The 494913-nt window shown below is 39.8% G+C and overlaps 2 protein-coding genes and 1 long non-coding RNA gene across 6 annotated transcripts; 1 reads left to right on the forward strand and 2 right to left on the reverse strand.

Annotated features, from left to right (window-relative positions):
• Positions 1–32202: 32202 nt before the first annotated feature.
• On the reverse strand, positions 32203–55722 carry LOC129493961 (uncharacterized). The gene is made up of 3 exons (XR_008661251.1): positions 55618–55722; positions 55037–55123; positions 32203–32354 (listed from the first exon to the last, which is right to left on the reverse strand). It is a non-coding gene; the product is annotated as an uncharacterized LOC129493961 (long non-coding RNA).
• A 1016-nt stretch (positions 55723–56738) lies between these two features.
• LOC129523199 (thymosin beta-4-like) lies at positions 56739–56873 on the reverse strand. Its single transcript, XM_055345810.1, has one exon. The coding sequence runs from the start codon at positions 56871–56873 to the stop codon at positions 56739–56741; it is 135 nt and encodes a 44-aa protein (XP_055201785.1).
• Positions 56874–63379: 6506 nt separating this feature from the next.
• On the forward strand, positions 63380–487061 carry MSRA (methionine sulfoxide reductase A). 4 transcript variants are annotated; one of them, XM_055299897.1, is made up of 6 exons: positions 63380–63398; positions 229269–229337; positions 270348–270467; positions 337453–337557; positions 376068–376174; positions 486269–487059. In XM_055299897.1, exons 2-6 carry the CDS (start codon positions 229325–229327, stop codon positions 486431–486433), a joined length of 510 nt encoding a protein of 169 aa, XP_055155872.1. In that variant the 5' UTR covers positions 63380–63398; positions 229269–229324; the 3' UTR covers positions 486434–487059. The 4 variants fall into 4 exon arrangements, with proteins under 4 accessions (XP_055155872.1, XP_055155869.1, XP_055155868.1 ...); XM_055299893.1 differs by lacking the exon at positions 63380–63398 and adding an exon at positions 63483–63807 and having other exon boundaries at positions 486269–487060; XM_055299895.1 differs by lacking the exon at positions 63380–63398 and adding an exon at positions 227510–227569 and having other exon boundaries at positions 486269–487060.
• Positions 487062–494913: the final 7852 nt, after the last annotated feature.

Below are 494913 nucleotides of genomic sequence, written 5' to 3' on the forward strand. Positions count from 1 at the left end.
ATTAATAGTTTCTATGTGATTATAAACTCCTCGAGGTCTCCGTGCTCTCTAAATCCTCACCATCTAGCCCTGAGTCTGCCAAGTATACCTAAATGCCTGAAACATGAAGCACAGAAAGTCTTCATGGTGAACACACTTTGTTTCTTTTTTACTTTTTTACGTGGAGAGACTGAGAGTAATCTTTCCAGCCTCCCCCTGCTCTGCTCCCACACTCATGTGTCCCCAAGAGAGGAGGAAGGATGCCTCTGATTAGCTTGGGCTCCTGGGTTAGCCTTTATGCAGTTGGCCTTGACTGAGGGGTGAGTCTAATTCCAGGCAGGAGTATGAGGGCGTTCACTATGGCCCTGCACCTGAACCTGCTGTAGCAGTAATAAGTCTGACAAGCAGATCTTGGTCTGGCTGACTCCCTGTGTCTCTCTCTCAATTGGTTCCTGACTCAGGAATGGAAGAAAGGCATTATCTATTGCTCCCCTGCTAAACCCCCAACGTCTGACATTTGTACAGTGCTTTCAGTTTACAAAGCACTTCCACATCCATTATTTCAAGGGTTGTAAATAAGGTAACAAAGTGCTATGGGAGTTTGGGGGAGCAAGTGATTAATTTCAGCTCAGGAAGCTACGGCTCACGCATGTTTGTAGGCCTTGTTTAGCACAGGTGTTGGTCTGGAAGGTCTCTGAATTCTGCCCCTGCCAACCCCTTATTATGTCCAGCAGAGGACATTAACCCATTTCCAGAATTTGCCTTATCTACTGCCTAAATGACCTTTTGATCTACCACACATCTCATGTGTCTTCCCCGATTTCTGACATCTATTCGTTATGCACTGGTATTTCTAAGTCTTACCTCAGAAGGCCCTGGCTTTGTCGGTCCCTTTGGACATGCTACTGTGACATGAGATGGCATCCTATGGGTCAGGACTTGATAATCACTCTCTAGGAGCATGCTCCATGACTACTGATCCTTTCCCCAATCTTGCTGCCAGAAAGTCAGCTGGCACCGACAGCTTTGAGCCTAATATTCTATCACTGGCCTAGTAGCTTTAGAAGCAACTGGATCTCTTTGCTCAGTCACAGCAAAGACCTCGTGACATCAGAGATATTGTCACACTGGAGGCACACACCGGGTGACTTTGTAGATGCCAGCAGTTTTCCTAGGATGTGGGTCCACCAATAGACACTGCCTTGATGTGGATGTGCTAAAAGGCATTTTGGAACAAACAGCTTCCACAAAAGTGCCAAATTCTAATTGACATTGTTTTTCAAAGTGTTAGAATATAAATTGAATTTCAAGGCAAAGGAAAAAAATTAGAATTGGAAGTAAAGAAAGTGAATCTGCAAGCAGAAATGAAATGAGTCAATCTAATTTCAAAGCCTGTCCTGAACCAAGGGTAAAATAACAAACAGTGTTTGTGAAAAAAGAGAATCTAATATTTATAAGGGGTTCAACATCTAAGGGATGATAAATTGCACTTGAGAGGAAACGCTGCATTAGATAAATTTTATCTTGACACTGAACCCTTTAACATGCCTGTAGAGCTTGTCTTGTACATCTGCTGTAGCCCACATACCAGTCTGTCCCCAGTAGTCACCGAAGGGTTATTTTACTGAGAAAAATCTGTTTGACTTAGAGGCTGGAAGAAGGGAGAGGGAAGCTGAGAGATTGGAATCTAAATGAGTAATAGAAAAATTTCAAATGCCACCATGGCAGGGAAAAGATGAACAAGCCTACGATAACTGACACCTCTTCTTACATCTAATTCCATTCTATACGATCTCCAAACACATTCTTAGCCTGGTTTAACATCATTTATGTCTCTTTGGAATCACAATAAAGAATGGGACAAAGGAAATTGAATCGGTGAAGTGCATTGTTGGGTGAAATTACCTGTGGAGATATAGACCCATGGGGACCGGACATGAGGTGGTCCTGTTTCACTGTGGGCCCTTGGGACCTGTAGTCCTTCTTTGATAACAACTGTGGATGGGGCAGGAAGGATGAGGAGGGAAGGACAGAGTCCTAGCTTGGGAATGTGTAGGTTTGGGTGAGTAGGGAGTAAGGGCCTAGCTAGAATCACATGTGTTTGCACATGTCTATAGCGAATATAGAATGAAGATTGAGATCTAACAGGTAGGATGCCCAGTTGCAGTCAAGTGAGGTTATAGCAGTAGTATCTGCTACAGGGTCTCCTTTCTTTGCTTCATGATTCGGCTTCCTTAGCTGGTGGCTGACCTCCAGAAGGGACATGTAAGACAATGCACTTAACACAAATAATCCAAACTGTGTGTTTAGGATAATCCAAGTAAAAGGTGGACATTAACCAGTGTTTATTCATTATCAAATATAATACTTTAATTTGCATGCATTTTAGTTAAATATTCAATATAAATAATGAGATGATTGTGATGTTTTCATACCTTATAACTATTTACTGATGAACATTTGATTTGACTCTATAGATATTAAATAGACCTGGATTCTAATCCAGTTCCCACCTTACCTTGGGAACTTTGAGTTTGTTGAGCCCTGTTTTATCACTTGAAAAATGGAGGTAAAATCCACCTTGAAGACTTGTTATGAGGACTACATGAAAAAATGTGTAAAGGGCATAGAACACATTAGGTGCTTTTCTCTTTCTACATTCTGGATAAGTTAAATTTGGTCTTTATTTTAATTTATTTATTTTTAAAGATTGTATTTATTCATGAGAGACCCAGAGAGAGGCAGAGAACAGCCTCTGTGGGGAGGTCTTCACCATCCCATTTTGCAGATGAGGAATGTTTGGTGCAACGTCATAGAGCTAGAGAATGGCAGGGCCAGATTTTGAACCTGGGGTTGGTCCCACACTTCCTTTTATATTGGATTGTCACCTCTGCTGAAATTGATGTTAAAAAATAAGTGATTTTTGACTCACAAGCAACAAGTCCACATTGAGTTTTACAGAAACTCACATGGTAGCAGAGATGGGCGTATCTAAACTCTTGTTCAACATAAACACCTTTGTTCCCATGATTCTAGGTAGCCTGTCGTTGACTCAGTGTGACTCAAAATGACAGTTTTATGTGCTTCTGAGGGAGAACTGGTGGACTAATAGGTAGTTGAGAAACCTTTTACACACAAAGAGCTCAATAATTTCCCACTTTAAAAGTGTCACTCGCAGTTACCGGTTAACAACCGGCAATGGCTGCTCAACAAATAGGCATTTATGATAAGTGCTTCAATGTGAGAAGCTGGACAAAACGACCTCTTGGGGCCCTCCCCATGGATGTAATCAACCTCATCAAACCTCAAACTCAGTCAGAGCCTGGAGTGGAGGGCTTCTCTCCTCTTTTGTGCTCCTATACCAGTGTTTCAGAGGACCACACCTTATCTCTCCAACTGGCAAACTCTGTGGGAGGAGAGACTTGACTTTGGTTTTCCAAAGCACTGGGTGCAGAGTTGAGTGCATAGTAGGCACTCAGTAAACACTAAGAGAATGATTACTCCAAGATCTTGTAACTCCAGGGGCTTGTAATACGGGGACACTCAAAGCCAGGTCAGAGCAGGAGGGCTCTAAAGAAGGATCCTTCAGAGCCATTATAAAATAGATTGGGGGAGACTCCTCAGAAAAGCTCCACAGATGACATTTCCTACTTGAGAGATCTAGCAGCCACTTTGTTATTGTTGTTATTAAACATGGACTCTAGTAAACGAATATGTCTCTTTTCTCAACTCTGATTCTATTTTGGTCTCAACCCTGACAACGTGTGATATAGAAATGAGCCTGTCTTTGCCCCTAATAAAGGAAGTTTCTTGAGTTAGAACCACTAATCAGTTTTAGCAAGTTTTAGAGATGTGTGACCCAGCATCAAAATTTGTGTCACCCACCAGGGCTACAAGACACATCTTTGTAAAGAAGGCACAGTAAAACCAGATCACAGGATCTTCTTTCAACAGTACCTGATGGAATGAACAACCACATTAAAAAGTCAAGACATAATAAAACACACAAAAAAAGTTTTTAAAAAAATGACGAGCAGCATTTAAACAAGAAAAAATGTATTATTTAATTTATTTATATTTGATCCTAGTTTTATAAAAGTCTTTCTTCTATCTAGTTTAAATATGCACAGAGGACTGCCGGGATGATGTGTACTTTAGTAAAAGGTGAAAGATTTATGCAATCTGAAGAGAAACCAGAGTACCGTGCGCTTTAATATTAATAATGATTTATTTCATGCTGGGGTGTTTGGGCTAAAACTTTACTTTTGCATATTCTGTGTTACTTGAATCCTTTGCTATGTATATGCATTATTAAAAAGTCAATATATATTTTGAATGCAGCATTAGCAACTTTGCAGGGTACTGCAAATTGGGACAAAGTCCTCCTCCTCAGGTACTCCTGCTCTCATGGCCTTAACTATAGCTTCATTTCTCTTACTCCAGAGACTAGTCAATATGTGTACAGCTGATTCTAGCTGTAGAGTTTCTCATCCTCAGAGTTCTGCCCTGCAGCATTGCTATAGACTGTTCATGACCCTTCCACCCCCTCAAATCATACACTGAAATCCTGACTCCCAAAGTGTTGATATTTGGAGGTAAGGCTTTTAGGTGTGATTAGGTCAAGAAGGTAGAGTCCTCAAGAATAGAATTAGTGGGATCCCTGGGTGGCGCAGCGGTTTGGCGCCTGCCTTTGGCCCAGGGCGCAATCCTGGAGACCCGGGATCGAATCCCACATCGGGCTCCCGGTGCATGGAGCCTGCTTCTCCCTCTGCCTGTGTCTCTGCCTCTCTCTCTCTCTCTCTGTGACTATCATAAATAAATAAAAAAAAATTAAAAAAAATTTAAAAAAAAAAAGAATAGAATTAGTGCCCTTACAGAAAAGACCCAGAGAGATCCCCTTACCATGTGAAGACACAGTGGGAAAGTGACCAGCTATGAATCAGGAAGCAGGCTTTCATCAGACCTGAAATCTCCTAGCCCCTTGATCTTGGACTTCCCGGACTCTAGAACTGTGAGAAATAAATTTCTGTTGTTTACAAGCCACCCAGTCTATGGTATTTTGTTACAGCAGCCTAACGGGATTGAGACAGGTGTCCAGTCTGCCCTTGGGTGGCCTTTTGGCCACCATTTTCTTTTTTCCTTTTTTTTTAAAGATGAGAGAGAGAGAGAGCGAGCATGAGCACATGTGTGCAAATATGTGCCAGTGGGGGAAGAGCAGAGGGAGAGAGAATCTCAAGCAGATGCCCTACTGCACACAGAGCTCTGATTGGGGCTCAGTCTCATGACCCTGAGGCCACGACTTCAGCAAAATCAAGAGTCCAATGCTGGGGATCCCTGGGTGGCTCAGCGGTTGAGCGTCTGCCTTTGGCCCAGGGCATGATCCCAGAGTCCTGGGATCAAGTCCCTCATCAGGCTCTCTGCATGGAGCCTGCTTCTCCCTCTGCCTGTGTCTCTGCCTCTCTCTTGCTCTGTTATGAATAAATAAACAAAATCTTTAAAAAAATGTCCAATGCTTAACCTACTGAGCTACCCAGGCACTCGTCTGGCCATCATTTTTTTTTTTTTTTTTTAAATTTTTTTTTGTTTTATTTATTTATGATAGGCACACAGTGAGAGAGAGAGAGGCAGAGACACAGGCAGAGGGAGAAGCAGGCTCCATACACCGGGAGCCCGACGTGGGATTCGATTCCGGGTCTCCAGGATCGTGCCCTGGGCCAAAGGCAGGCGCCAAACCGCTGCGCCACCCAGGGATCCCTGGCCATCATTTTTTTAATGTTGGAGTTTTACATTGCTTCTCCTAAGGATGGCAAATTTAACCTCTCTTCACTGTTTTTCTACATAATTCTTTGTTTATAACTTTGATTACTTTTTTAGGATAAAATCTTAGAGGTAGGGTCAAGGGTTATGACTTTTTATTTTTAGTGTTCACGATCTTATATAGCCAAATTGATTTTCAAAAAGACTATACTAATTGATGCTTTCACTAGAGGTATTTTAAAAGTGCCTCTTCCATAACTCTCTCACCAGCACTAATCATTTTTTGTTTGACATTTGTGCCCATTTGATAAGCAAAAATGATACTTAATTGCTGCTTTAATTAGCATTTTTATTATTAGTGAGGTTGACTGTTTTTTATATGAGGATCACATTTTTAAAATTTCAGTGGAATTCTGTAAGTAGGCAGACAACATGATCGTATTTATTTTTTAGCACTGTAATTTGGGTGAGGGTGTTGAAAGTGGGTGGCAGGAGGAGCCCCGAAGTCAGGGATACCAGAGACTCAGATACTAGGTGGGTGTCCTCCTGGTAGGTGATGAGGGCCTGAAGCAGGCAGGGGAGGCAGGAGGTCTGACAGCAGTCCACCTCCACCTCTGACTTCCCTGATTCCCTGTTAGGTTTTTTTTCACTTTGAAAAATTAGCATAGCAATCACACTTTGACCCAATCAATTTCATGATGTTTTTAATCTCCTTAAATTTGGGGGAAGTTTTGTAATTCTCCTGAGAGATCCATTTCCACACTTCACATCTAGAGAATCAATAATTCAGAAACAAATTTGACCGCCAGATGATGTATTTGTTCCCTATGACACCTATGTGGGAAAAGGTGGAAATGGATTCTATGGCTCTAAATATGATGAAGAAATACACTGATCTGCTATTGGCTTTTGCTAGTACTGGTTAGTCTCTTGGCTTTTGCCTTAGACTCCTTGTATGTTACATATTTAGACTAGAGAAACGATACGTAGGTTTTAGCCAAAGCAAATCCTGATGAAAAAAACCACCAGCCCTCTGTCATTCTGAGCTGAATTGTAATTCTTTGTTCTCTGTAGACTTCAGATAAAAGGATTCATGTGGGATGGTAGATAGGGCGGTTTTAATTTGGATCAACTGGACTTACTGCTGGATTTTACACCAGCCATGCTGTGAGGCAGGTTCTTTGTTTTCAGCAATTATCAAACTAAGCCTAATTAAACTTGCTTTGCTTTGATGTACTGTAATGTTTTCCATAATTTTATATTCTGAACCATTTTCATAAGTCCTTGTTTGAAATCAAGGATAGACTAGGGATTCATTTTATATCTGTCATGTCATGATTTAGTATGTATATAATCAGGTTTTTAAGATGCTTACTTTTGGTCGATGTAATTCAACATTCTTCTTGGTGTTGTGTTTTGCAATTGGGACCCATGGAATTGCTTTTAAATACAATATGCTAATATAATAAATACAATAGATGTATGTAGAAGGAAAGTGCCAACTTTCAATCCTACCAATTAAGTATACATCTTAAACTAAACTCTTCCATCTCATAAATTCAATTGATTTCCCTTTTTGTTGTGTTTTGTTCCTCAAGGGGACTTAAAAAAAAAAAACAACACAGCTCATTTGGCCCAGTTGACTCTGTGTATATTTCTTTTGTGTAGATGTGTTAAACAATGTACTTTGCTGTCTTTATTTATATCCACAAGTTGTTCATTTCCCACTTAGTGGAGTGTCCATTAGATCTCTTATGCTTTATGGGTGCTAGCATAGGAGATGTGAGTGTTTTTCAAAGAGGATTTTTCTTCACCATCACATAGAAATAATTTAAAAAACACATTTTCTTCATTTATCTACTATCATACTTGGGGCTCTTGTTGTCACAATGCCCCTTGCTGCCTTTCAAAATGGACTTAACTGTTTTTGTAATTTTAGCCTAATTTCCTGTGGCTTTTAGCTTATCAGTTGAAATTGGCAAAAGATACAAAACTTGATCAATCAAAAAAAAACAAAAAACAAAAACGATCAATCATGTTGCACAGGTCCTTCTTTCAGTCCAGGTTGTGGAGGGGATTTTGCTCTGAAGATCCTTTTAAACATTTTTGAATGAAGTAATGCCTCTCCTTTCAAGATTTGTCCTGAAGAAGTCTTATTCTTATCTGTTTCTATGAAAATCAAGAAAACTTAGAGCTAAATTGTTATCAATATTAGAAAAACTTTGTGTTGCTGGGCACAATTCGATATTTTTAAAAACTCTGTGTTGCAGTACAGTACATAGAGAAAAGTGAATGCACAGTTCAATGAACTTTCACAATAATACCTGCTTAACTAGCACTCTGGTGGAGAGAGAACACAGACAGGATCCCAGAACATCCCTGTCATGCTCCAAACCAGTTACTGCTTCCCACAAGTCACCCCCAGAATAACCACTTTCCTGACTTCTAACAACATAGCTTAGTGCTTGCTACCTGCTTTTGGGCATTATACACATGAATTACACAGTATGTACCCTTCGATGTCTGGCTTCTTTCATTTAGCATTATATATGCGAGATTCAGTTGTATTGTTCAATATAGTTGTAGATGTTCATCTGCATCACTTTGTAGTTATCCATTGTATGACTATACCACAATTTCTGTGTCCATTTTTTCTGTTGAAGAGTAGCTTTATGTGGTGCTAGGAGGTGGTGAGAAGGCCCTGGAAGAGGGGTCAAATGACTTTACATTTATTTCCTGCTCCAGTATTAGCAAGAATTGTACACAAGTTAAACAGATCTGGTTCTAATCTCTAAGTGTTTGCTCATTCTAGATAGTAAATACCTGGAAGACAGATACTAGCTTAGTTTATCTTCTTCCACAAACTGAGTGCCTCCTACCAAGGTAGTCAAATGAAGGTTGATAGGATTCAAGATTCTTCTTGCCCCAGCAGAGAAGCAATAAAATGCAATTTTGAGGATGTAAAACATAGACATGAAAAAAATAGTACAGGAGCTTCCAAAAGAAGAGATGGCTAAAGGATAGAGAAAGGAGAAAAAAGATATAACATAATGGCATAAGACAATGGCATAAGACAGTATTTATTTTGCGGTCATGTAAATGAGCATAATTAAGTAGATTCAGCATTACTGAATCATCTGATAAAACGTATAAATAGAACTGTTTTGGTTGGCTATTTTTTTGTTTATTATACAGTAACCTTTCTTGGTCTCCCATCTTTGATTATTTTAAATGTATTTTGTTCAGGAGTGCCTGAGTGGTAGCAGTGGGTTACACATCCTACTCTCTTGGTTTCGGCTCAGGTCAGGATCTAAGGGTCCTGGGATTGGCTCCTCTCTGGCTCTCTACTGAATCTGCTTGAGATTCTCTCTCTCCCTTTCCCTCTGCCCCTCCCACTCATGTTTCTTCCTCTCTCTCTCTGTAAATTAAATAAATAAAATCTTAAAAAAAATATTTTGTTCAATTCACATGATTTTTTTTTCAAGCCCCCAAACAGCAACTGAACTGAATAAACCAGTAATTGTATAAAGTTGACATTCATCACAGCCATATAAATGTTTGGTATTTCAGCCAATTTTGCTTTTCCAGTTTGTTTTTGTTCATGCTTCACTGTGGATTCTACAAATTCTAGTTTTTTTTGTTTTGTTTTGTTTTGTTTTTTAGAACACATCATAACTTCTATTATTTTTTCTTTTATCAACTTGATTGAAGTCACTCCACAATCTCAATAATCAGAACACTAATGTATGAATAATTGTTGTTATGTCCCAGTAAGAAGAGGAAGAAAAGTGTAGAGCCAATACCAGTGCAGTAAATAAATAATTTGTTAAAACATACAATGCCTATCTGGATCTATTGTTGCAGTCTACCAGCAAATATCTATTACTTTATTGGAGATTCTCATTTTGATTAAAAAAAAATTTAAGACAGCCCATTCATTCTGATAGATTCTGACCATTAATAATTTGGCTGCTCTAGGAAATGACCTCAAGGGAATGTAAACAAGTGACAGACATGAAAGGAAGGCAGGGTAGAATTTGATTTGGTTGACTTCTGATTTATCTTTGTGTATTAGTTTGCTGGAGAATAGAAATTTGTTTCCTTGCAGTTCTGGAGGCTGGAAGAACAAAATCAAGGTGTTGGCAGAGGAGGTTTCTTCTGAGGCTTCTCTCTTTGGCTTGTAGATAGCCATCTTCTCCTTCTATTTTCATATGGCTTTCTCCCTGTGTGTGTCTGGATCCTTATGTTCTTTTCTTATAAGAACACCAGTCAGATTGGATCACAGTCTCCCTAATGACCTCATTTAGCCTTAATTAACTCTTTAAAGACTCTATCTCCAAATACAGTCATATTCTGAGGAGGTTCTGGGGGCTAGGACTTCAACATCTGAGTTTTGGTGGGGAGACACTTCACCCTATAACACTCTGTTGAGGGATCCCTGGGTGGCACAGCGGTTTAGCGCCTGCCTTTGGCCCAGGGCGCGATCCTGGAGACCCGGGATCGAATCCCACGTCGGGCTCCCGGTGCATGGAGCCTGCTTCTCCCTCTGCCTGTGTCTCTGCCTCTCTCTCTCTCTCTGTGACTATCATAAATAAATAAAAATAAAAAAAAACACTCTGTTGAAGACAAAACTTGAAACCCATATGAAATACTCAGATCAGGCCCATCTCGTACTAAGATGTCTCTCAGTGTCATTACTTCCCGGGTCTTCAGTTGCTTGTTCTGTCTCAGCTGCTGCTCTGGTTTCCTTCCTATGGGGCTGCATGGCTCCATCCCCTGGAAGTGACCAGTCCCTGGGACCTGCTACACAGCCACACTGACCAGTCACAATCCTGAGTCTTTGCCCTCCTACCCTCCTGCATCTCACATGGATGAGATGCTGTGGGATGGGGCATGGGATCTCATTTATGGAGCATCAGCCAAAGGGGCTAGAAGATGCAATCCAGAAACTCAGAGGAGTTAAGTCCCCATTGGGGCAAACTTTGACTAATTGAAGGAAATAAGAGATGGGAAGGAGCTGGGTGGATGGATTACTGCTTCTTGCTGCTTCCCATGGCTGATCCCAAGCCATAGTATCTCTGTATTAGCCTGTCTAGAGATTCAGGCCTGGTGGGCACATCTACTGAGTAGTCAGTTTTCTACCTTCACAGTTAGCAAAATGGTGGCCGGTGCTGTAATACACAAGGTCTTGGAGTGCTACTCATCCCTCCCAGCCTCACATCCCTTTTCTCTCACTTTCATTGCTCTGAGACTGTACCTGTTAAGTGAAGCATTAAGACTCAATCCTTGCCTCAAGCTCTGTGTTCTAGGGAATCTGCTCCAGAATATTATTTTACCCATTATAGAAATTTCACCCTAATTAGAGGGGCAGGAATAAATTTGATAGAGACTATGTTTCTTCAATATTTGCTGTAGAGCATTTGATCATTTTTCTTGAGATCTTACTAGCAAGGGGGAGCACAACAAAGTTATGACAAATTGCAGTGAACAGTGATAAATATTGAATCAGTTCCACACCTAGACTTATGTAGCTTCATCAAGTGGACTCATCTGCTTTGCTAGGTAATTTTTTATTTTAGTTTTTATGAGAAAATATGTTTATAGGATGAACAAGATTATTTCTTAAACTGCACCTTTATCTGTGACAAAGAATGTGTTTCTCTTTCTAGCAGAGTCCATGCTGCTATCCATGAGATCATGTCATAATGGAGGAACTCCATAAATAATATTTCTTGAACTATTAAAAAAACTTATCAGAGGAGCACTTGGGTGGCTCAGTTGGTTAAGTGTCTGACTCTTGATCTCAACTCAGATCTTGATCTCAGGGTCATGAGTTCAAGCCTCACATTGGGCTCCATGCTGGGCATGGAGCCTACTTAAAAAATAATAAATAAAAATAAAATCTTAAAAAATTCATCAGAAAATTTTACCTTCTTTGAAAGTCTCAAACATTGATATATAGTATTTGACTAATTATTTTGTGAAATTACTAAGTAGCACTAGTATTTGGCCACTTGAAAGAATTTCCTGTAAGTTCTAGTTTTCAGAAAGTAATTTTTCAATCCCAGTGAATTCCTCAGACATCTAATATATAGTAAGACCAAGGTGTGTCTGCTTATATGCCCATATGCAAATAAAGTTCATTTGAACTAATGGGTTAGATTGCTGTGCAAACTTTCTGATGCATTGAGTAGCATTAATAAATAGGCAGGAAAAACTGTATATCTGATAAGGGGTTTATTTATTTATTTATTTATTTATTTATTTATTTATTTATTTGAGAGAGACAGAGACATAGGCAGAGGGAGAAGCAGGCTCCATGCAGGAAGCCTGATGTGGGACTCCAGAATCAGGCCCTAGGCTGAATGTGGGCTAAACCACTGAGCCACCCGGGTTGTCCGGTTTACTTATTTTTTAAATAAGGGCTTTAATATCCAAAATATATAAGGGAAGTACACAACTCAATAACAAAAAACAACCGAATTATAAAATGGGCAAAGGAACTGAATAGATATTTTTTCACAGAAGGCATACAAATGGCCAACAAGTACATGAAAATATGTTCAATGTCACTAATCATCAGGGAAATTTAAGTGTAAACCACAATGAGATATCACCTTGCACCTGTTAGAATAGCTGTCATCACAAAGAGAAGAGCTACGAAGTGTTGGTAAGAATGTGGATAAAAGGGAACCCTTGTGCACGGTTGGTGAGAATGTGAATTGGTACAGCAATTCTGGAAAACAGCATGGAGGTTCCTCAAAAACTAAAAAAAAAAAAACTACCATACAGTTCAGCAATCTCATTCCTGGGTATATACTCAAGGGAAATGAAGTCATCACCTTAAAGAGAGCCCTGTGCTCTCATGTTCATTGCAGCATTATTTGCAATAGCCAAGATATGGAAATAGCCTAAGCATATGTTGATTGATAAATGGATAAAGAGACTATGGTATGTATGCAGAATATTTTTCAGTCTCTAAAGAAAAAGGAGAGTCATACCCTTTGTGACAACATGAATGAAACTGGAGGATGTTATGCTAAGTGAAATAAACCAGACACAGAAAGGAAAAGACTATATGATTTCACTCATATGTGGAATCTAAAAAAGTCAAATGAATATAAAGTGGAGATTAGAATGGTGCTTACTAGGGTCACTGAGATGGGGAAAATGGGGAGATGTTGGTTAAAGGATATAAAGTTGTAGTTATATAGGATGAGAGAGTCTAGAGATCTAATGTAGAGCACAGTGACTATAGTTAATATTACTGTATTGAATATTGGAAATTTGCAAGATGAATAGATTTCAGGTGCTCTCCCCCCACCCCAAAATATGGCAATTATATGTAAAGAGATATGTTCATTAGCTTGACTGTACTAATCATTTCATCATATAAATATATATCGTATCATCATGTTTTACACCTTAAATGTATACGATTTTTATTTAAAAAATGGATGAAAAATGAATTGCTAAATTCATGACATATGTGAACATTCAGAATGAGAGAATTCAGAATGAGAGTTAGAATCTCTGGGAACTTCCAGGACTTCCCAAATTCATACCTTCTGTTGTAATTTTTAGTACTTTACTCATGAATTTTAAAAAAATGAGTGGCCATAACAACAAATAGTGAATTTCTGGGATGGTGTTATACACGAGTTTTCTTTTCTTTCTTTTTAAAGATTTTATTTATTTATTTGAGAGAGAGAGAAACAGACAGACAGAGACACAGGCAGAGGGAGAAGCAGGCTCCATGCAGGGAGCCCAATGTGGGACTTGATTCCGGTCTCCATAATCATGCCCTGGGCTGAAGGCAGCACTAAACCGCTGAGCCACCCGGGCTGCCCATACACAGATTTTCTATACAGAAAAATCTACCCCATGTAATATGCACATGATATATTCATATCTGGTTTATATGAACTGATATATTATGAAAAGATTATACATTTCAATAAGATGCATAACAATGTTTTATTGATACAAACATCTGATAATACAAAACACCAAAAGAAGGGATCATTTGCACCAAATAAAGGCTGAATGAAAATCCTTTAAAATTTGAAAGATAACAAAAATATTTCATATTTTAAAGTTGTCATTCTTTTTTTTTTTTTTTTTTTTTTTTTTTTTTTTTTTATAAATTAATTTTTATTGGTGTTCAATTTACCAACATACAGAATAACACCCAGTGCTCATCCCGTCAAGTGTACCCCTCAGTGCCCGTCACCCATTCACCCCCACCCCCCACCCTCCTCCCCCTCCACCACCCCTAGTTCATTTCCCAGAGTTAGGAGTCTTTATGTTCTGTCTCCCTTTCTGATATTTCTCACACACTTCTTCTCCCTTCCCTTATATTCCCTTTCGCTATTATTCATATTCCCCAAATGAATGAGAACATACACTGTTTGTCCTTCTCCGGTTACTGTGGCCAAGTTAAAAAAGGGTGTTGCCTGAGTTCTTCTCTGGGATTTTGATGGAATCTTGTCTCACATTTAGATCTTTCATCTATTTTGAGTTTATCTTTGTGTATGGTGCAAGAGAGTGGTCCAGTTTCATTCTTCTGCATGTGGATGTCCAATTTTCCCAGCACCATTTATTGAAGAGACTGTCTTTCTTCTAGTGGATCGTCTTTCCTCCTTTATCGTATATTAGTTGAGCATAAAGTTCAGGGTCCACTTCTGGGTTCTCTGTTCTGTTCCATTGATCTATGTGTCTGTTTTTGTGCCAGTACCACACTGTCTTGATGAACACAGCTTTGTAGTACAACCTGAAATCTGGCATTGTGATGCCCCCAGATATGGTTTTCTTTTTTTAAAATTCCCCTGGCTGTTTGGGGTCTTTTCTGATTCCACACAAATCTTAAAATAATTTGTTCTAAGTCTCTGAAGAAAGTCCATGGTATTTTGATAGGGATTGCATTATACGTGTAAATTGCCCTGGGTAACATTGACATTTTCACAATATTAATTCTGCCAATCCATGAGCATGGAATATTTTTCCATCTCTTTGTGTCTTCCTCAATTTCTTTCAGAAGTGTTCTGTAGTTTTTAGGGTATATTTTGAGAACCATTTGAATGGTAAATGGTTCTCCAACCTTTTATTTTCAGGTTGTAGGTGTCCTTCTGTCTAAAATGAGTCTCTTGTAGACAGCAAATAGATGGGTCCTGTTTTTTTATCCAGTCTGAAACTCTGCGCCTTTTGATGGGGTCATTAAGCCCATTCACGTTCAGAGTTACTTGAACTTCTTCTTAAAGGGGAGTTTTAAGAGTCCCCCTTAAAATTTCTTGCAGAGCTGGTTTGGAGGTCACATATTCTTTCAGTTCCTGCCTGTCTTGGAAGCTCTTTATCTCTCCTTCCATTTTGAATGAGAGCCTTGCTGGATAAAGTATTCTTGGTTGCATGTTCTTCTCATTTAGGACCCTGAATATATCCTGCCAGCCCTTTCTGGCCTGCCAGGTCTCTGTGGAGAGGTCTGCTGTTACCCTAATATTCCTCCCCATGAAAGTCAGGGACTTCTTGTCTCTTGCTGCTTTAAGGATCTTCTCTTTATCTTTGGAATTTGCAAGCTTCACTATTAGATGTCGAGGTGTTGAACGGTTTTTATTGATTTTAGGGGGGGATCTCTCTATTTCCTGGATCTGAATGCCTGTTTCCCTTCCCAGATTGGGAAAGTTTTCAGCTAGGATTTGTTCAAATACATATTCTGGCCCTCTGTCCCTTTCGGCGCCCTCGGGAACCCCAATTAAACGTAGGTTTTTCTTCCTTAGAGTGTCATTTATTTGCCTTAATCTGTCTTCATGGTTCTTTAATTGTTTATCTCTTTTTTCCTCAGTTTCCCTCTTTGCCATTAACTTGTCTTCTATGTCACTCACTCGTTCTTCCACCTCGTTAACCCTCGTCGTTAGGACTTCTAGTTTGGATTGCATCTCATTCAATTGATTTTTAATTTCTGCCTGATTGGATCTAAATTCTGCAGTCATGAAGTCTCGTGAGTCCTTAATGCTTTTTTCTAGAGCCACCAGTAGCTGTAGAATAGTGCTTCTGAATTGGCTTTCTGACATTGAAGTGTAATCCAGATTTTGTAACTCTGTGGGAGAGAGGGCTGTTTCTGATTCTTTCTTTTGAGGTGAGGTTTTCCTTCTAGTCATTTTGCTCAGTGCAGAGTGGCCAAAAACAAGTTGTATTGGAACACGGGGGAGTATCACTGGTCCCTCTAGCTGGTCTTCTGGGGGAGGGGCCTGTTGCGCTGATTCTCAGGTGTTAGCACTTGGGGGAGCTGCTCTGCCCCTGCCTGCTGCAGGGCTCAGCGGGGGTTGTTTACCCCGTGGGGCCCCAGGAGGAACAGTCGCAGTTGCTATGGCAACTCTGGAAGCCTGGATTCAGCCTCCGCAGGAACTACGGGGCTCGGGGCTCTCGGCTCTCCGTCCGCAGGGCCTGGAGGCTCCGGGGCGGGGCCACTGATCTGCTCAGTTCTAGGCAGGAGCGTCCTCGCTGTCTCGGGCCCTCCCGGCCTCTGCCTGTCCCGGGGGAGGCCGGATCCTGGGCTGTGTCCCGGCGCCCTGTGCTCCGGGGCCTGCGCTGTGGGATTCGCGCTCCCGCCCCGCAGCTCCCTCCCTGGAGCCGCTCCCGAGCCCCTCCGAGCTGCTCCGGTCCCTCCGCTAAAGTTGTCATTCTAAAAGTAAAATTTTGAGGCACAGTAAACGTTAATTTTCCTTTCCAATATTTGGGTCTCTGTTTTGGTACCAATGTTTCAGATGTAAAGAAATTTCTTTCATTTTACATATTTATTGGTAGAATTGTTAAGGGTGAATCTAAATGCATCTTCAAGTTGGATATCAGGATTTGTGATGCTTCATTTAAGTTCATTTCTTTTTTTTAATGTTTAAAATAATTTTTTGTTCCCTATTTTAGTCTTGCTATTGAAATCAATATTGCTTGGGGCGCCTAGGTGGCTCAGTCAGTTAAGTGATCGGCTATTTCAGGGCAGGTCACTATCTCAGGGTTATGAGATCCAGTCTCACATCGGGCTCTGGGTTTAGCACAGTCTGCTTGAGATTCTTTCTCTCTCCCCCTACCCTCGGTCCCTTAACCCGCCTGTGCTCACTCTCTCTCTAAATAAATAGATAAATAAAATCTTTAAAATAGAAATCACTATTGCTTTTCTCATTCAGATTTGAGGTCAATTTCTAATTTCATACTGAAGCATTCTATGACAAGTTTCACATCTTATTCTGTTTGCATTTTTTTCTGGTAAACTATTTATAAAAATCTATATAGTCTGTGGATAAAATTGAAGCACTAGAGAACACTAGTAAATACTATTGGGTGTGTTTCAGTAGCATAATATTTGAGTATCCTAGTAAATTTAATAGCACTATACAGAATCACATGTTGGCATTGCCAATTTAAGGACTTATTTGGCTTCCAAAACTTGTTATTTCTTAGAACGTCACTCATAAGATTTTTACATGTGTTCAAACTTAGTAATTTTATTTGCAAGAATGATTAACCTGCCTTTAAGAGCAGACTGGCCCCATGAACATACATTTACAACAAGACAGCTGTAAACGAGACCACTTGGTGTTGTGATCGCTTTCCTGTTCCATGTCCTCTTCCTGGTTCTCAGAAAGAGAGTCTCCTCATGGACTCCACTTGTCAGTATGTCCTTCTCTTGCTTTTAACTGGGTGTCAATGGATTCCTTTGAACCCTGTCTGCCTGATGATGTTGAGCATCTCTTCTCACAGGAGAATTCTCATTCTTCTTGACTTTGACAGATTTCTTGGAATTCAGGAAAATGTAAATTCCTAAGAAATTCCAGGAAGGAATTTCCTGGAAATGTATGGAAACACCAACAAGAGATGATAGGCCTTCAGTAAAATATTTCTTTATTGCTAGTGGTGGCTAGTCCCACTGTGTATCTAGGAGCTGTTGGAGGTCCACTTTGAGTCCATCCTGGGAAGCAGACTCATCTAGGTATATCCAGAGGCCTGGTGGGGTGGGCCTACCAGAGGCCAATATTCTTTTTTTTTTTTTTGCTAATCTTGTTGTACATATTTTATTTTTATTTTGCTGAAATATACAACAACATAAGGCTTACCTTTAAACCATTGTTTTAAAAATATTTTATTTATTTATTTGACAGACAGGTAGAGAGGGCCAGAGAGCACAAGGTGGGGGGAATGGCAGTGGGAGAGGGAGAAGCAGGATTCCCGCTGAGCAGGTTGTCTGATGCGGGGCTCCATCTCAGGACCCTGGGATCATAACCTGAGCTAAAGGCAGATGCCCAATTGACTGACCACCCAGGAGCACCCCCCCCCATTTAAACAGTTTTTAAGTGTATAACTCAGTGGCATTAAGTACATTCACATTATTGCATAATCATCCACCTCCAGAACATTTTCATCACTCCAAACTGAGACTCTGTACCCATTTTTTTTTATTTTAAAGATTTCATTTATTTATTAGAGACAGAGAGAGAGAGAGAGAGAGAGGCAGAGACACAGGTAGAGGGAGAAGCAGGCTCCATGCAGGGAGCCAGACGTGGGACTCGATCCAGGATCACGCCCTGGGCTGAAGGCGGCGCTAAACTGCTAAGCCACTGGGGCTGCTGTCTATACCCATTAAATACTAACTTCTCCTTGTCCTCCATCCCTAGACCCTGGCTACCCCCATTCTACCTTCTGTGTCTATGAATTGATACCTCACGTAAGTGGACTCAATACAATATTTGTCCTTTTGTATCTGGCTTATCTCACTTAACATGATGTTTTCAAGGACCATCTATGTTACAGGATGTATAAACAGAGGCCAATTTCTTTTCTTTTTTTTGTTTTTAAAGGTTCCATTTATTCATAAGAGACACAGAAAGAGAGGCAGAGACACAGGCAGAGGGAGAAACAGTTCCCTGTGGGGAGCCCAATGTAGGACTCTATCACAGGACCCCAGGATCACAACCTGAGCAGAAGGCAGATGCTCAACCACTGAGCCACCCAGGCGCCCCAACAGAGGCCAATTTTTAAAGCGCCCTAAAATATTCTCAGGAAGAAACTCTTCTCAAAGGAAGGTAAGCACACTGGCTGGGTCTTAGAACAATACGTTAGTATTCAGACTGCTGAGATGCTTCTGAGTACAGTTGGAAACTGCTCTTGAAAGTGGTCCTCTAATGTAGTTTCTTTGGATGTGGAGTCCCATGGAGAGAAGGGGCTGAGTAAGAATACAGAGGAATGCCTTCGTCATTAACTCTGTGGCATAGGAAATTCTATAATATTGTAGGACCAGTGGCAGGAGGTAGGGCATCAAGAGACAGTACATGTGGTATTGACATTCATACTCTCTTAGTGGGCCCCAGGGGTAGAGGCAGTAGAGAGATAGTAGCTTCATGTGGGCTCATAAATAGTGAGGGCTGGATAGCAGATATCCTTATTGGATCAGAAAAATATGAAAATGGTAGATATTTCACTGGTATTGGGATAATTTACCCATTAGTATATATGAGATATCTTCTGGAAAATCCTAGAAATAACTGAGGAGGTTTTGAGAAGCATTGGTGGGTGAGAGAAAGGCAAATATACTCTTACTGTGAATGTGATTACTGATCACCCTAAGCCTTATTTAGCTTAAGAAAATAGGTGTCACCATAGCAATGTGTGACTCAAGAAACTGAAAAGAACAAAACCATGCATAATGAATAACTGACCCTTGGCATATGGGGCTCTCCTTTCCTTTACAAATGAAAGACTTTAATTAGCAAGTGGCTGACCATCTTCCTGCTATCCCAAGTGCTGGGTATAGAAATGCTAGAAGAGTCCATTCATACTTCTTTCCATGACTGGAAAAGATCTACTTCCTTCAAGGTTTTGAGATGGACTAGTAGGACTTTGGGTCATTACAGGAAGTCTTTAGTAATCTTGAAAGACTTCTCAGATGAGACTGTAAAATATCTGGGGATATTTGGCCAAGACTTTAGAGTAACTTCTCTGAAAGAATTGATGCCTTTGATGGCTATCAACAGTCTATCATGTTTTACCCTTAAGTATAGTCTTTTGGTTCAAAGAGTCTGTTTCAGAGCACATGGTGTAGTCTCTACCCTCTGACTTTGTTACAACTATTACCAGCACTAATATCGCTTAGTGTAAACAAGGTAATAGGGAACTGTTTTAAGAATGATAGTGTGGGGATCCCTGGGTGGCGCAGCGGTTTGGCGCCTGCCTTTGGCCCAGGGCGCGATCCTGGAGACCCGGGATCGAATCCCATATCGGGCTCCCGGTGCATGGAGCCTGCTTCTCCCTCTGCCTATGTCTCTTCCTCTCTCTCTCTCTGTGACTATCATAAATAAATAAATTAAAAAAAATTTTTTTAAAAAAAGAATGATAGTGTGATTGCCTCATGCAAGGTGATGTAAAAGTGATCTTGTTTAAGTCTTGTGTATGGTTTTATCTCCTTAAACAGTTTCTCATAAGGTATTCATCAATATAGCATTCCTCTCCATTAATCCTTCAGGCCTGATCAACATGGAAAACAAAATGACCTATGGCGGTGACACATTATAAGCCAGGGTGTTCAATAGTAGATGACTCAAGCCATTCATATTCATAATACTGTAGACAGGCATATAGACTAAGTACTAAGCAAATATTCCATCGCTGCATGTATAACCCACATATGTAAGAAGGCATGAAAGAAGAAAATAGTTATACCCCATGGGGCAGCAGGTGGCTGCTTTTAACTCTAGTGGCAGTGAGGGCCGGGGGTGGGGTAGTGAGTGAGGGAAGTTTCATGGTGGGAGACAGGGCATAATCATAGAAAAACTGACTGCTGTGTGATGGGACAGTCTTTCAGGCTGCGTTTGGAATTAAAGGCCATTACACCATCTGAGGACGTGCGGAGGCTGGGCAGAGTGAAGGCCAGTAATAGAGTCCTTTGGCGTTGGAGGGGAATTACCTGCACTGCATTTCCTGCATTTCTTGGTTTTTTGAAAGACAAACAGAGAAATCACTAGGGCAATAAAAATGTTCTTAATGTTTTTGAGGCACAAGCAAGTAAAGTGATTTTTGAGCAGTTGCAGACAGCCACTGGGTGCACTTCAAAACCAAAAAACAAATGGACTCTTGTGGGACCTGTAGGGAAAGCTGGTAGCTGGGCAACTCTGTCCACCCAGCTGTCCCAGCCAAGCAGGGACGAGTCATTCTCAACCCCTCAATTTTCTCCTCTCTCCTCCAAGTGGATTGTTTCTAGTTTTTTCTCTTAAGAACTGTGTTGCTTTGGACATTTTATACATATTTCCTGGTGCATTTGTGTAAGAATGTCTGTAAGAGAATGCTAAATTGTTTTTGAAAGTGATTGAACCAACATAAAAATGAGACACAGTGCATGAATCTTGAATTGGAGGAAAATGTAAATGATATATTTGGGACAATTGGGGAAATTTGAAAACAGAATGAATATTGGGTGATACTGTGGAATTATTGTTAATTTTTAAAATGTGAATGATATCGGAGTTATGTAAGAAAATGTCCTTTCTTTTTTTTACTATTTATTTATTTATTTATTTATTTATTTATTTATTTATTTATTTATTTTAACTAGGCGCTACGTGGGGCTGAAAACTACAACTATGAGGTGAAACAACCTTGCTGAGATCAAGAGTCAGATGTTTAACAACTGAGCCACCCAGGCACCCCCCCCCCTTAGTCTTTCTTAGAATATTTAAAAGTAAAATGCAAAGATTTTTATGGTTTATTTTCAAACAGCTCAGCAAAACAGTATACATGGAGAGACAGAGAGAGAGAGGAGAGAGAGTAGAAGGCAGAGAGAAGGGAAGAAAATGTGCCAAAAATTTTTGATGGGTCATGTATGCATGTTTGAAATTTTTCAAAATAAAAAGTTGTGAGAGGAAAAGATGATTGAAGCTGAGTCTAGTTAGGAAAACAGAAATCACTCTAGGTATTTCAAAGGCAGAGATTTGAATAAAAGGAATTGGTTTCAATGGCATTGAAGGGGTGGAAGAGCAAAAGCAAGGACTGTGAGGATGGAGGAACAAAAAGGAAGACTCTGTGATACCCAGAAATGGTAGTGCCGGTGCCCTGGGTCTCAGCCCACAAGTCTGGGTTGGCTGTGGTGAGACCCTATTCCAGTTGGTTCTGGATCAACTGAAGAGATATCACCTCAGTCAGGGCTGGAACTGCTGAAGGATGGGTTGCCTCTTCCCAGACTGCTGGCATCCAGACCACCGCACTACCACTGCCACTCAGCTTCATGTGTAACTGCCACCAGGTGAGAGCAGAAATAGAAAGCTTCCCTCTTCTTCCCACCTTCTCATCTCCACCAGTGGCTTGTACTGGCAGGCCTCATGGTAAGCCAGCAGGCAAGGGATCCTGGGAAATAACATTTTGCAGAGTCTGAACCCTAGCAATGTTCTAGAGCAGAGCCTACAAGGAGGATGTGGCATTCAGAGGCATTAGCTAGAAATAGACACTCCCACCAATTGTAAGCAAGAGTTCCCTCTGTACCACATCTTTACTACTAGTTGGTTCTATCTGACTTTGAAACTTTTTAATCGGTAGGAGGTTTTTTTTTTTTTTTTTTTTTTAATTTTTATTTATTTATGATAGTCACAGAGAGAGAGAGAGGCAGAGACACAGGCAGAGGGAGAAGCAGGCTCCATGCACCGGGAGCTCCGGGAGCTCCGGGAGCCCGATGTGGGATTCGATCCCGGGTCTCCAGGATCGCGCCCTGGGCCAAAGGCAGGCGCCAAACCGCTGCGCCACCCAGGGATCCCCGGTAGGAGTTTTAATATGCATTTATAGTCATCCTTCATGGCAAGCTTACATGTTTCTTCCTTGGAGAAGCTATCTCTGACCCTAATCAGCTTCTCCTCCTATCCTCTCTGCATCCTGGACTTCTCCTGCATTATACTCCTCATAATTAATAGTTACATATTTGTTTGTGAGATTATTTGATTAATATCAGTCTACTCCACCATTGTGTAAATTCCACCAGGTGGGATGCAACTCTTATTTTTCTGCTGTATTTCTAGTACCCAGCACATTGTCAGACACATAGTAGGCACTCAGTTTACATACTGAATGGATGAATGAAGAAGGATCAGATATGACACCAGTCCTGTGTAATACAAGAAGAGGACCTGGATTGGACCAAGAAGAGGAACATCCACCTGTCACACCTGGGTGAGGGCAACATCAATCACTGGGGGGCTGGTGGTTAATCCCAGAACCCCAAGAAGTTGTGCCATTTTTTATAATTTGTTCTGTGTATTTTTATAATTTGTTTTAAATATTAACTGCTAATGAATTGCATGTGTTCCTTCTGAGGTTGTGATTCATTCATAATCAATGGGTTATGAAATTCAGGATAAAAAGGTCTCTAGATAGAGATTGGTAGAAAGAGTAGCTAAACTAATTGGAGCCACATGAATGGTGACCAACAATCTTGAAGAGTTTCTGAGGACTTGGGAATTGTGGTGCTAAAACCACAAAACTCCTGGGCCACCCTAGGGTTGGATTGGTCAGCCTAGCCAAATACCACTAGGTTACCACCCTGGGCCCCTACTGGGAACCCTGAAAGCATCAGCCTTTAAAGGACAGGATCTAACCTTATAGGAATGCATTAATTCTTAGACCAGGTTGGTGACAGTGTTAGAGATGTTGGTTAATTTTGAGGGGCCTGTGTTCACAGGCCTATGTTTGTGCATGTGTGTATTTTGGAGGGATTTTTATTTATTGTTTGTACCTATTATTTTGTATTTATGCATGATGTGATTGGACCAATCAATAATTGCCAATGGATGATGTTGAATATGTTAAGGGGGAAAAAAACTCCCCTAAAGAAAGAAAGAAGGTCAATGATAATGGTACAACCCCAGGAGCGGTGAAGCTTTTGGTCAATTCGTCCACGGGTGACTCTGTAGTTGTGTAGCCAGCTATGGGAAGTGTACAGGTCTGTAATTTAGAGGCCATGTCCATCTGTCAGATCAGAAAAGGGAGTTATTGCTTATGAGACACAACACCTGTGTTCATCAACATAAGCTGTCATTATTTTTTAAAATTTCATTTATTTATCCATGAGAGACACACAGAGAGAGGCAGAGACATAGACAGAGGGAGAAGCAGACTCCTTGCAGGGAGCCTGATGTGGGACTCGATCCTGACCTGGGACCACACCTTGAGTCCAAGGCAGACTTTCAACCGCTGAGCCACCCAGGCGTCCCAACACAGGAACCGAGAAGTCAGTAACTGAGTTTCCAGAAAGCATCTTCAGGCTATAGAGTCAACCTCATGAATGCCAATTCCATGGGATGATGAAGTGGCTCAGTAATGGCAGCATTTTGTTGTGGGGTAAATTCGAGGGCTTTGTGAAACAATTTTGTAAAGTTGCATTCATGGATTGTATAGAACATCCATTTGATTCCATGGATAACCATTTATTGGTGTGTAGTATAAACACTGTAGTATTGGGAGAAGCATTTCCCTTCTTCCTGAGATTCTCTCCTTCACTGACTTCTGTTGTTGCTCCTTCCTCCTGGCTTTAATTCTGCTTCTCTGGTTGTCTTCCTTCCCTTTCTCCTCTCTCCCTCTGTCCCTTCCTTCCTCCCTTCCTCCATTCTTCCCTTCCTTATTAAATAAATAAATAAATAAATAAATAAATAAATAAATAAATAAAATTGTGGTAAAAACCACAAAACATGAGACCTACCCTCTTAACAAAATAATGTACAGCAGATCTCTAGAACTTTTCTGTCTTGCATGGCTGAAATTCTATACCATTGGACATCAGTTCCTCATTGCCCTCCCCTCAAGCTCTTGGAAACCACTATTCTACTTTCTGTTTTCTGACTGCTCTTTCTTGTCCTTTGGGCTCTCTTTCATCCCAAGAGCCCATCCTTGTTTTCAGGGCCATCGTGTCCCTGCTTGTTCTCTTCTCACGGAACACACTCTTCCCAGGGTGACCTTATCATAGTATCATTTCTAAGAGCAAAAACATGATTTTGAAACAACTCAGTGCTTCAACAGTACAGGATTGGATAAATATTGTTTATTATTTAGGTGGAATACTATGCACTATTTGATGAAAATTGCATTGTACAAGTACATATATTAACATAGAGAGATGTTCATGGTATTGCTTAGTTAATAAACCATGTTATAACATTGCATGTATAATGTGATCCCATTTGTGTAAAAAATAGGTAAATATACAGTGACACTTGAATGAATGTTCACCAAAAATATTAACCGTATTTATCTCTGGGTGGCAGGATTATGTGTGATTTAAGCATTATTTCTGTTTGTCAGCAGTTTCTAGTTTTTCTACAAGGAACATATATTTCTAGTGTAATGAAAAAGAAATATATGTTGTATGAAAACATTCTCTTAGGATCTGAATCCCGGTCAGCCAGTTGACTGCATAAAACTCTGCAATAAATATTTAATCAATCATTTCAGGTGCAGAGTCAGCTCCATTCAGGGAAAGAGGCCATCCTCAGTTGCTTACCAGTCCTTCTTTTTAAAGACAAATTTTTCTTGTTTTAATAAAAGCCCATTTCTTTTTTTTCCTGGAAACTCATTGTGCTATGGAGCAGTAATCAACAGATAAGGAATGATCAGATCTTGAACATGGTGTTATTTTATTATTGCATCTATTATAAGAGCCATCCTCACTGCCAAGTGTGGGAATGCAAGAGACACTAAAATACTTTGAACTGTTTGTCTTGCCCCTGGACACACGTAACAGCACCAGAGCTTAAACATCTGGGTGGATTTTTTTTTAAAGGATGTATTTATTTATTTGAGAGAGCACAGGAAGGGCAGAGGGAGAGAGAGAGAATCTCAAGCAGACTTCCTGCTGAGGGCAGAGCCTGATGCAGGGCTCAATCCCAGAACCCTGAGATCATAACCTGAGCTGAAACCAAGAGTTGGGCACCTCTCTGGAGACCCTAGATGAATGTTCTTGAAGCTGCATCTTCAATTACATTGTTATTCAAAACCTTTTTGGAGGGACGCCTGGGTGGCTCAGCAGTTGAGCGCCTGCCTTTGGCTCAGGGCATGATCCCGGGATCTGGGATGGAGTCCCGCATCAGGCTCCCTACAGGGAGCCTGTTTCTCCCTCTGCCTGTGTCTCTGCTTTTCTCTATGTGTCTCTCATGAATAAATAAATAATTTAAAAAAAAATTAAATTAAATCATTTATTAAAAAAAACCTTTTTGGAAGTCTTTTTTGATCATTAATAATGGCTATCATTTGGTAAGCACTGGCTATATGCGACTGCTCCACATGCATTATCTCATTTAAATCACCTTATGAGATAGGTGGTGATCTGATTTTATAGGGAAGGAGACAGGCATGGAGAGTTTCAGCCACTTGCTGAGGTCAGCTAGAAAGTGTCAAAGCAGATTTCAGACCCTTTCTGCCTGGCTCCAAATCTAGTGTGGAAACTTGTCTATGCTGCCTCCAGGTCCACACTGAAAATCCATCCTGTATCTTTTTTTCTTTTTTAGATTTTATTTACTTATTCATGAGAGACACAGAGAGAGGCAGAGACATAGGGAGAGGGAGAAGAAGGCTCCTCCCAGGGAGCCCGATGCAGGACTCGATTCCCGGACCCAAGATCACACCCTAAGCCGGAGGCAGACGCTCAGCCATTCTCATCCTGTATCTTTTTAGCCAGCCATGTTTCTGACTAAAAACATTGATGCCTAGTTTAATCGTCTGCCTTATTCTCCTTGTTTTACTTAGAAAGATTTCAGAGTTGCAGATTAGGCACCAGAAGTAATACTTAAAAGAATGTCCCTCGGGTTCTGAATCTCCCAAAGATTTCAAAGAATTGTTTCCCAAATGAGGAAAAGCACATCATCACAAATTCTATTTAACCATCCAAGGGATGGCTGTGAAGAACATCACTCATTTGAACAAGTGAGTCCAAATCCTCTTGTGAAAAACAGTTGGTTCTTTTCTTTAAAATTCTGTCATTTTGAGAGTCTGAATGGAGTTCTATAGAAATCCATGGCTTTCAGCCAGAGACATGGAGCTCCATCTCTTAGCAGCTGGGTGATCTTAGGCTTGTCACTTAATATATTTGAGTCTCAATTTTACCGTCTTTGAGGTGAATCTTGTACTAACTTCATTAAGTTGTTTTGAGGATTAATGATCAGGGACCCAGTCTCTCTCACCTGGTCTATACAGTCATTCTTCAGAGGATATGAGCTTGGAGAGTCCCTTGTACTGTGAAGTAGTTTTGATCTTTATATGGCTGATTAACTCTCAGAGGTAGTATCTTTTAATGCAAGTTTTATACATGAAATGAGGTGCCAAGTTAACAACCCAGGAAAACAGAAGGCTTATGTTTTTCCGCATAATAAACCGTGAAGAAATGAGCTGGGCCATCTTTCTAGCCTCTCTATGAGCACAGTGTGCCTATAAAACACACAATATACACACCAAATCTTTGTTGAGACACTGGGTTGCTCTGACTGAGGAATGGAAAGCTAGGATTATCCAGAAATTTTCTAGAACTTGTAGCTAAGCTCTAGAATAGCCAGGTTTGTTCAGTACAACAATGCACAGAAATCCTGTTATGTACCAGACACTGGGTATTGAGGGCTTCAGAAATAAGTAAGGCCACCCCCTACCAGGGTTCTCAGTTTCAGGGGAGAGTAGAAGCACAAACCAATCACTTTCATAGCCCGCAGCAGAGTCAGGAGTGAAGTTTTCCCAGGGTGCTCTGGGAGCCCAGAGGAGAGATGTTCACCTTATCCCCTTACAGAAGACCGGCACCGACACATTTCGATATTATCAAGAGCAATACAAGACCCAGTGAGGCTCCCAAGTAGGCTTCAAGAATATAACAGACATAGTACAGGGAGCTAAAGACTCCTAATTTCTCCAGGAGTTAGCCCCAGTTCCCACCTTCCACTTGTACGTCAAAGGAATTGCTTAGTCAACACAAGGCTGGCACACAGCTTTGGGGAACTTAAGAGTAGAAAAAGTACTTCACTTGCTCTGGCTCAGCACCTGCTATAAACAGACTTTAAATGGAGAAGTGAGCAAGGTGTTGCCTGGTTGCCAGGAACTTATAGTCTAGTAGAGTGGATTAGTTCTCTAGGGTCGTCATGACAAATTACCACATGCTGGATGATTTAGAATAGCAGAAATTTGTTCCCTTACAGTTCTGGAGGCTAGAAGTCCCAAATCAAGGTGTCAGTAGGGCCATTCTCCCCCTGAAATCCTGGGTAGAATTCTTCTTGCCCTTTCTTAGCTTCTTTTTTTTAAAAAAAATTTAAAATAATTTGTTTGTTTGCTTATTTATTTGAGAGAGAGAGAGAGAGAGAGAGAGAGAGAGAACGAGAGCACAAGCAGGGGGAACAGGAAAGGAGACTCCCCTCTGAGCAGGGAGCCCAACTCAGGGCTTGATCCCAGGATCCCAGGATCATGACCTGAGCGGAAGGTAGATGCTTAACCCACTGAGCCACCCAGGCGCCCCATCCTTCTTAGCTTCTAATGGTGGCCAGTAACCCTTCACATTTCTTGGATGACAGCCACATAACTCCAGTCTGCCTCCACCATCATGTGGCATTCTCCCCCTGTGTCTTCACATCATCTTCCCATGAGGACATTAGTCACATTGGATCAAGAGCATGACCTACTACAATCTGCCCTCGTCTTAACTAGTTATACCTGCAATACTCTATTTCCAAAGGAGGTCACATTCTGAATTACTGGGGATTAGGACCTCAGTACATCTTTTTGGGGAACACAATTCAACCCATAACAGGGAGACAAGGCAAATGCACTGGTGTGAGGACCTGTCAGCACTCCTCCAGAGCCTGCCCTCCTCCTTCCCTCTCTGTATCCCTTCTCAGCTTCCAAGTGCCTGCAGGTGCTCTGCCTACATTTGCAGAGATCCCTGCCTAGGAGTTCACATCCTCCAGAGCAGCCCTTAGTTTCTTGCCCAAGAAGAGCAAATGTAGGTATAATTTAGACTCCAAAGCTCTCTTTGGGATGAGGCTGAGCCTGAGTCTTTACCTGAAGTTACCAATTATGTGGCTTCTTCTCCTTTCCTCTCCTATTCCCCCCTCCTTCCTCCCAGTCCCTTCCTCAATAAATCAATTGTACCTGAGTCCTCATCTAGGGGTCTGCCTCTGGGGAAGCAAACCTATGATAGCAAATAACTGTAATACAATGCAGAATACAGCAAGGCCAGACAAAATACACAGGGACACAGTTATGCAAATAACTGTAATACAATGCAGAATACAGCAAGGCCAGACAAAATACACAGGGACTTCAGAGGAGAAAGGGAAGGAGTGTATTTGGATGAAAGAATCGGGAGATTGGCTGGCAAGTGATAGCCTTAATAAAAAAGGTGGGAGAAGAAGGAGGAATGGAGGGGATTGGGGGTTTTTCAGAAGAGAAGCAGCCTGCTATGAGGCTAGGATGACATCCACCATCCCCTAGCATCTGGAAAAGCCTCTGAACAGTTTCCGATGATCTCTTCCAAAGGCACATCTGCATTTCAATGCTGGAAGCAAGAAATAAGAATATAAGGAGCTGGAGATTTTCTTGTCTTTTTGTGGGGGGCAGTTTCTTAAGCCTGTGCCCTTGGGACCTATCATACCCATCACATGTGGTAAAAGGAGCGTGGATATAGAGGTGGAAAGGCCTGGGATCCTGCCTCACTCCCTTATGCTACTTACCTCTTGGGCCTGTGTCTTGCATCAGGGAAATGAGATGGTGGGAACACCTGCCTTTTTTTTTTAAGATTTTATTTATTTATTCATAGACACACAGAGAGAGACACACACACACAGGGAGAGGGAGAAGCAGGCTCCATGCAGGGAGCCCGATGTGGGACTCGATTCCGGGACTCCAGGATCACACCCCAGGCTGCAGGCGGCGCCAAACTGCTGTGCCACCGGGGCTGCCCGGAACACCTGCCATTTATCATGTCCTGAGGTCTTAGGTGAACTCCATTCCCGTCACCGAGCTGGGTGGGCCTCAGCACATGCAGCAGAAATACTAGTGCATAGTCTTTGTGTCTAGTGGAGAGCACTGTGCCTCTGTTAGTAAAATTATTACATTTCATCAAGTTTGTCTTCTCTTACTTCCCTCACCCCCAGCTTTTGACACCTCCTCTCTAATCTCTTCCAATTGACCAAGTAGAATAATGTAGCATTGTCAATCAACTGTTAGTTACTCTTTAGGATGAAGGAATTCAGATTCATTTATGACCTATCCTAAACATTTGAAAGTAAAACCTTCTGAGTCAGTTGAAAGCACCCACAAGCAGGCAGGAATGTTCTTTGTTTCAATTCACAAGACTTGGTGTTGTTTCTGAAAAATCACAGTTTGATGATCATCAGAGGATCCTGAAATTACACCTGACTTAAGCCTCCTGGGACAACTGGAGTTAGATGGGGCGGGATGGCCTCCATGCACCCCCTTTCCTCTGTACAGAGCTCAATTGCTGTATCTTTGGGGCTCTGAGGCCCAGACACCTGCAGGGAGCAGGAGCAAGTGCTGTGTCCCCAGGACCTGGTGCCCATCTTGCCTGTGCTTGGGATGGCCAGGCAGCCCTCTCTCTCTGAAGCCTCCCTCGCCAAGTGCCTGCACTTTACCTGAGTTGAGGGACAGACCCTGTCCTTTTTCACCATCTTTAGACTCTCTGGTTCTGGAAATGCAGACAGAGGCTTTCTGGAAGTGCACGCTCTCTCTCTCTCTATGCTACTAAAGTTGGGTAAGAATGCTCTTGATTTCTGGGGAGGCTGCTCACACAGCCTCATGGTTCCAAGTTTCTGCTGTACCAAGTCCCCTGCTACTCAGGAGACTGCAGACAGAAAGCAGAGAGCGGCTGACTGCGGCTTATAGACTGCTTAGGCAAAAGGGAGGCCATGCGAGGTACAGAAAGAACCTTAGTTCTAACCAGCCAAAAACCATGTTTGTGGGAATCAAATCCTGTACCTCATGTGAGAAAGGGTTCTCTCTCTCTTTTAGTATATGTGCTGCCAAAGCGAGCATTCGCTCTCTCTTTTAAAGATTTAATTTTTTATTCATGAGAGACACAGAGAAAGAGGCAGAGACATAGGCAGAGGGAGAAGCAGGCTGTCCCCAGGGAGCCAGATGTGGGACTCAATCCCTGGACCCTGGGATCATCCTTGAGTCAAAGGCAGATGCTCAACCGCTGAGCCACCCAGGCATCCTGAGAAAGGGTTCTCAATATTGATGCTGACAGTAGTTGCAATAAAGAAAGGAGATGACAATCATGAACATGTGTGCTAGCTGGAAAAGTAAGCCTACTCATGGCCATTTACATTGGTATCATTCCAGTTATACCAAAATGCCTTAATACTTATAATACTACTTATATGTATTTTCAAGTATTTCAGATTAATGTGATTTATGCTTAACTCTCTCTCCTCAGCTTCATGTTCCTGTTTAATTCCTCCCCTTGCTTCACTGAAGTATAATTTACATACAATATCATTCCCCAACATGTTAGTCACCTAAAAATGTTTCCTCCTGCCCTTTTGTGGTCTAGCCACCTCTCCAATCCCTGGCCTAAGGCAACCATGATCTGTTTTCTGTCCCAATAATTCATCTTTTCTAGAATTTAGTATAATTAGGATTGTATGGTACTTAGTCCTTGTGTCTCACTTTTTATTTAGTGGAAAGGTTTGGAGACTCACTCATGTTGTATGATTTAATATTTTGTTCCTCCTAATTGCTAAGTAACAGTCCATTTCATAGATGTATCATAAGGTTTTTAAAAATTTAAATCCAATTTAACTAACATAGAGTGTATTATTAGTTTCAGAGGTAATTTAGAGATTCATCAGTTGCATATAACACCCAATGCTCATTCCATCAAGTGCCCTCCTTAATGCCCATCACCCTGTTACTCCATCTCCCACCCACCTCTCCTCCAGTGACCCTCAGTTTGTTTTCTGTAGTTCAGAATCTCTTATGGTTTGTCTCTTCTGTTTTCATCTTTTTTTTCCTCCTTCCCTTCCCCTATGTTCATCTGTTTTGTTTCTTAAATTCCACATATGAGTGAAATTGTGTGATATTTGTCTTTGCCTGACTGGCTTATCTCAGCCTAATACCCTCTAGTTTCATCCACATTGTTGCAAATGGCAAGATTTCATTCTTTTTGATGGCTAAGCACTATTCCATTGTATATACATACCACATCTTCATTATCCATTCATCTGTTGATGGGCATCTGGGTTCTTTACATATTTTGACTACTGTATCACAATGTATTTAAGCTGTATAAACTTATGGATATTTGGGTTGCTCCCAGTTTGAGGGTTACTATGAGTAATGCAGATAAACATGTTCACATACAAATCTTTGTGCAAGCACATGCTTTCATTTCTGTTGGGTGAATATAGAACTGTGTTCATGGGTGTACAACACAGAAAATAGAAATATACCATAATAGAAAGGTCTTGTGCTTTTGGTTTGATGTTCTTCTTTGTCATCTTGAGCAGTTGCACCATTTTGCATCCCCACCAGCAATGTATGAGAGTTCCAGTTGCTCTGCATATTCATCAGTTTCCGTTGCTTTCTACCATAGTTATCTCTTCAAACCCTGAAAACTAGAGAAGGGACTGAGATGTTGTGAAAGTTGCAATCTTTACCCATGAATATGTTCCCTACCCTGCCACCCCTCAAATCATCTTTCCTTTGGACTTTGGCTTCCCTGAGCTAATAAGAGGCTAAATAAACTGGTGTGGAAATGAACAGCAGAATTCATGGAATCATGAGGTTATACAATTGTGATCCTCTCTTTGTTCTCAAGCTGACACTGTCATGTTGTCTAATATCTACAGTTTAGGAAACTTGGGCATAAGAATGTTTTCCAGGCAAATAGACCAAGGGCATTAAACTGCTTTTTATCTGTGATCAACAGCAACTCTGAAAAATCTAGTTGACTTTTCCTTTAAGAATAATGTGTGTTTGCCAGAAAACTAGTTGTTTTTAAATTTAATAAATAAGCATAGAGTTAAAAAGATAGCTTCCTTTCAAGTACAACTTCTCCAACAATGTAGCCAGCACCAGACTGTTTACTAGATTCTTTGTGACAGACATATTCATTAGAATAAAGACTTCCTGAAATCCAGATACTTTACATATAATTCTTTGCTGTTATCTAAAAGTCAGTTATGCTCTAGAAGAAATCAGATTGATCTGACAGGATGTGCTCTTCAAAAAACCACTTTTGCTGCAGTCACATTGTGATTGTGTAGGCATTTCCATAAAGCAACCAAAATATAACTTATAAGATGAGCCATTTCTTCATATCAAAAGATGACTATGATATTTTCCTCTATTTCCTGTGATTTCTTAAAGTATCATAATAGAAATATTTCAGATTCTTAAATGTCTTGGTACATATGACACTGTGGCTTGCACTTTTGGGTACATTTTAAGTACAGCAAGTTGTTATAAAACAATAATGAATGAATTTAAGAAGTAGGTAGACCTATATAAAGAATGCTAAAATTCATTGAGGCAAAAAGAAAAAAAAAGAAATAGAAAAAAATCATTTTAATGGATAGGAAAACTAAAGACATCTGTTCTCTTCAGCTTATGATAGGGACATAAAAGACTTCAATCAAAACCCCAAAGGATTTGGGGGGCAATTGACCAACTTATTCAAAATCTACCAACAAGAATGAATAGGAAGAAGAACCATAATATTTTTTAAAGAATATTAATAAAGAAATACTAACCTCATTAGATGTCAAAACGTTTTATAGAAAGTGCTTGGTCTCACTGAGAAATCTCTATTTTTTGTTTATCTGTCCATGCTGGGTTTGCTAAAGACAATAATAAATATTTCAGCAGAAATGTGGTGAAATAGGTTTATATTTTTTACTTTTGAACATTTCAATAAGGGAATACTGAACAGTAGCTTGTTCTGGTTGGGCTGGGTTTTTTTCCCCACAAGGGTCAAGTTTATTCCAGTACTATCCTTGTGTGGGCATCATGCCTTCCTTTAGGATGGTCCCCACTGATTGTCTGAAAGTGACATGGAGCTTTTAGTATTAATAAAGGGGCTCGGTATCTTTCCATTAGTGCCTTCCTTATAATGCTCGGATGTTCCAGTTGATTCCAAGAGCAGATGGATACTGAGAGCATTTAAATGATAGAAAAATAAGTGTATTATTGATACCTAGATTAACAGACAGACTTAGTGAATCACTAGAACTGCATCCATAAGCATCCTTCATAATTTCTGGCTTCTCATTTTCATATTAACTGGAATGAATTTATTCTAAAACACAGTGGGTTGGAAGATGAGAGGGGAAAAATGGATTTATTAATGGAAGAGGAAATAATTCCCTCCCCCCCCAAATTAGGTAGCTTTTTAATTTAAAGTTCCAGTAGATGAATAATGTTGATATTTCCCTAGGGTGACCTTGATTGGAATTTCCACCAAGTCTGAGAGAGCCAGGAAAAGACAGGTAGATTTTGCAGAGCTCCATACTGGCAGCTCTCCTATTCCTCCCCACTTTCCGTCCATAGTGCTGATCAGGTGTGGGGCTCAATGTTCCAATTAAGGCTAACCATATCAATGACAGCTTGCCCTGAACAAGAATGACTCAGCACTGTGACTTCAGGTATAGGATGTTAATGTAGCTAGATACACACTTGGTAAAAACAATTATTTTTAAAACTATCCATATCTTCACAAAACCAGACATTCACCTTGTTCCGAGTCTCCTACCCACTCAACCCCAACCTCTTTTCCAGGCACTGGTCTGTAGAATATGCGTTCCTTCCTTCCTTCCTTCCTTCCTTCCTTCCTTCCTTCCTTCCTTCCTTCCTTCATTTATTTATTTATTTATGATAGTCACAGAGAGAGAGAGAGAGAGGCAGAGACACAGGCAGAGGGAGAAGCAGGCTCCATGCACTGGGAGCCTGACGTGGGATTCGATCCCGGGTCTCCAGGATCGCGCCCTGGGCCAAAGGCAGGCGCCAAACCGCTGCGCCACCCAGGGATCCCTAGAATATGTCTTCCTATTCAGCCTGCCAGGTTATCTGTATATAGTCAGATGGATATAAGAATGTATATTTAGGGAACACCTGGGTGGCTCAGCGGTGGAGCATCTGCCTTTGGCGCAGGGCGTGATCCGTCCTGGGATTGAGTCCCACATTGGGCTTCCTGCATAGAGCCTGCTTCTCCCTCTGCCTATGTCTCTGCCTCTCTCTCTCTGTTGTCTCTCATGAATAAACAAATAAAATCTTTTTTAAAAAAAGAATATACGTTTAGTCATTTGACACTTATTTAACACCTCTCTTCCAAATGTGATTATAATATTTTGGTCAAGGATGATCTCTTTCTTTCCCATAGTACTGATGCTGAGCAGGTCCCAATTTATATCTCCAGCCCTGATGTCTCATTGTATTTCAGACATGTGTATTCTGCTGCCTAGGAATATTAATTTATAAGCCAGATATCTGGGAATCATCCTCAACTCTTCTATGTATCTAATCTATTATATCCAAGTCACAAAGACCTGTTTATTTTAACTGCTAAATATTTCTCAAATCCATCCCCACTTCTCCATCTTTATTGCCACTAGCTTCATCCAGAAAACCTCCTAATGTCTTGCCTGGAATACATGATAGCAGCCACCTAACTGGCCTTCTAGTTCTGGTGTGTACCTTTTCAATATCCATCATGCTTCCAGGATAGTCTCCCTAAAATGCAAATGATTACATCATTACCCTATTAAAGTCCTTCAGTGGCCACACTAGCAGAGGGGCTAAAGGCCCATCTCCTGAGCATGGTATGTATCAACCTCAGGAGTGCGCACATGCTTACTTCCCTAGCTGCAGTGTTCACCACTCCTTGTTCATGATGGCCTTTCTGGCCATACAGAATCACCTGCAGAATACCGAATGACCTTATGTTTTTAATACTTTGCATTGCTGCACATGTCTCCATTAAATGGAATGGCTTTATCCCTGTATCTATCTGGTGAATTCCTATCCACTCTTCCACATTCAGCTGAAACTTAACAGCCTCTCAGGAACCTTCTCTGACCTTGCAAGGCAGAATGTGCTCCGATAACACTTTGTTGCTCAGGGGTAATGAGCTAGAGCTAGAAGGGCACACTTACAGCCTGGTAAGCAGGCTCAGACTCCTCTTTGCTGTCTTACCTTCTCTAAAAGCTGGGGCTAGAGGTGGTGTTTGGCTAAGTTAGGTGCACACCTGGAGCTTATCTACTGACCCTGGGGTCCCTGGGTCTGCCACTGTGATCTAATTTGGGGTAATGTAGGCTTGAGGGCTATGCATTGTACAGAGATACGAATATTCTTGACTTTTGCAGAAGATAGGATACAAACTTATGCAATGCACTTGTAACTCCATTATTTTCTTAATCTTTATTTTGAGCTGATTCCAGAAAACAATTTTGATTTTTTTTCTGGCATTTTGCTTGCTCTGTGAGAGAATAGAGTCCATTCCCCGGTGTTCTGTGTGGGATAAAAGATCCCCTGTCAGGGTTCTTCCCATCTGCACCCCGGCAAGTTTATTATAATACTTAAGCAGTTGTATTTGTTCATATATTTCTTTGCCTGCATTCCCTGAGAACATAGGCCTCTTATGTTGGTTTTTATGGCCCAGGAATATTGCCTGGCACATGTAGGGGCACAATGAAGCATTGTCTTAGCATTTAATTATGATAAAATAACATAGTTTTTCTTATTCCATCACTCATAGCCTTTACTATGTTGCTCTTGATATTAAAGTAGCCCTGGCATTAGAACCATTAATATTTCTCTTGGATTTTTAACACTTACATATTACTTAGGTAGTACTTCATTGTAACACATCTTGTAAGACACACAGGAAGAAAATGACAGTCCTTAGGTTTGTTGGGGGCGAGCAGGATAATTCCATGTTTGGCCACTAGTTGATGTAGTTACAGGTGAAAGCCACCAGATGGCTTAAGGAAATGAATTTATTCCCAATCGAGGTTTTTAGTTTAGAAATCTGAGACCAAGAAAAGCATGAGTGGAGGGAGATCAAAAGGCTCTGTGTAGTAAACCCCAACTAACAACAACCCATTGACTAGTATCATCTGACACAGAAATGCGTTTGTAGAGGTTTTGCAAACTTCAAAGTGAAAAACACTAACCTGTGTTATCCGTCCAATGTTCACATGCTTTAAGAATCACAGAATAATTACTGAAATTCAGGTCAATTCCACAAATATTTATTGACTGCCTAAGTTCCAATTAAATCTTATGAAAGGCTTATTGAAGCATATGCCACACAGAGCATAGCTTACTAAACATGGAAAAATGTACGGCTGACTAGAAGTAGAGATGGATGTCTTTTTCTCATTGTGTGCACTGGTGCTAGTTATTGTTTCAGGGAGAAATGCTGGTGGAAAACTAATTATGACCTAGAAAATTTTTGCATATTATCTACAGGCAGAATGGGTAAAAGACAAAACAAAACAAAGCAAAAATCTAAATGACTATAGTATTTATTAAACAAAAGGCATTGCATATGATATTTGTATATGGAAACCAGAGTTGAAATTAGGTTAGATTAAAACACTTTAATGAGGTAATTAAAAATAAACCCATAAATAAATAGACCCATATATAAAAATATCTGAGAGGATATACGCCATTGTTAGAAATATGTGCAAGTGGTTTACTGTATACTCCAGATGCTCTGTACTGTGTGAAGTTTTTGGAAAAAGCACATGTTTATTTATAATTTTGAAATGTAAAGAATGAAATATCAACCTGGCTAAGGATAATTCTATCCATTTATTTGACAAATATACCATGGGGTAGGCACTGTGAAGGAAGCATACCTTAAAGACAGAGTTGTGAATTAGAGATCCTAATTTCTATTTACACTGACTGTGAGATAGTAAGATTTGTTAGCCTTTGTAGATAATTAAAAAATTATGTCAATCTGCAAGCCTGCTTTTTAACATATATATTAAGTATCTATTTAAATATGTTAAATCTGGGACACCTGGGTGACTCAACAGTTTGGCGCCTGCCTTCAGCCCAGGGAGTGACCCTGGAGACCCAGGATCAAGTCCCACATTGGGCTCCCTGCATGGAGCCTGCTTTTCTCTCTGCCTGTGTCTCTGCCTCTCTCTGTGTGTCTCTCATGAATAAATAAATAAAATCTTAAAAAGGAAATTAAATATAAAATGAAATAAAATAAAATAAATGTTAAATCTGTGGGGCACCTGGCTGGCATAGTTGGTGGAGCATGTGACTCTTGATCTCAGGGTTGTGGGTTTGAACCCTACATTGGATGCACAGATTACTGAAAAATAAGATCTTAAATGTTAGCTATATTTTTAAGTGTATGTTTTTGAAAGTATATATTAAAAAAGCCCTTCAGAAATATTCACAATCAGCTCATTTTTAAACTTCTGAACAAAGGTTGAAGTAGGTACAAAGGAGTTCAGCAAAGATTTCTGAGGGCAAAACACATTTTATAATACTTGGTTAGCAATTTAAGAATATTCATCTGCTAATGAGAATTTAATAAAATAAACCCAATAAATAGCCCATTTTCAAATATGATCTAACATTGGACAGTTAACTTTTAAAAGCACTAGTTTCTTCTGAAGGTGCAGGGGACAAAAGCTTATTTTCTTTGATAAAGCAGACATTTTATCTTTCTATTCAGGCTATGAATAAACTAAAGGAGAAAAGAATCTATATTAATGAGGTAGCCCAGTATTTGAGATGAAAACAATAAAGTTGAATTGGTCAAGATAGTTTACTTACTCTTTCATTTTACCAATCTACAAGTCATATTTGCATTAATAATTCTTTGTTAAATGAACTGCTTTCTTTCTCATTACCAAAGTGATGCGTGTTCATTCTAGAAAATTTTAAAATAGAAAAGCATGGAGACAAATAAAAAATACCCACAGTTTTATGACGGAGTGGAAGCCATTGTTGGCATTTTGGGTTATTTTCTTTCATTCTTTTTCCTATAAAACTAAAATGAGATATATACAACCAGATGTTGAGGGAAATCTCACCTATTTACCTGGAGTTAGCAAAGAGTACTCACAGCTCAGGACAGAGAGCACTAAATACTGCATGATTGAAAAAGATCTTCAGGGGATCCCTGGGTGGCGCTGCAGTTTGGCGCCTGCCTTTGGCCCAGGGCGCGATCCTGGAGACCCGGGATCGAGTCCCACGTCGGGCTCCCGGTGCATGGAGCCTGCTTCTCCCTCTGCCTATGTCTCTGCCTCTCTCTCTCTCTGTGTAACTATCATAAATAAAAAAAATTAAAAAAAAATGAAAATGAAAAAGATCTTCAAGCAGTCAGAGTCTAACTGCTCTCCCAGAGTTTATTATGAGGTGGTCAAACTTCTTCAGTGACTATAAGCCAAAGGCTGATGGGGGTGTGAAGGGAGATGCATCAGAACCTAGAATGGTCTGCCCCATACGGAGGACTCTACCACTCTGCCCTCCAAAGCTAAAGGGACTATTGGCACTTCTCCCTTGGGGAAATGCTGCTAACACCCTATCCTTGTACAACTGTTCTATACACTTCTGAGTAGGGAAAAGGAGAATAAAGAGGTAAGACAGGATTGTGAGATAAGGTGGTCCCATCGTTTGGCAAGAAGAGCATGGATAAGATCCTCTGGGACAAAAGGACAGTTTAGAAGGCAGTTTAGCTTGATTCAACTTGCCTCTACAACACCCAAAAGGGTTTCCTAAGGGTGGGAGATGAGGCTGGTTCCTAGGAGCCAGATGCCATGGACTGTACATCCAAACCAGAAGCTAGAGAGTGTTTTCCCTCTGTGGAGCTCCCATACTAAGGTGCCATGCTGTGAGGGGGTCACTTGAACATCAGAGCATCTGCAAGTGACCCCACCACATGGGAGCTCTATGCCAGTGGGTGTGAACCTGAGAAGTCAGTATAGAAACCTCCAGAGAATCACACTGGTGGTCCACTTGAGGAAAGGTGTGCTCCACTTCTTCCATTCTTCTCCTTAGTTCCCAATCCTAAAAAGCTTGATCTTAGGAAAAGGGGAAAGTTACAACAAAAAATGATCCCTTCTCTCTTCATAGCCTTTGGGAGGGAAGCAAGATTTTTGCTGGGAAGCCAGGTTTGAGACTGGGAAAGGGAACGAGTGGGAATTAAAATGGATGTGAGTGAAATCTTCAAGTATGGACTGAACTAGACTGAATTTTTAATAACTGGAAATGGGTAGGAAGCTTGGGGAACCCTCTAGATATCCATAAGGGTTGGGAAGGGAGATTTGGTTTAGTACATTTAAGATAGTTTGTTTTCTCCTTTATGCTTGAACTTTATTTCTTAAACTATATTAACTTTTATAATTAGAAAGTGAAGACAGTTAACCACGTTTATATCTCCTAGGTTCAGACTATTCAATAAATGAATTACAAAATAGCATTTTTTTCTGAATTAAAAAATGTGCATATAAAAATCTTCAACAGAATATTAACAAACTGAATTTAACAGCACATTTAAAGGATCATACATCATGATCAAGTGGGATTTAGTCTAAGGATGCAAAGATGGTTTGATATTTGCAAATCAATCAGTATGACACAACACAATGAAATATGACAAAGAAAAATGAAGGGAGGGGCGCTTGGGTGGCTTAGTCAATTGACCATCTGCCTTTAGCTCAGGTCATGATCTCAGAGTCCTGGGATCCAGCCCCATGTTGGGCTCCTTGCTCAGCAGGGAGCTTGCTTCTTCCTCTCCCTCTGCTTGCTGCTCCCCCTGCTCATGCTTGTGCTTGTACTCTCATTCTGTCAAATAAATAAAATCTTTTTTAAAAATGAAGAGATGGGCAACCCGGGTGGCTCAGCGGTTTAGCGCTGCTGTCAGCCCAGGGCCTGATCCTGGGGACCCAGGATCAAGTCCTATGTCGGGCTCCCTGCATGGAGCCTGCTTCTCCCTTTGCCTCTCTCTTTCTCTGTGTCTCTCATGAATAAATAAAAATAAATCTTTAAAAAAAGGAAGAGAAGAAATTCTACAATCATTTCAATAGATGGTAAGAAAAATTTTGACAAAATTCAACATCCATTCATGATAAAAACTCTCAACAATATGGGTATGGAAAAAATACCTCAACATAATAAAGGTCATATACAATAAACCCACAACTAACATTGTGACATAATGGTGAAAGGTTGAAAGCTTTCCTCTAACAACAAGAACAAGACAAGGATGTCTACTCTCCCCTCCTTTATTCAGCGTCATATTGGAAGTCCTACTCAGAGCAATTAGGCAAGAAAAAATAAAAAAGTCATCTAAATTGGAAAGAAGGAAGTAAAACTGTCACTATTTGCAGATGATATGATACTATATAAAACTAATATAGTAAATTAAAACTGCAATAAGATTGTAATTTAGTAAATAACAGGATACAAAATCAATGTGCGGGAATCTGTTGTATTTCTGTACATTAATAATGAACTATCAGAGAAGTTAATAATCTCATTTACAATTGCATCAAAAAGGGTAAAATACCTAGAAATAAATTTAAACAAGGAGGTAAAAGACCCATACCACTAAAAACTATAAGACACTGATGAAAGAAATTGAAGAAGATACGGATAAATAAAAAGATAATCCGCGCTCATGGATTGGAAGAATTAATACTGTCAAGATGTCCACATGACCTAAAGCAATCTACAGATTTGGTGCAATCCCTATCAAAATACCCAATGCCATTTTTCACAGACCAGAACAAATAATTCCAAAATTTGTATGGAACCACAAAAGACCTCAAACAGACAAAATGAGAAAAAAGAACAAAGTTGTAGGTATCATGCTCTCTAATTTCAAACTACTTCAAAGCCATAGGAGTCAAAACAATATGGTATTGGCATAAACACAGATACAGAGATCAAAAGAACAGAATAAAGGACCCAGAAATAAATCCACACATATAAGGTCAATTAATATACAATAAAGGAACCAAGAATATATAGTGAGGGAAGGACAGTCTCTTCAGTAAATAGTGTTGGGAAAACTGGACAGCCACATGCAAAATAATAAACTTAGACCATACACAAACATTAGCTCAAAATGGATACATGAAAGATCCACAAGATCTGAGCATGAAATTCCTAGCAGTAAGCTTCTTGACATTGGTTTTGGATCTGACTCCAAAAGCAAAGGCAACAAAAACAAACATAAATAAGTGTGGCTACATAAAGTTAAAAATCTTGTGCACAGCAGAAGAAATCATCAACAAAATGAAAAGGCAACCTACTGAAAGTGAGAAGATACCTGCAAATCATATATTTGATAAGGGATTAATATCCAAAATATATAAAGACCTCAAACAAATTAAGAGCAAAAACCCAAACAATCTGATTAACAAATGGGCAGAAGATCTAAGAAGATATTTTTCTAAAGATGACATACAGATGGCCAGAAGGCACATGAAAAGATGTTTAAAATCACTAATTATCAGGTAAGTGAAAATCAAAACCACAATGAGATACCACCCACCTCTCACCTGTTGGAATGACTATTATCAAGAACAAGAGTTGGCAAGGATGTGGAGAAAAGGAAACTCTTGTACACTATTGGTGGGAATGTAAATTGGTACAGCCACTATGGAAAACAGTATGGAGCCTCAAAAAATTTCAAATAGAACTACCATATGATTCTGCTATTTCACTTGTGGGTATTTATAAAAGAAAATGAAAACACTAATTCAAAAAAATATATGTACACCTATGTTCATTGCAGTATTATCAGTATTATTTAGAATAGCAAGATATGGAAACAACCTCAGAAAGTTAAAAATAGAACTACCCTTTGATTCTGTAATTGCACTACTGGGTATTTGCCCCCCCAAATAAAAAAAAAACTACTTCAAAGGGATATATTTATAGCAGCATTATTTACAAATAGCCAAATTATGGAAGTAGTCTAAGTGTCCATCAATAGATGAATAGATTAAGATGTAGTATACATATATATAGTGAAATAGTATTCAGCCATAAAAAAGAATGAAATCTTGCCTTTTGCAACAACTTGGATGGAGCTAAAGAGTACAATGCTGAGCAAAATAAGTCAATCAGAGAAAGACAAATAACTGTATTATCTCACTCATATGTGGAATTTAAGAAACAAAACATATGAGAAAAGGGGGGAAAAAAGAGAGACAAACCAAGAAACAGATTTTTAACTAGAGAGAACAAACTGATGGTTACCAGACAGAAGGTGAGTGGGGGGATGGGTGAAATAGGCAATAGGGGTTAAGGGGGGCACTTGTGATGAGCACTGGCTAATGTATGGAAGTGTTGAATAACCATATCGTACACCTGAAGTTAATATAAGACCAGTATGTTAACTATACTGGAATTAAAAAAAAAAGATATGGAAATAACCTAAGTGTCCATCAAAGAATGAATCATAAGGAAAATGTGGTAAACGTGTACAATGAAATATTACTTAGCCATAAAAAATAATGAAATCTTGCCATTTGTGACATGGACAGATCTTGAGGGTATTATGCTAGGTGAAATAAGTCAGAGAGAGAAACAAATACTTTATGATTCCACATAAATGTGGATTCTAAAAAACAAAACAAACAAAAGTCACAGAACAGATTGGTGGTTATCAGAGAGTAAGGGGTTTGGAAGGTGGTGAAATGTGGGGATTGGGTTAAGGGTATAGTGACAAATGGTACCTAGACTTACTGTGGTGTTGTTTTGCAGTGTATATAAAAACTGAATTATTATATTGTATACTTGAAACTAATACTACATACAAATTTTACCTAAAACATACACATAAAACAAGGAATATAAAAGAAGGAACAGAAAGAAAGGAAAATTGCCTATATTTTTGCCATCCAGAGATAACTACTGTTAACATCCTGATGTATATTCATGTAGGTTTTAAAAATTACTCTTATGGCACCTGGGTGGCACAGTCAGTTAAGCATCAGATTCTTGGTTTCTGCTCGGGTCATGATCTCAGGGTCATGAGATCGAGCCCCAAATCGGGCTCTATGCTTAGGGCAGAGTCTACTTGAGATTCTCTCTCTTCCTCCCTCTGCACCTCCCCTTCATGCTTTCTCTTTCCCTAAAATAAATAAATAAATCTTTAAAAAAATTTTTTTTCTCTCTCTCACATATGCACACAAACACACCTACATTTAAAAATAATAAAACTCTAACTGTATTGTGCTAAAATAACATGTTGGAAAAAAAACATACTTTATCCTGGGGGAAAAAGTGTCCCCAAGAAATATATTGTTATTATTTTTTAAAGATTTTATTTATTTATTCATGAGAGACACAGAGACAGAGAGAGGCAGAGACACAGGCAGAGGGAGAAGCAGTTCCCATACAGGGAGCCTGACGCGGGACTTGATCCTGGGTCTCCAGGATCAGGCCCTGGGCTGAAGGTGGCACTAAACCGCTGAGTCATCCGGGCTGCCCCCAAGAAATATATTATTAACTAACTGAATTATCTTTTTACAAGTAGCTCTGAATTATTATTAATAATTAATAGTCAAATAAGTTATCTGATATTCAGGCTTTTAAGAACCTATGTAAATCAGCTTTAAATTATGTAACACTATATCATTCACTATTTCACTCATTTGACACACACTTGCTGACATTCTACTGTGTGTCTAGAGATGTTTTCTGGACAGAGAACCAGACAGTCCAGTTTATTAAATGGGGAAAACTTGACAATACCACCTTTGGCCTCTGGGTGAACTTAATGAACTGCTTACCAACTGACAGGTCTGCCAAATGCCCTCTCAACTTAAAAAGTTGGTGATTCAGTGAATTTAGAGTTATGCCTTCTCTCTCCTCCCTCTTCAACTTCACTGATTAGAAAAACAGAGACATTACAACACTAGTCAAAGGTCATAGAACTGGTTTATACAAAACTCGTAGTATAATCCAGGCCTCCTCTTTTTTATTCATTCACTTTGCCATTTATTCATTTAATCGTCAAATGTTTATTAGGTCTCTTCAATGGTAGACCAGGGCTCGGCTTGTCATGTCTTAATATAAAAACAGTAATAAGAAAGTAAAAGCTGTTAGACATTGGGCACTATATGAAGTATTTTCACTTGGATTATCTTGTTTACTGATCACATAATCTTAGCATGCATTTAGAGAAGAAAAGATGATGTTGACGAATTGTAGTAGTCTCAAAAAACATTTTGGGGTCAAGGGGAGAGATGAATGGGCAGAGCACAGAGTTAATTTTTAGGCCAATGAAAATACTCTGATATTATCATGTTAGATATATGTCATTATACATTTGTCCAAATTCATAGGAATGTACAACATCAAGAGTGAACCCTAAGGTAAACTATGTACTTTGTGTGATTATAATGTATTAATGTAGATTCATCCTTGGTGAAAAATGTAGGATTCTGAAGATAATGGGGAAGGCTGTTCATGTGTGGGAACAGATATATGGGATCTGGGAACAGATGTATGGGAGATCTTGGTACTTCCATCTTAAGTTTGTTGTATACTGAAAACTGCCCTAAAAATATAAAGTCTTTATAAAAAACATTCTGAGGAGATATCTGTATTTCCCTATTCATTGAAGCACACTATTCACAATATCCAGTACAAACAACCTGAGGGTCCACTGATGGATGAATGGATAAAGAAAATGCGACCCATACAACACCTGAAATTAATATCACACTGTATGTTTAACTAACTAAAAGTTAAATAAAAACTTGGGGGAAAAAAAGAAAAATGAAGAAAATGTAGCATATACATACAATGAGATGTTATCCAGTCTTTAAAAAGAGGGAAATTCTTTAATTTGCTACAACATGGACGAAACTGGAGGTCATTATGCTAAGTGAAATAAGTCACAAAAGGACAAATACTGCATGATTCCACTTATGTGAGGCATCTAAAATAGTCAAACCATAAAAGCAGAGGGTAGAACGGTGCTTTTTAGGGGTTGAGATGAGGGGAAAATGAGGAGCTGTGGTTCAGTGGATATAAAGTTTCAGTTATACCAGATGAGTAAGTTCTAGAGATCTGCTATACAGCATAATGCCTGTAGTTAACAGTATTCCATTGTGCGCTTAAAATATTATTAAGAGGGTAGATTTCCTATAAAGTGTTCTTACCATACAAAGCCAAAACCAAAATAAAGGGACATGAGAAATTTTTGAGCTTTTTATTTTATTTTTAAAATTTTAATTTCAATATACTTAAAATATAGTGTAATATTAGTTTCAGGTATACTGTATAGTAACTCATTAATTCTATAGACTATTCAGTGCTCATCATGATAAGTGTAGCCTTTAATTCCCATCTCCTATTTCACCCATCCCCCCATTCCCTCCCCTCTGGTAACCATCAGTTTGTTCTCTAAGAATATGTTCTTGGTTTCTCTCTCTCTCTTTTCTCCTTTGCTCATTTGTTTTGTTTCTGAAATTCCACATGAGTAAGATCGTATGGTATTTAGATTTCTCGGACTTATTTTGCTTAGTATTATACTTTCTAGTTCCATCCATGTTGTTGCAAATGGGAAGATTTCATTCCTTTTTATGGCTGAATACTTATTCCATTGTGTATGTATACCACATTTTCTTTATCCAATCATCTATTAAGGGACATTTATGCTGCTTCCATAGTTTGGCTATTGTAAATAATGCTACAAATAAACACACAGATGCATGTGTCCCTTTGAATCAGTGTTTTCATATTTTTTTTCTGGTTAAATACCTAGCAGTGTGATAACTGGATCATAGAGTAGTTCTATTTTAAAATTTTTGAGGAACTCCGTATTGTTTTCCACAGTAGCTATAGCTGCATTCCGACCAGCAGTGCACGAATACTCCTTTTTGTCTTCATCCTCTCCAATACTTGTTGTTTTTTGTGTGTTTGATTTTAGCCATTCTGACAGGTGTGAGGTGGTATCTCATTGTGGTTTTGATTTCCATTTCCCTGATGATGAGTGATGTTGAGCATCTTTTCATGTGTCTGTTGGCCATCTTATGTCTTCTTTGGAGAAATATCTGTTCTGTTCATGTTTTCTGCCCATTTTTAATTTTTTAAATTGAGTTGTATTAGTTTTTTATATACTTTAAATCTAACCCTTTCAGATGCTTGGGTGGCTCAGCGGATGGTACCTGCCTTCGGCTCAGGTCATGATGTTGGGATCCGGGATCAAGTCCCACATCAGGCTCCCTGTGAGGAGTCTGCTTCTCACTCTGCCTGTGTCTCTGCCTAGTCTGTGTCTCTCATGAATAAACAAATAAATCTTAAAAAAAATAAATCTAATCCTTTATCAGATAGGTCATTTGCAAATACCTTCTTCCATTCAGTAGGTTGCCTTTTAGTTTTGTTGATTGCTTCCTTCACTGTGCAAAAACTTTCTATTTTGATGTAGTTCCTGAAGATAATTTCTTTACCAAAAAATGAGTTGACTAGATATACTTAAATTCCTCTGCTCTTAGTCTATTTCCTAGAGAGAAATTTATATCTAAATAAAAAACAGAATGGAATAATTTGGGCAGAAGGTAAAAGTTTCCTTTAGAGTCTAAAAGATTACCAGTAATCTCCCAATATCCATTACCTACTTCTTAGTCAATAACTCCACCTCCACCCCAGGTTGTAATTGGGCCCAGGATATAAGGTAAAGATGACCATGTGTGGCCATGTGACTAGGTGAATGTCAAAAAGATTAGAATAGAAGTAATGTGTACAGTTTCTAGGTCATGACCCTAGAAGGAAGAGGCATAATCTCTTTCTTTTCTTTTCTTTTTTTTTTTTAAGATTTTATTTATTTATTCATGAGACACAGGGAGAGAGGGATGCAGAGACACAGGCAGAGGGAGAAGCAAGCTTCATGCAGGGAGCCTGACGTGGGACTCAATCCCGGGTCTCCAGGATCACACCGGGGGCTGAAGGCAGGCGCTAAACCACCGAGCCATCTGGGCTGCCCCATAATCTCCTTCTTATCCTTCTTTCCTGCTGGCTGAAACTCAGGTGTAAGAGCCAGACTGGAGTAACCACTGCAGACCAGGAGGTGGGAGCCGCATATTGAGAGGAGCAGAGTGACCAGATAGAGTGACCCTAGGTCCCCAACCTCATGGAACTGCCATTTCACTTCTAGACTACTTATTCATAGACTAACACATTAGTGAGAGATGAACTTCTATTTTATTTAAGCCACTGTGGTTTGAGTAGCTTAGTGGTTCTCAAGGTTAGCATACATGAGAATCAGCTAGAGGGCTTGTTGAAACACAAATTGATAAGCCCCACCCGAGAGGCTTATTTTGGGAGCATTCTGCTGGTAGCATTTCTAAGAAATTCCCAGATGATGCTGACACTGCTGGTCTAAGCACTAAACTTCTAGAACCACTATTCAAGTAGGTACCACACTTCCGACTACTCACTACTCTAGTCCTCCATAAACATGCCTCTGGTGCCCCTGGAATGTAATGATATTCTCAACTATCTTCACTCATTTCAGGTCACACACTGAATCCAAAATTAAGGCATAGATCAATATTAGTTTCTCTACAACTATCATTGCTGAATCTAAAGAGATTTGGAACATACCGGAAATTACACAAAGAGCTGAAAAAAAAACCAGTATATCCAATGGCATCTAATAGAATCTGTTGGACATCAAAATCCAGATTTCAGGCTAGATAATTTAAATCTTCTCTTTGTACTAATCCATTATTTTCAGGATTATAACTGGAACTTTAAGAACACATTTAAAAAATTCTACATATTTTGTTGTCTGTCAAATTAAATAAGGCTCTGTTTTTCAGTCGTTCATCTTCCTACACCAAGCACATCTTGAATACGATCAGAAGCTGCTGAGAGGGTAAAGCATATGAAGCAACAGCCAAATGAAAATGATTTGAAGTCAATGATTGAAATTGAAAAACAAAACCCCCCACGGGAGGATCTCAAAGTTGTGAGTGGCAGCAGTACTCAACAGACAATACAGGCAGTGATAAGCTGAATGCTTGGGAACCAGAAAGTATCAAAAAGCTCTAAGAGAATATGCAGGGAAACATTTAGGGATATAGCTCACATGTAACTCAAACTTCCCGAAGCCACACTAGCCTTCAGCAGCATCTGATAAGAGATATCTCTGAGTTTTTACTCTGGCAGCATCCCAGGTGACTTGTGAGCTTGTCTCAGCTGTCACTGGTGTCCTCCCACTGCCACCACAGATGCCACTCTCGTGCTGCCACCATCAGAGCATCTGACACTGCCAACCCCATGCTGTTGCTACTCCCTAGGGTTCAGGGGTCACCTCGTTTTAATTAGGTACCCCTTTGGGTAGCCTGATGTACTTCATCTCTGAACCCCTCCTCTTTAAGGAACTCAGGATCAGAGCCTTCAAGTCATGTCAGAATATGATTCAGGAATAGGTTTCAGCACTGCACAGACTCTGGCATATAGGAAGAAGTATGTAATTAATAAATGTCATTTTCCACTCTCTTGTCTACCACTAAGAATTCACCAGGGTCCCAGACCAATATACTCTCAGCACTCCCCTCCCTTACTGCTTGTGAAATACCCTGCCCACCTTGGAAGGTAAGGCAGCCTGGATAGTCTTTTCTCAGCCTTCCTCGATTGCCAGGCTAGGTTAGTCCCCCCAGAGAATGACCTCGTGTCACCCACAAACCTTTCCTCCACAGGTTTTATTGGATATACAGATGGGGGTAATAATAGCAGCATGTAGCTTACAGGTCTTTTGGTTTTGTTCCAGTTTTTCTTGGCAATGATTAAATAAGTTAATGTAGGAAAAGTGCCTGAAATCATGTCTGACACAGAGGAAGCCCTCAATAAATATTAGTTATGATTATTATAAACATCTGTTTGTGTGATCATTTGAAATTTGTCTTCTCCACTAGACAGTAAGTTTTAGGAAGGCAGGGATTGTGTTCACTTTTTATTGGATCTCAACTGACTATTCAATGTCAAGGGCATAACAAACATTCAACCAATATGTGATGAAGAAATACATGAATCACTCATAGCATCTCTTGAGCCAATTGCATAAGTCCCTCCAAAAGTCCTTTCTTACCCTTTCCCTTGTGTGTGTCCTGGGTGAATGGGTCTCCATGCAAATAGGACTTAACTCTTATTTTCTTAGCTAAGTGTTCTCTAGTTAGTATATAAATTAAACTCCTTCATATACACTCATGTACACACATACACACATGCCACAGAGGCTCCCAAAAGATTCAAGTAGAATGTTTTTTTGTATATTAATTTCTTTGTTTACCAACTTTCCTGAGACATAATTGATATACAAAAAGTTGCACATATTTAATGGATAAATCTGATGGGTCTGGACATAAGTAATCACCTATGAAACCATCACCAGAACTGAGGTAATAGACATATCTACCAACCCTAAACATTTTTTGTGTCCAAAGAAGACATACAGGTGGCCAAAAGGCACATGAAAAGATGCTCAACATCACTCATCATCAGGGAAATGCAAATCAAAACTACAATGAGATATCACTTCACACCTATCAGAATGGCTAAAATCAAATACACAAGAAACAACAGGTATTGGCAAGGTTAAGGAGGAGAAGGAACCCTTGCACACTGTTGGTGGGAATGCAAAGTGGTGCAGACACTGTGAAAAACAGGATGGAGTTCCTAAAAATTTTTTAAAAATATTTTATTTATTTATTCATGAGAGAGACACCCTCATAAAGGCAGAGACACAGGCAGAGGGAGAAACAGGAGCCCTGCAAGGACCCTGATGTGGGACTCAATCCTTGACCTTGGGATCATGCTCTGAGCTGAAGGCAGATGCCCAATCACTGAACCACCCAGGCATCCTTCAAAAATTTTAAAATAGAACTACTCTATGACTCAGTTATCACAGTTACTAGGTTTCCTCCCCCAAAATATGAAAACACCGATCAAAAGGAATACATGCACCTGTATGTTTATTTGTAGCATTATTTACAATAGCCAAACTATGGAAGCAGCATAAGTGTACATTGATAGATGAATGAATAAAGGAGATATGGTATACACACACAATGGAATAATACCCATAAGAAAGAATAAAATCTTGCCATTTGCAACATGGATGGAGCTAGAGAGGATTATGCTAAGCAAAATAAGTCAGAGAAATTGAAATACCATATGAGATCTCACTCATATGTGGAATTTAAGAAACAAAACAAAAGGGGAAAAGAGAGAGAGAGAAACCAAGAAACATGTTCTTAGAGAACAAACTGATGGTTACCAGAGGAGGGGGGGAGGGGATGGGTGACAAAGATGATAGGGATTATAGAGTGCACTTATCATGATGAAAAAAAATTGATTAAAAAAAGATTAAGGACACACACACAGGAAAAAGGGAAACGATCTTGAAACTTGAGAGTTAAGAAAACTCAGGTTTGAATCCAGATTCTTCTTAGCAGCTCTGGTTGAGTTTCTTTACATATAAAACCATGAAAACAGGTGGTATCTGGGTGGCATGGTTGGTTAATCAATGGACTCTTGGTTTGGGCTCAGGCTGAGATCTCAGGGTTGTGAGATGGGCTCCCCCTTCTGGGTTCCACACTCCACACTCCTGGCTTCAGACTCCAGGCTCTACGCTCAACGAGGGGTCTGCTTAAGATTTTCCTCTCTCTCTCTGCCCCGCTGTCCTGTCCTCAGGCTCTTTCTCTCTCTCAAATAAAAAAATAAAAATTTAAAAAACCTTGTGAAGACAGGTCAGAGTGAAGGTTAGAAACAGTGCGTGTAAAGCTCCTAAATGGTGACTGGAGGTTAAAAAGTGCTCAATAACTATTAAGTATTGTTATTAATGTTATATCTATTTTCCTCTTAAAACTCAATGAAATAATCCATGCAATTAGTTGAAATGCTTAAGATAGTTTTGTATCCTCTACAAATAGTCCATAAATAAGGCCACATGGTTTTAAGTATGCAAACATAGAGTGTCACATTAAGCTTTCTATTTATTCATTTATAAGGGTGTCTATACCTAGTTAAGTGGATTTTTATGAAAAAGCCAAAAATGTCTTATCTCAGTTTGAGTTTGCCTGAGGGTCCCCTCAGTTATTCGGGGGTTTAATAGAGAATACACGTAAGGGCTAACATGTCTTTTGGAGGCGACAAAGCCTTGCCTTTTTGTACAAGCTGTCCTTGACTTCATCTTCTGTACCTAGAATAGTCCTGGTGCATGGCCCATCCTATCTATGACCTGCAACTTCAGAAGTTGAGGGTCTGATTTTGTCTCCTGAAAGCCCCCATAGCCCTCTGTCCCGGGCTATGCTGCTGAGTACCCTTTGGTCTGCCTTGTGTGGTCCTCTGGCTGGCTGGGCACGAGATGTCTCCCTACCACACTGTGCACCCTTGGAGAGCACAGAGGCCTTACTCTCTGATGTTGTGTGCCATCCGGTTGGTGCTTGCATCTGACATGAGTTCAAAAGTATTTACTAACTGAATGATGTTCAGCAGAATCCGCATGTAGGGGCAATACAAAAAGTACACTTGAAGCAACACATCAAAAAAAATCATTTAATATTTGTAACCGAGAAGCAGGTATGTTCTCTATAATTTAGTTAATGGCATACAACTTCCTTACATAACGATTGATTTCCCAATTCTTACTAAATGAAATGTCTTTATGTATTACCTGACTTTTCAGGGAGTATGTTTTTCTTTCTGATTGTGTTCTTGTTTTTGTTTTTTTAGTATCCCTGGCACATAGATGGTTTATAAAAGAAAATTAGTTGACAAAATAACTTGACACTGAAGTTTCTAAGTTTATAAAAAAGTTGCCTATGTAATTAGGCTCATTTTGTCAGTGATGTATACAATGCCCTTAGAAATTTAGTAGTGACACAATTTTATATAACCCTCTGGACAGGTCTTTTTCTTGCCCTCTTCTTTGTTGAACACTAGTCCCCAAATTCTCAGATTCTTCTGCATCCATGTGGATGTTTCTTGGATTTCATCCCCACATCCATGCAAGGGTAGGAGGATGGGAAAGGAGACTTGGACTTCTCTCTCATCCCTTAATCAAATCTTTTATATCATTTCTAGTCCACCTGGGGAAAAGTGGCTTGAAATAGTGTGCAGTTAGGAAAGCTGAGAAGGAGAATGAGACAGAGTCTGTGGGAAAAAGAGCAACAGCTCCTTGTTAAGAAACAGGTTGGGAGGTTGGATGGTAATGACTGGATGAGGGAGGAAGGGAGCTTCTGTTGATGGAACCCTATTCTGTGCTGGGGCCATCACACACATTACCTCAGTGAGTTCCACACATGCATTTCAAGCACCAGTAAAATTGGACCAAACATTTTGGAAGCCAGCATACATTGTCCATTTTCAACTTTGCCAAATAAGGGTCATAAAAGAACAACTGCTCTCTCCTCACAATATGTGAAGGAAGGATGTTCTAACACCAGAAAAGTCATAAGTGTATTATTTTAGAACAAAAGATAACTTTTTAACTTGAATATATTTAGTATTATGAAAAAATTATTACATTAGCTTTTTTCCCTCTAATTCTGCCCTTTTGTTATAGACTGTTACCATACAATACTTCATTTGTTTGCAAGATATCCTAAGAAATAGAGAATATCCCTTACTTTTAGCCAGGGTAAATACCTCTTCTACAGAAGGTATCTTTTTTTTTTTTTTTAACAGAAGGTATCTATGCTTTGATAGATCACATGTAATGACAGCAAAATTTAAACAATATAACTCAGATGTAAGAGAAATGTTAATTGTCCTGTTTTCTAGAACTGATTTCATCTTGTTCTCTCATCATTCCTAATGATGGAGAAAAACACTTGATCTTGCCAAATAAAAGTGTATTTTTTTGTGGCTTTTAGTTTTAAATTGCCTATTTGGGTAACTGCTCAGTTCTTTGGGATTCTCTCTGGGGTTTTTCTTATACCTTTCTCCTTTTTAAGATGGCATCTGGGTACTGGGAGAAATTATATGTCCTCCTGGTCTAATGGCCTCCTGTTGAGATGACTCTCAGCTTTGGCCTCTGTCCTCAGTATGTCTGCATTGGTGTGTAGATATACTGAGGACTCCTGGCCACTGAGTTCCTACACTGCTGACACAGAGCAACTTTTGCTCCATCCTTTGGATATCGTGCTGGCTCCTGTTTGTGAGGACTTTGTTTTTGCATCTCGTCACAAGGCCTCAGGGCTTGGGTCTCCTTGCTCCAGCTCCAGGCTTTGTTGGGGTCATTGGTTCCGTTAGTCCTTCCATATCCCTAACCCTCTTGGGAGACCTGGGAGTGCTCTCCTGCTTTTCCATAGTCAAAACAGTTGTGTAGGATCCTGTGAGGCTGCCTTCAGTTCCGTTGCTCCAACTTTGCATGTGTACCACATTGTAAGCCTTGCCAAATGCAAGACTCTTCTGAGAGATTTATAGTCTCTCTAGACCACGACTTTCAATTTTTTAAAAAATTAATTATGAGCACGGGAGAGGCAGAGGGAGAAGCAGGCTCCCCGCTGAGCTGGGAGCTAGATGTGAGGTTTGATCCCAGGATCCTGAGATCATGACTTAAGCTGAAGGCAGACGCCCAATCATCTGAGCCATCCGGGTGTCCCTGGGGTTTATTTTATGACCAGTCCTGTAAACTTTGGTTCTTATTATGTAAAATCAGTTAAGAAAAGCCCTTTATTTTTTAAAAAAAGATTTTATTTATCCATTCATGAGAGACACACAGAGAGCAGCAGAGACACAGGCAGAGGGAGAAGCAGGCTTCCTGCAGGAAGGCCCTTGCCAGACTTGATCCCAGGACCCCGGGATCACAATCTGAGAAGAAGGCAGTCCACCACTGAGCCACGGAGGTGCCCAAGAAAAGCCTTGTAATTATGATAAGCCTGGTTTTCAAGAATATTGTCTCTTTATCTCACCATGACTTTAAAAAACAGTTAAAAAAAAAAACCAAACACGGGATCCCTGGGTGGCGCAGCGGTTTGGCGCCTGCCTTTGGCCTGGGGCGCGATCCTGGAGACCCGGGATCGAGTCCCACGTCGGGCTCCTGGTGCATGTAGCCTGCTTCTCCCTCTGCCTGTGTCTCTGCCTCTCTGTGTGACTATCATGAATAAATAAATAAAATCTTTAAAAAAAAAAAAACCAAACACATATTTTTCATCTTATGGCCTTTGTGGGTCAGGAATTTGGAGGCATGTTAGCTGGGTGGTTCTGGCTCAGGTCTCTTATGAGGTTGCAGACAAGATGTCATCTGAAAGCTTGACCAGGGCTGAAGAATTTGATTCTAAGATTGCTTACTCACCTGCTGTTGGTAGAAGAACTCAATTCACCAGGTGAACTTCTTCATAGGGCTGATTAAAGATCTTCATTATATGACAGCTGGCTTCCCCTATAGGGAGTGATCCAAAAGTGAGCAAGAAGGAAGCTGTGCTGCCTTTTATGATTTAGTCTCAGAAGTTACATGCATCATCACTTCTGTCTTATTCTATCCATTTGAAGCAAACACTAAGTTCAACCAAAATGTAAAAAGAGGGGAATTAGTTCACTTTTTAGAGGTAGAAGATAAAAGAATTTATGTACATGTTTCACATGTACCTTCACAGTAACTTCTATATCTTTTCCGATAATTATTAAGTACATGCAATGTGCTACCTGAATGATATAAATAGTGAGTTTTATGGGAGAACCCAGACTGAATGAATAATCACTGTCTCCTTGTGCAATCAGAGAACGTTCACAGAGAAAATGAGTCTTGAGTTGAGTGGTGAAGAATAAAGTAAGAAAACCAGAGAGAATCAGGCAGGGATTGCAGTCAGTATAAACAGAATGAGTAAAGTTGTGTAGGAGGGTTCGAGAGCCCTCAGATTACTCTATATTACTCACTCTGGTTTCCTGTCTATCACAGTGGACTCTTAATCACAGTCCATGCTCCTGATCTCCAACACTCTCTTCAACAAAACTTGACTGGCCTGCATCTCGTGACTTCTGGGTCTGCTTTCTGAAGAGCAAGAGGCAGTTATGTAGGTGGATCTGGGCTTAAATATTAATGTATTCACTCTGCCCACATAGCAGAAACACACTTTACAAAATTTTTAAAGTTCAATTTAACAGTTTTTGAAATAAAGATACAGTTGTGAAACCATCACTGCAATCAAGCTAATGAATATATCCATGGTCCTCAATATTTTCCTGTAAGCCTTTTTATCCCACCTCCCATCCCTTACCTGCATTCTCAAGCAACCACAGATCTGCTTTCTGTTACTACAGATTAGTTTGCATTTTCTCGGATTTTAAATAATTGGAATCATACAATTTTTACTCTTCCTTTTTTTTTTTTAGTTTGATTCCTTTCACTTAGTATATTGAAATTTTCCGTGTTGTTGAGGGTATCAATTGTTCATTCATTCCCTTTTATTGATGAGTAGCATTCCATTGTAAGGATATACCACAATCGGTTTACCCATTCACCTGTTGATGGTCATTTGGGTTGTTTCCAGTGTTTGCCTATTACAATAAGACTGCTATAAGACTATATGCATACAAGCTTTCTTTTTTTTTCAGGTTTAAAAACTTTATTTGCATATTCAAAAAATTTTGCATTCCAATAATTAAAATCACTTGAACCAAAAAATGGCACTCTGATTAAACTGCATTTTAACAGCCTGCAGGACACCTTGGGCCAGCTTGGTTTTTACTCTAGATCTCACTGTCCTCCTACCCAGCTTCTTCCTTCACCAACATGCAAGTTATTTTCCTTCCCTGCCAGTCCGACAGGCAGATGGGAAAGGGAGGAGCCTTCGTTGTCAGTAGTTCTCAGTTCTTTGATGTAAAAAGGGGCAGCACAGCCATTTAAACTTCCAATCCCTTTGCATCTTACAAAGTTAAACAGCTAAAAAGTAAAATAAGAAGGCAGTGCTTAATGTTGGCAAATTGAACTCCAATTAAAAAAAAAGAGAAGACAGTGCTTGTAGAATGTACAGTGCATATTGGCAGCGCACGCCTCATTACCATTCACCTGCTTGCTTCTCCTGTTCAATTGTTTCTTTTGAAGGCAGTGAATTTTTCTCTTGCGTTTCTGTCTTCTTCAATTTCGATTTATGGAATTTCTCAATCCCAGCCATATCGGGTTTGTCAGACATTGTTGCAGAGGAAGCAGAGTGAGGCGCACGAGTGAGCTGGAGAGAGGAGTGATGCGGCCTGCGCAGTGGTTGCTGCTGAATGGGACCCATGCTTTTATATGAAATAGTTGGATCATATGGCGGGTGAGGGGTTAACAACTTAAGAAACTGATAAACTGTTTTCCAAAGTGATTATATAATTTTGGATCATTACCACAGTGTATGAGAGTTCCAGTTCCTCCACATCCTCATCAACACTTGATATGGTCAGTCTTTTATTTTTTTTAATTAAAAAATATTTTATTTATTCATGAGAGACAGAGAGAGAGAGAGAGAGAGGGAGAGGGAGAGAGGCAGAGACACAGGCAGAGGGAGAAGCAGGCTCCATGCAGGGAGCCCAATGTGGGACTCGATCCTGGGTCCCCAGGATCACACCCCCGGTTGACAGCAGCACTAAAACACTAAGCCACCGAGGCTGCCCTGGTCAGTCTTTTTAAATTATAACCATTCTGGTGAGTGTGTAGTGGCATTTTATTGTGGTTTTTATTTGCATTTCCCTAATGACTAATATTGCTGAGTTTTTTTTTAAATGTGCATGTTTGCAATCCATTTATCTTACTTGAAGTGTCTGTTTTTGCTCGTTTTGCTCATTTAAAATGTGCTATTTCTTATTATTAAATTTTGAGGGTTATATATTGAGGGATATATATATCTTTACAAATATATATTAAGTATATATATATTTAATATATATATTTACAAACATTTGTAAATATATATATATATATATATATATATATATATATATGATTTGTAAATATTTTCTGGCCACCTGGAGCTATATTTTTATTCCCTTAAGAGTATCTTGTGAAGAACAGAGTTCTTAGTTTTGATAAAAATGTAATTGATCAGTTTTCTTTTTATGTAGCACACATTTTGTGTCATATCTAAGAAATTTTGCCTACTTTAAGGTCATAAAGGTTTTCTTCTATGTTTTCTTTTAAACATTCAGAAGTCATAACCTTTGCACCTTGACTGAAAATTAATCTAATATATATATGTACATTTATTTTGAGACTCTCTATTTTGTTCTATTAATTGATTTGCCTCTTGTGGCCAATATCACACTTTCCTGGCTATTGTAGCTTGTAATAAGTCTTCAACTCAGGTAGTGAAACTCTTCTAGCTTTGCTCTTTTTCATATTTTTTGTGCCTAATTGTCAGGTGTTGGGATGGTCAATTAGGATAACAAACAAAATTGAAAGTAACAATCAAATATTTATTCATTTACTGTAATACTGTAGGTAAGAGGCCAAAATGGAAAATGCTGGCTCCTGTTCCATTTTTACCCCCATGGAATAACATTGGGTACAAGGGTCAGTGAGATGACATGCAGGACAAGTGGGGGAAATTGTCTCTCTGCTGAAGAGCACTGAACAAAAGTTTCCTTTTATATGGAGGGTGGGTAGGGTGTGGAGAGGAAGAAATCTCTCAAAAAGCCTTTCAAATGGAGATGGCTGAGCTAGAAATGCAGATATGATTATGACTATGGCTTTTGTAGGGTGAGGCCTAAGTCTGATTGCAATTCCCTCCATGAGACTGCAGTTCATTAATTGCCTGTGCTATACTCCTAATAGCACCAAGTGTGAGGAGGGCAGCTTTCCCTTATGAGACCCTTTGGGAAAAGCTTTTGTAATTGCTTATGATTGGGCCTAAAAGATGACATGTAGGATTTTGGCCTGGAGGTGGACTCCTCAGTTTTTGGCTACTCTAGGTCCTTTGCATTTGCACTTGAGTTTTATAATCAGCTTGGCAATTGCTAGAAAAATATCTGTGAGATTTTCATCAGGGTTTCATCAAAACTATGCATCAATTTTGGGAGAAATGCATTTTAACAATATTTAGATGCTGAGCCTTCTGATCCATGAATATGGTATATCTCTGCATTTATTTAGATCTTTTAAGATTTCTCTTAGCATTGTTTTGTGGGTTTTGATGTACAGGTCTAACACATCTTTAGTTAGGTTTATCTCTAAATACTTAATATTTTTTTGGATGGTATTTTATTTTTTTAAAATTTTATTTATTCATGAGAGGCACACACACACACACACACACACACAGAGAATGAGAGAGAGAGAGAGGCAGAGGGAGAAGCAGGCTCCATGCAGGGAGCCTGATGTGGGACTCGATCCCGGGTCTTCAGGATCACGCCCTGGGCTGAAGGCAGCGCCAAACCACTGAGCCACCCGGGCTGCCCTTGGATGCTATTTTAAATGATGTTTTTAAAACTCCAATTTCCATTTTTTGCTCTCATATATAGTAGCACAATAAATGTTTGTATATAGGTCTAGTATCCTAAAGTGTTGCTAAACCAACATATTAATTCCAGCAATTTTTCTGTAGATTTCATAATATTAACCTAAACTATATGGCATTTGTTTAACAGCAGGCAGCAGACAAGGACACAGATAGTACAGGCTGAAAAGCTGGTGATCCTTCTTAGGATGGCATAAAACATTTGAGAAAATTGCTAACTCAATACCTTGGAAGGCCAAACACATGCTCTTTAAATTTGTAACTATAGGGAAAATGGTCAGAAGGATGATTCTCTGACCAATGAGAGAGTATTGCTGTTGCCTGCCTCCTTCAGCAAAGTCTTTTGCTGAAGATGAACTCAGGTAGAAGCTAGCCATTTTAAGAGATGAAGGGAAATAAAGCTCAGCTAAGATTGGAGTTCTCTGCCTGCAGTCTGCAATACAAACTGATTGAGGGTGGTTATTTAGGGCCTTCTAATTTTGATAAGCCAAAAGTCATTATACTCCCAATAGCAGAAGATAAAACTGCAACCCAAAGCCCTTCTCAAAGGCCATTAGCAAAGTGTAGTCTGCCAGATGATGGAAGCCAAGTATGGAAGGCAAGCAGTGAAGATCATATTAAGGGGAATGCCTTTCCAACCAAACCTGCTGTTTTTGCTGGCTGCAAGGGCACTGTAATTAAGTTAATAGATACAGGATAGATGGGACAAACAGAGCCTAGTACATCAAAATGAAGAGTAATTAGGCATAAGAAATATGACTAGTTGAGGTCTTTAGCTGTGGTTATTTGTACAAGGAATTGTAAAAGAACGAATAAACCAGAAATATTTCCAGTTTCTTTCCAAGTGGAATTGACAAAAAACTACAAGTCTAGCTTGCTGATACCTCTATGCATTTGATCCTGAAGTAATGCATAGTTCCAGTAAGAAACTGGGAACAAAAAGATGTGCAGCCTTCCAGGAAGGCATGCTTGTTAACATACTCTTCAGATACAATTATGGAGGATCATGGAGAAGAACCTTCCAGAGGGTAAAGCCAGTAACTTCAAATGCAGCAAGCAGATGAATTCCTTCTGGAAAGCAGAAATGGGGTCTAACCAAGAATTTACTTCACCACTTGGGTAATCTGTAAAGTTTCTCTTTTGCAACATTTTGCTAGGCTTTGGACCAGTGACTACTTTCCCCCCATTCTTTTTCCAAATAATTTTTCAAATTTCTACCTCACCAGGTATGTGGGAGAGGAGAGCACATACCTCATCTTTTCTTAGTAGGTCACTGTGTCATGAAGAACTATATCCAGACTTGTAAAGTACTGCACATCTTCAAACCATGAATGTAAGAGCCAGCTACAAATAACTACTTAGAAATTTAGTGCTTCTTCCTTTGGAATAGGGTGTGTTCTGTTAGAAGATGGGCATATATAAAAACCTCGGGGATCAGAGGAGTGGACTGTGACAGAGTTGTCCACCAATGTACATTCTCATCTCCTTTTATTACTAGAACTGTTGAGTATTAGCTGGAAACGTGGTTGTCCAGCTAGAGAACTTTATCTCCCACCTTCTAGTTAGATGCGGTTATGCCTGTAATCAGGTCAATGGAATGAATAGTGCTATACATCTCAGTAGCGCTGAGATGTATACCCCTTCCCTTTCTACCATTTTGCTGGGCTAAGATACAGATGTGATGGCAGGTTCTGGGATGGAGGTTATGTATAAGGATAGAAGCACTGACCTACCAGTCTTGAACCACTTACCTCTGGACCTACCAGTCTTGAACCACTTACCTCTGGACCAGAAAAAAACAAAACTATCTTGTTTCAGATATGCATAAATGCAGAGAACAAACTGATGGTTGTGAGAGGAGAAAGGTGGGTGATGGGCAAAATGGTTGAGGGGGAGTGGAAGGCACAGACTTCTAGGGATGGAATGAATAAGTCATAAGGATAAAAGACATAACATGGAGAATATAGTCAATGGTACTGTAATAGTATTACAGGTGACAGATGGTGGTACACTTGTGAGCATAACTAGATTTGTTAACTGGTAGGTCTGAAACTCATGTAACATTGTATGTCAACTATGCTTCAATTAAAAAAAAAGTATCTTGTTTCATATATAGTATCTTTGGGTCTCTGTTAAGGCAAGCTAATCTGTATCCCAACTAAAACCTAGGCCTAAATTTGGAATATAATATTCCAAATAGTATTCTCGTCTCTAAGCCAAGGAAGAGCCATTCTTGAACAAATGGAAAAGAAACTTTTGCTAATCTAAGTCAGGGTTTTGGCTCAATTAAGCCAATAGTGACCACTGGACACTTAATGTAAGCCAATTCAGTATGAGATATTATGGAAGGAAAGACATGGTCCTGTCAGCATTTAACTACCTACTTTTAGATTGTATGTAAAAGAGAAATGAACTTCTATTTTGTTTAAACTGCTGTATTTTGGGTCTTTTTCATATCTAAGAGGATGCTTAGACTGCCTCCTAAACAACATACATTGTTAGAATTTGTTTAAAACCACTGCACAATCACAAAAATAACAAATCAGAGCAGTGTGTGCCTACTGGGAAATATGGACAAAAAAAGACTCTCAGTGTGGAGCTCAGAAGGGATTAGGAGAGTCTCAAGAAAAGGAAGTCCTGGTGGTGAAAATGGCATCATTGAAGGCTGGAATATTTAATTTTCCCTTTCAACCAACCAACCAACCAACCAACATACCTACCTACCTTAGCGCAACTTTTCTTGCAACTATTCTGGTAAAAGAGGTAAGAAACTCCTGCTTTATGGGGGGGGGGCAGGGAGCTTTGAAATAAATCAAGGTACTCCTCTTTTAAAAGTTTTTTTTTTTTTTTTTTGTAAAGTAAGTAACATAGGCATTGGAACACTTGAGAACACTGTAACAATGTAGAACATTTTAAGAAAGTGAAAATCTGAAACAAAATAAAGTGAAGACCATTACCTTGAACAAAAAACTGCAATCATTATTTTAATTTTTTTTCTAGTCTTTCTTCAGTGGGTATACAAGTGGCAATACATGCATTTTTGTATATACTACACAGTATATATACACATACTGTCCCTCTGTTGTGCTTTTTCACTTAGTTTTTTTATGAGCACTTTGTGACATGAAAAATCCTTCAGCTCTTAGTTGCTGTTATTTCTAACATGTTTAATTTCATATAATCAACCACAAAACATAGAAAATCAATATGTACGAAAAGGCAATAATCAAAACACACACACACACACACACACACACACACACACACACACACACACAGAATATTCCCTCTGATGGAAAAATGATCTTATTTTCTCAGCGACCAAACGGAGAAGGGACACCTTGGGAGTGTTTTTAGAGAGGCCTGTAGAAACTACTTTGTATGATCTCATAGCAAAAACAAATAAAAGTAAAAACCGCCAGAGGAAATCTAAAATTACAAAATAAAAACTTTAAGCTTAGTGTTACATGTCTGACCATATTCTACAGTATAGCAGGGCCAGTCCTCCGTCCTTCTATTGTAGTCCAGACCACATTAAAACAAAAGGGTAACTCAGCTGGGTCAAACTCTCATATCTGGGGGTGCTCATCTGAAGTTCCTTCTCTCATGAGACTATTTGCCCATTCCGGGGGAACGTTTGCGCGAAACCAAAATTTCACACATGTAACACTCAAGTCACCCATCTGGCTCTACCCACCTTACTGTATTGGGTCGAAATTTTGTCACAGGAACAAACGTCATCTCCCACGATTTGAGAAAACGACTGACTCAACAGCACCATTAAATTCCTAGAGGCTGCGTTAACGGGCCTTCTGTTTTCCTACCTGCAAAATGGGTCTATTAGCGTGTACGTATGTGTGCGTGTACCGAAAACATCATTTTGAGTCATCTTCCCTGTTTTTGAAAAAGTTGTGCTTGTTTTTATTTGGGATACTCAACTTTTGGATAATTTATCGCTGTAATGGCTTCGAGTGGGAAACAAAAAAAAAAACCCAAAAAACAACACATTCCAGTTGCCTGTAGAGCAGGTGGTCTTCTACCTTACCGGGCAGCCTGAGCAAGTGCTAAGGCTGTTGAGGAGGCAACACACTTTAAAATCGAAGGCTGGGCGGTATTTTTGACTTTTGGCCTCTGCTGCTTCACGTACTTGGTTGCCGCAGTTAGCACATCTGTCCTCCGCCTGGGAACTTCGTACTGAAGCCGGCCCAGAAGTACTTGCTGACTGATGTAAGTACCCAGGGCCGAGCACCCCCCGCCGGGTCCCGCCCCCCGCCGCCCCCCCCCCCCCCCGGCGAGAACACGCCCTCCGTTCCTGCCGCTCGGGCCCGAGCCTTAGGTCTCTATTCCGGGGGCAGCAGCTGCCACGGCCCGCAGCGCACGCGGCCTCCGCGGACCCGCAGCCGCAGCGCCGCCCAGTGCACGCCGGTCCCGCCGCCGGGCGCCCGCTCAGCCCTCGACCCCGCCGTGCGGCTCGGCGGACCCTCGGCCGGCGGCCCGCCCATGCTCTCAGCCACCCGGAAGGCGAGCCGGCTCTTCCACAGGCTCTTTCCGGGCCCGAGAATGGGCGACTCCGCCTCTAAGCTCGTCAGCCCCCAGGAGGCCCTGCCGGGCCGGAAGGAGCCGATCCCGGTGGCGGGTAAGGACCCTGGCACGCGCGGAAGGCGCGGTCATCGGCCTGGGGCGCATGCGCGTCAGCGCCGGCGGCTGCGCGTCCCCCGCCCGCCCGGAGGAGAGCGGAGCGCGGGCCTCGGGCCGAGAGTTCGGCTGGGGTCTGCGCAGGCGCGGAGGGGCTCCGCGAGGGGAGGAGGTGGCGCGCGCGCGCGCGCGTGTGTGTGTGTGTGGGGGGGGGGGCGGGGGGCGCAGCTTTTCCTTTGTTTGGCTTCTCACACCCTAAAGCTGCAGGTAGCACTTTGACGGAATCTAGTGTGTTGGTGTCGCTCACCTAGAGTGCAAGTGCCCCGGCGGCTCCAAACTTTGGGTAGGAAAAGCGCAGACCCGACTCCCGCTCTTTCTCGCAGGTGTGTGCGCGCTCAGCGCCGGCTCCTGCGCCTCCGCTAATACTTCTCCCGTGTGCGGTCCGCTGGGATGCCGGGCCCTTGCGGCGACGCTGCCGCCGTGTGTTGTTGCTGGAAGCAGCGGGATGGTGCACAACGATGGACACTGCAGTTTTGAAGTTGTGTCTCCGTCCACCGTGCCGTTTGCAAAAATTATCCTTAGGATTGCGTTAACCCTCCACTGACCGCCCGGCAGGAGTTGCCCTTGACCCCGCGCTCGCGGGCCTGCGGGTGTCTATCAGTGTCGGAGGGGTCGGCTTTAGAGCACTGCTTTACCAGCTTAAAAATAATTTTCTAATCTCATACGATTACTTTTGGAAAGTGCAGTAAAAAAAAAAAAAAAAAAAAAGCCAGAAAAATGATCACATGCTTTGGGTGCCCATTACCCTAAAAGTTATTCTCCTAAAGCTTAAACGTCAGTTTCTGTCGCAAACCGGTAGCAGAGCGAAGACAGCCCAGGTCCACCAGCCAAGCGACCATTACCATTACCTTGGTGCAGGGCTTCTCGAAGTGTTTTTAAACAAACCCAACTGGGTGATTCTAATGCACTCCATAGTTTGTAAAGCACAGCCTCAGAGCTGCCGGAGGGTTATATGGTGCTTAGTCTTGTACATATAGCTCAATGCCATGATAAATCCTCTACTTAAAAATTCCTAGGAATTCTTTCTCTTTTCCTTAAAGAATTATTGAGTTATAGGAGGAGGCCATGATGCGGGTGTGCACATCACACGCAATATTCAGTATCAGCATGAGATTTGAAAAGGTAGAGGTTTTTTGGACCTGGGGCAGTTTGGAAACTGAAGCGGTGTGACTTGTTTCTCCATCTGCATTAGCACTTCTACTTCCTCTGCTCCTCTGCCTTCAACTCCAACTCATGATCAGCCCAAAAAGTGTATTTATTTTTAAAAAATATTTATTTATTTATTTACTTATTTATTGATTCTATTTATTTATTCATTCATGAGAGACACACACACAGAGAGAGGGAGGCACAGGCACAGGCAGAGGCAGAGGGAGAAAAACAGGCTCCATGCAGGGAGCCTGACGTGGGACTCGATCCCGGGTCTCCAGGATCAGGCCCTGGGCTGAAGCCTGTGCTAAACCGCTGAGCTACCCGGGCTGCCCCAAAAGATAGATAGATAGATAGAGAGATTATTTATTTATTTATTTATTTATTTATTTATTTATTTATTTATTTATTTATTTATTTATTCCTGAGAGACACGCACACACACACACACACACACACACACACAGAGAGAGAGAGAGAGAGAGGCAGAGACATGGGTAGAGGGAGAAGCAGGCTTCATGCAGGGACCCGAATGCGGGACTCAACCCAGATCAGGCCCTGAGCCAAAGGCAGATGCTCAACTGCTGAGCAACCCAGGCATCCCAAAGTTTGTTATATTTTTGACTCAAATTCGGAGAATGAGTTTTAAACTTTATTTTAAAAATAAATTCTCTTGGGCCACCTGGGTAGCTCAGTTTGTTGACTCTCTGCCTTCAGCTCAGGTCTTGATCGTAGGGTCCTGCTCAGTGGGGACTCTGCTTTTCCCTCTCCTGCTCCTCCTGCTTGTGCTCTCTGTCAAATAAATAAAATAATAAAAAAATTCTTTTTACAACCCAGTGTTCATAAATGGGTATTTAAAGGCAATCCTTTTTCAATGGTGAACATCCCCAGCTTGTACTAAACTTCCTCTTTTCCTACTACAGTCTCTTTGATATACCTCCTAGACGTCTAAGAAACAAACAAATGAACACAAAAATCTTAATCAGATTTGCAAACTGGTTCAAGATCACCTTCAACTAAAATTTAGTTCTGCTTAATCAAAGTCTTCCCAATCAATTACCTGATACATAAATGACATTTTTGATGAAAGATAAAGCAACATGGCAGAAACGAGCCAATGATTTATTTGTCACATCCACCTAGTAACTCTAATGGAAAAATCTCAGGGTTTGGCTCTCTTCCAGGTTCTGTCTTTTTATATAGCCATGTGTACATCTCTGTATCCGGACCAGTAAACGGCTTTTTTTTTTGGTGTAGGGCCAAGCCTACAATGCATATGCATATGCAGTGCATATGTCCTTATTGCTCAGCTGTTGCAACTCTTTTCCTCCCCAAATAATTTCAGTTTTAGATTGTGGCCTTTCCAATCACACTCATGGTACAACTCCTGCCTTGACAGGTTGCTAAAGGTTCTGACTGGTCCCAGAAGTGGACAGCATTACCTCCTTGGTAGGTGTTGGTGGCTGTAAGCTTGAAGCTTATGGACTTATTGTTTTGAAAGTCAAATTTATCTCTATCCCAACCTCCAGTCTACCAGCCCTTTACTTCTCTTTATTACTCTGTGTCTGTTGTTAATTGTACCTTGACTTTCAAAAGTTCTGTGACAAAACATCACCTTTTGGTTTTACACGATAAGGCCTGTTTTGTGTCTTTGGTTCAGTCTAGTACTAGGTTCTGTCTTTGTGTTCTATTACCAGATACTTTTGGTGTGAAGAGTTAACATTTTAGCTTTAATCCTACCTCTTTTTGTATTTGTAAGGAAACTTACACCTATTTATAAACTGTGGCCTAGTAGTAGATTTAAGATTGAATCCTTCAGACTTTTTTAGTGTTTAATTTTTCTCAGGCTACCTATAGTGGATGAAAAGATGAATAGTCCTATTTTGGGTGATTGGTTAACAACTAAACTTGGACTAGACCGTCTCATTTGAAGCATACACTGTTCAGGTTAGTGGTGGGTCTGGACAGCACTGGCTGGCAGGGCACACAAGCAGTTTGCCCTATCTTATATGTGGAAGGTGGTCTCTCTCTGTTTCAGTGCCTGGCTCTAAACAGTATTCAGAGAACTTTGGGACTGGGGGGAAAAGTGGAATTCATGCTTGTTGAACTGAATTGGTGGGCAATTAATTGCTAGAGATAGGCAGGAAGTGAAAGGCTTATAATTAAAACTTCAGAGTGCCTTCTGTGTTGTTAAAATGTAAGTTTATTATAGTTAGAACTAATCTTATTTCCAGTGAATTAATTACTGTAAAAGCTCAGTTTTTATTTCGTATGGCACTTTTTTTTTTTTTTTTTGCGTTTTGGAAATATTGCTAATCTTTTTTTGATCAGGTGTTTGGGATTTGGAGATATTCAGGATAACATTGACAGCTCATGTTTAAGCTCTGCTATTTTGCCTTTATATTCTTAGATAGTGGGTTGTATTGTATTACTGTGGGTCTTTTTTTTTTTTTGAGAGAGGAAGCGATGTAGAACACCTGCTCACAGTGTACTCTTTTAAGAACTTTAAATACAAATAGAAAAATGGTAGAACAATATGAGTAATCCAAAAGGTGGCTCCTTGAGAATTGAAATATAACAATAAAATTTATTGTTTTTATTTATTAACTGTAGCTATCTGATAAAAAGGGAAGAAAGTACAAATACACAAAATAATAACTGAGAAGGAGGAGTAGAACATTTAAAGAATGTAAGAGACTATTTAACTCTTTGAAAATAAATTTGAAAACTTAGATGGAATAGATAATTTTTAGGAAAATATAATTGACCTGTACTGATATGAGAAAGATCCCATTCTGTTTAGGAAACAATGATTTTTAGAGAGGAAATGAGGTCAATGAGTTGTCTCCTCTCCAAGCATCATGTTTAGACAATTTTACAGGGGATTTCTACTGAATATTTAAAGAGCAGAAAATTCCAATATTATTTAAACTGAAAGAATTGTCAAATTATTTTTAAGAAGCAAGTGTAATATTGAAACCAAATCTGATAAAAATTGCACAAAAAAGAAAACTACAGACCTGTCTCACTTATATTGATGAAAAATTGCTAAATAAATATGAGTAAACAGAATCCAGAAATGGAATTTAGTCCCAGAATGCAAGGATCGGTCAGTATTAGGAAATCTATTACTATAATTCATCATTTAATTGATCTAAAAAGAAAAATGGTGTAACTGACTTCTGGATGCTAAAAACTTGTTTGATTACATTTAACAGCTATTGGGGATAATAACACTTAGAGATGACTACTTCCTTAACATGATATAATAAATCTGTTTCTGTCCGAAGCTCAACATCATGCTTAATGAAGAAACGCAGAAATTTCCACTGAAGTCCCAATCAAGAAAATATGTGGAGATGGCCTACTTTTGCTCATTCTAGTAGCAGTTGTACCCATTACCAGATACTTTTTTTTAAAACATTTTTTTAAAGATTTTATTTATTCATTCATAAGAGACAGGGAGAGAGAGAGAGAGAGAGAGAGAGAGGCAGAGACACAGGCAGAGGGCTCCATGCAGCCTGAAGCAGGCTCCATGCAGGGAGCCTGTTGTGGGATGTGATCCTGGGACTCCAGGATCACGCCCTGGGTTGAAGGCAGGCGCTAAACTGCTGAGCCACCCAGGGATCCCCCCTTACCAGATACTTTAACAAAAGTATCTGTTGTTAAGGGTTATCATCTTAACTTTAATCTTTTGTGTGTTCTTAAGAAAATTTTTATCTTAAAATTTTTTATTTAATTAAAAAATTTTAAAGAAATTTATTTTAATTCTAGTATAGTTAACATACAGTGTACAGTGATAGGTTAGTTTCAGGTATACAATATAGTTATTCAACAATTCTGTACATTTCTCAGTACTCATCAAGATAAGTGTATTCTTAATCCCCTTCACCTATTTTACCCATCCCTCCCACCTACCATAAAATTTGACTACTGTACATAATGCTGCGATAAACATAGTGCTATATATATGTTTTTGAATTGGTGGTTTCATTACCCAAAGAAAATTTAGGTAAATACCCGTAGCATATGGTAATTCTATTTCTATTTTTTTTTTCATTAAGAGAGGGTGGGGGTAGGAGGGACAGAGGGAGAGGGGAATCTTAAGCAGACTCCATGCCCAGTTGGCTTTGATCTCACAACCCTGAGATCATGACCTAAGCCAAAATCAAGAGTTGGATGCTTAACCAACTAAGCCACCCAGGCGCCCTTATTTCTAATTTTTTGAGGACTCTCCAGACTGTTTTCCACAGTGACTATACCAGTTTGCATTCCCACATGAGGGTTCCTTTTTCTCCACATCTTCACCAACACTTGTTGTTTCTTGTGTTTTTGATTTTAGCCATTCTAATAGATGTGAGGTGGTATCTCATTGTGGTTTTGATTTGCGTTTCCCTGATGATGAGTGATGTTGAACATCTTTTCATGTGTCTGTTGACCATCTGTATGTCTTCTTTGGAGAAATGCCCATTTGTGTCTTGTACCTGATTTTAAATTGGATTATTGCTTTTTTTTTTCTTGGTGTTGAGAAAATTTTCATCTTTTTATAAACTGTGGCCTAGTACATATCTACTTTGCAAGAAGGTGAGATTCAAACCTTCAAACTTTTTTTAATGTGCAGCTCTTCCAAAGCTGCCTAAAGTGGATCAAAGCATGACTAGGCCTACTCTAAGTGATTCATTATTAAATATTGTTTTGTAAATGGTAGCTAATGTAGTCAGATAGGAGAAGGCAATTAGAGATGTACAAATTGGAAAAGAGAAGGTAAAACTGCCACTAGTTTGCAGATCATGAGATTATATACCTAGAAAATCCAAGAGAATTAATAGGAATGTACTTACCTGACAACAACCAGTAGCTTTACTCTATGAAAACAACTTGTTAGGAAATATAATGGAAGAAAGCAGCAACCAAAAAATTAAAATTTATGAATAAACTTGGCAAGAAATATGCAGGACCTATGTGAGGAAAACTTTAAAACACTATGAAGGACACACAAGAAGACTTGCCCAAATGGTGAGATATACCAGGTTCTTGGATAGGAAGACTGAACAGGAAACATATATCATATTCTCCCTATAAGTTAATATATAAAGGTAACATGGTTTTAATTAAAATACTAAATTTTTTTGTTTTATTCTAGAACAGACACACTAATTAGAAAATTCATATGGAAAAATAAACAGGAAGAGTTATGGTAACTTCCAAAGACGAGCAAAGAGGGTCAGCTAGCCCTACCACATAATAAAAGTGAAGCTTAATAATTTAATCAGTGTGGGGACTCCTGGGGGGCTCAGGGCAAGATCCCAGAGGTTGAGGATCAAATCCCACATTGGACTCCCCACAGAGAGTCTACTTCTCCCACAGCCTGTGTTACTGCCTCTCTCCCTGTCTCTCATGAATAGATAAAAAAGATCTTTAAAAAAATTTTTAATCAGTGTGATACTGGTCCATTAATAGGCAGGTCAATGGGACAGAATAGAAAAATCAGAAATTCTTAAATATATATGGGAATGTAGTATAACATACAGGTGATATCTCGAATCAGTGGGGAAAAGATGGAATATTCAATAATAAATGGTTATGGGACAACTGGATAGCTGTATGGAAAAAAAAAGTTGGATCTGTACTCTACATTGTAAACCAGGGTAAGTTCCCAAACAGATGTTTGATGATAATAGCTCATGCTTATTGAGTGTGTAGTGTATGTCAGGCACTCTAGTAATTACTTTACATTTACTAAGACATTTAAACCTCACAGTGACCTTGCGAGATAGTAATTATTATTAATCTCATTTATTGATGTGGATGCTAGGTCCATATGGGTTAGGTGACTTATCTAAGGTCATATAGCTAATAAGTGGTGGAGCTAGGACATGAATGTGGGCAGTTGGGCTCTAGAGTTTGTGATCTTAACTACTGTACTCTGCTGTTTTTCCATTTGGTTACATGTAAAAATGAAACAATTTAAGTGTGAGAAAGGGAGAATTCCTTTATAATCTTAGGATGAGGAAAGCCTTTCTACTTTGACTTGAAAATCAGAAGACTTAAAAAATTGATAAATTAGATAACATCAAAGTAAAAGTCTTCTCATGGCAAAAATTACGGTAAGCAAATTCAAAAGACAGACTGGGGTAAGTATTTGCAACTTATAAGTAAAGGACTATTCTCCCTAATATATGAGAAGCTCCTAGAAATTAATAAGAAAACACCAACATCCATTAGAAAAATAGGCAGAGGTTATGAACAGATAGTTTAAAGAAAAGCAAGTACAATTGGCTCTTATATAAAGGGGTGCTCAACCTCACTTATAATGAGGAGGATGCAAACACCATTTTTCATTTTTCAGATTGGCAAAACTCCAGAACTTTGATGGTACACTCTGTTGGTAAATCCTTAAGGAAAAAGGCACTCTTGTACATTGCTGGCGAGAGTGTAAATTGGCTCCACTCTTATGGAAGGCAATTTGGCAATATCTATAAAAAATTTAAATGCATATACCTTTTGACCCAGGAATTCAATTCTGGGAATTTATACTACAGATACACTTGCACGCATGCCAAATGATGACTATACCAGGTTATTCACTGCAGCTTTGTTTGCAGTAGCCAAATATTGGAAACAACCCAAATGCCCATCAATAGGGGCTAGTTAAATAAATTGTGGTTCGTCCTCACAATGGAATATGCAGCTGTAAAAAAGAACGTGCAAAATCTATATGAATGGGTATAGAGAGATTGCCAAGATATAGTGTTACATGAAAAAAGCAAGGTCAGAACAGTGTTATATGGTATGCTAATTTTTGTGTGAACAGGGAGGAAAATAATAAGATGTATGCACAAAGAAACTTTGAAAGGATGGCTAAGAAGCTAATAGCTGGCGAGAGGGCTGTGCAGTGAACTGAAGATGGATGGGACACACAAGTGGGAGACTTTTCCTTCATGCTTTCTTGTAACTTGATTCTTGTAATGTGACTGCAATATTGAGTTAAATAACTCTGGTATGAGGATGATCTCTTTCTGTGGTATTTAGTTTAATTGACCACCTTTCTATCATCTTTTGTCATCCCTATTTCAAGTTCTTTTTCTTTTTTAAATTTTGCTCTCTTTTTCTTGTCAAGTAAGTCCCTTTTCTTCCTCAACTTGCTTTTGTAATCAAAATCTACATTTTGGCGTGATTTAAAAAATCTAAATTTAGAGGGTGAAATTGGAATAAGTTAACCCAAGTCATTTTACATTTCATAAATATTCATTTTTATTGAAGCATCAATTGTGGTGGCATCATTTATACAAAGAAAAGATCTTTGGGGACAAATTCCTTCCACTATTATGTAGAAAGCATTATGTGTATTTCTTTTATTTTGAGTGATGTACATAGACTTTTAAAAGAAAATGATAGAAAACAATTTTCCTTTTAGAAAAATTTTCCCCAATGTGTGATTAATTTCTAAATTGGAGGACATAGAACTATTATTTCTCTTCTTTGCATCTTGTCTGAAGCTCTTTATTTTACCCTCTGTTTTAGAACCTTGAGTATTTCCCTGAAGTCCCTGGGTATATAAGGGTATTCCATACCCCCCATGATCTGATCCTTATCTTCCCAGCCTTTCTTCCTGCTGTGCCCCTATAGAACCCTATCCTCTGGCTAACATATATTTCAGTGTTTTGCCTCTGAAGTTGCTCATGTGATTCTACCCAAGTGGGTTTCACATGCCCACTTGGAAGTGTTTCATTTTGTCATTCATTAAATGCTTATTAAATGCTTGCCTAGGTAAAATATTTTTTCCATATGTTCTTACCCTGCCTCTTCCTCAAAACTTGCCCTGATTGGATTCCATTTCTCCTATAAATACAAACCTTTTCACTCCAACTTAAGAGATCCCTTTCTTTTCTTTTGGACAAATAATTATATACTATTTCATGAATCCTCCTTTTGGATCTTGCATTCTTACTTAGATGTCGTGTTGCTACCCAGATTGTTAAGTCTATGTCTTTTCTCCTCATATGAGAGGGAGTTCCCTTGAAAGATGGCCGTCCAGAGGGAGGAGCTGTCTTTCACTCCTTGAAGGGAGGGGCTGGGCATGGTCCACACTGTTTTATCCTTTAGTCTATAGTACTCTGCAGATGATACTGCCTACATCAGGCACTCAGTTATGATTTGTGGATATCGAGTAAAATATGGCTAATGCTGGTTGAAGGTGGTCTTTTTGTGAGACCATTGTATGACCAGTGTGACACAGAAAAGCTAACATAGTTGATCTTTTGTCCCTGGGGTATATATTCTAGATCATTTTTTCACTATGGTGATAGATTTGGGCTGATTTCAGACTTTCTTCTTAACTACTCTTGTCACCAGTAGTAAACTTTTCTGTTGGCCAGGTTGAGCGATGAGGAGCCCCTCATCTTTAAATCTCTAGGCAGGGACTTGCTAGAAATCTGCAGCAGTGATTGGGAAAGAGCCATCCTGCCCAGCATAGTCCTGCCCTGCTTCCTTCCAGATCGGGGTGATAGCAAGCCCCTGCTTCAGCTGGGGGAGGGAGGAGAGTGAAGACAGCTGAGGTGAGAAATGGGAAGCTGGTTGGGTGAGGAGATATCAGCCTGTGACATGGGTCCCCAGAGAGCCAGTAGCCTCCACACCCTCATCAAGAACAGAGTGGAGGCCTTTTTGCTAGGCTTGGTCTGCCCCTTCATAGCCCCCAGTGTCTTGCCAACCATCACCCCTGCTGCCTTGGAAGATGTCCAGGACCCTTCCCATGCCGTAGCAGCTGGCTGGCCCTGTCCTTTTGCACCAGCCCAAATCTTCAAACTCTGGTGAAGTATGAAAGACTGAATTCTGCAAAAGATGGATTCGGAGTGTCAATGCACGATGAGTGAAAGTTGTTGATCCTCTGTATCCTGTTCTTTCATCTCTCTTCCATCATAAATTCCCAATTTGTTTGAGAGAATCCAGTATCTAATGTCTTGTGAAAATGTAGTACTAGATTGCAAAACTGCAGAAGGGCAGGAGCTGTCTTATTTATTGTGCCTGGAACACAGTAGGCTGATGATAAATATTTGTGGAATGACTGTATCATATTATATCATGAGCTCTGAGAGGTGGGCCCCAACGAGCTCTTATTCAGTGTATTGGGGGTGGGGGCAGGGAGCTTTCATATACATTAAGGAACTTATACATATTTTGTTACTTAGGTACTTTGGTTAAACTGCTTATGCCTAGCATGTCAATATGCTAGTGCATACATTGTTCAAAAAATGGCAGGAAGCTCCACCCGTAGGAGGAAATCTTAGTATAATTATATAACTTCAGGATGACTTGGGGGCTTCTGCACAGGTCCTCAGCTCCCAACCCACTCAAGCTGCCTTGCACATGGGGCTATCCAGCAAACACCTACCTAGCTAGACATCTCCTTGGCAGGAACTGCTGGTTTTAAAACCAGAATACATTCCTTCCCTGCTTTTGTCCTTTCCCTCTCCTCCCTTCTACTGATAGATTGCAGTCTTCTGAGTTGAGTAACTTCTGTTGCATTTAGCTGACATGATGACACTCTTCATCCTGGAGTTAGAAACTTCCTCTACCTTGCTGCTAACCTCAGTGTTCCTGATCTCTGCCCCCCATCCCCCACCCCCACTCCCAGCTCTTAGTTCCTTCCTTCAAAGTTGTTTGCTTTCATCCTCACAGCCTATCTCAGTCTTCTGGGTCTTTCAAGCAGGCTCAACTGAGTTCTTCCCCTTCCATGCTGCTTTCTGGGGGTGGTTTCCACTTTGACTGCTCTTAAGAATTTGTTGTGGAGCTACAGCTTTGGGGCCTGGTTGTGCCCTTTGATTGTACTGTGTCTCCTCAAGGAGGTGAAAGTTGAGTTCCTTTAATATATCTGGAGCTCAGTGATTGCTATTTTTCTTTCTGGTGGTTCCTGAACTTTTATTCTGGTTATGGTGCCCTGCTGGCATGGATAGAGGTCTTGGGTTACAGTGACTAAGCTGCTGCTTGGTTTTCTGGTCTTTTTCTCCTGGATATCCTATCAAAGTGCTCTTCCCATTTGGCGAAATACTTGACTATTTGACTCATGATCCTGTTAAAGGATAAACTGATGCATATTAATTTTTTAAAGAGTTTAGTTGAACAAAAGTTGACTTGAATTGGGCAGCGTCCAATCTAGAAGATAGGAGCTCCAAGGAGCTTGTACAAAAATGAAGGACTTTTTTATAGGCCAAAGGTAATGGGAACAAGGAAGTTATACTAGGCAAAACAGCAGGTTGGTTATTGCAAGGATATGTTCCCCTAGGCAATGGCAGATTAGTTAGGGTTGATCAGGCAATTCCTGATTGACTAGTTTAGAATTTCATTTCTGGGAGAGCCAAAACTGTAACAAAGTTAAGTCTTGGTTTGGTGATGTGGGGCTTCAGAGAAGCGACTCCATTTTGAGCCAATTGTCTTGTTTTATTTTTTTAATAATACCTGATGCTTGATTGTACCTTGACCAAAGACCACCATATCCTCTGGGTTAGCTGGGATCTGTTCTATAAGCTGAGTCTCTTATGAAAGGTCAAATAAGGTTATTGTCCTTCATAAAGAAAGACACGGTTTCTTATATTTCTGTAGGGCTTTTGTATGATTTTGTGTGAGCATATCTACAGTGTTTCTCAGCAGGGTGTATTTCTGATCCACTAGCTTGTTGTTGAGTATGTGTATTAAATTTGCATTATAATGTAAGAAAGACTGGTAATAGTGAAACTGGAAGAAATGCAGTTACAATATGTTCCAATGAATATATTATCATTACATTTTTAAAAAATGAAGGATAGAATTGAGAAACATTGAATGTCTTCCCAGAGCATATATAGAAAATGAATTCTTTTGAAAATGTTACCATGGCAAAGTAATAACATTAGTGTTGAATTTTCTTCTGTAACTTTTTCATATTTTGCCTTTGATTATTTTTATTTGTAGTTTGCTGTTAGGTAATTTATACTTTGCTTAGGTCAAATGCAGTGTGAAAAATTAAGAAGAAACATTGTTCACATGAGGCCAAAATGTATTCTTTGTCCAACTAAAAAAAAAAATTGATATTTTAACAGATTTTACCCAAAAGGCAAGAGTCATGAAAATGAAATACTGTGAGGGAATTCATAGCTTTCCAGCTGGAGAAAATGAAAGCTACAGTAAAAAATCCTGAATGTACCATCGTTAGCAGATGAAAAGAAAACCATGTTAGAGTTTGCAGAATGGAGTAGCCAGCTGTCAAATCGAGCCCCGGAGAAAACACTGCATTGCTGAAAACCTCTGTTTCCTTATCTCTTCTTAAGAGCCAATTCATAAAGAGCTACGTCATCGAGCAGTCAGCTCTCTGCAGCAACTCCTGCTGGTCCCCAGAGTTCCTAGCTGCCCACTTAGCATTCCTTGCACAGCGAGTTGTGTGCACTGGCTTGTAGAAATGCCGCACGGAGCTCCTCACTCCCCCCACCAAGGACTGCAGTGGGCCTGATAAGGGCCCGAGCTCAGGCGGGGGCTCTCCCTGACAACCGGAGGCAGGTTGCTGGGAGACCGCATACCTCCAAGAGTGGAAACTGCATCCAACTGCCTCTGAATGTAAAAAAAAAAAAAAAAAAAGGTTTGAGGAGCCCCTTGCAGATAACTTTTTATTTTAAGAAACTGAAAAATAATTTTTTTTCCTTCTTCAGGCTTATGTTCCTACTATGAAGCTCTGTGGATTTATTTTGTTGAGTGGAATAAATTAAAGGGAATGGCTATTTTCTGATGAAAATTAGGAGTTGGGAGAATAAGATTATATTGCTCTTTGCTGCAGTCGTTTTGGGGCAACCCACACCCGATTTAAGGAATAAGCTGTATAAATTTAAATATGAATTTCCAGGGGCAAGCTATGAACCAAGGGGTTTCTACTAATACATTGCTGGAACTTAGGACTGAATTGTTTTGGTTAGGACAAACCTGACAATATTTTCTTTCTTAGGATAAGGAGACTCATTAAAAAGCTGAAGTCTAGGGTTCATTTTCTCTATATATTTGCTTTGGAACTTGTAGAATAGTTGACAAACAAAATTGATTTAATTTTAAAAATGAGGATTCTCTACTGTTATCATCATATGGTCACATGAAACTAATTAGAAAGGAAACGAGATCTCTGCCCTGAGTCTCCTGTTTCTCTATCCAGTGAATCTGGTACTGGGCTATTCTCACTGTCCCAGAGTGGGCTCCTTTTGAGGCCAGCCAGTTTATGCTAGGATAGCTTCTTCTTGCTTCAGGGCCTTGATTACTTAAATCTCAGACTTTAATTTATATTTTTGCTCAAAGCTTGATTTGTCAGTAAGTTTTTAATTATTTTCATTCTCTTGTCCCAACTTCTAAAGTAACTAGTGTCCAAAACATTGTTGATGTATAATAAAAATGGACCAACTCACATTCTCTGCATTTCACTCTTCTCATTTATTAGCATGTCATGGAAATATCGCCAAGTAGCTGCCATATTTAAAATATTCTTTTTTTTAAATTCTATTTATTTTTATTTTTATTTATGATAGGCACACAGTGAGAGAGAGAGAGAGAGGCAGAGACACAGGCAGAGGGAGAAGCAGGCTCCATGCACCGGGAGCCCGACGTGGGATTCGATCCCGGGTCTCCAGGATCGCGCCCTGGGCCAAAGGCAGGCGCCAAACCACTGTGCCACCCAGGGATCCCTAAAATATTCTTTTTAAAAAATTAATAGACTGTATAGCCTTGAGCAGTTTTAGGCTTGTAGAAAAACTCAGTGGGAAATTCAGGGAATTCTCATATATACATGCCCCCCACCCAATTTCTCCTATTGTTAATGTTTAGTGTTAGTGTGGTACATTTGTTACAATCCATGAGCCAATATTGATACACTATTATTAACTAAAGTCCATGCTTCATATTAGAGTTCATTTTTTATTTTTGTATATTCTATGGGTTTTGACAAATCTATAGTGACGTATATCCAGCCATTAAAGTATCATACAGAGTAGTCTGACTGCTCTAAAAATCCCCCCGTGTTCTGCCTGTTTATCTCTTCCTCCCTACTGAACCCCTGGCAACCACTTGTTTTTACTGCCTTCATAGTTTTGTTTTTCCCAAAATATCACTTATATGGAATCATACAGTATGTATCCTTTTCAGATTGGCTTCTTTCACTTAGCAGTATGCATTTCGGGTTCCTCCATATTTCAATAGATCATTTCTTTTTCAGTGCTGAATAATATTGCATTGTATGAGTTTATTTATCCTTTCACCTACTGGTTGCTTCCAAGTTTTAGTAATTATGAATAAAGCTACTATAAACATTTTTTTTTAAAAAATATTTTATTTATTTATTCATGAGAGACACAGTGAGAGAGGCAGAGAGACATAAGCAGAGGGAGAAGCAGACTTCCTTCATGGAGTCCAATGCAGTACTCAATCCCAGAACACTGGGATCATGACCTGAGCTGAAGGCAGATGCTTAACCACTGAGCCACTCAGGTGTCCCTACTATAAACATTCTTATACAAGTTTTGTGTGGACATGTTTTTAATTTCTTTGGGTAAATACCAAGAAGCATAATTGTTGGATTGTGTGGTATGAGTATGCTTCATTTTTTAAAAAAAAAACTGCTAAACTGTAGTCTAAAGTGGTTGTACCATTTTGCATTCTTACCACCAATGAATGGGAGTTCCTGTTACTTTACATCCTTGTTAGCATTTGGTGTTGTCACTGTTTTGGATTTTAGCCATTCTAGTAGGTATCCAGTACTACCTTGTTGTTTTAATTTGCAATTCCCCAATGACATATGATGGTGAACATATTTTCAAATGCTTATTTACCATCTGTATATCTTCTTTGGTGAAGTGTCTATTCTTGTCTTTTGTTCATTTTTAAATTGGATTGTTTTCTTATTGTTGAGTTTTAAGTGTTCTTTATTTGGGAGAACAATCCTTTATCAGATGTCTTTTGCAAATATTTTCTTCTAGTCTGTGGCTTGTTTTCTTATGCTCTTGACAGTGCCTTTGCAGAGCAGACATTTTAATTTTAATGAAGTCTAACTTATCAATTTTTTCTTTCATGGATTACACTTTGATGTAGTGTCTAAAAAATCATTGCCAAACCTAAGTTCACCTAAATTTTCTCCTATGTTGCCTTGCAGAAGTTTTATAGGTTTGCATTTTAAATTTTGAGTTAGTTTTTGGGCTATTCATTTCCATTGTTCCATTTGTCTGTTCTTTTACCAATACCAATCAATACCACACTGTCTTGATTATATAGCTTTATAGTAAGTCTTGAAGTTGGGTAGTTTCAGTGCTTCAGCTTTCTTCAATTGCATTGGCAACTCTCGCTGCCCCCTGCCTCTCCATATAAACTTTAGAATCAATTTGTCAATATCTACAAAATAATGGGATTTTGATGGGATTGTATGGAATCTATAGATCAAATTAGGAAGACCTAACAATTTGACAATAGTGAGTCTTCTTATCCATGTACATGGAATAACTCTCCATTTGTTTTAGATTTTCTTTAATTCCTTTCGACTTTATAGTTTTTTCAAATAGATCTCAAATATATTTGGTTAGATTTATACCTCAGTGTTTAATTTCTTTTAGTGCTAATGTAAATGGTATTTTTTTATTTTAAAATTTTTTTGGTATTTTTTTTAATTTCAAATTCCAATTGGTTATCACTGGCATGTAAGAAAACAGTTAACTTTTGTATATTAACCTTGTATTCTTTAACTTTCCTTAATCACTTATTAGTTCTAGGAGTTTGTTTATTTGTTGATTCTTTGGGATTTTCTACACAGTCATCTCATCTGTGAACAAAGACAGTTTTATTTCTTTCTTCCCACTCTGTATCCCATGTTTTCCTTTTCTTATTGGATTAGCCAGTACTTCTAGTATGATGTTGAATAGCAGTAGTGAGAGGGGACATCCTTGCCTTGTTCTGATCTTGGTGGAAAAGCATCTCATTTCTCATCATTAATTATCATGTTAGCTGTAGGTTTTTTTTGGTACATATTCTTTTATCAGGTGGAGGAAATTCCTCTCTTTGCTAAATTCCCTAGTTTGCTAAAAATTTGTATATTTTTAATGGTTGCATAATATCCCATGGTATGTATGTACTATAATTTATTAGAACAAATGAAAAAAAGACAACTTCTGTATCAGTTATTAAGTATTTAGCTCCAGTAGTACTATAGGTGTGTTTAGTAATTATGGCATGTGGTTAATGTATGGTAATAACTTGTGAATACCTTCCTTGTAAAATCTAGCCAAAAGGAAATAAAGTTTGTGTTAGGTTATGCAGTGCCTTGAAGTCATCTTAAGTAAGGAGTTCAGATCAGAATGGAAAATGAAAAGAATGTAACTTCAGTGATGATGTATACTTTGGGGGGAAATTAGAGGTGCAGGTGGGCATATGGTAAGCATCTTATCCATGAAGTATAAACATCCTATGAGTCTTTGATGCTTGCTGGTATATTTGGATTGGATTTTATATACAGCTTGGCAGCCAGGTTATGGTATTGGTATTGTTTGTTCTGAGAACTTGAAGGTTGATTTTTACCCACTTACATTTGATGAACTGGACTAAAAAAGTTTTAGCACCTTTGCTATAAGCCGGAGGTTGGCAAAATAGACCTGTGGGCCAAATTTAGCCTGCAGCCCATTTTTTTTTTAGTAGCAGTACTGCATTAGGAGGGCACATTTTAATTTATTTTTTAATTTAAGATGATAAAGGACTCTTAAATCTGATGAATTTAAGTTGTACTAGTATTTAACCTAGCTAATTATGGCAAAATGTAACTGTAACAATAACAAAGTAGTAATCTAACCAAAACAATGACAAAACTCCTATATTATCTGAATAATCCTCATTGTTTGTATAAACAAGAACCAAAGTTGCTGGATTGTTGTGAAACTCTATGCTTTGCTTTGGCAGGGTGGGTGTAATATTTTGCCACATTTGATCTCCCATACTGCTGATCAGAAATCATTAATAATATAGTATATGTATCTTGACAACAAAGAAGTCATTTCATTGGGGTTGTTGAAGTTTATTTACCAGCATATGAACTAATTTTACATGATACCTGAGCTTAAAATTAATCATTACTATCTCTGCAATTTTGTGTTTTATGTGGTCTCATAGCATGTATATTTTGCATCATAATTACTTGTGCTCATGTCTGACACTGCCATGAAATTGTGCACCTTTTAGGAGCTGAATCTAGGTTTGGTTCATCCTTATGTTCCTCTCAGGGCCTAGGATAGAGTTTTGTGAATACTAGATGAATAATAAGTATTGAGTGAGTAAATGAATGAGTAAATGAACCAATTGCCCAGAAAAACTAATGGCAGTCTTACATACTGTCTATATAGAATTGTTCCAATTGACATTTGTATGTTTGTTATCTGAGGATTGGAGGAAACCAACCATGATCTAAGAGTCCTTCGATATTTTAAATCTGTTATCATAATTTTATTTCTCTCCACTCTGCCTCCCTCCCTAAACTCCTATGAATGGCAAATTTGGTTATTGTGAATAACTTTTCAATAGAAACATCTGTTGAGGGCAGCCCGGGTGGCTCAGTGTTTTAGCGCCGCCTTCAGCCCAGGGTGTGATCCTGGAGACCCCAGGATCAAGTCCCATGTCGTGCTCCCTGCATGGAGCCTGCTTCTCCCTCTGCCTGTGTCTCTGCCTCTCTCTCTCTCTCTTTCTGTGTCTCTCATGAATAAATAAATAAAATCTTAAAAAAAAAAAAAAGAGAAACATCTGTTGATGTAGAAAGTGGCCAATTAGTAAAAAACATAAAGTAAATATAATACAATATTAAATATCATAAAGAAGATATAATAAAATTTGCCCATTACTGCTTTTTATACTTTATACCATTTTTATTTTTGTGAAATATAGTTTGTGGTAGTCTCTTTAAGAGAAGATCTAGGGTGGTAAGCTTTCTGTCTGGAAGTTTGTATATCTGAAAAATTCCTTTATTTCACTTTCACATTTGAATGCTTATTTGGCTAGGTACAGAAATCTCCATTCAAGATTTGTTCTGTTTCGTTTTTTAGCACTGAAGTTCTTGTTTCTAGAGAGGTTGATAAGAAGTCTGCTTTGGATTAGATTCTTGATTGTTAATATTATTTTTTTTCTGATAACTTTTGGGATTCTTTATTTTGAGGTTCTAAAAATTGTCTACATTATTATGCAGCTCAGCACTGGTAACTGTCATTCTGAAGCCTTTGTCTTTTTTTTTTTCATTCTAAGAAGTTCTTTGATGTTATTTCTTTAAACATTGGTTTCTCTGTATTTCTATTTCTCCTTTATAAACTTCTGTTTGTTAGATATTGTAAAGCTAGAGCTGTTTTCTATGATTTTTTTCTTTTAAACTTTCTATCTGTTTATCCTTTCTTCTTATATTCTGGAAGAATTCTTTACCCTTAATCTCCTAGCTGACTAATTTTGCTATTTTTTCATTCTGCTACAGAGCTGTTCTATTAAATTCATAATGGCAACAATTACATTTCTTCATTTTTCAGATCTTCTCTTGAGTCTGTTTTATAAAAATCAAGATCCTATTGTTTCATGGATATAATGCCATCTTTTACATCTATAAAGGTATTATTTATTTTTCTTATAAATGTTTAGTTCTGAAGCTCTTCAAGCTGTGAAGGTTTCTTGTTCTGGTCTTTCTCCAAATCGACAGCCCTCATATTTCTAATTATTCCTGACTGTGAGCTCATCTTTTCTAGACTCTCCACAATCTCAGTTTGGAAGGGGGGAGGGGTCAAACGGCCTTGGGTGCTTGTGTTCTTTACTGTTTTCAGTGGGAATAGCGGTTGGGCAGAACTGACAGCAGCTGGCTTTTAGAGCTTGTCTGGTCACCAGTTTGTCCTGGATATCATCATCTACCTGGGGACTTTCTCTATTTCTTCATCCTAAACCCTGACCTAAACCCTGGGTGGAGAAGGAAGATCGTACAGGGATTCAGAACAATAAACTGCTCCCTCTTCCACAGCTTTCCCAGACCCTTACCAACAGGCTGTTCCTAGCCCCTCTCCCACTCCAGAGTGCTACCACGTGTAGTCACAGAGCTCCCACGGTGCTGCACTCATGTCTTGGTCTATCCTTGCCTCTTGCTCATCTCAACTGCACCTTTCCATCTGCCAGGAATTACTAGAAGCCTTGAGTCTTTTCACAATTTTTTAAATTTAAATTTCTTACTTTGAAATAATCGTAGATTCACCTGCAGCTGTAAAAAATAACACCCTTCACCCAGGTTCTCCAGTGGTAACATCTTGCAAATCTTTTGTACATTACAACCAGGTTATAGTCAGTGTACACAACAGTTCTATCACAAGGACCTCTGTGTTGCCCATATAAAGCTACACCCCACCTCCTTCCCCACTGCCAGCCCATCCATAACACCTGGCAACCACTAATATGTTCTCTAATTCTGTAATTTTGTTACATCATTAATGTTATATAAATGGAATCATACAGCAGGTAACCTTTTGGGGATTGGCTTTTCCCAATAAACATAATTGCCTGGAAAGTCATTGAAAGTGTTACATACGTTCATTCTTTTCCCTCTTTTATTGCAGAGTAGTATTCCTTGGTATGACTATATCAAATTTTGTTTAACCATTCACCCATTGAAAGACATCCAGATTATTCCCAATTTTTGACTGTTATGAATAAATCTGCTATGAATTTGTGTGCAGGTTTTTATGTGAAGGTAGTTTACATTCTTTGGGAAAAATGCTCAAGAGTGTAATTGCTGGGTCATATGGTAGTTGCAGTTTAGTTTTATGAGAAAGTGCCCAAGTGTTTACAGAGTCATCCCATTTTTCCATTCCTACCAAGTACATGTATGAGTGATTAATTCTGCATCCTTTCTGGCACTTGATATTGTCAATATTAATTTTTAGCCATTCTCACAGGTGTCATGGCTTCAATTTTTATTTCCCTAATGGTTAAAGATATTGAACATCTCTTCTTGTGCTTTTGTGTCATTTGTATATCCTCTTCAATGAAATGTCTTTGGTAAAATGTTAGACATGTCTAATTGAATTATTAGTTTTTATTGTTCAGTTTTGTGAGTTCTTTGTTCTAAATACTACTTCTTTGTTAGATATATGGCTTGGAAACATATATAAACAGTCTCCTTGACTGTAGGTTTATTATTTATTTATTTATTTATTTATTTATTTTTAAAGATTTTATTTATTCATTCATGAGAGACACAGAGAGAGAGGCAGAGACACAAGCAGAGGGAGAGGCAGGCTCCATGCAGGGAGTTTGATGTGGGACTCGATCCGGGGACTCCAGGATTACGCCCTGGGCCGAAGGCAAGCGCTAAACCTCTGAGCCACCCAGGGATCCCAGGTTTATTTTTTAAAATCTTTGTAATAGGGTCTTTTAAAAGGAAAAGTTTTAAATATTGTTGAGTTCCAATTTATCATTTTTTTTCTTTCTTGGTTTGTGCTTTTTGTGTGAAGCCTGAGAATTCTTTGCCTAGCCTTGATCTCAAAGATTTCTCCTATTTCTTCCCTAAAAGTTTGATGTTTTTACATTTTACATTTAAGTCCATGATCCATTTTGAGTTAAGTGTTTAAAGTTTGAGATTTAGTTTGAGGTTCATTTTTTTTTTTAAGCCTATGGCTATCCAATTGTTAAAGTGCCCATTTGTTGAAATCCTTCCTCCATTGAATTACTTCTGCACCTTTGTCATAAATCAGTTGGACACATTTGTGTGGGTCTACTGGGTTCTTATTTTCTTCCATTGATCTATGTGTCCGTCTCTCTGCCACACTATCTTGGTTACTGTAGCTTTATAGTAGTCTTAATATTGGGAAGAGTCATCCCTCCCACTTTATTCTTCTTTTTCAAGATTGTTTTTTTTTTTTTTTTTTTTTTGCTATTTTGAGGCCTGTGCCTTTTCATATAAATTTTAGAATAAACTTGTCTACAATACTATATGATTCTATTTATATAGGTAGTTAGAACAGTCAGAATCATAAAGGAAGAAAGCAGAATGGTGGTTGCCAGAGGCTCCATGGGGAGGAGAGAATGGGGAGTTGATTTTTAATGGGTATAGAGTTTCAGTTTTACAAGGTGAAAGAGTTATAGGAATGGATGGTAGTGATGGTTATAGAACATGTGAATAAATGTATTTAATACGATTGAACTATACACTTAAAAATGGCCAAGATAGGGCAGCCCTGGTGGCTTAGCGGTTTAGCACCACCTTCAGCCTCCAGGGCGTGATCCTGGAGTCCCGGGATTGAGTCCCACGTCCAGCTCCCTGCATGGAGCCTGCTTCTCCCTCTGCCTGTCTCTTTCCCTCTCTCTCTCTCTCTCTCTCTCTCTCTCTGTGTGTGTCTAATAAAAAAAATATATAAAAAAATTAAAAAATGGCCAAGATAGCAAATTTTATGTTGTATGTGTTTTACCACAATAAAAAGAATAAATACACAATAAACTGATCTATGTTTACAGACAAATCTTGCTAGGATTTGACAGGAATTGTACTAAAATTATAAATCAATTTGGGGAGAATAATTGTCTTTACTGTGCTTACTGTGCAGAGTCAATCTATGAGCATTTATTTAGGTTTTCTTTTATTTCTTTTATAATCTTTAGTGTATAGATCTTGTACATATTTGTTAAGATAACCCCTAAGTTCTTTTTTTTTCCTTTGGAGTAATTGTAAATGGTATTATGTCTTTAATTTTGGTTTCCATATATTTGTTGTTAGCATATAAAATGTGGTTGATTTTTGTGTGTCCATCTTGTATCTCCAACCTCGTTGAACCCATTTACTAGTTCTAGAAGGTGTGTGTGTACATATTACATAGGATTTTCTACATAGGCAACCATTGTCACCTGGAAATAGAGACAGTTTTAATCTGTATGCCCTTTATTTCTTTTTCTTGACTTACTGCAGTGGCTAGATCTTCAAGTATTATGTTAAACAAGAGTAGTGAGAGCAGACATCCTTATATTGTTCCAAATCTTAGGGGAAAAGCCTTCAGTCTTTCACAGTTAAGTGTGATGTTAAATGTGTGTAGGTTTTTTGCAGATGTTCTTTATTGAGTTGAGATAATTCCCCTCTTTTCCTAATTTGCTGAGAGCTTTATAACGAACAGGTCTTCCACCACCCATTTTTATAAATAAAGTTATATTGGGACACTGGCACACTTATTGGTTCATCTGTTGTCTGTGTTGGCTTATGTAGTTAATACCAGAACTGAGTGGTTGTGACAGGGATCATATGACCCTCAGAGCCTAAAACATTTATCCTTTGACCTTTTATAGAAAAGGTTTTCTGACTCCTGCTGTAGTTTCATGAAGTCTTTCTTTTGGTTTGCCTTTTTTTTCCCCCACTGTCAGAGTTACTGCTATCTCTTGATATCATAAGATGTTGCAAACTCTTAATTGGTCTACATGTGCTCTTCAATTAACTGAGGCCTAGACCTGGAGTTGTTGGCCAGTGCCCACCTCAAAAGAAAGCAGAGTATGGTTGTGTGTAGATCTAGTTAACTTCCAAAGGCCCTTCCTACTCTAACATGTCTGTATTTTTATAAGCAGTAGTATTTTGTGTAGTTCTTGGCTTGATAACTGGTATTAACTTCTTACCTTGATCATCAATCTGAACAAATTACTTGAATTGCACTTACTTTGCAGCCTGACCTTTCCTGCCTCGATTCTCTTTTACTGTAGTCTGCATTGCTGTGTTTCAGAATGTTCATGTGACAGCAAGATACATGGCTTTAGTGATCTCTAAAGGGTCCAGTAGAGTGTAGCATTCTAAAGTTGATGACTCTTTACACTGTAGTTGCACATTTATTGTATTTTGTTTTTCTGAGAGAGTTTTAAAGTCTTTAGCTTTGACAAGTTTCTTGTTTTGGCAGAAATGAGTTAGATAAACAATGGCTTGAGTCCTTAAGCTAGGAAATAAGCAAATATGCTCCTTTGATCTCTGAACGTAAACATTGTGGTTTTGTGCTTATTGACTATTAATTGGCAGAGATATTAAGTCCTGCATATTGCTACACATATATTTTTTCTTAGCTTGCTTTATCTTTCTCCAAAACATGCTTTTAGTGATAATATTCCTTTTTCTTCTCTTTGAGGAGCTTCCTTTTACCCAGTTACCTCCTCCTTTCTTGGTGATGTCTTCTCTTACTCTCCAGCACATTTTGACCCTCCTCTCTTATGAACTTCTAGCTATTTCTTTCTTTGCTGCTCATTTGGCATGCAGTCAGATTGTGTGAAAACATTTTGTATTGTCTTATAATTGTTTAACTTTATAATAGCCATCTAATTTAATATATGCATATGTTTTCTCTCTAACTGGATTTTCAGCTTAGTGAGGGCTTATTATTTATATCCCCCATGCCTATGTTTATGTTGCACAATAATTATTAGTTAGATGAATGAAAGAATGATTGAGCTTATGCTCTGTGTAATATTCTGTTTGGAAGTTGTCTGTTCAATAAAATCCTTTTAGTATGGTGCAGGTCAATAGATATTAATATTAATGAATTTCGATAAATGGATGCTCTGTTTTAAACTTACCTTCCAGTGCAAACTATCTGTCTTCAGAAATTTGATTATGACTGGTTGTGTGAGCCCAATGGCTGACTTTTCAAATAGTTATTAGAGGAGATCCGAGCTCTTAGCTGGTACATTACGATTTGTGTTTAATATTTATGGAAGAGAAGCCTTTCTACAAATATGTAAAAATATTGGTGAGTATAGGAAATGGCTCTCAGTGTGACAGAAGAAAATATCTTAAAAAGATCCACAGTTATCTGCAGTTTCCCCAAGATTGTGTTTACATAAAAAAGACATTGTTTTATGTTCTAGAATCAAGAGGTGATTTTAGGATTTAACAAGTTCCACAAAGAACTTTTGTAAGGTCATCAGTACCCGCATAACTGCTAGAGAGATCACATAGCAATATTTTTCTCTGGATTTATTGAGCTTCCCGCGTTCCTTTAGTATCATTCGTATTTTTCTCCTGAGGGTACCACTTTCCTCTCTTGACTTAATACCAATGTATGGAAACTCGTTTATGCTGCGGTGTATGATCCTGGGAAAGGAGTGCCTGTTTTGTATGTCTCTCTACAGGACCTTTCGTGACCATAGGTCGATGTTTCCCACCTGAGTATAAACAGGTAGCGTTCAGAAATGCATTCTCTAGATAGGGACAGGTTGGTTTGGTGGAAAGCACAGACGTTTCATGTTTGGACAGTGATGCTGAACTTCATTTTATATGCTTAGGAGCATATGAACAGATTTGCCTCAATTTTCTCAGTTGTACAATGGAAGCAGTGGCACCTGCCTCCCATGAATATTTCTGGGAATGGATGAGACGGTCAAGAAGGAGCCTAACATGATAACTGGCTTCTGGTAGATTGTGCAGAAATGTTTCTTATGCAGTATGATGTGTTCAGTGGGGACGTTTGGGGACAGTGTACTGCTGTGTTATTGCCCTCTGTCCTGTAAAATTGGCTAATGGCCATATCACAACATCACATTCACCAAAAGAGCTGCAGTGTGGGACAGGGGGGCGAGCAAGCCGCAGGCTCACTGTCATTTCGATCTCCATTCCTGGGACAGCCTTCCTGTCAGAAGGATTGGCTGCTGGATCCACCTGTGAGGCAGGGAGCTCAATTATTACTTAAGTCCGTATTCTTCTCACCTCTTTGGAATAAAGGTCCCTCAGATGACTTTCGGTGGCCAACATGGGTGACGGGTGTGCATTTTCTCAGCTTCCACATTCCCCACTCTCCAGAGATGGCATCCTTCCTGATTGGCCAATACAAATTTTCTCCCAAGTGAACTGCTTTGTGGTTCAGTGCGCTGTCAATAGAAGAGTTTTTTTTTTTTTTTTAAGATTTATTTATTTGTTCATGAGAGACACACAGAGAGAGGCAGAGACACAGGCAGAGGGAGAAGCAGACTTCTCTCAGGGAGCCTGATGTGGGACTCGATCCCAGGTCCCAGGATTAAGACCTGAGCTGAAGACAGGTGCCCAACTGCTGAGCCACCCAGGTGTCTCTGTCGATAGAAGAGTTCTGACAGAGTTCTGGTGGTTCTTTATTTGGGTGTCTGTAGAGCCCTTAACAACAGTGGTAGCTGCAGTTATTGGTATTTAGAGTGCCCCTGATTTCTGTGTTCTATATTCCTAGAGGAGGAGGGGGAGCAGAGAGAGAATCCCAGGCAGACTCCATTTGGGGTGTGGAGCATGGAGCCTGACTCAGGGCTCGATCTCAGGACCCTGAGATTGTGATCTGAGTTGAAACCAAGAGCCAGATGCTTAACTGACTGTGTCATCCAGGTGCCCCAAGATGAATCCATTTATACTGCTTTTATCATTTTTCATGTGGATGCTTATCTTCTTCACTACTTGTCCCCCGCCCCCCCCCTTTCTTTAAATTTGTGATTGTTTTCCTCCTCTGTGTTCCTTTCTTACTCTCTCTGGCTCCTCCCTCCTCCTCCCCTCTAACCCTCCCTCCCTTCCTCCATTCCTCTCTCCCTCCTCCTCCTTTTTTCTCTACCTTCCCCCTCCTCCTGTTTCCCTCTCCCTTCTTCTCCTCTTCCTGCTTTTGAGATTTCTGACAATTTGTGTATTAATGGGTTTCTTACAATTCTGTTCTTTTGGATATCATCAGTACCACATGGGGATGTGGGTATGGCAACTTCTTATTGTCCTTTCAGGAAGAGACTCGTGTAGTCGTTTGGTCCCATTCATCCATCCTCAGCAATATGTTAATCCTTCCTAATTATCTTTAAATTGTTACTGCATGATTTATATGTGTCACAGAGTATCTCAGAGCATTGTATTCAATACCCTGCTTTGTTATCAGTTTTTCCACTTTCATGCTTAATTCCTTAAAGGTTTTGGGCTGGAAGCCCAACCGGTTTTTGTCAAGAATAGTAGCAGAGGAAATGAAACATACAAAATAGTTGTTTTTGATTTAGAGCTGCTCCAAAGCCAATGTGGGAAAATTTAGTTGCTGCTTCCTAATAAAGTATATCGTAACTGTTTTTTTTTTTGGAGGGGGAGAGGTGAGTGCAATGAAGATGTCTGCAGTTTTGAAACTTCCTTTTTGTTCTCCCTCCCTCCCTCCTCCGCCTTCCTCTCCTCCTCCCCCTGCCTCTCCTCCTGCCCTCATCATCCCTTCTCCTTCCTCTACCTCTCCTCAGCCAGGTTGGTACTGAGTGTCAGAAGCCATGTTGGAGATAGGAATGGAAGCTGAAATATGTGAGATCATCTGGGCAGTTCCCATAGGCATATGCTTATGAACCAGCCTGCTACCCTGAGCAATAGATAGCGATGGGGATGGGTGCTTCATGCTCACTGGCTTCGCCCACCAGGCCTCTTGTCTGGGAGTTGTTTCAGTCCCCTTCACACGGCTCCAGCAAGAACTAGACTCTCTGCTGGGAGTGCCCTGGCTCTGCTGATTCCTGCAGTGGGATCTGACCCGTCTGGGCTGAGTGTCCCTCCCAGGGCTTCTTTAGAGCCAGGAGCTGTGAATTGTACCCATCCAGAGCCAACAGTACAGCTGATGGAGTTGTTCTGGAGCTGCCTCTTTGGGGAAAGTCTGTTTTCACCAGGAGAGAAGTAAGTTCCATATTGAAGGAGGCAGAGCTGGCACACAGGCCTGGTTCTCACAGTGCTTGCTTTAGAGATCTAACTGCCTTTCTGCCCTTCCTGTGGTTTCATCCTTCAGCATTTCCTTGGACTCCTTGAAACAAAAGTTCCCTGTCTTTCTCCGACTCTCTTTGAATTTCAGTTTGTTCAAGTTGGATGTTGTCACTTGTCACCAAATGAATATAGGTGCCTTTCTTACCCTTAACTCCAGATGTGGCTTTAATGGGAAATAAATGAGAATTGCCAGTTTCAAGGCAGTGGTCTCTAGCTAGCTTTTCATAATAGCCACGATTTGAAGGCTGTGATAGCCAGGGCTACCTGAACACCAAACATTTATGTTGCTCTAGTTATCACTGTTATTTTCAAAGATTCCCTCCACTGGTGGGGCTTCCTGCCCACTTGCATCACTGGGAAGCCCACCCCGCAGCGGTGGCTGTGGAAGCTGTAAGTTTGCTTCTTCGTGACCTTGACCACAGATAGAGCATTTCCCTCCAGGCACAGGACACATAACATATTTAGGTTGCAAGTGAGTGTTAGAACCTGGCTCAGCAATGTGATTTGGTACTTATGTTTTTTTGTAGAAAAATAAAGCTCTCTATTAAAATAGTATCACCAGTGATTGCCATTCTTCCTCACTAGAAGCTATAACATTTATAGATAGGTGAATTCCCATTATAAACTAACAGCTTTGTTACTTAGCCCAACTGTTCTCAAGTATTGCTTCATAAAAGCTTGGCTCCCCCCTGCCTCCCACTGTAAGGCAAACTTTTCTAGTCTTCTATGTTTAGCATTTCAGAAGTTAATCACAGGGGTCATGGCCTATATAATGACTCCTATAAGCCATGTAATACTTTCTCCTATGGCCAGTCTTGTTTTGCTCCTTCAAACCAAGATGAGAAGCTGCCATGGCCTCGTGGGGTGACCACTCAAGGTGGGCTTGTGAGTTCTGGGTTTTGCCTGTGCTGCTGGTCTCTGTGCAACTTTGTACAATTTACTTACCTGGCCGTTCATTCATTTATCTATATATAAAAGTGCTTGAAAGCAAAGTTCCAGCAGGTTCTTTTTCCATTCATGCAGTGTTTTTAAGTGCTTTCTTGGTATTATGCTTAACACTTCCTCTCTTCCCTTCAAAATGGATCTTCTTTCCTCAGAAGCTTATTCACTGGAGCCCCAAGCCCTGCATCTTTCTTGCATGGTTATAACTTGCTTCCCTCCTCCTCCCCTTTCTTTTCTGTTCTTTTCTCACCTGGAGGAAAAGGCAGAGAAAGGGAAAGAAAATGGAGGCATGCAACATGGTTGCAAATAGAGTTAGAACTTCTGATAGTCTCTTTCTCAGTCTGGAGAAAGTTACTTTGACGAATGTGGCTCTCTCTCTGCCTCTAAACTGAGTTTTCCTTCCTTATTATTATTACATTTCTGTGGGATATGACTACCTTTAAAAAAAATCTGGTTTTCTTCTTGAAGTTTCTTAAGAGACTAGCTTTTTTCTATATCTGAATATTTGAAAGTACAAGTGAAGCAAATCCATAGGCCATTTACGAGTAGAACCACACCATGGTTTCCCTAATGAGCAAAAGTTCTTTCCACACTTAACCTCATATGGACCTTGTCTTTGTAGACTGTTTGTTCTCTATCGGCATACAACTCTGTCTCCTAAATGTGAAATTTGTCTACAATTTTCCCTTCCAAAGACTAGTGTCCTCCTAATTTCTGTGTGCCAGGTCTTCCACAGCAGCCACGCAGCAAGCCACTAGCTTATAAACTGTCAGTCTAGAAAGAGAAATGGCAAACAGAATGCAGAGGCAGGTTGAGATTGGGTGCTGGGGGAAATGCTTGGGAAGGTGTCACAATACAGATTGAAGCTGAAGTAGTTCAGGGCAGGATAGGCCCAGACACTAGGAGGAGGTAGCAGACCTGGGCAGGACTGCATGCGATATCCAGTCTTAGGGCAATGCCAGATTGCCATCAGGAAGGGGTTGATCCAGAGGCAACCAGCGCAAACATGGCCAGTCTGCAGCCACGTGCAGCAGGAGTACTTCTTTGAAGCTGCCGGTACCCACTTGTAATTTTAGGCCTCCTGCTCTTAGCTTAAACCCCAGTTTCTAATCATGGAAGTCCAAAGCCATCCTTAAGATTCTCTAAACTCTGGAGTGTATGCATGTATATAGGATGCTTATGTTCACTTGGTTACCTCTGCTTCTAGGTTCCTGCATCCCCAGATACTATCCCTTTTTTGCGCTGAATCTACCAAAACTGCACTCATCATTAAGATGAGAATGTTCTAGACTTTGTGATGAGGAGCTGCTGACTGCATATAGTGCAGCACAGAGGTGCAGCTCCAGCCTTGGATACTCCTGCTCCCAAGTGCTTTCTGGCTGGCTGTCGTGTCATGGTTTCCTCCTGCCTTTCTCAACACACAGGGCAAACCTTGCATCTCTCAGGTTCCAACCTCCCACCCTTCTTGGCCCTCATTTCTTTCACCCTCCTTCTCAGAAAGTGTAAATCTTCTCTCACACAGCAGATAGGACATCTTTGACATGGGTTCTAGTTAATATCCATGCTTTAAAAGGGGCCTCACCTTGAATTTCGAAAACTGTATCAAATTATTTTCTCAGAGATGGGTGGATTTTTCTAACACTGCCCTAGGATTAAATTTTGTGATAGGAGAGCTTGAACTTGATGCCAAACTGAGTAGGAGTGAGAATGAGGAGATGGTAATGAGAGATTTGGTTTGGAGGGCCCTTTTATCTATGAAGGGGTGTTTAGTCCTTTAGTCTTGTCACGTGTATTACATTTTACTAGATGTTTTAAAAAGTTAATAGTTTCTTAAGGAGCTTATAGTTTTGTCAGGAAGACAGAAATAACTTAGAGGAGAACAATGAAGCTGTGAACTTTGTGGCACTGGTAAGAGAGTGAATTGATCAAGAATTTGGAAACCCTTAACTACATTTATGTTCCTTGTTGTGTACATAGTATTTAAATAAAATTCAGATTCCCATCTTACTTATCACTAATTCAGATACATTTTTTCCAGATTAAAAACAAAAATGTAAAGTCATATTTCCAGGGATTTTTTTTTAAGTTTTTAAGGGCACTAAAGCTTATGAGTTTCATTTTTAGCATCAGCAAAGGACAATCTAGTTTTAGTAAGTTATTTTGAATTTAGGATCTCTAAGACTCAGAATTAGTTTTGTTTTCCGGCTAATTATTCTAATGAGGAGACATTGCCATGCAGGTATCAGGATAAAATATTGTTTTTGGATATGTGACATATTTCCTGGTATTTTAAAAATCCCTTGGGTATTTTAAGGGAAATTTAATCTATCTGCTTTTGATCTAAATATAATTTACTCAGAATAATGGGGAAATATTTGATATCCAGAGAAATCTATTGATGCTCTAAAAGCTTTTCTCTTGGGAAATAAGAAATCACAGTTTTTCCAAGAGTAAATCACAAACCTACAATGTCTAATTTTTCTGTTTATTTAATAAAGTCTGAATTAAGCATCAGTTGCGCAGTCCGAATCAATTTTTTAATTTTTTGAAACTTCCTTTTAAAGCCAGGCATAGGAAATTTTCTTCAAGGAGGTTTTCTTTTTTTCTTATTCTGACAGTTTTATCTGCTATTTTTTTTTTATCAAACAATGATTTTGGAAGATTTAAGATAATAAAACGATTTTGATGTCTGTGGATTAATAGTGTCTGCATTCAGGATGTTTCAGACCTGTCAGAAACTTGGAAATGGCATTTGAATGTATTTCTTAATTTTAATTTTAAAACACTTCCTCTGAGAATTAGATACCACTCCTAAGGGAATATTTTAAATTTAAAAGAGGAGAAGTTCAGGCCAAATTTTGTACTCTTGAAAGACCTGAAATCCAATTACAAATAAAAGAAGAGGTCATGATACCAGTACTGTAGTTTGAAAGTACAATGTGAAAGGACTTGGGTGGGGGAGATTAGATCGTAGGAGGGTTTTAGCCACCTGGCTGCCCCCACACACTGTTCCTTCAGTATCTCTGTTTTCAGGAGTGGGAGGAGGGAGACTTCATCCCACTTTTCAGGATTGACTTCTGCCCTCCTAAGGACAATGATGTTCACAGCTCTTCTCTTTCCAGGTTAGAGTTTGCATCTTTGATTTGAGCCTTGGCCTTGTTCCTTCAAATTCCCCCTCTCCACTGGAGACCAACCTGCAGGAAGTCTGGGCAGGAGCCTGTCTCCTGCTCCACAGCCCTCTGCTGCCCTCTGCTGCCCACAGCAAATGGCAGTTAACCTTCCGGTCCCAGCTGGCCCATGGGATCTGATGCCTGGGTTGTTGCAGTAGTCTTCTGGCCTCTCTTTCCTTTAGTTCAAGCATATCATAGCCAGACAAATCTTCCTCAAATATCACTTCACATGAGAATCAACTCAACTGTAATGATTAGGTGCACAGACTGGCTAGAGACTGCCTGGATTAAGTTCCAGCCCTGCCCTTTATTAACTGTATGACCCTTAGGCAAATTGTATGACTTTGGGCAAGTTAGTTCAAGTCTGTATGCCTCACTGCCCTGGCCTGAAAAATAAGTTGATCCAGCTCATATGAAGAATAATGAAATGAGAAGTGTTTAGAACTGTGGCACATAGTAAGTGCTAAATAAATATTCGTTTTTGTTCTACTTACTACCCCCCCCCCATTTAGGATTTACTGTAGACCAGTATTTCCCAAAGAGTAGGATCTCTAACACAAGGCGATATTAGATGGTTCAAGGGTATAGTATTGAGTAGCATGGACCACAGTGAGAAAACCCTTCCTTTTTTCTACTATCTTTCAGCTCTTCTGATTGTATCAAGGTGCAAGTATCAGTCTGGTGCTAGAATGTTTTTAGTCCTTCTCCAACACTTGTTAATTTCTCTTTTTAACGGATATAGGCCTCAAGTTTATAGATAGCTGCAAGTTTTGACAATTTAATAGCACCCATTCAACAGCTTTTTAAAAAATTTCTGGCAAATGATGCTGGTTTTCATTTTATAGTTGTACTATAAAGTTTCCTTTATAAAGTTAATTACAAATTATAAAATTTCCTTCAAAAACTAAACTAGATTAATAAGTTAGTTTAGGGGCACCTGGCTCAATCAAGCATGTGACTCTTGATCTCGGGGTTGTGAGTTTGAGCCCTACATTGGGTATAGAGATTACTAAAAAAGTAAATAAATAAACTTAAAAAAAAGAAGCCAATTGAAAGAATATTAAGTATATAATAAACAAACCATACTATAATTTCAAATATGGCAAAAATCATGAACATGGCACTGAAATGCCTGAAGTTCAGGAAACCCCATGAGAGATGTGAACACATGCCTTGGGACTTTGTAGTTGGTCCTCAGCTGGCTGGGACCCTTTCTGCTCCCCTTGTGGACCTCTGATTTGTCTATACTGCTTCACTGATGGCTGACATGTCTTGAGCATTCCCGCCCTTGGGAATTTTTTTTCTCAAGAACACCTTCCAGCTTCCACTTTTTTGGATTTTTGGTCATTCTTCAAGGCCCCACTAAAAGTAATATCCTGGGCGCCTAGGTGGCTCAGTCAGTTGAGCGTCCAACTCTTGATTTTGGCTGGTGTCATGGTCTGGCGGTCATGGGATCAAGCCCTGAGTCAGGCTCCTTGCTGAGCATGGAGCCTGCTTAAAATTCTCTCTCTTTCCCCTCCCCCCACTCATGTTCTCTCTCTCTCTCTCTCAGAAAAAAATAGAACATCCTCTTTAAGGCTTCTTTGAACACCTTGTTTCAGTCTTCTCTCTTTCCTCCAGACTCTATCACATCCTTTGCTCATTCCATATATGGGCAGTCATTTTTTAGTTTATGATATCTGTTACTTCCGTTTTCCTGTCCTTGTTTTGCAACTGGAAGGAGAGGACTGGATGCTCCTTTAGGTTGGGGGCAGTGTCTTAGTCATTTTAGTACCTCCTTTAGGGCTTACTACAGTGCCTCTAGATGCAGTAAATACTCTAATACTCAATGTGTATAGATTGAGGTATCATTTATATAGCATTAAACTCACATGCTCTAGGTATGCAGTTTGATTTTTTAAAAATATTGTTTACAGTTGTGAAACCATGAACACAGTCTCATCTAAGGCACTTCAACTCACTCCAAAGTTCTCTTTTGCCCCTTGGTAACCAGTCCCCTCTCCTACCCTAGCCCCAGACAACCAGTGATCTTCCTTCTCTACGTAGAGTTTTATCTTTTTAAAAGTATTTCATAGAAATTGAATCATACAATATGTAGTCTTTTCTGCTTGGCTTCTTTCACTTAACATCACGTTTCTGAGGCTCACCCATGTTGCATGTATCAGTAGTTGGTACCTTGCTGTCATGCAGCATTGATAGACTGCATTTTGTTTAACCATTTACCATGTTGTGGACTTTGGGTTGTTTCCAGATTTTGGCTATTGAGAATCATTTCTTGACAAGTGTTCATGTGCAGGTCTGTGTGTAGACATATGTTTTCTCACGGGTAGACTTAAGGCTGGAAATGGCTAGTTCTTATGGTAAGTATAAGATGAACTTTTAAAGACACTGCCACACTGTTTACCATTCTGTATTCCCACCAGCAATATGTGAGGGTCCCAGTTTCTAGCATCCTCACCAACACTTGCTATTAACTATCTTTTTCCTGTTAGCCTTTCTAGTGGGTGCTTATTAGCATAGTTATTACTCATGAATGATTACCTTTTGTTGATGTCATTGCTGTGTTCATTGTGGCTTCTTACCCCATATTTTGTACATAAGCGAGTGCTCAGTAAATACTGGCTTGATGGCGCAGCCTGGGTGGCTCAGTGGTTTAGCCCTGCCTTCAGCTCAGGGCGTGATCCTGGAGACCCGGGATCGAGTCCCACATCAGGCTTCTTGCATGGAGCCTGCTTCTCCCCCTGCCTGTGTCTCTGCCCCCCGCCCATGTCTCTCATGAATAAATGAATAAAATCTTAAAAAAAAATACTGGCTTGATGAATTAGTAGATGCAGATAATGATTAAGTGCATAATGGAGAAGGGAGAGAAGAGAAGGAAGAAAGAAAGACAAGACTGGGAACAGGGAGGCGGTGGAAGAGAGGGAAGCAGAGGGAGAGAATGGGTAGAATTTGGATCGACCTCAGGAAGGATGGCCATCCCAATGCCACATTTGAGATTTGTGGAAAGACAGTTTTGTCTTTTGTTTTATGACATCATGAAGGAACATGGAAAAATTAGGATTTGGGGAGATACTCAAATCATAATACTTAGTATGTAAAGTCTAGTATTTCATAAGTATCTTATCTTCATGCTAGACTTTAGCTTCTTGAGGGCTGGGGTGATTTCTGATGTGCCTCTGGATTTTCTAGAGTCTTAGAGTACTGCTTTAAGCATAAGTGAACACTTAAAATATGTGTCAAATGAATCAATACACCTTTTAAACTTCTCTCCTTGTTCTATCTAAAGTGACTTGTATTTGACTTTTGGTTGGTCAGTGGGTGACCCTTCAGCTTATTTCCTTCTTGTGTTCCTAGGATGTCATGCACATGCTTCTGTCATAGCTGATGGGTGACCTGTAGTTGTAACTGTTTTTTTACATACCTGTTCCATGATGGCAGGGGTTCCATAGTCCCAGCACATACCTGGCATGTAGTGGCTATTCAGATAATGTTTGAGAGAATTATTCCTGAGTGGATATCTATAATTCAAGACATCATGAATAGCTGGGAAAGAAGACCAGATCCATGCTCTTTGGAATTTCAGATTATAGACCTAAAGATCTAAACCTAAGGAGGGAAAGAAAGTGGGAAAATGGCCCAAAAATTTTATTTTCCCTCATTTTTTGACTTATGGACAAAGTAGATGCATTCTCAGTCTGATGAGGGAGTAGCTCCTCACTACCATCTTATGTCTCAGGTGACAATGTTAGCTCCTGTTGTCAATATTCAGAGAGAACCATAACCTCAAAAGTTCTTATTAGGTTCATTCATTAGGGAGTATTTTTCTAGATTGGCTCAAAACAAAGGATTTTACTTTTTTTAAACTTTAAAAAAAATGTTTATTTATTCATGAGAGACACAGAAAGAGAAGTAGAGACATAGAGGCAGAAGCAGGCTCCTCACAGGGAGCCTGATGTGGGACTTGATTCTGGGACCGAGATCACGCCCTGAGCCAAAGGCAGATGCTCAACTGCTGAGGCACCCAGGTGTCCTAAAACATTTAACATTTAAACATTTAAACATTTTTTTTAGAAATTTTTTTTTGTTGTTAAAATCTTGGTGTGAACCTCGTGCCAATAAATCATAAAAACAGGTTTTTGCAGTGGTGACATGCATCCTAGGGGCCTTGTCTGCTTATCCTTTCTTTGTCCTTTTTTGAGGGCTCTGCAGCCTCTGGGAAGCTCCAGGGCTCCCTGGAAGAAAGTCTGAAAACCCAGCGAAGTTTATGCATTTTGACGTGTTTCTTCTGCTACTTTCTAGACTTTGCTAAGTCTGTAGAAAGACTTAACCAGGCTACAATCTGCAACCACTTACTTATAGGCTGTATAAAACTTGAAGAATTGAAAAAAAAAAAAACTTGAAGAATTGGTCCTTTTTGATTGTATTTTTTTTTTTTTGTCTGAGAACTTGAATCAAATGAAGGTTTTGAGGCTACCAATAAATCATACATAGTAGGCACAGGGAAGAAAATTCCCCATATTAGTGTATTTACCATTGTGAATTTATAGTCAGTATCATGTGTGGGGATAGAGAGTGCCCTGTCCCAGCAGGTGACTGGGGGAGGGAAGAGAGACAGGGATTCAAGTGTGTCAGATCCTGGGTTAGCACTCAGGAAGCCTCCCGAAGCCTGTTGGGATCAGGCTATACCTGAGTTGTGGGAAGAGAAGATTTGCTAACATGTAACCGAAACTGGCTGTCAAACTTTTGAATTCACTAGGTCCTGCCAGTTATGCAGGGTGATGGAGTGACTGTGTGCTTCAAGGAGGGCCTGGCAGTCCGAGAGAGTAGGCACTGTCTGAGGAGTCAGAACCAAGACAGTGCGCAGAAGGGAGCTGTATTTGGAGAGGGCAGGAATGCTGGAGTTGGCAAGGGTCTAACCAAGAAGTCAAAGCAGAGGAAGGCACTAGAATTTGCTGGGTAGACTCCTAAAGCAGATTCACATGGACAAGGTTTTAGCTAATGTTGAATGTTCTTTTTAAGAAGAGGGGCTTTTGATGTCCACAATAGCCAAACTGTGGAAGGAGCCTCGGTGCCCATCGAAAGATGAATGGATAAAGAAGATGTGGTTTATGTATACAATGGAATATTACTCAGCCATTAGAAACAACAAATACCCACCATTTGCTTCAACGTGGATGGAACTGGAGGGTATTATGCTGAGTGAAGTAAGTCAATTGGAGGACAAACACTGTATGTTCTCATTCATTTGGGGAATATGAATAATAGTGAAGGGGAATATAAGGGAAGGGAGAAGAAATGTGTGGGAGATATCAGAAAGGGACACAGAGCATAAAGACTTCTAACTCTGGGAAATGAACTAGGGGTGGTGGAAGGGGAGGAGGGCGGGGGGTGGGGGTGAATGGGTGACGGGCACGGAGGGGGACACTTGACGGGATGAGCACTGGGTGTTATTCTGTATGTTGGTAAATTGAACACCAATAAAAATTAATTTATAAAAAAAAAAAAAAAGAAGAGGGGCTTTTGTGCGTTTGCCTTCGATGTAATCATTCAAAACACTCAAAAGTACTGGAGAGATGAACTGCAACTTTGCTTTTATTGAGAATCTAATTTAACCATAAAATTCACCTTTTTATAGTATGTAATCGAGCAATTTTTAGTATATTTCTGAAGTTGTACAGCCATCCCTACAAATTCCAGAACAATTTCATCATTCCAGAAGGAAACCCTGTATCCACTAGCCTATCCCCATTCTTCTCTCTGCCCAGCCCCTGGCATCCACTAGTCTGTTTTCTGTGTCTATGGATTTGTCTATTCTGGGCCTTTTGTATAAATAGAATTGTATAATATGTGGGCTTTTGTGTCTGTAGCATAGTTTTTTTTTTTTTTTCCAAAGGTTCATCCGTGTTAAAGAATGTATCAGTGCTTAGTTCCTTTTTAGGGCTGAATATATACATATATACATATATATTTACAAATATATATATATATATCTTTTAAAAGATTTTATTTATTTATTCATGAGAGACACAGAGAAAGGCAGAGACATAGGCAGAGGGAGAAGCAGGCTTCCCATGGGGAGCCCAATGTAGGACTCCATCCCAGGACCCGGGGTTAATGACCTGAGCTGAAGGCAGATGCTCAACCACTGAGCCACCCAGACACCCCTCCGTTTTATATTTAGACCACATTTTGTTTACCTGTTCAACTGTTGATGGACATTTGGATTGTTTTCACTTTTTAATTATTATGAATAATACTGTTAACATTTGTATACAAGCTTTTGATTCACTCTGTCAATTTCTGTCTTTTAATGGGTGCATTAGACCATTGATACTCAAAATGATTATTTATATAGTTGGATAAATATCTACCGTATTTGTTACTGTTTTCTATTTGCCCTTGTTCTTTGTTCATATTTTTGTCTTCCACTTTTTTCTGCCTTTTGTGATTTTAATTGAGCATTTTATATGAACTCAATTTTTCAGTATATCAGTTATACTTTTTCTTTTTTAAACTTGTTTTAATGATTGCCCTAGAGTTTACAATATACATTTACAACTAATACAAATCTACTTTCAAATAACACTATCCTACTACACAGGTAGTGTATCTTTTAATAAAATAATCCTGATACTCTCTCCTACCCTAATATCATTGCTGTCTTTTGTTTCACTTATACCTAAGCATACATAGGCATATATTTGTACAAATGGGCACATACAAACACACATATGTATATATACACATACACATATATAATTAAGTACGTTGCTATTATTTTGAACAAACTCTTATATGTTAGATTAATTAAAAATAAAAAAATAAAAGTTTTTATTTTACTTTCACTTTTTCCATCTCTTCCTTTCTTTATATAGATTCATGTTTCTAATTATGAAAAGGTATTTGGTTTTGTCACATGCTTTCTGCATGTCTGTTGAGATGATTGATTGGTTTCTGTCCTTTACTTTATTAATATGGTATAGTACATTGATTTTTCTATGTTAAACCAACCTTGTATTCCTGGGATAAATCCCACTTGGTCATGGTTTTATAATCCTTTGTATATGTTGCTAGATTCAGTTTGGTAGTATTTTGTTGAGAATTTTTACTTCTATATCCATAAAGGATATTCATCTGTAGTTTTCTTGCAATATCTTTGTCTGATTTAAAAAAAATTCTTCTTTTACACTCTGTTTATTTCCACTCTAGTCCTTATTATTATTTATTCATCAGTTATTTAGGAGTACTTTTTCCATGTATTTGTGATTTTCCCAATCTTTTTATCCTGTGATTGATTTCTACTTTTATTCCATTGTGGTTGGAGAAATACTTTGTATGATCTCAATCCTTTTAAATTTACTGAGGCTTATTTTATGGTTTCATATATTGTCTGTCTTGGAGAATGTTCCATGTGCACTTGGAAGAATGTGCATTCTGCTGTTGTTGAGAGGAGTATTCTGGGGATGTCTGTTAGGTCTAGTTGCTTTACAGTGTAGTTCAAGCTTCTGTTCCTTGCTGATCTTCTATATAGTTGTTCTAGCTATTATTGAAAGTGGAGTATTGAAGTCTCCACCAATTTAATAATTTTAATTGGTGGAGACTTCAATTATTGAATTGTCTGTTTCTTTCTTCAGTTATTTCATTTTTTATATTTTAGGGCTCTTTGGTTATGGGTATACATGTTTATAGTGGTTGCATCTTCTTGATAAATTGACCTTTTTATCATTATAAAGTATCTTTATCTTTGGTAACAATTTTTGTCTTAAAATATTTTGTCTGATATTAGTATAATTGTTCCAGCTTTCTTTTGGTTGTCCTTTGCATGGTATATATTTTTTTAATTTTTAAACTTTCAACCAATTTGTGTCTTTGAATCTAAAGTGTGTCTCTTGTAGACAGCACATAATTGGATTATGTATTTTATAATTTATTTTATTTTATTTTATTTTATTTTATTTTATTTTATTTTATTTATGATAGTTACAGAGAGAGAGAGAGAGATGCAGAGACACAGGCAGAGGGAGAAGCAGGCTCCATGCACCGGGAGCCTGATGTGGGATTCGATCCCGGGTCTCCAGGATCGCGCCCCGGGCCAAAGGCAGGTGCCAAACCGCTGCGCCACCCAGGGATCCCGGATTATGTATTTTAAATACATCCTGCCAATCTGTCTTTTAATTGGAGTTTTTAGTTCATTTAAGTTTAATGTGAATACTGATGATGTATTTACTTCTGCCATTTTACTGTTTTCTCTCTGTTTTTGTCTTTTTTGTCTCAGTTCTTCCATTGCTGCCTTCTTTTGTGTTAAATATTTTTCTATGGTACATTTTAATTCCCTTATTTTCCCAGTGGTTGATTTTAAGTTAATATTTTAATTTATAATAATCTAATTCATATGAATATCATCTTAATTTCAGGAGTATACAAAAACTTTGCTCCTATATAACTCTCTTTTATCTTTCCTTTATCCTGTTGTCACAGATTATATCTTCACATATTGTGTGCCTGTCAATATACATTTATAATTATTGCTTTATGTTGTTTTCAAATTAGGAGAAAAAAGTTATAACAAAAAACATATTTATACTACTTGTATTTTTAGATTTTAAAAGTTTTTAGAGGGGAGGAGAGGCAGAGGGAGAGGGAGAAAGAGAATCTTAAGCAGGCTCTATGCCCAGTATAGAGCTCAATGCGGGGCTCGATCTCAAAACCCTGAGATCATAACCTGAGCCAAAATCAGGAGTTGGATGATTAATCGACTGAGCCATCCAGGCACTGGATATTTATATTACTTTTAATATTTGCTTCTGTGTTTATCTTTACTTATGCTCTTTATTTTCTTTATAAAGATATGAGTTATTGTCTAGTCTCCTTTCATTTCAGCCTGAAGGAAAAAGTTCCTTTATTTCTTATGGGCGGATCTACTAGCAATTAGTGTTTTGTTTTTATCTGGGCATGTCTTAGTGTCTCTTTGATTTTTGAAGAAGACTTTTGCTGGTATAGAACCCCCTGTGATTTTTTTTTTCTGTCAGCACTTTGACTATGTCATCCCACTGCTTTCTGGCCTCCATGGCTTCCATTGAGTTATCAGCTGTTAATCTTATCAAGGCCCCGGAATATATGAGGAGTCACTTCTCCCTTGCTGCTTTCAAGATTCTTTCTTCATCTTTAGTTTGATTATAAATTGCAAATCCACTGTCATCCTGCCCATGTTTCATCACCCTTATTTTGAAGGATTGCACAGAACGCTTTTGATAGTACTTTAGTTCAACACTTATAATACCTTGTAGCATTTCTCTGATCTATTAGCTTATGATTTAGTAATATGTGGTTTTATTTTTCATTATATTTCATAGTTTTATGGAACTTCAGAATGATATTTACATGATCCATTGCTATAGTTTATTCACCTAATAGATTTATTGAGCACCTGCATAATATAAAAGGCCTTATGGAGGACTTTCTTAGATAAGTGACACATGGTTTCACCTGAGAATGACACATCTGGCTGGTGAAAGACACATACTTAATTACCGTACAATTAGAGTGGAGGTATATTGAATATAAACAGAGTATTTTGGGACCACAGAGGAGGAAGTCACTGATTTTTATATTTGACAAATGAGCAAACCAAGGAATATATAGATTAAGCAATTTGAGGCCTTGAAGTTACATACCTTGGAAAGACAGAGCGCCAAAGACTAGAACCTACTATTCTGTTTTTTTTTTTTTAAATAAAAGCATGGTGATTCTAGAGTATAGATACACTGTATTTTCAAGTATCAAAGGTAAAAATAGTTTCTTAAATGAAATAGCAGAAAATGGTTTGTCAGAAGTTGATGCTATTTGGGTACCATACCATGGCTTCTTGTTTCTGAATGTATTCATTGATCTGCAAAGGACAAGTAGATGTGTGAAGCCCAGACTGCCTATTTTGCTTTAAAAGAGATGAATGCTACAAATAAAAATAAACTACTTATTTATACTTATTAAATTATAGTGGTGTGAATTTAGTAAACAAGCAACTGTTAAAACTTGCAGTTCAAAATATGAAAATATACTTAATTTTATTAAATCTACTCCTAAGTTTTTTTCTTTCCTTTTTAACTGATGTTTGTATTTTGAAAAGAATTCTCTGCCCCCTTCATATCCAGTAAAATTTTGGATGGGTACAGTTTATATTAGAATTTCCTTAATAATGGGATTTGCTGCTCACTCAGAACTATGTTCTTTTCCCATAGGGTAAAGCATGACTTATTTGGGCATACAGTTTTAATTTTAATCTGCATGCCTCCTTTTCTCTGCTCCCATGATTCTTTGCAGCAGGGCAAGGAAAAGCAAGTCTTATAAAAAGAAATACAGTATGTGGTGCTTATTAAAGTTACATACATCTCTTCTCACAGGAGAATTTTGATTTACTGCAGGTTGTGCATATGTCGCATATGGACATTTCTAGGGAACAGATTCCTTATCGCTGAACAGTGAATGGCTTCTAGTACTCCATTATTGCTCCGGGAACATGTTAGTAATGATTATGAAAGGTAGGATACCATGAAATCTGTAAGGTGATTTGGCAGAAGTCGATGCTGTTGGTGCCAGGATTTGGGTACCGTACCACAGTTTCCTGTTTTCAAATGTATTAATTGATCCGCAAAGGACATCTTTTGGAGACAAGAATTCAGACAGACTGGCACAGGCTGGACCTCCGCCAAGACTGCTCGGAAGGTTGCCATACTGGGAGCAAAAGAGTGAGAGAGAAAGAGAGAGAGGGAGAGGGAGAGAGAGAGGCAGAGGGAGAGCTGAGGAAAGAAAAAAAGGCAAGACTTGGCACAGCTCAGTCAAATCAGCTTCTTTTGTCTGCTTTCTCGGCTTGAGCTTCAGGAAAGAAAACCGTCCTGGGGTACAGAAAAACTCAGAACTTTTTGGTTTTCAAACTTAGAAGGCTTTTTAAGTCTCTTGGGCTATTTGAAAGTGTGGTACATACAATGACGTTTAGTCACCAGTATTAAGGGAAATAAAAGCCTTTTTCAAAATGAAGCTTCCACAGTGTCCATGCATTTGGGAAATACTGTATTTGATTTTTTGCATGTATGATTATACCATGAGAGACAGGATTAATATAGAAGATGGCAAGGCAAATTTCTAATTAGAGAGAATATTAATTTTCTACAAAATAAAGTTTGTTCATCAGTACAAACCTGCTTTCAAATCAAAGCAGACATCCTTCGGAATGTGTTCAGAACGTAAGTTTTTAGATTTTATTTTTTTTTCCCATTTGTAGACATTCACGTTTCCAGGAGTCTTTCTAAGATTTTATGCAACCCAGCCAGGAAGTCAGAGTAAAAGTTATTTAATCCATGTGTTTAAGAAAACGTTTTCTTAAAGCAACAGCTTTTATTTCTGCTGCTTCATGCTGTCCTAAACTACATCCCCCAGCAATGAGTGACAACACTGAAGACCAGAAAGGCAAGCTGAAGACACCAGACTTCGTTTGAAGGGCAAACAAGAAATGTGAGCTTGGTCATTATTTTTGTGTGTGTCTTTGCTCTGAACCAGTTTTTGGAGGTGGGTGGGGAGGTGGGTGGGGAGGTGTCTATGTCTAAAAGATGTGTGCGATTAGGGAATTCTCATTGTGAGAAGAAAATGATAAAAGGTAATTTTTATGATGTTGGCAGAAATGGCTGGGAATGGTAGGGAATAGAAATTTAATCTTTTGGATAAGAAGTAGTAGCAAGCTGTGTTTGCAATACTTGGAGAAAAATTCCATTATTTTTAGTTGATTAGATTGTATAATTAAACGATTACTATAGCTTGGCTCTCTCAAAATGTTTTAAGTAGAAGGAAAATCTAGAAAGTTCATGAATTTGCTTTTCAATATTACCCAGTATTTTCCTTGGATATATACTTTAAATCTAATTTCTTAATAATAAAGTTTCTATTAGGCCTGGTTATGATTGGATTGTGATAGTTCTGCTCTTAAAAATCAGTATTATTGTAGGAGAGGTTAACTGTAAGGCACGTATTTTTGTGGACCACCCTCGTTGTCAGTAAGTATTGCTGTTTCTGAAGAAGAGAGTTTGAGTTGTAGCATTAGGTTATGACTTACTATGAGAATATATGTTCTTTTTATTTCATATACTAAAAGAATATAGGGAAATCGTATATATTCACATAAGTACTAATCATTTTGGGTAGTATAAAAGACTGCTCCATGCTTTTGTTTTAAGCATGTAATCATGGATTTGTTAATCCTTTCACAAAAAAAATTTTTTTGTTTATAGCTTTATATTACTGCGCGCCTTAAGTGATCAGTTGTTTAAAATGGTTTTTATGGTATCATAATGACACACATCAGCAATTCTGAGAATGGCATTTAATATCCAAATACGAGTTAAAAATATGTGAGATCTAATACAGGTGTTTGCACAGTTGAGCTTAAGTATTTCCTTCAACTTTTTTACTAATCAACATTTTGATCTTCAATAAAATGAAATCACTTAATGCTCACATGGGTTGCCAAGATGACAACCTTTGTTTTATAAGCTTCTTTATACACCACCTCGCTGATACTCCTAAAATGGACGCCAAGACATAAAAGACATGCTGATAGGCACTGGGAAGGAGATGCTTGCATGGCTACAGTCTTCCTGTTGAACTGCTCACAGGATCCTTCACGCCCATGCTAGCAACCAACAATATAGGATACAAAAGAAAGTTCAGCAAATAAGTTTAAATTAGAGCTACGTTTTCATTCCGACCGTTTTATTACCGATTTATATTTACTTTCATTTACTTTTTAAACATTTAACATAGCCTCTCGTCATTTAACTTTGCTAAATGTGTGACTTCTTTAGTTTATTTGAGACCATTTTCCCTTAAAGTTAAAAGAATCATTTGCTAGCTTATTTCAGAACTTCTTCTCAGCGAACTCAGTAAGAATAAACTGATCTTATATCTAGACTATTTTATCTCCAGTTGTTTTCTGACAGGATAATAAGAAATAAGTGAATTAGAAAACAAAGATGTCAGAACATACCTTAAGAAATATTAAATTTTTCGATACTCGTAAAGCTACATTTTATGGTGTTTATTAGACTTAAGATTTGATAATAAATATTAGCTGTTACCCCCAGTAAAGTTTCTTACCAATAATATATTCTCTCTGGCCTACTTGTTACATATCTTAAAAATGAAAAAAGTCCCATATTAAAATGTTCCTTGCTAACTGGGTATAAAACAGGCACTCCTTTGTACAACCTTTTTTAAAAAGTATGTTTAAAAATTCTTGATTACATTTTCAAACATACACATTTAGGCTTACCACAAGACATTTTTCTTTACTTTTGACCTTTTATTATACAAACACATTGATGTTTAGGTTGTGAATTATTACATATCAGTATTAATATTTCAAATCTTATTTTAAAGTGTGTAAATACCAATAGTATGATTGTAAATGAACTCTGTCTCAGTATATATTCATTGTAGTTTGAATTATAGATTTTGAAGTAGACTTATTGAGACAGAAATGGATTAATATTTAACTGCTACTTGATACCTATTATTCAGTCTCATTTAGATGTGTATACCTGAACATGCAAGCACATAATTTTATAAACTAATGGAAACCTCTTAGGGGGCCTTAGCCCAGCATTTTATAATTATTCAGTCATTTATTCATTCATTGAATAAATGTTTATTGAATACCCACTTAAGCATGGTAATATTTTATTGACGAAGTTATTTTGGGTAAAAGGGAAGGAAACCACATGGATGGAAGAGAGCATAGATTTAAAATAGAATTTCAAAAGCCTAGATAGAAAAGAGCACTGTAATGAGGTTTATTTCAATAGATTAAAGTATGTTAACTTTTTTTGCACAATGTACACATTATAAAGTGTTGTTATTAAACCTCAGGAGATTAGCTGTCGTTCATACAGCTATGGGAACTTTGTTGGACTATTCTTTGGGTTTCTGCATCTTGTTGGCCAAAACCTTCAGTTCAAGTCTTCTGATGGACGTGTACAATAGGCAATTCAAATGTCGCGAGAAAGAAATTAAATAGGGAAGATCGAACCACGGCGCACATGCTAGATTTTACAGTTATCAAAGTAGGTGTCATTGAACTTTTGAAGATGTGGCTGCAACACAAAACAGCAGCCTGTTTATGAGGGATTTTTTTTCTTTGTTTTCTTTTCTGAGAATGAGAAGAGGAGCCAATCTCACATCTGTAGGCAAGGGTGGCCCTTAGGAAGCAAGTTTCCTAAGGGGCTGTGTATTTTAAGTGCACCAATTTGTTCATCTTCCATGCTGTCTAGTGTTTGGTTCCTTAGTTTTGTTTACTAACATAAAGTCTCAGGGGTGATACATCTTTTGACTCTAGACATGAGTGAGCTTTTAACTTACTTAGCAGGCTGTCTTTATTCCATGTAGTTGTTCTTTCATATGAAAAGATGGTATAGGTTCATATTCTTAAGAGGAGGTGAAAGTCACATGAACCAGGGAGGTGAGCTGAGAGGTTGAGGTTGCTATGGTGGCCAAGGCCTGTGTCAGGGCTAGAGGCAGGTGAAATGAGATGAGAAATATTTCAGCTGCAGGTATGAACTGCTAAAGTCATTTAACAAATATTCAACAAATTCCCAGAGGGCCTGCTCTGTGCCAGGCCCCATGCTGGTTGTAGGGGAGACAAAGTTCTAATTTCTGCCCATAAGGAATTCATAGTTGTGGGGAAGGGAAGGAAAAGAATAATCAATAAATGTGTATCTCTTTACAGTTTTCACCTGCATCTCATTAATCCTAGTGACAGTGCCTAGCACTAGTACATAATCGCCATCCAGTAAAGATTCATTGAAGGAATGTATCAAATTGTGAAGCAGATTATTATCTTCTTGAGGCTTATTTGATTAATAAAACTTTTCCCCTCATGGTTGAGGAACAAAAAGCAGTATGCTTGCTTTTGAGTCTGTGTTGTTGGTTATAGATTTAGAGGGAGTGGTGTGTAGGGGTGCATTCTTTGTGACCAAGTTAGAATCCCCCAAGCTAACCATTAGAGACAATATAAAATAAGGGCTCAACTAATACACAATGGCCCTGAATGCCCATTCCCTCCCTGCCAGCCCTCCACTGTCTTACATTCTTCCTCTTCTTGTTTCCCTAAAAGATCCCAGAGCTGTAGGCAGTGGTGGTGTGGCTTAGGCATGGAGCCTACCAACCGACTGTCTAACAGGTTGGAAATCTTCCTTATGTACTTGAGGATTGTGGTGAGGGAAAATTGTGGAGAGCTGAGGGCACTGCTCACTAGCTGGCCTCAGTCCTGTCAGCAACTTTACAAAAAGAGTGAGAGTGGATGTGGGATCTTGAGGCTAGACTGGAGTATCAAAATTAGATAGCACTGAGAGTGTGATAAGGCATTATGAAGGGTTGTTGAGGCCAGTTCATGTTGAAGGGCATCTTTCTAGGTCTCTCTACAGAGGTGCTTTGAGGCCCAGGAGAGGGAAGGGCAGAGTCAAGACCATTGTGTATAATTATGAGGGGGTCGAAATTCAGGTCCAACTTTCCTCCTCAAGTCCTGAGCCTTGATATGCTAGAGGAAGGTACTAAGTCACCCCAGGTACAAGTGGTGGCCCTGGAGAGAGTGAGCATGGGGGTGAATCCAGGCTTAGAATTAGAATAACAAGAACTGAAGTGAAGAGGGTCAGAGGATGTGGGGCGAAGGATGCAGCATTCCAGTATTTGCCTGTGGGATTCTAGTCAGATAGGAGATGTGATCAGTAGGGTTCCAGAGAACATGGTGAAATAGGGAGAGATAGGTATGTAGAAATTCTGGTAAAGTGAAAGAAAAGATTCAGAGAATACTAAAGTTAGGAATTTATTCTGAAACCCAGCAGGTCAAAAATAATAGCACCAGTTGCAAGGCTTGACTTAATTTGGTTATTGGTTGTGCCAAGATTATTTTATTTCTCTAGAAGCAATGGTAGAAAAAGAAAGAAGTTATGTGCTTGTGTTCTGTATTCTACAATATTCTAAGAATTAAAATTTTCGCTTCTGTTTTATAGTTAAGAATCTCTTGCTCCAGTATAATTACAATGCCTCTAATGTGTAGATCTTGAGGTTTTGTGGAAAATATTTTGGTATTAAAGTTTAGGTTTTGAAGAATTAGTCCCTCTGTATTGATGCCATCCTCTTCTCATCCAGATCAGTGTCATTCCCATCCCCTTTTCTTTTGGCTGCTATTAAGTTACTTTCCCTTACTTGAAAAAGTTGAATTGTTCTCGGAGACTCAGGAGTGCTTTATCCTAGTTCTTCCCCATCATGGGTTAGAGAAAATGGGTTTCAGAGTCTTACCAACCTCGTTTGAATTTTGACTCCATTTTTACTTGTTGAACTTTGGTCGAGTTGTGCAAACCCAGTTTCTTCATGCATAGAACAGATCATGCTGTCTTCCTCAAGGTTGTTGTGAAGAGACATAAGGAAATATATTCAAAGCTTTAGTGTACTCCCTGATACATAGCAAGTACTCAGTAAATGGTGGATTCTGTTCTTTTTTAGTTAAAATTTTTAAAAAAATTGTAGTAAAAATACATAAACTTTAGCATCTTAATTATTTTTAAGTGCACAGTTCAATGGCAGTAAGCACATTCATGTTTTTGTGTGGTCATCACCACCCTCCATACACAGAACTCTTCTCGTAAGACTGAAACTCTACCCATTAAATGACAGCTTCCCATCCTCCCTTTCCTCTCATCCCTGGCAGCCATCATTCTACTTTCTGTTTCTGTGAATTTGATTGCTCTAGGCACCCGATGTAAGTAGAACCATATGGTATTTGTCCTTTTGTGACTGGGTTTTTACTTAGCATCACATCTTCAGGGTTTAGTAATGTCATAGTGTGTGTCAAAATTTCCTTCCTTTTTAAGGCTGAATGACATTCCATTGTGTTTATAGACCTTTTTTTTTTTTTTTTTACCTATTCTTCTATCAGTGTATCAATAGACACTTGGGTCGTTTCCACCTTTTGGCTGTTGTGAATAATACTGCTTTGAGTATGGGTGTACAAATAATCTGTATGTGTCTTTGCTTTCAGTTCTTTTGGATATATACCCCAAAGTGAAATTGCTGGATCAATAGGCAGTATTAGCACTTGTAGCAGGTTACATTTTTGAAAAACTTGTAAGCTGAAATGATGTAAGTTGAGTTTGACTTTTCAGTATAGATAAAGGTGTAATAAATTGGAGGTTAGAGACTTGACTATGAGCTCATGATATCTACCTTTTTTTCTCCATAGAAATAACCCAAATACCACATTCATCATCTCTGAATTATTTTATAGTATAGAGTTTTGCATGGTGTGTTAATCAGGGCACTACTCTAATCACTCACATGAAATACTATTTATACAATATCATGGAATATAATTGTCATATTTCATTTTTAACACAAAGTGGTTTCTTAGCCTTCTTACCATTTCTGTTTAGAGAACTTCCTTTCCCCATTCTTTTAGGGTCTGTCCGATGGTAACAAGTCTTTTAGTTTTCCTTCAGCTGAAAATGTCTTGATTTCCCTTTTCTCTGAAGGATATTTTTGCTGGATATAGAATTCTAGGCTGACAGTCCCCTTTTTTCAGTACTTTAAAAATACTATGCTACTTTCTTCTGCCACAGTGGTTTCTGGTGAGAAACCTTCTGTTATTACAATTGTTTTTCCCTTCTAAGTTAGATGATGTTTGTCTTTCACTACTTTCAAAAATTTTTCTTTGTCTTTAGTTTTCAAAGAGTTCAACCGTGATGTGGTTTGGCGTGGATTTCTTTGGATTTATCTTGGGTTCACTCAGCTTCTTAAATATGTAGGCTTTTGCATTTTGCCAGATGTTTTTAAAGTTTATTTTTTTTAAAAGTAATCTCTCTACCCAACGTAGGGCTTGAACTCATCCCTCTCAGATCAGGAGTGGCGTGCTCTTATGACTGAGCCAGTCAGGCATCCCTGTCTTTTGCCAGTTTTGTAAATTTTTCAGCCATAATTTCTTTGAGTAATTTTTTAAGGCTTGCCCTCTTTCTCCTTTCCTTCCAGGACTTGGGATGATATGAATGATGGATCTTTTGTTATAGTCCTACAGGTGCTTGACACTGATTTTTTTTTTTAATTCTATTTTTCCTTTGTTGTTCAGACTGGGTAATTCCTGTCGTTCTTGTCTTCAGGGTCACTGAGTCTTTTCTCTGTCATCTTTATTCTGCTATTGAGCCCACCTAGTGAATTTTAGTTTCACTTAATGTGTTTTGTCTGTTTCTTTGCTGAGACTTTCTCTTTTTTTTATTTCTTGTCTATTCATAATTGCTTATTGAAACATTTTTATGATGGTTGCTTTAAAAATCCTTCTCAGGTAATTCCACCATCTGTGTCATCTTGGTATTGGCATCAGTTGATTATCTTTTCTTGTTCAAGTTGAGATTTTCCTTGTTCTTGGTAGAATAAGTAATTTTGATTATATCCTGGACATTTTGGGTATTATGTTATGAGGCTCATTACTGCAAGGTGCAGGTGGAAGTCCACATTCCTCAGTGGCTTTTATTTACAGCCTGCGGTGGCAGGGGTGCCTTGTTAGCCTTGTGAAATTCAGGTTCCCCATAGGTGGTCCTGTTACTTAGATGGTTAGTTTTGTACTTGGTAGAATAGCCTGAATAGTCTCTGAGCTGTTACCATTAAATTTAGCTTCCATTGTTGGTGCTATTTGTGTTTGATAAGTTATTTCATAATATTTAAATTCTCACTAGCTGTCTCTAATCACCCACTTTCCTAAGATTGCTATGTATTTACCATTAGCACATTGAATAAAAGATTTGAAGTGAAGAAACAAGATTATAGTTTGTACTTTATTAACTTTGAAAATTTATTTTTTAAAGGAGAGAAAAACTTACCTGTGCAAGGTTTCCATTTTTTTCCCCATTAAGAATATGCTGGCTTTTATCAGACTTTTATTACTCATTTTTAGAGGAGGTCAGTATATTAGAAATAGAAGAAATGGATTTGATGGGAGGTTTGAAAAATTGCAGTGATAAAGTATTTCATTTCATTTGCTAACTCATTTGATAACACAGACCTTAAAGATAATGCCTTGACTTTAGAATAATAGATTTTCTAGATTCCCAGCAGTCATCTGTGGTGATGACAGTACTTACTAACTGGGTTATCTTGGGAAAAACTCTGAAACCCTAAAAGTTGACTTTTCCTCTCAGAAAAATGGGCGTCATAATACCTAAATCAAAGATTAAGATTATTAAATGAGATAATACACCTCAAGGCAATTTAACTGATAGATATTACACAAATATGAGAGATAACTATCTAGTTTAGCTACTTTAGGCATATCTTTACTTTAGGTAAATATAATGCACCTAATTCTGTATGATTTCCAGTGCTCTTTGCCAATGGATTATAGGTTATATACATTATTCTTTAAAATGCTTTAAAAAGTTTTAATTATGAAAACTTTCAAATACATAGCAAAGTACTGAATAAGAACGGAGTAAATACCCAGGTACTCATTATCCGGAACTAATGAATGCCATATTTAATTGTTCCAGTCTTCTTTTTTAAAGAAAATAAAGCATTAGGAATATAACTAAAGCCCTATTCTTTCACCTCTGAAATTGGTGTAGAACATTTCTACATACATTTTTGTAGTATTACTACATAAACTATACACAGTGTAACTTGTTTTCCATAATTTAAAATGCACATAAAATGTTTTATACTGTTCTGTCTTTTTACAGATGAGATTAGGTATTTCTGAGATTGATCCATGTTTCTACTACAGGTGTAATGCTGCAGAGCATATTATTTTAGTTTACCCATTCTTTTGTTGTGGACACTTTATTTTTGCCTTGTGCTAACCATGTTATCATGGACAACTTGCACATGTCTTTTATACATATTTGTGGTCTCTAGGGGAATTACCTAGAAAAGGAGCTGAGCTGCCAAACATGTTAACTTTACTCATAATTCCAAATTTTCTTTAAAATTTTTTTAAAAAAGATTTTATTTATTTGAGAGGGAGAGAGAAAGAGAGAAAGTGAGAATGAGCAGGGAGAGGGAGAGGGAGAGGGAGAAGCAGACTCCCTGCTAAGTAGGGAGCCCAACACAAGGCTTGATCCTAGGACCTCCTAGATCACGACCTAAGCCGAAGGCAGACACATAACCAACTGAGCCACCCAAGGGCCCCAGTACCAAATTACTCTTAAAAGCATTTGTACCAGTTAACATTATGGCAGTATCGTATCTTTGCTCTGTCTCTGTCCTAAGTCTTTGCCAGAATTTGGTGGTATCAGATTTTGACATTTTGTCAGTGTGGTGTCCAAGAAATATTTTAATATGTGTACCTGATTACTGAGTTTGTGCCTCCTTTTATATTGACAATTTAGATTTCATTTTCTATACATTCTCTATTCATATCTTTTGCATATTTTTTTTTTCAATTGCTTTGTTTTTATTAATTAGTAGTATATTTATATGCCATTCCTTTATTATACAGATTGAAATATCTTCTCAATCTTTATTTTCCTTACAGCAACTTTTGAAATCAACTATAATATACATTTGAAAAATTAGAATACTTTCATCTTTTATTTTCAAAAATGGTTTTGGTGATAGTACTTACAATCCATGCTTTTGGATGTGGCAGAGAGGGCTAATGATGAGGCTAACTAATATTTCTTTGAATGTACCAGAATTTTATCCCCTTAATTAATATCTAGAGGATAAAACTTCTTAATTTTTATGTAGACTTGGTTATTTGAAATCATTGCGTAGATTCCAAGCTTCTGAGCACCAATTATTGAATTAATGACTATTGTGAAGTTTTGTTATTTGTAGAACTTCCTACAGCGCACCAGTAACACAGGCACATTCGCATTGCATCAGCAGCGTTAGCAAATTGGAGTTCTTGGACCCTTAGAGAGAATGTTCTGTTGATCTTATTACAGTGATTTCTATACAGTGAATAATCTCGGTGCAGTAAGCACTTTCTCCTTTCCCTAACCAATCCTCTTGCTAGCAAAATAACTTAATTGAGAAATTCAAACTGTTGGGGCAAATGGAATGGAGTTGTGGCTGAGGCTCTTTGGGTATCTTTTGTTGTGCAATCAAGTAGCACTTATTCACCAACTTTCCTTGCTGTCCCGCCCAGAAAAAATCCCACCTAATCTCCCAAATCACTTTGCAAAACAAAAGAACACACAGAAGATTGAGAAACCAGGAGGACTGGGGGCCCTGCTGGGTGTTGTACATTGAGCCCTCCCTCTCCTTTCCCTGCTGGTTACTATTTATATATAACTGCTTTGATAATTATATATAATTATATATCTGTTTTAAAATCTGAGTGTGAAAGTGTGCTCTCTTTACTTTACTACAGGCTTTTGGTAGTTCAAGCCATTTTGTGCCACTGCCTACAGGAAAAGATAGTTTGCCATAACCAGAGGTTGGTAGAGTTCTAGGTAGAAATGAACAGCTGGTGGAAGACTGGACTTGAAAATCCAAATCTTAAGGAAAAATTCCTGGATTTTGCAGATTTGCCTTTTTTAAGGGCGGTGGCCATGTGCTTCGCTCAATGCATGTTTGCTTCACTATACTTGCTTGCTATTTAGTGCGATGAATGAGACAACACAGAAGGAAGCCAGCTAAATGCTCTGTCCCTGGCTGCACTTTGGTAATACTTCCTTCTTCCACTTACTGAGTTCTTTCCTGGAATCAGCATTTGGCACCAGTCTCCATCTCTGTACCACTCCTGGACTATTTAAAAGTTTTATGGAAAACTTCAGTAAAGAATGTGAGAAGAGTCACTATCCTTTTAATTATAAACTCTATTTTCCCTATGTTACCTATTTTAGCACAGCCCTCTGAGAAACACACACACATACACTCACACTCCTCCTCCCTCTACATTTAAGGTGAGAAAATTAAGGCTCAAAGAGGTGAAGTGCCTGGCTTAGTGACAACATTATGGCTAAAATCAAGTCTTCTGCCTCCAAATCCCTTATTCACTCTACTGTTTGGCATTTGTTTACTCCTTGATGGGGTCACTCGAAGAGCAAGATGCTATTAAAGGAGCCCTTTCCATATGCCACTTTGGCCTACTTAAATCCTCTGCCCTTCATTCATTCATTCATTCATTCATTCATTCATTCATTCAAGTGGTTAACCCATCATTTATTTAATATCTGAGTATCTATTAGTGCTAAGTGATGAGGGTACAGTAGTAGACAAAACCTACACGTTGCCGTCATGGAGCTTATCTTACAATGCTGAAGAAAGACCGCAACTAAATTCAATCAAGTGTAATGACTGGTATGACAGGAGAAGAGGAGGATCCCATTTAAAAATCCTCCTTTCTCTCTTCAACATAAAGGGAGAATTAAAATTCAAACATTTTAAGGAACAGGGACCTCTTGGAATGTGAGACTCTTTCGAAGTTTTTTAATATGACACTGAGTAGAGAGCCATAAAATAAACAAAGACTCCAGAATTTTAGAATGCTAGAGGTCATTTAGTTTGCTTCTTTGTAGCCAAACCAATGGGAATCTCCTTTTTTAGCTTCTGAGAAGCAGAACTAGAATTTCTGGGCAGCAGTGCCCCGTGCTAAACAGCACCTCACAAAGAGGTGCAAAATAAATTACTCCACGGGTCTTTGACTCAGAACATTCTTCACACTTAATCTTCCACCTGGATTCCTTTTAAAGCTTTGGAATAACAGATCAGTGGAGATGAGCTTTGTTTGGCTATTTCTGGATGTAAGTGTTAAGGAAAAAAAAAAAAAGAAAACCACAAAAACCCAATGTGCAGTTTAAATAAAGAAAAATGAGTTTTACTTCCAAGAGAGCTTTTGCCATTTTATTAATGCTTATTCTCCTTCGGAGAGCTCATTATTGAACAGAGTGTGACAGTAGTTTACCATGGTGAATGTGTCTTGTCTGGGCCAGGGGATGAATTAGAGCCCCGATAAAGGCCAGAGGAGCAGGCGGAACTGTACCTAAATTACCCCAAGATAGTTGCCAAGCTATTCGACTTTTTTAAAGACCTCCAGAGAGCATCCTTAATCGCCTCTAGTTTCCCTTCTCAGTGTTTAATACCTTTGCTGTCAGAAAATTCTTCCTCATATTTAACCCGATTTTCCCTTGCCACAGTTCGATCCCATTTCTCTTGTTGTCCTTGGTGGTGACAGAATAGCAGGTCATTATCTTGTTGGCAATATCCTTAATGTCCTTGAAGGGCATCAGGAAGTTTCTCCGAAGCCTATGTGATCTCCAGTGAAATGAAACCTATCCCTTATCTCTCTCTTCCCCGCCCCTCTTCTCATGGGTCCTATTCGGAAATATAATCTTTGACATTTTGCATGTAAGTATCTGATCTAAATATTCACATCCTTTCTTGAGACCTTCATTGGTTCCATTTTTACTCAAAGTTCAAGATCGTTTTGTCCCTTCCCTTGTATTGGTTCATTCAACTTGACCGCTTTTTGCAGCCCTCCCTCTAGGTGAGAGATGCCGTTGTAGAGGCTGAGCCAGGTGTGACAAGGAGTTCCTGTGTCTGACTTCCATGTACATGGAGGGACCCTAATGCTTCTCACCACTCATGGTCTCGCCATAGACTGATAGTTCATGGGTTGGGTTTGCCAGTTTCTCTTTTCCATGAAAACATTTTATTCCAGTTTACATTTTGGTACAGTTAGGATTTGCATCGATCTTATCTTCAGAAAGATATGGTGTGTCAATGAAGTTGACAATATCATGTTATCAGTATTCTCTGCCCTCTTGATTTAACTTTAATGCCACAGGGAAATTGGAACATGGAAACTTTGCTACAGAACTGATGGGTCAACAAGTCTGTTTCCCAACTGATTTCTTTACCATCCTCACAAGAGGGTATGACTGATCTTTAATCTTCCCAGTATCTCTCGGAAATGGGTGACACACTTTAAGCGAACTTAATGACTGCTGTTTGGTTGTCAAATGAGTTATTGTGAAATTTACTTTATTTTGTTATTGTTGGTTTCTGCCTCCTTATTCCTTTCACCTAAACACAAAAGCAGCTCAAAGCTTTTGCCTGGCTGCCAGTGTGGGCAGCCCTCCCACCTCGGCTGCCAAGCTTTTAGCAGATGAAATAAAAATCTATTTATAACTGGTCTCTGATGGATTTCCTCCCTACCTGTGGTAGTGCTCCATCAGCAGGTGTACTGAACAGATGGAGAAGGGTTTTAATTTTTTCAGTTCAATTAGATCAACTCTCCAGGTTCAGACCAGCACATTCCCTTTCTTACTTAGTTTCTTCCTCTTGGCATTAAAATTGTTGAGCATAGCAAAACACAAATTAAGACCAGAAGATACAATACATATAGTGCCTGCCTTTAAGATAAATACTCTGGCAAAGGAACCACATTTGACATCAGACAGTATATCAGTTTTAAGCTTTCTCTCCCTAGCACCTAATTTTAATGTTATTTAATATTTGGAGTACTAAAATGCTGAAGTATATGCATGTTTTCCTTTTCCTTCTGATGTGCTTTTAGCATTTGAATTTACATATTTTGAAAATGTATCATGCTGTTTTTCAAGAACAGTTTGTCTCTGATAGTGGTAGTTCAGTATATAGTAGTAGTTCAGTATATATTGCGAAGAAGGAGGAGCTGAAGTCATTAATTTCATGAAGTTCATTTGCCATCTTTTCTCATCAATGATTGAATTATCCAGGATAGTGATGAAATGGTAGGATGTAGTCCCAAACCAGTCTGAATGTGACCTTACTTAGCTCTGGATTTTACCATCACTAGTCACTGAAAGATAGGTTATCATAATTTCTGACTTTAACGTATTTATAGGTATGTTCTACTTTATCACATTTGCCCTTAGTAGGTTCTCTTATTCCCAAGATCCTAGATTTCAGTTAATCCCTGGCTCTCAGATGTGAGGCCAAGGCTGACTGCCTTATTGAATGATACCTGCATTCAGCAGACCTTTACTAAGCTCCTGTCCAGTTTGATGACACTGCTGTCACTGAGGCCCACAATTCAGGCCTCACTCTGTTCCCTTTAGCATCATCAACACTATTTAGTTAATATCTCTTTGAAGCTGAGTTTGAAAAAACAAGATTTGGCCTGTTTCATTATATTTTTTTATTCAGATTTTAATAGAAGCAGCCCCCCCCCTGCAATTTTATTTTGCTCAGTTCTTAATCATTCTTGGGTGATTTTTTTCCCATAGATGTAGATTGTTCAGATTTGTGGCTTGCCCTCTGGCCTCTTTTCCCATCTTGCCCACTGAGATTTGTATCCGAGGTGTCTGGAGCCAAGTGATATTCAAATAAGTCACTGCTGGCTAGAAATAGGGGGAACACTTTTGTTAGGAGAAACAACATAAATGAGAACCACCACTGCTCACCCATGTCATTGTCTGATGAGTGCATTTTAAGATTCTCTTTAGTCGTTTGCTGTACTTTTTAAAATGGGCTTCCATATTTGGACAATAACTGGAAAATAATCTAGCAAAATCACCTCCTCTGATCCTTCTGTCTCCTTTGCAGAAACTGTGTCAAGTGACTGTCTTAGTTTTCACAGTAGAGATCTCTCTTTCTCCAAGGCTGGCTGACCCATGCTATCTTTGGTAGGTTATTCTATAGAGTTGTGATGCTGTGATCTTTCTTCCTATTACTTTCATCTGCTGATCCTCCTTGTACCTTTTGGGGTCACAGAGAACAAAATCTAATTCTAATATGTGCCAGCCTTTCACATATTTGAAAAATATCCCTTCTATATTCAACCATTTATATATGACATGATTTAGTTGCCTGGCATTCCTCTTACCTGCTCCAATTTAGCTACTTCTATATTGCAGAGTGGCATGCAGAATGGGGAGCAACATTTTATTGAGGTGCAGCCTGACAAGTGCCAGGAAAAGCCAGATCATCACTGTCCTAGTTAGAGGTCAAGCAAGTCTGAAAATTTCTTACTTGTTTGATTTGACTAAATAGATCATTTTATTCCCCCAGTAGAACAACAGAGTTTCTGTTGTATCCAGAGACAGGCGGAATGTTTCTTGGCTGTGATGGATTCACTTTGATCATCTGGACCTAGCTTCTGTCATGCCTTGGTACCCAGTACATGGCTGTGTGATCATGGTATGTGAATGTATGGCGAATGATGTCAAATGGGTGCTGAATGACAAATTTGGGGCCATCTGGAATGCTTATGTGGCCTGTGAACATAAATCATTCTACCTCTCCCTGGCTCCTTTCCTCATTACGATGCTACACCAGTGTGTAGTTTTCTCTCACAGGGCCACTTAATCTAGTCTCCTTTTAAAAATACTTTGTAAAAGTGAAAACAAGGGGATGCTAGGTTCTCAAAATATATAAAATATATTCCTAGGTTAATTCCATTTATGATTTATCCATCTCTTCCCCCGTAGCAAGTAGAATCATCATAGGGAGGGGCCATCAGACAGGTTTCTTGGTAATTTTTAATTTTTTTGCATAGCATTAGTGTATCATGTGTTATTTCCAAGGGGAAGGTATATGACTAGGGATGGGAGTATCTTAATGTGGGAATGTTTAATGTCTCCAGAAGTACCTGGCACAAGGTAGGTGTTCAGTAAATGTTTGTTGAATGAATGAATGAGGCAGCAACTTTTATTCTATGTTGTGACCATCATTGTTTCAAAAGCTATTATGCTGCGAGACTGGCAGAGTTTCCCTGAGCTTCCTAATAGATCCTCACCTAACTACCACATTTGGGTGGCTCTAGAAGAAAGGTCTCTCAAATCTCTATTTAATTATTTTTAAAAAAAATTTAAGTAGGTTCTGTGCCCAATGAGGGGCTCAGACTTAGGACCTTGAGATTAACAGTTGCATGCTCTACTGACTGAGCCAGTCAGGCACCCCCCAGATCTCTATTAAATATGGCAAATCCCCAAGCTATCTTAGATTAATAATATCTCTCAAATAGTTGCCTCATATAGATTCAGCCTTACCTAATTTACTTTAGTGTTCATCTAACAGATATGTTCTGAATATTTTCCATATGCTAGGTGCTATGCTGAAAACTGGGGTACAGTGGAGAGCAAAAAATTCAGATCTCTGTCCTCAATACAGTAGACGAATATATGTTACATATAGGTATGTGTTTGTGTGTGTGTGTGTGTTTTTATAGTATATCACCACAGATTATAAAGCACAAGTGCAAGGAGCTGTGAGAACATACTTCTGAATTACTACTATGTCCCAGGCATTTTGCTAAGTACTAGGATTAGATAGAGCAAGGATGTTAAAAAGGAAAAGAAATTTAAATAGGTATAGTCTGTCATCAGAAAACTGAAAATCTTTCTGCAGAGAAATAAAAACAATTACTGCCCAATATGAGAAGTTCCATGAGAAATATTATGAGCAAAGTTTACCCAATCACAGAAGTAGGATTGACCAATTCTGTACTACAGTGAACTTGATATTCGAGTTGGATCTTAAATGATGAGTAGAATTGTATCAAGTGTAGAAATCAGAAGGAGACCTTCCAGGAAGGGAAAAGCCTAAGTGAAGACATCGAGGCAATGACATGGAATATCTGAGGTCTAGTGAATAGTTCCAGGTGGCTAGAGCATAGAGGGGTGGAGTTCTAGAAGGTAAAGTGGGAAGGAGAGGGTACAGTTTGCTGAAGATCTTACTGTGGAAAGTTAAGATCCTTGCTATAGAGACAAACCTTAGGTGCAGAGGATATCACAAGGAAAATGCTATGTCAAACTTGACAATTTGAATATATTAGGTTAAATGGATGATTTTTTGAGAAAATAGAAATGACCAAAATTGCCTTTAAAATAGGTAGAACATAAGTAGATCAAGACTAATGAAAGGTATGGAGAAAGATGTTAAGAAATTAGGATCTAAAATGCCATTGGGATTATGTAGTTTTAAAAGCAAAGTATTTGGCTAGAATGCCTAGGTGATATAACATCTTCTAGAATACAGGGTATGAAGTAACATGTGCTTATTCATGTTATTAGCCTGGGATAATCTGTTAAGGACAGTCAGGATGAAAGCCCAAATCTAAGATGTTAGCAGTTTTTTTTTTTTTAAGATTTTATTTATTCATGAGAGACACAAAAAGAAAGGCAGAGACACAGGCAGAGGGAGGAGAAGCAGACTCCATGCAAGGAGCCTGATGCGGAACTTGATCCCAGGAATCCAGGATCACACCAAAGGTACATCTGCCAAAGGCTGACGCTCAACTGCTGAGCCCCCGAGGCGTCCCAGATGTTAGCAGTTTTAAAAGAGAACTTCTTTTCGTTTCTCAGTGGAGCCAGCACTGTGCTCTGTGAACTATGTCCCTTGAATACATCCCTCAGTGACTGCGTATTCAGTGATTAATGGCGGGGGGCGGAGGGGGGGGGAGACTGAGGCTTTCGTGAGGCTTACTTCATCTGGGCATACAGCCTCTTTTTTCTAATGTTGGGCTTTTGTGGTCATCCTTTTTTCTTGGTCAAATTTGCCAGAAATTTATCTATTTTGTCATTCTTTTCAAAGACTCAGTTCTTAGGTTCATTTAGTAACCCTAATAGATTTCTTCATCTTTATTTGCATTTTGTTCTCTAATTCATTAGTTCCGACACCTAAGTCCTAGGTTTTATTGGCATTCTGAGATTACCTCCTTATTTTAAAAGAATAATTTGCTACAATCAGATAGAGTTTACTAGAAGCACAAGGATAATTCAGTATTAGGAAAGCTAGTATTGTAATGAATCATATTAATTTGTTAGAGGAAAAACTCTGTATGGTCATCCTGAAAGTCACACAAACTGTTTGATTTAATCCAACATCCACTTTTTCTTAAAAATAAAGAAATAAAAAGCTCTTTGAAAAGGAGATATAGAAAGTGACTTTCCCCACGAAATAGAGTATCAATGAAAAAAACCATTAGCAATGTGATATAACTTGTTGGTGAAAAAAAAAAAAGCATTCTTATTAAAGTCATGACCAGATGAAATACCTGGTATCTTCATAATTATTCAACCTTGTTTTAGAAGCTTTAGCTAATGCCATAAACAATATAAAGAAATAAATACAAACAGTGGAAAAGAAGCAAAAACATTATTTTCAGTTATAACTACCTGGAAAATTCATGAAAAGATACTTATAGAGTGTCTATCATATGCTAATAAGCTCCCTATCTTGCAAAACTTACAGTGTGTTGGGGAAGACATTCAATTAAATGCAGTTGGAATTGCATTAAATAAATTAATTAAATGCAATTACTTATTAAATTATTAAATAAATAACATTACATTAAATTATTAAATAATTGCTTAATTAAATCCCAATTAAATGTAATTCTAATATAGTGTTGTAAATTCCATGATGGAGAAAACACAGAGTGCTATGGGAAGTATCATATAATTGAGGCTATCCTAACTTTGGAGGATTATGTATTTATTCTATTCTTTAAACTTGCCAGGTTCATTACTGCCTTACAGTGGTGCCATTCCCTCTGCCTGGGAGCTCTTGGCCTTGACTTTTTATGGCTGGCTCCTTTGAATCGCTCAGGTCTCAGCTCAGGTGTCTCCTTTTCAGAGTGATCATTCCTGACCACCCATCTAAAGCAGCCCCACACCCCCACCTGTCATGCTTTCACATCTCTCTGTTTTATTTTATTTACAACAAGGTCACTCTCTTTAGTGGTCTCATCTATTTATTGTCTCTTTTTACTCCCATCATCTAAAACATAGGAACAGCACAAAAACATAGGAACCTTGTTGCTCTTGCTTGATGTTGTATCCTCAGAGTGGAGAACCGTGTCTTCACCTAGTTGGTACTCACTAAATATTTGCTGAGTGAATGTGCTGGAAGACAGAAGGTGGAGATGGAGACGACAGTTGGCCAAGAAGGCAGGACCTGGGCTGGGTTGGACTTGGGAGGTGATATGGACCAAATGTTTGTGTGCCCCTGAAATTCGTGTGTAGAAGCTGAATCCCCCATGTGATAGTATTAGAGGAAGAGGGCTGTAGCAGGTAATTAGGTCATGAGGGTAGAACCTTTATGGATGGGATTAGTACCTTTATAAGAAGAGACACCAGAGAGCTTGCTTCCTCTTTCTCTACTCTCCACTGTGTGAGGATACAATAAAAAGATAGCTATCAGAAAGCTAAGATAGTTTCAGTTAAGAGAGAATATGAAGTAGACTTTGCTCCAAGTATAGAGCTTAATGCCGGGCTGGATCCCATGACCCTGAGATCATGACCTGAGCTGAAATCCAGAGTCAAATACTTAACTGACTGCACCACCCAGGCACCCCTTCTTTTTTTTTAACGGCTGGATAATATTCCTTTGTGAGAAAGATATATCATATTTTCTTTTTTTAAATTAAGATTTTATTTATTTATTCGAGAGAGAGAGAGAGAGAGAGAGAGAGGCAGAGACATAGGCAGAGGGAGAAGCAGGCTCCATGCAGGGAGCCTGACATGGGACTCGATCCTGGGTCTCCAGGATCACACCCAGGGCTGAAGGCAATGCTAAACTGCTGAGCCACCTAGGCTACCCATAGAATATTTTCTTTATCCATTCATCCATAGATGAACACTTAGGTTATTCCCATGTACTTGGTTATTGTAAATAGTATGGCAATAAACATGGTGGTGCAGATATCTCTTTGAGAGCAATTTCCTTTCCTTCAGATATATATATACCCAGAAGTGGAATTGCTCGATCATATGGTAGTGCTATTTTTTTTTCAAAGAGCCTTCATATTGTTTTTCACAGTGGCTGCAGCAATTTACATTCCCACCAACAGTGCACAAGGGTTCCCTTTTCTCCACACTGAGCAGGGAGCCTGTTGTAGGGTTCAATCCCAGGACCGTGGGATCATGATCTGAGCTGAAGGTAGATGTTTAACTGACTGATGCTTATCTTTTAAGCATTGCTTAAAAGCAATGTATTAAGCAATACAGCCATTAAAAGGCCTGTATTGCTTATCTTTTTGATGATAGCCTTTCTAACAGGTGCAAGGTGATATCTCACTGTAGTTTTTATTTTATTTATGTAATGGTTGGTGATGTTTAGCACCTTTTTATAGACCTGTTGGCCATTTGTATATCTTCTTTGGAAAGATGTCATTGCCTATTTTTTAAATCAAGTTATTTATTTATTTGTTTGTTTATGCTGTTGTATGAGTTCTTTATATAGTTAGGATACTCACCTCTTATATGTGAATTGCAAATATTTTCTCCCTTTCCACAGGTAGGCTTTTCATTTTTTTTTAAAGATTTTATTTATTTACTCATGAGAGACATAGAGAGAGGCAGAGACACAGGCAGAGGGAGAAGCAAGCTCCACACAGGGAGCCTGATGCAGGACTCAATCTTGGGACTCCAGGATCATGCCCTGGGCTGAAGGCAGGTGCTAAACTATGCTGGGCCACCCAGGGATCCCTGGATTTTCATTTTGTTGATGGTTTCCTATGCTGTTCAGAAGTTTTTTCGTTTGATATAGTACCATGTATTTATTTTTGCTTCTGTTGATTGTGCTTTTGTTGTCATATCCAGAAAATTATTGCCAAGGCCAATGTCAGAGAGCTTTTTCCTGATGTTTCTTCTAGGGTTTTTATGGTTTCAGGTCTTAAATTTAGTCTTTAGTCCATTTCAAGTTAATTTTTGTGAGTAGTATAAGATAGGGATCCAGTTTCATTCTTCTGAGTATATTATTTAGTGTCCTATATTTTTTAGTTTTCTGGCTTTCCTCCTGTTACTGATTTTTAGTTTCATACACCATTATGGTCAGAAAAGATAGTAGATATAATTTTTGTCTTTTTGAGAATGTTAAGACTTGTTTTGGGGCCTAACATATGTTCTATGAAAATGTTCTATGTATGCTTGAGAAGATTGTGTATTCTGCTATTGTTGGGTAGAATGTTCTGTATATGTCTGTTAAATATACTTGGTGTAGTGTTCAAATCTTCCTTTTCCTTATTGATTCTCTGCCCATTGTCAAGAATGGAGTATCAAAACCCCCAAGTATTATTGTATTGCTATTTATTTCTCCTTTTAATTCTGTTAGTATTTGCTTTATATAATTAGGTGCTCTGATGTTGTGTTCATAAATGTTTACAATTGTTTTATTTTCTTGATGAATTGACCTCTTTATCATTATATAATGACCTTCCTTATCTCTTTTGACCATTTTTAGCTTAAAGTCTCTTTTGCCTATATAAGTATAGCTATCATTGTTTTCTTTTGGTTATCATTTGTTTGAAATATCCCACACTTCATCACAGTGATCTCAGTCCATATATCCTTAAAGTGAGTCTCTTGTAAGAAGCATATCATTGGGTATGTTTTTTTTTTAACCTATTCAGTCATTATTTGTCTTTTTTTTTTTAAAAGATTTTATTTATTTATTCATGAGAGAGAGAGAGAGAGAGAGAGAGAGAGAGAGAGAGAGAGAGAGAGGCAGAGACACAGGCAGAGGGAAAAGCAGGCTTCATGCAGGGAGTCCAGTGTGAGACTCGGTCCCAGGGTCCCCAGATCAGGCTCTGGACTGAGGGCGGCGCTGAACTGCTGAACCTCTGAGCCACCCAGGATGCCCCATTATTTGTCTTTTGATTGGAGAATTTGTCCATTTGTATTTAAAGTAACTATTTATAGGTGAAGAATTACTATTGCTATTTCACTGTTTTCTGTTTTGTAGCTCCTTTGTTCCTTATTTCCTCTCTTGCTGTGTTCCTTTCTGTTTTGATGACTTTTTATGGCTGTATGCTTTGACTCCTTTGTCATTCTTTTGCATAGCTATAACAGGTTTTTCCTTTGTGAATATCATGAGGCTTATGAAAATATAACATCCTGTTTTAATCTGATAACAAGTTAACTTCAATGGTACAGAAACATTATACTTTCATTACTCCCCTCCCCACATTTTAGGTTATTGATGTTGCAATTTACATCTCTTTCATATTGTGTATCCAATAAAAAATTATTGTAGTTGTGGTTATTTTTTTAAATTTTTATTTATTTATGATAGGCACACAGTGAGAGAGAGAGAGAGGCAGAGACATAGGCAGAGGGAGAAGCAGGCTCTGTGCACTGGGAGCCTGACGTGGGATTCGATCCTGGGTCTCCAGGATCGCGCCCCGGGCCAAAGGCAGGCGCTAAACCGCTGCGCCACCCAGGGATCCCTGTGGTTATTTTTAATATATTTGATTTTTAACTTTTAAACTAGAGCTGTAAGTGAATTATGTACCAGCATTACAATATTAGGGAATCTGACTTTGACTATGTATTTACCTTTACCAGTAAATTGTGCACATTTTTATGTTTTTACAATGTTAATTAGCCTATTATTTCCATATGCGCAATGCTGTATAGCATTTCCTGAAAGGCAGGTCTGGTAGTGATGAACTACCTTAGCTTTTATTGGTGGGAAAGCATCCCTCCTTCATTTCTAAAGGACAGCTTTGCTGGGTATAGTATTTTTGGTTGGTAGTTTTTTTCTTTCAATTTTTTTTTTTGAATATATCATTCCATTCTCTTCTGGCCTGCAAAGTTTTTATTAAGGAATCTGCTTACAGTCTTCTTGGGGCTCCTTTGAATATAATGAGTGACTTTTGTCTTGCTGCTTTTAACATTTTCTCTGAGTTTTTGACTTTTGATAATTTAATTATAATGTGTCTAGTTGTAGCCCCTTTTGGTTCAATAAATTTGGGGCTCATGATTCCAGATGTTTATTTCTCTCCCTGACTTTGGGAAGTTTTCAGCCATTATTGCTTTAAATAGTCTTTTTTCCCCCTTTTCTTCCTTTTTGCCTTCTGGATTCCCATAATGTGTATATTGTTTCTTTTGGTGGTATCTCTAAGTCCTATAGGCTTTCTTCACTCTTTTTCATTCCTTTTTCTTCTTGTTCCTCTGAATGGGTAATTTCAAATGACTGATCTTCCAGTTCATTAATTATTCTACCTGGCTGATCTGATGTTGAAGCGCTCTATTGAATTCTTTATTTCAGTCACTATATTCTTCAGCTCTAGGATTTCTGTTTTTTTAATTTTTTTTTATGGTTCCTACTTCTTTGTTGAACTTCTCATTTTGTTAGTGTGTTGTTTTCCTAACTTCATTTAGTTTTCTCTGTGTTCCTGTAGTTCACTGAACTTCTTTAAGAGGACTATTCTGTTTGCTTACTTACCGTTTTAAATTTTAATTCTAGTATATTTAACATACAGTGTTATATTAGTTTCAGGTGTACAATACAGTGATTCAGCAATTCTATACATTACTCAGTGCTCATCATGTTAAGTGTAGTTAAGTGTACTCTTAATCCCCCTTCACCTATTTCACCAATCCCTCACCCACCTCCCCTCTGATAACTATCAGTTTGTTCTCTATATTTAAGAGTCTGTTTTTTGATTTGCTTCTTTCTTTTTAAAGAGAACTATTCTGAAATATGTGGTAGACAGTTCATATATCTCCATCTCTTTAGGGTCAGTTATTGGAGCTTTATTAGTTTCCTTTGGTGGTATCATGTTTATCTGATTCTTTGTGATCCTTGATTTCTTCTATTTGATTCTGAATGTTTGAATACGTAATCTCCACTTTCAAACTGTATAGTTTTGTTTCCTCAGGGAAAAACCTTCACCAATCAGCTCAGCTTGGGGTATGAGACAGGTCAGCTGGTAATGTTCATGGCAGGTGGAGATGGCGATTGGGGTCTCTGCCTATGTTCTGAGGCTTGGAGGGTGACATTGGCTGGGCTGTGTGGTTGAGTGGGCCTTTTGGCCGGCCTCTGCACTCAGAAAGGACTATTGGGTGGAAATATTGTTCTGGCAGAGCTGCTGGCTGTGGTCAGTGAGACCACTAGCTAGACTCTGCAGTCACTTCTGGTTAAGAGAGGTCACAGACTTTGTTCCCTTGTAGGGTAGGCCAGGTAGGTTGTGGGTCATGCTGTGCTGTTGGGCAAGGTCATTGGGTGAGCTCTTTGATTGGAGGGGCCTTCAGCTATATCCTGAAGTTGGGTAGGTCTAGAGACTGGGCTCTACAGTCAAGCAAGGAAACTGTCTCCTTTGTTGAGTTGGGCTGCAGGCTCTGCTCTGAGATTGTGCAGGGTCTTTGTGTGGACTCTCTGTCTAGGTGAGACCATAGGCTATGTTAAGCAGCACAGTGCCAGCCTGCAGGAGGAGTGATATGGTCACCAATATAGTCCTTCCTCTTACCCTTCTAATGTGCTCTTTTTTGGTCTCTGTGGCTCCTTAGGGTGTTTCAACTTTACCCCAGGGTTCTGGGATTTTCACAGTGGTACCTTGTTTATGGATAGTTGCTAGTAGGTCTTGTGAGAGACATTGAAGTTGGGAATGACTTATGTTGCTGTCATGATGACATCACCCTGGGTTTTTGTTTGTTTGTTTGCTTGCTTGTTTATGTAGGATGGATTTGAGCAAGTACTGGGGGGAGGTAAACATTGAAGTTACAGAAGAGGAGAGGGAGGGTAATTCTTTGGAGGACTGGGATATAGAGCACAGGGGTTAGCCTGAAAGAGGAGAAGAAACAGCTCATCCCTGTAATGGGAAGGTAGGAGGAGGGGATTGGCACAGAAAGTGAGGTTTATAGGTTGGGTAATGACAAGTGGGGAAGTTTTCTTTGAGATGATGTTATCTTCTGAGAATGAATGTGAGGTGGCAGGGTTGGAGGTTTGAGTAAAGTAGATAATAAAATGTGCACAGGCCATTAAGAAGAGAATGAAAGACAACTGACTAGAAAAACATGGAAGGTAGAGGACCCATGAATTTATAGGGGCAATGGTCTATGAGTATAGGTGATTTTCTCTAGAAGCTTGTAATGGTTAGCTCTTGTATTTGCATGTTTTTAAAAAATTATTTTAAAAATTATTTTATTGAGATATAATTCACAGTCTGTAAAATTCTCCATTTTATAGTATACAATTCAGTGGCTTTTAGTATATTCACAAAGTGGTGCAGCGGCCATTACTGTCTAATTACAGATCATTTTCATTATCCTAGAAAGAAACTCCATACCCATTAGCAGACAGTATTCATTCTTCTCTCCTCTCATCCCTTGGCAACCACTAATCTACTTTTTGTCTTTCAATTTGTCTATTCTGGACCTTTCATTTATTTTATTTTATTTTAAAGATTTTATTTATTTATTCATGAGAAAGACAGAGAGAGAGGGGGGCAGAGACACAAGCCGGCTCCATGCAGGGAGCCTGATGTGGGACTCGATCCAGGGACTCCGGGATCACACCTTGGGCCAAAGGCAGGTGCTAAACCACTGAGCCACCAGGGATCCCTGGACCTTTCATTTAAATGGAGTCATATGATAGGCGACCTTTGGTATCTGGCTTCTTTTGCTTAGCATAATGTTTTCAAGGTTCATTCATATCACAGCATAGATCAGTACTTCATTTCTTTTTATGGCTGAATAATATTCCATTGAATGGATATACCACATTTTGTTTACCTGTTCATGAATTGATGGACATTTGTGTTGTTTCCACTTTTTGGCTCTCATGAATAATGTTTCTGTGAAGACTAATGGACAGGTCTTTATGTGGACATACATTTTCAGTTATCTTGGGATTATACTTAGGAGTAGAATTGCTAGGCCATATAACAGCTTACGCTTAACATTTTGAGGATCTTCCAAACTGTTTTCTATATTAGCTGCAGCATTTTACATACCCACTAATAACATACAAGGGTTCTGATTTCTCCACATCCTTGCTGACACTTGTTTTTGTCTTTTTCCTTATGGCTGTCCAGGTGGGTGTGGCATTTCAAGTAAATGCCTGTTGAAGGAGAGCAACTGGATTGATCCATGTTTGGGATTTTTTCTAGGAGGTTCCATGGCAAAAGAAAGTCCTTATGCTTGAGAATGATGGCAAGTAGACGGTTGAATGAAGTGATAGGCCAGGAAATGAGTTAAAGAAATTAAATAAAGGACATATGAGAAGGAACTATAAAACTTCACATAAAGGAAGCCTTAAGTTAATGAAAGAATCAATATTGTAAAGGTGTCAATTCTTGCAAAATCTCATATACAAATGAAATATAAATCCAGTAAAAATCCCAATGAAAGTTTTTTTTGAAGAATTTGCTAAAACAATTATAAAGTTCAACCGAAAGAATAAATGCACAAGAACACTCTAGATAAAAAAAGAACAAAGATGAGGACTTATTAAAGCATACTATAAAATTAGCAAACTGTGGTTTTATTTTTTTTAAAGATTTTATTTATTTATTCATGAGAAACACAGAGAGACAGAGACACAGACGGAGGGAGAAGCAGGCTCCTTGCAGGGAACCCGATGTGGGACTAGATCCTGGGATTGGGATCATGTCCTGAGCCAAAGGTAGATGCTCAACTGCTGAGCCATTCAGGCATCCCCGACAGTGTGGTTTTAGTAATGGAAGAAGTCAATGGATTGGTGGGAAAGAAGACCCAGATTTACATGGGAATTTATCTTGATAAAGATGACATTGTATCATCAGAGTTGAAAGGATAGGTAATGTGACATGGCAATTGGCTCATTGTATTAAGAAAGTGAAGTTATGTCCCTGTCTTACACATTCAAGCAAATAAATTAGAGATAGATTAAATACTTACGAGCAAAAATATATCTATACAATGTGAGAAGAGAAACTTTGTAGTCATGTGGGGGTTAGATTTTGTGTGTGAGGGGGGATAGGAGGATCAGAGATACAGAGAAGGCCATGGAAGGACACATAGGGAAGACAGACCATGTGAAGGTGGAGGCAGAGATTGGAGTGATGTAGCTGTAAACAGAGGGCTAGCAAGGATTACCAAGCCATCAGAAGCTAGTAAGCAGGAAAGGAAGAATCCTTCCCTAGAGCCTTCTGGGGAAGCATTGTCCTGCCAATACCTTGATTTTGGACTTCTGGCCTCCAGAATTGCAAGAGAATAAATTTCTGTCTTTAAGCCACCAAATTTGTGGGAATTTGTTATCTCAGTCCTAGAAAATGAATGCAGTAACTAATCAGACTTGATTTGATAGAAGGAGTAGTCAGAAACATTACTGAGTTTTCTAAGAGATTGATACTGTAACCTGTATTTGATTATTCAGTTCTTGGGAAGGCAAGAAGTTCAATTTCATGGTTACGGAAGCCTCATAGATCTGCATGATGAATTTGAGGAATCTGGACTGGTCCCACGGGGACAGCAATTTTGTCTTGTCACTGCTGTTTCCCCAGCATTTAGAATAGTTAGAACAGAACATAGCCTATACCCAGGACCTCTTTAATGATTGAATTAATAAATAGAAAATATACAAAAATACAAACTGTATCAATTTTTTTGTGGATTTTTAAAAAAGATTTTATTCATTTATTCACGAGAGACATAGAGAGAGAGGGAGAGGCAGAGACAGGGCAGAGGGAGAAGCAGGCTCTGTGCAGAGAACCTGACGTGGTACTCGATCCTGGATCTCTAGGTTCACGCCCTGAGCTGAAGGCGGTGCCAAACCACTGAGCCACCTGGGCTGCTTGTATCAGTTTTTAAAACAATAAAGATAAATAAACCAATTTTTATTTATTTTATTTTTTTAAAGGTTATATTTATTCATTCATGAGAGAGAGAGAGAGAAAGGCAGAGACACAGGCAGAGGGACAAGCAAGCTCCATGCAGGGAGCTTGATGTGGGACTCGATCCAAGGATTCCAGGATCACGACCTGGGCTGAAGGCAGCGCTAAACCGCTGAGCCACCCAGGCGTCCCTAACCCTATCTATCTATCTATTTATCTATCTATCTATCTATCTATCTATCTATCTATCTATCTATCATTTCCTAACCCAATTTTTAAATTGGTTTTGGAAAAAAAAAATCAGCATGTGGTGGGGACAGTAGAGCCAGAATAGCTACAAGAAAGAGAGGAAACAGTCCCTAGAAGGAACACCAAAGAGTCTGGAAAGTCCATAGCTTTCCTTTGAGCTGGGCCTGACAGTGCGGTAGGCCCTCTCCCCCACTCCCCCCTCTGACATGCTGGCTAGCTTCAATGTACATAGAAACGGAAGCGTGAGATATTCTGTCTTGACTAAGTGTGAACTCATGGCCCTTCTCTTTGGGAATGGAGAAAGATACTGGATTTCTATAAATGTAAGTTTCTATATTCTGGGTATTAGAATGAATCTTAGTTGGTGGGACCATGTCTTTTGTTAATCTAATAAAATGTCTTGTATAGATAGTAATTTGATGGTGTGATGTGAACACAATCAATACATGTGCTTGCCCTGTTGTAGGCTTTTTGTTGATAGCTGTGAATGTTACTTGCTAGTATTAAAATATTTTAATTTTTGATAACTTGGACTCCTTTTACTTTGATGAACCAGTTAGAAGTGTTGTCAGAGAAAACCTAAATTTACTCTCATTTTTAGTCATGAGTGAATCTCTGATTACCATGATAAAGAAAAATCTGGGGTCCCTACATTCTTGCTTGAATTCACATGCATGTAACATTCCATCTTGATCAGAAGATGCCAAAGATTGAACATAAATGAAAACATGCAAAGCACTTTATCACTCTGAGAAGATATTTAATTTTCATCAGTCAGGAAAGATACAGACACCAAATCAAAGGTGTTTACAGGATTTTAGTGAGTTTCTGGTTATTTTATTTTCACTGGCTTTTAACTGTCCCCCTGGGCACATGTTGGTTGGCAGATCTTGGATATTAGTTTTAGCTTTTGTTATCCCGCACTCTTGCTTTGGAGTAATGTTTTTACTTCATTGCATATATAGCGTTGGCAGGTATAATTAGTCACTGATGTACATTCTTGATTATAGGAAAGACTTTATAACAATGGCTCTTTTATTCCTCTATTAAGGAAACAGCAACTGAATATTAGTTATGTGCAGTGAACTATGGGAAATGCTGAGGGGAAACAAAAATATGTAAATCATGGTTCCAACTATGTATAAGGCCTTTGGATGACATAAATAATCATAGAACACATATCTTTATCTCAAGTGGTTTATAACCTTACTGAGGAAATACTATAGTCTTAATCATCTCTTCTCTTTTCAAAGACTTTCAATGGCTCTCAATTTTCCCTACAGTAGAGTCTGGACTCTTCAGCTGAATACTCAAATTTCTTTACAGTCTAATTCCAAACCACCTTGATATCCTTATCTCCTACAGATCCTCCCCATATGCTGTGCTTGATTTTTTTTTTTCTCTCTTTTCCAAAATTCTATTTTCTTCCCTACCTTTGTGCCTTTGTGCTTTCTGGTTGTTTATGTGGTTTTTTTTTTTTCTTAGACTGGCCTCCCTTATTTTCACTAGTTGGTAAACTTCTACACATTCTTTAAAACCAGCTCCTCTGTTACCCCTTTTGTGAAACTCTTATTCAATCCCTTCCCTTTCCCCAGTGGCAGAGTTGGTCTCTGGGCTAGTGCTAAAAGAGCAGGGATGTAGAATCACTTTGGGGAGAAGTCACTGGTGCCTAGAATATTGGAAAGCAACAATCCTTGGCTTTTCTGGCTTAGCCTAGGCTGGTTTGGCCCCCTCCAAAAGGATCTCAGTATTCATAAAGGCAGGTTATAGAGACCTTTAAGGAGAATCCCCCTATTTCTGAAACCTCTGGCATCTCCCGTGAATGTGAAGGGCCTGTAGTATGACTTTTGGTTCTTATACATCTGTGTGGGCTGTTGTTCTACTTCCTTATATTTCATAGTTTATGTCTAGACAAGTACTCCCTGAGAGCATGATAGTAAATAACAAGTAAACAAGTATTAAGTGGAGATACATTATCCTGGATATCATTTCTAGTATGTTTGGTATTTAATATTGCTATATAATTTGTCTATAAAATGCATGTCTTTATGATAAAATATGAATGGGTATCTGTTGAAGGAAATGGATTTTTGATGAACAAGATGATTACAGGATACTATAGGAGCCTGTTATTTAATTCTTTATTGGGTCACCTTCTTTAGTATCTAGGGGAGGTAATGAAGGCCATTTGGTTAAGGTACTTTCTGTTGCAACCTCAGAAAACAGTGATTAAGTTCTACACTTTGGAGTTGTTTGCATTGGACTAAATGGTTGAAGTGTGGAGTTACTCTAGAATGAAAAAGTAGCTGTGGCAGAGTATTTATCTATTTGATTTTCTGATAAGCACTTTGGTACTGAGGTAATTAATACACAACCTTGCTCTTTTGGAGAGAAAAATATTCAAAGAAATGTGTGACCAAAGTATTGAGTGCTAAGAGAGGCTTGTGTTTGATTCTTGGGGAGTACCAGCTGGTTGGTGAAGAACAGTCTAAGAGTAGGAGAAGAGATGGGGTTGAGTCAAAGACTTTTTAGAGTTTGGGCCTGGACTAGAATACTGAGAGCAGTAGAGTATTGGGATTATCTCTCTGTGTAGTGGATAAAGAGACTGTCTTAGTCAGGGTCTTGGCAGAAGTACTGAAGAGGAATAATTGGAGAAAGTTAATGAAAACACTGGTTACAAAGGTGATCAGGGCTAAAAGAAAGCAATGAGGTAGCAAGAGCATCCAGGAGCTAGCAACAGCTCTACCAGTACTAGATCCAAAGGGGCAAGAGGAGAGAGGAATTATAGAATGGAACTATTCTGTAGGAGAGGATCACCCCACAGGAATTGTGCCCTTCAGTAGAGGAACACAACCATTGCCAAATTCTGGTCTGGAAGGGAGAGATAGCTAGAGGAATACACTTGTAGGCAGTCTGTTGTTCAGTCTCCTGCCAGTATGTCCCATTAGCCAGACCCAACCAGAAGCCAGAGGTCAAGGGAGCCCATTAATGCATAGTCCATACAGACACCAATAGGACAGGGAAGAATGGAGAGTAGTTCTGAAAGAGGAAGTAGAAAATCGAGCAGAGGAACTTTTAGGCATAAGTGAACACTGTATTTCAAGACATCAAGGGCTCTGCTGAGTTTGGAAACAATGAATTTGTAATTGTACCAGATAGGAAGAAGATAGACTTTTTAGTGTGTGAGCATGAAGAGCTTTCTCTGCTAATCAGAAGACTTGTAACCTGCCAATTGGTATATGATTTCTGGTTAGCACTCTGGAATATGTACAAAGGGAGAGTGACACCAAGTGTTAAGGACTTACCTCTCTATGTGGTTCAGTCACACAAAAAGTGCATCTACAACTTTTGGGGTGTTTATATACTTCAGCCAATATTACCTCAGTTGAATTAATTTCAATTAAATTCAGAACATTTTCTTAAAATCCATAATTTCCTTGGAACTGTGCTAGATAAGCTCAGGATACCCAAACAAGAAGGCACAGAGAGTTAGAATATAGTGGAAAAGATGGTTATGTAAAAATACTTGTGTAATTAAAGGATAAAACAGGACAGTAGGCAAGCTCTCTTGACTGATTTTTACTTAAAAGACTCACTGTATTAGTTGATAAGCCTTATTCTCTCCTTAACCACTGTGGCTGTTATGTTGCTAGATTGAATGTTTTCAGCTAGTAGGCCATGTGTTTGTGTATCTGTGCACTTCTGTAACTCGTATGCTTTATTGAGAGCCTGTTGTGTTTGTTCGCAAATGTTTTTGCGTCAGTTGGGCTTGTTACTAAGTTTACACAATTTAATTATATATAATAGGCAAACCAATGAAATAGAAGTGCAAAAAAAGATGTTGTTTGCATTAAAATCAAGTCAAACATTTTGGAAAAACTTAATAAAAATTTGTCACTTAAAAAATCCTACTGAAATAGGTACAGGTAAGACAGTCCTTTATCCTTTAAGCCTGGCAGTAAGGATGATCTTGACACATAATTTTGTTGGTAGTGGACAAGATTAAGACAGTAGCTTCGTGATGGTTTCTAGATACTTCTATGAGGTATGAGTAGACAGGGAAATGAGGAGGTGGGGGCTTGAGGAGGGTGAAGAAGTTTTGAAATAGATAATATGGAGAGTGGGAGAGGGAGCTCGTTGGAGGCTTATAGAAGGACTTCTGCGTGAGAGACTGATGGTCTGCCTGAGGCTGGAGACCATGACTTTGTCATGGCACAACTTAAATGACCTTGTGACATCCTCTAGCAGTGCTCAGTAGGCTATAGAAGTAGTGTGGTAGTGATCTAGGTGTGGGCTTTTGTGAGGCAGTTGTGGCAGAAATTTAAAGGAGAGTTGGATGTTGGGACAAAGTGATTTAAGCCTTCTGTTTGGAATCAGCACCTTCTAACAATTTGTCAAAAAAAATAAGCAAAGGGAAAGCAGACAGACACTGGCTATATGTTCTATAGACGTTTTAGAAAACAGAGTTGTTCCTTTGGAAGCACCCATGTAAATCTATAAGGTGATATTGTAGATACCAAGGAATGGCCCATGAATATCACTATGGCATTGTTGTAAACAAGTTAAGGACAAGGTTATTGCCAGGAGTGTTAATAGACAGAACATGTGTGCAAGAGCAAGAGAGAGCATTTTAAGCACTCTAAGAGTCAAGATAGCTTCCTAAAGTTCACGAAAAAAAATCAGAAAAATAGGGAAGCCAAAGGGAAAGGTACCTGGGTTCAACTAAAGCACTTGCCCCCTCCTGCCAGAGAAGCAAGAGTATGTAAGAACCAGTGGAAAAGAACTTGAGCTGCTGGAAATTATTCCTTATGAATACATGGCATAATAGGTCTATAAAAAAAAAAAGACTTCCAGATTGTTAAAGAAAACAAAGTGATTTAAATGATGAATTGTGATGTTTAGTCTTATTAGAAATGTTAGTGGATCCAAGGAACATAGTAGAGTTAGAGTCAAGGGTTTGGATAGAGAGTAAACGTGATGAGAGAGAGGGAACATTTTATGAGGCTTGCTAGCATTTGAGATTGCAGGGATGGAGGGATTTCTGGCTTGGGTGTGGCTGCAGATGTGTATGGCTGGCATAAGTGGTGGTGAAAGTCAATGGAACTGAAGACATCTATGAACCAAGAGGCAAGGGGATTCCAGTGCTTTTTGGGGGGACACTGAGATCACCCTCAAATAATGCCAGGATTTAGGACAGAGAAGTAGATTGGGAGACAATCGACAAAGACCTGGACAAAAGTGGGAACATTCTCAAGGAGGTCAGTAGGTATGGTGCATGAGCCAAAAACGTTTTTGGAAGGGAATGATGGTTTCCCCCTTTTTACTTCTGTTTCATTTTTTTTAAAGCATTTTTTTTTAAATTGTAGTTGACACACAATGTTACATTAGTTTCAGGTATACAACATAGTGATTCGATAACTCTATAGATTATACTGTGTTCACCACAAGCATAGCTGCTGTCACCATGCAACACTATTACAATACCATTGATTATGTTCCCTGTGCTGTACCTTTCATCCCCATGACTTACTCAATCCATGACTGGAAACCTGTACCTCCCATTCTCCTTCACCCATTTTGCTCATTCCTCCTTCCTCTGGCAGCCACCAGTTTGTTCTCTATTTATGGGTCTGTTTCTGTTACTTTTGTTTGTCCATTCTTTTTTTTTAATTCCACATATGAATGGAATCATATGGTATTTATCCAAAGAAAATTAAAGCATGAATTCAAAAAGATATATTCACCCCTATGTTTATTGCAGCATTATTTACAATAGCCAAGAATAGAAGCAACCTGAATGTCCATCAGTACATGAATGAATAAAGAAGATCTGGTATACATATGTGTGTATATATACATATACATACACACACACATATATATGGTATATATATATGATTATATATAATTATATATGCATATATATGCATATATATAATCACTAGATTGTATACCTGAAACTTACATAACATTGTCAACTATACTTCAATTAAAAAATGGTTTTTTAAAAAAACCCAGAAATACACACACACATACACATGTGGGTGCGCATGTACTGGAATATTACTCAGTCATAAAAAAGAATGCAATCTTGCCATTTACAGCATGGTTGGACCTAGAGGGTATTATGTTAAGTGAAATAAGTCAGAGAAAGACAAACACTCCTTTCTGATTTCTTTGTGATAAATCAGATCTCTTTATGAACAAAATTTATGCTTTTAATTGGGCAGGGTATCTGCTCCCATTTAGGGGGGCATCTGCTTGCTGTACTTGTGAATCTTAGGGAAAAATCCCAGAGTGACTTTGCCATAATTGGAACTAAGATTCATTTCTTGCTCCTATGATTCTACTTTGATATTAAATAAGTTTTCCTTTATGAGACATCAGTCAGTAAATAGAACAGAATGTATGGTTAGGTAATTAAAATTATTTTCATCATTACAATTATAATATGCCTTGCCATTTCAAATACCAAATATATGCTTATCTTTCCTGAGATTTTGCAAGAAATCTATTATTCAAGGGTACAGAGATGATTTTTTTCAGTTGAGTTAAACATTTTTATGGATTAGATATGAATTCAGTAAAAATAATTGAATTAAATTAGATGACATGAATAATTCATGACATGTAATTTCACATCAGTTCTGGCATAAAAATAAAGCTATTGGTTTATGTGCTAGGAAAATGTATTTTATTATTTAGAAAGATAGTGAACATTTATTATTTTGGAAGATAATTCACTTTATGATTAAATTGAGATACTAAATTGTAAGATTGAAAGAAAGTATAATATTACTAAGAGGACTTGGTGCAAGTCACCACTTCATCTACTTGACAAACCACTTGTAGCTGTGTCTTGGTGATTAGTGATTTTAGAAGATTTACCATGATAATCTTCCAGATCTTTTTTTTTTTTTTTTGATAATCTTCCAGATCTTGAGGAGAAGTCCAGTAATTGTGCCAGAACATTCTAGAGTGTATGAAGGCTGCCAGATGTTCTCTTTGAAGAGCAGAGAGCAACTTTCTGGCTAGGTCTGTCCTCTGGGGCTGGGCTCTCAGGTCCTTGACTGCACAGATTTCCTCATTCTTCATCCTACTTCCCTATTGTGCAGGCCAGGTACCTTTCTTTTCTGGTTAAACTTTTTTTTTTTACTTTTTAAAGATTTTTAATTTATTTCTTCATGAGAGAGAGAATGAGAGAGAGAGAGAGAGAGAGAGAGAGAGAGAGAGAGAGAGTCAGAGACACAGGCAGAAGGAGAAGCAGGCTCCATGCAAGGAGCCCAACGTGGGACTTGATCCTGGATCTCTAGGATCTAGGATCATGCCCTGGGCTGAAGGCGGTGCTAAAGTGCTGAGCCACCTGGGCTGCCCTCTGGTTAAACTTTAAATTTTTGCCAGAAGAGAGCATATAGTTGGGCCATGGGGCTGACTCCTGATGTGAGTGGAGAACTGGCCTTTTCACAATTATCATTTGATCTGAATCTGGTAGCACTTATGACAGCTTGTTCGAAAACCTACTCTGTGGAATTTGTCATTCTTCTTAATATGGAAAATAATTAGTTCAATAACATCATTCATTCATTCAAAAATATTTACTGTATGCTCACTCTTTGTATAGCCCAGGATCCTGGGACATTTGGGTGAAAAAGGCTCAGGGAGTCTCTCACAGAGTTGGAAGAGTTGATGTGGTGAGGTGGGGGGCCAGGAACAGGGAGGCCCAGATAAAAATTTTAATAGAAAAGTGAACCTGGATAGGCAAAGATTTGGCCTAAGCCTTGAAGGGGGGCAGGTAGGAGTTAGCTAAGCAGAGAGGGGAAAGAAATGGGGACATTCTAGGAGTGGGAATAACCTAACCGGTGGTGCTAAAGTGAAATGTAATTGGTCAGAACTGCTGGCTTTTGCTGGAGGGAAGTAGCATGTGGAGTATGGTGGGACATGAGGCTGGAGAAGATTTGGGGCCAGGTCACAAAGGCCCTTAGTTACCAGGGTAACAAGCTTGAACTTGATCTTGAAGGCAAAGGGGGAGCCATTGAGCATCCCTGAATGATGGGCTTCTATGGGATTCAAAGTTGTCTGAACTTTACATTCTATGGGCTTCAAAGTTGTCTGAACATCTCTCAGAAAAGGTCTTCCTCCTAAACATTTTTGGTTGTTCAAGATACCAATTGATCCACAAAGGTATTATATAACAGATAATGCGGTATCTTAACCTCTGCCATCTTTTAATGAGGACAAGAAGCTCATTCACAGAAATACATACCAATAAATGTTATTACTTACACCTATGTTTCAACCTCTATTAGGCTACTAGAGTCTTTTGGCCATTTAACAGTAAGGCGGCCATATTCCTTTTCAAAAAGCCTTTGTCACAGCTTTTATGATATGAGATTAATCGGAGGCACCAAGGGTCAGGTGTTCTACAGCACTCATCCAGATTTTGTAGGAAAAGCTCTGTATTTATCCATCTTTAAAAGGAAAGAAAGGAAAAGCCTGGTAATCATGTTACTTTTATACTTGAAAGATTATCTCCTGGGTAGGAATACAAGGTTCCTATAATTAATAAGTTATAATTAACAAATTAATAAATACTGCCTGATGAGTGGAGTTGTGTCTCAGGTCAAATTTGTTGAAGCCAGAGAAAGTGGAGGAAGATGACAGATAAAATGAACTCCACTGTGCAATGTTTTAGTCAGTTGTTCTTTGTTAACTATATATATATAATATCATTAACCTTTTGTTTTAATTCCAGTTAATGTGCAGTGTAATATTTGTTTCAGGTACACAATATGGTGATACACTTCCATACATCACCCAGTGCTCATCACAAGTGCGCTACTAATCCCCATCGCCTATTTTAGCCATCCTCCCATCCCCTCCTCTCTGATAACTATTAGTTTTTTCTCTGTAATAAGGAGTCCGTTTCTTGGTTTGCCCCTCTCTTTTTACCCCCTTGCTTATTTGTTTTGTTTCTTGACTTCTACTTGTGAGTTAAATCATAGGGTATTGTCTTTCTCTGATAGACTTATATTGCTTAGAGGGAATCCCTGGGTGGCTCAGCAGTTTGGTGCCTGCCTTTGGCCCAGGGCGCGATCCTGGAATCCCGGGATGGAGTCCCGCATCAGGCTCCTGGCATGGAGCCTGCTTCTCCCTCTGCCTGTGTCTCTACCTGCCTCTCTGTCTCTCTCTCTCTCTATCATAAATAAATAAATAAATCTTAAAAAAAAGACTTCTATTGCTTAGCATTATACTCTCTAGCTCCATTCATGTCATTACAAATGGCAAGATTTTATAATTGTTTATGGCTGAGTAATATTCCATTGTATATATACATACCAAATCTTCTTATCCATTCATCAATAGATGGATACTTGGGTTACTTCATATCTTGGCTATTGTAAATACTCTTATAAATATAGGAGTGCATATATCCCTTTGAATTTGTGTTTTCATATTCTTTGGGTAAATGCCCAGTAGTAGAATTACTAGATCAGGAGGTATTTCTATTTTTAACTTTTTGAGGAACCTCTATACGGTTTTCCACAGTGGCTGCACCAGTTTGCATTCCCACCAACACTGCACAAGTATTCTTTTTTCTCCATGTTCTTGCCAATACCTGTTGTTTCTTGTGTTATTGATTTTAGGCATTCGGACAGGTGTGAGGTGATAGCTCATTATAGTTTTGATTTGCATTTCTTTGATGGTAAGTGATGATCAACATCTTTTCATGTTCCTGTTGGCCATCTTATGTCTTTGGAGAAATGTCTGTTCATGTCTTCTGCCCATTTTTAAATTAGATTATTTGTTTTTTGGGTGTGGAGTGCTATCAATTCTTTATATATTTTGGATACTATCTTTTTTATCAGATGTGTCATTTGCAGATATCTCCTCCCATTCAGTAGGTTGTCTTTTAGTTTTGTTGATTGTTTCCTTTGCTGTGCAGAAGCTTTTAACTTTGAGGGAGCCCCACTAGTATATTTTTGCTTTTGTTTCCCTTGCCTCAGGAGACATAACTAGAAAAAAATTGCTACAGCTGATGTTGAAGAGGTTATTGGTTGTGTTCTAGGATTTTTATGACTTCAGGTCTCACATTTAGGTTTTTAATACATTTTGAATTTATTTTTGTATATAGTTTATTAAAATGGTCCAGTTTCTTTCTTTTGCATGTTATTGTTGTCCCAATACCATTTGTTGAAGAGACTGTCCTTTTCCTATTGGATGTTTTTCCTGCTTTGTTGAAGGTTAATTGACTATATAAATAACTACATTGTTTTGTTAAATGATGAATGCTTACTATGAATGAAGTCAGTAGTACCCCAAAATACAAAGAAAGTAAAAATCACTGAAAAATTTCATCCGTTAAGGATAACCACGAATGATTTTTTTGGTGAACATAACTTTTAGACATTGCTCTAAAACTCTGAGCCTTGTGTTCTTAGTCACTCTCAGTTTGTAAATTCTGGAGTGATTTCTCCCCTCTGTAAGATATCTATTGTGATTTTCTAGACCTTTTTTTTTTTACTTTGCAAGTTTCTTAAATTAGAAATTATGTTCAGTTTCTTTTTTTTCAATTTTGTTTTTTCTCTTTATGGTACCTGGCTGTTTTCTAAATAAATATGATATATATAGGATATGAGGGAGGGAAGGCAAAACCGAATCATTTGTAATTATCTTTGATTTGGACAATCTACTTTTTGTATTGTGGTAAAATATACATAATGGAAAATTACCATTTTAACCCCTTTTAAATGTATAATTCAGTGGCATTAAATACATGCACAATGTTGTACAAGCACCACCACTACCCATTTCTGGAACATTTTCACCATCCCAAATAAAATCTGTATGCATTAGGCAATAACTCCCTATCTTCCCTTTTCCTGAGCCTCTGGTAACCTCTATTTTACTTCCTGTATCTATAAATTTGCCTGTTCCAGAAATCTCATGTAGGTGGAATCACCTGGTTTTTTAGATATAGGAAACACCTACAGTGTTTCTCCTTTTGTGTCTGACGTATTTTATTTAGCATAATATTCTCAAGGTTTATCCATGTTGTAGGATGTATCAGAACCTCATTCCTTTTATTTTTATTTTTTTTTAAATGTTTTATTTATTTATTTATTTTTTTAATTTTTATTTATTTATGATAGTCACACAGAATGAGAGAGAGAGGCAGAGACACAGGCAGAGGGAGAAGCAGGCTCCATGCACCGGGAGCCCGACGTGGGATTCGATCCCGGGTCTCCAGGATCGTGCCCTGGGCCAAAGGCAGGCGCCAAACCGCTGCGCCACCCAGGGATCCCGAACCTCATTCCTTTTAAAAGGCAAATAATATTTGTATGTGTACACCACTATTTAAATTTGGTTTAGAGTACATACTTGTGTTTAGTGGTCATTTTACAAAATAGATTTGTTCCTAAGAGTAGACATCACCCAGAAGGAATTAGCAAAGGGGTGATATAGTAAATGATATTCTCTAGGGATCTTCCCTGAAGTTTACCACTTAGCATTAAACCAATCAATGAATATTTGATACTGGGGTTAAGGACATTTGCTATATTTATGATAAAAGAGAATTGCGTAAATTAGCAAGTATTTTCGCTGACTTGATTAAAATTCAAAAGGTTGTTGTTAAATGGAATAAATACATAATTAAAAAATGTCAGAGTTTGAATAAGTACAAGTAGAGAAATTCAGATATGAATACCATATATTATTATCTTTATAGCCTTGTAGGAATTTAAATTTTATTTAATTTGGATGTTTTTTTCAGATGTTCAGGAAGAATGGATTTTTGTGTTGTCTGCATGTGGAATAATGTCTCTTTGCATGTGGGCATGCTGCCAGCTGTCTTTTCATCAAGGGCAGAGTTCTTCAGACTGGAGTGAGTCATGGCCACTCCTGTGGACTATGGTGCACTGAGGGAGAGCAGATACAGTTTCCCTCTCTATATGTTCTTCAGGAGATCTTTAAGAATTTTCTGTTTTAATTCCAACAGTAATAAAGTGTTAATATAAACATATTCAAGATCATGTGGCATTGGTACTGGGTTTGCACCATTTCTGACTTTGACTGTCTTTTTGTGTATCCAAACTTCATTGACTCATATTAATTTACAATTCTCTGGAGAGGCATGTCTGTTGAGGCTAGTGTGGCTCCCTTAGCTAGTAACTGAGCCCAGAAAATGAGGTACTCAGTATTCACCTCTCAGCCCAGCGTTGTTGCCTATACAGGTACATTTTATGAGCAAATTCTGCCTGTGGTGGTATTCTAAATTTAGGACAGTTTCCAGAATGGGAAGGGGCTATCGTATTGTACCTTGTTCCTTCAGATAGTGCTGAGGACCCACTGAAAAATTATTTGCTATTCAACTCTTGCATTTTATCAGAGATGCTATTCATTACCTCATTTATTCATCCATCCCACAAATATTTACAAAATGTTTACTATGCAGTGGACTCATCATAATGAGTCATATCAGAAGCTTGTTATGTTAATTATATTTAAATTGATTTTTTTTTTCCAGAACAGGAGTTGAGGAAGACATTCAGGTCTCCTTGGTAAATTTCCAAATGCCTTTACTGTCAGCTTTATTTAGGCGGCAACATTGCATAATATGCACTATCTGTAAGTCTTCATTTTCTCACTAGTTGGCAAACCCCTTGAGGGGAGAAGACTCTATCTAACACTATCCCAATTTTGTTCTCCACAAACAGAGGTACTTTGGGGCTAATTGGTGGGTTCTATCAACCAGAACATTTTATTCCTCTAGCTTCTGGTTGCCTGAAACTTATTTTTAAACAGACAGATACAAATTTGCTGCATGTTCTATCCTAACTTGGACATTCTTTGGCATTGTTGTAATTGTTAATGGTAATCCTGGTGATGTGGTAGTGTAGAGGCAGAGCTGTAAAGAGAAGTGAGTGCAGCTTTGGGGTGAACAGATTGGCTCCCTTACTTGGAAAATTCATTTGACCTTCAAAATGAGAATTGAAATATACATCTTTCAGAGCTGTTGGGAAAATGAAATGAAACAACATATATGTAAAATGACAAGGTGAAGAAATTGCTGTGGCAGTAACTTGAAACAATGATTTTTCTTCTTTTGCCATCAGGTAGATGCTCATGTCCGGCCCCTCCCCGCAGCCTTGGGTTCAGGGGAACCAGAGCCCTAAGAAGCAGGACTTTGAAAAGGGGAAGGAGTAAAATCAGTTGAGAGAAGGAAGCCTGATTTTTGTTATTAACAATTAGAACATGAAATTCAGTGGATAGGACTGTATGGATCATAGTGGGTAGTAATGCTGTTAATTAGCAGTTTCAGATTTTCTTTCCCCAACTCCCCTATCCTTGAGTCTCTGGAAGATAACAAATGTAGAGATACCAGTGATTAGGAAATATAAAGACATTCTGTATTTGTAAATAGTCGAGTTGAATCTGTGTCCAAACCTGCTTGTACTTGTGAAAGCAGTGCACATCTGGCTTGCTCACATTTGGCATTTGGCAAATATTAGTTCCACGCTCTACATTCACTCTTTCTTATTTCTTTCTCTCTCTAGTAATACATGTGTACATATAACCCATAACACACATAGCAGCAAGGCAGTTTATAAAATGTGTGTCCTCGTCGGTCTATGCACTAGCAGTTCTCAATTCCCTTAGGAGTAGCTGGGTACGTGGAACTGTTGGCAGGTGCATTTGAGGTAATCACATTGACTGGGGATGGGTACTGGCATTATCATGGATGCCAAATAGTCAGCAGAGTGAGAGATAATCCTCCACAGCAGAGAATTGTCTTGCCCCAAATGCCAGCAGCACCCCCACTTACAGGGTGGAGGAATCCTCAGCAACTCTGTGAATTAGAGACTGTTTATAATTCTGTCATAAAGGATAACAACTTTTCAGGGGAAGTAAGAGAGCCTGTGCCTTAACTAATGGTGTTACTTGATGAGAGTAGTGACTACATCTTGATTCTTGCTGTGAAACTCTAGATACGTTACATTCTGCCCTATATGTGAATATACTTTTGGATTTTAGGGCATTGCTCTCACTGTTATCTTAATATAGGTATGGGTGAAACAAAGGTGGTTACTGTTTGGATTCCTCCCCTGCCACCCCAGACATTCTTTCTTTAGGAAGCTATTAGATAAAAATTGGGTAGGCTTTGTGGACCAGGCATTTTACCAGAAAAATAATCTTAGCATCACTGTGCGCACACACAGAGACTGCACTCACAAAGCAACTTTGCGGGGCTCTTTTGATATGACATAGGGAAACTGACAGTGCCAATAATAGCACAGGGCTGTATCTCTCACAGAGCTTTTGAAGGCATAGAAAGCAAATGACAATTCCAGCGGTAGCTAAGATATATTTTGCAGTGGCTGGAAAGAAACTGGCATTCTTATAGGAGTCCAGGAAATTGTCTTTGAGCCTTTGAAGGCACACAGAAAGCTAATGACACCTCAGAGGAATAGCGTTCTCAGGTTTTAGATGCCACAGATGCCAGCGATGCTAAAGCCAGGATATAAAACCTTTCTTATAGGGCCTTTAAGAATCCTCAGTGTGCTTTTATTAGCAGGCTGAGTGTGTATATAGAAATGTTAATGGTCTGTGTAGCAAGCTCAGCTTGTTTTTGCAAACTACAGAACTATAAAAGTTATCAGAAAGGACACACGTTCTCTTTCCTTCCTTTGTTCCTTTAAAAAAATTTTTTTGTTTCCTTTTCTATATAATAGAGCACCTATCATGTGCTGGGTTCTGTGGATACAAAGGTGAATCCCATGTAGATTCTTCTGTCTTAGAAACTGGCTACCTAATATGGGAAGAAATGTGTGCATTAATATCTACAATGCAAGGTAGAAGGTGATAATGATGCAAATAAAGCACCAATTAAATGGAAATTTAGCCACAGCAGAAATTACTTCTGGCTGATAGGATCACAGAAAGCTACATAGAGGAAAGAGTGGAAATGGTATTTAACTGTTTTCAAGGATGTGTAGGATTTGGGCAGGTAGCAATTAGCTTGTAGGGAGAAAGAAGTGAGCATTGTAAGGGAGGGCACTCCAGCTGGTGGAATAGCATTGTAAAGGTTAGGGCAGGAGTGGTGCAAAACGGGGAACAGCGAAGGGTTAGGAGGGGCCTGGTATGTACTTCTGATTGTTCAGAGAAAGAACCTCTCTTTATTGGTCATTAATTAATGATTTGGAATTCTGGTCCTTATATTTTGATGTGCCATGGAAATTCCTGTGGAGCTTGTTGAAAAAGGGAGCCCCCTTCACACACCTTTGTCTAGAAGATCTGAGGTCCTTGTCATTGCTCACGACCTGTAGTTAGTGTTGGCTTAATAGTCAGCCACTGGACACTCTTGTCATGTGTGTCACTGTGCTGTGATACAGCGCCGGAATGCTAGTGGGTGGTGGAGGGGTGCTGGAGGGAAATGGAAATTATTTTTCTAAGAAGTAAAATCCCCAAATCTCCTTTTAAGCAGCTCTAATAACATCTCATATTTTATTTAATTTTCTTTTAATGGAAAAGCAGTCTGGATGGATCCCACACTTGAGGAGAACAAAGTCTTGGGCATTTACTAACTGCCCCTGGGCTGGAAGTTCAGAATTCTCCATAGCAGGGCTGGCCTTACATAAATTCTCCTTTACTCAGAATAGGTACAATATGGGATCTTGGCTTGGAGCTGAGTCCTACAGGAGTGCCTTTAAAAGCCTGGAACTACCCAACTCTCAGGAAAGCAAAGCTATATTGGGTATCGATGCTCTGGGAAGTTGCCAGTGGTTCCTGGACCACTGTCAGTGAGACCTACATTCTGCATCCTATTTTTCATGGACTATATACAGAGGCAGTCAGGCTGGTTGGAGGGGAGAGACTACTGTTTTTTTGTTTTTTAAAAGATTTTATATATTTATTCATGAGAGACACATAGAGAGAGGCAAAGGGAGAAGCAGACTCCCTGGGAATCTTATGTGGGACTCGATCCCAGGACCCTGGGATCACACCCTGAGCCAAAGGCAGGCACTCAACCACTGAGCCACCCAGGCATCCTGAGAGACTATTGTTGATTGGGCATTAGTCACATGGTGCTAAGTGTGGTACATTCTGTTCTAGCTGATTGGGTTCTCAGACTACTCTGTAGGATTCGTGTCATTGACCTGTATTAGAAATAAGGACAGTCCTGTGGGGACACCTTGGCTCCTGTGTTTCCCAACTCAGGGAGATGTGTGGTCCATCCATACCCAAGCCCAGCTTTGCTCTTGCCTCTGTGTTTCAGACGAGGTCCTGGCTGTGCACATGACTAGATCTTAGGGCTCTCCTCTCTGACCCTCTAGGAAAGATGTTTTATTTTAATTTTTTAATTATTTTAAGATTTTATTTATTTGAGAGCGAGAAAGCACAAGCTGGGGGAGGGGCAGAGGGAGAGGGAGAAACAGACTCCCTACTGATCAGGGAGCCTGACATGGGGCTTGATCCCAGGACCCGGAGATCATGACCTGAGCTGAAGGCAGACACTTAACCAGATGAGCCACTGAGCCACCTAGGTGCCTCTAGGAAAGATGTTTTAGAGACAGTCGTATACTATAGGTAAACTAGCCTAGTAGATAGGCTTTGCTGCTTACTAGCTGTGCAACCTTTCAAGCCTGAACCTATCCAAACTTTAGTTTTATTATCTCTAAAGGTAGATAAATATACCTAAGTCAGAGGATTATCATTAGATTTAAATGAGAAAATTAATATAAAGTATAAAGCATGTGGCCTGGCACATGGTAAATGCTCAAGAAATGGTAGCAACTGTTATTGTGATTCTTTGAGGCTGGCTCTTAACTGGATACATATCCTCCCATAAATCTACCTCTTTAGATCCTGTCTTAAAAGAACTTATGTCACAATAAGTTATAAAATGTCATTTCCATGCCATCTGGTTTTCTGCATTCATTCTTCCACTTTCCCCTGCCTTCATATGGCCCTGTTATAGGTGAGTTTCACAGCCTTCCAGGTGCAAGTTGGTAGCTGTTACTGTATAAGAAAATGAGAAAATGGCTTATTGCTTCCTGGTGGTGTTCACCAGTTAGAAAACACAATACAACCCTTCAAATCTCTTAATGTTAAGCTTGTGTGGAGTGGAGATGAATTCTGTTCATGCCTATCTAGGTGCTACAAATGGGAATTTTAGTTGCTACCTCAGGGTTGCTCTACAGTACACGTGATAGCAGGACCTATCCATGCCAGTGTCACACACCATCACTGTCAGTGCTTGCTCTGGCTTGGGGACCTTTTGCTAAGAGGTTCGTTTTTCTGCACAATCTCTGGTCTAACATTACCCGTGGCCCATCGATTCTGGACGGAAGTCCAGACCAGACTGCACGCACCATGCTACACCCCCGAAGCCGGGTAGGGACAGAAACAGCCCAACTGCTTTATTAGAGAGGTATTAATGAAGAGTTTAGCAGGGAGGGATTTTCCTATGGCAAAACAGAGAAACTAAACCACGTTTGGGTGAAATGTATCTGCGATGAACCCACTTTAATTTTTGTTTAAAAATATCATTCATTACATTTTCCATTCAAGTGTTTTACAAGCTGTGTTATGCTGCAGTGTAGGCTTTCTAAGAAATCAGTCCCAAAGAACTCTTGCTGGAGTGTTCTGTATCCAAGGTAGGCTGTTCAAGTTATGGCTGTTGCTAAGGGTATCAGCTAAGGAATTTGAATCTATAAATCTTGCTATTATATTTAAATTTAAGTTTTAATTTTTATTTATTTAAAGATTTTATTTACTTATTTAGAGAGAGTGCCTGCACAAGTGATGGGGGGCTGGGCAGAGGGACAGGGAGAGAGAGAATCTCAAGCTGACTCTATGCCTGGCAGCGATCCTGATGCTAGGCTCAATCTCATGATCCTGAGATCGTGACCTGAGCCAAAACCAACAGTCAGACACTTAACCAAGTGAGCCATCCAGCTCACCCCTGGATTTTAATCTTATGTAATATCTGACCCAAACTTTACTTTAGGGTGAAGAGGGAAATGGAGTGTGGGAATGATAATAGGCAAGGACTAATGAGATAGGTACCATCATTTCAGAACTTTCTACCAGTAGGTTTTTTATTTCAGTCTTCTTGTGAACAATTCTATTTTTCTTTTAAAAAAGGTCCTAGATAAGCCCACTCTGTTTTAGGCCATGCCCTAGATGATGTAGCTTTCATCACTAGGGGCTGCTTACTTCAGGGAGAGACAAAGTGATGGGGAAGAAATGGTTCTCCTAGGTTTTAACCATTGAAACAAATCTCTAGAGTGACAAAAGAAATTCCACAGTTTACTGGGTGTGATTTTCTTTTTTTGTACCAGTTCTATTCTTTTTTTTTTTTTTGAAGATTTTATTTATTTATTCATGAGAGACACACACAGAGAGAGAGGCAGAGACATAGGCAGAGGGAGAAATAGGCTCCATGCAGGGAGCCCGATGTGGGACTCGATCCCGGGACTCCAGGATCACACCCTGAGCCAAAGGCAGATGCTCAACCGCTGAGCCACCCAGGTACCCATGTACCAGTTCTTTTCTACCTAAGCTGTGCCTGTTCCATTTTACCTAAAATCCATGCAAGGTGCCCGATGTGGGACTTGATCCTGGATCTCCAAGATCACGCCCTGGGCTGAAGGCGGCGGCAAACCACTGAGCCACCCGGGCTGCCCCGAAAGCAAGAATATTCTTATGCTGAAAAATAGCTGAAGCAATTCCAGTGGGTAATATGAATGATTTAATTAGTAACACTGAGATATGACTAATGTGCTGGGTATTATATTAGGAGTTTAATATACATTATCACACTTGAATTTATACTCTGATAGACAAAGGTATTGGTTCATGATCCCAAGCATATAAAATGCACAGCAGCTGAATATGAAAGCAATATTTTCTGCATTGGTGTGCCCTTGTGCTAAATATATTTATTTAAAAAATTTTTTAATATAAATTTATTTTTTATTGGTGTTCAATTTGCCAACATATAGAATAACACCCAGTGCTCATCCCATCAAGTGCCCCCCCTCAGTGCCCATCACCCAGTCACCCCCACCCCCCGCCTACCTCCCCTTCCACCCCTCCCTAGTTCATTTCCCAGAGTTAGGAGTCTCTCATGTTCTGTCTCCCTTTCTGATATTTCCCACTCATTTTTTCTCCTTTCCCCTTTATTCTCTTTCACTATTTTTTATATTCCCCAAATGAATGAGACCATATAATGTTTGTCCTTCTCCAACTGACTTATTTCACTCAGCATAATACCCTCCAGTTCCATCCATGAGTGCTAAATATATTTAGATTGAACCACATGACATTGGTGTTTTATGAACTAAAAGAGTCAAATATTAGCACTTTCATGTGGTTCAGCCCAAAACATGTGTGTTGTGTATATTTAAATTGCCAGACATAGGTCTAGAATTTCCTTGGGACATACCTGACATCCCGTAAAAACATGGGCTTTCTCACAAGTATGTAATTAACAAGGGAGGAAAGTAAAATTCTTAAATGCTTTATGTATTATTAATCCCAGAACTGAAGAGCCACAAGGATCATTAGGGGTGGCCATGCCTTGTTTTCTAGAAGCAAGGCCCTGAGAGGTGAGGTGACTTGCCTGTGGTCATGGGGTGAGTTACTGCTGTGAGGCTGGGACTTAGGCCTTTGTGGCTTTGGGAACACTCTGTTTGACCTTCTCCTATTGATTTTTCAATTACAGGCCTTCAAAGCCCATTTTACATGGGATGTCTCCAACTTAGAAGTAAACTAACTGGGATAGTCCTGCTGTTATGCTAGGCACAGGCGTTCTAGGGGATAAGAAGTTCTGTGGTGCAGAGAAGAATGATGGGAAGGAGTTAAACATTCTATGTGGAGATGGTGGAGGATGTTGGGTGGTCAGATGGGGAGGGGTGGGCAGCACAGAGCAGGGGCCTGCGTGTGCACTCAGGGAGGGCCAGCAGGGGAGACTGTCACCTGGCTGGCTGAAGGGTTGACCACCTTGGGCCATTTGGATCTCCCCCTCTGCTGCCCTGTAAGAAATGCTCTGGGTTACCTCCCAGGGCTTGTCAGCTGGATGCAGGCCTGTGCTGCACTGCTGGTTGGGAGTGGTCCTGCAGTTTCTCTCTTTCTCATCTCTTGGGGGTTTTACCTCAGGGAGTCTTGCTGTCCTTCCCTGCCCCTGGCGCCATCCATTTCCATCTCAACAGGCCTCAGGAATTTTGAGTTTTGGGTAGAAAGGTAATGTTCAAGACCTAACATTTCCTTTTCTCTCAGAAGGACCATGGTACTGCAGATTTGCTCACCCTGTATCCACCAGGTTCTGAGTTCCTCACATCCCTCCTTATGCTCACACGCACAAGAATAAAGTTCCACTGCATTAGACCACTAAATTCAACTGTGTAGATAGTAAATAGCCATGTAGAATAGATACATCTTGGCAAGAACTATGGGCTTGTGACTTTCAGAAGCATAAAACATGTAAAAATTGGGACAAAGGTAAACCTGTACATTATATGGGCATATTTCTTTTTACATAGTAGAAATCAGTGCATATCAAGTTGAGTGGCTCAAATTGATGGGCACACATTTTTTTCTAGAATTCTGCAGCTGGGACAGGAATCCACACTTGAAGCATGAGGAGTTTAATACTGGATCACCTCTCCTTGTCATACCTTGTATGGCCTCCAAAGGTTTACCTGTGACTGTATCTCTGCCCCTGTCTGTAACCATTCTCCATATGTCTTTCTCAAAATTAGAAATTGCCTCTTTGTTTCTCTCCCACTGAATTTCTGCCCTGCTGCCTATCCACTGTGGAAGGCATATGGTCATGTTAGAACACCTCTGGTCACTGTTCCCATGGACCTGAAAAGACTCTGCTCCTTTAACTCAGATAAATCAAAGAGACATTTCTCTTGAATTCTCCAGTAACCTGTGATGTATGTTGGTCTGAGAAAATCTGCTTCCACCTCAAATCCTTGTATACCATAGAAGGTATACATTTAACAGCAAAACAAAGCTCATCCTCTTTGCTGGGATCATGGGTAGATCATCAAACAGTAAACTGTCATTGGTGTCTTTCTCATTCTGACACCAACTTTAGAAAATAGTGTGTCTGCCTTTATTTCCCAAGTTTACTTAAAAGTGTATTTTAAAAAATTGGCTTTCAGTATTTGGGTGTAAGGAAATTTGTTTTCTGGTTTTGTTTAATTTAGGAACTTGGAGGTGCCTGCCATTTTTCATGGCAATCATCTGAAAGATCCTTTTGACATTCCGAAGTTAAGTGCTCTTTCTTGACAGCAGACAGGGCTCAGATACACACTCGGAATCGGCATTTATCTTTTTTATTCTGTGCCTGTTTCATTGTAAGAGGATTGTGGTATACTGAGAAATAAAAGAATTCAGTGAAAACTCATTTCATAGTAAATGAGCTAAGCTATTAGAAAGAATTGACCATAAGCTTAATAGGAATCAGCCACGTGATGTTGAAACTAAAACAGTGCAAGTGGGTTTCAGTCTTTTATAAAGTAGGAGAGCCCTTTTCTCCATGGAAATCCTGGAACTATGCTTAAATGGACTGGGGCACTGACCGGTAGTTACAGGGGTGGAAGGAGCCCAGTGTAGCCTGCTCTACTCCTTTTTTCTTAGGTAGTTTAATCCTCAGAGCCTTGGAAAACTGTTGTGCTAATACACTAATTATACAGATAGAGTAATACCTTAAGTAAATAAAGTATTACAATTTTATTTTTTAAAATATTTTATTTATTTATTCATGAGACACACACACACACACACACACACACACAGAGGCAGAGACATAGGCAGAGAGAGAAGCAGGCTCCATGCAGGAAGCCTCAGGTGGGACTCTGGGATCATGCCCCAAGTCAATGGCAGACGCTCAACTGCTGAGCCACCCAGGTGTCCCAAGTATTACAATTTTAGAGGCATGCTTTCATGCATCATTTCTTTGGGCTCTGGGGAATGGGCAGCAAAGCCATTGTCCCCATTTCTTAGAAAAGGAAACTAAGGATCAGAGAGGTCCATGGCCACACAGCTAATCCGTAAGGCAGCAGGATTGGAATATGGTTCTTTTGGCTTTTAGTTTAGGGCTCACTTCACTGGATCATAGGGTTGTCTCTGGATGATATAAAAGTCCTGGCTTCTTTGGATTGAAACTCTTTCTGGAATGTTTTGTTCAGTGGTGGGTGGTAAATGGGAGGATGTCCAGAGCTAGGTGATTGGGATATAACCCTTCACATCATAGATAGAAGTAAAAGACTTTAAAAATGGAAATGTTTGGGAGTTATTCACTAGTGTGAACTGATTTCAGTAAGTGCACGAGATGCTACGTAAGAAGGGGCTTGAGGCTCTGAGGGCTGGAGGGCAAGCTTTTGGATGAAGGGGTGTAGACATCCCAGCAAAGGAAGGAAGAGTAAGAGGACTAGGAGGCTTCAACCTCCTGTAACTTCAGAGATAAGTATTCTGTGGCTCAGGAGACACAGCTGGCCTACCAATTTTCAAAATACAGCCTTTGTTCTTTTTTTCAGGTTAAAAATTAGAAGGCTGCTTTCATGTTTCTACTTCTCACATATGTCAATTTTTTTCAATGACAGTCTTTTATTCAATATAGTAGGTAATCTGAACTCTAAGAATATTGTATATTGCCCCATGGGACTGAATTAAGCTATTTGCATTTTGAATGGAATAAAAGGCTCTAAAAACATTTTCCTTTCCCCCTCCTGAATCATCCTTGGAAAAAGAGGTTGCTCATCACTGATTATTTCATAATTTTATCTGAGGAAAAGCCACTTTTGTAGAATGAACACCTTTGTGAGTATGATGATGCAGAAGTAAGCCCAAAGGGTGGACAATTCAGTGAGAGAGATTTGGGCTCAACCTGACAGCAGCAGCAGCAAAATTACAGCAACACAGCTAGTCACCAGAACAGGTGGCCTAGAGTGCCACACTCCCCCTCCTTGGAATGTGTAGAGGCTGCACACTAAGTCAGGGGTACCTTAGACCGCTCTGTTCTTTTGAAATCCAAGACTATTATTTTAAAGGTTTTCACTGAGCTCTCGGTTCAGAGGGAGTAACTTGACTTTCTTGCATTTGAGTGGATAATGCTGAAGAATACTTAGCTTTCAGCACTTGAGCACTTCATTTTCTTATGTTGTGAATTTCTCAAAACTCTTGAAATGTTCTCAGAAAGAATCGGAGAGTGTGATGATGTTCATTGGGCCTGATTTGCTAATGTATCTTAAAAGCATGTAATCTGTGAATAAAAACTGATCTGAATATTGTAATGGTAAAACAGTAGTCTACATACATTTTATTTTAAAAATAGCATTTTTAAGTCTTAGAATGACCCTGGGGTTGGTAAATGTGTCCCTGGTATAAAAAGTAAAGAGAGGCTGTGTCCCTGAAAGTTGTGTATAAAGTGCCCATATTTTTCGTTTATTTGCATAGGTTTTCAAAGATTTTCTATTTTCATTTTTGATTCATTTTCAGGTTCCAGGTAGTTTTTCATAACTATTTAGCTTTCCTATTCTCTATCAGTTTTAGGACTCAATGGTCTATAATAAATTCATGTTTCAGTGTACTAAGGACCTAATATTAAAAATGAGAAAAAAATGAGCAAACAAAAAACCCTTAAGTGAACTGTTTTGGAATTCACAAGATTTCCCAACTTAACCTATTTTATAATTTGGATTTTCTTGTAGCAGAGGTGGAAAGCACTTTTTCTATCATAAGTCACAGATCCACAGGAGGAATGAATCAAGGTCTGCTAAGTAAAGAGCAACTTTATTTCTTTAAGAGAGAAATGTATTCTACTTCTGTGCCTTAAAAAAATAAGAACAAGGGACATAAAACCTGTATTTAATAAATGCTAGAGGTAAAAATTAAGAGAGATTGAAGATGAAAATAAAGAGGGAAAGAGCTCACAGAGAGAAACACATACACATAAAGAGAAACAAAGGAAAAAAGATGTGGAGCAAGAGACCGAGACAAAGTGAAACAGACACCCAAAGATGAATCTACAGGAACACACTGTAAAGCTGCAAACTGCTATCCTTTTTGAGGGCCAGGCAGGTAATAATGTAACATAATGAGAAGCAGAGGCAAATGTGAATTGGGGAGTGCCTGTCTTGCCTAAAGACACTCAAATCCAACAAAACAAAACACTTTGCTGACCAGAGGAAGTCCATTTGTCACATGCCAGCCACCAGGTCAGACTCCTGGTTATGAACACTCACTGAAGTAAGAGCTAACATTTACTGAGTGCTTCTTGCACGCCAGGCCTTGTTGGACATGCCTTACCTATAATGACTCCAGTCCTCAGAGCATTCTTAAAGGCACACGCTGGTGTCATTAGCCTCATTTCCGAGATGGTTACAGTACTTATAAAACTGGGAAGTGGTGGAGCTGAGATTTGAACAGGAGACAGACACTCTTGCAATTGTCAGAATGTTTTCACATGCAGTATTTTACTCATCATCTGGAAACTTCTTGAGGTAAGTAAGGTAGATACTGTTATTCCCATTTTACAGATGAGGAAACCCAGACTCGGAGGGCTGCCTTGACTGAGGGCTTCCAGCTGGCAAATGAGTGAGCTGGTACCCAAGGGCTTCAGCCTCGAAATCCAAATTCTTTTTACTAGCCCGCACCGCCCTGCAATGATTTAAACAGAAAGCCATGGATCAGTCTTGAGGGAAATGTGAAACTTTGACTTATTTTTTTTTCTACTGTGGGGAAGGAATATTAAATATTTGCAGCATTTTAAAATCCCCTTCACCCCCTTCCAGGTCTCAATCCCCTTTCAGAGGATGTTTGGGACTATCATTTTCCTGTTTGTTTTTAATGTCACACTTTTTATTCCTCTGCAATTGAAAGAGGACATTGAGTATGATACTTTCACCCAGTAGCTTTTTCCTAGGCTGTTTGATAAGATCTGTTTTAAAAAGAAAGGTTCACTGCCAAAGTCAGTTGCAATAATAACCATAAGAGTTTTAAAGTGATACTCACTAAATGCAAATTTCCTATCGCACAGCTTTTGAAATTTTGAGCAGGCGTTGGAAAACAGCATTATTTTAAAAGTGTGTTCTTATTTTTAAGAATCTTAATTGAAAATTAAACGTTCCTGGAAACAAAGGCAATACCTTCCTTTTCCTGACCCCTGATCTTTTATTTTGTGCTTCTCTCCTGTAAATTCAGAGAACTTTGTTTTATGGAGTGAGAACTGGAATATTTTACTGGGACATACTTTGACTTCCCCCACACCCTAAATCAAGAAATTAAGCATGTGTCTATCAAAAGAATGATATGAAAAGAAGATTCTCTTTGCCATAATTTTGTTTTGTCCTGTCCTTTCAGGGGAGAGAGGGACTGAAATGTGCTTAATTATTTGCTACATTTCCTGTGCGTACATATTTATCCCTCATATTATCTGAGACCAACTGAAGAGGGAGTGTTGAGAAAAGAGAGGAAAGCTAATACAAGTTGAAAGTAAGATGCTTGCATCTTAATTTTAAGAGAACACAGAAAGCCAAATGCTTTCAGAAAAGGGCCCCTTCATGGAGTAATTTGCCTGGTATGGCATCACAGTTTGCTGTATAATTTCAGCCCTGTTACTATGGAAACCTGCTTTAGTGTAGCAGTGATTGTTAATCAGGATTTGTCGTTATTCCCCTTTCATCACGAGGCTCTATATCCTTATGGATTAAATCACAGTTCTCATTGACAATGGCATAGATCAAACATTATTGCCACACATAAAACCCTGGGCCGCTCCCTGTCATTTCCCCCATTACCAGCAGCCGTGAATGCCAGCTGAAGTCTAACTTTTACAAGGAAATCAAGGCTCCTCTTGGCTCCTCTGCTGTCTGCTCTTGTGACAGAATGCCAAGTAGAGGAGGAAGAGGGCTACTTCCATTTAGACTCACCCTGCACCTATGGGAACGGCAAGCATCATTTCATGTCATTGCCAACCTGAGCCTGCAGATACAAATCCAGGCGGGCTGTTGTTTCCTTGTGACCTCTGGCTTCTTCTTCCATCCTTTTTCTGTGTTAGCACATCGGGCATTTAACTGAACACCCCCCCCCCCCCCCCCAGTGCAGCCAGCTTTCCCTTTCTTTCTGATCGATCTTCTGGATTCCTAGCTGTTGCTTTTTCATAGGAAGGCTGTGTCAAGGCAGTGAGGCCAAACTACCACCCGAGTTGTTGTGGCTGTTCGGCTGTAAACCAGGGAGTGTGGTGCAGCTTACAGGGTACAGGTTTGCTTTTCTCACTTTGGAGAATTGGGTGATGACAATATCTGGATTTAGTAGTGCTAGATCGTCACCATCTTTATTGCATTCTGCTGGAAGGAATAGGAGAATGGCGACAACGACAATTCTCCCTACACAGTGGTTTAGGGCCCATCACCAGTCATAATGCATCTTTGGATTGCTAATGAGTTTGTTTGGAAACAAAAACCTTTAAACTGGGCTGGTTAATACATAGCCTCTGGAGCTGGTCTGCCTGGGTTCCATTTCTGGCTCTCTCACTTATTAGCTGTGTGACCTTGGCAAGCCTTTTAACCTCTCTGAGTATCTGTGTAAAGCAAGAATACTAATAGTACCTACCTCATGGTCTTGAAGATTAAATAAGTGAATACTCCCAACATGCTCATACTAGTGACTGGCACATTCATTGTGAGTGCTGTATAGGTGTTTGTAAATAAACGAAAAAGAAACAACACTGTGCTTACATGTATTCAAAATATATTCCAGATCGGATTACCCAAATATTAGTGAGGTGTTGAAAACAGCACTCCCTTCCCCCTCTCATCTCATCCCCCCCCTTCCTCTCTGCTTTCTCTTCTTCATCTCTGCAATGTGCCCAACCCCCAAGTATAATTCTGATTGGCTAAATTAATTCTGCAGCATCCTGCTGTGAATAATTATGTTGATCCAGTGTGTATTCTGATGCCTTTTTTTTTCCCTTTGCCTAAATTATAATGTGACAATTGCGGCTCACAGCTGGCTCATCAGAGGTGGGCAGTTTGGGAATTGGCGCATCTGAATGTGCTTCTCTGTTAACCCTCTGCCTTGATTGCTTAAGACAAGACATATGTAAACCCCATGATTATTGCCATTTGTTTGGACTTTGCAAAGACTCTGCCTTCAAACATAAAGCTGCTGGGTTTGTTTTGGGGGAGGGGGACATAGAGAAGTCCCCTCTTCCTCTCCCCTCCCCCCCCTTTCCCTTTCAGACAATAAATAGCTGTCAGGCTTATGTCAAGGATGAAATTATAGGTGCACGTGAGGCCTTGATTACATTGTTTTGGAGAGATTGCTATTAGCATACTGAAATGAAGTCTAATTTTTCACTGACAGAGCTGAGTCAAAACTCAAGTGACAGAGGCAGGGCATAGGGTGTGAGGAAAGAAAGGTCCGACGGGAGCCCCAGTTCTGTATCGGGCAGGCTTTTCCGTATTTAAAACAAACAACAAGAACACAATAATTAATGTGAAGCACACCTCGTTGGAAAAGAAAGGCCAGCTGATCAAGGATGAAAGAAGACATTTGGGTTAGATGAGGTTCTTTGTGAAATTACTGTGTGTGATGTTCAAGTGTATTTAATCCATTTTAAGGCAGCATCCAGATTATTAAGCGTATGTTTTAGCTGAAGAATGTACTGTCTTGATTTTTTATTTTGCTTGATGCCTGCATAATTCATTCCGCACTGCCACATCCCCCCCACCCCCTGCTCACATCCTCTGAAGATGCACGCTTATGATCACCCAATCTGCAGGGTGAGTGCCCTTGTTGTACTTCTGCTGTTTATACATTCTGATGATGTGAACATGTGGCTTGTTCATTTTCAAAATCCTTCATTTAAAGAAAAGTTCTTTGCATGTGATTCCCCTGAAATGATTTATGGAGTGGCATCTCATATGATGGTAGATTAATAATTATATATGTTTTATTATAACTGTCCCTGCTCACTGTGGTGGAAATTTAAAAATTATACACACACGCACATGCCCATACACACACACACACACAGGCACACATACACACAGATACACCCATGCAGGGTGTGCGTGTGTATGTGTTTGTTTGTGTATAAAGGTTTTGAAACTGCAAGTACCTTGAAAGGTTATTCCATACCATTGCTTTATTATCACTGTTATTAAAGGGGAGAAAATGGGATCCCTGGGTGGTGCAGCGGTTTAGCGCCTGCCTTTGGCCCAGGGCACGATCCTGGAGACCCGGGATCGAATCCCACGTCAGGCTCCCGGGGCATGGAGCCTGCCTCTCCCTCTGCCTATGTCTCTGCCTCTCTCTCTCTCTCTCTCTCTCTCTCTCTCTCTCTCTATCATAAATAAATAAAAATTTAAAAAAAAAATAAAGGGGAGAAAATGAAGATCTAGTGTGGAGGGAGAAAGAAGAGGATGTCCTCCAATTTGAAATCTTGTAACAGTGAAGAAAATTTGTAGACAGATCTATTTGTATTTATTTGGAATATTAATTTCAGTACCTACTAAATACAAGCCACTTCACTGTAGTTATTGTGGGGATTTAGAGGTGAATTATTAATGGTCTCTGCACTTCAGGAATGGGTGGTCTGGACCGGAAGAGAACACATATGCCCACATTGCTCTAGTAGAGCAAAGCACAGTGGGATTGTGGAGGAAAAGCTGATAGTTGCTGTCCATTTGGATGTTCAGATATACAAAAGAAAATTGAGGAAGTAGAGAGATCCTTGAAGGTTTAATGGAGGAGGTTGTATTTGAAGTGCAGGGAGAATTTTAAACATGGAAATGGGAGAAAAATATCCCAAGCAGAGTGAGACACAGAAGCCAAAGCTGGGAACTAAACTGGTGAGAGGTCTGGTTTGGCTGGAGGTTCTCACCCCTGCCTGTGCTTTTACATGGCCTAACTGGTAGTAAAAATGCCTGCTGCCTGAAATCTATGGAGACAAAAGTAGATCAATGGCTGCCTAGGATGGGGGAGCTCTTACTGAGTATGAGCGTCCCTTTTTGGGGTGATGAAAATGTTCTACAATTGAATGTGGTGATGGTTGCACAACTCTGGATATGCTAAAGATCATTGAATTGTGTACTTTAAATGAACTGATTGTGTAGTATGTGAATTATAGCTCATTAAACCTATCTAAAAACATTACTGCTGCCAGGTTCCCATAACAGACCCATGAGATCAGGATCTCAGGCCTCCTGTGACGGGTCCTCAGGTGACTGCTGTGTCGAGTGACGCTGAGCTGCAGCATGGGCTAGATAGGGGAGACACTGGGAGTTCAGGCTGGAGGGAGGGAGGTGGGCTTTATCGTACAGAGTCTCAGAGGTCATGTTGCAAGATTTGTGCTTCTACCAGCCAAAAAGAACCATTGTTAAGTTTTAAAGTAGGGGCTTGGCACATTTAGACTTTTTTAAAAAGGCTGCTCACAGACAGTTTGAGGATGGTTTCTGGAAGTTAGGATGCCAGTGGAGGTTATCTGAGGTTATCAGGGAAGAGACAGAGTGGCCCCCATCTATGCCAATGGGGAGTGGTTGCAGTGAGAATGGAAAGTTAGGGACGATGGAGGGGATGCCCAGGAAGCAGAAGTGAGGCCCAATGACTGTCTGGACACGGGGCTAGCAGGAGAGGGGCTGAAGCATTTTTCTAGACTGTGTTTTGTGAAGGACAGGGGAGTGAGACCAGATGAGGAGTGGAGAGATGCAGAGAAGGGCAGCTTTGCAAGAAATGATGTGTAGTTTTGCATATGCTGGACTAAGCGACCATTAGTCCATCCACAAGCAGATGTCTGGCAAAGAGTTGGAAATATGGCTGTAGATTCCAGAAAAGAGGCAGGTCACAGAGCTTTGGGAGTCTGCAGACAGAAGCTTTGTACGATCTGTTTCTACAAAGGCTCACTCACCTGGCTGTTGGCAGGAGGGCCCAGACCCTCATGATGTGGGTCTCACTGTTGGCTGCCCACGTATTCTTACATCATGGCAGGTAGCTCCCCTGGAGTTAGGTACCCAAAACTGAGCAAGTGAGAGGGTGAGACAGAAGTCAGTATCTTTTGTGACCTAGCCTGGGAAGTGGCATCCCATCTCTTCTGCAGGATGCTCTCCATTATGCAGAGCAGGGTGATACAGGGTTAGAGGGGGAACGCATGAGGTCGTGAGAACCTGGGCCTACTGGAGGGCATTCTGGAGACTGGTCATACCACACTCTGATTCCTGGCACTACAGAAGATTAAAGAACAAACAAACAAAACAGTGTGGTCGGTCACTGACGCCAGAGTTTCTGCAAAGGGAAGGGCCATCAGATGCAAGGCCAATACGAGCTCAAGTGCACGGAAGCATGTGTTACAGTGAATGGAAGCATGCGCTCCCTGGTAGATTTGCTCATTCACTCAGCATGTGAGGGCACCCCTGTGTGTCAGAGGCGGGGAAACAAAAGAAACAAGACCCTGAATCTCTGGACTGTCCTTCGTGGGAGTTTGCTGTCCCTGACTCTGAAGGGGTGGGGCAGAGATTCCTAGACCTCAACAGTTGTCCCCAGTGCCATGCCATGGTGCAGAGCTCCAAAGGGAGGTTATATAACTTCTGAGGGACTGGAAAAGGAAGTAAATTTTTTCATCATCTGAAGCCTTGCTGCCAGTGCCCATCCATCTTGGCATATTGCCAGGTGACTTCACTAAGGACACTGCCACAGAGGCTACCAGGAAGGGCTGCACGAGTGATCCCAGGCCAATATCACATCTAAGCCCAGGTAAGCCACAAACGAAGGTGGGAGTGTATGGAAAGGAATCTTTTCAGCTCGGCAGCATATTTGATTTTATTTTCATGAGGAGGAAAGGGGAAGTCTTTTTTCGAATAAGGATTACAGATAATATTCTATTTCTGGGAACACAGGGATGAGATGAAGCTTCTTAAATAGTGTGGCTTCTGATCCGTTTAAAAAATGTGTTAAAATTTATTCCCTAAAGAAATTCACCCTATTTTAACTTTGGGGCTGGGGCTGAAGCATTTTTTTCTGAAATGGAAAAATGTTACTTTTAAAATTAAGAATAGGAATTTAATTGTATTTTAAAAATAACGAGTTCTAGATCTTTAGTTTGATTATAATTTGGTAAGATGAGGAGAGGTAATCACGGAAAAGCTCAAGTGGAGAAGCTGAAGTCTGAAGACTGAGTCTCAGGGAGAGGACGCTGCATGCGTGAGGAGGGAGGGAGCAGGTGATCCCAGAGTGCATTTGCTGGTGGTAAATTGTTTATACCAACTTCTGTCCTGCTTGGTCTAGACCCCCAGGGCTCCTTTAGTGTCCCTGCTGCATGAAAGGAGGTCTCACCATAGCTGCAACATCAACATGTCTATAATACTTGCTAATTTCCTTTTTTTTTTTTTTTTAAACTAAGAGGAAGTCTTGGGTAGGCTCAAATTTTGACATTGTTTGGTTTTCGTTGTATTTATTATATAGCTACCTTCTGTTTGTGGATAGTGATACTTGGCTTTCCATTTATGATGGTAGTTTGGAGTTCTCTTTGGAAAATAAATGGATATACATCTTAACAGTGGTTTACGTGAAAGATAATATGTAACTCATATTAAAGGTGGCAAAAATCATGAAGGTGGTAGTGAAATGACTAACAATTAGGAAATGATCCATGGGGCATGTTAGTTTGGCTTTGATTTATTTAGTCAAACACTGGTTGTGTTAGCCATCTTGGGCCTCTGTAGGAAAGTAACACAGACTGAGCAGCTTAAACAACAGACATTAATTCCTGTCTGTTCTGGAGGCTGGAAAGTCTGAGATGAAGGGGCTGGCATGGTCTGATTCCTGGTAAGGGCCCTTATCTTGTTCACAGATGACCGGCTTCTCTGTGTGGTCCTCACATGGTGAGAGAGCTCTGGTCTCTTCCTCTTCTTGAAAGAATGCTAATTGCATTTTGGGGACCCCACCCACATGATTTCATCTAAACCTAATCACCTCCTAAAGCCGTACCAATTAAGATCATCACATTGGGGGCCAGGACTTCAACATGTGATTTTTTTGTGAGGGGAATACAAACCTTAAGGGCATAGCATGGGTGTTGTGATATCTTAGTGTCATGGGAAATGGGGGTGCCAGGGTTGGCATCCTCACATCTTGAGTGTGTGGCTACTGGCAGATCATTCAGCTCAGTCTCCACATCTCTAAGGTGGGTTTGTGACATCTGTTCCTCTTCCTTCACGGGGGGTCAGGAGAGCCCCAAATGAGATAATATTTGTGCAGTTTGTGTCATTTAGGGCTGGGAAAATGACCCTCTGTTAAACTGACTTTTCATTATGCCAGGTGACAATTGAATAAGCCATTTTATGTTTTTATAGAAGTTTGGAAAATATTTAAGAATACACTGTAGAATAAGATCAAGTGTTACAGTGTAGTTTTGTCTTCTTGATATTAAGATGATAATACTGATATCTAGGACTAACTCATTTTTATGTAAATGAAGAAAGAGTTATGACCTTCTCTCCCCTCTGCCGGCCCCCAACTTAACTTTTTCTACAGTTTCCTTAGCAGTCTGGCCAGTCATGTGCCCTTGTTCTCCAGTCTTAAGTTTATTAGGAATTTGCTCATGCTTGTTCATTCATTTTATTTTTCTCTTGTGAAAACAGTGGGTTCTGGATTGGGGAGTGTGTCTTTAAAATATATGTTATGTGTAGCTGTGGCCAGAGAGGGCAGGTTGCCCCTTCCTATGCTCTGGGGAGGGTGAGGCATGAGACTGGCTCACATTTGTTAAATGAGTTATCTCTTTCTTCCACCACCACTGTCTTTGGAGTTCCCACTCTGTGTTGAGTGACAGGAGAAATGAAGGCAGGGAGTAAGACCCAGAAGGGCAAGCACAGGCTCTTTTCTCTGAGAGCATCTGGCCACCCTTTGGCAGATATAAGAACAGCCTCCCCTGTGCCCACAAGTTAGGGAAGCCCTAGGTCACTACATTTTCCAGGACATACCAGTGTTTCTGGACCCTTGTGGGTAAAGGAGGCACCTTGGTCTAGAATGGCAATTTTGTTGATAGGCAGGATTTATTTTTTTAGTTCTTTTTTTAAAAGTTTATTTATTTTTAAAATTTTATTTAAATTCAATTAATTAACATATAATGTATTATTTGTTTCAGAGGGAGAGGTCTATGAGTCATCAGTCTTATGTAACACCCAGTGCTCATTCCATCACGTGCCCTTATTAATGCCCATCACCCAGTTACCCCCTCTACCACCCTCCTCCCCTCCAGCAACCCTCAGTCTGTTCCCTATGATTAAGAATCTCTTAAAAAAAAAAAAAAACCTCTTATGGTTTGTCTCTCTCTCTGATTTTGTCTTGTTTTATTTTTTCCTTTCTTCCCCCATGATCCTCTGTTTTGTTTCTTAAATTCCACATATGTGTGAGATCAGATGATAATAGGCAAGATTTTAAAAACAAGCCCATATTATTGATGATGACTTCTTATGAATTGGGAATATTTATTTATTTACTTATTTACTTATTTACTTATTTATTTATTTTGTAGGGAGGCAGTTTTAAAAAAAACACTGAGGTTTTTGCAGTCTTTCTCTGTCAGTTTACAAATAGCGACACTCAGTCTGTTGGTAAGTGTTATGATTTCCTAGTGGATGTTGTTAAACCACTCTGGGAGGCTTTACCTTTCTTAGATTATGATTTCTCTGTTGGATTGGGGGAAAGAGTGCCCTAATGATACAGGAATGCTTTAATAAAAAGGTTCACTTAAATACGGAGGGAATTCCTAGAGCTGAGTAAAAATGCAGAAAAGCTCTCTCAGTGAGTAATCTGCCAAAAAGGAAAAATGGAGCTTGGTGTGGTTTTTAGAATGTCCTTTGTCCTTCTGGCTTCTCAGAGCTCTTTTCAGATGAAGGAAGTGGCTGATACAGAGATGTTGCTAATTACTTCTGTGAAGGAAGTGAAACAGTGCGACCAGCCCAGAGCAAAGACCAGAACAACTTTAGAGAGAAAACCAGTCTGTCATATTTGTACAAATATGTGCACTTCAATGACAATTACCATAGTCATTGTTTACTATTGCTACACTATATTAATTATCTATTCAATGATAATTAAATACATAATTCTAAACACCATCCCCAAACAAATTACCTTTTATCAATTGAAACAAACCAATTAAAAATTTCAAAATGCAACCATGTAATCAACAGCTTAATACATGTTAATTATGACCAAAATTTCAATTAATGTGTTAATATATGACCTCAAATCTCCAGAAACAAACAATGAAAAAAGCAGCCTCACATAGCAATTATGGCCTCATTTGATTGACAGATATCTGTGAGTATGTTTTTGTGTCTGACTTGGTAATTTGACTTATATCAAAAAAGCCGGCCTATTCCTCTGCTGTTCTGAAGTCGCTGCATGAAAAGCACACAGGGTTTTGAAACAGGGTTTTGAAAGCTCTCTTCTCTTCAGCTCCGGCATTGTCTCTTTCCTGCACTTGTATTTCTTTAGTGCATTGTTTCTTTAGTGCATCCCAGGAGCCTGTAGGGTGGTTAGCAGAGACTGTGATCCCTTCATTTTATGGATGGGTAAGGTGTGGAACCGGCAGGTTCATGCAGCATCCTGAACATAATGGTGATTTCAGGGAGTGCAAAGCAGCATGTACGTGGATGTGTTTGGAGGGCAGAGTGGATAAGACATGGTTGTAATCCATCACATAATATTTGTTCTGGGTGAGGGCCATAATAAGGAAGATTAGAGCAGGAAGGAATCATGCCTAGGGGTGTCAGGAAGGGCCTCTTGGTGGCTTGATGGATGGAAAGGACTTAGATAGGAAGAGATTGGGGGTGGACAACATTCTAGCAGAAGGAAGGGATTAGAGTTTTTGCATGGAGTCAGGATACAAGTTTGGCTAGAACTTAGAGTTGTTGGAGACAAGCAATGGTGAGATAAGTTAGATTGGGAAGATGAATCTATGAATCTTATTTTTAACTCTGCATGTGCTGCTTGGTAAGAAGACTGTGTTTAACCTGAAGTCAAGGATGAGGTCATTTACAAGGTTACCTGGCCTTTTTATCTGACTTAAAATTTGCAGCATAACTTCACATGTTGGTGTCCCATCACTTGACCCTTATTTCCTTGGTGTCTTATGACCAGTTCATTGTAGGGACTTTGTTTATTCAAAATAGAATGGGGGGTGCTTCTAAAGTAGTTCTTTAAAATTTTTTTTTAAAAATATATATTTATTTTGAGAGAGAGAAAGAGTAGGGGAAGGGGCAGAGGGAGAGGGAGAGAAGCAGACTCCCTGCTGAGCATGGACTCACCCTTCCTCCCTGACATGGGACTTGATCCCAGGACCCTGATGTCATCACCTGACCCAAAAATCAAGAGTTGGATGCTTAACCATCTGAGCCACCCAGGCACCCCTTAAATTCTTTTTTAAGTAAACTCTGTGCTCAATGTTGGGCTCAAACTCATGACCCTGAGATTAAGAGTTGCATGCTCTACCAACTAAGCCAGCCAGGCACCCCTAAAATAGTTCTTCTAAAAAAATGTACATATCTCTACTCTGAAACATGGCTAACTTAACTGCCCTGGCAGTTATTATGTGCTGTTAAGTTGTGAGCATATTTTTTGTGTGTTGAAGTAGAAATCCCCTTGAAAATTCAGCAAATTGGACTTCAGTTTGGAAAGGATAGATGAAGAAGTCTCTGTATGTAAATAAATGTATATATGTGTATATATAAAAACATGATAATACACACATATAAACACATATGTATATGTATGTGTATATAAATAAATAAAATTGGATTGAGTCATAAAAGTATAAATATATCAAATGTAAAATCTATTAGAGAAGGAGATTGTTTTTATGACTCAGAAGGGAGGTGTAATAAAGAGGTATTTTTAAGACCAAGAACTAGTGCGTGTCAATTTCTTTTTGCCCAAGTCCTCATCTTCTTGACAGAAAGATGAGTCACTGGATTTGAATCATAAGGCTGTAAAGAATCCTGGGGCAAACTTATTTTAGGCTGGATACTTAGAAACATTGGTGAAATCAATGATTAGGTATCTGGGTGGGTTGGGGAATCATCAAAACAAATATTTCTCTTCAATTTTTTAGAATCTGTGGGTCTCCTGCTGAGTACAGAAGTGTGTTTTTAAAAAACATCACAGAAGGATAAGTTCTCTATAATCCAGTTATATGAGGTACCTAGAGTAGTTAAATTCACGGAGACAAGAAGTAGAATGGTGGCTGCTAGGGGTTGGGGGGAGGAGGAATGGAGAGTTTATGTTTACTGGGGACAGACTTTTAGTTTGGAAAGATGAGAAAATTCCGGAGATGGGTGGTGCTGATGGTTGCACAACCATGGGGGTGTATTTAATGCTGCTGCACTGCACTCTGCAGAATGGTTAAAGTGGTAGATTTCATGTTGTGTGTATTTTACCACAATTTAAAAAACAAATGGATGATTTTATTCAGAATGTGGGAAAATGGAAACCTGAGAAATTGGCATGGCTAGACTGTTGTTGCCTGGTATGGAAGCACTGATAAGCCATGAGGTGAGGCAAGAAGGCAATGGAGCTTTCTTCCAATGGAATTGTTCTTTCTACCATGTCTTCTGCCTTCATTTCCCTCCTAATAACTAATCTCATCTTTCTTACTTACCTACTGTGTACATTTCCCCTGTCACTTCTCTATTCACTCAGTCTATTTTTACCCTCTCACCTTTGCTCTTCTTTACCCTTGGAGAATGCTCACACCAGCATCTTTCTTCTGCTCCAGTCTTTTAGTCTCTTTTTCTCTTCTTAAGGCATAAGATCAACAATATGGGTAGAGATCTAGTGATGATTCTTCTTGGCTGAGAGGTAGGGGTCTGATGTTGTCGCTTCCCACGGCGACAGCAGTCAATAGCATAAGGGAGGATGTTGCTGACCATGAGAAAGGCACATTAAATGCTTTGGCTGCTTTTCCCATAACAAAGAGTGTGCTATGGTGTTCCTAAATATACTTCTGGAAAAGGCAAGCGAAACAGATGTAGAAAAAATTGGAGAAAGAGGACATAAAATTAGTTTTGAATCTTGTAGTCTCAGTTTCAATCTAAAATTCATTTTATTTAAGGATCAAGGTTTTAGGATGCTTCTTGTTGACTTCATTAATTACAAATTATTGAGATGTTTAACATAATTTAGAAAGAAACACAACAGTGGTATTTTGGCCATTTTCCTGTGGGTGGTCAATGTCTTATAGTCTAAGTTTAAGTCAGAACCACTGAGTCTGTACTTTCAGAGATAGTGAGGAGAGGAAATACTAGTTTGGGATCCTCAACATAATGTAGGCTTCATCTGTTGAAAGTAGACTGCAAGGGGTAAAGCCTGATCTTCTTGATGGGTGAGAAACAGTCAAAACAAATTTACTAATTAAATTTCTATGGGTGGGGACACTTGCTTTCAAATCTTGCAGAAGAGTCGCCATCTTACCAAGGTTAGAGTAGATGTGACCATCCAATTAAAAGAACTAGCTAATAAGATACTACTAAAATATGCTTCAATAAAATGTAAGCCTTCAAGGCCATATTTATGTTTTATAGGAATAAATTCCATTTTAAATAGAACAATTCACTTATTTCGTGTGAAATAATGTTAAAGCATGGGTCAGACCTATTAATTGTTGGAAGGTTATCTTAAGAAAATTACTTATGTGTTGAAAAAGATTTTAATTTTTTTTTCTTGGAAATAGTGATCTATTGTTTCTGTGGAAATTGGGACCATGGTCTTTAAATGCTCTGCAATGTTGATTTACAAAAGCTTCACATTATCTATTTAAATACCACAGGTACTGTAAAGCTTAGTGTGAAGGCTAATTGTAATAGAGTTTGATTCTTATATGTATATGTACTGGTATTATCTTAAATTCACATTTTGAGAGAGTAAGCTAATTTTATGATTAACAGAATCATTAAAAAGATCTTTTTATTCTAAGCTTGCCAAAGGGTCCTGAATTTAAAAAATCATACCCACACTGGATTTGGTCTAATGACAAAAGGAAATATAAAGAAACATTGAAGTTTCTTTTTCTTTTTCTTTTCTTTTTTTTTTTTTTTTTTTACATAGACTTGTGTTGGTAGAGATATTGGTGATGAAATTCAGAATGTATTTTGTTCCCATTTAAGAGAGAGCAGGGGTGCTTGGGTGGTGTAGTCAGTTAAGCATCCTGCTCTTAGTTTTGATTCAGGTTGTGATCTCAGGGATGTGACCTCAGGATCATGAGATCGAGCCCCTTTTTGAGGCTCACATCAAGCCCTATATTGGGCTGTGTGCTCAGCAGGGAGTCTGCTTGAGATTCCCTCTCCCTCTTTGCCCCCACCCCGCACAACTCTCTAAAATAAATCTTTAAAAAGAAAAGAGAACAAATGAGTAAATTTAATGATGTGTTGAGATCAGAGTATATACTATGGATGAAGGAGGGAAACAAATATGGAAAAGGGGGAATGTAAGGAAGAATATCATAGTATTAGTTTTGAGTCAAAAATATCAGTATGAGTTGATGTTATACACACAGAGAGACTAGTTGTAATTACTGTAAGAGACTAGAAGCCATGTCATGCCACTACTAACGAGCATCTCTAATGCCCAGATCTTGATTTCCAGATTCCATATTCCAACGAAAGAAACCATTGGAGGAATTAAGCCTGAGATACTTGGTTTTGCCTGAAGCAAGGAAGTGCTGGCAGACTGATGAGGTCAAGTCAAGGGACCAACCGAGAGGGACTTTCACTGGCCAAACTTGGAACCATTGCAGCATCAAGCAGAACTTTGATGATCATGGTTATAGCATATTAAATTTTAAAAAACTTATGAGTCCACAGTGATGAGGGAGAGTCAAGAAGGTGGAAGTAGGGAGAAGTTCTGCAGAGATGAAGGTTAGGTAACAAATTAACAAGGAATTATGGAGTTAAAAAATCATCAGTTTATAATACCAGTATAATCATGGACTCAGGATGGATGCTAAAACCATTGGGAGAAAGATTGTTGATGGTGAAGAACAATGTTCTCATGTTCTTCAGGTATCACTCCACAGATTATTTAAGAGAAGGAAATGTTGAGTGTCAACACATTAACCAAATGGTCAAGGTTGGCATCCCAAATAGTGAGAGTCCTGATATGATGGAGGGGGGGTCCCTGACTTCCACAAGATTGGTCCTGACTCCTTAAGTGATTTAATGTCATAAAGAACAGAGAGAAATGCATATACTCTTTCAGATTAGGGGAGCGTCAGGAGAAATGACAGCCAACTGCAATGAATGGAACTTGGTTGGATTCTGGATCAAAACAAAAAAACAAACAAAATAAAGGGCATTTGTGAAACAAGTGCAGAAATTTGAGTATGGGCTTTATGTTGGGTGATAATATTGAATTAATGTTCATTTTTTAAAAAGGCATGCTTAGATAGGAGAAGATTCTTCATTTATTTTTCAGAAGTTCCTTTTCCTTGATGGAATTATTGCTAAAGTAATTTTATGATGTCTTAAGTCCACTTTTGTATAGCGAAAGGGCAAACTTTTGTATTTATACATGTGTGTGCATGTGAGAGAGTGAGAGAGATTTGCCAAGCTGCTAATAGTTGATGAACCTGGGTGAACAGTATATAAGCGTTTGGTATACTATTGTTTTAACATTTCTGTAGGTTTGAAATTTTTCAAAATGAAAAAATTACAAGTAGGTAAAAAAAGATAACCCATTAGTCTTTTTTTCCCCACACAGAAACATAAGATATGATGCTAGCATAGGGTCTGGGAAATAGTTTCCAACAGGACCACTATATTCTTTCTCTACTCCCCCTCACCATGGAAAATGTGAATGCTGATGCATTTCTATTGAATAGTGGTAAGGGGGTGGAATTTTCTAGTAATACAGTTGTACTTATTTTCCTCTGGTTCTGTATCAGTCAACTTAGTTCTTTATAAAATTGGGAGATTTTTTATATGTTAGATCAAATTCATTTTTCCCAGTGAATTCTGGTAACAAAGGAATTACTAAGAATGCTCTCATTTATGGAATGCCTCCTCTCTGCTTGAAGATGTGCTGTTTTTTTTGTTTGTTTTTGTTTTTGTTTTTTTTACTGTAATTGTCTCCATCCTCCATTGTCTCCATGTTATGATGAGCAAACAGGCTCCACATGGTCAGTGCCTTTCACAAGGTCATGTGGTGAATAAGGTGTCAATTTGAGATTTAAATCCAATTCTGTCTGACTCTGGTGTTTTTACATATTCATCTTGCAACATCAGGCTGCTGGTACCTGAAAGTCAGTGGTTTCAAATGGTTTCCAAAGTGATGACATTTTTTTTTTGAGAAAATTCATGGTCGTAAAGATCAAGTTAATACTTCGAATTGTGTGGTACTTGAGTTTAAGTAAGGGGACAATGGAAATGGAGTTGTACCGTGATTAAGCAGTCCTGGCACCAGGGGGCGCCTGGGTGGCTCAGTCTGTTGAGCATCTGATTCCTGGTTTCAGCTGGGATTGTGATCTCATCAGGACTGTGGGATCCAGCCCCATCTGGAGTGCTGCATTGGGCTCCACACTCAGCAGGGAGTCTGCTTGAGATTACCTCCCTCTGCCCCTCACCCCATGAGTGTGTGTACTCTCTCTCTCAATAAATAAATAAATCTTTAAAAAAAAAAAGCATTCCTGGCAATCATTCCAGTTCTGTCCCTGTCTAGCAGTGTGATATGGAAGCCTTAGTCTTCTTGGATATATGTAATCACTGGTTGGCCTAGTTGATATCTCTATTGACTTGAGGAATTAAAATAGCATGATACTTGCAAAGAATTTCTAAAAAAATCACTGTGGCTGAAATAAGGCTTAGAGGTGAGGCTGATGAAGAAGGTTTGGGAGTATGCAGTGGTGGGAGATGGCTGCAGAGAGACGCAGGACTCAGCTGTTAGGGGTCTGGAAGCCATCTCTTAGAGTTCCAAGTAATTATAGGTCAAATGATGGTTCTTGTAGGTTTTTTTTTTCACTCCAAAAATTTAATAGTCATTCTTTAATATCATTAAATATTAGAGTCAAGTTTTCCTCACTTGTACTTTGTTCAAGTCAGGATCTAAAGAAGACCCATAGATTGCAATTGTTTGGTAACTCTTTCTTTCTCTCCCCCTTTCCTCTCTTTAATAACAGCTTTATTGAGATATAATTCATATATTTTACAGTATACATATATTTAAAGTATACAATGCAATGCCACACAGTTGTGCAAACATCACCACAATCAATTTTAGAACATGTTGTGACCCCAAAAAGAAACCCTGTGCTTGTTAATAGTCAATTCCTCATTTCCTCTCAACTCACCCCTAGGCCTAGGCAAATACGAATCCATTTTCTGTGTCTGTGGATTTGTTCACTGGGAACATTTCATATAAATGAAGTGAAATCATATAAGTGAAATCATATAATATGTAGTCTTTTGTCATCTTTCACTTAGCATAAGTTTTCAGGGCTCATCCATGTTGTAGCATATGTAAGTACTTTACTCCTTTTTGTTGCTGAATAATATTCCATTGATGGACATTTGGGTTGGTTCTACTTTTTGTCTATTATGAATAATGCTGCTATGGTCATTTGCATACAAGTTTTTGTGTGGACGTTTGTTTTAATTTCTTTTGTGTATATCTAGGAATGGAATTGCTGGGTTATGTGGTAACTCTATGTTTTACATTTTGTGGAACTGCCAGCCTGTTTTCCTGCACCATTTTACAACCCCACCAGCATTGTGTTCCATCAGCAGAGGGGTCCAATTTCTCCATATCCTACCCAACGTTTATTATTATCTGTCTTTTTTATTATAGGCATCCTAGTGGGTGTGAGGTGATACCTCATGATACTTTTTTTTTTTTAGATTTTATTTATTTATGAGAGACATACACACACAGAGGCAGAGATATAGGCAGAGGGAGAATCAGGCCCCCTGTGGTGGAGCCTGATGTGGGACTCGATCCCAGGACCCTGGGATCATGACCCGAGCCAAAGGCAGACGCTCAAACATTGAGCCACTCAGATGTCCCCCTCATTATACTTTTGATTTGCATTTCCCTGATGGGCCTTGGAGGGTGGTAGAGTGGCATTATCTGGTACAGTTTTTACAATGATTACTCTTACTGCATTGTAGAAGATGGATTAGATGGGTACAGGAAATAAATAGGTGAAAGATGACAGTAGAGAGACAAAGGTAGTCGTAGTGAGGATGATGAGACATAAAGGATCACAGGGGTAGCTAAGAAGTACAGTCTGTAGTAATTTGTGACTGATTTTATGTGGGGATTGGGGAGTGCTTACAACTGGATTTCCTGTATGGGCAGCTGGGTTTAGGGGTTGGTGCCATTCATTGACATAAGGGTCAGAGCAGGGTGGAGGGAAGAGTGATGTGTTTAGATTTGGATGGGTTGAGTCTGATGTGAAGTGCTTACTGTCAAGAGAAGACATTTGGAGAGATCTCTGGACTGTGGTGCATCTGCTATATGATTAAGGAAGTACAAGGGGAACTAGAGGTATAATACCCCTTTCCCATCCTCAAGGAGGGGAGATATGGAAAGGAAAGCAAGGCCTTCTCTGTGCCAGTCTCCAGTACTTGGTATGAGAGCACAGAGATGACAAGGACCATGCCCTCAGGGTTCCATAGCATTCTAGTGGGAGGGAGAGGGAGTAGGAAGAGTGAAGGAGATAGGAGGAGAGGAGGGAGAGAGAGATATGGTATAGATAACACAGCATCTGTGAAAATCCACTCATTCAGTTAGTATTTATTGAGTGTCTACTATGTTCCAGGTGCTGTTCTAGGCACTGGGGATCCAGCAGAGAACAAAGATAAAAAATTTTGTCATCGTGGATTTTAAATTCATGTGGGGTTTCCAGACTATAAACATTAAGTAAACTACATATTATGTTAGAAGGTTATAAAACAAGGAAAACCTAAAATTATGAGGGGGTGGGAATGTGGTACAGTGACGTAGGGGATGGTGGTGATATAGTTTTAAGTAGAATGACCAGATATGAAGAAGAGTCATTTGAGCAAAGATTTGAAGGTGGTAGGGGAGAGTGCCATGTAAATGTGTAGGAGAAGGACATTCTACACAGGGAATGAAGGTGCAGAGGTCCCAAGGCAGGATTGTGCCCAGAAAGTTCAAGGAACAGCTAAAGGTCAGTGTAGCCAGAGTAGAGTGAGGTGAAGGTAGAGTAGTAGATGAGTTCAGGGAGAGGGGGCTTGAGGGGTTGGGTAGGGAAGAGGGGTAGGTGCCAGATTATGTGAGTTATTGTGGGCCACTGTAAGGAGTTTGGCTTCTGCTCTGAGATAGGAATTTATTGGATTTGACTTAAGGGCTTGAAAGTATCACCCTGGCTATTGTACGGAAAGTTTATTGAGATGGAGATGGCCGAAGTAGAATCAGGGAGGCCAGTTGGAGAGATTCATGCAGTAATTCTGGTGAGAGACAGTGATGGCTTGGGCCAACATGACAAGTAGTGGTTGGATTCTGGATTCACTGTGAAGGTACAGTGACAGATTGGTTGTGGGCTTTGTGACCCAAGGGAGGAGTCAAGGATGACCCCTTGTTTGATAGCCTGAGCCAGGGGAAGGAGAGGGATGGCACTGAGAGAGGATGACCGCCCAGGAGAAGATTTGGGCAGAAGGTTTGCCCACTCCATTTGCCATGTCTAGTGCAGGTCTAAGTACAGATGCTGGGCCAGTCGGGGTGAGCAATCAGACCACAGGGGTGAGGAGTTCCGGCAGATGCTTGAACCAGAGATCTAAATGTGGAGCATGTTCCCACCCCTGCAGGCAGGGTCACAGAACCCATATGGATCATATTCCTTGTAGGAGAAGAGGGTTAACAAGAGGACAAGCTCTGCATTTCTTTCCCTACCTCTTCATAACCAAATCTGAGATGGTTCAGGTGGGATGCAGTGACCTCTAAACTCTCCAGGTCTCAGATGCAAGAATCAGGTGGGGCTGCAGACCCTTGGTCCTGAGGTGCATGTGGAAGGATCTTAACTCTCATTTCTGGAGCCTTGTGGTGCTTTTTCCATTTACCTTTTTGAAAAATTCAGAGAAGTACATTTCTGGTTCTTGCTCCATATAGGATTCAGTAAAAGAACTCTAATTCCTTCAATTTATTGAAATTTGTTCCGGGATAACATCTCTGTCAAAGCTCTTTAGTAAAAGCAGATTTGTATGTATGTGTGTGGTGGGGAAACTGGAGAGAGGTTGTCTCTTCTAAGGCAGAATTTGATTGGCATTGCCTCTTAAAATCGTTATTCCTGGCAAAAATCTTCCTAACATGCTATTTGGATATAAAGAATGGGGGAACTGTATTCCATGAAAAGATACACTGGTAGAAAAGTGGCTCTGGCTACTTAACTAATTTTTTTTTTTTAGGAAATGCATTTGTAATTTTAGAATATTCTTGATGGACATTTCACTGGTAAATTTGGCAAAAAATGCTTATAAAGTTTTACTTGTTTTTTTCCCAGGAAGATACCGTTAGAACTTAAAGTCTTTTGAAACGCTTTAGAAACACTAGTCAGTATAATGCCTTGCAGGGTGTTAAAATCAAGTGCTAGTCTTTGTGTTCTTTGCATTTTGTCAGTTGAAAATGTGCAGAAAAGTCCATCTGAAATTCTCTTTGGGCCACTTAATTCAGCTTCATTGCAGTGCAAGTAGAATAAAAATAATATCAAAGAAACCTAACAGGTGAATTGAAATATGGATTTGGGGGTGAATCAGTGGCTCATCCTTAAAATATCTTTATTTTTCCATTTCATGAATTTAGCCTGAGGACCATTTTAGCTAAAACTCTAGACAGTATATGTCCTCTGCTGGCTTGGTTAGAGAACATGGGCAAATAGATTTTAGTTTTTACAAATGTGAATTCAATAAGTCACTCAAATTCCAAATAAATAAATTTATAAATTCACTTATGTTCTAGAATAAATGGAAGTAATTATGACTGCATTAGTGCAGCATTAATTAACATTGCTAATTCTTTGTATGTAATTATGTCAAATACTAACACTAATAAAATGTAAATATCAAATGAATAAGAGAGGAGCCTCCCTCCTCTTTTTAACGCCACCACATTACAGCGTCACATTATGAACACACAATATCATCAAGCTTCCAGACACCTACTTTCTAAATACAGGCTGTATGAATTCTAATGAAAACATGAACTCTGTGGTATAAATCTCCTCTGCTGCCTGGTTCAATGAGGGGCTGCCCAACAAACCAATAATTCCATTCCTCAGAGTATTGCTGAGAATATTTATATAATTAAATATCATCTGTTTCCCCATTTAATTCCTGGTGGCTTTTTTTTTTTCCCTGGCTGTTTTTGCTATTTCCTTGGATGGGAATGGCCCAATAATGTTGTGCAGCTCTGATGGATTATCTTCATTAGCTACTTGGGGTGATGAGTCCCTGAGTAATGCTGAATTTGATTTACCATGCACCAAAGCCGAATCTTATGTGGAAGTTCTAAGTGGGGCAGGTTTTATGCAGCTTTTAACTGGTGTGAAGAAGAGAAAAAAAAATAAAGTTCTTTTAGGAAATGATTTTGGGACACACAGAATCTTTTTTGATAAAGAACGAAGAACAGGATGTGCCGAAAAGAACACAGGATGCCTGGGTTCTGAATCTAGGGGTACTGCTGACTCTAGCGGCTGATTCTTCAGTCTTGGTTTCTGTATTCAGAAAGCAAGAGAACTGGAATGGCAGCTGTCCAAGGCCTCTTCCCGCAAGAACCAGGCTGGGAATTGACAGACCTGTGTGTGAGTCCTGCCATTGGGCTCATAGCACAGCTCCCAGGCAGGCCACCCTCTATTTCAAGCCTCAGGTTCTGCAGTTTTAAAAGGGGACACACCATTCACTTGGTCCAGGGTGGTCGAGAAGATTAAGCAGGAAACTTGAGAGCAACTGCACAGTCTGGTTTCCAGCAGGTGATCATGGAACACTGGGTCCCTGCCCTTCCGTTCTATCTGAGAATCTAGAAGGCACAGAGAGTGCGACTTTGAAACAGGGTCTTAGGACTTTTGACATGAAGTGATTAAATACTAAAGTGACAGATTTGAGCCTGCGACAGAGAGGGGGTCTGCTACGGAACAATGCTTGAATTATTCCTATAGCTCTGAGCCAAAGCTCTTACTTATTTATATTTTTGGAAGGGGTGTTGGCAGAATTGAGGCTTTGGGGCTGTGGTGTGTGATCTTGAGTGCATCCTGCTATCATTTTGAGTATTCAAAACACCCGCTGAGTGCCAACAATGCTTCTCCCTTAATTCACAAGTATTTGCTTTCTGTGAGTGCCCTGCTTCTGAAGGTGCTATGAAGTGCTTCCTGATGAGCTGGCGGTATGATAAACGGAGGGCCAGCCACCATGCAAGAGGGGAGGGCCGAGGGGCTTTTATTGCAGGGCTTGTCAAACTATGGCAAGGGGAAAATCTATAGCGTGATGGTTGGCCTAAAGAATCAAGTACAAGATAAGACAGACTAAGGGAACAATTTCCTTTTATATTCCCAGGCCTGGTTCCAGCAGTATTAGGCTCCCTTGTGGGTTTGGGATACATTGCGTATTCTAGCATGTGAATATATCTGTTCCTAACCCCAACACTTCCGTTGCTCTAGGAAGAGTTGCTTTCTGGGTGCTGCCGCCATTTCTTTGGCCCCAGGACATCCCCGCCCCCTATTATTTCCATGGTTCTGTCCTGCTCTTCTTTCCTCAGAGACCTTGGAAAAGGGGAAGGAGAAGGAAGGCAGTCGCCTGGAGATGTGGGATTTGGAAGGTGGGGAGAGGTGGCCCAGGGGCTTCTAAAGAACATAAAAGAAGGGATACAGAATTCAGTAGTCCCCCCTTCTCTCAGTGAAGGGTACTTGTAAAAGGCAGTCGTGCAAGAGGCAAGAAAGGTCTCCAGAGTGCCTGATTGAGAATACATAGGCACACAGATACACCCATAAAGTAATGGTATTAATGACATGAGTAGCTTCTATTTATTACTGATTTCTGTGTTTTAGGCATTGTACTAAGGACTCTGTATACTCCATTTCATTTAATTCTCTTGACCTATAAAGTAGGTACTAATATCATTCCCATTTGTAGATGGAGAGACTAGGGCTTGGGGAGGTTAGGTGGCTCGATCAAGGTCATCTAGGGAGGGGCACTAGGATTCTGAAGCAGGCATGATCAGAGCAGTCACACTTTAACCACAACTACGTCGTGTGCAGTGGGAGTTCACAAGGTATCATGGAGACTTAGACTTGGGGGGCTGGTACTCTGAGACCCTAAGATGGATCCTTAGCTCTTACTTGACCTCTTCAAGGTAATCTGTTTTCTCTTTTGTAAAGCGGTACTCACCTTGTTGGGCTCTGTGAGAAGAAAACGAGGCCAGGTGAACGAAACTGCTGGGCATGCTGTTAAGAAGCCACAAATGTTTGTTCCATTTAAACTGTCACGAGGCTGATAGTCATTGACCATAGTTATAATGCTGCCATTTCCCTGGGGGACGGGGGCGGGGTACTCACGCACATGGAGTTGGAGAACAGAATTCCTATTTCGGTGCTATACTAGAAAGTCAGATTAAGCCAGCATGTATCCGGAAGTTGGAAGGATAAGTGTGAAATCAGTATGGTGTTGGGTAGAGACAGAATGCTCTGGCATCCTAGTGTGCTCTGAAATCAAAGGACCATGTACAGGATGGGTAATGTGGGAGCCACAGGCATCATGAAGGGGAAGGCACACCTGGGTAAGATTTTTGTCAGGGGCCATAGACCCTACTGAGATGGACAGTGGATGCCTCTGTGGCAGCAGATGGCCCATCGAGACGGAGCAGGTGGGAAGGTTGCCACTACCAGCATGGCATCTTCTGCCATTTTGCCTTGAGTTGGTGTTGTCAGCTGCCACTTTTTAAAATATGAACACTCAAGGTACTTTATAGAATTAGGTTTTCTGTTTTCTGTGTTCTGAACCCAGAAGGGAGATTAATACTGCCAGGTCTACTTCTGGAAATATAAGAGGAAATTATTCTCTTAGTCTGTCTTATCTTGTACTTGATTCTTTGGGTCCTTAAGTATTTTTTTTGTTGTTGTTGTTATTGTTGTTTTGTTTTCACTATTCTCCTCTTAAGAAACCATGCTTTTCTTTTTAAAACCACATACTTAGGGGCACCTGGGTGGCTCATTCAGGGCCCTGGGATCGAGCCCCGCATTGGGCTCCCTGCTCAGCAGGAAATCTGCTTCTCCCTCTTCCTCTGCCCCCCCCATGCTTGCTTGTGTGCTCGCTCTCTCTCTGAAATAAATAAATAAAAGCTCTAAAAAACAAACATACTTAGCCACAGGTAAACTTATATCATGGAGTAGTACTTTTAACTGAACATAAAGAAAAATAAGTCTAAGGGTTAATGTATCTTTCTTCCTCGTCCTGAACTATTATCATTCACACTTTAAGGTAATCCTCATCATAGCCTTCCTGATCTCATTTCTCCATTAGAATGTTTCTGTTAAATTTTCCTTTTTTTAATTAAAAAATTTTTTTTCTATTAAACTTCCTTAAATACTTCTGGAATGAAAAAAATCCCTCTGTGGACTGTTTACAAAGCCTTGAGACTTCTGTGTATTTGGCACCAGATCCCTTCTCTTAGCTGCTAGTCCGTGTTCCCCATCTCACTGATGTTTAGTTAGGGCAACCAAAGAGATGGTCCTGGTTGGCTTCTCCAGCTTTGTGGAAGTTTTATGCTGTGCTGTTTCTACCTCTCCCCCTTTTTATAGGACTCCTCCATAGGCCAAATAAAAGTGAAATATATTTTTTGCCATTGTATTTTATTTTACTTTATGTGTGTATTTAATTGAAGAATAATTGACATATAGTGTTAGATTCATTTCAGATGTACGACATAGTGGTTTGACAATTGTGTACATTAGCAGTGCTCACTGCAGTAAGTGTAGTTGCCATTTGTCACCATACAGTTATTATAATATTATTGACTATATTCCCTATGCTGTACTTTTGATCCCTATGACTTATTGGTTTTATAACCAGAAGTTTGTACTTCTAAATGCCCCTCACCTGTTTTATTTCACCTATCCCTACTTCCTCTTCTCTGGCGAACACAGGTTCTCTGTACTTAGACTATTTCGCTTTTTTGTTTGTTTGTTTGTTTGTTTTAGATTCCACATTTAAGTGAAACCATATGATACTTGTCTTTTTCTGACTGAATTATTTCCCTTGGTATAATACCCACTAAGTTGTGATGAATGGCAAGGTTTCATTCTTTTTATAGTAATATTCAATTATATATACATACATTGATAGACACTTAGATTGCTTCCATATCTTGGCTATCATCAATAATAGTATACGGGTGCATATATATTTTTGAATTAGTGTTTTTGTTTTTTGGGGGTAAATACCCAGCAGTGAAATTACTGGTTCATATGGTGTTTCTATTTTTAATTTTTTGAGGCACCTCCATACTGTTTTTCATAGTGGTTGCACCAATTTACATTTTTACCAACACTGCATAAGAGTTCCTTTTTCTCCACATTCTTGTCAGCAGTTGTTATTTCTTGTGTTTTTTTTTTTTTTAATCCTAACTGTTTTGACTGGTATTAGGTAATGCATGCATTTCCCCGATGATCAGTGATGTTGAGCATCTTTTCATGACTGTTGGCCATCTGTATGTCTTCTTTGGATCAAATGTCTTTTCATGTCTTCTGTCCATTTTTAAATTGATGTTGAGTTGTATGAGTTCTATATATTTTTTGGATATTAACCACTTGTTAGATATATCATTTGCCAATATCTTCTCCCATTTAGTGGGTTGCCTTTTTGTTTTGTTGATAGTTTACATTGCTGTGCAAAAGCTTTATATATATATATATATATATATATATATATATATATATATATATAGTCCCAATAGTTTATTTTTGCTTTTGTTTTCCTTGACTACGCATTCATATCTAGAAAATGCAGCTAAAGCCAATGTCTTATAAACCAGAGATTCCTTTTGGTTTTATTTTAGGAGTTTTATGATTTCAGGTATTATATTTAGGTAATTCACTTTGAGTTTATTTTTGTGTATGGTGTAAGAAAGTAGTTGGGTTTTATTCTTTTGCATTGTATATTCTTCCTTCTTTTGTCATAGATTAGTTGACCATATAAACATGGATTTCTTTCTGGACTTTCTATTTCATTCCATTGATCTATGTGTCTATTTTTGTGCCTAGTACCATACTATTTTGATTACTTTAGCTTTGTAGTATAGTTTAAAATCTGAGATTGTAATACTTCCACCTTTGTTCTTTTTTTCTCAAGGTTGCTTTGGCTATTTGAGGTATTTTGTGGCTCCATACAAATTTTAGAATTGCTTGTATTAGTTATGTGGAAAGTTCTATTGGTATTTTGAAAGAGATTGCATTGAATCTATAGATTGCTTTTGATAGCATAGACATTTTAACAATATCTGTTCTTCCAATCCATGAACATGGTATATCTTTCCATTTGTGCTATCTTCAGTTTCTTTTATTGATGTTTCATGGTTTTCAGAGTACACATCTGTCACCTTGTTGGTGAAATTTATTCCTAGGTATTTTATTCTTCTTGATGCAATTGTAAATGGGATAGTTTTCTTAGTTTTTCTTTCTGCTACTTCATTATTAAGGTATAGAAATGCTACAGATTTCTGTATATTAATTTTGTATCCTGCAACTTTACTGAGTTCATTTATTAGTCCTAACTGATTTTTGGTGGTCTTTAGGATTTTCTGTATATAGTATCATGTAATCCGCAAATAATGACAGCTTTATTTCTTCCTTACCAATTTGGATGCCTTTTATTTCTTTTTGTTGTCTGTTTGCTGTAGCTAGGACTTCTAGTACTATGTTGAATAAAGGTAGTGAGAGTGGGCATCCTTGTATTTTTCCTGATCTTAGAGGAAGAACTTTCATGTTTCACCATTGAGTAATGTTAGCTATGTGTTTGTCATATATGGCTTTTATTATGTTGAGGTATGTTCCCTCTAAACCCATTGGTGAGAGTTTTTATCATGAACAGATGTTGAATTTTGTCTAGAATTTTCTGCATGTATTGAAATTATTATATTGTGTTTATCCTTCATTTTCTTAATGTGGTATATTACAGTGATTGATTTGGAGATACTGAACCATCTCTGCATCCCTGGAATAAGTCCCACTTGATCATAGTGAATGATCCTTCTAATGTATCACTGAATTGGTTTGCTAATAGTTTGTTGAGGATTTTTGCATCTATGTCCATTGGGGATATTAGCCTATGTTTTGCTTTCTTGTAGTGTCTTTGGTCTCAGTATTGGGGTAATGCTGGCCTCATAGAATGAATTTGGAAGCTTTGTTTCCTCCTCTAATTTTTGGACTAGTTTGAGAAGGATAGTAACTCTTTTTTATATGTTTGTTAGAATTCACCTATGAAGCCATCTGGTCTTGGACTTTTGTTTCTTGGGAGTTTTTGATTACTGATTCAATTTTGTTACTGGTAATCAGTCTGTTCAGATTTTCGATTTCTTCATCATTCACTCTTGGAAGATTGTATGTTTCTAGGAACTTATATCTATATTTTTAAATTTTATTTATTTATTCATGAGAGACACAGAGAGGGAGGCAGAGACACAGGCAGAGGGAGAAGCAGGCTCCATATAGGGAGCTTGATGTGGGACTCAATCCCGGGATTCCTGGATCACACCCTGAGCCAAAGGCAGACAGACGCTCCACTGCCAAGCCACCCAGACATCCCAGAATTTATCTATTTTTTCTGGGTTGTCCAATTTGTTGGCATATAATTTTTCATAGTATTCTCTTACAATCCTTTGTATTTCTGTGGTGTTGGTTAGTCTCCTATTTCATTTCTGATTTTATTTTAGTCCTTTCTTTTTGAAAAATTAAAATATTTAACAAGCAACCTCATGTTACAGAGAATGGAATAACTCTTGGGATTACATACTTGTACCCAAACCATAGTAGAATTCTTATTTTTAAAGTTAATACTATATTTGAAAACAAAATGCAATACCTGGAATACAGAAGGACTTTTAAAATATTAGTTTCTCTTCCCATCAGTACATGCTCCTTAATCCTGGTTGCCCATAAGAATTGTCTAAGAAACTTAAAAGAAAATATTGATGCCTGGTTTCTATCCTAGACTAATTAAATCAGAGTCTCAAGGGATGAAATATAGGTCCAAATATGTTTTAAAAGCTTCCCAGGTAATTCTAATATTCAGCTTAGGTGGAGAAATGTAGCTCTTAGAAGAATGCACCTGGTCTTTTTTTTTTTTTTTTTTCTTTTACACTTCTTGAGCTGCTGGCTTCTAATTAGAGTTAATATTACAATACATAATACCTTTGTTTCACATTAAACTTATTTAGAACTAGCACTTCTCTTTCCAATAACATACCCACTTTCTCTGGCTTAAGCACTCATTAAAAAAAAAAAAAAACAAACAAACAAACAAACAAAAAAACAACAACACAAAAAACAGCCGGATTTCCAATGAAGAAACTCAAGCTTACACCAGAACAGAACCTTTGAACTGCAGTCAAACAAGATTTTAGATCATGGATTTCAAATAGCTTGCTGGCAAAACTAGCCTGAAGACAGGCAAGAGGGTAAGACAAAGGTTGGGGGAGGAGGATAGGCTAACAGTTGAATTCACCCCTGTGCATTATTTACCAGGAAATGAGGGGCAGTCTGTGCACAGGTGGCCTTAATTTCCTAATGATACTTTACAAAGCTTTTAGTTTTTTTTAGGTTGAGTCTAATTTCTAACCCCCAAATCAGGACACACAGTCTTGTAAGTGAGAGAGTACGTATGATGCCATTGTCAGTGGAACCTGAGCCTGAGTTTCCAAATCTGTAAATTGGAGGCATTGAGGAGTCCGTTATGGGATTGCAAAAGGATTAAATAATTGCTAACATTTACTGAATGCTTACTTTATGTCACATATCATTCTAACTTCTAAAAAATATGAAGTTATTTAATTTCCAAAATAACTCTGTGAGTAGGTATCATCATCATCTCTTTGTTATAGACAAGAAACTAAAGCACAGAGATGCTAAGTAACTTGCCTGAGATTGCAGGGCTGGTCCATTGGGTACTGGGATTTGAACCCATGTAGTATGATTCTGCAGTCTGCACATAAAACTGTGCTGCTTTGCCTAGGGCATATGAGTTTGCTTGAGATAATGCCTGGCACAGGATAGACCCTCAAATGAATGAATCTGGTAACGGATGAATCTGGCTGATAAAACCAGACGGACCAGACATGATTTTGTCTACACTTAAAAGAGCCAAGGCAGAGAATTGGCATGGGGTGGGGGGGGTGGGGGTAGTCTAGTTGTAGGCTTTTTTAGAAGTTTTGGAGGGTTTGTTTAGTTGCATTGCAGGGTAGAGTGAACTTGGAATGTTACTAATTAATGAAACTGTCAAAGGTTGAAATGTACAGGAGATGCATTTTGGCATGGTATGTGTGCACATGTGTATATGTGCTTGTGTGTATGTGTACTTGTATTTGTGTGTGTGTATGTTTGTGAACATTTATGTATATGCATGTGTGTTTCTGTATTGGAGACTTACCTGAGAAGTGACCTGGTCTCAATCTTAAACTTCGCATTACCCAAGCTGGGGATCTACATTTTCTTTTTTGGCATCTTGTATTGCCCCAGCCCAGTTACTCACTTGCTCATACTTTCAGAGCTGGCTGCTATTTTTGCTGTATCAGCTTTGTCCTCACTAAGTGATATGATGGGTTCAGCCCTTTTCCTGAGGTCTGTGAGCAGCCCTGACTGCCAGCTCTGTGGCCTGCCTGGCTCTCAGTTGTCTGCAGAACCCATGAACTTACCTCCAAACCACAACCTAAGTGCATGTTAGCATCCTCTGGGACTGGCATCCAGGTTGCTCCCAGTCTCTCTGCCCAACTTTGCACCCTGAACACCCCTAATTAAATCAGGCCCTATAGAGGAGGGACCTGCATAAATCTAGTGTATTCCTAGGGTTGCGAAATCCTGGCTGTATGTACCTCATCTATGTGAAGAAGACAGGGTTATGTGGACAAGTTAGTCTTCTAGGAGCTGCAGGAAAACAGTAGGGCCAAATACCTTAACTCTGAGTCATTATACCTTTTACATTCTCCCCTTTCTTCTCCTCCTCTCTTCTCCATCCTCTTCCAACATTGCCCTTGCCCTTAAGCCCCCCTCTCCCTCACAAGGAATTAAAATGTTTTGTCTGGAAATAAGCGGACTTGGCAAATACGGCTGGGGCTCCCGCTGCAGCTGTGTTCAGTGTGTTTGGATGCCAGCAACGTGAGCTTTAACATGGAGATTGGTGTCCAAAGGCACCCGATATCGCTGTGTCCATTTCCATTGTGCTGAACATCACGTGGAAACCAATCAAATAATGATCTTGGGAATGAAATATTCAACGTACAGTGTTATTAACATATAAAAGACTTATGGGCCAATCACTTTTAAGTATGACAAGGCTTCAAAATGTGTTTCATTTGAGTATAGGGAAAAAGATTTTTGGGGGGTTGTTTATCAGCAGTGCCATGAGGGAGGCTTATTTCTTCCCTTTAAATCTGGATGAATATGCATGTGTGTGCTTGCATGATAATAACAATCATGCCAGCCAGGAGATTAGCTGAGCTTTTGCTGTAGTAATTCTAGCATGCAAATTCAAAGTATGCAGAGCAAGCAGAGGAGGCATGTGTGGCATCTTTTGCTTGTCTACTTCCCAACCTTTGTGCTGTGTCCTGGGTATGCATCAGGGACAGCTGAATATGGAACCTTCCTGGTGTTCAAAGCCTGTGTAGTTGGGTCCTTACAGGGATGCTGATCCACTTTCTCTTATTATGAGATATACAAACAAAAGGGTACACATAGAATTTAATGAATAATTACAGATATCTATGAAACTGCCCCTCTCCCAGGGAAAAGAATATTGCTTATACAGTAAAAGGTCCCCACGTACTCTGATATTGTGTAGGAAAACCAAGCATGTTGGGATGCCTGGGTGGCTCAGCGGTTACGTGTCTGCCTGAGGCTTGAGCGTGATCCTGGAGTCCTGGGATCGAGTCCCACATTGGACTCCCTGCATGGAGCCTGCTTCTCCCTCTGCCTATGTCCTGCCTCTCTCTCTGTGTGTCTCTCATGAATAAATAAATAAAATCTTTTAAAAAAAAAAAAAAGGAAAACTAGGCATGTTGAGTAGGCATGTGGGTGGCCAGGAATGCAAAAACTCTTTTAGGACTTGGCGATGACTGACCAGAAGACAGTTCCTTTCCTTTCTGATCTTTAGGAGACAATAGGGATTCTGGAACCGTGTTACTAGCTTTATGACGTTGGGTAATGTCATACGCACACACGCACCCCATGCCTTAGTTTTTCTATCTGTGAAATGGGGATAATAACGTACCTAAGTCAGGATTGTGGTGAGGATCAAGTATGTTAGTACACGGGAAACACTAAAAACTGTTAGTTTTTTGCTGCTACTATTACTACTACTTTTATTATTATTAATATTCTTGGGTCTATATGTGTTATTTTATGTGTTAACTTCTCAGTCTGGCAAATACTATTGACATATGTAGATTTATATTATTCTGGTCCATTCACATCACTAGGGTAGCATCATCCCAGGTCAGCCCAAATGCCACTGGGTATGTCTAAAGCATATGCAATTTCTCCCTCCACTTTCATGCAGAACATTGCAGTTTCACACAAAAACAGTTTTTAAAAGAATCCTAGAGTACAAATTGTTGAGAGGTAGAGAGGAGGATCCAGCACTGATTGAATATCTAAACAGTTCCATTTAGCCCCAGTGAAGAAACCCTACAAAATAAAGTATTTTAAGTTCCTTTTATAGGCCAGGAAAATGAGGCTCAGAGAAGTGAAGGAACTTGCTGTCACACAGATGGTAGAGTTCAGCTGGGATTTGAACATGTGTCTGTTTTCAAGGACCTGAGGGGCTTTAAGCTCACCTCACTTAGTTCAGCCTCCCATCCCTACAGGAATACATTTTTCCACATACCCACAAAGTGATAACCCAGGCTTTGCTGTAATACATCATAAATTTGGAAGAGCATGACATCTTGAATATGCTAAGTACCTATCAGTATACCTGATTAATTGCTTCTAGTCACTGGTAACACTAATTGACTTCAAGGCATGTGTAGATATTCATGATCAAAGACATACACGTTGTTGGTGATTAATCACCATGTGGTACGGGCAGGATTATGGGTGAACCCTAATAAAGGGCATGTTATAAGGATTTTGGTATTTGTATGCTTTTTCTTATAACCTTCTCTCACAGGGACAAGAGATAGCTTTCTCACTCAGATACTCAAATTGAAACATCAGCTGTGACAACCTGCTAAGGCATCAAAGTGATGATGTAGCAAAGACAGTGATGGAATCCTGAGTCTGTGGCTATGCTTAGACACTACTGCGTTCCCTTACTTCTTTATCAGTGTAACTGTCCAAGTGAAGGATTTGTACAATAGGAAAACTGGTGAAAACCTTAGCATATTCATCAGCCTTCATTACTAGGTTTATAAAGCACAACTCTTTGCCTTAACCAGGGGAAGTTAGCATAAACGGTTATTTAGCTCTGTGTGTATCCTCTGAGTTTTGTCCGTTTCTCAGTTTCCCATGTTCTTGCCACTTTAGTTTATTAGTGTTTGCTTATTTCAGAACTACTTACCTTTCACTCCATATGAAATTGACTCAAAATGGATCATAAACCTCACTGTAAGATCTAAAACCATCAGATTTCCTGAAGAAAACATTGGATAAATCTTTGTGACCTTAAGTTAGAGAAATAATTGTTAGACAGGACACAAAACCCCCCAAATTATAAAAGAAAAAAAAAACCCTGCTAAGTTGGGACTTTTAAAAAATTTTTTTTAAAAGTGTTCTTCAGAAGACATTGAGAAAATGAAAAGACCAATCTTGCACATATTAATTTCTAATGGTTTCATTTTCTTTGATGCTATTATAAGTGAAATCTTAAAAACATTTCAGTTTCTATCTGTTCCTTGTTAGTACATAAAAATTAACTTGATTTTTGTATATTGACCTTGTATCCTGAGACTTGTTAAATTCACATATTAATTCTAGTAACTATTTTTTGCCCATTCCTTAGTATTTTCTAGGTGGTCCATCCTGTCTTTTGTGAATAATGATGGTTTGATTTATTCCTTGCCTATCTAATGTGTTTTATTTCTTTTTCTTACCTTATTGGGCTGGTAAGGACCACCAGCATGATGTTGAATAGGAATGGTAATTGGAATAGATAGCCTAACCCTGTTCTGTTCTATCATTTCCCATTGATGCTGGCTGTTTGCTAGAGAGCCTCTAGCTAGGTTTTGTGCCATTCACTTTACTTGAGGCACATTGTTGAGAAGGCTGTAGCTTCCTAACCAACTTTTTCTCTGTATCTTTAATATTCTGCTCAAGGGTAGACAAAGAGAAAGGGTGGGCCAGATGTAGAGAGTTAGAAAAAGCTGCTATTATACGGGAGTCAGTTTTAATTTGTTTTAGAAATATTTGACCTTTCTCTCCTGTGGGCCAGCTTGGGCAGATCCCCCCTCCGCCCCAGGGTGTCCTTATTCTTTTCCCCCTCTACTCCTCAGGCCTGAACAAAAGTGTTGGGTTAGCATTTGGGGAGGGTTATTCCAATTTAAACTTTGCTTTTTGAAAATAGGACTTTATGAAAATGAATAGCTCTCTACATCTCCTTGTATTTGTAACAAGGATTCTTATCAATTTTCACCCTCTAATTTCTATGAGAGAAAACAAGGGCCTTATATCTTTGTTGATAAGACATCAAATAACTGTTATTAATGAGCAAAACTATGAGAAGAAATATACTTTTTAATTTGTCAGTGTTGTTCTTCCCCCGGTGACTAAATTGCAGCATATTTGATAGCACTGGCAGGCGACCACAAACTACTGGTATGGAATCACCCAGTTAATTAAATAAAGATTATATTACTGGAAAAAGCTAAATCATCAACTCAACCATGTGAAAAACACTTTTAAAATTATCTTTAAAATGTCTTTGCAATTTGTTTAGCTGGTAGTGGAATCTGTGCAAAGTATCAATCACGATAATAGTGTTATAGTTCTATTAACAACTACTCGAAATCAGAAGGTATTATATCTGTTGTTTAGATTTGCCAGAGCATTTCTTTTATAATGCTATAATGTGTTTATGTGTTTCTTATTAGAAAAGATAACACAGTATCTGAAGTCTGAAGTAGGCAATGGAATCAGAAGAATTTAGGTTATGGGACAGGGTGTATATAGGTAATAGCCCATATGCAGTGATGATGATAATAGTAATGGTGGTAGTAGTAGTAGTGGTAATAATAATAATAATAATAATAATACCAGCAAATTCCCTCCTAGATGTCCACCTGGACTAGGGAATACCCTCCAAGGTGGGTGGGGTCAGAGGGACAGAAGTGTCACAGAGCTACGGACATACTTTTTCTGTGCCAGTATCTAAAAAGTTGGTGACAGAAAGGCAATGGGATCTGGGGGGGAGGGATGGCTGGAGTGATGGTTACCCTGTATGAGAGATGATGCTGGGCTACTAGAGGATCTCATGGGTTTCAGAAGAGCGAAGGAATGACATTTGAGGAGAACCCAGGAAGTGTTGGTTGAGGTTAGAGGGACAGAACAGGCAGGAAGTGGAACTAGTTGGAAGGTCATGGCTGCTAGACTCATTTCCAGGGTTGACTCTGAAGCCTGAGCAGAAAAGTCCCGTTGTGGGTCAGTTGAGGAGACCGGTAGGGAAAGAGGAAAGAGACAAAGAGGACACAAGCTCCTAACTTGGAACACTGGCCAAATGGCAGACTATTAATTGAGAGGCAGAGGTTAGAGAAGTGCCAGTCAAAGAACCAGTGGATGGAAAGTTACCTTTGACCTGAAATAGAGGAGGGATAAGAGCACGGGTCAAGGAGGCAAAAGAAATAGCCCAACTTGGTATTGGGAATGGACATAGGATGAACTTCTAAAAGAGAAGCTACAACCAGTGTTGCATGGGAAAAGAACTGGCTCATGAGAGAGGGGGAATCAGGGAGCTTTGAAAAAATAGAGTCATGCTCTACTTGGAGGCAAAGTAGTCAAGCAGTCAGAGACTGCCTGCAGCTCACCTTCTCCTCAAGCAGAATCTTGGGTTGATTAACTAGCCATGCGTATGAAACACTTAGCATGAGCCAGACATAGTCACTGTGTCACAAAGACAAAGAAAAGCATCTTGAGGTTATGTGTGAGAAGGGGACAGATATCATAACAAGTGGAAATTGATAGCAAAAATGGGAGGAAAGAATTGGGTCTCTAGAGAGTTTAGAAGGTGAAGGAGAGAGAGGAAAGGGAAGAAGAACATTCCAGGCAGAAAGAAAGCATTGTAGAAAGGCCTTATAGATTAGCACAAGACTTATGCAAATAGATGAACTTGGAGGGAGAGTTGCTTTTTTTCCCTCAGAGCTGTCCCTTATGGGCCCTTTTTCTGTTTCAAAGCCTTCCCCAGTTCAAGCTGCTTTATTTACAGTCTTAAGTACCTTTAGTTCATGGATGTGGTTTTGAGCTTTTCCGTGAAATGCCAGGGCACCTGTGAGCTGAAGTTTCTCTGCATTAAACTCTATGTCGTCTTTGTTCTCTGCCACGTGAGAGAGTGAAAATGGTATCAGCAGTGTCATACCCAGGTCTTTGGATCTTGAAAGATCACCCTGGTGAGGAATTGAGACCAGTCAAATGGCCCACCATCACGGTTTAACTTGGTCTGGTGAAAGAAAGGGGTTGTGTCTCAGTAGCCAGGGTCACCTTGCTTCTACGCTGGGCCAAGTGGTCTCTGTTTCCATCCCTGCACTTGAAAGCATCAGCCTCCTCTGCTCCCCTTTGCAGGCAATGCCCACGAATTGAAGCCCCAACTGCTCTCCAGGCGTCTCCCTGACACCTCAGACTGAGCCCTCCTTGGGCTCCACGCCCAGCAGTCTTTCCGCTTGTCTCTTTCCTGGGCGTGCAGCCAGGCTCAACTTTTCAAGATGTTGTCATCCAAATCCTGCCTTGATTAACTCAATCTGCAGCCCCTTCTTTGTCACTGTTTTCTTGTCACTTTTAGTTTTGCCTGCAGTCATCTGTGTTCCTAGTCTGTCCCATCTTAGGTATTTGCATTTGCAAATGACTCCATTTACATTTAACTCACAGGAGGCAGCTTTGGTCTATGGCATAAAGAAGCACACCTGGGCTAGACCAAAAACCCTGGAGGAATCCAGTTGGCCATCCTAGGGTGCTGCGGAGGTTTGATGGACTGGGCTCAACATCCAAACCAAAGAGGATTAGCCTGGGCACGTTTCCAAAACAAGAGCTAAGATGGAGGACTCCCAGCCACATGGTTATCTGCGAAAGGTTTTGGGAAAGGGAGTAGGAGCCATCTTAGCCCTCTGCACATTACAAAAAGGGATGTGGGTACTTATTAATGGCTATATCAATGATGGCTGGAGAGGTAGAAGTAGGGAGCTTGTACCAACCCTGTAAAAGAGGAGAGGGTGTGAAGGGGACATGGATGGAAGTGCTTATGTTGCAGCCAGAAGAGAGGAAGTGGCCTAAGTAATCCCAAGTAGTGCATGGGGCAGGCAGGTGAGAGGATGACCAGGAGTGAACTCAGGCTGGAGGAACCCAGATTCACCAGTAGCAAACCATTATGTTTGGCATCATACAACTGTTTTTTTCCCATGGCTCTTCCTGGATCTTAGGACATTGTCTGGGCTTCCCTCCTGCCTCCCCTGATGTCTTCTTTTCCAGATAACTCACCAGCTAGCTTCCCTTCTTGAATTCAGACCCCAGCCCAGAATCTTGCATACTTCTCCCTCTTGAAGCTCATCCATGCTCCTAGCTTCAATTATTACTTCGATGGTGACAGACTCCCAAATCTATGTCTACCTTCTTGACCTCTCATTTGATCCTGTTCCCATTTTTTTTTTTTAATTGCTTGTTGGACCTTTCCACTGGCTGCGCCACTGCCACATCAGGCCCAGTGTGTGTGGTATACTGACATCTAGGTGGATGAGTCTGATTAAGTGACCTCTAAGATCTCTTCTGGTTCTGAATTTCTGTGGCTTGTGTTCAAAAAGCAAACTCATCATCCTCATGTCCTTAAAGAGCATTTTCTTCTGTTTTCTTATATTTGTCAGTACAGTAGCACCGCAGCCTGGTAGGCTTCACTCTCTCTAGCGTTTCCTTCCCTTCACTGCCTTGTTGGTCTTGCATCTAGTCCTCCCCCTTGATCTGTGCAGTCACTACCAATTTGGAGTTTGATTCCTAAATGTCTGATCTCTGGCCTACCTGGTCTGTGATCCACCCTGGCAGTCCCTGTGCCCTTCAACACAGCTTTCACCATCTGTGAGACTTGGCCTTCTTTAGCTATTGAGCACTTTTCCCTACAACTTTTCTACATTCACCTTTCTACACTCAAGCCATACAAGAGTGCCTCTAACTTTCTAGGAGCAGCAGGTTCTCCTCAGTACTCCTGAGATGCCATGATGCTCACACCTCACTGCCTCCTGGAAACCTTCCCAGCTTATATTGATCATTTCAGTTTTTTCTTTGTTCCTACAGAACTGATAACTTCTACTACACAATGTAACATGTCATCATATATGTTCAGTGTTTTCTGTTTCAAGTGTATCACTTAAACACACCCTGTTATCAGATTACAGTGATCATTATTCTTCTATTCCATCAAATGCCAAGAATGTGAAATTGATTCAACAAATGTTAGTTAATTGATGACTGAGATTCTGGATTAAGAAAAGATTTTAGTCTAATGAGCTTAAAACTTCAGGGTGCGAAGTCTGGGTGGAAAATACCCTTAGTTTGGGTGTGGTTAAAATTACTGTTTTGAATCTCTCTTCTCCTTTTCCTCCTCACACCCTTTCCATATTGCTGCAGATACCAGGCAGTCCTTGCTGTCAGCCTCATGTCTTCCCACTCAAATTAGTAGATGTTTCTACTAATTATGTTGCGTAAAAACCAAATGTTTACAGGATATAATCTAAACTCTTTATTATGGTATTTAAAAACCTTCCATGATCTGGCGTCTGCCTCGCTAGAATCATAGGTCTTCTACACTCCCCACCCTTTTTGAACCCAATCTCATGCTTCTTGCCCAGCCATATGTAATGGTGACCCATCCCCCATCCTCTGTCTCATCATTGGGTCCATGCTGCACCCTTTGCCTGGAATGTTGGTAGTCCCTTTGTTCACTTGGCTTAGTGACCTTCGTTTTCGGCACATTTCTGGCAGGCATTCTTTCCAGAATCTTTCTATGACTTCATCTTCTTTGACTTAGATGCTACAGTAATACCCTATGCATCTTCCTATCAAACATGCATCACACTGTTATAATAATTGGTATACTTATTTATCTGTCTAATTGTCCTAAAACTCCTTGCTGGTAGAGGTAGTGTGTCATTTACATTTGTATCCTCAGTACCTAGCAGGGAGCCCAATTTATTGGCGAAAGTTTGTTGAATGAATATTTAACCAACTTGTTTCAGCTTTTCACATTGAAGATGTTTGGCACCACTTAGATCCAGTCCTTGTAGTATTTAGGTAGCATTGTAAATGATGATTGAAGGTCCTCCAAACCTATGATGAACTGTAGGAGGTATTTTGCTTTCCTGGTTTGTCTAGGTAGATACAACTCTTTTATATTTTTAGTATTTACTTCTGGACTTATCATTCTTTCAAGTTTATTTGTGTTTGATTCATTCCTTACAACTGATGTAGCAGAATGGATAAGGTGGCAGCATTGCCTTTCATTCCATTTTATCTTTTATCAGCATTTTGTTCTTCATGTGTAGCTTTGCCTGAGTCATCAGTATCGGGCTAATGGACTGGAACGGCCCAAGTTGAATGGTAATTACTTACTCTGTTGCTGATAGCTCAGATGAGAATAGGACTTATTAGATCTGTAATAATGGAAATCTGTGTTTAAGGCAGATCTTTTAAGCAGTTTGAAACGATCTCAAATTCATCTCTCTTTGCCATATGTTAAAATGTCACATTATGGTTTTAAAATTCAGGATAAGAACTGAAGTTTCAGAAGAAGTCTGCCTGTGGAAAAGTTCTCAAATCTGTCCTTTCTAAAATCAGAAGCATTTGTTCATCTCAAATCAGGTCTCCTCAGACAAGCAGTCCTGTCCAAGCGGTTGCCCCCAGGATGGAGTGGTACCAGGAAGAATAGGGCCTCGGTTCACAAGGGCCCAGGACAGTCAGGAGGGAGAGGAACTGGCTATGGTGGCCCCTGGATGGTGCCTGGTGGCCTTCCCAGAGACTTAACACATGAATCTAGGTTGTATCTACATGGGGAGTTTCTTTGTCTCAATTGTCAAGCTGGGCCCCAGCACCTAATGCTCATACTTGTGTAGCATCAGGCCATCTCTTGTTTCAGCTGTGGAGGACTTCAGCTTCTCCACAAATACTGATTTATTCTTTCTCCTTTTTATGTGAAGAATAAAGATAGAAGAGATCTGACTTCAGAAACCTCTTTGAAAAGGTGCTCAGTAATCATAGTCTGTCCTCTTCATTTTGCAGAGTGGATGAGCAGATTAGTGAAGTTAAATGGCTTGCCTGAGGTCATATGGCATTAGTGCAGCAGCAGGGGCTGGAGGCAGAATCTAATTCCTACCCGGGGATCCTGCCATCACTTTTAGAAGTAAGTATGTTGCAAGAGGGCCTGTGACCAACCCAACAGCTAGGTGTGTTTTCAGGTTATTTCCACTCCCCTGTATCCTTCTTCTTGACTGGGAAATGGCCCTAAATAATTTAGCTTCCTCTCTTTTAATAGAGTCTTATCCAGAGACTTATGAATGGGAGCTATAACATCACCATATATCATAAATGAAGCAGGGTCATGATGGAGCTCTCACCTTAGGGTGAGAAATGGTTCTGCAGACTTGTCCAGTTTATTATGTGCTGCTCTTCTCTTTGGTTCAGTGAATCTCATGTGTCTTTGCAAATGGTAGATGTCCTGAGTGGTATTATTATAGCACTGAAGAACTTGGTACTAGTGAAATGCACCATGTATGTACCTCTTCTGGTTTTGAAAGTTTTGCAGCATTCATAGACAGGTTGACACTGATTCATTGATGAGGGATTGGTTTGGATCCTTTGAATCTAAATTACTATGTACTTCACTGATAGATATAGTGGCCGATAAAATATATGATTTTCTGAGCTCAAGGTACTTATACTGTATGTACTTGTATATCGCTGCTTTTTTTAAAAAAATATATTTCTGAACTTTGATACTTCTTGTTGATAAATTTCTTTGAGTTCAGTGAGCTTGATGAGTGTGTAGTACTTTACAAGTATATTTTTAGCAGCTCCTACTTTGGGAGGAAATGGGCACGTTTTAGTACTTACCCTAATGACTATAGAAATAATGGTAGTATATCAGCATTGACTTAAAAATTGCTTATAGTTATTTGGCACATGTTTTGGCAACATAGTATGCACCATTAGGGAAATTTAAGATCATTTTTGGTAACAGAGGTCTCAGCTTATGTCTAGTATTTGTTGATGTTTTAAAAATTGGTGAACTTTTTCTAGCAGTAGTCTATGAACAGCCTTGAAATTTCTTAAAAACAGTCTTGGAAAGTCTATGGATACCTTGGATGGTAGGTTGAAAATAACCTGCATAGTATATTTTCCATGTGAAGATAAGTCTGTCTATAGCTGAGGTAGACTGAGATTTTTGAGAACCAGAGGGAGTTTTCTGGGTTCCCAGTAGAGAAAACAAAAATAAAGAGGCAATGTGACTTCTCCAGCATCACTTAGAATTAGGTCCAGAATCTGGGTCTTTCTCACCTCTAGGCTTATGTTCTTTCCACCACGTCACCTACTTGTTTTATTCCAGAAACATAAACAAATATTTTACATCTGATCACCTCCTAATGAGTACATCTATTCCCGAGACTGGCAAACTTTGTGATTCTATCAGAGCAAGCAATCTTATTTGTAAAGATGCTGGCTAATTATCCATGACATTTTAAATGTCTGCATTGTCCTTGAGCTAAGAGTGTGAAAATCAGAAGACTCAGGGGTGCATACACTTCCTGATAGATTTCACTTAGTTTAACACACTCTGACAGCAAAAACAAAATGAATCTTAGCTTTTCAAAAACAATAACATTCCAAGCAGGAATGTAATTTTAAAAAACCTGTTAGCTGTAATATTGCTAATTTGCTATCACAGAAACTACCACAGAATTAGAAGTACAGTGGTAAAGATGTGAAAAGATATATTTTGTCTGAGAAAAATGAAAAAAGGCATATATTTACCTTGCATAGATACCAGTGACAATGATGGTCACCTAACTCTGGTTTTATTTCATCAGTTGAAATTCCAAGTAACCCAGGTAGATAGGAAGGTAATGTAGTTGATAGATTGGAAAGCATTTCTGGATTTTTTTAAAATTTTTATTTATTTATGATAGTCACACACACAGAGAGAGAGAGAGAGGCAGAGACACAGGCAGAGGGAGAAACAGGCTCCATGCACCGGGAGCCCGATGTGGGATTCGATCCCGGGTCTCCAGGATTGCGCCCTGGGCCAAAGGCAGGCACCAAACCGCTGCGCCACCCAGGGATCCCCGTTTCTGGATTTTATTTAGGATTGAATCTAAGTTGAGATGCTGTGAGATATTTTACTAGAAAAAGAGGCAGGAGAGATAATTGTTGTCTGTGATTTGGGAATAACAGATGGCAGCAGGATCTGGGACCTATGGCTCAGTCCTGTTGCCCGATGAAGAGATTGCTTCAATAAGGCTTTTGTGTCATGGTGTTTCTGGTTGTTCTCTGTTTTTTTTTATGAGAAGGACATGACTTAATACTTACACCTGGTTGCAAGTTTCTGGATGTCCTGTTGATTCAGGGGTTTTAGAGAGAGTTAATATAGCCTCTTCATCATAAGCTCCCCCTTGGTGGTATCTGATTAACTTGGATAATGGTGGTAAGTCTGTGCCCCATCCTTTGTCAGGGCTGGCTCACAGCTCAGTGCTTTTAATCATTGAAAAAAGTATTAATATTTGCATTATTTTTTTGCCTCTATAGTATTTTTATTTTTAATTAATTTAGTTTTAAAGATTTTATTTATTTATTCATGAGAGATACAGAGAGAGAGAGAGGCAGAGAAAGAGACAGAGGAAGAAGCAAGCTCCTCACAGGGAGCCTGATGTGGGACTCAATTCCCAGACCGGGACCGCGCCCTGAGCTGAAGGCAGAAGCTCAACCACTGAGCCACCCAGGTGTCCCATACGCTATTTTGATTTTTATAAAATTATTTTTGCCTGTATAGTAATGTGATGGTAAGACAGAAGCATCATTTTTTAGTAGGCTGTATGCCCAGTGTGGAGCCCAGTGTGGGGCTTAAACTCATGACCCTGAGATCAAGACCTGAGCTGAGGGGCACCTGGGTGGCTCAGTGGTTGAGCATCTTCCTTTGGCTCAGGGCATGATCCTGGAGTCCCAGGATCAAGTCCCGCATCAGGCTTCCCACAGGGAGCCTGCTTCTCCCTCTGTCTATGTCTCTGCCTCTCTCTGTGTTCCTCATGAATAAATAAATAAAATCTTAAAAAAAAAAAAAGACCTAAGCTGAGATCAAAAGTCTGATGCTTCACTGACTGAGCCACCCAGGCGCCCTCATCTTCTATTTTTAAATAGATAGGAAATTTTCAAGTTTTGAATCAATCAGGTTTCTTGTAGGAGCTGCAGTCGTTTGGATCTGTACGCTGAAGAGGTACCAAGGACAGAAAACAAGGGTTCAGTTGCTTCAACTGTGGGACTCTGGGAGTTGGTCCCTTCATCTTTCCAGTAAAGGGGTGGGACTGAGTGATCTCTTTGGTTACTTTCAGCTCTAACAGTCTCTCATTTATAATTATAATGTATGCTGCATGTTCAGTCCTTCCAAACAGAAAGAAGGTTTTTGTCTTACATTAGTTTTGTCTTGAATTGGCACCTATGTTTTTGTCGAACGGGTGCTTTCTGCCTTTTTCTGGCATGGTCTTGTCTTGCTTTTTTCTGTGTTGATGGTTTCTAGTGCAGGCCTGAATCCACCACCCAGCTGATGGGGCCTATTAGTTAGGAATGCCATCTGTGGAGTTAAATGTACCTGGGTTCAAGTCCTGGTTCTAAATCCCATTGAGCTAGTTTTTTCCTGTGTGAAATGGAGATGATGCTGACTTTGTGAATTGAGGTGAGGCTTAATGAGGTGCTGATGGTAAAGCCTTTGACATAGGGCCTCACACCTGGCTATGCCGGTTATGCCGTCTGGTTTCCTGGCCCTTCCTCCCAAGGAAAGGCTTTTATATTCAGAAGTATGAGTCTGAAAGTTGCGTACTGTTTAGTATCAGACACTGTTTGAAATTGTTTTGTAGCTTCTTTTAGTTGAATGCATTGAAGAAAAGGATGGGAAATCAAATGTTATCAGAAGATAGTGGATCAAGAACTAGGCTAATATGCTCTGCCTTCTGCTTTACTATGTCCAAATATTGCTGTAATTCTGAACCTGTCATATCCCTTTGCCTTAACTGACTTTCTGAACTTGGTCTCTTGCCTGTGATGTTTACCTTGCTATCTCTCCACCCCTGTTTTCCTCTCTGGGCTTCCCTATCAAACCCACAGTGAATGCAGTAAATATTTATTGCATAGTAGGCACTGTCCCTAGGGCTGGTGAGTGATAAGTTAGAAAAAGATAAATAGTATCTAACACCCACAATAAACTTACACTCAGATGGAAGGAGGGAATAGAACATAACAGTGAACAAATACATAATTTCATATTGTGGTAAATGTTATAAAGTAAAATAAAGTGGAAGGTATAAATAAGGAGCAGAAAGGCTGGCCAGGGAAGGCCTTTCTGTAGAGGTTGCGTTTGAGTAGAAACCCAAATGGGATAAGATAGTAAGTCAAACAAATACCTGCAGGAAGAATATTCTTGGAAACACTTTGTGGGGATGACAGTCTTGACATGTTCAAAAGACAGTGTGCAGTGTGGCTAGGGAACAGTAAGCAAAGAGAAGAGGAGATGAGACTGGAAACCAGTCATGGACAGATTCCAATTAGAATCTAGTTTCTTAGCGGCTTTGAAGTTTATAATACCATATTGTTAAATATAATCTCTACGCTGTGCATTAGATCTCCAGGAGTTATTTATCTACTAGTTGCAAGCCTGTATCCTGAGACAGCATCTCCCCAATTTCTTTTTCCCCTTCAGCCTCTGAGAACCACTATCGTACCTTTGATTTTTACAAGTTCAACTATTTTGGATTCTACATATAAGTGGTATCAAGATTGTATTTACATTTAAGACAATTGCTGTCTTAGTTTGGGCTTTCATAACAAAATACCATAGACTAAGTAGCCTAAATAATGAACATTTATTTTTCATAGTTTTGGAGTCTGGGAAATCCAAGATCAGGTGCTGGCAGATATGGTTCTTGATGGGGATCTATTCTTGGCCTATACATGGCTACCTTCCCATTTTGTCTTTATGTGGAAGACATAGAACAAGCTCTGGACTCTTCTTATAAGGACACTAATCCCATCTTGAGGGGGCCCTACCCTCATGATCTCATCTAAACCTAATTAACTCCCAAAGGTCCTACCTCCCAATGCCATCATATTGGAGATTAAGGCTTTAATGTGAAATTGGGAGTGGGGAACAAATGTTCAGTCCATAACAACTGCTCAGGGTGGAATGGGGCCCACAGAGAGGGTAGTTGTGGAATTGGTAGATGTTTTACTAAAGGAGGAAATTAGGTGAACTACTTGAATACTGGTGGAACTGATGAGAGATGGTCATACTCTAGATATATATTGAAGGTTAAGCCAGTAAGACTTCCTGATGTCAGGTACAGGTCATCTCACAAGAGTATTAGTGTCCTAGAGACCTTACGTCTCTCCTGTGTTCATGCTCTTGCATATGAATGGCTGTTCCACCATGCCTCCTATGCCTTGGCCTGACAATGTGATTGGTGTACATTTTTAGTAAAGGAGTGGATAGGGGGAGATTAAGGTAAGAACATATTTTCTCTTCCTACAATATGGATATGTAGGTGAAATATAAAATTGGGGTGGAGAGAGGAGATAGAATTATCTTGGCACATGACCTCATCTGTAACTTTAGAGCTATTTTCTTAACCCTTCCCCCAAAGATTTTGAAGGTGGGGAGTAGATGTGTGTGTGTGGGGGGGTGTTTGAAGGGCTTCCATGACTTGCCTGGTTTATTTATTAAGACATAAATCTGAGTCAGTTTTCCTGGTTCCTGACCCCAAATCCAGGTAATCCTTCATTTGATTTACAAGGTGCTATAAAAATATCTTAAGTGAGAGGCAGAAATGCAGCCTATCGAGGCCATGGATACAAACAAAGCTATGTGTATTAGTTACCTATTGTTTTGTAATAAATTATTCCCAAACTGAGTGGCTTAAAACAACACACATCTATCATCATAGTTTCTGTGGTAAGGAATCTGGACAAAACTTTGTTTTATCTTTTGCTTTAGGATCTCTTACAAAGCTGCACCTAGGGTGTTGACCAAGACTGAGGTCTTCTCTGAAAGCTCAACTGGGGAAGGATCCTCTCCCAAGCTCACTTATATGGTAGTTGGTAGAATTTAGTTCCTCAAGGGTTGTTGGGTTGAGGGACTCACTTGTTGCCTAGAGGCTGCCCTTGGTTCTTAGCCACATTGACCTGTCCATATTCTTTTAGTTAGAAGTAAGTTACTCAAGAAGAAGGGATCACATAAAACCATAACGAACAAGAGGTGAGGATATTTGGGGGCCATCCTAGAAACCACCTACCATAAATATATATATCACAGATTCACTTATAGAGCAGGAAAGACCTTAGTGGTGACCCTTGATCTCTTTTTCTTTCTTTCTTTCTTTCTTTCTTTCTTTCTTTCTTTCTTTCTTTCTTTCTTTCTTTCTTTCTTTCTTTCTTTCTTCTTTCTTTCTTTCTTTCTTTCTTTCTTTCTTTCTTTCTTTCTTCTTTTCTTTCTTTCTTTCTTTCTTTCTTTCTTTCTTTCTTTCTTTCTTTCTTTCTTTCTTCTTTTTCTTCCCTTCCTTCCTTCCTTCCTTCCTTTTTTTTTTTAATAGATGAAGAATCTAAAATTCAAAGACATGATATGATTTACTCAAGACAGTGGCTCCTCTGAGGTAAAGCTGGACCTTCTGATTTTCAACCCAGTGGACTATAAGATGGTTATATTTAGCCTGCCCCAAGCTGGTAGATTGTGACTTTTAAGTTTGCAGTGCCAGTTTCAAGTAGTTTTCTTCTGTACATTTTTTTTAAGAGAGAGAGTGAGCATGCATGTGTGAGTGGGGTGGGGAAGGGACAGAGGGAGAGGGAGAGAGAATCCCAAGCTGGGGGTTGATCCCACGACCCTGAGATCATGACCTGAGCCAAAATCAAGAGTCTGACTCTTAACGGACTGAGCCACCCAGACACACCCTCTTCCATACATTTTTAAATTCACTGCCACTGTGTGGTGATCCCAGGCCTAGATCTGAATAGTATTTAAATGGCCCATCCTGTATGGGCCAAAGTATAGAGGCTGTGCCTAAGCTTATCCAGCTGAAAATCTGTATTTTCTATGCTTTTTCTTTCCTTTACATTAATATGTCTTTAAAGTATGTAATGCAGTGTGTGTTTTTTTTTATAATACAGTTTACAGCATGTCTTTAAAGCAACCACACTCCATGATCCAAATAGCCATCTCACTTGTCTTATCTAATGCTGTAGATCACCGTGTTCAAAAGCTTCAGTACTATAGTTTATTTTCAATCTTAACTCTGCATTTACTCTTAGCTCATGAGATCTGCTTGGTTCTCTGACCCTGGTACTATGTTGGCCCTTTTTGTCCTGGCCTATCATTTTAGACTTTTATCACACTAAGATATAGGAGGTGATAGAAACAGATTATTTATGCTCAGGACTGGAACTGTGTGAGGAATAACAGAAGACAGACCTGTGCCATGTCCCTGGTACTTATAGGGCTAAATGTGAATAATAGGTCACAAAGTGGGAAGTTGAAAAAATGGCTGTGGTGCCCCCGGGATCTATTGATGAGAGATCTTACAGTGAAGGAGCCAGAGCAGTCCTTAGGAGTCTATTGAAGCCTCAGTCAATGACAAACGAAGTTTGGAGCAGTGGCAGTCAAGGAAGAAATGGTTTAAAGTACAGGAATTCGGATTCAACACTGATGAACAGAGCAGGAGGCCGGCCAATTCTTGGCAAGAATATTTGTCCCCAGACTTTTTTTTATTCTTCAGTGGAAGCCTAGGCCTTGACATAGACGCCTTGTGTCCATTCTGCTACACGGAGGGGAGGAAGGTATATAGCACTAGAGGAGACGAAGCTGAGGCTAGCACTGTTAGAATTGGTAGTGTTGTTGTTTGTTGTTGATGTTGGTTATTGGTGGTAGTATTGGTGGAGTTTTAGTTCCTCACTGCTTTCCAACATGGTCAGCCTCTGACATAATTCCTAACCTCTAAGGGTCTCCATCTCCCTTAGAGTTTTATAGACTCCAAACCTCTTCCCATTAAAGTAGAAAGAATTAGTTCCCTGTCCCTGGGAACAGTGCATGTTAATAACTACACTCCTTCTAAATGTAGAAGGTTTGTCTACCATGTTATATTCAATGAAAAACCCTCTTTTCATCCTGGGATTAAAAGGCATGGTTTACATTGGATTCTATCCCAGTTTAATTTTTTTTTAATACTTCTTTGACCAGCTGTTTTAGAAACTAGCAAGAACTCTTGAAAGACTGGGTGCCTGGGTGGCTCAGTGGTTGAGCGTCCGCCTTTGGCTCAAGTCGTGATCCCAGGGTCCTGGGATCAAATCCCACACTGGGCTTCCTGCAGGGAACCTGCTTCTTCCTCTGCCTATGTCTCTGCCTCTCTCTCTCTCTCTCTTTCTCTGTGTGTGTGTCTTTCATGAATAAATAAATAAAATCTTTTAAATAAATCTTGAAAGATGAAGACACATTTATCCCTTAGATTTGTCTGATGCTTTAATTTTCCTCTGTCCATCTTCTCATATGTTTTCACCTGATCCACTTAAATACCTTGGTAGGCAGGTAGAGCAGGCATGACTCAGATCTTATGGATGAAGAGAACTAGGCTCAGAAAAGTTAGGTGATGAAAAGTTAGGAGTCAAAGGACACAAAGCTCTAGGTTGTACAACTCATAATTGTATGCAGTCAAGATTCCTATCTCGGTCTTCCCTCTTCAAATCCAATGTTTAGATTGAACAGAAAATAGCCAGATTTTTATTACGCAGCCTGTGAAAGAAGAGAAAGCAAGGATGAACGAAAGGAAAGGCAGTAAATGATATTGAATAAAACATGAGAATAAATAGTTTGCATATGTAGCCTTATGATTTTTATTGCCAGGCTGAGACCTGGTTCTTAACTGTTCTTTCCTTGTGCCTTCTGCTTTTTGTAAATATTCCCAACATTTACCATGAAATCCTCTATCTGAAGGCTAAAGGGCTGCTCTTCTCTTTTGCACAACCCCTGCTGCTCTGTCGTCTCTGGAGATTGGCTGTGCCCTTAGTGAATAGGAATCCCCCTGTGGACAATTGGTGATTGAGGGACAGCTGGCTGCAAGGGGGCAGTTCGTCAATATGCATCATGACTGGGGCCTGGCAGTGATTATAATTCATTATAAATTACTCAGAGTCCCAGGAATCTCATTTAGTTCTCACTCAGCAGCTGGAAGATGCTACCAGCTGTGGATCTAGGGTTTCCCCCAAAGACTTCACCTAAGCATGGGGGGCAAATAGGTCAAATTATCTGATGATGAGTGGGTGGGTGAAAGGGAAGAGCCTGTTTCTACCTCAGAGTGGATAGATTCTCTAAAGATGCCATTGGGGGAATGAATAGAACTGTAGGCACAGATTTACTCTTGGTACCTCTGGTGAGCCATGGAAGACTCAAGAATATCTTTGGGAGTCATTGGGCAGAGGGATGCAAACAGAGAAGGGAGATATACAACCAAAAGGAAAATGAAGGGCAGAGTTGTACATGGTGCTTTCTGATCTTCAAGATCTGATCTCTGATTGTCTTTTCCCTTTCAGCTACTTTGACACCTTTCACCAAATTCTTGATGGTGACCTAAACTAACCATTCCCTTGATCCTCCGGACCTTTGAGTCCTGTGTTCTCTCCATGTCACATGGCTTCCTTTCTTTCCCAGTTTTCCATGTGTGAAAATTTATCATCTTTGGAGGGCTCAACCCTAACATGAGGACCAAGTACTGTGGTGTGGATCATCCCCCTCACAATTCTCACAGAAGCTTTCTCAGATAGATGTTATTTCCATTCATTTTTTTTTTTTCAGATGAGGACACTGAGGCTCAGAGAGGTTATGTGACTTGCTCAAAGGCACAGTTCTGGTGGTGGGGAGTAGAGCCCCCCAGCTATATATAGCTCTTTCCCCATTATTCTGCGTTATGATTTTATGGGTTCCCCTCTCTCATCAGGTCTTCATGTCCTGGCCCTGATATTGTGGCAGAGGTAGCCCTGTTTGACGTCTGTGTCCTTTCATTGTGTATCCGTTTTCCTGTCTATGTCCATGTCCTTACTGAAGAGGAGGCTTCCCCATGACCTCACATTCTGATCCCCTCATATACTGCCTCTCAAAGCTTTGCCCTAGGACAGGGGCAGGAAAATTTTTCTATAAAAGTGCAGATGGTAAATATTATAGGCTCTGCAAGCCATACGGTGTCTGTCACAACTACTCTGCTATTGTAGAGTGAAAGCAGCCACAGACAATGAATAAATGTGGCTGTGCTCCAATAAAACTTTATTTAATGACACTGAAATGTGAATATAATTTGTGTGTGTCATGAAATATTTTTCTTCTTCTGATTGTTTTCCCACCATTAAAAAATATAAAAACCACTTTCAGCTCAAGGGTTATACAAAAAGAAGTGGCAGGCTTTGGCTAGTGGGCTGTAGTTTGCCAATCCCTGCTCTAGAGCTAATTGGACAGTAATCATTTACTTTTGGTAAAATTGTCACTGTGTTGGTTCTCTTGGAAGCACTGACAATTTAAGCCTTTTCCTACAGAGGTGACACCAGGGGGATAGCTGCCTCTGTGTAAAATAAGGTCAGTCCTGCTGTGTTCCTATTGTCTCTTCAGTGAAAATGTTAGATTTAAATCCTATATGTCATTTATCTTTGAGCTCTGTATGAAGAAAAAGGTCTTGCTTTGGTTTTGTAAAAATACCACGCTTAGATCTTTTTGTGTGAGCTGTCATCAGCCATTCTGATTGTTGATCTTGTAAATTCATGCTTTTTAGTGCTGGCAGAGGGATTGCTTTTGTTTCTGAACAATTTCATGAAGTGTTTCTTTCAGTAGGGACTTATATTGAATTTCAGCTTTAGCTATATTTTTCATCTCAACTAGATTTTAAAGACACGGGCAACTGCCAGTATACTATAGGGGAGTGCTTTGGAATACTTCTTCAGCATGAGAGCTTGAGCAAAGGGTACAGTTAGCTGTAAGCTATCTTCTTTTGGCCATAAAGACCACACAGTTGAGCCCTCTCCACTTTTGGTCTCTAGGTGACCCACAGTGACCATGAATTTTCTGAAATTTGGCCAGTGTTCTCTGGAGTACCTTGAAAGTTTTACTGCTTATCAACTCTTAGGTACATCCTACAGAAAAAGCTCTTATAAAATGTTATGCCTATTTGTGGAATTTGGAAAGAAGCATAGAGAAGGAAGTAGAGATTTAAGGAGGAACTGATTCTTACTAGTAACCCTTCCCCCCTTCCCTGTGCTGTGTGTTAGGAAGCATGGAATGTTGCACCTAGGATAGTAGGTAGGTGTCTGACTAATATGTGCACCCCTCTGAAAGACCTTCTACAGCCCAAAGGAGCACCTGTTTATTAGATTTCTGTACAAACTAGGGCATGGTAATCTGAGAACTAGAAAATTAGGTAGGTTACCCACTATAATACCAAGCTACAACTTCTTCCCCTGTATTTGTTCCTAAAGTGTTTTGATTATATTAAGTATTATTAGCAGGTGGTAATTGCTTGCTATTATTTTTAAATTAATTTGATTATGTTTTTCAAGTGTTTTAGATACAAATCATGTTGTCTTGCCAGCATGGAGCTTATACTCTGGTTCTTTCTATTCAGAGGCAATTCTGTAGTATTTCTACGGTACTAAAGAAATAGAATGATTGTTATTCAAACCTTTAAAATGATTATACATGTAAACTGGAGACACATGGAATTTAATTAACTAATTTTAAAAATGATTTATTTATTATTTGAGAGAGAGAGAGATAGCATACGGCGGGGGGTTAGGGGGGGTGGAGGGGCAGAGGGAGAAGGAGAGACAGAATCCCAAACAAACTGCTGGCTGAGTACAGAGCCTGACTGGGGCTTCATCCCATGACCCTGAGATTATGACCTGAGCTTAAATCAGAAGTCAGACATTTAACTAACTGAGCCACCCAGGTGCCCCACAAGGAAATTAAATTAAATGAGTAGGTTAGTTCTCTGGAACTTTGAAAATTATGTGCTGGGAAGGATAATCTTTTCTGTTTGCTTTATGAACTTTGAGTATTTCTATTTTTCTTTTCAGACAATTAGGTAATATTGATATGTTTAGGATTTCTCATAAGATGTAAAAAAATTTACTTTAAAGGAGTTTAAGACTCAAGGGAAGTTGCAGAAATAGTACAGAGTTCCAATGCGCCCTTCAACTAGCTTCCCATAATGATAACATCTTATGTAATCACAGTACGTTGTCTGAACCAGAAAAGTCACATTGATATAATGTGATTAATTCAAATATAGACCTTATATGGATTTCACATTATTGAATGTACTTTTTTTCTAAGTTTAGTTTCCAATTGATTTCCGCAGTGGTACATTTCATGTGGATGACATAAAAACAATGGAGAGCCATATTCAGGTGAGCACTCCTACATTTACATCTACAATCCCTTTCAAGCTAAATGTTATGTAAGGTGTGATGTAATGTTGAGGTTTACTTTGTCCCATATGGATGTCGAGTTGTTCCAGCACCATTTGTTGAATAGACTACCCTTTTCTGATTGAATTACCTCAGCACCTTTGTCAAAATGCAGTGCACTCTCTTACTTATAGGACTCTCCTTTTGCTAACCCCACACTGTTTTGATTATTATAACTTTATAGTAAGTCTTAAAATTAGGCAGTAGAAGTCCTTCAACTTGGATTTCAAATTGTTTTGGCTATTTTATTAATTTTTCCATTTTTGTTGAGATATAATTGACTTATAACATTGTACTAGTTTAAAGTATACAATGATTTGATATATGTATATATTATGAAATGATGACCACAATAAGTTTAGTTAGCATCCATGACTCTATGTAGTTACATTTTTTTTCTTGTGATGAGAACTTTTAAAATTTACTTAGTCACTTTCAAATATACAATACAGTATTTATTATAAACTATAATTACCATGCTATATATTACATCCCCAGAAGTTACTTATCTTATAACTGGAAGTTGGTATCTTTTGACCACCTTCACTCATTTCCCTAACTCCTTACCAGCTACCTCTGGTAATCACCAATTTATTCTGTTTTATATGAGTTTGATTTTTTTAGGTTCCATATTTTTTAAAAAATATTTTATTTATTTATTCATGAGAGACACAGATCGAGAGAGAGGCAGAGACACAGGCAGAGGGAGAAGCAGGCTCCATGCAGGGAGCCTGACATGGGACTTGATCCCGGGTCTCCAGGATCACACTCTGTGCTGCAGGCGGCGCTAAACTGCTGTGCCACCGGGGCTGCCCCTAGTTTCCATATTTGAGATCATACAGTATTTTTCTTTCTCTGTTTGACTTTTTTCGCTTAGCATAATGCCCTCAAGTTCTATCAATATCACAAATAGCAGGATTTCCTTCTTTTTTATATATGGCTGAATAATATGCCAGTGTATATACATACCTTCACCAATGGACACATTGTTTCCACATCTTGGTGATTGTTAATGACACTGTAATGAATTTGGGAAGCAGATATCTCTTTGAGTTAGTGCTTTCACTTCTTTTGGATATGTCCCCAGAGAGTGGAATTGTTGGATTATGTGGTATATCTATTTTTAATATTTTGAACAACCTCTGTACTGTTTTCCATAGTGGCTGCACCAATTTATATTCCTATCAGTGCTCAAGAGTTCTTTTTTCTCCATATCCATATCAACACTTGTTATCTCTTCTCTTTTTGATGACAGTCATTCTAACAGGTGCCAGGTGGTATCTTACTGTGTGTTTTTTTTTTAAGTTTTTAATTTTAATTCCAGTATAGTTAACATACAGCATTACATTAGTTTCAGGTGTATAGTGATTTGACAATTCCATACATTATTCAGTGCTCATGATGATAAGTGTACTCTTTAATCCCTTATGTCCTCTACCCTCCTACACAACTCCCTTCTGATAACCATCAGTTTGTTGTCTCTAGTTAAGAGCCTGTTTCTTGGTTTGGCTTTTTTTCTCTTTTGTGTTTTGTTTTCCTCTTAAATTCTACATATGGATGAAATTAGATGGTATTTGCCTTTCTCTGAGTGATTTATTTAGCTTAGCATTATACTATCTAGCTCTATCCATGTTGTTGCAAACAGCAAAATTTCATTCTTTTTTATGGCTGAATAATATTCTATTTTATACATATAGCACATCGATTTATCAGTTGATGGACATTTGGGCTGCTTCCATAATTTGGCTATTGTAAATAGTGCTGCTATAAATATAGGGGTACATATGTCCTTTTGAATTAGAATCAGTGTTTTTGTATTTTTTAGATAAATATCCAGCAGTACAATTACTGGATCATAAGGTAGTTCTATTTTTAATTTTTTGAGGAACCTCCATACTATTTTCCAGAGTAGCTGAACCAGTTTGCATTCCCATCAATAGTGCATGAGGGTTCCCTTTTCTGCATTCTTTCTAATACTTGCTATTTCTTGTTCATTGTGATTTTGATTTGCATTTTCCTGATGATTAGTGATGTTGAGCACTTTTTCATGACCTATTGGCAAGATGTATGTCTTCTTTAGAAAAATGTCTGTTCAGATCCTCTGCCCATTTTAAAATCAGATTTTTTTTGCTATTAATTTACATGAGATCTTTATATATTTTGGATATTAACCTCTTATCAGATATATATGATTTGTAAATATTTTCTTCTGTTGCCTTTTCATTTTGTTGATGGTTTCCTTGCTGTATGGAAGTTTTTTAGTTTGATGTAGTCCCACTTGTTTATTTTTGCTTTTATTGCCTTTGCCTTTGGAGTCAGATAAAAAAATTTAATTCTAAGACCAATGTTAGGGAGCTTACCACTTATGTATTCTTCTAGGAGCTTTATGCTTTGAGATCTTACATTCAAGTTTTTTATCCATTTTTAGTTAATTTTTGTGTATGGTGTAGGTAGGTAGGAGAGTCTAGTTTTATTCTTGCCTATGACTGTTCAGTTTTTCCAGCACTATTTATTTAAGAGGTTATCCTTTACCCATTAAGAACTCCTTTATTGGGCAGCCCTGGTGGCGCAGCGGTTTAGCGCCGCCTGCAGCCCAGGGCGTGATCCTGGAGACCCTGGCTCGAGTCCCATGTCAGGCTCTCTGTATGATGCCTGCTTCTCCCTCTGCCTGTGTCTCTGCCTCTCTCTCTCTGTCTCTATGAATAAATAAATAAAATATTAAAAAAAGAACTCCTTTATTGTAAATTATTTGACCATCTATGTGTGGGTTCCTTCCTTCCTTCCTTCCTTCCTTCCTTCCTTCCTTCCTTCCTTCCTTCCTTCCTTCCTTCCTTCCTTCCTTCCTTCCTTTTCTGTGTGTGAGAGAGTGAGAGTGGGAAGGGGGAGAGGGGCAGAGGGAGAGGTACAGAGAGAATCTTAAGCAGGCTACATGCCCAACATGAAGCCCGATGCAGGGCTCAGTCTCATGACTTTGAGATCATGATCTGAGCCAAAATCCAGAGTTGAATGCTTACCTGACTGAGCCACCCAAACACCTGTGTGTATTTATTTCTAGGTTCTCTATTCTGTTCTATTTTCCTGTGCATCTGTTTTTATGCTAATACCATACTGTTTTGATTACTGTAGCTTTGTAATATAATTCAAAATCAGGAGGTGTGATACTTCTAGTTTTGTTCTTCTTTCTCAAGATTGCTTTGGCTCTTTGGGATCTTTTGTGGTTCCATACAAATTTTAGGATTATTTATTCTACTTCTGTGAAGAATGCCTTTCGAATTTTGATAGGGATTACATTGAATCTGTAGATTTCTTTGGGTTATATGTACATTTAACAATATTAATTTTTCTACTCTATAAGCATGAAGTATCTTTTTATTTGTATCTTTTAGATTTCTTTCATCAATATCTTAGAATTTTCAATGTACAGATCTTGTTTTGATTATCTTAAGGCTTTTAATTTTCTATTTAAATTTTAGAATCAACTTCTTGGGGTTTTCATCTGCATTATGTTAAACTCTAAATTTATTTGGGAGAATTTACATCGTAAGGATACCAAGTCTTCTAATCCACAAATATGGTATATTTCTCTGTTTATTTCGATATTTTAAAATTCTCTTAGTAATGTTTTCAGGCTACAGGTTATATATATATATATATATATATATATATATATATATATTAAAAATCTCTTTAAGTGTTTAATGTTATTTGATGTTATTACAAATAATACTGAATATCATTTAATACTACTACTTTAATACTACTTACATATTTTTTCAATTTCCTTTTATCTGTTGTAACTAGATAGAAATATAGTGTATTTTGTATGCTGACGTAGTAAGTCAGTGATCTTGATAAACTTACTTATTAATACACATAACTTCTTGATAAATTCCTTAGAGTTTTTTATTGTCACAATCATGTCATTTACATATAAAGATAACTTTTCCTTATCTTTCCTTTTTTTATATGCTAGCTGTAGAATTTGGGTTGCTATTCATTATCAAATTCTCTTTTTAGTTTACTGAGAATTAAAAAAATTATGAATTGGTGCTAAATTCTGTCAATTTTTTTTTTTTAGCAGCTGTTGAGCTGATCATCTATTTTTTTTCTTTTTTAGTCAGTCAGTATGGTAAATTACACTGTAGTCAGTCAGTATGGTAAATTACACTGATTGCATTTTTTGAATGTTGAAACAATTTTGAATTCCATGGATTAACTTCGCTTGACCATCATTATTATACTTTTAAAATATATTCCTATATTTAATATTTATTAAAGGATTTTTGTGTTCATAAGGAGGATTTGTCTTATAGTTTTCTTCTGTCTTTGTTTAGTTTTGTTATCATGGTAATGCTGGTCTCATAAAATGAGATGGGAAAAATTCCCTCCTCCTTTATTTTTTGAAGGACTATTTCTATTACCACTGTAAATAGAAATAATCCAGCCATCTCTTCCTTAATGTATCTAGAATTTCCCAGTGAATAAGCCCAGAGTGTTCTACTTCAGATTTTTTATTCAGACTTTTCTATTTCTTTTGTCAATTTTTGTAATTTGTGTTTTGCAAGGTATGTTATTAACTTATAGCCTTTCAGCTCTGAATACATCATTCTGAATATATTCGCTGAAAAACACAGGAATTTCTTTAGTATATTTCTTTTAATGTGAGCATGGTGCTAAGCTTTCTCAGTAGAGGGCACTAGGGAGATTTTGTGAGAGCAGAACCTCTCCTGACATTTTTGGTATGGGCCAGGGTTGATAGTGTGAGTGTGAGGACCTCCGGTGGAGCCTATCCCAGCCACTGGCCCAGAACTCTAGTCCCTGTGTGACTTTACAGCTTTGGCCTGGTTGTAACTTCCCTGCATTTCTCTTGACAAGCTCTGGAAACCAGAGCTCCTGCACTGTCCACGTGCTCTCAGAGTCCCTGCAGACACTCTAAAGGCCTCTTGGGTTGTTTGGACCTTTACTGCATACTCATACCACTGGTTTCTGATTGCCTGCCTTCTGGAAGGGGGCCTGTTGCTTGCTTAACATCTCCAGGTCAGTTCTGGTCTGGCCAAATCAGTGAACTTCTCTGCTATTCAGTGGTTTACCTGCAACTTCTCCAGTGAGGTTTGAACCTGTCCAAATCTATCCTTCCTTCAGTAACCTTAGCCCTAGAATACCATAGAGATTTTAAATTGTATAGTTGCTTTTTAATCATAGTGTCCTTTATGTTAGACTTCCCCTGTTTAACCTACTATATGGTTTCTGTCTCCTGATTGGATCGAGACTTCTGCACAGGAACTATTTGAGTTGAGACTTTTGTGACTGTGGATTTTGTAGGAGACATTGCTACATATTTACCCAGTACTTTTGCTTCTCCCTTCACTCACACTCTTCCCTATGTGTTTTAACCTGGGATTTAACCAAAGTGAAGGAAGGGAAGACCAGAGTGTGAAGAATGATATTTCTCCAAGAACTGAAATTTAGCAAATAATGAGCCAAGAATATGGTTTCCTACACTACTGGAATGATCAGTTCCAACCTGACTCTTACAGTGTTTCATGGCTGTTGGCAGGGATGTTCAGAATTTCTTGAGGTACAGGAAGCACAGGATATAATAGGATCTTACTATTTTTCTGCTTAGAATAGAGGCACTATGATCTTAAACTGCTATGGATGAAGTTATCCAGGCTAGTAAAAAACCTAGTTTAATATCAGCAACAATTTTGATTTTTAGATTTGATTTTTATTCCCATAGAAAAGGGGAAAAACTATTTCTTAGAGATACCACAGTAAATAGAAATAATCCAGCCATCTTCTTACTTCTATGTAATTAAAGAAAACAGCACCCAAATTCAACCAACCAAACAAAACCCCATAAAAATACAGAACATTTTCTCCATTGCAGTTAGGGCCTTTGGCATGAATTTAAAGTTAGCTTTCCTGGGAATTTTGGAAAAACATTTTTCTTCATTGTTTTCATAAGCCCTATGAGGCAGAGATATAACTTCCCCAAACAAAACAGCAGGAAAAGCAACTAACAATCCTCTGGATAATGCAAATGAATAAAAATTGCCAGAATTATTTTAGAAGTGCTAAAAGCCTTACTCTGATATTTTATACACTATTCCTAGGCTTTAGGAGTAGTAGTTCAGGAATGCCTGTTTTAGCAATCCCAGCACACTAGGGAATGAAGTTTGTGGAGAAAATAAATTACATAGAGATAGTCTCCAACTTAGAAATGGATCACATTTTCTGGAGTTGATTTGTAAAGCAGCTACTGAAATATCTTTTTTTTTTTCTGTAGAAAACAGCTCTCTGAAAGATGGTTTATTTTCCTGGTTTGTATCATCAGTTGTTAATTACTAAAAATTACATTATTTTTCCTTTATTAGGACATGTTTAATGTATTAGTTATCTACTGCTACATAATCAATAATTCCCAAACTTAGCAGCTTAAAAGAACAATCACTTATTATCTCATAATTTCTTTGGGTCAGGAATATGGGTGTGGCTTAGCTGCGTGCCTCTGGATCAGTGTCTTTCATGAGGTTTCAATTAAGGTATCAGCTGTGCTGCATCTTCTGAAGTCCCAACCAGGGCAGGGGTTGGGGGAATCCGCTCTCAAGTTCACTGAGACTGGGATACAAATGAGCTTGAGAACGGTTCTTCCCCAGCTGAACCTTTGGATGAGACTGCAGCCCCAACCAACACTTTGATTCCAGCCTGCAGGAGAACTTGAGCAAAAACTACCCAGCTTTACATTCTTATCTGAAATGAGATCACTGCATCTAAAATGTACCTCATTTTGAAAGTGATTCTTGTACAACAAGGGATTTTTTTGTTCTCTTCTCCTTGGGAGAAAACATCCTTTCCACAGTGATAAAGTAGAGATTTCTTTCTATGGTTGAGTTAGTAGTTGAGCAGCTTGGAAAAGTAGGGAAAATGTTTTCTTTTCTCTATTTGCAGCCCCTAACCATCTTGACCAGTATGAAAGGGTGTGTTCTTGATGTTTGTAGGGTAGAAGGTAGAGTATATTTTCACAGTGAGGCAGTATCCCAGAAACAATGTTTAGACTCTTAGGAAGGAGTTCTATTTGAGACTCATTATAGGTTGAATAGGCCCTTGTGGGCTAGCTCACTACCATTTATAGCAGCATGTTCCTGAGAAAATGGATTCTGGATCCCAGATGTCCATCTTATAAACATACTTTTGAAATGCAACTCATTTTTAAGTTGGTGACTTGCTTATATTTCACTGGGTCCTCAGCTACCTTTCCACATTTTGAACTATTAGCCTTTTGGGAAGATAAAGTGACAGAAAATAGAGATTACTATAATTCACTCTTAGCACTAAGAGCCTGGCAGACCTATCAAGACATAATCTTGGACCTGATCAGATTTCCTGCAGGGCCTGCACTGAAGTCCCTTTATAGTTGAGTTATGCCAGGCCATAGTCATCTTCTCCTTTTGTGGGATTCTGGGGTCTTAATTAGGTATTTCCAAAAACACTTGATCAGATTTAGTACATAAAATGGTTTTGGCCTGTCTTACACCTCCTTTAGCCTGTATCTGTACAGAAGCCAATGGCCTTCCATCTGAGAGAAATACCATTCAGGGCCCTGAGTGGGTTAGTGGAAGGCTGCTTGCCTTGGCTTCCTGCATACTTGATATTTTCAGGCATGGCTTTCATTTTATTCAGCATTACTTCAGTCAGTCATTAGGGAATTCAACTAGAAATCAACCCATCACTTGAATATCCAAAGGTCTGCTTGAGCATATATTCAAGGAAGATAACTAAATAGGCTTTGCATTGCCACCTCCAAATCTCTATCCCTTCATTAGGTTAGATGAGCAAAGGCATGTCTTAAGAGCCATCCTTATCTCCATATAACTCCCTTGAGTTAAGATGTTCAGTTTTGTATCACTCTTTCATGGGAGACAAGTATTAAAAAAGTCATAAAATGCCTTTCTAAGTCATTTATAGAACTGTAGTTGAAGATTGTGTCCACTGTGTTTCTTAATATATGAATATGTACTGGATCAGCCAGTTTCCCTTAATCAGCCATGTGACTAAGCCTGCTCTCTCAGAATGACAGATCCTTAAGTGAAATTTGTAGAGTAGATGAGTTACATGCACTGCTTCTCTAATAAGAGCTGGATTAAAAAAAAAAACTTCACTGACTTATTGAAAATCAGTTGAAGCCTTCATAGTAAAAACTTCATTTATCTTTTTTGAGAGAAATAGAAAATGTTTCAACCACTTTTAAATTTAGGAATGGTGAGCATAATCTCTATTCAGTAAATCTAAAATAGATTTTAAAACACTCTTATCTTCTATTGTGGAGGAAAATTACAAGGGAAGAAGAAACAGGATGAGAAGCAGGAGAGACAGAAATAATTAAAATATGTGTCAAATTCCAGAAAGGCAAAATACTGTCTTTCTCTCTTTTTCTCCCTCCCTCTCTTTCCTATAAAAAAAATGGTAAATCTGGAAACACCTTTTATTTTAAGTAAACAATGTTTAAATTTCATCCAAAATTTGATTGATCCTCTTAAAATCCTTTCCCTTTTAAAAAGAGGACAGCTAACATATTGCTTTGGAGAATGCTGATCAATTTTAGGGAGGAAATGGAATGATATCTATATCTTGAGGACTTTTAGGATGCTGTAAACTACAGAGAATTTGAAAGCTTGTTGCAGACAGTTTTGCTGAGATTCAGGTGAGATTGTCTTTGGCATTTACCCCAGGCTTAGATAAAATGTCATCATCAGGCTGATCCAAGCTCAGAGGTTGCTTGCCTGCCATTGACCACCTTGTGTCTCAGTGTGGCCCTCTGCCCTGGGAAGAAGCCCTTGGGTTGCAAGGGTAATCACTAGGTAGTGAAGACTGGGGACATTTAAAATAATTTTTTATTTCTATTTTTGAAAGTGTATTACATCACATGCACCAGAGTTCAAAAAGTAAAGTCAGAGTGTTAGAAAAATTAACTGTAGCACATTGTACACATTATCCTGTTCTTTGATTCCAAATCCTCCTCAATTAATGGTGCATTTTGTAGATCTATGTCTATACCTATAGAGTTGTCTCATTCTTTATAATGGTTGCATATTATTCCACTGCATGGATTATTTAATGCAAAAGGTTGGTGCCAATCTTTTTACAAATGATTCTGAAACAACTTTATACATGAGCACAATGTACTATAGAAGCTAATCTCTAGTGAATCTTGTTAATGTTTAGTGTTAATGTTCTATCTCTTTATCAATATCTTATTCCCCTTAGAATCTTTTGTCTCTTTCTCCTTACCCCCAACAACAGATAATAATTTAATAAATGGAAAGCTTATTGATTTTAATGGAAGCTAAATTGGTATTTGTTTGTATTTATGACTCTTCCTCTTTTTTGCTAGAATCCCATATTTACCTATATCTCCTTCATTTTTAATGTAAGAAGAAAGTTGAGACAAGTTACGTAGGCTTATAACAACATACTCCGTTTTTGATTAGGAGCTTCCATTTAGAAATAAAGTAATAATTCCTTTTCATGAAAGAGCAGCAACAAGAAAGCAGACAGATCTGACCTTACCCTGTAGCAGGCCCCTTTGTAGGCTGATGGAAAATGTTGGGAGGAAAGGTTGGTGTTGGTCTGAAACAGATTGCAAGGGGAGGTCTGGGCCGGTCAGGCTCAGCTGAGCAGAGGGCCTGATCATTTATCACTGTCAGAGGGGTGGGGGTGGAGGGAGGAGGAGGAACTAGAGCATCTCTCCCCGTTGGCTGATTGACAGCTGACAGCACCTCATGCAACCTCCAGGCCCACTATGTGCCATTGAGGGGCTATGTACTTCCCGCTGAAGGCTGCCAACATGTTCACAAGGAGGAAGAAAGAAGGCCGGCTGCATGCTGTGGCTGCCCCATTTCCACGTGGTGTACAGAACCATTTGTAAAAGCCGACTTAATGGTATTAGAGGCATACAGCTAGGCTCCAGAGTGATACGAGCACTCTAGTAAGGGTTGAGGAAACCCCTCTGTGGTCTCATGCCTTAATCACATTCACAGGACTTAGATACTCTGTACAACATTGATTACCTCAATGTGGCAGAATTGACATTGACAAATGCTGGGGAAGTAGTAGATAATTTTGCTTCGCCTATGAGTAAGGGACCAAAACAATGCAGCCAGGGAAGCTGGGGTCCCCTAGAAGTCTTTGAAGGACAGCATTTAAAAAATAATACTAAAAAGTATGATTTCTGTGTGCCCCTTTAGAGTTTTTTTTTTTAAGATTTAATTTATTTATTCATGAGAGACACACAGAGTTACGTTAACATCGATCTTACAAATCCAAAATATGTTTTAGGATCAACAGGAAGCCTGCTTTTCCCTCTACCTATGTCTCTGCTTCTCTCTCTGTGTCTCTCATGAATAAATAAATAAAATCTTTAAAAAGAATAAAGTAAATGTAACTAATAGCAGCATTACAAAGTAAAAATGAAATTTGTCTAAAAATGAAATAAATGATGATGGAATGCTTTATTGGAATAATGTAGCGTGGGAACTCATGCTAGTCTAGTGATAGTGGAGTAACAGGATATGTTAAGAGCTGTAGGCAGTGCTGCTAATAGAGAAGCCTTGTGTTGGTTAAACCTGATCAGCAGCCCTAGAAGTTGGTGGTCTGTGAAGGATGAAGAGAAGGCAGACATTGTTTTACTATTTTTGTGTCACCAACAACAAACCCAGTGCCTGGCACATAATGAGTATTCAGTAGTTGTTTTCTGAACTGTGGTGTTATTGGGGCAGAATGTGGATCCCTGTGCTTGGACTTACTGAGGAAGATATGCCCCAAGTCCCTCTGCCAACCTTCATTACCCCTCCCCTCACATGCCTACTTATGAGTTCACTTGCTCATGAACCCTACCCAGGTGAGGAACAAGTCCGAGATGGCCCTCATCACAGAGTGTCTAATGGGCCTGTGATACACCTGATTTGAGTTAGTCTAGAAGTCCTAGGACAGTTCCAGTGTTCATTACTTAGGGTGCAATGTCTTAAGAAGCAAGCCAGAGAGTTCATGGTACTTAAAACTGCAAAGAAAAGGGCGCTTTGATGAGGTCTTATGTGATTAATCAGGAAATAATCTGCTCATTGGTTACTTTCATTTAAGAGAGTTTTAGGCTTTCTCTACTCAAAACATTTAGATTTTGATAATTTTCAAGTAGACCTAATAGGATCTAGATTTCTTCTATTTCAAGTTTGCCTTTTAGTTTTTTTCTGCTTATTGTAGTTTACTGATTATCAAAGAAATATTTGCTCAAGAAAAATTTGGAAATGGATAAAAGTGTAAAGATGGAAGAAAAATCAGCCATAACTCGGAATATAGACACAGCCACATAGACTGTTGTACCGTTTCCTTCTGGTCATCTTTCTGTGCCTTTGTTCTTAATTGAATAGGATCCTTTTTTAGTATCTTGCTTTTTCTCACTAAATTCTTATTCCTATTTCCTTATGCCATAAAAAAACTATTTATGATCATACTTTAAAAATTACCATGCAATATTCCACTTTAGGATTGTGTCATAATTTACTTCATTATCTCCTTTTTGTTGGGTCATTTAGGTCGCTTACAGTTTCTCACTTTTATAAATAATTCTGTCGTAAGCATCTTTGCACACCTTTGGTTCAGTTCTAATTTCCTAAGGTAAGTATCTGTACTTAGAATTACTAGGTCAAGGACCTAAATGCGTTTGATAGTCTTGATGCATATTGCTGGATGGCTTTCCAAATAGATTGTATTCTATTGTATTGAATTCTCACTTCCATGAATAGCATCTGAGAAGGCCCGTCTCCCTACACCTTCATTGGTACCTAGCACTGATTTGTAAATTTGCCATTTTCATGACTTAGAAACGATATTTCAATGTGGTAGGGATCTATTCATGCATTTATTTGTTATTTATATATTTAGAGATTTTTTTTTTATCTGTGATGCCTTTTCTGTCATTCTCTACTTTCTCTGTGGCAGTGGGATGGCTGTGGCTGTCTTTTACAGAATTGTGGAAGCCTTCTTGGGCACATGGAGAAGTCATTCTGATGCCAGTTTCTGGGGACCCCAGCTTGCCTGGTGCACTGTTGTTGTGGGTACTCTGTGTTCACTTTCCCTCACTCTCCAGGTCAATCCTGTGGCTTCTGGGAACACAGGAGCATAGTAGGACCATTCTAGGTCAATTTTTCTTAGGAACAAAAAAGGACCTGCGTCTGAGGGGATGTGCATATGGTGTGTGTCCTCTGGGTTTGTAGTCACACTCGTGGTCTTGTGCACCGAGCAGACCTCAGAAAATATAGCAGGCACTTCATGAACAACAAGAATGTCCCATGCTTGCATCATGTCATACTCTTCTTAAAAACATTCCTATCTTCAGCTCTCTGACTCTTTCAACTGGAAATCTTCCCTTAGGTTTCTCTCAAAAAGTTTGTGGTTAAATAGAGATTCTTAGTGTAAGATCCATGAAATTTATCTTTGCTCCCACAACACCTAGTATCTAGCATGTACTAAACACTCAAGATGTAATTGCCAAAAAAAAAAAAAAAAGATGTAATTGCCGGTGGATATGAGCCAAAGACCTCACCCATAAGTATTAGCTTATGCTTCATCAAAATGTGTTATTGTGTAGGCTGGGGTTTACGAACAGGTAAGAACCTGCCTTGTTCTGCCCCATTCTGCTCTGACATTGTCAAGTTCGGGCTTCTGCCGAGGAAAGCTGGGAGGTTTGGGGGCTGCCTGAGCTGGGGCATTGGCTCCTTTACTGGCCAAGAGATGCAGCTTAGATTTGCTGTGTGCAGAGCAAAGAGAGAAGAGAAGGAAGAATGGTGTTGGCGGGTCGGATTTAACTGGAGGAAGGACAACGATCAGGGCGTGAGGGTAAAATCCTGAATGGTATATAAATTCTTTTCTTAGAGCTACAATCTTAAACTGTTCCGTCTGATTTCTTTTGCTTTTTGTATAGCTCCCACTTATATATAATTGTTGGTCACCACGTGAGAAAGACAGTGAGGGTAGCCTTCCCTTCCTCCTTGAGCTTTGAGAGGAATGCTCTCCTCTTTGCCCACAGCAGTTGAGGACTTTTGTCTCATTTCCAGCATTGCCTTTACCAGAGACTCCTTGCTAGCCTCTCCTAGCTGCAAATTCCATCTGCCTCTAGCACGCACCTCAGCAGTCAGTAAGAAGGACCCAGACTTCTCTGGACATAGGATGGGTGGAGAGTAGAGGTCGGCCCGCAGGCTGAGTAGTGTCCCCGCAGCTTGCCTACTGCCTTGTAACTGCCCAGTCTTCCTCTCCTCACATGCAGAGTACACTTTTAGGGGGAAAAACCCATTCTTGGTTGACTTTCACCTCAAAACATCACAGTCAGAAGTTATAGAAAATTATGTAAAGGGCCACAGTATATAAGAACAATATGGAACCACAGTGCCTCTAGAAGCACCATTACCTCTCTTTTCCTAGTGGACCTGTCCCATATTTCAGTGACTGGGTGACAGGTGCATCTTTAGGACTCTGGCTCCTTTTTCTCTACAGTCAATGCTCACAGTAATCAAATCATCCTTAAGATGCTATAGAGGGCGCCTTGGCAGGACTAGGGCGGCCCAGAATGCTTGGTCAGTGTGATCCAGGGTCCTTCTGCTGGAGGCAGGAGAGGCTGGTCAAAAGCCAGGGCTTGGGGACCAAATATGAAACCTGCTTAGTTCCAGTCTGACTTGTACCTTGAGACCCTGGGAATTTGTGACCTGGAGAAAAAGCCACAAAGAAACAGACAATGAGAGGCAATGTGAGACTATGTTTTGTTGTGGGCTTGATGGATGTTTGACAGATTTTTGTTACCACATGAATAAAGGTACTTTTATTACTCTAGCCCCAAACTGAAGCTAATCACCACCAATGAGTTTTGTAGCAGCATGAATGATGGGTAGTAACACTTAAGAGTGTGGGCTGGGTTTTTGCAGGGTTAATAGCATGACTGGGAGGAGCTTCCATTGTTAGCTGACATGTAGGCTTTAGTCTGACACAGGGCTGTTCCAATCCTGGGATGGTTCTGGGTCCAGTAGTTGAGCAAGACTCCCTACTACAAGGTTAGCAACAGCACAGTTCCTGCAGTCTTGAATTTGGTGGTGTTGCCATCATTACCCAGACTGGAGGAGATTGGCCCTACAGGAGAATAGTGAGGGTCTGGGGGCCCACCCTCTAGTCCTTCACTTCCATGCCATTTACCTGCCTCATTTCCGCTCACTCTCCTCACTCAGAAGATAGAAGTTTTAGCTCTCTCTGTTTCGGCATAGGACATTATGCTAATCACTGGTTGGTTTATGTCTAAATTTGTATTATTACAGATATATTATTGAATAATTTCATTGTATTATTTTCAAAGAAAACAGTCATAAAGCTTCAAGTGCTTTAGATATTCACAAAACAAAAGAAAAAAAGAGTGCTCATGTCATCTTCTAAAGCTTTTAAACATGTCCCCCAAATCCCCTTCAACATCTCTCTGATAGTTGACTTTGACCCAATCTTGCTCTGATTAACCTCACTGCTCCGTAAGCATTGGGCTTTCAAGATAAATGAAAATCTATTCCTTGTCCTCATATACCCTTGACTGAGGACACGTCATGGCCATCAGCAGAGGTTGTCCTCCTGGAGCATGTGGCTTTGGAACGTGCCCCCATGGAGTGGTGGCAGGGATATCTTCCCGTTTAGCCAGATTGGAGGCATCCACCCTGCTGTGGCTGAGCAACAGATGTCCCTGTCATTGACCCTCTCCCGTCTCCATTTCATGCTCTGCCGGTAATCAATAGTTAGTATCCAATCAATGAATGATTTTTCTGTTTAGTCAGTTTGATTGTTCCTATGGTGACATGTGCCACCAATTTTGAAAAAAAAAATTATAAATGCTCACTAGGTTCCCAAATTTGCCCACCCCTCCCCCCAGTCTTAATGACCTATGTAATGTGTTTAAAGGATCTCTGGTTCTTTGGCTCCCAAATACTTGCCTCAGCAGTTTCAATAGGAAAATACCCTCAGAAGCTAAACCTCGACTTCTAGTAGAACTGCCATGGCTTGATTTTTAAGAACTCACCATTCTTGCATCATGGAATGGAAGTAGCACTTAGATTTCCCCCTTTTCTTTTATCCCTAAAGCTATTTATAGAGTTTTGGAGATTTTCAAAGGATTTTTTAAAATTGCAATTTATCATATAGAAACAAGGAAATGGGTTCTTTTTTTGTCCATCTTTCTGTTTTATTCACTTAGACCAAGAATGACAAACCAGGGGCACCTGGGTGGCTCAGTGACTGAGTGTCTGCCTTTGGCTCAGGGTGTGATCCCAGTGTCCTAGGACCAAGTCCTGCATCAGGCTCCCTGCAGGGAGCCTGTCTTTCCCTCTGTCTATGTCTCTGCCTCTCTGTCTGAGTCTCTCATGAATATTTAAATAAAATCTTAAAAAAGAATGAAAACCAATTTCATCACATATGCACATATATCTAAATAATAAGGGACTCTGTGGGATGGTAGGTTAAGAAAAGATTTCCTGGTCCCATTTGGAGATCAAGAAGGTATGCTATGCTTGATTAGTGATGTCTGCTATGAGCACGGAAGTAGAGGAAAGGTATATCATGTGCCACGAACTTGAGTCAGGAATGACTGAGTCAGGAATGACTCAGATCTTGTGAAAAATAAAGTTGACACAGATGATAACACTATCTAACAGTTAGGGGGTGTTTACTATGTGTCAGGCACTGTTCTAAGTGCTTTACCTATATCAAAAATTTTAATTCTCAAAGCAGCCAACAAGGTAGGTACAAATGAGGAATCTGGTATAAATGAGTAAACTTGAGGCACAAAGAAGTTAAGTAATGTAGCCATGTTCCTACAGCTAGGAGGTGGGACGTCTGAGGTTCAAAGTCAAGGCAGTCTTGATCTAGAGCCCGAGTCCTTAAGCTGCTGACACTGTGCTATCTCTTCTTGGCTAATGCTGTGTCTTTGCTGTCCAGGAACTGACTCAGCTGCAGTTCAGAAGAAAATGCCAAATTAGGTTTATAGATCCTGTTATCTTTGGGCCTCGGGCTCTAGAATAAAAGATAAGACAGGATCTAAGGGGATCTGAGCATCCAGGAGAGGGTTGCATATGAACTTCCTCCTTCCTCTCCACTTCCAGTAGCATTTCTAGTCTTCCTGCCTCCACAGGCACTGCCACATTCTCAGATGAGGATAGGTGAATAATAGGAAGGGGAGAGGTGAAGACATTTATGGAATGGAACAGAGAAGAGTTCCTTGGTCTCTGGCACCTGGCTGGGAAAACTACTTTTGGATGGCCATTTTCAATGATCATTTTGTGTTAGGGACAATTGTACATATAAAGAAAGATATGTCTTTAGTGTATGCAATAATATATCCTTCATAGTGGCTGAAGAGAGACCTTTTAGCATTGTTTATGTCTTCCTTCATTAATTTAACAGCTACTTATTGAACACCTGTGCTTTGTGCCCTATTGAGCAGGGGCTATCAAAATGGTGACCCAAAGGAGCTATAAGCCATGTCCTCCCTGTGCTGGTAGTCTCCTTGTCCAGGTAATGACTAAGTGTAAAGTGCAGCTCTGGTGAGTGCTGTAGAAAATCGTTGGTCCCAAGAAAGCATTAGTAGTAGAGGGAATGAGGGACTCAGGTGGTCGGACCACATGGGTCCTCGAAGGCCACATTAGAGTTTTGACTTTAGCCTAAAAAGCAGTGGGAAGCCATGGAAGGTGGGGGAGGAGGTTGGGGAGTTTGTGTCGTAGAGTGAGTTTGTCTTTCTTTTTGAATAATTAATTGTGTTTGAACTGGGAAGAGTGGATTGGAGAGGGGACATAGATGACCTAGAGGTATTTATAGGAATCCAGGCAAAGAGACCATGATGGAGGCCACAGTGGTTTAGTGGTAAAGGGAAGAAGTGGAGGGATTCTGGATGTCTGGAAGGTAAAACTAGCTAGGTTTGGTGATAGATTAGATGTGGATAGTGAGGCTTTAAGAACAGGCAACGATGCCTAGAAAGAAGGACAATAGTCCTATTCCCAGGGGTGGGGTTGCTGGTAGGTGGCCATGTTTGGAGTGGAAGGTCATCTTGTGTTGGAGGTGCTTTTGAGGTTAGAAGTGATGTCATATAGGCTACACTTTTCATTGTAAATGTGTATTGTTTGGGCCGGGCTATGAATAAGCCTTGATGGGTTGGCCTGGGAAATCAAGTACTGTGGGAAAATTTTTTTAATACATAATTTTGTTGTTTCTTAAAAATCTGAACAAACATATTTTCATTTAGAGAATGAGAATCTAACAATGACAAAGGAAATTATTAAAGGTAAATATCTTGCATGATCTCCCTTGTTGTTTTCATTTTTGTGTGTTTCTCTGCTAGAGAAACATTTCCTTTTTCCTATAAGCATTCATATTTTGTCATTGCAGTCCACATCCAGTGTTGTAATAGGATTGGTTCACTTATCATTATCTCAAGTATTTTTTCACATTTTTATATGTCTTTCAAATGCCCTATTTGAAATATGTTGCATAATATTACATGTGTTAGATAAATCACAAATTATAATTTTCTAAGCAATGTTAGTACTTTTGGATTTGAATTGATTTTAAAATTTTATTATTACAAGTAATAAATATTATATGTATCACCTTCTTTTTTTTTCCTCTCGTATTATTCCTTAGGTTGAATTTTTATGAGTGGGATTAGTGGATCAAAGAGTTTGAATGGATTTACAACTCTTGGTATGTGTAAAGACAAACATTTTTAGAGCCACAGGCAGGGACTATGGGGTGCTGACCATAGAATAGAACTGTGACTTCCATGTCAGGCCTTTCACATTTTTGGATTCAGCAACCAATGGTTCTAACGATATCAATGAGTGCTTGACAAGGTCCTGTGGCCACCTGGGACCTGGGCTGGTCTCTTCCCTCCCTCCAATGTTTTCTGTTACTAAGATAGTGCCACTATCCCTGAAGAACCAGTGAGAGTCGCTGAATTGATGGTGTCCTGAAGATGTTGTCTAAACTCAACTGAGCCTCATAAGGCTTCAGGTTCTAAAAGACTTGCAGTGTGCTGTAGGGGCTGCCTGGAGTTCCAAGAGTTTGGATTAGGTTCTCAAGACCTTCTATGCCCTGGTCCCTGCCTACCAATCCATCCTTCATTGCCACTGCTTCTCAACATATCACCTGTACTATGCCCAGATGAGACTCTTCAGGCCTGAGCTGATGCTTCTGTCACATCCATTCTGGCTCTCATTCAGGTTGCTTCCTCACTCTCTGCCTTTCGAAACCCCACCTCTTCTCTAAGACTCTGCACTGGTTGCACTTCCTCCACATTGCTGACTCTTACCTCCCAGCTTGCTATTTCTCTGCTGTGAACTCTTTCTGTACCTTTAGTCCTCATTCCAGGACTAGCAAATAATTGTAAGCTTTCTGATAAAGTTTGACATTCTTACCTCTTGAAGGTAACCGCACTCTCCACGAGGGCAGGAACTGTGTCCTACTCTCCCTAGCCCCCTTAGAGCCTAGCTCTAGTGCTGAGCCCTATGCCAGTGTTCCATAAATATAACAGGACCCAGGACATCACAATATATGTATTAGAGGACGCAGTGTCAAGGATTTTTAGCCATTCTTTTCATTTTCAACATAAATGCCCATATCAATAAATTGCTGAGGATATTAGTAAAATACTCTTAGGTGGATCATACTCAGATATGCTCTGACTGCAGTTTGGGGGGTGATGAGAACAAGTTAATGCTGGAAAACCATAACCTGGTCACCTCTTATTTCTAAGTTCTTAATATGCACAGGGTGGGAAAGATGATTGGCGGAGGGAACAAGGGTGGGTGAATATTAGTAAGAAGCATTGGAAGGAATATCCCATCTGGTCTTTAAGAAGGCAAATATCTTTGGCTCCTGGAAACAGTGGTTGAATTGTAGTAAAATGGTGTGTCCTGCTATTCTGTTTTTTGAAAAGTAGGCTCCAGTGCTACCCTGCTGTCTTCACAGCTCACTTCATTGATTAGGTCAGTGTTTTGATAATCAGGAGTCTTCAGATGAAGCCTCCCCAATTTCCCCTGGAGCCTTGAGATTCCCTTGTTCTTCAGGGGCTGGCCTGGTGCTGTGAGGCCTCTGGCTAGGAGTCAGGAGTTTTGGGGCTGAGCTGGCTCTGCTGCCACCAGCTCTGCACAAGCTCAAGCCTTGGCGCCCTCATTTGTAAAACTACATGCTTGAAACTAGACCATCTCTAGGCTCTTCAGTAACTGAGATTAAAAACAAAATAATTGAAACTCTCATAAAAGGGTAAACTTTGGTGCCATTTTTAACTAAAAATGAGAAATAGGCTCTTTGACACATTTAATGACATGTGTTAGTATGTGTGTGGAACTTTACACTTAACTTGTATTTCTTTCTTTCCTTCTCTCCCTCTTTTTTTTTCTAGCCAAACATCATGTCAATGGCAATAGAACAGTTGAACCTTTCCCAGAGGGAACACAGATGGCTGTATTTGGTAAGATATCAACTCTGAAAGAAAACCCAAATTGTGTGCAAAGACTAGTGCCAAATTTCTGAGTTTTAGCAAGTGTCCTCAGGGCTTCAAAATCTGGGCTCTTCTAGATATTTACAAGTCATTGGAGCCAAAAAAACTATCGAGCTCTTAGAATTTCTGGGACCAGAAAAGCTTATTCTATAGAATTTAATATGCTTTCTTTTCTCACTTTGCAAACCAAATATCAAACTGTGTATTTGCTATTTCTTACGTCCACACTGTGAATTAACCTGATAATTTACAGTTTTGAGTTTTTCTTTCCTAGAAGGGTCCCCCCCCCATACATTGATATGTAATTTTGTCAAAGGCTGGGGTTCAAGTAGTTTTGAGTTGTTATTCCACAAAAATCAATCTAATTGAGTAATTTCTTCTTCCATTATGAACTTAGCATAATCAATTAAAACATCTTAAACAGAATAAAGTCTAATCTCGGAGTATATATTTACGATATACAATTATTTGGTTGAGCAGAACTCTATTAGATTCCGAATCTTTTGGTGATGAGGTCATTTTTAATTCATGGTTCCTTCCTTCCATGTTGAATGTCACCCATACTTCCTTCAAAATGTCTCTAACCTGGCACTTATTTTGCCTGCCTACCTCCTCTTCTCCCTCCTTCCTCTGTTCCTTCCCTTTTCTTTCTGACATCCTCTTCCTTTTAGCCTCAGCCCTCCCCCCATCCCTCCAGCAATACACTGGGCACCCCCCATGGCCTGTCTCTACTTACTCTTTCAGGGATTACTGCCTCTGTCCTCTGGATTTTCATTTTCTCCTAGCTTCTGGATCCTTCCCATCAGCACTTATACAGATTCTGTGATCTGTCCTATTCTGAAATCCTGAAGTCCTCTGACTTTATACCTTCCTCTAGCTTCCATTCTACCCTGATCTTGATGATGATCTCCTACAAGGGCCTTTGATGTAAAACTGCTTTAAGCATGGAGGTGTCTTTGAGCTGGAAATTAGCCTCAGGATGACCCATCTCTAAATTAGCCTATTCAGGATAAAACATTAGCTTATTCACAGAGATGGAACCAGAATTAGTAATCAATGATGATTAACAGTTGCAGAATTATGAAACAGGGAGCTAATTCTGCCCGGGTGTTTGTAAATCTTGCTCTGTATGGGCTGTCACCTTTTAAAATACACTGATCAGTGGTTAGGAATTATTATGCTCAGAAATTTAAATGAAGAATTTGATTTTGTAGTAAAAGAACATAATGGACACTCTAAAAATGTGTGCTAAATATTTAATTTGTTAACTTTTCTCTGAGGACTTAGGTTCAGATGATGCCATTTTATTGGAGTTGTAGGTTTAGGATTATTCCCAGGGGATGGCAGATGTCACATCAGTGCTCAAAGAGTTATTTTGATGATCTTTTTGTCTTTCAGATTTTTCATCCCCAGGCATGTTAGAAATTCAGTTCCATGTCCTATTGGGAAATATAAAACAAGACTGACCTATCTTAGCAGGTTTCCCTCTGTTGTGTTATTGGAGGAAAGCTTCCTTCCCACAGGAGAGCCCCAGCACAGGCAGGCAGTGATGTTCAGCCACAGATTTGGAAGTATCAGTGAATAAAGCTCACTGATGAGATTATTATTATTATTTGTCTTGGTTTTGGTGTATAGGGGTTTTCCTAAGAATCCTAAGCCATGGTCTTCAGTGTTTGGTTTTGGGCTTTGGGCAAGCACGTTCCCCTCTCCAAGCCTTGTTTTTTTTCACCCTATGGAATAAGAGGGCTGACAGAGTGCCCCGAGACTTGCTCCTTTGCTTCTACATCTTACATATTCAAGACCGAAGGCTCATCTGGCAGCATGCAGTCCTCAGGAAACCCACTGTGAATGGCTAAGGTGTGACTTTTAAAAGAGATGAATCATGTTTAATTTCTACAAGTGCAGAATTCTATAGATCGTAAAATACAGTATCTTTTGACATCCAAGAATTTTTACATTATTAGAACTGCAGTTTGGCTCTTACACATGCTTAAATTAAGGTCTCTATTTGGGTTAAGTATGTGCAAGCATTTTATATTAATGTTTTAAAAACTGTTCTCATTCCCTGTTGTCCACCTGGCCTGCAGTAGAGAGAAGCAGCAGATGGTTCTGGGGGTGGGCCTCTCTCATTCTGGGTTGTTTATAGCTCGACTGAAAAGGTTAAACCAAGTATATAGCACTTGGCTCTTTGACATATGTTGGACATTTAATCCTCCTGGCACCTCGAAAGGCTGGTAGGAGTATGTAATCCTCTTCGCAGAGTGCTCACGTGACTTACCCGAAGTCACTCAGCCAGTGATATGATGGAGAGAGAATTTGAGTCCAAGTCTAACTGACCCTGAAGCCCACGCTCTTTTTTTGATGCCCCCTGACTCTTAGCACTGATGGAGGAAGCCACGGGCAAGTATGGTAGATGCAGAAATGCCTTTCAGCTGGATCTATGCACGAAAGCATGATTTCCAGCCAAGCCAATTTAGCAAATTGATTTGTAAATTTCTGTGAATTCCCAGAGTGCTCTGAAGGACTCTTGAGTTACAGCTTTTGCTGGGAAAATAATATTGGAATGACATCTCCTACTATTTATCATTTTCCCCCATTTGATGTCAGTAGCATTTGTTGATGTACAGGAGACCGTCTTACATATACTTGACTGTGAGTTCACCAAGGCACCAGTGGCACTTTCTATTTGTCCCAACTCATTCTTCATCCTTGCAAATCTTAATATTTTATGACAAAATAGTATCACCACTTTCAGTTTTATTGTCTATTGGTTAATCACTTGAATGTACTTTACAGAATGCTGTCTACATAGGAACTTTCAAATTTAATCCACTCTGAAAATGGTCATTGAACTGCCATTAGGCATTTAGAGTGGATAATGTAAGGAAGTGTAGTGCGAGGGACAGGGTATGCTCCACTGTGAAAAACCTATGAGTGTGTCATTATATCAAGTGACCAAAGAATATATAGGTGGTCCTTAGTTTCTGGTATATAATCTTCACAGATTATTCTTAGGCTACGATGTTCATTTTTTTTCACATTTTCTTTCATGGCCCATTTGTTAGTCCTTGTCTTGTTTTTGTGTGGTCACAGTTCTTAAGATTCTTTGTTGCTCTTTCTGTCCTCTGCACTTTAGGACAATGATAATGAAGGTAACAGGCTTTGCTCGCCTAGTGGGCTTCTCCTCGTCTGTGTATGATGCTCTCTTTCAAGTCAGCAGGAGGCTTTTTCCCACAAGCTGGAGAAGCAGAACTGAACATTTTGCAATTACTTAATGTCTTTGTTCCTGGTGGCTGAGAGTGCCCTATGGCTATTGTCCCTTTAATCCTACAACAGCCCTGTGAGGTGGGCACTATTGTGCACTGTTAGAGACAGAGAAACTGAGGCACCCAAAGATGAAAGAAATCTGGTCAAGTGGAGGGAATGCTTTCCCAGGCACGAGGACATCCATATTACATTTGCCAGCATGCTGTGCCTGACTGAGAAAGGTTTTCTCTGGCTCTCAATAACTTAATGAAAGTGACATCCCGTTGGCAGTGAGCCACTCCATCCACGCAGAGAGCACAGGCTCCAGCTTCTCTGTTGTGGTGGTTTTTAAGCACCGGACAACTTTTCATTTTATTAAAAATACTGCGTAGTCAAGAAGATGTCTCATTTCAAAATAAAATAAAAACCTATTAATTAAGGAAAATGCAGAGAAGTCAGGAGTTGGGAAGATTTGTGAATTTGGGAAGATTTTTAGTATAATTTTAAACAAATGAAATACTTGAGTTTAAAAACTTTAAAATATAGTACTTTACCATAAAATTTATCATTCAAAGTAGGATACTTTTGAGGGTGAATGGATGCTGTTAAAATTATGTTAAAACAATGAGGTACAAACCTGAAGGATTTCAGACAACTGTGGTATAATGTCCCCCAATAATAAGAGTGTATATTATAAAATATTTTGGCAAGAGTAATAAACACACATTGAGTAAAGTTGAAATTGAAAAATAATGAATGTAGATATATTAAAGGAAGTAAACAAATGAAAAAATTACAATGTGGTAGACTAGACTTACATTCTATATAATCTAATATCAACAAGTTTTACTAACTTCCAAGATTTTCTCAATAAATATTGTTATATTCTTTCTGAATGACTTGAAATTGAAAGTTAATTTAAATTTATAAAACCTGGTTCATAGCTCTTTAGTGAGAGATAGGGAATTGATCTGATTATACCCTTGCAATTTTAATACGTACTACTAGCATCTACTGATGTAGGGTGATGAGTTTTCTGTCACTAGAGGTATTTAAATGATAGAGTGGTCATTCCTAACCAATTGAGAAATGGTATTAAATAGCCTATAAGAGCCTTTCTTCTTAATTAATGAGCATTTACTTTATTTCAGAATGTTAAGCCTTTTTGAAAAAAATTACTTCTAATGAGAAACCCTTTGATCCTATCATTTAGAAACCCACACTGAGGCTGTTTGCTGCAAGGTAAGATTCTGCAGTGAGGAATCTTAATGTACAGGAGTTGATACCAGGGACAATAGCAGAGGTATCTCCATGAGTTCTTACGGTGCGTTTTTAGGCTCCCACTAGTCTGACGGCAATGACCCTATGATCTCAAACCCTTGCAAAACATGTTTTCTTTGTCAGGTTCTCTTAGTGCTTCTCAAATGAGAGGGAGCAAAAGACAATCCAAGGTATCATGAAAATGCGCTGATGACCTTGTTATAGCCAGGGTGCCAAGAATTCCCCAGACTGTTTCTTGAATAGATGCATGGAAGGACTGATTCCAGGGCAGGGGCTAGTGGCTCGCATAAGCCTGCAGATGCACCTCAGTCCAGGGGCCTCACCTACAGCACCCCAGAGGAGAATGAGATCAGTGTCTGTAAGATGAACCAATCGTAAGACATCCAAGACATCCCCCTGCCTCCCCGCCCCGACTTCAACTGGAGGTGAATTTTGAAACAGCCACAGTTATTTTGTCTGCTAGCCAAGAAAACAGCATTGAAAGCAGCAGGCAATATGTCAGACTTCAAAGGAAAATGTATTGGTGTCTCATTGGCTTGAATCCAACATTATGTTGGTAAATAATCAAATCCCGGTGTGGCATATTTCTCCCTGAACCTTGACTGAAAACCATTGAAGACCATTCTGTGACTGTGGAGTGGCAGTCACTCATTCTAGGAAGAAGGCCAGAAAGAATGACTTTGAAATGTGTTTATAATTAACTAAACAATCTAAATTCACAAGACTGTTAGAACAGCAGGCTGCTAACTGGTGCAAACTTCTTAAGTGATGAGGCACTTGGGGAAACAAAAACAGGCCTTCCTCCCATATAATCTGAAGCACCTTTGAGGGACAATAATTGGTCATTTAGGGACATGTTTTAAGATATATTTTGTTTTATATGTCTTTCTCATGTGTGCTATGATCTCAATTTTTATTTTTATTTTTGAGCCTGAAGAGGTCAGATAATACAGGGAAGGAGGAGGAGACCTAGCTGAAAATCCCATTTGGATTGTGTGACATTGCTTAGAATGGTGCAGCCCACCTGGTCCTGGTCCAGAAGAACACACCTGTGGAGTTTGAGAGTGTATTTTGGGATGGGGAGGGTCAAAGGGGGATATATTTAGAATATGGAAGCTGGAGTGTGGGTGGGGGTTTCTGTGCTCCGAGAATGGAACTGAACCCACTGTAGAAAGGAGTAAATCCGAATCCAATAATGGTTGGTTATCATGCATCCACCAACCTCAACCATTTGGAATGCATGTAAGAGCCAGAAAATAAGTCCCCCTTGCCACACACACACACGAGAGCTGTGGAGTAGTCTATAAAGAATTCCAAATCCACAGAGACCTGTGCAGTCAGATATGAGTCTAGAACCAGCTCCTTACCTGTCCTAAGCCCCATTCCTCATCTGTAAAATGAGGGGAAGAATGTCTACTCCATAGGGTTGTTGTCCGAATGTCATGAGCTAATATGCATCAAGGCACTTAGGATAGCGGTGATGGAATTGGCTGTCAGATCTCAGGCACTGCTGCTCACAGGACAGCCAGGGAGGTGCTCCCCAGGGGCCACCTGGTCTTCCCAGTCAGAGCACACTCTGATCCAGGTCCCAGGCAATTGACCCCAACATTAGTTCCATTTGATACATAATCTGTCTTGCATAATACCTGATGAGTCCCGTAACTCAGGGATTTTGAAGGATAACAGATTGCATTAGTGGACAACTAATCTAATGTTGGCCCAGTACTGACCAGCCCTTGTTAAACTTCTGTTAGGCCATTCTCATCATGTTGCTAAATGAGACTGGCTTCATCTTTCTGAATCAATATGGAGCTCTCAAAAAGTGCCATGATTTTCCTTTGGCCTCCACTATTGAGTTGATCAGTTGTGTTATCCTAGTATGTAGTGACCATCCAGTTGACCACCTTTTTTTTTTTTTTAAGTTTTGAAAATGAAGAAGAGTTATATAATTTATTTTACAAATATGGCAGTAATTTCTTAAATTCCTGCAGAGAAGATATGCTCAATAGGATGTGCAAAAGAAACAATTATGTATCTATTGTTTCTCTGTGAATTAGCTTTTTTAGAAGAGAAATGTAGATATGGAGAATGAAAAAAATTAGAGTTAATTATTATTGAATTTAACTCAAGTAGCATTTTTTAGAAAAATACAGAACCCCATATTGCAGATAATATAAAGTGGAATATTCTGTCTCTTCCTCTTTCCAACCATTTATCCTGGGCTTTGTTATAAAACAAAATAAAGGAAAACAAATAGATACAAGCAAAATAGCATACATTAGAATGAGGTAAATGTTAGACCAAAGAAAAATATGAAAAATGAAATATACCAGTAGTGCATGTGGTAATACAGTATAATTTATAAAAGTTGGCCACAAATTTGGCTCTATATTTTCTAGCAGCATTGTGAAGTTCAGTCAGTTAGTCATATGATTGGTTTCAGTTTTTAAAACTTGTGGTAAAATATGTATAATATAAAATTTGCCATTTTAACCACTGTTAAGTGTATGGTTCAGTGACGTGAAGAACAGTTATACTATTTTGCAGCCATCACCACCATCCATCTCCTGAACTTTTTCATCTTTCCCAACTGAAATTCTGTATCCCTTAGATAATAATTGTCCATTCTGTTTCCAGCCAGCCCCTAGCAACCTCCATTCTACTTCACATCTCTTGGAGTTTCACTACTCTAGATATCTCTGATGAGTGGAGTCATTCAATATTTATCCTTTTGTGACTGGCTTATTTTACTTGGCATAATGTTTTCAAGGTTCATCCATGTTGTGACGTGTTGGAATTTCCTTCCTTTTTTAAGGTCGAGTAATATTCCACCAGATGTATATGCCACATTTTGTTTATCCATTCATCTACTGAAGGAAGATGGGTTGCTTCCACCTTTTGGCTATTTTGAATGATACTGCTATGAACATGGGTGCAAATACCTCTTTAAGAGCCTACTTTCAGTTCTTTTAGTGAAAATACTTTTAAGTGAAATTGCTGGATTGTATGGTGATCCTGTGTTTCATTTTTTGAGGAACTGCCATCTCATCTTTTTACAATTGGCTGACCATTTTACATTCCCATTGGCATAGCACAAGGATTCCAATTTCTTCACATCCCTGCCAGCATGTGTTGTTTGTTAGTAGGCATCCTAATGGGTATGATACTGAAAATCTACATGCTTGGGGGAATCTTCAAAAGTAGAGTCTAGATTCTAGAACCAGAATCTAGAATGAGAAAAAAATTTCTTTCAAGGATATGTATAAGGTGGACACTGTAATATAAGACAGTTAACAGTACTACTGATAACCCTTTGGAGTGATTTTGTGAGCTGTTGGTTACACTACTCTTCTCTTTGGACTCCTGACATTCACTAGGGAATATTTGGTCCACACATCTCCATAGGCACCACAGTGTGCTTTTCTGGTGGGCTTTGGCTTAACCCATAAATTACTTGTATTGCATCTAAAACAATCAATGGTCTGGTTATCTTATAAAGAATTTTCTATCAGTATTATGTCTTTCAGTGGATTTAAAAAAAATTTGTTTATTAGTTCTTTATTGTGAAAAATTTCAAGTATATTAAAATTAAACTCAGGTAATGAAGCCTCCCTTACTCAGCTTCAGCAGTTATCAGTTAGGGCTGAGTTTGTTTCATGTATATTCTTACTTCTCTCCTCCATCTCAGGTTATTTCAAAGCAAACCTCACATATCATCTCATTTCATCCATGAATATTTTGGTATATATCTCTAAAAGACCAGTTTTCTGGGGGGAGCTTAGATGGCTCAGTTGGCTAAGTGTCCAAATATTGATTTTAGCTCAGTTCATGATCTCAGTGTTGTGAGATTGGGCCCCAAGTCAGGCTCTGTGCTGAGTGTGGAGCCTGCTTAAGATTCTCTTTCTCTTTCTCTCTCTGCCCACCCCCCCCACCTCCTACTTGGATGTTCTCTCTCTCTCTTTCAATAAGTAAATAAGTAAATAAATAAGTAAGTAAATAAATAAATAAATAAATAAATAAGCAGCTTCTAGGAAACATACCACAATGCCATTATCACACCAAAAGCACAGTTTTTAAAATATCATCAAATATCCCATGAGTCCATATGTTTGAACCAAGATCCAAATAGAGTCCATACATTGTAATTGGTTGGTATAAATACTTAGTTTCTTTTAATCTGTAAGTTCATCCCTTTCTTTTTCTTTGTAATTTGTTTTTTCAAGAAATTAGATAACTTATTCTGCACTGTTTCCTTCAGTTTAGATTGAATGATCATGTTTGTCATTCTTCTATATTTTCCAAGAACTGGGAGCTAGAGTCCTGATCAGAGTCCATAGGTGGGGTACATAAACCATTTAGGAGGCATTTAATAACTGAATAATTAAGTTACCAGCTCTTAATGATCATTGCCTAGATCCATTATTTTATTAGAGGCTGCAGGATGGTGCTCTTTTAATTCTAGCATTTCCTTTTATTTATGAACTAGAATATTCCTATAAAAAGAAACTTCCCTTTTATTAACTAGTTGGTTACCTTGACATCCAGTTTGATGTAAAAAGAAGCATCATTTTTCCCCCCTTACCTGCCATTTTGCTTCATGGATCTGAACATGGGTTAAATGTATACTCATGAGTTAGAAGCATATATAAATGGGAAGCTTGGGTGGCTCAGTGGTTGAGTGCCTGCCTTTGGCTCATGTCGTGATCCTGGGATCCTGGGATCGAGTCCTGCATCGGGCTTCCTGCATGGAGCCTGCTTCTCCCTCTGCCTGTGTCTCTGCCTCTTTTTCTGTGTCTCTTATGAATAAATAACAAAATATTTAAAAATAAGCATATATAAATATAATTGTTTAAGTAAAAATGATTTAACAAGTAATGGAAACCTCTTTAATTTGGCTGAATGACCATTTTCATGTGGGTATTTAATCAAATTATTGAAATTTGTAACCATTTGGTTAAACACTTGAAAATATAATCATGATAGACAGATTGGCTCAATAGATTTGGGTAAAACAAAGATGCAGGCACATAGGTGGTAGTAGGTATGTCTCCAGCAAAGCTGGATCTGGGGAGCAGCCACCTTATCTGCTGTTCTCACCCCAGGTCTTGTGACCAGGAGATGTGCTGCCATGTGAGTCTCAGTCCTGAGCCTCAGCAACCCAGGATGAAAAGCCAACTCCAGAGAGAGCCTGAGGACTGGGGGCCATCTTGCTTTTAGATGTGGAGTGCTGTCAAAATATTGGACTGATGAGACTGGATAAGCATCCAAGAAATTACAAAGCCTCCCCAGGACTGCTGCCCACTGTGAAGACTAACAGCTGGGCTGTCTCACCTGGAGCACTTTTTCATGCTTTGGCTTAATATTATGAATGCATTTGAGGGTAGCGGGAGACATATATATCAGAGTGCATTTTCCATGCTCTGTGCCTTCTTCAGTTTTCACAGACAGAGCAGGTAAAATTATCTGCAGTTTTTACTGCCAAGTATTTTGGGAACTATTTACTGACTCATTTTTTAATCTCATTTTCATTATTTATTATATTAGGTATTTTTTCGGGGTAAGTTGTCTCAGATTTTCCATTTGGAATGATGCTGTGTATAAAGTAAATAAAAGTAAAATAATTCCTATGAATGAAATTTCATAGGTCTAGTACAACATACAGGTTATTTTTTAAGGCATTCAAAATCAGACAGTGCCAGATCTGTTTTTTCAGAAGTAACTGGGATGTTATCACTGAAACCCTAGGGAGTGGGATTCAGTTTGAAGCAACATGTTTGATCCACACTGAGAAACAGCCATTTAGTTCTGCATACCTTTGGCCAAAATAGTGTGAGCAGCAATGAAAGCCCCTGTGAACTTTCCCTGAGTTCTTATGTATAGAGTGTCAGCAGAATCACAGGTGTCTTATAGACCAAGAGCTATTACGTTGAACACCTTTCATCCTCCTCTTGTGTCACTGCTGCCCCAGGACTTAGACAAAGGACTATAGTGGATCAATTACATTGGGATCCATGGTAGTGCTTGCTGGATGATTTTCGTTCTGGTTTAAGTCCCACCATAAATCCTTCCAATCTCAGCTGTGATTCCAAGACTCATGATAATAGGGCGATAATTAACTATAGTTCATGGTAGACCTTATCATGAGCAAACTCAGAGATACTTTAAAAATATGCTTACTTTAACATGATTGAAAACACTCTCAGATGTGGCTTTCCAGAACCCAGCTGAGTAGGAAGAATCACTGCTATTTGTTTTGTGGGAAAATAAATTTTATTTTTTAGCCACATCTCTGGACTCCCCAAACACCCTCTACTGGAGTCTTTTTAATCTCAAATGTCTTTCTATGTGATGACCCTTTCCCAATTTCTTAATTTCCATAGTATTGTCACTAGATTCAAGATGAGAATGTGCCCATGTGGGAGCCTGGCATCCATGTTGCTTCTAACACTCATTCATTTACTGCTTGGGAGAATTTCTTGTCATACTCTTCCACCAGGCTTCCTTTTCTTTGCCATATGACCTTTGTCCGAGTGGCAGTGACATTTGCATTGAGAGGAGCGGTAGAATTTGTGTTCACCTCATAGGGAATATTAGAAGGAGGAAGGTTTGAGGAGGGTTACCTGGAAAAATTCAGGAGTATGATGACACTAGGAGCTTAGAACGAGAATTACCTGTGTATTGAGTGAGCTCTCAGGCGTACACAGGATAATGCTTTCTAGTATTCCTTTTGGCTCAATAGCTTGTGATTGGCAAGTATGTTCTTTGACCAGGCCTCATCTTAACAGCTTTGTTGTAGAAATGTGCACTAGCAGGACCACAAGATGGAGAAGGCCCTATAGGCAAGGATTCAGTATTGGCCTTCCCTCTCCATGTGTAAAAATAAAAGCTGGATTCCCACGCAAATAATCTGTGCTTTAATTTTGATGTTAATACATAGGTCTTCAGTGACACATAACAAACATTTAGGCAGGTATACTAGCTGAATGATAAATAGTTTCCTAGGTGCTATTAATGCATTGGTAACTGGACTGACAATTTTGTCCCTGTGTTTTTTTCTACCATGTAGAACATTTTTATTCTACCTAGCAATGAAGTGGCTGTAAAAACACCACCACCACCACCACCACCACCAACAACAACAACAACTTTTATATTTGGGCAGTAATGTTTATGTTTTAAAGTACTTATATATGCATTATTTCATTTGTTCTTTGTATTTAGCTCTGAGATGAGAAAACTGAGGCTCAGAGAGGTAAAGTGACTTTCACAGGATGAGGCTACTAGTTAATGGTAGAGTTAGGCCTAGCACTCAGATAATTTATTCAGTTATTAATCAAGTTGTTTATTTATTACAGCAGGAAACAAACAAAAAATATCTCCCCTCAAGGACTTATGTGTTAGTAGGCTAGGACAGAAAATAAGATAAATATGTAAAGTATATGGTACAGAATGTCAGAATGTGGTAAAGGCTGCTGACTCATATAAAGTGAGGGAGGAGCATAGGAAATGCCAGGTTGGGATTGGGATGGGGGATTGTATTTTAAAATGATGATCAAGCCTGGAGTCCCGGGATCGAGTCCTGCGTTGGGCTCCCGGCATGAAGCCTGCTTCTCCCTCTGCCTGTGTCTCTGCCTCTCCCTCTCTCCCTCTCTCTCTCTGTCTATAATAAATCAATCAATCAATCAATCAATCAATCTTTAAAAAAATAAAATGATGATCAAGGAAGAAAGCTACCAATGAGGGAATATTTAAGCAAAGATCTAAAAGATCATAGAGAGATCTGTGGAAAAAACATTCTAGGCCAAAAGAGTATAAGTGTAAAGTCCTAAGGCAAGAGAGTGCCTGACACGAGGCCTGTATGTTGGGGTGTAGTAAGCAATGGGGGAGTAGTAGTTGCTGAGACCAGAGATTAAGGACCTTGTGGTAACTTTGAGGACTTTGACTTTTATTTGACATGCTATAGGAAGCCTGTAGAGGATTTGGGGCAGAGAAGTGACATAATATGACTCATTTTTTAAAGCAATCACTTTGGCTGCTATCTTAAAGATGGACTGTTTAGGGTGATGAGAAAAGAAGCAGAGATACCATTGAGGAGGCTGTTGCCTTTCGGCCCCGTACTTTTGGCTAGAACACACACTGCCTTGAATGCTTTATACCTTTGTGAATCTTTCTCAAATGTTGTATCTTCTTAGTTTTAGAATATTTTCTATCCCTTGGTATTAAGAATTTAAGTGGCCCTTTTAAATGACACATTAGCTAAAAGAACAGATATAAATCCTTTGTAGAGAATACAGTTGACCCTTGAACAACATGGATTTGAACTGCATGGGTCCACTTATATGTGGATTTTTTTAAAATTTTATTTATTTATTTATTTATTTATTTATTTATTTATTTATTTATGATAGTCACAGAGAAAGAGAGAGGCAGAGACACAGGCAGAGGGAGAAGCAGGCTCCATGCACCGGGAGCCCGACGTGGGATTTGATTCCGGGTCTCCAGGATCGCGCCCTGGGCCAAAGGCAAGCGCCAAACCGCTGCGCCACCCAGGGATCCCGGATTTTTTTTAAAGCTTTTATGAGAGAGAGAGAGAGAGAGAGAGAGAGAGAGAGAGAGGCAGAGACACAGGCAGAGGGAGAAGCAGGCTCCATGAAGGGAGCCCCCGATGTGGAACTTGATCCTGGGACTCCAGGATTACGCTCTGGGCCAAAGGCAGGCACTAAACCACTGAGCAACCCAGGCGTCCCTTATATGTGGATTTTTTTCAAGTTTATTGGAAAGTTTTCTGAGATTTGCAAAAAATTTGAAAAAACATATAGATGAACCATATAGCCTGGAAATACTGAAAAAAATTAAGAAAAAGGTATGTTGTGAATGCATAAAATGTATGTAAATACCAGTCTGCTTTTAAAATATAGACAAGTCTATTTTAAGAAGTTAAAATTTATCAAAACTTGCACACAAAACCACTCATAGACCATATATGGTGCTATTTGCAGTTGAGAGAAATGTAAATAAATGTAAAGATGCAGTATTAAATCATAACTGCAAAAAATTAATCATAGTAAAACTGTACTATTGTAATAATTTTGTAGCAACCTCCTGTTGCTAGTGTGGTAAGCTCAAGTGTTGGTAATATCCATTTAAAATGCCATGTGATGCTAATCATCTCTGCATGAACAGTTCATCTCATTTTAAAATTGCATAGCCCAGTTAAAAGTGATCTCTCATGGTTCTTGCTTGCTTTTCCTTTTTCTTTCTTTCTTTCTTTTTTTTTTTAGAGAGAGAGAGAGAAAGAGATCAGGGGGAGAGGGAGAGAGAATCCCAAGCAGGCTCCACGCTGGGGCTCGATCTCATGACCCTGAGATCATGACCAGAGCCAAAATCAAGAGTCAGATGCTTAATCAGCTGAGCCACTCAGGCGTCCCTATTCTTCTATTCTTGTCTATTAATTGTGTTTAGTGAAATACCATAAACCTTGAAAAACACCATAGAACTCATACAAGGTGCCACTAGTGATGTTGGAAGTGCTCCCAAGAAGCAGAGAAAAGTCATGACATTATAAGAAAAAGTTGAATTGCTTCATATGCACCATAGATTGAAGTCTACAGCTGTGATTGTCCACCATTTCAAGATGAATGAATATGGTAAAGGACAGTTATGAAAAAGGAAAAGGAAATCTGTGAAGCCATCACTGCAGCCATGCCAATGGGTGTAAAACCCTTGTACTTTTTGCAAAATGCCTTTTTATGTTGTATTGAAAATGCAGCTTTTATGTGGGTGCAGGATTTATGAGGCCTACCTAGAGATTCTAATAGGATTCAAGAAAAAGGAAAGTCATTATATGACAACTTGCAGCAAAAGGAAGGTGAAGGCTCTAAAGCCGGAGAATTTAATGCCAGCAAAGGATGGTTTGATAATTTGGCTTAAAAAATGTCAAGATAACAGGGGAAGCAGCTTCTGCCGACCAAGGGGCAGCAGACAAGTTCTAGATGCTGTTAAGAAAATCATTGAGGAGGGGATCCTTGGGTGACTCAGTGGTTCCGTGCCTGCCTTTGGCCGGAGGTGTGATCCTGGAGTCCTGGGATCTAGTCCCACGTCAGGCCTCCTTGCAGGAAGTCTGCTTCTCCCTCTGCCTGTGTCTCTGCCTCTCTCTCTCTCTCTCTCTCTCTCTCGAATAAATAAATAAATAAAATCTTTTTTTTTTAACTTTTATTTTTTTTATTTTTTATTTTTTGATTTTTATTTATTTATGATAGGCACACAGTGAGAGAGAGAGAGGCAGAGACACAGGCAGAGGGAGAAGCAGGCTCCATGCACCGGAAGCCCAACGTGGGATTCGATCCCGGGTCTCCAGGATCGCGCCCTGGGCCAAAGGCAGGCGCCAAACCGCTGCGCCACCCAGGGATCCCAAATAAATAAAATCTTAAAAAAAAAAGAAAATCATTGAGGAGAAGAAATATCTGCCTGAACATGTTTTAATATAGACAGAAGTACCTTATTCTGGGAGAAGAAAACGACACAAAGGACATTTATTAGTTAGAAAAAGAAGCAAGCACCAGGGTTTAAGGCAGGCAGGGATTCTACTATTTTGTAGAAATACAGTCACATTTATGACCAGGACTGCCCTTATCTATAAAGCTGCTAACCTCCAAGTCTTGAAGAGAAAGGTAAGCACCAGCTGCCAGTCTTTTGGTTGTAGAACAAGAAGGCCTGGACAACAAGAACCCTTTCTCTGGATTGGTTCTATTGTTCTATTGACGCTTTGTCCCTGAAGTCAGGAAATATTTGCCGATAAGCTCTTCTGATACTGGAAATGCTCCTGGCCACACAGAGCCCCATGAGTTTGACACCAAAGGTATTGAAGTGGTCTACTTGCCCCCAAACACAATGTCTTTAATTCAGCCCCTAGATCAGGAGATCATAAGAGCCTTTAAGATTCATTACACATGACAGTTTGTGTAAAGCTTTGCCAACACAATGGAAGAGAATCCTGATAGAACATCATGAAAGTATAAGAGGATTACATCATTGAAGATGCCATCATTATAGGAAAATCCATGAAAGCCATTAAGCTCAAAACAATAAATTCTTGATGGAGAAAACTGTGTCCATATGTTTTGCATGATTTCAAAGAATTTACAATAGAGCCAATCAAGGAAAACATGGAAGAGATTGGGAGTATATTAAAAAAAAGGTGAGGTGTGAAGGGTTTTAAGATATGGATCTTGGAGAAATTCAAGAGCTAATAGGCACCATCCCCAAGGAATTAACAGAAGATGACCTGAGGGAGATCAGTGCTTCTGAACCAATGCCTGATGATGAGGAAGATGTAGAAGAAGCAGAGCTAGAAAATGAACTGACATTAGACAATTTGGCAGAAGGGTTCCAATTATTCAGTGTCATTTTTGGCTTTTTTTTTCTTATGACATGAACTCCTCCGTGATATGGGCACTGAAACCAAAGCAAATGGTGGGAGAAGGCTTGGTACTGTATAGAAACACTTCTAGAGAAAAAAGAAGCAAAAAGGTCAGAAACTATGATGTATTTCTGTATTTGCACCAAGTGTGCCTACCTCTCCGACCTCTCCTTCCACCTCTTCTACCTCTTCTGAAACCTCTACCACCTCTGGAACTGCAAGACCAACCCCTTCTCCTCTTCCTACCCTCCTCAGCCTACTCAATGTGAAGACAATGAGTATGAAGACTTTTATGATGATCCACTTCCACTTAATGAATAGAAAATAATCATCATGCTGTGCAGTTAATAAACTCATCTGTTGTGCATGTGTGTGAGTGAATTTGTGTGGAAATCTAATAACTGTAGGCAAGAACTCTTTCAAATGGTTTTGTGTCATCATCATCATCATCATCACCTAAGTATTCATTATGTAGAACATTGTGTGAAAGACTTGTATGGAAATGGATAGCCTATCCTTACATAGGCCTAAGATAAGTGATATTTAATATAAAGTTAATGTGTTAGTTTTCTTATTGCTGTATAACTGTTCTTTGAAAGAGTTATATTACCATACAGTATGCTTCTCTGTCTCATAATTGGAGAAACTGCACATCAGGCTATCATCCCAGGTAGGTGTTTTGTTTTGTTTTTTAAAGATAACAATGTTTCCAATACTGTATTATGAATATGACTGTAATACAGTATGCCATACAAGTTTTATAATAATTCACTCATTAGTATGAAGGTTAGGCTACCATAAAGCAATCATACTGCTGCTTCTTTGTATCAGTGTATGAATTGCTACACCTGTAAATAAATGTGCATTTCTTTACACATTATCTTTTCATTTTGATGTCTAGTGTTAATAATGTGTATAACATCTACAGTATCATATAAGACAATATTGACATAGGTACTAACATGATTTGTCGTATAATAGTCAATGTAAACTTGCAGCATTGATACAATTTGTTTTTTTCTTCATGATTTTCTTAATAACATTTTCTTTTTTCTAGGTTTATTGTAAGAATATGAAATGTAATACATATAACATATAAAAATGTGTCAACTATTTATGTTATTGGTATTGCTTCCAGTTAAAAGGAGGCTAGTAATAGCTAAATTTGGAGGTGAAGTGTTAAAAGTTATCCATGGGTTTCAACTGTGCAGGTGTTTGGTACCCATAACCCCTGTGTTTTTCAAGAGTCAAATGGAAGGCTGTATTATTACTGCTCTACTTACAGATTGGTGTTACTTTCAGCTTTAGATGGAATTGATTGAATTAAGCTATTTAGAATCATCTTGAATGTGTGGATAAGATTCCTTTCAAAATGGGTTGTCCTGCAATACATTGAACAGTTTAGAAGTACTTCAGATTGAGCTCCTGGAATACACAGAGTATGGAATTGAGCACAGATCAAAGGAAATGGTGATGTGATTTAAAATATGAAGTCAATGTTTATAATAAGACTAAAAGTTATCAACGAAGTTAATTAGTATTTCCCTAAGAAAGTACAGTTCCCTAAAAAATCTCTTAACTCTTCTAGCTCCAGAAACTGTTGTGATGGAATAAGAGATTTTTGTTATCATCCAAATTTGAGTTTGAATCATAATTCACCTGATTTCTGAACTTATTAATAAGTTTCTGAAACTTCAGCTGATAATAATTTTGCCTCTGGACAAAACAAAACAAACACACACAAAAAAACCCCCAAAAATAGTTACTTGAAGGAACTGGAGAGCAAACAAATGTTGCTGTCTGGGCAGAATCTAGAGGGAACATATCTCTTGAAATAAGGGAAACAAACTTGAAATAAGGGAAACAAACTTGATAAGCACCATATATAACCAGCTTTTTCCTTGAGGGTACCTTCCATTAGTCAGTTCAGTTGCTTAGAAAAAATGAAAATACAGTTAGAAAGTGGCTATCTCACTAGGCTGAATAGAGAGAGGTCGAATTGTGGTACTGCAAGAGTAGCTAGCAGTTAATGCAAAATATTCTGTAAGGAAGGAGCAATAGAGGGAGAGTTCCCAAAATCTCTATGCCAATTCCCCTCAAATCAGTAGCTGCCTCTATCTGTGCCTGCACAGAGTGAGACTCCAAAGAAACCAGCAGAAAGCAGCTGCTAGAAAGCTGAGGTTTCAGCAGCAGCTTGGTTCTGGGAGGAATTTGGAGTTCAAATCCTGCTAAATTAAAGAGACTTTTAAAAACCTTAGGCTTTGAAACTCTAGGAGGGCCATGTCTTAGGAGTAAACCCAGGATAGAGGGTTACATCATAGGGCTAAGGGGAAAAAAAACAGAAATAAACCTACTCATATAAAATCTAAAACTAAACTTGGAGAGGATCAAGATGACCCACCAGCAATTTACTCGTGTGTCAGGATAAAATTCAACAATCTTTGGAGAAAAATGACAGAATATAGCACATATCATTCACAATGTTTAGTATGCAATAAAAGTGATCAGATATGTGAAGAAACAAGAAATTATGGCTAATAGAAGAAAAAAGTCAATAGAAGCAGACCCAGAGATGAATCAGACATTGAAATGAGCAGTCAAGGACTTAAAACACGTTATAAATACATTAAAGAATTTATGGAAAAAAGATGGACAAAATGAGTTAGTAGAAGATACCAGCAAAGAAATGTAAACTATAAAAAAGAATAAAATGGAATTTCTAGAACTGAAAAATATAGCATCTGAAATTAAAAAAAAAACAACAACCCACGATTATTGGATAGACTTCAAAGGAAGTACAGTATTCCTTAAGAAGGGATCAGGGGGGATCCCTGGGTGGCTCAGTGGTTGAGTGCCTGCCATGGGCCCAGGGCATGATCCTGGAGTCCCGGGATCGAGTCCCATGTCGGGCTCCCTGCATGGAGCCTGCTTCTCCCTCTGCCTGTGTCTCTGCCTCTCTGTGTCTCTCATGAATAAATAAATAAAATCTTAAAAAAAAAAGAAGGGATCAGTGAACTTGAAGAAAGGTCATTAAAAATTGTCTAAACTTGAGAAAACTTTTTTCCTTTTAGAGAAGGAGAGAGAGAATATTAAGCAGGTTCCACACCTAGCATGGAGTCCAATATAGGGCTTAATTTCTCGACTCTGAGATCATGACCTGAGCCAAAATCAAGAGTCAGACACTTAACTGACTGAACTACCCAGTGTCCTGAGGAGAGAAAGAAAAAAAAAAAAAAAAAGAACAGTCTTGGTGATTGGGAGATAAAATCAAATGATCTAATATATGTAAATGGAGTGTCAGAAAGAACCCAGAGAGAGATACTGGAGCAGAAATACATATTTGTGAAAATAATCATAAATTTGATGAAATATTTTTTGGGGGTAGTCAAAATGTGTGCCAGATCTAGAGGGTCAAAGGCAAGGATCCAATCAGGACAATAGCACAAAGAGTTTTGAGTGGGGGTAAAGATTAAGTAAAAATAGGTAACTGTAAAACAGGGAAGGTCTGTCTTTGCACACCTGCGCCCTTACTCCTTTTAGAACACATTGTTTCTTTTCCTGTGGTTCCATGGTGACTTGTGTTGAGATGGGCCTCAGTCTTGGGTTCAAACCCTAGCTGTACCTCTCTCACCAGCATATCATTATAGTCTGCATCCTAGGGTCATCACTTGTTAAATGAAAATAGTGATAACTTTCTCACAAAGCAGGTCTCTATGGGATAGGCTATGTACACTTTATCAGGTAGTGCTGGCCATATCATGCTTAGGCCGTGGATAGTTAGTGGTTTCCTTTTTCTGCTTCATTTATCCCCATTGTGGTTATGAGACATCACTACCCACCCCGTTAGCCAGGGGAGGGAAATTAAACTTTATCTTAAGAGCAAGAAGAACCATAGAAATGATAGGATCATGGTTGAATTTTAGAAAGAAAACTCAGGCTTCAGTGTAAAGAATGGACTAGAAAGATAAGATTTGAGAAGATCTGATTGGATGCTACCAGAGGCCATTGCACATGCCTTCTCTTTATAAACAGCTGTATTATCCTCTTTTCTTTCATAAGAAACCCCTGGTTTTCCCATTTATATCACAGCCTCTATTATTACTAACAAAAGTAAAATTGGGTTCCTCTTTCTTCAAGAACAGGGATGTTCAGTCTTTAAAGGATGAGTGATGCACAACCCTGGTGGTGCAGCGGTTTAGCGTCACCTGCAGCCTGGGGTGTGATCCTGGAGACCTGGGATCAAGTCCCATGTCGGGCTCCCTGCATGGAGCCTTGCTTCTCCCTCTGCCTGTGTCTCTGCCTCTCTGCCTCTCTCTGTGTGTCTCTATGAGTAAATAAATAAAAAAAAAAAAGATGAAGGGTGAGTGATGATGATTATCTGGGCCAAGGTGGTGGCAGTGGGCATGCAGTCCAGTGGACACATCTGAGAGTCTCTCTGCCAGTCTGTCATTGTCTTTTGATCTTTTTTCCCAAGAGATTTGATACATACCCGACAGAGATTCTTTTTTTTTGGGGGGGGGTTTCTTCTCAAAGTATAAATATAATTATACTGTTCTTTTCCTGGGGCATCTTTGTCTCTAGAAAGATAGCTCCACTCCTTAGTCTAGCATTTAAGTCCTTGTAGCATCTATTCCAGATCCACTCAGCAAGCTTTCATTTTTAATATGACTCTCTCCCAACCTGTGAGGGGCCTCCTCTTAGTTCTCTAACCACTTCACACACTTTTATACTTTTAGCTTAAACCCTCCTCTTAGAAGGCTCAGCAACTTTTCCCCAGTCTTTCCCTCTAGGTCTTTGTGCCTTTGTTCATCACATAAGATTTGTCACTCTGCATTATGATTAGATATTGAATCGATTACCTCCGTCTGTGTGCTTTTTGATGATAGGTACTATGTCTTACTGCCTTTCTGTTACCAGGGTCTAGTCTCAAATACAGTCCTTTAATATAAATATTTGTTAGATGAAAGAATGAATAGTATTCTGCACATCTGCAATGGAAATGAGAAGAAATTCTGTTACTTAATTTGCACACAGTTGTGTAAAAAATAATTTTCAAAATTTAGCTTGAGGAAAAGAAGCCTCGATAAGAGGAGTGAGAAGATGTAGAGACTTTTGGGGGAAGTCTTGAGGTGGGCTTCTGGAAACTTCTGAAGAATTTAGTGGTGCATGGCCTATTGGGTTTTATGGAGGGTAATTTTTATCCTCTGTGATGTACATGTACCACCATTCTCTGCATCCTTGTTGGATAAGTGACATTTGGGGATCCTGAGAAGAGGTAGGATGAAGGTGTGTGGTGAAAGTGGCTACATTTATCGACTGTCTACAAGATGCCAGGCAATGCTGAAAGGAAGGTATTTCCAAGGCAGAAAAACAGTGAGTAATAAGAAACTGAAAGAGGGAGTAATATATCCATGCTAAAAGAAAAAAGAAGAAAAGGAAGAACAAAAGAAAAAAAGAAAGTGAAATGCCAGAAGAAAGATGGAATGTCTTAAATTCTTCAGATTCACGGGATAGGCAACCTGAGGAGTAGTTTACAATGTCATTTAATAATTTATTCAGTTGCTCCTGAACCCTGTAGATGCTGTCATGAGGTCTGGGGTAAGTTGGTGGCAGACACCCATAGCTTCTAGGATGTTTTCACCCCTGTTCCTAGAGCAAAAAGGTACTTGACCAAGTCACTAGGGGTCACTTTAATACTGCTTAGTCTGATGAGGTCACTTAGTATCTCAAACTAGTTGTCTTGTCTGAGCCTCAGTGCATTAACTGGTACCATGAAAGCCTTGGTTTTCACTAATATCCATCCCAGCTACATTGTTCATTCTTGATCAAGTAGAATGATCCAGGCTGGCCTTCACCTCTCTTTATTGTTTTTCTGCTTCACATTGTGGTTGCAAATTGTTTTGGAAGTTTACTTCATTTGGGACCTCTTTCTATATCCATTTGTCCATTATTGTCTCTTAGGATTGAACTGGAACTAACACATTCTACTGTATTAGTCAACACCTACTGGCAAATGTCATGGTCATTTATTCATTGAAATTCTATAAATCTCCTACCCACTCTAGAAAGGAAAATAAAATTGCCTTACAGAAGGCAGGGCCCATGAACAGACAAATCTGGGAAATTAAAAACATACTAAAAGATGCCTCTTAGGAAAACTGAATGCTATTTCTTTTTCTTATGGCTTTCTTTTCTTTTCAAAACTGTTGACCATATTTGTCAGGCCTTGATAAAAATCTCATAGCTCACTCTTACCCTGCCTTAGCTCTAGCCTCATGCTCATGTCCTCAGGAAGAGTATGGTTCTCTTGAATTGAGGTGCTACTCTCTATTATTCTCTAATCCAGCTAGCAACCACTTTCTTTCTACGTGCTGAGAGAACTGTGCTGCTTCCTGCAAGCTCATTTTGCAAAGCCTGGGCTTTCACAGTGCAGACACATCCAATGGTTGTCCTTTGTCTGCTCAGCCCATATTTGGGGAGCAGATGTGGCTCTGCTGTCCTTAAAGGATACAGACACACTTGTGCATATTCTTTTTTTTTTTTAAACTATGCTCCACACCCAGCATGGAGTCCAACACCGGGCTTAAACTCATGACCCTTAGATCAAGACTTGAGATGAGATCGAGAGTTGGATGCTCAACTGATTGAGCCACCCAGGTGCCCCAAAAGTAAAGCTAGCAAAGCGAATATATGAGACCTCATTTACATTTCTACCACCTCTATTCATCTTCTTTAGGAGAGAGTCCTAGCATTTTAAAACTGAAAACTATCTTCAAATCCCCCTTCTCCTGCCCTCTTCTCTGCTGGATAGCTGACCCACAGTGATTTGCCCCAGGCCACACACAGCCAGGGTTTATGAATGTGTGTCTGTGACCAGGGCCTGACTGCCTCCTGTCTCAGGTCAGTTGAGTGCCTTTCTAGAATCTAGCCCAGGACATTCTCCATCTCTGCCCAGGTTCCCCCTTCTGTTAAAGGGTTTATACCTTGTGAGATTGTGGCTAGAACCTGGGTGTCAGTTTGTAGCCTTGGTCTGAGTTCTTGGCTGGACCAGAGTGACAACATTTAGGTATCATCCCCGTGCTTAATAAGGGACAGGGAGCCATGGAAAGGAGTGCCTTGGAAATGTGCCACAAATAGTGCATTGTGTCTTTCTATTGAGTCTTTAGATATTTTATTTATATCTAGCAAAATCCCATTACAGAAAATGCAATTCCAGCAGAGTGCTCCATAAAATCATACTGCCTTTATAAGATCCACATGAACTGCCTTTTATTTACCAGGTGCCACTAAATTCCTGTAATGCATAATGTGGCACAGCAGAACCATCCTTCAAACCCTATATCTGTAATAGGCAGGTTCTTTTTTTTTTAAATTTTTATTTATTTATGATAGTCACACACACACACACAGAGACAGATATATAGGCAGAGGGAGAAGCAGGCTCCATGCACCGGGAGCCCGACGTGGGATTCGACCCCAGGTCTCCAGGATCGCGCCCTGAGCCAAAGGCAGGCGCTAAACCACTGCACCACCCAGGGATCCTGGCAGGTTCTTAATTTAACTTGCTTATGGGTCTACACAGATTTCCATGAAGATAAGCTTGTGAAGTTTGTTTCTAGGAAGGCAGCATGGCATAAAGGAAAAAAACATCAGCTTTGAGTTCTAGGCATGCTTCCTGGATATGCCGTGGTTCTGTGTCTATGGAGAAGTGACCTAACCTCTCTGAATCTTCATTTTCTCATTGTTAAAGTGGGGTTGCTTCTGCCTTCCTTGAATAGTTACTGGTGGTGGTGGGGGGTGTTTCATGTATACAAAGGTCTGGTACCATGTGTGGCTCACAACAGGCATTTGATAAAGGGGAAAAGAATACCAGGTTATGTACTGTTTGTAGGAAACATTTTATTTGCTCACTGATCACAATTGTAAAATCACAGTTAAAGTTGAGGAGAAGAGGAATATAGATTTCAATTCTCCCTCTTATTCTCTCCACAGAGCCATTGGATCATTCAATGATCAAGCTGGATGTTAGAAATAATTTAATGTCATCATTTCCATATGACATGCATATGAAGCTTTTTCAGTGACTCTGTGATTAGTACTATTTATCTTCCTAGTTTATGGATGAGGAAACTAAAACTTAAAAGAGTATAAGGAGCTTCCTGAGACCACAATGTAGTGTTTCAGCATATAGGCCTAGTTGAAATATCCACTTTGAATGCTTCTGAATCCTTGTCTACAAAAGCCCAGAAATCTGTTAGAGAAAAGAGAAGTGAAATGAGAACTTTTTTCCTTTTTATGTTCAACACTCCATTTTTCCTCCATATAATCACTGAGTTTCCACTTTAGAAGACTCAAAGGAAGATCTCAGCAATCGATAAGCTGGCACTATGGTTTCTGGGAATGCCTGCTTTATAAACACCATGAAAATGATAAAAGATGGTAGATTAAATTTCAGAGAATTCCGGTTCAATTCAAGGAGGCTAACACATGCAAGGTACCATACTAGGTGATAGAGGCTAAACCAAGTCCGGAGAGATGGGCCCCATGTTCTTAGTTTATAGTGTAGGGATGAGGTCACAGCACAGAAACCAAAAGTCATTACATAAGATAGACTATATAAATGTCTAATATGGGAGGGCTTGGATGTGCTTTGGGGTTCCAAGAGGAGACACTTTATATCTGAATGGCATTCTGGAAAGAATTAAGGGAGAAGGTGATATCTGAAATTATTCTGAGTAGGTAGGCAGGATTTCCAAAAGTGGAGGTAGGGATGAAGGATGCAGGGCATGGGTGGATAACATGGGGATGGTAGTAATGAAACCTATTCTAGTTTGGCTGAGGATAGGGCATGAGTATTAAAATCTTAAAAGTTACTTTAATTTTGTTGGTTATGAAAGTGGCACATGTGCATTAGGGAAAATTTGGAAAATCTATAAAAATGCAAAAACAACTAGAGACAACTATTATTCTGGCATTTTATTGCATTTTCTTCCAGACTATCAATCAATCTACATAAACATCTAAAAAAATAAAAAAAAACCTCTTCTTTTTTATTATGACAGTTGGAGTACATATTTCTTGTAGAAATTTGGGAAATACCAGAGAGTATAAAAAGAGAATGAAAATCACCTGTAATCTTACTGTTAACATTTTGACTTATTCCCCTTGAATTTTTTTCCAAAGTGTATACATTAAATCAAATATGACCACATTCTTTATGTAGCTTATTACCCTGTGTTTTCTTCCTTAACATTATATTTTGAATATTTCCCATGCAATTAATTAATCTTAGACAGATGGGTGCATAGGTATTATATATATTGAATTCAAAGTGTCAAGGAACCTTCCAGGTAGACATACCTAACAGAGAGTTGGAAATGCATGTCTTTCTACAGCTTTCTTAGGTGGATGGACAGGGGTTAGATCTATGGATTAAGAGACATTTCTGTGATTTGAACTGTATAGAAAAGGGCTGCTTTAAAAGTGCAAAAAAGAAAGTATAAATGTGTACCTCACAGTAAGCTAAAACAGGCAAAGTAATTTTGGGACTTTGAACTGTCAGAAACTATAAGGAGTTAGGGGAGAAGTATGCAGTCTCAGAACGGGGTAGCTGTGTCACTCTTCCTTTTCTCTTTACCTTTCTGTAGTCCTAGTAACGGAGGTAGCCCTGGAAATGACTGTGAGCATGGCTGTATTCTGTGTGAAGTCTAAAAGTGGAGAAAAGAGCTGGAAGAGAGGGAACATTTGGATAAAATGTTAAAGGAACATGTGGTGACTGCACATGTTCTATTGAAAGCCTGGCCTCCCTGTTGGTTTCCACTCTGACAGTACAGACCGCTCTTCCTATCCCATCTGTTGTCTGAGGGTTTGTTATTCAGTGACACCCCTTGCAGGCAGAATTAGGAGAATGGGGTATGCTAGTTAGCAGGGAATGGGATGTGCTAGTGAACAGAGCATGGGATTTACTAGTGAGCAGAACTTGCCTGAGCCACTTTGTATAGGGTACTAAGGCAGACAAGTGAGACCACCTTTCAGAGGTGCCAAAGTTGTAGTGGCCAGCCACTCTCTTACTTTAAGAAAAATAGCATTTCAGCAATCACAGATCCTTACTAATCAGGTCAAAAATTGCAGTGTGAATACAAAGGGCTTAATGAGATTTTGAAGTTTCCTTAAAGTTGTTTCTGAAGATTTCAGCTGAGTATCATAAATCTTAAGGGAAGATAAAGTAATTCCCACAAATATAAAAAAAATTCCATAGCCACAGATCATATTCATGAGAAATGACAGATAGAAAGTTTGACTAGAAATGCAGAATTCTAAAGTAATTCTAAATAAAAAAAATCCAGCAGGACTTTTGAAAATTTTTTACCATCTAACAATTTTGAATGATAGTGCAAAGAATGTAAGTCTGAGACAATGATGTAGTTGTAATCTGGATATGATTTTAAACTCTTAGATGCTTAAATTTTGATGTAAAGTGGAGTCTTTCCACCCTTCTGTTCAAAACTTTATTTCTACACATGTAGAATAGATGTCTTTCAGAAGTTCTGGAGTGGGGGTGGTGGTGACAAGTAATTCATTCAATCCATGACTTTCAGAGATGAGTCTGCAGACCACTGGCATCAGTACCACTTTAGGATAAAATATTCTTTAAAGAGCCAGTTAGTTATATTCTGTAAAAGACAGCTGTTGTATTCCAGGAATCTAGGATTCACTCATCTCTTGTAGCAGTCCACTAAATAAGTCTCAACAGGTTTCAAAAGAATATATTAAGATCACATTCTCTAAGCACAATGTAACAAACTGCATCAAAATGAAAAGATAGTATTAAAAATGTGCTATATGTTTGAAAACTAAAATGTATGCCCTTACATAACTTATGGGTTAAAATAAAACATGGAAATTATAAAATACATAGAAATGAATGATAGGGAAAATACTACATATCTAAGCATATTTAAATATGTGGGATGTATCTAAAGCAAAACTTAGAGGTAAATGTATAGCCTTAGATACATTTATCAGAAAACAAGAGAACTTGAAAATAAATAACTATTCATATCCAAAAGACAGTAAGGAACATATTAAGAGTAAACTGCACAAGATAATAGTAAAGAAAGAACAGAAATAGAAAACAACAACAAAAAGACGGTCTGTAAAAGCCAAGGTTTGTTCTGTGATGAAAACTTCTAAAAACAGAAATAGAAGCAAGAAAACCTGAATAAATGAATAACAGCAAAACAAAGTCTCTTATTTCCTCACTTCTACTCTCTAAAGACACAAGGTCCAGGTGGCTCAGAAAGTTTTACTGTAACTTCAAGAAGCAAATAATTCCTTTCTAATGCAATGTTATATAAGAGGGGGAAAAAGTTAACCAATCCATTTTATGAGGCCAATATAACTTTGATACTAATTCTGGACAAGACAGTACAAGAAAATAAAACTATGGCAAATGTTCCTTATGAATATAAATGAAAAAATTTGAAATAAAATGTTAGCAAAAGCAATTCTTCAGTATTAAAATACATTGTAAGTAGGTGAGGTTTATTGAAGGATGGCTCAGAAAAATCTGCAAATGTAATATACTACTTTAAGAGATGAAAGGAGGGAAACCATATGATCATCTCTAAAGAATGGAGCATTGTTAAAACTCAAAACTCATGCCTGATAAAAAGCTATTTACAGACTAGGAATGAAAGGAAACATTTCTAACTTGATAAAGAGTGTTTAACCAAGAACCTACGGCAAAACTTATACCCACTGAAGCATTCTCACTAAAATTAGGGTGAGACAGATTCCCAGTATTACCTTTATTATTAGCATTAAGCAGGGGGTCCTAGCTGATGGAAGAAAGTAAAATAAGAGAAAGAGAATAGTAATTGGACAAGGAAATATGAAACTGTCAATTGTACAAAATATGATTCTTTATAGAGGAAGTCAAAGAGAACATGGAGAAAAGCCATTAAAACTAATCAGAGGATTCTCTTAAGTTTTCTGGTTCTATGGAAAGCATACTAAAATCAGTGGAATTTTTATATCCCATCCAGAAGCAATAAAAAAGTGTAATAGAAAAAGTAGGGTTTATAGCAGCAACACAAATCACAGGATACATAAAACCATACGCAATACAAATGTATAAGTCTTTTATGGAGGAATGATAGCATGGTATTGAAGGACATGTAAGAAGACCTAAATAAATGTACAGCTATATTGTGTTCATCAAAAGAAAGGCTCAACATTATTAATATGACAACATTTTTTTCAAATTGTTTTTGAAATTTTTTCAAATTAATCTATAAGTTAAGTGTAATTCTAGTCAAGATCTTAACAGGGTATGTTATGGAATTTGACAAGCCAATATTAAAATAAATTTAGAATGGTAATGGGACAAGAACAGCAAAGAAAATTTTTGAAAAACTTGTTGCACTAGATATTATGACTCATTAAAACTAGAATAATTACAACCTTTGGTTTTCCCCTACAAACCTGCTTCACCCACAATTCTTTACTCAAGCCAACAATTTTAGAGTCAACCTTGACTCTTTCTTTCAAACCTTGCTTCCAGCCTATCTGGAAAGGAAATCTTTTGGCTCTATCTTCAAAATATATAAAAAATCTGATCGTGACTTTGCTGCTACCATTCTCTTGCACTTGGATTACGTTAGCAGTTTTCTAATCATTCCTTGCTTCTTTGCTTGGTCCACACCAGTCACTTCTCAGCAGAGGACATGGTAAAACACGACATTCCCTCTCCTCAAAACTCAACTGTGGCCATCCATGTCACTGTAAAATCCATGGTCCTTACAGTAGTCTTCAAGGCCCCACACAATCTGGCTTATTTGATTTATGTTTCACTACTTCCCATGCTCACCTCACTCAAGCCACATACTTCTTTCCTGCCCATTAAACATAGCAGGCATGTTCCTAATGCCTTTGTAACTGTTTCCTTTGCCTGAAACACCCGATACCCAGGATATCTGAATGTCTTTGTTTTAAGTTGCCACCTCTTTGTTTTTTTTTTTTTAAGATTTTATTTATTTATTCATAAGAGACACACAGAAAGAGGCAGAGACATAGGCAGAGGGAGAAGCAGGCTCCCTGTGGGAAGCCTGATGTGGGACTCGATCCTAGGACCTCGGGATCACGACCTGAGCCAAAGGCAGTTGCTCAACCATTGAGCCACCCAGGTGCCCCAAGTTGCCACCTCTTTGAGCCCACCCTGAATACCTTATTTCACATTGCATCCTCTCCAGTACTCCTGATTCCTCTGATCCTGCTCTGCTTTTCTTTTTTTAAGAATAGCTCTTTATATCTTCTAACTTGCTATATCATCTACTTATTTATTTTTATTGTTTATTACCTGTCTTTGCCACTAGAGTGTAAGTACTATAAGAGGGTAGGGTGTTTGTTTTGTTCACTCATGCATACTAAGTGCGTAGAGCACTTCTTGGCACATAGTAGGCAATGGATATATATATATATTTGTTGAGTAGTAGGTTATTGGTGTAGGAACAGGCAAATGAGTGGAAGATAATAGCCCATAAATGGGAACACCTGAGATGATGTTAGAGCTAAATGGGGAAAAATGTAATAAATAATAATTTATTTCTGACACTTGTTTATATAGAAAAAAATCAAATTGAATCCCTACTTATGTACTACGTAAAAAATTATTTCAAGATGAATTAGCAACACAAAATGAACAAAACTTTAAAATTTCTGAAAATATGTTCTTTATAACTATAGTGTATGGAAGGAATTCCTATGCATGATACACAAAATGAATAGATTATAAAGGAAAATAGAGAAATTTAGCCACAAATAAAATGTAAAACATCTGTATGAAAATAGGCATTATAAATGAAAGTAAAATGCAAATCTGACACAAGATCATATCTACAATCATAAAATTGACAAAAAAATAGTATCCAGAATATATAAAAATTCCGATATGTAGGGCAAAAAATATAACAGTCTAAGGGAAAATTGGACAAAAGAAATATACAAAAGAGCAAACATGAATGTCCAACTTGAAAAGATGTCAACTTTACTAGTAATTATCCAAGTATATGTTAAAACCACAATGAAATATTTTTTAAGCTTGTCTGGTTGGCAAAAATCTCTATCACTTCTAACACCAATGTTTACAAGGCTGTGGCCCAACAGAGATCTGCCTTACTGCTTGTGGGTTGATTCTGCCTGACAAGCTTTTTGCCTATTTGTCCGTGGGCACAATAAGCTCAGAGTACCTTAAAAAACAGCTACAGCTGTTATAACTCAGTGGATTCTTGCTATGACTCCTGATGAAAGTTTACTCTCCTGAGGACCAGGATATCTAACTCTGGAGTGCCAAGAGTTCTGGCAACAGGAGTACAAAGTCCCTCAGTGGTCACTGAGAATGATAGTAAGTAGAGCCAATTCCGTTTTCACACCTTGCTTTTCTAATGCACACGTTCATCTTTTGGGTGACATGGTGCCCGAATATTTTTGGGGTCTTTTATTCAGTGCATATTCAGATATCTCAAAGATACCACCCTGTCCTCATAAAGTATTGTCGATAAACTGGCACTGCAGCTGTGCCTTTGGACTGTTCAAAGCGCTCTATCAAAATGGCAGCTTCTGGGTGATGTGGTATATCATAAGGTAGATGGAGACTGCCGTCATGGATTTGTTGGTGTATCTTCTGTAAATCTGGTTCTCTGGTCTGATGCAGTGTTATATAGGACTGCATATAACTGGCTGAGATTTGGAAGGCAGAGAAAGTGGAATATGTGTCTGTAGTGTGAGAACAAACCACTGGCTCTTTCAGCATTTGAAAGAGCCTGGTGTTTCCCCCGTGCCACCTAGTGGTTGGTTGGTCCTCTTGAGAAATTGTACTAGTAAAGTACTTGGAGATTATTTCTGTTTCTGGCAAGTTGGACATCGGTGGTGGCAGTGGGTAAGATTGGTTAAGTGGGAATCCACTGTTGTGCCCATGTGTGCCCTCCATCTCTGTAACTATGGCCACTTTGTTCCTGTACCCATCATGCCAGTACTGTATGGCTAATGAAATAGGCTGACTGATGTCCATCAGCCAGGTCATTTTGTTAGCTTTGTATTTAGTGCCCATTTCTTGTTGAATGTTCTCTGTCTGGCATTAACATTAACAGGATTGTAAGAATACATGAGTTACGAAGAATCAGGCAAATATGACACCACCAGAGGAAACTGATAAAGCTCTGACTGCAGAGGGAAATCTATAATTTTCCTGACAAAGAATTCAAAATAATCACCTTAAAGAAATTGAATGAAAAGCAAGAGAACATGGATAAAAAAATAAATGAATTCAGGAAGACAATGCATGAATAAAATGAGAAGTTTAATAAAGAAATAAAGCCATACTTGGGTGGCTCAGTGGTTGAACATCTGCCTTTGTCATGACCTTGGGGTCCTGGGATTGAGTCCTGCATCAGGGTCCCTTCAAGGAGTCTGCTTCTCCCTCTGCCTATGTCTCTGCCTCTCTCTGTGTATCTTTCTTGAATAAATAAAATATTTTAAAAAAAGAAATAAAGCCATAAAAAAGAAGTAAGCAGAAATCCTAGAGCTGAAGAATATAATGACAGAACTGGAAAATGCAGTAGAGAGCTTTGATAATAAATTTGTTTATGAAGAAGACAGAATCAGCAAACTCAAAGACAAATCATTTAGAATTAGCCAGTTAGAGGAACAGAAAGAAAAAAAGAAACAGAGTGAGGAAAGCCTGTGTGAATTATGGGACACTCTCAAGTGAATGACCATTTGTATCCTGGGAGTCCCAGAAGGAGAAGAGAGCTTAAAGGGTCAGAAAGATTATTTAAAGAAATATTACTGAAAACTTCCCCAGTCGGGAAAGATATGGACATCTAATTATAAGAAGCTCAAAGGACTGCAAGCAGGATCAACCCGAGGAAGATTAATCTAAGACACATTATAATTAAAATGTTAAATTCAAAGACAAGGAGAGAATTTTGAAAGCAGCAAGAGAAAAGTGACTCATTACACACAAGGTAAGCCCTGTTAGGCTATCAGCGGATTTTTCTGCAGAAACCTTGCACACCAACAGGCAGTGGGATGATACATTCAAAGCGCTGGAAGAAAAAAAAAATTGTCAACCAAGAATACTATACCAAGCAATACTGTCCTTCAGAAATGAAGAGGAAGTAAAGGCATTTCCAAACAAAGCCTAAAGGAGTTCATTACCATTAGACTTGTCTTATAGGAAATGCTAAGAAGAGTTCTTTAAATTGAAATGAAAGGATGCTAAGTAACATGAAAACATATAAAAGTATAAAACTAACTGGTAAAGGTAAATATGTAGTCAAATGCAGAATATAATACTGTAATGGAGATGTGTAAATTACTTTAACTCTAGTTTGTAAGTTAAAAAATAATAAAAACATAGCTGTTATTACAGCTATTATTTACTAATGGGTGCACAATATAAAAACTGTGACATCAATAACGTGAGTGCATAAAATGTGAGAGAAGGAGAAATGAAGTGCAGAGTTTTTAAATGTGATGTAAAGTAAGTTATTATCAACTTAAAATAGACATATCTTAAGATATTTTGTATAAGTCTCATGGTAACCACAAAGAAAAAATATATAGTGAATACACAAAAGATAAAAGAAATGTATTAAAATATACTACTATAAAAAACAAGTTAGGAGACAGTAAGAGAGGGAAAAGAATAAAAGAATTAAAAAAAAAAAAACTAGAAAGCAATGAACCCAATGACATTAGTAAGTTTTTACCTATTAATAATTACTTTAAATATAAGTAAGCTAAATTCTCCATTTGAAAGACCTAAACTGACTAAATGGATTTAAAAAATAAGATCCAACAATGTGCTGCTTATAAGAGACTTTAGGTACAAACATAGGTAGAAAGTGAAGGGATAGAAAAAGATATGCTGTGCACATGGTAACCAAAAGATAGCAGAATTGGCTATACTTACATCAGATAAAAGAGACTTTCATAGAGAATTATCACAATGGACAAAGAAGGTCACTACATAATGATAAAGAGACTAATTCATCAAGAGGATATAACAATTATACTATGCCCAACATGGAGCACATAAATACTTACAGCAAGTATTAACAGCTGAAAGGGGAAATAGTAACACAATAGTAGGAGATTTCAGCGCCTCTCTTTTAACATTGAGTAGATCACTCAGATAGCAAATTAATAAGGAAAGAGCACACCTGAATAATGCTATTAGGCAAATGTACATGACAGATATATACAGAACATTACATCCAACAGCTTTAGAATACATACTCTTTGCAAGTACACATGGGACATTCTTCGAGATAGATCAAATGTTAGGCGACAAAGCAAACTTAACAAATTTGAGAAAATAAATAATAAAATTATAAATGAAAGAGGAGACATTACAGTTGCTACCACAGAAATACAAAGGATCATAAGAAACTGCTATGCAAAATTATATGGCAACAAATTAGGCAACAGAAGAAATGCATACATTCTTAGAAACATAGCCTACCAAGACTGAATCGTGAAGAAACAGAAAATCTGAACAAATCAATGTAACTAACGGGATTGAGGCAATAATCAAAAATCTTCCAACAAAAAAAGCCCAGGACCAGACAGCTTCACTGGTGAATTCTACCAAATATTAAAGAAGAATTAATACTGATCATTCTCAAATTCTTCTAAAAAGTTGAAAAGGAAGGGACACTCTAAAATTCATTTTATGAGGACAGCATTACCCTGGTACCAAAGCCAGCTAAGGATGCTAAAGAAAACTACAGGCTAGCATCCCTGAAGAATATAAATGCAAAAATTGTCAACAAAATATTATCAAGCCAAAACTCAACAGCACATTTTTAAAAGGATAATGCACTATGATCAAGTGGGATTTATCCTTGGGATGCAAGGATGGGTCAGCATATCTAAAATAATAAATGTGATATATCACATTAATAGGATGAAGCATAAAAATCTTATGACTCAAAGATGCAGAAAATTGTTTTGCCAAAATTCAACACCCTTTCATGACAAATCTCTCAACAAATTTGAGAAGATGAGGAGGGAACATACCTCAACATAATAAAGGCTATATATGACAGACCCACAGCTAACATCATACTCAATTGAAAAAGCTGAAAGCTTTTCTGTTCAGATCAGAAACAAGACAAGGGTTCTCTCTCAAAAGTCCTATTTAACATAGTACTGGAAGTTTTAGCCAGAATAATTAGGCAAGGAAAAGAAGTAAAAAAAACATTGTATTAGAAAGGAAGAAGTAAAATTTTCTCTGTCTGAAGACAGCATTATTTTATATGGAAAAAAGATTCTAAAACTTTCACCAAAAAAACTTGTTAGAACTAATCATTGAATTCAGTAAAGTTTCAGGGTACAAAATCAACATACAGAATTAGTAGCATTTCTATACACTAACAATGAAATATCTGGAAGAGAAGTAAAATAATCCCACTCCCAATGACATCAAAGTCAATAAAATAGGAATAGATTTACCTGAGCAAGTGGAGTAATCTGTGCACTAAAATTGATAAGGTACTGATGAAAGAAATTGAAAAAGACTCAAAAGAAATGGAAAGCTGTTACATGTTCATGAATTGGAAGAATTAATACTGTTAAGCTGTCCGTACTCCCTAAAGCCCTTTATAGACTTAATGCAATCCTATATCAAACCTAATATCAAATTCTAGTGGCATTTTTCACAGCATTAGAAAAACAATTCTAAAATTTGTATAGAACCACAAAAGACCCCAAATAGCCAAAGCAATTCTGAAAAAGAACAACAAAGCTTTAGGCATCACACTTTATGATTTCAAATTATACTATAAAGCTGTGGTAATCAAACCAGTATGGCACTGTCATAAAACAGATACATAGACCAATGGAGTTGAATAGAGAGCCCAGAAGCAAGCTCACATATTTATGGTTAATTAATAATTGATCACCGAACCAAGAATACTCAATGGGGAAAAGATAATCTTTTACATAAGTGATATTGAGAAAAATGGATATTCACATGCAGAAGAGTGAAACTGGACCCCAATCTTATACTACTCACAAAAAATAATTTGAAATGGTTTGAAGACTCAAACATGAGACCTGAAATAAAACTCTTGGAAGAAAACTTAGAGAAAAAGCTCCTTGACATTGATCTTGGCAATGATATTTTGGATATGACACCAAAAACACAAGCAACAAAAACAAAATCAAGTAAGTGAGATTACATCCAAATAAGAAGCTTTGATGCAGCAACAGAAATAATCAGCAGAATGAAGAGGCAATGGAATGGAGAAAATATTAAGGGGTTGACATCCAAAATATATAAGGAGCTCCTACAACGCAATACCAAAAAAAACAAAGAATTTGATTGAATAGATGTTTTTCCAAAGAAGGCATACAAATGGCCAACAGGTACATGAAAAGACACTCAACATCATTAACGATGAGGGAAATGCAAATCAAAATCACAATTAGATTTCACCTCACATCTGTTAGAATGGCTGTTACCAAAAAAAACCAAAAGGTCACAGGGTGTTGGCTAGATTGTTGAGAAAAGGGAACCCCAGTGTGCTGTTGATAGGAATGTGAAGTTGCACAGCTATTATGGAAAAGATTATGAAGTTTTTCAAAGGTTAAGAATAATAGAATTACCATATGATCCAACATCCTACCTCTGGGTATATATCCAAAGGAAATAAAATCACTATCTTGGACAGATATCTACACTCCCATGTTTATTCCAACATTATTTGTAGTAACCAAGACATTGGAACCAACCTAAGTGTTCTTTGACCGATAAAGAAAACGTGGTCTGTATACAGCAGAATACTATTTGGCCATAAAAAAGAAGGAAATCCTGCCATTTATAACAACATGGATAGACCTCGAGGACATTATGCTAAGTGAAGTGAGTCAGATTGAGAAAGACAAATACCCTGTGATCTCACTTCTATTGGAATTGTAAAAAAAAGAAGCCAAATTCATAGAAAGGGGAGTAGAATGGTGGTTTCTGGGGGTTGGGGAGGAGTGGGTGATGGGTAGATGTTGGTCAAAGGAAACAAACTTCTGGTTATAAGATGAATAAGTTCTGGGGATCTAATACTCATTATGATTATAATTAATTAGATTGTTTACTTGAAAGTTGGTAATAAATCTTAAATGTTCTTACTACAAAAAATGAAAATTGTAATTATGTGAGGTGATGGATACGTTAACTACATTTATTGTTGTAATTATCCATAATATATATGTATGCAAAATCTTGTGTACCTTAAACTTACACAATGTCGTAGGTCAATTATGTCAATAAAGCTGGAAAAAAATTAGAAGTTATATAAAAAAGAACATAGTATCACCCATGGTTTTGCCAAAGGGTGAAATCTGAGTCTGTTCAAGGTTCTGGATCCAGCTGCAGATTTGCAGGCAATACCGAGGATAGAACAACAAGTTGAATTGTGCCATGAGAATGCAATTGGCAAAATCTACATTGTGGGAAGCTCTGCAAGTCAATGGCTCTTGTTTTCTTCAGTGGATAATCAGAAGGAAAAGAATGGAGAGGGAACCTGTTGATTACTTAAGGAGATATCAGATTAAAAAAAAATGAGTACAACCAAACAGTATCAGCATGGACACCTTGAGTGATAGAAATATAAAGAGACATAAGGAAGTGTTGCTGTAAAGGTCAGGGAGTGGTTACGTTTGAGGGGGAGGAAAGGAGTTGTGATTAGGGTGTGATACAAGGAGGGATTTCTTTTTTTTCCTTTTTTTCTTTTTTTCAAGGAGGGATTTCTAAGGAGGATGGCAAACTTCCATTTCTTGATCTGGTTGGTAGTTACAAGGATGTTTGCCTAATAATGATGCATTGAGGTATGCTTCTGTTCGCTGTGGCTTTTCTGTACCTATGTTTTACTTTATAATCAGTTAAAATCTAAAATATTTTATTTATTTATTTACTTATTATTTTTTTTTTTTAGAGAGAGAGTGTGTAAAAGGGAGAGGGAGAGAATCCCAAGCAGGCTTCACACTCAGTGCAGAGCCCAATGTGGGGCTCTATCTCATGACCCTGAGATCATGACCTTAGCCAGAATCAAGAGTCAAACAACCAACTGAGCCACCCCGGTGCCCCCCTGCCAAAATATAAAGAATTTTAATGAAATTAATGCATACTATATCTTTATGTAGAAATATTCATGTTTTTTACTAGATTATTGTAAGTTCTGAGAAAGTTTGACAGATCATAAACTTGTTTTCTTTGTCTAAGTACACATACATGCATACTCAAAATCAAATAATAGAATGCTTAGATTATACTGGAAGCCACTAGATGAAACATCTGATTGCTTCAAGGAAGAGTTTTATTCCTACAACAACCCTTATTCTAAGTTAAGTACCTCTCCAGGAATTTTGACATTGATTACACAGCCAGGTCCCTGAGGCATTATTTCAGCCACATATGACCCCTGTCCCTGCAGGCCTGTGCCCAGCTGGAGCTGGGTCATCCTCCCTCTAGCAAGGGTCTTTTCTTGATCCCCATTAAACATCAAAAGGGGATTAAAGAACTTGCAGCAAATATTTTGTTTGGTTTGGCCAAGATCCTTTTTAAGTATTATAAATCTATATAGCATAAGGATATAGTAAAGATATAAAGTCTGGCATCATTATAGACATTGGTCAGATTAGGCAGGCTGCTAAAATGACCCGTCATGTACCTTGTGCATAGAATGCTGAAAACTTGAAGTACCCTTTGGTACTATCAATGTTAGTCGTTGTGTGAGAAGTATTTTACTCAGTGAACTTCACAAACCTCTGAACTCAGGGGTTAGAGTACCTTCAGTTTATCACATTGCACAACTCTGAGGTGCGTTTGTGGCCTTCGATGCTCAGTTATGCTGCCCATCTCACTTTTTACTTACCCTTCTCCAGAGATTCACTGTCATCATGCCTGTGGTGGTTAATTTTATGTGTCAACTTGACTTGGCTGAGGGATGCCCAGATAGCCCTTTCTGGATGTGTTTGTGAGGATGTTTTGGGAAGAGATCAGCCTTTGAATTGGTAGATTGAGGAAGGATGATCACCCTCACCAATGTGGGTGGGCATCATCCAGTCTGTCAAGGGCCCAGATAGAATAAAATGCCAGAAGAAGGGTGAATTTACTCTTTGTTTGAGCTGGGACATCTATCTTCTCCTGACCTTGTACATCAGTGCTCCTGGTTATCCAGCCTTCAGACATGGATGGTGACTTACATCACTGGCTCCCGTGGTTCTCAGGCCTTTGAGTTTGGACTGGGATTATAGTACCAGCTTTCCTGGGTCTCTGGCTTGCAGGCAGTAGTACATCGTAGACTTCTCAGCCTTCACAACTGCAGGAGTTAATCTTCATAATAAATCTTTTTCTCTTTTTGTATCCTATTGGTCCTGTTTCTCTGGAATATCTTTACTAATATAATTCCCTGATCCCAGAAATGCAACAAAGTAAAACTAATAGGGAATTTTTGTTCCAGAGATTTGAGGATAGGCAATTTTTATTAATACTCTAAGTATTTAGCTGTATTCACTAGCAGCAAAGAACTCACTTGTAAAAAGGAAGAATGGTATCTTGCAGTTGTAACTCAAGCAATGCATATGGTTATGTTTTTCTTAGAATTTTTCCTTTTTAAAAAAGTACACATTTTTCATTTTTAAAGTAATATAAATCTATTACAGAGAATGTTGAAAAATGAAAAAAAAAAACCCTGTATTCTCACCACTATAAAACAATCATGGTTATAACTTTGTATATCCTTCTAGTCTATTTTGGTATGGATTTTTTTTATAGTTATAATAAGAATGCGCATATACTTGTGTTTTTTTCGTTCTAAATTTAGCCCTAGTTAATTATGATATAGTCATATGCATATATCCATGTTGCATTATGATCACAATGGTAATTTTTTTACTATATTAATTTTTATCATTTGGCTCTATCATATTTTTTAGCTGTTAATTTATTTTTGGTAAATATACTTCCCCTCACATTTGACCAATATGTTTTTGTATAATGTATAGCATTATGCGCATCTCATTTTCATTATTACTGTTCTGAATTTTAGGATATTAACAAGTGTCAAGAATTTCAGTAAACTTCAATCTAATTTTTTTTTCAGTTCTGTAGTCAAGTCTAACAAATCTAGTGATTGTAGATGTAGGAGGCATATATTAATTTGCCAACTGTTGTTCTACCCAAGATCTTAATTATATATGACTTAATAAAGTAATAAAGTTGAGCAAGGCAGTAATCTTGTTTACATCTAGAAGTTGGTCACAGAATAGCAGTTGTGGACAGTTCAGAAACTCATGATACAAAATGAGGGCTCTTTATTTGGAGCCCAGGGAGATATAATGCTACATTTTCGAGGTGTGTAAGTATGTGTATTCTTGGGAGATAGGTCTTGGTTTTCACTATATATTCAAAAGAATCCAATAACTACTGATGTGAGCAAAGTGTTTGCTAGTTGAATGGAATGCTATTTTTGTGAGTTTCTTTGTGTATTTGCTGTCGTCTCTTTATTTGCCTTCCCCTTTCTCTTTCCTCATTCATCATTTTTAGTAATAGAACTCAGAAAAATGTACCCTTCGGTGAGCAGTGATTTATCACATGAAAGTTTATTTTTTTTAAGCTTGTATTTATTTATTCACGAGAGACACAGAGAGGCAGAGACCTAGGCAGAGGCAGAAGCTAGCTCACCTTTGGGAGCCTGATGTGGGACTCGATCCCAGCACCCTGGGATCACGACCTGAGCTGAAGGCAGACATTCAACCACTAGCCACCCAGGTGCCCCCACAAGGAAATTTATGATGACAGACATTTTTGAAGAAACTGAACACATATATGGAATTGTTCATTGAAAACTGCATCAATCTGTGTTGATTTAGGGAAGTTTTCCCATTTAAGTCAGTAAGTTAGTGTTATCTTTCTGTGGTGGTATTTTTTTTTAAAAAGCACAACCGGGATATTGATCATTAAATAAATTTTGCTATTAATACAAGTTATTATGTCTTAACAGGTCCATAATGAATTGAGTGCTGAAATCATTCATCAAATGCAGTTATTTTTTTACTATGTTTTTGGAAAGATATATTTTACTAACTTCACCAAAATTTGAGCTTTCTGAGTTTTTGCAAAACTAAGGCAAAAAGACAGTCTATGCAAATAAACTTAAGTAAAATTATTTTTAGATGTTAAAAATTATTAATTGATTTTTTTCACTTTGATTTCTAACATGTTTCTTTTTAATTTGACTATAGTTGACATACAATGTTACATTAGTCTTAGGTGTACAACATAGTGGTTCAACAAGTTTACACATTATCCTATGTTCACCATAAGTGTAACTACCATCTGTTCTGATACATTGCTATTATAATGTCCTTGGCTATATTCCTTATGCTGTGCCTTTTATTCCTGTGACTTATTCATTCCATAACTGGAAGCCTGTATCTCCTACTCTCTTTCACCTATTTTGCCGAACTCCCTACCCCTTCCCTCCTGGCAATGATCAGTTCTCTGTATTTATAGGTCTGATACTGCTTTTTGTTGTTTGCTCATTTCTTGTTGTTACTAGTTTTTTTTTATTCCACTTATGAGTGAAATCACATGATATTAGTCTTTCTGAATATTTCATTCACCTTTAGGTACATTCATTTTGGCTCAAGTGGCATGATCTTATCCTTCTTTCTGGTTTCATGATATTCCAGTGTGTGTGTGTGTGTGTGTGTGTGTGTGTGTGTGTATGTATGTGCATGCATGCATGCATGCATGTGTGTGTGTGTACACATTTTCCTTATCCATTATCTATTGATGGACACTTAGATTGCTTCCATGAAACTGTCCTTTTTTAAAAGATAAAATATTAGTTATTTTTGATTACCAAATGACATGAATAACTTCTTTTCTAGTATAACAGGGCTTCTGACATTCAATGACTACTTGTTTTTGACAAAGGACTAATCCGTAGTATCTTATGTTTTCTTAGGAATGGGCTGTTTCTGGGGAGCTGAGCGGAAATTCTGGACCAAGAAAGGAGTATATTCAACTCAAGTTGGTTATGCAGGAGGCTATACTTCCAATCCTACTTATAAAGAAGTCTGTTCAGGTAGGAAGAATTTGATCCAACTTCTATTATAAGAAGCAAGAAAGGGCACATCTTTGCTGGCAGGTGACAAGATCTTTAAAATGCAAATAAAATTGTTTGTGTTTCTTTAATCTTTTCTTTCCCATTTCTATAAATATACTTGCTGGCCTCTCACTTTATATTTTTATATTTTTATTTCATTTCATTAAAGATTTAAAATTTTATTCATTTTAGAGAGAGAACACACATGAATAAGAGGAGGGGCAGAGGGAGAGAATTTCAAGCAGACTCCCCACTCAGGCACAGACCCTGATATAGTGTTTGATCCCATCACCCTGAGATTATGGCCTGAGCCAAAACCAAGAGTTGACACTCAACCGATCGAGACCCCCAGGCAAACCATCTCACTTTATAATTTTAGAAGATAATAGATTTCCTATGGAATGTACCATTTAGGTTTTGTTGCAAAATAATCACTATTAAGCTTAATTCTAAAGTAGTCACTTATTAGTTTATGATTATGTGGGTCAGAATTTGGACTGGCCTCATCCTGGCGGTTCTTCTGCTAATCTCATCTGGGCTCATCCATGTGACTCCAGTCAACCAGTAGGCTGCCTGGGTACTAGTTGGTCTAGGATGGCTTCACTCATAGATCTGCGTTTGGTACTGGCTGTCCATTTTTGTTGGCTGGGGTAATGGGAATGATGGACCATGTCTTCAACACACTGGCCTGGGCAAATTCACATGGTGGTGGATGCAGAGATTTCAGGAGCAACAAGAGAGGATAAGCCCTATTCTTCTAGCACTTTTCAAGTCCCTGTTTATATCACATTTACTGTTGTCCCATTGGCCAAAGCAAGTCATGTGGTCTAGCCTAGAATCAATGTGGGAGGGATCCTCTAGGATAGAGAGGTGTGAAGTCTGCAGTAGTCTACTATATATGAGGTAAACATCACGCACTATAATTGCTTCTCTGTGGGTAAGACATTCAAATCTAGTCCATAATGAAGGGATTGGCAAACTGGCTTGCAGGCTAAATCCTACCCACTGCTAGGTTATGTAAATAAAATCTTATAGAAATCCAGCCAGATTCATTTCTTTGTTTATTTTCTGTGAATGCTTTCATGGAATGATGGCAGAGTTGAGTGGATATGTCAGAGATTGTATGGCCTGCAAAACTTAAAATATTTATGATTTAGCCTTTTACAGAAAAATTTTTGGCTACCAGGATAGGCAGATGCCCTCATGGCAAATTCTAGCTCAAATACTAGGCAACCATTCTGGATCTGTTTTTTGTTCTGGCCCTCAAAGATTTTCTTTATTTCACTGCCAGCTCAGGTAACATTTAAAACACAATTTTTTTTCTCTTTTAAACACTTTTTAAAAAATTTTTCAAATAAGAGTGGTATATATTTAAGGTGTATGACATGATGTTTTGATATGCACAGTGAAATGACTACTAATAGTCAAGCTAATTAACATACACATCTCCTCACATACTTTTTTGGTGGCAAGAACACCTATGATCTACTCTCTTAACAAATTTCAAGTGAAAAATACAGTATTATTAACTACCATCACCATGCTATACATTAGATTTCTAGTACTAATTCATCCTCCATAACAGAAAGTTTGTAACCTTTGACCAACATTTCCCTGCTTCCTTCTACTCCTGCCCCTAGTAACCACTCTCTGTTTTTTTGAGTGTGATTTGTTTAGATTCCCATATACAAGGGAGAACATGCAGTATACAGTTTTTTGGTGTCTTGATTAATTTCACTTAGCATACTTTCTTCCAGCTTCATCCACATTGTTGCAAGTGGCAGAATTTACTTCATGTGTAAGGCTGAATAATATTGCATTATGTATATACCACAATATCTTTATCCATTTTTTCTGCTGGTGGAGGCTTCAGTTGTTTCCAAACCATGGCTATTGTGAATGATGCTGAGGTGAACATGGGGGCATAGCTTTTGCCCTGAGTTACTGATTTCATTTCGTTAGGATATATGCTCAGAAGAGAGATAGCTGGATCATAGAATAGTTTTATTTTTAATGTTTTGAGGAACATCCACACTGTAAAACACATTTAAAAAATATTTCATTCAGTATCTTGAGTTCTTTTTTTAAAATTTATTTATTTATTTTAGAAAGTGAGTGAGTGAGCACAAGTAGGGTGAGGGGTAGAGGCAGAGAGGAGATAGAATTGCAAGCTGACAGTCTGCTGAGCGTGGAGCCCAACGTGTGGCTTAATCTCATGACTCTGAGATCACGACCTGAGCCAAAATCAAGAGTTGGATATTTGGCTGAGCCACCCAGGTGCCCCTCTTAAAGAGTTCTTAAGAGGGAGGATTTATTATCTTAATATATAGTCCACCATAGTGACAGAAGTGGGATTTTAAAAATACATAAATAGTTTTATCTTTTAAAAATAAAGAGTTGAACTCACGGTACTTGTGGAGGTCCCACTCAGTTGTCTGAGGGCACCATGAAGACAGGTGGGGGAGGAGTTGGAGTCTGAGAGTTTGTTCCATAATGAGCATGTTGGTTTGTTTGCTACAACATGAATTCTTATTTTGAAATGAAATTTGAGCGGTGCAATATTGAAAATATCCTAAGAACATACATATTCTTGTTTTTCCTGCCTTTACAGAAGAACTGGAATTTACTCACTGGTATTGAGAATGTGGAATATTGAACAAATACTTTAATAGTTAATCCAAGTTTTTTCTTTGCATCTGTTTCAAAATTAAAGAAATGCTTATGCAGAGTTATAAATAGATTCAGTTGAACCCTGGAGATTGCCCAGGTGTATCCTCTTAAGTCTCAGGAATGGAAATGAGTAGATTCCTTCCCATAATTGCAGACATGACTTAATAGCTCAAGAGAAAAGGTTGCTAAGAAAACCTCCAAATATCTACTGCTTATACTATTATTCTTCACCAGCAAAATGTTAATAATCAATTAGAATACTGTTTGCTCAGACTTGTTCCAATTCAGCTCTTTATGTTAAGAAGAACAGCATAGTAATTGCCCTTTGTTGAACTCCTACTATGTGCCAGACACTGTAAGAAGCACTTTTTTTTTGTCTCTTTGCTTTTTTGCATCTAATTTTCTGAAGAATTCCATGAAATGTTTCAGTTTCTGTCTTTTACAGAGGGAGTGTTGAGGCTCAGAGAGGAAAGGAACTTCCCCAAGGTCATATACAGGAGGAATTCTAACCTCATCAACTGTCCGCTCCAAGTTTATGCCACTGACCATGGTGTCTGTCACCCAACTGTCATATCCCAGTGATTCTCTGTTCATCCATTCATACTTCCTAACACCCGAGTCCCACACTCTCTTTCATGTCCATCTCCACTACACTTTAAAAAAATTGGTGTGCTTTTTAATGATTACAGTAAAGAAAATACCAAGCAGGTTTTGTTTTTGTTTTGTTTTGTTTTTGTTTTGGTCTTTCTGATGTTTCGAAGGACAGAGGACAAAACTCTTTTAAGATACAGTTCATGCAAACAGCCGGTATCTCAGAGTCTTGTACAGAAGCCACAGAGGCTGGTAAAGAACTCTGTATTTGATGTGAACGCTATCTGCTAAGTTAGTGGTGGCACTGGGAAGCATGGTTGTCATGGAAACTTGTTCCTGATTGGGCAATGATGGTTATGGGGTCTTACCCAGACACAGAAGGAGAGATGATTTCTTTCCCTGGGCTTCCTTTTTTTTTTTTTTTTTTGTTCTGATCATGAAAGGAAAAACAAAAAGACAGAGAGAAACTGTGATAGAAAGGACCCCCTGGCACAGAAGTGGTAGAGCCTTCAGATCTCTGGGAATAGCAGGGAAGGAGAACAAACAAGGTCCCCAGCTAGAGTAATTAGGGTAAGCAGCTAATTAAAGATTTGTGACCAGAGAGAGAATGGGGGAGACAGAATACAGGTGATACTGGCAGGGCTTCCCTGCTGAAGCCTCGGGTGCTCACAGCCGCGTTGAACAAGTCAGCCCTGGGGGAGTCTGACTTGCAGGGAAGAAAAACCAAGGCTCTACTACAATGTGTAATAATTGCTGAGGTTTCATATGAGAGAAATACTAGTCTGTGCTCCAGGATTTGGATTAATTTCAAAACTGCTCATGCTTGTGTTTGTAATTAAGTTTGTAAAGCTTTGGTCACTGCAGAGTCATTCATTCATTCATTCATTCATTCATTCATCATTCAAGAAACAAAGCCTAGGACCAGGACTGTCTGCCAAATTCCTTCTCGAATAGCAAGTACACTTGAGCCCAAAGTACCATTTGGTTTCTTGGGGCAGGTGCCAGAATTCCAGGGATAGCACTCAGTTTTCAAAATCCAAAGGGCCAGCTCTACCACTGCCCCCTACCCCCACCTCGACCCCTCATGTGATGACTAATGTTAGAGCTTCCACAGCCTTGTCTCAGCACACAGATTGGTGTGTGCCACAGAGGTTCCACAAGCCATGGAACCAGAAACATTAGCTGACGTTTGTTATACCTGCACGCTAGTGGGTGGTATGTGTTGCCTGGAGGGATGAGCGGGTGAGTGGGTGTGTATGTGAGTGTAGAAGCAGGTGTGTATCCAGGTAGGATGCATATTAATGTCTGAATGTTATTTCTTTGTAGCTATTAATGCTCTTGTGATTCTGAGACTCAAGCTGGAGGTGCAGTTAGGCACGTAGAAAAGCTGTGTGTTTTCTACTAAGAGCCAGGAGAAAGATGTGATCCCATGGTGGGTGACACATGGCCAGAGTTGATTTTTACATGTAAGTAGAACATTCATTAATGGCTCACTAATAGGGGTGTTACATGCTGAGTGATCTGCGTGATATTTGAGCCTGACATCTGTCGAAAATACAAGCGGACAACAGTTCCTAAGGCAGTAAAGTTGCCCTTTGGGAATGAAGTATAAGATAAGCTGGCAATGCCTCAGAGTACAGATAGGCAGTCACTTAGAGGAGAGCTTGGCTTGGTCCGTAGGACCTCAGAGTAACCTGATGGAATGCCCTGCCATATGTATAAAGGGAAACAAACAAACAAACAGAAGGCCTCAGCAAGGAGGCTGGTCAGCCAGGCCAGCCTGGGGAGGGGAAAGTCCTGCTGGCCCTCTCCGGGTTGCCTTGTAAGGTTTGGCTTCTGAATAGACTACCAGACAGAGCCTGACACTCTGATGCTTTTAAGTTTTATCAGTAACTCCTCTTATTCTGATCCACACCCTATAGAAACTTCTCATCTTTTGTCCTACCGTGGAGATTATTTACAGAAAGAAAATGCAATGAGACCAGGTTGGTCAGCCAGACAGTTCTAATTCTCATTTCAAATTCAATTATATGCCATTCTGAGATGTATATCTCAGTTTATTGTGAGTTTAGTCTACACAGGTCATTCTCTCCTTATTGGATTAACCTTGGGTTAAATTAAATGATAAAAATGGCAGTTTGGCCTTCAAAGCTGAGAGAAGCCAGATCACAATGTTTTTCCAAAGGCTGTGATTGTCTCCTTGCATTTCCCCAGAGACTCCCGCCCCTCACATGTCCATCATTTCATTCAAACCTGTTTTAAAAGTGACCTTTTTCCTGTAGCAGGCACCTAAACTTCCCTTCCTTGGATTCATCACTTAGCACTGAACCAAGAGCCACAGGCTGAGAGACTTGCATTTCCCAGATATTCTAGGCCTGAATTAGAAGCCTTCTGTGAGCTGCCTACCACCAGCTCCTGCACTGTGAACCCAGTCATAGCTTGGACTTGAGGTGGCGTGGCTCACGGCCACTGTTAGGCCACTATTTCTTGTGGTGTTTCAGATCTGTCTCTAATAATGTGCCAAGAAGTAATCTAAGTCCTGGTGGCCACCATTCTAATCCTAAATTGACTTCCAAAGATTTATGCATTCATTTGGTGTTCCTTAAAAGCCCAGTGCATGGGGATCCCTGGGTGGCGCAGTGGTTTAGCGCCTGCCTTTGGCCCAGGGCGCGATCCTGGAGACCCGGGATCGAATCCCACGTCGGGCTCCCAGTGCATGGAGCCTGCTTCTCCCTCTGCCTGTGTCTCTGCCTCTCTCTCTCTCTCTCTCTCTGTGACTATCATAAATAAATAAAAATTAAAAAAAAAAAAAACCCAGTGCAAGCCTAGCACTAGAGATCCCATAGAAACGTGGGATGACATAACTGTCAGGAGCCTAGATTTCATGTAGCCTTTCTAGAATGAATTAAATTATACCTGTCTTCCAGAATTCGTTCTCTGTAGTCAAATGGAAGCTTAATCTCTCACATTTGTTTTAAAGTGTTGCGCTGACCCTGGATTTCTCTTTACACACACATGCATGTGCGCACACACACACACAAAACACACCAACTCCCCCAAACATTTGTTATGCAAACCAACTGATTAACTGGCATGCTGTTGCTTTACTACATTGATTTTAGAAGTAATTGAGCTATTCAGATCCCTGAATACCCTGATAGAGAATTATTCTTACATTTTATAATAACGACTACACAGATGAAAATATGAAAAGACATTCTGCAATGGGTAAGCATTCTGGGTTAATTTCAGTGCATTAGCCTAATACACAAATAACCCCATTTCTGGCGAGAAAACCCAGGATGTTCATTCACTGGGTAATATCTTTTCGTATTTTGCTTACAGATGTTCAGAACAATTCCATGTTTATTAGTCTATTCAAAAGCTTTTAGAAATTTGCACAGCCAAGTGGCACCAAAACCAGAAGCATGAAAAGGACTGCATAACTTTTTCTCAGAAGTGAGATTTATACAATCACCACAGAGGATCTGAGGCCCAGATACTTTCTTTCAATAGAACACTCCGGACGATTTTCAGGCAACACGTCCAACGGTGGATCTGAGCCGGAGCCTGGTCTGGGAGGAGGAGTGTGGGAGTCCTCATGTCACCTTCCAATGGTGTTAATGTTCAGGCCATTTTGCTTCCTGGACTCAGTTTCCTCTCTTGTCAAATGGGGGCGGTACTATTTTATGAAGCCAATAGAGTTGTGGTGAGGGTCTTATTTGAAAATAAAATGACTTTAAGTTGGAAGTGTCATAGAAAATCAAGAACATACACTTTCTACAGTGCTAGCTCTTGGGCATATTAAAGATCAAAGTGAAGGGTCAAGGACTAGGTGATGACCTGGGATCAGCCTGCAGAATGTGCACGTGACACAACAAATGGAAGCCATCTTCTCCTATTCCTCTTCTTTGTTCCTTATTTCCTTGATGCTGAAGAGTTCTAACGCAGTGTTGAATAATTTCTCCACTGATATAAAGCAACTCAGTATACTTTTTTAGTTTGACTTAATTTCTGAAGTGTTTGGGTGGATGTACATGTCTATGTATCTTACATGAGATTAATGATCCCATTTTTCTTCAAAGTAGTGATGAGTTCTGTTATTAGCAGATTTTACCAAGCAATGTAAAACTCTTTCTAAATTCCTTGCAGACTACATTAAATCTCTTTTTAGTGTGTAGTAAGTCTTATTGTACTCATTTCAATGTCAGTCAAGGTAAATTACTAAGTTATTGGCAGATCCCTGAAAATGCAAGAATTCTGGTGTTCAGTTCATGCTATAAGCAATTTGATCACTTTCTGTTCCTCAGGTATTAGACATGCAATTGATGTTGAACTTGTCTGCAGGAGAAAATGCTTGTCTTTCTCAAACCCCCTGACAGAAAGCAAGCCCCAAGGGCAGTGGTCCTATGACTCCTAGTTATAATCCCTGAGACCAAATATAGCTTCCCACATCACCATGTTGCTGGAATCCTAAAAGAAAATTGAAATCAGTACCTATAATTCTTTTTAGAGTGAGGATGGGGATCAAGGATTCAGAGTGCAGTTAACTTTTCATTTTTCTTTTTTTTTCTTTTTTTTATTTTTTTATAAATTAATTTTTATTGGTGTTCAATTTACTAACATACAGAATAACACCCAGTGCTCATCCCGTCAAGTGTCCCCCTCCGTGCCCGTCACCCATTCATCCCCACCCCCCGCCCTCCTCCCCCTCGACCACCCCTAGTTCATTTCCCAGAGTTAGGAGTCTTTATGTTCTGTCTCCCTTTCTGATATCTCCCACACATTTCTTCTCCCTTCCCTTATATTCCCCTTCACTATTATTCATATTCCCCAAATGAATGAGAACATACACTGTTTGTCCTTCTCCGATTGACTTACTTCACTCAGCATAATACCCTCCAGTTCCATCCACGTTGAAGCAAATGGCGGGTATTTGTCATTTCTAATGGCTGAGGAATACTCCATTGTATACATAAACCACATCTTCTTTATCCATTCATCTTTCGATGGACACCGAGGCTCCTTCCACAGTTTGGCTATTGTGGACATGGCTGCTAGAAACATCGGGGTGCAGGTGTCCCGGCGTTTCATTGCATCTGAATCTTTGGGGTAAATCCCTAACAGTGCAATTGCTGGGTCATAGGGCAGATCTATTTTTAATTCTTTGAGGAACCTCCACACAGTTTTCCAGAGTGGCTGCACCAGTTCACATTCCCACCAACAGTGTAAGAGGGTTCCCTTTTCTCCGCATCCTCTCCAACATTTGTGGTTTCCTGCCTTGTTAATTTTCCCCATTCTCACTGGTGTGAGGTGGTATGTCATTGTGGCGAGTGTCCCCAGGACAGGAGAGCCCTGTCCCGGAGAAGCAGGAGCTGCACCAACCTTCCCGGGCGGCAAGGGGCTCGCAGGGAGTTGAAACTTTTCATTTTTCAATGTTGAGATTTCAAGACATCAATATTCTTGTCCACTAGATCCTGGTTATCTTTTTAGTTAGGCTGGATTTTTTTTTTTTTTTTTTTTTTTTTTTACTAAAAACTGAGGACTGAGATTTTTCTAATAGATCATTCTTATATCTGCTAGATGCTCTAAGGGCTGAGTGCTACAGTCAGGAGCAGAGCTAAGGGTGTGACGATGGAACCTTCAGGAACCTCTCTTGTTAGCCCCTGTTTTGGCACCTTGTTTCCCCTAGACCTAGGAATAAGAAAGGAAATCATTAAACGAGAGGGTGTTGGGGCCTCACTCTCTTTCAAAGCTTCTGTAAATCTGGTTTCCGGCCTCAGCTGTGGAACCACAGGGCCTGTAGCATTAGGACATAGAATCTGCAAATTGATTTGTCCACTGAGCATGGCCTCATGATCTGAATAATCATCTCACATCTACTTCAAGTTTTCAATCTGTAAGGGAGCTGACACTGTGATAAATAAAATATACATTCCTCCAGTGTTACTGACCTCAGAGCAGTTCTTTGTTATCCCATAGGTTCTTCATCCTGGATTCTAAAATTAGAGTGACTATCCTGGCGGCTCTTAAGCAGCATCCAGACAGAATTATTCTGTCTCTCATGCTCATATAGTGATGAGATCACCACGCTAAAGGACTGTCCAAAGTTCCCAATGTGAAGTGAAATACACACAAGCATGTCTCTTTACTAGAGACATTTTGAGTTTGCCGAAATCTTTCAATACAGCTTTAGACATCACAGAAGATGAGTATTTTCTATAGCTTCTCAGGACTGCATGCTGGCAAACACCAACAGAGGAGGCAATTCAAGCCCACCGTCCTCACCTGGTAAAAGAAGCATTTGTGCTTTTCCTTCCTGTTGGGTTTATTGGCCAAAGACCCCAGGTGTGTCAGTGTCTTTTTTTTTGTCATTTAAGGGAAGGGATGGTGAATGAATTTGATGGTTTATGGATTCTCTGAGGACTAGAGCATGTTTAATGTATTCTTCGTGTGACCTCATATTTTCACATTCCCTAAGTTTATTTGGCTGTTCAATTCATCTGTCTCCTTGAGCAGCTTAAATCACTGCTGGGTACAGGTATGGAGGTCAAAGGTCAATAGACCGACAGACTGGAAGTAGCTAAACATGTCAGTGTTTGAACATATCTGATGGTAAAATTCTAGTAAGCTCTTTAAAAGGAAAGTAAACGAAATGAAAAGGAACAATAATAAAAACATTCTTCATATTCACCCAGCACTAGGAATAGGTTTTTCTTTCATTGTTTCAGGATTATATTCTCAAAGATTTAGGAGGGAGATTAAGAGGAATTTGCTATAGCAAGCAGTTCTTAAAACATAATTGCAAAAGCAATTGATGAATATGTCTACACTGATATTTTCAAATCACATATAATGGAACCGTAATGTAATATGAGAAAATAACCTTTTAGGGGGTTGAGCTTCTCTTGGAATTTTATGTGATGCTCTGGGTCTTAATTACTTCATAATGACTGACAATTTTTAGAGCCTTCAAATGAGCATATTTTTTTTTCCTAAGTTACATTAAAAATAAGTATCTGGGTCAATTAGTGCCCCATCTGCCAGTTAAAATGGCAATAAGAGAGACTCCAATGAAAACCCGGTCGCCCATTCTGTGATCGCGTCACCCAGTAGGAACGGAGCAGCTTCAGAGGAGGTCACTGCTGTTTCCTTGCTGGCACGTTCAGTTTGCCCAGGCCTCATCAGCATGTGAATCAACAACAGACCACTGAGTGCCTTCAGTGGTGAGCTAGGCTTTGCTTGGTAAGTCCTGGCCTCCGATGAGTGGCATTGCGGGATCTATCAGAGGGCACGGAAGGACAGAACCGAGCTCCGCCCCTTCCATCTTTGCAGATGGGAACTAGTACAGCTTCTGTGTGCCAGGAGCTCTCCCAAGAGGACTGTTCACCCAGAATGGGCTGCATCCCTTTTATTTATCCCTTCCTCTTCTCTTTGGTTATTCCCCCTCCCTCTCCCACTCCCTCTTTTGTCCCTTCTTTCCTCTAGTTATAGATACATTGCCTTTCTCCTCAAGTACTGTTATTATTATAATATCCTTAAAAAATCACAACTAATGACTTAAATAGTGCCCATCTTAGGTTTGGAACAGTTTATAACTTGGGGCATCTGGGTGGCTCAGTCAGTTGAGCATCCGACTCTTGATTTCTGCTCAGGTCATGATCTCGGGGTCTTGAGATCAAGCCCCACATCCGCATCTGTGCTCAGCGGGGAGTCTGCCTGAGATTCTCTCTCCTTCCTGCTCAGCCCCTCCTCTCACTTGCTTGTGTGCGTCTGCATTCTCTCTCTCTCTCTCTCTCTCTCTCTCTCTCTCTCTCAAATAAATAAATAAAATCTTTTTTTAAAAGCAACAGTTTATAACTTAATATTCTCCACAGGTATTATATTAGCTTATATTAATCACTAAATTTGTAAAATCTACAAGATGCTTTCCCAGGATGATCTTTGTCACACGTCTAAGAAATAGAGTGGCACTGTCGCTCCCACTTACAACACTGCAAAGCGCTCAGAATCAGTAAGTTGCTCAGTGTGGCACCTGCTAATTAGAGGTAGTGACAGCCTCTTCTGATGGCATTTCTTTTGAAAAGAAAACAGGGTTTGTATTTCAAACTGTCTCCTTCTAAGCTTGTTCTTTATCTGTTTCCAATAGATGCATTTTCACATGCACTTCTTGAGCATTTTAGGATACTTTGAAAGAAATTAAGATGTGATGTTGTTGTAGGAATAAACTAGAATTTTGAAAATGGCTTGTAAAAAATGTCTGGGACTATTTAGATGAACTTGACCTATAGAAACAGGGATTTCTTTTTTTGTTGTTGAAATATAATTAATAAAGTTATATTAGTTTCCAGTGTTCAACATAGGGATTTGATAATTCTATACATTACTCAGTGCTCACCACGGTAAGTGTATTCACCATACAATGCAATTATATTATTGGTTATATTCCCTATGCTGTACTTTTCATCTGCATGACTTACCTATTTTATAACTGGAAGTCTGTACATCTTAATCCCCTTTATTTATTTTGCCCATCCCCCAAATCACCTCTCCTCTGGCAACTATCAGTTTGTTCTTTGTATTTATGTCTTTTTTTTTCTTTTTCTTTTAGTTGGATGGATCTTAGAGGTCCTCTGTTCCAGTGATTTCTGAAACTTCTCTTAAGCATTAGAATGGTTTCTTCAGATAAATATTTTGCAGAGATGGCTAATATTGAAACAGGGTTCAGGATACCCTGATTAGAAGAGGGAGTTTCTCTTACCCTGTCCTCATTCTTTAGGCCAAGGAGGTACATTCCCAGAATGAAGCCTAGAAGCAGGTGAGGATCAGGGACAACTTCACTCTCAGCTGAAACACATGGAGGAGGTTAAGACCTCCCTTACCTCAATAAACTCTCATGCCTGCTTTAAGCCTGCACACTGGAAGTTATGGAAATCTCCAGCATTTCAGGGAGACCATCCAGAGGAAAGTTCTAGAAGGCCTGAGAAAGGAGTCTTTTTTCTCAGAGCTATACCCAGGTAACCTGGTTGTACCCAGGTTCCCAAAGCATAGGTGTTTCTGTGTTAGTTCCCGGTCTCACAGCAGATGGGCCCAGAGCATCCAGTTTCTTCCAATCACTGTGCTCCTTTCCTTTTCACTTTCAGCTCTGACTCCTGGAGCATATTTATTTGAAAGTGATCCTCCCCTCCTTTGTTCTGGAAGTAGGGAACTCTTAGCTACTGTAACACCCATGCCCCTGTCAGCAGACCTGCTTTGCTCCTGAAGGGTGAGTTGACAAAAAGTCATAGGTGCCTGAACTTATGTATCTTTGTGCACAAGAAAAAAAAAATCTGTCACCTTGTTTAAGGCTTGTTCCGTTGTGTTTGATTGTTTGAAAATACTCCAGGGAAAACCATCTGTCTACTTCTGAGAGTCAGGTTGTAAAATGGCTAAGCCACATACTGGGGGTGGGGATGGGGTGGGCATCAGGAAGAAACTATCTTGTTTTGGATCTTTAATACCATTTAAAAATTAATACACTTTGTTTTTTTAGAGTGGCTTTAGCTTCATGGTAAGATTAAGAGTAAGGTACAGAGATTTCCCATATATTCCCTGCCCCCTCCTCCCTACCCCTCCCCACCCCCACAGAACCTCCCTGACTACTGACATCCCCCTCCAGAGTGGTGCCTTTGTTACAGATGAACCTCCTTTGACACATCATAATCACCCAAAGCCCACAGTTTACATTAGAGTTCACTCTTGGTATTTACATCCTGTGAGTTTGGGCAACTGTATAATGACATGTAGCCATTATTATAGTATCATACAGAATAGGTGCACTGTTTTAGACCTCCTCCATGCTCTGCCTCTTCATCCCTTCCTCCTTCCTTGCCCCTAGCAACCACTCATCTTTTTATGGTCTCCACAGTTTTGTCTTTTCCAGAATGCCATATAATTGGAATAACGCAGTATATTATCAGATTGACTTCTTACACTTAACAATAATACATTTTAGTTTTTTTCCCGTCTTCTTTTTTTTTTTAAGATTTTATTTATTTATTCATGAGAGACACAGAGAAAGAGAGGCAGAGACACAGGCAGAGGGAGAAGCAGGCTCCCTGTGGGGAGCCCAATGTGGGACTTGATCCTGAGACTCCAGGATCACACCCTGGGCTGAAGGCAGACACTCAACTGCTGAGCCACACAGGTGTCCCACCCCTGTCTTCTCATGGCTTGATAGCTCCTTCTTTTTAGTGCTGAATAATATTCCACTGTCTGGTTAGACCACATTTATATAGTCACTCACCTACTGAAGGACATCTTGGTTGCTTCCAAATTTTGGCAATGATGCATAAGGCTGCTGTAAACTTAGGAAGCTGGTTTTTAATCACATAGTAGAGATGAACTCTGGTGTGAGGGCATCCTGGAGGGCTGCACTGAAGGGGCGCTCTGCCAGAGAGGATTCCTATTAGGTAATGTCTAGCACTTGGGAGCTTTGTCCACCCCAAGCACTTTAAGTTAAATTCTCTACTTGAGTTTTTTGTTTTTGCTCTTTCATGGACCACAGTGGGTAACAAGAATTTGGAGAGCATGCCTGCATGTGAGTGGCTGGTGGTTATGAGATCTCAAGGGAAGTAGCTTTCTTCTCTCCTCAGAGCACCAGAATTCACATAGTGATGTTTTCATATTGCCCTTTTGGTGGGCCAGGTGTCTTTCTCTGTTTAGCCTAATGTCAAGGATGTTGCTTCTTGAAGTTCCCATCTCTATGGAGGTGGTTCCTGTTAGAGTCTTCACTTGGGGAGTGAAGACTAGAAATCCCTAGATTTCATCTCCTATCCTCCTTCTCCCTCCCCAAGTGGCTACCAAAGTAGGTTCAGAAGAAACTTTGGAGCTTGAGTCCCTTCTGGGGGCTCTTATTTTCACCTTGTTTTTAGCTTTTGCATGTTTCTTTCTTTCACACTAGCTTTGTAAAGAATTTTTAAGATTTTATTATTACATTTTCATATATATTTCAAGTTCTTCTTATACCCAGAGTTTTAGTTTTATCAAATAGGGAGATTGCATAAGGTGTTGATCTGTTATATTCTTGACCAGGGTATCCTGAGGAGTGGTTAGTGCTCAGAAACAAATGAGGGCTTGTAGGAAGTAGGGACACCATTGCCCATTGGCGTGGCTAGGCACCTGCCTGAACAGATGGAAGGAGGGGCCTGGAAGGGTCCTTGGACAGTCTGGAAGTGAGAAGAAGATGATAGACTTTTTTTTTTAGCCCCAAGCAAAAACAGTGTCCTTAAATACGGAATAGCCTACAGCAGTATAATTTGATCTTAGAGACCTTGGGTCTCAATGCATCAGGTAACATAGGTACTCCATTAGCTCGTGTGTTCTGTTCTCTGTGTGTCTAAAAGCCTTTTTTCATTTATTTGAAATTACCACATCTCTATGAGCTTCTGTTTGAGTATAGTCAAAGGAACCTGTAAAAATTGTCAGAACAAGGTTCATAATCATCCAGATGGTAAAGTACGTACTTCGTGGTGAAACCAGGTAAGTAGGGACTCATGTCATTCTCTAGTCTATAGCAATCTACTTCTCTCTCCTCCCTCCTGACATGGATTTATAAGTCACTTTCCCTTTTCTTTCCCTTTTATACGTATCAAGTCTCCCCTAGCTGAAAAGCATTCTTTTGGGCATTTGAGAAAGTTAAGAAAAGAATATGTTGAATATTCTACTCTCGGAACATATATTATAGTAGGGACCATAGGATCAAAGAAAAGCGATCTAGGTAGGCTGAGGAGGGCATTGAGATGTGATCTCCATTTTTCTGGATTTTATCTTCTACATCCCTGATTTTGCCTTTACAGATTGTGATTGTTGCTCTCCTGGGCTTTTCCTTTAAATTTGTAGCTTTGCTCTGCTCACTGGTGCTCTTGACATTGACTGGTTCCTTTAAGCTCTGCCTGCCTCACCATCACCTAGAGGCCCTCATGGTTGGGTGGCTGTGTTGCTAGTGATCCTCCTTTGATGTATGCCCTCAGAAAACCTCAGCACAGAAACTCCAGGGTAGAGGCCTGGACCTATTTCCCTGAGATTCTATAAGCTACCGAAGTTCCATAAAAGAAAACACAACCACTGGTTATTTAGGTCTGTTTCCAAATGTGGACTGGAAACAAACACTGCCAAGACAAAATGAACATGATAACTAGATGATCTGTCAGAACAAATGGCAAAGAAATCAGCAACCATGTGTAGGTGAACCACAGATGAACGAGGCTCACCCTGTAATTTAGATCAGTTGCAGCAGAATAAAAGCTGCACTTCCAGAGGAGGAATCATACATGACAAGCAAGCAAAAGCTATTTAACACCACTGTGCCTGGCCAGTTGTGTAGGGCACAGAAGTCTAGTTAGTGATGGAAGTGGAGTGGAAAATCCACAGGTAGCCCACAGATATCAATGGAACAGAGAAAGAGGAAAGTTTCCACAGTTTGTGTGTGTGTGTGTGTGTGTGTGTGAGAGAGAGAGAGAGAGAGAGAGAGAGAGAGAGAATACCTCACACTAGCAGCACATGCACATAAGCAAGGCAGACCACACTGTCAACAAGCACAGATGGGCTGGTCACGTCGCCTGGAGGTAGGGCAACAGATGGACGATTCATCGCATAAATTGGATACCCACAGACTGTGGTCCCTGCTATGAAATCCAAGGACGTATCAGGTTGACCCAATGACAACATACCTGTGCAGGGGTAGAATCAGAGTGCCTATGATCTGAATGGGCAGTGGACAGCAATTTGCCCTGACTGGGAGAAAAACAAATGAAATTCATTCAGTAAGGGAATAAAGGAAATCCTACCATCTGCATATATGTCTAAATTTTTTTTTGTTTTTAAGATGACACATTGTCTTTCATTCATTTTGTAAGATTTATGTTATGATGTCACTTCTGAATGTTGCAACCCTATGACATTCAGAGCACTGGAAGAAGAACATTTGGATATTTGAGAGATATGCAAAATATATTTGAAATAAATTTTCTTAGCCCTGAATTTTACTCCAAGCATAACGTGCAAAATACTTTCTTAAAAATAATTAATTACAAACTGTGGTTCAGTTTTAAAAGTACATCATAAAATGCAAGATGAAGCCTTCATTTAAAACCAAATAGTATTAAACTCAAACAAAACTCACTATATTTATGTAAGTCGCTTTAATAGTGTACCACAAAAACTATGGTCTACTCTGATGGCACTGATAACCTCTAATCCGGTGAAAAAATGAATGAATAGACATGTTTTTAAATTGCTACACACTCAAAACACTTTTCTGTACATTTAGTACATGCATACTTCAAGTTAGGAGTTCTCTGTTGGAAGCTTTCTAAAATTCGTCACTTGCTCTGTGAAATAACTGTGAAATGCCAGTTTTATTTTTGTTTCATGAAAGTTTACATCCATTGGTTTTTATATATATATATTTAAGAGCAGTTTCAGACTTATAGAAACATTGAGCAGAAAGTACAGAGTTCCAGTACCCGCCCCCCTACAACTGCCACAGATTTTGCCTTTTATTAACATCTTGCATTAGTCTGATGTATTCACTATAATTGATAAGGTAATATTGGTACATTATTTTCCACTAAATCCACAGTTTACATTTTGTCCTTTGTGTTGTACATCCTGTGGGATTGGACAATTGTATAAGGATGTGTATCTCCCACTATGGTATCATAACAGAACAGTTTCACTGCCTTAAACATTCTCTGTGCTCCACCTATTCATCCCTTCCTTTCTGCCTCCAAATTCCTGGCAACTACTGACTTCTTACTGTCTATGTTTTTGCCTTTTCCAAAATATACATGGGATTATATAGTATATAGTCTTTCAGACAGACTTTTTTCACTTAACAGTATGCATTTAAGGTTATTCTGTGTCTTTTTTGTGGTTTGATAGCTCGTCTCTTTTTATCACTGAACAACATTCCATTGTATGGTTGTATAATTGTTACATTCACCTACTGAAAGGCATACCAATCCTTGGTGATTATGAAAAAAATGTTAGAATCATTTGTGTGCAGGTTTCTGTGTACACATGAGTTTTCAACTCATTTGGGTAAATACCTAGGAGCATGTGCTGGATCTTCCTGTAAGATGATGTTAGCTTTGTAAGAAACTGCCAGAGTCCTTCCCGAGTGGCTGTGCCCTTTTGCTTTCCCACCAGCAATGAATGAGAGCTCCCACTATTCCACATCTTTGCTAGAATTTGGTGTTTTGGGTTTTTGTCATTCTAATGGATGTAGGTGGTATCTCATTGTTGTTTCAATTTGCAGTTCCCTAGTGACGTATAATGCTTCTCATCTTCTCATATGCTTTTTCAATTTGTATATTGTCTTCAGTGAGATGTCTATTCATACCTTTTGCCCATTTTTTTATTTGGGTTTTTTGTTTTCTTCTTAAATTTTAAGAGTGTTCTGTCCGTTATCAGATATATGACTTGAAAGTATGTCCTCCCACACTGTGGCTAGTCTTTTCATTCTCTAACAGTTTCTTTTACAGAGCATCCATACTTTTTAAGTGCTCGGATCAGGCACTGATAGACCAGAGTGGTGTGGCGGGGCTGGGGGTAGGGGATGAGTTTTGGATTTTAGAGCAGGCTCTGTTATTCCAGGTATTCTCCCAGAAAGTCATTTTGAGCTGAACCATACCCAAATCCTGACTCTTAACACCATTCATTTTTACTTGGATCCATTGACCTTGACATTGGGTTGCTACCATGGTTTCCATCTCTCATGTTTTGCTCTATTGGGCATTTTGTCCTTCTGCTGATTATAATAGTTGACCCTGGTTATGCTCCCGATGTCACACTCATTCTGTTACCTGCCTGTGACCAGCCACCCACTCTTGGCTGGTGCTGATCATTTTGTCTGTTTACTGGTTTTGGCTTTGTCGATATGGCTCATCTTGCCTGACACTGATGCCTAGTGCCTAGAACAGTTATTGTATTTTCAGTAGTTGATTATAAAACCACTTTTCAATAGGATATTTATTGTTTTATATGCTAAACCCAAACCCTTTATCACTCTCACTCCCAAATTAACTTCTCTTTCTAATTTTCCCATTTTCCCCCCATCAATGGCCTCACTTTTCTAGCAGTAACTCAAACTGTAGGTCACAGGGTTATCTTTGATTTATGCTTTGGCTTTATCACATGGAGACAATCAGTGGTCTTCTTTTGTACCATGAGTCCTATAACGTCCACCATTTACTGCATTAAAGGACCTGGGTTCTACTACAATAAAGATAAAAAGTTTACATTGTCCCAGGAAGATATTTATGTATGCTCAGGCATTCTGTTAATGTTGTGTACATTTTTATGAAAACATTATGTATCTTCTTTCCTATGACAGCCTCCAAGAGCCTTTTCAGTGCTACATTCTGGAAGGATTCTTTGACTATTTTTTTAAAAACGTTAAGATGCTTCTCAAGTCTTTTCTTCTCCCTCTCTCTTTTTTTAATCCTGGCTTCCACCGGTGTGAGTGGCTCTGGCTTTGACTGGCCCATGGAAGGGGGAAGGAACAGAGATGGGGCTGAGTAGAAAAATAAGATGGAGAGGAACAGATAATTTTTCAACCATCTTACAGTCATGATTTTGCATGACTTTACAGCATGATTTTGTTATTGAGAATATCCAGTACTTTTAGAAATCAAAAGATGCAAAACACATTATAAAGCTAAGCTTTACTAATTTTAAAAGCTTTATCATTTGCTTGTTCATACCATCATTTCCTCCTCTTCACTCAGATAAATAATGATTTGACCAATTTTTTTAACTTTAAAAAATATTTCTTTACAAACTTCATGTCTATGTGTCTACTTTTCATGAAAGTATTTTTTAGTTTAATGGGCTAATGTTTTTTATAATAGAGGATGCAAAACCCTTCACATTTATACCAAGGAATGACTTCAAGGTTTTAATTAAAGAACTACCTTTCTAAAAATCAACCTTCTGTTAAAATTCACCCTCAAACTATACCCGTGTCATTAAGTCACAGCTAAAATGCTCTTCTCATCTCTGCTAGCTTATCCAAACTACACTTATTAGCACGGAGCATTTCACCTTCTGTAATATTATGACATTTCTTTTCCTTAATTGTCCCAAACCATCTTATCACTGAACACAACTATTGCAAATTATCTGCACCTACTTTAAAATAATTGTAAGATATATTTGATTCTAAGTTTGTTTTTATTTTTTTCAGAAACTCAACATTGAATCCTTTTCAAAGCTTTTTATCTTGCAACTTTTCCAAATATATTTCAACTTGTTTGTTAGAATTGTGATAGTCTGGGCTACTGCTAGAGTTGCCAGGCAAGGCTGCTCCAGGTTGGGACCAGGTGGGTGCAGCAGGGAGCTGGCTGTCAGGCTGGGCCTAAGCTGCTTGGACAAGCAAGAGTGAACAGGTGGGCATGACAAAGGGCACGGCTGGAGTGTCCAAGGTGAAGAAGGGGTACCTTCTGGAGTATGTGGTTATTAAGTTGACTAATTGTGAGGAACCTTTAACCTTGGTGAATGGGCCAGGAGTAAAGTCCTGTATATCAAGTCCAAGGAAGTAACCTTCAGAATAAAGTATGCAGCCAATGAAGTGGGTCCTAGGAAGTCAGTTAAACAGATAAGCCAGTATGTTGTGGATATTAAAGGAGAACCAAATGGGGGAAATGGGGATCAGGTCACATCATTGGGGGAAAGGAAGCTTCTGAGTCATCTCTGAGAATGTTGCTGCTATGGGAGCTGGAGTGAGGCTGAGGTTTTGGTTAAGTCATAGGTGGCCACGAGGATTAATCATGACAAACTCAGGTTTTTGACTTTGATTCAAGAAAGCAAGAGCATTGAAGGTTATTGCTCGCTTTTCACCTGTGGTTGATTTGATGCTTTGTCTGAATATCTTGGTGGTGTTTACCCAATTAAGTCCTGTATGTAGGAGAGCCTGGTCTGTATTCTAGAAAGAAGACCAGACGCTTAGGTACCAAGTAGCTGGTAGGAGGAGAGCCTGGCCAAACACTAAGTGGTGGGGAGAGAAGAGAAGAGCAAAGGGAACAGGCTGGTCTGGAGCAGCCCATGGGATCAAGGCTGATTTACCTGAAAGAGATACATGCAGCACACAAGATGTCAACCAGTGGATGGTGATTTGGGCAGTACAGACATGTCCTCCAGGCAGGAGTCAGCTTTGGGCAGTCTCTTTAAGTCAAGTCTTTAAGTCGATTGAAAGTAGGCTGAGGTCATCACAAATGGTGATAACTGCTGGAAAGAGTGACCTGTACCTCAACCAAATTAACAGAGCCAGAAAGGCCTTTGGAATCATTTCTTTTCCCTCAGTGAGAAACAGAAACTCAAGAAAAACAATGACGCACCATTGTCAGACAGCCAGCTTGTAGCTAAGACTACAACAGGACTCTCGTCTTTTTTTTAATATATTAATTTTTAGAAACAGCCCTATTGAGGTATAACTGGCATGTAGTAAAATACACATATTTGAAGTATATAATTTGATAACTTTTAACATATGTAGACATCTTAAAACCATTACTTCAATTAATATATTGAACCTATCCCTCACCCTCAAGGTTTTCTCATTCACTTTTGTAACCTCTTCTCCTGCTGTCCTCATCCCCCTCACCCCCAGCCACCCTTGCCTCTGATTCCCCCATACCCTGCAACTGGGCAACCTCTGATCTCCTTTTTGTCACTATAAAAAATTTGCATTCTGTAGAATTTTATATGGTATCATACAGTGTGTGCTCTCTTATGTCTGGCTTCTTTCATTCAACTTAATTGTTTTGAGTCATCCATGATCTTGGATTTATTGATAGTTCATTCCTTTTTATTGTTGAATCTCATTCCATTGTGTAGATACATCATTCATTTGTCTGTTTGTGAACATTTGGATTAATTTTGTTCTTGGCAATTACAAATAACACCAACACAGTCATTCCTACAAGTCTTTGTGTGAATATATATACCTTCATTTATTTTAGATAAAAACCTAGAAATGAAGTGACTAAGTCATATGGTAGGTGTATGTTTAACTTTTTCAGAAATTGCCAGTCTGTTTTCCAGAGTGGATGTACCATTTACATTCTTCCAGCAGAGTATGGGATTACCAGTCACTCTACATCTTCACCAACACTTGGTATGGTCAGTCTTTTTAGTTTTTGCCATTCTAATAGCTGTATGATAATATTCTTTGGTGATTTTCACTTGTATTTCTTTAACCACTAAATGATAATCAGTATTTCTAATGTGCTTGTCATCTGTGTATTTTCTTTCATAGAAGTATCTGTTCAAATCTTTTGTACATTTTTTATGGAATTGTTTTCTTATTTCAGAGTTTTGAGAGTTCTTTACATAAGTCCTGTAGCAGATATATGCTTTGCAAGTAATTTTCCCAGTCTGTGACTTGTCTTTGCATTCTTTTAGCAGTATCTTTTGAAGAGTAGAAGTTTAAATTTTGATGAAGTTCATTCTATCAATTTATTCTTTTATGGTTCATCCTCTTAGAGACAGTGTCATATCTAAGAGACTTTTGCCTAACTCACATTCACAAAGATTTTCTCCAATTTTTTTCTAGATGTTGTATAGTTTATCATATATATTTGTTCATAGGTCTGTGATCCATTGTGAATTAATTTTTGTATATGGTGTAGGAACCCCATGGTCTCATGATGTATGTGTAACATAGTAAAAGGCATGTGGACTCTTTATCCATGCATGATTATAGGAATCTTCTACCAGTACTGTCATGTTTCAATGCAAAGGTCAGCCATACATTAAATATGTACATCACTCAAAAAAAAAAAAAAAGAGAGACCCACTAAAATTCATTGCCCAGTTTTCATAATACATTTAATGAAAGAATAATAAGGTCATTAAGGGCAATCAGTGTTTTGTTATATTCTTGATTATATTCTTGATTGTAGTTTGTTATATTTCTTGATATGAACATAGTTGTAGTAAGAAGTATGCCTCTTCCCTTTTAATAGGGACCAACATAGTTCTGGACCGAAGTTTAAAACCTTGTCAACAGCCATGATTACACATTGTTTACCCCCACCCCCTCCTGTTGTCGTAATTATGGCACTTTAGAATTCCTGGAGAGGATGCAGTGCTTAATCATGTAATTATGTCCCAAACAATGTGGGGCACTCTCTCTGCCATTCATAGGAACAGCCAAAAGAGAAGTTTGTTTCGGTTCTTATTGTGAAGACCCAGTGGGAGGGGAGCCGGCAGTGACTGAAGGGAACAGCTCAGGGATGGAGAAGACGTTGATTTGGAGAGAATGAATAGGGCCTTGTGGGGGTATCTGGGGTTTTGTCCGTGCTTGTCTTTGTAATTATGAGAAGGGGAGGATTTCTTAGCACCATCTCCTTAACTAAGGTATATAATGTAGGACTCAGGTTCCATGACACAGTGAGCTGGTATGGGAGCTAGTCATTTCATCCTTGGGGATTCTTTATCCCTAGCATTCAGCCTTCTACTGCACTCTGACCCTAGGGGTGTGCTTGCTTTCTGAAGAGCAATAGCGATGTACAGAAAAGGGTACTGGAATGGGGGTCAGCAGATGTATATATGTTCTGACCTCACAGCTATGGGGGACAGGAGTAAGTCACATACCCTCTCCCAACACCAATTTCTTTATCTGCCAAACAAGAAGAATATCTTTTTAGTGTACTTATGGGCATACTAGGAGAATATATGCTGTATACATACAGTGGGTATTACTGTTAATGTGTGGGGGCCATGCATTATTTCATTCTTTCATACAGAGAAAAAGTGCTTGCGTGCATTTTTTTCGGAAGGCAGCATGAGAATTGGACTTACCTACTCAGGGGATCTTTTCTGATCCCATCCCCAGACCTCAAGGCCAGGTGAGCTCTCCCCTTCTCTTCATTCCCTCCTGCATATTTCCTTCGGTGTCTCTACTACATCACAGTGATCATCTTCCTCCTTGTCTGGAGTAGGAGTTTCTTCAGAAGCAGGACCTTAAATTTATCTTTATAATCCTAGTGCCATTTAATAAATGTTTGATGAATAAACAACTAAATGAATAAATATAGAGATGAGAAGGGCATTCCTTGTGTTAAAGGAATTCATAGTTTAATGGAGGAGATGGATGTGTATATGAATACTTGCAGCACACTGTTCTAACTACAACAAGCAATTCATTTATTCGTTGTTAAACAGAATGTGAACACTCCATTTCTTATCTAACAAAATAGCTTTTATTGGCACTCAAGACATTTGGGTGGAAAGTATGTTGCTGAAAAATGATTTCTAAAGAGAGTAGAATAGATAAGGAGAGACTTTATTCCTTTATTCCAGTCATTACTCATCTTTAAGTCTTTGATTTCCATGGCTCCTCCCCGTCTACTCCTGGATTAGATTAGATAACCCCCCCCACACACACACACATTCTCACAGTACCATCCTTCTCTGTTCTGACAAATTATTTATTTAATATCTACCTTAGTAACTGCCTTATTCACTACTCTGTCCTTATCATCAAGGACAGTGCCTGGCCTATGTAGTAAGATCTCTGTAAATTGCTATTGAGTAAGATTAAGTATACATGCATACAGGTTCTGCACATAAGGAATTTAAAAAGGTAATTGTGGCTTCCAAATGTTAAGGCCTTGAGTTCTGCTGTTACACCATCGTGGGATTTTTAGTATGGCTCTGTGACCCAATATTCCTTTTGAGAAGACTACCAGCTGATTTTCTCAGTAGGCCACACTGAGCCATTAAATGGATCTCCATATACCTAGCTGAGCTAACCTATTGAAGAGAATGGTTTCATGTTATAATCCTGAAATTCAGGTACAGTGTAACTTCTTGCTGTCGTCACACAACTTTATAGTAGTAACCTTTTCCCCACCTCTTGGGACCCTTATTTTTAGTTTTTCTGGAAAAGATGCAGATTTGAGCACAATTGCTACAAATAGATAAGGCGTACCCCACAAACCCTTCTGCAGGTGCTCCCTGTGTTTCCTCACACAGTCATTTGTCTCCAGGTTTGAATGCTTCTCCTGCGCCTTTATTGGCAGTTGAAAATAGAGTTCTAGCCAATGTAGATGCATTGTTACCACAAAATGCAATTTGCTGCCACACGTTGTGTTCAGATAATGGGAAAGAGTAGAATTCATCCAAACAATTGTGCTCAAACAATTGTGCTCAAAGAAATGATACCACAGAGTGAGCCATTCTCAGTTTTTCTGAATCATTTAAATGGTTTCATTGTAAGATATCCCTTTGTCAACTACTTTTCAGTGGGAAAATAAAGGCTTAAAGGAATTTCTTTTCTTAAAGAAACAGAACTTAGAGCAGAATCAGAAATATGTCATGACATCTACCCATTTATGAAAAAGAAAGTTACCAATGATTATAGGATCACTTTTGTGAGGTTGGGACAACATTGTTAATTCTTTGAGTTTTCTAGATGCATCAGGTATAGACTTTTGTGGACAACAGTGAACTGTTACCTAGGGGGAACCAGAAGGCACAGTGATAAAAGCATTGGATTTAGAGGCAGAAACCTTGGCTTTCAGCCTTGTGGCTCCCACTTGTTCTCTGTGATCATGGGAAAATGAGCCTCTTGGCTACCTCAGGGGTTTGTTACAAGTGTCAAAGAAGACAATGCAGATGCATATAGTATTGCTTGAACAGTAAAGGAGAAAATTTTTTTCATTGCCATAAAAGTAATATATTCTTGTGTGAGCTGAAAAAACTCATTCAAGTTACATATTAGAGGTTTGGTATTTCCTTAATGCAATACTATCAGAAAAATTAGTTTTGTTATGTATCTATTTCTGGACATCTCACTTATATACCAGATTATGTTATAAGTAATACAATAAAGGTCTGCCTATCAATAGCTATTTGTGTTTCAGGGTAATGAACCCAGCTGTACAATTCTATATTAAAGGCAACATGAAAAAAAAAAGGCAACATGAAATCCTTTAGTAGACCACATTTCAGTTTGTTTTCAGGAAGAAAATCCATAGAAAAAAATAATGTGTAATCTACTAGTTGCCTTATTCGTGTAATAGAAATTTTAATCCAGGTTTAATTTATAAAAAGTAATAAAGAGAATTTTGCAAAGTAAAGACTGGCAGCTTGATGCTAGTCACACATAAGACCTTCAAATGGACTGCTAAAAAGGAGGGAGGGAATGGTCACCAGTGGCTAGCATAATGTCACTAAAACCATGTCAACCAACTTTACCTCCAAATGTTTATGAGAGATGCTGTCCAGGGGACTCAAGTGTCATGGGGGTGGATGTATCTTAAATTCTCTGATTTAATGATCACTTACATGGAGTATTGACACAAGGTATATCATTAGCTCATTTGTATATGACCTAACCTTATGAAGAATTTAGGAAAGGTCAATTTCATGGTCCTTGGGTTTTATCTTCAAAAGGAGAAAATGGTTAAACCAGACTGAAGGTATGGAAGTGTGGGAATCTGTGCAGCAGAAGATGGGCATCCAAACATAATAGAAAGCCAGGCGTCTTTCCCCACCATTTGGCTTCACCACTACAGAAACATTGAGTTGGCAGAGATCTCATTTCATCCCTGGAAGAGGGCTTTATTTTATTTCAAACCCCCAGCTGCCTGGTGCACATTTTTGTTCTATCAGTAAATAGCTTTAAGCTCATTTATGAGCTCTCTCTTTTTTTTATATTCCATAGAAGAATAAAAGTTTTTATATAAAGAACTCTCAAAACTCAATAATAAGGAAACAAACAACTAAAAAAAGTAGGAAAAAGAGTTGAATAGATATGTTATCAAAGAAGACATACAGATGGTGTATAAAAACAGTTAAAGATTCTCAACATTATTAGTCATTAGGGAAATGCAAGCTAAAACCACACTGAGCTGCTATAACTTACTAGTATGATTAAATTAAAAATACTGACAATACCAAGTACTAGTGAGGATGCAGAGCAACTGGAACTCTCATATATCACTGGTGGGAATGCAAAATGGCACAACCACTTTGGAAAACCATTTGGAAGTTTCATACGTTTACCGTATGAACCAGCAATCTCACTCCAGGGTATTCACTGAAGAGAAATGAAAACTTTTATTTATATGAAAACCTATATAGGAATGTTTATAGCAGTTTTATTCATAATAGCCCCAAATGAGAAATACCTCCAATGCCCATAACAGGTGAACTTGTAAACAAATTTTGGTACCTCCATTAGTGGAATATTGGTGAGCAATAAAAAGGAACAACTGATATACAACTGATAAACAGAATAACATGGGAGAATTTCAAAACAATTATGCAAAATAAAAGAAATCAGGGAAAAAAGTTCATACTGTATGATTCAATACATATAAAACTCTGGAAATACAAACTAATCTATAGTAGCAGAAATGTCTGCATGGGGTTGTGGCCAGAGAGGAATAGGAAGGAAGAGTTACAAAGGTGAATGGGGGGGAAACATCTGAGTGATGGAGATTTGTTCATTACCTAGATTGTGGTGATGGTTTTAGGAGTGGATACATATGTTAAAAACCTCTCATGTACATTTTAAGTATGTGCAATTTATTGTATGTCAATTATAGTGGCTCATATTTTATATATTTTTAATTCCCCTAGTTTATGACTGAAAGTCATCTCTATAGAAGAATTCTAAGTATTAACGTAAAAGTAATTGGAGAAGTAGCAACATCACCATTTTGTAACCCTAATGAGATCTTTCCTTCGGCGACATTCACCCTGCTAAAACCATTAGGATAAACATTTCTGGGAGTAGGTTAGCTTGCTCTCACAATCTGAATCCATTGATCCATCTTAGTATCACTGAGAGTGGAACAGCCACACATTATACATCTCCTGATTTAATGCAAGATGAAATACACAACAGTGTCTATGAAGAATTCTTGCTAAAATAGTTGAACCTAAAAAAAGCCCAAACCTTGGATCTAACATCTAGTTAACATGGAATAAAGGGGCTAAAGAAACACTTTACATGATACACATGCCATTAGAAAGCAATGAGGCAAATATAAAGTTGTAGGATATTCCAAGGACAACTTAGTTTCTTAAACATGTCAGTAAGTTAAAAAAAAAAAAAGCATTGTCAATTACATAATATTTAAGAGACATAACAAGCAAATAGGTTGTGTGGACAATGGATGGAAATTGATTTGAAAAAAAAAACAACAACAACAACTCAAAAAAGACATTTTTGAGGGGCAGTAGTCAAGGAAACTTGAATATGGAGTGGGAATTAGATGATGTTAAGAAGTGACTTAATTTTGTTGGGTTAGATAATGAATTATGAACAAAAGTATCCATATTTTTTTTAGTAATTACACATGAGAATATTTAGGTATGAAACAATGTGGGAAATTTGCTTTAACATACTACATAACAAAGGAAAAAGGAAGGAAGAAAGAGAAAAGGAGTTATGAAGTAAGTATGCTCAAATGTTGGCAGTTTTTACATCTGGAGGTTAGGTGGGTAAGTGGGGTTTATTTTACTAATATTTTCGCTTTTGTGTATGTTTGAAAACTTCCATAATAAAAATTCTTTATTACCATCTTTATAGGAATTATGCAGAGTGTAAAATATGAGTAAATAGACACATAATTTTAGGAATAGATTACTGTGCATTTTACATGCAAGAAACACCTGCCCATAAATTCAATTAAAAATGGTTTTATCTCTATTAAAAAATTCAGATTTATCAACTGCCAATTAGCATTACAAAGGGGATTGTTTCTTTTATAAAATGGTTTACCATAAAATTCCATTAAATGATTTATTTAATTTCCATGAGTATTCTCTTCTAAATCCTCACAGTTTAACCTTTTTCTTTCCTTGGCTTCTTCTACTCCCTAGCCAAGCATGCTGAGTCTTTCATGTCTCCAAAATTTGATGAAAGCTTGTTTCCTTTATCTGAAATGATTTTCTTTACTTTATACTTAACAAAAGCTTATTTCAGTTATCAGAGTTTTCCAGAGAATCAGAATCAATAGAATCGTTATCTATCTATGTATCTATCTAGAAATTTATGATAAGGAATTGGCTCACGGGATTATGGAGGCTGACAAGTCCCAAGATTCACAGTGGGCAAACCAGAGACCCAGGACAGCTGATGGTGTGAGTTCTAGTCTGAGTGCTGGCAGGCTCAAGACCCAGGAAGAATTGATATTTTCATTTGTGTATGAAGACAGGATATGCCAGCTTGGAGGTATTCAGAGAGGAGTTTCCTCTTACCCAGGCTTTTTGTACTACCCAGGTCTTCAGTTAATGGGATGAGGCCCACCAAAATTAGAGAGGGCAGTCTACTTTACTCAGTCTGTTGATTCAAATGTTACTGTCATTTAAAGACACCCTTACAGGGACGTCTGGGTGGCCCAATGGTTGAGTTTCTGCCTTCAGCTCAGGGTGTGATCCCGGGGTCCAGGGATCGAGTCCTGCATTGGGCTCCCTGTGGGGAGCCTGCTTCTCCCTCTGCCTGCGTCTCTGCTTCTCTCTCTGTGTCTCTCATGAATAAATAAATAAAATCTTAAAAAATAAAAATAAAGACACCCTTACAGATACAGCCAGAATCATGTTTGACCAAATTTCTGGGCACTCTATGACCGATTCAAACTGATACATACAACTAACTGTCATACTTAATGCATGTTTTAAGATCTAGCTCAAATACAAATTCTATAGTAAAGCCTCCAGATGTCTATGCTGTATAGATTCACATGTCTGTATTTTATTCTAGGCTATACATTCCTTAATGCAGAGGTTGTGTCTTAGTCATCTTCCAATCACTAGAGACCAGATGAATGCCTGGCAAAGAACAGGTGTCAAATAAATGTCTGTTGAGTGAATGAATGGATGAGTGATCGCATATGCAGTAGATTTAGGAGAAACTCTACAATTTAGAAAGTATCAAATTTTAATGTTCTAAATTTAAATATGACTCTCATAAGAGCTTTTTTGGGATTGATATAAGTAACCCTAAAGGATGATGATCTATTCAAAAGTAGACCAAATAAAAACAAAATAAAGTCATCAAGTTCATTCTTAAATACAATTCATGTACAGATTTGAGATTAAAGGTATGATCAGGTTATTACTCAGTAGGATCTATTTGAATTTTGTTTTAGTCTAAATTATTGTGAATTAATAAAAAGATTTTTTATATGCATATGCTTAAAAATCAATTACTATTTCAAATAAAAGCGATATTCTTCATCCTTATTCTACTCTACCTTAAATCCTACTTCCCGGAAGTCTGTACTTAAGCTGTATCTTCTACTAGTGACCTGCATGTCTTAACATAACATATTTACACTGCTGTTTGTTAGTTTACCCATTTTAGATATTAATTTCACTCCCTAGTAGTTGTACAACTTTGAACAAATTATTTGACTTTGCTGTGCTTCAATTTCAAATTTTGTAAAAGAGGGAAAATAATATTACTGTATCTGCCAGCACTCTTATAAAGATTAAATGAGATACTATATGAAAAATGCTTGGTATATATAGTCAGAATCATGCAAACTTTAACTACAACAATAATAACAATGGTAATTATTATAATCACTAATAATAGATGGAAACTTAGCTTTTTTAAAAAAAGATTCTACTTATTTATTTTAGAGATAGAGATATTGAGAGAGTGTGCGAGTAGAGGGGAAGAGCAGAGAGAAGGCAAGCAACTCTGTGCTGAGAGTGGAGCCAGACGCCTGGCTTAATCCCACAACCAAGATCATGACTGGAGCCAAAATCAAGGGTCAGTTGCTGACTGAGCTACTCAGGCACCCCTGAAACTTTGCTTTCTTTACATCACCTCCCCACTTCCCACCATGTCATCTACTTTCATTCTTCCTATATAATTATAGAAAATTTTTTCAACAAATCAATAAAAAATGTTATGATTATTATGATAAACTAAAATATATAATATATTCTGTATGGTAGGATTCATTTGCCAATAATAAAATGATTCAAATTACCTTAAGTACAACCCAATAAAGAGACTTGGGGGCTGACAGCATGATCCAGAGCCAACAGTTGCATTTAGCAGCTTCCTGTAGATGAGATGGCAGTTATTCTAATAGACCTGCATGAGCCTTGTAGGAGGAAACTGCTGAACAGGAAGTGAAGACTGATGAGTCCTGCCCTGAAGAAGCCCAATGAGGGAAGCTCATGGGAATCTGGCAGTGAAATACCCTTTCCTCCTCTAGCGTCCCTCTGGCACCCTCTAGTGACAAGGCTTAACCTCGTGGCATCTGGCGAAGAGAGTGTTTACAAAGCCTATCTACCTCCATCATCACAGAGCAGGAAGGAAGAGTGGATTTGGAGCTAAGAGGCAATAATTTAGTAATTTACACATGTATTCGATTCAGAAGCCTTTTAACATACTATGATGATTAAATTCCACATAGTCAAAGGTTTGGATATGTAGGTGGGTAATACGGGGAGCATATTAGTTGTTTTCAAATATTAGAAGAACTACCACATGAGGGAAAAAAATCATTATTATGTGTTGTTCAGGGGGAACAAAACTATAGGAGATGGTTTTGATAGATTCTGTGAGGAATTTGGACACTTATCACTGCACGTTGTGATTATCCTGACGCTAAGGCCAGAGGGACTCTCTGTCACGTTTGGGAGAACAGCCAGGGTAGGACACGGAGAAAGATGATCTCCAAGGCCCATTCCAATGTGGAGAAGCCATGGACTTTTCAGGAATACCTCTGTTACCTAACGTGAGGTGTGCCTGTGTATCTGGCCCTATCAGTGTCTCCATTATGTTTATTTAGGCATTATCCAACCATCTGCGCACCCATCCATCCTCTTTTGAGTGGTCTTTAAATGAAGTTATTTCACTCAAAACTAATATTATTTGGACTAGTGTTTATTGGTTTCCTAGGGCTATTAATAATGGAATTAGTCGACATTACATGTAAAAGTATTATTTTTATTCAGTTTAAATACTAGAATAGGTTTTATTGGCTGTTTTTTATATTCTAGGTGTCCTTTTTTGTCTTCTTTAATCTTTTTTTTAAGACTTTATTTATTTATTTGAGAGAGAGAGAGAGAAAAAACACAAGCAGAGGAAGCTGCAGAGGCAGAGGGAGAAGCAGGCTCTCTGAGTAGGAGCCTGATGCAGGACTTGATCCCAGGACCCTGAGATCAGGACCTGAGCCAGAGGCACCCACTTAATCAATGAGCCACCCTGGTGCCCCTAATCTTTTTTTTTTTAAGTAAGCTCTAGGCCTAGTGTGGGCCTTGAAATCATGATCCTGAGATCAAGAGTCCCATGCTCTACCAACTGAGCCAGACAGGCACCCCTCAGGTGTCTTCTTTCTAAAAGTTTCTTATACTATGCCAAAGAGACAGGAGTAATATCAGTTAAAGAGACTGAATAAACCACATACAACCAAAGCACTAAAACAAGAAAATAACATTATACGGTAAACTAAGGGACTCCAAGGAAATTCCACTGTAAAGTTTCAGAAATGTAGCATAAAGTTGTCTCGGCAGAGCTGGGCCTAGGATCCAGGTCTATTACATCTCTCCTGGCTTATTTCCTTAGTTTAGGTCTTGTCTGAGAGAGTTAATGGGACAATTTTACTGTTTGAATGCGTTTTCTTTTCTGACACCTAGGAGTTTTAAAGAATTGGGCTGCTAAAACAAATGAAATCATGCAAAGTATTTCCTTGGTGGGGCCTCTTCATTGTCCGGTGGTGAAATCCATACTAATAATGGTGAGCTCTCTGCCATTGTGTGGTGGCATCTCCCAAAATGTTAGAAAATCTGTAAGTGTAAGGGGATGCTCCGGGAAATCAGGAGTTGGTTGCCTCTTGTTGACAGCCATGTAACACAAAGCCAGCACCTTGGTTTGATTCATGAAGAAAGTAGGGCCCAGAGAAAAAAGTGAACTGCGTACCATCACACAGTGTTGGACATCTGGGATTAGAAATTAGATATTGAGATGCCTGGGTGGCTCAGCAGTTGAGCATCTGCTCAGGTGTGATACTGGGGTCCTGGGATCAAGTCCTGCGTCAGGCTTCCTGCAGGAAGCTTGCATCTTCCTTTATGTCTCTGCCTCTCTCTGTGTGTCTCTCATGAACAAATAAATAACATCTTTAAAAAAAAAAAAAAGAAATTAGATCTTTTGTTTCATGACCCAGGACTTTTTTTTTTGACCTACTTTTTAGTTTGATTGCATAGATAATTAAGATAATTGCTCACGAAAATCAAAATCCTCCTACCAAAAGCCTGTTACCTGGTACTCAGGGTTTAGTCCCTTCTGTCCCTCAAATGCTTTGGCACCGTTTCCTTGTTCTTGTCTTTCCGCCCCCCTGTCCATGTGTGGATCAGTGCAGCCACCATCTTGATGGAGGATACACGCCCTGTCTGTAAGCTGGTCTCCACAGTAGTCCCTACTCTGTTTCTTTATGGGCAGGCCTTTTTTTCTCACCAATAACCCAACCAATAACCCAGAGTAGCGGCTCTGGGACTGTGCTTCCCACAGCAGCTGTTGGGGGCTCCACATCTAGGGGCACGGTTGCAATAGTGCCCGCCACACCATCCTGACAGTGAGAGTTGGTTAATCACATACAATCCACCAACAGTGGGGCCGCCTTGTAATTGTTACAGAGCCCTTTCAATTTCTTGCAATTTCCTTTGTCTCAGCAGTTTTGGTTGCATCCTGAAAACTGTCAGGCTTCCTTGTTTCTGTAAGGACCTGACAATTCCGGCCTCACAATGCAGCTTAAATTGGACCAGCTGCTGCCTCAATGGAGCAGTCTGCCCATCTCCAAGGCATTAAGCCCAAAATTATTTCGAAAATTGAAGCCTTTGACTTGCTCTGGATTAATGTGATTAAGCAGGGCTTGCTTTAATTTGTAGCCATCTCTTCCTTTATTAATAACATCTCATCAATTGGAGCAGCACGTACGTATTCGAGACAACAGAAAGTTAGGTTGATTGCAGTTTGTCTGTAAGAAGTCTTTAATGTTTCAGTAGCAACTGTTACAAGGCTTGAGTTGTGGGCAGATTCAGATCTGCTTGCTTTTCTTAATTTTTTTTTATGGAAACCTAATAAGCAAATGAGTTCTCCCTCCTTCTCTTTGTCCCCACCCCCCGGAGGTCTACATTTGATTTACAGCTCCCTTTAAGTAATAAAGAAAGGATCTTTTTTTCATCTGAATTGTATCAGCTGGTGAAATCTGGAAGAAATATCCTTCAGGGTTAAGAGAGGTAGAATTAAAAGAGATTTGATGTTTTTCTCTGTATAATTGAAAGTGTATAACCATTATGATGATTAAAAATAATCTGTTAGCTTTTCGAAATAAGAAAGTATATACCTCATTACTTGAGACCTAGATTTTTATGATAACAATGGTGAGAGATAATAGAAGGAATAAGGGCAATGTTTTAAAAATGTCTTTAATAATTTCCGTAAGCTCACCAAAATTCTTCTTATAAAATGTATCCTGGCCAATTTAAGATGGTTCTAATTTTAGGTTGCATTTTTTCCCCCCTTAGTATAGTTTAGCTAATTGGAAGTATGGTTCAAGACTTTTTCTTAAGTTAAGTGTGATCTTCCTTTTATATTATCAGAGCCAAAGAACCCAGGTCTGGGAGTCAGCGAATCTAGAATTATTCTTCCTTTCCTCTGCCCACACCAAAAAGCTGTGTTACTTTGGGAAAGTGACTCAACTTCTCTGTTCCTAAACCTCCTAATATTTAGTTAGGGTATCAAGGAGGAAGGCTTTCTAAAATCCCTGTCTAGTCCTATTATTCTATAGATCCAACTTTAAGGTTTCTTACCTTATTTAAAAAATACAGTTCACTTGATCTGATTCCAATGTAATATTCTTGCCTTTCCCCTTTACAAAGTTTAAAGAACAAACAATCAGATTTACTGATATTTGGGTCATATCTCCAATTTGGTACTTTCTGGAAGTCAAAGAGCCTTAAGTAACTCAGTATCATTCATATAATTGAATCTAAAGCCCCAGAGGGGCGCTTGGCTGGCTCAGTTGGTGGAGCATGAGACTTTTGATCTCAGGGTTTTAAGTTCAAAACCCCACATTAGGTGTAGAGATTACTTAAAAATATAATCTTTTTTTTTTAAAGCTCCAGACCTGTGCCTTCCCTACAGTTTTCCTTTCATGCACACATAAGTCAAGGTTTTTATTCCTTAGTCCCATTCCACTTGACGGTATATATCTAAAAATAGTCCTCACTTGAAAAACTTAAAAAATGTAACAGAACTTAATGCTTGGAGCCATCCTTGCTATAAATAAATGGCCGTCTTATTTATAGTTTTGTGGCTACTACTTACTGATATAAATTTTGTTTGCACCAGTGAGAATGGGGAAAATTAACAAGGCAGGAAACCACAAATGTTGGAGAGGATGCGGAGAAAAGGGAACCCTCTTACACTGTTGGTGGGAATGTGAACTGGTGCAGCCACTCTGCAAAACTGTGTGGAGGTTCCCCAAAGAGTTAAAAATAGATCTGCCCTATGACCCAGCAATTGCACTGCTGGGGATTTACCCCAAAGATACAGATGCAGTGAAACGTCGGGACCCCTGCACCCCGATGTTTATAGCAGCAATGTCCACAATAGCCAAACTGTGGAAGGAGCCTCGGTGTCCATCGAAAGACGAATGGATAAAGAAGATGTGGTCTATGTAGACAATGGAATATTACTCAGCCATTAGAAATGACAAATACCCACCATTTGCTTCAACGTGGATGGAACTGGAGGGTATTATGCTGAGTGAAGTAAGTCAATCGGAGAAGGACAGTGTATGTTCTCATTCACTTGGGGAATATGAATAATAGTGAAAGGGAATATAAGGGAAGGGAGAAGAAATGTGTGGGAAATATCAGAAAGGGACACAGAACATAAAGACTCCTAACTCTGGGAAACGAACTAGGGGTGGGGAAGGGGAGGAGGGCGGGGGGTGGGGGTGAATGGGTGACAGGCACTGAGGGGGACACTTGACGGGATGAGCACTGGGTGTTATTCTTATGTTGGTAAATTGAACACCAATAAAAAATTAATTTATTAAAAAAAATAAATTTTGTTTGCATTAAGAACTGTTTAGATGGGCAATAAAAACCCTTATCAAAGAACAATACATAATATGCCAGGCAGAAGTTCTAAAAACATTTATCTTTTCCTTTTCTTATTGCACCCAGTATTTTGATACCTCCTGTAACTCTGATGTTCACTGCCCTGTTAAATACCTTACGGTCAGTTGAATCATTCATTTACTTATTCTTTAGATCTCCCTTCCACAGATGCTGTGTGGTAGTACCCCTGAACTGAGGATGGCTGGTGCTAAAAGCCAGGGACAGAAGCTGGTAGCCCCTTGGTCTAAGTCACAGGATGTGCTGCAGAGTTCCTCTGGGGCTCTGCTGGCTCTATCTGTTCCATAAATCTCTTTACTACACAAGAAACCACATACCTGCTTCTTAACCTGGTTATGCCACCATCTATGGGATTGGACTCCCTCTATGACAGACCCACAAAATGTAGTGGTTCACAGACGTACAAACTGACTTTTTGTTCATGAAACAACTGAAAGCAGGCATTCTCTGTCAGTGGGTGGCTTTACTCACATGGTGATTCAGAGAACCAGGCAACTTCCATTGCCTGCTAGATCGCTGTTGTCACCTACATCTGGTTTTTGAGATGGGCAGACAGAGCATGACCAGGGTGACCCTGCTGCTTGAAGACCTGGCCTCAAAAATGGTGCATGTCACTCCTGCTCACATTTGTGTTAGGACTCAATCACGGGGCCACACTAACTGCCAGGAAAGCTAAGAAATGCAGTTAAGATGGGCTTCCCAAGATGAGGATGTTGATTTCTAGTGAAGAGCTTGCAGAATCTGCTGACATCTCTAAGTCATTTTCAGCTGCACCCTCTTGGAATTTCCTGGTAACTCCTGGAAATAGTGCTAAAGTGGTTACCATTTGTGAATGAAACTCTATGGAACTTTAGACATTTCGGACAGTTTTTTTTTTAGTTGATTTCAAAGGACCTAAGCATCTCAAGCCCCCTTCTGACTAATTTGGCTTCTGGCTCGATCCTTTGAGGTTTATTGGAACTCTAAGTCTCATTGACACCATTTGGGTGGCAGTTAGGGCAGTTATGCTAGTCTTGGGTAAGTGACCAGAATAGACTTTTTTCCTTTTAATGAATATTCACTTTACAAGGTAATGCAAAGTTGCCCCCCCCCTTTTTAAAGATTTTATTTATTTATTTTGAAAGAGAGAGAGAGAAAGGGAGCTTGTGCATGAGCATGCATGAGCAGGGGCAGGGGCAGGGGCAGAGGGAGAGGGAGAAGCAGACCCCCCACTGAGTGTAGAGACCGATTCAGGGCTTAATCCCAGGACCCTCAGATCATGACCTGAGCCAAAGGCAAACGCTTAACTGACTGAGCTACCCAGGCATCCCCTCAGAATAATTCTTTGCCTTCAAGTAGAATTTTTTTCATTTTTTTAAAATTTTAATTAACTTATTTATTTTTAAAAAATTGAATTTATTTATTCATGAGAGACACACAGAGAGAGGTAGAGACATAGGCAGAGGGAGAACCAGGCTCCCTGCAGAGAGCCCGATGTGGGACTTAATCCTAGGACCCCTGGATCATGACCTAAGCTAAAGGCATCAGATGCTCAACCATTGAGCCACCCAGGGGTCCCCCCCTTTTTTTTAAACAAAGGATATTTGAGTCATTGATTGTATGGGGATCATGCTGTTGTTTTCTTCTTATTTCCTACCATAATTTTTTCCAGGCTCTGCTACTAAATGGCTACATAATCTTGGTATCTGAGCCTTTGTGTCTTCATTAGTGGAAGTGGGGATACTAATTTTCACCTTGATGGATGGCATGATTATTAAAGCATGCATTTTATGTTTTCTGTGTAGCTACTCAACATAACCCTGTTAAAAGAATTAATTAAAATAAAATAGCCGGCTCTCCAGATATGTGTAATGGGTGAAAATGGCCAGGGGTAAGGGGTGGGGATGGGGTAGGCTGAGGGGAGTATGAACATTCATTTAGAGATAGCATTCTTAGAGATTTAAGAAATCAGTTATATCAAAGCTAATTCCCACTGAGACCTCAGTTTGGGCATTTCCTCTTTAGGTCAGTCTTCCCTGATCCACAAATTTGGGTTCAGTGTCTTCCCCACATGATCTTACCTCGCCCTACACGTGTACTCCAGAGCACTGGTCCATTGTATTGTTATTACCTATTTATGTTCCTACTCTTCCACTGTGTTAAAAGCTTTTATTTTCTGCTTTATCTCTGGGCCTAGCAAGGTTGAAATTCACAAAATTGCCATTTATCGTAGTAGAAGATGGTTAGATATAGCAATTTCATGTGGTCCAACTTAATATATAGGTATCATGAGATATTTTGCTAGCTATTGAGTGACGTTTGACACCTCCAAGTGGGATTCATACTTCTTTTGAATTTCATGGCTATGTTTAGTATCTCTTATGCTATCATTGACATCACATAGGCTAATGTATGATGTAATTTTTAGTGTGTTTCTCCAGCTATTTCAAGTATCTATGAAAGATTATCAGGTGCACAAATTCCTTAAGAATAAGCTAGTCTCTGGTTTGTTGTGCATCTCCCACAGTGCCAGATAGTTGTAGGCAAATGGTTGGCATAACTGTTTCAGATTTGTCTTTGAATCACTTGTTTTAAATTATAGTTGAAGAATAAGAGTCTCTTAATTGAGAAATGTTAAGTGATTCAGCCATAATACCAGAGTCTTTGACAGAACTAGTGTTTATACTCAGTGGCTAGTCTGTTTCCATGATGGCACGGTTGCCTTAGACTTACTTGTTAAGGATGTCAGGATGATTTGACAGTATGTTTTCTTGCTCTAGGCTTTTTTTTTGTGTGTGTCATCAGGTTTCATGGGAAGAAACACCAAATTTGGAATCAGACCTGGTTTCAGATCCAGTTATGCCATTTATAGACATGTGACCTTGGCATAGCCATTGCAATTTTTGCTATTTTATTTGCTTCATTTGTAAAATGCCTGCTTCACACTATTGTTGTGAGAATTTAATGAGATCCAATATGTAGTTACTTTTGGCAGCGAGTAACAGAAATTTCAGCTAAAATTGGCTTAAAAATAGGAACATGTACTGTTTTTTACATAACTGGAAGTCAAGAAGTTCCAGGGTAGTTAATTTAGTGGCTCAAAAAAGAAAAATCATCAAGAATTCAGGTTCTTCCCATCTTTCTATTCTGCTATTCTCAGCTTTGGCAACATCCCTCACTGGCCCTGGACACCTGCCATGGTTTTAGGCATCTAGGTTCTCAACTTCAATATCTGCTGTCAAGAAAAGGGGGTTGGCACTCCATTTTTATGTCCTTTTTGTAAGAAGGAGAAGAGTGTCTTAGAAGTCCCTTAGAAGATGTCCCCTTATGTCTCGACCACTAGAATTGTTTCATGTGCCTATGCCTAGGCCAATCACTGAAAAATGGAATATGATGGCCATGGAATGCAATGGTCAAATCACAAAAGCTGGCAGGAAGGGGAGATTGGAACAGTTAAAACTTACCCTTCGTATGTCCCAAGGGCCCAGCCTGGCCACCATCATTGCCTATCTGTCTGCTATTATTGGTACTCTATAAGCAAAGACAATGTGGGGAGTGGACAGCTGTTGGACAGCCAACGATGTGTGCCATAGCACAGATGTGCAACAGTTCTTGGCTAACCATAAAGCACAATGTAAATGCAAGTTTAGGATTATAATATTTAACTGGGTGGTTATTGGTGTGTGTTTAAAACCCCAGGTGCATTCCTTTCTTATGTTTTCATTTCACACACACCCAAGTCGAAGTTCTTGATCCTTAATCCTATTTTATTTGGAGATACATGTCTAAAAACAATTTCCCTAAGAAAATAGAACTTTAGAAATGTAACAAGATTTTAATACTTAGGGATGTCAATTTGGAGAAACAGTGTGCTGAGACTTTGCAAGAAGAATAAACAAGTAGCTGTACAGGTCTTCAGATATTTCATCTGACTGCTATACAAAAGTAAAAACAAAACCAAAACCAAACACTTGTCATAATAAAGGCTGAGCTTACAAGAAAAATGTTGCCATAAGATGATCAAACATATCTTACTCATTATTGCAGACTTGATATAAGATATGATTTGCTAATGGGGGAATAGCAGATTTACACAAATGTTTGTAAGCATTTCTTTGCATATTTTTACTTTCTGAAAAACATAAAAGAAATATTGACTTTGTTTTACTGTTCAATAACTGTGACCAAACTTATAAATCAAATGTATGAGTTAACCTTCTTTGTCAATATTCAGTGTCTCCCATCATTGAAGAATAAATTATGTATATTGTTAAAATACACATGTATACCAAAATTCTTTCAGTGCTTGTTAAGTGCCATTCTACATATCTGTCAATGTGGGTCCTATGAGGGGTACAAAGGTTGATAAGGCATAACTGCATTATAATTCACGTAGCTCATTAGAAAGTAATTCTAGTTTCAGGGAGAAAGTGCTGAGGGCCACAGGAGAAATCCAGGTGGACAGCTCTAATAACTCGGGAGGGGGGATGAGAAAGGTGTCACATACGGGCTAACGCTGGACAGATTGAGGGTGACAGGGCAGGTCTGGATTGAAGCACCAAGCATGTGTGAGGAACAGTGTTAGGAAAGTGGTGGGAAAGGCTGGTGGGAAGGGGAGGTTGAGGCAAAATCATGTGGTGTGCACACATGGCATACGTGTAATATTCTGGCATCGAGTAATTTCCCGCATATACTAAAATGTGTTTATAAGTAGTCAAAACAATAATGAAAAAAATCAATGAAAAACAAGTTGCCTTCTATCTTCACCAGTTTCTTCACAAGGCCCAAGGTAGTTAGGCTCTGTATTTAGAATTCCCCTTAAGGAGCATTCAGCGAATCACCTCCTACAGGAAGACACTGATCTGAGCTGCTTGGGGTTCAAAGGCAGAATGCGATTCAGCTCCTGTCCTTGAGATGGGTGGACTCCAGGGCTCTTTCATCAGCTCATGCCAGGCTTCATCATCCCTTGGCCTCTAGGGTTGTCTAGGTTATGCTCTTGGAGAAACAGGTTAGTTCTCTACCTTGCTACCTGGGGAGCAGGGAACAGCCACACTCTCTGGGGATAAATCATCCAGCCAAATTGCAGAGGAGAAACTGTGAAGAGCCATCGTGCACACCCCTGTAGGGCCTGTGTCTGGCCTCTGCCTCTCAGTCACTTCTACTGATGGATTCCTTCATATCATCCAGGAAAGTAGGCAGCGGAAAAGTGAAGTGGAACTGGATGTTAACTTCTACTCACCAAGGTCAGAAAGGCCCAGAACCTAGAACAACAGAAGTGGTGCCAAGCCCCACATTCTGGAGAGAAGTTTTAGACGACTGCTCTAAGACCTTCTAAGAAATTGTAAAATGTCTATACCAGCCTTAGAGGGGTTTGAAGAGTTGAAAGTGAGGATTTTCTGGAGGATGTATTTGAAAATGAGGCATCCTCTCCCATCCAGTACCTAGGGAGAGACAGTAAAGTGGATACCTTGTTACCTCAAGCCAAGTGAAGGAGGTCCCAAGGAGGTGACCTGGAGAATTTCACATCTGCTCCTGGAATTCGGGAAATGTAAGGATTGGTGTGTAATTCTTGCCCATGGAGGGAAAAGGCCAAGGATGGAGGAAGAGCTGGCTAGCTGGCAATGGAAAGAAGACACAACGAGGGATATCGTGGGATGAGTTCTAGTTGTGCTTCCACCAAAGTGGGGCATAGGTGTGTATTTTCCAGAATTGGACCCTGTGCTAAGAAGCCAGCCTGGGATCTTTTACAAATTATCTCTCCCAAGAGGACCACCCAAAGGGGCAAAAGGAGTCTTACAGAGAAATCTGTGGGGTGGATTGCTAGAAGCCCAGAGGTTCAGAGCAGGTAGGGGCAGTAGTAAGCAGCTGGCTGGAGCAGACAGAGGAGAGGCCCTTTCTGCTTCCAGAGAGCAGTGGCCAGAGGTTCTCAAAGGGAGGATCCCCGGAAACCTGCCAGTTTACCCAGTGAGGAAAAGAAGCTTTAATTATTCATTTGCCACATATAGAGGGACCCTTAAATACCAGATGTATTAATTTTATAGGACTGCCCTAAAGTCCTTGGACTGGGTGGCTTAAATGATAGAAATTCATTATCTCATAGTTCTGGAGGCTAAAAAACTAAGACCAAAGTGACGGCAGGTTTGGTTTCTTCTGAGGCTTCTCTCCTTGTCTTATAGATGGCTGTCTTCTCACTGTGTCTTTGCTTGGTTTGGCCCTTGTTTGTGTCTGTGTCCTAATCTTCTTGTTTTATAAGGATTTCAGTCATATTTAGGGACCACCCCAATTGACCTCATTTTAATTTAATTACCTTTTAAAAGACCTTCTCTCAAATGCAATCACATTCTGAGGACTTTGGGGTTAGAAATTCAACACATGATTTATGAGGGGACACAAATCCATAACACAGATTACAAATGCCACCTACCATATGGGACTGAGCTCTTTCTCCCCTATCTTCTCTCTCCCTCTGGGCTCAATTATGAAAGGGTCAGGATGACAGAGAAAGAGGATAAAGCAGAGCATGAAGAAGCTAACTGTCTTCCCCTCCAACCCCAAGCTTCCTGGCCTGAAGATGGCCCAAGTTGGGAAGAAGAGGAGTTAGAGTGTTCTCAGAAGGTCATCATCAGAATTCTTTGGACTTTGCCAGCTATGAACAATACAACTCTCTTCTCAAATCCTTTTTTTTTTTTTTTAAAACCCGGTCATCTTGTGAAAGCATTGCCTGTGATAGGAAAATACCTAGCTCATTTTAAGGTTTACTGCAAAAGGCAATCATATTTAACTTTCTAGAAGAGACTTTCCAAGGGTTATTGAACATCCTCCAAGTCACCTTTTGGGTTTTATCACTTACAAGGCTTCTGAAGAAATAAAGGGAATAGAATTTTGAATCATGGCCTCTCTAATGAAAATGATTGTTTTCGGTTCTGGATTGACATGGCACAACTTAAAAAAATTAGTAGACTAGTAATTAACTTGTATGCTTGTATGTATAATTAAAGTGAAATGCTTAGGTTCAGAATAACTTGCTCTTAAGATGAAAAATAAAGGTTAATATTTTTTTTCCATAAAAACATGTAAGTCTGCTATTCTAGGGACATTACAGATCTTTGTTTTAAAATTAAATATTTGATATATGAAAGGGGTTATATAAAGTGAATTTAATTTATAAGGCCTGAGGAACCCATCTTTCAATTAAGAATGAGAACTTTACCTGTAATGTTGAAGCCCTTGGCATGCCCCTCCCTCACTGTATCCCCGGGCCATCTTCCCAGCGTTGTCCACTCTCTGAACATGGTTTATATTGTTCCTTTGCTTATCTTTGTAGTTTTTTCACATACTTAAGTATTCCAAAGCAATATATTATTTGGCTTTGTCTGTTAGGACCATTTCATAAGCGGTGTCATATTGTATGGATTCTTGCATGAATTATTTTTCTCAGTCAACTTTTTATTCCTGAGATTCATCCATATTGAACCAAATAGCTGTAGTTCATCACTGCTTTTCTGCTGATGGCATATTATCATATGGTTATGCTGCGATTTATTTTTTCATTTTCCTATAGATGGACATTGGGTTATTACCATTTTTTCCTGTTATTATAAATAGTGTCGCTTTGTGCATCCTTACGCATTCCTGGTGCCTTTGTATAAGAGTATCTATAGGTCCTTCTGGAATTTTGAGTTGTAGAGTCTCTGTAGCTTTTGATTACCAAAGTAGGATGCACCTTTCTCAACATAAATTTTTTGCCGATTCTATTGGTATGAAATAGTATCTTGTGGTTTTAATTTGTGTTTTATTAATTACTGAGATACAAATAATGTTCATATATTTATTGAGTATATTTCATATATTAATTTGTCTTCTGTGAAATGCCTATTTTGATCTATTGCTAATTATCCTATTGAAATTTTTGTCTTTTTCCTTCCTGATTTAGTTGTTTAAATATATATTTTAAATATTTTACATTTATATTTTATATTATATTTTAAATATATTTTAGATATATTAATATATTCTGCTAAAAATGATCTGTTGTGTCTTTTGAAAGAGAAGTTCTTAATTTTTTTTTAAAGATTTTATTTATTTATGACAGAGAGAGGAAGGCAGAGACACAGACGGAGGGAGAAGCAGGCTCCATACAGGGAGCTCCATACAGGATCAGGCCCTGGGCTGAAGGCGCTAAACCGCTGAGCCACCCAGGCTGCCCAAGAAGTTCTTAATTTTTATGTGATTGAATTTATTAATCTTTTTCGCTATGGTTTGTGCATTTTGTTTTTTTTTAATTTTTTTAATTTTTATTTATTTATGATAGTCACAGAGAGAGAGAGAGAGAGAGAGAGAGAGAGAGAGAGAGAGAGAGACATAGGCAGAGGGAGAAGCAGGCTCCATGCACCGGGAGCCCGACGTGGGATTCGATTCCGGGTCTCTAGGATCGCGCCCTGGGCCAAAGGCAGGCGCTAAACCGCTGCGCCACCCAGGGATCCTGGTTTGTGCACTTTGTATCTTGCCTAGATTCCTTAACCCAGGGTCACAAATATCTTTCCTCTGTTGACTTCTAAAGGACAATAAATAAGTTTTACCTTTTACATGAAAAAGTTTTTTAAATTTATTTATTTATTTATTAATTATTTATCTATTACTTATTTTTAATTTTTTTTAATTTTTTATTTTTTTAATAAATTTATTTTTTATTGGTGTTCAATTTACCAACATACAGAATAACACCCAGTGCTCATCCCGTCAAGTGTCCCCCTCAGTGCCTGTCACCCATTCACCCCCACCCCCCGCCCTCCTCCCCTTCCACCACCCCTAGTTCGTTTCCCAGAGTTAGGAGTCTTTATGTTCTGTGTCCCTTTCTGATATTTCCCACACATTTCTTCTCCCTTCCCTTATATTCCCTTTCACTATTATTTATATTCCCCAAATGAATGAGAACATACACTGTTTGTCCTTCTCCGATTGACTTACTTCACTCAGCATAATACCCACCAGTTCCATCCACGTTGAAGCAAATGGTGGGTATTTGTCGTTTCTAATGACTGAGGAATACTCCATTGTATACATAAACCACATCTTCTTTATCCATTCATCTTTCGATGGACACCGAGGCTCCTTCCACAGTTTGGCTATTGTGGACATGGCTGCTAGAAACATCGGGGTGCAGGTGTCCCGGCGTTTCATTGCATCTGAATCTTTGGGGTAAATCCCTAACAGTGCAATTGCTGGGTCGTAGGGCAGGTCTATTTTTAATTCTTTGAGGAACCTCCACACAGTTTTCCAGAGTGGCTGCACCAGTTCACATTCCCACCAACAGTGTAAAAGGGTTCCCTTTTCTCCGCATCCTCTCCAACATTTGTGGTTTCCTGCCTTGTTAATGTTCCCCATTCTCACTGGTGGGAGGTGGTATCTCATTGTGGTTTTGATTTCTATTTCCCTGATGGCAAGTGATGCAGAGCATTTTCTCATGTGCATGTTGGCCATGTCTATGTTTTCCTCTGTGAGATTTCTGTTCATGTCTTTTGCCCATTTCATGGTTGGATTGTTTGTTTCTTTGGTGTTGAGTTTAATAAGTTCTTTATAGATCTTGGAAACTAGCCCTTTATCTGATACGTCATTTGCAAATATCTTCTCCCATTCTGTAGGTTGTCTTTTAGTTTTGTTGACTGTATCCTTTGCTGTGCAAAAGCTTCTTATCTTGATGAAGTCCCAATAGTTCATTTTTGCTTTTGTTTCTTTTGCATTCGTGGATGCATCTTGCAAGAAGTTACTGTGGCTGAGTTCAAAAAGGGTGTTGCCTGTTGTTCTCCTCTAGGATTTTGATGGAATCTTGTCTCACATTTAGATCTTTCATCCATTTTGAGTTTATCTTTGTGTATGGTGAATGAGAGTGTGGTACTGGCACAAAAACAGACACATATATCAATGGAACAGAATAGAGAACCCAGAAGTGGACCCTGAACTTTATGGTCAACTAATATTCGATAAAGGAGGAAAGACTATCCATTTGAAGAAAGACAGCCTCCTATTTATTTTTTAAAAGATTTTATTTATTTATGCATGAGAGACATAGAGAGAGACAGAGGCAGAGACAGAGGCAGAGGGAGAAGCAGGCTCCACTCTGTGCAGGGAGCCTGACATGGGACTCGATCCCAGGTCTCCAGGATCCCACCCTGGACTGAAGGCAGCACTAAACCACTGAGCCACCAGGCCTGCCCTACATGAAAAAGTTTTAATGTAAATACAATTGATTTTGTTTTTTTTTTTATGTGAGGATCTGATTCTATTTTTGTCTTTATGAATAATCAGTTGTTCTGGGGGTCTATAATGTAACCTTTGTCAAATAATAAGTTTTCATACTTGCATGGGTCTTTTTCTGGGCTCATTGTATTGTTCCTTAGCTTGATTTATCTATGCTACCAATGTATCATCTTAATTATATATTTGGTAAAACAGGTCTTTTCAACTAGTTTTTGAGGAGAGTCTTGGCTGTCCTTAGCCCTTTGCTCTTCCATTCTAACATAGAATTATCTTATCCATTTTAATGAAAAATTCCTGGCCATGATTTTGATTACATTTTTGAGATGTAGGCTGGCCATGAAATATAGCTTTTAAATATATCGCTGGGTTCAGTTGTTATTAATTTTGGCTTGGAGTTTGCATAGTTGTTCATGAATGAGATTGGCCTATAATTTTCTCTTTTTTTATACTGTTCTTGTCTGATTTTAGTATCAAGTTATACCAACCTCACTGAATGTGTTGGAGGGTGTTCCCTCTTATATCTAATATTTTAAGAGATTATATAGGATTTAGATTATCCATTTCTTGATTATTCTATAGAATTTACTTATAAAGCCCCTCAGGCCTTATGTTTTCCTTTGGGGAAGATATATATGTTTTTAGCTAACAACCCATTTTTTAAAAATGCCTATTAAAGAGAAATCAACCTTTTTTTTTCTTTGTGCATCATTTTTGGAAAGTTACATTTTTTTTACATGAAACTATTGCAGTGTTTTTCTTGTCATTTTAATCCTTGCTGCATTGGTAATTATGGCCCAATTTTATTTGTAATATAATTTGTTTGTACCTATTCCTTTTTTCTTCATAAATTCTTGGCTTCAGGATTCTTTATATTGAATGTTTTATGTTTCATTAGTTTATGCTTCCCTCCTATAGTTCCTTCCCTCAAATATTTTTTTATTCTATTGTTCTCTAACTTGTTATTTTGTTCATTGATATTTTAAATTTTGACTCCTTCCTCATTATATAAATGAATTAAAGTTATAAATATCCAACAAAGAGCAGTTTTGCTACCTCCCAATAGCTTTTTTTTTTTTTTTTTTTTTTTTTTTTTTTTTACACAATGAGAGAATTTTGAGCAGGCTCCATGCCCAGTACAGAGCGTAATTCAGGGCTTGATCTCATGACCCTAAACTAAGATCATGACCTGAGCCAAAATCAAGAGTTGGGTACCTAAACCAACTGAGCCACTATGTACCTCCCCCCAATAGTTTGTTTGTTTTAGAGAAAGGGGGCAGAGGGAGAGGGAGAATCTTAAAGCAGGCTCCACGCCCAACATGGAGCCCAATATGGGACTTGATCTCACCATCCTGAGATCATGATCCCAGCTGAAATCAAGGGTCAAGCACTTTAGCAGCTGAGGTGCCCAGGCAGCTCCCAGTAGTTTTAATAGTATAGTTGATCCTTGATCAATGTGGAGGTTGAAGGCACTGACCCCTCATGCAGTCAAAAATCAATGTATAACTCTTAACTCTCCCCAAATTTAACCCTAATAGTGTACTTATCAGAAGATTTATCAGTAATATAGTTAACACAGTTTATATGATTTGTGTATTATATGTTATGTTCCTATAATAAAGTATGCTAGAGAAAAGAAAATGTTGTTAAGAGAAATCATCAGGAGGAGAAAATATATTTACTATACAGTAGTGTAAAAAATTTGCAAAATGGACTCATGCAGTTCAAATTCATGTTGTTCAACATTGTAGTGTTTTCATTGTAATTTGGCTTTAAGTATTTTAAAATTTTTATTGTGATTTCTTCTTTTTTACTTTATTTAATTTTTAAGGTTTTTTGGGGATCTTTTTAGTTAATAATCTCATCAAAAAAAGCATTTGTAACCCTCATACCTTGCTGATGGGAAAGGACGGTGGTGAAAGCAGTCTTTGGAAAGCAGTCTGGCAGTCCTTTGGAAGGTTTTTAAACATAGAGTTATATGACCCAGCAATCCCACTCCTAGGGAAATAACAACCTACGTCCACCAAAAAGCCTGTGCATGAATGTTCATATCAGCATTGTTTGTTCATAGTAGTAAAAAAAATAGAAACAACTCAAATGTCCCTCAACTGGAGAATGGATAAATAAAGTGTGGCATATACATATAGTGGAATATTATTTGGCAATAAAAACGAACAGGATACTGATACATGCAACAGTATGGCAGACCTTGAAAACATCCTTAGTGAAAGAAGCCAGTCACAAACGACCACAAAGTGTATGATTCCTTGTATTTGAAATGTGTGTATTTCCAAGATACGGAAGTCTATAGGGACAGAAATTAGATTAGTGGTTGCCTAGGACTACAGGGGATGGAGGTTTTGAGGATAAGAATTAAAGGGTATGGAATTTCTCCTTGGAGCAATGAAAATGTTTTAAAATTGATTGTGGTAATGGTTGTCCAACTCTGAATATACTAAAAACCACTGAATTGCATACTTTATGTGGGCAAATTATATAATATGTGAATTTTATCTCAGTAAAGCTCCTACCAAAGAAAATCGAAGAAAGCATTTTCTATTAAAATTGCCAATTACAATAGCTCTAAGCTACTTAGTTTTAATCTGTACTTGCCAATCCTTATTCTATCTCCTTCCCTTCCACTTCTCCCCTCTTCCTTCTTGTCCTTCTCATCCTTTTCCTTCTTTTCTCTCCCTCTCTGTCACTGGAAATGTTGAACAACAAAGTTTAACATAAATATCAAAAAGGATATATTTAATGAAAACTAATGATGAACACTGACGTGAACATAATTTTCCAATTTCCACCCTTATGGATAATTGTATACGAACAGACTGACATGACACAAGCGTGGGAATGTCAGGACTTACTAAGTAGCATACGAGGCTTAGACTATGATGTTGAGAAAACTGAGCCCCGAAATAATACAAGTGCAGTGAATGTAGGAACAAGGAGACCATATATAACATACCTTAGAAAATGCTATGGATAAGAAATGGTCTTTGAGGGATGATTTCCGGCAGTATGCCACAGGGGAAAATGGTATCAAATCTACACAATGACTGGGTTCTATAGAGTGACTCCTCTGTGGAGAATTTTACTTTATTCTCTGTGTCAGAGACCTTGACCCCACCCTGTCTGTGAAGTAGGAGCCTGCTTTGTAAAGGGGCCTGATCAAGACGATGGCCATTATCGAGCTGGGATCCAAACATCTGAAGGTTATAGCCAAGCACAATAGTGAAGGCTTCTTATCCACGTTTCTAATTATATTTTTTCTGCTTTTTAGATAAAGGGACAAAGAAATATGAGACTTACTTTTCAGGGTTTTCAGGCTGCTCTGAAGTGTTCTTTTTAAGGTAGAGGGATATAGTTTTGTTTAATAGCGGTGCTGTGAACAGGGTGTGTTCTTCAAGACCATCCTCCTGTGTACAATAGCATGTGGATGTCAGAGATGCATTAGGAGCTGAAATAATTCATTTGTTCTTTCTAATGAATAGTAATAATTTACAATTTGTACTAATCAGAAACCTTTCATCCACAAAACCCAACAAGCTTTACAAACATTATCCTCTCACCAACCTCTGAAGTAAGTGTCTGGCAAGTACAATTATCCTTAATTTGCAGAGGGCTAAGATGGAGAACATAGTACAGAAATAGTTATTGATGTGTCTGCAGCTTGAAATTTATATGTTGAAAGTCACTTTGGGCTTATTTTCGTTAGTCATTTCGGTGCTTAAGGAATATAATTTATACTGACCTTACAGAATGGATATCTACCAAGGTGAAAACTATAAAGTTCATTTATCCAGGTGTTTTTTTAGTACTAACAGACCGAGAGAAGCTCATATTTGCCAGAACCATTGCCATCTGGGGGATGGGTGTCTATTGTGTGCCCCACTTGTATCCAGCCCAATTGTCTGTGCTATCTCAGATGACAGAAGCAACCATGATGGTGCTTCTGAGACGCACATTCTCCTCTGTTCTCTGATCAGTGAGTGATGGCGGCGAGGGTGAGGGTAAACCCAGAAGAGTAGAGATGCCTCTTTAATCACAATCTTTGCCTCTAGACCCCATTACCACCAAACTAGCCCACACAGGGCAGAAGGTTATCTTTAATGTAGCTCTTACCAACTCACTCTCTTGCCACCAAATCTATACTTTTGATCTTTAAATTCAGAGTCCTCCATCAAATACAGAAAAACATATTGCTTCCATAGCTCTCATCAGCTCCTCTCTAGTTTGTTAATGAAAAGACTTGATTTGATTTAACTAAATTTCCTCCACCCCTACCCCTGCCAAAGAAAAAAAAATTAGGTCAGTGCTCACCCTTAGAAAATGCATAGCACTTACAGACTGCTTTTGAAGACAAAAGGAGGGAAAGTCTCATTCTTTATTCCAGAAGCTTTCTTAAACCTAGCCAAGAAGACTTCCCTGAGAGTCCAGCCAATTCAAATGATAGGTGCAGACACATCAGATATACATGTATTCACCTTACACACACACACACACACACACACACACACACATACACACACACAGACAGCTTTCTCCTTGCTTAGGAAAGGTTTCTTACATGAGTTTCTGTTCCAATAAAACCATGTGAGATGCATCCAGATGTTCCCTTAGGTTCCGGTGGCACAGAGTGAATCGTACATTTTGTCATGTGAAAAGTGCACATCATTATCAGCTGACTTCAGAGCTGTCTCCGTAGTCTCTGTGCTTGTTGGGAAAACCACTGGCTCCTGTCACGCTCGAGCAGCTGAAACCATTCCTTCCTGTGGATTACCAGTGTGGGATGATGGCTTGCTTCCTGGGCTGCATTAGTATCTCTATCTCTGGTTAGGGTGAATATAGTAGAAATGGTTCTCCGCTGCTTCTTTGGGATGATAATTGGTTAAATGGGAAAATTAATGGGAGGGTGAATCATGAAAAAAAAAGTTTACAGAAACCTTTATTTATTTATTTTTTTGGACTGAAATAAACATACCTTCTTGTGTCAACCTTTGGACTTGGGGTCAGTGTCTTTCCTTTGATGGTGAGTTCTCTCTGGAGTGCCTCTGTGTCTTTCTTCCCTGGCCCAGTGAGGGGAGGGTATGGGTAAGAGTATAGACTCTGGATCTAGACTCTTTAGTCTATATTTTGGCTCTGCCTCTTATTGGTGCTGTGATCCTGTTCATGGCATTTAACCTCTTGTGCCTAAATTGTCTTCATCTCTAAAATGGGTATCGTAGTAGCCCCTCTCCTATTGGCTTATTGGGAGGATTAAATAAGTCATTATATGTAAACTGCTTAGAACTGTGTTTCATACAGAATGAACACTAACTGTTTGCCATGATTATTATTATCTACAATTTCTAGTTTTGGCTTCTTTCAAGTCAAGTGAGAACTTAGATGTGTGTGAAACAATCTGAACATAGGGTTTATCTGGATTGTTATGATTTACTCCCCATTTTTTTTGAATTTTCTTCTTAATTGTGGTAAAATACATATAACATAAAATTTACCAAGTTAACCGTTTTTAAGTGTAAGTTTTTTAAGTTTTAAGTTAGCATTCATGTTGTGCAACCATCACCACCATCCAACTCCAGGACTCTCTTCATCTTGCAAAACTGAAACTCTGTCCCTACTAAGCAATAACTCCCCATTTCCCCCGTCCTCCAGCCCTTGGCAACCACCCTTCCCAATCTTATGTAGTAGAATTTCCCACACTTAATATCATAGTGTTTTTGAACAACTTCCTTGTATTGAGTTTTCTAAACTGAATTCTTAAGAGAAACAAAACTCTATTTCTTTTCTTCTGTATGTAATAGTTACATTTTGTAATCACAACATAAAGTACAATTGGTCTTAACAGGTTTGGGTACCAACTTGATAAGTTACCCTTAAACTGGTGGGAGCAGAAGGGTGCAGGTATACCAGAGAGAGCAATATATATTCTGGTGCTGTGGTCATTGGCCATCATGTTTGCCAGAAGGAATGATGTGGGTGTCAGTTGGGGCTGTTGTATCCATTCTGCAGTTTCCCTTCTCTGTACTGGGGTGCTTGTAATTTTCATCATATGAAACACCTGCATTCTTAGCTTTGTCTGCCTAAACTGTACCCATTTCTTAATGTCTAGTTCATGTGCACCTCCTCTATGAAATCTTCCCTGTTGTCTTTCCTTTCAACTTCCAAACCACTGACCTCCAATGGCACCTAAGACCTTCCTTGCATTGTTAATATTTCTGTGAGTTCTCCAAGAGCAGGCTCTGTATCACGTGTCTTTGGATTTCTCCTATCATTGGCTTAGTCCTGTGCATATAGCCATGAGTCAGGCTCTCACATTTACTAAATTACTTGCCTTGCCCCAGGAGGCGATAGAGAGAATGAGAAGAAGGAACTAAGTATTGGAGCACTTTAGAGTTAACAAAGCCTGTGTGTATGTGTGTGTGTGTGTGTGTGTAAAACAGTGCATTTTTTGACATTTTCATTGTAACTGCTTTGCAGGTGAGGAACCTGAGACTCAGAGAAATTAAATAATTCATCCAAACTGAATATTCCAACTGCACTGTCAATGCCCTTGGCATAGTGTCTCAGCACTTCATTGTTGATACCATTTGCTTTTGTTCAAGATTGTCTCTGGGTTCGTAAATTAATTACTGGGTATCATCAAAGAACTGCTAATCAATGGGTTGCCTGGGTGGTTCAGTCAGCTAAGTGTCTGCCTCTAGCTTGAGTCTTGATCTTGGAGTTCTGGGATCAGGCCCTGTGTCGGGCTCCCTGCTCAGCAGGGAGTCTGCTTCTCCCTCTGCCCCTCACCTAACCACTTGTGCTCTCACTTTCTCTCTCTCTCAAATAAATAAATAAAATCTTCAAAAAAAATGCTAGTCAAGACTAAAAGATTCCCAATATCAATCAAGTTCCAGATGAATTAGGATCTATAGGCAGCCATAGGCAGCAATCATTTAGTGGTTACCCTCAGCCTCAGTATTTATGGAGAAAGAGCATCAAGGCTATGGAATCAATGACTGGGCTGCAGCCTTGGTTCAAACCTACTAAGTTCTGCTACCTCTGAGTGACTTTAATTCAAATAATTTGACCTCATTGAGTCTTGGTTTTCTCTAAAATGGATGAGATAGTACATGTAGTTACTATGAAGATTTGGTGCATATGAAAATATTTTGTGATCTATAAAAATATTGCATGGGGTGCCTGGGTGGTGCAATTGGTTAGGCGTCTGACCTCTTGGTTTTGGCACAGGTTGTGATTTCAGGGTCATGAAATCGAGTCCCATGTTAGGCTCGCACTCAGTGTGGAGTCTGCTTAAGTTTCTCCACCCCTCTGTTCCCCCCACCAAATAAATATATAAATCTTAAAAAAATATGTTGCACAAGTCTAAAGTACTCTTGTAATTAACCTATACTTACTAAATACTATTTATCTCAAGGCACAAAAAGTCCAGTTGCAGAGTTTGGATTAATATGGAACAAGCTACCTTAAGTCCAAAACTGGGGACTCTGGTGTTAGTTACCATAGGACTCCTTTTGGGACATACACCCATCTAGCATGATGTGCCTGGTATTAGTCTCCTGGACCAATGAGATTTTTGCTCAGAGTCTTCTTTCCCTTCGTAAGTTAAAATAATTACAGGCAAGGGCATGTAGTCTAAGGCAATGCCTCCCCATTTGTGTTTTGGATTGCCTACATGTCCAGGCTGCCAAGTCTGAAGTTGCCAAGGATGAGAGAGGCGTAGGGGTTAAGTTTGGCTATGGTAAAGCTTAGTATTAAGAGCAGGCTAGCCTTGTTGTTCCTTCTGTGCGCTCCCATAGAACTCTGAGTGTACCCCCTCCGAGAGCCGTTGTTTTATCCTCTACATTCCCATGTACATGTTGCTCTTCCCTCCTGGACAGGGAGCTCCTCTAGGCTAGGAGCTGTCTTCTTCATTGTTGTATTAGTTGTTCCCAAAGGAGTGCTCAGTACATGTTGAGTGAATCCCCCGTCTGGCAGGCATGTTCTATTACACACCCCATCCAGAAGTGAAAATGAGGCAGGAGTTATGGCAAACTGCTTCACCATTTTGATTATATTGATGTATTAATTGAATTAATGAGATCAGTGTTTCTTAATTTTTTAAAAAAATGATAGCCACCCTAGGGAGCCTTTTTAGCCATTGCTTTCCTAATTGTCTCCCTCTATCCCTTGTTAAAATTTAATATCACATAGCTCAGTGGTTCAGCACTGCCTTCAGTCCAGGGCGTGATCCTGGAGACCTAGGACCGAGTCCTGTGTTGGGCTCCCTGAGTGGAGCCTGCTTCTCCCTCTGCCTGTGTCTCTGCCTCTCTCTCTCTCTCTCTCTCTGTCTCTCATGAATAAATAAAATCTTTAAAAAATTTAATATCACAGATCTACTCTATGATAGTTTATATACTAATGTAGATATATATGTTATATACTAACTTTGTTTATATACTAGTTAGTTATAGACTAACTTTGAAGGGCCACAGCATTTTGGTATGTAAGATGATTTTGTCCCTGAAGAGCCAATTTTCTCTCCCTGGGGAGAGATATCACTCCCATTAAGAAAGCCTGAATTAGGGGATCCCTGGGTGACTCAGTGGTTTAGTGCCTGCCTTCGGCCCAGAGCATGATCCTGGAGTCCCAGAATCAAGTCCCACATTGGGCTCCCTGCATGGAGCCTGCTTCTCCCTCTGCCTGGGTCTCTGTCTCTCTCTCTCTGTCTCTCATGAATAAATAAATAAAATCTTAAAAAAAAAAAAAAGAATGCCTGAATTAGGGCACCGGAGTAGTTCAGTAGGTTAAGCATCTGCCATCGGGTAGTGATCCCGGGGTCCTGGGGTCTGGCCCCACGTTGGGCTCCCTAATCAGCGGGGGAGTCTGCTTCTTCCTCTCCATCCCCTTGCTCATGCTTGCATGCTCTTGCTCTCACTCACTCTCTCAAATAAAATCTTTTTTAAAAAAAGAATGCCTGAATTAGACTATATTTGACTGAATGTGTAGAATCAGCTGGTTTGGTATTGTGCCAATATTTTAAAGAGTTTCTATTTGATATTTACATAGTTATAACATTGAGATTAAGCCTTGGTCGCTCATATTATTGATATGCTTTCAAGACAAGGCTGTGGGATTGATTTTTTTGTACAAAGTAACTGGTACTTTTGGTACTATTTAAGGAGATAAAGCCAAGGGTTTTCCCAGACCACCAATACTATTTCAGTTTGGGGCTGTTATGCACAAAATTTAAAGGCTTGGTTCAGAGTTCCATTCTTCTAAAAAATATTTAAACTAAACATAGAGTTACATTTATTGTTAATGAATGTAGACATCTAAATAAGTCTTCTTATATGATCCTGCCAAATCATTCCTGGGCGGGGTATTTATAAATAATGTACCATTCAAGTTGGGAGAATATGCTACTACCACATGAACTTAAAAAGCAACTGTAGTGTGGTGTATGTTCAAAATGAATAGGCAATTATTATCTTTGTATGTCTTAAAGTAGATCTTCTGGAAATTCTGTATAAGCAGCCACAGTATGAGAAATGACAAGCTTCAATTGAGTTGCCTTTTCTCACCCATGTTATTATGAGTCGAGAATAGTTTTTGAAGAATGTGAAAAAAATCTGACTTGGTTTTAAAGACCTTTCAGTTCATGATTGTGAAGGTTCACTAGCAGTCTTTTCACTTGGATTCAGAACACATACACTTTTAGGAAAACCTGCCCTTGGCAGCTTACCCAAAGCAACCTATCTTTGCTTGGAAAGCAGTCTGTTACTGCTCTGTTTGTATTAACCTAGATTCTAGTGGTTTGAAAGTTTCTGGCTTTTCGTATTGAACTTTCCTGGTGACATGTTTATCATTAGTAGTATATGGGTATAGAAGGACTAATCCTGATATCACGGATTAGATTACTACTGGTAAATTCCCAGAGTGCTTTCCCTTTATTTCTGTTAGTGAATGCTCTCAACCATACGCTAGGATCCGTGGGGACAAGTCTTAGTATTCCCATTTTACAGATGAGGAATTTGTAACATTGGGAAGTTAAGCTGCTTATCTGGCAGACTATGTGCTCAAGATTGGGTTTTTTGACTTCAAAGTCAGTGCTCACTTAATGGCACCATGATGTCCTACACTTTCAGCCTTTTTAAGAGTCACTGTGTAGGAGTGACTAGCCCTCAAAAGGCACAATCTGGAACACTAAATAGAAGGGAGTAGTTTGACTCCATAAAGGCAGAACTTTCCAGCAATTGGGACAGTCCAACAATGGCATGGATATTCTGTGAAGTAGTTTGCCTCCTGTTACTTGAAATGGTCACCTGAATGTTGCAGTGGGGTGAAACACAATGTGGCATTTGGCTAGTTGACCTTTCAGGTTCCTTATAATCCTGATACTTTGTTTAAAAAATCTTCTGTCTGGTTTCCTCTCCCTTGCTATAGCTGTATATAACAAATGCCTAATTTCATGGTTCCCGCTTCCAACTTCGCATCAGAAGCACCAATCAAGCTTCGTGAAGATACAGATGCCTAGGCCTGACCCCAGATCTCCTGTGTCCGAATTCCAGTGTGGGGTAGAGTGGGAAATTTGAGAATACATTTCAGAAAGTGCAATTTGAAGGCATCACCCTTCTTGTCCAGTCCACTGATATCAGGGTACAAGCAAACCTTGTTTTGGACTTGGTGTCATTTAGAAGCATCGAGAAGTCAGTTTCTCAGTGTACAATCCCCTTTGAAGTTTTAATCAGGCCATTTAATAAAAGTGTGTTTGTTCTTTTGGTTGTAAGAGGACCATGATGCCTTCTTGGCAGGTTAGTTTTTCTAATATCTCATAATGCCTGTCCCCTTCATAGTAGGTTAGGAGCAGGTGCTGGCCTAGTAAATGGGCACCAATCAACCTAACTACAAGAGCCTCTCATATACTTCATGTTCTGGAAGAAACACCTTGAAGGGTGTGAAAGTCAGCCTCTATAATCAGCAAGTAGGATACAGAAACTAGTCAGCTGCTCACTTCTAGACTGGTTACCTACTAGTTGGCTTTGTAGCAGTGAGAAACGTCCAGTGGCATAAAGAGTTTAATGGTTGTAGTTTCTTGTTTTCTTGAGGAATTTTCTTATCAAGTGCTCAACTATGTTCATAGCATTTCTCTGAGAGAATAATCTCTAAAGAATGTGTCTGTATTAAATACAGAGGATTATAAATTCCCCACTATGTCTCCCCACGGCAGGCCAAAAAAAAAAAAAAAACGCAATTGCTCCAACAGTACTTTTTCTACTTTTCAATCAATAGGATGCTTTTTAAAGCTTACATTTCTCTTTGGACACTTTAAGTGACTGATGAGACAAAAGAAAAAAAGCAAAGATAAAATGACAGTATAGACACTCCTCAAATCCTATAATGAACTCCACAGGGCACCCAATTTTGATGTATTAGGATTTTTTTTTTTTTTATAATGAGTACATTGTTGGAAATCACATTTTCTATCTGCAGGAGCTGGAGATGAAACTGAGCTGACATCTTACCTCTTTGTAGTTAATTAGCAAGAGAAAAGTAGTATTTTGAATCTTGTATGGGAGAAGAGAGGTATTAGTCATCCAGTGCTCCTCCATTCCCTTCAAACACCTGGATCTTTCTGTCTGCTCTTTGATTTGGTTTAATGGCTTGGATGGGTCTTGTTGGCTGGGAAAGATAAGGGGAGTTGAGCAATGGTTATTATTTAAGGAAAAAATAACTATAGCTTACTTCTCCCTGTCATCTTCCCTGTAGGATAAATAAAATAAGTCAGGCCTTTTGCGTTTAAAGAGCCATTCCTTACCTGGGCCCAGACTGCAGGCAGTACCCAGGCTGCGGAATTTTTGTTATCACCTTATTAACATTTGTCACCATTGAATCCCCAGCACTTAGTGCAGTGCCTGGAACTTAGTAGGCATTCAGCAAGTATTTAGGAATTTAGTGAGCATATAAAACAGTGTGTTGACCCAGATATAAAGGTAGTAATGTTGTATCTAATACCTTTCTCCAGGTAGTAGCTGCATCCATTTTAAGACATGTGGCAAGTGTTACACTGAGTTCAGTTAGGGGCAGAGAGGCAGAGCAGAGCATTTATACTTTATCCCATTTAGGGTACTGGTCCTTGTGCAGGTGAGCAGTGCTGGGGCCAGTGTGGACACTCATCCAGATGAAGGCTGAATAAGAGGTAGAAAAATCTAGCACAAAGAATCCTCCACTCTGATGTATTTAGTAATATCAGATCATGTACCCAATCCTGAGGGATGACAGAGGAGAGCCATTTCCATGACTCCTCTTCTCAAGGAATTCACCATTTATACAGAAAAACTAAGCAAGTGCTCAAAACCAGTCGGGACTCCTCAAGTGTTACAAGGTGTGAGACTGATCCCAAGTGAAGAAGAATTTAAGGGGGGTGGAGAGCAGTGGTGTTTGGAAGAGAAACACCATTTTCTGAGTGCCCCCATGGTAATTGCTACATATATCATTTCTTTCATCACAGGGACCTGGGGAGGATTCCCAGGGAACCTGACTCAGTCAGGAAGCCCAAATCTGAGCAAAGTAGATCCCATAGGATTCCACTGACTGTGCTTTCCCTACTACATCATACCTCTCTTCCAGGTCCTGTACTCAGGGAAGGCTTCCTGGAAGAAGCAGCACCTAAGGGGACCTTGAAAGTAGGGGAGGGCTTTGATTGCAGGTGGAGGGAGGGCACGTCAGGCTGGCAGACTAGAGCAGCTAGAGGTGGAGTTGGGGATACAGACTGTCTAGATCAGGGAGAGAGCGTGGGGAAGTGAGATTGGGACCCCAGGGCAGAGGACAGTTATGGAAGAAGCAGCTGGAAGTGGAGTGCTTGGACAATGGCCAAATTTTCTGTCATGTCAGTTGCTTACAAGCTCTGAGACTTCCAGCAAGTTATTCAGTCTCCTTAAGCCTGGCTTTCTTATCAGTAAAATGTACATAATAATATAATCTTGCTAATTGCACAGGGAAGGTGGCTATAATACTAAAATGAATTTGTGGAACTTGGCAAATAATACAGTGCTATGTTTAAATGCAGAGGGTTTGTGGTTATGTTGGGTTGAGCAGGGGAGCTTGGAGGATGGGCCAGCTAAGGGGCTTTTCCAGTGACAGGACATGATAGCAGGTCTGTGGCACTGCGGCAGAAAAGAAGAGCTCCCTGTGCCTGTCCTTCCTGAATTTGTGCTTTTGCTTATGGCCATGACCGTGCCCTGGTTGCCTTCCCTGTCCTCTTCCACAAAGCACCCCTGACTACTCACAAACCCACCTTACTTAACGCTGCCCTCTAGTTGTCTGTCTGTGAATCATGTCCTGCTGGGTTCAAGTCTAGTCTCTGCCACTTAATATGTATAGGACTTTGGTTTCTTTTACCTATTTGCATCTCAGTATCTTCCTCCAAAAAATGGGAAGATTGTTACTTACCTCAGGGTTTTTGTGAGTGTTAACTTCATCAATACATATCAAGAGTTTAAAACAATGCTTGGTGTTTAGTAAGTGCTACATTTATTAAATGTATTTTCCTATTTATATTTCCCTGTTCCCCCACCCATCCTCATTTATTCCATAGTAAAGGGTGTTAAATTAGTGAAACAAGGAGGCCATTGGACTGAGGTGCCTCTTTTTTTTTAAGATTTTATTTATTTATTCATGAGAGAGAGAGAGAGAGGCAGAGACACAGGCAAAGGGAGAAGCAGGCTCCATGTAGGGAGACCGATGTGGGACCTGATCCTGGGACTCCAGGATCACACCCTGAGCCAAAGGCAGATGCTCAGCTGCTCAGCCACCCAGGCATCCCATAGACTGAGGTGGCTCTAATGCTGTAGGACCTACATAAGCAAACAGGAGTCTAGGCGTGCAAGTGCCTTATGGTTACAAAATCAAAATGCTAATGACAGCCAATCACAAGCAACTGACTAAGCTTTAAGCTTTAGCCAGTCAAAGAGTTTCCTGTATTTGTTCCCACATGTTCTCTATATAAGTTTCTTCCCACTTCCCACTCTCCTGTCTGTAGAGTGCTCCTAACCACTTTCGGTTTGTCACTGCCCTATTTGCATAGATGTTTGCTCATGGAAACACTTAGGATGTTCAATATGCTTCAGTTTATTTTTTAACAGGGGTGAATATCCTTCCCCCTTTCCTCTGTGCCCTCCCTGCTCTCTCCCCTCCCCTCCCCTGCCCTGCCCACCCCTTCCCTTCCTGTCTGCCTAACTGTCTTAAGGCCTGTGGGACATCCAAGTACTTCGTGATAACTGAGACAGCAAGTACTTGGATTCAGGAAAGTGGAGGTTGAGGGCTAGTTGCTTAAGTAGTGCACCAGGCTCAAGATGAGTGGTTTTCACAGTTCAGTTACTATTAAGAATCGCCTGGGGAATCATGTAAAAATACAGGTTCCCAGACACCCCCCCTCAATTATGAAATAATAGCAATAGTAGTAATAATAACAATATTAACCATACTATTATGAATAAAGCTAGTATTGGATGGGCTTCCATGTGTGTCATAGGTCAGACTACCCTAATTGCTTCCTGTGGATTCTTGAACTAATCCTCCCAGTAGTCCCTGAGGTGAGTGTTATGAATATCCCCATTTCACAGCTAAGGAAGCTAAAGCCCAGAGAAGGAAGAGCTTGGCCAAGGTCACACAGCTGATAAGTGGCCATGAGGCAAGCCCAGGAGGCCAGCTTGGCCCAAGCATGTGGCTGCATGCTTTCTCGGCCTGAGTGGTGCCTGGCAGTCTGGGTGTAGACAGATAGGCACCTGTTGACTATGGTGTGTGGCCCGTGGTTGGATCATGACATGGGGAGGGGAATGAGCAGGCCTGGAGGCCTCTCATTACCGTGCAGATATAGCAGAAGCCCTGCTCACAGCAGCGGGGTACCCATGTAGCTAGGGTATCTGCCGGGGACCAGATAGGTGACCCCTTCCCTGACCCTCCCCACAGTAGCAGCAAAGAGCCCCAGGAGCCCTGACACTGGAAGTGGGATCCATGTGCCCAGATCTTGCCAGCAGCTTCCTTTCTCCACCTCCAGTCCATCTCTCTTTGCTTTTCTTCTCTGTGTCTCTGTTAAGCTCCCTTCCAGAGGGCAGGGGCTCTGCTCTCACTCCCAGGCTTTCCCTCACATACTGGGACCTGGAAATCCACACAACCCATGCAGGTCTGGGCTGTCTGGCTTGTCTTCGGAGCCCCTCTTGGGCAGGCTCTATGCCACACCCAGGAGCCCCTCACAGGCTCAACCTGGCCATGGCACAGATGGTCCTGCTCATTCTCCTTATGGAGATCTCCTCTGCATCAGATTTGCCCACCCTGTTGGGGATGGGCCACCATTCCTACAGAGGATTTGGAGTTTAACTCTTGACCCCAGCTCACTTGCTTATCTCGGTAGCGGTATGATTCTGACCACTCATGACTGCCACCTCTTGGCCTGTGGCTATTTGACCTGACAGAGGTGGCCTCACATATCCTGAAAACTGCAGCCCAGGGGGCAGTGGGAGTCTTCCACTCTTCTCAGTTCAGGAGGCTCTGCACTGTCTCCTGAGTACCACAGACTCTGACCAATAAAGGTTCTTGTCCAAAAGACATTGTCGACAGCTATAATAGCACAGTAGGTAACAGCTTGTCTAGGGAGACGAGCTTCCTACCTGCTTCCAGAGGTGGCTTTTTACCTGAATTAAGAACTTTCTCGGGATCCCTGGGTGGCGCAGCGGTTTAGCGCCTGCCTTTGGCCCAGGGTGCGATCCTGGAGACCCGGGATCGAATCCCACGTCAGGCTCCCGGTGCATGGAGCCTGCTTCTCCCTCTGCCTATGTCTCTGCCTCTCTCTCTCTCTCTCTCTCTCTATCATAAATAAATAAAAATTTAAAAAAAAATTAAAAAAAAGAACTTTCTCATTAAACCTGTCATTTTTATTTTTTTTAATTTTTTTATTTATTTATGATAGTCACACACACACACAGAGAGAGAGAGAGAGAGAGAGAGAGAGAGGCAAAGACAGGCAGAGGGAGAAGCAGGCTCCATGCACCGGGAGCCCGACGTGGGATTCGATCCCGGGTCTCCAGGATCGCGCCCTGGGCCAAAGGCAGGCGCTAAACCGCTGCACCACCCAGGGATCCCAAACCTCTGTCATTTTTAGTTCTGATTCTGCAGTGAGGAATCACACATGATTCATCACAATTCATCAAGAGTGAGAATCTGGGTGCTTGCCTGGTGTGGACAAAGGCCCAACTACGGTTCCTACTGGGGCTGGAAGGTGTTGGCTGGGACCTCACCTTAGCACCTGTGTCAGTCCTACATGTACTGACACATGTACACAATGAATTGCCCATAACGTGCCCCTCTGCATTCATTCACCTTTCTTTGGGGTCATGAGGTAAGGCAACACTGGAAGTGCTCAGAGGAGACATTTGTCCTTTTCATTTCCTTTCAAGATATTTTTGAACAACAGTGTTAAGAGAGTGTTAAAACACCTCTAACGCTGCTGTGCATTGTTAACAAGCACGTTTGCACATCACATCTATCATGCTATTTGCACGATGTTATATGAAGAAACAGCTCAAAGTATTTTTAAGATATAGCCTTTTATCTCTGGAAGCACCAGAAAGTATTTGCAGATTGGTCTCGGGAATCAAATTAGCCTAGCACATTGGTGAGTTCCTGGAGGCCTGGGCATTTCTGTAAGTGGTTTCTAGCCCCTTAATCCTTTTGATCATTTGCACTGTGTATTTTTACACAGGCTCTTGTACTTTGGAGAAATAAAATAAAGAAACTTAAAGGTGAGTTTGGCGAGGGCTTCTCCCCACTGTTTGTCAATGCAGATGGATGTTGAATTTTAATGGTAGTAGTTTCTTTTAAACAACCAAGCTTCTTTAAACCTCTCCACAAATAATGTCAGTGCTCAGATTATGTCTAAAAGTGTTTGCAGAAATCTTTCCTGACCCCATATTGCTACCACAAAAAAAGAGCCTAATCCTGGAAAATAGTCTTGACAGCCTGGATGTCAATTACCCTACAGCCGTGATTTCTCATATGGGCCACTGCTTATGTAACATTTGCTGTCACTTGGTGACTTCAGGGGTCTACAATCAGGAGCCTGGCTTGTGGTCATAAAACGAGATCTTCATTGGTTGACTCTTCACTAGATCCTGTTACTTATAGGTTGTGGGATGCTGAGTGAGAAAAACTGTGGAGAGGACTTAGTTGCCTCATCTTTAAAATGGAGACCACATTTCTCTTTTAAAATGATTGTGAGAAATATTTGTATGCCCATGTTCATAGAAACGTTATTCACAGTAGCCAAAAGGTGGAAGCAACCCAAATGTCTACTGACCGATGAATGGATAAACCAAATGTGGTCTACTCACACACCCTGGAATATTACTCAGCCTTAAAAAAGAATGAAATTCTGACACATGGTATAACATGGGCGAACGTTGAGGATATTACGCTGAATGAAAAACACTGTGTGACTTCACTTTTATGAAGTACCCAGAGCACTCCAATTCATAGAGACAGAAGTAGAATGGTGGTTGCCTGGGGTTGGGGGTAGGAGAGAAATGAGAACTTGGTATTTGATGGATGCAGTTTCAATTTTATAAGATGAAAATGTTCTGGAAACGGATGATTGTGATAGGAGCACAACAGTGCAAATGTACTTAATGCCACTGAACTGTATGCTTAAAAGATGTTTAAGATGGCAAATTTTGCTATGTGTTATGTTCCACAATAGAAAATAATTGGGAAAAATTGTTTTGAGCATTAAAGAACATCAAGTAGGTAAAGTGCCTGCCCATTTTGTTAGATTTCAGTGAATGGTAATAGTTTTTACTAGGGTTAGGACATTGTTTTAATGGTTACATGATACTTATTATGTGGCTATCCCATACTTGGTTTCTTTTTTTATTTGACTTTTGGATTTCTTATAGTACTCCACTATTGTAGTAATGATAGAGTGACTTTTTTTTTTTCATATATGTATCTTTTCAATTATTTAGGGTTGTATCTTTGAGATAGATTTTCTAGGTCACTTAGGGAAAGGAGTTAATTTTAATCTTTGTGGCTCTTGATACATATGCCTGTGGGGTTGGAAAGGGCATGGTTGTATATGCTGTCACCAGCCAAGTAAGGGTGCCAGTTTCATAGTCTCCTCACCAGCACTAGGTACGTTTTTAAGCAGTTTTACAAAATGTAATGAGAGATGTTATGTTTATGTTTCAATATGAAAAGGTTGAGCACTTTTCAATCTTGATTTACTTTTATTTCTTACTATGTGTCCTGCCTGTTTACGTCTTTTGCTTATATTTCTAGTATGGTTTCTATGCTTTTCTTACCAAAATATTTGTCATGCTTGTTATGTATTGTTGCTATTGTTAATATTTAGAGTTTAATTCTTATGTAGTTAAATCATTCATTTAAAGATTTCAAAATACAAAATAAGATTTTAAAGTAGGATCAGCAGTGTTTTATAATAACATTACTATTAAATTTAATAATCTCTTCCCATAATTCTCTTGATTCTTTTCATATCTGTGAATATAAAATCTGTTTATTTGCTTATTTACATGACTGTAGTATTTCAATTAAAATTATGTAGAATGACCAATTAATTAAAAATATTAATAACCCAATATAAAAAGGATATTACAAAACTTAGAGCAAATAATTTAAAATTAATAAACATGACTTTTTTTTTACCTTACCATAATTAAATCCATTGAAAATAAAATGGACACTATTATCCAGCTATAAATTGTGAAGAGTTAAAAACATTGTAATAGTGACTGAGACTGGCCCTGAAATATGCTGTCAATAGGGAGAGAAATTGGGTCAACTTTACTGAATAGCAGCTAAGCACTAGATATCAAGAAACTTAAAAATGTTTGTAAGCATTGGTTTAGAAATCCCACTTAGGTTAACTGTGGCTTGAGGCAGTCTTGGAAATGTGAAGATATTTACACTGATTGATAAAAATAGGATCCAGTCTAAACCTCCAATGACAGGGGATGATTGAATAATAGCACAAACGTCTTTGGAATGTTATATAGTCATTATAAGTAGCATTTCCTAAAAATTTCAGTGATATGGGAAAATATTCATAATATTCTGGTAAGTGGAAAAGAAGCATGATGCCACGATCACAATAAAGCAAATTGGGGCAGCCCCGGTGGCGCAGTGGTTTAGTGCCGCCTGCGGCCGGGATGTGATCCTGGGGACCTGGGATCGAGTCCCACGTTGGGCTCCCTGCATGGAGCCTGCTTCTCCCTCTGCCTGTGTCTCTGCCTCTCTCTGCCTCTCTCTTTCTGTGTCTCTATGAATAAATAAAATAAAAAATCTTAAAAAAAATAAAATAAATAAATAAAGCAAATTGTGCCTGGTGTGGTGGTATGTGGGTGTGTATGAGCCCACGTGCACTTGTGTATCTCTGGTACATATACAGAAAGAGATGTGTAAAAAAGATTGATAGCACTTATTTTATGTGGCCAAAATATAATATGTGATTTAAAAACTTTATTTAAATTCAGTTTACCAGCGTATAGTATAACACTCACTGCTCATCTCATCATGTGCCCTCCTTAATGCCCATAACCCAGTAATATGTGATTTTTATTTCCTTTTTTATACTTCTGTAATTTTCTAAGCTTCATGTTGTTTGTAAATTATTATTTCTACAATCAGAAATTAAATATTAAAAAATATGAAAGATAATAAATATATGTTTTATTCATTTTGTGGATTCGTGTTCACTTTGCTTTCTTTGGTTTGTTTATTGGATGGAATCCTAGACAAAAAAACAGAAAGTGTTTAAGTTATGGTTCAGCTCTATGTGACGTTGGGCAAATGTAACTTCTATGTTTTTCCGTTTTCCCATTGGTAAAATCATTGTGAGAATTAAGGTGAGATTACCAACCTATGGGCAAACACTTTTGCAAACTAAGGTAAGGTTCAGTGGATTCCCAAACCACTGTGAGGTCTGATGATTTGTTAGGACTCACGAACTCACTCAGAACAGTTATCCTCAGAGTTATAGTTTATTACGGGGAGAGGATACAGATCAAAATCAGCCAAATGAAGAATCTGCATAGGGCAGAGTCTAGAAGGGTTCCAGTGCCAAATTTCTGTGTTGTCCTCCATGTGTTATTATTAGGGCTTCATTCCATAGGTATTATTGATTGATTGCCCACTGGTTGAACTGTCTTTGGGTCAGCTGATTCTTTGTTACCCAAAGTCCCCAGTCTCAGCACATGGTTGTCTGTCTGGCACAGCTGGCCGTGACCATAACACTGTTGGGTGTGGCCAGCCCTACTGTAAGATTCCAAGTGGCCAACTTCCACCCTAAGACTGTTGCTGTGGCCAGCCCCACCTTAACAAAGGACATTCCTGTCAGATATGACATAGATTACCTTCAGAGGCCAAAGCAAAGAAAGGCCGGGTATCTCCCTGGGCAAGGCTAAATTCTTTACTGCATATAAGGTGACTGGAAAGAGATGTAAAACAAATTTAAATAGATATGTATGGAAGGTCCTATTATTTACTATATTCTAACACTGTAAAATAAGGAGGGCATGAATTCCATAGGTAGAAGTGCTACTTCAAATACCCACTTTCCTGATCTACAGAACACTGGAGACCACCTCTGAGAGTGGGCATGCTAACAGAGAGACCTTCGCTGTGGTAGTTTTGTTTACCACAGAGACAAATTAGGCTGAGAAAACACTTGCCACCCCGCTGGGTATGTGAACCTGACCCTTGCCTCTATGTTAACAGCACAGCAAATATGTCCCCCCGTTAATGAATTTATCTGATGTGAATGAGATATAAGCCTGTTTGTTACAGGTTTCTTGATCTGGCACCATGTCACCCTGTAGTGCAGCCGCGCTTACTGCATATAGCGTGGAGTGATGATAAAAATAAATTGGCTCATTCCCCTCACCGAGCTTCAAACCCTGAGCAGTATGTCAGGCTGGATCCATACTGTTTCATAGGGGTGAGATAAAAAAAGAAATGAAAACTCGAGTTTGTTTTCTCATGAAATGAAAGAAAAAATTAGAGCACAATGATGAGAAGTCATCATCCTCACATCCTTGTGCCAGAGGACAACTGTATGCTCTTATGGAGACAGAACCAGTGACAGACTTCTATGAAATCATTAGCTAACGTACAGTTATGCTCCCACCCTTCCTTCGGAGGGAAGAATTTTAGCCCCGGTCTGGTCTGGTGGTTCTTTGGAAGCAGATAACTTGTAGTACATTGGTGTTGTCAGTAAATTTTGGTTGTACGTTCTGTTTCTTTCAAGGAAACACTGGCCACGCAGAAGTAGTCCGAGTGGTGTACCAGCCAGAACACATCAGCTTTGAGGAACTGCTCAAGGTCTTCTGGGAGAATCATGACCCGACCCAAGGTAGATGAGTGAGCCAGTATTTAATTATCTTACTAATTACAGCTGGGATAATTAGTGTTTGAGCTGCATGGAAGAGATGAACCTTGAAATCACACAGGAGCTCAAGAATATGATTGCAGACATTTATTGACGGAGGGGAGGAGGGGCTGGGGAGCAAATGGGGGAGGGGGTGGAGAGAATAAAGGCACAGCCACAGTCTGCGCTCCTCCCCCCTTTACAGCTGTCAGGGGTGGGGAGATTCCCACAGAGAAAGACGCCAGACAATAGAGATTCGTTCACCTTTGATTATTGCATTATTCCTCCTTAATGCCGTCTTTTGTCTACAAAATTAAAGTGTCTTTCTAGCAGCTCCAAAGTTTTCCTGATTTATGGTTCCTTTATTTCCCTGAATTTAGCCTTTCTCATCTTTTGACGTTATCAGGTTTCTTTCTTTTTTTTTTTTTAATGTCTGTGGGTGATAAAAAAAAGAGAGAGAGAGAGAGAACATAAAGGTAAAATGCAGTATTCAGTATGTCCACAGTGCTTGGGTTATTTAAATATTTCATTCGTCTTCTTTGGATTTTGTTATATGGGGGATATTAATATATTTGGGCTATAAACAATAGTGGCCAGAAATTTTATTGGAATGTGCACACAAGCAAAAATCCCCTGTTGGCGAATATCATTTGTAATATTCAATAATGAAGCAATTTCCAGATTTCATCCTAACAGCCTTACAAGCACTGCCTTGCCAATATGATGATCTGATATTATGAGGCTTATGAACTGAAAAGTCCTATATAATAGAAGTGATTTTCACAAACCCTGTTCATTTAGCAATCAGTCCATTTAACAAAAATATTTTCCTTTTGGTGTCAGGTTTTTTGGTAGTGGGTATGCTGTGTTGGCTATTTCTGAAGAAGGGATCTGTCTTTTTCCAAATGTGCAGTGTTCTTTGTGGTGGAATTTAAATAGAACCCCAGCAACACAGAGTGGTGGGTCTTGAGTTTTGGTTCTAAGTACCACCCAGTGCCTGCATGATTTGCTAGAGGGCAAAAGTCAGAGCTAAGTCAAGAGTAGCAAATGATAAATGAGCCAGGGTAATGCAGGTACAGGACCCAGGCAAATCCCTCAGGGTGGGTGAAGGCCTAGAAAGGAGGCCAGGAACAAGCTTTCCTGATTTGATGGTGGGGCAGTGGGTGGAGGGGGGGGGGGTTGGAGATGTGTTTCTAGCAGGAGAGCCATGAGGTATGGGGCAAGGGAAGTAGAGGACTGGTAGGGTAAGAATACTATAATCAGAAGTTTCAGATGTCACCCTGTTTTGGACTACTGGACCAAGCCTATCATATGAAAAACGTTAAGCCTGACAAACTTAAGGTTGGCTGAGCAGGAAGCTCTGACGGTAAGCAGTGTAAGAGTGATGATGGCTAAGAGCTTATGCTGGTGAGGTGGCATTTGCCTCTCAAAGCCAAAGGTCAGGGCAGGATGCTCAGAGCTCCAAAATTCTCCATAGAGACACACATTAGGAGCCCAGGGAACCTGAAGTCATGTAGGGGACAGGTTGCTCACAGGCCCACAAGATTGGGTATGTGGCCTTTTGCCAGGCCATCCATAGTGTCATGTCCTGATACAATCATTTTATGCTTAGCTCTGGCAAGATTTCAAAAAGGGCAAAATCTGTCATGCACTTCTCTCTCCTTCCTTCTCTTACCTTCTTTCCTATTTTTATCACATCTTTACCAGCACACTTCAGTTAATTATGTCACTAGATACTGGCCTCTGAATCTTAGGGGGAGTTCTACTCTTAAAACTGAACCTTGAAAGAATCTCTTGGTCTTCCCATCTCATGTATCAAATTTGTCTCAACTGTGCCTCAGTCCTCTTTGAAATTCTTTGTTTACTGTGTGTATTATTTGCTATATACTATACACATACTATACTTGCTATACACTACAGATTAGGTGGCTTAAACAACAGAAATTTATTTTCTCACAGTTCCAAAGGCTGGAAGTCCGAGATGAAGGCCATGGCAGGGTTGGATTTTTCTGAGACCTCTCTCCTGGGCTTGTAGACATCTGCATTCTCCCTGAGTCCTCACATGGTCTTCCCTCCATGCGTATCTTTGTCCTAATCTTCTCTTTCTATAAAAACACCAGTCAGATTGGATTAGAGCCTGCCCAAATGACCTGATTAAATTTTAATCTTTAAAGACTCTATCTCCAAGTAGGATAATATTCTGAGGTACTAAAGGTTAGGGCTTGAACATAGGAATTTGGAGAAGATACAGTTCAACCCATAACACTGTGTAATAAAGTAATAGCTTGGTATACTCTTCTTCCAGAGGTATTTTGATTCTAACAGAAGGTTTGTAGACTCATAGACTGGAAGAGACTTAAGAGGTCACCTGGTTAATCTTCAGCTTCAATTCTATAAGTCAAAAGATGAAATTACTGCTGATGGGTTTCATGGACAATAGGATTTAATTGTTGAGTGACATATTTTTTACACTGATTTTTAGACAAATTATGCACGTAAAGGGAGAGTTTTTCTACCCTTGCCTATGTCTGTTTCTGCTTAGAATAGTTCCTGATGCAGTGTATACATTCACAGATATAAATCACAGGATATCTGATCTTCCCACGTTATTATTAGGATTACTTTTGTTGGATAGTTTAGTGTAATAGGCCCTGGTAACAGTCTTTATCTGCATTCCCAAGTTTCTTGTGATACTTCTGAAAAGTGGCCTGTGGCCTGGTCAATCACAGTATCTTTTCCTGTTGGCAACAGTGTTGAATTCAAGGAGTGGGTCTGTGACCCAACCACAACCATTTGGAGTCCTTCCCTGGGACCATTATGTGAAAGAAAAAGGTGTTCTCCCATTTCTGGGGACACCAAGGTGGAGGTGCTCTGTATGTGGAAAGAGCTTGTCCATAGGAGAAGCAAGGGAGGAGGTGTCTCAGTAGAGACACAGAGAGGCAAGAGATGGGAAGAGAGAATCTTCAGGAGCCTGGGGTCCTCCAGAGAAATTAGGTGCCTACCCTCCTCCTCCTACATCATAAGCTAGTTTGTTGGGTTTCTGTTATTTTCAGCAACAACAAAAATCCTTGCTAATCCACTCATTCAACTTAATCGTCGTGCTTATTATATTACGCATGTTATTACACATATCATTATATGTGCTTTATTAGGTAGCCATGTTCATTCAGCTCTATAAATCAGAAGTCTAAAGCCATTTGGTTAATAATCCTATCCACTCATGACTCAGACATGGAGTGTAGTACACTGAAGATTTCCTTAAGACCTGTTGGTAGTTTGACTGGGGGGGGGCGTTCCTTGGGAATTCAGAATTAAGAATTGGGGTTTAAGATTTGGGTTATATGGCCTGAATACATATCAGATCATCTTAATATTTCTAAACTACTGTGAAAGACAGTCATTAATGACATTTATCTTTTGTCTACTCTGTTTGCCAGACACTCTGTCAAGTGATACTAAATCACCAAGTTGTCTGTAAAAAGCAGCAGTCTCTAACTTCTTGGCCAATGCACAGAGAAAGCATATTTCTATAGGAAGAAAATAGTTTAATCCAAATGTACTGAGATCAGATGAGCATTCAGATAAATGTATATAAGACCAAAATATTAACCTGAAAGCATTAATACAAGTATATGTTAACACTAGAGCTTTAAAAGCAAAGCAAAACAAAACAAAACAAAAAACAAAAACAAAAACAAAAAAACCCGCCATAAGTTCAGAAGAACTCTAGTGCTAATGAATTTCATATTCTCAGGGAATGCTGAAGGTCCGAAATATGTGGTCACATGTAATTTTTTTGAGCTAAGAATTTGAAGCCCACTCCCTGAAAGATGGGCATGAAGCAGGAGCTAGCTGGGATGCAGTTGAACTTGGCCATCTGAACACAACTTCTAAATTCTCTACTGAAGTCTCATGGTGACACCTGTCACTTATCCTACAGTTAAGTGGCCCAGAAAAGAGAACCTCCCATTAGAACAGATGAAGGAAATAGAGACACGTAAGACTGACTGGTTCTACTCAGAGAGTGGACGTTTCAGAAGATAATAGCATGTTGGATTTGGTGGAGACTCATCTGTGAAGCAATGGCCCACTCTGGGTTATTTTCAGAAGTAAGAGTGATTTTTATAATTGTGCAAGGGATACTGTTGCCTATGCCAGAATTGCTTATAAACAAAAAGACAAAACTTGAGTAAACTTGGGACGTCTGGGTGGCTCAGCAGTTGGGCTTCTGCCTTCAGTTCAGGGTATGATCTGGGTCTGGGGATTGAGTCCCGCATTGGACTCCCTGTGGGGAGCCTGCTTTCCCTCAGTCTATGTCTCTGCCTCTCTGTGTTTCTCATGAATAAATAAATAAAATCCTTAAAAAACAAACAAACAATCAAAAAAACCTTGAATAACCTTGAGAAGTCATTGACCTTTGATGTGAAGATTTGCCCAGGAAACACATGATTCTCAACAGAAAATGCCCCAAGAGAAATGTATTTTAATTGACATGTTGAAAGACTTTAGTACTTTGTTTATGAAGTGATGAAACCTTTGAAGGGGTCACTTAAATTTTTTTTAGTTATGACTTACTTCGTTTTGTGAGAGAAGCAATATCCTAGATGATATGTGCAAATGTGGGGACTCTTGCTAATGTTCAGGATTTACTGTGGTAGAAACAGCAAGAATTTCAGCTTAAAGTCCTTTTTCAGTTAAATTAGATCTTCATGGCATAGACTAGGCAGAGAAAATCCTGCCTATCCTTCACTGCTTCACAGTACTGGAGTAGCTCTCATGGTATCTGACCTCCTGGAAAGGAGGAAATTCTCTCAGTTGGCCATTTGGAAAGGAGCAAAGCAGGCAAGAGAGCTATCAGAAGGTGTAGGCTTTTAAAGATACTATTTTAAAGATAGTATATACTGTGCTATTTCATAGCCAATAGGCAATGAGTCCTGAGAGAGAGCTACCCAATGGATTGGCTTCAGGCAAAGTCGCAGACCTAATAGTGTCATTATAGATTTGGCCAGTAATTGGAATAGTCTCTTCTCTTAATTTGCCAATTACCACAAAATTTCTATTTTGCTGAAGCATTCAGATATCACTGTTTAAACTTATATGTCCTGTTGTACCCATGGGACAAATATGACGCCTCCAGGCTTCTAAGGATAGACTCAAGTATGCTCAGTCCTGACCATGTGGCATCCAAACTCCCCAGTCTCCAGACAACATGGCAGAGCCTGAGATGAGATTTGGATTCTAGGCTGCACCTCACCCCTTCCTAACTGCGTGACTTCGGCCAAGACACTTATTCAATCTAAGCCTCTATTTTCTCATCTGCCAAAAAGGGATACTAATGTCTATAACTCATAGGTCATGGGTTGTCATAAAAATTAAATGGAATAATGTGAAAATAACCTGATAATGGTTAAGTACCATGCAAGTGCCAGGCATTGTTGCTATGTCCTTCTCAATACAACAGTATGATTTCAGTGGGTTTATTTTTATATCCTTGATTTCTGTGGGAAAATATTTACCCTCTACCTACAACAGTGTGGGTTTTCTACCACACTGTTGTTTCTTTTGTCCTTCCTGTTAGTGGGAAAGATTTCAGCATTGTTGATGTTGTCATTCTGTAATGGAAAAGCTGCTGGTGTCGGCGGTGGTTGTGAGGCTGAGGGACAGATGGCTCCTTAACTTTGCTGGTGACCTGTTCATCCAGAGAACCAGATCAGACCGCAGCCTCTAATGCTTGATCTGTATCCCTCCACCTAGCGCCCTCTGTGCACGAATCACACGCCATTTCCATCCCGATCCTGCTTGAGGATGTGAGGCACAGACACATACCTCAGGCCAAGCCACAAGTGCACAAGCACACAATGTAGGGAGATTTCTGCTTGATCTCAAAAGTCTGACTTCTCAGTTGCAACCTGTTTTATTCTCCTCAATCCTGGGAGAAGGGAGAACAATTTTTTAAGCACCTCTTATGAGTCAGTCTTAGTGATGGATGCTTTCAATTTATAATTTCATTTAATCCTTACCACAATCTGATGAAGTGGGGTTCACGGTAACCCCGTTAACAGAAAAGAAGAAATAAGGCTCCAAAGACTGACAGTCTTGCTTGATGTGGATGGTAGGATTTGCACCCTGCTCTGTCAAAAGCTCAAGGCTCTTTTATTTCCCCTGTACCAGAGGGGCCCAGACTTCCTGCTAGGAAGACCTCTTCTAAGGACAAATGATTTTATGGATCCCCCGTGTGATATAGTTGTGTTCTTAGTAACCTTTTTAAAGCAAATATATTAAGATGCCCCTATGAATTTCATTACACTTTAAATTGAATGCTTATTTTATTAACCTCCACAATGTCACGTACCACTGGAAAATGGAAGTGCTCACACGCATAATGCATTCTGCAGACTCTAGGCAATGCCTGCTGCATGGTTGGATTTTGCACCTCTTGTAGTAACTCCAGGCCTTCTCAGGGGACTATGGCTACAGGTGGGGGAATCCTCCAGTGCACTCCTGAGGGAGCAGTGGCCTTTTTGCAGATGCCTGTGGGCTAAGACTGCTAGTTGAGCCCAGTATCAATTCCCCCACTTCTGTAGGGTTGGAATTTTAACTGGATTTGTAGCCATGATAAGGACTAAATTTCTCGACTCCTGATGGCCAACTATGGCCACATGTCAAAGATCCGACTTCTGGGGCATGAGTATAGATGATGGTGTGCAACTTCTGGGTTATATGCACTTAGAGCAAGGAATGTTCTCTTTCTCTTCCTCCCTTCCCACAAACTGTGTGTAGAGGTAGTGGTGAACCAGCTTGGACCATAGCGATAGAGGCCTCACCCTTAAAATTGTGGAGCTACAAGCTAGAAGATTCCAGAGTTACCATCCCAGGCTGGACTCTATGCAAGAACTATCTTCTTTAACCTGCTGTTATTTGGTTTGGTTTGGCTTTTTTCCTCCCCCCTTTTCTACAACAGCTGAACCTATATCCTTACTAAAATAGTCTTTCACTCGAGGCTGGCAATGAACTCCCAGTCACTCTTCTGAAGATCTTAATTAAAATGTTTCCTTAATTAAAGCATCTTCAATCAAATCTGTTAAGAGCATGGACCCTGGGGTTAGAGGAGATACGGCTCTAACCAGGTCTGCTGTGAACTAGCTGCATGACCTGGGAAAGGTACAGTACCTCACTGAATCTCATCTCTCTCTATCTTCACTTGAATGCCTGGTTTTGACCTATCATTCTCTTTCATCTGACACGGAATAATAGCCATTGTAACTCATCCTGCCTATGTAAGAGCCAGCTCACCAACTTTTGTTTGTTTGCTTTGCTTCTTCTTGAATCCTTGTATTTCTCTAATTTTCCCAGCTCTTGTTCTAAATATCTTTGATCTTTTCCTGTGCTTGGCTCATACCCTTTATCTTCAGTCAATTTTTCAGCATCCCTCCCCCTCCCACAGTGAGTCCCCATTTGGAAGCTTTGTCTGACTTTCCCCAGTGGGCCACACTATCTATGGTCTTAGATTTCATGGGGCCCCAGCCTGCGTCCTTCGTCCTCAGAGTCATGAGTAGGAGATTAATGGCTCTCTTTGGTTGATGGTTGGAACTAAAGACCACCCCCGCCCCCTGTGCCACCAAGGACCCTTTTCCATACAGTGCCCTTGGGTCCCACATTTCCCCATCCCGCATGTCCCAACAGGCTCACCATGAAGCATTACTGTAGGTGGGTTGTTCCCAGGAAGCCTCTGGGAATTGAGGGTGGGGTTGGTCCATTCCGTCTTCAGCAGGTTTGCTTCTTTACAGGTGTATAGTAAGCGAGCCCCCTCATGCTGTCTCCTGAGAAACATTGATTAGGGAGAGGAAAGATCTTATTTCCTTCTGTTTCTCATCAAGTTGGCAGTTATATGCTGGTGTTCATGTATTTGAACTTGACAAATTAATATCTGAACTTCGTTGTGCTGACCCTTTTAAGTTAGTTTTTTTAAGTAAGTCACCACTTTTGAAGGACTATCCTTTTTTTAGACCATGTACAAGGATCTATCATCTGCAAATAATTAGACAGTGGGAATTATATTGTATTGCTAATGAGCAGATGTGCATACTTATAGTGGAGGAACAGCTGCACACATATAAAATGCAAAAACTACCCAAACCCGGCATTATGAATTCTGAAAGGGATTTCATTCTTTTAAGAATTTCAGAAACAGAAAAAAATGAAACAAAGCATTTAACTGATATTTTTCTTTATTAATTGTTCTTTCAGTGGCACTTTTCCTTGCATAACATTATCATACATGTACATAGTATCTTTGCTATTTGCAAATGCGCTATTTGCACTTTCAAATCCCTCTCTTCTGTAATGCTATAGAGCTTATATTTAACATTTTTCCTTTGCCTTTCTAGTTCTGTAAGGATTTGGTGCCTCCAAATCAAATGAAAGACTCTTACTGGGTGTTTTTTCTGGGCTGGGCATTGTGCTGGGCACTTGACTGCGTGTGATCCCAACTCATGAGTAAGTGGGTCTTAGACCCATTTTACAGATGAGTAAACAGTCCCAGAGTAGTGAAGCGATTTATTAAAAGCCAATTATTGTATGTGAAAGAGCTGAGATTTGGACCTAACGGCTTACTTCATTCCAAACCTTGTGTTCTTTCAGTTATATATTATAGTCCTACCTTGTTAAATGTTGTTATATGATGCTTTCAGTCAACAGAAAACACAACACACTATGAAAACAGCAGCACATTATCCAGTGAGAAGATTCAGTCCTTTTGAGCTCCTTGTAAAATACATTACAATGTTATAATCCCGTTAAGCATATGCAAGATGAAGAAGTTCAAATAGTCTGGCTTTTGAAAACGTTTAGCCATGAAGAATTCCACATATTTTAGATAGGAATGGTTAGGTCATTTAAAATTTTAGTTATAGTTAAAGCAGTTCCTAAAGCATTCCTATAGGGCATCAAAACTTATAGGGCATAGTAAAAGTAGTTCTAATTTCCAAAAAGAAATTAGAAATTATTGTGAACTGAACAGCAATTAGAATGCTACACATCTGAACTTACAGTGCATAGTTAAAGCAGTTCCTAAATAAATATAAATTATAAATATATGTGTATAATATTTATATATTATATTATATATATATATATATATATATATATATATATATATATATATTTATCTGAGAGATAGAGAGCATGAGCAAGGGGAGGGGCAGAGGGAGAGGGAGAAGCAGACTCCCCACTGAACCCAACTCAGGTTTGATCCCAGGACCCTGAGATCATGACCTGAGCTGAAGGCAGATGCTTAGCAGACTGAGCCACCCAGGTGTCCCCTAAAGGGAAATATAGAGCCTTAATTCGTATATTAGAAGAAGAGAAAGAGTGAGCTAAGTACCCATCTCAAGAACTTAGAAAATCAACAACAAAATAAACCAAACAATGAAGATAGAAATAATAAAGATCAGAAATAATTTAAATAGAAAGTAAACAAGTAGTAGAAAGGTTTAATAAAGCCAAACGTTGGTGTTTTAAAATGGCCAATAAAGGGATCCCTGGGTGGCGCAGCGGTTTGCGCCTGCCTTTGGCCCAGGGCGCGATCCTGGAGACCCGGGATCGAATCCCACATCGGGCTCCCAGTGCATGGAGCCTGCTTCTCCCTCTGCCTATGTCTCTTCCTCTCTCTCTCTCTCTCTCTCTCTCTCTCTGTGTGTGTGTGTGACTATCATAAATAAATAATAAATAAAAAATAAAAATAAAATGGCCAATAAAATTGATAAACCTTTGGTAAAGAAAAAAGTGAGAAGCAGCAAATACCCAATATCAGGGATAAAAAAATGGGATGTCACTACAGATGAGCAACTTTCTGTCAATAAATTTGAAAAGTTAGATAAAAACAAATTCCTTAAAAATATAACTTAAAACTGAATAGATCTATACTCATTAAGAAATAGAATCAGTATTGAAAACACTTCTCATAAAAAAAAATCGTTAAGTTCAGATGGCTTCATCAGTGAATTCTACCAATATTTAAGGAAAAAAACTCATTAAAATCTTCCACACAGTGTTCTAGAGATTAAATAATAACACAATTTGTCTTATGATTTTTGTGTAATCTTGGTACCAAAACCTGACAATATGAGTAATGAAAATTATAGGCCAAGCTTATCATGCACATGTATACAGAAATCTTAAAGTATTAGCAAACTGAATTTAGTAATATATATATAAATAAATATATATATCATGACCAGTTTAGGTTCCTTCAAGGAATGTAGGGTTGGTTTAGCATTTTAACATCAACTAATATAATTTACTACATTAGTAGAATTAAAAGAACAAAGCATATGATTATGATGTGGTTAAGCTTCAGTGAGCCTAGGTCTCTGGAGAGTTCATGAAACAAAACTGTTCTGAATGCCTTTTTACTAATTGGACATCACGTGATCAAGAAATAAACTTCTAGTAAGTTGTCACTGGAATTTCAGGGTTTATTTATTTACCAGGAATTGGTACCTTGAAGCAGACTGCTACCAAAAACTTTTAAAATGTGGCATTAGCTTGGTGGTTGGGGAGCAGAAAGATACAGTATCCATCTTGCATATTGTCTGTGAAGATTTCATCTCTCTCCAAGTTGTTTTATAAATTACATGCAAACCCAAATGAATGAATTCCAACAGTTTTTGTTGTTACTTTTGTGGATCTTCAGAGCTGATTCTGATGTTTACATGGAAATCCAAAGTTTAAGAAAAGCAAAGATGCTCTTTCATAAGAACAAGAGAACGGAAGGATTTATTTTTCTACATACCAAGATTTATTATAAAACAACAATTATTAAAACAGTGTGAAGTTGATGTAGGGACAGATAACTAGATCAGTGCAGTGGAATAGAGAGTCCAGAAAAGACCCACACATACATAGACATGAGAGATGACACACTTGGTATATCAGTGAGCAGTGCAAGAATGAATTTTTAATAAATAGTGGTAAGATGATTTGTGTTTTCATATAGGAATACGTTCAATTGGATTTCCAAGTTGTACCTTACACAAAAGTCAACTCTGAGTAAATTAAAGAGCTAACTGAGAGCAAAGCTACAAAACTTACAAGGTTTTGTAATATCATCATGTCACCTTGGGTTTGAGACACATTTCTCTTTTTTTGTTGTTTTGTTTCAAGTTTGTATTTAAATCCCATTTAGCTAACATGTAGGGTAACATTAGTTTTGGGTGCAGAGTTTAGTGATTCGTTACTTATATTCAATATCCACTCATCACAAGTGCCCCCCTTTAACATCCATCAGTCATTTAACCCATCCCTCTGTCTGTCTCCTCTCCAGCAACCCTCGGTTTGTTCTCTTTAGTTAAGAGTCTGTTTTATGTTTGCCCCCTTTTCTTTTTATTCCTCTGTGTTCATCTGTTTTGTTTCTTAAATTCCACATATGAGTGAAATCATAAGGTATTTGTCTTTCTCTGATTGACTTATTTTGCTTAGCATAATACATTCTAGCTCCATTGATGTTGTTGCGAATAGCAAGATTTAATTCTTTTCGATGGCTAAGTAATATTCCATTGTAGATATATACTGCAACTTCTTTATTCATTCATTGGCTGATGGATATTTGCACTCTTTTCGTAATTTGGTTATTGTTGATAGTGCTGCTATAAATATCAGGGTGCATGTGTCCCTTCAAATCAGTATTTTTGTCTCCTTTGGGTAAATACCTACTAGTGCAATTGCTGGGTCAGAGAGTAGTTCTATTTTCAATTTTTTGAGGAACCTCTCAACTATTTTCCAGAGTGCCTGCACCAGTTTGCATTCCCACTAACAGTGTAAGAGGGTTCCCTTTTCTCTGCATCCTCGCCAACATCTGTTGCTTCCTGTGTTCTTAATTTTAGCCATTCTGATAGATGTGAGGTGATATCTCGTATTTTTTATTTGTATTTCCCTGATGTTGAGCAGTGTTGAGCGTCTTTTCATATGTCTGTTAGCCATCTGGACGTCTTCTTTGGAAAAATGTCAATTTATGTCTATTCATGTCTTCTTCCCATTTCTTAACTGGATTATTTGTTTTTGGGTATTGAGTTTGTTAAGTTCTTTATAGATTTTGAATATTAACCCTTTGTCAGATATGTCATTTACAAATATTTTCTCCCATTCTGAAGGTTGTCTTTTAGTTTTTTTGATTGTTTCCTTTGCTGTGCAGAAGCTTTTATTTTGATGCAGTCATAATAAATGAGAGGTGGCTCAAGATGGTGGCGTAGGAAAATCTTGCAGTCACCTCCCATAGACACACCAAATATACAGTTATATACAAAGTAATTCCCTCTTAAAAGAACCTGAGAACTAGCTGAACAGTTACTCTACAATAAAGGATCAAAGGCCACATCAAGATATGTAGGAAAAGCAGAAAGTCTTGCCCAAAACTCTACCTTTGGTGTAGTAACCTGCAACTGAGAGGGATCTCACAAATATGGAACTTTCCCTAAGGAGCAAGGGGCTTGTGCCACACATAAGGCACCCCAAACCTTGGGACCTGCACTGGAGAGATGAGCCACCACAAATTCTGGCCTTGAAAACTAGTAGGGCTTACATCTAGGAGAACTAGAGGGTTGTAGGGATTGGAGGTGGTGCCCTTAAAGGGCTTGCATGCAAATCTTCCCTGGGACCCAGTTCAAAAGCAGGAGTTTGAAAAAAGCATAGACCATACATAAAGCAGATTCATTTGCTCATCTGAATATATCTGCCAGAGGGGCAAAAGCCTGTAGGGACTTAATTCAAGGACAGAGGCACTGGTGGGTGCCATTTTAGCACTGTCCCTCAACCTGGTAGAATCCAGCTGCTGCTGGGCCTCACTAAAGCTGGTGCATAAGCACTCTGTGCCCCTGCACTATTCTGGTAGCTCTGCCCCTTCACAACACTCCCTTGGCCAGCCTGAGGGGAGCAGACAATGGTCCTCCTCCTTGCTGCTGCTGCAGCCCTACCAAATGCAGTGGGCAAGCACCCTGCATCACTAAACTACAAGGTGCATATAGCGCACACAGGGGATGCCCATTGAGTACTTGGCTGTTGTGGCCAGAGGGGATTGTGGCTCTAGGTCCCAGAGTTCTGAAACAGAGAGAAAGTTCAAGAAACAACCAAGAATTAGGGCAAGGTTAAATGGTAAGGTTTGTCACCCATATAGAGCCACCTCTGTAAGAACTTAGAGGGATAATTGTTTCATGAACATAGAAACAAAGAGTCAAGCAAAATAAGGAAACAGAAGAATATGTTCCAATGAAAGAACAAGGTAAAACCCCAGGGAAAGACCTTAATGAAACAGAGAAAAGTAACAAATACCTAATAAAGCATTTAAAGTAATAGTCGCAAAAATGTTAAACTCAGGGGAAGAATGGAAGAAAACAGAAAGAACTTCAAATTGAAAATTATAAGAAAGTACCAAACAGAAGTAACAGAGCTGAAGTAAATAATAATTGAATTTTAAAATTCAATTTTTAAAGAGGGGTTCAACAGCAGACTAGATGATGCAGACCAGAGGAATCAGTTATCTGGAAGAGAGGGTAGAGGAACTCACCTAAACAGAGCAGTCAGAAAAGAAAAAAAAAAAAAAAAGGAATTTTAAAAAGTGAAAGTAGCTTAAGGGACCTATGAGAAAATATCAAATGGAAAAACATTCACATGATAGGGGTCCAGATGGAGAAGAGAAAGGGGCTGAAAATTTACTTGAAGAAAATGCTGAAAACTTTCTACTCTGGAAGTAAAATGAATACTATTTGTGGTTGACATGATTTTATATATGGAAAACGCTAAAGACTCTTTCAAGAAAAAGAAAACCCCAAATGGCTAGAAATAATAAATGAACTCAGTAAAGTTGCAAGATACAAAATCAACATGCAAAAATATATTGCAATTTTTTATGCTAACAACAAATAGTGAAATTAAGAAAACAGTTCCATTTACAATTGCATCAAAAAGAATTTAATACCTAGGAAAAATTTAACCAAGAAATGAAAGACCTGTCCACTACAAGCTACAGGACATTGATGAAAGATATTGAAGAAGACATAAATGGAAAGATATTCCCCATATTCAAGGATTAGAAGAATTAATTTATTGAAATGTCTGTATTTACCAAAGAAATCTACAGATTCAATACAATCTCTATTAAAATCTCAATGGCATTTTTCATAGAAATAGAACAAACAATCCTAAAATTTGTATGGAACCAGAGGAAAATCTCAAATAGCCAAACCAATCATGAGAAAGAACAAAGGTGAAGGCATCATGTTCCCTGATTTTGAACCTATATTACAAAGCTATCATAATCAAAACACTATGATATTGGTATAAACAAATATATAGATCAATGGAACAGAATAGAAAGCCCAGGAATAAACCCCTAAATTAGTGGCCAATTAATTTATGATAATAATGCAAAAATATACAATGTGGAAAGGTTAGTTTCTTCAATAAATGATGTTGGGAAAACTGAACAGCCACATGCAAAAGAATGAAACTATCTTACATAATATACAAAAACTAACTTGAAATGGATAAAGAACATGAATAATAAGACGAGAAACCATATAACTCCCAGAAGAAACATAGGTGATAAGCTCCTTGAATCACTCTTGGCAATATTTTTTTGGATCTGACTCCAAAAGCAATGGTAACAAATGCAGTAATAAACAAATGTGACTACATAAAACTAAAAGTCTTCTGCATGGTGAAGGAATTCATCAACAAAAATAAAAGCAACAAAGCAACCTATTGAACAAGAAAAGATATTTGTAAGTCATATATCTGATAAGGTATTAATATCCAAAATATATAAATCTGAATTAAAAATGGGCAGATGATTTGACTAGACATCTTTCCAGAGAAGACATACAGATGGCCAACAGGCACATGAAAAGTTGCTTGACATCACTAATTGTCAGAGAAATGCAAATCAGAACCACATTAAGATATCATCTCACACCTGTCAGAATGGCTATTGTCAAAAGGATGAGAAGTAACAAGAGTTGGTGAGTAGGCTGTAGAGAAAAGGAAATCCTCCAGCACTGTTGGTGGGAATGTAAATTGGTGCAGCCACTATGGAATACAGTATGGAGGTTCCCCAAAAAACTAAACATAAAACTACCATGTAATTCAGCAATTCCACTTGTGGGTATTTATTTGAAGGAAATGAAAATACTAATTTGAAAAGTATATGTACACTTATATTTATTTGCAGCATTATTTATTTTTAATTTTTAAAAAGATTTTCTTTATTTATTCATGAGAGACAGAGAGGCAGAGATACAGGCAGAAGGAGAAGCAGGCTCCCTGCAGGGAACCCGATGCAGGACTGGATGCCAGGACCCTGGGATCATGACCTGAGCCAAAGGCAGATGCTCAAACACTGAGCCACCCAGATGCCCCTGCAGCATTACTTATAATAGCCAAGATATGGAAACAACATGCATCCATTACTGGATGAATGGATAAAGAAGATGTGGTATAGGTATACAATGGAATCCTACTAAGGCATAAAAAATAATGAAATCTTGCCATTTGCAGTATGGATAGATCTTAAGGTTATTATGCCAAGTAATACAAATCAGAAAGAGAAATACAGATATCATATGATTTCACTAATATGTAGAATCTAAAAAACAAAACAAATGAACAAAGAAAACAAAACAAAATCAAAATCAAACTCATACATAGAATAGCTTTCTGGTTACCAGAGGGGAAGGGAGTGGGTATGGGCAAATGGATGAAAGAGATCAAGGGGGTATTTACACTTTCAGTTATAAAATAAGTAAGTCATGGGGATGTAATGTAAAGCATGATGGCTGTAGTCAATAATATTGTGTTTGTAAATTTGAAAATTGCTCAGAAAGTAAATATTAAAAGTTTGCATCACAAGAAAAGAATTTCTTGTAACTGTATGGTGAATGATGGTAATTAGACTTATTGTGGTAATCATTTCACAATGCATACAGAGGTTGAATTATGTTGTGCACTGGAAACTTATATATGCCAATTATACTTCAATTAAGAAAATCATAGGGCAGCCTGGATGGCTCAGCGGTTTAGCACTGCCTTCAGCCCAGGGTGTGATCCTGGAGATCCGGGATCGAGTCCCATGTTGGGCTTTCTGCATGGAGCCTGTTTCTCCCTCTGCCTGTGTCTCTGACTCTCTCTCTCTCGGTGTCTTTCATGAATAAATAATTAAAATCTTTTTAAAAAAATCATAAAGAAATGAAAGAACAGAGAAGTTATATTTGACAAAAGATTGGTATCTAGGATATATAAAAAGATATTTTAAAAATATTTCCAATAGATTTTTTAATTAAAATAAAATTAATGTACAGTGTTATATTAGCTTCAGGTGTACAATATAATGACTCAACAACTCTATACATTTCTCAATGCTCATCATCATAAAGTTTCTCTTAATCCCTTTTTTCTATTTCCCCATCCCCTTACTCACAACTGACACCCCAGCAATCACCAGTTCTCTAAATTTAAGAGTGTTTTTTTTGTTGTTGTTGTTGTTGAAGTTTCACATATAAGTGAAATCATAAAATATTTGTCCCTTTCTGATTGACTTATTTTACTTAGCATTATACCCACTAGGTCCATCTATGTTGTTGCAAATGGCAAGATTTAATTCTTTTTTTTTATAGCTGACTAGTATTCCTGTGTGTGTGTGTGAGTGAGTGCGTGAGTGTGTGTATAGCAATGGATATCATGAAGCAATGAAAATGAAGAAAATAGAAGGATCTCATGAATGTAATAGTAAGTGAAAGATTAAAAATGACAGTACAGTTTCATTTACATAAATTTCAAAAATGAGCAAAACAAAACTATGTCTTTTCTAGGTGTGCCTATGCACCAAGGAAATTATTGTCACAAAAATCAGCTAGAAAGGAGGAGGGTATTATAACCAAAAGGGACCCACAGAGGGCTCTTGAGGATGATGGCAATGATATATTTCTGGACATGAGTGGTGGTTATATGAGTGTTCACTTTATGGTAAATATTTTAACATTATATGTAACAACATATATAATATACTAATATTAATATGAACACTTTAATAAACTGCATTTGTTTTATGCACCTTTGTAAATTTATGTACCTTTCTGTAATTAGATCTAAAAATTACAAAGATTAATATGTTGATTGCCAATTCTGCTAATAAGCTGCCCATGAACAATGTCTGTGCTGAAGGGAAGGCCTAGATTTGTGAATATGTGTGCACATGTGTGCTTGGTACTGGCTCAAATGTAAACATCTTATAAATCTCATGCACATTCTTAACATTCTGTAGTAGAGTTCTTTGACTATCTCATTGCTATGAAACTTTAAGATTTGGATAAGAACTGGTGACATATAAATTTTAATATTTTGGAAGTTTTCTTATACATTTTGATGATCATTTGAACATTTCAAAACTCATTATTTGGGCAGCCCGGGTGGCTCAGTGGTTTAGCACTGCCTTCAGTCCAGGACGTGATCCTGGAGACCCGGGATCAAGTCCTGCATCGGGCTCCCTGTGTGGAGCCTGCTTCTCCCTCTGCCTGTGTCTCTGCCTCTCTCTCTCTCTCTCTCTCTCTCTCTCTCTCTCTCTGTGTGTGTGTGTGTGTGTCTCTCATGAATAAATAAATGAAATCTTTTAAAAAAACAAACCTCATTATTTGGTTAAACTTGGGAGTTAATAGCATAAATGGATATGGAGTCCCAGGCATTCTAAGAAAGATAAAATAATTTTAAATGTTTTCTCTTACCGGTCATAAATAGAATTTCCCTTTTATAATAGCAAAATCTGTACTAAGGTGACTTTTTACCTTTCAGGAAGAAATCACCATATCTTTTCAAAATAATTTATTTATGATTATGGAAGTAATGTTTTCTCATTATTGAAAATGAAAATCTTCCTTTTAGGTGCAGAGTGAATATCTGCTCCTCTGTTATATAGCAATATCATTGTATCCTTATGAAATGCATTGCATTAAAAAATTAAAAAGAATATTGTGAAAATGATAGGGAACACAGGGTATTTCCTTTTAGAGGAGAGCCACATAGTATCTTTCATAGTTTACTACATCCTTCTTCATTTTAAAAATGTACTTAAATGATATATTAATTACAAATTGGAATGATAGTGACTAAGACATGGGCTTTGGAGTTAGCTGGTTCCAGATCAAGCATTGGCTTGGGTCAATACTTAGCCTTTCTCTGAGTATCAGTCTTATTTTCGGGAAATGGGTTCAATATTAATACTTAATGTACTCGGAGAATTTGGTGAATAATGTAAGTATAATACAATGCTACATAGTGAAGGCTCTAGCATCATTAGCTATTTTGTTGATCACCTGAATCAAATATTAATTGCATTTGGAGTTAAGATATGTTTAATTTAATAGGGTCATATGTGTGTTATTGTAACTGTTACATAGAGTATATTTTATGTGTAATATTCAGACATGAGAAGTGAAAATGATTAGTTAGTTTTTAACTGGTGTGGCCTACATTCTTGTCAAGCAGAGGTTGAAATGAGCCATTGGAGTTCTATTAAATCTGGGCTGGCCAGTTTCATAGTGGACCATTTGCCATAGTTCCTCCACCACAATATTTTTTCCTCAGAATTATTTTCATATTCCATAAGAAGAAAAGAAAAGAGGTACTTCAAGAGGTAAACAACAAACATCTCCCTCTCTTCCTCCTTCGGGCCCTTCCTCCCAACCCCCTTCCTTCTTTCCTTCCTTCCTTCCTTCCTTCCTTCCTTCCTTCCTTCCTTCCTTCTGATGTATTTCAAAATCAAAATGGGATGTCATTCAAAATTGACAGAATTAATTTTCAGTTGGGTAAAGTGGGCTTGTTCCATATTAATAAGCTTGTCTCAAACACCTGAGTGTAAAGGCCAGGTATGCCAGGAAACATCATGTGGGTGATGATAAAAGGGTGATGATAAGAAGGGCTATCTATTACTGTGAGGGAGACAGGCTCATTCATTTGTTGGAGCACCTCAGGGCCCTGCAATGTTTACCCCATGGAGGCCCTATTTAGCCATATGCTAAGGAGAGTTGAGTGGAAAGAAGAAATTTTAGTTCCTGGGGACCATGGAGCCTACCTTAGTAGTTGTCACCTATTTTTAAATGAAAAAGAAATATAAACCTATTTGGTTTAAGTCACTGTTATTTTTGTTCTCTGTTAAACTGATTGCAGTTCCTAATTGGTATTATGAGGTAGGACCATACTAATTTTTGAGATGTACAAGACTTTCTGAGAGATATGAAAAGATGCTGTAATCACCAGCAAAACTATTAAGTAAGTAGAAAAACGGACTTTTTTCTTGCTTTATTCTTATGATTCAGAACTTTATCTCTTTGCATTTGTCTACATGTTGATTTCAATTTATGCTTATTCACTTGAAGACTCTAATATCTTCTTCCCTTCCTTGTAGACTTTCAATGTATAACTTAAAATGCTGTTTAACCAGAAAAAAATTTTGAAAAAGGTCTTAGCTTCTGAAATGCAAATCTTCATTCTCTTGAATTTGGGGATAAGATAGAAAGGAATGGAAGGAAAGAATGAAGCAAGCAAGCAAGCACATTGGTAACCACTGAAATTAGTGGATATAAAAGAAAGTATAAATACCAAAGACCTGTGATACTCTTTTGTAACTGTTGGTTTTCACATTCTAGAGCTTTCATCTCATGTGTTCCTTCATTTAACTGCCTTGAAAAAGGATGCTTTATAAGGGATGATATCAAAAGATGTTGCTCATTAATAAATAGTAGTGGGTTTCAAGTAGGGTCAGTTTCAACCCTTCAGGGGATATGTGGCAGTGTATATAGATATTTTTGGTTGTCAGAACTGAGTGGATGCTGCTGGCCATAGTGGATAAACTCTAGAGATGTTGGAACACATTCTACAATGCATAGGACAGCCCCTCACTGCAAGGAATTACCCAGGCCACAATGTCAATAGTGCCAAGGTGAAGCAACCTGACAAAGAGTCCTTTGTAGTTACCCTTCTATTTTAAGTTTAGTTGCCCAGTAGTGGCTTTTTTAAAAACACCTAGGTTTCATTTTTAATATATTAGTTGATTTCTTAGCATTTCCTTCCCTCTTTAAAATAGCCAAAGAACTCTTGCCTCCTTCAAATGATCTAGATAACATTTTCCCTTGCTGATAGTTTATCATCTCTTGGTATGCAAAAGAGTGACTGACGGTTTATGCTTGACCCAAATCACATAGAAGTCTGAATTTCAATGTAATGTCCTGGGGTGCCCCTGGTTAAAAAGTCAGGAATTGGACATATTTATATTCTAAACCCCTTGGATTGTTTAAAGGAAATTTTGCTCTACTTGCCTTCACTTTACTTTCCTTTCTTTCTTTTTTATTCACTTTACTTTTCAAAAGCATCTTCCTTTAGTGAATATTGATATGGAAGAGTAACTGATAAATCTATTGACTTTTATAAAGTTTAAAGAGATAATAAGTCAAAGCTGTAAGTCTAGCATAAGAATTATTAAATTGAATGTGTTTCACAGGAGGGACTTGCAGACCTCTGTCAGTTTTCTGCATTATGTTCACTTTGTTCTGAGAATGGAAAATCTGAAAAATGATGCCTTTAGGCTTTGTACATGGGAAGAGGAGTGAAATATTAGGCTTGTAGTTCTGGAAGCAGTAGTAGGATTATGTAGTGAAATGATCCACTATTACAAAGAACTACCAATTCGTTTACTCAATATACACAGCCAGAAACAACCTGGAAGAATTTATTAAACAACACTGAATTAAGTCTCTACCAAAGATCCGAGTATTCATCCTGGCTTTATCATCACATACCATGAGGTATTGAGTTTAGATGAGAGTGGAAGCTATAGAAGGGGAAAGAAGATTAGTGAAAGATTTTATAGAAAACAAAGGTAAAGTTAAGTGACTGTCTGGCTTAAGGTATAAAAGAAGCTCAAATGAAACATGGATTACTACAAGACTGAAAGCTTGGGTTGCTAGGGGAATGATCATGTCATTTGGTAGAGATGAGAAGGTAGGGGACAATGAAAGATAACAAGGTTAGTTGAAAACTGAAGGATGAGGGAGCCTAGGTAGGTAACTGTCTAATGGGAATGTGGTTCTACAAGACTGAAACTTGAAAGGGAATTTGGGTCACAAATATAGATTTGTAAGTTTTTACCATAGAAAAGGGAGATTCCATTGGACGGCACATGCAAGGGAGGGGAATGGCAAAAGACCAAACTTATGAACAATTGTTGTAAGGAGAATGAAGGGGGAAGATGGAGAAGCAGATAGATAGGAGCTGGTCAAGAAATAGGTAAAGTCTTAGGTGGTGTTACCAGGCCAAGGGGAAGAGCACTTAAGGAAGGAAGATGCTATTAACACTGTCTAATGGAGCTGGGATAAAGAAGAACAAAGACAAAAAAGTAAAAGAGAAAATTGATTTGTTGATTAAACATGGGAATTTAAAGATATTTGCTAGGGCATCTGGGTGGTTCAATGTTTGAGCATCTGCCTTTGGCTCAGGGCATGATCCTGGGATCCTGGTATCAAGTCCCACATCAGGCTCCCCGGAGGGAGCCTGCTTCTCCCTCTGCCTATATCTCTGCCTCTCTCTATGTCTCTCATGAATAAATAAATAAAATTTTTAAAAAACAAATAAAGATATTTGTCAACATCTAGATGCCATTTCTGCACATTTTAAATTGAATTATTTTACTGAAATAAATTTAGAGTCCATTTGTTAACAGAATAGTAACATAGAACAGAAAATACAAAAAACTCCACTCAAACCTAAGGAAAATTTTCAGCCCAGCTATCCATGCCCCTGTGCCCATTATTTTAACTTTAAATGATTTTTTTTAAGTAGGGCTAGAAGTGATATTTGAAAGGACCAAAATATTAGACAAGATATATAAAACAATGGTTCTCAAGACATTGGACATCAGAGAAACAAATAAATCCTACAGTTGCCCCCATCTGATTTCATAGAGCAAATTTCTCTGCTGCTGAGCAAGGAAAAGGAGCCCAGGCCAAGCCTCACAGTATCCAGGAGTTGAGGAGATGGATGTGGAAATTTAGGGATCCTAAGGAAGGAAGAAGGGAGGCGAGAGAAATCTCTGGATTTCTGCAAAGTGTTCCTTTAAGTGATTGTCTGCAAAGTGTTCCTTTAAGTGATTGTCTGAGTACTGACCAGAATATTGTGTGATTAAACAACGTGAAGTCAGGAAAAGAATCACTTTGAAGAATTAGAGGGAAAAATTCCCAGAACTCATACAGGGTTCGAAATGCTACCTGTTTTTGCCAGCCAGAGTGGTAAATATAAAAATTCACTGGGCATCAGGTACTCAGAAAAGTTTACCTCATTCATAGGAAAATTAACCTAGATTAAAAGGTGCTTTGGTCCAAAATAACAAGTGCTTGAAAGTAAGAACCAAAGGACATGCTACTTAAAATTTTTATTTTTAAAAATTTTAATTCCAGTATAGTTAACATACAGTTATGTATTAGTTTCAAGGCTACAATATAATGATTCAACAGTTCCAAATATTACTCAGTGCTCATCAAGATAAGTGTGCTCTTAATCCTCTTCACCTATTTCACCCATCCCCTGACTCATTTCCCCTCTCTGGTAACCATCTCTTTGTTCCCTTTAGTTAAGACCCTGTCTTTTGGTTTGTCTCTTTTATGCCCCTTTGTTCGTTTTGTTTCTTAAATTTCACGTATGAGCAAAATCATAAGGTATTTATTTGTCTTTCTCTGACTTATTTCACTTAGCATTATGCTGTCTAGCTCCATCCATGTCACTGTGAATGGCAGGATTTCACTCTTTAATCTGGCTAAATAATACCCATTCTGTATGTGTGTGTGTGTGTATATATGTGTGTGTGTATATATATATATATATATATATATATATATATATATATATATGCCACATCTTCTTTATCCATTTGTCTTTTGATGGACACTTGGGCTGCTTTTATAATCTGGCTATTGCAAATAATGGTGCAATAACATAGGGGTGTATACATCCCTTCAAATTAGTGTTTTCATATTCTTCAGCTAAATACCCAGTAGTGCCATTATGGGATTTTAGGGTAGCCTTATTTTTAATTTTTTCAGAAACCTACAAACTGTCTCCTATAGTGGTGGCTGCACCAGTTTGTATTCCCACCAACAATGTACAAGGGCTCCTTTTTCTCCACATCCTGACCAACATTTGTTCTTTCTTTAATATTTTATTTTAGCCATTCTGACAAGTGTGAGGTGATATCTCATGGTAGTTTTGATTTGCATTTCCCTGATGATGAGTAATGTTAGGCATCTTTTCATATGTCTATTGGCCATCTGGATGTCTTTTTTGGAGAAATGTCTGTTCATGTCTTCTGCCCATTTTTTATTTGGATGATTTGGGTTTTTGGTGTTGCTTTTTTCTAAGTTCTTTTATATATTTTGGATACTAACCCTTTATTGGATGTGTCATTTGCAAATATCTTCTTCCATTCAATAGGTTGTCTTTTAGTTTTGTTGGTTGTTTCCTTTGCTGTACAGAAGCTTTTTATTTTGATGTAATACCAATAGTTTATTTTTGCTTTTGTTTACCTTGCCTTAAGGAGACAGATCCAGAAAGATGTTATGGCTGATGTCAGTGAGATTACTGCCTATGCTGTCTTCTAGGATTTTTATGGTTTTGAATCTCATATTTAGGTCCTTAATCCATTTTGAGTTTATTCTTATGTATAATGGTCCAATTTCATTTTTTTTTTTGCATTTGGCTGTCCGTTTTTCCAACAGTATTTATTGAATGAAGAGATTGTCTTTTTCCCATTGGATATTCTTTCCTGCTTTGTTGCAGATTAATTAACCATTTAATTGTGGGTTTATTTCTGGATTTTCTGCTCTATTCTATTGATCTGTGTGTCTATTTTTATGCCAGTACCATTCTGCTTTAATTACTACCACTTTGTAATATAACTTGAAGTCTGCAATTGTGATACCTCCAGTTTTGTTTTTCTTTTTCAAGATTGCTTTGGCTATTTGAGGTCTTTTGTAGTTCCTATAAATTTTAGGATTGTTTGTTCTAGTTCTGTGAAAAATGCTGTTGGTATTTTGATAAAGATTGCATTAAATCTGTAGATTGCTTTGGCGAGTATAGATATTTTAACAATATTTGTTCTTCCAACCTATGAGCATAGAATATCTTTCCATTTCTTTATGTTGTTCTAAATTTCTTTCATCAGTGTTTTATAGTTTTCAGAGTATAAGTCTTTTGCCTCTCTGATAAGTTTATTCCTAGATATTTTACTGCTTTTGGTGTAATTGTAAATGGGATTATACTCTTATTAGTATATAGGAATACAACAGATTTCTGTGTATTGATTTTGTATCCTGTGACTTTACTGAATTTATATTCAGTTCCAGTAGTTTTTTGGTGGAGGGTTTAGGATTTTCTCTCTCTATATATATATCATGTCACCTGCAAATAGTGAGAGAGTTACTTCTTCCTTACCAATTTGGATGCATTTTTTCCTTTATGTTGTCTAATTGCTATGGCTGGGACTTACAGTACTATGTTGAATAAAAGTGATGGGCATGGACATCCCTGCCTTGTTCTTGACCCTTAGTGGAAAAGCTCTCAGCTTTTTACCATCAAGTATGATGTTAGCTATGGGTTTTTCATGTAAGGCCTTTATTATGTTGAGATATGTTCCCTCTAGACCTACTTTGCAGAGGGTTTTTATTATGAATGGATGTTGTTCTTTGTAAAATATTTTTTTTGCATCTATTGAAGTGATCTTATGGTTTTTATTTTTTCTTTTATTGATGTGATGTATCACATTGATTGTTTTGCAAATATTGAACCATCCTTACATCCCAGGAATATATTCCATTTAATCATGGTGTATTATTTTTTTAATATATTGTTGGGTTTGCTAACATTTTATTGAAGATTTTTGTATCTATACCCATGAAGGATATTGGCCTGTAGTCCTCTTTTTTGGTGGTGTCTTATCTGATTTTGGTATCAGAGTGATACTGGTTTCATAGAATGAATTTGGAAGTTTTTCTTCCTCTTGAATTTTTTTGGAACAGTTTCAGTATAGGTATTAACTCTTTAAATGTTTGGTAGAGGGCAGCCCTGGTGGCGCAGTGGGTTTAGTGCCGCCTGCAGCCTGGGATGTGATCCTGGAGACTTGGGATTGAGTCCCACGTCTGGCTCCCTGCATGGAGCCTGCTTCTCCCTCTGCCTGTGTCTCTCCCTCTCTCTCTCTCTCTCTCTCTCTCTCTCTCTCTCTGCATCTCTCATGAATAAATAAATAAAATCTTAAAAAAATAAATGTTTAGTAGATTTCATCTGTTAAGCTGTCTGATTCTGGGCTTTTGTTTCTTGGAAGTTTTTTTGATTACTGATTTAATTTCATTGCTGGTCATTTTTCTGTTCAGATGTTCTTTTTCTTCCTGCTTTAGCTTTGGTAGGTTATATATTTCTAGGAATTTATCCATTTCTTCTGAGTTGTCCCAATTTGTTGGCATATAAGTATTCAATAGTATTGTTACAATTGTTTATTTTTGGTGGTATTGGTTATTATTTCTTCTGTTTCACTAGTAGTTTTGCTTATTTGGGTCCTTTCTCTCTCTCTCTTTTTTTATTGAGTCTTACTAGAGGTTTATCAATTTTTGTTGATCTTTGAAAGAACCAGCTCCTGGTTTCATTGATCTGTTCTGTTTTTTCAGTTTCTGTATCAATTATTTCTGCTCTAATCTTCATTACTTCCTTCTTTCTGCTGTTTTTGAGTTTTGTTTGTCCTTTTTGTAACTCTTTAGGTGTAAGGTTATTTGTTTGAGATTTTTCTTGCTTCTTGAGGTAGGCCTGTATTGCTGAGAACTTTCCTGTTAGAACCACTTTTGCTATATCTCAAAAATTTTGGACCATTGTGTTTTCATTTTCATTTCTCTCCATGTAATTTTTTGTTTTTTTCTTTGATTTCTTGATTGGCCCATTCATTGTTTAGTAGCATGTTATTTAACCTTCATGTATTTATGGTCTTTCTAGATTCTTTCTTGTGATTGACTTCTAGTTTCATAATATTGTGGTCCATAAAAGATGCATGGTATGACCTTGATCTTTTTGAATTTGTTAAGACTTGTTTTGTGGCCTAATATGTGATCTATTCTGAAGAATGTTCCATGCAGACTTGAAAAAAATGTGTATTCTGCCATGTTAGGATGGAATCTTCTGAATATATCTTTTAGATTCATCTGGTGCAATGTATCCTTCAAAGCCACCGTTACTTTGTTGACTTTTTGTTTGGATAATCTATCCATTGATGTAAGTGGGGTGTTAAAGTCTTCTACTATCATTGTATTACTATTGATTACTTCCTTTATATTTGTTATTAACTGCTTTATGCATTTGGATACTCCAATGTTGGGTGTGTAAATATTTACAATTATTATATCTTCTTGTTAGATTGTCCCCTTTATTATTATATAGTGTTCTTCTTTGTTTCTTGTTATATTCTTTTTTTTTAAATAGATTTTATCTGATAAAAGTATTGCTGTCCTGGCTTTCTTTTCATATCCATTTGCATGATAAATATTTGTCTGTCTCCTCACTTTCAAACTGCAGGGGTCTTTAGGTCTGACGTGAGTCTCTTGTAGGCAGTATATAGGTGGGTTTTGCTTTTTATCCATTCCATCACCTTTAGTCCATTTACATTCAAAGTAATTATTGACAGATAGATAGGAACATTTAGTCCATTTACACTAAAAGTAATGATAGATAAATAAGTATATATAGATAGATAGATAGGTAGATAGATATTTATTGCCATTTTGTTATCTGTTTTGTGGTTGCTTTTTTTTTAAAGATTTATTTATTTATTCATAAGACACACACAGAGAGAGAGAGAGAGAGAGAGAGAGAGAGAGAGAGAGAGGCAGAGACACAGGCAGAGGGAGAAGCAGGATCCATGCAGGGATCCCAATGTGGGACTCGATCCCAGGTCTCTTGTGGTTGCTTTTGTAGTTCTTCTCTGGTTTTTCTCTTGCTGTCTTCTGTCACATTTTGTTGGCTTTCTTTAGTGATCTACTTGGATTTCTTTTTATTTTTTAAATATCTATTACTGGCTTTTGATTTGTAGTTGCCATTAGGTTTGTATATAACATCTTCTGCATATAGCCATCTATGCATATCAAGCTGATGATCATTTAAGTTTCAACCCATTGTTTACTCCTGTCCCTACCACATTTTAGGTATGTGGTATCATTCTTTACATCCTTTTATTTTGTATGTCCTGTGATTGATTTTATAGATATACTTATTTTGACTGCTTTTGTGCTTCTTACTTTTCTTACTCTTAATTATAGTCTTTCCTTTCTATTCAAAGTGTTCCCTTTAATATTTTTGTAGGGCTGGTTTAGTGGTCATGAACTTCTTTAGCTTTTATTTGTCTGGGAAACTCTTTATCTCTCCTTATGAATGATAGTCTTGCTGGGTAGAGTTTTCTTGATAGCAGATTTTTCCCTTTTAGCACTTCACATATATTGTGCTACATTCTTCTGGACTGCATAGTTTCTGCTAAAAAATCTGCTAATAACCTTATGAGGCTTCCCTTGTAACTTTCAATGCTTTAAAAATTCTCTCTTTATCACTATTTTTTGCCATTTTAATACTATGTATCTTGGTGTGGACCTCTTTGGGTTAATTTTAGGGGGGAATCTCTGTGCCTCGTGGATCTGCATTTATCTTTCCTTCCCCAGTTATGGGAATTTTTCCACTGTTATGTCTTCAAAGAGATTTTCAGTCCTCTTCTCTCTCTTCTTCATCTGGGATCCCTGTAATATGAACATTATTATGCTTGATGGAGGTGCTGAGTTCCCTAAGCCTATTATCATTTGGTACAATTTTTTTCTCTCACATGCTCAGCTTGATTATTTCCCATTAATTAATTTTTCTGTTCCAGGTCACTGATGTTTTCTTTAACTTCTTCTAGCCCATTTATTCCATTTACTGAATTTTTAATTTCATTTATTGTGTTACTCATTTCCAGTTTCTTTTTTTCTCTATGTTAGGGGTCTCACTGATGTCCTTCACTCTTTTTTCCAAGTCCAGTGAGTATTTTTATGATAATTACTTTAAATTCTCTATCAGGCATATTGCTTATGTCTTGCTTCTTGCTGTGGTTTTGTCCTATTTTTTTTCATTTGGAACATATCCCTCTAATCTCTTCATTTTGTCTAACTCCCTGGACTATTGCTGTGTGTTAGGAAAGTCAGCTACATCTCATGCTCTTGGAAGTAATGATCTTAGGCAGAAGAGATCCTATAGTGTCCTGAAGTGCAGTATCTTCTATTCTCCAGAATCTGGTGCTTCAGGAATATCTCCTAGGTGTGTTGTGCATACCCTGCCATTGTGTCTTGGCTGCTTTTTCCTTTGGTCCATTTATGTCTCTCTTTGTCTGTTGTGGGCAGTATTTGATCTCTGTGGTGTTAATGGACCAGTCTGGGGCTGCTTTGGGCTTGAGCTGAATCAGACAAGTCATTTGCCAGAGATGTAATAGCACCAAACTGCAGGTTGCTTTCCCTATGTTGTCTCAAAGAAGTTTTTGTTGGTGGATGGTCTTTATAATCACACCAACTGTTTACAATGTCTGATTGGTGTGTATGGTTATCTTCCTCTCACCCTAGGGCCACTTTGGAGTGGTGCTGGATCCTTTTAGAGCTGCTTACACACTGCTAGACTTGTAGCCTGGTTTGAATGGGCTCTGATCAAGAGTATATTGAAAGGGGGTCAGTTGAGTGGTGCCTACAAAGTTTGCATGCCAGCAAGAAGGGATATGCCACCACTGCCACCACTGGGACTGGGTGGCTGGGGTGGGCATGCAGTTTGAACAGTGTGCATGCTGGCCTGGTTACAAACTGAGTCCTGCTGCTGCCACCCCACTGGCACCACCAGGGGTGGTCAGGGAAGATCTGCAAAAAATGCATGGGAAAGGTGCACAATTTTAATAGAGTGTGCCAGTCTTCTGGGGGAGGGGTCCTGCAGTGCTGGGACTGAGGCAAGCATGACTGGAAAGGCAGATCTGCAGATCTGTGGATTGTGGAAGCTGTGTAGATAGGAGATGCTAGGCATAGGGCTTGTTAGTGAATGTTGGTACCATGCCAGTTCCCACAGGTGGCTATGTGTTTATGCTGGGGGGCAAAGGAGGGAGATGGCACCTTCCAGCTCCTTTGTTCTTAGAGAAGTCCCTTAGCAAACACCACACCTCTGGGACACACTCTGAGATTAGTAAATAATTCTCCGTCTTTTATGCCCCAGGTGTTTTCAAACTGCTGCTTCTACTCTGTATCTCTGTGGACTTTTTGTCATGCTGTCTTTTTAAGAGGAGGGACTCAGCTTCCTCTTACCTTCCCAGTTCTCCCAGAGCCTAGCCTGCTGATTTTCAAAATTCCCAGTTTTAAGTCCCTCTGGTTGTAAGAACTCACAAAATTCAGCCCCTCTAATTTTCAAAGCCAAATGTTGAGGGGATTCATTTTCCTCACATGGTTCTCTTTGGTATGAAAGTCTGTTTCTCTCCCCTCTCCTTGGTCATGGCTCCTGGCCTCCCCTCCACATTACCCCACAGATGGCCTGGTCCCTTTAGCTCCTTACCACATCTCTGCTCTTCCTACTTTCTTCAATGTGGCTTCTTTACACTTAGTCGTGTACTTTGTTCTATCAGTCTTTAGGTGGCTTTCTGGGCTGTTTACACTAATGTGAGTATTTTTTAGTTGCATCTGTGGGATGAAATGAGCTTAGGGTTCCCCTACTCCATAATCTTCCCCTAAGTTCAAGGATACATAGCTTTTGCCAAGTCACTTAACCTCATTTCATAACAAAGAATATGGGCATATATGTAGCATTACAAAATATCCAGCACCCAGCAAGGTAAAAGTCACTCTTTTTGGTATCCATTAATGATAACCAGGCATTCAAACAATCTTCGTGACTTAGATTAGATAAAAAATTTTAGGTACAACACCAAAAATATGATCCATAAAAGAAGCCATTGATAATTCAGACTTCATCAGAATTAACTTGTGCTCTTTGAAAGTCACAGGAGAATGAAAGACTAACCATGACTGGGAGAAAGCAGTTTCCTGTTATATATCTGATCAGACACTTGTATCCAGAATATATTTTAAAAAAACTCTTTAAATTCAATAATATGAAAACACAATTTTAAAAATATATGAAATATTTGAACACTTTACCAGAGAAGATGTACAGATAGCAAGTTATCACATGAAAAATGCTTAACATCATTGGGCGTTAAGAAATTCAAATTAAAACCACAATGAGCTATTGCTACACATATATTAGAATAGCTGAAATTAAAAGGACTGACAATGCCAAGTGTATGTATATATAAGACAACCGGAGTTCTCATACATTGCTGGCAGGTAATATAAAATATTACAATCACTTTGGAAAAAGCTTGGCAATCTTAAATTAAACAAAAATGTACCAGCCATTTCACTCCTGGGTATTTATCCAGAAGAAATGAAAGCATATGTACATACAAAGACTTGTACATTTATACTATTTATACTAGTTTTTATTTTATACTATTTTATACTCATTTATTTATACTAGTTTTATTTTAATAGCTCAAAGCAGGAAAGAACCAAAATGTCCATCAATAGGTCAATGAATAAACAAATTGTAGGATATCCAATCACTGGAACACTACCCAGCAATAAAGAAGGAACTATTGAACTTATAACAACATGGTTGAGTTACCAAAAAAATGGTATATGCTATATTATTCCACCTGTATAAAATTCTAGAAAATGCAAATGAACCTTAATGAATGATAGAATGTAGTTGAAAGTTTGCCTGAGGCTTGAGGGTGGGGACTGAGAGTGGTGGGAAGGACAGATTTAAAAGGGGCCTGAGGAATATTTTGGAGTTCATTATCTTGATTGTCGCAATGGTTTCATGATCTATATAGATGTCAAAACTGATGAAATCGTATACTTTAAATATATAGCATTTATTGTATATCAATTTTACTGCAATAAAACTGGTTTTAAACTTATCTAACCCAAATTCTTGATTGCCACTGAGGGAAGAGTGGTTAAGAGGCGTGGATGCTTGATGGATCTCTGTTCACTCTTAATGAGCACATCTTGCTTCTTTTCATACTTACCCATTTGATGATGCATGATAGATACATTGTAGAAATTTTCTGAAACTAAGATCAGGTTCTTTGGTGTGTATTTTAGCTGAAGTCCTAGTAAGATTCCTGAACTGAGGTAGATGCTCAGCAACTCTTTATTGACTGAGAAATTTCTAAATTCTTAAGAAGTGTGTTGAAAAAGTCTCTTTCTTCAATTTCTGCATTAGAAGTCACAAGGGGATGGAGGAATTATGTTTACTGAGCTCCTATGTAAGATAGCTAGTGACCCTGTGAGGAAGTATGGCACCATCACCCCCATTTTTCCAAATGAAGAAACTGAAATGTAGATGAGTCTAATAACTTGACTGAGGTTCCACAGTTATTTAACAGCAGAGCTGGTCTTAGAATTAAGAACTGTCTCATGACAAAATCCAATTATGTGTCAGAATCCATTTTTTTCCTAGCAGCAGTTTATAGAAGAGAAGAATATGGATTCATCCTGATGGAAGTCACCCTGTCTCTGCAACCAACATGGAGAGCCCTCTAATGATGTTGCTCCTTTGAAGTTCCCTAACATAGTCATTGCAGGCCCTTATATATATGTCCTCCTTTGCCCTGATGTTCACTATCAACTGGTGAGTCCTGGAATTTCTTAATCACTTTGAAACAAGCCATAGTATGTGAATTTTCCTTTAAAATTACCATGTTCAAGCAGATTTCTCATCTCTCCAGTTAAAAGGTGTAAAACAGGCCTGGTAGCCAAAAATGAGCTAAGGTTAGAAGGCCCATTGAGCAGATGAGAACTTCTGTCTTTTTTCTTCATTTAGGTTAAGTATTTCTCTATTTTCCAATGCTTTCTGTGACTTTGCTGAGAGAGAGAGAGAGAGAGAGAGAGAGAGAGAGAGAAATAGAGAGGAATCTTAGAACAGTCTCAGGATGGTTTGTTCTTTCAAATCTTATTTGAAGAAGGTCGATGGAGAAATTGCAAACAGTTGGTAAATGCCAAGAGGTCAGTCCTCTTCAAGAAGGCCCCAAAGCCCAGTCCTCATTACTTAGTTTAGAGAGTGTTGTGGGAGAATGATCAGCACAGATGCTGTTTCACAGCCAGTTATTTTCATTTCACTAACTACAGCAAGCCCACCACTTGCTTTCCTGGAACATGAAAACAGCTGAATAGTGTCAGTAATTTATCGTCTCAGTTTTTCCAAAGCCAAGTGGAGGGAACAGTGAACTTTGTGACACTGAATCTGTATGAAAGAGAGTTTTGGATTTTTGAAGATTATGCTTACCCAGGGTTCTGGGTGGCTTCCTTAAGCCTGATGTTTCTAAATGTATCTGGTCCCCAGTATGTCCTGTCCAGATTTCTATGTGGCCTCCTGCTCAACTAACCAGCTTCATCTCCTTCTAGGCTTATAGGCAGAACCAGCCTTGTCTTTTCACAGTCCTCAGTGCATACCAAGCTTGTTCTTATTTCTGGGCCTTAGGTGGTGATGCTCCTTTCCAGATGCATCACCTACAGTGCGCTTTGTTCCATTGTCCTTGATTTTTTTTGCTCTAACTTCTTGTGCATCAGTTTTGGTGTCAGGTGGATCTAGCTTTAGTCACAGCATGGCCATTTACCCTCTCTGTGGCATTGGGCAGGTCACTTAATGTCCCTGATTCACAGCTTCCTTTGTGTCAAAGAAGGTGGAGAATACCAACTTGATGGACTAATTTGAAGATTAATGACAGCTGTCTACAATGTGAGGGGAAACGTTGGCAAAAACCCAGTACAGTGCAGTATAGGGTCAAGCTCATTCCTTTCTCTCTTTCCCTTTTCCCTTTTTTCAGCTATTTTTTTTGGGGGGGGGATCAAAGCTTATAATTAATTCTGCATAGCTTCCATAGTGCTGAGTACACAGTTGGCACTATGTGAATACTTTGTGCTAGAGAGAATGTATTTATTTATGGAAGAAGGGAAAGCAAGTAGGAATTCTCATCACTAACATTTTTCTGTCCTTTTTTTGCAATGCAGTTTTGATTAGTTTTGCCATCTTGATAACAGCATACAAAGAATGTTTAGGTCAGGTATAAGAGTCAAATATTTCACTTATATGTGATTTGATTGGTTGGACCAGGCTCTTTCTTGGGATCAGTGCCAAAAAGACCTGATTTTGCCATACTTCGGATCAGAGGTCAAGGAGATATTACTTTGGAAAGTTCTTCATGGATGGGGCAGGTGTAGGAACATTCACTCAAAAGAGTTTTCCCCTTTCTTGGATTTGTTTTCCATTGAAATAGAGAACTGGGCTGGAGATTAGTAGAGGTGAAATTTTAATGGAGAAGATAATTCTGCTAAAAAATGTAATGAAGAGTTAAAAACAAGTACATTTCTACACACATAAAATAGATTCTGATTATCTCTTTGGATCTATGTGACCTGTACTGTGTGGGCATCTGAGAGAAGAATATTATTTAATGCTTTTCAGAGAATGATAAGGGTTGTACCTAGAGTATCTTGTGTGACATCATTTGTTATTTTTATTTCAAACTAGTTATTCTGAAGCATCAAGTTTATTAAAAGTGGTTTAAATAAAAGTACTTAACACCTACGTAATTTTTTGTAGTAAACAAAGTGCTTTACAGATTTCATCATATTTACTCCTCACAACAAGCCTATAGTTTAGGTCCATATAATCCTTATTTTACAAGTGAGGTTTGAAGCTCAGAAAGATGTGGTAATTTACATAAAGTATGTCAGTGGAAGTCAGACTTAAAAACAAGATCTTGTAGCTCTGAGCTCTAGGCTTCTTATGAGAGATTTAGTGAACAGGTTTTCCTCACATGTGAATTACTATTTTGTGTTCATAACATAAACCAATAGTGGTTGAAAGAAATGGTGAAAAGTTTAATGATGCTAAATATCTGTAAATGCAATGTATTAAAAATAACGAGAACAGAAAATCCATAGTTCTATAGGTTTTTCAGTCTGTTGAGCATCAAATCTTACTTCCCAGTGAACCATCTATTTCCACATTTCAAGCACCTATCCATTTAATAAGCCTTTTCCTCAGTGAACTGAAATGTACATGCACTGGAATTAACCAAACACACACATAAGCTTGTGGAAATGTGTGTATGGTTTCTCCTTGGGATGAATTTTGATTGAAAAAAATTTAATCAAATTAACATTGTTATTCATGAATATACCAGAGAGTTAATGTCTTATCCAGTGTCACTCAAAATTCAAAGATATCTGAATAAAGGCTTTGATGTTTTCTCTTGATCCCTACTGTATCTCTTGAGCATTTTCTTGTTTTCCTTTCTGGCCAGGCAGGGGTTCAGCCACAGTGACTGGGAAGAGTATATATTGGTTCTGACATGAGGAGCTGTCAGGTTTGTGAAAACATCCAAGAAGAGTTGGGATCAGAAGGTTAGGGCTGTAAATTCAAATCTGTAAGACTTGAAGATAGTTACTGTAACTGTGTGAATAATTCCCATTTTTCCATATTTATGATTAGTCAGTTTGGATTGGTGCAAAGGGAGAGGTATGAGGTGTCTAGGGCAGAGCTGTGGATAATGCCCACTATGTTACTCCTTTTTATAGCTGTTCAGGGTGATTTGGGGATAGCCAAAGTCTGCACAAAGAAGACAAGGACAACAGTGACAGAAGCCCGATCAGTATTGTAGTATTACATTTAGCAGATGATCAAGTTAGAACTTAATTCAAGAGTTCATGGCTTCAGGAAAGGGTTCATAAATTCTTATCCTGATTTGTAGTAGTAGTACAATCCACCATTACATAAAAAATAATCCATGGATTGTTTTTTATAGAAATCCATTACCTTATAAACTTGTCTAGAAATGACAAGTCATGTGCATCTTTTCTGCCCAACCATGCAATTCTCTGTTTCTACCCCGCAGGTTGTCATATCACTATAAGAGAGCTCTAAATATGGATATAAGTCTAAAGATTTTATTGTGCACTCTTCTACCAGACTATTTGTGAAAATATGATCAGTGGAAGGGCCCACTATTCTATAATTTCCTTGGATGATTCTTAATTATCCCCATCTTGTTTGCTAAACAGTCAGTTTTTATTCATAAGCAGCAATTTCTCATAATCCTATGATAATTCAAGTATCTTCATCCAAATGCAGAGATATTTATTGTCTTCAGTGTACAAGGCACATGGAATGTTAGCAAAATTTGTTGAAAAATATAAATAAATCACTTCTGCATGTCCTCTTTTACTCATATACTAGTTTATCTTCCACAAGAAAGGGAACTTGGGTAGATATATAACAACTCCACACGGAGACCCTACTGTTCTGAACCTTGTGCCAAATGGAGATAGGTCAGATTTTACTGAAAATCAGCCATCCACCAATCTTTTGGGTGAATGTTTTGGAGAATATTTTCAGAGAGAACAACAATGCTACCATCACATCATTGTGCACCAAAGAATGTGAAGTGGTCACACAAGGAAAGCCTTTCATTTAAGTGAAGGAGGGGACATTCGGGAAGGCAAAGAAAAAAATGTTGCCAAAGTGCCATTCTGGAATGTGTATTTATCCAGTTTCTTAAATTATACTGGAATGTGAACTCTGAGAAGGTAGGATTTGCTTTTATTTATTGCTGTATCCTCAGCACCTGGAAAAGTATTCGACCCATGTTAGGTGCTTAATAAATAATACTATAACAATACCTACACAGTAGATACCATAAATAATATTTGTGCTGTAATAATACCTATATGTTATATATTATAATAATCATATTATGATACTTAAGTGAGTATATAACTTATATAGGAATGAAATAGATATTCTAATTTGGTATTATACAGTGCTTATTGGAGACATGAGCTGGTTTATCTTTATTATATATTATTAAACTAATATTCTGGTGTCATTAATATTGGTTGTTTAAGCCACTAATTAGTTCCTGGTCCCCATGTGTGTGGCAAGGTGGGGATGGAACTCTGAAGGTGGGAAGATGGAATTTCTAAGAATTCAGCCAATCTGAAGTATAAACAAGTAGGTCCAGAAAACACCCCCCACTGGGTGCACAAGTATGCATGTACACACCATAGATAGCCTATGACTTGGCCCTAAATCCTATTCATTTGTTATTATTTAAACCTCTATTTTTAGCCTCTAGTTTTGATCATGAATTCTAGCTTGTCTATTCATTAACTGCCATAGTGAACTTTTAGTGTCTTTAACTACTACACTTCCCTCTACTAGTCAAACGTACTAGTTCACTGGTAACTTTTTCCTAGAGCTCTTAAGAAAGATTCTTTTATTTACATTTGAATTTGCATTTTCATTTACAAAGTCAAAAGCACTTTGATTGATTGACTGCACTCCAGTATTGATTGCAGGGCTTTGGATCACAAGATATAAACTCATATGTTCTTCATGCAACAAATATTAGTGGAAGTATATCCAACTGTCTGATGCTATACCAGGTCCTATGACTGTAAAGCTCTGCCCTCTGGAAGGCTCACAGACAAGGAAGAGGGACAACCATATAACAAGGGAATACAATAAAATCTCTGAGACAAAGAAGTCAGTGATTGTCACAGCCCTAAGGAGCACTCAAGGGAGGTTTTGTGGAGTGAAGTCGCTTGAACTAAGTCTTGAATAGGAGTTTCGTAAAAAGTGTGTGCCTCCTGGGGGCATGGGGGGGAGGCAGAGGGAGCACTGTACACTGCATACCTCAGGAACCTGTGTTTTTGAAAGCCTTAGGTTTTCCTCACTGCATTATTGGAACTAAACTTATTGTTGATGGATTATAAAGAATCTGGAAAACATCTGAGCAAATTCTAAACCCTAGCTACTCAAAGTGCAGTCTGGAGGTCAGCACCACTCGTGAGCAGCTTAGAAATGCATGCAGAGTCTCACTCAGGCTCACCCCAGACCTACTGAACTAGAATCCGCATTTTTAACAATATCCCCTGGTAATTCCCATGTACAGTAATATCTGAAAGTACAAAGCTGTTCTTTTTGGAAGACTGAATCTTCTGTTGGAGGAGTCTTGGAGCACTTGCTAAAACTGAGGTTGATTTTTGAATGATACAGTAAACACATGGGAAGTTCGTTTTGACAACAGCATGGAGATCTATAGGAGATCTATATTAAGCCTGTGGCTGTTTAACTTTGGGGACTAAATTATTCAGTTAGAAATTGGTCAGGATCTATACTTTAGCAGCTGTGACAGAGTGGAAAATGGGCTGGGCTAACTTTAAGGCTCAGGTTTTTCCTTAATTGGATGGATGACCTTAGCCAAGCTCTTCAGACTCACTGAATATCAGTTATTTAGTCATTTATAGGCACCTCCTATGTGCCAAGCAGTATGCCATGTGCTTACACATACATAATCCCATCTCCTTGTTTCCCAAGTGAGGGACCACAACCTGCCACACAGAGTATCTCATTAAGATCCCAAAAAATAATGCACAGCACAGTGCTTTGCAAGTGAAAAATGGAATATGTTATGGTTTAAATATCTGCATAGAAAAATACATATTTGTAGAGCATCTATGATCTAAGACCTGTAATAAATTTACCTAAGTTCAAACATATATGTTGTAATTAAATTAAGCAAAGCAAAACAAATATATTTTGTGTTTATTTAAGGAGAGTGTCAAGATGAAATTAAAAATAAGCACTTAGTAATATATGCACCTCTGGGTCTATTGCAGCAATATTCATAATAGCCAAGATATGGAAGCAATGTTAAATTTCCATTGATGGATGAATGGATAAAGAATGAAATCTTGCCATTTGTGACACCGTGGATAGACGTAGAGGATATTATTCTAAGGAAATAAGTCAAACAGAAAAAGACAAATTCACATATTTGTGGAATCTAAAAAACAAAACAAAAAACAAACAAACAAAAAACCCCAAAACAAATGAACACACACAATGTAGAAACAAACCCATAAATACAGAGAACAAACTGATAGTTACCAGAGTGAAAGGGTTGTGGGGGATGGGTGAAAAGGGGTGAAGAGGAGTGGGAGGTACAAGCTCCCAGCTATGAAATGAATAGGTCACTGGAATTAAAGGCACAGCATAGGGAATATGGTCAAAGGTGTTGTAATAGCATTGTATAGTGACAAATGGTAGGTGCCCTTGTGGTTAGTGTAGCATAAGGTAAGACTTGATAGATCACTAAGTTGTACACCTGAAACTGTTGTAACATTGTGTGTCAAACTATACTTCAATTTTAAAAAACGCAAGCACTTAGTAACACAGGAATCATAGAAAACTTGTGACATTGGCCTTGTTGCCTGGTCCACTCCAGTAATCCTTTCTGCATTCTACTTTCCCAGGCATGCGCCAAGGCAATGACTATGGCACTCAGTACCGCTCAGCCATCTATCCAACCTCTACCGAGCACATGGAGGTCGCCCTGAGGTCCAAAGAAGACTACCAGAAGGTAGGGCCCTGTCTTGCTCCTGGACTCCCACTGTTGGTCTCCACCAAGTCAGACCCCACCTGTAGAAGGAGAATCTGGTTGTTTTCACCTGCCACTGTGTTCCATTTACACAATTTCAATCAGCTTCTGGTCCATAAATATGCTAAGTGAGATTTTAGAAGTAGGCCTTTGTGAATTTCTTTTTAAAATCAACTCACCTCAGATGAATATGTATCTTGACATATATATATACATATATATATATATAAGACATATATCTTCTTTACTATTTCTCTCTGCCTCTCTCTCTCTTGCTGAATCTCATTTTTTTTCTTTCTTCTCTCTATAATGGTTTGTTCAGACTGCCATAACAAAGTACCACGAACTGGTGGTTTAAACAGCAGAAATGTGTGTCTCATGGTTCTGGAGGCTGGAAGTCCAAAATCAAGGTGCTGGCTCTGCTTGGCTCCTGGTTCCTTCTGGGGCTTGCCATAGAAAGTTCTGCTCCAGGCCCCTCTCCTTGACTTATAGATGGCAGTCTTCTCTTTACTTTTTTACATTATCTTTTCTCTATCATGTCTGTTTTTGTGTCCAAATTTCCTCTTGTTATGACAACTCCAGTCATAGTAGGTTATGGTCCAACCTAATGACCACATTTTAACTTGATTTACCTCTGTAAAGATACTATCTCTAAATAAGCTCACATTCTGAGACACTGGGGAATTAGGATTCCAACCTATATTTTTTTGGGCACGCAGTGCAACTCAGAATACTCACTGTCTCTTGCTAATAAGAGTAGATTGAATTATAATAAAATACTTCTTAGAAATATAGATACTACAGCATGAAATAATTATTTTCACTCTTGTATAATATTTAAAAATCTCCAACAGAGCTTTGGTTCTTTTAAAAATAACTTGCATTGCTTTAATTTTAAAACTTTGTGATGATACTTAAATTTTAATTATTGTTATATCTCCTGATTTACATTTATGCTTAACAATAGATCCAGTAGCAGGATATGAAGTTCACAGTCAGTTCAACTCTGAAAAGAGAGGGCTAAAAGAGATATTGATAGGCCCCCACTTATTCTTAGCACACCCTCTCCCTCCAGGGCTGTGATGTCTATTTGGGTGATAATAGTAAGCAGCCTCTGGGATGGCTTTTAGTGGTCTCTACCCTTGTGTAAACCCCTCTCCTTGAGTATGGGCTGGATTTAATGACCCACTCCTAATGAGTGACAGAAGTGGTGGGATGTCACTTTTGAGATGAGTTTATTAGAAGACTTTGGCTTCCCTATTGGGGGCCCTCTCTTATGATCTCTTGGATCACTTGCCCTGGGGGAAGCCAGCTGCCATGTTGTGAGGCAGCCCTGTGTAAAGGTTCATGTGGCGAGTCCCGAAGATCCTACAAGCCCCTCAGCTGCAGTCAAGCTTTTGGATGGGTCTGCAGCCCCAGTTGACAGTTTGGCTACAACCTCAAAAGACCTCAAGCCAAGGGCGCTGCCAAGCTAAGTGGTGCTATAGAAACCAAAGGATAATAAATGTTTGTTGTTAAAGCTGCAAAGTTTTAGAGTAATTGGGGTATATCTATACTGTCATTCTCAAAACTTTTCACTGCAAATTATCCTTTCTTATTGTCTTTTCATCATGACTTTCCTAATAATGATGGGCTCACCTGGGCATATGCGGTGGTGGTTAAGCATGTAGCCTCCAGCACCAAATTATCTTAATTCATATGTCAGCTGCATAACTTTTTATCAAGTACTTGACACTTAGTAAACTATCTTATTTAACTCATGCAAACCCTATAAGGAGAGAGACCTCATTATTATCCCTGTATCTCAGATGCCCAGAATTAGAATGCTCCATTAGAATAACTTGTATTACAGAAAAAAGACAAGATTCAGGGCAATGAGCTGGACAGCTGATACAGGACTCTAGACCACAAATGATGGGACCCTTCCTTAGGGTGCTGCCAGTCTGAATGGGATAAAGGGATATAAAGGAAGTAAAAGTTATAGAACTTGGAAATTGATTAGAAGTGAAGAAAAAATAAGAGGGAGGAATCCAGGGTGATTTGTAGGTTTTTGGCTTGCGACGTTTTGTGTGAAGGTATGGAGAAACAGAGGCAGATTTGTGGCAAAGGTAAATTAAGTCTGGAAATGTGGAGTTTAAGGTACCTATGATCTGGGCATCCAGATGATTGTTAGGAGGAGATGTGGGCTATTCCTTCCTTGCAAGGAGAATTGTTGTTACTGTTAACCGGGTTAATGCTTGTAAGGCACAGGGCCTAGCACATAGTTCATGCTCAATAAATGGTAGCCCTTATTATTGGGAGTTATATTTGGTAAATGAAGCCCTAGTTGCTGATACAGTCACTTAGGAAAAACGATAAAAGAGGAGAAGGCTCAGGATCTATGGAACACTAACTTTTGAGAGGTGGGTAGGGAAATGCCTATACCAGGCAAGATGCTGTACTAGGTAGGCCCAACAGAGCATCAGCTCCAAGCAAGAACTTAAAAATTCCTTCTCTTTGGTTTAATCTCACTATATTTAATTACAAAGGCCATGTGAGTAACAAGTAATACTGACATGTGATTGATGCAGTATGTAAATTACCTAGTATTGTGCTCCACAGTCTCTTAAGATACCAATAGTTATACTAAGAGACTTGAGAAGTATGTTAATATCTCTCTAGAATATGGCAAAATGAGATGATATTCTGATATTCACAATGAGAATTTTAAGTTCAAAAGGTTAGTGCTTTCCATCTGATGATGAAAAGGCTAACTTATACCTAATTTTTTGGCTTCTAACCCAGTATAGTTTCTTACCCTTAGCTTTGCGTGGAGCCCATGTTGATTTTAGATAACTGATAAACATAGGAAATAAAATTTAGATATTAAATGCAATGAACTGTTTTAATAATTTCTCCATTATTTTTGTAGATTTGTAGATTTAGGGAATGTTAATCTTATACTCTAGATAGTTGTCTAACCAAATACTCTTTGAGTGTTTTGTACCTAAGTATGTGGGAACTAAATACATACATACATATACATATTTTTGCTTGGTTTTTAAAAGTAGGGTCTTACATAAAGTTCAGGGTGTCCTGTGCCCCCAGCATCCAGATATTCATTGTTGTTAATGTAACCACATATGAGTGCTTTATTACCAACTCAGAGAGCAAATACTGTCACATTTCTTTTATTTTACCATATAAATAAAAGTGGCCGTACATTCCCCCAGTAGGTGAGTGGCAAGTCCAGTGTTTGCCTCCTGACTGACTAAAACCCAGAGTCTTGACTCTAGACTAAAATCTAGACTAGAGCCGCATCTCCAGTACAATTTCTGCCATGATCGCATTGGTCTCTTTTGCACTTTCCAAAATAGTAGCCACTAGCCACATTCTGGCCAATTGAACATTGAGATGTGGCTAATGCAACCAAGAAGCTGAGTATTTTGTTTTGTTTTATTTTAATTCATTTAATTATATATTTAAATAGCTGCATATGGCTAATGGCTACCTGATTAGACAGCACGGGAGTCTATAAGGGGTGTGTATCTCTGTTGTAGGGGGCACAGGGCATGTCAGTCTGTGTCTCTGGCTGGGATACCCAAGATTCCAAGCCTCTGCTCCTGTGTTGGCTTATTGCAAGATCGTGGGACTGCCATGGAGCACACTCCTCATGGCCATCAGCATTGCTGCACCAGAAAATGCTCTCTCCCTTTCTTTTCTGGAGATACGCAGTGTGAGGGTCAAGTAGTTTTACTTTCAGAAGTCGCCATTGGAAAGAGCTGAAAGCTGCAGCCCTATGGACCCTTGACTGGACTCCATCAAGTACAGAAAGGTCTTCCATTCTTGACATAGTCATTGCCAAGGAGCCCTGGGCCAGGATTTCTTCTTCTGTTCCACCTTGCGGACTCCTTCACCCCTTTCCAGATCTCTACCACACAGGTCAAATAATTTTCCTTTTTTGGGAACTGAAGAACAAAATGCTTCATTTTGTCACCTTCCCTGGTGAGCAGTAGGGCTAATTGTGCCCCTACCTGGGTGACCGCTATATTTTTTATCTTACTCCAGGTCCCATGGAACACAGCTTGTGGCAAAGGCTTCTGTGTGAGGACTGCCCATTTAACGTGGGAGTCTGGTGCCATGGAGGAGGAGTAAGGGGCAGGGGGAGTGGAAAAGAAAAGAGGGAGAACAGATATAATTTGGTCTGGGCTGTCAGTGATAAGTTTCTTGGTCCTTATGGAATGACCAGTCATTCTGGAAGAAGAAGGTAAGCACATGTCTATCAGATGCCATTCCCCAAGGGTTCACTCTGTGCTTCTGAGTGGCACATGTTTGGACCCAGGAGACTGTGTCCCTGCAGCAGGAGACAGGAGGCACATGGCATGTGTGTGAGGTGAATCACTGTAGGGTTGCACCTGCCTAAAGCTAAGCAGAGTCCATACAGAGCTGAGGACTGCAGCGGTAGCTGGAGGAGAGGATGGTGAGGCTGAGAGGGTCTGAGCTGGTGCATGTGAAGTGACTGATGTGACTGTCTACAAGGGGTCCCTTATCTACCGCACCCCATCCCATCCAGGCAGCTGATTGCCTACATTGCCTGAAGGATGACCTACCATGATTTAGTGACTTTCTGGCACCTCTCTTAGGGAAGAGAAAGAAAAAGACAAGTTTATTTTTCAGCAGGCATCCTGCTGTAACCAGGTAGTTACATAATATACCATTACATGCATAGTTTATAGATTTATATATAGTATATATGTAGCTATATAATGGTGATGATGTTGATGACAGAACAACATCTACATGCTAATTACTGTTTTAAGCACTTTAGATAAATGAAATCATTTATATATCTCTAACTATATTTATCTATATACATATATAGATATAATTAATATGTTTAGATAGAGGTATGTATGTATCTCTTTGTATCTCTGTGTAAAATTGTATGCATTCATATGTTTCTTGTTTCTAGTTTTGAAAGTTGTATAAATTTCTAATCATTCAATTGGTGTAATTGGTAATATACACATCAAAAAAGTCAGTAATTTGCAGTGCCTATGAGAGATGATACAATTAGCTTTTATACCATAAAGAATTTAATTTCTGCTTTTGCATTTACCTTAAAAAATACCCACCTTAATAATGTTTCTAATAGATCCTACAAATTAGGGAGAGAGTCCGAGATATCTCCAGTTGCCCTAACAGGTGAGTAAAAGAGAGGAGGAAGCTGAAGAGGTGACTTCCTGGGGTTGACTTTCCTAGGTTTTCCTGAAACCACAGAGGTCTTTAATCTAGGTAGAATCATTTCTTAGCAATACTAGATTAAGGCCTAGGACTCATAGTCTTTTCACAAACATATAGGTTTATTTCTGAGAGCAGGAGATTCTGCAGATGACTCATTCCATGCATTTTTATACACACTAATTTCCCCTTTAAGAGTTGGTATTTCCGGCCCTGTCATTACATTCTGGGAATTCATCTTGAGCCCTGGTGGGACCCCTGTGCACTAACTATAACATTGACTTAGGTTAGTAATTTAATAGTCTCCACTAGTTTGCCCCCAGTGACCCCCTCTTAACCAGCTTCTTCAGCAACTTCTTTATACTTGGAGTTGAGAGTGACAGTATTGCTTACCACGGAGCAGCCATTTGAACATAAAATTAGCTGATTTTATCACAGGGACCAATTGTTGAGCTAATTAGATGTGCAGTACTGCTGATGAGCCAGAAACCCAAAGTGATTTTCCATCTAAACTGTGGTTTTCTGCAAAGTTGGCTGGGTTGTAGATACCAGGCTCACCAACAACCCTAGGAAAGGAAAAATGGCTGAAGAAGTTTGCTAATTTTCATTCAGATTAAAGGAGGCCAGAGAACATTATAGAAGAAGATTAGAGTGAAAATTAAACTTCATACGGGGTTCATTGACCTTGGAGGTGCTGGATTCTGTTCACAGAATATGACGGCTGCATCACGTCTTTGGTGAGCTGAAGACTTTGCACAAAATGTGGGCGTGTTCTTGACTTTGGATGAAGATTTTGTAATATTTTCTTAACTGAATTTTTATATTTTTTCCTGAGTTTCATGATGGAATTATTTGCTAATGATATTAGTTGGAGGAGACAATTTAATGTATTATTAATTGCCTTTGGATTATCAAATGTAGACAGTTTACTTCCCAAGTGAACCTGTCATTACCTTTTCTAATATTCTAAACTGAATCATGGCCTCTGGCAGGGGATGTGGGTGTTCAGATGGGATTCTTATGTTCTGAAAATGTAACTTTTCCCCATCTTTAGATTACTAATAGATTTTGTTTCTTGAAATTTGGTAGAGGATTAATAAGTCTGAAGATAGTTCTCCTTATCGTATGACCTATCTCCTAACCAGCTCCTTGAAACTTCATGAACAAGCACGACGTTTCCTCTAGGTAACCTTTTTGGGTGAATGCTAAATTATCCACCATGCGCCAAATATAAAATAGTGTTTTAAAATCTGTCTCTATCAGTCTCCCCATCTGTTTGTTCATCCATCTATCCACTCATCCACCCACCCATTCATTCATCCATATCTTCAACACAGCTATAATCTCCAAGTATTTACCATATTTTATCTTAAATTTCAATTATCTAGCTGTCTGTCATCTGTCATCTATACTCTATATAGTGTCATTTTAAAGAGAAGTATCAAAAGTGAAAGATTAAAAACCATATACATTAATTGGATGACAGTAGCATTTTTTAGAATTGTTTCAGCATTATTTAATTTTCTTCCCCAAATTTTGAATTCATTCTTGAATTTTGTTCAGTTTTGATTATTTAATTTTCTTCCCAAAGCACTGAGATTGCAGCCAGAGAGTCAGTGATTCTCTATGTCCTCCAGTTAAGCCCTGGCAAGTTGCTATTTGGCTGCTCAGCATGTGTGCGCGCGCGCGCGCGTGTGTGTGTGTGTGTCTGTGTGTGTGTGTGTGTGTGTGTGTGTGAGAGAGAGAGAGAGAGAGAGAGAGAGAGGGAAAGAGAAAGAGAGCAGATTTCATTTCCAAATAACCTATCTACCTGTGCTACTAATTAAGTTTTTGCTTCTTTTTTTTCTTAAGATTTATTTATTCATGAGAGACAGAGAGAGAGAGACAGAGACAGAGACAGAGACACATGCCAAGGAAGAAGCAGGCTCCATGCAGGGAGCCTGATAGGGACTCGATCCCAGATCCTGGGATCACACCAGGAGCAGAAGGCAGACACTCAACCACTGAGCTACCCAGGTGTTCCCTGCTTCTTTTTTCTAACGTAGTTTAAATGCCATCATCTTTAAACTGCTGACACTCAAAATTTCTGGTCCAGAACTACTCTCTGGCTCCAGATCCCCATATTCCACTGCCTACTTGTTAATTCCCCTTACTTATCAGCATAATATTTCCTAATCTGAAGGCTTCATTCCCTCTCCTCCCCACCCTGCCAATAAACAAGCCTAAGAGTTTTCCCCTCCCCCATTTTTGGCCTTCCCAGCTATCATCTTTTAATTTAGGCAGGATCACTAGGAGTTATCACTGTTTCACCCTTTCCTTTACTCCTCCCCTCCAGCTAATCGGATTAGCCTAGCTTCTTCTGAGATAGGTCTCCACTTGTGCCTACTTTCGTATTTTCGTGTTTACTGCCATAGTCCAGGCTACTGTTATCTGTTCCTAGACCAATGGGCTGCGTACCTCTCTACTACAATCCACCTACACAGGGCAGCCAGAGCAACATCCTAAATCTAATTACAGTCGTTTCCTTTTTCTCTCAAACTTGTACACAGCTTCCCACTACATTTAGAATGAAATCTAAACTCCTTAGCATGGCCTCTGAGATTCCAAACAGTCATTTTGCCATCTTCCCATGAGACATCTTCTATTCAGAGTGCCTTATTATTATGGTATATGTAAGAATTAACATATAATTCTTGCTCAGAGCTCCAAACCTTTGGATAAAGCTCAAGAACTTCAGGGGGGGGGGCACCTGGGTGCCTTAGTGGTTGAGCATCTGCCTTTGGCTCAGGTCATGATCCCAGGGTTCTGGGATCTAGTCCCACATCGGGCTCCCTATAGGAAGCCTGCTTCTCCCTCTGCCTATGTCTCTGCTTCTCTCTCTGAGTCTCTCATTAATAAGTAAATAAAATCTTAAAAAAAAAAAAAGAACTTCGAGAGGTCTGGGGACTCAGGGTAAGAACCACAGTCACTCATAGAAAATTGTACAGCTGTGCAGTGAACATCATAAAACCATAATGAATGGTTTTATATTTCTATGTATTTCAAAGTTAACTCTTATACAGACTCACTGTTGCCACAAAGAGACCAATTTTGGAGGTTTGGGGAATTGCTGCTTTATCTAGTATGTGTTATGTACCAGGAAGAAATAATTATTGAGTTACACATAGTGTTCTTGACCTCAAAGCCTATCTAGCAAACTCTCTTGACAGAAGAATTGCTAAATGTCACAGTCTTAAAACAACATTTTGGTAAGATTAAGTCAGTGGTTAGTACATGAAACTGTCTTCCTTTTTCTAATTTTCCATATATCTGACTTTTTGTCTTTCCCTCAGTTACAAATGACTACTGCAGCTACAAACTTGGTGGCTCAAAACAATAGAAATTCATCTTCTCATAGTTCTGGAGACCAGAAGTCCAAAATCAGTTTCATTGGACCAAAATAAAGGTTTCAGCTGGGCTGTGTTCCCTCCAAAAGCTCTAGGGGAGAATCCCTTTCTTGACTCTAGTCTTCTAGTGGTTGCTGACTTTGCTTGGCATGAGGCCACATCGTTCTGTTTTCTGCCTCGATGTTCACATTGCCACCTCCTCCTTTGTGTGTCTAATCTCCCTCTGCGTTTCTCTTATAAGGATACCTGTGATTGCATTTTGGGCCTATCTGATAATCCAAGATAATCTTCCTGTCTCAAGATCCTTAATTTAATCATATCTATGAAGTCTTGGCCACATAAAATAATGTTCACATGTTCCAGGGATGAGGGCATTGAGATTCTGGGGGCACTATTATTCAGCCTTCCATTGTCTTCAGGCTTGGTTTCCAGACTGCTACCAACACATGTCCAGCCTCAAATGGGGGACTGAAACTGGTAGCTCTTCTTTTCTGGTCTGCTCAGAAACGCAGGCCATGCTCCTCGAGTGGGTATCCTTTGGATCCCAGGGCTAAACACACAACACAATTCTCCAGAGCAGATGGGACCTGATCTCTTCCTTGAGATCCTTGCCTACTTGTGAAGAGAGGGAGAAATTTGCATAGGCTTTTCCCCTTTCAAACATATATACCTTCAAAAAACCCCAACTTTACCCCTATGCTACTTAGCAGAATAAAGTAGCATACCAAAAATAACAACAGAAAAAAAAAATCTTAGGAGCTACATTTTGGGGATGATTGGAGGAGAAAATGGTGTGTGTATGTGTGTGTGTCTGTGTGTGTAATCAAAATAACATTTGAATGGTTGAAAAGAATGTTCTAGTACTATCTTAAGTCACTTACCACCTTACCTCTCTGGTCTTCGTTTTAAATTATCTAACAAAATGTCCTCAAAGTTTTATTACAAAAACTAAATGAGACTTTACATATATGTAAAATACCCCTAGTTATGGACTAAATATTTATATAAGTACATCAATACATACATACTAGCATACATACATACTATTAGCATATAATAGTCAGCATATATATATATATACACACACACACATATATTTTTTAAAGATTTTATTTATTTGAGAGAGAGAGAGACAGAGACAGAGACAGAGACAGAGAATGTGTGCAAGTGGAGGGAGAGGCAGAAGGAGAAGGAGAATCTCCAGCAGACTCCACACTGAGCACGGAGCCCAACTCAGAGTTTGATCTCACTGCCCCGGGATCATGACCTGAGCCAAAATCAATAGTTAGATGCTTAACTGACTGAGCCACCCAGGTGCCCCAGCCAATATATATTAATTGAAGCTGAGCCTTTTCAGTTTTCTAATCCAGAAAGCAGTTTTAATTATACCAACTCAACTGAGAGAAATTCAACATACCTAGTAAATATCCAGTTATCCCATAACTGGATCTGACAATTCCCTACCAGGAGGTACAGATCCTTTGTGTTTCCTTGTAAGCATCTATAGGCTAAAAATTTGAAAATGTCCTTCCTTCCTTCCTTTGACCCCATCTTCTTCAGGAAATTAATACATTAATTGCCTTATCAAATATTAATTATGTACTGATTAGTTGCCAGACTCTCATTACAATTGTTTCAAACACAGCTATCTGAAGAAGGATCTCATGAATTTTGCTGTAATAAACTATGCTATCCGTAGTCATAAAAGCCCAATGTGTCATAAATGTTCTTTTCTTTGGAACATTTCATAGGAACTGTCCTGACATTAAACACTTTGGGGACTCCTAGTCATTCTTGTTACCCCAAAGGCCTGGTACTGTGCTTGGCCCCTAGCACATTATCAGCAAATATTTGTCCTAGACTGAAAATATGGAGCAAGATAAAGAGGCCCAGTGTTACCCCTTGTTATGGGCTGAATATTTGTGTTCCCCAGAATTTATACTGTTGGAGTGCTAAACCTCCCAGTGTGATAGAATTTGGAGATGGGGCTTTGAGAGGTAATTAGGGTTAGATGAGGTCATGAGGGTGGAGCTTCCATGGTGGGATTAGTGCCCTCATAAGGAGATACACCAGACACACCTCCACATGGACAAAAAGAAGAGGTTATGTGAGCACACAGTGAGAAGATTGCTTCTTTAAGTCATGAGAATAGTCCTCACAATAAAACCTACTCTGCTGGCACCTCCATCTGGGACTTCCCAGCCTCTAGAACTGTGAGAAACAAAGGTCAGGGATGACAAAGTCACTTTGGAGGGTGAGAAGAATCACAACTTTGGATGAGAACACCTGGCCGAGGCCCTGCTCCACCTTTACTGACTGTGACCTTGGACAAATCTTGATAGCCCTAGTTACTTGTTTACAAAATGGAGGAAAATGACAGAACTCTTTATAAATCTTAAGTTTTCAGTGGTTTGCGCCATATTACACAAGTGACCCTCCTCTTTACACAGGGAGGTAGTTCAGGATCTGGCCTCCTTCCTACCTGCCTTAGGAAGGAATTAAAGCTGCAGAAGGCTTCATTCACATTCCCAAGGTGGCCTAATATTACGTTTAGAGTTAGAGGCATTTGACTCTGAATTCCATATATTCTGCTCACATGTTGTGTGGGGGTATTTGATAATCTGTCAAGCATTTTGCAAATATCAGGGTTTAATGGGGTGACTCTGGAGACATGTTGTTTGCAGTGACTCCATCCTGCTTTTCCAAAGGCCCTCAAATTTCAAACCAATGTGAAAACATAGGGTCAGGGAATCTTCCTTTCTGTCATGATGAGAAAATGTCAGGGTCATTTCCATGTCTTTGTTTATTGAGAAATGGATAGGTTATCCATGGGTAAAAGTATCCCGGCTCAGTCAGTATATTGTGTGCTCTATGCTGTGATGTTAAAACCAGTAACCACACTAAGAGATTCTGCTTTCAAAAACACCAAGAATCATTCATCTGCTCAAAGGACCCTGAATAGATGTGGGGAAATGTCCGTTGATGTTTTATGATTTGAGGATTAGCCAGTTGTTGTTCTTTTTAAATTTGTGTCGTTTAAAGTGTGGAGTTACAGGTTCTAGATGTCCATGGAAAGACCCTGAATAATTGGTTCACTTACCTTAGCCAAAGAGTAAAATCCCCCTTTGTATGTCCAGCAGTAAAGATGAAATTCATCCTCTACCCTCATGTAGCTTTGTAGTTATCATTACAGCTATTATTCTGAACTCTTAATAAGAATTAATTAAATAAATGTTTTAAAAATGCCCATTTCTGAGAGGCAGGCATCTATATTTCCATGCATGCAGCCATCTAGACAGATAAATCTTTAGCCTTAATGGTTTAGTTGCATCTGGGTGTTTATTTTCATTTCCACTTATCACTGCGTGTTAGACTCCCTGTGTATGAGTACAGATTGCCCTTTCCTGCACTGTATTTAGAAATATCTGCGTTACCCCTGGGCATTTGTTCATTAATAGGGGGTGGGGAGAGGAAAAGCTTGTAATAATGGGCTTTACATATTATTAAACTGTGTGCATCCACATTTGGATCCAAAGGACAAATCTGGCTTGTGTTACTGCCCTCTGGTGGTTTGGGTCCATCGCTGCAGTGGCAGGGAAGAGCATCCCCAGGGTAGGTGGAGCTGGGCCCGCAGAGGCAGCCCACAGGAGCAGAGGCAGCCCACAGGACACCGGAGCAGTGCTATTGCCGGGCCCTGGGCCTTTTATTCACATCACTGCCTTTCATTCAAGTGCACTGCCAGAACCCTAGGATGCCACTTACTGGCCAAGATAATGAGAGAAGAAAGCATTCTTGTGAGGACCAAGAAGACATTTTCATTTCAGTGGAGGCAGACGTGCAAAATAACCTTGACCCACATAGGGTGATCATTGAGCGAATTCAGATTCTCCATGGGCCACACTCCTACTCATCATCTTTCAAGGCTAGTGTGGGAAAACGCAGTGGCTCCCAAAGTGTGACATCTTCGTACCCCTTCAGTTACACGGGATGACTTCAAGGTATATCCAGATGAGCCTTTTAAATATAATAGTCACATGTTTCTTTTTAATATGTAGTAGGAAAAATGCAGTGAGTGTTAGAAGCCCACAGCTTCAGAGATGCTATTTCGAAGACCAGGAGGTGGTACCTCCATACACAGCTGTGTTCTTTGCAGCAATGTGTCACTTCTGCTCATCGGTTGGTGGAGCAGAACCCTATGGAGAGAGGGGATGACATGGATCACCAGGGGCTCTGCTACCTGCTTATGGTAGGACCTTGACTGTTAACCTCCCTGAGTCTGGGTTTCCTGATTTGTTGGGTTGATAGTGGCTACTTCTTAGGGTGATCTGAGGATTCTGTATCTGCCAAGTGTCTGCCACAGAATAGGCAATCTCGTTTCCCCATGCCTCAGGACACTTCTCAGAGCCTGCCTTTCTCTAGGTTCACATCATGCTTTGCTTGCCACACTTCCTTCGTCTTCCCTGTTGTCAAAGTTTCCACATTTCTTTTCACTCTTGATTATAACTGGGATCTTCCTTTGCCTTGCATCATTTACAACCCACCACGTGGCCTTTTGCACAAAGCAGGCACCCTGTGAATGTTCATCAGGGAACGTAAGTGCAGGTGCACATTCTAAGCAATATTTCTCCATCCTCTGATGCATTCAGTGTATTTCATCCATCAGATTAAGACTGGTCCTATATCTTGTCCCTTATGTCTCTCTGATTCATGTAGTCTGACAACAGGAAGAAGATTAGGTTCCTGCCCACTGGCTGCAAGCAGGGAGGAAAAAAGGCCTGCAGTGTCTTGTGTTTGCCTGCCACTAATATCACCTTATCGTAGCAACTAATATATACGTTCATTCTGTGCCCCCACGTGCCCACATTCTACTGGTTCATTTCAGTGGCAGGTGAGCAGAAGGCAGTGGAAATATTTTAAATACGTTATTTTATCTAGGATAGAATCTATTTTAGAGATAACAAAAGAGCCTTTGTTGTTCAAGCAGGTAGATTTGTAAGCCTCGCCCTGGTTTAGTCTCTATAAAATGGCTTTAGGAATGGTAAGATCAGAGAACTACCCGTGGCGAGAGGGTAGGAGGAGCCCTTACATTTTAGCGGGACCTAGAGTGAAACAGGGTTTGTTGTGTGCCTACAGAGGCGGTGGGTCTGACTTTAAAATTCCTGTGGATTTTGTCTCAGTTCCGTGTGGTTCTCAGTTTCCCTGATTCACCTCCACAGAGCTTCCCAGCCTGTTCCTAAATGGCTGCAGAATGCCTGCTTGCATTTCTGCAGTGAAGGCAATGTTCATTTAAGGCTTCGAGAAATCAGAGCTTTCATGTTTGCCATGAAAGCCAGAGAGCCGCAAGCATCTCAGTAGCGAAGATAAAAGGACCTTCGTGTTTGTGCATGTGTGTTTAGAACTTAAAGGACAGGGAAGAGAAAGGAAATAGATGTTACAGCTTTGCACTTACTTCAAAATCTGCCTCACTGCCTCTGGTGGGACCATTTAACTCCCAATGTCTCCCCCCAACCCCCCCCCCCCCAGCCACATGCTCCCCACCCCCACCACATTCATCTGGGCTCATGTGACATCTGTTCTGGGCACTGCCGAGCAGTCATCTCGTTGCCATGGCAGCCGGTGGAGAGAGCCCGCCCATTGGCTGCTAGCTGAGAGGAGGAAAAAAAGGCCCGCAGTGTCAGGGGTCGTGTGCCTAGTGCCTGCCTGCCACCGTCTCCGTCAGCTGCTGGCTGGGCCACATTAACGGTGTGTGCTGCAGCGGGCAGGGGCCCGCAGGGACCGCCTGCCGCAGCTGTGGACACCGCCGGGCAGAATGGGGGCCCCGAGGTCAATGTCATTAGTTTCTCCCTCGAGTGTGAAGTGCGTGAAGGACAAAAGCAGAGCACGGAGGGAGAAGTGGGCTGCTGTTTCCTCCACCTTGAACTCCTCCGAGCTCTCTTTTCTTCTATCTGTTTTGATTTGAAATTTGGTAGAATGACCCCTTCCCCTCCCAGCCATCCTCCTGGTGAGAGGGCCTGAGCCGGAGTCCAACTGTCAGAGTAAAACCTCCATCAGATTCCATTTCCTCAACCATTACCCTGTCACTCTAAAACGAAGAGAGGACAGCTTCCCATTTCGAAATGTACACCTGAACCTGATTGTTTCTGAAATCATTTTCCTCTTGTTGGATCCCCTCTGAATTTAATGGTGCAACTGGAATCGCTGTCCTCAGAGCTGTAGGTCACTCATGTTCTACGAGAGGAAGTGAAGGCCACGTGAACCAGTGTTCCCAATACCTGATCTTGCACCTGGCCAACCAGACAGGTCTAGAGAGGGACGCCATGTGAAAGCTTTATTGGCTGAATACTGGCTGCCTCCCTCAGGGTTTGAGGTCCCCACCAGTGAGTGATGGGGGATACCTGTGTGCCAGGCACACCTGTGGTCTTCAACCTCCAGAGCTGGGCACTAGTTGGGATTTGGCTGTGGCTGGTGACCTTGCCCCCCAGCACCAACAACCATGCCAGTCAGCACAGGGGAGGGTAGAGAAGGAACTTTAGTGAACATTCTTTCATCTACGCCTTCCAGTGAGCATCAGCCTCCCTGCTTTATAGGACATGGAGGCCCCTAGGTTCCAAGGTCACACACAGCCTGTAAATGGGTGAGCTCAGGATTCATACTCTTGTTCTTGGCTTGCGAACTATGTGTGCTCTTTCTCTTCTGTCACACGGCCACCGGAGATTCCTGGGCACTTAATACTCACACAGATTCATACATAGTTAAGTTGGGCTATGATCAGGCCACTCCTCCCATTTCTACTCATGCTTCATCATGCCTTTTTTACGTTTATAAGAATGGGTCATTAGTGTTTAATTTGTCAAGATCAAAGGCTAAAGGCTTGAGGAGTTTTAGTTTTTTCTCCTTCCTTCTTTGTTGCTTATGTTTATAGTTCAGAGAAAGCACTGTTTCCAGTGTACTTTCACTGAGCAAAAGGCTCTTAGCTAAGGACAAGGAGGGGATTTGTGCCAGAGCCAGGGAGATAAAATTAAAAATTGTTGTCCCTTCTACTTCCCTCTCTCAGTCTTATTTTGGTCACTTATTTATTTTGGGGATGGTTCAGGCATTATCAAAATAGAAACGTACCACAAGGGATCCCTGGGTGGCGCAGCGGTTTGGCACCTGCCTTTGGCCCAGGGCGCGATCCTGGAGACTCGGGATCGAATCCCACATCGGGCTCCCGGTGCATGGAGCCTGCTTCTCCCTCTGCCTGTGTCTCTGCCTCTCTCTCTCTGTGACTATCAAAAAATAAATAAAATAAAATAAAATTTAAAAAAAAAAGAAACGTACCACAAAATCATGACAAAGAAGGTCTGTATTATTGATGTCTACCTCTCTGCTGCCTTTGCTCCTTCCTTTTGTTCTTAATCTAGAAGTTTGAGGATTTAGTCCTAAATCTTTGAAAAGACTAAGAACAGAAAAAAAGTGTTATGTCTTTTTGTATGTTTATATGAGTGTGATTTCTTCTGCATCTTGGCAAAACCAGGACTGACACAACTGTCAGTGATTCGCATACTAGTCTTTTCTATCCATATGCTGATCAGAGCAGGCAAAGTTAACAAACATTGGATTAGTTTGGAGCTGAGGCAGGGAGTCCCTGAAAGCTTACTCTCAAATCTAGTATCCTAATGTAGCACCGGCTTATTAAACCTATTGGCAAGCTGTGGCTGAGTTTCTTCCTTTCTCTCTTGTGCACTGGATATAACATCCTCTTAGGGGACTTTAAGCAAAATTAAGCACATTCACTTACCTAGAGATAGATCCTTAGCAAGCTTTCAAAAGAATATACCTTAGTGGAAACAAGAATAGTAAGATGTTTCACATCACAACTCAAATGGTGCTTTTATTAAAATCCGAGTGGTGAAATTACCATAAGCAATATTTTGCCCCCAAAGGTAGGATGAAGTCTGTAAAGTGAAGATAATAGGGAGTATATCTTGACTTAAGAAATGTATAAGCAACTGTTCTTCCTCTTATACTTTACATTTACCCCCATTATTCATTGTTAATCCTCCTATTATTGTCCTTGATTAGTATATATGAGGCTGTAAGAAAAGTAGAGTGAAAGATTTTAACAATGAATTTTCCAGAGAGAAAATTGAACAGGTAATGGCCAGAGAAGTTCCTGATGTCCGTTTAAACACCTGGAAATGAGTCAATAGGAACTCTCTGGATTAGTAAGAAATCTCCATGGTCTATGATCATGATTTACTAGAGACACACAGGAATAAGACCATTAGCCACCAATACTTCCACTGCTTACTTTACATTGAAAAAATGGCAAGGCTTTCTTTTTTTTTCCATTTTCTTATCTGTAATTAGAGATTCATCTACCAGGAACAAGTCCTCTAAATCATTTAGTTCAATGTTATTTAGCCACAACGATGTGGGTTAATAGTTATATAAAATGACTTAATTTCCTCACTAATTCTTAGATTGTAGAACAGAATGGTAGTAAGGGAATATGGAGAATATGGAGTGGGATTAGAGCTTGATATTTTCTTAACAAGGACTTATCAGGCATCTACTATACAGTAGGTAATGAAATGACTATGTGTCTTGACCAAAACTGTGAACTTTTTATACATTTTTACATCTTCTTTGTATGTTTTATAGAGCGTCCTGTCCCTTACCAGGCAATAAATGCAATGTACAAAGTCCTCCAAATGTAGATCTAATGTTTGTTTTATTTAGACATCTTCATGTCCTTAAAGAAAGCACTGGACCCTCGTGCCACAGGATTACTATACAAACGTAGAAACACATTTACCAATACCAATACTTTACAACAAAACAGCAAGATTTACCAGAAAAGAAAAACAATTGTGTGAGAAAAAGGGAAGCTGGTTTTGGGGGCTGTCATTGTTTGTGCCAAAGTCACTTAGTTGAATGAAACACTACTACATTATTTTTATACATATTTGCACAAAGAATGTTGTGTGATTTCAAGAATCCATAGAGTTTAACAGCCAAGCATTTGTGATAGGGGAATGTCACTAAAGCAATATTAGTATGCAGCAAAGTGCCGTTCTGTCTGCTAACTCTGTTTGCAAAGTGGTCCTAAAAAATGCACACATCCTTTGTTATGATGGGAGGGCTTTGTGTTTCTGATGCAGAACTGAGACTCAAAAGTATAGAGGTACATCAGTAGCCTAGAAAGTCAGCAGTCAGAGGAGGTGATAAAAGATAAGAGAAATGAACCAAAGGGATACTCAAAGGTCGGCAGAAGAAAGAAGTGTCCTGAAGTAGAAGGGAAAGCCAAAGAGGACATGTGGGGGATCAGGGGAATAAGAAAATGTGAGCCACAGTATGCACATTGTGTGTGGAAAAGGAGCCTAAGAGGAGAGGCCTGGATAAAGAAGTCCTGGCAACAAGCCAAAGGTGACCAGGAATTAAAAATAAATAAATAAGAAAGAAAGAAAGAAAGAAAGAAAGAAAGAAAGAAAGAAAGAAAGAAAGAAAGAAAGAAAGAAAGAAAGAATTTTTAAGAAGGTGGCCAGGAATAATTGTGTTCTGGTAGGAAGAAAAACTAAGCATTTTAGTATTGACTAAAAGACTGGAAAGAAGGCAAACAGACAAAAATTATCTGAGAAGCACTGTGTTTGTCCTGAAAGTTTCTGATACCCTTGGGTGATTATTTTGTGGGGCTTCAACCACTCATGCCACTTTTTAAACCTAATTTCCGTTTGTCTTTAAAAAATATTTTATTTATTTATTCATGAGAAACCTAAAGAGATAGAGACATAGGCAGTGTGAGAAGCAGGCTCTCTGCAGGGAGCCCGATTCGGGACTCGATCCCAGGACCCCAGATCATGACCTAAGCCAAAGGCAGACGCTCAACCACTGAGCCCCCCAGGCATCTCTTAAACCTAATTTCCTAATCTGCAGAGTAGAGCTCCAGATCCTGGTCCTGCTAGCTGACACTATGGGGGTTGAGGATCTAGGGGGATTGTGAGTGTGCAGAGGGTCGTAATCTGCAAAATGCAGCACAGATGTAAGGCATTAGCTAAATTGGGGTTGCAGGGAGCAAAAGATAGCCTAGTGTCCAGTCCTTGCCAAGCTGCATTGTCTAGCTGACGGAAGATCTGACATTCTATCCTTTTCTATTGTTTCACTGAATTTGGGTTCTTACCTTGTTCTTGGGAAGTGAGCTGACCTGATTACAGTAGTAGAGTTGGGGGTGGCTTGTATATGAAAATGTAGTTATCTGCTTCTTGTCACCAGTGGCCTCTCAAATTTAACATAAAACCCTGACTCGTGGACTCTCACTCAGGAACCGTGTTTCAGCTAGACTCTGTAAAATTCTTCCATTACCATCCCTTTCTTTGAGTGTGGAGATGGGCTTTTTTCAGTAACTTTCCTGGCTAACTTTTCTTGAGAAGGCAACTCACTCTTTCATCAGAGTTGATTCTGATTTCATCAGAATCATTGCCATGTTTTATGTTTCATAAGTCGATCAGAGAAAAAAGAAATCATCCTATGGCTTTGTGGAATATAAGAAATAGTGAAGGAGACCAGAAAGGAAAGGAGGGAAACTGAGTGGGGAAAAATCAGAGAGGAAGACAAACCATGAGAGATTCTTAACTCTGGGAGACAAACAAAAGGTTGCAGAAGGGGAGGAGGGTGGGCAGATGGGGTAACTGGGTGACGGGCATTAAGGAGGGCATGTGATTGGATGAGCGTTGGGTGTTATACTATATGTTGGCAAATTGAATTTAAATTTAAGAAAATTGGCTTTGTTCAGAAGTCAACATGTGAAGTCAGTCCACAAGAAAAATAAATTTAGCACCTACCCTGTTCCTGGCTGTTAGTTTTGTTTTGTTTCCCCTAAAAAGCAGTAGGGTTTTCACTGAAGACTGTGGGACAATTTAAGAGAGGAAACACGGGGACTCCTTTGGCCTGCTGTCTTGTGTCTCCTCAAGCCCTGTGTTATCCAGGCCTCTGCCCTCCCTTCTTTATCTCAGAAGCAGTAACACTGGCTTGCTTGTCTACTCTTAGGGGGATAGCAGCTGTCAACACAATGGTTACCTGTTCTGTGTGGTATGAGAATATGGGTGGCCGTTAATGCTGTCACAGCCTGGGAAAAAGACCATGCAGACACAGCTGTCCGTTCCCAGTGGGGCTCTGTGCAATGCTTAGTTCTTCTGAGTGGACTCCAAAGTGCCCAGGCTTTTCCAGGTCAATACCACTGGGTTGTTGAACTGGATTTTGGCGACTGAAAACTGTTTATATCCCAATTCTATTTACTGTGGAAAACCTGTGAGCCGTCACAGAATTATTAAACCTACTTAACAGTTATAAGGATTACCTACAATCACATTTCAACTTAATTCAAAGGTATTTACCAAGGACCTGCATATTGCAGGGAGAGAACCTAGCAAAGTGTGTGCATGGCTGCCTAGAACTTGGAAGAGCATTCCATATCAACTTCTCTATGGGCTTCATCTCCAGTCAGCCTCTGGTTAAAGACCAATGCTCATTATGTAATCAAAATACTATTTCTTTGAGGGGGGGGGGAAGCCCAGAAAAGAAAGCCAACCAGTAGTACTGGTGTGGAAAATGCCTTCGAATGTGTGTACCAACTAGCAGCTGGTAGGGTTTGGTGGATTATGGAGTCTCACCCAGACCTACTGACTTAGGATCTTCAGGGTAGGGCCAGGAAATGTGAAAAATTGGGAACTCTCCAAATGATTTTGATGCACAGCTAGGTTTGGGAACGTCAGCATAGTAGCTGAGTGCTCAGTCTCTGGTGTCCTTAGTCCTAGGACATAGTCTTGGGTGAGCCTAGGTAACTAAACCACTCAGCTTCAGTTTCCTTTTTTTTTTTTTAAAGATATTATTTATTTATTTGAGAGAGAGAGAGACAGAGAGAGAGAGAGAGAGAGAGCACAAGCAGGGTGAGGGGCAAAGGGAGAAGCAGACTCCTCACTGAGCAGGGAGCCTGATGCAGAACTCCCACCCCAGGACCCCAGGTTCATGACCTGACCTGAAGGCAGACAGTTAACTGACTAAGCCACCCACGCACCCTCAGCTTCAGTTTCCTAATCTCCAAAATGGATCTAATCATAGGGATCTCAGAAGTTTATTGTGTATAATAAATGAGATAATATGTAGCAAGCCCCTGGTTTGCAGGAGGGTGTGATCAATATTAGTTGTTTTCCCTCTTCTTCCTGCCCTTCCTGTCTCAGCACAGCATATTCAGTTTATAGTGAAGTCTTCAGTTGCATCAGCCGTTGGCATACAGAGGCAGTGACTCGCTCACAGGACTTAGTATTGACACTCAGCTGTTGATGAGCAGGCATGGTCAGGACAGTTGCCAACAGAGCTCTATTTCTAATGCAGTTTTCCATAAGTCCATTTTCTTCCCTGACGTAAGTTGCGCCCCCTGAGTGGTGGGCTCCCCACCCATGGTTGATTTTTTAGGGAAGAGTTAACCCACGAGGTCCTCATCTTTCCCACTCTCATTCCCTTCCTATGTTGTGTGAGTCAGCTGGATCTGCTCTGTTCAAGAATTAAAAATGGCTTGTTAGTAATCAGCTGCACGAAAGCAAAATGGGTCTTTTTGTTCTTCAGTTTTGTTTACCAATGTTTGAAATGTTCAACTATTTTGTTTTGATTGGTCTTACAGTCATGATCTTGAGCAGTGGTTCTCAGACTTTTGGCTTCAGGACCTTTTTAAACTCTTAAAAATGTTTGAGGACCCCAGCAAACTTTTGTTTTTGAGGGATTTTTTTTATCTATTGATATTGACCATATTAGAAATTAAAACTGAGACTTTCTTAATATTATATTTATTTATTCATGAGAGACAGAGAAAGGCAGAGACATAGGGAGAGGGAGAAGGAGGCACCCTGCAGGTAGCCCGATGTGGGACTCAATCCCAGGACCCCGGGATCATGATCTTAGCCAAAAGCAGATGCTCAACTACTGAGACACCCGGATGCCCCTAAAACTGAGATTTTTAAAGCACAAGGACACACATTCCATTAGCCATCAGAGTGATGGTGTCATCACACTTCATGTAGCCTCTGGAAAATTCCATCAATACTCATGAGAGAATAAGAATGAAAGAAGGAAACATACCTTAGTATTATCATTAAATAGTTTTGACCTTGTGGACCTTGGAAAATATCTTAGGGACCCTCAGGGATGTCCAAGCCACGCTGAGCTGTTAATCTTGATGTTATATCTTGCCACATGAGTCTGGCACAGAAATCCTAGAGAAGCACAGAAATTAGATCCATTGAATCGCTCACCAGTATAACTGGAAAAGTATAGTTTAGGGAGGGTGTCACAGCCCAGTTGCCAAACTGAGTTTATAGCTTAGATCTTCTGGTCACTCGGCTTGCCATAGGTCTTAGTTTAGTGGCTTAGGGCACAGGCTCAAGTAAAAGACAAATGAGTTTTAGTCCCAGCCGTGCTGTATGACCTTAGACAAGTTTCTTAACTTTTCCAGCCTCAACATCCTCTTTAAACTGCGGATAATACAAATATGGATAGGCTTGCTGAGAAAATGAGATGAGATAATGTATGGAAAGGAACTGGCGTCTTTCATAAGTATCCAGTAAATATTAACCATAATTGCACTCGGATAGAGCTCTCTGACTTGTTCATCACTTTTATATTCTTCCTTTAGCTTCAAAACTACTGACTCCTGGAGGTGTACATTTATAATATTATAGCAGTTTCCACTCCTAGGAATTGCTACCAGCTTTTCCCCATCTCCTGGCCTCAATTGTTCCTTTTTCTGACAACGTTCAGGCTTGTTCAGCAACTGAGCAGAGCAAGGGGATTCCAGGTTTTGTGGTGAACGCCACATCTATCTGCCTCCCCAACAGGCTGAAGGCAGTGCTAAAATCGGATATAATTAGCTTACATGTCAGACCCAACAATCCGTGCTGTACGTCATGCAGGCGTGATCAGTGTTTTCAAGGTGGTATGAAACCTCATAATGAGCCAACGAATAGTATTATTACAATTGAATAAACTGAAGCATGATTTATGATGATTAAAATTTGTTTGTAGCCTTTGTTTTTCTGTTTCTTTTTTTTCCCCCAAAGTGGAATGTGTGCTTCTGTAGCACTATCCATTTGGAAATTGCATTCCCAAACCACTTTTATTGTCTACTAATCAGTTCAGGGGAGAGCTTAGTGATGGTAGGTGACCCAGTTCTCCTTTTGCAAAAATGTAAATGTAATGCTTTGTTCCTTGGTTTTTGTTGGGGGTAGGGAGTGGTCCCTGATGGCCCTAACATACAAGCCAACAGATTTCTGCTGGAAAAATGTTAATGTTGTTTTAAACAGTATGTGTGAATTTGAAGACTTCACCAGCAAACAAACAACAAAAAAATCTCCCAGAGATTTTAAAATAATGCCTGATAAATAAGTAGTTTTATGTATCCAGACAAATGAGATAATCTACATTCCATGGCCCTGCCATCTCAGACCCTGTTAAGACACAGGGAGTATCAATAATGAAAAAATAAATTAATTCATACTGTCTTGCTAACTGTCTCTCTGGGAGACACCTCTTGTGGTCAGTTGCTCACCTAAAGATCTTTGAAGACAAAATGCCCTGTAGTCCCAAATGTTCATATGTCACATACCTAGAAGTGACATGTGATCACTATCTCTAAGCCTAGGGATTGGAGCTTCTCTGTCTTGCTACAGAAGTAGCATATATATCACCTAAAAGATATTGGCTTTGTAGTAAGCAGACTTGGGTTCTCATCCTATCCCTTATACCAACAGCTGTGTGATTGAGGCAAGTGCCTTTGTCTCTGGTTGTCCTTTATTCCATCTGTACAAAGATATCTCAGCAGTTGTCACCTCTGATTTTGGTCTAAAGAGTGGTGGTGGTTCCCTTCCCAGTCAGGCATACCCAGTGGCTTTGAGTAGAGGAGTCTGTTGCATAAGATGAGAATCAAAAATTGTTAAGCAGTTGGATGAGCTAATTACAGAGATTTTCAGTGAATCTAGAACGTGGAATCTCAGATTTCTAAGTCCAGGATAGCAAGACATTCCCAAATCTATGTGAAGTGATGGATTTTGAATACCACTGTGGGGACTGTGAATGACAACATGGACCAATTTCTTTTTTCTTAGTTTATTAGTTACTTACTTCTACATAACCTATCCCAAAACTTTGTCATTTAAAACAAAAATGATTTTCTTTTTCTCATGATTCTGTTGGTTTTGCCCAGGCACATTCCTGCGATTACATTTAGTTGGTGGGTTACCTGGAAACTGGGCTAGGTTGTGGCAGCTGGGAAATCTGAACCTCTTTGTCTTTACATAGTCTGTCCTCGCCAGGGAGGTTACCCAGTTTGGGCTGCCTCAAACAGTGGTGTGTGCTCCACACCAAATGCTTATGGAGCCTCTGCTGACTTTACTGATGTTGGATAAAGCAAGTCACATGTTCAAGCCCAAAGTTGATGTGGGAGGGGACTGCACAAGAGTGTGAATATCAGCAGGGATGATTCATTGAAGCTATTTGTGTAACAGTCTACTCCCTCCCACCTAAACCTCAGTCTTGGTCAGTAAAATAATTGGTTACTAAGAATGCATAGAGGGCCAGTCTTAAGAATGCATAGAGGGCCAGTCTAAGGGTCACAAGATAGATTTTTTTTAAGTCCAATCTCTAAGTATATGAGTGATCATGGGCTCCATTTTCCTCAGGAGTAAAGAGAAAGTCTTGGACCAAGTGATCCAAAGGCCCATCTATTAACACATATACATATACAACACACACACACACACACACACACACACACTCACACACACAGAGTTTTCCATCTCCCATTCAATGTGGAAATCAAATGTGCTTGGAAGTATCTTAAAAGTGGTAAAGAGCTATACAAATGCAAATATTTCTTACCAATATTTAAAAGACTTCTGATAGGACAGCCTGGGTAGCTCAGCGGTTTAGTGCCAGCCTTCAGCCCCCCCAGGGCCTGATCCTGGGGACCGAGGATCGAGTCCCACGTCGGGCTCCCTGCATGGAGCCTGCTTCTCCCTCTGCATGTGTCTCTGCCTCTCTCTTTCTCTGTGTCTCTCGTGAATAAATGAATAAAATCTTAGAAAAAAATTCTGATAAATATATTTTCAAAAAATCTTATGATAAAAAGTCTTATGAGATTGTAATCATATTTATTAAAGTATAGCATAATTAAAATAAGCAGCTTATTCAAGGTTCCATTTCTTGTGTTTTAGGTTCACCCTAAAGAAGTTTGGCCAATCAAGATATGTTTGCATAATGTTAAACATCATAGGAGGAGATTGAAAGGTCTAATCTTCCATTTGGTTAAAGCGTTTGTTCTAAATGGAGTGTTTTAATTAATTCGGGTGTTCTTGTGCTCTAACCATTTGACAGCCTACTCTGATGCAGAGTAACAGTTCACCCATTTGCTTCTGCTTTGTGTTTTGTTTATTTGCTTAGTTTGCTGAGTTGTGTTTGGGTTACATGTGTGTGTAGGGCAGCTCACGTGTCATCTCTTGCTTAGTGTTCCAAATTTGCAAAGTCCCCTGGGAGTAGCAGGGAATCTATGGACCTCTTACTTCTTATATGGTGGGTAAAGATGGATGACTTTGAGTCATTGCCTCAGTAAATGTGGTCCTGTCCCCACTGATTTCTTTTTATATTCTCTGAAAACTAGTCCTAAAAGATGGGACTAAAGATTCAGGATCAGCTCTCGCCTGTACATAGCCGCCTTTACACTCAGCATACATTTCGTATTCCTTCTCCTGACTTTAAAGTCATTCCTAATGTAGCTTCCGATTGCCCACACTGCTTAAGAGAAAGAGCCCAAACTCCCTTCCCATCCTATTGATCTTCCCACATACACCTGGTGCACTCCAGCCCTACACAGCCACTTGCTGTAATGGAAATAAACAAAGTGCACCAAACATGAACAAACAACAGCTATGCATTCAGAACTTATGATAACAAAGGAGTCAGCCATTATTGCTTGTATTTGGCAGACTCAGAGGCAAGCATGAGTAGGAGAGCTTTATAGAGGAAGAAAGGGACTGCTTCAGGTGTGCCCTGATTGGAGGCTATAGGCATGGAGTAGTTAGTTGCAGATGGGCTAACTAGAAGTGGGACATCCTGTGACTAGTTAGGGGTATGTATTTGGCTTTCTCTAGATGGTCCTAAGTTAGAAAAGGGGTCAAAATATAGGTGAGGGGTCGGTGACTAGCCAGGTGCTAGCTGCTTGGGGACAATGGCTTTAGGAGTTTTTGTTTGGCTTCCTGGGCTGGTTACTATAGATAGTATTTTGACTTCCTGGGCTGCTTGCTGTAGGCTGTGAATCAGAGCTCTCTTCTTATAGATTGGCCATTGTCCATCTGTGTATTCAGCCTCTCACCATTCTCCAAACTGAAGGTGCTAGTCTGATGTTCCTTGTTCTCCTTTCTTACACACCTCCTTTCTTGACCCCATAATTCTGGCTTAATCCCCCCTCCAATGTGTTTTCAGAGCACCTACATTTTTATCATAACACTTATCCTCTTTTATTTTGATACTGATTTCTTTCCTCCTTCAGTTAAAAAATTCCTTTAGGGCAGGGATTTTGTCTTGTTCATCATTGTGTCTCCAGTCCCTAGCACAGTGTCTGGTACCCAGTCAGCATATAGTAAATAAATGTTAATTAAACAAATGATGGATGACTATCTAAATACAACCCAACTTATCCTCTACTTTCTACCTTCTGGTCCACTTTTCCCACTGTGTTATGGATATTATCAATTGGATACCCCATTTGCATCTCAAAATTAACATGTCTTCAGCCAACTTTTGATCTTTCTCCCAGACCAACTCCTCTTTGGGCTGCCCCCATATTTTTAAAGTCCCACCATTCTCCCAGAACATTCTCCCTTGTCCCCTGTAGTTATTTAGTCATTGTTTCCTTCATCTTTATCCCTTCTACTTCTGTCCATGTCTTTTCATTCCCTCCTCACTCCTTGTTCTGGACTGTTACGTCAACCTCTTACCTAGTCACTGGATTCCTCTCTAATCCATTCTCTACCTTGTTCCAAAGTTCCACTTTGGCTATGCTTCTCTCTTGTGGAATACCCTTCTGTGGCCTCACACCTCATTGCCTGGCATTCACAGGTCATGTAAAATATGATCTTACATGATTCTGTACACCATAGTGCTCACTACTCCTTGACATGTACCTGACCTTCTGATCAAATTGTCCTAATTATTTGTAGGACATGCCTTTCCTTCCCCCCTCAATGCTGCCCCACCATCACTCCAATATAAATAAATGACTAAATATTCCCTTATATCATTCCAATGGCAGTTATATACTGCCTGTATCATAGTCATCAAAGCATCTATCTTTTCTTTCTTACTGGACTAACCTCATTAAAACATCCACCCTCACTGTTCTTTGCCTTTGTGTGTAGAGTAAACACAAAATAAGTATTTGTTGAATCGGTGAATGATGCCCTTGGTCTGTGTATCTAGAATAATCCTCATATAAAATGGGTTCATCTTTAGATTGATTTGAGACTCACTAATTTTAAACCTGCAGTTGAGAGTTTGCTTGTAAATCAGGGAATCACATCGACAAAGTATCAGAAAAATTGTGTCTGAACTATCAGCATTTACTTGCTTCTTCCTTTCATAGTGCTAGTAAATCACTTTGCCTTTGAGTAAGTGCTAGGGCCCTCTCCCCGGGAGATTTCTTTTTTTGAGGTCTATACCAGAAGCAGGGCCAAATGCCTATTTCCCAACTTACATCCAGAGATAATTGGCTTCTCTTTAGTAGAAGTTCAGTTCACACTACTAAGGCATCTAAAATATTGATTTCCTAACTCATTAACACTTTGCAGTCATATGTTGTACTGGAAACAGGCAGAATTTGGGACCAGCAGGTAGCTGGGATCTGGGAGGTATTAGGGGAGAGACAGCTTGCTGAGGAAGAGGCATATATAATAAGTCTCAGAGACCAGCATGGAAATGGCTGCTCTGTGGCTTGTACTATCTGATAAGAGCTTGCCAACTTGGTATTTTGGTTCTTGGATTTTTGCATCTGATAAAGAGAATGACAGCACCTTGTAAAATGCCAGCCTAAGAAAATGGAATTAAAAGAATGCCTATGAAATCTGAATAATCATATGCAATACATCTATTAGTTTAAAAACATGATTAGATAATGCAAATTATACATGATAATCATAAATTAAAACAATTACAGATAAAATGGAATACATTCATGTTGAAATTGCTCAGGTTTATATTTAGAAATTGCTTTTGGTAGCATCAACATTTACACTGTCAGCAGATTCACCTTTGCTGTCATAAGGTGCAAGGCAACCATTTCAAATGGTTTTAATAACACGCACAATATGTGCTTCTGATGCAGTGAAATGTTTCTCTGATCTGCTACGCTCCTCTCCATTCTCCTAGTTTTTATCATATGCCTTTATACAAACTGTTCCCTCTGCCTAGAGTCTTTATCCCTTCTCTATTTCTTTACATTTTTCAAGATGTAATTAAAACCCCAGCTCTCCTGTGATGCCACTACCCTAACTCCCTTTGGTATTGCTTTCTCCTCTACAACCACATGGCATCCTGCTTATTCTCACATTTGCACCCATGCCCTTGGTAATGTACCTTGAACATGAGTCTCTCTCTCCCTTTAACTTCTTGAAGACAGGGAGGCCTTGCCCTAATTTTTGTAAACTCCCTCTATGCTATGCCTGGCACAGGACCTGACACTTACTGGAGTTCAGGAAATAATAATTTAATTGATTAATACAGTGCTAGAACTCTAAACATTTGGTTCTTAGAGAACTGCTATCTCTTTATTGCTGCTAATTTGGCCCTGTAGCCCCACTGCCCTTAGTTCTGTGACAGGTCACTCCTAAGTTGTGTATGTGAGGCCCGTGAATGCTAGAATGTTAGAGCCCAAGAGGACCAAGGAGTCTTCTCATATAACCTCCTTGTCTTAGTCTGTTTAGGCAGCTAAAGCAAAGTACCTCAGACTGGGTGGCTTATAAACAACATACAGTTATTTCTTATGGCTCTGGAGCCTGGAAGTCCGAGGTCAGGGTGCTGGCATGGTTGGGTGGAGGACCTCTTCCAGGCCACAGACTCCTCGTATTCTCACATGGCAGAAGGGGCCAGGGACTTCTGTTAGCCCTAATTTATACAAGCCCTAATCACATTCATGAGGGCCTCTACCTCGCCACCTCCATCTCCCAAACCCTAACCTCAAGGGTTAGATTTCCAACATAAGAATCTGGGGGGAAACACAAACATTCAGATCATAGCACCCCTCATTTACAGGCACAAATCCCAGATGGGTAAAGGGGCTAAATGAAGGTCACAGGTTTCCTTCAAGCTGCCATTTAAGCTTTTCACTTTAACATGAGCCTCCAAAAGGAAAAATGTGGGACCGTAAGCATCAGGAGACTTAGGTTTTCGTTTTAGACCTTGTGTTAACTAGCTGTGTGATTGAGGCAGAGCCACATTAAAAAAAAAAAAAAATCATTAGTCACAAACCAGTGACTTGTAAGTGGAATTTGGTCTGTAGTCTTCTTTTTTTCCTAAAGCTTGAATTTAGACTCCTTTCCAAAAGGCATCTACTTCACAGTTAGCTGTGGTCTCTACCGGACCCCTTTGTTCTAGACTGGCACTGTTACACAGAAGTGTGACACACACCACAAATCTGAGTCACATGTGTAACTTAGAATTTTCTAGCATCCACACTAAAAACGTTAGAAAGAAATAGGTGAAATTAATTTCAGTTACTTAACCCAATGTCACAAAAATATTTTCGGGGCAGCCCAGGTGGCTCAGCGGTTTAGTGCTGTCTTCAGCCCAGGGCGTGACCTTGAAGACCCGGGATCAAGACCCGGGATCAAGTCCCACATTGGGCTCCCTGTGGAGCCTGCTTCTCCCTCTGCCTGTGTCTCTGCCTCTCTTTCTCTCTGTGCCTCTCATGAATAAATAAATAAAATTAAAAAAATATTTTTGACATTTAATTATTGTAAAACATACCAGTGAGCATTTAATATTTTGTCTCCTATACCTTTGAGAAACTTTGTATTTTATACTTAACAGCATCTGTCAGTTTGAACTAGTCACATATTAAGTGTTCATTTGTCACCTGTGGCCAGTGGTTACAATACTGGACGGTACAGTTCTAGATCTTTCTCCCCTACCTCATTTTTACTATCCTTCCTGGCTCCTAAAGGCATTTGAATCCGAAACTCCTGGAGAAGTTAGAAGGCCATATAAAGTCCTTCCTGCTCTAGCACCCTGGGAGTCTACTATTAAGATGCATTCCTGAGTTAAATCAGAAATGGTTGTTTCAAATTAGAACTCACTTAGCAGCAGCCATAGTGTTGGAACCGCAAGCAGAAATTGGCTCTAAGATTTGGTAGCCTCTGACTGAGTGGGATTGTTGCTAGTTCACCCTTTGTCTCTGGACTGGGCATGACAGCCTGTTAGCCACTTTGTGCTCAGTAGCACCACGGCCAACACCCCAGCACTCACCCCCTGTAGCAGTGCCCATGGGGGCCTCTGCCTCCACCTCCACAGCAGCCAGCTTTCCTCCACAGATGCTACCTTTGGATCTCTTCTAGTTCCTAGGATCCTTCCAGACTTTTTTAGCCATTTGCTGCAGTCAGTCTGGCGGGGAAGGGTTCAGTATATCTCTTCCTGCCTGTGGCCTCCCTCAAGGTGACAAGTAGTATGCGTCTTAAACCAGCACACAAAACTATTATTTCCTGCTAATTCTATGCAGCTGATGCAGAATTGGCTGGAAAGAGAAGCTCATTTAAGCTGCCTAAGCAGGAGAAGGCTGTGAGTCAGAAGACATGTAACCATAGACAACTGGAGATGCTTCACTGGAAGCTTGTTTCTTAATAGTGGCACTCTATTTCCAGGCTCATCCATTCGGGTAAAAAAAACACTAGACTTCCCATTCCTTGTACCGATCGTTACAAAGAACACTCTGTTATGAACAGTGATCTTTTTTTCTTCTAAACAATGGAGTGACTTCTATTTGTATAGATCGCTATGAAAAAGCCAAAGGGTTTTATGAAAACCTGGTACTCATAAAATATCTTTAGAGGGAAGAGTTCTAGATTATTAAAGTCCTTGCCAGTCAAGACAGTATAACCTAAGAATACTTGTCATTTGGATTCAATTGTTGCATGTAATTAGACGACTGTAAGATGACACTCCTCAAACTTTTACCTATGCATGGGTCACCTGGGGATCTTGTTAAAACGCACACTCAGGTTCTGGAGGTGAAGGGCTGAAGCCTGAGGCTCAGCATTTCTAACAAGCTCCCAGGTGAGACCCACATTTCAAGGCTCTAAGGAAATTTTTCTGAACTGTGGATATCCCGTAGTCATCGTAAGAGCAGAGAACCCGATGGTGCGGTTGTGGGCGTTGTTAGGAAGGAATGAGATCTGAGCTGCCTTGTGAAGCTATGATTTTAATGTTCTGGAGCCGAATGGCTTAGATTTAGCAAAACAGCAGGAAATGTGGGCGTTTAGAGAAGGGAAGAAGGGAGCTATAGGAAACAGCTTCCTGTTTTCCTAATTCAGTATCAGGAGTCCACTATTTGCTGATGCCAGTGAATGGGAAAACACTCAGCTGAACAAAGTCCTATCACACTTGGACATGATGGAGATTTTGTAGAGTTAATCTAATGAACTTTTTCTGGATCCTAAAATTGTTGTTATATATAAGAACATGTAGATAAGAATACCTCAAAAGAATATATAAGATTCTGTGTGTTTGTATATACAAATGTTTGTGTAGATGACTGTTTCTGCTAGTATGTAAATGAGAAAAATCCTATGTTTGGAAGGAGTTCTACATTGTGCTTTGGGACCGCAAGTTCGGCTTGGAGCAGGGCAGAGGGGTTGGAGAGGAGAAGGGTAGGAGGGCAGGAAGGGGCCGTCATTCCTGTACAGTTCGGGCCCATTACTTTAATTTTGGTCAAAGAACAATCCGAGGGCTGGCTTATCAATGTGTAGAAGATTGCAGCAGCAATTTGCTGGTTAGTCTCTGTTCTTTTAATGCTTTCCTGAAGTGCCATTTTGTCTCAGTAAAATGCTCCCGAAAAATACTCAAATATTTTTAGTTGTAGAGTACAAATCAGATTGAGCTGCACATTTCCCTGGTGAGCAAAAGTGATGAGTTTGTGTTCATTAACTCGAGGCCATCTGGTGCAGACACGCAGCAGTCTGTGAATCAAACGTGCATCAAACTCCAGGGATCAGAGCCCGCGCCAGACCCAGTGTTTTGGAGAGTCAACAACAACCAGGGGGAGAGAAGGGCCGCGACTATCTTTTTCTTTTATTTTTTAAAATCAGTTCCGCCTTGCAGTATATCAGAGCGTTTCGCGCTGCTCAGCTGGCGAGCCACATTGCTTTCCCATCATTGCCCGTCGGAGCTGTCTTTGGGGTGTGCTTCTGCAGTTGAAGTCATTTCTGTCATCATCTCCGTGTGTGTGTGTGTGTGTGTGTGTGTGTGTGTGTGTGTGTGTGTGCAGGGTGAGGTTGTTGGGGGGGGATGATCAGTGCATTCGCATCGTCCCTCCCTCTGCACTTTTCTGTATCCGAAGGCCAGAGCCGCCCACGTGCGTGTGCGCCCACACGTTCTCAGCGGGAGACAAAGAGCGCTGAAGCAAAGCAGGGCTCGAGGTATAGCGGGCACGCCGCACCGCACAGAACATTCTCGGAGGGCTGCCTTTTGCAAATAGTCCCTTGCTGGAGGAGAGCTTCTCGCAGCTCTGCTAATAATAAGCTGCTCGGCGGCTGCTAGCTTTCTGTGTGAGTGTACTTACCAAAATATAAATAAAATCAATTGCTGCGCGGAGTTGTTACCGACTGCCACCCGACCCCTTAAATGAAGTGGGTTGGGAGGGCCCGGGAACCTTCTCGGGGCTTGCCTTCACCTCCCAGCCTGCGATGCTGCCCTTGGAAACGGGAGCCGGTTGTCCTGCAGAGCAGCCCGGCTCACTGTTCTGTGCCTGAGACGCTGCGTCCCGGTCAGCTGCTGTTCCAAGGCCCGCCTCTGACCCTGCGCTTCTCTAAGGCACCCGTGCGGCTTCAGCCAGGAGACCGAGGAGACGGGGTGCCCGCCGGGGAGGCTGTGACTAGTGCTGACCCCAGCTCGTAGAGCCCGCCCTTCTGTGTTCTGAGATGCCAAGCAGACGACCGAGTTGCATCTGGAAGATTCCTTTGAATCCCGCATTGGACAATAATAAGCAGAAATAAAGAAACGGCTGTTTTTCCGTATTTGTGTCTTGTGTCTTAGGAGACTTGGTATTTCAAAAATTTTAAAGAAAAACGATGAAGCAAAAGACTTTTAAAAAAATTTTTTAAAGATTTATTTATTTATTTATGATATATATATATATATATATATATATATATATATATATATATAGAGAGAGAGAGAGAGAGAGAGAGAGAGAGAGAGAGAGAAAGTCAGAGACACAGGAGGAGGGAGAAGCAGGCTCCATGCACTGGGAGCCCGACATGGGGTTCGATCCCGGGACTCCAGGATAGCGCCCTGGGCCAAAGGCAGGCGCCAAACCGCTGAGCCACCCAGGGATCCCCAGCAAAAGACTTTTAAAGATGGATGCAAACTTTATCATTAATAGAAAGCAGGAAGCCAACATGTAAGAAAATCTGCCCAAGTGCCGTGAAGAAAACTAAAAATCGTTCTTTTTCCAATGGGTTAACTTTTAAAAGTACGTGTTATTCCATGCACTGCATTGCAATGTTCCTTTTTTTTTATCATATAATTTCCAAGTGTACAGCTTTATCATTTGATGTCTGTCTACACTACAAAGTGATCACCACAAGTCTAGATGGTCACCATATAGTTGCCCCTCCTCACCCACTTTGCCCACCCCCAAGCTCCTTCACCTCTGTTAACGACTAGTCTCTTCTCTGTATCCATGTTTGTTTTCATTTTCTTTTGTTTGTATGTTTCCTTTATTGCTTTTCTTTCTTTTTTTTTTTTTTTAGACTCCATATATAAGTAATATCATCTGGTATTTTTTTCTCTGATTTCTCAGGCTGATGGATGGATACCATTAAGGTCCATCCATGTTGTTGCAAATGGCAAGAGTCCATTCTTTTGTGTGGCTAAATAATATTCCATTGTATAAATATCCTATATCATCCTTATCTGTTCATCTTTTGATGGACACTTAGGTTGTTCTTGGCTATTATAAATGATGCTTCAGTGAACATGAGCGTATATCTTTTTAAGTTAGTGTTTTCATATTCTTTGGACAAATACCCAGAAGTAGAATAACTGGGTCATATGGTAGTTCTATTCCTAATTTTATAAAGAATCTCCATACCATTTTCTAGAGTAGCTGCACCAACCTACATTCCCACCAGCAGTGCGCAAACTGTTCCCCTCTCTCTACATCCTCGCTAACACTTGTTATGTCTTGTCTTTTTGATAATAGCCATTCTAACAGGTATTAGGTAACATCTCATTGTGGTTTTGATTTACATTTCCCTAATAATTGGTGATGTTGAGCATTTTTTATTGTCCCCGTTGGCCATCTGTATGTCTTCTTTGGAGAAACATCTATATTGAGATCCTCTGCCAATTTTTTAATTGAGTTGTTTCATTGTTGTTGAGTAGTATGAGTTAATATATTTTTGATATTAATCCCTTATCAGATATATGGATTGCAAATATCTTCTCCCATTCAATAGGTTGCCTTTTTTTAAAGATTTCATTTATTTATTTATTTATTTATTTATTTATTTATTTATTTATTTACTTATTTATTTATTCATGAGAGATGCAGAAAGAGAGAGGCAGAGACACAAGCAGTCCACTTATGTGTACTCAGTCCCAGGACCCCAGGATCACCACCTGAGCCAAAGACAGATCCTCAACCACTGAGCCACCACCTTTCATTTTGATGATTGTTTCCTATGTTGTGCAAAAACTTTTGAGTTTGATGTAGTCCCAATAGTTTATTTTTGCTTTTGTTTCCTTTGCCTTTGGAGTCAGATCCACAAAGATGTCATTAAGATCAATGTCAAGGAGTTTACCACCTGTATTTTCTTCTTATTAAAGACATTCAAGTCTTTAATCCATTTTGAGTTAACTTTTGTATTTGATGTAAGATAGTGGTCTACTTTCCTTCTTTTTCATGTGGCTGTCCTGTTTTCCCAACACCACCTATTATTCTCCATTGTTTTTGGCTTCTTTATTTTAGATTAATTATCCATATATGAAAGTTTATTTCTGGGCTCTCAATTCTGTTCCATTAATCTGTATGTCTGTTTTTATGCTAAATATCATACTGTTTTGAGTACTAAAGCTTTGTAGTATAGTTTGAAATCAGGGAGCATGACACCTGTAACTTTGTTATTCTTTCTCAAGATTGCTTTGTATATTCAGGGACTTCTGTGGTTCCATACAAGTTTTAGAATTATTTATTCTAGTTTTATGAAGTACGCCATTGGAATTTTGGTAGGGATTATATTATATCTGTAGATTGCTTTGGGTAGTATGGACAGTTTTACAATATTAATTCTTCTAATTCAGAACCACAGAATATCTTTTTCTTTATTTGTATTTTCTTCAATTTCTCTCATCAGTGTTTTATGGTTTACAGCATACAGTTCTTTCACCTCCTTGGTTAAATTTATTCCTTGGTGTTTTATTCTTTTTGATGCAATTGTTAATGTTTTCTCTTTTTTCCTCTTTCTCTTATTTAGTTATTAGTATACACAAATGCCACAAGCCTCTGTATATTGATTTGCATCCTGAAATTTTCCTGTATTCATTTATTGGTTCATTTATTGGTTTCTATGTATAGTATTGTGTCATCTGCAAATAATGGAAAATTTACTTCTTCCTTTCTAATTTATATGCTCACCTCTTTCTCTTTCTTTCCTTCTTTTCTATTTCCTTTCCTTTTTTTAATTATTTATTTATGTATGTATTTATTTATTTATTTTGCTGAATTACTATGGCTAGCACTTCCGATACTATGTTGAATAAAAGTGCAAGAGTGGGCATCCTTGTCTTATTCCTGTTCTTAGAAGAAAAAGCTTTTAGCTTTTTACCATTGAGTATGTTAGCTGTAGGATTGTCATATATGGTCTCTATTATGTTGAACTGCATTTTCTCTATACCCACTCTGTTGAGAGTTTTTATCATAAACAGATGTTGAATTTTATCACGTACCTTTTCTCCATCTATTCTTATATTTCATTTTGTGAATGTGATGTATCACATCGATTGATTTGCAGATATTGAACCATTCTTGCAGCCCTGGAATAAATTCCACTGGATCATAGTCTATGATCTGTTTAGTATATTGTTGGATTCAGTTTATTAAAATTTTGTTGAGGTTTTTTGCATCTATGTTCACCAAGGATAGTGGCCTATAATTTTCTTTTTGTATATGTTGTCCTTATTTGGTTTTGGTATCAGAGTAGTGCTGGCCTAGTCAAATGTGTTTAGAAGCTTTCCTTCATGTTCAGTTTCTTGGGAGTATAAATATTGAGAAGTATAACTATTAAATCTTCTTTGAATGTTTGGTAGAATTTGCCAGGAAAGCTGTCTGGTCCTCGACTTCTGTTTGTTGAGAAATTTTTTTTTTTGAGAAGTTTTTGATCATTATTTCAATATCCTTACTAGTAATTTGTCTATTCAGATTTTCAATTTCTTTATGATTGGAATCTTAGAAGGTTGTATGTTTCTAGGAATTTACCCATCTCTTCCTGTTTGTCCAGTTTCTTGGCCTATAATTGCTTCTGGTAGCCTCTTATGATTTTTTATATTTATGTAGTATCAGTTATAACTTCTCTTTCATTTCTGTTTTTATTTATTTGTGTCCTCTCTCTTTTTTAAATTTTTTTTATTTTTAAGTTTTATTTATTTATCTCTTTTTTACTTGATTTGTCTAGCTGGTTTGTCAATTTTGTTTTATCCTTTCAAAGAAGCACCTTTTAGTTTCCCTGGTATTTCCTATTTTTAGTCACTATTTCATTTATTTCTGTTCTGATCTTTATTATTTCCTTCCTTCTACTAATTTTGGGCTGTATTTGTTTTTTGTTTTGTTTCTTTTGGTGTAAAAGCTAGATTGAGATTTTTCTTGTTTCTTGAGGTAGGCCTATAGTACTACAAACTTCTTTCTTAGAACTGCTTTTGCTGCATTGCTTGGATTTTGGTGTGCTATGTTTCTGTTTTCAGTTGTCCCTAGGTGTTTTTGTTTTTTTTTTAATTTCTCCTTCAACTTCTTAGACGTCCCATTGGTTGTTCAGTAGCATGTTGTTTAATCTCCACATTCCTGTGGGTTTTCCCATTTTCTTATAATCAATTTCTAATTTTACACCATTACAGTTGGAAAAGATGCTTGATCTGATTTAAATTTTCTTGAATCCATTGAGACTACTTTTGTGGCTAAGTATGTGTCCTCTCAATGGTCCATGTGCCTTCAGAAGAGTGTGTATTCTGCTGCTTTGGAAGGAATGTTCTGTATATCTTTAAGTCTGCTAATATTTGCTTTATATATTTGGGTGCTCCTATGTTGGGTGCATATATATTTATAAACATTATATTGTTTTGTTGGATTGATCCTTTTCTCATTATGGAATGCCTTTCTTTGTCTTTTTTATGGTTCTTAAAGTCTCTTTCTTCTGATATGAATGTAACTACTCCTGCTTTTTTTTCATGGAATATCTTTTTCCAGCCCTTCACTTTCAGCCTATGTGTGTCCTTACTTCTGAAGTGAGACTCTTGTCAGCAGCATATAGATGAGTCTTGTTTGTTTGTTTTACCCATTCAGCTATTCTGTGTTTTTTGATTGGTGAAAATAGTCCATTTACATTTAAAGTAATTATTAATAAATATGTACTTACTGTCATTTTGTTCATTGTTTTCTGGCTGTTCTTGTAGTTCCTCTCTGCTCCTTTCTTCTCCTTCTGTCTTCCCTTGTGGGTTGATGGCTTTGTTTGGTGTTATTATGTTTAGATTCATTTCTCTTTTTCTTTCATGTATTTACTATAAGATTTTTTTCTTTTTTTTTCAAATTTTTTGGGGTTATCTTTAGGTTCATACCAAATATCATATGTAATTAGCATTCTATTTTAAGTTGATAAAACTTAAACACTTTTCAAAGATTTTTACTCCTCCTGCCACACTTTATATTTCTGATGACATGTTACATCTTTTTATTTGATATAGTAGTTGTTTACTATTTTTGTCTTTTCACCTTTATGCTTGCTTTCTAAATGTTGGATACTACCTTTGTTATATATTTGCCTCGTCCAATGAGACTATTACTTTAATATGTTTTTTTATTATTAGTGCCATTTACTTTTGCCTTAAGTCCCTTTAACAATTTTTGTAGGGCTAGTTTCATGGTGATGAACTCCTTTAGCTTTTGCTTATCTAGAAAGCTGTCAATCTCTCCTTCAATACTGAATGATAATCTTGCTGGGTAGAAAATTCTTGGATGAACTTTTAATTCCTTTCTATACTTTCAATATCTCGTGTCTCTCCTTTCCGGCCTGTAAAGTTTCTGCTGAAAAATCTGGGGATAATCTTATGTGATTTCCCTGGTCCAGAAGAAGTTGTTTTGTTGTTGTTGTTTGTTTGTTTGTTTTTTGGGGGGGTTTTTTGTTTGTTTGTTTGTTTTTTTTTTTTTTTTTTTTTTTTTTTTGCTGCTTTTGGGATTCTCTTTTTTCCCTTAACTTTTATCATTTTAATTATAATGTGTCTTGGTTTGGATCTCTTTGGGTTTATCTTATTTGAAATTTCCTATGCTTTCTGGATGTGGGTGTCTGATTTCTTCATAAGGAGGTTTTTGGCCATCATTTTTTCAAATAATTTGTCTGGCCCTTTTTCTTTCTCTTCTCCTTCTGGGGTCCTTACAATATGAATGTTATTCTTCCTAATGTTATTCCAAAAGTTCGATAAGGTATCTTCACTTCATTCTTTTTTTATTTTGCTGCTGTGTCTTGATGAGTTTCATTGCTTTGTCTTCCAGCTTGCTTATTCATTCTTCTACTTGAATAATTATTCTGCTTTTGAACCCCTGCAAGTGTATCTTTCAGTTGAGTTATAACTTCTGTTTGGTACTTTCTTAGATTTTGTATTTCTTTTTTGAAGTTCTCACTGTGTTCATCCATTCTTCTCCTGAGTTGGTGAGAATCATTATAATCATGACTTTGAACTCTTTATCAGATAGATTATTTATCTCCATTTCATGGAGTTTTTTTCTTTGTTCTTTTGATTTGAACATACTCCTTTGTCTCCTCATTTTGCCTAACTTTATGTATTTGTTTGGATGTGCTAAATAAATAAACTCCCTCTCAGTTTGCAAGGAGTAGCCTTATATAGGAGATATTCTGTGAGGCCCAGAAGCACAGTCTCCCTTGGTCACTAGTGGTAGGTGCTTAAGGGCTATCACTTTTCATAAGCTATGTGCACCTCTCTGTTGTGGTGTGTTGGTGGGCAGTGCTGGGTCCCAGCCTAGCTGTGGGGTAGAGTCAAGACTGCTGGGACGTATTAGTAGGTGAGGCTGTTGCTGAGCCTGTCTACTGGGTATGTTAAAGCAATGTTTCTTACTACATCTTACCAGTCTGGGTGCTTTTTTTTTTTTTTAAACGTTGGTTGTAATCATAAAATAGCACTTTATTTTGTTTTGTATATTTTTGGTTAGCACTAGGGTTTAAAGTTGTTGGTTTTTATCAACCCTGAGTGAAGATCTTCTTGCACTTAGGAAAGTTCATCATCTAATATGCAGAGAAGCCAGCTCACTGAATGTCTTAAGTATTAATTGAATTATAATGCATTTGCTTTGAACTTTATCTCTAAGTTGGTGAAATCCACATTGTTTGCAAAGTCAAACTATAGAGCAAGAACACACAATGACAGTAAGTGATATAATCAAATGAGTTTTGTTTTTCGGGAGTTTCCTGGAGGAAGAAAATTTTGTTTGAACTTATTACAAGTTAATGTGTGTTTATTGTAGAAAATACAAATAAACAAAAAGAAGAGAATAAAAATTACCTCTAATAATCATACTTTGAACCATTTTGGTATAAAAACTTTTGTCCCTTTCTGTGTGGGAATAGATACTCTAAACAATAGAATCTTAGTATGCATTCTGTTTTTTATTTTTTTACTATACATTCTGTTTCTTAGTATATGTTTCATGATCAATATTTCAAATATAATCACAAATATATTTTCATACCATTACATGTTACATTCCTGTGTTGTTTTTTGCTATAGTTTCCACTGAATATGCCATAATTTAGTCAATCCAGTATTGTTTGACAATTGTGTTGTTTCTTTTTTTTTAAGATTATTTATTTATTGAGACAGAACACTAGTTGGTGGGGGAGGGCCAGAAGGAGAAGGAGAAGCAGACTCCCCACCGAGCAAGGAGCCAAATGCAGGGCTTTACCCCAGGACCCTGAGATCATGACCTGTGCTGGAATCAGACACTTAACTGACTGAGCCACCCAGGTGACCCAACGTGTGTTGTTTCTAACAGGTCATGATCATAAACACTGCTGTGATAAGCATAATGCCGCAAAATCTTTTCATGTAGCCATGATAATTTCCCTAGGAAAAGTTTCCAGAAAGGGAATTGCTGCATATATGGGGAGTGCAGAAGTTTATAGTTTTTTAAAGCTTTTCACATGTGTATGTCAATAGCACCATGTCCTTTATGTTCAATGACATTATTATAGAAAAAAGTGTTCATGTCACTTGCTGATGATGGTAAGGAAGACTAAAGTCCATAGGCGACATTGTGATAGGTTTATGGGCTACTGCAATGTCATGCAGTGGGGGAGACTAGGCTCAGCTTCATATATACCATGGGCAAGTAGGACTTTGTAGCCAAGGGTCAGGATGGGGGGGTCAGGTCCCTGGATGGAACGTTACTAAGGGGATAGATACATCAGGGTTAAGGGGATTCTGGTTAAACCAACCTAGCAGGATTATTTGCTGAAGGCTAGCCAGTGCAATCTGACATGACCTACAGAGGGTGGAGGATGAGGAGGACCATGATCAGATATCAAGGATGATCACATACTGACAGTGGGGGGTTCTGGTTAAACAAATTTAGCACAATTCTTGCTAAAACTGGCCAATACAGAAGTGAACATAGAAGTCCAAAATCCAGACCTAGTTGAAAAAAGTTCAGGGAAGTCTGAGTAGAGTTTAGTCAGTGAGAGAATCTGTGTTTACATTTAGCTTGTTCTACAGTAACTTCTTGTTTGTAATCCTCCTCATAAATCTTTTTTTATATTAGAGCAGGACTGTGTGTACCTTGTCCATTAACCTATACACCAAGTTGCCCCACCAGCCTTTAGCACCATCTGTTCCTGCCTAGCATCATTCCTGGCACTGAGCTAATGGCAGCTTGCACAGAAGTGATGAGTACTAGCACATGTTTGAAAGAAGACAATGGGCAAGGAGGGATGGATAGGTAGGAGGGAGAAAGTCATTGTCAGAGAATCCTGGGTTCTGGTATAAGCTTTGTTACTGATAGATGTAGGAGTTGCCAAACCTGCCATTACTTCTTTGCTGCTCAATTTCCTAACAAAAGCAAATGAGGTAATATAAAAAGATGATCTGGCTGAGGGAATTTTCACATCTGCAAATGTATGAGTCTTTGATTGTAAGTCATGTATAAGGGTCAGAAAAATCTGGCCTGGCTGGTATGTTGTGTTGAAGAAAAGAAAACTGCAGTGAAGTTGGAGAGGTTGCCTAATAGATAAATTCCTCCAGAATATAAATGATAGCAGAAAGGCCTGGGATAGTTAGTCTTTGGGAAGTCATGCCATCAGAGTGACTTGGAAATAGGCAGCACCTTGAAGTCATGGCTGACTGGAAACCAGCTTTAGACTCTTGATGGGCACCTCTAGATAGCAGATGTTTGGTGTTGGTCCTGGATGAGGGTGGGGGTTTCCAGGAGCAGGGAATGGTCAGAGGTCTAGCCAGACAGATGGCCTGCATCAGGGAGACCCAAAAGCCATGGGACTAGGATTCAAAGTAGAAATCTAATTTCTTAGAGATTTGGAGATGGTAAGGGCTGACCTTATTCCATAGGTACTGGGGTTCTATAGTCTTAACAAAAGAAAAACTGATATCTCATGCTAGGACTGAGATTTGAAGAAAGAGCCTATTCACAACGGCCAGGATGAGGCCAGCAGCCCAAATCGCTGAGCTGTTGACCTGACACACCTTCATTTACCTGGCCAGCTGGGATTAAGTGGTCCCAGCTGTGAAGAAGGAGTGGTTAGAGTCAAGAAATCTGGACCATCACTACTATTAACTCTTTAATTGGCAGTCTTGTCAGTTTTTATTTAGGTAGAACCTAGAGCACTCTGAACATCCTTTAAAACTGATCCCTATTGAAATTATTAAAATTTTGTTTCATTTTTCTATTGCAGAATCAAAGGGATACAAAAAGCAATACTGAAATCTATAGCTTAGTGAATATTTTTTAAAGATTTTATTTATTCATGTAAGACACAGAAAGAGAAGCAAAGACATAGGCAGAGGGAGAAGCAGGCTCCCTGCAGGGAGCCCAATGCAGGACTCAATCCCAGGACCCCAGGATCACAACTGAGCCAAAGGCAGATGCTCAGCCACTGAGCCACTCAGGTGCCCCAGCTTAATGAATTTTTAAAATTCAAACTCTATACTGTTACCACAGAACTTTGCCAGCTACCCTCAATGCCCTTCCATTTGCTCCATCACAATCCTAGTTCCCTTTCTCCATTTTTATAGTAATTACTCGCTTGCCTTCTTCTGTGGATTTGTCCCCTAAGTTTGCATTCCTCAGTGCTATTTTTTAGTCTTGCCCATTAAAACAACAAAAAGATATGTTTTTAAGTATCTTTTAAAAGCTACAGCATTCATCTTATCCCTTTTGTTTCCTTATAATTTTTCTATCGAAGGACCTGGTCTTTTTTAATATGTTGAATCCCACAAGCTTGTATACTTGCAGGGCCATTCAACATATTCCTCTGTATTCTGTATCTCCTGCACATTGGTAGCTGCATATGGAGGCTTAACCAGACTCAGGTTCAGTCTTTTTGGCAAGGCAGTGGTGTTTTTCATCAGGAAGCACATAACCTGTGTTTTTTACTTTGTCATGTTAACACTTAGTGATGCTTAATGTCTAGATCCACCACTTCACTGAGGGTTGCAAAATGGTGTAACTCTAACACTAGAATTTTGTTTTCATTTAATAGCTGGAATGATTTTGTAAGGAGAAACTCCCATTCATCTACCATTGGTTACCTAGTGGCACAGTTGTTATAGGAAAGGAGATTAAATATTCAGTGCGTTTATATACCCATTTTTTAGGATTTTAAGTTGGCTTCCTGTCATCTTTAAAATATAACCAATTAGTTCTTTTCAAATAGTATTATGAACTCATGGATTTACATATATTTGATGGGTTCCGATCCATTGCCAGTTGGAACTTCTTCACTTGGCTCCTGGTCCTTTTGACATGGCTTCAGGAAATTACTGACCTTTCTTATTGTCTTGTATATGAAGACACTCCAAGATCCTCTTGTGTATATCCTGTCCCAGACCTGAAATCAACCATTTCTTCAAAAAGAAGCATGATTTCTTTTAGTGGGAAAAGGTATTTCAAGACTGGATACTATGGATGTTTATTCTTACTGGATTAGCCATTGTTTCTACCTTTATCATCAAACATAGCATACACTTGTGTAATGTGTGTGTTTGTGTATGTTTGTAATGTGTCTGATCAAATACATCGTGAGTTCAAACTATTTCAGACTCAGATTCAAACCTGTGGAGTTTTTACTTAACTATTTTATATTACATTTATATCTCTTTTATTCCAAGCAAGAATCCTGTTTCTGTTTTTGCTTGTTTTTTTGTTTTGTTTTGTTTTTTTGAGAGAGAGATGAAGGGAGAGAGAGAAGAAGGGAAGGGGCAGAGGAAGAGAGAGAATCCCAAGTAGTCTCCATGCCCAGTACAGAGCCCAAAGCAGGATTCTGTCTCATGACCTTGAGATCATGACCTGAGCCAAAATCAGGAGTCAGATACTTAACCAACTGAGCCCCTCAAGAATTCTGGTTCTTTAAAATATAGAGTTAGAATTAGAATATCCCATAATTATTATAAAAGTCTCTGAATAACAATAATATAATAATAATACCACCATCAGTTATGATTACTGAAAAGTTAACATTTTTTATATCTGTATTTTTTCTTCTCCCTAGTTTTTAATGATTGTATTATTTTTGTGTTATCAAATTATTTAGCCGAATCTGCCCCTTTTAACTGCCATCTAGTTTTAGTTCTATAGCTACGATTTTAGTATTCACTATTCTTAATGTTGATGCCATTTTAGTCATTTTGGTTGTCTGAACTTAATTATCTAGTAGATTCTTTAGTAAGCGTTCATCTCATGGGACAATATTCTCTTGCTTATTGGTAACAGCTTGTGTTCTTTATACATGAAGTCCGTTTTGCTGGATATAAAATCCTTAGTGCACATTTTTTCTTAATTATCATAAATATGAGTATTTAAAATACAAGAAAAGAGTCTAGTTTTTTCTAGCATAAAATATTTCTGTCAAAAGTATGTGATTATCTAATTTTCTTTCCTTTATAAGTCATGTATTATAAAGATAGTTTCTTTATTTTTAAAGTCTAGTAGTTTTGCAAGATAATGTCTAGATGTTGCTCATTCTGGGTTTATAATATTAGGTATGTGGTATGCTCTTTTAATATGTAGTTTCAAATCTTTTTTAAAAATTTCAGGAAAATTGTCTTGAGTCATACATTTTAATACTTTTCTCTTCCCTTGCTTTGATTTTCTTTTTTTAGAGACTGACTCCTATTCTCCACTGGTTGGATCTTCTTTTCCTCTCTTCAATATTTGTCCCTTTCTTGAGATCCTTTTCATCTCTTTCTTTATTTCTTTTTTATTTTTAAAACATTTTATTATTTTACCTTCTATTTCTGCATAAGCATCATTTGTTTTATGTATTAGCTTGTGTTACTTCTAGTTTAGCTTTTATTTCTAAAAAATATTTTTAATATTATGTCAGATCTTGAATCATTTTCTTAAGGCCTTTGGTTCATTTTGAAATAATGTTGCAGGTTTGACAGTTTTCTAAGCTCATCTTATTGACATGCCTTTATTATCTTTATGGATTATATTCTCCTAATTCTTTTTTTTTTTCAATAATAGATTTGCATAAAACTTTACCTATATACACACTGCCACAGAAAGGCCCTTTTTCCCAATTCCCCTATTGGGTTCCCCAAGGGGAGGATGGTCTTAGTTGTGGGTTCTTTTGCAAAATGTGAATTTTTATGTGAATTTACTTTTCCTGATTTTTTTTTAGATTTTATTTATTTATTAATGAGAGACACAGAGGGAGAGAGAGAGAGAGAGCAGCAGAGACACAAGCAGAGGGAGAAGCAGGCTCCATGCAAGGAGTCTGATGTGGGACTCGATCCAGGGTCTCCAGGATCAGGCCCTGGGTGAAGGCAGCACTAAATCACTGAACCACCCAGGCTCCCCAACTTTTCCTGAATTTTTAGGAGGAGGATTGGTTTATTTAGCTTTCTGACATAATGGTGCTTCTTCTTCCGTTGTTTCACTTTGTGTTAAAAAAAACATGACAGTTTGCTTTTTGAGATTTCCTGTTTATGTTGCCCTCCTCTATTTTTATCCAGACTGCATCTTTCCTTTATCTCTGTAATTTCTATCTGATCAGTTTTGATTCCCCTCCCAGCAGTGGAGTCCTCGAAGAGTTCATTGAACCTTCACAGGAACCATACAGCTCCAGCCTCTTTACTTCAGACCTTCTAACACAGGTCCTTAAATGCTTCTACTATTAGAATGAGCAAAACTGCTCCCAGTTTTAGCCTCTGTACTAGCCATCTGTACTTTCCAGTAAATTCCTGTTGGATATTTTTGTGTCTTGTTCTCAGGCCCATCAGACGCCCTGCTGTTTCCCTCCACCTTCTTAGCCTAGATGCCAATGATAAATGTCACATGCCTTATGGCTACTGGTGGTTTGGACCATTGGCTTGTATTATGGAGATTTATGGGGATATCTTGTCACCTAGTTTTGTTGTAAGTGTTGTCCCTGCATTCTTGATTTTTCACTTAGTTTCTCTGTAATTTTTTTCTATAAGGCATTGGGAGAATATCACTGCATCTGTTCTCTTCCTCGAATCCCCCAGTGGGGTTTTAAGCTGGTGGAGGGCAGGGTTCACTGTTGAATCTCCAGCGAAACAGTTCACACTGTCCTATGTATAACATCTACTCGATAAATGCTTGTGGAATGACTTGAAACTGCCTACCTCTGGATTAGAACCCCAGTCCACAGACGGTCTCTTTGGTAACTCATCCCATTTCCAAAGAATCCAGCTGTTCATTGGGGTGCCAGGGACATAGGGTCTGGCCCTGGTATGGGTGGACTTCACCCTCTAGTGGGAGGAGAGGTTTCTGCTGCATATTACATGGAGATAATGAGTTGCAACTGTTGAATTGGCTTTTAGAGTTCACAGCCTGCCACTTTGAACCACAACCAGGATGGAAAGTAGTTGGGTAAGCTTATGACTTCCAGTGCCTTTGTCTATTAAAGCACTTTATATAGCAATAACTTATCTGCTTCTATGCTAGGTCCCTAATTAAAGCTGTTTTCAATCCAATAAACAGCCTCACCCCAGCTAATAGAGTTGGACAACTCCTTGGTGACCTCTCCTTTTGTCCTCTCAGGCTTTGTGGCTCTGGGGTTAAGTTCCTGCCGCCTTCAGCAGGGCCACCCACTGAAACATTTAATGAGGAGAAGAGTATTGTTTCTTGGAGACATAATTACAAGAGACACTTAATGCAACCTTTTCTGAGATAACAGGCCTTTTGAAATGCAATGTGTTAGGGAAAGATTTAGCTCAGATCAGTGACTGTCTTAGCTGTTATGAGACATATTAATAATACTGTTTTTCTGCCTTGGCCAAACGGATCTGAAGCTTGTCTCTAAAGTTTATTAAACTTTTATTTGAGAGACTTGTAGTTGGGATTTGTGGTTCTAGGTCTTTTCTTTCAACTCTTTAGGTTGTAACTCCAGTTTGATGGTTGTGACTGTGGGTACACCTGTGAAATAGATAATTTCCTCTTTGAATTTCCCGTTATTATCAGGCCATTATGTCCTGGGTGTTGGGAGTGCATGAGCCTATTTTTGCATCTTTTTAAGGATTCCTGAATACTGGAAACTCTGAATACAAATAAAAATTACTTTGGGAGACACAATTGAGGCATTTGAAGACTCATATTTTCTTCCCTTCTCAGGAACCCACCAGTCTCCCTCAAGTTACACGTGGAAAATTTTTTATTTGGCTCTTAGCTTAAATGTGCTTGGGAAACTGTCTCCTTAAAGTAACTTAAGAAAATCACTTTGTCAAGTAAATGTCTTTTGAAATGTGAAAAATATTTCCCTAATTTATCCGTTTTAAAATTTTAGCTTTTTAATATCACACTGTTACCCTTCAAAGGCAAAAATGTGTATTATTTTTCTTGTTTTTCTTTCCCACTGTCTTCCCTTCATTTCCTGGTAAGGGAAATCATTTCCTTTGCATGAGATATGTGGTTTGTCTTTCCCTCATTTTCCTATTTCACTTTGTTTGAATCTTGTTTGTGAAGAAACAGAGAAGAAATCTTGGACTTTCTTGGATTTGGAGTGAGGGAGCCTAGGGCTCCTATCCTGCCTTATCCTAACTTGCCATGAGACTTCAATGAGCTAACTAACCTCCCCGACCTGTAAAATGGGTATAACCATCCCTGCATCATTTTGTTGCTGTAGGATTAATGTAATAATACAAAGCATTTGGTGTCTGGTACAATGTCAATTTTTCATAAGTAATTACCCTAAGTTGGGAGCTCTCCTGCCATTGGAAACATGACCTCTAGCCGAAGAGAAATACTTTATGGTGCTTGTTCTCATTCACTCTGCCTTCAATGGATGGAGCTTCATCTCTTTTTTCTGCACTGTTGAGAATGTGTTTCTCCATACAAATTTATCTACAGATACTAAAACAAATCAGAAAGATCCATTTACAGTAATACTAGCAAAGAAATTGAAGCAAAAACTGTGGGTGTGGAATCTTTAACAATGTGGGTGGTGGATTGGGGGAGAGAGTCACCTCTTGGCTCCATTCCTATTTCTGAATTTTTTATCCCTCAACTATTTTCTCTTCATATATGGGATGGGCTCTTTTCATAGATGTGACTTCCAGCCAAGCAGTCTCCTTAAAGTCTAGGCTCTACAGAGAGGACTCTTCTCCCCCCCCCCACTGTCTCCCAAGGGGAAAGTGGTCTCAAATTGGGGCCCTTTTGCAAAATGTTGCATAAGAGACCAGAAAATCGAATGTATGCACGCTGGTCCTGATTTCTTTCCTGGCCTCCTGTCCCTTCTTTTTTCTACCTTGTCAATTTTTAAACACAGTTTCCTCCACCAGTTGGTGCTGTTCCTGATGTGTGCCCACCCCTCCTGGCCCCCAGTTCTTTTGTTCTTCTGTCCCTACTGCTGCCCCCTTACCCCCACAGTACACTCAGCTTCATTGCTGCTTAAATGTCATTTTTGAAACAACAGAAGGACATACTGTTTTTGCAGCATCTCAGAGAAAAAAAATTTTTTTTGATCCATTTGGTGTTAAGAGCACTTACAAGAAATATATTCAGGGACCCTCGCCAGCCTCTTTCAATGGTGTGGTTCGCATTTGGTGGTTGGTGATATAACAAACACATTTTTCTCCCCAGAAACGTCCATTCTCCTATCATCTGTTTCCTTCTTAGATTTCTTTGTCTTTCGGATAGTTTTATATTTGAAGCACAGCAGTTCCTGATTTATTCTCAAGATGGATCCCCAGCTAAGCCCCTTATCAGGGTTTCAAACCAGCTTCTCAGGAAGACGATGAGGGAACACGGCCAAGTGGGGTTTAGTTCTCTATGCCATAAGATGGAGGGAAAGTCTTGAGACTCTTTGTCCCCACTGTGACCCATGGGGCCAGTGTAGATAGAGCATAAGAGGAACCTGTCCAATTGTGTGTGTCAAGGCCTCCCTTCTGAGAGGGAATATTGAACCTCCTCAGGAAATGAGTTCAGAGTTCCTTTTGTTCCTTATCTGTCTCTTTCCTACAGGCCCTACCATGCTTCATCAGAGATTGTATATACATATACATATATAAATATGTATATACAATCACATTTATACATATAATCACACATACTATATATAGTGTGTGAAATAATAAATATACTTATTGTAATATATAATATAATATAATATAATATAATATAATATAATATAATATAATATAATATATATATATATATTTCACACTTTATTATTCCTCTTAGATGGAAAGTTCCATAGGGTAAGATTCATGTCTGATCCATCTGCGTGGCTTCCAGTACCTATAGCCACATCTTGTAACTGCTACATGTTGGCTGAGAAGAAGAACATCACACTTAGTCACTGAACTCAGTGTGTGAAGAGGAAGCAAAGAAAAGGGCACACTTTCTCCAGACTTCTTCAATGCTCTATTGAAGTAATGATGCACCATACTTGTAGTAGTATTTTAAAACCCAGAGACCCTTGGCTCATTACTGAAGGTCCAGATGAGCAATTAAGTTGGAATTGTAATTTTAATTAGCTTGTTTTTCTGGCCAGAACACCTGCATGCAATATAGTGACCGGGATTATCCCAGCCATTTAAGTTATTTAGTCATTAGGTCTGTGGTGCTCTGAATTTAGTTAGGTTGTAATCCATGAACATCCAAAGTGGGAGTTTTGCTCCTTTCCAGAGTCATCAAAGCAAGCTCCTCAAGCCTTGAATGTACCAGAGGACCCTTAATACAAGAGTAGTTTGAGAGATACTGTTAGTCTCAAAATTCTATCTGGTGGGTCTCCATTCCAGTTCCTTTGCGAGGTCTCTTGTTTCCTTTTGGTACCCTTGGAAAAGAATTGTAGGGTACCCCCCTATTTGCCTTCTAACCATCTGATGAATTTGGAGGAAATGAGAAATAGCTCAATTTTCACACACACACACACACACACACACACATCAAGAATTCTTGTTCTAATGACTTGTTTTGACATTCCATTTGACAGGAGTCTGGCAATTTGAGATTTGCAGCCTGAATGACCTTCTTTAGAAGTATACTGTGTCCTCACCAACTTTGAATAGACTTTCACTGATGGGTGCGTCCCTCTGCAGTTGGACATGCCAGATATCATCTATACTACCTAGAATCTGATTGAAATGCATAGTAGACATAACCTCCCTCCGGCTCCGTTTTGAGAAATTCCCTGGATGTAGAAACAGTGGAGTCGTCAATTTCATGTGTGTAGGTCTTTCCTAAACCGTGAATCCTTCCTTCTTGAAATATCATTAATTGATCCTGGCTTAAAAATCGTCTCAGAGGTGGGCTTCTTATGTAACATGGCTCTTGGCACCTCTCTGTTGAAAAGCATGTTTGAACTTCTCCTTATCGGCTTTTTCCTCACCTTTGAATTCCTCATTGAGGCTGAGCTTTGCCAAATAGACAGCTATAGAGCAAAATTAGAAGCTTTTCATGGGACAGACTTCTAAGGGTCTTCATGGTTTTCTAAGAAGCAAGCAAACCAAACCAAACCAAAACAAAAAACAAGAAAGAAAAGAAAAGAAAGACAGAAAGAAAAAAAGAAAAAGTAGGGACTGGAAGAAGCAAACTTTCAGCTAATTATCATCTTTTTTTCCCCTCTGAGCTCAGAGTACTGTTCTTAATTTCCTGACCAGCTTGTGCCCCTCCCCCGCTCCCTCCGAGCATCTGTGGTGGTTTCAAATTGAACTGCATACCTGCTGCTCTGAATTTCCAACATACCATACCAGTTGGTTTGCCAAACAGTGAACTGCCAGCCATCTGCCATCCAAAGTCAGAATTTACATTGTTTCATCTTAAAATAACGCCTCCGGAATAGCAAGCCACTCTATGCATCAGGTTTTAAAATTGACAATCAGCCAGAATTAAAAACAAATACCAAATGGGCATAAAAAAAGAACATGGGGCGGGTGGGGGGGAGGGCTGGCATTTGACGGAGAGTTTATTTTTCAGCATTTTTACCTGCTTTTCCACCAAAATAGCCATGCCATTTAATTTTATCTGCAACAGCAGGAACTACTTACAGACTGAGAACATTAACTTTTTACTTGCCTGGCTCTAGATAGAAGAGGATCAAGACTAGGGGCTGGAGCAGTTGTCCTGGTCTCAGGGAGAACAAATGCCTTCATACTCTCTGGCTGTAGGACAGGAAGACCTGTCTTCACCTCTTCCTTTTCAGGCTTCCGAGTTGCTTGGATGAGAAAGGTGAGATGCATGAAGGTGTGATGCCCAGTCCAAGATCACTTAACAAAAGGATGAAGTCCTAAACCCAGAATTCCTGGCTCTCAGGCATATGTATCCTTTTGCCACTCCCTCCCCCTCTCCCACCATATCCCCACTAGTCATTAGGGATGTGGGAGACCCTCTGTCACCCATTAGTTCCTGCAGAACTGTAGCAGCCTTTCCTGCCTTACTGCCTCCCCTGCTACTTCAGGACAGACAGAAGGGATTTCTGCAGGATTTGGAGAACACCTGGGGACCTGCGATGTTGGCCTTGTGGAAAAACAACCATTGAATCTGGATGGCTTTCCAGAGCAGATGGGCTCAAAGGAGATTTTTTTTTTCCAAAGAGAAAAAGAGAAGAGGTTTCATGTTTCTTTTAGGGAAGCTGTTCCAGGCGAAGGCAGCTTCGGGAAAAGTGTGAAGTTATGAGTGGGCAGAGGAAGCAAATGGCTCTAAATTTATACCAAAGCCACCTGCCTCCAGTTTGGCACCCTATGCCATGGGCAGGCTAGCCTGAGCTGAAAAGATGCAAAGAATGCTTATACCTGACCCTGGACTGGCAGGGCACTGCATGATATCTGAGCTGATATCTCTTTGGAATTCTGCTTGAGCTGATGGTGGAGACAGTGGCAGGCATCACCCCCATATGGACTCAGACAGTCTGGGATCTAGGCAAGCTGCCTGTTCAGGCTAGGTCTTAATGTGTCAGAGATGGGAACTGAGGTTCCAGTGGTAGTTAGGTTTGGTTCTTGGCCGGATGGTAGCAAGCCTTCTGGAAGCCTTCTCTCAACTCCAGTTAGAGGCCCATCTTCATGCTCCTAGAGCCCCTTGCCCATAGCTGTGACATACCTACCCCACTAGCTATCCTTTCTTGCTGCGATCTTACATCCTTCCTATAGACTCCCTGTGGTCAGGGGCCTTCTTAGTCATCTTTTGGATCCTGCGTGCCACTAGTATATGCTCAGCTCATGCTCACTTAATGAATGAGTGAATCCATGAGTTGCTGAGATGATACAGAACAAAATTGGTTGTGTTGATCTCTAGACACAGTCCCATGGTATTTCATCTAAGAAAGCCGTTTTTCATATACTTAAACTCCTCGTTTTGTTGTGTTTCAATTAGCATGACTGGTACTAGCTACAAATCCACTGAGAGTATATTCCTGGGCCAGTCACTGTACTAGGTACCTTGTATATATTCTCATATAATATGATTTAATTACATTTATTAATAATAATCCTAAGAGGTCATTCTTGTCATTATAGAGATGAGCCAACCAAGGCACAGAGGTATTAATTTTCCCCAAGTCACACCTCAAGTTAAGTATCAGAGGCAAATTGGAACCCAGGAACACAAGAGGGCTCCTTATAGATGTACCCGGATGCTTTGTATCTGGCATTGGCCAGGCTTCATTGTGCTTTGGCACACTGGAGCATCAGTCCAGTACTGGTGACAGCCTGACATGTCCTGATACCCACAGCATACCTAGAAGATAGTACATTAGATGACAGGGGCCTTGTGAGGAAGATCCAAGAAACAGGTCTACTTGAGAAGAAAACAGTGAAAGAGGTATGAAGGTTGCATTCAAGATTCTGATGGGCTGTCCTTGGCAGAGAGAAGGGGTGTGCTCACTTACTCCGGGGGACAGGAGAGGACTCAGGGGTAAGAGTGGCAATGAGGCAAATGTTAGCTCATCATAAAGGATTTCCAAGTGAACAGAGCTGTCTATCAGTAGTCCTCCCTTTCCTGCAAAAAAGTAAATGCCCCACACAATAAAACCAGGCAGCAGCAGGATGACCATTTGTCATGAAGCCATAGGAAGGACACTTCACTGCTATGGAGCTTGGTACAAGTGTGTTAAAATGTCTGTTCCAACTCCAAAATTTCTTAGTACTGTGATCTTAGTTTAGTATAATGGTAAAACATGATACAATGGTGATTATGATGATACATTTTTGAAAGTTAAAACACTCCTTTTTACAGAGTGGGTCATTTTAAGGCCTCTTCTCCAACCCCCTGTCTTGAAAATCTGATCAAAGGGATCCCAATGTTGAAAAGGCAAAGAAGTTAAAAACCGAGATCAAATGCAACACTATCATTTGACTTCCTAAAACATGTTTTCCTTTGCAAAATTGGAGGATGAACAAGTGACCCCTGCTGGGACTGAGGTGTAGATCTACCTAATTCCTGAAGGGAAGGCTGCAGGTACTGCTCAGGAGAGGGGCAGAAGAGGGTACCGCTTAGGGCCAAAATTGCTGTAACAGGGTCTCACCCATGATTGCTTCTAGCCATGGAACCCTCTAGATGTGAGTGTAAAACCCTACCTACCTATCTGCACAAATGCTATTTGCAAGGTGCACTGTTTTGTGATAAAAGATAAAAGCTCTTTTATAAAGCAGTTGTGAAACAGTCTGTACCTGACCCTGAGTTAGAGTCGTTACTAAGGGAACCACAGAGAAGGAGAGAGAGAGAGAGAGAGAGAGAGAGAGAGAGAGAGATGATATTTAAATGAACCAACATCTCAGGATTCCCCTAGGCTGGAGGGATGTTTTTCCTGTAAGAAAGAGTGGAACATAACTTTCTTCCATGTAGTAAAAAGGATTCATGGTGTTTGCTGCCCACAGGTGCTTGTACCTGTCTGTCACTGCTTTTCTCTTCTGCCTGGGAGATGGGCCAGGCTACTCTTAAAGGCCATCAAGCTGATCTAATAGCCAGAGAAATAAAGCAAGACTTCCCCTCAGGTTGTCTCTAAGAGCTTAGTAAGAAAATTGAGTTCTTGTGGTTATAGAGCACAGCTGTGCCATCAACAGAGCACATTCCACAGGTGTGTTAAAGCAAAGGCATGAAGTTCAAGGCTAAAAGAGCGAGCGTGAGAATACAAGCTGAGGATTTTTAGTGAGTTTGAGATAAATTCTGCATTCAGTTCTGGGGGACAAACGATTATATTAATTAATGACTGAGTAATTAAGGATGAATAGTTGATGTAAAGTTTGTAATGGTTTCATATTAATTTATGTTAAGTATTAAAAACTAAAGGGAACTAGAGTTGTCTTTTAGATACTGTTGAAACGTGGCTCTTTTAATAAAGAGCTTTTTTTCTTTCTTTCTTTTTTGGAAGAAAAATAGGTTCTCCCTCTCAGCTAATAGTTGTAGATAGGATCTTATTTGAATATAGAATGACTATGACACTACTGCCACCTAATGGTAGAGTGCCTTAATTGCAGACCAAGCACGTAAAGAAATGAGCAGACATTAAAATTTCAAAAGTAAACATAATTACAGCAAAACAAATACTCCAAATACGGAGACTGATCTTATATACAGTATATAAATTACTGTCAGACACAAATAATATGTCCGGGTTATCTTTTAACCTTTGCTTGCCTTTGACTTGTCATGCTTTATGCTTTACTAGTCAGTCCATCAGAAATTAAGGCAATATAAAAAAATTACAGGAATTTACAGTATATCAAAATTTGATTTTAGAATAAAGATAGTTGTTAAAAATGAATTATGGAATAAAATAAGTACAATATTTACTAGGTGAGGGTCATCAATGGTCATTCTATTTTATGTATTATTAACAGCTCAATAATTTATTTAACTTCATTAGGGCTTGTTAATCACAAAACTGTATTTTAAAACAGTCATAGGAAGAAAAATACATATATGAGAATTATTCACCGTATTTCCATGTTTAAAATCATCCTTATATAACTCATAGCAGATACAGGAGGACAGTCATTCACCCATTGTCCTATGCAATCATGAAACCATGAATTTATAACTGAAGTATCCACACAGGCAAAGTCCCATCATCTAACTATGTTTTTTAAAAAAAGATTTTATTTATTTATTCATGAGAGACACAGACAGAGAGGCAGAGACATAGGCAGAGGGAGAAGCAGGCTCCTTGCAGGAAGCCTGATGCAGGACTCAGTCCTAGGACCCGAGGATCACGACCTGAGCCAGAGGCAGACACTCAACCACTGAGCCATGCAGGTGTCCCCCATCATCTAATTCTTGATGGATACTTGGCACATATATTCTATTCTTATTGCAGAAGAAGCATGTTGAGTCCCCAGTAAGGGTAGACAGAAACTTAATAAAGTTATTATTTTTGCTCTCTGGTTTAATAACAAGCAACATCAGTACCATGTTTTGCAGTTGCAAAATGTTTTTACATGTTGTTTTCACTGTCTAAACCATTAGATATTAGTGCCTTTTTTTTACAGTTGAGGAAATCGTTATGTTTCTAGAAATGAAATGACTTGCTCAACATCACACAGCCAGTAAGTGACAAAAGCAGGATATAAGTCTAGATTTTCTTGCTCTAAATTTCATACTCCTTCTGTTATGTGTCACCGTTTCCCAAGAGAAGTTAATAGGTGTACCTCAAGATAGAATTCTTTGCTTCTGTTACATATGGTGGCATAGCATTCACGTGTTGGGTCAAGAAGTAGCAAAATAGGCAAGGAATCATCCAATGTCTGAGGCTTCTAAGGAGAGATATTTCACATTGAAACCATCAGAAATACTTTTCTTTCCATGTAATCTCAGTTCTCATTACTGTAAGAGTAGTAACTACCTCATCTGTCCTGTCAGTGCAGAGAATGAAGGCCTGACTCAGATTGTGGAGGGGTGCACATGCTGATGACCTGGAAAATGCTTCTCCCATATTCTAAACACTTGTTCTCTTCTTTATCTGCCAGTCCATGTTGGGAAGGGAGAAAAGATTGGTCCCCGGCCAAGATAAAGTTGAGACTCTCCATGACACATGGTGTCTTCCCCAGCCTTAATAAACTTAATAAGCTTATTTATTATGGAAATGTCATTGCTTGTCATGGTGAACAACAAGGAAGAAAATGTATTTTGCTAAAAATACTTAATGTTTTTTCTTCATGAGATCTCGTGGGTCAGCCTGTGGATTGGCACATGGATCTGTTCTCCCGCCAAATGAGCCAGTCAGTGCAGGAACATTTATGTGAACATATATGTGCCAGGGTTACCATGGAGAAATAAAGGTGCTGGCATTTTGTTTGGGGATGTACTATCACACATACATGTGCGCACATACATTAGCTAGTCATTAGAAAATGTATCTTAAGTATGATCCAAGTTCCCTCTCCATAATTCAAATCCTTTTTTTGGGCTTTGGCCCTTCCTAAAAATGAAGATTACTTGTTCACCATCCTGCTTGACCTGGACATATCAGCATATCACAGTCCTCTGGGGATGCTTTCAAGCCATACGTGCCCACTGTACCCTCTATGCAACCCCAATTAAGAAGCTGAGCTCTCAGTGTCATAATAGGTAGCTGATAAAAACTTAATTCATTGGTTATTTTTAGGGCGTATTATTTTGGGACAAATTGGGAGGGAGATAAATACCAGAAAGCACTTGAAAGTCAGAAAGGAAGTAATTTGCCATGTCAGCCTTTAGAGGTGGTGCACGTTTAAGATTGGGGAAGCATGTGTATTGTGGAGGACATCTACTTCATTACACTGTCCCTCATGTTGGACACAGGAAGAATGGCATTAGTCCCCCTACCTCTCTGCTGGCCCTCACCTCGTTCCCCAATTTCTCTGACCCCACACACATGATAAATACAGGATTGGCACAAGGCTTCCCCAGATGGTCCCTTCACTTTGAGAGTGACATAATTGTTTGTGTCTTGTTCTCAGCTTTTTGCCTGAACAAAGTAAACAGCAGTAAAGAGAAATATTCCCACCAGTTGGGAAGGGAGAAAAGGAGATTTGGTTCCCTGGCCATGATGATAGAGTTTGGGTGCCCTAACATGGCATGGAAGGCCGGACAGAATTTGCCAGACTGCCTTTTCTCTGCCAACCCCCTTACTCTGTCATGAGCTTCTTTTGTTCCCTTTGATACCTCTGCGCCTCTACCCACAGAGTTTCCTCTGCTTTGGGAGGGTGCTGTGAGCTCTTCTCACCGGGCAGTGGGTCCTACTACCTTTCACCTCCAGCTCTGCTTGGGGCTTTTTCACTGGGTGTCTCTGGCCCTGCTGGGCAGCTAGCTGCCATATGAGCCAGAGGGGTCCAATTAGGAATTAAGAAATAGACTATTACAATCACAGGCCTCATTGAGCTGAAAGTGTTTAGAGTAATTTTCCAAGTGAACTCCACAGAGATTATCTTCAGCATGCTTGCAAATAAGATAAACAGATTCCTTAGGCATGTGTAGTGCTTTGCAGTCATAACATGCTCGTATATATACCACTTTATTTTGCTCCCTGTTGAAATATTAAAAGGTAAGCAGGGCAGGTGCTCTTTTCCCTGTTTCTAGATAACTAAACTGAATGTTGGAGAATCTGTTATATGACCACCATGTTCCCAGGGACAGAAATGATCCAGTTGACATGGATCTACCCCCACCTCCCTGTCTCTGGATGTGAACAAAGGGAGCAAGCCTACAACTAGACAAAGCTAAGAGATAAGAAGCCAGAAAAAGTAACACTGAATGATGTGAAGCGCTGTAGATGCTACAGGAATTTGTAAAAGAAGGTTGGAACAGTCAGGGAATAATCACTAAAGTAATAACTGTAATTTATGAAGGTATAAAAGTTGAGGTATACAACTAAAAGTGGCTTAGACACCTTTAAAGTGAAAAATGGGATTTCCCATAAAGGTTTAACTGTGTGCCAAGCACTGTGTTAAGTGCATGTTTACAAGCATGATCCTATGTAGACCCCATCCAATCCATGGGGCACTTACCTATTGTTGTCATTTGCCAAATAGTCAGTCGAGGACCAGAAAGATTAGGTAAATTGTCCACAATTAGCTGCTTAGCTGGGAGATGGGCTCGAAGCGAGGCCTGCCTGATTGTGCTGTGACATGGCTCTGTGCTGCTGCCCTGGTGGGCTTCATGGAGGAAGCAAAGTAAGAACTGACCCCTTGAATGAGGTCAAGATTGGTTTTTCTGGGGAGAGGAGGCAGGGTGCTTCAGGAAGGAAGCCAGTAGGACTAGAGGCACAGGGGCAAGACATATGTATTCATGGAACTCTGGGGACACAAGGCGAGAAGGCAGATGTCAAGGGGTCGTGGGGATCAAGTGAGAAGCAGTGAGAATAGGTCAGATCATGATAGGCCCTCATAGTCAGATGGAGGAACATGGGCCCGGTAGGGTAGGCCATGGAGGTTGTGGAGAGTTTTGAGCAGTGCAGGGCCTGAGGAGAGGTGTATGTAAGGACCACTGAAGCACAGCACTGACTGTGGGGTCAGAGTTGTGGCTACTGGCTTTCAGAATCCATGGAAAAACTGTGTGGGCCAGACCTAAGGGCAGGTGCATGACTCCTGCCATATTAGCATCCTTAGCTATGGTGTTTGCCCTCCCCCGGCACACTGCACACCCCGTTTCTGGCTTATCTGCAAACATAGGGAACAGCAGTGGAGACTTTTCCCCTGCTATTAGGCTGATTGATGGAGAAGTCAAGCCTCCTTCTGTTCAGTGTGGGTAAGCTGATGGGCTTTTGTTCTCCAGGCCAAATTCCTAGGATCCTTTTGGTCCCAGAACACTTCGCCTGTGGAGTTTATGATAAGAAAGTGCAGAAGTGAACTCACAGAATATAATTTGGGGATTATGGATAGGCATAGTAGAGGGGAAAATAGCAACTCTCCCAAACCCAGGGCCTTGTGATATGGAATCAGCTGGCTGGCTCAGTGGGAGTAGGGAGACCCCAGCATCTCTAATGCTCTGTGTCAGACATGAACCGAGTGCAACTGCTACTCTAACAAATCCTGCACTCCGGCACCATGCTTTACGCATATGAGTCTTACAGAACTCTGTGAGGAAGGTCTTATGGGTCCATTTACAGATCACTAGATTAAGTCTTGGAAATATTATATGACTTTCCTCAGGTCTTAGCTAGTCAGTGAGGTAAAATGACAGGGTAGGTCTTTCCATGTCCCTCCCACTGTACATCAGCAGGACAATCATTACAGAGATGTAGCTGGCTGGGTCAGGGGTCTTTTCTTGGATACATTCAGAGAGCTTCACCAGTTAGTTTGCGTTTTTCTCTCAATTTTATCTTCGAGATCTCTTATACATTTGAACTGACAAAAGACTTTTGGATTTGGTTTATACCGATACATGTCTGCTCCTCTGCTTTTCCCTCTCTTCCCGGCATCTTTCCGCCTCACTCTCCACAATAAATTTAGAAGAAAACAAAACAAACAACCCAAGGCCAGCACCAGCTCTGTCGTAATCTGACTCATTGTCAGACTTCACCCGATCAGGAGTTATTGGCATGTGTGCCACATATGAACGCGTGGGATGGATCTTTGTCCCCTGAGATGGGTGAAAAGCTCCACATTCGGGGCACTGCCACAAATGTATTTGCAGAGCTGAACTCATATGCTTATGTGTCTCTCTGAATCCTCCAGTAGGATGATGTTCTGTGCAGCCGGGGATTCTGTAGGTGCCTCAGTAGGAGCGAGATGTGTTTGGGGAAGCAGGGACCAAGGGCAGGCTCCACACCCTTAACAGGTGAACACCAGCAATGAGTCAGGATTAAAGGGAGATGCCCATTAACCAGCAGCAGGTCCCTCAACTTTGGGCTTTTCAGAATGGTGGCCCATCAGCAAGGCAGGCATCAAGCTCACTCCTATCTCTTTGCCCGCTGGAAGCCACATCACTGATGGGAACAGGGAAACAGAGAGCTCAGCCCTGCAGGTGCCTGCCACCCAACAAGGACCAGCATCAAGCTGGGTGGGGAGCAAAGCCAAGCCCTCAGGACTTGTATAAATGTTCAGTCTCAGTCATTCCTGTTCTTATAATTATGGCTTTCCCATCTTGACCACTGCAGGTGGGAATTCCCCCCTCACTTCTTTTGCACAGGATTGGAGTTGAGTATGGGGCCTGCAAAATCAGCATTCTATTGGAGGTTTCTGTGTGGACTTTCAGATGGGAGCCGTTACTAACCTGGATTCCTACTTGATAATGGCTTTACCCTCTGCATCAGGTTAAGACCTTACTTCCGAAAGGCCCTGGAAAGATCATGTCTTCCTGGAACTGGATTTGATTGGCGCTCAGTGGATAGATCATCTATTCCACTAGCTGAATCATTTGACAAACATTAGGGCAACTTGTACACATAAGGCATTGATGTTCCTGGCCTGGTTTTGGGGGATCCTCATGGCTCTTGATCCTACAGTCCGACCAGGAACAAACAACAAACAACACTTGGCTTGCTTGACTGCAAGGCATCTTCAGGACTGCATCTACCCTTCTGATCAGGTGCCTAACTAGAGGCAACATAGCACAATGTTAGTATCACAGGTCCTGCTGTCTTATGGTCTGGGCTCGAATCTCTGTGGGGCCACTTAGGGCACACTGTTGGGTATCATATATTCCTTCTCTACTCTGCCTGAGTTTCTCAGTATGTAAAGTGAGGACAATGATACTACTGGCCTTCTGGGTTCTGTAAAAAATAAATAAGATACTCCATGTAAATTACAGAATAGTGCCTGATACATAGTAAGCATTCAGTACATATTAACTTTTATGAAGCTCTTCAAGCCCCAAAGAAACCCTATGTTTCACTTTACTGGAATCTTTATATCAGCTTTAATTAGAGCCAGCTCAAATTGTCAACTCTTGTAACTACCAACATTTAGTACATATATACAATGAACTGGCTTATGCTAAATGCTGAATATATAAAAGCAAATGATCAAAGATCCTTGTCCTTAAAGATATCTTATTATAGTAGAAGCAGATATTCCTGGGTCTAATCACAAGCAATATGTAGGTGCTTTATTCACTGTATCATTGCACTTAGGTTTGAAAAAAAAAAAAAAGACTTTCCTTTGAAAAGAAGTGGAGGGGTGTGAGGCTCACGAGGACTGATTCTAAGCCCAAATTCATTCACTGTGAGGCCTTCGGGAAACTGTTCAAGCTTTCTGGATCTGCCTTGGGTTTCTCATCTGTAAAATGGGGTTACAAATTTATTACCTTAATTTCTGATGACAGTTCATGTTATGTAGCTGCATGGAAGGTCCATTGTGATCCATCTTACTGAGAGTAATGATCACAAGGTTGTTTTTTGGGAATAATTCGCCTACTATACAGGTGGACCCAGCCAGAGGGTAAAAACCAGGCCAGTTTGCCTGCATGATTTTACATTAATTACATTTGACATTCTTGGCTGGCATAATCTCAAACCTGAAGGTGGCCTGAATCCCCTTTAAGGAGATTTCTGCCAGCATCTATGTGGGGCCTCTGATTTGAAACACAGTTTGACCTATTAAGAACCAGATCCTTTGATATTACTAGTAGCAATCCTTTTCCATTAGTAGATATTGATTCTTTATTCACCTTTGCAAAAGTTTATTGCAATAGCAGTGACTAACTCTGTTAGAAGGAATGGATTCTCTATCTCCTTCAGATGGGTGAGAAAGGGGGATGGAGGTGAATGAGGCAAGGAGTGCAGATATTTTTCCCAGAAATGCACTCTGCACTTCCAGCCTTTTGGTTTTGCATCTGCCCAGCAAGATACGGTACCAAAAAGTCTCATGGAGACCACTGGAGGCTTGCAAACTGGAGTTGAGGGACAGCAGGCAATGTGTGCCTTTCAGAAGGCTGGGCTGACTGATTTGAGGCCTGACATCAGATTTGAACCTCTGCTGAGTCTCTCTGGGTGGTTTTAATTATGGCAAGTTCACAGGGCAAACTCCTGCTGCCAAAACGCTTTTTCAAAGGAGGGTCATGAATACCAAAGTGCTGGGTGCGGAGCGGGTGCTGAGTCTCCCAAGGGCCAACCAGCTGGGAACCGCTTAGCACAGACCCCAGAAAGAAGTTTCCTGGCAGCACTGGCACTTGTGGTTCAGGAAGGTCTCAGTTTGAGCCTGGGCAGCGGCAGCATGCATGTGACCCCCACATTGGGAGCGCTGGCCCCGGCACAGAAGCTTCTAATCAGCACCACCTGCTCAGGGTGAAAGGCCGTGGGTGGCCCGGCCAGCAGATATCTTCATCAGTGACTGAACATTGGCAGAGGAGCTCTGCTGACTCTTGAGAGCACCGAGCATTGTAGCGGAGAAAGAGCTGTGGCTCATGAGCTGGGAGCCCTGGGTTCTAGTCGCAGCTCTGCCACTAGCAACTGCATGGCAGTGGCGTGGCTTTCCACTCTGGCCTTGGTTTCTTCACATATGAAAGCTGACAGTCACTCATGGGTCCTTATGGTGTGAAGCCCCATGTTCTGTATTCTAGGGGACTGCAGAGAAGAGCAAATGTGGAAGAGTAGTCACCAGTGAGAGAGTCCTTAAGTGGGCAGCTATGTCTACGAGGGAGCCCTGCAGTCAGACATACCATGGCACCCCTGGAAACTAGGGACTCTGGCACTTCACCCATCTGGAACAATCTCTCAGTCTCCTTAGCCATGAGGAACTTTCTGATCAGGTCTGTGACCCCAGTGACCTGGCCATATTAGCTCTTGACATTGTTCTTAGCAGCTTAAGGCTCAAACTTTATAGGGACCACTCACTAGCCCAGTGATTCTCAAAGTCTGGGCCCAGTGGCACCAGCATCATCTGGGAACTTACTAAAAATGCAAACTCTCAGGCCCCACCCCAGACCTATTGACTCAGGAACCCTGGAGATGGGCCAGCAATCTGTTTAAAAAGCCCTATAAATGGACCCAGGCAGGCCAGAGTTGAGAACCATGGTACCAGCCCCACCCCATAGTTGGAGAACCACCATGTTGCATGTATGTGTGTGTGTGTGTGTGTGTGTGTGTGTATTTCTCTCTTACTTAATCCTGGATTGTAATATTAAGATAACACTATAACAATAAAGGTGCTTTGAAAAATTACTCAAAGCCCACTGCCCCACTGTTTTTATCTTTCTGGGCTTTCTGCCCATTGCATATTTATTTTTTACAGGGATGACATAATATAAAGGCTTGTGCTAGGCTTAAAATCATTAGCACTTTTTCTCCACATTGCCTCATAACCTTCATACTTGTCATTTTCAATGAGTGCAAAACACTTCCTTCATGTGACTGGCTTTACATGCTTTGACCACCTGTCCCTAGACATTCGGTGACTTGCTGCTTACCACTATTGGAGAAGTCGCCTGCCTGTCCAGGGTGAAGTTGGCTTCTGGGGCATTGCATATGACCTCCTGTTAGCCCAACATCTGACCTTGCTGTAAGTCCTAAATATAAGGTTATTGCAGAAGGACCAGTTAATGGGAAAAGCAACAATAGGAAACCCAGAACAGATACTAAATCTGCAGTGATGCATCACGACTGAAAGAGCCCTGTTCTCCCGAGTTTTGTTAACCTGAGTTGCTTCCCATTTTGCTCGCAGGTGGCATCAGTCCAGGGGGCATGGTGTGGGGGTGGGGCTGGGCACTTCCCCTGCCCTGATGGGCTAGAAGCCTGTGGCCTTGCCCTGTGCCAGGCCTGCTGTCGGTCATTTCCTGACCATCCTGGTCCCCAGCAGGAAGGCCCCTCCTTCTTTCACGGGCCGCCTCCACCTTCTCCCTCCCCCACACCTGTGCACCCTCTTGTCTCCTTCCCTTGCTCCCAGCCTGGCACAGTCCTTTCTGATTGTGGAACATGCAGCCTAACTGGCACGGCCCCTGGTGGTAGCCCCTTTGTCTTGACAAGACCTGATCATTCTTGGGCCATAGAAATAACACTGTATCTTTTATTTTTTAAAAGATATTATTTATTTATTCATGAAACACAGAGAGGCAGAGACATAGGCAGAGGGAGAAGCAAGCTCCCTGAAGGGAGCCTGATGCAGGGCTTGACCCCAGGACCCCGGGATCATGCCCTGAGCCAAAGGCAGATGCTCAACCACTGAGCCACCCAGGTGCCTTGACACTGTATCTTTTAAAGGTGATTTTGTTAGGATAAATCCATGGATGGGGGATTACAGGTCTAAGAGTAATCCTTAGGGCATTTTTTATGCCATTGGCTGTTCTGTGAGTGCCAGTGTACATGTATGTCCAGTCAGTGGCTGCACATTGCCTGCCCTTCGTGACGTAGCAAACTAGGTTCTTTGTTATTCAGCTCATGTATCACAAGCTGAACTCAGATGCCTAGAAGGGGCAGGCTGGTAACATAAATATACACTGGGCCAGACCATAGGAGAGGGTGGGCCTCTAATGAACTGGAGAGTACACCCAACCTAAATGCATTCATGTGCAACGGGGGAGAAAGTCCCAGTGAAAGATACATGATGGAGGGGCACTTGGATGGCTCAGTCATTAAGTCCCTGCCTTCAGCTCTGGTCATGATCTCAGGGTCTTGGGATTGAGCCCCACAGTGTTCTGCAATCAATGGGGAGTCTGCTTCTCCTTCTCCCTCTGTCCCTTCCCCTGCTCAGCTCTCTTTCTGAAATAAATAAGCAAACTCCTAAAAAAGAAAAGAAAGCTACTTGATGGAGAGCACTGGTTTCAACCTTGATTTTAGTCTCTTTTCAGCTTCATCTGCCTTGCATCTCCCAGCATGTTGAGGCCACGCCCGGGCCACACTTGCACTTGCCTGCTGGTTTGATTGGATCTTGCTGCCTTTCTACATGTTTCCCTACTTAGAATGTCTCCTTCCCCTTCATCTGTGGATGGCTCCTCATGATTTAAGGCCAAGCTAGAAGGAACACCTGCTGCAAGTGTTTCCAGGACAACCTCTACAGGGTTAGGACAAGGCCTGGCCTTTTGCACTGGCAGCTAAAGAAGATGCTCCTTGCACTGTGCTTGGGGAATGTGCCACAGGGTGCTCAACCTCACTTCTCTCTGACAGCTTTGTGATTATTCAATTTTGAAATTTCTTTCTTTAAGGATATTCCGAGGGACCTATGTAACATGTTGATGGCGCAGCCCTTTCCTGGGCAGTTATCCTGGTTAGCCCATGTTGCTTGAAATACCTTGGATTCTGGACCTAGTCTAGAGATAGCCCAGGATAGGAAAATGCAGTTGCATTTAGCTTTATTTCTTTGCTTTTCTGGTTGAAGTACTGTTTTTTTTTTTTTTTTGTCTCTGTCTCCAGAAGTTGGTGAGATGCTTGGCACACAATAGGCAGTTGGTAATTCCTTGTTTAGATGGATGTCTGGCTGGCTGTCCCATACCTGCCTGCCCCATGGCCCCTGAAGGGATGCTGTGGCAACATCTTCCCTAGTGAGGCAGCCTTTCCCAAACTTCTCCCTCGCTCAGCCTTCCCGCCCTCCCTCTGGCCCCTGCTCATTTCTAGCTCTACGTTGGTCTCATTATGTTTGTCCCTCTTTCCTTTTCTCTCGGATCCACCCTCTCCCTAACAGAAATCAGCACATTGGCCACCTGCTCTACCTTGTTTCACCCTGACTACATAGTTAGCGGTTTTATTTAGGGCTCATTCCCAGGGCTTCAGAAAGGAAGTGGCCCGAGGAGCAGAGTCCCCAGAACATTTCAGAAGACCTGGGAGAAAGGGAGCCATGAGGCATCGGTCCTGGAGCTGGATCTGCCATGCTGGTTTCTCCCCGGAGAGTGGCCACCATCCTTCACATTGGAGTCAGGCCCATGTGCTGTCCTGGAGGCCAGGCTGCTAGCTGGGAGCCCACATGCTCCCACCCCAGTGGCTGGAGGCTGGAGGCTCTTTTCTTCAGTTGCTGATCGAACCCCCAAGTGGGACACTTGCCCCACCCTCCCTCTACCTGCAGTGTTGAAGCAGAGGCAGGGCAGACCCTCAGGAAGCTAATGAGGCCCAGGCTTTTCCTTCGAGATCGAGGAACTGTGTCAGAGACACTGGAAGGTGGGGCCATACCCAGGCTCTGGAAAAATCACCTGGGGTTAGTTTTCTCCCTGCCCCACCTCAGGCATCCCCATCTGAGTGATGCCAAGGGCAAACTTGCAGGCCCAAATCACCAAAAGGTAACTGAAGAAGTAAAATGTACCAGGATAACAGTAAAGCTGAGCCACTTGACCCTGTGAAGTGTGGGGTCTTTCTGCTCACTCTGTAGTTGAAGACAGTGAGACCCAGTGAGACTAAGTGGCCTGCAGTGGCCATGGGATTGGGAGAAGGATCGTTGTGTATTACTTGGTTGTGTGTTTTTATTTTCACTTCAGCGATGGAGCTACCTCCTTCCCCTCCTTTGGCTGCCTCTGCAGGTCACTGAGCACTGCCAGCCACTCAGGAGCCTTTGGACCAGGAGGCGGCTCTGCCCATACGCAGCCCCTCCCCTGACCGTTGTGGTTCTCTTGGGTCTTTAGGATAAGATGGCAGAGGCATACCTTCCTTAATCTTTATCCCTCGACCCACACTGGTTTTGAGGAGATGCCCATCACTGAACTGCTTTTAATGCCAAGACCCGTCGGTAGCAGCTGGCATAGAGGCTCAGCTTGACCTGGGAGGGAGGTGTACCTTGAGAGCCGTATTTGCAAAATGACCAGAGGCTGTCATTCTACACCTGCCTCACATTTGGAGGCCTGGTCTAGAGTTATAAAGGTGGTGCCAGGAGAGGGCTTTGCCAGAGCATCCCAGGAAAATCTGGCCAATGGGCCTCTGGGGTCCACTAGATACAGCTTCACATGGCAAATGCCTCAGCTCTTTTTTCCTATTTGGCAGTTTGCAAAGGTCTGGAGGGGGTCATTCCAGGGCCGGAATGGCATTTCTTCTCTTTAAGTGGACACACCCTTCCAGTCATAGGACAAAGCCATGCTTGGAAGGGCTCCAGCTCTGCCTCAACCAGCTGTTACTGCAGACTGAAACCAGACAGTCACCTACTGATGACTTACCTGTTCCTACCTACCCGAGACCCCACTCACTTTCTTCCCTTCCCAGCCTATTCCCTTGTAGGTACTCAGCTTCCTAAATATGTTAGCCTTCTTTAGAACTGCCATTGTCTCCAGAGCTGCTGGATGTGAGAATAGAATTCCCAGACCTTCCCTTTTTGAAAATGGTGAGCACTATGGGGCTTTCCTAGATTGTGGGAGCATCTATGACAGAAAACCTGGTTAGCCACCTGACCTTTGAGGCAGACTATTTGAGGCCTGGTGATTTGCTGGGGGTCCATAGAGCCAGGTGATGACTGAGTCAGGACTGTCCGGGGAAGGGTGTTAGCTAGTTCTGCTGCCATCTAGAGAGCAAGGAGGTTGCAGGGAGTGAGGCTGGGATTCTGGCTTCAGAAGTATTATCTGTGTGCTGTGGGGTCAAGGGAAGCTCTAGAATGGCAAGTGGGGTGAAGGGGGTCCTTCACACAGGGTTCGTTTTTTTTAAAGATTTTATTTATTTATATTAGAGAGAGAGAGAGAAGGGGGTGCAGAGAGGGAGGGAGAGGGACAACCAGACTCTGTGCTGGGGCTGAACATGGGGCTGGATCTCAAGACCCTGAGATCATGACCTGAGCCCAAATCAAGAATCCAGCGCTCAATCAACTGAGCCACCCAGGCACCTCACAGGATCATTTTTAAAAATATTCATTTATTTATTTATTCAGAGAGAGGCAGAGACATAGGCAGAGGGAGAAGCAGGCTCTCTGTGTGGAGTCTGATGCAGGACTTGATCCCAAGACTCTGGGATCACAACCTGAGGCAAAGGTAGATGCTCAACCACTGAACCACCCAGGTGCCCCGGATCATTCTCTTTTTAATCAAAGTACATCTGACAATTAAGAATTGTGTGCATTTAAGATATACAATTATCTTAAAATAATAAGAAATTATTATTCTGAAATAATAATTGTGAAATTATTGTGAAATAGTCAGCATATTTAAGCTCATTAACACATTCATCTCCGCAGATAGTTACCACTGTGCGTGTGTGTGCATGTGTGTGTGTGTGTGACAGAGAGAGAGAGAGCAAGGTAAAGTTTTGTGGTCTGTTCTAACTCAAGCAGCTTCTGGGCTCTATGGAAACAATATCAATTTGGTCCATGTGGTTTAAAAGGTCCATGAAACACTGCAGCAAAATTATAGCTCCTTAATTTAGCTGCCTGTCAGTTATTTTTTTCCAGGTGGTTTAGGGTTGACAGTGAGTTTGACATTTGCAAGAATGTTTTGGAAACTCTATCAGACACCTTGAAATCAAAAGGAATATAAAGCACATTATTCCAGGAGGCATGATTGGAATTATTCTCCTGGTCACCCCGAGTCATATCTCTTCTTTCAGTAATCTTTTCAGACAAAGCCCAGTGATGGATTGTAAAATTGCAGGCTACTTCTGAGCCTGGTTGCCTTTGTGAATTTCCATCCTGATCACCATCACCCTGATTCTGATAAGTTCTGCTTTATTTGGGCATCACTAAGGAACAGGCATTTCTATTCTGTTTGTCAGAGTATTGTAGGATGTTAGAGACAGAAAGAACTTTAGGGAACTTCTTCATTTGCTCACCCCCACTCCTCTCCCACTCCAGGGGGGCTTGGAGGGTGGAGAGTGTGGCCGAATTTATATGACCGATGCCCGCAGAGCTGAGATCCACCCCCAAATCAAGGGCTCCAGACCACCCTCACTTCATGACCCTACACATTAAAATGCTGTGACATTTACCTGCCAGTTTAGGACAGCTATGAGCCAAAGCTTGTACTGAAATTGGAAATGCTTGACATATAGGGCTGTGTCACCCTGGAGAACTATGTGACAACTCCTGTGCCCTTACGAATGGGAGAAGTAGTAGCAGGCTGAAATTGGAGAATCTCCCTTAACCCCAACCTGCTGGCTCTGACTTCTTCAAATCAGTTCAGAAACATTACCAGGCACCCACTTTGGGAATCCAAAGAATGAAAAACTAGAATCCCTACACTCTAAAAATGAAAGTACAGTTTGATAAACACCCTAGAGATGGTCAGTGTGGTCTCTCAAGATAGTCTCTGCAGAGTTATTTTCTTTCCCTAGGTGGGGAGGGAAAAGGAAGTCCAGACTAGGGGGTTTCAACTCTGGCTGCTGCTCAATGAGGTCACCTGTAGAGTTTCAAACACTCCTGCTCACTCCCCCACATCTACTCTGATGTTGAACCAACTGGTCTGAGGTGGGACCCAGACATAAGCAGCCTTTTTTTTTTTTTTTAAGAAACCTCTAGCTCTTTCTCAATGCAACCAGGATTCATTACTGCTGGTTTAGGTGGGACTGACATTTGAGTCCTATTTGGGGAAATGGTGAAAAATAAAATTATTCATGACACTTGTTAAAGATGGTAAGGAAGAGTTTATTCAAGGGTGGCCACTGTGCAGTAGGGGAGAGAGATAGGGCTCAACTCTGAATACAACAGGGAAAATGTGGGAATTTATACCTAGGAGCCTGATGAGGGTCAGTGGAAGGAAAAAGGACTAAGAGGGAACACCAGGGGTAAATGCACTCGACAGGAGGGTGATCAGATATTCCCTGCAGGGTGGCAGGGGACCAGGAATGTCATCAGTTATGGAGAGTGGCCAGATATTGGGGGTGGGGGGATGATTTCCAGTTAAACTGATTTGGCGTGATTCTTGCTAAAATTGGAGATGAATGCAGAAGTCCCAAAGTCAGGCCTAGCTGAGAGGAGTTCAGAGGAGCCCGAATGGAGTTTGCTCAAGGATAGAACCTGCCAGAACAATAGGTGGCACATTGCAGGAGGAAGTTGCTGGGAGTGGGGCAGAAGGGGAGGTAGGACATGTGACAGGATGGATTTGATATATGACTGGAGCTGGGGGTGGGGCAGGGGCGTGAGATCAGGTCTGCAATATTAAAAGATTTTTCTCTTAAAATCAGGAGATTGGTAGTGCTGGCTCTCAGAGAAAGGTGGGCTATGGGCTCTGTGGCCCCTGAGGTCCTCATTGGACAATCCAGGTGGAGATTTCCAGAAGTCAGCAAGATAAAAATCTGAAGCTAGGGGTGCAGTGAAGGAGATTCAAAGGTAGGCGTCATTAACATTTAAAGACTGGTTAGATGTTTTCTATAGCCAAGGGAGTGACTTGTGCACATTCTCACTCACCCCAGAGGAGGTAGTCTGTAAAATCAGGTGAAGGACAGTAACACCTGGGGGCTCAGTGGTTGAGCATCTGCCTTCACCTCAGGGTGTGATCCCGGGGTCCTGGGATCAAGTCCCACATCAGGCTACCTGCGGGGAACCTGCTTCTCTCTCTGCCTATGTCTCTGCCTCTATGTGTGTGTGTGTGTGTGTGTGTGTGTGTGTGTCTCATGAAAAAATAAATAAAAACTTTTTTAAAAAATCAGGTGAAGGGGGATCCCTGGGTGGCGCAGTGGTTTGGCGCCTGCCTTTGGCCCAGGGTGCGATCCTGGAGACCCGGGATCAAATCCCACATCGGGCTCCCAGTGCATGGAGCCTGCTTCTCCCTCTGCCTGTGTCTCTGCCTCTCTCTCTCTCTCTCTCTCTCTCTGTGTGTGTGTGTGTGTGTGTGTGACTATCATAAATAAATAAATAAAAAATCAGGTGAAGAACAGAACATCAGTTGTGGAGAGAGCAAAATAAGAAGAGCCTGCAAAGGTGGTAAGAGTAAATAGTGACAGAGAAGGACAATAATCTCTCATAGAGACCAGGAGAGGAAGGGGTGGCTTTCTGGAAATTGCATCCCTCCCATCATCATAACCCGTTCCTAAGTGGCTCCATCTGTGAGTATTTCAGGGATGGTGGTGATAGAGGGACAGTCACATGTGAGCTTCTCTTAAAATCTCAGAACATAGTGGCCATTCAAGTATATGTGCCAGGATTGTTGCTTACTCATTAAAAATAATGAGAAATGAATATACACTGAGTTTCCTTCAATTCTTCTATGATTCTATGAGGTAAGGTATTATCATCTCCAGCTTGCAAATAGAGAAGCTGAAGATCAGAGGTGAAGTGACTCCCCCAAGTTTCATACCTAAGAGCAAGAGACAATCTAGGCCATTCTGATTCCAGACTTTTCGATTGCCTCATGCTATTTTTGCACCAATTAACTTTGTTCTGATTCGACCTTAGGAAGATGTGAAAGGCAGCTAAAGGGGAGTGGGTGGGGGTGAAATAGAGATGCTTAAAGCAGGAAAGGAGATGAGACTGTTGTAGGATGATGCTCATTCTGTTCATCGGAACATTACTGACAGAAATGCCCAACAGCAGAGGAATGACTCTTTCCTTACGATAGATTCTCAGAAGTGGCAGCCACACTGGCTCAAAGGCTGTGAATATTCACATCCGTGAACATGCATATCCGTATTCATAAAGGCTATAGGCTGCTCCAGTGGTCTTCAAACTTCACTGTGGGTTGCTGGCACCCAGAGGGCTTATTAAATCACACTAGGTGGTGGGGCCCAACTTGAGTTGGATTGGACCCACACCCCAAAATTTGCATGTCTAACAGGACATGTAATCCTGGGATCACACTTTGAAAACCACTGGTCTAATTTGACACACATGTGTGATTTTAGTTCCAAAAATATGGAGTGAATGCATTTGGCTTTAGATCTCTAAACAGTGTTAGATTCCCTTCTCCAGAGGAGAATGCAATGCTAACTCTTTGAGGAGACTCTTTAGAGTTTATTATTTAAAAAAATATATATTAAAAATTTTTTTGAGTGGTGCCATAAACTGGCCTGCAGCTGGTTGAGCCACGCCTCTCAAAATATTAATATACATGTGAATCACCTGGGGAATTGTTAAAATGCAGATTCTAATTCAGCAGGTCTGGGGTGGGGGGGGAGCCTGAGCTTCTGCATTTCTAGCAGCTGCTACTCTGCACAGCTGACCACACCATGTAGCCAGGCTAGAGGATGCTCTGTGCACTGCTACAATCTCATTGGATTTCTACCCCCTACCTCATATAACTCAACTGACATTTGAAAATCTCTCTTTGAAAGCTCTATAAGGTTAAGAAGGAAGGTAAAGTAGAGCAATGCATTAGTAGTTGTTGTGTTGGCTTCAAAACACCCTGTAAGCTAGGAGAGAGTATATCTCCCACTTTTCTGAAGATAAAACAGAGCCTTCAAGTGGTGAAAGAAACCTGCCCAGTGTTCAAATCTTGGCTTCTTTCCATTCCATCAAGCTCCAAATAGCATACACAATACAACCTTCAACGCCATATTTACAGAGAACAGGATTTCTCAACAATTGGTATTTGGGGCTGCATAATTCTTTTGGGGGGGAAGTGCAGGCTGTCCTGTGCATTTTAGGATGTTGAGCAGCTTCCCTGACCTACCCCACTAGATGCCCGCAGCTCACTTGCCACCACCACCACTACCCTGCCCCAGTTATGTGAACCAAAAATGTCCATAGACATTATCAAATGCCCCCTAGGGGGCGCTTGTCTGCAGTTGAGAATCACTGAAGAGAGTAAGAGAGTGGGGGTTCTGATCACTGGCAGTCAGAATGGCCTGGGCCCCACCAGACACAATCCACATAATCCAGTTAAGTGTTTCTCTGAGAAGGACCCTGGTGCCTGTAGTTTTTCAGACCCCCAGGTGATTCTAAATGGGTAGCCAGGCTCGAGAACCACTGCAGTAGTCTTCTGAATTGAGGACCGATATCCTTGGACCAGACATCTTTTAGGTTACTTTTGAAGCCCAGTGAGACAAGGCAGTATAATTATAGTATGAGGGGTTAAAAACTATATTTGGTTCCCTCTTCAGTATTTTTTCAAAGTAATTACTAGGCTCTAAAAACCCCTGGAACTGATTTATCAATGTTTCTGTTTTCCTATCTTGTTGCAACTTTCTTGTTAGTGCTTCACTGGCGCCAATATCCTCCTTTAAAAAAATGGGGGAGGGGGCGTGGTCTAAGAACCCCTGTTGATGAGCTTCTCAATATGCCTTCTCTCTTCCTGCTCCCCTCTGGGTTGGGTTGGAGCAAACCCTGTCCTTCCTCTTTTGCCTGCCCACCGCCCCCCTCCACCCCACCCCACCCCAGTCATCTGGCTTAGCAGCTAGATGAACCTTCCTCTGCATCTTGGCGCTTCTTTGTCAGAAGACTTTTTTTTTTATTAAAGTTTTTTTTTTAATTTTTTTAATTTATTTATGATAGTCACAGAGAGAGAGAGAGAGAGAGAGAGGCAGAGACAGGAGCAGGCTTCATGCACCGGGAGCCCGACGTGGGATTTGATCCCAGGTCTCCAGGATCGCGCCCTGGGCCAAAGGCAGGCGCCAAACCGCTGTGCCACCCAGGGATCCCGTCAGAAGACTTTTTTCAGAAGACTTAACTGATTCCCATTGCCACCAACCACTTTTGCCTGAAATTCAAGGTCATTGATGGCGGACCCCTGTGGGTACACTGCAGCTCTCGCCGGCCGGTGCGGTGTTCTCACTGCCCCATGCCTGCTCCCCAGGTTTGCTCACGTGGTCTGTCCTGCTGCAGGCCAGCTCACTTACCACCTCTGCTGTGTCCCCTGTTTAGGTGGGATCTTTCTCTCCCCTGTAGCCCTGTGGTTCCTGGCTGGGCCACTTTTGAGGATTTCTCAGTCTTTCTAACGCTGGAGACTGCTCAATGCCCATGCATTTATCTTTTTTAAAGATTTTATTTATTTATTCATGAGAGAGAGAGAGAGAGAGAGAGAGAGGCAGAGACACAGGCAGGGGGCGAAGCAGGCTCCATGCTGGGAGCCTGATGAGGGACTCAATCCCGGCACTCCAGGATCACGCCCTGGGCCAAAGGCAAGCGCTGAACCGCTAAGCCACCCAGGGATCCCCTGCCCGTGCCTGTAGAGTTGTGTTCCACACGGGGACTTGCCATGAAGAAACACAAGCATTTATGTGGAGTGAGCACATGGAGGGGGGGTCCTTGTGTGGTCATGTGATGGCAGCCTTCTCTTTCATGGTACAAAACTGGGGACCTGGCAATTATCTGGTTAATGGGTCCATGGAGGATAGTTGGCCAGCCAGACTAGTCTGGTTAGCTGTCAGCTCTGATCAGGCTCATCCATTAGGGTTCTTTGCCCTTAGGGTCTCATGGCTCAGCATCTGCTCAATTTTCCCACCCACTCATGAAGCCAGGGACATCCCTGTGAGTGCGGAGGACACGATAGGAAGCACAATGAAGACTTCTAGTTAGATTACATCATTATACATCTGACCATTGTCACATGATCATTTGGGAAATTTTTTAGATACCAAGGCAAAGTCATAATTACATCAATAAAATGATACCTTCCATTTGATTGGTAAATTATAGTTGTCGTTTTTGTATGTATCACCTTACTTGACGCTTTCGAGAGGTGTGGACATACATTAACTCTATTTTAAAGATGAAAAAATGAAGAATATAGAATTACATTTCAAAAACAGTAATGAGGTTTGGTGCTCTGAGTTTGTAAAAGTGAATTCTGCTTGTTCTCAAATGTAGCTCATGTTTTGGGACTTAAAAAAGCAAAAATAGAGGGGAAATATTCCTTGAATTTACTTATATTTTGATTCCACGGGAATAATACTTTTTAAAAAATCTTAACCCAATTTTGCACTGGCTTTTATTTCCCCCTGAAACCTTTAAATCATCCATAACACAAGCCAACTTAATCCATTTAGAAAAGAGGTTTATTCCTCTTTGCTGTGGCTAGAAACCTAGATTCCAGTCCTGCTCTGACACCTAGCTTACCTTTTGTTCTTGGTAACTTGTGTTCTCATTTCTTCTTCTAAAATGGGCATAACTGTAGATTGGCCCTGTCTGGGGTGAGGTTCTGTAGTGTATGGAACATCTTAGGCACTGCCTGGGACCCAGCAGACCATTATAGATATCTGTGGCATCCTGGGTAATGAAACCAAAATTGTATCTTCAGTCAGAACTCTATTAAAGGGGCACCTGGGTGGCTCAGTGGTTGAGTGTCTGCTTTTGGCTCAGGGCATGTACATAGGGTACCGAGATCGAGTCCTGTGTCAGGCTCCCTGCTTCTCCCTCTGCCTATGTCTCTGCCTCCCTCTCTGTGTTAAATAAATAAAGTCTTTTTTTAAAAAATGCTACTAAAATGTTTCTCATCACTCACTGATAAGTCTGTGGGTATTTTACTAATAGTAAATCCAGTGAGTATAAGAGAGTTTGCTAGAGGTCACATAAAGCCAACAGTGACCTGGCACAGGTGAGGACGCTGAGGTCAGAAGAAGTGGGTGAGTTCCCACAGTCACACATCTATTTAACTTCTGGGAGCCACGCTTAGAGACCCATTCTCCTTCTACATGACCACACCTAACATGTCTGCCACCCACTGTTCCAACCTGCCCTGCCCTTGAGTCCAAGAAGATGGATCCATGGCCTCATTTGCTCATGGCTTCATTTGTCCCACATGAAAGGAAGTGACAGAAAGCGAGTGGGAAGACAGTGACGTCTTTAAAATACTGCGTTCCACTTACTAAGGACTTGGGTCACTGGCCTAGTTTCACTGCAGCACTCTTCATGCAGTGAACATTTCCTGGTCTATAGAAATGTCTGAAACATTTCTCTACATTTCTAAAAGTTGGTGTTTTAGGCTCAGTTTTCTGACTTCCAGATTAAAGGAACTCACCACATGAGCATAGAGTGGCTCAGAAAACAAGATAAGGAGGTTTGGTGAATCCCAGCCTCCCCTGTTGGCTTTGTAGCAGAAGGTTCACCTCTGCGAAGGGAGGGAGAGTGAGGACCGATCTTTCTGTGTGATGATGACAGTTGATCTGAGACCTTCACCCCTAGAAAGGGAGAATGAAGGTGCACCATAGGCTGGCCGAAGTTCAGTGGGCAGACATCTCTCTGCTCTCCTTTTAGATTTCAACAGCCTCTATGCCAGGGCATCCTGACACATTAAATGGTTGTTTCTACCTCCCGCATCTGTCTGAATTGTGAATATGAGAAGGGACAGTATAGGCCAACTCCCTCCTTTTACAGCTTAGGAAGGGTCAGAGAGGAAGATTGCTTTCCCCTAGACTTTGAGGATGGTCGATGTCAGAGCCAGGCACTAAGCCAGGCTCTCTTCCCAGCTCTGTGTCTCTCCCTGCTGGTGTCCACCCCCAACCTTCTCTTGGTCCTGAGTGCTACTTTCCACTCTCATCTCCCACTTTGTCGCTCTCTCTGGATCTAGCCATGATGCTTTTTTTTGTTTGTTTGTTTTTTGTTTTGTTTTTTGTTTTTTTTGTTTGTTTGTTATCAGTCAATGTGCTCAGTAGCCAAGTGTGCTCTGTAGTGAAAAATTACTCTGGTGGCAAAGCATGTCACTGCAAGTACCCTTTAGCCTTTAATCAGTGTTGTTGCCCATGGCCATCACTTCACCCCTTGGCCCTCAGTGTTTTCATCTTAGATGTTAGGAGAGCTGAATTAGCTGACCCCAAAGGAACATTCCCATAGTAGAGAAATGTTTTATAATTCTTAAACCATGAGCCCTGTCCATAGCTACCCCTAGTCCTAGGAAGATGTGGGGCAAGGACAGAAAGCAGAGCTCCCTCTACCTCACCCCAGGGTTTCCAACCATTGTGTGAAGAAGAGTCAAGGTCTCTTCTTCTTTTAGAGCAGATACAACTACTGTTTGAGGTTTGTTTCATTGTCATTGGCTGGGCGTATTTTTCTGCATTATTTTTTCCATTGAATTTGCCAATATGGAGTTCTCAGACTTCAATTTCAAGTTACTATAGCAGGTACTGCTATATAGCTGAGACACATTTCTTGGCTTTCAATGGAAATGGGTCTTGTGTTTTAGGCAAAAGGATGCCATCTTGAAGAGAATTGGCCCAATAATTCCATGGCTGACATGCGGTCACTCTGTGGCATGATGCACTCCTGGATGCTGTGTGACAGTGTTGTTTTTATTTTTTTTATTTTTTTTTATTTTTATTTGTGTGTGTGTGTGTGTGACAGTGTTGTGACCAGCACCTAGGTATTATAGATACACAGCCACTTGGCAGTAGTACAGACATAAAGTATGTAGTTTTATATGACTGGATGTATATGGAAACATTCTGTGTATTTGACTATAGCATAGGAATTATAAATATTCAGGACTAGCTAGCATGTAGCCATCCTATATCGTTCATGAACTGGACACGGGCAACATGAATCTCTAGTTGTATATTTGGCACATGGGTAGCACGCATGTGCCCTGAAAAACTACATGGTAATAGGTAAGCATCTAGGTGTTGGACTGAGACAGTTTTGTTGTGACTGGCCCCTGAACATCATGCGTGCCTTTCTGTATGGTTGCTATGCAAGTGATGATGTATGGGGCTGGCATGAAGACACCATATGGGTAGTTACGTGGTCTGCAGGCAACATAATGTATGCACGGCCACACGACCAGCCCATAGGCCTTGTGTCATTTAGGTTTTCTGCAACCTGTGGTGAAGTAAATGGCAGATGGGAGAGACCCTAAGACAACTCATCTAGTGTTGGCATTGGATTTCCAACAATTTAAGAGGAACTTTAGCTAAATGACATTTGCATCTTGTATAGTTATAATAATATACCAGACTGGTAATATTTTACCAGTATCTTTATCTTCCTTGTTATGATAAGTTTTTCTCCCTGACCTTTCCAAAACTAAAAGAGATTGTTCAATGCTTTTATTATAGAGAAACCAGAGTTAACACTATGCATCTGTGTTTTTGGCAGCCAGAACCCTGTGGTCCCCAAAGAGAATAGTTTGTATTTTCTAAGGCGCTATCCCAAAGGGTCAGACCCTTTACCAACACAGGGGTATGAAACCATAAATAGTACTTCCCACTCTTCCCATCCCATACCTTCTTTACGGTCCAAAAAAGGGGAGGAATGCTATATTAACTACAAAAATTTGCTTCTCACAGTAGGATTTCCAGAATAATTATGTAAGTATTCTCATTTGAATAGCACATTTTTAGTTCTTAAATCCCTTGATTTAATAGCATCCGACTGATTTTCTGAGCAGCCTTGTTAGATGGACAGAATTCCCACATCTAGTTTATAGAAGGGGAAGCCAGGGCTCAGAAAGGCCATGCAACTTCCCCAAAGTCAGACAGCTGCCAGGAGATAGAGCGGATGCCATAGCCAGGTGGTTATCCATACCTCCCTTTGCTCTCAGTGAGCTGGGACATCTTTCTTTCATAGTCTGCTCTAGTGAATGGTATTCTGTAGTGAACAAATTCTAAATAATTCATTCTGAGAGGTAGAAAAGTGAGTTGGCTTGTCAGATTTGCACCTAAGATTGTAAGTTATTTGAGCTGGATCCAGGTTTTTTTCAATAATGTCCATTCTTACTGATCATAAATTAATGATCTGCAATTACATATTCAATTCAATCAAACTATGTTTGACACTGCCCCGGGATGCATAAGAGCTGGGTGGGACCCATAAAAATCATTTCACCTCACTTTCTGCTCTCAAACTGGCTTACAGAAAGCAAAAACCAAAAGGCAACACACATAAAGCAACCTAGAACTATTTGATAAGCGTGACAAGAAAGACAAGCCCAGGATGCTCTAGGAACACACCTAAGTGGGCATTGAATTCTGACCCAGGGGAGATAGGAAAGCTTTCCCGAGGGTGTGCCTATTTTGGATTGTGTCTTAAAAGATGAGCAGGATTTTTAATCAGAAGTGTGTAGCTGTGTGTGTGCCTGTGCGCGTGCTCATGTACACACATGTGTCTAAAAGGCCCATGGTGTGTAAGCAGAGAGGGAATGCATTCCAAGGAGAAGCAAGCATGATTCAGAGAAACAATGTGTTCACTGGGGCAGAACTATAGGATGTGGATAGAGAGGGGGGAGGGAGTGAAGGGATTAAGACTGCAAATTTGGAGGGCACCTGAGTGGCCCAGTGGTTGAGTGTCTACCTTTGGCTCAACCAAAAGGTGTGATACCGGGGTCCTGGGATCAAATCCTGCGTTGAACTCCCCGTAGGGAGCCTGCTTCTCCCTCTACCTGTGTCTCTGCCTCTCTCTCTGTGTCTCTCATGAATAAATAAATAAAATATTTTTAAAAAAAGACTGCAAATTTGAATAAGGCCAAAATGTGGAGAAAACATTTCACCATATTCTTGATCAGAGGGATGACATGGCCAGAGATGTGTTTTAAAAAAAAAAGAAACAAAAACAAAAACAAAACATCCTAACAGTGGCAAGGTGAATGGAGCAAAGGAGTTGCTCATTGCACATCACAGGCTAAGGCTGCTTTGGAGGTGAGTGCAGAAGTCTTAGCAGAGCATGAACAAGTCCTCTCAGCTTGGGGTGAAAAGGGTTATTGCTGCCACGTGGACAACAACACGCACACACACATACACACACACCATTTTTAGCGAAATGTTGAGACTGCATGTGTGTCTGCTGACCCCGCGTCCACCCTCACTGCAGAAATTACCTTTAAGCACAGGACAATTTGAAACTCTCCCTTATCCAACAAAAATTACATTTGCCCACTTCTGAGAGTGCTTTTCAGCTTCCTTTGCCCTGCATCCTCGAAATGCTAAAGTCCTTGAGGTTGTAGACGTCCAATCTTTTATGGATCTCAGAGGCAAATATCTTTAGTGATAATATAAAGTGGTTCTCCTATGCACACAGCCCCCTTCTCTACAGAAACTGAAATCAGAAATGACATTTCACAAAGATTCCCATTTCTGTCAATCTTCACAAGGCCCTCTGAGTACAGTCAAGCTCAAGTGGGTGATATCTTGTGTGCACTCCGTATTGCACAATTTCTGTTGGAATAACCCATGTGTGATGCTGCTCACTCCCTTCCCCCTTCCCGCAAGAGCCCTTAGCTGTAATCTCTCACCTTTCAGGTTAGCATCTCCCTGGTGCGAGGCCTGATCCCCCATCTTCTTTTCCTTTAAAATGTCGTTTTTCCCACTTACTAACTGGAAGGTTGGCTAGTTGAATTACAGAGACAGGCAGGAGGTGTTGTTGTTATAGATGGTTTCTGTCCTTGGGACAAGTACCAGGCCTCCAGGAGGACACCATTCATGCGCTTAGCCAATTCCGCTGTTCTTCAGATGAATCTGTATTTTACACATTGAGTGGCAAGGGCCATGAAAGAAGAAGCAGCATTTCAATGGTAAAGATGTAACATTTCAATAACTTCTCATGTTCCTATATTTGGAGCTTCGGTGTGATAAGAGGCTGCATCACTAAAGGAAAATACAATTTGGAGGAAAACCAGATAAGTATTCCAGTGGAAATAGGATTCGTTTTTGAAGATTATGCACTGAGAACTTACACCGTGATCCCCTGAAAAAGTATCCTGGCTGTTAAACCTTTTGGTAATGATTACAGGTCATTTCAGTTTCCTTAGAGTGTAAGGTACGGGTTGAAGATATTTTCTGGACTAGAACTTTCTAGAAGGATGACATGCTTCTGCCTGTTGTGTGACTTCACTTCTTTTCCCAAAAGAACTGCCACTAGAAATATTTTAAGACTAGTACCTCCACTTGCAGCCTTGAGGTTGTTAAATGAATGAAATCGCCCAAGCCAAGGGAAGTTGAGGATCTGGGGTCTGGCTCTGAAACTGCGGTGGCAGCATGCCCTGTTTAGCAGAGGGCCACTGTTGCTTGAAGAATTGTGTGGTATTTGTCTTTATAGTACCACTTGTGTTGTACTGTCAGTGGCAGTGGCAGCAGTAAGTCTGGCTTGGTGGCTTTAGGGAGTCTTCCCTTCTGAGTAGCCTAATTTAGATGAGACCTTCCCTGACCCTCCCACCCAAACTTATTCAGTTTGATGTCCATGCTCTGAGGCACAACCTCTTGGGTGCTGGTGCTCTCAGTCTGCATCCAAACAGTGACCATTTAGAGCACCTGCTGTGTACCAGCTTCTATACTTTTATATTCACTATTGGTATGAGGGTTTTGTTCTCCATCCCTAGAGAGCTTGGAGACCATGTCCTGTTCATTGATGGAGTCACATTTGCAGTTCTATTTTAGCAACTATGCAAGACTTAATGACCTGAATGTGTGCATCCTATCTTTGTCTCCTGACCTGATGTTCCCCTAGAAAGTACATTTCCCCTGGTCCTGTTTTATTTTTGTAAGCCATCTCTGATGCTTGGGGAATAAAGTGGAGGCATAAGTGGATACATATTTAGAACCTAATCACCTTTGAATCCTACTCCTCCAAGGTCCTAACACTGACACTGGTGCTTTGTGGGGGTCAAACAAATATTGCTTGGATTGAGCTTATTTGTGAGACAGGCAGCCAGAGGACAAGCCTGTTGACCTACAGGGAGTCCATGGGGCTGGGCAGAGGGTGGATGCGGGTCTGGTGGGGAATGAGGTGAGAACAGCCCAGAGAGAGCGCGGAGCACTGGTATGAGTGCCGTGGAGCACTTGCACTTCTATGGAAGTGCTTGCTGTGCTAGGCTTCAGTATGCTTCTCAGGAGTCCCTGAAGGGCAGGGACCACAGTTTTTGTATGTCTTTATCCATGCTGGTAGTTAAAAGTAGAGCCTCACACATAGCAAGTGATCTCCAAGTTTGGATTGGAAGACTCTCTACAAGGGAGACTTATTTTTCTCCTACCTACTTCATTTTTTTTTTTTGCTTTAGATTTCCATTTAAAAATACTCCACATTGAACATGAAGATGTCTTTGGAGTACTGGGTATATGGATTGAATATAAATGTAAAAACTTTCTTGGAAGAACATTCTGTCTTCCCGTGGTCTTCAGGACTTTTTATTCCTGTTGTTCTAAGTTACCAAAAAAGAAAACAGCAGAACTGAAGCAGTGAGCCCATTATAACAGCTTGACGAGGAGCAGAAGTGGGTGGAGGCCCTGTCTTCTCTCGTGTTAACGTGGAAAACCTTGAACCTGGGACATAGCATCAACATTAGAAAAGGTAGTGTGGGGTCAGCACGGCATAAAGATGGGCAGGTACTCTGTGGCTTGAATCAAAGTCAGTAAAAAATTTGTAGTTTAGTGTAAAAATCCACTCCGGAGTTTATAAAACTGTTGGCGCCTCTTTCCAGCTGCCTGTCCACAGTGATAACATTCGACTCCTGACCACTCTCCACTACCGGCCTCCCTGCCTCCAGGAGGCCAGGTGCTTCTTGCTAGACCCCAGGGATCCCTGTTACACAATTGCTGGCAAACAGCCTCAATTTGAACGGATCTGAAGTCACCCTTCCACCATCACACACCTGTCTGTGAACAAGAGTTTTCTTCATAATGAAAGGACTCACTTCTACATCTGTGTAATTCCACCTGCTGGCCCTGGCCTCAGGTACAGAGCAGGACAGACCAGGTCTTCCCCCTTTTCCAAAAGAGAGCTTCCCTTGAGGCTGGCAGTGAAGCTCCATTGGAGCCTCCTTTCTGGGGTGTTGAACACCCCTTTCTCTTCAAAGCCTCCTCCAGAAGGTCCTTGACCAACAGAGTTTCCTCGGCCCCGAGGCAGATGTGTCACTGTCAGTGTGAAAATGGGGTCCACAGGCCCGGACAGAAGTATCTACCCAGATGGTGTCAGTGCCCCTCCATGCTGTGCAGGGGAGACGCTGCCTGGTGCCAGCAATTCCTCTACCAGCTGTTCAACCAAAAATAAGTTTTCAGCTGCTGAGGGCTGATCTTTCCACTCCCCTTCTCCTCGGAAGCAGAGTCCAGCGGTCTGCCAGCTGGAACTGGGAGATTGGGGATTTTTTTTTTTTTCATTTCAGCTCAAAGGAAATGCAGTACAAGGTTTTTTTTCTTTCTTTTTTAACCTTATTCTGTCAAAGGATTTGTCTCACTCTTAAGAGCAAAAAATATCACCATTGCGTCCGAATTTGCTTTTAAAATAGCATTAGGAATGGTGGGCTACGTGGAGCCTTCCCTGGTTCCCTGGCAGGAGCCCCTATCAGGAGAGTCAGATGTGGCTTCCACTTGAGTGGAGGGATGGCTCTGGGAAAAAGCTTGAGGGCTGAGTTGGGCTCAGCAGATCTGCTGCCAACCTTTGGATTGATAAACTGCCTATTTGCACAGAGGACATGAGCAGCTGCCCAAATTGGAATTTTCCAACGGCTGCAAAACTTTAAAGTGGGAGCCTGAAGTCATTCCTTTATTTAGCAAATATGTATTAGCACCTGCTGGGTGCCAGATACCGTGGTGGGGCCGTAGAGATGAGGAGAGGAGCCATCCCCATCCTCGGATCTCTCGCTGTCTCGGGGAAGAAATGGACAAGAGAACAAATGAGTATGGTGTTACTGTAGTGAGAATTTTTCAAGTGTATTTCAATTGGGATGCCTGGGTGGCTCAGTGGTTAAGCGTCTGCCTTCAGCTCAGGGCGTGATCCTGGGGTTCTGGGATCAAGTCTCACATTAGGCTTCCCGCAGGAGCCTGCTTCTCCCTCTATCTATATCTCTGCCTCTCTCTGTGTGTCTCTCATGAATAAATAAATAATATTGTAAAAAAAAAAAGAATTTTACAAGTGTTCCCCCATAGTGTCAGAGCATGAGAGGCCTGTGGCAAATGGTGGTGGTGTTGGTGGCATTGATGATTTCCACTGTTGTTATTCATAAACCACACAGGATGTGCAACACATATGAAGGAACAACCAGCTCTGCTTCTGATGGTCTTAAGGAGTAACTAGAACTTGTCAAAAAAGGAAGTGAGATCTAATTTGCTTTGGAATAGTCAGGTGGACAGTGGGAGTGAGGACTTCCCTGATCAGGGGAACATAAGGTGCAAAGGCATGAAAAGTTAAATGGATTATTTAGGGGCCAGCAGCAGTTTCCATATATCTAAAGCATGGTGTGTGTGTGTATTGGCCATGAGGGGGTGTGTGATAGACTGTACTCCTAGAAATGGGGACTCTTTGAGGAACTTTAAGCAGCAGAGACAAAGTCCAATTTGCATGTTACATGATCACTCTGGAGGAACAGTAGAGGCTGGATGGAAACTGGGTGGGGTAGGGGCAGTGGGATGGGGTAAAGATGAGAAACGTTGAGAGAGAGCCTGGTTTAAGGCAGTGGATGGAGAGGATGGAAGGGAAGAGATAGATTTAGGGGGGAAAAATTAGAATATGAGGAGGACTTCATGACCTATAACCTACATTCAGTCTGTGTGTGGAGATTTGGGGTAGTGGTTACAAGCAATGAGTGAGTGGGGCCTGGAGCTCAGAATAGCAGTAAGGTTTTCCCATTTATGGCTGGCATTGGAGTTGAGATAGGAAAAACAGGAATGAGTGTAGATATGGGAGAACAGAGAAAGAATTAATGTGGACCTGTGCTGATTTTGAATGGTGCATCTGCTCTAGGGGGCATAGTACTGGAGATAGTACTGATCTGGTTAGAAGATGTAGGGGATGGGCAGCCATCAGCTTTTCAGGGGAGTCACATTGCTGAGGTGGTGGCAGAAAGAGAAGGGCAAGGGACAGTATTAAAAAGAAAGGCTGGACCCTCACATATTTGGTCAATTGATTCTTAGAAAGAATACCAAGACCATCCAATGAGGAAAAGACTGTCTTTTTAACAAATAATACTGGGAAAACCAGATATCTAGTCTTGTGTCTGAATGAAAGTACAAAGGAATGAAGTTGGACCCTTCCCTTACACCATGGATATAAATTAACTCAAAGTAAATTTAAGACCTTAGGGGCTAAAACTAGAAAACTCTTAGAAGAGAATGTAGAGAAAAATCTTTACTGGATTTGGGATGGATTTAATGCAAATCTGCATCGGATATGGCAGTGAATTCTTGGATATGGCACGAAAAGCATGGGTGACAAAAGAAAAATAAATAAGTTGGACTTCACCAAAATTAAAAACTTTTGTACATCAAAAGACACTACAAAGAGTGAAAAGACATCCACAGAATGGGAGAGAATATTTGCATATCTGATATGCAAATCATATCTGATAAAGAATTAGTTACATATCTGATAATTAGTATCCAGAATATGTAAAGAACTTCTACAACTCAACAGCAACAAAGCAACTCTATTAAAAAATGGGCAAAGGACTTGAATAGACATTTCTCGAAAGAATATATCCACATAGCCCATAGGCACATGAAAAGATGCTCAACATCATTAGTCACTAGGGAAATGCATATCAAAACTACAATGAGATACTAACTGCTTCATACCCATTAGGATGACAATTATTTTTAAAACTGGGAAATGACAAATATCCCTTTCATGTTACTGATAGGAATGGAAATTGTACAAATGTAGGAAATAGTTTGGTAGCTCCTCAAAAGTTAAATGTAGAATTACCATATGACCCAGCAATTCCACTCTTATATATATGCCCAAAGGAATTGAAAGCAGGGATATAAGCAGATATTTATACACCAGTGTTCATAGCAGTATTATTCACAGGAGCCAAAAGGTGAAAACAACCCAAGTGTCTGTCAACAGATGAATAGATAAACAAAATGTGGTCTATCCATATAATGGAATATTATTCATCCTTAGAAAGGAATGAAATTCTGACACATGCTATGACATGGATAAACCTTGAAAACATGATGCTAAGTGAAATAAGCCGGATACAAAAAAACAAATATGACATGATTCCACTTATATGAGGTAGTCAGAATAGGCAAAGTCACAGAGACTGGAAGTAAAATAGAGCTTACCAGCAACTATGGATAGGGGAAAGTAGGGAGTTGTAATTTAAAGGGTATAGGACTCTGGAAGATAAAAAAGTTCTGGAGAGGGATGGTGGCAATGGTTGTACCACAATGTGAATGTACTTAATCAATTGAACTGTATACTTTAAAATGCTTAAAATGGTAAATGTTATGTGTATTTTACCATAAAAGTAGAAGAAGAAAGAGGAAGAGGAGGAAGAGGGAGGGTAGGCCCTGACCTTAGGAGGCTCTTTGCTCAGGTCCCCATAGTTCTCCTGAAGTACGTTTTGAGCTTTGATGGGACTGAGGGCTGCCGTTCCTTCACTATGCAATTCCCATTACCCCAGGGCTGTGCTGTGGGTCCACATCCCGCCATCCCTGGGCAAGAATTCTGGCCCCTAGTGGCTGAGAAGGAGTTGTCTCTGGCCTGAAGTCTACCCTGAGGGGTCCTGGCCTCTGATTTCAGCTCCTGCCTGAATAAGGTAGAGAGAGCCCTGACTGGCCACCCACACTAAGGGCAGTACCAGTGGGGTTCATCTTCTACAGCCACTAGAGGCCAGAATTCTTTCCTGCATTTATAACTTCCTCTTACCCTATTTTCCTCAGGAGGAGGAGAGCCCTGAAGCTGCATTTTGTGGATCATCATTCCTAAGGAGCAAACATTCAGAACCCCTGCCATGTACTGGCTGATAGCCCATGATGCTCCCCAGGCACAGCTGGAAGTCCAGGCCCCTCTACCAAACTCTCTAAAGACAGCTCCTAGCTTGTGGGGAAGGATGAGAGAAGAACAGAGAGGTGGTGAGGGAGTGTTAGTGATGGTGAAGGAATGTTAGTATCCCCAGAGAGGCATGGCTACTTTTGTGTCCAGAAATGTCCTTCTCACAAAAGGTTTACTTCTGGATGGCCGAACTATTTTTAAGAGGATAATAGAGTGATACTTCTGAGTGGTATTTATAGTAACTTTCTTTTGCAATATGTATTTGCCAGACTTGAGGTTTAAACACAGAATTGTATTTTCCTGCACTGAATGGCCCTGCCATTGGTGATGAGCCTGGTTTCTCTTGCTTTTTGGAGGAGTTTATTTCTGAGAAGCAGAGAGTACACCATGCCTGCCATGTTCCTGGCCACTGAATCCATAGTCAAAGTAAGTACCTCCCAAGTAACAGAGTGGTTCCAAATATCTGAAAACCGGAAGAGAAAGCAGCTTCTGAGCAACCAAAAGATGTCACCAAGTCCCTGCGCTAAAGCCAGTATACTCTTTCCCTGTATGACTCTGGTTTTAGGCCTACATACATAGAAGGCTTGAGATTCTTGTTTACCAGCACCTTTAAGTTAGAAGCCACAGGGGCATCTGGATGGCTCAGTGGTTGACCGTCTGCCTTTGGACGTGATCCTGGGGACCCAGGATCTAGTCCCACATCAGACTCCCCTGAGGGAGCCTACTTTTCCTTCTGCCTAGGTTTCTGCCTCTCTCTCTCTCTCTCTCTCTCTCTCTCTCTCTCTCTCTCTGTCTCTCTCTGCATGTGTGTCTCTCTTGAATAAATAAGATCTTTAAAAAAAAAAAAGAAGCCACATATTAAAATATTTTGGGATTGGGGAGATTGGTTTAAAGAAGGCCCTTCAAAGGTACCAGTGAAGCTTCTGGAAGTTTGGTAGCTGGAGAGGAAGGAAACACCAGCCAACAAGCTGGGAGGGAAATGCAGATTTGAAGATTACAGAAGCAAGGTGCCCCACTGTGGGACAGCCCAAGAGAAAAATGATGTTAACCCAGCCAACAAGAAAAAGTCCCACTGTGCTATGTGAGCAGGCAGGCATGACACCTTATACAGTCCACCAAGCTTGTGGTGCACCTGCTGGAGATTGGGACAGCTGGTCCTGACCCCCACAGAGCTCACAGGCCAGTGGAAGGGTGCCATGGATAACTGGGTGCCTTATCCCTAAAGAAGTGGTGGGAAGAGGGACCCTAGGAGGCTCTGTGAGTCTAGGCAAGGAGACTTCCAACTGGGGCACCTGAAACCTCTGTGGGAAAGGGGGCTTTGAGCGGCTCTAACACTCGGGAGAGAGGCTGTCAGGTGGCTCTTTGGAGAAAAGTATTCCCCAAGAGACAGCAGCATATGCCTCATGTGTATTTGTGGCCCACAGAGGCCTAGTGTGTGTGTGCTTTGCAGATTGTGGGTGTTCGTGAAGGCGTTAACTGCTCGAGAGACACACAGTAGTGTGGCCAGTGGGTTCCAAACCCAGGGGCTGGAGGTAAGCAGGTGGACTGGAGCCCCTGCTTTCACATACTGGCAGTGTGTCCCTCACAAGCAGCGTCACCTCTTTAAGCCTTGGTCCTCCAGTCCAGTGGATAGGAATAAAAACTGCACCTACCATATATAATTATTGTGAGGATTAAGGAAAATAAAGTAGCAGAATGCCTGCAAGTAATGAACATTGAACAATGACAAATACTTAAAATACTTATGGGTGGGGGACTCACTTTAGAAAGCTTTTTCATTAGAAATTGTCTGTTTTTATTTCATTTTAATGAAGTAAACTCTGTTTACCTGAAAGAAAATGCTTCAGAGGACCCAGTCCCAAGCCACACCACCCTCTAATGCTCATTCCAACCTGTCACCTCAGCATCAGGTTGACACAGATGGAATATCATGTCCCCAATAGGGCCAGGGAAAGGAAGTGTTACTGTTCTTCCTCCCGTGAGGTGGGGGTTTTCACCATGGGAGTCTCTGGGCTCACACCTCCACAGAAGAGTTGCCCAGGAATTTGTCTGTTCCCTACAGGGAGTCCTGAACGCATTTCTCCTCAGCCCCTGTGACAAGCGACTGTCATCCTTGGTACTGAGGAGGCAAGGATGGTGGTGTTCCTCCCACCCTTCCCGTGAGGAAGCAAATGACAGCGAGGGATTTCATCACTCCCCCTCCTCATGGAGATGGGCTTCAAAGTGAACAGTTGGCATTCCTGTGGGGACAGGCCGTGTGCTCCCTGCAATAGGCCATCCCGGAGTGGGGCTGCTTCCTCCCTCACCTACGATCTGCCATCAGCAGCTGTTTCCGACAGGTGCTCGGGCTCTCCACGACAGATGGTGACCAAAATGGGCTTGTTGGCAGGTTTTACCACACGCCGCCCTCCCATCGCATACATTGATGTGTGTACAAACACACATCTGAGCACATGGCTTTGTTCTAAAGGCACCTGCCTTAGGTTTTCAGGTGGTGCCAGAGGGCTCATTCCAGAGGACGCACTTGGTCCCCAGGGTGTCCCCCTCAGCCTTAGCTCCTTCAGTATTTGGCCACCAGACTGTGAAGGTGGCTCATGCCTGGCTCCCTGGCACAGCTTTCTCCTTCCTCCATTCTGCAGCCACATGTCTCCTCTCTCCTCTCTGGTGTGTTTGCCCAGGAGCGTGGCTATTTTCCCAGGGCATCCATGACGGCTTTGGGCTCGGCCTGGATGACCCCCGCGAAGGCCAGGTGGCCACTGCTACGGTCACAGGACTCCAGATGCAGAGGCTGCACCACGCTTTGCCCCCACCATCTGTTTCCTGGAGTGTGGTCTTGTGTACATCGGACAAGGAGACCCACGGGGAGCAGGAGCTGCTTTACTCTTGATCCCAAATGTGCTGGGAGCCACGTCTTTGTGAAATAGCAAGACATGTCTGTGCCCCCCTGCCAGGGGGAAACAGGACCACTCGGCTCACCCTTGGGAGAAAGACAGGAGGGAAGAAGCGCATGTGTGTCCTTCAGAGGGCCCCTTTGCCTTCTGCAGACCCTGCACCTGTGCAGAGAGCTGCCCCGTAGTGACCCTGTACCCCCACCCCTAGAGGATTGGGGCATTACGAGGGCCGGCACCCAGCTTCGCCGCCCACAGCTTCGCAGCAGCCCCGCCTGCACTGTGTTTGGGCTGCTCATTCCAAACAGCTAACCAGCCAAGGCAACCAGATGAGGGTGACATCTGGCTTGAGACTGTTGCCAAGTCACTACTGTTCCATCCCTGGCAGGAAGGAGGTGAGCTCTTAGTGCCAGATTCTTAAAGAGAGAGAGAATAAAAATGTGTGTTCCACACCCCGCATAACATTTTTTTTCTTCTTTTTACCCTGATGCCTCAGCTGTCACTTTTCTCTCCCTAGAACTTGGACACCTAAGGACCCAATATCCATAACTATTCTAGAGCAGACTTTCACCACCTGATGGTGATTAAAGCATTGGAGTAAATGATGTGAATGGGGGCAGAGTGGTGAGGTTCAGAGGCAAACCCAGAGAAAATGCACACAGGTGTGCATTTGCACACACACGCTCACTCATATACATGTGCATGATGGATCATAAGGGACAGAGGGGTGACAGAGAGGAGCTGCTCACTGAATATTTTCCATGGGTAAGGCTCCCCACTGTCACTCCTTTTCTAGGGAACTGAATATAATCCAAATAAGAATAGGAACTAAGTACCGTGTTTCCTGCTCTTTCCCAGCATGGAGGAGAAATGGTAGTGATTTTCACTAAATCTGATTCTTTGTGGAGTGGCAGGCACAGCCTATGCACCAGGCTGGAGCCAGCAAGAGGGCTCATCCTGTGTGTCCGGGGGGACAGCGGAGAGGGAGTGTGTACATCCAGCAAGGGAAGTGGAGAGAAAGTCTAGCTGGCAGGCCAAGGATGGCATCCAACACTCCCAATGCTCCTGGCAACTTGTTAGCTGTAGGACATTGGGCTAGTGACTTAACCTCTCTGAGCCTCTGTTATTCATCTGGGAAATGAGAATAAGAGCCTCTTCAAGAACATTTTGTGGACTTCCAACAAACACCTCTTACCACACTTTTACAAGTGTGTAAAAGTATGGTAAGTACTTTTTACAAGTACAAAAGTATCCTTGTATTATATTACAAGGATAATATAAATTATCCTTATTTCAGGAACATCAGGCAGCAAATATGGGGCAGCATAGTCCAGGACACATTGGCATTATCTTTTCTGCAGTGGCCTCTATACATTGCATGCTAATCGGCAAGGCGTCTACTTTTCCCTCTTGGCATAAATTAAGCTGACAGCCTACTCCCAAACACACAATGTGTTATTTCTTCACATGTGAGCTATGTCTCCCTGCTCTGTGCTTGAGCCTTTGACTTCTTTGAGGCGTGCAGGGGTTTTCTTTCTCTTTTTGCAACCTCTTGTTTGGACCTACTTTTATGGCCAGCTGAGAACTCTTTGAAATATATCCAGGCTCCAGGCACCAAGGTGAGATTCATGCTGAGGATGGCCTTGAGTCTTGCCTTGCCAGATGTGACATTTTTTTTTTTTGTCATTTGTGAATGTGAAAAACAACAGTTCTATATTTCCCAATGTAGAGTTTGATGTAACACACCTGACTTCTCATGCACAGCCTTTCATCAGCTCCCCTTGGTCCATACTCAGGGTCGGGGATACATTTTAGGGTTGTGACATGAGTCGGCAAGAGCAGCTGAGGGCTTATAACAACAGTCCCTTCAAAGGCTGGTGATGGCTGGACCGGGAGAGTATCAATAAGGATGGGGTGGATTTGTGAACCATTCAGGATGACGCGTCAAGATTTGCTTAATAAATATGATTTGCTGTAAGACATCACAGAGGAGAAAGTTGATGATAACAATGAGACGTATAGCTTGGGGGATAGGTAGCTGACGATGTTACATACCAGGAGAGGGAACAGAAGATGAATAGCTTTGAGAGAGGGAGAATGAATGGCTCTAGTTTGGGATGTGCTGTGTCTGTGTTGGGGGGTGAGTGGCAGGATTCAGTAAGCAAGTAAAGAGAAAGGTCAGAAATATAGAGAGTGAGTCATCCATGGTTTAAACAACACAGTGCCTGGAGTATAGGATAATTTCTATTTTCATTAAAATTCTTACTCATTAAATTTATAATTTAATACCTATTCTGCATCCTATGATGATTGCATTCTGAATCCTGATCAGGCACCAATTCTGAGAGTTTTGTCAGGGATCACTTAAATCTGTAAGCTCCTCTGGCAATGCAAAGATTCTTTGAGTGGACTAATAGGATTGCAAAGAAGAACCAACAGATAGAAACTTCTTAGACTTTCAGTAAAAAGTAATGGACATGCTGACAAGGTTCAATACTCAATTCTAAGTTTGTTTCAAGGGTAATCATGAGATCAGGAGCACCATAGAAAATCTCTGTTGTCACAAACAAGGTACTAGCCTTACAGACAGCAAATGAAAGCCAGAGATAAATGGTCACCTCACTGGGAGAAATAGAAAAATCAAGGTACTCAGGATCATTAACTTGCACCTGTTTTATTTTATATCTTTACAGTGATATTCAAAGGGGACTATGTAGTCAGAGCATCCCAGTTTGTAGATGAAGCTAATCTCTTCCATCATATTGAAAGCAGATAATGTGAGTAAATATCCTATCATGAGCTAGGCATATTGTCACATAGTGGGCATAAAACACTATTTAGTCAGGAATGTGGGTCTAGTGAATAATTAAGAACATGGGCTCAGGAGTTGGACCGCCTGGGTTCAAATCCTGGCCCTCGCTTCTCTGTGCTGAGTGCCCTCCTCATAGAAATGAGTTGATAATACTACTTTCAGCAGAGGGGATGTTAGGAGGACTGCATGAGTAACACACGGGACAGTGCCCCAGAGAGTCAGTGCTCAAGAAATGCCAGCTCTTAGCTTGTTGCCATTTCTATCCCTTCCCCCGTATACATTCTATTCCTTGTCTTCCAGAAACCTGGCTTTCCCAGGATCTTAATAGACCTTGATCAAGACCTTTCTTCATGGAGCAAACCAAAGAAAGAAAGATTATCCTCCAAGGCCTGTGTCCAAGTTCTCTCCAGGGGCACTGCCAATCTCACCCACTGCTTGTAACTTGTGATAATCCTATGCAGACTGTGTGCTCACCCAGGGCCACCAGTTCTCTTGTCTGGGGAATCTGGGCTACAGGCTATGTCTTCCAAGTACCAAAAGTGTCCATGACATATGAAAGCTTGAGTTGCTCATTTGGTTGTGCCAGGAAAAAACAAGGAAGGGTAGAATGAGGCCACAGCTAATCAGGCTCTGGATTTCTCACCTTCTCAGGGCATAAAATCCCTGCACCTCAAGTTCCCACAGAATGACATTCCAAGGGCTCAAAAGGATCATAATCTTCAAAGATAACTACCACCATATAAGCTGTGCTACTAAAGTGGAAAAATTATGTCAAATATATAATCTCATCTATTCCTCACAACAGCACCAAGAAGTAGGTGTCTCATTCCCATTTTACAGAAGAGAAGGCCAAGCCTCAAGGTCATGTGGTTGGGTAGGGCCAAGACTAGAACTCAAACCCCTCTTGTTACCAATATCTGAATAACCAGATCTACTTGAGAACCTCTGGGGATACTGTAAGGGATTTTGGATACTTAGAGATATAAAGTGCTCTTTTAAATATATACCACCATTGTCTTAACTCCAGTTAACATGGATTTATATTGCCTTAACTGGAAAGCATGCCAATGATATTGTATTACCAAATTTAAGTTGTATAATTACCTTCTGTTCCTGCCACCTTCTCTTGAGGAAGTTCCAGTTCTTCCACTGGTTCTGAGCCTTGAAGAAAATTAAAACTGTGCTTTGGCAAAGAATACCCATAGCCTATTTTGGATTCTTTCTTTTTTATTTTCCCATTTCTTTCCTCCCTCCCCTCCTCCTTCACTCCCTTCCTTTTTTCTCTCAAAGAAAAAAAAAAAATCCTGACTGTACTTCATGGCTAAGAAGCTTAGACAGCCTGAATAGAGAGTCTTCATTAATCCAGACCCCTCCATCTTATCTGCACTCACATTTTCTGTGTCCCTTTGTTATTGCATTAGCAATTAGGGGAAATGAAGAGGCAAGAGTCCTCCAATGATGCCTCCTTAGAAGTTGAGATGATGTTGCCTGAAACCAGAAACTAAAACATGGCCATCACCTGCAGCTTCTAGGCCCCACACTGACAGTATCACAGGGAAACAGCTTTTTGCAGGCCGTTCTCCATTTACTCACACTGTGTCATTTTCAAGCTTTAGAGGAAACCAACAAAAGCTTCTTTTCTTTCTTTATTTAACATCATCGTTTATTCTCTACCATGTGAGGCTGGAAGCTAAAGCATTAAAGCAAAATATATCTTAAATGCATTTCTCCTTACAGCTTGTATTTTATTTTATAGCCCTATTTTTAGTTTCCTTTGATAATAAAAAAATTCCAATCATTTCATTCTTAGCCCTAGACAATACAGTGCGAGGTTATACATATTGCAGCCCCAGGGAGAATTTCTGCATGCAAGCTGGCCGGCCTGCTTGTAGTTGACAGATGTAACCTACTCCAGGGCAGAGAAAGTCTCAAGGGAGGCTTTAATTTCTTAATATTGAAATGAGCACAACTTTTATTGTCTTAATCAGTGAATAAAAAAACAATAAAGTTGCTAAGTCTCATTTTTTTAAACTCCGTATAAGAGGATTTTAAGAAACTGCAATAGCTTTTTAAGTTACTGTTGAAAGTCAGTTTTCTCTGTGTTCAAAAGATTCTTCTAGCAGTTCTGCAGATAGTCATGCTGCAGTTAAGTGAAATGTTTCTGAGCTGTTCTTTTTTTTTAAGGTTTATTTATGTATTTGAGAGAAAGAGAGAGAACACAAGAGGGAGGGGCAAAGGGAGAGAGGAGAGAGAATCTCAAGCAGACTGTGTGCCCAGCACAGAGCCCAGTATGGAACTCTATCTTACCACCCTGAGACCATGACTTGGACCAAAACCAAGAGTTGGTAGCTTAACCAACTGCCTCACCCAGGCACCCCTTTCTGAACTGATCTATAGACACCTCTTTTGGCAGGGAAGGGGTGTGTGCTAAGATGTGCACAGAGTGGTTGTACTTTGTCCTTGAAGAAACATGATTTGGCCTTCATCATGTTTCATGAGCTTGAAATACAGGAGTATCCATTTAAAATTATAGCAGAAATCTTAATGCAAACTATATTCTTTCAGGACATGTGCGGCTTTAGACATAGAGCTATATATTAAGGGATATTTCTGACTATGAATAAAGGAAGGATTTACTCATGATAATTAATGGCCTTTCTAAAGTCTATAAACATGATTCAACTCTTTGTATGAACAAATAATTTTACACACTAAAAGTTGAGGTATTACATGTAGCCATCCTTGTGTATTTATTAATCCAATTGAAAGCCATATTTCTTAAAACAGAAAGTTTCTCAATATGCTCTTCAATTGTGGTTCCCTAGTACTTTGTACAATTCTTTAATAGGAATACAGTAAGTGTTTCTTGAATTAAATCAAAAAGGTAAATTGCTTACAGAGCTGTATTTGTGGGAGGGGGGAGGGAGAGAGAGACAGAGATATTATGTATAATAGAAAACATTATGTTACAGATGTAGAGTCAAGATGCCCAATGGGAGCACACCAGAGTCTCAGGGCAGGGTAATGCATTTGAAATCAAAACAGAACTTGCAAATATATAGAATTCTCAAAATTTGACAAAAACAACAAACAAACCAATTAAAAAATGGGTAAAAAATTTGAACAGACACTAAGCCAAAAAAGATATATGGAAGGCAAATAAGAACATTAAAAGATGCTTAACATTATTAGTCATTAAGGAAATCAAACTATAACCACATTGAAAGACTACCCCATACCAGTTAGAATGACTATATTAAAAAATAACAGCAGTACCAAGTGCTGACGAGGATGCTGAGCAGCAGGAACTCTCCAGCATTGCAAAATGGTATAACCAGTTTGGAAAACCACTTGGAAATTTTTATCAAGTTTAATTTGCCATGTGACCCAGCAGCCTCACTTCTAGGTTTTTACTTAACAGAATTAAGACTTCTGTTCATTGCAAAACCTATTCTTGGATATTTATAGCAGCTTTATTCATGATAGCCCCAAACCAGGAACAACCCCAATATCCTTCAGTTGGTGAGTAATAATCAAACCACGGTATACATGTACCCTAGAAGGCCCTGATCTCTCATCTCTACCCACCTTGAAGCCTATGCAAGGAAAGAGGAAGAGAAGGCAGAGTGGCAAACTGCTGTGGCCATGAAGCTGCATTTGCTCCAAAACATACACACAGAGCCAAAGGGTAGAAGACCATTGCTTCACAGCATTCAAGGAACCCTGTGCCCAATCATTAGCTGGTTATTTGTTAACCAAGAAGAGATTTCAGTGGCCACACAAAGGGCTACACAGACTTTATAGAATTAGGCCAAGAACATCCCTAAGCAAATGAACTGCAGTCACAGTAACAGCAATAAACCAATGGGGACGGTAGTCCAATTTTCAGAGTTACCTAGTTTTTAAGAAAAAGGTATGAGATAAAGAAACATGAAAGTAAGACTTACTAGAACTTTAGATCAGCTATTAGAAATATGCTCAAAGAATTAAAGAAAACCACATCTAAAGAATTAAAGGAAAATACAAAGACAATGTCTCAACAAATAAAGACTGTCAAGGAGATAGAAATGATCAAAAAAGAAGGAATTAATAGAAATTCCAGAAATTCAAAGAAATTCAAAGGAACAGTAACTTAAATGAAAAAAAAATCACTAAAAGTAATTTCTAAAGGAGCAGAAGAAAGAATAAGCAAATGAAAATTCGTTGAGATTATCCAACCTGCGAAACAGAAATTAAAAAAAGAAAAGATGGCGACGGATCCCTCTGAGGCTGCACCACAGAACAACACAGTGTAAACTTTAAAGGGGTGAATCTGGGGATATGTGAACTACATCTCAATACAGCAGTTATCTGAGACACAGAATCACAATTCAGAGGATGCTCTGGACACGTGGCTCCAAGAGATAATCCAAGGTCATCTAGGGTGACTTCCTAGATGAACCTCATTTACAGTTGGGGGACTTGAGGCCCTGATGAGGGAAACAAGCTACCCCATGCCTGTAATGGAACAGGCATGAATTTCTTTACCTGTACCACAGCTCTAGTGACCAGCCAGACTATCCTAGGTTTAGCACTGACAGTTCCACATCCTGAGCAGCCCCTTTGCCCTGGGCAAATGGGGACAGTTGGCTACTCTGCCTGCAGTTCAAATGGGGAATGAACCTTCTTTCCTGCAGCTCTGAATCACTGACGTCGTACATAAATGAGAAATGGTGGCATTCAGAAAAGTTCCTTTACCTTGCTGAATTCAATGTTCTAAACTTACGCAGCTGGCATTTTCCTTTAAGTTCTTTTCTATTCAACCTTTGGAATGAAGGATCTTTCCTTTTAATGAAATCTGCATTTCATCCCCAAGGTGAAAACCAGTGTCCTTGGCTTCCTCTGCAAAGTGACAAGTGGATTCTTTTGTATACTAAATGCTAAGAAGATAGGAAAAAGAGAGGTTGTAGTTAATTGATTTTAGATATGAAAAAATAGATTATAACTCCTTAGAGATATATAGAGGAGAGAGAGAGAGAGAGAGAGAGAGAGAGAGATCCCTTTCCTATAAAACTAAAAGCCATGAAAGTAAAACTCCTATAGGAAAAGTCATTTGAATTCCTTTTTCAAAACCAGCAGACCTCAAAGAGATCAAATGAAGAGAAAGCAGCAGTCCTTGAGTGTGTGATTGATGTAAGTCATCTTGTGGTTGGAGGAAGCGCTGCTTTAGCTGGAGCAAGTGGACAGTGGCCCAGTTCAGCCATACAACCCCGAGTTGTTGCCCCAGGTCTGAAACTAAACTCTCCAGCTCAGCCTTTTTCCTTTCCAGGCTGCAGCCACAGCCCAGCCCTACCCAGCCTGGTGGGGTTCCATCTTTCGGCACAAAACAGAGAAGAAGAAAGGACCCAATTTTCTCTTGTACCCAGGAAATGGTGCTTGGAGTTTGTAAGATACGAGGCCATAAAGGATGACAACTAATGGGACAATGAGCAATTGCTGTCCCCTCCCCCAGCATCTCCACCTTGGCTCATCGGGTCTTCAAGACATTGTGGCAGGCAAGCAGGTGAACCTCAGAGGCATCTGCCAGCTTTGCCTGGGTTCAAGTGGTTCCTTTAATTTTGTAAAGTGCCTCTATACGTCACTATGATTGCGGGGCAGAGATGAGCAGAAAGGGTGCACCGAGTTACCTTAAGTGGGAACAAAGAGGAAAAAAGGACCATAACCTGCCTCCAAAGGCCAGTCTTTCATCTCTTCCTGCTGTTCAGCCTTCCCACCCCACCTCTCCAGGCCTTTCAGCCAATTCCCAATTCCACATCTGCCTCCTTCAGGACCCACCTTCCCACCTGGATTAATCTTTCCTGCCTCCATGTGTTCAAGCACAGTCCCTCTGCCTGGCATGTACATGAATGTCCTGTCTCTTCTGGCAGGATTTTGACATCCCCTCAGATGGACAATGGTCCTCTTCATTCCCCAGCATGTGGGCGCAGCTCCCACCTTGTCACATTTTAGCTGTCATGCCACACTCTCAGGCAGTCACATCCTCATCATATAACCTAACTCCATCTCTGAACCACAGACTCATTGCAGAGAGGTTTGTCTTCTTCAGTCTTACACCACTCCCAACACCTAAAGCAGTGCCTGCTGCATGGTAGGCATGTACGTTGTAATGGCTCATATATGCATCACCTCCCACTCTAGGGAGAGGTACCCCAGACCACCTGTATTATGCCTAATGCCTAGCAAGTCCATGGCACATAGTAAGTGCCCCACAATTATTGCTGAATTTAATTAAGTGGAGTTAGAAAATTAAAAACATATTTGCAGAGGAGTGACCAGCCTACACGGAGCTATGCCTGCCTTCCATGACTCTTCAGCATCATACCCCACACCAGGGAAAACCAGGCACCTGTAATAGAGGAAATAAAATATTCTGTGCAGGGACTCTCCTCCAGATTGAAATTGTCCTCATGCCAGGATCTGTGGTGATGGAGCCACTACCACTAGCTGGTACTGCTGGATACTGGCTGAAAGGGAAAATGCTGGCACTGGACAACTTCTGCCCAGGAACGACATAGGTCCCACCTGCTCACAGCCTGACCAGAGCAGGTCACATGGACAACCTGACATTCAAGAGGGAGGGGAGGGGATGTTGGTGATCACTAATACAGTCTGCCATGCTTGTCTGCTAGAGAACAACTTCTCAAGTTCTAATGTGCATGTGGGTCACTTGGGGATAATTTTAAAATGTAGATCCTGATTAAGTAGCTCTGAGGAAAGGGCCTGATTTTGCATTTCCAACAAACTACAGGCCCATTGTCCACACTCTGAGGAGCAAGGGTAAAGCTGGCCATACTGAGCTCTTGTTTTCCCTTTCCCAGCAGAGACAAAATTCAGCTTGTACCTCTGTCATTTTGTGTTACAAACCAGGGAAAATATCCTTACTGGTTAAAAGACACTTGTGATTTACCTTGAGGGTGAGGGGGGACACAGAGAAGTAGATAATGAAAGCCATTAACCGCTCCACACAACTGCAGTGTCCAGAGAAGGACAGAGCCCAGGGATGCTGTAGCTGTCCTAAGAAGGCCAAAGTCATTCTAGCTAGAGGCCACCATTTGCATACGCAGGTTTTGTAAATGGACCAAATTAGATCTAATTGAGTCACCTTCTTTCTACTTTGCCTCCTTAGTTTCACAGGAAGTGTCAGTGCAGCTCTGATTGGGCCTTAGGAAGACTCTTGCATCTTTGAGCACTCACCTTGTCAATGTCACATCCTTGTTCCAAGAGATCATCCGTGAGCCCTGACTTGTCTCCCTTGCATATGGTAACAGTCACTGATTGACTTACAGGGGTGAGTCCGTGGTGCCAGAGCCTGCAGCCCTCTTGTTTCAGGGTCCTCTATGGTGTGGAACATGAGGAGCCCATCTCTCTCCTCTTTGTGGCCTAACCACTATGAGCAGGGGTAAACCTCTCCCCACACACCTGCAGTTTTGTGGGTGCTCTGTGCTGTCCTGAACCAGAAACACATGAGTCTCTGCTCAGCTTGGAATAGATGGTGTTTTTCTTTCTAGTGGTTTTATTTAAAAGCCATGCCAGTCATTTTGCATCCCTTCCCAGAAGTTTTGATTGATGGCAATCTGGTCAGTTAGAAGCTGCCAATGGAATAAAACTGCTGACTTGGGCATTGGCATTGGTGGAGCTTGTTAAGCCTGCACTGTGTGTGTGTGTGTGTGTGTGTGTGTGTGTGTGTGTGTGTGTGTGTTTGCAGGATGGAAACATAGCACGAGATTTGATGGAATTGAATCTGGAAAGAACTGACGGGGTCTCAGTTCAGAAAGCAGGAACCAAGGAGGGGGCTATGCCTTGTCCCTGCTCCCTGCTGCCACTAGAGGGCAGAATGAAGAATAGAATCCAGATCCCTTGTATTTGCTTGGGTCAGACCTAACTAGGCTTTATAAAATATGAATTGAATGAGGTTTGAACCACAATTACCTTTCCTGGTGACTTTCTCATTAGCAACACAGCCATTTCTCAATGGACCTTCAAGCTATGATTGAAATTAAGGACATCCGTCTTGAAAATGTTCATCACTGATTGGATAGACTTGCATGTTTCTAGAGTACCATGGATGGGCAGGTACCATGATGACTTTGGATTTGGTGGCCCCATCTAAAGGTTCTAAATATGGGGCTCATGGTTAGATCCAAAGGGTCATAGAATCCTTTGAATTATAAGCAAATATTTGATTGTGAGTTTATGTGGAGTGTCCATAGTGTTTATTGGATTCTCAAATGAATCCATGACCCTCTAAGATTTTAAGAGCCACTAGTACAAATGCAAGTTTTTTTTGTTTTTGTTTTTGTTTTGTTTTTTTGTTTTGTTTTGTTCTGGTTTTTTTTTTTTTTTACAGGGATACATTTTCTGGAAAGTGAAAGGTGTCTATAGGTTACTCCATCTTAGGTGGGGTTGAATGTATATCACACAGCATCTTCACGTGCACTTGTAAACAAGTGCACGTGATATACACGTGATACAATATTTGTATACACATGCATATGAGTGCACACTCACAATCCTAAATATGCACACACACCTCTCCCACACACATGTGCACATACACACATGCGTTAGTGCCTCTAGAGCCTATGTTCTCTCCTCCCTCCTGCCCTGCTGTGTAGAATTCCAATACATGGTCCTTGGTGGATTCATATTGACTGTTTCTACCTCAGACATGCTGCAGAACAGGACAGACTGGGCTCTTTGGGGTCTCACTTCTACGTTCCCAAATTCAGGGGACAATATGTATGTGGGAAGGAGCATAGAATCCAGAGCCAGATGGACATGTATTCTTGTCTTAGACTCACAACTCACAGTCTAGGCACATGAGCATTAGAAAAATCGATATGGAGCCTGGCACTTAAAACACAAACTCTGGGGATCCCTGGGTGGCGCAGCGGTTTGGCGCCTGCCTTTGGCCCAGGGCGCGATCCTGGAGACCCGGGATCGAGTCCCACATCGGGCTCCCAGTGCATGGAGCCTGCTTCTCCCTCTGCCTATGTCTCTGCCTCTCTCTCTCTGTGTGTGTGTGTGACTATCATAAATAAATAAAAAAATAAAAATTTAAAAAACACAAACTCTGCTTTCCTGACACTTTGAGTAGGTCTTCTGTCATTTCTTGGGATCAGATGATGTTTGAAAAGTTTGTAGAATTTGCTATTTGGAGGACCTCTGTCCTTCTGAGTGGATGGGAGTCTCCCTCTCTATTAAGTGGCCTTAGAGGAGATCTCTGTGTTAGTTTTCCATCTTTAAAATGCCGTCATTGGCACATGGGATCAGTTGAGGTGAGACAAGAAAAAGAGTAACCGAACCACATGTTTGGAGCAAGTATTTTCACTGTTGTACTCTTCGGGCACTTCTTTGGAGCAGTTTACCATCCTAACAAGAGGCTACTGACGCAAGCAGGCCAGGATGTATCTAAGTAACTGTTGTGGGATGCGCTCGTCATGCAGCAAAATCTATTATTTGACAACTAAAAATATATTATTTGACAACTAAAAAAACAATGGGAAGCAACCCAAGTTTCACTGATGAATATGAATGGATAAACAAAATGTGGTCTGTACATGTCACGGCGTGTTATTCAGCCTTAAAAAGGAAGGAACTTCAACACAGGCTACAACATGGATGAACCTGAGGGAAATAAGCCAGTCACACAAAGACAAATACTGTGTGACTCCACTTACATGAGGTGACTAGAGTGATTGGACTCATAGAGACAGAGAGTACAATGGGGCTGCCAGGAACTATGGGATGGGAGGAATGGACAGTTATTATTTAATGGGTAGGGTTTTAGTTTTGCAAGATGAACAGTTCTAGGGATTAGTTGTCCAACAATGTGAGTGTATTTAACACCTAAAAATGGCTAAGATGGAAAATTTGAGGTTACATGTATTTTACCATGAGTTAGAATACAAAAGTCAGTGAGATGACCTGAGAAATCTACATCATACATTTTGAGTTCTGGGGTTGTGAGCAGGGTGGGGAGAGAGTATGAGACCAACATAAGATGATCCATGTTTAGAACTCTCTTGGAAGGGGCACCTGGGTGGCCCAGGGTTGACCATCTGCCTTTAGCTCAGGGCATGATCCTGGGGTCCTGGGATTGAGTCCTGCATCGGGGTCCCCGCAGGGAGTCTGCTTCTCCCTCTGCCTGTGTCTCTGACTCTCTGTGTCTCTCATGAATAAATAAAATAAAATATTTTTTAAGAAAGGACTCTTTTGGAAGTTTTGAAATAATAAATATCCCTCTCTAAGAGAAAGGTACATCTTTATCTGGCCACCTGGGACAGTGTGCCTGACTGGCAATAATGGAAATGGTCAAGAACAGAGATTCTAGTCCTATCTCTGTGGCTTACTAGCAAGCGGCTTTAGACAAGCCTCCTTCACTGTCCTGCCCTGGGCATTAAGAATAAAAATTCCTCTCTCTTATGGTTAATGAAAGCCTCACATGGACTAGAGCGTGTGAGGAAGTCCTTTGGAGACACTGCAACTCAGGACAAATGCAAGGGTTGGCATTAGTGCTGGCCTCCCTGCCTTGGCACACTCCTAACCCGATCTGTTGATGCTCTACCAAAGCCTGTGTTGCTGTGACCGCCAGGCTGTGCTTTTTCAGGATGCAACAAGAGTCATTTCCATGCAATATGTTGAGTATTCTTGGGCACTCAGAAAATCTCAGTGAAGCTAATAATAAGCTTGTTAGCAGGTTACAGTAAGCAGAACGGTCATGTGCTCATTAATTTTATTAAAAGAAAGGCTTCCTGCCTGTAGCTCTGGAAAGATGAGTCGGGCTCAGGGCATTCCTGCTGACAGAACATCTGTGAGGGAATGGCCTGGCAACTTCCTTGGGCATTTGTGCTGTTTGGCAATGGGGGTGGGGGCTGGGGACACCTGTTGGGACAGGGAGCTCTGTCATAGCTTATTGATGGCCATCTCCTTTTCTTGCCCCACAGAGGTCAGCTGCACAGCTGTAGAAACAGGGAGTACTTGGAGGGTGTACGTGGAGACCTGTTTTAGGAGGGCGGGGTGGGTGGGCTAGCTTCCCTCCAGCATGGGGGCTGATGGCAAAGGAAGCCAGTGCTGTCATGTAGTTAAAATATGCCAGAGTGCCATGCACTTTCTCTGCCTTTTTGGGGATCTTCATAATGAGCAGTGAGCTCATTGCACCCATTTTATGGGTAGAAAATCTGCATCTAGTAAGAACAGGATAAAAGAATAAAAGCACAGGGCACTTTCTGGGGCCATCTAAGAAAAAGGTGAAGTAAGAATCTGTGAGAAAAGCATGACTGGTCAATTTTATTTAGGTGACCTTCCAGAGATTTCCTGGTCCAGATGTCACAGTGATGTGGTGTGATTATTTTAGTTAGGTCCCACTTCTGTCCAAAAAAATCAACAAGAAAAAATAATGCCACAAACAAGAAGCTTTGAATAATCATATTGAAGTCAACAAGAGTAGGAGACAGAAAAATGAAGGGTAGGGGAGTGAGGCCCAGATCATTCCTTCCTCTGGAGCTGGTCCTGGGTGGGGAACCTAGCAGAGGGGGTATGCAGGCCTGGCTTTCCATGTGATAGTGGGGACTGAGCTCTGGAGCCCAGGGAGGGGAAGGACTAGTAAACCCTGGGGTTTGACCAGTGAGAGAATAGATTACCTTATAGTGGAGTTTTCTTTCTTTCTTTTTTTTTTTTTTTTGTATTTGAGTACAGTAGACACACAATGTTAGTTATATTAGAGTTATATTAGTTTCAGGTGTAAGACATAGTCATTCAATAAGTTTATACATTATGCTGCACTGATCACACGTGTTGCTACCATATATCTCCATACAGTGCATTACAGCATCATTTGCTATATTCCCTATGCTGTGCCTTTTGTGCCTGGGCCTTACTCATTCTGTAACTGCCAGCCTATATCTCTCATAGCCCTCCCCACAGTTTGCCCAGCCTCCCATCCCTCTCCCCTCTGGCAACCTTCAGTTTATACCCTGTGTTTATAGGTCTGATTCTGCTTTTTGTTTGTTCGTTTTTTTTGAAATTCCACATATGAGTGAAATCATGTGATATTTCTCTTTTTCTGAGTTCACTTAGCATTATACTTTCCAGGTCCATGCAAGTGCTCACAAATGACATGATCTCATCCATTTTTTTTATGACCGCATAATACTCCATTGTGTGTGTGTGTGTGTGTGTTTGTACCACATCTTCCTTATCCATTTCTCTGTTGATAGGATGCTTAGATTGCTTCTATATCTTGACTATTGTAAATAATGCTGCAATAAACATAGGGGTGCCTGCATCGTTTATTGTTTAGTTTTCCTTGGGTAAATACCAATAATGGAATTATATAGTATTTTTGGTTTTAATTTTTTTGAGGAACTTCCATGCCGTTTTCCACAGTGACTGCACCAATTTAAATTCCCATCAACAGTGCACACACAAAGGGGTTCCTTTTTCTCTACATCCTTGCCAACATTGTTATTTCTTTTTTCTTTCTTTTTTTTTTTTTAGCCATTCTGACAAATATAAGGAGATATCTCATTGTGATTTTCACTTGAATTTCCCTAGTGATGAACATCTTTTCATGTGTGTGTTGACCATCTGTATGTCTTCTTTGGAGAAATGTCTGTTTGTGTCTTCTGCCCTTTTTTAAATTGGATTATTTGTTTTTATGGTGTTGAGTTGTATAAGTTCTTTATATGTTTTAGATATTAACCCCTTATGAAACTAGGCCACTTTCCAACACTATACACAAAAAGAAACTCAAAATAGATTAAAGACCTAAGGGTGAGATCTGAAAGCATAGCAGAGGTTTGAGCCAAGCTGGTGGTCCCTTTGACCATGCAAGTCCTTGGTGACCTGCACTCATTTCCTATACCACAGGGTAACTCACTAGAGCCTGAAGGAAGAGCACAATATTCTAGGGTGGCATCACCCTGGTGTTGGAGGCAGGTCCCCCTAGCCTGAGGGCCTCTCAGGGATTCAATCTGCCAGGACTTCTGTGCTTCAGACCAGAGCATTTGCTGCAGCTGCTTTCAACTCTCTATCTGCTGTGATTTTCCTATGGGCAACCCACTTTCATGGGTACAGCCTCCTTTTTATAAGATACCAGAAAACTTTGTAAGTAATGTGATTCATCCTTTCTATAATCAGAAATGGTACACCATCGACATGGGCCCCCTCATAGACAGTGGGAAGAGACCACACAGGTTGTGGCTTATGTGCCGCCCAAATTTTGCTGTCCCGACACTCCCTTCTCTCCCACTATAGGGGGCCAGAAAGCTGCAGCAATGCTTGGATTGGGATAGCTCTCCATCTGCCCTAATTCATTGAGGAAAAGTAAGTTACTCAAAAACATTGATACATTAGCCATTATTGGTAACAAATTACCTACGACACCCATAACTGATTGGGGCACCTGGTTAGGTGATACTATGGGAGAAGACAGGTTCAACCCACCAGCACCATAGATCCAAAATGACCAGTGGACCTTGGGGGCCAGAGGGATCATCTATAACCTAGGTCTTCACCTCTCACTTCCTATAGCTCTTCCATCCCCCCCTTACCACTCCCTTATTCCCTTCCCCAGAAGAGTAAACAGGCTTTTTCAGGAACTGTCAGAGATACTGAAGTCATTCTTTTATACAAGATGATTGGTCCTCCCTCCACGGACACAACCACTGCAGTGCCACAGTCTAAAGAGTAAACCTACCTATGAAATTGGCCAGGGGTCTGTGACCAGGACAGTGACAACCTGAGCTCCCTGGTACCCAAGCTCCCTCTTGATGTTCCTTCCCAGGAGCCCAAGGAGGTGCTTGGGCTTGAGGCAACAGGAGGGACCCAAGTGGAAACCCCTAAGGTGAGAATCCCCAAGAGATCCCCAAGACTCAACTGTTTTTTATTCATTCATTCATTTATTATATATCAAGCATTGAAATAAGGTAGAGAAACAAGACAGTCCATACTCTCAAGGAGCACATGATCTATTGCATGATGTATTGCAAGAAGGGAGAGGGACTGGCTTAGAGAAACAAAGGACAATTGTTATGCGGTGTCACAAGTGCTAAAAGGGATAGCCCTTCTGTGGGAGCCTGGAAGATGGAGTCATTTCAGCTTTTTAGACTCAGGAAAGGTTTTATAGAGGTGGGGACATTTGATCTTAATGCTGAGAGATGGGTAATAGCTCATGTGATAGGGAAGAGAAGAAAGAGCATTCCAAGGAGGTTGTGTGCAAGGGAATGTTCAGGAAATGTATAAAATTTAACATGACCCAGAAAAACAGTTCTCAGAGAGGAAGGGAAAGAAAAGAGTTGGCAAAAGATGAAGGACATGAGGCTGAGGAGGTGGAGTGGAAGCCAGCATGGAAGGGCCAGTGGATTCTCCTATGGGATGAAGGGAGGATTCACTGAATTCTTGGTTTAAGGAAGTGTCACGACCAGCACTCACTCTCCCAGCTCCTGGGGGCAATAATCAGTTCTAGTCCTGAGTTCTATTCTCCTAACCCTTTAGCTTAAACAATGCAGTGGAAGCATTGGGGTGAAAGAGCAAAGGGGCCTAGCAAAGCCCACTGTCACCGACCAGGTCTGAAACAGACAGGTCCCAGGATCCCCAGCACTGCGTGCAGCCCTGTGTGTCTGGTGATACCTCTCCAGGAAACAGGCCTTGGGAGGCTGAGGACACTGACCTACCTCCACAGTATTGGGAGTGAGAAAGCAGAGGTGTGGTATGTGAGGAATGAGGGAAACCAGACACTAGTTATGATTTTTGGTTTCCTGCTCCCTTTTCTTTTGCATCTAGTTTCTTTCATGTGTTTTTGTACCTCCCTCCTCAGTTTTAGAGCGAGGGTTAAAGACAGCCACAGCCCTGTGCTCAGGGATGGATGGCTTCTGCCTGAGTGCATCCAGAGAGACAGGCCAGCCCGGTGCAGAGGGGGTGATGTTGACCCTAGACCCACTGGTGCCACCAGATGTCTCCCACCCCAACAAGAATAAGCCAAAATATCCCAGCTTAACTGGAGTGCAGGAGGGCAGCTTGGAGCTGTCCTGTGGGTTTTCATCACTGTTTCATCTTGGTTTTTCCTCTCAAATAAAAGTGAAGTGTCTGCCATCTTGTGGTAGAGGTCTGGTACTGCCTGGGCCCCCACAGTCACCTTCCCACTGCTCCCTAAAAGGGATGCTGCCCCGCTGAGGTGGGAGCTGGTGTGGAGAGGAGGAGGGAGCCTGGGCAGCAGTGCTCACCAGCACTGGCCTCTCTGCCTCGGAGAATAAGCTTCTGGAGTCAGTAGCTGTGAACTCCAGGACCTCAGGAAGGGTATCCTTGGTTGTACAAGGACAGCCATTTGTGAAAGAGAAATAGGGTGAGTAGTGTGTGAGGAGGTCATCCTCAGAGAGGACAGAGCCTAGATGGGGATGAGGCAAGTGAGTGGAGCCTGGGAGCTGGGTCCTGGCCCTGAGGTTGAGAGAGAAAAGGGCAGAGGATCTCAATAGTGGGCAAGCTCCTGTGCAGTGGGCCATAGCCAGGAAGCTTCCAAGGTAAAAATATGAGAGCCCATCAGAATATAGGAAACTCACATCAGCATACAGGCAGTATCTCGGTGAAGGACCAGAGGGGAGCATCACTCCATACGTGATGTCTGAAACAGTGTGAAAGGATGAGCTCTCTGAGGGCAATCACATGTACATGATATTACTGGGCTCCTGACCAGTGAGGGTATCAACTCCACTTGTAAATTGGATCCCTTTAACTTGGTATTTGAATGAAGCTACTAGAAACAGATATTATTTTAAATCAGTCCTAGAAGCTCTTCACCTCTATCACCTTGGGCCGGGAAAGTCAAGTCGTGACCTTCCATCCTTTCTTTCTACAAGCTCTCAAAGTACTGTCTGAAGCAGCCAGCACACCACATGGACCTCATCCTTATCATCTTTACCAGAATAGTCCATTGCCATAGCCCCCTGGTGTCCCAGAGCCTTTCTACAGTGGACACTTCCTCACGGGCAAATGCTAGCTGTAATTTAAGTGACTGCTGACTACACACCATGGGCACTGACCCATTTGCCACTCACAGTGAGGCCATTTTTAAAAAGATTTTATTTATTTATTCATGAGAAACAGAGAGGCAGAGACATAGGGGCAGAGGGGAAACAGGCTCCCTGTGGGGAACCTGATGCAAGACTCGATCCCAGGACACCAAATCACACCCTGAGATGAAGGCAGATGCTGAACCACTGACCACCCAGGTGCCCAGTGAGGCCTTGCTAACTCTAAATCTGACCAGGCCAGGTAACCATTCCGGACTCTCATTCTCACTGAGGTCTTGGTTCCTAAAAACAATTCTGGAACCCACTCCTGTGTCAGCTGGAGTTCAGTCATAGAAACAGAGCGTTCGAGGTATTTCAAGCAGGAGGGTGGATTTTACAAAGGGAATTTGATGCTTTCAAGAACCATTAGAAAGGCTGTCTGAATGAAGGTCAGGCTAAAGCACCAACATTTCAGGATATGAAGCAGTTAACAGAAATTGCTAGAAATCATTGCCGGTGGCTTTGCCTGAAGCACCACCGTCAGTGACTGTTGGGAGGAGCTAGCAGAGTCCCGGTCTGCCCTTTGGAGATACCTGTGCCCATCCTCATGGCTGCACCTTACAAATAATGGCTTCCCTTCTGCCAAATTTCACGTGTGCTTCTCTCATTGGTGGAATCTGCAGTGGAGTGCTGCTGGCAGTAGAATCTGGGAAATGTAGTTTCCAAGCTTCCAGCTTCTGCGGTATCAGGGCAAGTTGAGAATGTCAGGGATCAAGGCACAATCTCTGACACACGTTTTTAAATACGGGTGATAATAATAGTACTTCCTTCATATGGCTGTTGTGAGGCTAAAATTAACACTGTGAAGTCTCTGCACAGAGTGTGGCATATGGTAAGCCCTCGATAATTGCTCGTTTACAAAAAATTGTCAAAACTGAAGTCAGAATGGCTCCTCGTTCTCATTTCTAACCCCTGTAAGGAAACTGGCTGCTTCCGAGCTGCGGGGTCCAACCGCCCGCCTTGGCGAGGATCCTGTCCCTTGCCATCCTGGGCCAAATGGCGTCAGATCCTCAGTCTGCCTCATTCTGGCTCAGAGGGCTGGATGGAGCCTCAGGAAGAAGGGAGAAAGTTCTCAGGGAAGAACTGCAGCAGTGAATCATGCTGAATGTTAATACTGGAGTGCCCCCCGCTCTGCCGAGGGAAGGACTGCAGCTCAGATGGTCCGACAGATAGTCAAAAAGACTGCTCAGATCCCTAATGCAAGCACAAGTCAGGGCTCTGCATTGCTCTTCCATCCCAAGAGGAATTCACAAACCCACGGTCGAGTCTCTGTAGCCTTGTGCCCAAATGCTCCGGGCAGCCTGGAAGGATAAAGAATTAGGGCACAGCTGAAATCCAAAAGGGAAAGGAAACGGGCTAAGATCCATGGGGAACAATGTCTATTTCTTAATCTGTCTCCTGCCCCAAATAGCTCTGCTTCCTCCCCCACTTGTGTTTATGTGTCTGTTTCTTTCCCTGGCAGCAGATGCCACCAGGCCTTAAAGTAGGTCACAGAGGGCACTGAGGAGCCTGAGCAGGCCCTCAGGCCATGTCCTCCCCTTACCTCACTCCCTGGGCTCCGGGGCTCCCGGGCGGCCCCGAGCTCACCAAGGCACCCCTGTAGGGCCCGTGCTCCCTAGAATCATTACAAGTGGAGGTTCCTCCGTCCAGCTTGTGAGCGGGCTGGGGGTTCTGTTCTGAGCTGGCCACCGAGGGGACAGCACTGGGCTGGGCCGCAGCCCTCCCTGCCAATCTGCCCCTGCCCCTCCATCCCCTCCTACCACAGCCCTGCCTGAGTGCCCTCAGGGAGGCCCGTTCTGCCCAGGGCAGCCAGGGAGCCACACGGCCCTGCTGTTTTCTCCTGGGAAGCACTGGGGTCTTTCCACACAGACCCACAGCACCCAAACTAGGGCTCCCAGACCACACTGGGCAGGGGTGCACCAGTGGTGGTGCAAATTACAGAGGCAGAAAACAGGATTTCTGACCCCAGTCACCTGAGGCCCAGGGAGGTAGGAGCATGCCCAGAATAACCCAACTTGTTAGCGGTAGAGCCCAGGCCCATCAGGATCCACTGAGCACCCAAACCACCCATATCTGCCTCCCTCACAGCCTGACCCCCATCTGTCCTTCAGGACCTCTCTGCCCAGCATCCAATCCTCATGGCTCCTTTCTCTCCACAGGTTCTTTCAGAGCACGGCTATGGCCTGATCACGACCGACATCCGGGAGGGACAAGCTTTCTACTACGCAGAGGATTACCACCAGCAGTACCTGAGCAAGAACCCCGACGGATACTGTGGCCTCGGGGGCACCGGAGTGTCCTGTCCGCTTGGTATTAAAAAGTAATGTCTCCCCATGTGGTCAGCCCTTGAAGTCACAACAAAAATGCTTTCAACAAATTGGGCAATGATTTTGTGGTTCAGGTCACTGGCTTTTTGGAAGTGCACAAAGTGCAAAGGCATTCATGAAAATCTGGTTTAATGAGCTATAATTACATGAAGTGGAATGGCGAGTTGATAACCTGGAGTTTATCTTCTAATAAGTTATGCTGGGAGTCGAGCTGTGACATTGTTTGGATCGCTTAGGGTCTGAATGAGGATAATGGATATGCTGTGCTCCCCCTTCGTGGGCCTGAGTACCTGCCATGGAAGCTAGGGAAGGGGGCTGGGAGACTGTTGGAGAGGGTGAGGCATGGTGGACATCCTAACTGTGCCCTGTCCTGCCTCTCATGCCCTCCTGCCCTCCAGTGCCTTAAAGTATGCAGACATTTAGAGCCTCAATGAATCATTCACTGCAACACTTTGCTCTACTAATCCTCTGTGTGCAAGGGGCTTTCTCTCCTTTTTGGCCCTCCTGTGGCAGAGAAAAGATGAGTTAGCTTGATGAATTCTAATGCTTTGCTTACAGCTTTGAGAAATGCTTGTTCTAATAAAAAAAAAAATCTGCAGTCTAATACAACCTGCCTCATGTCTCATGTCTTTTACTTTTTAGGCAGGATGTTTCTAAGGATTGTAAAATAAAAGCCTCGCGATGACTGCCCCCCAAATGGAAAATATGATTGAAATGTTTGGAAAGCATGTACACCTCTAGCTCCTTGATCTTTGGTGATAATAGCTTTTTTCCAGAACCCTGTTAAGCTGCCACATCCTGTACTATTCTAATTAGAACAGACGTGTGCATCCCTGCCCTTAAGAGTCTTTATATTCAAGATAAGGGGTGGGAACATAAACAATAAACATGCAATCACATGAACAAATAAGATGATCACAGGTCCTGACAAGTGAGAGGAAGATGATAAATAGTATAGGGTAAGTTGTGTCTAGGGGCTGTGGAGTTACCTACAGAGAGGTTTGGGCCACATAGGTCAGGGCAGGCCTCTGGGTCTGGAGAAACAAGTAACCTGAATGATGCAAAGGAGAAATACAAACATAAGGGAGGAGCACAGAGCTTTGGAGGCAGGAGACAGATAAAGAAATACATTGTTCCCCATGGATTCTGCGTGTTTCTTTACCTTCTTGGATTTCTTCTGTGCCCTAAGGCACTGTGGAAAAATTAAAAATAGAAATACCATATGATCCAGTAATTCCACTACTGGGTATTTACCCGAAGAAAATGCAAACACTAATTTAAAAAGATATATCTAGGGCCACCTGGGTAGTTCAGTTGGTTAACCGTCTGCCTGTGGCTCAGGTCATGATCTCGGGGTCCTGGGATCGAGCCCCACATCCAGCTCTCTGGTCAGTGGGAGGTCTGCGTCTCTATCTCCTTCCACCCCAACCCCTCTCCTGCTCTCTCTCTCAAATAAATTTTTTAAAAGATATATATATCCCTTTTTCACAAAATTATTTATAATGGCCAAGATACGGAAGCAACCTAAGTGTACATTGATAAATGAATGGATGAGGAGGATGTGATTGATGTGTATACACACACACACATACACACACACACACCTCTGTTGTATGTGTATACAACAGATTGTTATGCAGCCATAAAAAATGATGCGATCTTATCATTTGCAACAACATGGACAGACGTAGAGGGTATTACGCTGAATGCAATAAGTCAGACTGAGAAAGACAAATACCATTTGATTTCACTTATACATGGAATCTGAAAAGCAAATGAATAAAACAAAAAGCAGAAACAAACCTATAAATACAGAGAACAAGCTAATGGTTGCCAGAGGGTACAGAAATTATCAAAATGGGTGAAGGAGGGATCCCTGGGTGGCGCAGCGGTTTGGCGCCTGCCTTTGGCCCAGGGCGCGATCCTGGAGACCCGGGATCGAATCCCACGTCGGGCTCCCGGTGCATGGAGCCTGCTTCTCCCTCTGCCTGTGTCTCTGCCTCTCTCTCTCTCTCTCTCTCTCTCTCTCTCTCTCTCTCTCTCTCTGTAGCTATCATAAATAAATTTAAAAAAAATTTAAAAAATGGGTGAAGGAGAATAAGATACAGGCTCCCAAGTATGGAAAGAATAAGTCATGGGGAAGAAAGGTACAGCATAGAGAATACAGTCGATGGTATTGTTAATAGTGTTGTGTGGTGACAGGTGGTGGCTACACTCGTGGTGAGCACAGCAGAATGCATAGAGATGTGGAAGCACCGTGTTGTATACCTGAAACTAATGTAACATCGAGTGTCAACTGTACTTCAATTTAAAAAATTATCTTTAAAAGGAAGAATACATATGTGGAGTAGATATGCCTAATCAGTGTCCGCATCCCTGTTTTGTCTGCCTGAAAGAAAACCTTTCCACATTGAAGGGCCTGGCAGTGTAAATGGCCCATGACAGGGAGAAATTTGTAATGTTTGAGAAATGGAAAAGCCAGTAGGGCTGGAATAGTGTGAATGAGGAAGAGTACTGGAGAGAGGTATCTGAGAGGTAGAAAGAGCCAGACCATGCAGAACCTTCGAAGGACATATGAATGGGACTTGTTTGGGTGTTTGTTTGCTTATTCTATTTCATAATTGACAGCCATTGGGGAGTTTTTAAGTTTCTCCTTTTTTGTATAGGCTGAGCAACTAGAGGGAAGCTGGAGTTATTTACTTGTGAGGGAACAGACAGAGGAGACATGAGTGAATGACTCCACTTTGGCCACATAGAATGTGAAGCGCTTCTCATGCACCTTCATGGAAATGTGAGGGAGAGCAGTTTGCTGTGCAGTTCTGGAGCTCGGGAGGGATCTGAGAAAGATACATTTAAGAATCGCCAGATGACATTTGAGGCGTGAAGCTAGTTTAGATCATCTGGGGAACGAATGTAGAGAGGGAGAAGAGGGTCAGAGGATTCAATGCTGGGGTGTTTTCTGACATATGGAGATCTGGTGAAGGAGGAGCAATGGAATTTCAGAAATGACATTTGAAGGAGGCACATAAGGAGATATGTCCTTGCAATGAAAAGTAAGCACAGAAATATACCCCAAGAACTGAATAATGATCAGAATGACGCAAAAGGGAAATGCAGATGATGCATCACAGGTCTGGGTTAAACTCGGATCAACTTTTTTTCTATAGTCATACCGGAACATAATACAAAATGACGAAGAAGCCAGGTCTTTTTTGAGGAAGGACCTTTTAGCATTTGAAGAGGTATATACTTTGAATCTCGCCCTAAGCCTTCCCCAGAAGAAACTGAGGGCCTTTTACTGAAGTAACTTTTTACTCAAGAAGTAGAAATAACCCAGGTCTCCTTGAAGTTATTATTTACTGGCTAAAAACTTAGGTGTTGGGAGACCTGCCACCATGGTCTACTGGGCAGAGGGACAGTTTATAAAGCCCAGCTGATCGAATAGGTGTTGTTCCAAGTCTATCTCACAGTGGGTCTAATGGGTCTGAATAATACGCTTACAGTTCTTTCTTCACTCTCAGTATGCCTAATGTGTATTAACTATGTTTCTAGCTTCTGTAAATTTGGTGCTTTAACATCTCCCTGCATGCGTGTGTTAGACACAGCTTGTCTGGACAACCCTATAATATGCCTGAGCCGCCTTGTCTTGGCTCCCCCCTCCTTTGTCACTCCACTTCTCCCTGGAAGGAGTCTTCCTCCCGGAGGCACTTTTCCAAATATAAACCAATGAATCCAGAGTTTGCATCTCCATTCACTTTATCAGGCTTTCATACTCCAGACCATTATCTGCCCTAAACACCCCAAGGTCACCAGGTGCCAGATAACTAGGGATAGCTATCATGCCCCAGAGCCTGCTAAAATTATTAAATGAGCTAATCCTAAATCTGCTTGCCCTGCTTCACCTATTCCTTCCCTTGGGAATCACAATAAAGACTCCTGACCACAGTTCCCCCCACCTTCTGCCTCCTGACAGACCCTGATACTTATCCTGATAGCCTCCCCATGGCATGGCATGGCACTGCATGGCATGCCTCTTCCCCTTGGGTGCTGTGAATAACAAACTCTCTTTTTAATGGTAGCCATCTCCTGTTCTGTTGGCTCTACCACACCTAAATAATTATAAAACCTATTAAAACATAATGAGGATAGATATACCTAGTAAGTGACAAAACTCCCATTTTAGTTCCTTGATTCATGGAATAAAGATTCCCCAGACTTCCTCACGCCCAGTGAGGAAAAAAATAATATCTCTGAGGGAATTTAAAATATAAAATTAAATGATTCAGAAGTTAGGATCAGTAACTCCCCATTTTGTTCCCATATGGCAGATGCTAAAGTGAGACTTGTTGGGTGAATTTAGATTATTATACACTTAATGATATGCCAATTATGTGAGGAGCTCCTCACGTATAAGATATAGCATACTTACTGGAGCAATTAATATAGCCGTTGGCACCTAATATGTAGCTATTTGCTTAGCAAATATTTTCTTTTCTATGCTTATAAGTAAAGACCAACAGAAGCAGTTTGCCTTCACAGAGTAGGGTCACCACTGTATCTTTGATGTCCTGTTTCAAGGCTGTGCCAAATCTACTTTACATCATACAAAGAAACCTTGATCATCTTGGCATCTCACAGAACATCAATTGATTCATTGCATTGATGACATTAGATGAATTGGATTTAGCCAGCAGGAAGGAACAAGCAGTCTAGATAGAGATTTTATCCCCAAAAGTTCAGGGACTGCCACATTGGTTAAGTTTCTAAGAGTCTGGTGATCTGGAGAATTAGAGACAAGTTACTGCATCTTGGGACTACCTATCATGATAAAAGAGACACAATATTTAGTGGGTCTCTTTGGATTTGGGAAGCTACAGATAACCACATTTGTGTGGGCTGATTTGAACTACAGAGCACCCTGGATAGCTCACTGGATTTGAGATGGACCCAGATTAAGAAAAGACTCGTTAGCAGGTCTAAGCTGACATACAAGCCACCTTGTCAACAGCAGTCCCTAATGTATTGAATGTATCTGTGGCAGACAGAGATGTTAGATAAAAATTCTGGCAAACCCTAGTAGGAGAATCACAGTGCAGTCCCTAGGGCTTGAGGAATAAAACTATGCCCTCTTCCATTCTCCTTTGAAAAAGTGACTCCTGACCTGCTACTAGGCCCAGGTAGAGAAGTAAACAACTCTATCCACTTTGGAGTCAGTAAGCAAGTGGTAAGATTCCCTATCCTGTGAGTCCCCAACCATATGGCTGCTTGCTTAATGAGCTCACAAACAAAATGACCACAAGGTAGAGATGGAAGCTATGCATGAACTCAGAAACATAGATTCACTAAGTCTGATCTGGTTACACCCCAGTGCTGAGTAGCCAAAGGAGAATACCAGTGTGGTCCTAATCACATGTCATAGGCTACATGTGTGGAGGTGGGGAAGGGACCAGCCAATCACCTGGTTGCATTTTAATTATTTTGTTCCTTTTTATATTGGAGGAGATTATGATTTGTGGTCACAGAGTGGGCACATATTTCATATATTCATTTACATCACTATTCATAGAGCTCCTTTAACCACCCCATATGTGGAATTACAGGTACCTTACCTATGGTTATGATATAATGCTCCATAGTAACCCCTCCAATCATATTTTCTGCTCATGGAATTCACTAAGCTTACCACATTCCATCACTCAGAAGCAGTTGGCTTGACAAAATTATGGAATGGCCTGCTGAAGGCTTGGTTATTACATCAGCTAAGTGGCGACCTCCTATACAGTAGATATGTTTTTTGGACGTAATATATGACTTGGATCTGCATCCAGTATTTTCTATTGTCCTCTCTTGAGCCAGAATGTATAGGTCCAGGAACCAAGACTTGGAAATGGAAGTAATTGGTCTCATCATAGCACTAAGTAATCCACTGGAGAAATTTTTGCTTCATATCCTCAAGACTTTTGACTCAATAGGTTGAGGGTTCTAGTGCTCAAGTGATCAATGCTTCCATTAGAGAACACATTCATGATTCCCTTTGAATATGGAGTAGAAACCCCTGAACATTTTTGGCTTCTCGTGTTGATGAATCAGTAGACATATAAAGGAGTTCCTGTATTAATCAGGTGATCTCAGCTTTTAAGGAGAAACAGTGAGAGCAAGGATTATGTGTGGACCTAGGCCCTAACAGGAGTAGATTTGGATCACCCCACTGGCAAAGAACTCTGCCCACATGATTTCCTGGAGGAGAGAAAGGGAGCCATAAAACAGGTGGTACAAGAAGGAAATTGTGTTATTGATTTAGTTCTCATGTTCTATTTTAGGTATGTTAATTTTCCTCTTTCCCCTCCATTTTACCCCACCACCCTATGTGAAGATAGGACAAAATTGACATACGATAAATTTGCTAACAGGACTTTGTGTGTGAGGAACCTGAACACTTTACCCAGACAAAAGATAAAGGTGAATGTGGATATCAAAAGACAAAAAGGTAAAAAAAAAAAAAAAAAAAAAAAAAAAGACAAAAAGGTAGTGTGATACACTTCATGTTTGTGTCTTCCCAAAATTTATAAGCTAAAACCCTAACCCTCAGTGGGATGGAATTAGGAGGTGCAGCCTTTGGGAAGTAATTAGGTTTAGATTAAGTCATGTGGGTGGAGCCTTTGTGTCAGGATTAGTGCCCTTATTAAGGAAAGAAAGAGACAGGTACTCACTCTCTTGGCTATGTGAGGATGTGGCAAGAAGGTCATTGTCTACAAGCCACAAAACTGGCCCTCACCAGTCACCAGATCTGTTGGCACCTTGATCTTAGACTTCTCAGACTCCAGAACTGTGAAATAAATGTTCATTAAGCCACTCAGTCTATGTTATTTTTGTTAAAGCAGCTCAAACTAAGACAGCCTGCGCTGAATATCATTTTGTTCCTTCAGATCCAAACAACCTTTCTGCATCTTTCTCTGTGTCCTGGGAGTCCTGAATGGCCTGTAACAAATAATAGGCTTTCTTTCTGTCTTGCTTTAATCTGGGTCTGGCCAACAGAAGGCACTAGCAGGGGATTGAGGGTGGGAGATGATTAAGGTATTTGTTCTCCAGTAGTTCCGCCATGGGTTGGCTGCGGTGATTGTTCCATGCTGCTGCTGATTATGGCCTACGACACTATCTATTTAGAGTTCTCCTAAACCCTGTTTACTTTGTAAATATTCCCTATATGAATCTCTACTTAATTATCCAGTTTGAGTGTGCATTTATTTCCCGGCAAGACCTTCAAGCGACAAATAGGGAAGGTATACTTTCTTCCACAATTAATTCCAAAATTTCATAAAAAAAAAGATGCTTCTATTCTAGGATTCATGTTAATTAAGTAAAAATATTTTTAAGTACTATGCCTTGGCATGTGAAATCCAACATTTTACCATGCGAAAGTCTTATAGATTATTTAAATTACTGCCCTTGCTTTATAGATGGGGAAGCTGAGGACCCAAGAAGCAACTTTTTTCACTATTAGAAAGTGCCACATTTTCATTTGTATATCAGAAAGAAATCTCCCCACTGTGGTTTTCAGATCGTTAGCCCTGGTCGTGCCTTCTGAAGTTCCCGAGGACGTCTGACCCTTTTCCTTAGGAGATAGATACTGCGGATATTTGAAGACAAAACTTCTCTCCTCAAGTAATATTTTCTAGGCTCAATAACTTTCTATGTCCCTTCTAAAACCTTAATTCACACTACTACTAGATGTCCCAGGTCCAACCATGAATGTTGTTTCTCAAAATTGCACTGTCCAACATGATAACCAACCAACGACATGTGACCATTTAAGTTACTTAAAATTAAAAGTATTTAAAATCTGACTACTCATTTGCACCCTCTATATTTCAAGTACTCAATAGCCATAGCAGTTAAGTGGCTACCTTATTGGAGAGTGCAGATTTAGAATATTTCCATTACCACAGAAAAGCTCTATTAGACAGTGCTAGTCTAAGGAAAGAATTTGATGGGACTTGCAGGTCCTTAGATCCTTATCATATCCTTTTTTAATGAAGCTAAGTCATCTCATTGGCACAGAGGATCAATAAAAGCCTAGGTATTTTTCATATCAACTACCTTTAAGTGAGGGATTCCATTCATACTCATATCTTGCTCTATTATTATCATTTTAACCTTATTTATAGGAATTTACATTCATTCTTTGTTGATTTTTGTTCTGTTTATTTAGGCCCTGCATTTCAGTTTGTTAAGATAATTTAATACATACTCTGACATCTGGAATATTGTTTCCCTTTCCCAGATTTATGTCATGCATGGGCTACATTAGCATGTCCTCAGTGCCTTCTTGAAAGTCATTATGTAAAATACTAAACTGGGCAATTTGCTTAGAAAGATATGTCACTTGTTTAAGATCTTAGAGCATCTAACGCCTTGTCACTCTGCTGCCACTCCTGACCATCATTTTCCCTAGACTTTAGCAGAAATTGTTGGTGGAT

This window comes from Nyctereutes procyonoides, unplaced genomic scaffold (assembly GCF_905146905.1).
Source record: "Nyctereutes procyonoides isolate TBG_1078 unplaced genomic scaffold, NYPRO_anot_genome, whole genome shotgun sequence".
Taxonomy (NCBI): Eukaryota; Metazoa; Chordata; class Mammalia; order Carnivora; family Canidae; genus Nyctereutes; species Nyctereutes procyonoides.

What these genes read in the sequence shown, in the direction of transcription:
- LOC129523199 (XM_055345810.1), bottom strand. Translation starts at nt 56,873, where the DNA reads ATGTCTGACAAACCCGATATGGCTGGGATTGAGAAATTCCATAAATCG.
- MSRA (XM_055299893.1), top strand. Translation starts at nt 63,672, where the DNA reads ATGCTCTCAGCCACCCGGAAGGCGAGCCGGCTCTTCCACAGGCTCTTT. An exon ending in TTATAAAGAAGTCTGTTCAG is followed by an intron (nt 270,468 to 337,452) that starts GTAGGAAGAATT and finishes GTTTCTTTCAAG; the next exon opens with GAAACACTGGCCACGCAGAA. An exon ending in CCAAAGAAGACTACCAGAAG is followed by an intron (nt 376,175 to 486,268) that starts GTAGGGCCCTGT and finishes TTCTCTCCACAG; the next exon opens with GTTCTTTCAGAGCACGGCTA.